A 576716-nucleotide genomic window follows, 5' to 3' on the forward strand; every position below is an offset into this window, starting at 1 on the left:
CAAATGGAATTCGAACTGCTTCATTTATAGTCCTTTAGTGAGGTCGAATAGCCCTCTTTGAGGCCGACTTGATCATCTTAAGGCTGACTTGGTGTGGAGGCAACATAATTCATATTTGACTCAATACTTAACCTTTTTACATGATTCAAAAGCCCAAGAAGGGTCTCTTTAAAAGTACAATGACTCTATTGACTCAAAATAAATCCTAGAAGTCCTCAATGGGGACTTTGACCTAAAACATGATGACCCAAGCATGAAACCCATGCTTTAATAAGTCATAATAATAATAATAAAAATTCTTTTCTTTATTCTTTTGACAAGTACATTACAAGATGACTCAAATACATTTAATGAAGACCGAACCTAGTTACATTTTCCAACACTCCCTCTTAACTAGGGAGGTATTCATCATATACAAGTACAAGGAAGATCTCAACTATATGAACCATGAAGAACTTTAGGCACTGCAATGCCATGGACTAGATTCCTGACCAGGGCAATCTATCCATTGGTCTCTCAACAGTTTAGGCACCACAATGCCATGGACTAGATTCCTGACCAAGGCAATCTATCCATGTGGGACTAAGATGGACTCAAGCTTTCAACCTCTCTAGGTACCATCAGGCTTACTTACTAACCATCAACCCAGGGATCCAAGTGTGTATCCAAAAACAGAGCTCTATAACCAACACCACCTTTCCAACTTCGGGACCTAGACATCAACACAAAGTGGTCCTCCCAGGCAATGCTTCACTCACAAAGCCTCAACACTCCTTGATCTAGCAGATCAAGGATAACCAATCTCTCCCAATCAAATTGATTGGTAACCAACATGCTATCAAAACCTTCGAGAGATTCACCTGTACAAACACAACCCCAATCAATAATATACTTTCACATGTACATAATCAAATACAAACCTTTGGGGTCTTTCAGACAACTGATGTTGCTCCTCAACACAGTAGGACTATCAACCGAATCTTTGACAGAAGATTCCTCAATCATACACTTTCCTTTCCTACTTCATATACAACAACATATATTAAAAAAAACATTCTCCAATTAAAACTATGCTATGCCCTCCCTCTCAACTAGGGAGCTTCCCTTTATCTAGGCTCCCTCTTAATCTCAGGGAGATCTCTCTTATTCAGGCTCCCTCTTAACCCAAGGAGATCAACTTCTTTTCTTCGACATCGGAGAATCTTTTGTGGCTTCCAACCATTTCATCAGAGTTATCATCATCCACATCATGCTTATCACATCAACAAACATCTTCACCATATTGAAGATTGTGTACCTACACAACTTAGATAGCAAGTACAACCAAATCTATAGAAGCATGAAGTTAGCCATGTTAGAATTAAGGAAGCATTTCAACCTTATATATATCAAATACCCAAACTTAATTTCAAACAAGAGACACATCTTGCTAGGGACTTTGTCATAAACCCTAGACTACTTCATAACAACTTTCATTACATCTAGGGTTTCAATGTTTCTTCCAAAGGTATGACATACCCTACTACAACATATAGCAAACCCTAGAAACAATTCAAACAAATATAGATATACAAAGTATCTAACAACTTTCAGAATTCATATGTTAGACTTCCCACTAGGGTTTCATACAAATCCTAGCTTTCATATATGAGATTTAACAATGAAAATCAATCACCGCTTAGTCATCAACATGACTAGCTTCCACTACGGTTAGTTGCAAACCCTAGATTTTTAATCAAACATCAATCACAACTAAAAAACAAATTACACAAATCTCAAATTATCACATTATCATCATACATTAGAGATTTTCACTTCTACTAAGGTTTAACTCCAAAACCCTAGAATTCATAGATATTATCATCCTAGAGAAACAAACTTCAACTTGGGCTTAGTTCCACATCCTAGGACTCATGACCATAACAATTAGGTCAATTCTTATATCTAGGATTATGTCATCGTGCACAAGCATATCATGTGTTAGTCAAACCCAACTACGCAAATATCAAATAAGAGTTAGACATATAACAGACTTGATTAGACTAGGGTTTGATCGAACAAACACACATTCCTCGGAAATCATTTCTACGACATCGTAAGTGTCTTCCTTACATACTCCACCAAACCCTAATGAGCTAGGGTTTCAATATAGGAACATAGCAAATCCTAAATTACCAATACCTCAAAGGTTCGAGATTTTAGACTTTATCATTCAACCCTAACAAGTTAGGTTTTCCTGATCATAACAAAATCCCAAACATGACATTATCAACAAAAGCATTTCTCAATAACCCTAACCAAATTTAGGATTTCAGAAATTACTATTAGCATACCCTTAGGTTAGGGTTTTCCAGAGAACTTGTCTAGGGTTGTATAAAATCAATTAAGAATATGACGGGTAGATTTATCAACTGATGAATCACCCAAAACAAGAATCCTGATGATTCAATATAGCTAGACATAACAATGTTAGTAATAGATTGTCAAATGAATAAACATTTATTATAAAGAAATCAATGTTTTGTAGTTTAAGGCATACCTTTGTTTCTTGACAAACCTTATCTTGGGTGGCTCTCTTCCATACTCCTTGAGGATATAGCAAATGTTTTCCTAATCAAGACAATAGAGGGAGAATGGTGATTAGTATTTAATATAATCAAAACTTAAATAAGTACATGAAACCAAAAACTGAAAGGAAATGAGATACTTATCTTTGGGAGATGTTGAGGGCTCCCTCCAAAGCTTGAGGGATACCTATAAACTTATAAAAACAAAAGAAAATGTATTTTCCAAAAACATGTTAAAAACCTATAAATTCTAAAACATCAAAAATACAAAATAGGATATCTAAGACTAAAAGCAAAGGACTTAGTAGTGTAAGTCCCTTATGTCAGATACTTCGGGTTTGGCTTTCTTTGGATCTTCTTCTTCAACAATGTTAGCATGATCCAGGGTTGCGGGGGAGTGCCCCCCCTCTCGCTCTCGCTCCTAATTCGCGCTCCAAGTGGGAGCGCCTCAAGAGCACGCTCCCGAAAATGCTCTCGAGGAGGGAGCATTTTCGGGAGCGCACTCCCTAAAAAAAACGCTCCCTGCCTTTTCGGGAGCATTTCCGGGAGCATTTAGCCCTTTTTGCAATGTTTTTTTGCAGTAATGTTCCAAATGCAATTTTTTTCAAAGAAAGTAAAAGTGACATTCTCCTTGATCTTCATTTTCATCCTTTTACTTAAATTTTTAACATTACCATGAAATGACTCAGGATGTTTGAGAGTGGTCACGACCTCATTGGATTTCATATGCAGAAAGTAGAATTTTAGATTTCATTCAAAATCTAGCAGACTTACTAGTTTTTCAGGGTTTCAGCATTGGGGGATTGCAATGTTTCCATTGAATTTTGTCATGTATTAGGGTATGGAACTCATATTTAATCAAGAGCACCAATCCCTCTATGTACCTTGATGTTAGTAACATTGGTTGTCGAACTCCTCTATCACGACCCTCCTAAAAATGTACGCATCACTCAAACAAAATCTTGACTTGACATTCTACGCTTTTTCTATCTTATGTTAATGCTTAGAGGGTGATATTAATGACAAAGATCCCTATACAGATCCAGAGGTAATGACAAAGATACCTCTGGATATTAATGCTTAGAGGGTGATATGAATGACAAAGATCCGGATTTTCCAAGAAGACTAAAAAATTAGACATTTCTCGTGGTGGCAAGAGGCCCAAGCATAAGCATAAGAAATAGATAATAGATTTACTTGTATTTTCTAGTTTCTAGTAGTTTTTATAACTATTAACTCTTTCATATTTATTATGATATTTTTTTAAACAATATATGACAATTTAAGTTTGACGTTTGAAGTTGGCAATTATAACTCATTAGTAATGAATTATCATGAAAGTTGAAAGTTGTTTCATTTCATTTCATTTTATAACATTTCATTTCATGTTAGATATTATTTGTTGTAATCGTTACACTTAGCTTACAAGTACAACTTTGGTGATCAATGATGATAAATGTTATATATTAATTTTGAAAGCTTGAAACTTTAAGATTGATGAATCACGAGACTCAATATGTTGTATGTTACTATGTTACTAACTTGTGGATGTGATTGATGAACATTATAACTTCTATATGATTGTTGTTATATGGTTCAATCTATGTTTTTAGTGTTTTATATATCTAATTCATCATTCTACATGTTTTTGTTGACATATATGCATCAAAAGATAAAAAATATAGCAAATAGATATTATATAATAAATGCTCTGAGATTCACTCCCAGAACGAGAGCTTCTGAAAATGTCGCTCCCGCTCCCAAGTAACCTTGGCATGATCTCTATCTCTCTTCTTATTCTTTGGATTGTTGGGACAGTCACTCCTGTAGTGACCCTTCTTATGACATTGATAGCATTCTACCTTGGACATGTCTACTTTCTTCCTTGGTCCTTTCGATTTCTTCCCTTTGTGTTGAGCAATGTAGGCATTTGAAACTTCTTCAGGATTGGCAACTAGTGAGATCCTTAATTCTTCTTGACTGCAAGCAGTCCATAGTTCTTCAAAAGTGGGAGCTTCCTTCCAACTGTTAAGTCCTGCAACAAATGCACCCCAAGTAGGTGGAAATCCTAATAGGGCAGTGATCACGAGTTCTTTGTCTGGAACAATTTCATCAATGGCCAAAATATCATCCCCGATTCTTGCTATCTTCACAAAGAAGGAGGCCATTGTGTCTTCTTTAGTCATCTATGGTCCTTAGTCCATTCTTCAAGCTTGCTACTTGACCAATGTTCTTAATAGTGAATAACTTTGACAAGACCTCATACATTTCTTGGCTATAAATGCGACAATGTTTTCATTTATTTCTTCTACCATTAGGGTCATGGCCACTAATTCTAATTCTTTGAACCTCACTTTATCAACATCACTGGATTCATCTGTAGGCTTCTTTACTTTTCCTTTGACCAAGTCTAGAACCTTGTTCTTTTCAAGGATGAGGTTAATCCTCTTCTTCAAAGACCTGTAGTTAGAGGCTCCTTCAAGTTTGTTCTCTCCCTTGATTGTGTTAGGCATTGTCCTTGAAGATAGTAGACTTTTTCCCTTGAATAATCCTTTTAAATGATTCCTTGATCAAGTGTTTGAGAATGCCTTTTTCTTCTTTCTTCACCAAAGCTCTGTTACCATGTTAGAAAATCAAAAAGGCAGAAAGATTTTCTTATAGTTAATAATTACTTATGATGTTCTTCATTTCTTATTAGGTTTCTTTATATCTTCTTTCTTTTAGTTCATCAAGCAATTACCAAAGAAATAACACATAAAGCAATGGACACCAAATGTAGGCTCACAGCCAGGGAAAAACCCCTCTCTAGGGGAAAATCCAGTCAGTGATTCTTCCTTCAATACTTTTTCAGAGATATTCCAAGACTCTTGACCTTGACACAGACTTTCCTCCACACCAAGTCAGGCTTCCTCTTCTCTTGCAGATGATCCTACTTGACTTAGCAGTAGCAACAACAATAACAACAATTTCTTCGACCCATCAACTTCGACCTTGCTTTCGAGACTTCGATCTTCACATAGGAACTTCAAGCTTGGCCCAATACAACTTCTAGAGGCAGCAACACCCAACAACAACAACTTCGACCTATACTTTGATATGGCTGCAGCAACTGGCTACGGCATCAACAAGAGAACTTCGATCTTCCAAACCAGGGCACGAGAGAGAGAGATAGATGCACCAAAATTTCGATCTTCTTCCCTTCCTTCTCCTAGACCAAACTCGCACTTCCTTTTCTTCCTTCCTCTATTTCGCACTTTTTCCAGCTTCAAGAGATATCGAACTTGCTTGTGAGAGAGTGCTTCAAATGGAATTTGAACTGCTTCATTTATAGTCCTTTGGTGAGGTCGAATAGCCCTCTTTGAGGCCGACTTGATCATCTTAAGGCCGACTTGGTGTGGAGGCAACATAATTCATATTTGACTCAATACTTAACCTTTTTACATGATTCAAAAGCCCAAGAAGGGTCTCTTTAAAAGTACAATGACTCTATTGACTCAGAATAAATCCTAGAAGTCCTCAATGGGGACTTTGACCTAAAACATGATGACCCAAGCATGAAACCCATGCTTTAATAAGTCATAATAATAATAATAATAATTCTCTTTATTCTTTTGACAAGTACATTATAAGATGACTCAAATACATTTAATGAAGACCAAACCTAGTTACCTTTTCCAACAACTCAGCCAGGGCAAAACCCCTATGAAGGGGAAAACCCAGTCAAACTCTTCTACTAAAAGATTCAAATCAAAATGAGACAAACCAAGACCTTTTAATCGAGACAACGACCTCCTCCAATCCATCAAGTCAGCCTCTTCAAACTTTAACAAAATCACAGTGAAAATACTTCATGATTGAGACCCCATCCTTGCTTCTACTTCAGAATTTTTTCCAGCCTATAATAGATTGGTCCTGCAATTTTCCTTAACTCCGGATGTGTGACATAAGAGTAGATAGATGCTTCCTTTCTTTTTCCCAGCAATGGTCTCTCCTTCCTTCGATATGGATCATCTTAATCTTCCAAGAAAATAGGTTCCTTATTCATCTCTTTTAGCTTCAGATCGAGTTCATTCAAGTTGCAGATCACTTTACTTGCTTTTAATGGATGAGTTGCGCTTCTTTATATATAGTCAATGTAGCTTCCTAGAAGGATAGACCAACTTGATGGAGGCTAGGCTGACTTGATTGGAGGTGGAGCAAGACACAATTTTGACATAAGAATATTTTTTTCTTTTTTAACATAAAAGGGCCCAAGAAGGGTTTACAACAAGCATGAAAACCATGCTTTAATAAGTCGATTTTCTTTTTATGAATAAATAAAAAAACAAAACAAAACTTTTTCTTTCATTTTACAAAGACAATTATGAAGACCGACACTAGTTAAATTCTTCAACAAAACAGGGGATGAAATAATTTAATTATTTAAATGTCATTTGGGTGAAAAAAGCAACATGTGAAGGTGACATTGATTTAGTCAAAAAGGTAAATAAAAAATAAAAGCTCTTTGGGCAAGCATAATCATTTCCTCGTATCAATTTGGAGAGCTCTTGTGACTTTTGAGTGGTAAGGGTGAAACTCTCGAGTGAATTGGTTTTGGTGGTGAAACAAATCCACCCTAGCTGATCAGAAGAAAAGATCACTCAAAGCTTTCACCGATATTTATTGTTGAATATTCATCTCATTGCCAGGTCGTGAGTACAGTGAAAGATCGTGGGATTTTTGGAGGTTGTATTTTCCATCTGCAGTTCATGTGGGAAAATGAGGCCAATTCACTCATTGTCAGGAGGAGGTCGTACCAATTATTATCAGCGAGTTGAGGGTATTTGTTTGTGTGTAGTTTCAGCCCAATTTTTTGCTGCCCTATACAGCACCATTTTTTCCTCAGCAGTTCAAGCCATCATTTGTTAGGTCGTGGCATCAAAAGGGAGTGTCAAATTTGCTCCAATATAGTATTTTACAGCAGTGTAAGGGAACACTTCAGCATTGTCATCATCTCCTATTTGCCCAGCGAATTGTGCCATTAACAATGATTGTTTATGGGTTTCCAGAAATCTAATTTTGTAACTCAAAAGGCAGCTCCAGCACATAATTCTAGGGCAGATTAATGAAAAAGAACAGAATATATTGGTTGAGTTTGTTTGTTGTGGTATTTTTGCTTGTGGTATGATGGTTGAGTTATTTGTTTAGCAAGAAGGGATTTTACAGTGGTATTAATAAACAGATCTGCTATATCGGTTGAATTTATTTGCTGTGATATTTTGTTTTGGGTATATTGGTTGAGTTGCTTGTATAGAAAGAGGGGATTTTACAGAAAAAAGAGTGAAAAGCTTGATTGTATCAATCAAATATGATCAATATCAATCATATCCATCTCAAATCCTATAGGATAGAAAGAATACAGTCGCAGAGGAGAGATGGAATGCAAAGAGTCACATAGAAGATGTAAGGCCAAGCCCCTTGTATTACCTCAATCGGTTGAACCACCATCCCAAGGCATGTTGTGAATGAAGAGGCCATAGGTCATTCCCTTTAATGTTTACCAGTTGTTATTGTGGTGGGCAGTTGAGACACCCTCCACCCTGATATTTCAGGGAAGTGTGCGGGATCCCGATCCTTGGGAAAAAGGGGAAGACAAACAGCAAGAATCTATTGATTATTCTTCATTAAGTCACCAAATAATACACAAATTATTTATTACTAACTCTAAAAGTACAAACTATGTACACTAATCTGAACAGTAGAATAAAACTCTTATATTTTATGACTATCAAATTGTTATCAGGCTTGCCAAAAAAAATAAAAAAGCATATTGAAGGTCCACATCAATATATTGAGTACCTGTATAGCACAAGGAGATCAAGTTGATTTAGGATGCAACGTCAGAATAAGTTATAAATATGTTCACTAAAGCACAAGCACAAAAAATGACCATTAAAGGATGGTGTTATAGTGTTAATTTTGAATTTAATTAGTATTTATGGTCCATGGAACTATATGTTGTAATGCATTGAATGTAATTAGATCTGATTCCTCTCAATTAATTTTTGTATGTTGAACAATTACAGTAGTTTGAATAGCTATAAAAAATATTGACGTAATATACATAGACATTGTTCCATATCATTTATTGAAGTATCTACATGAGGTAATTGTATTCTTTTAGAAAGAATTATGTTCTTTCTCTCAAATTCCAACATAGATCCATATTACTCGAGAAACACCGTTGGAACTCTTCGAGACAGTATAGATGCAACAAAGGAATACAAACAAAGCTGGGATGTAAGCCAAAAGAAGCTCCAATACCAACTGATTTGTGCACATAGTGCAAATGGGGAATGTGGGGCAACTTCATAAATTCACTCTCTTTGCATTACATAATAACATTTATTTATAGTACAATTTTACATCAAACTTGGATTTGGAAGATGAGAATAGATTTTCAACATTTAATGAATCTAGCCAAAAATAACTAACTTAACCAAAAAGCAGGTGCTAAAATGTCTGCTAAATATAGACAAAATATGTTTTTCATAATCATCACATAACGATGTCACTTTTTCTATACACCCACATGCACACAAGAGCTTACCATAAATGTTCCTTCATCAGAATAATTTGCTGTTTCCTTGTAAAACATCGGGTCTATATTCAACTGCTTTGCTGCTTCAGGTGCATTTTTCAATACAAAAGACAATGTATTGGCATCTGCAATTCCCATATCATACGAAGAATGTAATAATTTATTCCCTGCAATGAAAAACCGATAAGAAATCAACATTTTAAAAATTAAATAGGCATCAATTTGAAACCAAAGAGTCGAAAAACTTGAATTTTTGCACATACAAATCTTCACAGAATCAGGAAAGCTCCCCTCTTGTATTTTACAAAGAAATATGTTAGTTCATTTTAAATTTAGTCCACATGACTCAGACATCATTGACAATGAGTTCCGTGTAACGACAAGTTCCATTTTAAACATGATAATTAGTTACAGTTGTATGCATAGTTGTATTCCTGTTCCTTTGGAAAATGTGCATCTAGACTCTACACCACCACCATCAACCCTCCAAAAAACACACATAGAGAAGTCATCTCCTAATACTATATTCTGGAAATTAGGGTATGCTTAAGGGTAGAAAAACAAGAAACATGCAAGAAACCAACATGTTACATCAAGCATTCAGAGGCATGCACCTTACTTTTTCACTAGAATTATGCTGACAACATCTTGGAATTTAATTCTAACAGCAAGAATCAAAGTACTCTTAATGGATGGAAAAATGGGGTACTTCTTTGATGGGAAAAGAATGTCAGTGATAGATTTATATATGCTTTGGATGGCTGCTCAAAAGAAATTAAAGTTCTTCCTATTTTCAATAAGCTACATGCTTTTATCTTATACATTCCATTTGATGATTCCGGAACACATCAGCATGCCATTAGGGAGGTAAGATGTGGGAAGGGTGTGATGAAGTAAAATCTTAATAAGCAAGGGCACATCTTAACGAGTTCCTGAACAGCTAGACAGAGTTAAAGAATCTCTTAGGAACTTTTCAATTGTTATAAAGATTCTGTTTCTCAATCCCTCTTGAACAGCTGTTTCCTCTAAATCACTGAACTACGACCAACCTCTCTGTGACCAATAAGATGCTGCCTGAAGGCCGAGATGACACTTGCAGTATTTCGACTCCACTGAAGAATATGGATGAAATATTATATAAAATTCAGGCATTCTTCTTAAAGAATATGTTGTTAAATATACAAATGGATGAACATGATTTCTTGAAGACCACTTGTTGAAAATAAAAAATATAAGAGAGCAGTCAAAAAACTTGAAAACAATAAATAGAGATGGTGAAGAAAAGCATCTCGTTATAATCAATTGCAGAGTCTATCAGCGTTCGATGTAAATTTTGTTGAAACTTTGAGAACTACTTTTGCAAATATAAATTTGATATTTGAGTACTCGAGCAACAAAATTTTGCATAATAATAGGTGGAAAAAGATGTTTGGTAGCAGCAGTGTAAATGGAGAATCAGAGGTGGCCCTAACTGCAAATTTACAGGGCAAGGGAAAGCCTTGTGAATAAAGGTTGGCATGAAGATGTAAGTATGCTGCTTCATATTTGGAGAAGCCTAGAAAAGCTTAAATGCTTTTATTGTGGTAGGATAGATAGGCCAGAAGGCCTGTTACACTCATTCCAGCAGGGTTACATACATTTTTTCACTTTGCATTATCACCATTGTAATCCCAAGGTCACAAGTCAAAACCTGTGAAAACCATGTTAATCTTTGTATTTAGGTGTCCTAGGGCTTGTGATGGTCAGCCTTGGTCAGTCGCTTTGGGTTACATCCCTAGATCCTTTCGTCCTCAATAGGATTGGACAACTTTGGATGGATTTCAGTGGGATGATGAAAACTTGACTACACTGAGAGGGGGGTGAATCAGTTTAGTACATTCATGGGCATTAATTTTTCTCTTTTAACTGATTAACTCAACCATTAAATGAGCATATTGACACTTAATAACCAGCAGATTTAATATGCAAACAACAAGCAATAAGCCAAAACATCACATCAACACATAATACCAACACATATGGATTGACACTTAATAACCAGCAGATTTAATATGCAAACAACAAGCAATAAGCCAAAACATCACATCAACACATAATACCAACACATATGGACACCAGATATAAGTGGAAACCCATAAAGGGAGAAAACAACGATTTTGTTATTGTTGTGATGTAAAGGAAAGCTCCTACTCCTTATTACATCTTATTATCTATAGGCTCCAAACTACAGGAAGCTGCTACCTCAATTTTCTGCAAGCTGCAAGATGCAAGGAAGCACATGTACTCTAAAGAACCCAGAAAATGTTTTGGGAAATTCCACCCAGAGACAATTATATTAAAATAATTAATATTTTTAATGGGGTTCCTAAGTATAAACATAGGAAAATTAAAATATTAATGGGTATTAATCTAATTGTGGGTGAATCTTCTAGATAAAGACGGAGATCATGTCAAATCAATCTGAGCCTTTGATTAGGAGTTAATCTAGGTCGTTGGTTGTCCAACAGGAAGATATAAGAAGGGGCTTGAGGGTCATTTGAAAAATACACTAAGAGATCAAGAAAATCGATTTTCTAAAGTGAGAATGTTAAAATTGGCAACTAGGGCCAAACTCCACATGGGTCATCTTATTTGCGACAACTGATATTTTTCTTGGATTCCTCTCTCCAAGGTGTAGGATTGATCTAAAGCTCATCTGATTCCAACATGTAAAAATGAAGATATCAATTTATTTGTACTATTGAAAAATTGTCAAGGTCGGCTAGCAAGTAAAACAGGCATTTTTACCCCCAATTCATCCTGAATGTTGCATATAAAAGGAGGAGACCTCAAGTCATTATTTCATCATCTCATCTTCACTCATCTCTCTCTCCTCACTTGATTGGATACGCAGATTAGGGCAGTCATCTCTCACACGTGCGAAGGAAGGAGTTGACCAACGTTGACCGAGCTGTAGGGTGACTATTTGGCTACGTTGACCTGTTTTGACTACGGATTGGGTGAGGCAGCTTCTCCTTGGCTGGGCACTGAAACTAAGGTGATCTAACCTCTGGTTTGACCAACATTGACTGCCCTAGTTGCTGGCTGCAGTTTGACTTCAGTTGACCAGACTTTGACTGACTTTTTCGAACTGTTTTTGGACTGTTTGGGTTTGTTGTTGAATGCCGAAGTTGACTGGGTTTGACCGAGCTGTTTAGAGGAAGAATTTTGCCATGTTTGACCAGCTTTGACATTTCTGGTTAGGGCTTTTCTGCTGCTGTCATAAATTATCAGATTTGTAAATTTGTACTATCTCTCTTTGCTAAACTATTGAAGAATATAAAAAGAATTGATGAAGGGTTTCCCCACATTGGGGTTTGTCCCTGGTTGGTGCCACATCTTGTTTCCTCTTGTCTTGGCTTTTCTTCTACTGTTTATGTTTATGTTCTATCTGCATTTTACTATCATGCTGATGTGATTGCTAAACTAGATATTGATATTGGGCTAATAAATAAATTGAAGTAAATTGCTCGTAAGCATAGAACATACTAAAAATTAACATGGTATCAGAGCTAAGGTGAAGACAAAGCCCAAGCAAGAGTGAAAGAGCAATCATCGAAGACAGTTGGACAAGGACAAAAGGCTCAATGGGTTCCTCATCCCACTTCCCAGCTGAAGACAAGCTCTGTGAAAAGTCTGACTATCATGGATGGGTTATTATATCATTTGCCACTGTTCTTTTGTCATTTATGGGTTATTATATCATTTGCACATATTTGCTGGAGTTTTTGCTGGGGTTTGAGGAATATTTTGGGTTAGGGATATTACATAACTCCTCATCAGGGTGGAATTTCTCAAAACGATTTCTAGGTCTTGGAGATCTCATGTGCCTTAGCCTCTCCTCCAAATTTGAAGGCTAGAGCACATCTGATGCTACCAAAAATCAACACTCCCTCTTAGCGAGGAATGTGCTCTAGCAATGTTTCACTATAGAAACATCACACTGATTTTCCGCATCGCTACCTGTGTTGATGCATGGCCTGCTGCCTCACATCCCCTGCACTGCTACTTCCTATACTACTCCCCATGACACTGCCACTACCACTGTTGCATCTGTACTGCAGCTCCCTCTCAACATGTTGCATCATGCTGCCCATAGCACTGTCACTGCTAACTGTTGCACAGCAACTCCTGACACTTATCCATTTCTGCTACTGAAATGGATTCTTTAGCATCCCCATCTTCTCCCTGAAATAAACGAACTTTGTTCTTCCTAGAGCCTTGGTGATGATATCTCCCACCTGTTCTCCTATAGGAGTGTATCTCAATTGTACTGCTCCTCGTTCGACACAGTCTCTGACAAAGTGACATCCGATATCAATGTGCTTCGAGCAATCATGAAATATTGGATTCTCAGAGAGCTTGATTTTGATTATCACACATGATCCTGGTCACTTCCATCCTTCTCCTGAATAGATTCAAAAGCAATTTACTAAGCCATATCGCTTTGCACGAAGCTGTGCTAGCTAGCATATATTCTGCTTCAGCTAAGCTCTGAGCCACGGATTTCTGTTTCCTACTACACCAGGAGGTCATTCTTGATCCAATGTTGAAATAGTACCCAATTGTACTTTTCCGATCTACTGAACTTCTAGCCCAATCTACATCAATGAACCCACTCAGCCTGATGTCATTGCCTCTAGTGTACAATAGTCCATGCTCAACTATTCCTTGTATATACCTGAGAACATGTTTGGCTGCTACCCAGTGCGCCCTATTAGGTTCCACCAAGAACTCACTAAGGGTGTTGACAGCATAACAAATGTCTGCCCTAGTATTGACCAGATACATTAGGGACCCTATAAGCTGCCTGTACAAGGTGGGATCAACGTCTTTATCTTCTGATGCATCAATCTTCTTCCAGTTGGTGATCATTGGAGTAGCCATAGGTCTACAGTCCCACATCCTGAATCTCTTCATGATTTCTGTAGCATATCTCCCTTGCCCAAGGAAGATCTCACCCTTCTGCTGCCAAACTTCCAACCCCAGGAAATAATGCATCTATCCCAAATCCTTCATGTCGAATTATGCGGCTAAGTTCTTCTTGCAATCTTTGAATAGCCTGGATGATCCTGTCAGGAAGAGATCATCCACATATAACACTAAGATTAGAGACTCATTCTCTACGACCAGATAATAGAGATTAGGGTCTGCGTCACTCCTGACGAACCCCATCTTCTGCAAGTAGCCATCAATTCGATCGTACCATGCCCTCGGTGTATGTTTAAGCCCATACAAGGCTTTCTTTAATATGCATATATGAGATTTCTTCTCATGTGTCTCAAAACCTTCTGGTTGTTCAATGTATACTTCCTCTTCTATTACCCCATTCAAGAATGTCGTCTTGACATCCATCTGATGAATGTCCCACCCCATCTGTGCTGCAAGAGATATCACGGTTCTAAAATAAGTATACCTGACTACTGGGGCAAAGGTTTCTTCATAGTCTCTCCCTTCCTTCTGAGCATACCCCTTAGCCACAAACCTGATTTTGTATTTCTCCACACTATCGTCTCCAGCATATTTGACTTTGTAGATCCATCTCGAACATACCACTGATTTGTCCTGAGGCCTAGGTACCACTTCCCAGACATCATTGACCATTATAGAGTTGTATTCCTCTAGCATAGCATCAACCCGTACTTGATGCTGAACGGCCTCATGAAAACTAGAAGGTTCCCCAACCTGAGCTACTAAGGCCTGGTATCTGTCTGGTTGTCTTCACTCCCTTTTACTATTCCTGGGTGCACCAACGAAGCCTTTTTGCATCCCATAGAATCTGTCAGATTTCTCGACTCATTCTTTCACTGGTAGTAGGCATATTTATCAACTCTTCCTCGTCCTGAGATTCCTCCTGTTCTAAAGCTTTGTCTTCAGGAGAATTTCTGGTACTAGTTTCCGCTAGTTGAAGTGGTTTGACCAACAGCTCGTCTTTCGACTGCTCCTCTTAAGGTATTTCTCGAGATTTCCTGAAAGCTTTATACTCCATGAACTTTACATCCCGCCGAACTACTGCCTTCCTACTCCTTGCAAGATAGACTCTATATGCCTTAGCATTCTCGCTATATCCCACAAGATATCCATTCTCAGCAGTTTGATCTAATTTCTTCCTCTTCTCCTCTGGCATACAGTAATATGCTAAACTCGCAAACATCCTAAAATGACTGACTTCAAGCGTCTTCCCGATGAACACCTTCTCCAGAGTGATTTTGCCCAATGGCCTATGAGGAGTCCTGTTCTGAACATAAACTATCGCGTTGCATGCTTCTACCCACAGGAATTTAGGCATATCCTGATCATACAACATTTCCCTAGCTGCTTCCACAATAGTCCTGTTTTTCCTTTCTGCTACTCCATTCTGCTCCGGATTGTAGGGAGTTGTCCACTCTCTTCTGATGCCTTCCTTAGCGCAAAAATCAATGAAGTCCTTGTCAACATACTCTCCACCATTGTCTGAGCGCAACACTTTTATCTTCTTTCCTGTCAGATTCTCCACTAGAGCCTTGAACTCTTTGAATCAACCAAAACCTCATCCTTGGTTTTCAAAAAGTAGATCCAAGTCTTCCTGGAATGGTCATCAATGAAGGTGACGAAGTATTCGGCACCACTAAGAGCTTTTGTGGACATCGGTCCATAGATGTCTGAGTGTATCAATCCTAGCACACTCTTAGCCCTATTGTTACTTCTGGAAAACGCTGCTTTGGCATACTTGCCCAGAGCGCACCCTTTGCATAGATCATCTCGTTCAGTACTAAGATCTGGAACTCCTGACACTGTTTTCTGAGAATTCTCAGAGCCCCATGGTGTAAGTGTCCCATCCTCCTGTGCCATAGTTCATTCAAATCTGTATCTATTACTGCCTATCAGTGCCATTGGTGATTCTAGCTGCAACCTGTACAACCCGTTACTTCTTATTCCAATCTGGGCCTTCTTTTTCCAGCTCGGGTGTTTGACATATACTTTCTCCTTAATGAAGAAAACGTCATAGCCCTTGTTTTGAAGTTGAGATACGAAAAGTAAGTTCATCCCCAATCTTGGCACATGCAGCACATTGGTTGTTCGAAGCCGCTCTCCTGCTTCGGTTTGAAAAACTATAGTACCTCTAGGCTCTTCCTACTGGAGTACACTTTGACTTATTCTCCATGGTGATCTGAAAATTCATTCTTTCTTCCTGATAATCTGAAAAGCATTCTCGGATTCCTATCATATGCCAGGAAGCTCCATTGTCTATATACCAAACCTCTGAGGAGGCAGAGCTTGCTAAGCAAGCGACTTCTTCTTCCAATCTGGAAGCTAACATAGAATAATCGTAATTTATGTCCCTTGTGCATTCTTCTGGAAATCTGCACAAGTCCCCTTGAGTGGATGCCTCTGCATCATGCTCTTGACCCATAATCGATTTTCCTCTCCTGTTGCCGGATCTCTACTCTGATACCATGTGAAAATTTCTAAATTGAAATTCTACTACTGCAGCAACTGATTTATTTCACCTACTTATTATTCACAATAAGTTATTTACGAAATCCCTTCAACAAATATTAAAATAAATTCTACTGCAGTTATCACACAATTACCCAAAGAAAAATACATGCACAAGAACCAATCACATCAACACAGTTATTTTTGGACAATTGTCCCCGGAAAAACCCAATGTGGGAAAACCGGTGCAGCAGATGAGGGCTTTATTAATCTTCAGCAACAATTGCTTTTACAAGGAATGATTTTATAGAGAAACTGAAAGAAAACACCTGAGACTTTCCCTTTGACACCTTTTGACACTTTGGAGACCCTGCTCCCACTTTTGCGTCACCCATGTGTCACTCGGCATGGCCCTGAGTGGCTCTGCGTCCCTCAACGTCAGCCTACGTAAGCTCTGCATCTCTCCTCTGGACTGCGTCTCTCTCTGCGTTGTCTCTCACTATCCCTGTGTCGCCTCCTCCTCAGTCATTGCCTGCTACTGATGCCCTCCTCTTCCTCCACCCTGCAACTCTCCCTCTGAAATCGATCTCCTCTACTTGAGAATCGATTTTCCTTGAAATATTGAGTATCTATCGGTGTGTCTCCATATGATCCTCAAGTCTTCTCTTATACTTTTCCTGTTGACGAATCAATGGCCGAGATTAAGTCCCTAATCAATGGCTAAAATTAAAACAAACTTGATCCTCATCTCTTAGAAGCTTCTCACCCTTATCTTTATTAATACCCATTAATATTTTTATTTTCCTAAGTTTAGACTTAGGAACCCATTAAAAATATTAATTATTTTAATAACTCCTCATCCGAGTGGAATTTCTCAAAACGATTTCTGGGTCTTGGAGATCTCATGTGGCCTCTCTTCCAAATTTCAAGGCTAGAGCACATCTGATGCTACCAAAAATCAACAAACTATAGATTCCTCTAACCGAAACACTATAATATTGTATTATATTAGTCTGAGATCCCTGTCCTTTACCTATCTGAGATTTCAGAGAGGTGTACTCACTGTGCCATCCGAAATCCTACACCTCCTGCACCCATCCAAAATTCAGAGTGTCCGAAATTCTTGTTTTTTGTGGTGACCTCAGTAGGCTATTTATAGCAGTTAGGTTTCTGTATATAAGCCAACATGTCACCTTGAATTGTTGTTTCTTTATTGCGCTGACATGATATTAATATTCATTTTGAGGCTGACTTAGCTGTTCTCTTCATCGTTTTGCAAGCAAACTTCTTCGTGCTTGTCTTTGGAGGATTGTGCTTGTCTTGGAGGACCTTTTAGACTAGTATATACATTTACACATATGCTCAAGAAGAGCTCTTTACATGTCTTTGACTCTTTGACTTTCCTAGACCTATGGAATGAGCAAGAAACTCATTCTTATAATTTACAAAAATAATAATTCTTTTCCCTGACAAGTACAAAGATCAAAGTTACATTTGTAAATACCAAACCTAGTTACACTTTCTTCAACAAATATATGCCATAACGCCAATAATATGACAATACCGTGCAAATAATATTGACCTATGAATATGCCATAATGCCAATAATATCGACCCGTTGCTTCTTTCCATAGATATATCTTATCGAGTTGATGTTTCTTCTAATAACATCGACTTGTTATATAATTTATGACAATAACAATGACTTGTTTGAGCCATATTGTATCGTTGTTGTTTATATTTAGGATCTGCACATTTATTGTTGGTTCACCACTGCTCGATGCGCCACCAAATATGAATTTTTTTTGAGTTCACCAGTGCTTGATGCGCCGGCCAACATCCATATCATTAATAGCCTATGTCTATCATAATATATCAGGCGTTGATACCAAGCGTTAATAATAAATCGTTCCATAATATATCGACCATAGTTCAATATCGACGAGTAGAATATATCATTCATTAACTGGATGAAAATAAAACCCAACGATGCCATTATGAACCTCAATGTCGTGATAGATGGTTGACTCAAACCCTGAGATATTGTAATCCACTTGCCTAGATCCAAAATAAAAACCCTTTCCAATAGATCTTTGAAATTTGAAAACATATTAGCATCCTCCCCTGGAGAGCTTGCAATAAGACAAGCAACCTTTTCACCGTTTTCTTTGTAACAAGGTCTTCTTCTGTGGCATGAAAGTTTAAGTCCTGATCAAAATGTTGATGTCAAACTCGTAATGCCTCGTCTTCTCCTCTACTACCATGACTAACGAAAACAAGATTACCATAACAAGAAACGTAAATTGTAGTATTGACTCGCTAAATTTTGTCTTCAATCTCCCACACAATCGCCCTAGTTCTATTTGTTGCCCCTACTGAGATGTGTATCACCCCGATTACTATGAATTTGTGATGGACCTTGCATGAATATATAACGAGTGATGAGTAGGAGGAAAGTGTAGGCATAGGATGTGTTCTGGTGTAAGTTGAATTTGGTAGGTGCTCATCGTAATGCTTTCACCACACACAGGCAATATAGAGGATTTGTTGTGGGAAAAAGAAGAGGTGGATGTTGAGCATGAATAGATAAAATAAATTAAAAATTATATCAATGATTTGAGAGACTAAAATAAAATGTGTTCGCTCAACCGGAACTCCACCGAATAGTTTTCTTCAATGCAATAATTCACGTTGGAAAGCACGCTACCAATGCATTAATGTATACAATGTTGTTCAGCACTGCTTCATGCCATTATATCAATGAGACCCTATATGTGCTCCAATTATTAAACACATAATATATATCGAGTGTCTTATATCATGCGTTAATTTAAACCATACGATAATGTGAACTAGCACGAGCAATTGTAAACTATGCAATAATATGCGCCATATAACAATTTTGTGAACATCCTCCAAGTCTCTACGAAGTTATGTGGATAACAAGCTTTCCTAACAAATACCACTGGCTCCTTCTCTACGATCTGTTCTTGTCATTTTTGCCATCTCTATCGACTATGTCCATTCTGCAAATCTGTCATCACCATCTCTCTAGTTGCTATATCACTTGTCATATAACATCCTTTAATGACTTGTCACCCAAATTGTAATGTCCAATATAGCCAGGCTATCATAACACTACTACGATCACTGAATTACTGCCAGACTAATGTATCACATTTATATAATGATTACTGTTCGAATATTCGTTCATGTAGCGCACGTTGCCATGCCTTCGAACTGTCTAACGCACACTGCGATTCTTCCTCAATTTCATAGGCGACGCTCCATAATATTTGCCAATATGACTACAACCGTTGGATTGTGTAGTAACATTTCAGATTCCATTTTTTTCTTTCTTACGCATATATTTTTCGCTCAAGGTCGTTACTCCACAGGTCCTTATCAGTATGTGGCGCAGGTTGTGTAACATATGTTGGTGCATTTATTATCCCTTCATTTGTCGATGAATTTAACCATTTCGTCGAATCTTTAGACATGATGCATGTATGCATTGACATGTAAGCATATACAACTGTGTCGAATGATCCTCATGGAAGTCTAAGATACATACAATTTCTATGTCGATTATCACTAGTAATTTCACCCTTGGGGAACATAAGTTTTGTTGTCTCCTCATATTTAAGTTCCTATGTGGTGATGCACCCTTTAGTGTGATACGTGCAATGAGTTTTACAGTGATCCCCACAGATGAAGTCGACATTGCCTTTGATATAGCAATCTCTTAGATAGTGCCTTCCTTGTTGAGGTAAACAGTATCCTGCTAGCCCAAATATTGGCAATCGTAGAATACACATTTGTGTCCCGATATTTTGATAGCAATGGCTCATCCTGATTCCTGAGGCAGAGTTTTCATATGTAATATTTTTAGCAATGAAATTTGATGATTCTACTCTCACTGCATCACAATCAAACACACTAGTTCTGGTCTTTGTGATGAAAATCATTAGGATTGTCAATTTTATGGATAGTGTTATGCCAAGATGACATAGTTTTCTCTTTTAGACCACCAATTGCTCATACTATCCCAATGCCCTCATGCAATGTCCACGCATAACCATGATTATTACTCACTCCTTGCTTGGATCCTTAACACAGTCAATTGTGACTTGCACATCCTTGTACTTGACTCCATTGCACTTAGCCATAAATGCAACTCAGGATACTCTACCTGTTGGTTTGGGTATAGTGTAATGAGATTTTCCATTTGAATGAGCCATTCCATCTCCAATAATTATAGCTAGAATAAAACAAAAGCAACAGTTCATGTAGCTTCTTTTTTTTTAATGAACGAACAAGCTCAAATCCCCGTAAGAGTTCCATTTCCATACTCAAAACTTCAATTTGAAACTCAGTAAACCCTATTGCAATAGTCTTTAAGGAACACTATTGAGGATGCTCTCTCCATGAGGCGTTGTTGCTCGAATATGGACATTAACTACATTCTTCATTGCTTTCATGAGCAGCGCCCCCTGCAGCCATGGTGAATTCATTTTGTTGGTCTTTCTTCCTCTTCCACGCTTTAGTGAGTTGCCTTATGTTGTCTGCATTTCCTTTTGGCTCATTGTTTGGTCTATTTGGGGTTGCTTCCATCTTCTATTTAGAGTTCTTTAAAATATATGGTAGCTTGCAATCTTTGGCTTTGTGACCAAGGTTGCTACATAAATGACACCTTATATGACCAAGAAAAGTCGAAAAAGGTTTGTATATTCTTGAGGCTTTTCTAATTTTCTTTACATACATTTTGCATTCAGTAGCTTTATGTCCAAATCGATTGCACAAGTAACAGTAACCATAAAAATGATTTGTGTACTTGGTAGATGGTTTTCTTCTCTATTTACTTGCTTATGGGAGCATTCTTTGATTGTTTATTTGAGGATATTTTCTTGCTTGTTGTATGTTATGTTGATTAGTTTTGACTTGCTTTTTCTTACAATCTGTTGCTACATGTCCAGGTCCATGGCAAGAAAAACACTTGATATCTTTTCCAAGAGCAAAAAATCTCCTTTGATATCTTCTGAATTTGTTCAACTCATCTCTAGGAGGAAATGGCCTTTTTACAAAAAACATTTTCTTCGACTCATTCTTTAGCTCTTGTTGTTGTTGTTTGGTTTTGTTTGCTTCATTGTTATTTACTCTGCTTGTACCTTCCTCTAATGGTCTTTTCATGGCTGCTTCATTATCCTCTATGACTGCCTTTGAGCTAGTGCTATTTTCTTCTGAGTCCTTCATGAATTTTATCTCCTCTCCTAGTTGCTTACACAACATGTTCTTTTCATCTAACTCTCTTCTAGCTGAAATAATTTCAAATTATAATCTTTCACACTGTACCTCTCTCTCCTTTCACTGATTACTCATCATCCCTTCTATTCTCCTTGCCTCTTCAAGTTGCTTCCTTAGACTAATAATTTCTTCCTTGAATTTATGTTCTCTTTCATCGCATATTTGAACCAATCTCTTATAGTCTTTGCTCTCATTCTTCAATCTTTTTGTTTCTGCCAAGGCTTGTCAAGCTTGGTTTGTTCTTTAGCCAAATTTCCTTCATAAGAATCAGTAGCAGAACAAGTCTCATCTGATTAAACACTTCCTTTTTTACAAGACTTTTCCTTCATGCTCTTTTTCTTTTCCTTTTCGACAGTGCAGCTACAAGTGTCTCCTTCATGCATGAGCTACAATCTTTCCCAGATTTCTTTTGCAGAATTTAAGTCTATTACTGTATCAAGATCCTTATTATGAAGATTGTTATACATAACACATTTTGCCTTAGCATTCCATTGTTGTTCTTGAACAAAGGGAGAGTCTTCACAGTAACCATCACATACTAGTTTCCATATACCAGGTCCATATGCTATCAATTCAGATTTAACCTTATCTCTCCATTCATGAAAGTTTGTTGCACTTAGCACAGGTACACTTTGATAGCCCATGAATTCAGGATATCTACCTTCAAGTTATTAGACTTACACAGAAGGAACCAACTCTGATACCAATTGACGAAAACTTAACTAAACTGAGAGCGGGTGAATTAGTTTAGTACATTCATGGACATTAATTTCTCTTTTAACTGATTAACTCAACCATTAAATGACCATATTGACACATAATAACAAACAGATTTAATATGCAAACAAGAAGCAATAACTAAGCCAAAACATCACATCAACACATCATACCAACACATGGACACAAGATATAAGTGGAAACCCATAAAGGTAGAAAACCATAATTTTGTTATTATTGTGATGCAAAGGAAAGATCCTACTCCCTTATTACATCTGAATTTTTGTAGGCTCCAACATACAGGAGGCTGCTACCTCAATTTTCCTGCAAGCTACAACATGCAAGGAAGCTCCAACTCCCATACGTTTTTTGTAGGCTACAACCCACAGGAGGCTCCTACCTCAACAAAATCGAATCTAGTATTTATCAAGCCACTACTTGAAAGGAGACTACAATCTCCATTATTACTTCTTCCTTCCTTTATTATTATTAGTGTTCTCTATCATCAAACAGCTACCAAATCATAAAGAACAATGAGACAGTAGTACACAAGATATTTGCGATCAGCCAGGGCCAAAACCTCTCCAATTGAGAGAAAAACCCATCAAAATCCTTCTCTTCTTATAGAAATTCAATTGACAAATCCCAAGACCTATAACCCTTGACCAAGGCCCTCAACAAACCAAGTCATCCTTCCTTCTTGATGAGCTTTCCTTACACAGCTTTTAGCAACAAACTTTGACCTTCCAGCAACTTCAACCCCAACAACAATTTCTGCAACTTCAACCTAGCAGCTTCAGCAACTTCGACCTCGTAGCTTCACAACTTCGACCTTGATGCAGCTTCAGCAACTTCAACCTAGTAGCTTCACAACTTCGACCTTGATGCAGCTTCACATCTTCGATGCAGCTTCAAAATTTCATCTAGCACAGAAATTGTAGAAACCCTAACAAGAGAGAGAGAGATAGAGAGGCCCAAAAACTTCAATCTTGATCTTCTTCTTCTTCTTCGTCCCTTTCCAGTTTCTATCTTGAGGAAATCGAACTTGCTTGAGTGAGTGTCCAAATGAGGTCGAATTCATTCTAATTTATAGGATTGTGAGGGGTATTAATTGTTATCTTGAGGCCGACTTGTCCCTTCATGTAGTTCAACTTCATCTTTGTGCCATATTTCAACACTCCCTCTTAACTAGGGAGGTATTCATAATCCATACAAGGTACTTGAACATTCTCAATCTGAAGAATTCTCATAAGAAGAGTCTGATTGGTAACCCATCTGTATAGCATCATATCATCTAACATTGTCACATAGCAAGGCCTTGACTAATAGTTCTATCTCTCCATAAGATCAGAGCACAATGCTGGCAAGACCAATGATTTATAGACACCCTCATCATTGTCTCTCTCGGAACATACCCCACCCGGGTTCTCTCAGAGTATGTTCGACCAGGACTATTCTTATCTTCGATTCCCAGCCCTCAAAGAATATCGGTCCGCTATGACTACTCTTATCTTGGATGCCCTACAACATCCTCAAAGAGTATCGGATACCAGACGCTTACCTCATCCTCCATTCTATCTTCCCAGGTGAAGACAACAATTATGTGTCTATCTCTCCCTCTCAACTAGGGAGGATATGCCCATTCCAGTGAAGGAATGTACCCAAGCTCCCTCTTAATCAGGGTCTTGAACAAGCTCCCTCTTGACCAGGGACTTGCTTCCAACAGCGCTTTAGGTGAAGATCATGGGACAACCAGTTGCTTGGAGAGCTCCTCCTTTCGAATTTCATGAACTTCTTTTTGTTTATTGAAGAGTCTTCATCTTTTTGGGACTTCTTCGTAGGGCATCAACCATGTGAAAAATCGATGACCCGATTCCTAATTCAGCAAACTAATGATATTTCTCCTATTTGTTAAATTACTTTCAACAAATTACTTGCAGTTTTCTACAACAAATATTGAAACACATGCCTGCAGCCTACACAAAATAAAATACTGCGAAAACTAAACACTGCACTAGAGAGAAATAAAAACACACACAATTACACTGTTGTTTTAGGACAAACGTCCCCGGAAAAACCCAATGTGGGAAAATCATTACAGCAGCTGAGGGTTTTTATTATTATGCAGTAGTAATCTGAGTACAAAAATTCAGATGCCCAAACTGGCAACCTGATACAGAGAATAAACTAGCAAAAGAGATAGTGAGAAAAATCTTCCACAGTCACTGGCGATCTGAATCTGATTTGGGCTCTGGATGGCTAGCCCCACATTGCATCTGCATCACCCTACGCAGATCTGCGTCATAGCCTCTATGGATTGCGTCACCTCCTCCTTTGATCTTTTGATGGCTGGAAACTTGACCCTCTGGCCCTTCGGTCTCACCCTGACTTCCAGCACTAGATTGCGACTACTCCTCAGTAGAATTTCGGACTCCCTCTAAGGCACTGCGCTGCTTCTCTAAACCTTTCTCTACCTTCCACTCTCTGGATCTGGAAAAACTCTCCTTCGGTCTACTATCCCTGCCCCTGTCTCACTGCTTCGATTTTATTGAATCACTTCCGACAACGCACAGCTTGTTGAAATTTCTAAGTCTTACTAGTCAGAAATACCTACTGCATTATCTGGTTTATTTCACCTACTAGTTTATTCCTTAACAAAATATTTAACCATATAAATACTGAAAATAAACACAAATGCAGTCTCAACTCATATACAGATCATCAACTGAAATAATAGACAAACACACAAGGGACACCGTTATTTTTGGACAATCATCCCCAGAAAAACCCAACTTGGGAAAACCATGCAGCAGTTCTGAGGGTTTTATTATTATGCAGATTTCTTGAGTACAACTAGGGTGCAAAACTAGCTCACCCAACAGAGATCTTTACACAACAGTAATACCTCTTCTCGGAAGCAGATATTCATCTTCTCAGCACTAGTCTGCCCCACGCAAATCCTTCCGGTGCTTCTCCAAGGCTCTACGTCAGCCCTGCTAGCCTCTGCGTAGCTCTGGAACCCCCTACGTCAGACTTCTACCTCTCTACGTCAACTCTCTGGCCTTCTGTGTCACCCACGCAGGCCCCTCAGCCTCTGCACAGTGTCTAGTTGCCTCTGTGTAGCCTCCTCAGTCACTGCGCTGGCCCTCTGGCCCTCTCTCCAGCTCGAAACGATGGCGCATACCCTCTGCGTCACTCCTCCTCTGCTGCTTTCTGCTTAGGAGCAGCTCTGTCTCTCGGGACAACTGCTACTGCTGTAAATATTTTTTATTATATTGGTGCCTTCAGTCCTCCTGTGATCTGCAATCCTTTGATACCATGTTGAAATTTCTAAGTCTTACCCGTTACAAATTCCTACTGCATTATCTGGTTTATTTCACCTACTTATTTATTCCTTAACAAGTTATTTAACCATATAAATACTGAAAATAAACACAAATGCAGTCAACTCATACACAGATCATCAACTGAAATAATAGACAAACACACAAGGGACACTGTTATTTTTGGACAATCATCCCCGGAAAAACCCAACTTTGGAAAACCAGTGCAACAGTTCTGAGGATTTTATTATCATTCAAATTTCTTGAGTACAACTAGGGTGCCAAACTAGCCCACCCAACAAAGATCTTTACACGGCAGTAATACCTCTTCTCGGAAGCAGATATTCAACTTCTCAGCACAAGTCTGTCCCACGAAAATCCTTTCGGCACTTCTCCAACGCTTTGCGTCAACCCTGCTAGCCTCTGCGTAGCTCTAGAACCCCCTGTGTTAGCATTCTTCCTCTCTGCGTCAGCTCTCTGGCCTTCTGCGTCACCCACGCAAGCCCCTCAGCCTCTACGCAATCTCTAGCTGCCTCTATGTGGCTCCTGTTGCATCTATGTAGCCTCCTCAGTCACTGCGTTGGCCCTTTGGCACTATCTTTGCAGTTCTGCTATGTACTCACTACCCCTCGCTGCAACAGATCACTTGTTCGAACTTTATCAGCAAACCCCGCTCCAGAAAATCAAACTGACTGATCAATCTTGGTGTATCTCCAACTGACCCTAAAGCCTCCTCTTATACTTTTTCTGTTGAGTCTTCAATGGCCGAGATTAAGTCCCTAATCAACGGCTAAGATTAGATTTGGCTTGATCCATGTCATTTAGAACATTCTCACCCAGTTTTGTATTAATACCCATTAATATTTTAAATTTCCTAAGTTTAGACTTACGAACCCCATTAAAAATATTAATTATTTTAATATCTCTCTAACCCGGTGGATTTCCCCAAACCATTTCTGAGTCTTGGAGATCTCATGTGCTTTAGCCTCTCCACCAATTTTCATGGCTAGAGCACATCCGATGCTACCACAAATCAACACAGCTGTTATTCAAGAAATCGACTTCCCAGCAAAACTGAACTGCATAGTTGTGTTCTCTAAGTGCCCATCGAACTCCTTATAATCTCTCGTTGGAGCACCAACGGCCAAGATTAAAAAATAATCAACGGCTAAGTTTAACTAGGAGTTTATTCTCGTCTTCTTCTAGAAGACTCGCACCAGATTTAATTAATACCCTTTAATTAACCAGATTTCCTAAGTTTAGACTTAGGGCACGATTTTAAAAAGTTAATTATTTTAATTAAATCATCTCTAGGTGGAATTTTCCCAAACAATTTATGGGTATTGGAGAATACATGTGTCTTAGCCTCTCTACGAAATCTCGAGGTTAGAGCACATTCGATGCTACAGAAATCAACACTCCCGCTTAGCGAGGAATGTGCTCTAGTGTTCCAACCCACTGAAGCATCACTCTGTCTCTGCACCATCTCCTATTGTGCTGCTGATGTCTGGCTGTTGCTGCCCACCAACCACTGCATAACTCTAATTGTTGCATCCATTTTGTTGTTGGCCCTGTTGAACTGCTGCCAACACTGCATCTGCATTGCAACCCTCTCTAATTGTTGTTGTTGCAACTACAACAACTACAACGGAAAGGCATCCAAAACACTGAACCAACTATGGTCAGTATGATGCATCCGTCGTTCGATTCTAACTGCTGCTAGCCTTTGCACTGTCACTGAAGCCTCTACGTTGCGGCTAACTCTGCACTGTGCCAACTACACTGTTGCCAACTCTGCTTTGCACTGCTCATTCTCTGACCGCTACTAGCTACTGCATCTGTCACTCTGGCCGGTGACTGCACCAACTGCCACTGATCCATCCTGCTACTGCTGACTATGGGCTCTCGTAGCAAGGTACTAATTCATGAGGTGGACCTCCTCAAGAATCTTGCCCATCGTGTAGCTCTTTGGGGCTACAACTCCAGATCACCCCACCTCACCCCCAGAGGTAACTCGGTGATCATGGCAAACTCTTCCTCCAATTTAAAGGATAGCCTATCGACCTCAACAGATGCAGCTTGCTAGTCCTGCTTCTCCTCTTTGTCCTTCTTTCTGAGAGGACACTAAGTGTTGTAGTGGCCCAGCTCACCACACATGAAGCACTTGATCTTCGAAATGTCCTTTCCTCCACACTAGTCCTACTGCCCCTTTGATGCAAGGGCCATGTCCTCCTCTTCCTTCACTTGCTTCGTCCCACTACTATTGCTGCCACTGATGGAGGCCTTCACCAAATGACGCCTCATTTCCTCCTGCTGCAGATCATCCCACACACGTTCCCAATCTGGCAGCTTTTCTCTGCCCAGGATACTCTGGATGAAAACTTGCCAATATTCAGAAACATTGTTCAGCGTTAATCGTACAAACTCTGTAGGCTGAGGCATTGATCCTACTGAAGCCAACTAATCTCGGACATCCTAAAGCCTAGTAAGGAAGGGGTCTACATGCTCCCCTTTCTACATCCTCGTGCATCTCAGCTTCTCGTCAAGATACATCTTTCGCTGCTCGGAAGATCCTTCGTATAGCGTAGCTAATGCCTCCCACACCTATAATGCAAACAAGAAACATCAATGTGTTGGTTTACCTGGTCATAAATACTACATGTCTCCATCTTCATTTCTGCCTCTTCATCCCTTCAAATCTGTTTCACATAAGCTTCATATGTGCCAGGTAACTGTTGAGAAATCTAGGGGGAAAAAAGGTAGTTTAGTTCTCTTACTTTGATAACTGCTTGTGATGTAGGTTTATTTCAATTGATTAACTTCTTCCTTCCTTTATTATTATTAATGTTGTCTATCATCAAACACCTACCAAATCATAAAGAACAATGAGACAATAGGACACAAGATATCAGTAATCGGGCAGGGCCAAAACCTCTCCAATTGAGAGGAAAACCCATCAGAATCCTTCTCTTCATATAGAAATTCAATTCACGAATTCCAAGACCTATAACCCTTGACCAAGACCCTCCAAGACCAAGTCATCCTTCCTTCTTGATGACCTTTCCTTACACATCTTTCAGTAACAAATTTCGACCTTCCAGTAACTTCGACCCCAACAATAATTTCTGCAACTTCGATCTAGTAGCTTCACAACTTCGACCTTGATGCAACTTCACAGCTTCAACCTTGCAACTTCACATGTTCAATGCAGCTTCAAAATTTCATCTCGCCTAGAAACTGTAGAAACCCTAACAAAAGAGAGAGAGATAGAGAGGCCCAAAAACTTCAATCTTGATCTTATTCTTCTTCTTCGTCCTTTTCCAACTTCTATCTTGAGGAGATCGAACTTGCTTGAGTGAGTGTCCAAATGAGGTCGAATTCCTTCTAATTTATAGGCTTGTGAGGGGTATGAATTGCTATCTTGAGGCCGACTTGTCCCTTCATGTAGGCTGACTTCATCTTTGTGCCATATTTCAACACTCCCTCCTAACTAGGGAGGTATTCATAATCCATACAAGGTACTTGGACATTCTCAATCTGAAGAATTCTCATAAGAAGAGTCAAATTGGTAATCCATCTGTATAGCATCATATCATCTAACATTGTCACATAGCAAGGCCTTGACTAATAGCTCTGTCTCTCCACGAGATCAGAGCACAATGTTGGCGAGACCAATGATTTGTAGACACTCTCATCATTGTCTCTCTCGGAACATACCCCACCCGAGTTCTCTCAAAGTATGTTTCACCAAGACTATCCTTATCTTGGATTCCCAGTCCTCAAAGAATATTGGTCCTCTATGACTAATCTTACCTTGGATGCCCTACAACATCCTCAAAGAGTATCGGATACCAGATGCTTACCCAATCCTCCATTCTATCTTCCCAGGTGAAGATAAGAATTATGTGTCTATCTCTCCCTCTCAATTATGGAGGATATGCCCATTTGTTATGAATATAATTCATAATAAAATAATAAATGTAAATATAAATATAATATTAATAAATGATAATTAATTAATGATTAGTTAGTTAGTAATGAAGAGGCATGTCTTAGAGACATGGCCATTCGTGAAAGGGCACCTGCCTAGGGTATATGAGTGGGCCCTCATTCTCATTTGTACTCATCCTAGATCAATTCTTTATACAATATACAATTTACAATTATTGTCCTACAATGGATGTCTTTGTCTATGAAGTATTTTAATATTTCCGCTGTGTATACAACTTTTGGTCATTACATGGGTACCGGAGCCACGTTCTTCAATCCAGGTCTCTGGCTGTCGAAATTCATCAACCTTGTTGTCGTTGAAGCATTTTGCTACACAGTGTGGAGGTTCTCCATTTTGCAGATTTCACATACTCAGGCCTTTGGCAATTTTAAAAAAATAAAAATAAAGAGAAACAAAAAGAATATATAATTTATAAAAAACAAAAAAACTTGTATAAAACAAAAAATTTGGAGGGACAATCAATTGACGGGCTACATAGCAACATGGATAACGTAAACAAGGTGCTAGTCTTCATTTTTCTCATTGCAAGTTGAAGCAAGTTGGAACCAGAGGTTGGACCAATCCTTATAGTGGATAGCTTCAATCAAGGGAAGATCTCTTGCTACATAATCGACCAGAAGATTGGAGACATCTCGCCAAAGGCCACTCCTAGTTGTATTCAAAATGTTGTGAAGTGTTAAACATAGGTTGGGGCAATACCCTCTCTTCCAATCCAAGCCCATCTCACTATCCAAAGTATGTGACCGACTTAAATGTCTAAGTGATTCACAACTTAGCCATCTCTAAGCTAAGATTGTGGCAAAGGTACACCATTTTTCAACAATCACCCATTTATTTTTAAAATCCAAAACAAAATATGTTATAGTTTCTTTATTTTACTAGCTAGCTTTTAAAAGTTTCATAGTTTAGCTAGTAACCCTTGGGATTTTAAGCAATAAAATTAGGTTTAAACGAAGGGATCAGTACACTAGAACTTTGAGCTTCATTCAACTTAATTTTCATAGGTATATTGAGCTATATTTTGCAGAAATACAGTAAATTACAGCAACATCAAATTCAGATTTTGCAGAAAAGTCAATGTACAAGGCTCCTTTCAAGTAAGTTCAGTCATAAAAAAGTTGTGGTTAATTCCCAATTTGATTTTCTTAATTAATATCTTCTATTTGGGGCTAAAATCTATCATTTCCAGCCATTGAAATTTAAAATTTTAATTTCATTGCTGGAAATTATTTCTAGGTTTTCACCCAAAGGGGTTTGCCCCATAACCTCTGCAATAAAATTTCCAGTTGGCTGGAATATCAAATTTGTTGCAGGTTTGAAGCTTGGGAGTGGTCCAAAATGATGAATATCCAATCTCCTAACATCCCCACCTTTAGATCTTCGATATAGAGTGTTTAGGCACTGATAGGTGGCTCTTTTAAGGAGCTATTACTACTTTTTTCTAACATGTTTTGCAAATTTCCCAATATGTAGTTACAGGACAGCAAGCAATTTAACACAGTAACCCCTCTAACCAAAGATCTAAACCAAGAACAACTTGTATAATGGTTAGTATATTAAATCTACACTCATTTGGACTATTTACATGCCGGGATTTCTCCATTCTACCAACATTCACACGGATCCATCAACATCACCCTATGTTGTACGGGGACCCATCCCCACCAAAGTTCATGGTGTTTCCTTCATCCCAACGATCCAAGTACATTGGAACTCGTTGGAAACTTACCCAATTGGCCGGGGACTCCATCGGGGACTTGGGGACTTCTAGGCTGTCACCGGGCCATCCCTCGAAAAATCAGGGACTTTTCGGGGGACTTTAGGACGTCCCCCAATATCATGCACATTAAACTTTAGAAAAATTTAAATTAAAAATATAAATTTGAAAACCTAAGTTCTAAACTTTAAAGTCAAAAAATTAAAAACAAATTTTGAAACCTAAACCCTATTGCAACCTAAACCTATCGACTCAACTAAACCTATCGCATACACACTAAACTAAACCTATCACATACTACACACTACACTACACAGCAACAGTGAAGGTAAACACTGTTACAGAGACACAACAGCAAAGGTAAGCAAAGGTTGCGAAGGTTGCAGGTAAACACTTATAGCTCGAGCGAAGGTTGCAGGTAAACATAGGTTGCAACGATTGCAAGTAAGAGTCGAGGGAAGTTTGAGATAGCGGGTGAAGGTAAACCTTGAACAGAGAATTCAATTCACAGTGACAAAGGTAAACAAAGCTAAGAGAACTCAAGTGAATGTTTTACAAGTGAGGGCGTTCTTACTCCCGCAATTACAAGTGAGGGATTTTGGAAGTTTTGATCTTAGGCATTCATCATTTTTTAATATTCCTAAACCCGAGGTCATTCTTCCCTCAAGCCTTTCTTTGAAATCCCTTCCTTTGCTTCTAAAACAAGAAGCCTATTATTTGAGCCTCTCCTGTGAATGGGCTTTGGAAATTGCATTGTGCATTGTTATTGACCTCATCATTCTAGTGATTTCCCTATATTGGGACTCCTCCCATCGGTGAAAGTCCGTAAAGAACAACGAACATTGATTGAGGTGACAGTGGGTCCTTGTCCCATTGTTGCCACTTGAACTAGTAGAAGTCCCTTTGGAACCCCTCCTAGGACCCCTACTAAATTAAGCGGTAACAAGGCACATTAAGGCTAATCTAGCTCTTTCCTTTTCCATAACAAACATTTATTTTCCATCATTCAAAACTTTAGGGACCATCAAACTTTTAGGGATGTTTTCACGGATTCATTAAATTTGCATCTCAATTTTGAACACATGGTACTATTAGTTACCTTGCTTCATTTCCTTTTTCCTTTTCCTCCTTCTTTCACTTCTCTTGCCTTCTTTTTTAGTTGCCTCTCTTTTTTTGCTTCATTCTTTTTCCTTTGTTGCATCAAACTTCCTTCCTTTTGCTTCATATTTTTTTCTTCTCAAGTTGAGGGATTCATTCTCTCAGACATCATCATGCATCATCTTCTATTGTTTGCACTTTTCTCTATCATCTTCATCTGTCTTGGAGTCTGCTTCTTTCATCTCTTCATTTGTCTGCTTTATTCATGAAGTCTTCTTTGTTTTCTTCATCTTCCTTTGTCATCATTCTTGCATAATTCTTCCTATATATCTTCTACTATACATTCATAAAAAAATATTTCTTGTAGAAAGGACGTCACCATACAAGAAGACACCTAGAATCTTCTTCATTCACCCACCTAGAATTACATGCATAAATATGTTTCTTGTTGGAGTGTGCACAAGAGCCAACAAGACACCTATGACCTTGGTTTGACAAACTTAATAGGCATACCATTGTCATGATATGACTTTTCCTCTACTTCCAATTTGGGTTATCTCCATCTTTGATTTGACTGTGACTTTGAGATAGTTTTAACTTCACTTGACAAACTTCGACTTCAAACTCTTGATTTGACTTCAACATCGATCATGCATACTTATACATCAATGTCTTCAACATGACTTTAATTTGTTATAACAATCTCACATTTCATGACTATGAGCTTTTACATGACTCTAATTTCCTTTAGACCTACATTCATAAATAACTTGGACTTGACTTTCGCCAAACATGTCCCAAGGCTTTATTACAATGATTAATACCTGACCTTGAATCTCAACTTAACTCAAGACTCAAAATAGTTTGTTAGGGGGTTGGATTTACATTCTTCTTTAACTTGCAATTTACTCTCAAATCATATTTTTCATTCACTAAACTTTTGGACTCATTATGAACTTATTATAAGATTATGGAACAACTTTTAACTTTCACCATCTAAAGAAAGAAATCCTTCTTGAATTCAATGCCCAAAAGAAAAATACCATAACCACATCCCTTTTTGAAATGATTTTTTTTCTCTTTTCTTGTTCTAAAGCTCTTAGGTACTTTACGACTTCACCTATATAGGAATTATCTTATGAAAAATACGATTCTTGCTTTTTAAAAATCAAACACAATACCTAAAGCATGTTTCAACTTTCAAAGTATCTTCCACTTGTTGCAACTTCTATTTCTCATTCGGCTACGCATTCATTACTCTATACAAAATAAAAAGGTTTTCAAGATTTCTATAGGGAACCACCAATAAACATTGAAATGGAAATCTGTTCAACCAAGCTGGAGAGAACGAATGTCATTTCCTCACATCCAATCTCAATTCCTCCTTCGAATTAACATGGTGAGGGATATTATCGAGAGAACCATCATCTACAACAATAAGATCAACCTAGTGGACAATTGTATCCTTCTTTTATGTGCTGAGGGAACCCAACAAATTGATGACTAAGATTCTCCATGCACAGACACGGCAATAGTTCCAATTGCTAATGTTGTCTTCTATGAGATTAAATTCATGAGCCCTTACATTTGGTTGTAATCTCACACAATAAAATGGGATTCAAACCTTCGACAATGATATCAACCTTCTTCATGCACAGAATCAATTTGACTATGTGCACTGATCTGGTCAATTCTTGGATATATTAGCAACTAAGTCTATAATTTCTCTTCTCACCACAACTTGACATGGTTTTGTCCAAATCAAGAGTTGCATTCAACAATTACAAGCACAAGCTCGCATTTTAGATCCATGCTTACTACATTAATCTAGCACTAGGTCACATTCCTTAGTGACCATATGATAGATTCCTCTTAGCTAGCATTCACACTCATCTCTTCATGGCTCCATGTTATATGCTCTTCCACACACTTTACGTTCCATGCAAATCCAAAAGGAATGAACCATAGCTCAATTCGTACTCACTCTGAAACCGCAACTTGCTCTTCCACAAATGTCTATCCACAAATTTGTAATGGCCACACACAAGGTTGTCCAGGTCTACGCACAGGTTGTTCACACGGCAGGTCTTCAGCCCAACTCTTTGCTTGTCCTCTAAATGGGCCAACCATTCGTCTCCTACTATCTCCTCCACAACACTAATTTCTTCTTCATGCTACACTTAATACTGGTTATGTAGCTCAGTGTTTCAACACTTTCAAATCAGCACTCGCTCCAACATGAACAATTGACAAGCAGCACAACTTCATAGCTTTTCACTCTTTCTCACACTACCGATTCCACATGCAAAGCACAAAACGACCTTCAACTATCTCAGCTCTCCTAGATGCTCTGATACAAATGTTGGTTGTAATAGCCAATCAATGGAACAAGGGACACAGGGAATTTACACAACAAACCCCCAAAGGGAAAAATATATTATAAAACCAAATTCTTGTGTGTGTATGTATTGCACAAAATGGTCACTATATATAATGATGGTGACCATAACAAAGACATTATAATTGACAAATTTGTTCAAACCACCTCCATAACTATCTCCACAAACCTTTCCATGAATCTCCCACTAAAAATCCATCGTTATTTTCACTCATTCTTCTCAATCTTTCAACCTTGCCATAAACTTTTATGCTTGGTCTACCTCATTACATTTCTCATCACATAATTTAGATATTAAATATTATTTACAAGTAGGTGTTACTCCAACAAAAATTATCATATATAGCATATAAATTTAACATATTTTAAATTATATACCATTAAAAGAATTAGGGAAAATATTATTATGAATTTCATTTAATCTCATATATATTATACATTAATAAATCTCATATATTGCATATATTATAAATTAATATAACTTAACATTCATAACAACAACAACAACAAAAAAATTATTAATGTAAGATATTATATATATATGGACAAACATAATTGCAAACCTTATCCAAACCTCATCGTTAAATAAAAATTCTAATCAAACTTCATAATTCTCAAACTCGAACCCAAGCCATGTGACATAGCCGAGCATGTTGGGGGGGTTATTTGAGACTTATCTCTAAAATTATAAATAACTATATATATATCCCATAAATAATAAAATCATAAATAAATATATAGATCCCAAAAATAACAATTCATCTCATGCAAATTCAACAACAGTTCATCATTGTACAATGTAAATTCAAATTTGTAAACCATACAAACATGATTTATCAATCACCAATGTATTTGATTATCATATTTCACATTGAATCAATTACACATGCACATCACAATTTCAAATATATAACTCGTAACAAAATGAAATGCGTTGATTCAGATTTCAGATAATCTGAGTTAATAGTAGATATTGATATAGTAAATTAAAATTACTCAAAAATAGTAGGGTCAAAGACTTGGCCATCAGAATCTAGAGTCTAAACTAAACATTAATGATGGATAGTGAAAATTAAAGTAGTTAAAAGAATTCATTAACAATGAGCATCAAGTCAATACCATTAGGTATAACAAAAAGAACTACAATGATTCAAATTTGAAGCAGTAAGTAAATAGTAGGTACTGAAATAGTAAATTAAAATTACCCAAAAATAGTAAAGAGTCAAAGACTCGGTGATCATCAATATCTAAAGTTAAAATCTAAGTTACCTGACACCTCCAAAAGGGTCACATGTCACAAATCTGACGTGTTGACACAACGCATGCCCTTAGGGTGTCCCACACCTCAGACACGTGTCCCTCCAAAAAGTGTGTTCTCCATCTTATTTACAAGCAAAGGGAGGAGAGGTTCAAGAGAAAGACAAAGATGTGGGATGTGTTTCCTACTGATAATGGGTTTTGACAACAGTGTTGAGTTAGCATTAGCCAACTTAGATCTTAATGAACTGTTGCTAGAGCTGAACACTTTTGATGATGGTGATCCTCTTGAGGGGTCATTCTCCACACCAGCAGATGCAAAGATTGGATTAGGATAAAGAGGAGGATGGAGGAGAGAGCAACAACAATGATGCTGACTTTGATGATGATGACATGGAGTACTAACCCTCATGAGTTATGAGATTCTTCCATCTGCGATTCTAGTATCTGCCCTATTTTATATTTTCCATTGGTATTTCCACCTATAGTAGCAGTGACTCAGTATCTATGTAATGCATTTATGATTTTCATTTTGATGACTTAAAGAGCAAATTGATGTTTAAAGTTATAATTTCTTGTGTGTTTGTCATTTGATCATCAATGATGTAGTACTAGTTGCATGATTGAATTTGTATCATCATCATGTAAATGTTTTAGTTTCTAAATTCTTAAAAGATTTGAATCTTTATGTCTATATTTCATTTTCGTATGTGTAATTCAGTAATATATATATATATATATATATAAAATGTGTCCTTTGTGTCTCGTTTCTGAGGTCGCCATATGTTATGTTGAACACTCATATTTCTGTGTCCTCTCTCATGTCATCATCTCAGGTGACTTAGGTCAAAACTAAACATTAACAATGGATAGTGAAAACTGAAAGTAGCTAAAAGAAATCAACATGGAATGAGCATCAAGTCAATACCATTAGCTGAGGTTAGATTAGGTTATAGAGATTAGGGTTTTCTTAATTTATGTTTTTTGTACAAAAGTCACAAGTGGCACCTAGTCATCCCACTTTTCGAGGGGGTGCCCACATGCCCCCTTTTTGCAATACACATGATGCACACTAGCAAACCAAACCAAGTCTCAAGAGCATAAGGAGCATGCCCCTGTCATGTCCCTTCTCAAATGAATTAGTCACGGGATGCAGCGACACAATTTTGGCAGCAATTTTGGTTTAGGAGGACCCCACACGCAGAAACTTAGGAACTATAGGCAGTTCGAATTATTTTTGGCAGCTAGTGGAATGTGGGGGCCACCACATGCATAATTCGAATTGGCCAAGGAGGACGTTGGAGGGAATTCAAGTTAGTGGAAGGAGGGGCCCACAAGAGGCTAAGGGAACCCAAAGTCATAAAAGAGGATGGAGCTCTCATTTTCCAGCGTTTTCTGATTATTTGACAAACAAACTCACTTTTGTACGCTCTGTTGTTCAGCAAGTCTACCGGTTGTTTAGCCACGAATCTCTCACGCGGGAGATTCAACCTCTTCTTCGGGGGACCATTCGTGCCCACCCTAGGGAGGCTGTTACACAGGAGTTTCCAGGGAGTCTGGTATAGACACACACTTTAGCCATCAGCGCAGGGAGGAACCGTGTATTCTCGGGCAGCCAGAGAATACGTAGGAGGGGTTGGAAAATCAGCAAGGGGGATTCACAGCTTGCTGGGAGAGCCGGGAATAGATGAGGAAAGGGATTCACAGCTTGCTGGGAGAACCGGGGGTTGAGTTGGCAACCTAGAAAAGGCCATTTTGTTGGAGTAGCAGCCAGCCAGACCAACGCAGCAGTCAGTCGAAGTTCTGGACAGAGGGGTTACGCAGAGGCCACTATAGCAGCAAATTCGTGGTGCTGGGAGAGCAGTCATCCGAGCCAAGAGTCATCTGGGGAGCATGGAGTTAGTCAATACAAGTGAACCCAACGTTCCAGGGGTATTTTCAGAAGGATTTGCAGGTTGTTTCCTGCAAGTCGAATTTGGTTGTAGCAGCTGGGGAGAGGCTCCAAGGAGGCCGAAAATCCAAATTCAAAATCAGAAAAATAATTTTCTAGGTTTTTCTGGGTTTTGTTCGAGGAGTCTAAGGCTGGAATGACAGAATTTTCTGGGCGGTTTTTCGGCACATTCTAGCAGGTCGAAGTCAGCAAATCAGCAGTTTTGTTGGGACAGCACAGTGCAAGTGATGCAGCAACTGAACGGCCATCATCTCAACTATTCCATCACCTGGGTTTAGTCCAACTTGTCCTTGAGACAAGCCCGGGTGCACCACTTCAATTATATTGTATAAATTTCTCTAAGATTTTATAATGTATGGCTCAACAGTTCTAGATTTACACTGTTTCCATGGATGTGTAATGTCTGTTTTTAATTTTATGTTGTTACACTCTTTATTTGTTTAAATATCACTCACATTCCTATGTAGGAACATTACAGCCCCCTACCTTAGGGGGAGAAGTCCCCACCTAACACTTCTTTTACAATGAAGTGGGATGGTTCTTCCACAGAAAAGGATAATCAAATTTTGATATGTTGAGCTACCACGGGGTGTGAAGGGGGTGAGTTAAAAAAGCCAACCAATTTCTACATCAACAGTTGAATGGCTGACTATTCAACCAACATTAGCTCTCATGCAGCTCGTGAGAAAATGGTCAAATATAAGGTTGATACAGGACTTGTTCTACAATAACCACGCTAGATACAATCCATTTCACATAGTTGATTGAAGACATCTTTCAAAAATGCACTGCAAACAATCTGCTTGGTTCAGAGATTTTGTTTTTGATTTGGAACATGCAAGCCTATGGAAAATGGCCATCATGGAAGTGTGTTAGATACAATGGTCATAATTATTAAATGTATTTTTGCCATACAATAAGGTTATAGTAATTGACTTAGGTAAAGAGTCCTTTTAATAAATATGCAGTCGTGACTTAAAAATTGAACCAATAGATAACTAGATACTTCGAGGAGTTACATAACATACTACACCATATCCTGTTATGTATTAAGACATTGCATAACTCAGTAATTAAGAAATTATCCTCTCAGTCAATCTTTTATTTTGGATTTTCTGTCCATGATTTCTGTCTAAATCTGTTTAATATTTTGTCCTGGAAAAAGCAGATATAGCATATGAATGGTTTTATCATAACGACATCCAGGTTTATGACTGAATAAATACAATAAACTATTTGAAATTTAAAGTTGGATAATAGTCAAATAATTTTGCATGCATTTGGAGTTTTGTATACCTGTAGTTTGGAATGTGTGTTGAAGAACAAGCCTCTTTGGAGCATCAACACTATATGGGAAAAACTGAGAAGATAATGCCATTGCCACGACACTCAGTTGTACAAGCAACTGCAATGGTACAGGATTTGATAACCAACTCCCCAGAATGGGGATCAGAGGACCAACACACAAACCAACAATAATTCCAGTCACAGAGCCAACAATAATATCCGAAACAAAATATCCTGCAGTCCAAATCTACTATTAGAACTAAGTGGACATGTATATGAAAGGACTTGAATATTTCTAATTTAAGAGCTATGCAATATATCAGATATGTGTAGGTTGGACTAAAGAAAGAACAAAAGGAAATTATATTGATCTTCAGGATAACAGAGTAGTAGTCGACAGTACTGTCAAATACATAATTTACAACATCCCATGATAGATCTTAAGGCGTCTTCTAGATAAGTGAAAAGGACATAAGAATGATACAGAAATAATAAAAATGAAGCATTTAACAATGCGGTGACATAGAGCTACCATAAAGGACACACTACCAAGTGAGATATTTTGTCAGAAATAATGATTATCGCCCATACTAATGATGATCAGAAATTCCTCCAGCGGCTAAAAATAAAGTATAGAAAAGAGTCTATCGATGGAAACTTTCTTAATAATTCCAAGTGGGAGATGGCAAACTTCAGACGAAGGAAGCTAATTCTCTCATAACATTTAAGGTCAACCTCTTGCAAGAAGCTGTGAAAAATTGACTAACTCACATTCAAAGTTTAACAGAAATCCTTAGGGCTAGAACAAAGCTCTAATATATGTGTAGGATGTCAACTAATATGTGCCCATGATGGTATTCAGTGGTTTGTACCAACCTAGATCCATCTTAACTCCAGATCTAGTAAGCGCCGAGAGGGATCAAATCTCTTTTCACTCTAAAAGAGGTTTCCATCTCAGGTGATTTGATCCCTCCCTCTCTGCCCTTAATAGATCTGGAGTTAAGATTGATCTAGTTTAGTTTAATTTCCCCTTTTAATAGGCTATATTCCACATGAATACCAAGGGTCAATACCATGGGTCAATATGATGAAGTTATTTTTATTTTAATGTTATTTTTTTGACACAGTAAAAATGTTTTCATGTTATTAATTTTATTTTTCCTTTTATGTAACAAAGAATACCATGGACAAAACCATGGGTTATCAAAACCTATAGCCAAGAAACCATGAACGGTAAATTGACTATTTTATCTCTATTTTATTTTAATTATTAATTCTATTTTTTATTTTATATATATTCTTATATAAGAATACCATGGGCAAAACCATGGGTTGTCAAAAACTAGAACCAAGAAACCACGAGACTATGTTACCTCTATTTTATTTTTATTATTAATTCTATTTTTTATTTTATTTTATTTTTTTAAGTTTGTTTTATTTTTATTTCTATTTTTTATGTAATTTGACCCAGTCAAAATGTTTATAGGATAGGGCAGGACAGGACATGACATTACAAAATCTCTACCATACTAGGTTGGATAGCACCTCTCGGCACAATAAATCTCATGAATAACAAATTTGACCAATTACACAAGATCTTTGAACTAGAAATTTTCCTGTCCAATTTCTTGAACTAACATGATTGAGCCATCCTTGACATGGTATTTGTTGAATTCTTTGATCAAATTTAAAAAGTTACATATAATAAGCCATTGGAGTCCTTGGTTATCTATAAAACTACAAAGGGGAAAGCTAATATGTTTGGCACTATCTATTGACATCACAAATATGATGTTCAAAAGGTTCAAATTTAAAAGAACTAAGACAAGCTGTAAAACAGAAATGACAAACGTTATCTTCAAGCCCTATATAAAAGGAAATTGCAAGTGATAGCACTACACTGTGGCAATGGCCAGTAATGTTCATGTGATGAATAAAAAGCTAACATTAATTTAAACATAAAAGTTGAAGAAAGGCATGTTGATTTTTGAGTAGTTTGGGAGGTACTCCACGCCCTAGGTTTCAGGGTTTGGAGGGAGGAGCAACACAAGAGTCACTTGTGGGCTTAGAACCCAAGGTTGGGGGTTTGCACCCATCATGAATTGGGCCAAAACCATGGACACATTTCGACATGTCATGGATGAGGATGATAGCTCTCATCGAGACGAATCTGACAGAACGAAAAGCATCCGATTCTGAGTTGTAGAAATGGAGTTATGAATTTTTGAATGAATTTGTGGGTTAATGTGGCACCAAATGGAGGTCGGCTTGACAATTTGAAGTGCCACAACTTATGTCTTGACACCACATAGAATTGTAGAAATATGAGTGACGTTGGAGGTCACTTCAATCCATCCAAGTGCATCAAATCTCATCTATACATCTCTGAAGCTGGCTGCAGACTTAAGGAGGACAGGACGTGGAGGAAAAGGGTTGTTCTGGGCATGTTTTTTTCCACACCACAGGTCCGAGTTATTGCAGGGAGAAGGCCGCATTGCAGGAGTGAGTTTTAGGGTTGTTTTGTGGTGAGTTTTATGTAGGGTACCTCTGTTTTGTTGAGCTGCAGAAGGTTGTTCGTTACAGGCAACAAGAATACTTGTTTAAGTAGCCAACAAGGAAGCCGCAATTCTGTTCTCAGATTGGGAGGAAGACCGAATATGTTGTGAGGGCTGGAAAGGCCTTAACTTGGGTGGATTTCTCCCTATGTACGCAGCGTTGAAGGACAGAGAGGAAATACAGGTGAGACGCAGCTGTTAAGTGAGGGTTTGAAGACAATTAGGGGAGCTGAACCAAGTTGTTGTTAGCCCTAACCAGAACCAAAACAGACAGCAGAGAAACAGACCTATAAACGAGGTATGTATTTATGAAGTATTTGCAGATTTTGTAATGATCCTAAACAGGAATGTAAGTGATATACAAAGCATGCAAACAATCCAGCAATCAGAAAAACCAAATATACATTAAGCACCCATGGAAACACTGGAAATAGGGAATTGTTGAGCGATTTTATTAATTTTCTGCAAGCCAAATACAATAGATGATGGAATGGTGCACCTGGGATTGTCTCAATGGACAAGCTTGAAATAATCCAGGTGAGAAAATGTTGAACTGAAGGCTGTTATAACTGTTGCACCAAACTGAACTGCGCTGCCCCGGAAAACCGCTCTATCTGCTGACTTCAAAGGGCTGGAATCACTACTTCCCGTGCTCAGAAAATTATGAGATTTCAGCTCCTTGCTCCTTGGCCTAAACCCAGAAAACCCACGAATGAATTGCCCAAATGTTGAACTCAGAATTTTGGCCCAAATTCCCCTTAGCTCCTCTAATTGTTGACTGAGTTGGGACCCCTATTTGACCCCTTAGATCTGCCCAGAAAATTCTATAGAACCAAGAGTGTGATCCTTGCCCAAAACCCAGAAAAACCCAAAAAGGGTTTCCCTTGGTTCCAACCTTCAAAAATTGACCTTTCACAACTTGGCCCTCCTCCAATTTTGAATTTTGTTGTTGTGACTGATCCTGTCAATCTCTACTCTCCCAACTCCAGCAATCCTCCCCAAATGGCACTCCAAGTGATCTCCTACTTCTCCCAGCCAGCTCCAACTCTACAATTATTTCCTCCAACTCCCACGTGAGCCTAGTGGTGGCTCTCTGCACAGGCCCCAGGTAACTGTAAATCAAACAGCTGGGATGCTGGCTCTGTTGGCTCAAAAACTCACAAGAAAGGTTGGCCCTTTGTTGCTCTTCCAATCCTCTAACTCTCCTGGCAAATGCTTGATCACCGATAGCTCCAAACTCCCCCTGCGTATTCTCCAGCTAGCCAAAAATATGCACTCCCTGTTGTGGCTAAATGGTAGTGTTGTACACACTCTCGGAACTCCTAAAATACTTATGGAACTGCCTCTCTAGGGCGGGCACAGATGGTCCCCTGAAGTAGAGGTTGAATCTCCCGCTTGTGGCTAAACAGCTGGTTGACTCAGCTAAACAGCAGAGCGAACAGTCAAGTAATTTTGATTGCAAGGTGTAATAATGAATCCAAATGAGAGCTCTCTCCTCCTTTTATCTTTGTGGGCCTTCCTTGCCTCATGTGAGCCCCTCCATCCAACACATTGAATTCCCTCCAAACCATTCGAATGGCTTAGTCCGAATTTCCACGTGGGTGGCCCCCACCTTCCACTAGCAACCAAATTAAGTCGAATTTCCTCCTAAGTCCCTAAGTCGAAAATGTTGGGTTCTTTCCCTTAGCCAAAATTGTGCAAAAATGTGTGGAAACACCCTATTACAAATGTGTTTGAGAAAGGACATGACAGTCCTCCCCTCCCAAATTTTGCTTGCCCTCAAGCAACCTCAAAGTTGGGTGCTCCAAAATGTGTTCACCCTCCCAAGTGGCATCCTCATCCAACAAGCTCCTCCAATGCACAAAAAGTCCCCTGTCCTCAAGAAATGCCTAAGTAAACATCCTCTCTAACTTTTGATCCCCACTGTCACTGCAAAATGTGTCATTGGATTGTGCCTAACCTCTGCACTATCCTGATATGAAAGAATCCTTCAATACCAGGATCCCAGGCAATCATGTCCAACATGAAGCTCCCCTCGCTCCATCAGTGACTCACTAAAGCCCAAGGAAGATCTGTATGATATCCCCCTGCAGTAGCTGACGCATCCCTAAAGGTTATTGAGCTATGAAGAGCTGTGATGCCCCAGTTCCCTGCTAGTCCCAAAGTGGTGCCACCATGCTGACGTTGCACTACTCTGTCTATGTCATACTCCCCATCGTCCACAGTCAGTATCCTCCTCTCCTGGAACTCGATGGTGGAGTACTGAAAGAGGAGAGACACATCTTTCCTAGGCATCTCCATGGCACCAAGGCCTATGCATCCAACTCCAACTCAGAACTTGTGCAACAAGAGAGAATGTCTGCCTCCCCATATGATGAAACCCTTTGTGAACACCCATGTGTCATCTCATATGCGAACTATATCACCTTCCACCACGACTCCACTCATCACGAGTGATCTATCGATCAACTAAACCCTGCATCCCATAGCTAGACCTGCTGCGACATAGCCCTGTGAACGGATGGAATCCCTCTGGCCCTCATCTCTAATCCCTGCATGTGATCACTATATAGGCTCCATATATCACGGGCTAATCTGATGCATGCTAATCTGCCATGTGCCTACCACTGTGTAGTACTGATGATCGTTGGGAGCCATGTGTGCCGAAGAGCTACACCTTGAATGCAACCAAAAGATGGGTAATCGATACACGTAATCGACTCAGGGTATGTGGATCCCTCCTGTACCTGCCAAGCATCTCCCCTGGGTCTGCATCCACCCTCTCGATAATGTGCCAATACAATGTCTGGAGGTCGGACACATACTAGAAGGTTGCCTTAATCATACACAGTATCCTCTGCTCATCCATGGTCCTGACATTCCCTGTGGAAAGAGTGACACATGTCTCCCTTGTAACCTGCGTAGGCTCACTGATGAACCATATGCCACACCTATAGATGATCAACTCATCCCCCAACCTGTCGTTGTCAACTCGTGCACAGACCCAATGCCACCATTGAGAAGTCTCTCCCCTAGTGTGTTGAGTGTCATCCCAATATCTCGAGTGAGCTCCCTGTCCCCAGCTGCTTGCGCCCAGGTGTCAAAAGACAACATCCAAGTTGTCTGTGCCTGTAAGTGAAGTGTAAGAGGCACAGGCATGTGAGTCCCCATGGATACCATCGAGTATCGCTCATCTGCGTCCTCGTCAATCCTGGATGAAGTACACCCAAAGGTATGCCCGATGTCTCCGTCCATAAGTCTCCTTGGAGGCAACCCTCTAAGACCTCGTTGTGCAAGACCATATGCCCCTACATCCCACCGAGTATCCCTGTAGTCCTTGACCTGGTACTGTACCCTGCAACCTATCCCTTTACACCACTGGATACCCTGCGCTACTATTGTACCATCTTGTACCGTCTCGTATCCTGCCTGTGTCACTATATCTAGCTCTCCCCACGGGTACTCGATGTGAGGTGAGTCGCTCAATGCAAACCAACATGCTACATCAAACAACCACACATCACCATGCTCCTCTGCAGGCCACTGCTCATCACTGCATACCTCTATACAACACTGGATGCTAAGTTCTAAAATTGGGTCTGTATACATCAGGTCGCATCCCTCTACATAAGACAGGACTCTGCGGCATATCCTTGTGCACCCCCTAGGTATCACTACCCACTGTCATACCACTCTGTATCATATGCCATCCTGCATGTGCCAACACATCCACCAATCTGCTAGTAATCCCTCCATGATGTGGGCTACATCTCCCCGTCTGCCCTGAAAGACCTAAGCATTCTGACTCCTCCCATGCCAATGGGAATGACACTATTGTGCCTATCCTCAATAGCTCCAATGTCCAATATACCAATGAGAGAGCACTGTCTCCATGTAATGCCCTATCCGGTGATCTATCGATGCCACCTCCTCCTACTAGCTCCTACCTGAGTAGGCTAATCACCCTATATGACTCCATGCACAATCAATATGCCAAGAAAACTCATGAAATTGGTTTGCTCCCTTATCAAACCATCTTGTCACTAGTGTTGTCTCGGGCTTTGATGGAGATCTGAAAATGTGTATACGCCCAAACGTCGAATCCATCACACAGCTACTACCATCACCTAACGGATCTATGATGTGATGGGAAATCCCACCTAGATCCCAACAACAGTCTGGCCCCTGAGTCCCTATGGTTATCCATGGCCTCTACTGAAATGTGGCCATGGATGTATCCAACTGCCTAACCTGCTCCATCGAGTACCATCTCAGTACCTCTCACCACCTAATCTCAAAGGAAAGATTGAATGTACAATCCCTTGTGGAAGAAACAAGCCCTCCAAGTTGATAAAGTGTCATACTCAGCTCATGTTGCTCAGACCTGCTAACCTGACCATCCCCTCAGGTATGTCTAAACAACGCTGCCTCCCTCAATCCAATGCATAAGGGTGGGCTAATAATGTTGTAGATCTTGCCAATGTGCCTCTGAAACGAACTATGCTGAAATCCCAATGTGTGGTCTCTACGCTGCCCCTCATTAATGGCTAGCCCAAAGGATGGTTGCACATCCTCCACCATCATGGACTCAACATGATCCTCCATCTGCTCCTCCATAGACAATCCAACACGTAAGACATGCTCACCAATCAGCTACAGGTGACTGTCATCTGGTAACTCTGGCATAGATCTAGATGCCTATGTACCTATCGGCTCCTCATCAACGATGGAGATGTCTCCTGGCACCTCATCAACCTATGGTGCGCTACTATCACTTGAGTACTCAGTCACAACGTCGAATACCTCATCAATGGATACCTCAACAACGAATGGCACCTCCTCAATGGTGGACACCTTCGTGTCTCTTGGCACCTCGTCAATGGAAGGCCCTATGGGTGTGTGCTCTACTCTCTCGCCCAAGGTGTCAACCACAGCTATCAAAGGAATCTCCAACAAGGGTGACTCCCACGTCACACTGGACACATTGACATGCTCCTCACACCCTAGTGCGCCCAAAAAAACGTCCTCCTTAAGCTCATGATATCTAAAGCCAGGTCTCCACTAGCAAAAGTGCCCCCTAGTCTCACCCTCTAACTGTCCATGTCCTGTCTGCTCTTTTTGAGGAGATTTGATGCCCTGATTTTGTCGACTTTCCCCACACAATGTAGATGGTTGCACCCCCACAGCCTGCGCACCACTAACGTCTCTACTGTAAGGATGAGAATGGATTTGGTCTGACACCTTCCTCAGCTGAGCCAATCTCTCATCATTCCAATGGATTCCACCCCAGAATTCCTGCATACTAAATCTTCTTAGAGCCATAAGTTGTCTATGGTTTAACCCGTTTGGGCATACATGCTCAAATCTTCCATGATCTAGATGGCTACCCCACAACTGGCCAAGATCATGGCTCTAATACCACTGTAATGATCCTAAACAGGAATGTACATACAAAGCATGCAAACAATCCAGCAATCAGAAAAACAAAATATACATTAAGCACCCATGGAAACACAAGAAATAGAGAACTGTTGAGCCATTTTATTAAATTTTTGCAAGCCAAATACAATAGATGATGGAATGGTGCACCTGGGCTTGTCTCAATGGACAAGATTGAAAAAACCCAGGTGAGAAAATGTTGAACTGAAGGTTGTTACAATTGCTGCACCAAACTGAATTGCGTTGCCCCAGAAAATTGCTCTGTCTGCTGACTTCGAAGGGTTGGAATCACTACTTTCCCGTGCTCAGAAAATTATGAGATTTCAACTCCTTGCTCCATGGCCTAAACCCAGAAAAAACCCACGAAGGAAATGGCCAAATGTTGACCTCGAAATTTTGGCCCAAATTCCCCTTAGCTCCTCTAGCTTCTGGCTGAGGTGGGACCCCTGTTTGACCCCTTAGATCTGCCCAAAAAATTCTATAAAATCAGGAGTGTGATCCTTGCCCAAAACCTAGAAAGGGTTTCCCTTGGTTCCAACCTTCAAATATTGACCTTTCACAACTTAGCCCTCCAATTTCGAATTTTGTTGATGTGACTGATCTTGTCAATCTCCACTCTCCCAACTCCAGCAATCCTCCTCAAATGGCCCTCCCAGTGATCTCCTACTTCTCCTGGCCAGCTCCAACTCTACAATTCTTTCCTCCAACTCCCACTTGAGCCTAGTGGTGGCTCTCTGCATAAGCCCCGGGTAACTGTAAATCGAACTACTGGGATGCTGGCTCTGTTGGCTCCAAAACTCACAACAAAGGTTGGCCCTTTGTTGCTCTCCTAATCCTCTAACTCTCCTGGAAAATGCTCAATCACTGATAGCTCCAAACTCCCCCTGCGTATTCTCCAGCTAGCCAGAAATATGCACTCCCTATTGTGGCTGAATGGTAGTATTGTACACACTCCCGAAACTCCTGAAATACTTATGGAACTGCCTCTCTAGGGCAAGCATGGATGGTCCCCCGAAGTAGAGGTTGAATCTCCCTCTTGAGAGATTAGTGGTTGAATAGTCAGTTGACTCAGCTAAACAACAGAGCGAGCAGTCAAGTAATTTTGATTGTAAGGTGTAAGAATGAATCCAAATGAGAGCTCTCTCCTCCTTTTATCTTTTTGGGCCTTCCTTGCCTCATGCAAGCCCCTCCATCCAACACTTTGAATTCCCTCCAAACCATTCGAATGGCCTAGTTCGAATTCCCACGTGGGTGGCCACTACCTTCCACTAGCAACCAAATTAAGTCGAATTTCCTCCAAAGTCCCTAAGTTGAAAATGTTGGGTTCTTTCCCTTAGCCAAAATTGTGTAAAAATGTGTGGAAACACCTTGTTACAAATGTGTTTGAGAAGGGACATGAAAGTTTTGATGCTAGGGATGGTACCCATGTGTGGACAGAATTTGTAGAACCCTGTGAGAGCCATTTGGAGGACTTGTCTTGATGGCTGAAAGTCCCTCCCAGGAGCAGATCTTGCAATGAGGAGTTGGGAGCCATTAGACAAGTGGAGGGCAGCCTGCTGGCTACCCAAAGTAGCCTGTGACTAGCAGTCATAAAGAGAGTTTGACCACTGAAGTTTGGGTGAAGTTGTTGGGCCTATGTGTAGCTCTTTGACAGACGAAAGAGGCTACAAGAAGGCAGATTGGAGCTCGAGTATTGGAAAGCCTAGAAGAGAAGATTGGATCAGCCCGTGTTCATTGTAGCAGAAGCGACTTGCAGCATTGATAGGTGGCAGCCCTCCTGGAGACTCTATGTGTTGTCCTTTGATGGACTAAGGGGCAGCTAGAGAGCAGAACGGGAGCGAAGTACCGGCAAGACAAGATACGACATAGAGTCTACAGCATGATTGTCATTGTATCTTGTATACCATAGGTTGTTGTATTATTCGGATTGGTTTAATAGAACGAAGATTGGGTTGTACATTATTGTACAATATTTTGCTAAAAATTGTGTATACTTGTGCATATGTCATTTACTGCTTTATATTTTCCGTTGTCCAAAGTAAATCTATTGAGATTCTTGGTTTGGTAGCTTCAGAGATTCTAAGATTCTATCCTAGACCCAAGATCGTGTAAATTCAACAAGGCATAAACTAATCATTGGAGCAACAACAGATACTTCACAGAATTTAAGAGCCAAGCAACGGTAATGTATTTCAGCCATTGCTCTTTTAATTGCTTCCTAATTTCTAGAGTGTGGGTCAAAAAAGTTTCCCTTTTCAATCAAATTTCAGCCCTATGGCTCCTGGGGTTGATTGCGGTCAAATTCATCCCTGCGGCCCCTGCAGACAAATTCAGTTAAACAGAGAGAGAAACGGCTCGTTCAAAAAAGTCAATTCGTCCCCCTTTTCCCCACATCTGCAGCTATCTAAGAGGCCTCAGAAAGATGAAGAAGAAACACACTTACTTGGTTGAGAAAATGAGATGTCACATCATCTATATATACCAGTCGAATGGCGATAATTAACCCGAGGGACACACCTTTTCATGAGTTGGGCCGACTTGATGCCCCAAAAATAAATTTTTATCATATGCCATCATGAATCAATCCTCCTCTCGCCTCTTCAGCTCTAGAACAGAGCTATCTCTCAGGACAGCTGCTTCTTTGCTGCAAATTCTCAGATTTTCTCGGCTGCTATCTTCAGTCACCTCTCATCTACAATCGCTCTAATACCATGTGAAAATTCCTAAATCTAACACATCAAAAACCCCCACTGCAATTTCTGATTTACTATCTCCTACTTGTTCTTTACATTAACAAGTTATTTAATTGCATAAACATCGAAGTAAACACAATTGCAGCCTTCACAAATATACAAATCATGCAATGAAATAAACTGAGACAATAACACAAGGGACACCGTTATTTTTGGACAATCATCCTCGAAAAAACCTAATTCAGGAAAACTAGTGCAGCATATAGAGGGTTTATATTATTAAGCAAATTCGTGAATACAACTAGGGTGCCAGAAACGGCTCACCCAATAGAGAATATCCTCGGTCGTAGTACCTCTATCCGGAGACAGATATTTCAGCAAATTAGCTACCAGATGATCAAACCCCACAGTGACTCCGGTTGTTGTGCTGGACAGCGAAAGCTGCTCCAAGCACTACTCTGGAACTTCGTCACTCCTTTAGAATCTACATCTTCCTCTCCCAGCTCAGGATCTAAGGCCCTCTACATCCTTTGCGTCAGCCAATACGGCTTTTGAGTCAGTCTCTACAGCCCTCTATGTCCTCTGCGTCAGCGAATGTTCCACGGGTTGCGTCCCCTCACCTGGGGATCGAGGTTCCTAGCTCCCTCGCGCTCCCGGGACTTGGGGACGAGAGGGGGACGTTTCCCCACGCTCCCAAAAAACAGGGTACGCGAGGAAACTTGAAAGGGGTCGTTTCCTCCATTTGGGGTCGTTTCCTAGGTGAAAGGGGTCTTAAGGGGTCTTGAGGGGTCGTTTCCCTAGAAAAAATTCACAATTTTTTTTATGAAACAAAAAAATCGTAATTTTTAATATTTGTTGACCGACCGTGAAGGGTTTACATTATGTTCATTTCACATTTCATTTTTTGTTTGCTCCTTCGTTGAACTGAACACTGCTGCCATCGCCAAGCAGCGTTTTGTCTGCTCCTTCGTTGAACGGAACGTTGCCGCTCATGTATCAGACTTGACTTTTATATTATTCAATATTCAATGTTCATAGTTGGAAGTGGAACATCAATATGGTTTAAAGTTTAAAGTTTAAAACTTTAAACATTTATAATTTTATAATTTATTTTCATTGTGCATTGTTAGTAAGTTAGTAGACTAGTAGTTACACTATACAGTTACAAAATTACATGTATGATGTATGATTATAATTTATATGATAATGATATCAATGATCATGCTTTTCGTTTTAAATTTGTTTCAGTTATATGATTCATCGATTTATATTTTATATTTATAAGTTTTTAAGACCCCGACGTCCCCCCACGTTTCCTAAAAATTGGTGGGGAGCTTTTGCATAGGCTGCTCCTGCATATCCCTGCTCCCTCGCCTCCTCGTCCCCGAAACTTGGTGGAACATTGGCGTCAGCCCTTCTTGGGCCTGTGTCGTCTCTCTCGGTAATACGCTGCGTCTTTGCTATGTATTCTTCGACTTCTTGCCGAACTACCCCTCACTGCAACAGATCACTTGCTCAATTTCCTCAGCAAACCTCACCCCAGAAAATCGAACTGACTGATCTCTCTCTTGGTATGTCTCCAACTAAACCTCATGCCTCCTCTTATACTTTTCCTGTTGACGATTCAATGGTCGAGATTAAGTCCCTAATCAACGGCTAAGATTAGAACTGGGTTGATCCTTGTCACTTAGAACTTTCTCACCCATTTTATATTAATACACATTAATATTTTTAATTTCCTAAGTTTAGACTTAGGAGTCCATTAAAAATATTAATTATTTTAATATCTCTTCATTAGGGTGGAATTTCTCCAAACGATTTATCCGTCTTGGAGATCTCATGTGCCTTAGCCTCTCCACCAATTTTCAAGGCTAGAGCACATCCGATGCTACCAAAAATCAACAGACACAACAATTCCCTCTCTCATGTCAGCTTATATACAAGGCTAACCACTATATATAGGCGTGAAAAGGATCCGCATTAGAGGCAAAACAGGGACTCGGATCCTTTGAAATCTCAGACAAATACAATGGTTCAGAAATCTTGGATGAGTATAGTAGTTCAATGTTGCGGATGAAGAAGGATCTCTGTGTTTTTTGGTGATGTCTCGGCCTCCTCACAGTCTTAATGAAGCATTGTCTTGGCATACTAAGACGCAGTCCCAGTCTCGGCATATGTGTAATGAAGATCTCTCAGTAATACACTCTCGGCATACCTCTGTCTCACAATACAGTCCCGACATTCTTGTGAAAAGGAGGATCTTAAAGTATCACTCTCTGTCTTGGCATACATTTAAGATGCAGCTATAATTTGAGCATAGAAGTAACCATAAAGACACAGTCATAAGCATGATGAAGATCTCGGTATATATATACATAACTTAGTATAAAAATCTCGGTGTTATGGTGAAAGTCTCAATGGAGGAGCAGCGATGATCTTAGTAAGAGTAGCAATGATCTCAATAAAGGTGATGCAATGGTGCAACTATAATGATCTGTGTGGTGCAATAATGATGACCTTGGTGAAGCAGCAGTGATGATGATGATCTCAGCGGTGACAAAGAAGAGGATTGGTGTTTTGGTCTTGGAGTCGCCTAATAGGTCAAGGGTCATGTTCTTGGTATTCGTCAAATGGAATCTATATAAGAAGAATTTTGTATGGGTTTTCCTCTCAAAGAGTGAGAGGTTTTGGCCCTGGCAGAAAGCCAACATCTTGTGTCCTTGTCTCTTTTGTTTTGGTAACTATTTGATGAACTAAGAAGACACACACTAAGAATAACAAGTGAAGATTGTGCTAATAAGAAAAAGTTAAAAATACCTCACAAATAGTTATCATGGTGAGAAGAATCTTATTAACATAATTTTCCCTAGATTCTTCAACAAATAATAATCGAACATATGACAAATATACTTTATGAAGACTGATACTAGTTACAATTTCAACACTAAAAATCTTTAGGACCAATTTAATTTATAAAAATTGATAATGAGCCTTTGATGAATATCCCTTCAATTAAAAATTTCAAGAATAATTAATTTATTAAGACCTCTCATGAAAATCCTTCTAGGCCAATGATGAGCTGCCACATCTTTGGGAGCTCTGACCACAAGAAGGGGGCTTTAACCTTTGATTGAGCATAACTCCCTATCCAAGATGAACTATGAGGCATGCCATATACCGTTGGAATCACCATGACGAGGAGCATCCAATGAAGCTGACCTTGACCCCAAGAATCATGATTTCCCAAGTCATCTTTGTCAACAAAAGTGGAGCTTCTTCTGGCATTGCTTGGGTTGACATCAATGACAACCGCATTTCAACATATACTGTGTGTAACTTTTTCCCCTTCATAAAAAGTTACGATTTTTTCTTCAGGAAAAAATAATATATATATATATAAGAAAACAAATGCTTCTTTGTTGTTGAAGAGATAGAACTGAAACCTATATAAGGGTTTGCTCTATCCATTTGATGTATGTTGGATCCAAGAGAAATCCCTCGAAGCTTAACGAAATATCTACTGGATGTGTTTGGAGGATCAATGAAACACTTTGTGGGTGGAGACATTTCCTAAACCTTAATGCTACCTTTCTTGTTGCTATTATCTTGACATAGGCTCATGTAGTTATGAATTGGATAATGCACTTCCTTTTTCTTTTATGTTATCAGTTGAGTACTGTTTATGATTGCAAGTTTTTCTACTCCACAATGGATGAACATACATATTATTCCCAATAATCATAATCTTCTTCAATACTGGAGTTTATCTGCCCTAGTAATCACATTAGTTATATTTCTGCAGTCTGTGACAGCAAGGAAATGGCTGTTCTAGTTTGTATGTTTCAGCATCAATGGCCAATATTCCTCTTTAGGATAGCCTCCCACTTGAGCCTTGACCTTACCCCATTTGCCCAACAGATAAGACACTAGTCTCCAGTCCAATCATCCATTTCATTTCGTAAACTTTATCAATTCTCTCCATGTTCACCTTGGACTTCATTGTATAAGGTCTACTAATCCTAGTCTAGAGAAGCTGCCCTTGAGCTGGAGCAGAGCCATCTTAAAGCATGAAGAGGGCTTGTGAGGTGACATTGGCAACCCCTCTTAGATCCCCCAGTCTCACTTCAGTTTTAGTACTTTATCTCAAGAAGGGAGGATTTGAGAGGTTACAAGTACCATAAATATAAATGTAACAAAATAATTTTATTTTCTAACTGCAGGTCAATATAATTTTTTCCCTCCAATTTTTGTGATATGTCATCACACATAGTATATAAAATCATGAAACAATTGATACTAATAACGAAAGCAAGTTCAGATCATCAAATATTGAAGACAAGGATACACTGAAACTTCCAAGAACTACAGCATATCTTCAATGAAAAAAATAATTGCATATCTAGAACTACCATCAAACAGAATGAATCCAATTATACTAAATTTCCAAAATCTAAAATCTAAAATCAAAGGTGTGTGATATACCATAGGGTTCTGGGACAGCACCAAACATTCCCATCTTTTCAATAAGAAATTGGATACAAATTCCACCAACGTAGAGAGAAAATGCAATAGGCAAAATAAGTGGAATAATGTAACCCAGGAGTGACCTGCCAATAAACTTTCTTGATTAAGACTACATCCAAAAGCTTTGAAGAGTAACATAACTTCTATTCAAAGCAATGCATACATATATATATATATATATAGACACATACACAAGCTGTCTTACCGATCACACCACAATAAATGCAACTTACAGAATACAACATTTTTTATATAGATTTCAATAGGATTTGCTGTAAAAGATATTTATTCAAATTTACATATATGCCAAACGGTAGCATATTCTGAATATAGAAGTCGTCTTCCCTCAGTCACTGTGCTCAACAAATTTATATATTTGCTGAACTTTCAGCTGAACATGCGGTCGAATTTCAAGTGAAATTAAGGCATATTTATTCAAATTTTACTGAATTTATTCAAATTCAAACGTTCAAAGAGAAAACCAACAAAACAGAAACCCAATTCATAATATCTAACCTAAACTCCTAAATTTATAACAAAAATGTGGTCTTTTCTTAAAATATATGTTCAATGTTAGCATGCAATTCTCATTTTATCATATATTCTTAATATGAGCAATCAATTTATTATTATTATTATTATTATTATTTGAAAAACTTGAATTATATAGTTTCTCTAACTTATTGCTGAATATAATGTGGAATTTTATCAAATAGTTTTGCACTCCCAAATTTGTTTGCAACTCCATGGTTGTCTAACTTGAACATGAATTCAACCAGGTGACTAAGCTTCCCAAAGTACAGTATTTACAAGTTGCTCAGATATACATTTTTTAACACAAATCCATTATTCAATTGGCCCAGCAAAAGCAATAAATTTTGAAGCAGCAGCAACACAATATATATGGTCAAAAAAAGACAACCTCGGAAGAAAGGAATTGCAATCAACCTTAGTAGACAAACAAAACAAATCCCTTTTTTATCTTAACATGTGTAATGTACCATGTTACCGACCATTTTGTGGGTGATATCCCTAGGAGGAATTTCTTCGCCAGCAGCCCCTTGCAGCCACCAACTAGCTCGTTGTGCCATTTCTTCGCCACCTGAGCCAGCCATGTGGTCCCTCACCCCTTTCTCATGATCGTATGTTTGAAGTTGGGACTCCCGAACCTAAAGGTATGCCTTGTCATTTGGTAATTGAATATTATAATTTATTTATCACGGACACTTTTGGGCATGGATTAATGGGGGGATTCGGTGGAAAGAGTCGGCTAGGTCTGTGCTCTTGTCCCCTAAACCTCTTTTGGATGTTAACCATGGACCTTAGTCCCATGGGATCTCTCTTACTGACCCTTGGGCTTTAGTGATGGTACTACATGGGAAACCTTGATTTTGGTTGTGTGGCCCCACTCCCTCATCCATATATATTACCCCCTTCCACTCATTATAACCCCATTCATCATTTCTCCCACCTAGGTCCACATTCCTCCACCGGGTCCACATAGGGTTAGCCTTCCCCTTCCCCTTGCCCATTACTTTTGGGAGTCTTATTCATCATTATGGCACTTATGGACTTTATCAGGCTTGTCAGAGAGGCCAACGACATGTACTATTGATCATTCGACCTCTTGAGAAACTTGTTATTTTGTTTATGAGCTAGTTTGGTGGGATTGTCACCAAAAGTTAGTTATTTGCACATTATTTTTATTTTAGGGGCTAATGTAGACTCAAGTAGTTAAATCGAACTCATTAGGAGTGTATAAATACAAATGATGAGAGTTCATTTATCATCATCACTTGGTTTGCACTTGTATCTCTCTTGAAATTTTCTTTATTCCTTCTTAGTGGACGAAATTTTGGAGCATGGATGAATTTTGTTGTATGGATTGTTTTTTCTTATCTTGCAGCTTCTTGATTGGCAAGTTTATTGGTGGTTGGATATATTCTCTTACATGTAAGTACAAATTTAATGCTATTTACTCTTTTACTTTGTAACATACATTGATGATGAGATTTTCACTATACTAGGGCTAGTTGTTGCATGCATTTACTGCGGAATTGTGGAATTATGTTTCTATATAGCATATCTCTATGTATGGGCCATGTATGTTGAACGAATTTTTCCTAGGGATAGTTCTATGGTTGAATTTATCTTAACAAGCCATCTTCCCTTGCAAAATGAAGTATAAAAGCTTTAACGTCACTCTCCTTTGCCCTAATGAGAAGTGAAGTTGTCCTTGAAGCCTCCTTGACCTAGAAACGAAGACCATCTTCATATTCTTCTTGACTCCAATCTCCCCAAAGGATTAGGCACTGGTCTATCATATGGTGATCACTTAAAGAACTATTTTTCTTCATCTCTCCTTCTTTATTCTATGTCTAGCCACATTACAGCTCCTATGGCATCATTTTCCCGACAAACCACCCATAGAAAAACTTCGATCTCTTGGCCTCTACTGTGCTGGTGCCTCTCTCGGGCCTCCTCCAAATTTGAGAAAATTCCGACCGTGGGGTTATGAGATATCCCAATCCCTAGCCTTGAGATTGGTTTTGCCCTAAGTTTCCCTAGGGTAGTTCCTCATAGGGATCAGTTTGCACCTTTGAGTGAAAATCACTTCTTTGATCCTCTTCTCCTCCTTATTTAGGTCAAATCTATCACTGGTTTCTAAACTCCTTCCTCTTGACCTAACTTGGGTCCCATACCTTGTCAAAGTCAACTCTTCAAAAACCACTTGGGAAACCAAGTTCAATAAGGATTTTAGGGTTTTGGAAGCTCCTTTACAATTCACACTCCTTAAACCTAGCCCTTAAATCCTCATCCCCTTCTCCTAGAAAGCCTTGTACCTTGCTTAAGAAGCAAGCAAGTCCCATTCTTGAGCCTCCCCTAGGAAAGGGTCCCCAAGATCACTTCACATCCATCTTAGCTAATCTATCCTTCATAAGTGATTCTCTATATACCGAGTCTCCTCCCATCGGTGAAAGTCTGTAAACTAAGTCACAGGACACGTCCTCCAAGGTCCCGGTCCCGTATTTTACGTGTCGGACACGAAAACGGCCCTAAAACGTGTCGAAAACGTTTTTCATCGTGTCCTGTAAAATGTAAAACGTATTCGTCGGTTTTCATCGTATCCTGCATCTAGAAAACGCATATTCCGTTGATAGAAAATGTTGCCTGCATAAGCTGCAATTTTTTTTGAAAGAAACAAATAATTTTTGAGTGGTGCAGCTTAATGATCAAGTCTAGGCCCTAGTATTGATATGCTATTCATGGTAATGTTAAATTCTTAAAGTAAAAGTGACATTCTCCTTAATCTTCATTTTCATCCTTTTACTTAAATTTTTAACATTACCATGAAATGACTCGGGATGTTTGATAGTGGTTCCAGCCTCATTGGATTTCATATGGAGAAAGTAGAATTTTAGATTTCATTCAAAATGCAGCAAACTTATCAGTTTTTCAGGATTTCAGGATTGGGAGATTGTAATGTTTCCAGGTGACACCACCTGCCTGGGCTACCCCTGCCACCAGTAAAGGATGTGGTCTACCTCCTATAGCTCCTACTTCTAGTTCTTCAGCGTCTAGAGCATAGCAAACTCCACTGCCAACTCCACCAGCACCAGCATCTACATCTAGAGGGAAAGGGAAAGCTGTGGCATTTTCTCGCAAGAGGGGCAAAGGAAATCAATAGGATTAGACTTTAGTTATTTTCTTATGTGCTTGTAAGTTGTACATTAACAATGAACATTGAATATTCAAGAATCAAGACCAAGCATATCACATTCTAATTTCTAAATAGTAAATTTTTATTTTTATTTTTTTTTTAAAGTGAACTATGAACTTTGAGAAGTAATTATATTTTAATTTGATTAGATAAGCTGCAACCTGCAATTTAATATGGATAAAAAACTATATTTCGGTATATATATATATATAACGTGTCCCCCGTGTCCTGTTTCTAGGTCGCTGCGTTTCGTATTGAATACTCGTATTTACGTGTCCTCGTGTCTCGTGTCATGTGACTTAGTCTGTAAAGAGTAGGAAGATTTAGTTGTTGTGACAGTGGGCTTTAGCTTCATTGTTGCTCTTGACCTAGCAACTAGCCCTCTAGGACCCCCTGCTAGTTTGAGCAGTAACATACCAAGCAAAATAATGCTAATAAAACTCCACAATATTATAAATTTCTTCGATGATTTTCTTCAAACACTTAGTGCGCAAATAATTCTTTTTGAAGATTTTTTACAAACAGATAATGAACAATACTTTCGTTAACATTTTGCAAACAAAGTGGAAGACACTTCCAGCAAGAGCATAAATGGGGCAAAACATGAATTAAATTCAATCTGAAGGATTTACAAGGAAAACCAATTGAAAGACTTGGGATTCAGCTCCAACAAGATAGTGGACCTATTCAGCCCTCTGAAAATGATGATATAACCCCCAACTGATGACTTCATCCCCTACAGATTCAAATCCTTGAACTCGGCCTTGATATCCCTGGGAGTGAAATTTTCTCGTTCTTTGAGAAGGTACAAACTCGTCCCTCCAAATGAATATTGAACTTAGCCCAGGAATATATTCATGTTCCCTGAATTTGACCTCCCACTAAAGATGAGATTGGGCCTCTTGAAGTGATATGGCCTCGGCCTCCAAGATGGATAAACTCAATCTGCCAAATAAATAAATCTCGGCCTCCGCTGATAGGTAGGAATTCGACCTCCAAGGTGGGTTTATTTGGCATGTCTAAGGAAAATATCTCGGCCACCAACAAAGAGCAAACTCAGCCTACTGGAAAGATGTATTTCGGCCTCCACAGATAGCAATAGACTGGATCTCAAACCTCAGAAGATGAGCAATGAATGTCTCAGCTACAAAATGAATATAGTTTTCAGCAATTAATTCATCCTTCCACAATGACTAACGCGATCCCCTGAAATGGCAATGGAATTTCGCTCTTTAAGGACCCTGATCTTAGCCTGCCAAACAAGTGAGATTCAATCCCCAAGATTAAGTGATTCTCAACATGTTGAGAATAGGGATCTCGACCTCCAGCATGAAGTGAATACAACCCTTCAAAAGGAGATGTTATTCGCCCTTCATCAACCAGATATTCGGCCTCCCACGGATCACAATACAGTCTTGAAGATAAATTTAACCTCAAGGTATTTCGGTCTGCCACAGTGCAACTCGACCTCTACAATAAATAAGCTCTCTGCCTCTGAGAAATGGTGCTCTCAGCCCTTCTAGATTAATAGTTCTCAGCCCCAAATCAATTTGAAATTCAACCTCCTTACTAAAAGAAGGAATTGGCCTCCCTTCAATGATGAATAATACTTTGGAAATAAAATCAATGTTCTAGCAATTTGACCCTCAAGGTTAATTGTCTCTATCAAATAATATCCAACTCGATCACCTAAAGAAAACCCCCTTTATAACTCGCAATGAATATAATTCAAGAAATATGAATGATTTCACGCAATGCCAACTAGGGTGGTACTCTAAGTCCACCGAAATCAGCGATGAACCAGCTAGGGTGGCACTCGAAGTCCACTGAAATCGGCCACGAACCAGCTAGGGTGGCACTCGAAATCCACTGAAACTAGATTGGGAGTGTTCCGTGAAGCCCCCGAGCTAGACACACTTGAGCCCTAATCCAATCACTAGAAAATAATAACAAATCTGAATTCCCTAGAAGTGAGCTCCTCTTCCCCTTTTATAATCATTCATCGAATCTTCTCCAATTTTCTAGAAATCTCCACTTTCATTATTTTTTGATAAGCCACTTGTTTGCTCTAAATGACTTTTTACTCTTTTTGATCCAATAATAATTTGCCCCTTTTTTATTTAATAATATTTGCCCCTTTTTATTTAATAATAAAACCAAAATAAAGTTGGGAAAAACTCCCTTGTCCCCTTAGCAATTTTCCCCTCTTGCTAGCCTAAAGGAGACAGATAGGCAAAGGGAAAGATATCTCCATGTTCAAACAATTGGGGACATTACAACACATGCTTTAGTGTCTAAATACGACACGTAAATGAGGTCCTTTTTTATATTTGTTATCCTCGCTCGAGTTATATAAAATCTTTGATGATCCAACAAATTGAGTGGCACTTTAAAAAAATTTGACATTGGAAATGTGGTTTTGGATTTCATTAGTGGAGTCTACCAGCATATCTACTCCACATTCAAACAAAGCATATTTCAACCACTACTTGTGACAAAAAATACAAGCCAAGTGTTAAATTTAGGCAAATACTTACTACTATAAAAACTTCTGTCAATTAAGAAGACAAATATCAATGTTAGATGTCAATAATGTTTTTGTCAGTATATTTATCCACACTACGTAAAAGGTTTACCATCATGAAACAGACAAGTATGTCCATGGTACGGCCGCCCATGAGTAATAGTTTGGTCAGAGGATCATCTCCTAGCTTCTCCAAGTTTAAACATGTTATCAGAAGCAGGTGTTGAGGTTGACTGGTATATGGATAGGAGATCTCGCCAACGTGTGGCTTGAAAGGTAGTGTAGGGCGTAGCAATCTACTAAACATTAAATCAATAAGAATGCCTAGCACATAACTTAGTGGTAGAACAACCCACCAGCGAAGGGAATGTTTTTGGTTATATTTCTAGCACTCACAGGACAAGAATAGGCCCCTCACAGGTCATGGGAGGCATCTTTTGCAGCTAGGGGAATTCCACAATCTATTGATTTTGAACGGGCTCCCTTACTTCCCATGTTCATGTCACTTCACTTGCTTCCCCCACAATCGAGGGAGCTAGTGTGGTAGATTATGTTCTAACCAGCTAGTATTTCCTCCCACACATCCAACAATTCTCCATATCACGTCTTTCGTGTCAGACAATGCCCTCTTCCCCTTCTCCCTCTCTAAATGTTGCCCCCTCCTTCGCTCCACCCCTCAGCCTACCCCCCCACCACCCTCTTATACCAGCTTCCTTTTTTATTGAGACTATGTTATCTCCTACATCACCCTCTTTAAGGAGTTTTTGCCCCCATTTTCACCTTCAAACAAATGAATGCACATACAGCCAAGTACGAGGCCCTCTCCACAGTCCTTAAAGAGGTTGTCTCTGTTGGAAATACTGAGAGGGGTGGTCAATCAATATTTCTTTTCAATTGTTATTCTTACCAGTTAAGATCACTTATAATTACAACACAAAATGAACAATGATAGAGTAATAATTTTACTAATCAGGATGACGAGGACTCCAATCCTCTTTACAATGAATCAAGTACAATAATAGATCAGGTCTCCAACCCTAGATGAAGACACCAATCCTCAATCCACCAAGCTCCAACCTATACTTTTCCAAGCACCGAATTGGACTTCACGTGGCTCCAACCTCTAGGGCTCCAACCCTATCTTCCCAAGTCTCCAACCTTGTCTCAATGAGGCATCAACCTCTAAAGTTCCAACCCTATCCACTAGCACAGGCTCCAACTTTTTCTTCTTGAGGACTCCTATCCTCTAGGGCTCCAACCCACTGCTTTAGATCTTCAATATGAATTCAATGGTTCTTCAAGGCTCCCAATATCTTCTACAACCAGCCCTGACAAAATCTTCACCTTCAACAATGCCCTCAATCAATCTCCAAAGCACTTAACTCATCAATGACAACTTTGTATTCTCAGAAGGTGTCTCCACAGCTCTTCATTTTACCCACATAAAATTCTTCAAAGTCACCTAATGATGACTTCAGCAATGCATCATGGTCTCCAAGGATCTCCATGAATATTCAATATGTTGCTTCACAAATTTCTTCAACGATGATGGTTTCAATACTTTAGATCAATCTTCAATCAAGCCTCCAACAAGTGACTACTATAGGACTACTTTCAAGGTGTTGCTCCAATGCCTAGTCCAAGATCAATCTTCAAATTTCACTGGAGATCTTCAACACTGTCTCTAGGTTATTTTTTAGATCAAGTTGTCACCAATTCTTCAAGGGTTCGAAGATTTATACAATGATCTCTTAAGACTGTTCCACATATCAAGGCTTCCTATTCTTCATCGCAGGCTCAACAGGTCAACAAACCGAACCTCACAAATAGTGATGAAAGCTAAAAAAGGGTAATTGTCTATTGTTCACAGTCCGAGCTTCTTAGCAAGTGAAAGAGATCTGAGTTACTATACTTCTTTCTCAGTTCACTGTGCTACTAATCCAACCCTTTTATAAGCCTTCAAGGTGACTGTCCTTCAAGGATATTTCAGCACCGAGTCCCTAAAACACATGCCCGAGCCCTCACCTTCCACTGTAGTTGTCCATGGGTTGGTTTACCATAGATCCGAGCTCTTGCAGGCTATCCTTCCTTAGGTCTGAGCTTCTTAGAACTGTTTACACATCTATCATCGGTCTGAGGTTTGTTGTGGCAACTATTTAATGTTCTTCAAGGATATTTCAGCACCCAAACAGTAATTTCCTTGTACTCCTCAGCCCAAACAGTAAGTTCCTTGATCTCCTCAGCTTCCTTTTTCTGTGTTGCTTCTATGTATTCTTCACTGAAAAAGATGGTTGAAATGAGGTGTTGGGACATCAATATATATTGGATTAGAGTTATAATGAATAGACACGTCAGTTGGGGAGACATGTCAACCTACATAAGTCGGCTTACCAAAAATAATGATTTTTCTAACTTATAAATTCAATTTCTCTCAATCTAAGAGGAGTTAGAAGGCGAGTAATAGCTCGTTAGAAAGGGGAAAATGTCCTCTACAAGCTGGTGCCATTTTCATCCTTAACTAAGGTCATTTTTCCATCAATAAAATTATATTTTGTGAACTGTCATCATTATTTTATCTATGCAGCCTTTAGGATTTTATCATTATGTTTTGAACAATGTTTTGGACATTCAAGGTAAAGGCTCCTTCTTTATTCATTTAAGGCTTGACATTAATGGAATGGACTTATTAGGATTAGGGCTTCCTTAGGGCATCATGAGCATCATTCAACAAGGTATTTAGGGCTTAGGGCATCCTATTTGCCAATCAACATTTATTCATGCATCATTACATAAGGATAAGGGCTAGGGATTCATCAATGTGTATTATTATGCCTAGAAGGGTTTCATGGTAAGGGTTTCTTCATTCATCATTAGATCATGCATCAACAATCTAGGGCTTGTCATCATATAGATATGGATATAAATGTAGCTAGGGCTAAGTTGCAGGAAACGCAGCGTAGGAGGCCGTTTCCGTACGGAAACATAAACGAAACCCTGAAACGCGTGTGGTACGGCCATGAAACGCGTTTTCGGCCGTACTGGCACACATTTCTCGATGCGGAAACGTGGCTAGTATGACCAGAAACGTGTTTCACGGCCGTACGACGCACGTTTCCATTTGTAACTTGTGTTTTTTTTAATTTTTTTTATTTTTTTCTAATTTATTATTAGGTTTTCCTAATGACTTCTAGTTGCTTCTAGATGCCTGTCTAAAGTTATAAAAGTGAACTTTTGCCCTAGTGTTGATATGCAATTCATCAAGAAGTTTGAGGCATATGCAGTTCATGGTAATGTTTAAGAACTTTTACTTAAATTTTTAACATTACCATGAAATGACTCAGGATGTTTGAGAGTGGTTTCACCCTCATTGGATTTCATATGGAGAAAGTCGAATTTTAGATCTCACTCAAAATCCAGCAGACTTATCTGTTTTTCAGGATTTCAAGATTGGGGGGATTGCAATGTTTCCATTGGATTTTATCATGTACTAGGGTATGGAACTTGTATTTAATCAAGAGAACCAAGCCCTCTATGCAGGGGAGACTCCCAATAATCAAGAGCATGTAGGGTACTAGGGTATGAAACTTGTATTTAATCAAGAGCACTAAGGTCGTTTGACTATGTAGGAGGAGACTCCCAATCAAGCACGAGACAAGAAATTAGAAATTTCTCGTGGCTGATTTTGGATATTTCTATTTTCATTATGTGATCATTCATGAGTAAATGTGATGTAAATTTAGAGACTTATAGTTTATGCATTGACAATTGACAATTTTATCATAATGTAATAAATTAGAATGTATAATATATGCTTTATGATTGCACATATTTCTTAAATGTCCTATATATATATATATATATATATATATATATATATATATATATATATTTGCGTTTCCCCATTTCCAAAATTTGGGGAGGTCACATTTCGTACCGGTTCCCGTTTCAGAAACTCGTACCCTTTTCCCCATTTCGTGCAACCTTGAGCTAGGGAATATATGCATCCTGCGACTTGAATATGCATCATCTTCATCCTTAGGGTTTTCTCCTAAGGTTTGCATGAGGTTAGGGCAACATCAAAAAAGCGTAATTCATGCATCACAAGAATAATTGTCATCTCCAACAATGCCATATTGACATCAATGACAACTTTGACCAACAGTGTCCCCCTTTGTCATTGATGGCAATATTCTTGCCCTTTCAACAACTTCTCCCCCTTTGACATCAATGGAAAATGGGGTGCCCAAGTACTCCCTCTATCAACTTGCTTCTTTACATGTTGTATCATATTTTCTTCATCAATGATAGTTCTTCATGATAGATATGTTGCTCCCCTTATCATGGTTCTCTTCTTTAATGAACTTGCTCCCCCTAAGCCTTTGCATGCCTTCATGGAAATGGATGAGGTAGATGATCAACCAACTCCCCCTGCCTACATAAACTCCTCTAGCTCTTCTTTTTGCCCAAGACAAGAAAGATTGTTGCCTTGTGATCAAGTGGAAGACATCTCAAACAATGGATGTGTAGTGAAGACACAATATCATGATTTTCTTCAATGGAATTATTTCTGAGAGATGATCGTCCATGTGTGACTCATCAAGGGTTTCATAGGACTCTTCACGGATAGCTTCTGCAAGAATAGACAAGAATCACAAGCTCCCCCTAATAGTTTGCATGGTCTCCTTTTTGGCAGAATTTCATCCTCAAAACTTGGAATATCATATCTACAAAAGATGTACACATTAGATCAACAACATGAGTTGATGTCTTGAGTTCAAGAGGCTTTCTGACCCAATTTTCTTCCTTCTCCATACTTGTGTAACTTTCTTTTCTTGCTTGGTAGTCATGTTTTTATCTTGTTTAGGGACCCAAGTCAAGTTACAATCACAAGCCATATGTCCAATGTTATGACATTTGAAGCACTCCATCTTGTTCATCAATGAGGGAGCATGAATTCTTCTTGAAAAGTTGCTTCTAGGAGACTGATGGGGACCATTATATTTGTCCTTGTAGTATGCCCTATAATCCTTTGCCATATTCCCAAAATTTGTACAAGAATAGCAATAACCAAAAAATATACTTTAGTACCTGGAGGATGGAGATTGCCTTGATGTACTTCTAAAGTCATTCTATCTTGGGATCCTTTGATCAAATTTATTGCTTCTTGCATTCTTGACACCATCTTCATATCTTCTTGGAGTAGGGTTTCTTCCAATGTTATCTTGACTCTTCTCCTTGCTTTTGCTGGAACTAGGGGCATCAATATTTCTTCCAAGCTTCTCCACATCCTTGTTGTTTGAAGCATTAGGGTTTGCATCATTTTTGTTTGAGGGTTCACCTGCATAACCAAGACCTAATTTATCAAGAGGAGATCTTTGATGACTTAGGATGTCATCTAGGGTTTGAGAGCTCTTTAGACTCTTGTTCAGATGATCAACTTCTTTTCTTAGGAGATTAATTTCTTCTTTCATCATCTTGCATTCTTCATCCTTCTTTGCTAGATGGTTCTCCATTTCTTCCTTCATTCTCATTGCTTCACATGATTGGGCCTTAAGTGAGGTGATTTCTGATTTTAATTTGGTGATATCTTCATTCTTTTCTTCTAGTTGGCATGTTATGGCATTTCTTTCCTTTTATGCTTCATCTAGTAGTCCTTCCAGGAGGGCCAAAACTTCCATCGCCCTTTCAGCTCCTTGTGCTTGTTTCTTTGCTTCTTCCAACTGAGATTTAAGGGAGAAGACCTCTTCCTTCTATTGACCAATTTTCGCTTCAAGTTTGTTCAAGTCCTTGTGACTTTGTTCAAGATGGCTTGACAAAGTGTCTTCCCTTTTCTTTGCTTTATCCAATTTATTTTTCACGTACATGACTTCTTCATGATGCCTTTTCTTATTTTGATGATATTCCTCCTTAAGCTTGGTGAGTTCCTCATCTCTTTCTTGTACTTGAAGCTTAAAGAGATCAACTTCCTTCCTTGTCTTGTCAAAGTCATAGTCACCATCTTGTAAGGATCACAATCATCCTATTGCCTACTGATCTTCCGAGAAATGACCCTTAAAAGTAATGTGGTAGAACATTTGCATCATAAGCCAAGCTTGGGTGAGATACTTGACTTACCAAAGGTAAGGATCACATGCCGCAAACCTCCTCAACCCATTGGCCAGATGGGGAGGGACAATCCCAACAAGCCCGACTTGTGAGTATGATACCAACTGGGGTATACTTTGCTAGACCAAGATAGGGAGAGATACCAGACTTGTCATAAAGGACAAGGATCACACACAGCATGTGGCTGACAATAGGGGAGATACCCAACCTACTACTAGATAAGGGATCACACACACCATTTGTCCAGAAATCCATCAACCCCAGGAGCACTCAATGCTCCATTCCTCACCCTTGGAGCTCAACAAGGGGGGAAGAGCTATGCTCAGTGTTCTCGATCAATGTAGATCCTTGCCCAAGACAGTCACATCCATCAGACCAAGTTGCTCTCTGAAGACAAAGAATAAGGTTCGGTCAGCTATCTTCTCATCAATTGAAGCCTCACGCTTCAATTCCATAACAAATCATTGTCGTAGCCTCATTACTCCCTCTGCACCATATTAAAATTACTTGGACCAGTCACGAAACACGAGATTCTTAGAAAGGTCAATTCCACTCTGAATATCGCAACATATCATCGTCATGCTCAACATGTGCTCAAACAACTCTCCAAAGAGCTTTCTGAACCAAACTATCTCGCAACCAGTCAAGCTAGTAATAATGCATAGTGCCCCTCAAAGCAACAAGTTTTTATGTCAGGAAATCATCCAAGAAACCAAGGCAGACCAAAAAGTAGCACTCAGATGTGCTCAACATCATCAACATATCCATATAGTCTCAAGTATTCGACAATGTATCCCAGCCCATGAATGACTATATTGTCTATGTATCCTGATACCATTTGTGCAGCATTCCAATATACACATCTAGGCTCTGTATGTCTTAAAGAACATGTTGCAAATCATGAATCCATCTACCTGTCGACTCGTCATGGGATTCCATCAAAATTGTCCTGCGAAATTGGGCGGAGCCTGGAAGATAAACCGGAAGACGAACGAAGCCCTAATTCTTTATTCGGAAAGCGAGTTGGAGTAACCGGAGATAGCGAGAAACCATCATTTGTCAGCCAGACGGCGATCCAGCAGCAGAGAAGAGTTGGAATTCGATCGGGTCAAGCGAGGTCGAATCTACTTCTTGCTCTAAGCAACGGCTTGAACATTTCAAGATAGCTAGTTCGGCTCCCCTTGCTCCTGACATTACTAATCGACGAAGAGTATGAAAATGAGAACTTCCCTGAAGTTCTCTCAACATTTCTCACAGCATGCTTTCCCTGACAAGAAAGTCCTTATCATCTTTCTATTACACTTCTAATTTCAAGTAGTTTATCACAAAGGGTAAACTTCCTCAGCCATTGAATGTTGAAATTGTCTTACTGCTGTCAAAAACAATTTGTTAGCTTATAAAACCAAATATCAAAGACATACCTTCAATGATGAAGAGAGATCAAAGATTGCATCAAATGTCCAATATGTCAAGCATGCCAAGCCCAAGGGACTTGATAGAGCTCATATGAAGCTTTTTTCAATCTACAACCATGTGTCTACTACTCATGCTCCTCAAACTGCAAATATGCTTCTTTCTTAAGTATATCATGGAAGAAGCTCATTCCACATACATCAAATGCATCAGGTAACAGGAGCTAGGATCTCATCTTAGCCTTCTTTCTCTAAGAGTATCTCACAATTTGAACAATAATGTGGAAGCATCAAGCATCACTACATCTCAGATATGAAGAATGGTCCTTTCATGAAGGACATATCGCTCTTATCAAAATAGGAAGCCTCTTCAATCAACCGGTGAGACTACAATCCTTCCTCTGAGATCTTCAGCTCTTGTCCATTTCATAAGTGCCACTCCAATCATGAGACGGTTCCACACCTTCCTCAATCTAGATATAAAGGACTTGGTCCTCACATTCATCAGATGTACCTGTCAAACCCAAAAGAAGAGCAAAAACAATTCAAAGTAAACAAGCATAATGCAAGTGTCCTTGGTGATAAGGTAGGATCATCTTTCTTCTTAGAAATGAAGACGGCTCCTTGAATTTCCATCACAAGCTCCCTCTCAAAGCCTCTCTTCCTGCACCATTCTACATCATGATGTGTTGAAATATGTAACTAGGTTTGGTCTTCATAATGACATGTGTAATCATGATTTTATTTAATTGATGTAAAGCAGAAAAATAAAATTATTTTGTAATGCTTGAGTCATGGGTTTCATGATCAAGGAATTTTATTTTTATAGATGAATCTCCCATTGTGAACTATTAGGTTTGGTCATCAAGTCATAAAGTTTAGTGAGTCAATATTGAAGGCCCATTTGGGAATATTACATACTGTAAAAAGAGAATTTGTTTGAGTCGTTAACCCTCCAATACCTTGTCACAAGCATTGGTTCAATTCAGCCTTCCAACGAAGCTAGAGACTATTCTAGAAGGGGATGTTGGCCTAATCTCAAGCACAAGTCCGCTTATTCAACATGAGCAGACTACTATATATAGGAGGATTCGGCCTCACTTGTCGGGCATCGATCAAGCATCTGAAATGAAATAAAGAAGTGCGAAGAAAAGAGAGAAGGAAGCCTCTCATCCAAGCAAAGAAAGGAGGAAAAGAAGCCGAAGTGTTTTGGGTATGTTTTGGGATAATACCTCCCACACGTGTGAAGAAGTGTAGTACCATCTACTACTCAAGATGCCAAGTTATCACAGATGTCCTAGGAGACCAAATCAAGGAAGATAACATGACATCCATCAAGGAGAAGGTCATACTATCCAAGCGATGGAAATCAAGGGATCAAATCTTTGTCTATCCCCTACACGTGCTGCAACTAGGGTTTTCTAAAGAGGTCGAGAATTGCAAGCATGTGGTAATAGGTTGAAATCTGAAGAGAAGTCAAGATTGTTGCTGAAGCAAGCAATTTGACTAGTGTTGACTCAAGGAAGAAGAACTACTTCAAGGAAGCCTTGTGACTTGGTCTTGGAGAGGTTAATAGGTCAAGGGTCTTGGTCTTGGAATTCGTCACTTGAAGATTCTATAAGAAGAAGAATTCGTTTGGGTTTTCCTCTCAAGTTGGAGAGGTTTTGGCCCTGGCTGATCGCCTATATCTTGTGTCCTTTGTCTCATTGTTATTTATGATTTGGTAGTTGTTTGATGATAGTGAATACTAATAATAATCAAGATAAAGAAGAAGCTAATGAAATGAAGTAAAAATACATCACAAACAGTTATCATTGTAAAGAGAAATCACCTTCACTTGTTGCCCCTAGATTTCTCAACATGGTATCAGAGTTAAGGTGACAAGTCAAGGGAGGGCAGCTCATCTAAGGACACTCAAGGGCCGAAGTATAAAGAGATCATTTTGAAGGTCATCAAAGGCATATATCATCAAGAAGGACCACTCACCTCAAGAGCACCTCAAGGACAAAGATCACATCATCATCTTGAAAAAAAGTCAAAACCCTAGTTCGATCAAAGAAGCATTCTTGGGATCCACACTCAATCATCACCTCAAAGAAGGAGATTTCGAAGACCCTATCTCTACTCAAGAAAGGAAGGACTTGAATTTGAAGCATCTTGAAGACTACTCATCCAAGGGTAGCTAGATCAAAGGTGTTGTCATCATCAAAGATATCAAGGCAATCTCCCTCTCTTTGAAGCAAAGGATTTCATCTCAAAAGAAAATCCTTATCCTTAAAAAATATCATTCAAGAAGTCATCAATCATCATCAACAAAGGCATCAAGTTGAACAGTACATCTTCACTTGACAAGTAAGTATCTTTATTTCTATCATTAAATCTAGTAAAATGACTTCATTTTGCAAGGAGAACAAGAAGTTGGTTCGGTCATCGAACTTCCTTGCATGGAAAAGGAGGATAGACTTAATTCTCAAGGAAAATGAAGTTATTGATCATGTCAATGGAAAAGTCTCGAAACCATCTGAAGAGCAAGCACTATCTAAATATATGAAAAAGGATCTAAGGGCTCAAAGGATTCTTATAGAGTCCATCAAGGATTCCCTCATCCCCTATATAGCAGAGTTGGAGACATCAAAAGGGATATATGATAAGCTAGTAAATTCTTTGAAAGCACCACAAGAAAAATCATATCACTAAAATCTGATCTATACAAATTGAAAGCATCAAAGCATGAAGGGATATCTACATGTCTCACAAAAGCATCTCAAATAAGGAATCAACTTCAAGATCTAGGAGAGATGATATCTGATAAAGAAATTATCACCATTGTTCTAAATGCACTAACTGATGAACAAGGTAACCTTGTATCAAATGCCTGTAAGGAGAAGAAAGCTATCCCATTCAATAATTTGTGGTCTCTATGCAAGATAGAAGAAAACAGGCTGAAGGCAAAAAGTGTTGAAGGATCAAATGAGCAGGTTCAAACATTTGTTGCCATGACTAGAAGAAAAGGGAAGTTTGGGAAGCTTAGTCCTCGGAAAAAGAAGAATATGTCAAAGGTTCAATCCTATGGCTGTCATGTATATGGGCACTTCAAGAGAGATTGTCCAAAGCTCAAAAGGGGCAACAACAAAAGAGGAAGGGAAGAAGCCCATATCACTGAAGAAATGGAGGAAACTGAAAAGAAGAAATCCAAGAAAGAGGAAGTAAAAGATCTCTACTATGATTGAGATATTCTTTCTCACCTAGTTATTTTCAAGTTTTGTTTGCAAGTTTTCCTGTTGTAAAGTACAACTATCACGATAGGAATCGTTAGCATGATAGGAACCATTAGAAGCATGTTAGGAGATGGCATCATAGAAGCATACAATTGAAAGCAAGAACTCGTGACATCATCATAAGAGATAGTTGAAATAGAAGTCTATGGTTGTCACCAAAAGAAGGATGTAGGTCTTGGTAACCTCATTAAAAGCATAAGTAGTACTTATGGGAAAAAGAAATTCATCTAATATAGAGCTCATCACACATCATTTGAACGGAGCATTTGGAGGATGAGGATGATCAAGATTCTCTATTGGAATCTTCATTGAAATTTTCCCCTACTGGAAGAAGCAAGTGTCTTGCTGGGAATTCCAACTTGTATGGGATTCATGGGATGATGGTATAATATCAAAAGAAGTGAAGCAGGTCAAGGGATTGAAGTTATTTCAATAAAGGAAGTTGTCGAAAGAAGTCTAGATGACCAAAAGAAAGAGATGAGGTATGTGTGCTTGTATTTGATAAAATAGAGTCATGTCATATGGTTGCAGATATCATGAATGAGCGCTCTACCTTAAAAGCATGATCAAAAGAAAGGATCTCCTCCTATGAAAGGATGCATGAAGGAATGGTTCACACATTGACTAGATGAAATCAACATAATATGTCCTCGTATGAAATATGAGGTGGTTGACAAAGTCGAAAAAGTCGAAGGAACTATGATTGGATGTTCCTGGGAGGAAATGTGTGAATAAAGAAAGGAAGAGATCATGAAAATGCAACTATGGAGAAGGCAATCAACATCCAAGGACTAGAAGATTTGACTATGATATCTCCATGGGAAAGATATGAAGATCCTGATAAAGTCTGAAAAAGAAAGAGACCCTTGACATTGTATATCTTTTTGGAGATGTGTCAATATATATGCAAGATGTTGATGCAAACAAGGAGATGTCATGATGAAAGACCATCACAAAGGTATTTTTGATTTAATGTTCATTTTCTATTTTTGAACAATATCTGGATGGGCTAATGCAAGGCTACCAAAGGAAGAGTTGTAGATGTCATCTACAACTAACACTCATGTGGTAGGATGAAATATCCTGAAGGAAACATGATGCGAAGAAGGTAGCAAGGCATAAAGGAAGGCTAGATATGAACTAGTGAATCACTTTCTGATAAAAAAAAGGATGACATGACTGACAAGATTCATGAATGAAAGTGATGGATGGTTTGTGCCCTACAAAGAAGTCCCACAAAAATGAAGACTCCTATATGATGAAAAAGAAGATCATGACATCGAAAGGAGGAGCTCTTCAAGCAGCTAATTGTCCCATATTCTCCACCAAAGAAGAAAGAGTTGTTGTAGGTCCCTAATTAAGAGGGAGCCTAGAAGCAAGTTTCTAACTTGGTAGAAACTTGTAAGCAAGTCCCTAAGCTAAGAGGGAGCTTGGGTACATTCATTTTATGGAATGGGTTGGTAATCCCTAAGAGGGAGTGACAGATATAGTTCTCTACTTCATGTGTCATGCACTAGACCAAGACTAACAGCCATAAGTCTTAGTGAAGGCCATGAGGAGAGATGGACATATCATTCTTGTCTTCACTTGGGAAGATAGAATGGAGGATTGGGTAAGAATCTGGCATCCAATACTCTTTGAAGATGTGATAGGGAATCCAAGATAAGAGGAGTCATGAAGGACCAATATTCTTTGAGGACTGTGAATCCAAGATAAGAATAGTCCTCGTGGAACATACACTAAGAGTACCCGGGTGGGGTATGTTCCAAGAGAGACAATGATGAGAGTGTCTATAAATCATTGGTCTCACCAGCATTGTGCTCTGATCTTGTGGAGAGATAGAGTTGTTAGTGAAGGCCTTGCTATGTGACAATGTTGGACGATATGATGCTAAACCGATGGGTTACCAATCCGACTCTTCTTATGAGAATTCTTCAGATTGAGAATGTCCAAGTACATTATATGGATTATGAATACCTCCCTAATTAAGAGGGAGTGTTGAAATATGTAACTAGGTTCGGTATTCATAATGACATGTGTAATCATGATTTTATGTAATTGATGTAAAGAAGAAAAATAAAATTATTTTGTAATGCTTGAGTCAAGGGTTTTCATGATCAAGGAATTTTATTTTTATAGATGAAGCTCCCATTGTGAGCTATTAGGTTTGGCCATCAAGTCATCAAGTCTAGTGAGTCAATATTGATGGCCCATTTGGGAATATTACATATTGTAAAAAGAGAATTTGTTTGAGTCATTAACCCTCCAAGACCTTGTCACAAGCATTGGTTCAAGTCAGCCTTCCAAAGAAGCTAGAGACTATTCTAGAAGGAGATGTCGGCCTAATCTCAAGCACAAGTCGGCTTATTCTACATGGACATACTACTATATATAGGAGGATTCAACCTCACTTGTAGGGCATCGATCAAGCATCTGAAATACAATAAAGAAGTGCGAAGAAAAGAGAGAAGGAAGCCTCTCATCCAAGCAAAGAAAGGAGGAAAAGAAGTTGAAGTGTTTTGGGTTTGTTTTGGGCTAATACCTCCCACATGTGCGAAGAAGAGTAGTACCATACACTACTGAAGAAGTCAAGTTATCATAGTTGTCCTAGGAGACCAAATCAAGGAAGATAACAAGACATCCATCAAGCTGAATTGTAGGAGAAGGTCATACTATCCAAGCGAAGGAAATCAAGGGATCAAATCTTTGTCTATCCCCTGCACGTGTTGCAACTAGGTTTTTCTAAAGAGGCCGAGAATTGCAGGCATGTGGTAATAAGCCGAAATCTGAAGAGAAGTTGAGATTCTTGGTGAAGCAAGCAGTTTGACTAGCATTGACTCAAGGAAGAAGAAATACTTCAAGGAAGCCTTGTGACTTGGTCTTGGAGAAGTTAATAGGTCAAGGGTCTTGGTCTTGCAATTCGTCACTTGAAGATTCTGTAAGAAGAACAATTCGTTTGGCATTTCCTCTCAAGTTGGAGAGGTTTTGGCTATGGTTGATTGCCTATATCTTGTGTCCTTTGTCTCATTGCTATTTATGATTTGGTAGAGGTTTGATGATAGTGAATACTAATAGTAATCAAGATAAAGAATAAGTTAATGAAATGAAGTAAAATACATCACAAACAGTTATCATTCTAAACAGAAATCACCTTCACTTGTTGCCCCTAGATTTCTCAACATGATGACCCTAGAGATGGATCACATCCTTATCTAAGAAGTTAGTGAAATAAATAGGATCATCAAAAATTCAAAAGAGTAGTGACACAAAGAAATGACACAAGTCTTGAGAGTACTTATCTTTAATGTAGATTGCATGAGGCTATTAGAGCCCTCTGAGTGCTAACACTTCCTACAATGCTTCATATCATCATGATCTTTAAGAAGGATCAGCTTCATTATCCAAGACGGTAGTAAAAGAAATATTCAAATATTTATGCAGGAAGAATCAATAGTCCAAGAATGACAAATCTAATCAAGAGCAGTGTCATTAACAGAATATCATAAACCTTGAATATACTTATCTTTAACAAGGATTGTAGGAAGTTATCTACTCCTTCTTGATTTGGCCTCCATAAGTCATCACAGTCCATCAACCATATGTCAATGTCGTTTTCAGAAGAGATACATCCTCATGAGTACTACTTGAATCCTTTATCTTCTTTTATCATTGAATCTACAGCATAACCTTCTCCTAGGGTTTCTTTGAATCTGATCATGACATACTAGGGTTTCTTTGAATTTGACAGGTACTTGAATAACAGAATGGCATCATGAATAATTTTGAATCATACCAAGCCTCTTTCATATGAAAGCCATTCGTAGGGTTTCTCCCAAACCCTAGCTTCAATGGGCTTCTCACTGATTATTTTATATCAAGGAGTTTCATTCAAGAGTTACGTTGTCGTAAGTCTTTACCATATCCAGGGTTGCTCTAAGGTTTTTCTCCCAAACCCTAACCTCTATTGAAAGAACACGAGTTTCCTAGGGTTTCCTTCAAATCCTACCATTCTTTTAGGTCTTTGCCATCCTCATCTCTTCCATTCTTCTTGAACCATAGGTGTCTTCATAGGTGTGATTTCAATGACTTTTCTTTAGCCCACCTCTGATACCATGTTAATTTTACTTAGGGCTACATTGTTCTTTGTTGAAGATAATTGCATTTTAAACTTATTATCATTTTCATATCACATTCACTGCATAACATCTTAACATTATTAACAATGATGTAGAAAGAACAATAACATCAACATTTTCAACGGAACATGAAGGAATAATAGAAGAAAAGCATGCACAAAAGGAGACACTAGGATTTTGGTCAGAGACCAAGGCAAAATGCCACAAGCGGGAAAGCCCATCCAAAAATTCTTCTTCTATTAGATATTCATCAATTGTTCAGTTGAGATACAAAGTACAACAAGATACAACAATTTCATCAGGCCCCCTAAGGCCAACCCAAGTCATACTATCACATATGTCACATCACCATCATAGGAACCCAGTCATGTCCATTACAGTTGCTATTAGGATTGCTTTCAACATAAGCGCATTATCATCATAACTGTCATCATGACTCTCACTGTTCTAGAGTGTTGAAATTTCTAAGTCTATCTCTTAGAAATTTAATCTGTATTCTTCTGGTTTATTTCTTCTACTTCTTAAATTTGAACAAGTTATTTAACACACATAAATAACGAAATAAACACAATACTCCCTCTTAGCAAGGACTGTGCTCTAGTAATACTCCTCACTGAGATCTCATGTGAGGAGTCATGTGCTTTAGCAAGGACTGTGCTCTAGTAATACTCCTCACTGAGCATTACTCTGATTATCCAGCACCAGTGCATGTGTTGATGCTAAGCCTCCCCGCCCAACATCCTCTGCACTGTTGCATCATATACTGTTGCCCATGGCCCTACCACTGCCACTGCTGCATCCGTAAGGCGGCTCCCTCTACATCAGTGTTGCTACTAGTCCATCCTCCCAACACTGCATCTGCACTGCATCCCCCTCTCATCATGTTGCATCGTGTTACTCCACTGCAACTCAGTGACGGAGAAGTAAGTAACTGATCCACCCAACTTCTGACATCCCTGTCAAGCTAGAAAGACTCTCGATGATGAAGCTCTCTCTGTCGCTAACAAGTGCTCCCTCTACTGACCTTTGCGCTATTGCAACAACTCCCTGCATCTCGCACCGTTTCACACCTCTTTGTGCCATCCTGCACTAGTGCAACACTCTTGTGCCTCTCGCACTATTGTAGCCTACTAAACTCGCGCTGCCCGGGGACTCCTCCACTGTGGCACTCTCTTCCGCTTCATCCGCATCCGTCTTTACCGAAATCCGCCAGTCCTGCTACTCTTTCTTCAGGGCTCCCGTGGCAAGGTATAATCCAAGAGGTTGGGTACCTCAAGGATCCTACCCCTCATTGCCTGTAGTCCTTACTACAGCTCGATGTCTACCCACCTCTTCTCTAGAGGTACATGAGCACTCATGGCACAATCGTCATCCTCCTCGACTTCTTTCCCCGAATTCGTTGGCACTGCCTTAGAGTCAGATGCCTCTCCCTTGTTCTTCTTCCTCGAACACTAGTTCGCATAATGACCCAGTTCCCCACAGTGGAAGCACTTGACCTTGTAGAGATCCTTCTTCTTCCTCTTCTACTGCTTTCCCGCAAATGGCACCGTTGCATCCTCTTCCTCTTCTTTCTTGATCCTGACCCCTTTGTTGCTACTTCCCGTCTTGCTCAATCCCCTGATCTCCTCTTGACGAAGAGCCGCCCACAATTCTTCCCAATCTAGAAGATTCGCCTTGCCTAGTATCCCCTGGACAAATGTCTCCCACTCCTTGGAGACTTCGTTAAGTGTGGTCCTTACCATCAATTCTTCATCCGACATGGCTCCTATGGAAGTCAGCTGGTCTCAGATCTCCTTCAATCGATCAAGGAAGTGATCTATCTACTCCCCCTTCTGCATCTGGTATGACCTTAGCTGATTCTCACATAACATCTTCCTCTGCACGGAAGTATGCTAGTCCATCGTCTTCAAGGTGTCCCACATCTCCTTTGTCGTTTCCTTCTCGGTAATATGTTGGACCACATGATCTTTGACCCCATCAAGGATGATGCATTTTGCCTTGGCCATTGCCTCCTCGTACTTCTCACTAGCTACCAGGTCAACTAGGATAGCCATTACTCTCAAGGCAAAGCCCTTGATGCGATATCTATCTAGAATGGACAAGATCTTGGCCTTCCAGACCACAAAGTTAGATGCCCTGTCCAGCCTGTCTTGATCTCTCAGCGCATTCACGGCCATCTTGCTGCTCTTCTGTCGACTCCTCCGAGTCTCTCTACTTCCCTCTGAAAGTTCTCCTTTCGACTTCTGCTTAGTCTCCATGCTTCCCGCCTGGAAGTTCTCCTTTCGACTCCTACTAAGTCTCTCTACTTCCCACCTAGAAGTTCTCTGCTGGACTCCCTCTGAGTCTCGATTTCCCTCCTAGAAATCCTTCTGCCAATCGTCAAGTTGCCCCTCTTCGATCGTCTGTGCACCCGCAACACTGATCCGGATTCCTTGTCTAGAAATAGAATGATTGATCGTCTAGTGTGTTCTCCAACTAACCCTCAAGCCTCCTCTTATACTTTTCTCGTTGGTCCATCAACAACCGAGATTAAATCTCTAATCAATGGCTAAGATTAGATTTGGCTTGATCCATGACTTTTGGAACCTTCTAACTGAGTTTGATATTAATACCCATTAATATTCTATTTTTCCTAAGTTTAGGCTTAGGAACTCCATTAAAAACATTAATTATTTTAATATCTTCTAAACCGGGTACAATCTGTCCAAACCATTTCTGGGTCTTGGAGATCTCATGTGTTTTAGCCTCTCCACCAATTTTCATGGCTAGAGCACATCCGATGCTACCCCAAATCAACAGAGTCAGGTAACTTGTCATACCATACAATAAGATAACTACCATACATATAGAACATCATCCTGAAGATCCCTGTCATATTGTTTTGTCATGCTTCACTGCTCTTCACGTTGCAGGGCATCACTATCACTATCATTATTCATCATAAGCAAGGCTATAAGGGTTATTGCCATGTTTTTGCAATATAACAAGGGTCCTGTAGGCATATTGTTATTACTGTTATCTTTCATGATTATTCTTACAATCATTATTTCTTTCAAGGGTGAAACCATCAAATATAAACAACACTCTTTAAGATAACAGAAATTATTGACACAGATCTTGGCCATTCATCAAAATCGAGTCATAGAGATAAGAGTGAGCCACATCAGAAAGAATACATGGCACTGTCAAATACAAGAGCAAGCAAGAGCTATATATATATATATAATGTGAGTCTAAGGTATGACAGTGAATCAAATATATATGTCATTCATCATGTCAAACTGTAATGCAAATCACAAGGAAAAGATATACAACACACACGATGCCATGGAAAATAGTTCGCGCCAAAAATATGATCGAATCAAAATAGGTATGTTATGCCATCTAAACAACATAATTGTGATCCATAGAACATGTCATTAAACAATCGAAGGAAAGAATATGATGCCACTATCAAGAAAAGAATGCGATGACATTGTCATGGAATCAGTGCAATGCCATAAAGTAAAGATGTCATGCCACTAATCTAGACCATAGTCATAACAAGTCATAGAAAGAGACCCCTGTGAAAATTCCTAGACTCTAGGAACCCCTACTGCAACAAATCTAAATCTACTTCACCTACCTGATTTTTAAATTACATTCATCAAGTTATTCTTCTGAACACTGAAGAAAATTACTTCTGCAGCCTACACTAATTAAATATTTGATCTCATGAAACAGAAAACAGAGAAAAGAACAAGATACATAGGACACACTTATTTTTGGATGCAAAAGTCCCCGGAAAAACCCAATGCGGGAAAACCAATGCAGCAGTTCTGAGGGTTTATTATTATGCAGGAGAAATATCTAAATACATATCTAGAATGCTCATCTAGCAATCCTTTACAGAGAAAATACTGGCGGAAAATCTAAGTGATTTTTACCTCACTTCACCCAGCAGAATTTCGGCTGATCCGGCACAAGACTGGCTAACCCCGACTATTTTTGCGTTGGCTCTGCGTCAACCCTGTGTCACCTTCTTTGCCATCTGCATCAGCTCTCTCAACTATTCCAGCAGTTCCTCCCTGTTCTGACAGTTCCCAGCAATTTCGGTTGTTCCGACAGTTATGGATTCTGCGTGACAGACAGCTTTTTTGCATCAACTCTCCCGGTCACTGCGCTGCCTCTCTGCAAGCTCTCTCCACCTCTCTGTTTGTATTCTCCGAAAAGTCCTCCCGAATTCTCTCTGCCCCTTAGCTACAAGATCTTCCCAATCGATTTCCCTCCTGAGAACTTCTCATCTCAGAAAATCGATTTCCTCAATCTCTCTATGTATTTCCAAATGAACCACAAGCCTCCATTTTATACTTTTTCTGTTGAGTCTTCAACAGCCGAGATTAAGTCTCTAATCAACAGCTAAGATTAAAACATGACTTGATTTGCCTTCTAGATCATTCTCACCCATCTTTTGATTAATACCCATTAATATTTTAATTTCCCTAAGTTTAGACTTAGGAACCCCATTAAAAATATTAATTATTTTTATAAAATACAATCCGGGTGGAATTTCACCAAACGGTTTTTGGGTTCTTTAGAACCCATGTGCCTTAGTCTCTCCACCAATTTTCAAGGCTAGAGAACCTCTGATGCTACCAAAAACTAACAACCCCTTTACTAACATAATCGAACAAGACACAATAGCGAGGTGGGGGTCATAAAAACAAGCGAATCACTATAGCATATAGAGAGCGAACTTCAACCAAAAGCAAGACAGCGGGTGATTCATAGTGTGATGGACCGTGAGCAAGTCAATGTAGAATGGACTATGCCTAGGAGTAATATGCATAGTGAACCATGGAGAAAACAAAAGCGAACCATTCAATAATTCAAACCACCAAAACATAGAGCGAGCCTTCATACAGAATATATGAAACACGACGACTTCGGATCTCAGACATACGGGAGTTTTCCGAATATATATTCGATGAGGTAGAATGGAAGGGTATTTATAGAAATTTTCATTGATCGGATGGGTGATTCCAATTGAAGAGCCGACCAAAGATTTCAATGAAATCTTTTATTATAATATTAAATATATTTTCCAATAATTCTCCTTTAATAAAAATTCTTCAACATATTTTCTTTAATAAATTTGTATAATAAATAAAGTGCCCCAACCGTTCATAGATAGTTTTTATTTTTGATCAATTTGAATTTCCTCTAGTGAAATATGGTCTTTATATGGGAACTTAGGGTTTCCATGGGAAATTCATCCCAAAGCTGCCCAATTTTAACAATAGTTTCTATAATCATTTTCTAAGGCATATCAACTCACTCTTATCTTTATTTGGCAAAAGCATTCTTTGGTTTCTGTATGTTTTACCTTTTATTTGCACGATGATTAATCTTTTGCTGAAATTATTGATTGGAGGCAAGGTAATTGTATGCTTCCATATGAATCTGAAGTTTTTCAAGATGTATATGAATTTAACATAAGGCCGTGTCAAATTGATTAAAAAAAATATTTTCTTACTTTCAACAAGCTAAACAGTGCCTAAAACTTGAGATATCCTATGTTAATTTTTGAAATATAACAAAAAAAAAGAAAAAATATATATAAATGTTTACTATCAATTTCGTGCAAATATTTTCGTATTGTCTTTATCTTCTGCCCAATTTTAACAATAGTTTCTATAATAATTTTGTAAGGCATATCAACTCATTCTTATCTTTCTTTTGTAAAAGCATTCATTGGTTTCTGTATGTTTTACCTTTCATTTAAACGATGATTAATTTTTTGCTGAAATTATTGATTGAACACAAGGTAATTGTATGCTTCCATATGAATCTGAAGTTTTTCAAGATGTATATGAATTTACCAGAAGGCCATGTCAAATTGATTAAAAAAATATTTTCTGACATTCAACAAGCTAAACAGTGCCTAAAACTTGAGATATCTTATGTTAATTTTTGAAATATAACAAAAAAACAAAAAATATATATAAATGTTTACAATCAATATTTAGTGCAAAATTTTTCCTATTGTCTTTATCTTTTATAATATAGACAACATTCTTCCACGTGAAGTAAATTACACTCAGGGAAGGTATCCACTAAATCAAAAAGATAAAATCAGAAAAAGATCTGCTTGATATAGATGATCATGGAGAGGTTACCTAAGCAAATGTCGACCAAAGAATTTGACAGAGATCGTGAAAACTGGCCACGTTAAAATCAGGAATACTGCCCACCAAAATGTCAAAGTGCATACACCAAATTCAGTATACAAGTAAACCTGTGCATCATACAGAAGCTGTAAGAAGATATTCCTTGCTCAAATATAATCAAGAATGTGGCTCAATAATTCAGTCTTTCTAATAACAAAGGTGTTAACACCAGTTTTGATGTTTTGTAACTATTCGTAGTTATTAGCTTTGGGATGTACAAAATAAACATTAAACACACACATATTTGTCTGTTGATAACTTGATATTATCACAACAATAGAAAAAGAATGGCTTCTGCTGCAATCTTGACAATTGAAGTGCCCATTACATCCCACGTCTGACATTACCATTAACCAAAATTGGAGCCCTGATGATTATATTATGCAAACATCCTTGGGCCTCTCTAAGTGACCATTTCTCTAGCTTTGCTAAGAATGTGGAGGCTCCAAGACTAATGTGTGTGTGTGTGTACATATTATACACACACTAATACATTAGATAATAATATCAATAATAATAATTAATTGACAAAGTCCATAACCTTTCACCCCCTTGATCTGTCAATGATATTTCTATCATCATGAGATGTCTTGTAAGACATCACTAATATTATTCAAATATATATTTATTATCCTATATGGATTTCATTCCCCTATCTTTTTTGGATTAGATGTTTTTATAGTGATCAAACAGGTTTTTCAGTAACAGTGGTATCAGATCTCGTTTGACTAACCATATCAGGCATCTCGCTATCTCTATTTTCAACTTGTGGTTGGACCAAATTCTTTTCAGGCTTGTAGCTAGTGTTGCAAACACCTCAATAACATCCCGATTTTATCACGAAAACACGATTTTTGGCCTTGCCAATGTTTGCCGATTTTTATCAATATTTTCCCGACTTTAACGATTTTTTGGTTTTATAAATCCTTGCCGATTTTATCCCAATGCCAATGTTTGCAACATTGCTTGTAGCCAAGTTCAGAGATACCATGAAATCATTCTGCTGCCAAAAAAACACTAATATTTTCTGTGGTCGAAGAGTCAATCTGAATGCTGTTGAGAAATCTGAGGGCTTAAGAAGTTAATGATTTCTCTATCCTGATAACTGCTTGTGAAGTAAATTTATCCTTTAGATATATTCAAACAAGATCTTTTATATAGAGATTATCAACTTCATTAACCAGCTACCATGTATGATAAACAAAAAGAACAAAGACACAAGATATAGGCAGCAGCCAGGGAAAAACCTCTCCAAACCTGAGAGGAAAACCCACGGTAATTCTTCTTATAGTTTCTTCTTCTTGATAAAATTTCCCAAGACCAATAAAAGACCCTTCTGAACAATGTGAATCCAAGATCAAGGCTAGATCATACTGCTACTGCAATTCTGCTGTCCCATGGATCAGATCTGCTGCCATGAAAGGATGAACTGGCTTCCTCCTTCCTTCTTCTTCGTCCTTCAAGCTTCCCTTACTCAAGATGGTCCACTAGTCTAGCGGATCTCCTCAATGCTGTCTTGAGACAATGAGATCTGCTTCCTAGAATGGACTGCTCAGAGATCTTAGTTGCAGACCTGAAGATGACACTTTCCTTCCACTTGTGAATGAGCCTTTTGCTCTTTAAGGTCTTCTTCTTCCTCGCTATGCTTGGAGCTATCTTCTAGCCCAATGACCGAGCTCTTTAGGCCTAGAACCAGCCCTTATCATCAAGAGACCTTAGGACTGTAACTCAGCCCTAATCCAGATCTGCACCTTCGTACGTGAGAGGGGTTTAGGGCTCTTCTAGCCCTCCTAAACCCTCGCTTCAATGGTCACCCTTCTTCGCATGGATCTGCCTTTCAAATGGACTCAAGGCAGAGCATTTTCCTTCACAACGATGGCATATGGAATGATGCCCTAACCTCGCACGTGTGGCAGGACTTACTGCTGTTAGAACAGACTTCTGCAGCTCCTTGATCTCTTTCTTCACTTCGCACCCAGAGACAGTCTTCTTCGCATAGAATGGAGATGGAATGGATCTTGTGATCGTCTATGCGAATAGATGAGGAGATGCCTTTATTTATAGTGTTTGAGGGCTGTTCATTAGGCCGACATAACATACCTCTAAGTGATGCCCTAACCTCGCACGTGTGGCAGGACTTACTGCTGTTAGAACAGACTTCTGCAGCTCCTTGATCTCTCTCTTCACTTCGCACCCAAAGACAGTCTTCTTCGCATAGAATGGAGACGGAATGGATCTTGTGATCGTCTATGCGAATAGATGAGGAGATGCCTTTATTTATAGTGTTTGAGGGCTGTTCATTAGGTCGACATAACATGCCTCTAAGCCGACGTGAATGTGATATGAATCCGACATGAATACTCAAATATAAATATATATTTCTGCAGAAAATATCATGCTTCTTCCATATTCGTTTGGAGAGGTTAATTGCTAGCCTTTTGTTCTTGATCTTGAAGGAGTCGTGTCACATGATTCTGCCCTTGATCTTGGAGTCATACATTGTACATTTTCAAGTGTAAACATTCACATCAATGACACAAACCTATCACCTAGCCTAGAGCTCATAATGAGAGCTACTAAAACAAATACATTTTTGAGCATGAAACCCATGACTCAAATTCACAAAAAATATTTTGCTAGATACAGTTTTACATCATTTACATTGGCATGTGTCATTATGAAGACCGAACCTAGTTACACTTTCTTCAACAAATGCCACCGCAAACTCTAAAACACCCTAGCATAAAGCATCACTATCCTCCAAACAATGGAATCCTTTTATCCAAAAGCATTATAGGAAAAGATGCAAAACAGGAGGAGATGCCCTAATGGAACATGCAGTTAAAACAGATCGAACCTATCACTTTCACAGCCACAAACAAGATTATTGATTGAGGAATCCAAGAGGATTCCCACAATCAATTGAAATTTGATCATCTCAAATGCTGATGAAAAGGTCTCCATGTTGAAGAGCATGTGAAGAGCTTTCTAAAGCAATTTTAACAAGCTCAAACAGATATTGTACACAAAATTTATAGCCTTCAAATGTTGAAGACGAAACAAGGGGGCACTAACATGTGGCACACTCAAGGATGATATGTGGCATGACAATAGGCTGACACATGGCATGATGACAAGATGGTGTGGCACAGGGACTGACACATGGCACACTCACAGGAGGAGCGGCACTACGTGCGTTAATAGGAAGCTACCACATGCACCAACCAAAAATCACCACATGGCCCAATCGGAGGCTGCCATGTGGACCTTCTAGAAAATATTATGTGACATGGCTTCTCTCTCTTGCATGGCGGTGACAATAATAAATAATTGTGAAAATAATAAATATTTGGGAAAATCCCAACGTTTATGGTAACGTGATATCATATCACGTAAAAGGTGCAACCAATAGAAGTCAAGCCTTCAACAACCTCTAATTTAACCCAACAACTTAGCATTACACCAAAACCCAAGATGTAGAAAGGGATATTTTTAAATGGTGGTTGCGAAATTTTATTTTTAGAAAAAAAAAACCCACGATTCATGTACCAGCAAGAGTTGAACCCGCAACCTTGCCAATATAACCCACGGGCTTTTACCATTGCACCACAACCCTTTTGTGTGAAGCATTATGCCCATAATTCTTTTGAAGGTGCAATTTTGCACCAGTTAGGAGAATAAAGGCCATAAAGCCTTTTTAGATTCAGAAATTTTCACAATATAGATCATAGTCATATATGAAGATCCCTATCACATATCCAAAGCATTGTCATGAATATCACTGTCACATATCCAAAGCATTGTCATGCAGATAATTGTCAATATAATTAATAATAATATTTTTTCATTTTGTCCAATTTGCATTCTTCTTGGGGCAAGATGGTCTTTCCTTTGGGGCAGTAGGTTTCTCATGGGTAATTCATCCCAAAGCTGCCCAAATTTCAACAGAGGTTTCCCCCTCAAAGAAGCTTATTTTCAAGTCGTTGATCTATCCTTTCTTATGTTTTGTGATCTAGTTACATAACAGTTTACTACATTAAAGGCCTCGCAAGTTTCCAACAAACATCGAGTTGACAAACTAAATGGTTGTGTTTCTATCAGTTTATCCTACATAAAGGAGAACATATGAAAACATCGTCAAGCTATAACAAAAATAAAACACTAATTGAGATTGGTTAAGGAAATCATTAAAAAAAGCCCTTATCAAAACCATGGTGAACACATATCAGAGTGAACTTGCAACATATGAACATTATGTGGCACAATATCTGTACAAAATGACACAATTAAGAAAAGAATTAGTGAAACTTGTATTGGTATCTGTAACCCACCACCTGCGGGTAGTATGCATAGGAGAAACTTTTCTCCCATATGGTCCTCAGTTGGTAGCTAGCAGCCCCTTGTAGCCACCAGATAGCTCGATGTATCACTATCTCCGCCACCAGAGCCAGCCATGTGGTCCCTCGCCCATCTGTTATGATCATATGTTTGAAGGTGGGCCTCCTAACCCCAAAGGTATGACTTTTCATTGGTTTAGTTGAGTAATTTTGTTTACTTATCATGGACACTTTTGGGCATGGATTGGTGGGGGGATTCAGCAGAAAGAGTGGACTTGGTCTGTACTCTTGTCTCCTATGCCCAATTCGGTGGTTAGCCTTGTATCTTAATCCTGTGAGATCTCCTTTGTTTGCCATTAGCTTTAGGGTTGGCACTACATGGGAAATCTTGATTTTGGTTGCCTAGTCCCGCTTCCCGACACCATATACATCACCCCCCTCTGCTCATTTTAACCTCATTCATCACTTTGCCCATCTGGATCCACATAGGGTTAGCCTCCCCTTCCCCTTGTCCACACTTTGGGTTGGGCTTGGAACGATGCTCAGACGTTGATGCAGCCAAAAAGAAAATAAAAAGCATAATTTGGCCACTCTCGATAAGAAATGTACCACAAAATGCAAAAGATGGTTGGGACATACAACTTTAGCACGTGGGCAAAAGCCAAACATGAGCTCTACCCCTCATTCATGGTCATCACCCTAGTTCCTATGGGCCCTACATGAGCCCCTTCCCACTATGGAACCCATGATTGTCCCAATCCCTGCTGGGCGATGAGTTTCCCCACCTTAAAAGGGCGTATCTACTACTATATCCTACACTTCATGCTCTCATCCCCTAGAACACCGAGAAGTTATAAAGAAAAATTAATCAAAGGCAAAAGGCATACGAAGAAGGGTGGAAAAAAAGATCTATGTAACTCATGTACCATGATTTTCTCCCTCCTACACTCATATACCCAGGTGTGGGCTTCCCTCATCATAGCTACCCATGTACCTTGACATGTGGCCTGTAGCCTCCCCTTGACACCTACACCATTCCATCACTATATCACATGCCACCTACCCATTGATGGATGTACCATGGACATGTCACCCCCTTTAAAGGTTGAAACCACCTAATAGCGTATTTGGTTAACCTCTTATTGAGCTTGGAGACACCTGTACATGCCAAAGCCCACTATGGAAGCGCATGCCACCATGAAGTGCCCAATTGATTCCATGGTTTGTAAGCTCTTTAACTTGGTTATTCTAATGATTTGTTGTATTGGAGGGCAAGGGGACACATTGGATCTTATGCAAAATCGCAGGTGGGTCTCCATTTGGGGTTTGGTCTCTCTATACAGGGTCCAAGCCCTCCAAAGGGCCACATTGGCACTTGTAGGGTAGGAATAGAGAGCCATGGGCCTCCACCATAGCAAACAACACTTCATGGACCACCAACACCATTCAGTGATTGCTCGTATTCCACCTTTTAGATGAGGATGATGCACCTAGTTCACCATGCCCAGTCGGATCCACACTTGCACCATACGCTTGGCAAATGTTCCAAGGTCCAGATGAGCACGTGTCTCACTGCAGGAGACAAAGGGATGGCGTATGTCATCATCCTAGCCCTTACAGATGGTTTACAGGCATTATCGATCCACTTGGGGATCCATGAGGATGTCCTTGTGCCCCCACACCCACTTGGGAGCACCACACATGACTTGCTTGGAAAACAAGGGGCCAACCCCTTGTCCACTATGTTTGGAGCCTTTTCACTCGACTTGGAACATTTGGACTCCACTAGGCCTCCTCAATAATCATTATTTTTCCCTTTGGAGAGGCTATTCTTTATATTATTGAGCAATCTTGGTGGGTTTGTCACCGAGTCATGGCATCATTATGTATTTTTTTAGTTGGGGCTAAATTAGCCAATTAGGCAAATCAAATCCCCTTTAGAGTTGTATAAATATGAGAGAGGCTCATTCTAACCTCTCATCATCACTTCGATTAGATTAGTATCTCTTGAGAGATTTTTGCACCTTTTGATAGGAAGAGCTTTTTGGAGTTTCTGGATGCACTATGATGTTTGCATTTTCGTTATTGTCTTTGGAGCTTTCTAATGCTAAGTTGATGAATGGATATACTCTGTCTCTCATGTAAGTGAACTTTTAATGTTATTCTTGTTATCTTACTTGGCAAATGCATGTAATTTGTTATCATTATCCTTGTATGGGTTAATGTAATGCAAAATTCTTCTGGGACCTTTGAATAAGTAATTTAATGCATGTGTTTCTCTTGAGGGATTGGGTGAATGTTCCTAGAGGCACCTCTTAGGTTGAAAGACCTCGAAACTTCATCACTTTGGCAAATTGGAAGTATAAATCTCTAATAACCAAGTTGTTGACCTTGAGTAGGCTAGCAAAGGTGAATTAGGGCTCCTTAGCTCACAAAATTCCTCGATCTAGGTGTATCTTGACTCCATTAAGCCCCCTAAGCAAGGCATTAATCCTCACATCCTCTTGTTGGTCAAATTTATCTTTCTTTTCTCTGCTCTTCCCAATTCTAGACCTAACCCAAAGGGTCACATAGGGCAGCAATCGAATTTTTTTGTGACCATCCAAACACCTCGATTTTTGGTCCACTATTGCGTTGGGGTTTCCTCTAGAGGTCCTCCAAGTTTGAGGCAAATCCGACTATGGAATCCTGAGATATAGCAATCCCTAGCCACAAGACCAATTCTTGCACTAGGTTGATTTGGGTTAGTGCTCTCACTAGGATCATTGTATTCAAATCTCAAAAGAAGATTAATCCTTTGATCTTATTCTCTTCCCTAATTAGGTCAAGCCCCTCCTTGATTGATCAACTCCATACCCTTGACCTAATCTAGGTCCACTTGGGTTCTTGTGGTCCCACAACTCTACAACTCAGATTCCACAAGTATTACATAGAATCCATTTCTTCACAAGGATCCTTAAGCCTAAGAAGCCCCTTGACAAGGCATATCCTCCAACCCTAGGCCTAGGCATCCTTATAACCCTTCTTGAAGAGCCAAAAACCTTGCTATGAAAGCAAGCTAGCCATTTAGTTGAGCCTCTCTTGTGAATAGGCTTTAGGAATCACCTAGTATCTTATCATTGACTCATCCATTCTTGTGATTCCTCTCATACCGGGATTCCTCCCATCGGTGAAAGTTAGTAAAGTGCAGAAAGCATTAGCTGAGGTGACAGTGGATTATCGCTCCATTATTTCCCCTTGACCTCGTAGTTGCTCTATAGGATCCCCTCCTAGGACCCCAACTAGTTTGAGTGGTAACATTTTAGCATCGTTGTCGGGGACACGAGACGTGTGTCTTGTTTCCTTTACGACATCATTGATTCTTGGCGACTCCATTGGAAGAACGACGCCTTACTAGCTTAGTTCTTCATTGAACTTTAAGATCAATGCTTGTAAGGTGGAGCAAGCATTTTCTAGGCATCTTTGAATTCACCTTGGCGACTCCTATGTAATTTACATGTATATCTCAATAGGATGTCTTTCTTTGGCCCTTCGATCATCACTAGCATCCCTGGGCACCCTAATCATGTCACAAGAAAGATGGTACATGGGGTGCTCATGTTTGATGGTGATCCACTCTCTGCAATTGATCATGTAGAAAGATTTAATGCACATGATTCAAAGGAGAAAATGGTTCACCATTATGTCCTTATGTTGTTGTTCATGAGATCTCTTTGTGGTCACAACTCATGGTTGCATAATCACAAACCTAAGAGAATCTTATCTATTGACGAGTTCTCTGATGGCTTTCTTAGACATTTTCAAGTATGCCCCACATTAAGCATTCAAGAGGAAGCCTTCATTGAGGATCATCATGACCTTGATGATGAGCAGGAAAGGGGGTCCTCCCTAGGTCTGCATGACAAAAGAGGGATGACGATAATTCGGAAAACATGTGTGATAGGGAGGGTGAGTTTGTAGAGAGTGGAGTTAGGGTTAACCCTACCTTTTCCAAGGTGACTATCTTTGATAATCTGTTGAATTTCCATGGCAAATGAGAGTCTGGGTTAGTGTCTTAAAATATTTGAGATAACCAACTCAAATGCATCAACTTATTCTAGTTTTCACAGCAGAAAGTAACACATCAGTGAATAATGACATTTGTAAACTTTTTCAAGCCATCTTTGTTATATTATCAACACATAATACAACTATCAAAGGCTTCTGTACCAGGGATAATGGCCCTCATACATCCACAAGTACAAGATACAAACAAGAACAAGATACATTGATTGTCTAGCTGATGTAGAGCTCAATCACAGCTGCCATGATCGTATCTTGAACACATCTGCCCGATCCTTTGACTCCCCATCTGCAGCATCCACTTCTCTGCCTCTATTAGTGAACCATGACCATCTGCCCACTGAACACAGCTCTACCTGCTCTCACGCTGATTGTAAGTCCATCTACACATCAAGACTCCGTTTGTGAACAACTATTATGAATAAATAATATAAATATAAGTAACAAGGATAATTGTAATAATGATTAGTTAATAATAATCAGTAGTTAGGTTGAAGACGCATGTCTAAATAGGACATGACTCTCCATGAAGAGACACTTGCTTGATATATAAGCAAGCCTCTCGTTCTCATTGTAAATCATTCATTCTTATTCACACATTTAATATAATATTTATATCCTCAATGGATAACTTCATATTTCAAGTTTTCTAGAGTAATTAATTTATAGAAGGAACTTTGTTCGCTTCATTTGGCATCAGAGCAATTCGGTCCTCTAGGTTGCTTAACCAGTGCACAAAGCTCGTTCTCCGATCCAGGTCCTTGACCATCAAATTCGTCAACGTCGTTGCCGCTAAAAGCGTTTCGCTACCAGTTTCTGGAGATTCTCCATACCACTGTCAGGCCTTTGGCCATTTAAAAGATTCAAAAAAATAAAAATAAAAAATATAGAGAAATAATTAAAAAAAGAGGTCAATATAAAATAAAAAAAAAATTGGCCATATTTAAAGAAAAAAACAAAAAAGCATATATTAAAATATTATTAAAAAAATTATAGAACAAAAAAAAAACCAAGAAGGCACAACCCACCATGACAGTTGAAAATTGACCACCACTGCACTTGTTCCCATAGGCCGCCACCATTGTAGTTATCGAGCCAGAGAGAAACCACTTGTTGACCCTCTATCAGCCTCAACTATTGCTCCCAGTTTCTCATTCGTAACAGCCAGACCACGTGCCACCTAATTCTTTTGTTGTGCTAGATTTTCCAGTAGCGTTCTCTCACTGCGCCAACCCTGTCTGCTTATGGCTTCTGCTACCGGTGCTTGACACCACTTCAAAAATACAATTGTACATTTCCCTTAATTCCTACATGCCCACAACGGCTGAATTATATTTTCCCTAAACCCATCAATACGAGTTTTGATTGCTTCACAACCATTAATTTTTATCCTTGTACAATTCATTATCATTAAACCCGCCTTCCCTAACCAACGCATCCCTGTTCAACGGCCTCGAGCTAACCACCGCTGCCCAGACGCTGCCTTCTCTGCTGACACCTCTACCTCTGCCCACGCGTTGTACTCAATGTTCCCTTGCCCGTTCTGTTGCCGCATCTCTTAAGCCGATCACAACCCGACATTACCGACAGTCAACCATTATAGCAATCAACCTACCATTCGACGTCACTATATGCAGGTCTTCCAGAAAAAAATTCCCACAGTTTCGAACCGTCGTGGACCTCACTCGACCCTCAGTTGACATTAGTTGTTGATTAATAATTATAAAGTTAATAATTATAAAATTTATAATTATTAATTATATAATTTATAATTTAACTATATTATATAGTTTACCCAAAAAAAAAAAAAAAAACAAAAACAAATCCATATAAATAAAAAAAAAAGGAAATAAAAGAAGTGAAAAAAATATGAAATCTCTAAGTAATGAACAAAAACAATTCCAAAGAGATGTAGAACAAGTAATCACAATACTTAAGCAACAACAAGCTGAGAAGAGAGAGAATGGAATCCCTATTCCATTCTCTACATCCATCATCACTCCCACAAAATGATGTAGTCCATTGTACCGAGAAAGTGCAGCTAAAAAATCAAGAGAATGGAAAAATAGCCAAAATTCAGCAAAACAAGAAGTCGTTAGAACACGAACATAAAAATCTTGTGGATATGCATTACAAAGAAATAATGGAAAAGGACAAAGAAATTTCTCGTTTCAAGGACCACGTCGAAAAATTACTGGCACAAGTGAAGAAGACTAAGATCACAAAGATGAACTCAAGAAGCACTTATCAGAACAAGAAGAGGAAACCTTGCGTTTAAAGAACCTTAATAAAAATTTATTAGAACAAATCAGTGATCTAAAAGATGAAAAGCTTAAATTTCAAAACACTGAAAATAAAGTTGATAAATCAGAAATCAAAGAAATTTTACGTCTGAGAAACCATAATCAAAGTCTACTCACTCAAATTAAGAAGCTTAAGGATGATAAGAAAGCATTAAAAGATAAGTTGGAACAATTCACTCAAGAAGAAGTATCGAAATCTCCAGTCGCAACAGTTCAAGTTGAAAATAAGGGAACAAATACCGATCTAGTGAATATGACAACTCAAGAAGACAAGTCAGTTGAAGAAATGACACACTTAGATGTTGCAGTTCAGACAATGAACATCCCCAGTGAATGTTTCATAACCAACTCTACAACATCTTCGCCAGAAGAAAATATAAAAATTGCCACATGCCCAATAAGGGAAAATCAAACCAAAAAAGTTCCCTATCGGCATCTGAATCATGAGAATAGACAACTCAACCATGCTACGTATCAGGACCATTCAGACCAGAAACAACAAACTGACGTTCCAGAGAATAATGCGTAACATCAATCCCATCCTATGCTGACAAGTCGTTACAAAATTCCAGTGATCAGAATATTACAGAGAAGATTAATCTAGGATGGTCTAATCCCTTCTCAGTGCGACAATTTTGTTTGTCACTTAGAAGATCATATCAGCTTGTATCGACAAAGATGTTTGTTCCGAGAGAGAAAGTCATTTGAAGCCGAAAAAAGAGATCAAGCATTTTTCATCAACAAGCTTTGAGGACAAAGCTTTTTGAGGAAGAAGGCAATGTTACGAATAAACTATATAAATAATATAAATATAAGTAACGAGGATAATTGTAATAATCATTAGTTAATAATAATCAATGGTTAGGTTGAAGAAGCATGTCTAAATAGGACATGACTCTCCATGAAGAGACACTTGCTTGATATATAAGCAAGCCTCTTGTTCTCACTGTAAATCATTCATTCTTATTCACACATTTAATATAATATTTATATCCTCAATGGATAACTTCATATTCCAAGTTTTTTGGAGTAATTAATTTATAGAAGGAACTTTGTTTGCTTCAACAACTCCCTCTGCCCACTACTGCTCCTCAGCTACACAGGGTCTTCTTCCCACTATAGTCTTCCACTACTGCTATTTGAAGACTACTACAGGGCAGGAGGGCTGCCACCTATCATTGCTGGAAGTCTTTCTCCAATCAGTGAACATGGGCTGATGTGATCTGCTCACATGACCTCATTTCTTTGTCCTTCAAGAACTAGTCCTGAGCTCACCAATTCTGCCACTGCTAGCAGTCCATTAGTCCTCCAATGTACTGCACTTAGGGCTCCAATCTTCACCCATCTTACAGTTGTCAAAGTCCTTGACAAGTTGATCTAGGGCTACTTTGGGTCACCTACTTGCTGCCCTCCAACAACCTTAAGGAAGCCAATACATATGTCCACCTGGACCCTTCAGATCTGCCCACTTACAATCCCATCTGGACTGATCTAGGGCTCTGAGTAAACTGCCCTGTGTTCTGCAATAGAGGAGCTATTGCACAGATCTGGGTCTACCATTATGCTGCTACTCCAAACCTTGAAGCTACTCCATAAATCTGCCCTCTTCTAGGGCCCTTCAAGCTGCCCTCTGATCTGCAATTTGAATCCTCAAATTGCACAGATCTAGGCTCATGATTCTGTCCTTACCTATGACTTATCTTTACCTCTATTCCATCCATGAAACAGTCCCAACAATCTGCTGTCCATGCACCATGAACAGGCTTCCTTAAACCCTCTGATCCAACAGTCCTTTTCCTTGTCATTCTCCTCTACTTTAGTTCATCCTTGAAGATATTTCTACCTTACCAAGGATCTGCTTATACACAGTAGTTGTGCATACACCAGCTGAAGGAATACACCAATAACTTTGCTTCTCCTTTAGGGTCTCGGCCCTACCTTCCAGATCTAAACCAAGGCTTCATAACTGAGGCTAATCACAAGGATACTTGACTGCGGCATCACTGAAATCACCCTAATCTAGGGTCTGCAACTCCTATTGTTCATTCCTTGAACAATGCCTTCAATACTTTTGAATCTGCCTTCAACTACAGCCAACAAACTCTGTCCTAATTACTTTAGGACAATCCTCCAACTTGGCAAGTCTTTTCTCATTGTTTTGACAACCCTTCTTCCTTTACTAGCCTTGCTAAATGGAACCATGCACAGTTCTGCGGCCACCAAAGTCAAGGCTAGATCCAAGGGTTTTAGGCCCCACACAGACCTCTTCTCTTCCACGCTGAGGAAGTATCACCTAGCAGCATATTTCCTTTGGCTTTTAGGCATCTTCTCCATCATTTTAGGACCTGCGGTACCATTCCTCACAGATCTGTCCACGTCACAGATTCTAGGCCAGATCTAACCTTCTCTATGGTCAGTTTACACTGGCTGCAAGGTTACTAGGGCTGCGTCTCTTTTCTGTAGCAGAGTCTAGGCTTTACGGCCTCTTAATTTATGCAAGATCTAGGCCTACGACTCTTCCTCAGATCAGCGAGAAACCCTCTCCTTCGAGGCTGCCAAAAACCCTCAAAAGCTTCTCAAACACGCAAGGATGAAACCCTTCCTTCTCTGTGGCTTCTTGAGATCTTCTTCTTGAAAAGACTCGCACTTTGATAGGCCTCCTTCAGAAGTCCTCTCAACCCTCCTACTTAGGGCACACACTAGACTACATCTCGGCCTCTAGACCAAGCAAGCTCCCTCTCACTTGATGTCTAGCCTTATGTTCAGGTCTTCTTTGTATAGACTTCCCAAGCCTTTTTAGGAACCCTCTAGACCTTAGGGTTTCAATCTTCCTTTTAGACTTAAGAATTTAATTTTAATTTCCCTTTAATTTTTCTTTTTGAATTTTAAACCCCAACTGGGTCTAAAAGCCCTTCACTTGGATCTTTTGTTAACAAACCCCTTTTTGTGACTAAAATTCTCGCAAACTCCATCTGGGCTTGTGGAATACCTCCCAAGCTACACTTTTCAACATGATCTACCCTTTCAAAACATTGGAGAAGGTGATCCCATAGCCCCTTCAAACATTCATATCAATGATTACTTACGTATTAAAGAAAGAAAATGGGAGGTTTGTACGAATTGTTTCGACAAGGACCCTGACTATGACACCGATGACAATGATATCAATAAGACCCTTGTCTTTCCTCACAATCCTGGGGTTGTAGTTGAGTCTCGTGTGGACCCTTTCCTCAACCCTTCTTGCATTATCACTAATAATGAGGAATCCTCCATCCATCCTAAGTGTGATCATCATGGGCAACCTACTTGTTGCGGTTCTCCATCTCTTCAGTCTCAAATTCCTACTAATTATAACCCTATGGCGGCCATAAAGCCTAACATAAGTGATAAGGACCATGATGGAAGTGATATTCCTGAGGTTTCCATCCATCGAAAGTTTATGAGCCTAATTGCTGACATCTTTATCTTTTGGTTAGAGGAGAAGATCTCGTGGAGTAGATGGCATCCCTTGGTTCCCTCTTCTCCTGTGATCCTCCATGTGTGGGCATTCTATTTTCCCACCTCCGGCCCTAGTGACCCTCCATATGATTGTTCCTATCCTACCCCTTGCATTTGCTACATAAGTAATCATTGGGCAAAATGTTTTTATATTGATCTAGTGATGTCTTGGTTGCATTGGCTCTATGATTACACTTAATACTTGCGTGATGTAATATGCATGTTAGGTAGGATGCATTGCATGCTGATTTTTCTCATTAGAACTAACATCGTATGATATTATCATGATAGATTAGCTGCATTTAGATGAAAATTGCATTTGAAATTTTATTTATTAGTTGATTTTTAGTGGCCTAATGTAAGCATGATTTTTTTAATGCATGCATTGCTCTTAACAGATTGGGTGAATGTTCCTAGAGGCACCTCCTAGGTTGAAAGACCTCGAAACTTTATCTCTTTGGCAAATCTGAGGTATAAATCTCTAATAACCAAGTTGTTGTGCTCGAGTAGGCTAGCGAAGGTGACTTAGGGCTCCTTGGCTCACGAAATCCCTTGATCTAGTTGTTTCTTGACTCCATTAAGCCCGCTAAGCAAGGCATTGATCCTCACATCCTCTTGGTGGTCAAATTTATCTTTCTTTTCTTCACTCTTGCCAATTCTAGGCCTAACCCTGGAGGGTCACCTAGGGTTGCAATCGAATTTCTTTGTAGCCATCCAAACACCTCGATTTTTGGTCCACTACTGCGTTGCGGTTTCCTCTAGAGGTCCTCCAAGTTTGAAGCAAATCTGACAATGGAATCCTAAGATATAGCAAGCCATGTCCACGAGAACAATTATTTCCCTAGGTTGATTTAGGTTAGTGCTCTCACTAGGATCATTGTATTCAAATCTTAAAAGAAGATTAATCCTTTGATCTTATTCTCTTCCTTGATTAGGTCAAGCCCCTCCTTGATTGATCAACTCCATACCCTTGACCTAATCTAGGTCCACTTGGGTTCTTGTGGTCCCACAACTCTACAACTCAAATTCCAAAAGGATTACATAGAATTCATTTCTTCACAAAGATCCTTAAGCTTAGGAAGCCCCTTCATAGGGCATATCCTCCACCCCTAGGCTTAGGCATCCTTATAGCCCTTCTTAGAGAGCCAATCACCTTGCTTTCAAAGCAAGCAAGCAAGCCATCTTGTTGAGCCTCTCTTGTGAATAGGCTTTAGGAATCACCTCATATCTTATCATTGACAAATCCACTCTCGTGATTCCTCTCATACCAAGACTCCTCCCATCGGTGAAAGTTCGTAAAGAGCAGGGAGACTTAGCTGAGGTGACAGTGGGCTATCACTCCATTGTTGCCCCTTGACCTAGTAGTCGCTCTTTGGGATCCAATCTTAGGACCCCTGCTAGTTTGAGCGGTAACAGTTTCTCTAAAGAAACTTAGAAGATACAAATCGAGGAAAGGGTTCTTTCTAATGAAGTCAATAGCGTAAATCCAAAACAGAAAAAATCAACAAAATGAGCAAAAAACACAATAAAAGATACAAGATCTCAAGGAAAGTTTTGACAAGGCCATATAAAATAAGGAAAAGGAAATCAATTTTTTTTAAAGTTATATTCAAACCTTTAGTTTAGAAGTTAAAAGACAAGAATATTTAAATCCTAAAACACAATAAAGACATGTTAACATAGTCAATGAAATCAACAACACTTGCAAAAGTCAAGGTAGAAACAACAACTAGGGGAATTCTCACAAAAGCAGACTCTGATTAAACGAATTTCATGGATGATGGAAGGGCCTTCATCACGATTGAAGGTCTCTTGAGCAATATGAAAAGGGTTTTGCCTTGATCCAAGATTCCAAGAAGACAGGGGCATAGGCATCTCGGGGGTTTGTTCTCCCGTTAAACAGTGGCACACTCGATACTCCATCAGTATATGCGAACAAGGGATCAGGCTCATTTTAGATCTTAGCAGTAATCCCATGGAGAAAGTCATCATTGTTGATTTGGGGTAGCATCGGATGTGCTCTAGCCATGAAAATTGGTGGAAAGGCAAAAGCACATGAGATCTCCAAGACCCAGAAATAATTTGGGGAAATTCCAACAGGTTAGAGAGATATTAAAATAATTAATATTTTTAATGGAGTTCCTAAGTCTAAACTTATGAAAATTAAAATATTAATGGGTATTAATATAAAATTGGGTGAGAACATTCTAAATGACATGGATCAATCCACATCTAATCTTAGCCATTGATTAGAGACTTAATCTCGGTTGTTGAAAACTCAACATGAAAAGTATAAGAGGACGCTTGAGGGTCAGTTGGAGATACACCGAGATTGATCAGTCAGTTCGATTTTCTGGAGCGGGGCTTGCTAAGAAAATTCGAACAACTGATCTGTTGCAACGAGGGGCAGTGAGTACATAGCAAAGAGGCAGAGAGAGTGCCTAAGGGTCAGCGCAGTGACTAAAGAGGCTGACGCAAAGACAGTTAGAGCTACGCAAAGGCAACAGAAGCTACGCAGAAGCAGCTAGAGACTACACAAAGGCTGAGGGGCCTGCATGGATGACGCAGAAAGCCAGAGAGTTGACGCAGAGAGTTAGAAGGTTGACACAGGGGCTTCAGGAGTGATGTTGAGGCTAGCAGGACTGACGCAGAGCTGGGAGGAAGCGTCGAAAGGATTTTCGTGGGGCAGACTAGCTGAATATCTGTCTCCGAGAAGACGTATTACTGTCGTGTAACAATCTCTGTTGGTGAGCCATTTCGGCACCCTAGTTGTACTCAAGAAATCTGCATAATAATAAAACCCTAAGAACTACTGCACCGGTTTTCCTGCATTGGGATTTTCCGGGGACGATTGTACAAAAATAATGGTGTCCGTTGTGTGTTTGTCTAGTATTTCAGTTGCTAATCTGTATATGAGTTAAGGCTGCATTTGTGTTTATTTTCAGTACTTATATGTATAAATAACTTGTTAATGGAATAAACAAGTAGGTGAAATAAACTAGATAATGCAGTAGGGGTTTCTAATGTGTCAGACTTGAAATTTCAACAATCATCAATAGTTGCAGCCTATCGCGATTGGAGGAACTTGGAAAACTTAATGATACAGGTAACCTGAGGACCAATTAAAGAGGCATCCAAGTATGCTCGACTGAGCCAATCGGACGCATGATTTGTTCTTTTTAGTTCTATGTGTGTTAGAACTGATTTTGAAATTAAGGAACATGTCGTTCCATTGACGGAACTAGCAAGTTCCCTTGTAAATATAAATATGTAATGATATTTACCGCAAGAGGTTACCTTGTTCATGCAAGACATCAAACTATAAACTTATATTGTAATATTGGTTTTCCTTTATGAATATAATCGTAGTTATTCTGGTTTTCGATTGTAGTTATGCTCTGGTAATCTTGTGGATTTATGCACAAGACCAAACCTAGAGTATGGCACGTTGAAGGTAAGGCGTGCCATATTTATTTTTCTTGTGTGAATTATTTAAATGTGGACTTGGTTAAGCTAGTTTTCATAGCTTCATTCTCTTGTATGTACACTTGCCTTATTGCCTTGTACCTTTACTATGTTGTTACTTCCTTGTGCATCTAGTAGATAGTCTAGGTTAGATTTGCAGTCCTATCTTTTACTATGTCACATACTTGTTGTTATGTCTTGTCTATTAGCGTTATTGTTTTTATGTTGTGTTGATCTGCTATGGAATAAGTTGAGAATGCGCTGATACAATCTTTTTATGCTATAGCATTAGTGTTTAGCATTGATGTGTGAATGAATCAATTTGTTCTTAGTTGATCATAGAGCTAACGTTAAGTTGTGAATATGATTTTCATGGACTATGACATATGAGGTGCCACTAACCAAGTTATGAATCTGGAATGATATTGATTCTTTTTCTTACATGTTTCAATTCACATGCAACAGAGTTCATAGTTACTTTTTTCCAGTGTGATAAGCCAAATAGTTTAGATCATGCAATAAATGTCCTATTTGTGTGTTTACTACACCGAGTGCCTCACAAGTTTCCAACAAACCTTGGGTTGAAAAACTAAATGGTTGTGTTTCTATCAATTTATCCTGGATATAGGAGAACATAAGAAAACATCATCAAACTATAACAAAAACTAAAACACTAAATGTGATTGGTTAAGGAAATCAATAACTTAAGCCTTATCAAAACCACAGTGCACACATATCAGAGTGAAATTTTCGCATATAAAACTTATGCGCACAATATCGATACGAAATGACACAATTAAGGGGAGAATTAGTGAAACTTGCAATGGTATCTCCAAAGAAACTTAGAATATGCAAATCAAGGAAAGGGATCTTTCTAATGAAGTGAATAGCGTAAAATCCAAAATAGAAAAAATCAACAAAATGAACAAAAATCACAATAGAAGATACAAGATCTCAAGAGAATTTTCAACAATGCCATATCAAATAAGGACAAGGAAATCAAATCTTTAAAAAGTCATAGTCAAATCTTGCTTGATGAGTTAAGAAGTTAAAACACAAGAATATTTAAATCCAAAAAAACAATAAAGACATGTTAACATAGTCAAGGTACAAAACAAAACTTGCAAAAGTCAAGGTACAAACAACAAATAGGGATATTCTCACAGAAGCAATCACAAATGAAAAATATAGGCTTACTAAGGAAGATAATACTATCACCGATAAGGTCAAGCCATCAACTAACAAAGTAACACTTGTAGATCTAGTTACAGTTGAAGATCCATTCATAGCCATTGGTTTATTGCTATGTTGCATGAGTTTCTGGAACTTTGGGAACTTGGGTACGGGTTTCTGGAACGGCTAGAGGTTTCTCCAAAATTTACAGGAAATGGCTAATCGGGAGCGGTAATATTATATAATAAAAAAATTAAAAAAGAAATTAATTATATAATTTATATAATAATAAAAATTAATATTGCCCATGGGGCTTTGGATTGACGGTGAATGGGTGCGCTGTTAAGGCACTCCTTGCGATAGGTCACCGGTTCAAATCCCCCATGGGTACTTAGGTTAATCTTAACTAGAAAAAAAATAATAAAAATTAATATTGATTCATAATACTCAAATATTAAATCAATTTAAATATATAATCTCTCTTATATATAAATATATTCTCTGGGTGTCTCTCTCCCTGAGTCTCTCCCTTTTATATATATAAAATATCAAGTTCATTATCAGTTCTCTGACATGTTTTTCTAGTTATTCTTATGAGAAAAAACAACTCTAATGTTTAAGCATTCACTGCCACATACAATATGCACACACTCATTATTAGTTATCTGACATGTTTCTCTAGTTATTATTACGAGAAAACACAAGTCTAATGTTTAAGCATTGACTGCCACATACAATATTCACACACAATCTTCTGTAATATATATACATAAACAACAAAAGAAATACTCATCAACTTGACATCCCAAATATCGCCCTTACGTCGAGGTGCCACACGCTTCCTTAACCCATCAAGAGATTGCTCTAGTTTCTCAATTAAGGATATCAATGTTAAAGATGTCTTTGGCCTTTCTTCTTACAAATGTTTCAACATAGGCTCATGTTTTATGGGCAATTCAACATATTTCTCTACAAGTTTTGTATTCCCTAGCCTTAGGAAACGCTGGAACTCCAAAAAAAATAGTGTTCAAAGCTCCCGGAACTTTCCCAAGCTCCCATTGAAGCTCCCATTGAAAAGGTGACATTCATATACAGTTCCAAAGCTCTCGAGAGCACGGGAACCATTGGAACGAGTTTCCCACCTCTCGGGAGCGGTTCCCATGTAACAGAGGTTTATTTTAATGATCCTTAATAGGAATACAAGTGATAACAAGCAAATAATACATGCAGCAAATTACAAAAACGAAATATTCAGCAAACACCCATATAAAAGCTACAAATGGAAAAATTCTGAGCCATTTTATTATATTTCTACAAGTCAAATACAATAGATGATGGAATGGTGCACCTGGGCTTGTCTGAAAGGATAAGCAGGACCAAACTCATGTAGGAAAATGGTTAAGCTGAAGGTTGCCTAGCTGCTACACCAATTTGCACTGCGCTGCCTAGAAACTATTGCTCTGTTATAGTTCGAATGGCTGGAAGGTGCACTGTAATTGCCCAGAAATTTATATGCTTTTAACCCCGAACTCCTTGGCCAAAACCCACAAAAATCAAGAAATGGTTTGGCCTGATTTGGACATCCCAAAATCGACCCCCAAAGGCATTATTCGATCCCCAGCAATTCTACATTATTTGTTGCAAATATACGGCTTAAAACCCCACCTCTGGTGCTCAGAAAATTATGAACTTTATATTTGGGATCCTTGTCAAAAACCCAGAAAGGATTTTGGCTGGTCTAGACTTCTGATTTTCGACCCCCTTGGAGCCTCACTTCAGTGCTAGCTGCCAATTTCGACTTGCTGGAAAATGCCTGTAAATCCACCTGAAAACTTCTCCAAAATGCTGAGTTCAAGCGTGCTATCCAAATCCCTGACTCCCCGAAGGATCTCTTGGCCCAACTCAGCTGCTCCCAAGTACCACGAAAATCTGTTCTGTGGCCTCTACATTGTCCCCCAGCCCAGCAGTTTGAATTGTTGGAATGATGGCTCAGCTGGTTGTAAAACCCAGCAAGAATGCTCGTCTAACGCTGCTACCACAACTCCCCAACTCCTGGACAAGCAATCAAATCTCTACTTGCCTCAATCTCCCTCTGCGTGTTTCTTGGCTGCCTAGAAATACACACCCCTTGCTCTGCACTGGTTGGTGGTGCTATGTCACTGCCCCGGAACTCCTGAAATCCTTGTACAACTGCCTCTCTAGGATGGGCACAAATGGTCCCTCGAATTAAAGGTTGAATCTCCCGCTTGAGAGATTTGTGGCTAAACAGTCGGTTCACTCAGCTAAACAGCAAAGTGACAATCAAGTGATTTTGTTTGCAAGATGTATGAATGAATCCCAAAATAAGAGTTGCTCCCTCCTTGTAACTCCTTGGGACTCCCTTGCCTCATGATAGCCCCTCCATCCACCTATTCGACTTTCCCTGCAAGCTATTCAAATGGGCCAATTTGAATTCCCATGTGGGTGACCCCCACATTCCACTAGCAACCAAATTAAGTCGAATTGCCTCCCAAGTCCCTACGTCAAAAATGATGGGTTCTCTTCCTTAGCCAAAATTGTGCAAAATTGTGTAGCAGCACCCTGTTACAAATGTGTTTGAGAAGGGACATGACATTTATTTAGCCAAAGCTATTGATAAACCAATGAACAATGAAGCGTCAAATCCATAATTCCAAGGAAGCTCAATTGCTAGACACTATCATCATCATAATCACAGAAGTTTCAAGAAACAATCTTTATTACAACATCAACTGGAACTTTGCTCTACATTCTTAGATATCACAATGCCAATTCAACTTGTTTCAAAAAATATATTGTAAACATAAATTGAAGAAGCCTTCATCATATTAAATTAAATTAAATTAGGGTGGATCAAGCCCTCCACAATGCAACAATATTGTTCAAACATTCAAAGATATTTCCATCTTGTTTCCTCAATTAGCACCACATCTAGAGTAGCGAAAGAACTATAAGAACAAATAAAGATATAGCTACTCCTAACTATGATTCATGGACAAAGCATGGGAACATAATGTAATTTACATTATTAAATATCATACACTATTACATTGTAGAGTAATGATAATAATAATTATTAACCACCAAAGATCATAATCTTTCACTCTCTTATTCAGTAAATGATATGTATACCATCACGAGAGATCTTATAAAATGTCACTCATATTGTTCATAAATATATTGCATCTATCCTATATAGATTTCTCTCTCCTCCCCTAGTTGTATTGGATGTTTTCATAGTTATCGAATATGTTTGTTTATAGAAAATACCCAATTAACTACCTTGTAACATGAAAAACACTTCCAAACAGCCCAGAGTTCAATACAATCTAAAAGATATTCATCAATTTCTTCCTTGCCACAAATTTTCCATGGAATAGGTGACATAACTACTTGTGGATCCTTGCCTTAGAGGCTAGCCCATGATGGATTAGACTAAAGATGAAACAATTTTTTGTACTCTAACTGATCTATTTTCCGGTCTAGGTACTACTTCCCAGACATCATTCGTCATGATGGAGTTGTACTCTTCCACCATGGCATCCACCCATACTTGGTGTTGAACAGCTTCCTGAAATCTAGAGCGATCTTCAACCTGAGCTACCAATGCTTGGGATCTAGTTGGTTTTCTACGTTGCCTCTTCTCGACTCTAGGAACTCCAACAAACTCCTATGCATCCCTCAGTGTCTGTCGCACTTCTCTACTCGTTCTACCACTGGTGGTGGGAGGCTCAACCAATTCTTCCTCTTGATCCTGTCGTGCTGTTTGTTGACAAGCATCTGCATTTCCTCCCTCTGAGGAGAGACTAGTGCTCGTCACTGTACTCGACCCAGGTGTATGCTCTCCCGCTTGTCCTTCTTGCTACCTCTGCTGCTCTTGGACTAAAAAAACATCTCGTGATTGATCTTCTATAGGCATTTCACGATATTTCCTGAAAGCTCTATCTTCCATGAACTTTGCATCCCGTCTTACTACAATCTTCCTACTGCCAGGAATGTAGATTCTATATGCCTTTGAGGTCTAGCAGTATCTTACGAGATACCTCTTTCTCTACAGTCTATCTAGTTTGTTGCACTTCTCGTCTAGTATGTGGCAATAAGCCATGCTTCCAAATATCCTGAGATGGTTGACTTCCGGCTTCTTCCCTGTGAACACTCCTTTGGGTGTTCTATTCCCCAATGCTCTATGAGGATTTCTCTTCTGGATATATACTGTCGTGTTGCAAGCTTCTGCCCATAAATACTTAAGTAGATCCTCATCATACAACATGGCTTTGGCTGCCCCAACAATAGTTTTGTTCTTCCGTTATGCCACTCCATTCTACTCCAGATTATATGGAGTTGTCCACTCTCTTTTGATGCTCTCCTTTGTGCAGAAATCTGTGAAGTCTTTGTCTGTATATTCTCCACCATTATCTGAACGCAATACCTTTATCTTTTTCCCTGTCATATTTTCAACAAGAGCCTTAAACTCTCAGAAACGATCAAAGACCTCATCCTTGGTCTTTAAGAAATAGATCTAGGTTTTTCTGGAGTGATCATCGATAAAAGTGACGAAGTATTCGCCACCACTAAGAGCCCTTATGGACATAGGACCGCAGATATCTGAGTGTATTAATCCTAATACACTCTGCTCTATTGTTACTTCTGGAAAAAGCTGCTTTAGCGTACTTTCCTAGCACACATCCTCTGCACAACTCATCATGTTCACTACTAAGGACTGGTACCCCTGTAACAGTTTCTTTGAACACCCTCAGTGCTCCATGGTGTAAGTGCCCCATTCACCTGTGCCATAATTCATTTCGCTCCTTCTCACCATTATTGTTGTTGCCTATCAGTCCCATTGGTGATTCGAGCAGCAACCTATACAACTTGTTGCTTCGAACCCCAATTTGTTTTTTCTTCTTCCAGCTTGGATGCTTAACGTATACTTTCTTCTCAATGAAGTATACATCATATCCCTTGTCCTGTAACTGGGACACTGAAATTAAATTCATTCCTAATCCTAGCACATGCAGAACATTGGTGGCTCAGATGTTGGTCCTTGCTTCTGTCTGAAAAGCTATGGTGCCTCTCCCTACTGGAGTACATTTCGTTATGTTTCCCATAGTTATTTGGAAGTCCATTTGTTCTTCTTGATAGCTCGAGAAATGTTCTCGTACTCCAGTCATATGAGTTGAAGCCCCGCTATCAATGTACCAAACATCCATTGATGTTGAATTAGCTAGGCATGTGAATTCTTCATCTAATCTGGTAGATAAATCTGAGGCACTCTGAGTATCCATATTGTGCCAATTTCTAGCGCTAACCTATCCCAACAACTTTTGTAGGAAAAATTGTGTTCCACCTAAGATAATCTTCCTTGCTGAATCTTCTGATGTGTTGTCCCTTCTACTACTGATAAATTTCGATTGGAAAAGACTTACCCCTATGTCGGCTCACTTAGAGAGAGTTTTCCCACGAAATACAGTCTCCTTGGTTTGAACTACGCAATCCTTTGGGAGATTCGAATTTTTGCCCCTGCAAGAATTTGGAATTCCCTTCTCTTCTCAGCGCTGAATCCTCCGGCTTCTCTCTTTTGCCTCCCTGTAGCTCTGATACCATGTGAAAATTTCTAAATAGAAATCCTACTGAAGTGATTAATATTATTTCTTCTACATATTACCTCATAAATAAGTTATCTCCTATATTCTTACGACAAATATCGAAATATATTCTATTGTAGCCTTCACAATTAAAACATTGCAGTAAGTAAATGTAAATAAAATGCTAGCACAAATACAATCATAATGACACAGTTATTTTTGGACAATTGTCCCTGGAAAAACCCAATGCGGGAAAATCAGCGCAGCAGATGAGGGTTTTATTATTCTTCAGCAAAATCTTCATGTAGAAATTACACCCAGCAGTATAGAACAAGGCTTTCTGCGAAAAATTTACAGACATTCCTAAAAAAGTATCTGACCCGAGAGAGAAGCTCCTCCACCCTCTGCGTCTCTATGGCTTGCCCAACGTCACTTTCTCTGGCCCCTGGACATGCCTAGGCAATGCCAGCATCACCCAAGCCTGCGCTGCCTCTCTAAGCGGCAATCTGCCCAGCACTGTCCTTTTACTGCTCCGCGTCTTCGTCCCTGTCTCTCTGACAGATGCTGGACCCTCTCTGTCTCTCCTCCACCTACAACTCTCCCTCTGAATTGATTTTCCCTTTGCCGAACTTAGACCAGTGAGAAAATCAATTTTACTCGGGCAACTGAGTATCTACCTAGTGTATTTTCCAAATGACCCTCAAGCCCCTTCTTATATCTTCTTGTTGGATAACCAACGGCCTAGATTAACTGCTAATCAAAGGCTCAAATCGTTTTGACTTGATCTCCGTCTTTATCTAGAAGATTCACCCACCATTAGATTAATACTCATTAATATTGTAATTTTCCTAAGTTTAGACTTAGTAGCCCCATTAAAAATATTAATTATTATAATATAATCGTCTTTGGGTGGAATTTCCCAAAACGGTTTCTGGGTTTTTTGGAATGCATGTGCCCAAGCCTCCTTGCAAAATTTGAGGCTTAGAGCACATCCGATGCTACCCCAAATCAACACTTAAGTGTCTAAGTGTGCAAAAGTCGCCCACAACATCTCCCTAGGATACTTTCTCTAGGTTGAGCAAGTTATTTTGTAACTTAGGAAAAACACATAAATATTATGTTGACTCATTAAGCTAAAGTAAACTTTGGAAAAGTAAAGTAATTTACTTTAATGATTATGTTTTAATCTCAGCTATTGATCTCAAGTAAGGCGAGATCTAATCTTGATCGTCAATCACTTTGGAAATTAGGGTTAGGGATTTATCTCAATGTAAAGTTATAAAAGCAAAGCTAGGTTGAGGGAGAAGACACACCATACAGTGGTACTAACCTCAAGAGGAGTGTGATACTCTAAAGCAGTGATGATAATATCGGCGATATATCGCCGAATATCGGAAATATCGCCGAGTCGAAATATCGCCGAGAAAATATAGCGATATTTTGGCTCTCGAAAATATCGCGATATTTCCGAGATATCGCCGATATCTCGGCAAAATATCGCGAGACAACAGAAAATATCGCCGAGCGTGTTATGCCGCGGCTAGAAAAAGGGAAAATCGATTTTTTTTTCTTCATTTTTGTTTGAGTGTCGGAGAAGGAAGGGGAAGAGTTTTGTGGTGGTTGTCAAGGAGGGTTTGAGGATCAAACAACGATTATCACCACCAAGATTTTTTTGTGGATCAAAGATTGAAGAATAGTGAGGCAAACTTCATTTCTTCCATTAACAGGTATGTTCTTAAAAACCCCTATGTTAATGATTTTTTCATAGATTTAGGGTTATGCTTGCTTGCCTCTTTGCCTACCAACATTTTGTTTCTTTGTTATTTTCCATTTGCTATGATTTTCATGCCCATGAGCCAATGCAAGGGTTTTCTCCATATTTGAACAACAAGCTTCAATTTTTTTTCAACTTTCTTATGCACCCTCTTATTGCCATTTTTCATTCACATTGCAAAATGTAAATAATGTAGTAATTTTTTTTAAATGAGGTGGTTATTAATTATTATTTTTTGTGTTGGGGGGTTTAATGCTAATTTTTTGTTTTTTTGTGCCCTAGGTTTGAATTAGTTCACTACAAATGTCAAATATGCCAAAAGCCTTGGACCCATTTTGGGAGTATGGAGAGGCTGTTGGTGGGGCAAATCAGACATATTTTGTTGGAAATAATACTGAGAGGGGGGGTGAATCAGTATTATCAAATCAATAAAACTTTTTCATTTCCATACTTAGATACATATACGCTGCTTCAGTTAATGGAACCCGCGTGTATACGCAACTGTGTCTAATGCAACTAGCGTATATCCAGAATACTTATGATTCAATTAATCCATTAAATGTTGATCTTTAGTTAGTGCATCAGAACTTCATTAACCATATGTATAGTAAGCAAGTGCAGTAAAACAAAATGAATCATCACACACAAGAAGCACACATGAACACCATGATATAAGGTGGAAACCCAATGTGGGTGAAAACCACCTGCTACAAGTCGTCTCTATCTTCTTTTAATAAGAAACTTCATTTTACAATAGTTTTGTACTGGTGCAGCCTTATACCAGTACACAGGCTTCTACCTGCAGAAGGCTACAACCTTCTCTCGTTCTCCAGACTCTCCTGGATGGGAACTACAACCCCCTTAGCTCTTGTACTAGCTGATCCATTTACTAGTACGTAGGTGCCTGCCTACTTAATGCTCCAATCTTCACTTGTTCTCTAGCTGCTACTGGAAGGGAGTTACTACCCCTTTTGCTCTTGTACAAGCTAATGTACTAGTACGTAGGCGCCGGCCTACAATCTCCTTTCACCCTCCAGGGACCACATTTCATACATTTTCAGACTGGATACTCCTGAAGCACAACACTATAATCTGAAGGCCACGTTTCATCAAATTTTCATACTAGACCCATAAATATCATTGAAGCACAAAACAATCAATACTAGCATCATCAATTTCTGAATCACTGAAACACTGAAACCCTGTCAACAACACAGTCACCAGAACACAGAGCAGAACACTGAACTCTGCAACAATATTCAGAACCAACTGTATCATCAAAATCATGCATCAGAGTGCATACGCTACTTGGAAGTGTTGAACCAGTGTGTATACGCAACTTCACCAAGGTGAACCAGCGTATATGTCATCAATTGCTTACTTATAACTTGATGCACTTCCTGTCTTCAGACATATCCAGATTATTACATATACAAGGATAATATGTGTGTTAGCACCCAGATCTAGTCCATCAGATCACATAAATATGAGTCATTATGATCCTAATCCAATATTAGTTCTCATCCATCAATACTGAAGCTAAACACAATCAACCAAACAGGATATGCAGAATACTGACACCTTTAAACTATCATCAGAACTCATCAACATCCAGAACCACCTGTAACTTCAAACATCATAGCTCAAATTGTATACACTACTACAATGAACCAACCCGCGTACATACGCGCTTACACCAAAGCCAACCCGCGTACATATCTATAAATATTCAATCATGACTTGCAGCAATTTCAAACTTAATTTATACCCAGTTCAGGTCATTACATGCGTCAGTATACAGATCTAGAATAAACATAATCAACCATATAGAGATAGTTCATTTCAAACCATTTGATCCCGATCTATCCTTAGATCTTGTTGTCCATCAACTGGTGAGATCCCTCCTTAGCTCAGATCACGCAATGCATCATAAACCCATAACCTGCATACTGGATCTCATCCTTCATCAGATATTCAAGACTTTTTCGATACCCATGCCTAATGATCTTCTTCTCCTTTTATAGTCTTAGGCCTTGCTCAATACCATGGTCCAAAACCATAACAAACCAATACCATGGACCCAATACTTGGGATCAACACATCTGACGAGATACTATGGTCCAAAACCATAGGTTCAAATACCAAGGACTAACTACCACGAACCAAAAGTAAGTTCTCCAACATATACGCGCTTTTCCTTGCATGAAAGTGCGTGTATACGCATACGTGCCTTTGTAACGTCTAACCCGCGTGTATACGCAGCTCGGTCACGATGAAACTGCGTATATATATTTTCTCTTCATTCTTGTAGTTTGATCATCAAACCCTTGCTGCTGACCTACTGCACTATGATCTGTCATCTCTGTGATTTGCCATCAAAGACAACACTTGTCTCATAATGCCAACAATCTCCCCCTTTGGACTTGATGGCAAAGCTAACTTGTCACACTTAGAACTATCATCTGATTCCTTTGAGTTGTCATGCATCCCATGCATTCAGTCACATCTGATATCTCTTCTGAAGATTCATCTAGTTATAACTAAGTGAGATGTTCTTCTATGAGTGGATTGCCATCAAGTACAACACATGCATCATAATGCCAACATATTTATCATGCAAATTGTGTGGGACCAAGATGTCAAGAAGGGTTACACGATTGAAATACCATCTGGTTAGACTCCCTACACATGATGCAGATGTAATGCCTTGTATGGTTTTTAGTGCGGAGGTTATACAAAAATCTCTTGAAGCAATTGCTGAACAAGACAGAAAGAAAGCTTCTAGGGAGAGGCTAATGGTCTCAAATAGATAGCTGCTAGTTTTATTTGTTTTGCAACTTTTGCTACATATAAGTTTATAACTCATGACGATGAAATACTTTTAAAATTTTATATATGTGATGTTATTTTGTTTGAGTCCTTGATTGGACAATTATCAGGGATGAGCAGGATATGTGATGTTATTTTGTTTGAGTCCTTGATTGGATAATTATCAGGGATCAGCAGGATTTGGTATCGCCTTTGACGTTTGATGTATCATTTCTATTTGACATCATATATATCAGTGCTTTCTTCATATTTATGTGCCATGTGTTTAGTTCATGTTGTTATTGCTTTATATGTTTAGAAATCTGAAAAAAATGAATATATTATGCATTTTTTATGCTTGCCGATATTTGCCGATATTTTCGCCAATATTGCCAATAAGATGTTTTCTGGACCCTCGCCGATATTTTGCTGATACCGATATTTTCAACACTGCTCTAAAGTGTCGGATCCGAGGAAGTACAGGGGAGAGATTGGAGATCCAAATCTGCCAAGGAGATCGAGCAACGATCTAGGGAAGATCTGTTGGATCAGATCCAAGGAATTTGTATTTTCTCGGTTCGGCCATTATCAAAGGATGGGAGCCCAAGTAGGTTTGGATTATTACTGAAAAACTATGATTGGGCAAGATCTGTTGTCTCATTGTGATTGAGATAGGTATATTTTGCTTCAGCTGAACTTTATCGTGTTAACAAGCTAGCGGTGTATTTAATCAGTAGATCTGTTAACTCTGCTAGGAATTAAGTGTCGGGTGCTAGGTTTGCAAGAAAATTAACAACTTTATGTTCATCTCAAGGGAGCCTTATAAACATCAACACAAAAGGGAGATATAATTCTTAACGTGTGGCCATTGAAGGTGAATCCTAGATTTGTATTCACTTACCATGGTTATATTGAGACTCTTATATACTCGTTTCCTTTTTTATGAAAATGCATTATTTCTAAAAAAAGAAAATTCTTTGCACCAACCATGACAGGAAAAAATGATTTAAACATGGACTGTGTATTGCACATTATAATGTGGGTCTTCAATGTGGGAGTTATTATTTCTCTCGATTTCTCCACACTAACATCAAGCATAGATATCAAGCCTAAGATGCAAAGGAGCAAAGCATAAAGCATAAGAGATTCAGAATTCAACATCAACTCCATTTATTTCTTGACTCGTTGAGACTCATTTGCATAGCTGATAGATATGTCTTTCTATATAATTTATGGCTATCTTCCATTGCATTAATGCCTATTAGGAAAAGCATTAAGCCATTGATACAAATACGAGCTGAAAATGAATATTTGAGGTGCATTCTTAATAGCATCCTTACAAGCAGTATCAGTATACATTTTCAAAAAGTGAAAAGGGAAATTCTAACCAACTTTTTCTTTGTGAAAGGGAGAGAGAGAACAGCCAATGGTCAACTTCTTATTAATTTTGTCTTATAGCTGGCTAAGCATACACTGACAAAAGTGAATATATAGCCAAGGCAAGTACTGCCATACTGAGTAACACCATTAAGTTATTAACTGCACAAAACATTAAAATTATAGCAAGACTTTATATTAAATTAACCAAATACGGCAACATGAAAAGTTATAACTTTCTTTAATTACATATGTCACTTATCCTTGCACTTGTTAATGAAAAAAGCATGCATCCCACATATGAGACAAATGATATTTGCACTAATTTGGTATACGATCTCTTAATTGATAGTCGTCAAATGCTTTTTAAGCAGTTGTCAGCCATTCACACCACCATGTAGCACTCTGAATTTGTCACACTTCTCTGATATTTTCAAATGCTAAAGATTATAGGGTGTCACTGGATATCTTGATCCTTGTTTATCAGAGATTTTTTTGAATGTGATTTTTTTCAATAGACTAATATTAATTTGCTCAACACATGTGAATCATCCAACCTTCCCATTTATTAACAAATAATGTAGAATAAAAAGACACTGTATCTCATCAAAAAAAACTTAAATAAAGAAAAAACGAATTGCTTACTAAAGATACTGTAGCATAAAAGGCGACTGATCCCCAATGACTTGCCCAGTCCTGCTCATGCCAACCAAGAAATGACCAATCACAATTAGAATGTACTTCAAGCACTAACCATTTTGAAATATTATGAGTTCTGGAAACACCTCCAACGCAACTGACTAGGTAACTGGAAAAATATGCTCAGCTTCGGGCAATTTCAATGAACAACCATAGATAAAGAGAAACAAAACATGCATGCACATACATATTTATTGCATGGCCACAGCTAACCAATGTATAGTTTAGCTGAACAAAGAGGCACATTTAATAACACAACCTGACGAAGATAATTACCTTAACCTGTTCAAAAAACAATAGGTGAAAAAAAACAATCTAAAGTTTTTGATCCATCCTACTCAAGCTGAAATTCCTCCCTAACTTTCCTTAGCTTCTTCATCAGGGGCAACTCAGTTTTAATGGACTTAACAAGATAATAACGGCTTAAAGAATCATTTTCAGATATGGCATCCCGATGAAGGACATATCTTTATTTCGGAGGCCACCAAAAAGGATTTGTGCACCCTCACGTAACCTAAAATTTGAGTTGAATTATGTTGGAAAATGTAACTAGATTCGGTCTTCATTAAACGTATTTGAGTCATCTTATAATGTACTTGTCAAAAGAATAAAGAAAAGAATTATTATTATTATTATTATGACTTATTAAAGCATGGGTTTCATGCTTGGGTCATCATGTTTTAGGTCAAAGTCCCCATTGAGGACTTCTAGAATTTATTCTGAGTCAATAGAGTCATTGTACTTTTAAAGAGACCCTTCTTGGGCTTTTGAATCATGTAAAAAGATTAAGTATTGAGTCAAATATGAATTATGTTGCCTCCACACCAAGTCGGCCTCAAGATGATCAAGTCGGCCTCAAAGAGGGCTATTCAACCTCACCAAAGGACTATAAATGAAGCAGTTCGAATTCCATTTGAAGCACTCACTCAACAAGCTAGTTCGATATCTCTTGAAGCTAGAAAAAGTGTGAAATAGAGGAAGGAAGAAAAGGAAGTGTGAGTTTGGTCTAGGAGAAGGAAAGGAGGAAGATCGAAATTTTGGTGCATCTATCTCTCTCTCTTGCCCTGGTTTGGAAGATCGAAGTTCTCTTGTTGATGTCGTAGCCAATTGCCGCATGTTGTTGCTGCCAGATCAAAGTATAGGTCGAAGTTGCTAGTGCTGGGTTCTGCTGCCTCAGGAAGTTGTATTGGGCCACGATCGAAGTTCCTATGTGAAGATCGAAGTCTTTCAGTGAAGATCGAAGTCTCCAAAGCAAGATCGAAGTTGGTGGGTTGAAAAAAGTGCTGCTACTGCTGCTGCTGCTACCAGGGCAAGTAGGATCATCTGCAAGAGAAGAGGAAGGCTGACTTGGTGTGGAGGAAAGTTTGTGTCAAGGTCCAGAGTCTTAGAATATCTCCGGAAAATTATTGAAGGAAGAATCACTGACTGGGTTTTCCCCTAGAGAGGGGTTTTGCCCTGGCTGTGAGCCTATATCTGGTGTCCATTGTTTTTTGTGTTATTTCTTTGGTAATTGCTTGATGAACTAAAAAGAAATAAGATATAAACAAACCTAATAAGAAGTCAAGAACAGCACAAGTAATTATCAAGTTTGATTGGCATGAAAAAAGTAATCAGGAAAAGCAAGAAAGAACAGAAATCTTTCAGTGAAGATCGAAGTCTCCAAAGCAAGAACGAAGTTGCTGGGTTGAAGAAAGTGCCGCTACTGCTGCTGCTGCTACCAGGGCAAGTAAGATCATCTGCAAGAGAAGAGGAAGGCTGACTTGGTGTGGAGGAAAGTTTGTGTCAAGGTCTAGAATCTTAGAATATCTCCGGAAAATTATTGAAGGAAGAATTACTAACTGGGTTTTCCCCTAGAGAGAGGTTTTGCCCTGGCTGTGAGCCTATATCTGGTGTCCATTGTTTTATGTGTTATTGCTTTGGTAATTGCTTGATGAACTAAAAAGAAATAAGATATAAACAAACCTAATAAGAAGTCAAGAACATCACAAGTAATTATCAAGTTTGATTGGCATGAAAAAAGTAATCAAGAAAAGCAAGAAAGAACAGAAAAAGGAGCTCCAAATAGATCTGTTGGGGCACAGTGACACACATGAAAATTTAATTTGGTTGCTAGTTTTTTTTTTTTCTTATAGCTAGGAACAAACATCGGTTTCAACTTTTCAGTGGATTTACCTCATTAGAAGTTTTATCAATGGTAGGCAACAAACACCAGTTTTCAGTGGATTACCTCTTTAGAAGCTTTATCAATGGTAGTCAGATTATTAGCTAGTGAGCCTCTCCAAATTGCCTTTGGCAATAATAAGCCAACAAGAGCACTTGGAACAAACATAACCAGTGCCAACCAAGGATGAGCATACCTGCATTTGGGAAAGAGATCCAGATTTAATAGTAAGCAGAAATTGAAAGGTATCAGTAGACTGCAAAATGGTAGAAGCAAATATGTTCTGTTTACACTCTACGAAAAGATCTCCCAACATGTTTGTCTGGAAAAAAAAGGGAGAAAATCATAAACAGCTAAAACACCTACAGTTCACTAAAAGGAACTTGACAGAAAAAATGCAACTTAGAGTTCCATAAAAGCATCTACTAATTGATATCCATACTCATGATCATTACCTGGTGCAAGCAAACTATATATACCTTTTATCAGTTCATATGCGGGAACATTTTAAATGTTTGAAAATGATTTAACTTAATAGTGTAATTGAAAATGATTTAATTTAATAGTGTAAGTAACAAGAACTCATCCGAATTGAAAATAAAATCTTGAAGATGGAATTAACGTTCTACATATCACTCCTACATTTTAGAGCAGAGAAAACATATACATGTGTTTCTGATCAAAACCTCACTTCCAAATATTCGGAAGAGAACTACAGAGACAAACAAGTGGACTAATACCAGTTCATAGCTGAATTTGACACCAGCAATCTCAAGAAAGCAAACACTGCAGGTACAATTACTGCTAAAATGAGCCCCGCTGCATGCAACACCATACCTGCAACCTAGTAAGTTAGAAATTGATTGGTAGAAAAGGAACAACCACATTGTAAAAGATGTCCCATTTCATACTGAAAATTAATCCATACGTTATGAATGAAATTTTTTAGAGAACAAAAGGTTATTCCAGGGAAATTCCTCATATGTGATTTCTTTGGAAGTAGCACATCCATCATAACGATCATTTAACCTACTATAGGGATTACAACTAAAGTGGATACATCTGGGCTAATGTAAAATAATTTACATCTATAAATAAACAAACCACATGGGATAAATATTCACTAATAGATCAGAGAGCTTGAGCTTAGATTGATTCCGATCTGTTGAGTACAACTGGTTCTATTTTAAGTAGTACCAAAATAGAAGCAAATGTGGAAACAATTAGTAAAGACAAACGATGGATATGGAAATAGAATTTCCTATGGAGATAGAATTCCCAGTAACCAAGGACTTAGGCAACCAAAAAGACATTTCTTAAGAGAACACTGGAAGAATTTATTTCAGCATGATCAGAATCCAAACAGTTGCAAGGTCTTAATAACAGAATTGAAAAGAACAGCATACACTTACAGATACACGGCATCAAGTTGAAACTGCCACAAATATCTTCAAATCAAAATATAATAAGCTTCAAATATGATCCATTTGATTGAAATGACATATAGTACAATGGACAAAGATGGAACATACGCAAGTAGGGCATAAACTGAAGCATAAAACTTCTGGATAGACAAAAATATATATAGAAATATTTTATTAATAAGATGAATTATAGATGATGATTGATTACAATGGGGTTCCTGGTTTATATACCGCCATGGACACCCTTTGGGAAAGGGCATGATCTTATGATCATGCCCTATCGTCTAATTAAAATTAAAATTAAATAATAAACCTAAAGTTAACTAATTTTTTACATAACATTGCCCTCCTCTCGAAAGAATGCTTTGTCCTCAAAGCATAAGTAATGACAGATGTTGTTGAAGAATGATTCATTCTCCCAGAAAGCGTCTTCTTCGGGTAAGTCCTTCCACTTGATCAGATATTCCAAGATGATCAAGGTCGCACACTTTAAAAGGTCTTGGATTAATCTCTCAAGTTCCGTTTTTTGGTGATGTGGATATCGGTATGGCTTGATGTTGACAGGGTCTGACCCTGCCTTGACTTCTATTGTATGCTCAATTTCCCTATTAGGCGGCCTCTTCATAGGTAGGTCTTGAATTACTTTTTCATGCTTCCGAATCAAATCTTGTATCCCTGGTGACTCTTCTCTAGTCATATTTGCAGATAACATTTCTAATTGGTGACATTGTATTGCATAAGCAGGTGCTCTTCTTCGACTCAACTTCATCATCTGAGATGATGATACAACTTGATTTTCTGGTGCTTGGAATCCGTGTAGTTTGTACTTCTGACCTCCCCATTTGAATTTTATAAATTGTACTTGATGGTTGGCGGCATAAGTGCCTAAAGTTCGTAGCCATTGGATACCTAGGACTACATCTACTCCTCCTAACGGTACCGTGAAGAATGGAGACTCTAGATTAAAGTCTTGAATCTGAAAATTGACCTTATGGCATTTCCCTACCTTTTCAATCTTCTTACCATTAGCTACCATCACTTTCATGTTTGGTAAGGGAAATGAAAAAATATTGAGTCTCCTTGCCACGGTTGCATCTAAAAAATTGTGTGTGCTACCTGAGTCGATGAGAACCACTACGTTGTTCTTCTTTATGTGTCCTTTTAACTTTAAAGTCTGAGGTTGTGATATACCTGTCATAGCTGATAATGACACTTGCGGAATACTTTCGTCATCTAATTTTGGTGAGAATTCTGGGGTGTCTTCTGTGTCTTCTATGTCATAATCTTCACTGTTTGAATCATTGGTTGCTTCACAATTATATAGGTTCTTTGGTTCTTTTCCTTTAGCATATCTATGTTTGGGGTCCCACTTCTCACCACAACGCTTACATTTACCTTCTTTTATCCTATGCATTTCCACATTAGATTTTTCATCTTCACGACGATGTGGTGGAACATATCTTGTATTATTGGAGTCCATATACTGGGGTATCCTTCGTCTTGCATAAGTTTTTTCCGCTTTTGACCAAAATATTGGTTCGGATTTCTTTTCGACTGTTTTTGCTTTTCGTCTTGCTACTTCTATAGATGTAATATCATGCATCTCAAGTTCTGCTTGTAAATGGGTTTTGAGTCCCGAGATGTATGACTGAATTAGACGAGATTCTGATAACCCAGGTACTCGTGTTACTAAGGTCTCCCATTCTTGAGTGTATTCATCCAGACTTCCTTTTTGTTGTAATTTGATGAGTTTTGAAAAGAATTCTTCTTCCTTTACACCTTGGAATCTTTTGAAGAATGCATCTTTAAATTTTCTCCAGCTAATGACGTGTGTTTTCTTTTTCCACCACATATACCAGTTATATGCTTCTCCTTCCATTTTCATGGATGCATGCCTGAGCTTTTTGTCATCGTCGTTGATGTCATATATCTCAAAGTATTCTTCTGCTTTATTTATCCATGCAACATTGTTTTTTTCGTTTCCATCGAATTTAGGCATCTCGACTTTTGCCCTTCGCTGGTATGTTGCTACTGGTTGAGCGAAAAAAGGGTGTTGATTGGTAAAGTTATCCCAGAGTTGCTTGTTTGTAAAGGCTGTGTTACTCGCTTCTTGGTGGGGTGTCGCTGATTTTTTTGGGGATTCAACTTTGTCATGAGAGTCTATGGACTTAGTTGAATCTGACGAGATGTGTTCTTGATTCTCTTCACCTTCTTTTAGTAGTTGTTCGGGTGTACAATTCGATCTTTTACACAGAATTTTCAGCATTGTTAAGACCTCTCTGATGCCTGCTTCTGTCTGAACATGGTAATTTTCCATCTTTATTTCTATTCGATTTGTCATATCGTGAAGATTTTTGATTTCATCAGCTTGCTCCCCAAGCTTGATCTAGAATTCATTTAATCTTTTATTGACCTCATCGTGGTTGCTAGTTATCTTATGCTCTGCATCCAACAACTTTTTTTTGGAAATCCGCCATTGTCATTGTCGACATTGAGCGGGTTTGCGGGGGCATGTATTTATTTGCCAGCTAAAATATTTTTCTTCCCTCTTTTTTTTTTAGCTAAAATAAATTTTATACATATAAATTTTAATTAATTAAATTAACTTATATATATATATATTTAATTAATTAAAATAAATTTAATTAATTAAATTAACTTATATATATATATAACTTTTTAAATAATTAAAATAAATTTAATTAATTAAATTAACTTTTATATATATATATATATATATATATAATTTTTAATTAATTAAAATAAATTAAATTATATATATTATATATAATATATAATATAATTTTTTTATATATATGTTATATATATTATATATAGATTACTGTTATATATATTGCACGTTATATATATTTTTATATATCCACCGTCACGTCCGCTGGTGGGGGGTCACCTCCGTTGACCGTTCAAGGAAAAGCCTTCAAGCGGATATCACCACAGCACTTTTTCAAATTAACGCAGGTCCACCACATGGAATAATCAACGACGCCGATTTTGGGTGATGGTTCAGCGTATCAACAACAGGAACTCACAACTTACCACAGGTTACCGTAGTGTATTACTGCAGGTTAACGCAGAGGAAAACGACGCTGGTTCCCTGAGGGTTCAGCGTATTATTTCTGATGCTGCAGCGTGTTTTTTTTTGGCTATGGTGTGAGATTGTAGTTCGCTGTTTTAACTGCAATCCTGTAACAGCACACTCCAGACAGAACAAGGATAGTCCACACGCACCGCTTTTTTCTGAAAGCCGTAGGGCCTGATGGCCAGCAGAACTTGTGGGTGTCACCAGTTCGTGTTGGCTCTGATACCAGATGAAGCATAAAACTTCTGGATAGACAAAAATATATATAGAAATATTTTATTAATAAGATGAATTACAGATGATGATTGATTACAATGGGGTTCCTGGCTTATATACCGCCATGGAAACCCTTTGGGAAAGGGCATTATGATCGTGCCCTTTCGTCTAATTAAAATTAAAATTAAATAATAAACCTAAAGTTAACTAATTTTTTACATAACATAAACTACATGCCAACATGGGAGATCATAAGCCCACATATGGTTACACTGAAACAAACAGAAACCCTAGACCAAATGCTGAAATATGAGAGCACTTGATGAAGATACAAGAATATAATTAACAGACATGCACAGCTCAAAAGATACAGATTGCAACTTCTGTTTCCCCTTCAATGGAAAGGTAAAGGAAAATGAGCAGCACATGGGGATAAAGAAACAAGCAATAGAGATAATCAAGCAATAATCAAGATATCGGCAATGGTGATAATCAAGCAAGGATGCCAACAAGTTTCCCGCATGTCAGTTCCAGTTATAGTATATTTATGTGTCTTACGTCATAAGCAACATAGATCCATCTTAGCTCTGGATTTATCAAGCACTAAAAGAGATCAAATCCCTTGAGGTGCAAACCTTTCCTCAAGAATTTCCCTCTAAAAAAGGCTTTCACCTGCTGGGATTTGATCCCTATTGGCACTTCTTAGATCCATAAGATAAGACGGATCTATGTTGTTTTAGTTTTTATAGTGATCACTTTTCTTGGTTTTTTTTTATTATTATGGTAGGCTATTATTTAATTCATCATATACAGATGTCACTGTCTTTTCAATTTAATTGATTAATGTTACAGACATAACACATGGCTGTAGATGCACCTAATAAATCTCTCTGCCATAACCTGGGTCCTGGACGTACCATATCAAATTTGTTGACAGCCAAAAAAAACCTATGGGTAATAGAGTCAAAGAATAGAATTTGGAGAAGAATCTTGGTCACTAATTACTTTGATCTGGTCTTTGAAAATTTTCTTATCCAAAGACATATTATGATATAATTACCCAACAAAAAATAGAATAGAAGTTTTAATTTATCTAGTTCACTTACTGAGCAAAGTCAGGGTTGGATCTATAGAAGTTAATATGGATCTATTTCGTAATTGTATTTATGTTTCCAAATTTAATATATGTATTTTTTTTATTTTAATTGTGAATTGATAATATCTTTAATTTTTGTGACCCAACATTATATTTATTTCTTATTTATATTAATCAATCTTTTGAACTGACATAAATGTTACAGACATGACACATCTTACTCTGTCAAGATTTTCAAAATGTACCCTATGGCAGAACTCTATACTATGTTTTTAAGTGACGCATGCGGCATAACCCCAATAAGCAGTTACAAGAATGTTTTTGATCAATAATAAGGAAATGTTCAAGTCGAAACTTGAAATCATATTCAAATTTCAAATATAATTCTTGACATTAATACAATGTTGAGAGTAATGATAGAACCATGTTTGTAATTTTGTTGTTTGTTACACTGTGTGCATCCATTCACCTATGTTTCCCTAAGCTTTTAGAACAAACAGTTTCCATCTCCTCCTATCTAGACTGACCTGCAATTCTATGACTTATTCAAATTTGCCTCCATATTTAGTAACACTACCAAATGAGAAAGAAAATCAGATACCTTGGCTAGATCTCTGCGTCGAAATCCTGAATCATTTTAAAGGCATACAAAATACAACATAAGGCAAGCAAGAAAATATCCTAGAGAAGAATCTTAAAAAATCAACAACATTTTTTGGAAGAGGAATCATTCGAGAATTCATAGATTTGCAGTTGTCTTTTCCAACGAAGCCTTCTCGTAGAATTGAGGTACTCGAAAACATTCTCAAGGATTTGCCAGTTTCCAAGAAACTGCAATGAAGGCATACAAATGTTTCTGCGAATCATTATCTAATTCTTCATAAATTATGGTTGTTTTAGATTTGATGATCATGAAAATAAATCTGGTTTTCTGAGGATTCATATTATCAATCTTTATGCCTCTGCCCTCTGTTATTCATAATTTTATAGAATGTATAAGCATCTGCAAGGGCTGAATATACCTCAGATGACATTGCATTTATTCATGGCTAACATTTGGCCTCTGACATGAAATGTAGGGTGGTTATCTCAATTCAAGCATACATCGACATATAAACCCCCACCATTTCACAAGTCAAGCAAACAACAGTTAAGGCATACAGTGTCTGAATCGTAAGGAACTACTTTTGCACATGTGATACAGATTGCCAAACATGCAACACAAGTACACATATCAAAATAAGGAAATAGTAGCATACCTTTAAAGATACACCAAAGACCTGTGAACCAGGAGAGAAACCCAAAATTGGAAGACATGGAAAATACAGGAGCAACAAGAACAAAGATCATAGGCAAAACATATAATATCCTGGCTGTTTTCTTTGAATAAGTAACCTGCATAAGAGATTTCAACTCAGCATCCTGGGACAATTTTTGCAAGGAATGAAACTCATCACAACTCATTATTGAGCGGGTACACAAGACTACCACCTATTTAAAGCTGAAAGAAATACAACTCTAAGAGGGTGTATATTCTGGATAACTGAAAGTTACTTAGATGAGCATATAGACATGAAAGAAAGTTCAGGATATACAGAACAGATACTTATGAAACTCATAATCTCAGGAATACTTGAAGTTACAAGGAAATACAGACAAGAAAAAAAAAAATCCAACAGAATATAAGCCTTTCCAGCAAGAAAGTCATCTGTATTCTGTCACATTAATGCATTAAAACCAAGTTCCATCCTACCATAAACAATGAAAGATAGTCAAAGAAAATTGGCCGATCCTCTTGGATGCTATTTGCTGCAGTTATGATATCAGCTCTTTGCTGAGCATTTCTTAACTGGAAGGAACTTGAAAGTGCTTTCAATAAGCTGATTAAGTTCTCCCCTCGAGCCTGTATACTTCCAGGCCTGCAATCACACAATTTACTCACAATCAAATAATTAAGCAGGAAATCAAGCATTATTAGAAAATAGTGCAAAGCATAATAATTCATTAAAGGAAAGCAGATCAGTAAGATACTATTGTCAAAACTGCGCTGAATCAGGGAATGGTGCAAACAGATCTCAGCTCAAAATGTTTTCTTAATCACCATTTAATCTTGCATATTTATGTACGAAACATACAAAATTTTATCCAGCCTGTCATATCCAGTGTGATAGAAATAGCCTCCAATGATGAATATAATATCCAATCCTGGGATGTCCCCATAGTCCTCAGCAAATATTCGGTAATCTGTATCTCCAGGAATCAGAGGGAAAATATCCTGTGACAAAAAAAATATGGTCAACCTATTTATTAGATAAAACGTTCAGTTAATACAAAGAAGTTATGAAGGAGAAAGGAAGAATAATAATATTAATGTCCACTAGTAACCAAAAGAGGCTAATGGGACTGTGAAAGTACATCAACATACTTTAACTGTTAGGCACTTGCCTAAGGCAACAGGACCTCACTAAAAGGTCAAGAAGGAGAAGTGAGGAGACACTCAATGGAGGGCACAGCATAGTGGGAAGTGCAGAGATATCCCCATATAAGAGTAAACAGAGGCTCAACTAAATTTGTCTACACTGAGCTGTGCAAGATGTGTACAAAGTGAGGCCAATGTTGGACCAGTGCTTGCCCTAATAATTACAGTAATATTTAGGGCCAAGGGAGGAAGAAGCCAATCATATGTTTTCTCAAAAATGGATTGCGATGTTTTACTAGTGTCACCAACTTTGGCCAGGTGTAGAATCCAAGGCTTACCCAATGTACAGCACACTGTCTAACAAATTTCTCTGATGCTAAATTAAGATCATTCTTCTTACTCAGGCTCTCAGGTTTAGGACAGAAAATGTAATTATTAGTCAATCCATGGATTTAAGAGACATGATCTTGTTGAATTTTGGTAGCTGCGGTCGGTATAATTTAATTGTATTAGCCCACAAAAGAAAAAGAAAATGAAAATACAAATTTGAATTCAACTTGGCTCCAAATAAAAGAGGGAAAAGTTAAATTTTGAAATTCAAAATTTTGCCTCCAAAAGTCAAGTCGGCCCAGCTAAGGGACACACCAATTCGGACTCCTTCAACCACTATAAATATGCATGTGGCCTCCCTCACTTGAAGCAAATTTTTGGATCACTCTCAATAATTTGTTTTCTGTTCACACATGTGAAAGAGAGCGAGAACAAGAAGACCAAAGTTTGACCTGCGTTGACCAAGAATCTTTCTGATCTGTTTGACCGAATTCTGGGCAGTGTTGACCGAGACTTTCTGGGCAGTATGATCTGCAGTTTGACCGAACGTTGACTGGGCAGTTTGACCAAAGTTCTGTGAGGAAGACCCAAATTCTAAGGCAGTTCCAGGAGGCCGAAATTCAGCCTGTTTGACCAGAGTTCACTGACTACTGCAGAAGGCTGAAATCTCTTTTCTTGATCAGGTTTGACCTGTGTAGTTTCTGTTGTCAGTTTGACCTAGTTTGACCAGAAAATCAAATTGTATCTCTTGTTGAATTGAACAATTTCTCCTAAGAAAGGGTTGCTGGGTTTTTCCCTAGTTAGGGTTTTTTCATGGTGAAATTCTAGTTTCTATTGTGCATCATTCTTCTATTGTCATCTCTACTATCCTATTGCATTTACAGCTTAATTATATTTAGTATAATTGTGTAATGATAAACAGAAATGTGCTAAAGTAATATCAATATCAGAAGTAATTACCAGTTGCAGAAAATTATGCTTGTCTGTATTGAACTTGAAAAATCAACATGGTATAACAGCTTTGGTGAAGAAAATCAGTGAGATCACTTCTTGAAAACACCTTTTCTTCTGCAATCAAGTCTATGACCAGATAGCTCCCTATATCAAGCCTAAACATGAGTTGGAAGGTGCATCAAATTTCAGGGCTTGGAAGACCAGAATAGATCTCATTCTTGAAGAAAATGATGTCATGAAATATGTGAAAGGCAAAGTTTCTGAGCCTCAGAATAATGAGGAAAAGATCCAGCACAAGAAAATGGAAACCAAGGCCAAGAGGATTCTTGTTGAATCCATCAAAGACCACTTGATTCCTTTTGTTTCAGGGATGAAGACTTCAAAAAAAAAATATGATACCCTAGTAGGGTTGTATACAGTCAACAACATTGGACAGAAAATGACCTTGAGAAATCAACTTCGTGATATTCAGATGACTAGGTCAGATACTGCAGCCTCCTACTTCATGAAGATCTCCTAGTTGAGAGATCAGCTCAAGGCCATTGGGGAAAATATTAATGAATCAGAACTTGTGACTACAACTCCTAAGGATTTGCCCAATTCATGGGATTCTTTTGTATCAAGCATTTGTGGCAGAATAGAAATTTCAACATTTGATCAACTATGGACCTCCTGTACCCAAGAGGAGTATAGGCTAATATCAAAAGGAAAGATTCAGAGACCTAAGGATGACGAGTCCCAAGCATTTGCAGTTCATTCTAAGAATGGAAAAGGAAGAAGAGAGTTTGGTAAATTTCAGAAGAGGAATACAGGTAGAAGTCCTGATCCCCTTCAGGATCAAAATAAGGACATTCAATGCTTCCGTTGTCACAAGTTTGGTCACTATAAAAACAAGTGTCCTGAAGGACTGAATGATAAAAAGAGGAAAAGCAAGCAGCTTGCTTCAGAAGCAGACATTGATGATGATGAGAATCCACAACAGAAGAAATCAAAGTATGACAAAACAAATAATGATGAAGACGAGGCTATGCTTGAATTTCAGTGATTTCTACAAATAGGCAACAAGCAAGAGGGAGTTGACAATTCCCAGGGTAAAATTCTGGTATTTATTGTTCATTGTTCTTCTACTGTGATCTCTACTGTCCTATTGCATTTATGGTTGAATTTTCTAAAGTATAATGGCTTAATGATAAACTGAAATGTGCTAAAGTAATATCAATCTCAATGGAAGTAATTATCAGTTGCAGAAAACTGTGTTTATCTATACTGCACTTGAAAAAACAACAAACCTCAAGTTCGATGAGTCTACATCTATGAAAAAATTGAAAAGTGATCTATGACAAAAGAGAGAGAGGGAGAGAGAGAGCTAGGCACCTCCAAACAGAATATTAGCAGAGCTAGTTACTAAAATGTTCTTCGAATATAGCATCACAAGTCAAAACGGACATGTTGATAGATTATCTTAAGTCAGTATGCCATTACATGTAGTCATGTAACAACAAAAGTTTGACAACTTTGTTGTTAGCACATAGATACAATCTTTACTGAAGCAAATATACATGACACATCAAGCGAGTGTTGATTTATGGTAGCATCAGATGTGCTCTAAGCCTCAAAATTTGCAGGGAAGCTTGGACACATGCATTCCACAATACAGAGAAATCGTTTTGGGAAATTCCACCAGGAAACTGTTTTAATAAAATAATTAATTATTTTTAATGGGTGCCTAAATCTAAACTTAGTAAATTAAAATAATTAAAGGGTATTAATCAAACTGTGGGTGAAACTTCTAGAAGAAGAAGAGGATCAAGCCAAAATGATCTGAGCCATTGATTAGAATCTAATCTGGGTTGTTGGTTATCAACGAAAATATTATAAGAGGAGTCCTGATGGGCATTTGGAAATCAAATCGGGGAGAGATCAAGAGATCGAATTTCTCAAAGAGGGTGGCACAGTGATTGCTAGAGAATAGATTGAGGATATTTCTTGCAGTGAGGGGCAGGTATAGTTCCGGTTGGAGAATTTCCTGATCCGGGAATACATTACAGAGGAGGCAGAGAGAGATCTGGAAGAGGCAGCGCAAAGGCTACGTAGGCTGACGCAGAATCAACGCAGAGCCTAAGAGGAGATCTGTATTTTGTTGGAGAAGTCGAGTTCTGCGGGGTGTGAGATCGAGAGGGCGGAAGTCGAAGTTCCAGAAGCAAAATGATCAGGTAGAAAGAGTAACACAGACCCCAGAAGCAGTGACGCAAAACAGCGCAATCACAGTAATGCAGACCCCAGAAGCAGTGACGCAGAATAGCGCAGTGATTGCGCAAAAACTGCATAGAGGCTGCTAGGGGCTAGCCATTCAGTGGTTGGATCAGTCTTGGATCGCCAGTGATAGTGTGAGGTATCTCTCACTAATCTCTTTGTCAGTCAAATTCTCTACATTGGATAGCCAATACGGCATTCAAAGATTGTATTCAGAAAGCTACTGCTTAATAATACACACCCTTAGTTGTTGCACCAATTTTTCCGCATTGGGTTTTTACGGGGACATTTGTCCAAAAATAACAGTGTCATGCGTTGTGCATTTCTTTCTTGCTCAGTCTCTTGTTTCCGCATTTAATTTAATTGGTGAAGGTTGTAGTGTATTGGTTTCGATATTTACCGTAGCACACAGTAAATAATTTGTTCAGTTATTCAGTAAATAGAAGATACTTAATCAGTTGCTGCAGTAGAAATTTGGGTCTTCCAAATTTTCACATGGTATCGAAGTTGCAGGTGAAGCAAGAGAGCAGAGCTGGAAGAACCCAGGGCTGAAGAGGAGGGAAGTTGAAGTGTTGCGTACGCAGCAAATCGAATCCCCAGAAGGATTGCGCAATCCAAGCCAAGAGGACAAAATTATTGAGGAAGGTCTCTCTTTGAATGAGTCAACAAAGAGGTAAGACTTCCAGATCGAAGTTTTCCAATGTCAAAGGGAGCAATGCAGAACAGTTTCTGGTGAGACGCAATTTTCTGTAGCAATTGTTGGGGCAGAAAAGCATCAGAAGGAAGGGGATATTGTTGAGGGAATTTCTTCCTCAAAATTCCTAGCCAAGGAATTTGGTTTCTCTATTGCTAAGCAGCAGCAGAGAACAGCAGATCTACTAACTCTAGCAGGGAGTGCGTAGGCCAGGCCAGCAGCAGCGCAAAGGAGAGAGGAGGCAGTTCAACATTTCATTGACAGAGATGGCATCTCATGGGTTATGAGATTAGGATCAATTGGAGGGTGCATCCAACTACGTAATATGGAAGGCAAGGATCTCATGCCTTCTGGATGAGCACGATCTAAAAAAATATGTCGACAGTGCGGTAGCTGTAGCCGCGGATCCAGATCCACTCAAGAAGTACAAGGCTGAAATGGAAAAGGCCAAACGATTGATCATTGACGGAGTGAGAGATCACGTAGTGTGTCACGTTGCCGACAAAGATATTGCCCGACAGATGTGGGAAGCATTGGCCACGCTATACGAAGGATCTTCCGAGCAGCGGAAGATGTACTTGGAGCAGAAGATGAGATCCACACAGATGCAGAAGGGGGAACGCATTGATCCGTTCCTAACGAAGCTTCAGGAAATCTGAGACTCGTTGGCAGCTGTGGGGTCAACACCTCAGCCTACTGAGATGGTGAGGTTAGCCCTGAATTCAGTCTCTAAAGAATGGCAAGTATTTGTCCAAAGCATCCTGGGCAGAGAAAGATTACCAGATTGGGAAGGGATGCCGGCCGCTCTTCAGCAGGAAGAGATGAGGAGAGCCTTGGTCAAGTGCAAACTTGATAGCAATAGCAGTAGTGGAACAAAGCCGAAGGAGGAGGAACAGAATGCAGCCCTTGCATCTAAGGGGTAGCAGGAGCAGCGGAAGAAGAAGAAAGATGTCTCAAAGATCAAGTGCTTCCAATGTGGTGAACTTGGTCACTATGCTACACAACGTCCTATCAAGAAGAAGGACAAAGACAAGAAGAATGATCTGAAGGTTGCATCCGCAAAGATCGAGGAGGAGGGGTTTGCCATGGTTACCCAGATACCTCCAAGGGAGAGGAGGTGGGGTGATCTAGTATTGTAGTTCGAAAGAACTACAGATGGGCAGTATCCTTGAGCAGTCCACATCTTGGATCAACACCTTGCTACAGGAGCCCATATCAGAAGTGGCAGTATGGACTAGGATCAGTTGATGCAGAGGAGTGACAGAGTGACAGTTGTAGTGGCTAGGAGCACCAGAGACTGAGCAGCGCAGCGCAGAGTTGGCAACAGTGCAGTTGGCACAGTGCAAAGTCAGCAGCAACACAGAGGTTTCTGAGGGTCAGTGCAAAGACTCACAGTAGTCAAAACTCCAGCAACAGATGCATCATGTTGAACACCTGTTCAGTAATTTTGGATGCTTTTCCATTGCTAATGCAGTAGCAGCAGCAGTTGGAGAAGGTTGCAGTATTGGCAGTGGTTGTGCCAACAGCAGCACAGATGCAGAACTTATGAGGGTTGCAGTACAAATGTAGTGTGGGCAGTGGCAGGGTCAACAACAATACAAATGTAGCATTTGCGCAGTAGTTGGTGGGCAGCGATGTCAGACATCAGCGGCGCAGAGGGAGATGTTATAGAGTCTGAGTGATGCTTCAGCAGGTTCATTACTAGAGCACATTCCTCGATAAAAGGAAGTGTTGATTTCTGGTAGCATTGAATGTGCTCTAAGCCTCAAAATTTGCAGGGAGGCTTGGACACATGTATTCCACAATACCCAGAAATCGTTGAAAAATTCCACCCGGAGACAATTTTATTAAAATAATTAATTATTTTTAATGGGTGTCCAAGTCTAAACTTAGTAAATTAAAATAATTAAAGGCTATTAATCAAACTGCGGGTGAAACTTCTAGAAGAAGATGAGGATCTAGCCAAAATGATCTGAGCCATTGATTAGAATCTAATCTGGGTCATTGGTTCTCCACGAGAAGATTATAAGAGGAGACTTGATGGGCATTTAGAAATCAAATCGGGGATAGATCAAGAGATTGAATTTCTCAAAGAGGGTAGCGCAGCAATTGCTAGAGAATCGATTGAGAAGATTTCTTGTAGTGAGAGGCAGGGATAGTTCCAATTGGAGAATTTCCTAATCCGGGAATACATTGCAGAGGAGGAGAGAGATATCCGGAAGAGGCAGCACAGAGAGAAAGGATAGCGCAGCAGTTGCTAGAGAATCGATTGAGAAGATTTCTTGTAGTGAGAGGCAGGGATAGTTCCAGTTGGAGAATTTCCTAATCCGGGAATACATTGTAGAGGAGGAGAGAGATATCCGGAAGAGGCAGCGCAGAGGCTACGCTGGGCAGCGTAGCCTGACGCAAAAGCAGCACAAAGCCAGATAGGAGATCCATATTTCGTTGGAGAAGTCGAGTTCTAAAGCCAAAAGTCAACTGGTGTGATCGGGAGGGTAGAAGTTGAAGTTTCAGAAGCAAAACGATCAGCTAGAAGGATTGATGCAAACCCCAGAAGCAGTGATGCAGAACATCGCAGTGATTGCGCAGAAACTGCATAGAGGCTGCTAGGCGCTAGCCATTCAGTGGTTGGATCAGTCTTCGATCGCCAGTGATAGTATGAGGTATCTCTCACTAATCTTTGTATCAATTAGATTCTCTGCATTGGATAGCCAGTAAGGCATCCAAAGATTGTATTCAAAAAACTATTGCTTTAAAATACAAACCCTTAGTTGTTGCACTAGTTTTCCCACATTGGGTTTTTCCAAGGACATTTGTCTAAAAATAACGGTGTCATGTGTTGTGTATTTCTTTCTTGCTCAGTTTCTTGTTTCCGCATTTAATTTAATTAGTGAAGGTTGCAGTATATTGGTTTCAATATTTACCGTAGCACACAGTAAATAATTTGTTCAGTTACTCAACAAATAGAAGAAACATAATCAATGGATACAATAGAAATTTGGGTCTTCCAAATTTTCACAATGAATAGTGTGACAACATCCTTGGGACACAGTCTCCATCAGCATCAAACATAACAAGAACTGGAAGTCGAAATGAACATTCAAGTGTTATATCCTACAGGTACAACCTAATGACCTCAGATGCCTACAAGGAAAGAAATTTAAGGAATCCGTTGGCTATGAACCAAACCACCCCAAAGTCGACGTTCATGAACCTAGGAAACATTAAAATTATAAAGAGTTGAATCCACTATTCTCTATAGCTATTGAACTTTCCATTGGTATCAATTATACAAAAATTGTCATGTCCCTTCCCAAAAGCATTTGTAACAGGGTTGTCTCTACACAATTTTGCAAAATTTTGCCAAGGAAAAGGACCCAAGCAGTTTCGACTTAGGGACTTGGGAGAAAATACGCTAGATTATTTTGCTAATGGAAGGTGGGGTCCACCCATGTGGGAATGCGTACTAGGCAATTCGAATTGCTTGGAGGGAATTCGTATAGTTGTTGGAGGGACCCACATGAGGCAAAGGAAGGCCCACAAAGTCATAAGGAGGAGGAGCCTTTCACTTGGTCATTCATTCACTCTTTCAAATCAAATTTTACTTGATTGTTTGCCCAAGCTACTTAGCCGAGTCAATTGGCTGTTCAGCCACGAATCTCTCAAGCGGGAGATTCAACCTTACCTTCGGGGGACTACGAGTGCCACCCTAGGAAGGCAATTCCATAGCATCTTGAGGAGTTCCGAGAAGTATCTACAGCACATCCATTCAGCCATCACCAAGAAGTGCATATTTCTGGGCCAGCAGTAGAGAATATGCAGTAGAGGAAAGAGCTTTCTTAGGCCAGCCATTAGCTGGAAAAACCAGGGAATTCGAAGGACATCATTGGGTCAGCATTCAAAAGGAGTTTTGGGGCAAGAGAGGATAGCAAATAGGCAATTCGAATTCCAGCCTTGGAGGACAGCATAGAGGGCCAGTCTAGGCAATTCGTGGGCCTTGAAGGGAAGAGCTACAGCCCGGAATCATAGTTGGGAAGGAAGGAGATTCATAGGAGGGATTATCTCAATGATTTGGGGCAGTTTCCAGGAGGTTTTATAGCTTAATTCCAGCAAGCTGAGTTTTGCAGTTGCAGCTGAGGTTGGGCTCCTTGGAGGTTGAATTTCAAAAGTCTGAACCAGACCAAACCCTTCCTAGGTTTTGGTGGGTTTTGGCTAAGGAGCAAGGAGCTGAAATATTATAATTTTCTGAGCACGGGAAGCAGTGATTCTAGCCCTTCGATTCCAACAAATAGTGTAGTTTTTGGGCAGCGTAGATCAGTTTTAGTGCAGCAGTTGGGCAGCGTTCAGATCAGAATTTACTCACCTGGGATTTGTCACACTTGTCCTCAGAGACAAGCCCAGGTGCACCATTCTATTTTGTCATTGTATTTGCCCTTGAAGAATTAATAAAATGGCTCAGCAGTTGTCTATTTCCAACGTTTTTATGTGTTCTTGACGTGCATTTCGTTTTTTCTTATTGCTAGATTGTTTGCTTGCTTTGTTTATCACTTAATTTCTTGTTTAGGAACATCACAGTGGTATCAGAGCCCAGGTCTTGGCTCCGTTATGGGGATTTTCTCCTATGAGAAAAGGGGACCAGCAGAACATTACATACAGGAGGCAGAGGTACCGGAGCAGAGAAAGAGAGCTGGAAATCACTCCAGACACAGAGGACAGGGGGAAAGCAGTGGTAGCAAAGGAGGATATGGTAGAGCCCAAGAGCAAGGAGGAGATGGCTTTTGACAGCCTCTTGAAGGCTTTGAATGATTTAGCAAAGGGCCAAAAAGAGATGCTAGAGGAGATAAAAATGCAGAACCGGGAGAGAACCACCCCTAGGGGATTCTTATTTGGGGAAACTTCTGGAGCCTCTCAGCAATTTGATCACCCTTCACTAGCAGGACAACCCCCATCAACCAGTGAGCCAACTCGAGCCACACTACCCTCTTTCGTGCCTGTGGCACAGATCAAACCAGCAAGGGCTGAAGACCCCTCACAAATGGGAGAACACTTTAGAGAATGGCAGTATATGGGTGCAGACTTCAAGGAAGCACTCTCTTTCAGAGATTTTTGCAAGCTCAAGCAGACTGAGATGAAAAAGGGCTATGGAGGACAAGGCATGCAAAGCTATGAGCTACAGAGGACCATAGGGAGGATGTACTTCACTACATTCAATGGCACTGCCAAGTGCACTGCTCGGGCCTGGGTTGAGAAGATGGATACGTATTTCTAGCTCAACTGGATGACAAAGCTGAAAGCCATCAAGATGGCCACGCTGCACATGGAGGGGGAAGCCCATGACTGGTGGTTTCATGGTTTGGCCTCCCTGAGGCATGCCAATGTGGCTTCATATGAGCATTTCACCAGGACGATGGTGGAACACTTTGACCGGAGGGATCCGAAGGCCCATTTCAGGGAGCTAATCCAACTTCGCGAGATAGGCAACCCAGAGTAATACATTTCAAAGTTTTTGCGAGTTTCAGTGATGATCTGAACCTATCAGATGCTCGGAGGGTATATACCTTTATAGAGGGCTTACTTGAGCCCTTGCATGGACTGGTGAAGCCACGCAAACCCTCCATCTACAGGAGGCAATTATGTGCACCAAAGATTTGCAGGGGGGTATCCCCAAGACCAGAGCACCTTTTCTTGCACGGACCCCTTTTCCCCAGAAGGGGCGTGACGCTAGACCCCCACCTTAGAGAACCACCCAAGGACGAGGGCAACTGGATGATGAGACACGAAAGGACCTCAAGATGAGGAAGTTGTGCTTCACTTGCCAGGAGCCTTGGGCACCAGGCCATCGGTGCACTGCTGGCAAAGCACATTATATTGAGGTATTTTTAGACAGTGACCAGGAGGATGAGATGGAGCAGGAGTGTGGTATGGGAGACGGTGAGAGTCTGGCAAATAGGGGACCACCACCACCACCTCCACAGGGAGGGGCATCCTTTGCCCCATCCGGGGGAGTCCTTGCTTCTTTATGCGGGGTCCCCAAATTCTTGACATTGAGGATCAGAGGCACTATACAGGGACAGCAGGTGTCGGTCTTAGTTGACAGTGGGGCTACCCACAACTTCATAGATGCCTAGTTGGTTCAGAGGAGGGGCCTCACCACGACCAAGTTTGAGGGCTTTTCAGTCCTAGTACCAGGTGACCGTACCATGCAGTGCACTCGGTATGTGCCTGCTTTGACAGTAGTTATGGGGAACTACTCTATGACAGACCATTTCTTTGTGGTCGATGTGCCAGACACCAACGTGGTGATGGGTGTCCAGTGGCTATACTCCCTTGGGCAAGTCACTACTGATTGGAAGAAACTAGAGATGGAGTTCACTGGGCTGAATGGAAAATCGGTGGTCCTTAGAGGCATGCATTCATATCCAAACAGTCTCAGCACATAGGATGGAGGCAGATCTGCAACGTCGGGACATAGCATGGGTAGAGGAGATGAGGGTTTCAGAGGTTGGAGAACAGGCCCAGCCACCAACTCTAGACAGACAGGCCTTGTTGGGCAAGTACGCAGTGGTGTTTGGGGGTATTCTACCAGGGCAGCCACTAGATATGGGATTTGAGCACACCACTGAGCTGGAGTAGAGTGTGCAAGCAGTGATCACTACCCCTAATAGGCATCCTAAGGCCTATAAGGATGAGATTGAGAGGGCCATCAAAGAGTTGTTGACATTGGGCCATATCAAGCCAAGTTCCAGTCGTTTTGCTTCTTCAGTAGTGTTGATGAAGAAGAAGGATGGAACCCTGCGCATGTGCACTGACTATCGGGGCCTCAACAGGAAGACACTGAAGAACTGATACCCCATGCCCCGCATCGATGAGTTGATGGATGAGCTTAAAGGAGCCAAGTACTTCTCTAAGATAGATCTATGTTCGGGGTACCACCAGATCAGGGTGAGGGAACAGGACATCCCCAAGACAGCTTTTCGGTGCCATTATGGGCACTTCGAGTCCCTGGTCATGTCATTTGGGTTCGACCAACGCCCTAGCTAATTTCCAAACATGTATGAACGATGTGTTCCAGGGGCAGTTGAGTAGATTTGTGTTGGTTTTCTTCGTCGATATTTTGATTTACAACCGGACTTGAGAGGAGCATTTGTAGCACTTGGAGGAGGTGTTGTGTATTTTGGAGGAGCAGCAGTTTTATGCCAAACTGTCCAAGTATGAGTTTGGCTTGACAGAGATGCTCTACTTAGGGCATATCATTGGAGCAGATGGGGTGAAGGTCCATGAGGAGAAGATACGAGCTATCCGTGATTGGCCAGTACCCAGAGATGTGACAGCGTTGAGGGGCTTCTTGGGCATCTGCACAAATTACCGGAAGTTCGTCAAATGGTTTTCGCAGTTGGCAACTCCCTGACAAATTTGACCAAGAGAGTGGCTTTCGCATGGACAGATGGGGCACATGCAGCTTTTGATCGCCTCAATGAGGTGATGAGTAGTTGTCCAGTTCTAGCACTACCGGACTTCTCCCAGCCCTTCACCATGGAGTGTGATGCATCCGGGGAGGGAGTCAGAGCGGTATTGTCTTAGGATGGGCACCCCATTGCTTTCGAGATTCGGAAGCTCTTACACCATGAGCAGTCATATTCTATATATGACAAAGAGATGTTGGCCATCATGCATGCATTGGCCAAGTTCTGACAATATTTCGTGAGTAACAAGTTTCGGGTGAAGACTGATCACAACAATCTTCGTCACTTCATGGGGCAGCAAGGCCTCAAAAACAGACAGCAGAGATGGATCAGCAAGGTGCAGGCCTATGGGTCAGCGCAATGTGGTGGCTGATGCTCTATCCCGAAGACCTACAGGCCTATCACTCATGATCATCTGCCATGATTGGAAGGCCCAGTTATTGGAGTATTCCAAGGACAGGAGGGCATGCGAGATTCTGGAGGGTACCCACACAGATGAGCACTACTAGGTGATGGATGAGATCATCTACTACAAGGGCCGCATATTTCCAGTGCCCAACTCGCAGTTGAGGGAGAGATTGCTTCAAGAAGCACATGACTCACCATTGTCAGGGCATCAGGGGTTTAGGAAAACATACATGGCATTCAGGGAGCGCTTCACATGGAAGGGCCTCAAGGGGGACGTGTTGAAGCACATACAGGAATGTGAGGCATGTTAGAGGAACAAAGGGGAGTTGATTCACCCTGCAGGATTATTTGGGTTAGTTTCCAGGAGGTTTTACAGCTTCATTCCAGCAGGCCGAGTTTTGCAGTTCCAATTGAGGTTGGGCTCCGTAGGGGTCAAATTTCAGAAGTCTAAACCAGACCAAACCCTTCCTGGGTTTTGGTGGGTTTTGGCTAAGGAGCAAGGAGCTGAAATCTTATAATTTTCTGAGCACAGGAAGTAGTGATTCCAGCACACAGTGCAGTTTCTGGGCAACGCAGATCAGTTTTGGTGCAGCAGTTGGGCATCCTTCAGATCAGCATTTACTCACCTGGGTTTTGTCACGCTTGTCCTCAGAGAAAAGCCCAAGTCAACCATTCTATTTTTTCATTGTATTTTCCCTTGAAGAATTAATAAAATGGCTCAGCAGTTCTCTATTTCCAGCATTCATGGGTGCTTGATGTGTATTTCGTTTTTTCTGATTGCTGGACTGTTTGCTTGCTTTGTTTATCACTTAATTTCTTGTTTAGGAACATTACAAAAACAGATAACATATTGAAAAGATACTTGAATTGTAATAAATGCATACTACTTTGAATGCTTTACTTTTTTAGTCATTCTGAAGACTTGAAGTCCAATGAAACCTACTGAGTTAAACTTAATACTAAATTAACTAGGTTGAAAATATCATGAGAAACTACAAAATAAAGAATGTTAAAGGGTCTAGTAATCATAGATTAAATAAATGTGATTGGCAATCAATTGGCAAGGGTCCCAAAAAGATTAAATACGCAATCATCAGGAGATAATCAGAAATAATTGGTAAAAATCAGAAAACATAAGAAAATAAAAATATTGCTTCCATTTTTTTAAAATATAAGCCATCAGCAAAATCAAATAATCACATGCCACATAATTATGAAAAAAAATTATATATAATGCGTAGAGGATGCCAAATAATACGTCAAAGTCAATAGTTGTCTAATGCAGGAAACAAAGCTGAATAACCACCACAAAATGACATCAAATATATATAATATGTATTTCATCATGAAGATTCATATGCAAAGATCAATCCAGCAGCTAGCTATCAATTCTCTCTTTGTATTCTATGGAAAAGGTGAGGGTTCATCTGCCACTATAAATCCCTTTAGCATGGCTGACGTCCACTAGTAGGTCTCTGAGTATGAATTTGTGTATAGGTTGGTGATGAGACTGCTTCATAAGCCCACTCAATCCCAATGTCCTCCAGCTGGGTTAGCTCCTTCCCCCATGATGAGGGTGAGTCACTGAGATCCTCACCTGCCCCATGTTTGAGTTGGTTCTTGTCTACCACTAACATAAAGGTGCCTCCTCCATAATAGACCTCTCAAGACTCCACCCTCCACTTGGTCAAGTTGTCAATGTTTTCTAAGAAGATGGTGACCACATGAAAGGGGTGTTCACTCTACTTCACCCATAATTGGAGATTCTAGTGGACAGAAACGAAATCAACCAAGTGTTGATACTCTAAACCTGTAAGAGGATCATAATAAATAAGTGTTATGTTGATTAATGTGTTCCTGGAAATGAAAATCATGGGCAGCAATCCATCCCCTCCTTACTCCAAGAAAATATCTTTGATAGCAATGAAAACGATTCTTTGGTTCTGTCTGACTCCTTAGCTCTCAACCCCAATAGCTTAATAGAACAATAACCCAAAAATGTCTAGTTTTCCACCTGTATTGGTGCTTTACCCTGTAGCTGTGATTAAATCCTGTCGACCCGTGATTAATTTTAATTAATCCCGATTTTTCTTAAATAAAGAAGTAATCATGATTATTAGAGGGCAATTAATCATTTTGAACTTGCAACTGGGATTAATCACAATTAATTCAATTAATCGTCAAAATTTTCATCTATGCTTAAGAGCAAAGAACCAGATGAAGGTATTGACTATAATTACTATCTGCTCATCATCATGAACAACATAATGCTATGACAATAATCATGCTCCATTATCAAGTGCATCAAGCATAAAAGTGCTTATATGCAATAGAGACGAAGATGTGTATATGCTATAAAATACAATGTTCCACCAAGGTTCCGGGACGAGGGGGCGAGGGGGCGCGGGAGCGGCCTATGCAAAAGCTCCCTACCATTTTTTAGGAAACGTGGGGGAGCGTCAGGGTCTTAAAAATTTATAAATATAAAATATAATTTATTAATTGAGTCCACTATGACAATTTGGGTTGAATTGAAAAACTGCAAAGCATGATCATTGATATGAATTCCTGGAGCAAGAAAGCAATGAATTTGAAAATTTACACAATCCTTCTTAGAAGAAAACTTAAACAAAGAGAAAACTGTCCTTCTTAGAAGAAAACTTAAACATAGAGAGAACTCAGAACTATAGTGGATTATGTATAATGATTTTGAGAAACTGGACTTCTAAGTTCTTGACATGTCAGTTAGGCAGGGCGTAGATTTTCAACTGATAATATTAATATATGAATAGCCTATTTGGCAATGCTTCCATAGGACTAGCCCATAGGTCTGATATACCTTCACAATTCTGTTTTAGATACTGCTAACCTAGAGAAAAAGTCTAAAAGAAATCATTTTTGGAACTTGGACTAAACGGAACTTGGATGCTTTTTCCACAGGTAAAGACCATAGGCCTAATATAGTAATAGGCTGACTGTCTATTGTTTATTCAGTTCCCAGGTAACCATTGCAACAGCCATAACCTTGTGCCATAGATTTTTCCATCGGCAATCTCATGCAAAAAATCATAAATGATAGACACGTAAGTGGAAGTTACTTTCTTCTTTTCATGTTGTTAGACTGCTTAGTTAGTTTCCATTTTACAGATCCTGCTGGTTTCTTTCTTTGAGTGAATGTTTATTTTGAACCCTTTAAGTTCTCATGGGATCAAAATTAGATGTCAAGGCAGAATTTTGAGAAATCATATAGGAAAGTAGTTGGGTGGGTGGTGGAATATTAACATTTTGTATTTTAATCAGGTCTTATTATATCAACAATATTATATTTCAGTTAGGTCTCATCAACACAACGCATGGTAGTCAAGGAGGCAGTCTTTTAAGTTTTTACAAGTTGGATTTTTCACCCATACTTGTGGTTAATTGGTTCTTGGAAACAAAATAGTCAGATCCACTTTTTAGAACATGTGACAATAGGCTCTTTTCCTAAACCTACTATCACCATGAATGGGGAGAGCCCATATTGAACCGATTCAAGGTCTTGGTTTTCCTAGCTTGCACATTCAACTAATTGTATTAATTCACTGACTTTTTTTAGGTAATTTACCTTTTGTATACAATTCCTAATACAATCAATAATGATACAGTCACTGTTTATTAAAATCCGAACAGTGAAATCCAACGCTGTGAGTGGAGCGCTCAGCGAACTTGCAAAGGTTGTGAGTGTGTTGTTCATGGTTCAAGGTGTTGTTTTTATAACAAGAAACAACGATTTTCCAAAACCCTAAACGTTAATTAACTCTTAATTAAAGATTAAGTTCAGCATTTAGTTAATTAAAATGGTTTTTAATGCATTAAAGGTGTGCCACGTCCCCCCACGCTCCCCCACGTCCCCTCTCGTCCCCCCACGCCCCCTCACGTCCCCCCACGCTCCCCTTTTTGGAAACGACCCCTCAGGGAAGGGAAACGTTTCCCTGGCACATCCCCCCGAGTTTCCTCCATTTTGGGAGCGTGGGGAAACGTCCCCTACTCGTCCCCAAGTCCCCGGAGCGTGGGGGTGCGAGGAAACTAGACCCCTAGGGGGGGGGGGGGCGAGTCCCCGTGGAACACTGATAAAATATGATAACATATTGGATAATTAATAGGATTGATAAGATGATTACAATGAGTAAAGCCCAAAGTATAAATATACACTTCGGAGTATCTTTATGAAGAGTGACGCCATTTCATTATTAGGCTCTTTGCCTTTTATTATTGATATAAAGTTATTATTATTGTTATTATTGGTAATGATATTACTATTACTATTTTTGTTATTATATCCATTATGATTTATATCCATTACATTGTCTCCCCTTCAACATGTTTCCTCCTTAGCCTACAGGGCTTTGGATTGATGGTGAATGGGTGCACTGTTAAGGCACTCCTTGCAATAGGTCACCAATTCAAATCCCTCACTGGAGGTCCCACATGCCTAGCCTACCAAAAAAGACATGCTTTCCCCTCAAAGCATTTTTTAGAACTACTTTGGAAGACTCCTTGTAGACATTGCCTACAAGTTTCATTTGTTATGATTTTGTTTGTTGAAGTTGAGCAAGTTTCAAATCTACTTGAATGTTAACCCATGACTTTACCATTGCCTCGCATGTTATCTCCCAATATTTGCAAACAAGTAGTAACCAATTCAAATTAATTCACTACACAACAAATATAGCTACCACATACCTTCCATCATCTTGCTCGGTGATTTCTTAGAAGCACAATAGCAAGACCATTTTCAAATTTGGCATAGATAACTAGGCACACTTTCAAGTTCAATTCTTTGAAATGTTCAGCTATTCCTTGTTGTGTGCAAAGTCTCAATGGAGTAACAAGGATAAAGGCCCCCACTACATCACAAGGTGGTAGCTCTCCATCCCTAGCTAGTAGAGTGATAAGGCTCACATACTTCTTTCTACCTTCATATTCAAAGTCATAAGCAAGCAACTTCCATAAACTTTGCTCTTGTTTTTAGCCTCCCAGATGAGGACAAGCTTGTTTCTATGCCAAGGCATCAAGGTCAAGAAGGTGGACAACCATTGAATTCCTATACTTTTGTCTTAAAAGTTTTCAAGTGAGCCACTAAACTTTTGAAGATAACAACCAGTATACCCTCCTTTTACCTTATTGTCAAAATCAACCACCTAAGATGTGATACATTCTAACCATTAAACTGTGAAAATTCCAAACTGGAATCCTATTGCAGCAACTGATATTATTTCTCCTAATTGTTAATTAATTAACAATTTATCTGCTACAGCAAATATCAAAAAATACACTGCAACCTTCACAAATAAAATACAGTGGAAAAATAATACGCTAGAAACTGAGAAATGCTAGCACACACATAAAATTAACGCAATTACTTTTGGACAACAGTCCCTGGAAAAAACAACTTGGGAAAACGGTGCAGCAGTTGAGGGTTTTATTATTATGCAACAGTGAGAAATTCGAAGTACAGCTGGACGCTAAAATCTAGCAATCCTACAAAGAAAAATATTGGCACAAATCTAGTGAGAAATTTTCCTCACCCCACAGGCAAACTCTCGGTACAACTTACCTTCAGAAACCCGGCCCTCTGACCCTCTGCGTCTGCCTCTACGCTGCTCTACGCAGCCCGCTGGACATCAAGCCTCTCACTAGCCTCTGATGAAGTTGTTCTGCCTTCCGTTGGCTGGAAAGATGCTTCTTTGACCCTCTGGGACTCCTTCCCAGCCTATGGAACTAAAGACGTCTCTCTCTCTCTTAGCAAATCGAACTTGCCTCTAAAAGCTACAGCATTGCCCCTGCGTCAACTTCTCTATGGCTCTTCTGCCTCTCTGCAAATGCACTCGTTGGATCTGGAATGCTTCCTCCACCCTCACTGTCTCTACCCCTCACTCACTGCTTCGATCACTAGCTCTCATCGGCAACTAACTGTTGCCACTATGGAAATCGATTTGCCAAGAAATCGAACTACCGAAGTGCCTCAAGTGATTTCTCCATCACTACAACAACCTCCTCTTATAATCCTCTATTGGAGCACCAACATCCAACATTAAAACATAATCAATGGCTAGGGTCATTCCTGGATCGATCTGTGTGAGTTTCTAGATGATTCTCGCCTTGACTTAATTAATATTGATTAATTAACCATATTCCCTAAGTTTAGACTTAGGAAGTATTTGAAAATTGGTTAATAATCTAATAATCTAATTAAGTCATTTCTAGGCAAAATTTCCAGAAACGATTTCTGGGTTTTGGAGATCTCATGTACTCTAGCCTCTCCACCAAATTTTGTGGCTAGAACACATCAAATGCTACAAAAACTAACATAAACAATCCAAATGTAAAGTTGTGCCATGCTACTCATCACAACAAAATTACAATCCTCTCAGTAATTTTTTTTCAATTGCTAAAATCTAGAAATGACACAGAGCCTTTCAAAGCAAAAACAAGGATTGAAACAAAGCATGCAAGGGTTGTTTCTCTACTAAACGAAAAATCCTATACTTATTTTGCAATCTTTAAAAATGATGTAGTGATGACGTACCAATTCCAAGCCTATTTTCCCAAAGGGACGACATCTCGTCACTATACATCCCCATTTTCCTAATCAAAGAAGTGTGCTCTCCAAGAGATACTTCAAGTTGTTAGGTCCTGTTGACCACTGAAGTGTACCCAAAATTTTTGAAGACTCCATGTCTGAGGATGTATCAAAGGCTTCATGTACCATCAAAGTTCACAATGTCATCAGAGTTTTTTCAACTCTATTTCTCCTTCTCAGCTTCTTCTATTGTATTCAAATTCCACAAGCCATGCGAGGACAATCTAAAAGTGATACTAGTATGATAAGTTGAGTCATGTAACATGCCTAAGTAAATTGGGACCCCGTCATCAAGTGAGTTTATTGTGGGAGGATTTTTTCACTTGGTTAATTATCATATTCTTTCAAGGATTTAATAATTAATTGAAATTTTCCTCCAAGCATAACCCCAAAGCCGGAGTGTGGCTTGATGGTGAGGCATTGTATGAGTCCTAGTGTCTAAGGTCATTGTATATTGCTATACTAGATCACACAAAAAATATCGTGGAAGTTGATTAGGTCTATAGGAGTCAATTGTTTAATTTTTTAAATTTCGCAGGACGGAAATTTGAATAAATTCTAAAAATAAATGGTAATAAGTAATGTCTAGAGAAGTTGTATGGGGTATGTGTGATCAAAATTACACCTTTCACCCTCAACTTTCTACTATGACACACTTTGAGGGGTTAAAAATAAGTTTTAGACCCTCAAATCCCACTTTCCCTAAGTTTTGTGGAAATTTTGCAATAAATTAGCCGAACAATTAAATAAATTGGAGAAAATAAATATCCACACATGCTAAATGATGTGGAAATGAAGTGGAAAATTATCAAGGAGTTAAAGAGTGATGTGGACTCCACCATGGACCAAGAATCAAAGAGAAACATGTGACAACAAGGGAAATCGAATTTCTTAGAGAAGGACAACGAGTTCCCAAAGACAAACGCATAAATTGTGTAAGATAGCTTGAGTTCCAAGTTGAGTTGAGCATTTGGTGGATATTTGATTGAGTTTACTTGGGATGAAGTCGAGAGAACTACATGTCCCTCTCTCACTCCAACGAGTTCTCCTCAAGGATTGCGTGGACCTCTCTAGAGGAAATCGAATGGCCACTTAGGAAATTCGAATTTGCAAGTAGGAGCATTGGGATTGTCACCCATTTGTCTTTGGATTGTCACCATTTGCCTTGGAATTGGCTCCCAAACTTCTATATAATAAAGCCATGGGCTCTCACTTTGATGATTGGAAAACAAGTTATTGTGTTTGGGAAAGCTTTGATCTTGTGTACACTTACTTTCTATTGCAATAAAAGACTTTGGGGTTCACTTATGAGGTGTTGTTCTTCTTGAGCATGGTAATATATTAATCATTGTGCTTCATCTTTCTACTTATGCTATTGAGTCTATTATTTCCATTATGCTTCTAAAGATTTGTTAATATAGAGCTACCTTACATCGGCATTTGGTTTTGAGAATTTGCTCTAGATACAGAATGTTTTAGTTGATTTTCCAGTAAATCTCTAAGATTTCTTTATCATTGTATTTCTCTTAACCGATGTGGATCTAATGTGTATTTGAAGTTGTGTAGAAACATATTTGGATCAAGCCTCAAACATGAGCGGAAATTCTTGGAGGAATCATTCCTCTTGAGCAAGCACATTGGAGAACCCGCATTTGTTGTCTTCCAAAGGCTCATCTTACGATTTTGTGTTCGCGGGGATCTTTGGCCTTAGCTTATATTTCAAAGTTCATTACATTTAAATCATTTATCTCAAATTCTTGTGCTAATATCGATTTTATTTTGCTATTGAAGAGCATGTTGAAGATTAGGCAAGGAGAGGAGTCTTGCTCTAATTCCTTGGTCTAATTTTGTAAAATATTTGTAGATATTGTTTGCTAACATTCCTCTCTAGTTTTCCACTAATTTTGAGGGTTGGTTTTGCAGAGAAAATTCAGATTTATTTATTGTGCTCACCATTTTTGTTGTTGACAGGATTGAGGAAGCTAAAGCTTGAAACACTAACTATTTGTTGTAGGACCCCAAGAGCACTTGAGCTTCGACTTCAAAGAGGTCATGGGCAATTTTGGACAGCAGCAAATTGGCTTGGCCATGAGCCTTTTGGTCCTTGTAATTTTCAGATTTCAAGAGTTGTCCATTGGCCATTTTGGTTGCCACTTCTTGGAAGGAGACTTTAGTTCCTATAGATTATTATCTTGTAATTCTCCCTTCCATCTTTTGGGCAGCCCACTAAGGGGCCTTCTACTCATTGTAACAAGTTAATAAAAGATCTAATTTTCTTGTGGGGGCTTGGGTTTTACTCATGGCATCCCTTCTCTCCATTTAGGGGGAGAAATATGTGGGTGGATTGACATTTGCATTCTCTTAGTTTTCATTTCATTTGCATGCTTAATTGGAAATTTACACAACCTCGTCATCACATTTTTGTTTATTTAGATAAGTTTGCTACAATTTCATTTGGGCTTTGCATCTGCTACAAGTCAACACTTTACTTTGAGCAATTTATTTTTTTACATGCAAGCACTTTACATTTCTAGTAAGCTTTAATTTAGTTTACTTTTCATTCAGCCTGGCAAATTGTTTCATGATCACTTGAGTGCATGCTTCATTTATGCTACATTTGTTATCTAAAGTATTGAAGCACTATATCATCATTGTGTCTACTTGAAACAAGTTTTATTTCCAAGCAACATACTTGCATCATTTTAATTTATTTATAAGCTAATTTCCATTTATTTCTCCAATTGAAGTTATATTTTCAATTTATGTTGAGTACCATTTCCTTATTTTGACGCATTGCAATCTAATATTTCTTTGGGAAAAACTTACATGCATTCCATTTAGACATATTAGCATAGCTTGCATTTCTAACTCAATTTACCTCCAAGCATAAGCTTGGTTGATAGACATCATAGGGAAAAGATCTTCTTGGAGAACTTTTCCAATTGATACAAAGCACGATAAGTGTGTGTGACCTTGCAGATATGAAGGTGGCTTGTCCCCTTGTAGGAACAAAGCCACACATGGCTCATAAGGCTGAGGGGAAAGGTATCGTTAACGTCTACTAGTGAGTTCTCAACCCCTCTTCCTTACAGTCACCCCAATTTTCACCCTTTAGCAAGAGTTTGAAAGGAGGATCTCTCACTTCGAATAGACATTTAACTTAAAATTAATCAAGATAATTGTATCTAACCTTAGTTAATTGCATATCATCTTAACTCACTTTACTTTCAAAGTACTTTACTTGCAATTTATTTATATGCTTGTTACGATGAACATTCATTGAAGTGATCATTTTATTGAAGTATCTCATTGAACAAGTGCCATATCTTTTTGTGCAAGTAAAGCTTTAGTTTATTTCTTCTCATATTACAAGTTATTTCACATTGCTACTTTACATGCTTTAGAATCGTGAATGGTTAATTTTGACTTAAAAGCATTTCTTTAAGAGCAAGTTTATATCTTGCAAATTGATATCATATTTTCTAACATTCATTTGATTTGCAGGATTACTCGGTGTTTCATTTGAAACATTTTATTTTTGAGCAAGTGTTTATTATTTTGAAGCAATCTTGAAGGCACTGGTTTACATAATTATCTTTTATTTATGTGTTGATGATTATTGGGAACATCTTTTATTTCATGCCTTGAATTGCTTATCATACTTGTTGAACATACTTATAATCTTAAAGTAATCCAATTGACCATAACATCTCCTAGAAACCTCACATCATTTTATCTATCTTTTCATTAGGGACCACCCCCCTTAGCTTACTTAGGAGAGAACTTAAAAGGAGAGAGTTGGGAATAGATGATAACCCCATCTCTTAGTATTGCCACCAACCACACCTTGTGGGGTTAAGGGCTATTTCTTGCTAACTTAGGTGTGTGTGCAAGGCAAAAGAAATAAGTCCTACCCTAACCTCCCTAATTTAGGTTACCTAAGAGCTAGTGAATTATTATATGTGACCATCCTCTTTGAATAAGGCCAAGTAGGTAGTAGTGGATAGTTATTTAAAATCAAGCCACATGTACAATGAAAGATGAGTAAAACATTGTGTCATTTCCCCATTTTTATTCTTTTTCATAGTAAAGCCAGGGTGGATTTCCAGGACAGGGGATGGCCAGGTCAGTGGAGCAAGTTTATGTCATCAGGGTCCCGATGGAGTTTTGATGAGTTTTTATGGGATTTGATGGCATTTGCTTGGCATATTCCATCATCAACACAAGTTGCCTTTCGTTCCGTTGCATTCTAAAAACTTTCAAAAATCAGCATTATTATTGGGCATAGCTTAATTAATTATGCTCAAGGTGGCATTCTGGAGAGATTAATTGATGAAACACCTCAGTGTAATAGCTCATTGGAACCGGAACGAGACGATCTACATGATGAGGCTTTTGGATGGGAGTTTTAGTGACATGAGGAGACATGGTGGCCAATTTACCCTTTTCCCACATTAAAAAGAATATTTTAATTAAAATAAAAGAGGGAAAAGTGCTCCATGATTAAAATAATAATAAAATAGAAGATTCTAGAGAGGTCCATCAAATCTATAAAAGAGGAGGAGGAGGCCATTGGAGGACATCTTGGATTTGATATTGTTTCTTGTATGAGAGGTTGAGAACCCAGTTCTCTACTCCAGCAGTAGCCCCAGGACGGAAACCCTCAGGTGATTTAGTGAGAGTGGGCGAGCACCCATCTCTTCCCTTGGTGAATCCATTCAAGGTTCATGAATTACTTTTTTTTCTTTTAAATCCAGAGGGGGCACGAATTACATTTTTTCTTTTAAATCCAAAAATCTGTGGCTGATTAAATTGAAGGTGGAGCCATGAATTGAAAGTGGGGACCGCTACGTATTATATTTGAAAGGCTGATTATTATTGTTGTGCGGTGAAAATTTTATTTGGGGTTGTGAAAATGCTTTGGAAGATGCGATCACCCAATTTTGGAAATCAAGAGCCGAGCTGAAATTTTAAGGAAGGAACGATTGTCCATTCTTATAGAGCCCAAATTTGCCTGAAGCCACATTGAAAGCCACTGGTTCAAAGTCCAGATTGTCGCGCCCAGAATCTTATTCAATTAACTCCATATGTGTTGGTGTTTGCTGTGCATCGATTGTGAATATCGAACATTGTTCGTGACAGACTAAAGGCCGATCAGAATCACCTGTGCATGGGGTCAAATGCAATGAACAACGTACATTTGTTAAATGCTATACAGTGCGAGTGGAGTCGATTCATCTACGTAATCCGATGACCAATCAAATTGAAGTATCAAGCGCCAAAGTTGCTTTGGCGTTTAACCTGTGCAATGCAGACCGAGACTACAAGTGCAAGTGTCAATCCTACGAGAAGCTACAATCGAGCTGTAACCATTGAAAAGTCGACTTCATCAAGTAGCAAAGTACGTGGGCCTGGATCGTGCATTAGATGTCGAGCTCTTGGCCGTTCAAGGTCGAGGTTGAGGGCGTTAATCTTGGCAAAGGCAACGATCAATTCAATCGTTGATCGGTGCATGTTCAGCGGACCATAGTCACGGGCCGATTTTGTAACCCACTGCATATACACTTAGTACAATAACTCTTGTCTATTGCAGTGGTCGCTACGTGTAATGGTGACTGCTAAGTCAATGGGTTGAATTTTCCATGCAAATTTCTTCATTATTCTAAGGAGGGCCTCAGTCAATAATCGACAAGTTGTTGGAAGAGTTTGTAGTGCGGATCATAGGGGGGCAGTTCTAACAGCCTTGTCGGATGACTGGAGCGGAAGAAATAGATCGATGAGCCAATTCGTAGGGGCCATTTGATCAATCAAGTAAAGCACCTTGGTGGGAAGTAGGAAGTCGTTTGCATAAAGATTTGAACTGCAAGAATAATATGAGACTATTGAGTTAAAATCATCCCATCATCTCAGAAAGGCAACAGTGTGTTCAATCTTACCGCTGGACAGAACTGCAAACTGCACATTAAGGAATTGCAAGTGACAGGGGCAATCATGGGCAGAGTCACGTTATTACATTGGCCGCTAACTGCAATGTCAATAGAGTTATATTGATCGAACCAAGCTCCAACTAAAGCCGGCGTAAGCATCATGCATGATGACCAAATGGTGGAAACGTCTTTGGGTGCAATGATAGCGCTAAGAATTTGGTAACCACTTGTAGTAGATCATTCTACACAGGTCTGACAAGAGCAAAAGAAATTTACATAAAGAAGTCGAGTGGGAGCCACGTGAAGGAGTGGGAAGAAGTGTACTTTGTCCACATCAAACTGGCATCTATTTTCCAGACAATGAATGAATGAAGGGAATTGTTGCAACAAACTGTCAACAATAGAAGGTCAGATTTCCTATTGTTGTCTATGCTTGAGCACACATCATACGGGTAATTCTCTTTCTTTTATCATATGTGGGACACTACAATTATATAGTTTATCGACATACAACTAATCTATTGCTAAGAGATCAAGTAGTAGAAATCAATGTTGCAGTAATCGTTATCGGGATATTATCAGCGCAGGGAAAAAATCGGAAAAAAATCGTAAAAATCAGGAAAAAATCGGTAAAAATCAGGAAAAAATCGTAACATACAAAAATATTCATTTTTTTCCAATTTTTTTAATATCTACAGCATCTACAACATAAAATAAATACATTGAAACATAAATATGATAAAAGAACTAATATATAGGATGTTTAATATCATTTCTAATGCTACATCACACATAACAATGAATCATGTCCTGAATAGTAAGTCCTGACTCATGACTCCCAACTCAGCCTCAAAATATCAACAAAAAATATAATAATGTATCTCATGAGTCATATCATGAGTCATAATGTCATATACAATGAAATGAACCAAATAACTAAAGTCTAATACTATTGATTTCCTCTGCCCCTCTTGCGAGAAAATGCAATAGCTTTCCCTTTCCCTCTAGATGTAGATGCCGGTGGAGTTGGCAGTGGACTCTGTTGTGCTCTAAAAGCTGAAAAACTAGGAGCTATAGGAGGTAGACCACGTCCTCTACTGGTGGCAAGGGTAGCCCGGGTAGGCGGTGTCACCTCCTCTTCCTGTTGCTCCGCCTCCTCCTCCTCCTCCCCCTCCACTACCTCTTGCACTAACCAATCATCAGCAGACTCCATGAGAGGCCTCTCGGCCTCAACCCTCCATGCAACAGTGGTGTCAATCCCATCCAATGAGATGGCCTCCATATCAGGTGTCCTCTCAAGTTGCCTCACCCACAATCGAGGATTGTAGTAGACGTATACCATGTCATTAAGTCGCTAGGACTCCAACCTGTACACAGATCATGAAATAATAATTATAAAAAAAATATTGTTTAATGAATTCAAAAAATTATTTGGAAATTTGCAATATTTTAAGTGTTAACCTGTTGCGCTTCTTGTTGTGTATTTTTTCAAATACACTCCAGTTTCACTCACATCCTGAGGAGCTACATGTTTGGCTGAGGATTTGAATGGAAAGCTTTTGCAGAAGGGGTACCCTGGCACCATACATTCTCCACCATGCATCTACACAACAAAATTACAAATAAAATTTTAAAAGAACATAAGAAAAAAATGAAATTTTAAAGTTGAATCAAAGTATGAAGTTATGAACTTGAAGAGACAATGAAATTTGAAACAAACTAAAAAATACCTGGCATTTTAGTCGTCCTATCAGTCACAGCCATGTCAAAGCCAAATGTGCCACCTGCCATCCTGTATGTCTCAATTTCTTTGGAGATTTCTGTACGTTCTGCTGGAGATCGCACCATCCTCTGAACACAGGTTAAGAATCCATCCATGATCTCAGCATCAAATACGAACCCACATGGGTAAGAAAATGCGGGGTTCAGGTAGATCCCTGCAGCATGAATGGGACGATGGAGTGTGTTGTTCCATCGTTCATCAATCACTTCCCATAGGAAGAGTTGTCTTTGAAACCCCTCATCTCCCTTATCATCATAGTAGGCCTGAATGGATTCTTTCGCCATGTCCATGGCCTCATACAAATAGCCCATTGCAAGCTTCTCACCATCAACTAATCGAAGAACCTTTACCAAAGGTTCAATAACGTGCACACCTCCTGCACTCCCGCCCAGAAGTCTTCATGGTATGAAACTAGTCTGCATATGGCCTCTCCCTCTGGTTTGCAGCTCATTGTCAAAGCATGCCACTCCTCTGAAAGAAACATTCTCTTCACATCCCACATAGAATTCAAGAGGGATTGAAGAGATATGAAACTGGTGGCAAACCGTGTAATGGCGAGGCGCACCAACTCTTTGTTGTTGGTAAATTTTCTCATCAAGCTAAAAGCACAGATGTATGATTATATATAAATTTTGTAATGTTTTTTGATGACTCAACAATATCTTTGACAAAGGAAATTTTCCTTATGTCCTCCAACATCAAATCAATACAATGTGCAGCACAAGGTGTCCAAAATAAAATAGGATGCCTCTCCATAAGCATCCTTCCAGCAGCAACATAATTTGCAGCATTGTCCGTTATGACTTGGACAACATGTTCTGCACCCACCTCCAAAATAAACACATCTAGCAAATCACATAAAGTTTTTGCATCTTTGATATGTGCAGATGCATCAACAGATTTCATAAACATAGTCCCCTTGTGACAACTAACCAAGAAGTTTATAAGGGTTCTGCCCTTTTGGTCAGTCCAACCATCTAACATCACAATGCATCCTGTTTGTGCCCATGATTCCCTAAACTCCTCAAATCTTTTGGTGCAGTCAAACTTTTCATTTTGAAGAATCCGGCCTCTAAATTCACCATAAGAAGGGATTTTGTACCCTGGGCCAACAGTGGCAATAGCATCAACAGCAGGCTGGAAAAATGGATTATTCTTTACAACGCTGAAAGGAATATCACTCCAAAGGAGAAATTTGGCCAACAACTTGTCAGCTTGTTCTTTCTCAGTTTTTTTTAAGCATTGAAGTGATAGATGGTTGTGAACCAAGCGTGGTTCTAGGAACAAAAAATGATGAGGCAGCTACCGGGTTGGTTGTAGATATTGATGCTGAAGTAGAACCAGTGCCACTTCCTTGTTCACCTGAGCCTAACACAAACTTTGTTAGTTGCTTCTTCATTTCTGCTTTGGCCTCTCTATTGTGCTCTAAATTTTCCAATGATCTCATGGCTTTTCGGATGATTTTAGGATTTGTATTTGTGCAAGGCCCTACATCAAATCCAGGGATTTGTGCAAGGTGATACTTCAATTTGTAAACCCCCCTTGAAATATGCTGCCCACACAACTTGCAAGACAAATTTATTCTATCAATCCCTCCATCAGGTTCACCAAATTCCCATAGAGGGTCCAATTTCCTTGGCATGTTTGACTTTGAACTTTGAACTTTGAAGTTGAATGGTGATTCGGTGAACCTATGGCAAAATAAGGATTACAATTTACAAGTTACAAACTTACAATTTACAAAAACTAAAAAAAAATTACATACATGAGTAACATAACAAAACACATTGAATTTTTGACAATTTAAGAAATTTTAACAAACAAAATGAGAAATCAAATGACAAAAACCCCATCAAGATTCAAATCAATTCAAAAATATTTGATAACCCATTGAATTCTCTTGATAAACAATGGGTTATCCAGATTCCAAACCCAACCAAAAACAAAAACAAAAAAAACCAAAACAAAGTTACAAAACACAAAATTTTGGTGCCCATACCGATTTGATGGAGAAAATTCGTCTCCTCCTTAGCTCTCACTCCGTTTTTCTCCTCCAATCAGCGGATTCAGCTCCCAAATGACCAAGAGTTCACTCCAAAACCCCGTCGTTGCCGGCGTGCCGCTGTCTATGCAAATGATTTCCAAAAAATCATGTAATTTGCTCTTATAAACGCGTTGCTTTCTTAGCCAACGATTTTTTGCGATCGAATCGCGATTTTTTCCAAAAAATCACCGAAAAAAAAAGTTTGTATTTATCGGGCGATATTATCGTTGCATTTAAAAAACCGTGATTTTACGATAAAATCGCGATTTTATTGTGAGTACTGCAACACTGGTAGAAATATCATTGCTGCTAGAATTTGTGAAAGTTGTTGCCAGTACTACTACCTGTGACTAAAAATAGAGTATTTGGTTGCTGACATTGGTATGTCATTATGAATATATGCTACAGAATGAGGGGGACTATAGGTCAGTGTAATGTTGTTGGTGTCTAGGGAATGATGAGCTAAGTATACAGCTCTACTGTATTTTGTTGAACAATAGAGTATTTAAAACACATCATAAGCCAACACAACAACACTTCAATGAGCTATGATATTCACCAGAAAACCAAACAAAACAACAAGTCCTTCTCAAAGGGGGTCTATGCCATTCTTCAGAGAGAACAGCCAAAGTATGTGCAGCAGAAGCTGGAGATTGGACACAAAATATTTGGACTTGGGATAGATTTGAAGCACATGAGGGTCACATGGAAAGTTCTCTTCAAACTTGATGAACTAGATGCACTCATTTCCAAAGTTGGCTAGTTAGAGGGGAAGAAATTGATGTGGGCTCTAAAACCAGCTACATTTTCTCTCATACAACACAAGTTCTTGGAGGAACCTTGTGAAGGGGTTAGACTTCCAGTTGCATCTTGTCTCAGTAACATCATGAGACTGATGCCCCCATAGCTCCTTATAATGATGATGTTATGAGGAACGTTTTTAGATTGTTGATAGAAACTTTCTGAGACTTGGACAACAGTGCAGGCTCTACCTTTGGGAAGAAGCTTAAGATTTTAGGAGGCATGGCCATGACTAGGACTTATGAGATCATGTTTGATCTGGAGTGTGACAGTTTGATCCTACAGATGTTCCAATGCTTCTTCAGCATTAGGAAACATCATTTAGACACAATCGTAGCACACATGCAGTCCATCCTGTCATCATGTATGAGAGGCCGTGATGCCATTTGTCGTGAGTTGCAGTCTCGATTGTTGTCTGTTTGGAGGAGAGAGCAGTTGGTCTCACCTGTTGCTTATGGTCTAGCTGAGAGGTTGGTTGAGCAGAACATTGGGTTGTTCAAGAGACAGTTGACCAAGGAGGAGCAGCTCAGGTTTGGGGGCTCATGCAACAAGAATGAGATGAGGAGGAAGGGACTTTGCTTCATCTGCAAAGGACCTTGGGGACCTGACCACTCATGCTTGAGTAACATTGAGGAGATGGAAACGGTAGAGCAGGGAGATATTCTTTATGTCTGTCAAGATGAGGACTCTTCGTCGGACGAGTTCATGGGTTCATACGATGATACCTTAGAGGAGCACGAGCAGTCATATGGAATTGATGACAGTGGCCCAGATATGCAGCCATGTGTGGTAGAGAAGTACGAGGAGCAGCGAATTGTTCCCATGTGGAAAAGAGATCAGGATGAGCAGTTGATGATTCAGCATAGAGAGCACACAGAGGAGCATAAGTCATGGCAAGTCATTGACATCAGGCCAGATTCATATGATGAGTAGTTCATGGGTCCTAAGAGAGACATTCAGGATAGTGTGTCACCAATGATGAGTCTGCATGAGCAGCATATGATGGAACGTGAGTCGATTAAGGAGGATGAGGGGCACAATATGCATGATGAGCCTTTTTGGAGAGCCAGTTAGAGGTTCATATTGAACCCGTGATGATGGAGGATGAGCAGCCACCCTTGGGGTCAGTCGTTGATGAGGAGCAGACAGATGTACAGACAACTAGCAGGGTGACGATGTTCACTGACACTTATCCTCAGGATATGTTGGACTATGACAGGATAGTTTGGCAAGAGATTGGTGGATTGGAAGAGTGTGGAGTTTCCTATCAGGCGAGGGAGATGGCAGTGCATCCATCTTTGGGTCTACCCATTGATGAAGTGCAAACAGGTGTAGTGGCAGCTAGTCGAGCTGCAACATTTTCAGACAGCAACCCTCTCCAGGAGTACATAGACAGAGCTTGCAGCACAGTTTGGCTACTTGTACCCATTGCAGGGAGAGAGGCAGGACTTTCTAGATGGATATTGTTGACCAACCAGATAGGGCAGCATGAGTTCAGCATGGACCAGCATCAGCATAGTAGATTTGTTCCTTACATAGGAGTCCAAGACTTATATTGGCAGGAGATCATGAGTTGGTATCCTATTGATGGAGTATGATTCTTAGTCGAGAGCAGTGCACTGTAGGAACCCTTAGAGGTGGGGGATATTACATGCTCCAGTCGACAGCAAAATGTGGGTTGGCCACTCATCAGTGTATCAGCGCAGCATCAGTATGGTTAGACTGACCTTGGTGTATGCGAGGGATTGGACTGGAGAGAGGTAATGAGCTGGTATACAGTTGGTAGGGCACCATTCACAGCCGAAGCGACAGCACAGCAGGAGCTATGTAGCATTAACACTCCTTGGTGGCATTGGGATCCAGGTGGATCTACGGGTAGCAGGTTGAGTCAAAGATGGACATGGGATCCAGGTATTGGAGGATCCAATCATGCTTTGATAGCTTGGAGACGTGACATGGACTAGTGGTTCGTAAGGGATCTGGGCATTGGGTCTCAGTGGCGTTGGGCCACCAGATTGGTCAACGGATTTGGTTTGCTTGAGGACAAGCAATCTTGGGTCGAGAGGACTATCATGTCCCCATTTTTATTCTTCTTCATAGTACAGCCAAGGTGGATTTCTAGGACAGGGGATGGCCAGGTCAGTGGAGCAGGTTTATGTCATCAGGTGTCCCGATGGAGTTTTGGGGAGTTTTTATGGGATTTGATGGCATTCGCTTGGCATATTCCATCATCAGCACAGTTTGCCTTTCATTTGGTTGCATTCCTACAACTTTCAAAAATCAGTGTTATTATTGGGCATAACTTAATTAATTATGCTCAAGGTGGCATTCCGGAGAGATTAATTGATGGAACACCTCAATGTAATAGCTCGTTGGAACCATAATGAGAAGATCTACGTGATGGGGCTTTTGGATGGGATTTTCAATGACCTGAGGAGACATGGTGGCCAATTTAGCCTTTTCCCGCATTAAAAAGAATATTTTAATTAAAATAAAAGAGGGAAAAGTGCTCCATGATTAAAATAATAATAAAATAGAAGATTCTAAAGGGGTCCATCAGATCTACAAAAGAGGAGGAGGAGCCCATTGGAGGACATCTTGGATTTAATATTGTTTCTTGTATGAGAGATTGAGAGCCCGGTTCTCTACTCCAGCAGTAGCCCCAAGACAGAAACCCTCCGTGATTCAGTGAGAGTGGGCAAGCACCCATCTCTTCCCTTGGTGAATCCATTCAAGGGTCACAGGTTGTTGGTTATTGATTTTCAGTGTATTTTGGAGGCCGATTATGGCATTATTGTAGATCTTGGTGAGGCCAGACTATCTCAGCTATATGGGTTGTATGTGCATGTAACCTCAGTTCATCTAATATAATAAAGTTGAGTATTTTCCCGTTCATTGTGTTGTGGGATTGCAGTGCTTTATTTGCTTATTTTTACATGGCAATCTTCTGTTAAATGCATGATAATTTTATATTAAGAGCTTGTTCCAAAAATTTCTGATTTGGGACATTACACAATGAAAGAGGGGTTGATTCACCCAATAAGAGATAATAATGGCCCAAGCTGCCACATCTAGCCTTTGAATGGTCCAAGGTTGTTGTAGATGAGCGATGGTCCTCTATGGTTTAAGCCCCAACATATGATGAAGAAATGCTCAAGTCAAAATCTCCTCAATGTCCTTCCTTATCCTGTGCAACGGCTTCAATAAAATCTGCTGAAGTGGCCTCAAATTCCTCAAATCAAACTCATTCAAAGGTCAAAGAATGCAACCTCAAATCTTGGTCAACCAAAGCCCAAAAAAATCCAAAATTATCCAGTCAAAGGAGAGAGAAAATTTTGTGGTCAAGTCTACAATTTATCTTTGTGGTTAGCCCAAGTCAAAGTGACCATAACTTCTCGGCTTTTGTGCCAAAATATGTGGCCTTGACAAACAAAAATAATCCCAAAAGATTGAACCCAAAATCAGCTCCAAAAGTGTTGAAATTTCATGTTCTTTGCATAGGACAATCACTTCAGAATTCCATATTAGCCCATTTATTAAACCATTGGCAATCACATGAATTATTATCATTTTGATAGTAACTAAAGAAAGAACATATACAATTAATTGATGAAGACAAGCCAAGACAAGAGGACACAATGATATGGCTCAAGCCAGGGAAAAACCCCAAGATGGGGAAAAACTATGATCAAATCTTCTTATTATTAATATCAATTGTTCAACAGAGAAAGAGGGAGAAAATACAATCGATGACAAAGAGGCAACCTTGGTAATTCTTCCATTCAGCATTCAAACATTAGTAGTCAAGTTCCGCCTTAACCGGTGATCAATAGAAGACAAAGCAGCTGTAAGAAAGGGCTTCTATACGAGGCAGACAAGTCTGATCAACATGGTGATGTAACAGTTGTAGATCTGGAACCCATACTTATTCTAGAGTTTTGAGGCTCCTCCTCAATGTACCTTACAACTTTCTTGTTGTTGTCACTCACTGCTCACTCACTGCTTTGCAAATGATCAGTTGTTCAGGATGCATACGAACACTGAAGTGGAAGCGATTTCCTGAGCCACATAAGCTATTAGAGTTTGACTAGACCCTCTCCACTGCATAGTGCCCGAAATGAGCTTTCTAAGGGTATATGGAAGTCCAAAAAAGGACTCCCAGATCAAAAGTTAGAGCCTGTTGAAGATTTCATTTGGAAAGCTCAGAAAACCAAAAAAATGGCTAAGTATGAGGGCATCTCGCAATCCCGCATCCCGCAAATCCGCAGTCCCGCAATCACAGCAAACTCCAAAACTTGTGAGGGCCAATCCTATGATATAGTGTGAAATCGTCGAGGAGGGACGAAAACTAAATACAAAGGAAATGCATGAAAAACAAGGGGCGGGAGGCCCTCCTTCTCTCTCCTCTACGTGGCGGTATCCTGCATCCCGGCGACCCTGCAGTTCTCGCAATCCCGTAGGTTCCCACAGATCTCGGTGACCCTGCAGTTCCCGCAGATCTCGGCGACCCCGTAGTCCTGCAAATCAGCGAGTTATAAACTTAAAAGACCATGCGGGGGCCAATCTTGCGATACGGTGTGACATCGTCAAGGAGGGCCAAAAACTAATTATAAAGGAAATGCATGATAAAACAAAGGCCAGGCCGCCCCCTTCTCTCTCCTCCACATGGCGAAATCCCGCACTCCCACAATATCGCATCCCACATCCTGTAGTCCTGCACCCCGCAATCCCGCAACATCACATGATATCACCGATTTGCGATCCAGTGCAAAATCGCCAGGGAGGGCCGAAATTCTTTACCAAAGGAAATGCCTACGAAAACAGGGTCAGGCAAGTCTTTTTCTCTCTCCTCCAAGGGCCACGTGGCAGCATATGATTGGTCCTCAAAGCTCACATGGCAGTTGACGTCAACACTAACGTGGCAGTACAGAAGCTGATGTGGCAGTATAGAGGACATGTGGTAGTACGGATGCTGACGTGGCAAGGGACACGTGTTACTCAGTTCGGCGTTTTCAAGGGTCCTATGGGCCATTTCCACGTGACACGTGTCACCACTCACAAGGTGACACATGGCAACGATGACGTCACCCCGCAGATCAGCAATCGCAACTGTTAAGGAGAGAAACTTAAGGAAAAGGGGATTCAACGTCCGGATGTGGGACTCCAATTGCGATAAAGAAAAGGACCCCGGATGCGATATTTTATAGGCCATATCTGATAAAGGTTTCGCGTTCGGATTTCAACCAATGCGGTAAAAGGGTGTCACTGAGGGCGATTCAAGTTATACAAGGAAAAGGCCCCGACACAACCGTTGATAGCCTCAACACCCAAAGGGCTAGGCCCCTGGTTCCAGCCCTCGGTCATATGCGGAAAATCACACAAGGGGCTGTAATAAAGGGGGCTAAGGGGGAAATTGAAAAAGCGCCCTTTCGCCTGTTTTAGAGGTAAAAAGCCTGCGCCCGAGAATTCTCTGTTACACTGTAATACACAACCCCAGGCCAGATCAGGGCGTCGATTGTGTTCCACAGGACTTTAATGGCAGAAATGACAGGGTTGGCGTCGAAAGCAGCTGTAGCAGTAAATCAAGAAGAGGGAGCATTCAAAACCAAGTTTGGGCGAACTCAGAAATGGCTCTTCGAGACCTGCTTCCAAGGTCGGCGTCGAAGGCACTAAAGGCAGAAATGACAAGAGTTAGCTGAGCGGCACTGGAGACCATACCATGAACTAGATGCAGCCTGAAGCTGAAGTAATTACAGGAATGGGCGCAAAGATATTGCATTAATGTTTCATCTATTTTGTGATCTTGTGATGTGCTTTCCTTTATGAGGCAATTACTATTTTTGTGATGTTTTTTGGACACAGAGCCTTCCCTGGCCGAGAAAGCAAGCTAATCTGACAGTTGAGACTCGGCCCAGGGATATTTTGTATTGTATCATGATTGATAATGCACCCCCTCTTCTTATAAATAGGGGGTAGCAACACTGAATAAAGGTTTTGAAATATGCAAAGAAAGGCTGATATTTTTTTGAAGATTGTATCACTTAGTTACATAGTTCTTGCAAAATATCACAGGAGTAGTGGTGATTCCTCCTTTGAAGTATTACAGTGTTTTATTTCCTGTTTTCATCCATTTTGTATATTTTCTTCTCTGAATTCATGCATAATAGATGCTAGAATATTTCATACTTGCCTACAGATTCATTTGCATTGAGCTATTAATGCACATGCCTGTTTGATGGGTTGAAATTATATCTTTAAACTGCACTACATGAATCATAGCATCCAGTTTCTTTTCTATTCATTATATCTACCTGTAACTCAAATAATTGCAGCAAATCTCATGGTTTCAGGCTCTATGTTTTTAATATAGAATTCTTGGTGCTTTGAGCTCTACATTCTGAGTTATCCCTCCTCTTTGTCTCCTCTCATTTATTCCGCAAATCTAATTAAACTGTAAGCCTTTGAAGTGCTCAGCCTCCACTATTTTCAGTTATATTTCTGAGAACTGTGTATGTGTAGAAATACTGAAATAACTGACCTGCATCTTTGGATGAAAGAACAAACTCATGCCACTTATGTATGTGTATAGAACATGGGTGATGTCTCCTCCTGCTTGAGAATCATTTGAGACACCGATTTAGATGTACCCAGGCACTAGTCTTGTAAGCAATCCAAGGCTGTCTCTGGGAGCGACAACACCTGTACCAATCAACAGCGCAAACACATGGAAGAAACCCTCTATTCACCTGCGTTGTACAAAGAGAAGATGCGGCTAGGAAAGAGGAGCTTTCCTAGCCCATTCGGCCCACAAAACAGACCTTCTAGCTCACTGTAGAAGGTGTCCTAACCTGCAGCCTCAACAAAGAGAATATAACCCTTAAAATATGCATAGGAATTCATCTTACCTTCCACTTGAGTTGCGGCCTAGGTCTACAAGGAAGTCAGCCTCAAAATCTGTCCAAAAACTTGTCCTTCATGATCTGCCTAAGACCTCATACATCTGCAACTAGGTCTGTAAGGAATCTTGAATCCTTCCAACAGAAATATACCTCATTCAGCGCGAGCTCCTACCCCCTATCTTCCTGCCTCAGAACCGCACCAAAAATCACAGAGCAAATCCATGTGAGAATGCTCTTAGGATGTCTCCAAATGAAGGTGGAGGCACCCCTATTTATACAATTCAGTAGAGGGTCAAGAGACGTTTTTATTGGACCTGTTGAGCCGACATAAAGATAAGACTGACCTTGATACTTTTCGTGTGAGACAATAAATTCAAAAACTCACTTTTACTTATCCAAATTTGACGATCTTTATATCGATTTTGGTCCTCTCAAAAACAGGGATTTAATGCAAAAATCATCTACATCAAATGGGATGTCCAAAGTGGAATTTGGCTCTAGTTGCCAATTTTAACACTCCCTCTCAACTAGGGAGAATTCCACCTGCCAATCTATCCATCATCATACCATCCTGTCATCATGAACCATCTCAGCATCTCGGAATGTCATCTCTTCTCTGCTCTATTGAACGTTGATAAGAATAATGAAGTAGAATCGATCGAGAGTGAGTCACAAGACCTTACCACTCTCCACTGACAAAAGTTAGTCCAGAGGTAGAACCTCAATCAGACTTGATCCCAGATCAAGTTGAAGAACAACATGCATCCTAGTCATAGGAAGTACGGCAGTACCAGATGCCTCCATAGGTAGTGCTATGGTCCCTAACCACTTTTCCCAAATCATTGGCCAAATGAGAGGTACTTCCCATGTGTCCTAGACTACATGGGTAGGATGATATTTAATCAATAGCAGAGAAAGAATATCACATCCTGCTCACAACCAAACATAGGGAAAGGACGAACCACATCCTACAATCACACATCACAATCACATGTAAGCAAAGGATGAACCACATTCTACAGTCACACGTCGCGACCACGCATAGGGAAAGGATGAACCATATCCTACAGTCACACATCGCAACCACGGGTAGGGAAAGGATGAACCACATCCTACGTATGAAAATCACCGAGAGTAGGGAAAGGATGAACCACGTCCTACAAGTCACAACAATCAATCGTAGGAAGGATCCTACACGTGGGAGAAGGTTGAACCATGTCCTACAAGTCACAACAATCAATCATAGGAAGGATCCTACACGTGGGGAAAGGATGAACCACGTCCCACTAACATGTCAACCGTCGATCGTAGGTAATGAGCATTCTACATGTAGTGAAAGGATGAACCACGTCCCACCGACATGTCCACAAGCAGATGCCTGAATGCATCTCTCACTGGGGTATCCGCAGGAGAAGGTGAACCACTCATCCTGCTCATATGCCATAGGAGAAGGTGAACCACTCATCCTGCTCATACGCCATAGGAGAAGGTGAACCACTCATCCTATGCATATGCCAGCAATGGTAGAGGAAGGTGAGTCACCCTACACACATGTCAACCATCACACGGGAAGGTGAACCACTCACCCTATGGTCGCTCATAGCTTAATAAGTACCCCAAGTCTTCAAGAGCTCCCAAAGCTCAATGTTCCATCTGAACAAAAGATCCCTTCATATATGGGATAAAGCCAGGTTGCTTTCTGAAAATTAATGATATTATTGATTGAATCGACAATGGAAGCTCCAAGAGCTCCACTCAATAGACACTCAATAGACCTACTGGCATAGATCTTCAGTAGCATACAACAATCCTCTGATTCTTGCATGTCTATTGCAGAAAATTCTTAACTGTTCTTACTCCCTCTTACTCAGGGAGACCATCCATCTGGAAACCTGCTCATTATTAGATCCATCGTTATTAATACACTCAATCATGCCATGATTTGGTGGTGCTCTATGTTATACTTGCTAGGAAGGTCCAATAGACAACTCCCATGGAGACTCAATATGTAATGATTAGTCTCTTATTCATTTTCTGCAAAGTCCAAAGGTAGTTTTAAAACACCTGTAATCAATAATGCATGAGAGGATCCTATCATGGTCCTATCTTCTTGAGATAAGAAATTAGGGAGACTTCAAACCTTTCTTCAAGAGTTTTGGGCTTATGCCTTTTCTTTATACTGACAGCTCAAATTCCCGGCATAGTACAACAAACCATAGGCAGTCATAACCACAAGTTGTCTATGCTTTTAAGAAGTGGTGCATTAAGGCTAGGAATTTAACTTTAGAATTCAACTCCCTCTCAATTTGATAAATGAGAGGATTATTATCTGATAATGGTTGCACCTGTGATCATGACTTCTTCTAAATATCAAGTTGTCTACAACCTGCTAGCATTCCTGTCAGTATTCCTTGGTTTATGAGCCACAGTCATTTCCATGCAGCCTTGGAGATATAACATATCATCAAAGTTAAAATATCAGAGACATCCAGAAATACTATAGCTCCCTCTTAAGCCTTCATCAATCTGCCCTTGTTCTTTAATATGAGACTTTATCATACTACAATTGTATTAGAAAACTTCCTAATTGGAGAAACTATCGTCATGATCCTTCTTTAACCAGGGTGAATGTAATGTTCCTAAGTAGGAATATGAGTGATATTAAGCAAATCAATAGTGCAACAGCATATAAAATAAAAACATGTATTAGACATCCATGAAAATGCTGCAAATCTGGAACTGTTGAGCCATATATTATAAAATCAAAGAGCTAGATACAATATGAAATGGAATGGTGCACCTGGGCTTGTCTCAAGGACAAGCTTGACAAAACCTAGGTGAGAAATAGTTGAGCTGAAGATTGCCCAACTATTGCACCACTCTGCACTGCATTGTCCCAGTAAACCGTTGCCTTGCTGAACTTCGACCTGCTGGAATGTGCCCAAAAACTACCCAGAAAATTATATCCTTTCAGCGCCGGACTCCTTAGACAAAGCCCAAGAAAACCCAGAAGGGAATTTCTCTGGTTTTGACTTTGGATTTTCGGCCGCCTTGGAGCCCCTCCCCAGCTGTTGCTTCCAAATTCGACTTGCAGGAAACAGCCTGCAATTCCCTTTGAAAACACCACTAGAACGTTGGATTCACCTGCGCTAACTAACTCCTTGCTCCCTGAATGGCTCTTGGCAAAGATGACTGCTCTCCCAAGCCCCATGAAATCGCTGCAAGAGGCCTCTGCGCAATTCCTCTTCCCAAAAATTCATACAGCTGATACACATGTCTAGCTGGCTGCAAATCCCAGCGAAAATGCCCTCAACAAACAGCCTCCTCAACTCTCGGAACTCCTAGCAAGCATTGGACCTCCCTGTTGGCTCTAACTCCTCTTGCGTGTTTCTGGCTGCCCAGGAAATACGTAGTCCCTTTCTCTGTGTTGCTGGCTAAAGTGTGTGACTGTGCTGAACTCTCTAAAATCCCTGTGGAACAGCCTCCCTAGGGCAAGCACAGATGGTCCCCCGAAAAAGAGGTTGAATCTCCCGCTTGAGAGATTCGTGTTTGAACAGCCGGTAGACTCACTAAGCAATAGAGCGTACTAATTTGTTTGCAAATGTTCAAGATCGTCCAAAATGAGAGCTCCTCCTTTTATCATCTTGGGCCCCCTAGCCTCATGTGGGCCCCTCCATCCACCCATTCGATTGCCTCCAAGCTCATCGAATGGCCAAGTTCGAATCACTGATGTGGGTGGCCCCCACATTCCACTAGCTGCAAAAATAAAGTCGAATTCCCCTATAGTTCTTAGGTCTAAGTGTGGGGTCCTCCTCCTAAGCCAAAAATGGTGCCAAAAGTGTGTAGCTGCACCCCGTGACTAATGTGTTTGAGAAGGGACATGACAGTGAAGAAACCTCTTTAATGAGATCATCCAAACAATCAGCTGCTCCATTATACGAAGGTCCTTTTTATACAGGCATCATAAAATCTGGGCTTTCCAAGGATCCAATCACTGTTCCTTATGATTATAGGGGCTGCACTAAGGGGTTGGTTCTCTGTTAACTGAAAAGAAACGAGACTTTCAAGTTTGCTCATATTGTAACCTTTATTACCAAATTTTTAACTGCTTCAAGACTTCCTTCTGACAACTTCTTGATAGGACCTACTGGAGTAGCTTGCTTCAAATCTGATTATGTCAGGGTTTCTTATGTAATCCTGATTTAGAGTCCCGGCCCTTACTAGCACGGTTCCTAACATTATCTGCCACACTCTGGAATCTAGATAGTTCAGAGAGAACCCTATACGTGCCAAGGATCAAATGCTGCAAAAAGAAAAGGTTATGACAATGGAAAGCTGTGAACACAAGCTGAGGCTATGCCAATGCTCAACTTCTACAACTTTTGACCAATATCACTTATCATATAGATATATCTGATATCAGCTCAAGCAGTTGTACATCCAATCCACTAACAAAATGATATGTACTGCAATTCTGTACTTCCACAAGCATAACTCTAAATGCCACCTATTCAACTGCAGATAGTATCATAGGTGGGCAGACTAACATGGTGCAACAAACCCTAACATCAGCATGCTCTGCTTCACTGTACCAAGTTTGTCAAGTACCCTCTACTCAACCTCAGTTCTGACATATGTTAAAATCAATAGGTCAATAACTGTATCGAGACACTGTTGTCTTCAATGTTGTCAATGAGACCCTTTAATAAGTATCATGCCATTTTCAAATGTTCAAATAATGAAACTTCTTTACTGTTGTCAAAAGTGCTGATGATAATTGCTTGTGATATGCCTCTCTCAGCTGCTTGGGAACCACTTCTTATTGAGGATCAATGTGCAACGCCAATGCAAACTGTAAACCCTAACCAGCTTACACTGCTGCAACTGCTTCAATGACGGGATCACTTGTGTTGGCTTAAACTGGAACTGTAGGAACTTGATTCAGATGATCACAAGGAATTGTTATTTCAAAGCATAATCAAGGCCATATAAAAAAAAACTCGGACTTTAATATATGGATTTGAAATGGTCAAATGTAACCATAAAAAATTTGACCTTGAGCTGGACTGTAATATTCTGCCTTGTTAAATTCTGATTTTTTTCTAAAAAAATTTTGAGTTTTGGGTGTGAGTTGTGTTAATTTGCACTCCGCTGTAGGTATTCTATAAGACTGTGGTTTCATGAGCAATACGTTCAACATACAGGCACCATCCAGCATTCAAGAAAGCAATTATACATTCACCATATGTGCTCAAAAAATTCACAACAACACTGATATATAATAAGGCAGCCCACAGAATAAATTCTTTTTATGGAAATCTAAACATACAGTGAGGGAATCCGTAATATGGAACCTGATATTTGAAGACAGTCATCAATAGAGATAGCCACCAATTATAACCCACCTGAAATGACAGCTCCCAGCTTAGTTGAGAAATACGCTGCCCAGAATTGGAGGCACAGGTCCATGCTAGTTGACAGCCATTGTTTAGCATCCACTACTTCTAATCTGAACTGAGATTATACACAGGCCCTTATAGCAACTACCAGGAGCGATAGAATGACCTAGTTCTGTCTTTGATAAATTGGAATCACACCTGCATTGAAGTAGCTACCCTTCAAATCACCCGAACAGCTACAGTCTTATTTACTGACTATTTGAACCAGCAAAGAATTATTCACAGAGCTTCCAAAATTGCAGCAAGGTGTTTGACATGTCTTTAATGGTGGCTTCGCTCCTTCTCAGCTGCAAATTTGACCAGAGAAGACTGTTGTCTGCGTTCCCTTTATTCTCCAAGGAAAAATCGAACCCTTCTCCTCCAGAAACTCATGATTCTCAACATTATAACTCTTTGATATTCGTATAGAAATTCTTGGCTGGCTCCACAATACTGTACACACAGATTTCTGATAACTCATGGGTCTCAGTGAGCAGGAACATTAGCTTTCACCAACACCCTTATTCCTTTGTCGGCTCAAATTCATTTCTGGTACTCCATTCTCCCATGAAAGTCTTCCAGCCTGTCAAAGAGATGGGAAATACAGTATAAGGATATAAAAATAATTGATCAAGCCTGAGTACCTCAATATTTCTCAGAAATCTCGTTCTCCATTGAAGCTCTATGGTGAAATCTGAGTGATTTCACTCTCAGACTAGGGGGTATCATCGCAACACCGAAGTCTGCTATGGCAACTAGGGCTCCAAAGCCCTCAGCTTTCTCTTCCAACTCTCTCCAAGAGTTCTCTCTTCAAACTCACACAATGTTCGAATGAATTAGAGTCAATCCTCAGCCATTAAGTTCACCATGGAACAGGAAGTTGATGGTTGTCTCCCTTTCCTTGATATTCTTATTTCAAAGAATAGTGATGGTTCCCTCTCCCACCAAGTGTTTCGAAAGAAAACACATACGGAGCAATATCTTCATGCCAGTTCCCACCATTTCCCGGCTCAAAAGTTGGACGTTCTCAACACCCTCGCTACTCGTGCCCTAAGGATCTCTGATGAAAAGAGCTTTGAAAAAGAGAAATCCCATCTCCTTAATGTCTTTGTTGAAAATGGTTATAGTAGATACTTGAGTCGGAAGGCTTTCCTCAAAGCTACCAAAAATTCATTAATTAAAAGAGAACCTAAAGAACGGGTCTCAGGTGTCCATCTACCGTTTGTGCAAGGGACCACTGATAAGATTGCGAGGATTCTTAAAAAACATAATGTTCCCTCAACCTTTAGACCCCTTAACACCATTTGTAAGTCCCTCCGAACAGTAAAGGATCCTATCGACCCTAAGGACATGAAAGGTGTCTATATTATTCCTTGTTCCTGTGGGACCTCTGTATTGGTGAGACTGGACGCTCCATTAATCAGAGGATTAGTGAGCACGCAGCTGACCTTAAACATAGGAGAACCAAGTCTTCTGCACTAGCAGAGCATGCGGAGAAGACCAAACATCATGTTTGTATTGAGGAGGCCAATGTTATTGCTAGAGTTTCGCAGTTCCATCACCGAAAATTTAGGGAAGCCCTTGAGATTGAAAAAAGGCCTAGCAATCTCAATAGAGAGGACGGTTGGAAGATCAGTAGTTGTTGGGTCCCAGCCCTCGCTTCCTAGTCGTGTCCTTCCCTTCCTCCCCTCCCTCTTTTAATAGCTTGTTCTAGTTTTCTTATAAAGAAAGTTTCCCCTTGTTATCCTTTAACCTGCTCTCTTTTGCCATAGTTCTTTGATCCTCTTTGGTATTCTTCCTTGATAATCCTCTTCTAGTGGGTTAGTTTATATAGTATAAGATATTTAAATAGCAAATTTTTTGTTCCAAGTAGACGGCTTTATTATTTAAATTTATTTTAAACAATTATTTATATACAAAATTTAACTTAATTATAAAAAAGAAAAATAATTATTTTGATATTGAAATTCAATCTACATTTAGGCTTAAATTAAAATGATAATATGTTTTATGACTTATTAATTTATATTTTTAAAAATTATAAATATTAGAAAGTGATGAGAAATTCCTAATAATTTATTCAAAAATTAAAATATAAAAGAATTATTCTTATTATATAAGACTTAAATTAATTTATTTTAATAGCTTTATTAATAAGATCGATTAATAGATCTAACAACAATTAGTGGTTATGGTAATAAATATAACAATACTAACTTACAATTAGAATTTTAATTTTTATTAAATATAAAACTAACTTACAATTAATTAACTAAATATTTAATTATATAACTTTTATGTATATTTAATGTAAATTCATATGTTACCTTATTTACATATGTTTTAAACTAACTTCCCATTAACTATTTAATTATATATAAATTTAAACCCCTTTTAATTTAATAATAGTATAACTAACTTACTATTGATTTAATAATTATTTAAATCTGTAACTTTAACTTATTTATTTATTTAATATATTACCTAGTTTTATTTGATACTAACTAAATATTTATTTATCTTACTTAAATATATGTGATTAATTCCTATTGATTAATTTTTAATTAAATATAGTTATGCTCTCCTATCCCTGTCCCTTGGTCCAGTCCGACTAGCCGTTTCCCAGTCAAATATAGCCGTTAGCCGGTCTAGCCTACCAGTTCAATATAGCCGTTGCCTGGTCAAATATAGTCGTTGGATGTTCTGCTCTGACTATTTAACATGCAGCCTAGATCTGATTCTTCAACTTGTCCTAACGATGAACCACACTGGTTGGTTCGAAACGCGTAAACAAATAAAATATCATGTGATTTACGCCGAAAAACTTTTTCTCATAAACATGAATTAGAGTCTCGTCAATTCCCTTCTTTAATGAGTTTAGGATTGTCTTTTCATCTTCACCTTCCCTTTTCCCTCTTTATTATTATTTTTTTCTTTTTATTTTATAAAGTCACTTTATGACAATGTTGTGAAAAGCGTGATCGGGATTAAATCGGCGCGGGGAACGAATCAGAAAAATCGGGAAAAAATCGTTTGGTACAAAAATATTCATTTTTCTTCATTTTTTTTCAATTTTTTTAATATCTAAACCATCTACAACATAAAATAAATACATTGACACATAAATATGATAAAAAAAACTAATATATAAGATGTTTAATATCATTTCTAGCGCTAAAATCACACATAACATTGAATCATGTCCTGAATAGTAAGTCCCGACTCCTGAGTCCCAACTCAGCCTCAAAATATCAACAAAAAATATGATAATATATCTCATCATGTCATAATGTCATATACAATAAAATGAAAGTCTAATCCTATTGATTTCCTCTGCCCCTCTTGCGAGAAAATGCCACAGCTTTCCCTTTCCCTCTAGATGTAGATGCTGGTGCCTATGCTGGTGGAGATGGCAGTGGAGTCTGATGTGCTCTAGAAGCTAAAGAACTAGAAGTAGGAGCTATAGGAGGTAGACCACGTCCTCTACTGGTGGCAGGGGTAGCCCGGGCAGGTGGTGTCACCTGGAAACATTACAATCTCCCAATCTTGAAATCCTGAAAAACTGATAAGTCTGCTGGATTTTAAATGAAATCTAAAATTCTACTTTCTCCATATGAAATCCAATGAGGCTGGAACCACTCTCAAACATCCTGAGTCATTTCATGGTAATGTTAAAAATTTAAGTAAAAGGATGAAAATGAAGATTAAGGAGAATGTCACTTTTACTTTTACCATGAATAGCATATCCATACTAGGGCCTAGACTTGATCATTAAGCTGCCCCACTCAAAAATTATTTGTTTCTTTCAAAAAAAATTGCATGAAAAAACCCAAAAAAACGTTAAAAAACTACGCTGTCCCGACCCCGCACGATTTTTTCAGTAAAAATCAGCAAAAAAAAGTAGGCGATTTTTTCGTATAAAAATCGCGATTTGATCGGCAAGCTGAAAAAATCGCGATTTTTTCATTAAATCGCGATTTAATTGCGCTTTTCACAACACTGCTTTATGATACTCCACTTTATAAGGTTAAAGTGACATCCAACTTGCCTAGAAAAAATCATCCTTTCTCCTTCTTTAATAAAGTCTCCTTAGGGAAATTTAAGTCCCCTTGTTAATTATTTCCAAAATTGCAAAACTCCTAAGTAATTTTGCATGCACAAAATTGGGGAACATTACATGGACCGAGAACTATTGTCACTGTAATGAGCCGAAGTATTTTGGAACGAAGATCTTTGACCTGCATCAGATTTATACAGAGCTCATATCATTCCATTAAGTCATTGTATGAATGTTAATTGAAGTCAGCTTGACCTTGAGTAGGTACATATATCAATGCTCAAGGAGATATGCCAGAATTTCAGGATGACATTTGTATAAGGTCGCATAGAACTTCAGTTAGTGCTCAGTAATACTACTGCAGAAAACAATCTTCAAGTAGGGCCGCAGAACTAGGTGCATTGGAAGAATCCTTGTGACAAGGTTAGTGCCCTAGAGAGGGCCAAAAGATGCAATCATGCCGCAGTCTTAAAAAAAACTTCAGACTGATCCTTTTACACAGAGTGACCTTGACTTGTGATTGATGTTCTTGTTAAGGCCAAGGGCTACAATTCTTCAGGGATCTGCAAGCCAGATTAGGTGTCCAGACCACAATGTAATGATGCCCTTTTTTTTCTTTCGCTGTCCAATCTGCAGAGAATTAAAAGTCTTGTGAGGTATGTCATTTATGACAAAATTTAATTGTATTTTGATGTCAAGAAACAAGACCGAATCAACTGTAGTAACCAATGAATCCCAAACTTCTGAATGCAAATAAAAACCCAAACCCTATCTTCAGATATCTTCGTTGTTCAGTAATGTGCAAGAATATAAGCTCAGATGTATGTAAAAGGCTCGGTCTTCTTCAGAATTTAATGCGAAGGCCTGCACAAGATAAGCAACGAACCCCAAATTGCCACAGACATGAATAAAACAAGACCCTTTCTGTATGATCCAAAATGAGTCCTAGCTACAGGTGTTGATCTCTTTCAGATGTGCCCTAGCCGCAGGTATTTAACCACTTTCAGACCTCAGATTAGGTCTTCTAAACATTATGCCCAATCTGAATTCCCTTTCTAAATCAAGAAGATTGTGCCATATACCAACTACGATTTGTTCCTTAGATCCACAAATGCACAAGACAAATTTCAGAGGTGGAATAAGGATAGTGTGTTCAGATTGCTTACCCTTTCACTCCTGCTTGGGCTTGTCCTCAACCTAGCTCTGATTCCATGTTGAAATTTCATGTTCTTTGCATAGGACAGTCACTTCAGAATTCCATATTAGCCCATTTATTAAACCATTAGCAATCACATGAATTATTATCATTTTGATAGTAACTGAAGAAAGAACATATACAATTAATTGGTGAAGACAAACCAAGACAAGAGGACACAATGATATGGCTCAATCCAAGGAAAAACCCCAAGATGGGGAAACCCTTCATCAAATCTTCTTATTATTAATATCAATTGTTCAGCAGAGAAAGAGGGAGAAAATACAATCGATGACAAAGAGGCAACCCTGGTAATTCTTCCATTCAGCCTTCAAACAATGGTAGTCAAGTTCTGCCTTAACCGGTGATCAATGGAAGACAAAGCAGCTGTAAGAAAGGCTTCTATACTGGGCAGACAAGTCTGATCAACATGGTGATGTAACAGCTGTAGATCTGGAACCCAAACTTATTCTAGGGTTTTGAGGCTCCTCCTCAACGTACCCTACAACTTTCCTGTATCAATCAACAGCCCAAACACATGGAAGAAACCCTCTATTCACCTGCGTTGTACAAAGAGAAGATGCGGCTAGGGAAGAGGAGCTTTCCTAGCCCATTCGGCCCACAAAACAGACCTTCTAACTCACTGTAGAAGGTGTCCTAACCTGTGGCCTCAACAAAGAGAATATAACCCTTAAAATATGCACAGGAATTCCTCTTACCTTCCTCCTGAGCTGCGGCCTAGGTCTGCAAGGAAGTCAGCCTCAAAATCTGTCCAAAAACTTGTCCTTCATGATCTGCCTAAGACCTCAGACATCTGTGGCTAGGTCTGCAAGGAATCTGAATCCTTCCAACAGAAATATACCTCATTCAGCTCAAGCTCCTTGCCTCCTATCTTCCTGCCTCAGAACCACACCAAAAATCACAGCGCAAATCCATGTGAGAATGCTCTTAGGATGTCTCCAAATGAAGGTGGAGGCACCCCTATTTATACAATTCGGTAGAGGGTCAAGAGACGTTTCTATTGGACCTGTTGAGCCGACATAGAGATAAGGCTGACCTTGATAATTTTCGTGTGAGAGAATAAATTCAAAAACTCACTTTTACTTATCCAAATTTGACGATCTTTATATCGATTTTGGTCCTCTCGAAAAGAGGAATTTAATGCAAAAATCATCTCCATCCAATAGGATGTGCAAAGTGGAATTTGGCCCTAGTTGCCAATTTTAACAAAAAGTCAAAGTCAACGTTGGTCAACGATAGTCAAAGTTGTAGTAGACTTCAGATTCAGCACAATTCCAGGGTCTAGTGCATTTGGGAGGTGAGGGAGTATTCCTGCAACACTGCTTCAGACTAAGAGACTTGAGCATCGCTTGGTATTGTACAAGTTGGATTTCCCGCATACTCTACCATTATACCATACTAGAACTTCCAGTAGTGTGAAGACATTGTGAAAGTCTAGGCATGATTCTTCCTCTCCCCCAATATCCTACAATGTGTTGACTTGTATCCTATTTGTTCAGAACTTTGTTCTTTCTACAACTCTGAGTAATGAAGACTAAATTGAAATCTTTTGGTGACCAGTATCATATATGAGAACACATGCATGAAAGAATTCTATGTAGCATAGTTCTTGCATGTTTAAAACTTTATTTCTGAAGTCCCTAAACTTGTAAGATTCAAATGTTATATTTCATCTCACAAGTTTTCAATTTCATTTCACTCCATTATTCCAATTACAAGGCATCACGTTCAATAAGAAAAAATATTTTCAAGTGATTCCTAGGCAAAATTCCAAGAATATCATTACCAGTTTTCAAATTGAGTTGCAAATTTGTAAGGGTTATAAAACATTGATTTCAGGTGTTCTCTTCATGTCAAGGTTGCTTGGGAGCGGGAGCAGGAGCGAGAAGCGACATTTTCAAAAGCTCTCGGGTCAGGAGCGAATTTTTATATAATATACATTTTTATACTTTGATGCATATATGTCAACAAAAGCATGTAGAATGATGAATTAGATATAAAAAGCATAAAAACATGGATTAAACCAGATAACATCAATCATCTAGAAATTATAATATTCATCAACCACATGTACACAAATTACAAGTTCTCATTTATATAGCATATAAGGGTGCACATAACCAAAATAGCATCAAGTGCAATCCATCTCTGAACTGAAAATACATCAATAAATAGGCTCTAGGTGGCCTCTAGCATCCAAAAAAATCATGCTACAACAAACACCTACATATCATCAAAATCATTGTCTACCTTGGGATTTTTGTCATTAATATCACCCTCTAAGCATTAACGTAAGATAGAAAAAGAGTAGCATGTCAAGTCAAGATTTTGCTTGAGTGATGGGTACATGTTTAGTAGGGTCATGATAATGGAGTTCAACAACCAATGTCACTAACATCAAGGTACATAGAGGGCTTGGCGCTCTTGATTAAATATGAGTTCCATACTGTTAAGTTTAGGTATGTTCTATGCTTAGAGCAATTTATTTCAATTTTCATAGTTAGCTCAATATCTTTTCCAGATTAGCAATCACGTCAACATTAAAGTAAACTACAGATAGAACATAAACATAAATCACAGAAAACAAGCCAAGACAAGAGGATACAAGATGTGGCGCTAGCCAGGGACAAACCCCAATGTGGGGAAACCCTTGATCAATTCTTCTTCTATGTTCTTCAATAGTTCAGCAGAGAGAGAGAGAGAGAGATAGTACATTTACAACAGAAGTCAACACTTTGACTTTCTAGATAAGAGAATAGATCATCTCTACATGAGATCAGTTGAAGACATGTTGCTTCAACTGATTCTCCAAGGTGACTCCTTCACCTATCATTGTGTTGCATCTCGTCCATGTGTTGCACCTCACTGTGTTGCACCATGCTGCACTCATCATCACAGTGCTGGACCTAATGACCATGCTATGCACTTCATGTTGTTGCTCCTGTCACTGTGCTTCTCCAATCACTAGGTTGCTCTCATCACGGATCTGCACTCTATGTTGCACTCATCATCACTGCATCCAATCATGTAGCTGCATCATACATAGTGTTGTGCTATGCATCACGTCATGCTGCACCCTTTTTACATTATGTTGCATTGCTACCCATCACTGTATGTTGATAGCACTATGTTGTACTAGCTGCTGTCCCATAATATGTCCAGCTACACCAACATGCCCAAATAGTCCAATTAGGCCATGTTGTCATTTGTTTGCACAGCTGTTTGTTGCACACCTGGTTAGGGCACTTGCAGCAGCCCTAGTTTCATCCCACAGTCAACAAACTAACCCTTTAAGGGCTGCGGCATACCCTCATAGGTCTCCTCCTCACCCATGCTGCTTGCTTAGGGTGTTGTCCACCCTTGACAGCCCTCACACAGCCTCTAGTTGTGTGCTATGGCTTGCAACCTAGCACAACAGATTGTTGTAGCAACAGACCTCCGAAAATGTGCCAAAATAACTTCCAAACAGCAACGTGTTTGACCCTTAGGAACTCGGCCTAACAGTCAGCCTTCTCGGCCCTCTTCACAGCAAACTCGGATCCTGATTATATCACTGTTCCAGCCCTAAGACTATCCGCACTTACCTCAGCCACTCGGCCTCCTGTAGCAGACTTCAGATCCCTGTTTTCCCACGCTGTCCAGACTCTAGGTTGTTGCGGCTAGGGTATATCCATATCACCCTTAGGTAGGGCAGTGTAGGGCCTCCTCTAGTTGCTGGTTAGGGCCTTCCCTTTGCTACGGATTAGGGCTCCCTTTAGCTACGGATTAGGACTCCCTTTAGCTGCGGATTAGGGCTCTCTTTGGTTGCAGATTAGGGCTCTTCTAGCTGCGGATTAGGGCCTCTTGGATCTGCAGCCAAATCTCCTACAAGTCTGCGACTAGGGCTCTCCTAGATGACCCTTCTTTAGGGTTGTGTAGAAGGCATCTCCTTTAGACCTCCTCTTCCACTAAAAACCCAAACAAGTGGAGAGTGAGATCACAAGAGATGATATCAATTGACTTGAAGTCCTCCTTTATTTATACTAAAACGTTGAGCACAAGTGGTGTATTTTTGGTTGTTGGCCGACCTTGACGAATTGCCCATAACACAAATAAATTCATATCTGCATGAATACTTATCGAAATCGAATGATCTTTAGATCAATCCTACACCTCTCGATGAGAGGGATCCAAGAAAAATATGATCTGCCATTAATAAGATGACCCACATGGAGTTTGGCCCTAGTTGCCAATTTTAACACTCCCTCTCAACTAGGGAGAACTCCATCCGTTGATCCATATGTCCGACTATATTATCTCTACCATCAGTGCCCTGCACTGCTCTGCTTTGCTCTACTCTGCTCTGTTGAGCTCTGCTCAGTTTTGCTCTGCTGAACCATGAAGAAGAAGAACTGATCGAGAATATCTCATACTATTCTCTACTGACCCAAAGTCAATTTCATTGATCCCAGATCAATATCACAAGAGAGTGTCTCAAACCACTCATACTGATCCTAGATCAATGGAGGTCATCCTAGCATAGGGAGTACGATAGATACAACGATGCGTCCATCGATAGTACTAGTATGGTCCCTAACCCCATTTCCCTACTCATTGATCAGATGAGAGGTACTTCCCATGAGTCTCAGACTGCATGGGTAGGATGCCTCGACAGGAGAACTAATCATGCTGCCAACAGGAGAACGAATCATCCTGTCCCACAGTCGCCACGGGAGAACTAATCATCCCGATCCACAGGAGAACTAATCATCCTATCAATAGTTGCCACGGGAGAACTAATCATCACGGCCCACAGGAGAACTAATCATCCTGTTCCATAGTCGCCACGAGGTATCACAGGGAAAGGTTGAACCTGTGAGGGTCCTGTCACCCTGTACATAGAGCACCACCAGGGGAGGGTGAGTCGCCCTATGGTCATATGTCGCTCCAGTAAGTACCCCAAGCCTCCCAGAGCTCAATGCATGCAACATGCAAGACCCTTATACGAAGGTCTCTCAATGACTCCAAGTCGTTTGGGAAAATCAAAGATTTGACCTTTCCCCGGGGCTTTGACAAAGTGTCTGCTACCTGTACATCAGTCTCAATGCTATGGAGCCTCCTCGCTCATTGACTTACCATATCCCAGATAAGGTAGTATCTGATGTCTATCTGTTGGAGCAATCATCAAACACGAGATTCCTCAATAATCGAATCCCCCCTGGTTGTCACAAAGAATAACAGTGGTATTCATCATGTGTACAAACAGCTCACTGAAGAGCTTCCACAACCAAGCAGCTTCACACGAGATCATACTCATAGCTATGTATTCGGTCTCGGCGGTGCTTATAGCAACCGACTTCTGCTTCCTGCTCATCCATGATATCGAAGCAGAATCTAGAGAGAACCAACATAGAGAAGTGCTCTAGTGATCCTCCACACTGCCTGCCCAGTCAGCATTCGAATAATCATGCAGCTTCATATTTCCGGCAATGTATCTCAATCCATGAGAGATTGTGCCCTAAAGATATCTCAGAAGATTCTTGGCACCAATCTAGTGAGGCTCAACCAAATATGAGCTCACTATGCTAACTGCAAAGCATATATAAAGACGGAAGTTCACCAAGAACATCAATGCATATGAGTTTATGCAACTTAGAGGCATTTCCCAAATCTGGTCCGGCATCACCACCATATAGCTTCTGAAAGTTAAGATCCTCGAGGTAGTCACGAGCTTGCAATTTACCATTCCATATCTGGAATCCAACTCCCTCTTACTTCTGCAAGTGGGAGGGTCTGCACCTGTCAGAAATAGGTCGTTTCTCAGAAGGTGCTAGTATGAGAGTTCTATCATCCACAATCTTCAAATAATGGTTTGGATCGGCTTCACTTTTAGTGAATCTCAGCTTCATCAGACAGCTATCAATCCTCTCATATTAGGCCCAGGGTGTTTTACTTCAAGCCATAGAGGGCTTTCTTCCACCTATATACATGAGATTCCCAATCATGAATCTCAAACCCCTCGGGTTGTTCCAAACCTATGGACCTGCTACATGAGGGGAATGGTCCCCTTGTAAGATTTTCCTTCGGTACATCTCAGACATGTACCTTCATGCTTTTCTTGAATTCAGGTATCCGAGTCACCATCTGACTCACATCAGTTAGGGCCTCATAAAGTAGATCTCAGGTGTTATAGATGAGATATGTCATGATCCCCAATGGACCATCCTGTAACTTGACACAAATTGCCAACCCTGAACCCATGAGTAAAAGCATCTTTGAAATTTTCATTTTTAAACACATACCTTTCCATCGATGAATGCCACCCTAAAACCTTTGACTTCCATTGCCGAAATGGACTCCAGGTTCTTCTTGTGATCAGGTACATAAAAGAGATTCTGTAAATGAATCGAATTACCCTCATTCAATTACGGGGTAACATTCCCTACACCCTTTCCGGGATAGGTGGCATCAGCTCCAAGTATAATCCCACGATTGTTTCCATCTCTACCAAATTAGAGAGAGCACCCTTCTATTTGATGAAGTGCCTTGAAGCACTATAATCGATAAGCCAGATTCCCAAAGAATCTGAAGGAGAGGGCCAATACAAGATAGTGCTTCTTTATCTTATCAGAAACAACATTTGATTCTTCATATTTGGGGTTCCTTGCTTTCTCTGAAGAGTCAGTCGTTTCCTTAATGACATGCATTACTTGTCATTCCTCTGACCATTGAAGATGTCCCTGGAATGATTGTTATCATCATCAAGTGATGTGTCCCTGCCATTCGGACACTTCTTCACATAATGGCCGAACTAGTTATCTGCCTTTCCTTCCACCCTGAGATCCGGTCTTCCCAATGAAGTGATCTTTAGGTAGGCCATATTCCGCTGCGATATTCTGATAATATTCTCTACTTCGATTTCACCCTTGGTGAATATGAAGAGGGATGAGGAACCCATTGATCCTTTTGTCCTTTCCTAACTGTCTTCAATGATTGCTCTTTCACTCTTGCTTGGGCATTGTCTTCACTTCAGCTTTGATACCATGTTAGGTTTAGGTATGTTCTATGCTTAGAGCAATTTATTTCAATTTTCACAGTTAGCTCAATATCTTTTCCAGATTAGCAATCACATCAGCATTAAAGTACACATCAGATAAAACATAAACATAAATCGCAGAAGACAAGCCAAGACAAGAGGACACAATATGTGGCGCTAACCAAGGACAAACCCCAATGTGGGGAAACCCTTGATCAATTCTTCTTCTATGTTCTTCAATAGTTCAGCAGAGAGAGAGAGAGAGAAGATAGTACATTTACAACAGAAGTCAACACTTTGACTTTCTAGATAAGAGAATAGATCATCTCTACATGAGATCAGTTGAAGACATGCTGCTTCAACTGATTCTCCAAGGTAACTCCTTCACCTATCATTGTGTTGCTGCATCTCGTCCATGTGTTGCACCTCAACGTGCTGCACCATGCTACACTCATCATCACAGTGCTAGACCTAATGACCATGCCATGCACTTCATGTTGTTGCTCCTCTCACTGTGCTTCTCCAATCACTGGGCTGCTCCCATCACGGATCTACACTCTATGTTGCACTCATCATCACTGCATCCAATCATGTAGTTGCATCATACATAGTGTTGTGTTATGCATCACGTCATGCTGCACCCTTTTTACATTATGCTGCATTGCTACCCATCACTGTATGCTGATAGCACTATGTTGTACTAGTTGTTGTCCCATAATATGTCCAGCTACACCAACATGCCCAAATAGTCCAATTAGGCCATGCTGTCATTTGTTTGCACAATTGTTTGTTGCACACCTGGTTAGGGCGCTTCCAGCAGCCCTGGTTTCATCCCATAGTCAACAAACTAACCCTTTAAGGGCTACGGCATACCCTCATAGGTCTCCTCCTCACCCACGCTGCTTGCTTAGGGTGTTGTCCACCCTTGACAACCCTCACACAGCCTCTAGTTGTGTGCTATGGCCTGCGGCCTAGCACAACAGATTGTTGTAGCAACAGACCTCCGAAAATGTGCCAAAATAACTTCCAAACAGCAACGTGTTTGACCCTTAGGAACTTGGCCTAACATTCAGCCTTCTCAACCCTCTTCACAGCAAACTCAGATCCTGATTATATCACTGTTCCAGCCCTAAGACTATCCGCACTTACCTCAGCCACTCAGCCTCCTGTAGCAGACTTCGGATCCCTGTTTTCCCACGTTGTCCAGACTCTAGGTTGCTGCGGCTAGGGTATATCCATATCACCCTTAGGTAGGGCAGCGTAGGGCCTCCTCTAGTTGCTGGTTAGGGCCTTCCCTTTGCTGCGGATTAGGGCTCCCTTTAGCTGCGGATTAGGACTCCCTTTCGCTGCAGATTAGGGCTCTTCTAGCTGCAGATTAGGGCCTCTTAGATCTGTGGCTAGGGCTCTCCTAGATGACCCTTCTTTAGGGCTGCATAGAAGGCATCTCCTCTAGACCTCCTCTTCCACTAAAAACCCAAACAAGTGGAGAGTGAGATCACAAGAGATGATATCAAATGACTTGAAGTCCTCCTTTATTTATACTAAAACGTTGAGCACAAGTGGGGTATATTTGGTTGCTGGCCGACCTTGATGAATTGCCCATAACACAAATAAATTCATATCTCCATGAATACTTATCGGAATTTGATAATCTTTAAATCAATCCTACACCTCTCGATGAGAGGGATCCAAGAAAAATATCAGCTGCCATTAATAAGATGACCCACATGGAGTTTGGCCCTAGTTGCCAATTTTAACACATATCCTAGTACATGACAAAATCCAATGGAAACATTGCAATTCCCACAATCCTGAAAAACTGATAAGTCTACAAGATTTTGAGTGAAATCTAAAATTCTACTTTCTCCATATAAAATCCAATGAAGTTGGAACCACTCTCAAACATCTTGAATAATTTCATGGTAATGTTAAAAACTTAAGTAAAAGGATAAAAATGAAAGATAAAGGAGAATTTAACATTACTATGAATTGCAGTTCAATACTAGGGCCATGGGCTTGAATATTAGGCTGCCCCACTCAAAAACTCTTGTTTCTTTGAAAAAAATTGTGTTTGGAACAACTTTGTGAAAAGAAAAAAATATTGCAAAAAAGCCAGGGAGCGATTTTTTTTGCAGGAGCGCACTCCCGAGTCATTGCCAATTTTCTCCCGCTCCGAGCGCGCTCCGGGAGCGGATTCGGAGGCGCAACCCTGCTTTACGTTTTTTCTCAACTTCGTTGGTTTCTCCGCAACTTTTATCACAGAAATAAATGAAGATTACTGCAGATTTTGAGAATTTTATTGCAAATCAGCAAGTTGTATTGCAAATTCAGGTGTTATTTCCCCACACGAATTCTAGGTAGAGGCCTCAAATCATATAGCAATGCCACCTCCAATTGCCATGAACCAATTTGGAAGTGAGAGGAAGTTTGATCGGCCACAAGGACGTACTTCCTTATAGTTATCCTGACACCATTGGGTTATTTGGCTTAAAGGTATTTCCACGTGATAACAAGTGTTTTAAAAAGATCATCATACCATGCATGGACCAAATGAATAATTGGGATTTTAACAGTTGCAATTTGCTTAATACATGTTACTTTTCCCTCTTAGCATGACTACAAATTGAAAATTAATCCATTCAAAAGAACAGGAAGACCCTGCACTATACATGGTAAAGTGGATCTGACCATACAAGCTCAACCATACATTAGAAGAATATACTAATAAGTAAAAAAAGAAACCATATTTTTTCACAAAAATGTGTGTGTGCCACTTTATCACTTGATGATACTTCAAAATTCAACCTTTTGCAGTTTCAAAACAAATTGGCATCGAGATATTTTAAGGCTGTGATGAACATCTTAGAGAATGATAAGCATTTACAGTTCTAAACAATCTATGTATAAAATATTTCACCTAATTGCATGCCTTAAAAAACAGAAGAGTTATGCATTCCTATAGAAAAATGCAATGTTATCTTTCAAACAGGTGAATATAAATAACATACAAGGGAAAATATACATCTCATATGCTATTGGGATTGTAAATGAGAAAACCTGTGCTGCACTGTGGGCCATAGGATAAACTGCTGACTTGGTGTAGACCAAAGAAGGCCATGATCCAGGACCGGATTGACAAACTAAATCTGTTAAAGACAGCAAACAACATCACCTATCTCATACTTACAAGTCAATGAAATGAAAAGTAGATTTAAATCCTCTACCTCATAAAGGTTATATAGCTTTTAACAAAAATGTCAAGAAACCTTATCAAGCAAAAAATATAATTGTGTTAGACAATATGCGAAAGAGGAAAGAGTGGCCATGTTAACTCTTCACAAAAAATTGGTTAAAGAAAGGCAGCCAAGGAAGTATCAAAAGAAAGGAGGACGAGCAATAATCAAAGCATTATTTGTTCCACAGATGGACAGAAAGATGCTTAGAAAATTCATACTACAAGCTGACTATCGTCCACTGGCTACATAATGTTGAAAATCTGTTTAAGACCAGCCCAGCTTTTTCTAATTTAGTTCTACCTAAAATAGAATCAATCATATTGTTCCTAACACAGGTTACTAGAGAAGCTTGTCACATGATAGTTAGTCTGCCAGAAATTATAATACAAATCCAAACCCTTGAAGCATAAGATTATAAGGTCCAAACTCAAAAGATACAGAGAAACTACTTGAAGCTCACCAACTCCTCCTGTGCCAGATGCTTCCACATTTATAAAAGCTCCGATTGTTTCCCTCCATTTATGTGTCTTCATAAATCCATGAGATGCCTGAGAAGCAATAAAGGCATATCAGAAATACATGAATAAATAGCATACACAAATAGAAGAGAAACAATGCACCTTAATGCTTCAGAATAAAAGATAACTATAAGATTACTGAGAAGAGAAGAAAAGCTTACAAAGTATTGTTGGAAAATAGATAAGGGCAGCATTTATTTACTCTTTTCCATTCATGACAGTTATTTGTGATTTATATTCTTCTTGTTTATTATGCTCATGTTCTTATCATCAAATAAATGCCAAACCAGAAAGATCACAACAATACACAATGAACACAAGATATAGGCTCCAAGCCATTCCAAAGCCCCTCCAAGGGGAAAACCCAGAAAGAATTTTTCTTCTTATAGAATCAACTTCAAAGGAGACTTCCAAGACCAAACCCTAGATCATAGCTACCTCCAAGGACCAAGTCAACCAGCCAAACTTCCTTCAGAATACAAGACAAAAATCTCCAAGGGTAGCGAGGCAAAATCCCTTCAAAATGAAGGCTCTTCTAGCCTTTTGTCCATGCCAAGACAGTCTGCACCACTTCCTGCAATTCGGTCCTGAGGTAACCCTAGAAACCCTAGGGTACTCGCACATATGAGCTACAGAAAGCTAAATTTCAGGTTGTCTCTCTCCTGTTAGGGTTTCTTACTTCTTTGCTAGCCTTCTTCCTTGTCTTCTAGGACTTTCGCGCCTCTTCTTCATTGCAGATCAAACTACAGATGTGTATGCTTGAATGTCAACCAAATAGGTTGAAGTGCCTTTCTTCTATAGGCTTCCAAGAGGCTCGAACAGCCCTCTCTAGGCCGACTTCTTCTTGGCTGGCCGACTTGGTGCTTTTGGAGCTTTCTAGACACTTCAAATTCAAAATAATTTTTCTTTTTCTTGATCCAAGTGCCCGCAAGGGTCTTTTACAATATGACAAGGACTCTTGACTCATGAAAAACCCTAGGAGCATTCAATGGATGCTTGACATAGTGACAAAAAAATTTTCTTTTGTTCTTTACATCATTTTCTTTCTTTTTTTGATAGATACATAAGAATTACATCATGACAAGAGTCAAATGGCAATTATGGAAAACGAAACTAGTTACATTCTTCAACACTCCATCTTAACTAGGTAGGTATTCATAATTGTCCCACTGGTACAAGGACAGTACTCCCTTTGAAAAGTTCTAATAAGAATAATCGAATTGATAAGACAACTATAAGCATCAACATTATGATCAACTAGCATTGGCTTTGAGGCCTAAATAGACAAGCTCTACTTTATTCAAGAGCATTATTTTGGGAGGCTTTACATGTGATACCGCACTACCTCTACAAGGCACATACCCCATCCGAATGTCCACAAAGTATGTCCTTTTAGGACTATTCTTATCTTGGATTCTTGGCCCTGAATCCTCAAAGAATATTGATCCTCTTCACCCACTCTTATCTTGGATACCTATCACATCCTCAAAGAGTGTCGATCCCTTTCCTTTCTTGGATGTTCTATCCTCAAGGAAACCACAGATGCTTATCCAATCCTCTACCATTCTCTCTCCAAGGCCTTCACTTAGACTTACGGTTGTTAGTCTTGGTCAAGTGCTTGACACATGAAGCAGAGAATGCACATGTGATGTTCAACATCACTCCCTCTCAACCTAGAGAGGATATCCCTATTCTCCTTTTAACTTGAGAATAGATCCTTGCTCCTATTCAAGGAGACTCCTTCACTCCCTCTCAAATCTAGAGGAGATTCCTGACTTCCTTTCTAATTGGGAAGTCATATCCACAAGCTTTCTAGCTTGTCTTCATAAGAGTATCAACTACCAATACTTCATAGCTACCTGCCTCCCTCTTTTCTCTGCATCTCATCGTATCGAGCCCGCTTCCTTTCAAGGTCTTTTCTCTGCATCTCGTCGTATCGAGCCTACTTCCTTTCGAGGTATCATGGAGCCATCTTCTTTAATCTTGTGACAAGTTCCAGGTCATTAATTTTGCACATCACTTTCAACTTGTCAATTTCAATGAAGGCATTATATTGAGCCTTCCCAAGTTTCCAGCTAATCATAGCTTCCTCAAGAAAGTGATCTCTCTTGACCTTTAGGTTATCTTCTCGTACTGCTACCTTTCAATCCCAAGATGAATGCATCTCGACTTCACAGTTGCCAGGTACCAATATAGAGCTTTCCTTAATAGTCTTCATACATTCCATACAGTTTAACTTGCCTCAACTGTCATCCTGCAACATTCTTCCAGGTAGCAAAACAATATGTTAATCAGATAACCGACAATTAACTATCAAACTTACCTACCTCATCATGAAAACTTTCTCATCATCAACATCCTTATGGTCCATCTCCATGTGAATCTTCAATCATGCAACAGAGTGCCCAAGGATCAAACTTGATTACCAAGTTACTATTTGATTCCAGAGATTGTATTTGATGTTGATCATTAGTAAATATATTCTAGCGAGAAAGTCTTAGCATTCTATCCATTCTAGAGTAAGTCAAATTCATCTACTTAGGCATCATATAATCAAATGAAAGATTCACTATGCATGTGACCAACCTTTCTTCCAGGATTATATGAATCCTACCTAAAGGTTACTTTTAAACATGCATTCCTAATCTTTCACACAATCATCTAGCTATATGTATTTCATAATGAGCTTGCAACTTCACCAACTGCATTCCTTCATCCTTTTCAAAGTATTGTTTCCATACAATATGGAATATGTACTAATCTTGTCATAATGCTTCTTCTAAGAGCCTTCCAACGATGATGACTCTTACAGGATCATGATGATCCACCTTAGCAAAATGACTTCCTCTAAAACAATGTTAGACAATATAAGGATGAATACTTATGCTTTTCATTCTTAAAGGACTAGATGATTTCAAGAAATTCAAACAAGTAGACTTAAATATGCTACTATCACATGCTTCTATCTATGATGCCATACTAAAACAAGATTCCATAATGATACATGCTTACTCCTTTGATGACCTTGTTAGCATCAGTTTCTTCAAGGTCCTTACAGTTCCCTCCTTCCATCATGCTTATCATTACCAAGCATAAGGATTGCTTTGCTTATCCATCCTTCTCATTTTGCTTCCTTTGTTATGTACTTGCAACATTTACGGACAAGTACGACCAAGCAAAAAACAAGTACAAGAGAATGATATCGACTAGGGTTTCATGGTTTTCATAGAAAATATTCTCCTAGGATTCTTAGACACGAACCCTAAATTCCTTTGATATTTCTCATAGAAACATCAACCCTAGGGTTTTGATATCATATCTTAGATTTCAATTCCATCCTTGATCAAGTTTACCACATACCATAGATTATCTATTGCAAACCCTGGATAACAAAAGCTAGGGCTTCTATGAGTGAACAAATCAGTTAGGGTTATTGTTTTTCACTTAACTAGGGTTTTCTTATCCAAGACCTATCTAGGGTTTACAATCACTAGAAACCAAAAATCTTCAACAAGGTGAAGCCTCCAAACCCTAGATTCTTTTACCATTCAAAACATGCAGCAAAACCCTAATGCATTTAAGACCCTTTATCCATAAAACAAATATACATACCTTATTGTTGTGCATACCTTTTGAAGGTTGATTGTTGGTTAGGGCACATCTATTGCCCATGTCAAACCTCCTTCAGAAATCAATGACCTCCTTCTCTCTAAAAGCCTATGCAACTTGCTATCCTAGAAGACACTTCCAACACCTTGTTTAGGCCTATTTGGCCCTTCCTGTTGATTTTGGGTAGCATTGAATGTGCTCTAGCCATGAAATTTGGTGGAGAGGCTAAGGCACATGAGATCTCCAAGGCCTAGAAATCGTTTGGAGAAATTCCACCCAAATGAATAGTTATTAAAATAGTTAATATTTTTAATGAGTTCTTAAGTCTAAACTTAGGAAAATGAAAAATATTAATGTGTATTAATAAAATATGGGTGAGAAAGTTCGAAGTGATGAGGATCAAGCCAGTTCTAATCTTAGCCGTTGATTGGGACTTAATCTCAGTCGTTGAAGACTCAACAGGAAAAGTATAAGAAGAGGCTTGAGGATCAGTCGGAGATACACCAAGTGATCAAGAGATTTCGATTTTCTAGGGCGAGGTTTGCTGAGGAAATCGAGTTAGTGATCAAAGTTACAGTGAGGGGCAGTTCAGCAAGGGATTTTCATCCAAGGATGAAGAATACATCACAGAGAGGTAGCGCAATGTTGGGAGAGACAGCTCTGGCCCTATAAGGGTTGACGCAGAGGCCGAAGAGTTGACACAGAGGACGCAGAAGGCTGACGCAGGTGAGGCATAAGCCATAGAGGCTGACGTTGGGCCTCAGAGACAGCGCTAGGGAGATTCTATGGGGCAGACTGAGAGCAGATCAGCAAATTTGAACCAAGAGAGGGTGACTCAGCTCCTGGAGGAGTGACACAGTTCCAAAGCAATGCTTGGAGCAGCTTTTGTTGTCCAGCACAGGGAACAACCGGAGTCGATGTGGAGTTTGATCATTCGATTGCTGATTTACTGGAATATCTGTCTCCGGATAGAGGTACTACTATCGAGGATATTCTCTGTTGGGTGACCCATTTCTGGCACCTAGTTGTATTCACGAATCTGCTTAATAATACAAACCCTCTATATGTTGCACCGGTTTTCCCAAATTGGGTTTTTCTAGGGACGATTGTCCAAAAATAACGTTGTCCATTGTGTTATTGTCTCTATTTATTTAAGTGCATGATTCGTATAATTGTGAAGGTTGCAATAGTGTTTACTTCGATGTTTATGCAATTAAATAACTTGTCAACGTAAAGAACAAGTAGGAGATTGTAAACCAGTAATTGCAGTAGGGGTTTCTGATGTATTAGATTCAGGAATTTTCACATGGTATCAAAGCAATTGCAGATCATAGGCGACTGAAGACACCAGCCGAGAAATCTAAGAATTTGCAGTAGAGAAGCAGTTGTCCCGAGAGACAGCGTTGTTCCGGAGCTGAAGAGGCAAGAGGAGGAGTGACGCGGTGCAAAGAGTGTGACAGAGAGGCTCACGCAGTGCCTTCGTCAACATTCTGAGCCGAGAAAGGAAGACGCAGTGGCTGGGAGGAGCCCATGCAGTAGCTACGTCAACCATCAAGGCTAGCGCAGATGCAGAGGAGGTCAATCAAGCTCACACAAAGCCACGTCATCCTTCTGAGCCAGGAAGGATTGGCACAGTTGGCCGGGAGGAGCAGATTCAGCCCATGCAAAGATTGCGCAGAGCCTAAAGGGCTCAGATTCTTCGAGTTGTCGGGGCTATGGGAGCTGTGCAGATTTTGATTTGTGGAGCTGGTGGGACATTGTTTCTGTCGGTGCAGAACAGTGTCTAAGGATACTAAACCAAGGCAAAGGGAAGCATTACCTCGACAAATTTCTAGCCAAGAAATCTAGATCCAGGTTGCAACAGCAAAGGAGGATTGGAGAGGAGTTATTCAACGATTGGCAGAAGGATTTTCGAGAGGGAAATCAGGACTCAGAGGGAGTCTAGAGAAGAGGAGCAGAGATGGCAGTGAACGGATTGAGGGATCAGGACAGACTGGACGGGGCTTCCAATTTTGTCATCTGGAAGGCCAGGATCCTGGCAATCCTGGATAAACATCGCATCAAGGACTATGCCTTGAAAACAGTAGTTGTCCCAATTGACCCTGATGCTAATGAGAAGTATGAGGAGGCCCAGGAGAAGGCGAAATGCATGATCCTAGACGGGGTCAAGGATCATGTAATACCACATATTGTTGAGAAGACAACAACAAGGGAGATGTGGGAGACCCTGACCACCTTATACCAGGGCTCTTCCATGCAACAGAATATGTTATTGGAGAATCAGCTGAGGTCATACCAGATGCAAAAAGGGGAGGAGATAGATCCCTTCCTTATCACAGGTTGCAAGGGATTCACGACCAGCTTACTTCCGTGGGGTCTACATCGGATCCAAAATTCATGGTCAGGATTGCCCTGAATGCACTCTCCGAGGAGTGGGAGACATTTGTCCAAAGCATTTTGGGCAAAGCGACACTCCCCGGTTGGGAGGAGGTGTGGGCATCTCTTCGACAGGAAGAGCTCAGGAGATTGACCAAGGCGAGGAGTAGTGGTAAGAGAGTTTGAATCAAGGAGGATAGAAGACTTGGAGTTGTAGTCGAGAGGACTACGGAAGACGGGCAAGATCCTTGAGGTGCCCAAACTCTTGGATCACATCCGGCTACGGGAGCCCTTAAAGACAGTAGCATGATGACAGGTGTCGGGTGGAGCAAGGTGTGATGAAGCGACAAGGCAATGCTTGAGTGCAAAAGTCTGTAGCAGCACAGTGAAGGTTACAGCAGTGCGAGAGGCACAAAAGAGGTTGCAACAGTGCAGTGATAGCAGAGGGAGCACAGGATAGTAGCAAAGGTAGCTTCAGCATCACGAGGCTTCCAGACTGACCAAGATGTCAGTGTTTAGGTGAATTCAGTTACTTACTTCTCGGTATCTGAGTTGCAGTGCAGCAGTTAGCTTCAACAATGCTATGGGAAGCATGAGGCAACATTTTCAGAGGGAGCTGCAGTACAGATGTAGCAGCGGCAGTGGGAGTGTCATGGGCAGCAGTACAAGAAGCAATAGTGCAGTGGATGTGGGGCAGCAGGCAAAGCATCAACACAGAGGACCGATGCGGAAGATCAGTGTGATGCTTCTATGGTGAAGCATTGCTAGAGCACATTCCTCGCTAAGAGGGAGTGTTGATTTTGGGTAGCATCGGATATGCTCTAGCCATGAAATTTGGTGGAGAGGCTAAGGCTCATGAGATATCCAAGACCCAGAAATCGTTTAGAGAAATAAAAAATATTGTGTATTAATAAAATATGGGTGAGAAAGTTCTAAGTGACAAGGATCAAGCCAGTTCTAATATTAGCCATTGATTAGGGACTTAATCTCGGTCGTTGAAGACTCAATAAGAAAAGTATAAGAGGAGTCTTGAGGGTCAATTGGAGATACACCAAGTGATCAAGAAAATTCGATTTTCTGGGGCGAGGTTTGCTGAGGAAATCGATTTAGTGATCAGAGTTGCAGTGAGGGGCAGTTCAGCAAGGGATTTTCATCCAAGGTTGAAGAATACATAGCAGAGAGGCAGCGCAGTGTCGGGAGAGACAACGCAGGCCCTAGAAGGGCTGACGCAAAGGACAGGTGACACAGAAGCCATAGAGGTTGACGCAAGTGACGTAGATGTCGCGCTGGGGAGATTTTGTGGGGTAGACTGAGAGCAGATCAGCAGATTCTAAGCCAGGAGAGGGTGATGTAGCTCCTGGAGGAGTGACGCGGTTTCAAGCAGTGCTTGGTGCAGCTTTCGCTGTCCAGCATAGGGAACAGTCGGAGTCGTTGTGGAGTTTGATCATCCGGTTGTTGATTTGCCAGAATATCTGTCTCTGGATAGAGGTACTACTTCCGAGGATATTCTCTGTTGGGTGAGCCATTTTTGGCACCCTAGTTGTATTCACGAAATCTGCTTAATAATACAAACCCTCTATATGTTGCACCAATTTTCCCGAATTGGGTTGTTCCGGGGACGATTGTCCAAAACTAACGATGTCCCTTGTGTTATTGTCTTTGTTTATTTCAATGCATGATCTGTATATTTGTGAAGGTAGCAATAGTGTTTACTTCGATGTTTATGCAATTAAATAACTTGTTAATGTAAAGAACAAGTAGGAGATTCTAAACCAGTAATTGAAGTAGGGGTTTCTGATGTGTTAGATTCAGGAATTTTCACATTCCCAACAGTTACCACAGGAGTTCAGCCTTGTCTTCATAGATATTTGTACACTTGATGCTAATTCAATATGTCAAGTTGTTGCTTCCTTTTGTTTTCTAGTTGGGGTACATTGTAATTACCATTACAGTACTTTTAACTCAACCTTCAACAATAAATTTGGATTTGTGTTATTACTTTGCAACTTCATCCCTCTGGCTAGGGCTTTTTGTTGATATTGTAATAGTCTTGATATTAGGCTTAAAAATCCTCTTCATCCTTTGGTCTTGTATCTTCTTTAAGCTATCTCATTTTTCCAGGACTGTAGGGCTACTACTAGCCTCTAAAATGAAGTTACAGATCTTGGATTGTCTCAAAAGGAAGACAAAAAACTTGTGGACTTGATATTATACTTCTCGAACCTCTTTAAGATGCAGCTTGTTATAGGCTCAGAATCCTCAGACTTCTTTGCACAAGAATTTGGACTAGATTCAGGGTTTCATTATTCATACTCACTGTAATTAGAGTAGCAATGATCCAGAATTGATCCATTCTAACTGGGTTCTTCTTTGCACCTCAAATAGTCTCAAAAACTTTGGCCTTATGCCCAGAATAACCCATAAAAATAACTCGGCTAGCTGTCTCGACCCTCAAAATAATCTCTTTTTCTTGGCTTCTAGGAGTAATGCAGAAAATTTTCCATTGATCTTCCAATTGTCATTCCTTTGACCTTAGCTCTAATACCATGTTGGAAAATAGATAAGGGCAGCATTTATTTACTCTTTTCCATTCATGACAGATATTTGTGATTTATATTCTTCTTCTTGTTTATTATGCTTATGTTATTATCATCAAATAATGCCAAAACGGGAAAATCACAGCAATACACAATGAACACAAGATATAGGCTCCAAGCCAAGGCAAAACCCCTCCAAGGGGAAAACCCAAAAAGAATTTCACTTCTTATAGAATCAACTCCAAAGGATACTTCCAAGACCAAGCCCTAGATCATAGCTACCTACAAGGACCAAGTCAAGTAGCCAAACTTCCTACAAAATACAAGACAAAAATCCCAAAGAGTAGCGAGGCAAGATCCCTTCAAAATGGAGACTCTTCTAGCCTTTCGTCCATGCCAAGGCAGTCTACACCACTTCTTGCAATTTAGTCCTAAGGTAACCCTAGAAACCCTAGGGTACTCGCACAAGTGGGCTACAGGAAGTTAAATTTCAGATCCTCGCACTCCTATTAGGGTTTCCTCCTTTGCTAGCCTTCTTCCTTGTCTTCTAGGACTTTGGCACCTCTTCTTCATTGCAGATCAAACCATAAATGTGTATGATTGAATGTCTACCAAATAGGTCGAAGTTCCTTTCTTTTATAGCCTTCCAAGAGGCTCAAGCAGCCCTCTCTAGGCCGACTTCTTCGTGGCTTGCCAACTTGGTCCTTTTAGAGCTTTTTAAACACTTCCAAATTCAAAATATTTTTTCTTTTTCTTGATCCATGTGCCTACAAGGGTATTTTACAATATGACAAGGACTCTTGACTCATGAAAAACCCTAGGAGCATTCAATGGATGCTTGACCTAGTGACAAATAACTTGAGCATGAAACCCATGCTTTACAAATAACTTTTCTTTTGTTCTTTACATCATTTTATTTCTTCTTTTAAATGGTACATAAGAATTACATCATGATAAGAGTCAGATAACAATTATGAAGACCGAAACTAGTTACATTCTTCAACAAGTATATGGTAGAAAAAAACAGATCTGCCAGAAAAGAAAACAAAAATAGGTTAGGCAAAATTTATTATACAAACCCTGAATGCTAAATAAGAAGAGAATTGCACTCATGTCTGGCTTAAATGAGCATATTGTAGATTACTTCTTGCCTCTCTATGTCCATATAGAAATCAAATGTGAGTTTTACATACACAAGCATGGACAGGATTACATATTAGAATGAGAAAGATTGATTTCATTCATATGTTATTAAATGACGTAATGGTTCCTTACATACTTGGAGAAGGTAAGATAGGATAATACCTAACTATCAACTACTGCGCTAATCACTATATTAAATGCCTCATTATTACATTAATAATAATGAGACTTTATTATACATCTAAGTTCTAAATATAAAAATTGTCTCTAACAACCTTCCATTATGGTCATTTTGCAAGTTTGCATAAGCAAGATGTTCGCAATCCACCAGATAAGATCTTCAAAACAACAACTAAAAGTGCATTGTATGCAGCAAGATTTATGAAGCACAATTCATGTTTCCATCATTTTGTTTAACAATTGACTCACTAACCAAGTGAGAGTCATTTCATGGCTAAATAATCAGTCTTTCCACCACTACCAGAACTTGGTTTGTTGATTGAACTAACCTCGTCCACATCTTTGTGGTCAAACACATCACAGTCTTGTGTTTTCTCCTCTGAGGAAGCACCATCTAGCTTTTCCACTACATCTACACCCTCCTTGAGGGTCTTCCTCTTCTAAATTACATCAAATAATGCATAATATATTTGATGTGCATCTTTTCTTCGTTGTTGATTTGGACTCATTTCAGCAGGAAAATATTAATGTCTCACCTAACACCTTTCTGACCTAAGCATTATGGTTGAGTTTTTTGTTAAATTACAACCATCTTCCTACTGACAAAACCTGCATTCTTCTCATCTATCAGCCAGAATAATCCATATTCTTCCACACCCATAGCAACCATCCTTTTGCCACTAATCCTTATTCTTCCACACCCATAGAAACCATCTTTTTGTTATTCTTATCACTAATGAAACAATTATTATTGTTGAAATGTATCTTTAAGTGTGGGTTATGCTTCATTATACTACTAATTGAAAGTAGATCTTTCTCCAAACATGGAACCCAATAGACATTTAATCACTAGCTTCTTACCTTTTAGCTGAAGTAGCGCATTTCCTTTTCCTCCAACCCAATATTCTTCTCCTCTCTCCAATCCCTTTCCCTGGTTCAAACTGCACCTTTGCTGAAAACTGCAAACTTGGTAGCTCAACCTGCCACAATGATTACTCTGGTGATTGTGATGTTATCTTCAAGTGCTTCGACCTACTATTATAATATCTTGTTGAGTCTTCAACAGCCACAATTTAATCTCCATCGACGACTAAGATCAATTAAACTTCATCAATAGAAGTCTCTAGAGCAATCTCGAACATCCTTAATTAATTATCTTTAATTTACCACTTTTCTTAAGTTAGACTTAGAAAATAATTTAATTATGGAAAATTAATTTAATTAAGGTGTTTCCCAAGCTTATCTGGCGAAACCTTCTCTAGGTTTTTGAGATCTAGTGTTCCTTAGCCTCTTAGCATCATCTGAGACTAGAATACATGTCCAATGCTACCATAAACTAACATTCACTAACACCTATCAATTGAAGGGTGGACAATAGAAATATTAGTTCCCCTTGGGGGTTGGAAGCCCCTAATAGAGTTGACCTTTAGCCACCTCTACCTAGGGGGAAAACATCTTTGTGAGAACACGGTCCTAATGTTGGAAGGGGATCCTTGTTTGAAATATTAAACTGCCCCTAACATTCAAGTTTGGTTCACCTAGATGCATTATTGATTTTGCTCTCTAATGACTAGTTGCTTTCACTAGAACCAATTTTGTTCTTGTTAAGTGGCCCAGCAGCCCAAGTTTTGGGCGCCTACTCCACAGTTACCTAGGCCTTCTAGAGAAGTATATTGGAACAAACAACTAAAGCGTTGAGACTCTTGGGCCTCCTAGCAGCATCATTGGATGACACATGTCCTAGAGCACCTCCAACACCCAGGGCGTTGGTTGATTTGTCCCAAATTTGATGATTCTTCAGGATGACGCAACTAGACCCAACATGCTCCCAGGCTGGCCTTGACACAACTTAATGGGTTGCAACTAATCCAGACCCTAGATGAGGATGGCCTCACATTGAGAGACTAGGGAGGGCTTATTGCACCTAAGAACCCCCTAACGCTAGAGCAGAAGAGTCTGCATTTAACAAAGGGTGAGACCCATGGAGGCCACTTTGTGGTGCCCCAGCTGGATCTTGGGATCCCATAGGAGGCAATGAGGTGAATTTGAAGGGCAACCCTCAAATCATGGACTTGGCATGCTTCTACACCATCTTGGACACCTCATCACCCATGGATATGACATTTAGAGCACTTACATTCGATGACGTCAGAGCTAGAGAGCTTACAGCTCACACGTGTGAGTTAATTAGGGCATATTTTCATAAAAGTAATGGGTTGTTTTGTAACCCAAGTACTTTTTGTAGAATTTCCTTCAAATTCGACAACAGTTGTTATGAAAAAATCTGAGACTGAAAATAATCGTTGCACCAAGACACAGAATTTTTCTACCAATTTGCAGCAGAATAAAACACAATCACGCGATAGCAAAAAACATAAGATTTTTCTAGGGAAACCCAACTAGGAAAACCCTCTACTAACAGTAGAATTTATTGAGAGAATTTGAGCAATTGATCTCTTACAAGGCAATACAGTTTCACTAGAAAACACACATGTTTTCACTGCTTAAACTAAGCTTGAACACCCTGCACACAATCCTGATCTAGCTCCTATTGTTTGCGTTGTTCCTCTGCCCCTATTTTCTAGCGCAGGAAGTCTCCTATTTCCTAGTGCAGATTTGGGCTCCTATTATTTAGGATCCTCCTAAATCCTAGCACACACCTACAAGCAAAATTCTCTCCTTTTCTTGCTGGACATAAGATTCTCCTTACACACTCTCCCAGCAAACCTCTCACACACACAATCTCGTGCATACAAAAATGTATAATGATGTGCCTTCATCCTCCTTATAAGCTTTTCAATCATGCTAAAACTGGCAAGTGTATTTTTGGAACTCGGACTTGTGATTGCTAAGTTAAGTCTAACTGACTAGTGTAACTCGTCCTAATCTCAATTTAGAACTTGAGACTTCTCACTTGTCCTTTTCCAAATCTAACTCGCACTAGGAGACAAACGAACTGAGCCTCCAACTCTTGCACATGAGTTACTGCTTCATGAACTCGTCCTACTCCTTAGGAACTCGTGCATGCTAAGGAAAGACTAGTGGTGAGGTCTTCTTGACTAAGGCACAAGTCAAGAAGGACCTTTCTTGCTACTATTTTCAACACTCCCTCTTAGTAAGGAAGGTGCTTCTGGAAGAACCTCGTCCACCTGGATCTGTCTCCAACACTACCACATTCTCCGTTGCTGCAGTTGCTCCCTCTGAACTAGAAGACTTCCCTGCTTTCCTCTGTGGAATCTAATCTGAAGACTTGTTCTTTCCAACCATGCTCTCCAAGTCCATCACTTCAGCCATAAGTGCCACGTACCCTGTGTGTCTTTGTGGTTGCTTCTTCTAACTGAAGGTGATACTGGAAGATCCAACTCTCTCCTCGTCTCCCTTAAACAAATCCTCTGCCCATTTGGCTCGAACTCTCCCTATATTGGGAGTCACTGAGTGGCTACCTCCACTCGCCCTGGGGTATGCTCCTCATCATCCTACTAGTTAGCCCAACTGCCAACTAACTTAGACTCAAATTGAGATACTAGTTGAGGCTCCATCTTGAGTAGCATCTTCTCAGTTACTCTAATCTGCTCTTGCTCTCCTCAACTGTCACTTATCCACTTTGAGCTCTCCCTGCCTTCTTGCTCAAGGCTGCACCTGTCTCTACCTGGAACTTTTCGAGATTCTTCTTCCTTACACCTATCTGCTTCTTACATCCAGAAGATAAGTGTTGGAGGTAAGCCTTACCTCTATTGAAGATGACATCATAACCCTTGTCCTCAAGGGTAGCTACCGAAACAAGATTCTTCTTTAATCTTAGATCATAGAGGGCATCTCTGAGATGAAGAGGATTACTTGACTCCCTCTGAAAATTGACAATACTAATTCCTCTCGCTGTATACATGCCATTATCTCCTCGCTCAATTTGAAACTGCATGTCCTTCTCCTTCAAGTGGTTGAAACTCTTCTTGTTCCTGATCATGTGGAAGGAAGCTCTTGAATCAATATACCATAGACTGTTGTATGTTGAGCTTGCCATGCAAGTCATCAATGAGAAATCTTTCTCGAATTGGGCAAAAAATACATATACCTTTGTTGATGCAGCTACATGATCCTTACTAGACTCGGCCACTCCTTGACCCTCCTTGCCCTTGGCCTTGCTACTCTTTCCTGTCATGGCAAATTTCTCCTCATCCTCTGTCTTCATCGATCTACCTCTCTAGTCCCTTGCCAGATCTCTTCCTGAACACAGTCAATCCATAGCCTTTCCCAACTAGGAATATTTTATCTACTACTTACTACATCTTGGAAACCATACCAAGACTCGTGAAGTCCTAGAAGAACAAAACTCACAAGGTCATGCTCTGTTACAACCACGCCCACACCACCCAACTCATCTCGTACCTGAGTGAACTTTGACAAATATGTGACAATGGGCTCATCCTTGCTCATCTGAATACTCCTTAGCCTCTCCTTAATAGAAAGCTTCATGGTATCATTAGTACTCTGATATAGATCTAAAATAGTTTTGAACATCTCAAAAGTTGTCTTCTTCTCATGGATATGAGGAACTATATGATCTTTGACCCCTTCTAGAATAATCCTCCTTGCCTTGATATCATTCTTAGAATGTTGGGTCAATTGTTGGGGATCTTATGGTGGTGGTAGAGCCTACTTCACAAATTCTCCCACCCCATTATCCTCCAAAACTATCATGATCCTCCCTTTCCATGGAACAAAGTTAGTTGCTCCCTCCAAATAGTGATTTTCTCTCAATCCTTGGTACGCCATCCTACTTCCCTAGAGAGCTCTCCAACACCTGCCCACTAACAACCTAGTAGTCCTTAACAAGAGGTTGTACTTAGGGCACAATAACACAACTTCTAACAGCACTCCTTTGTTGTAGAACTTCCTGCCACCAAACCTACACCAACCTAGCAATCTAGACTCGGAAAGACAAAAAAAATACCTCTTTACCAGACTTCTTCTCCCTTTCTTAGGTCACGGTTCTGGGTGGTTCCTGTCAGATTCCTCAGCCCCTAGTTAGGGCACCTTAACACAGTGCACCAGTCCTCCAACTCGGCCTCTAAACCTCCACAAATGTTGTGTTGATCCTCTACTACAAGTCCTTCAATTCTGCACAACTCTAAAAGGTATCTCGACTCTTCTTTTGCTCTCTTCTAGCCCTTTCGGCCCTCTAAGACAGAGACTCGACCTACCTGTTGTGCACAAAAGATGGCAGCAGCCTGTAACAAAGAAAAGACCCTTCAAAACATGAACAAATCTGCCCAGAACTCCTTATCCACTCGGCCAACGCCCTGCCTACTATTGGCCTGTTCCAAGAACGGAAAGATAAAATCCAACTCGTCTTTCTCTTCTTGAAAAATCTCCTATAGGTTGTGGCTCCTCAGATCAGACGTCCTCCTCTTTGATGTATCGCACTTGTGATGTATTAATCAACTTGTGTAGGTCTTCATTATGTTCCTTGCTCTGATACCATGTAGAATTTCCTTGAAATTCTGCAACTGGTGTGATGAACAAATTTGAAACTAATCGTTTGTTAAAATTGGCAACTAGGGCTAAATTCCACTTTAGCCATCTTTGTTGATGGAGATAACCATTCCATTGAATTTCTCATTTCGAGAGGACCAAAATCAATATAAAGATAGTCTCATTTGAACAAGCGGAAGTGTGATTTTGAATTTTTGTTTTCTCATAAGCAACTTTTAAGGTCGGCCTCCCCTATATGTCGGCCCACCAAGCCCAACAGTCACATCCCTTCATCCCCAACGACTAGTATATATAGAAGTGCCTACATCCTCATTTCAATCATCTATCTCATGATTCTTCTCTCTAAAATAGCCGCAGGAGATCCTCAGCGAAGGAAGAAAGACTAGCAGGTTGTTTTCTTTTGGTAGAAGGCTGAGGCAGTTAGAGATGTTTTGGGTTATCTTCTTCTGGCAGGAGGCCGAGACAGTTAGGTTATGGGCTGAGATTCCTCAGTCAAGCAACCGCAGAATTTGGCTATTTGTTTGGGTAATTCAGCCTTCCGATGTCAGGTCGAGTTTGGGTATTGTCTCCAAGTTGAATCGAGGAAGATCTACCCCCTTTTCTGTGGCCGCACTTCTAAGATCTTGCATCAGGAAAATCCGCAGGCTGGATCAGCTTAGACAGAGTGCACAAGAAGCCTTGTAAGGTTTCAGATCAGTGATAACGGCTAGTGAAAGGCATCACCATGCATTCCTTGTAAGGTCGCAGCAAAATAAGGAATTTTTGGGGCAGCTAATGGGACAGCGGTGATCTTCAGGAAACCCTAACTACTATGCCATAATTGCAGTTAGGTCATTAGCTTGTTTAAGACAGCAATAATGGATCTACAAAAATTGGCAAGTCATTTTGACTTATTGTACTCTCTCTGCTGAACACTTGATTTAAATAATAAGAAGATCTGATCAAGGGTTTTCCCCTGGCTTGTGCCAATTTCTGAGTTCTCTTGTCTTCGCTTGTCTTATGCTTATATCGACTCGTTCTTTCTTCTTTTACTATCAATGTGTAATATTTATGTGATTGCTATTAAAGGAAATGGAATTAATCTTGGGGCTCATATGATTCATTGATGTAATTGTCCAAGAAAAGAACATGTTAAAATTAACATCGTTGCATCAAGACACAGAATTTCTCTACCAATTTGCAGCGGAATAAAACAAAAATAAAACAGTCACATGATAGCAAAAAACACAAGATTTTTCTAGGGAAACCCAACTAGGAAAACCCTTTACTAACTGTAGATTTTATTGAGAGAATTTGAGCAATTGATCTCTTACAAGGCAAAACAATTTCACTAGCAAACACACATGTTTTCCCTTCTTAACCTAAGCTTCAACACACTACACAAAATCCTGATCCAGCTCCTATTGCTTGTGTTGTTTCTCTGCCCCTATCTTCTAGTGCAGGAAACCTCCTATTTCCTAGCACAGATTTGGGCTCCTATTATCCTCCTAAATCTTAGTGCACACCTAAAAGAAAAATTCTCTCCTTCTCTTGCTGCATATAGGCTTCTCCTTACACGCTCTTTTAGCAAGACTCTCACGCACACAATCTTGTGCATACAAGAATGAATAATGATGTGCCTTCATCCTCCTTATAAGCTTTTCGATCATGCTAAAACTAGCAAGTGTATTTTTGGAACTCGGACTTGTGATTCCAAGTTAACTGAGTCTAATTGACTAGTGTAACTCATCCTAGTCTCAATTTAGAACATGAGACTTCTCACTTGTCCTTTTCCAAATCTAACTCGCATCAAGAGACAAAGGAACTGAGCCTCCAACTCCTACGCATGAGTTTCTGCTTTATGAACTCATCCTACTCCTTAGGAACTCGTGCATGCTACAAAAACACTGGTGGTGAGGTCTTCTTGACAAAGGCACAAGTCACGAAGGACCTTTCTCACTACTATTTTCATCACTTTTTATCATCAAACTTGTGTTAGGCGCTTTGTAGACTAATTATTAGACATACTTCTCTCATAAATAGAGGGGAGACTCATTTGTATTGGATCATCATCACTTTTGACTATTTCGGCCCTCTTAGAGGATTTCAGCCTTCTTGAATTCTTGTGGAGATGTGACTCTATGGTGTACTTCACTATTTGGAGTTATTTCTTGTCTTGGAGATGTTACTGATGTTGACACCTAATCCGAAACGGATGAGGTGAAGCTGGACAGTCATCTAGAAGATGAACTGATCCGTTTTGTATATGTATAAATAATGTGCTAGCTAATGAATAAAAATCAATCAGTGTTTTCTCTCGTTCAATGAGGAGTTACCCTGGCCTGACATGGTATCAGAGCACAGGTCCCAAAATTGGTTGTAACTCCTGGTCTGTTCTGTCCTGAACGCCTCTGGCCTGACACTGCCCTCTCATGAGACTGCGCCCTCTGTCCTGACATGGAGACTGCGCCCTCTGTCCGTGGAACTGTACGTTGATGCGTTTCTGCTAAAACCTATCTCATTCCATTCAAACAAAATGGTATACGTTGATGCGTTTCCACTGTTAGGTAAAACCTATCTCACTCCAACAAAATGGTATCGCTGGTGTCTGCGTTTTTTATGACTGTGTTGAAATTACGCTGCGTCATATTGCTCTTTTGAAGTCTGCGCTGCGTTTTTATGGAACTGTGGTATCGTTTTTTTAATGGTGTGGAGTCCTTCATCCGCTAAGAAAAAAAAACACTCAGAAATTTGTGAAACTGTGGTATCGTTTTTTAATGGTGCGGAAGGTTATCGTTTTTTTAATGGTGCGGAAGGTGTATTGAATGTTGCATACAGTTCTGAATGGTGGTATTGAAGATTGAGACTGCGTTTTTTTTTATATAGACTGCATTGTATTATATGCGCTTTTTTAAATGACTGTGGACTGCGTTTTTTGAAGACAAGACATCTCATGACGTCTCATGGTATTCGATACCTTTGTGACTTCTGCACATCTGGAAAGCAACGTATTAATGTATTGAAGCAACGTATTAATGTATTGAAGCAACGTATTAATGGTTGACTGCGTTTAATGTATTGAAGCCTGGCTGTTTGAAGCAACGCAAGAAGACTGCGTTTTATTATAAAAATGCTACTGCATTTTTTATTGTAGACTGCGTTTTTTATGGTATTCAAGATTGTGTTGTATTGAATGCTGGCTGAGAGCTCAGAAGTGATTCTCCTTTGTGCCGACGAATTGTAAATGCCTTCATCGACTTTCTTGTAAAGATGACTGCGTTTTTTTAAAAGCTTGAAATGGTTGACTGTGACTGAAATGGTGACTGCGTATTGATGTATTGAAGACTTGAAATGGGCCTGACATGCAGCGGAACAAGTTATTGTCTGACAAGTTATTGTGTAATATTGCATTGATATATATATTGTAGCAGTGAAGAGATATCTTGAGCGCCATCTTTTTTCAAAACTTAATATTGTAGCAATGATATATGAGATCCCTTGAGCGCCTTCCTTTTTTCAAAACATAATATTGTGGCGGTGATATAAGAAATGATGTATGTTAGAAGAAAATAAGGCTATGGCATAAGGATTTTTTTTGGCAGAGATATATTTTTTTACAGAATGCATAAGGCTATGACATAAGATTTTTTTTCCAGCAGAAGTCTTGCTGTGGCATAAGAATTTTTTTTTCTCCAGCAAAAGTCTTTTATCAACAGAAGTGTTTTTGGCAGAGATATTTTTTTCACAGAATGCATTCAATCATTTCTATGGTCGGAATAGTTCTCACTAGCAAGGAGAACTATTCTGAATGGTCCCGGATGGTAAAACACACCCTTATCTACAATGAGCTGTGGAAAGGAGTGTGTGTTAGAGAAGAAGACAAAGACCCTGTGCAGCCCACATCAGACAAAAAACTCGCCATTTGGGAAAACAAGAACAGCAAAGCCTTTGCATTGATCGCAGCATCTGTAAATGAGGAAGTAAGTCGTCATATTTCATCCTATTCCACTGCCTTTGAAGCTTTACAAAAGCTGAAAGAACTCTATGATACACATTCTGCACTTGAAGTTGTTCAACTCATGATTAAACTCTTCACTCTTGAACTGAAAAATAATGATCCTCCTACTCTTGCATCTGAAATAAAGTCTATAGTGCATGATATTAAATCCACTAAGGTTGAGCTGGATATCTCTCTTATTGCCTTTCTCAAAGCACTCTATCCTACCTACTCTAACTATCTTGAGTCTTTACAAGCAAATGGAAATCTTAAAGATATAACCTTTGACACTCTTGTGAAAAAGTTTGCTGAAAGAGAGAAAGCCTTTGGAAAGAAAACAGTCCCTGAATCTTCTGAAGAGACTGTTTGCCTTGCTCATAAAGAAAAGCATCCTGCTCAAGATTCTACAAGAGGAAGAGGTGGACGAAGAGGAAGAGGAAGATACTTCAGAGGCAGGGGGGGCAGACATCCTCAAGCAGAAAAGGCAGATCTGCATTGCATTCGCTGCAAACGAAATGGATCACATGATGCTTCTACATGCAAGCTACCATGGGACAAGGTTGAGCAGAGAAGAAATCAGCAGAAAGGTAAAACTGATGACACAGACAAAGGTAAAGCACCTGAATCCGCTCACTATATTGAGGCACAATGTAACATTGGAGTAAATGAAGATTTGTTTAATGCTTCACTTGCTTCTTCGAAAAATGACTGGTTGCTTGATTCAGGAGCAACCTGTCATATGACTCATAGGAAAGATTTCTTTGAAGATTTCACTGACAATGTTGATGGAGCAGTATACTTTGCAGATCAGTCAAAAATCAAGCCATCAGGGCTTGGCACAATCAGGGTTAAACTGCCTGGTCTTCCAGACTTTCTTCTGGATCATGTTCTATATCTCCCACAGCTGAAGAGAAACTTGCTGTCCCTGGTCCACATCCGCCAGCAAGGTCACTCCATTCACATGTTTGATGGCAAGCTTGAGGTAAGAAAGGCATCTGACCACTCACTTGTCATGAGGGGTATAGAAGAAGAAAGACTCCTTAAACTGCAAGGAACCTCTGCTCATGCACAACATTTCTCATATATTTCTCATCATGAAGAAGGTGCACTTCCATCAAGTTTATTATGGCATGCTAGATTTGGACATTTAAACTATGATAGTCTCCGCTTGTTGAAGAAAAATGGTGTTGCTGGTTTGCCTACAATTCCTAGAAAACATAAACAATGTGATGCTTGCATTCTAGGAAAGCATAGCAAACAGTCTTTTCATGATTCACATTCAAGAGCACATAGGAAGCTTGAACTTATTCATTCAGATTTATGTGGTCCAATGCCTGTTCCTTCTGCAAATGGAAATAAATATATCATGACATTTATTGATGATTACACCAGAATGTGTTGGGTTTACTTATTGAAGAACAAATCTGATGCTTTTCAAACATTCAAGAATTTTCATAAATGGATTGAAAATGATGCACAATCTCATATTGGGTCTATTCGCACTGATAATGGAAAAGAATATACATCAAATGAATTTGAACACTATCTTCGCCAACATGGGATTAAACATCAAACAACTGTGCCTTATAATCCTCAACAGAATGGTGTAGCTAAAAGAATGAACAGAACAATTTTGAATATGGTACGATCCATGCTTTTCTTCAAAAATGTAAAGACAATGTTTTGGGTTGATGCTGTTCTATGCGCTGCATATATAAAGAATAGATGTCCATCTAGTGCTATAAGAAACAAGACTCCTTATGAATTGTGGTATGGACATGTTCCTTCGGTAAAACATCTCAGGATATTTGGTTCCACCTGTTATGCTTTAATACCAAAGGTACATAGAAACAAACTTGGTGCTAGAAGTCGTAAGTGTATCTTCCTGGGGTACTCAAACACATCTAAAGCATACCGCCTTTATGATGAAGTAAATAAAAAGTTTGTTTTATCTAGAGATGTCATTTTTCTTGAATCATCCAAATCTGACAGTGTTGTTGAGCGGCAACTTGATCGCTTGGATAGATTCACAAAACCGAAATCATTTCAAGAGTTTGATAATCAGATTCCACATCTTGAAGGGGGGATTCCTATACTAGATCAACATGTGGAATCTTCTTCTGAAGAACAATCTCCCCTGCATGACACTCCAACAACGGATGATGCTTTAAGTGATGTAATTGATAGAATTGGGAGACTCAATCTTGATTCAGACCCAACTCAATCAACAGAACAGCCTGGACCATCTCAGAAAGGTCCCCCAAAGTGGCTGACAAAGACACTTGAAAGTGTTCATCCTGATGAAATTGGAAAAACAGGAACCAGAAATACAAACCGACAAGATGGAGGTGATGTAGATAACTCTAATTCACCTGTTGATATGGATGTTACTTATGATTGTGAATTGAACTTGTCTACAGATTTTGAACCAACTTCCTTCAAAGAAGCTGCTTCTCATGATGAATGGAAAGAAGCGATGCAGAAGGAGTATGATGCCCTCATAAAGAATGGCACTTGGAAGCTGGTTGATCCTCCATTTGGAACCAAACCAATTGGCTGCAAGTGGGTCTACAAGAACAAGTACAAAGCTGATGGCTCACTTGACAAGCACAAAGCTAGGCTTGTGGCAAAAGGTTTTGCACAGAAGGAAGGGGTCGATTACGAGGAAACTTTTGCTCCCATAGCAAAATGGGCCACCATCCGGACACTCTTTGCACTAGCTGCTCAGAACGGTTGGAAAGTCCATCAAATGGATGTAAAAACTGCATTCTTGAATGGAGATCTAAAAGAGAATGTTTTTATGTCCCAGCCTGAAGGATTTGCTGTGAAAGGACATGAACACAAAGTATGCAAACTTGTGAAGTCCTTGTATGGCCTCAAACAAGCACCACGAGCCTGGTATGAAAAACTAACTGAGCATCTTTTGAAACTCAACTTCAAACATTTTGATCTTGATGATGCAACTTTATTTGTCAAGAAAGTTGGCAAAACAGTTGTATATCTTGTGGTATATGTAGATGATCTTTTAATGACAAGGAACAATGAAAGCTATATTGCATCCATAAAGAAAGAATTAGGAAAAATTTTTGAAATGACTGATCTGGGCTATGTTCATTACTATCTTGGCATTGAAGTAACCCAACATCCAAAGTCCATATTTCTTTCTCAAAAGAAATACATTGGAGATTTGTTAAACAGATTTGGCATGACAGAGTGCAATCCCCTTTCTACTCCAATGGAACAAAACTTGAAGCTCACATCTATTGAAGGAAAAGAATTTGAGGATGCAACAAAGTATAGACAGCTTGTAGGAAGTCTCATCTACCTCACTACTACCAGACCAGACATTTCATTTGCTGTTGGAATCCTCTCCAGGTTTATGCAAAAGCCTTGTGAGGGACATTGGTCTGCTGCAAAAAGAGTTCTAAGGTACTTGAAGGGAACTCAAGACCTTGGAATCAAGTATACACAGGTGGACGACTTCAACTTGATTGGATACTCTGATTCAGACTTCGATGGAGACAAAGAAACAGGGGTATCTACTTCAAGATATGCTATGAGTCTTGGATCAGGAGCTGTCTCCTGGAGATCACGCAAACAATCAGTACCAGCAGATTCCACAACAGAAGCAGAATATGTGGCAGCAGCTGAAGCAACGAAAGAAATTGTGTGGCTCAGGAAAATTCTTGAAGATTTGCAGGTAAAACAAATACAATCAACTCCACTCATGATTGATAACACATCTGCAATAAAGTTGGCCAAGAACCCAAAGTTCCATGATCGTACTAAGCACATCAATACTAAATATCATCTGATCCGACATCATGTTGAGGCCAAAACAATCCATCTTCGTCATTGTTCCACAAACGAGCAAATTGCAGACATCTTCACCAAAGCGCTTGGAAGAGAAAAGCTTGAAAGATTCAGAATGATGCTTGGACTCACCAACATCCCTTCAGATTAAGGGGGGGAATGTTGACACCTAATCCGAAACGGATGAGGTGAAGCTGGACAGTCATCTAGAAGATGAACTGATCCGTTTTGTATATGTATAAATAATGTGCTAGCTAATGAATAAAAATCAATCAGTGTTTTCTCTCGTTCAATGAGGAGTTACCCTGGCCTGACAGTTACTTTGGAACAATAAAGGCTTGTACATGCATTCTATCTTGTAAGTGTGCCTTGGATTTGACAAATTTTTATTCATGTCTCATGTATGGAATGATTTATTATCTAGGGTTTCGATTGTGCTAGTTATTGTTGAGAATCAATGTATGGAATCTAGATTATAGCATTGCATGCATTACTCATCAGTGGAATGTAAATGGCAACCCCTTGGTGCATCTTTAAACTAGCTCTCCCAAGTGACTCTGTTGCCTCACAAAAGTAATAGTTAGGGTTTTGAAAGCTAAGGCTTCATTATTCCCTTACTCCTTACCAAGACTTAGCATATTTTTCACTCCCATAGACTCCATCATCCCAAGGACTAGGCACTGGTCTTGTCACTTTCTTGATCATCCATTAAATTTACCATAAATCTAACTTTCTCTCTCCTAATCTGATTTTTAGCCCCTTAAGGTCAAGCCGCTAGCTAGGGCTAGGGTATGACTTGGGATAGTGTTGCATTTTTTTTGGCTTGTGGAAGAATTCAACATTAGAAGTAGTGTTGGATGCCTCAAAATCAAACCCTTTTATTGGCCAATCCATCCATTTCAAGGCTAAATCCTTTTTCCCTGGGTAGATCTTCGCCTATGAAAGCCCTAGTTTGCCCTAGGCTTCAACTTGGAGCTTGTTGAAGGCTTCTTGTTCCATTGGTTGCTAATATTCATTGTTTGGAAGCCTTTTCCTAGCCTCTTGACTCTAGGTGAATCCATTAGGCTTGTTATCTCTCAAGCCCTAGATCATTTGCACCCTAAATAGGCTTTATTAGAAGATGTGATTTCCCCTATTACACTTGCTGACCCTTGTTTTTAGGGTTTGTCGTCTATAAGCCTTTCTTGCCAACTTGATCCTTCAATGTGATACATCCTTACGTGACCTATCTACAGAGAAGCCTCCCTACTAGTGAAAGTCCACAAAAGATCAAGATGTAGTGGCTGTGGTGACAGTGGGCCACACCTCATTGTTGTCCTTTGGTCTAGTTTTTGCCTTACAAGTTACTCCTTACAAGACCTGCTAGATTTTGAGGCAACAAGGTGCATCATCCTACCCTCAGGTGCAGAACAAATGTATGCATGCATGCACCCACTGAAGAGTGTGCACCATAGCTAGTTAGTTTAAAACAAATAGGCAAAAGCTTAATCAGTTTTTAAACAAGACAACTTGGACAATCTGCATAGATGCTGAGATATTAAGACTAAGATGGCATCTAGGGAAGATCATTATAGAGGATACTATAAAAAATAGTCCTGCCCTTGCTTGTGTTATGGAAAGGGGCACTTGTACAACTGTCCTTTGGCACTTTTAGTGTTAAGTAATATCAGATTTATCCCAAAAAAGAAAAGCATAACTAACAAATGACATTCAAGGCAAATGCTAGGTGTCCAAACAACCCTCTCAAAACATAGGATAACAATGCTTACCAACAGAAAAAGCTCTTCTGCACCATTAAAAAGAAAAACAATCGGATGAGGTGGCACCCAGCCGGAATCAATAATAAGACGTAACACTTCCAACATGGATGCTGTCATAACAAACCAACAAAAATAAGTGCTTACAAATGAAAAAGTTTATGCAAACATCCCAATAGAATATAAATACTAAATAGTAACAACATACAGCTTGATCAACTTAAATATATACAGTATGAATTCCAGCAGCCTTGGGTGATCTGCTTCATAATATTAAATAAATGAAAACCAACCCACCTACACATGAGCCACAGTCACCAGCTCCTGGAGAACCCAATGGACTGTCAAAATGACCATTGATGAGAACAGCTGGATCATCATCTTTTGCATAAGTTGAAGAAATCCTGGCAATGCTCCAGTAAGTAATATATGAGACTAATGAATTTCAGCAACCAAAAATTGAACCCCTTTAATAAAGAAAATAAATAAATTAAGTAAATCAAGTTTGAAAAATTGTTGGAATAATATTGTCATGCCACATCCAACCCAAGTTGTAAAAGCAAAAACATAAAAACGACAGTCATGAATTTTGAAGAATTTTAACTTCATAAGGATAATATGAGAATTCAATCCTCCATACAGAACAATAAGAGCTCCCCAGTCTGCCTTCAGACAAAATATGAAAGCTCCCCAGTCGGCTTGATGTTATCCAATCCCAAAACATGAACCTTCCTATTAATCATTGTGGATAAGGAACTCCAAGTTCCAACTAACACTAGGGCTGCCAAAAAGAACAAGAAAACAAGCTACAAAACGATCTACTGACAATCTATGGATTCCCATGTTCTAATATTGTCTTTTAGATGAGACTTCACATAAAAACCCATCCAAATCTATGGAATTAATTAAACACTACACAAAATGAGAATTCTGAAACCATAGAAGTTACTAAAAAAGGTCCATGGTTCCTGGTGTTGCAACATTAGCCTCTCATCTTCCTGAATACATAGGTTCTGGCACAACAGAGAATATTCCCACTTGGCCAATTCTATTACCGATAAAAATATCTCATATTGTGTTATGTTATATGCACACTCAGAAAATTTGATTTCGGGCTGACAACCATATAAGCCAACCATCATATGTAACTAATTCATAACTAATACATTGACTTAGACACGGTTCCTCCATTCAGTCACATAAACACCTAGCTTCTAAAACGGTTAGAGAAGAGTTACTTCTATATAACTTAAAAGGAATTTTTATTAATGCCTTCGATGCAGTCAATTTACCTAAAGGCTAGGACAATTTTTTTCATTTAATTACAATTGACTATGTTGAGGATTCTTGTTAATTGTCATTCATTTCCCTCAAGATAAAGAGACTTAAAAACATAAGAATAAAACTGCTATAATCAGTCATCAAAACATTATTTCAACTTAATCTCATATGGCAAGGACTTTGAGATCATAAAGGGTGATGTAGCGGGATCAAAACCACCTTCCATATGATTGATACAGCTACACCCAACAGTCAGCATCAAATAGATGATGCAAGAAATTCTAGTGGCAAATGAACCATGACCTTTTCCAAGGGAGAAAGAAAATTGATACTAGATAGCTAACTTCTAGATTTGTCATTGTAGATACAATTATATAATTCATGTCATTTTTTATTGGTTATCCATTTTCAAGCTCTTGATTGGATAGCTATCAAGGTTCAGGATTCAGCATCAACCTTAATGTATCATTTTTTATCAGTGTTCAACGGGGACTCGCCCCCCCCCAGGGGTCTAGTTTCCTAGCTCCCCCGCGCTCCAGGGACTTGGGGACAAGAAGGGGTCGTTTCCCCACACTCCCAAAAAACAAGGTACGTTGGGGGACGTGCCATGGGGTCGTTTCCTTGTGCTGAGGAGTCGTTTCCGAAAAGGGGGTCATGGGGGGTCGTTGGGCAGGGGGGGGGTCGAGGCGGGACGAGGGGAAACGTGTGGGGTCGAGGGGGGACAAGGGGTGACATGGGGGGTCGAGGGGCCCGATTTTTTTAAATAAACATTTGTTTATAATTAAAATTTGACATTAGTTTTAATACTTTAGGGTTTCAATTCGTTTTTTTATAAATTTAATTCATTATTCGCCCTGACCCCTCACTCCATTCGCAAGACGTTCCTAGTTCCTCTGCAGCAGAGAGGAATTGTTCCACATATAGCTTCATCCACTCTATCAAGAGGAACAAGCTTACCTCTAAAAGAGCGGAGAAGTTAGTTGTTGTGCACAGTGCCCTGCGTCTTGAGCATAGGAAGACACCTGAGTATTTGAAGGGACCAGCAACACGATGGGATGTTGATCCAGAGGATGATGCACAAGTAGATATGGAGGAGAGACTTGATGAGAGACAGATGGGGTTGGTTGGTGTGCCACTTAGCATGTTTGAGAATGCTAGTGATTTAGATTCAAATGGTGATATGGTTGATTCTAATTTATTCATGCAACAACTGGATGTAGAGACTAGCGGGGCATTACCTTGAGGCTTGAGCAAAATTATGCTCGTTTATCTTTTGATATGTTGATGTTCTTATGTTATTCTGACTCTATAAAATTTTGACTCTTGATGTATCAGACTTGACTTTTATAATTTTATGTCAATATTCACTGTTCAGTATTCAATGTTCATAGTAGGAAGTGGAACATCAATATGGTTTAAACTTTAATCATAATGTATGATGTATGATTATAAATTAGAATTTTAAATTTATATGATATTAGACAATGATATTCATATCAATGATCATGCTTTGCAGCTTTTGAATTCAAACCCAATTGTCATAGTGGCCTCAATTTATAAATTATATTTTATATTTATAAGTTTTGAAGACCCTGACGTCCCCCCACATTTCCTAAAAATTGGTGGGGAGCTTTTGCATAGGCTGTTCCCGTGTATCCTCGCTCCCTCGCCCCCTCGTCCCAGAACCTTGGTGGAACATTGTTTTTTATTGGGCATCCACTACAACGTATATATCAATCTTTTCTCCATACTTATCTGCTAATGTGTTCATTTGATGTTGTTGTTGGTTTATATGTTTAGAACATTGAAAAAAATGAATTGATTATGTATTCTTTAATGATTTCTATGGTTTATCGATTATTTTTCTATTTTTTCACTGATGTTGCTGAGAAGTTGTATTCCATATCCTCACCAATTTTTTAACAATGTTGAATTTTTCAACAATGATTTGAACTTGCCTTGAAAACATGACAAAGGCTCTACATCCTTTTTGGAAATATGGAGAACATGATGGGACAAATCAGAAAAACTTGAAAAGTAAGCTTTGTGGAAAGAAGATGACAGGAGGAATTAGCCACTTGAAATCAATCTTTGGTTGCTTTTAGAATTATTGATCTCTACCAAAGGCTTTATTTTGGTAAGAAAATGCAAAAGGTTAAATTTACTTTTAGTCACCTTCTTGATGGAAATATCTATTGAGAATTTAATAAGGCAATGTATATGTTAATTCTCTTAACTTGATAACTGTTTGTGTTACCTTTTTACTTGTTAGCTTTGATCTTTATTATTCCAATGTGCAATACATCAAACAGCGACCAAAACAATAAGAACAGTGACACAGTATATAGGCTGCAAGCTAGGGCCAAAACCCCTCCTCTTGAGAGGGAAAACCCAAAAATCTCTTCTTATCTTTTAGATCTTACGATTGACGAATACCATGACCTAGACTCAGACAAATACCCTCCAAGATCAAGTCTTCCTCGGCCTCCAGCTGCAATATCTTCGACCTCCCAGTAAATCCAAAATTTTGTTGCCCAGCAATTGCTGCAATTGCTGCTTCCTCTCTAGAAGACTTCGATCTCCCTCTAATTGCTCTTTCGTTGACTTCGCTTGCCTTGATATGGATCCTAGGGCAAGTAGGAAACCCTAAGAGACCTCCGCTTTCCTTCTTGCTCTACTTGCTTCCAAAATTGAACCTTAGACTTCCCCAGTGCAGAAACCCTAACTTCGCATTCCCAAAAGAATGTAGAGAGACCCAAACACTTCGACTTTCCTTGTCCTTCTCTTCTTTGCACTTCCTTCTTCGACCTTTTGGTGCTCTCTTCTTCGCATGAGATATGAGTGAGAGAATGATCCAAATGGAGGACTAGTTCCTCTTATACATAGGCTTCCTCAAGGGTGGAAGTTGCTCTTCATGTAGGCCGACTTGACAGCTCATTAGGCCGACTTGATCTTGGAGGTATTTTGACACTTTCAAGACAAAATAAATTTTCTTTCCAATATACAATGTGCCCATAAGGTCTTCCATATATGATAATGACTCTTATACCTAGGACAAACCCTAGAAGCACTCAATGGGTGCTTGACCTATAAAATAAAAGAACTTGAGCATGAAACCCATGCTTCAATAATAATAATAATTTCTTTTTCATTTTATATTTACAAGAATACATTTCATACTAATGAAGACCGAACCTAGTTACACATTTTTCAACACTCCCTCTTAACTAAGGAGGTATTCATTAGAGGTACATGATCATTCTCAATCTAAAGAGATCTCATAAGAAGAGTCGAATCGGTAACCCATCTGTCTAGCATCGTAATAACCAGCATTGTCATATAGCAAGGCCTTGACTAACAGCTCTATCTCTCCACAAGATCAAAGCACAATGCTGGTGAGACCAATGATGTATAGACACCATCATCATTGTCTCTCCAAGGTACATACCCCACCCGGGTGTTCACAGAGTATGACCTTCCATTGGACTATTCTTATCTTGGGTAGCTAATCCTCAAAGAATATCGGTCCATGACTACTCTTATCTTGAATGCCTTGCCACATTCTCAAACAGTATTGAATGCCAGATGGTTACCCAATCCTCCATTCTTTCTTCCCAAGTGAAGAAAAGAATGTTGTGTCTATCTCTCCCTCTCAATTAGGGAGGACAAATCCACCAAACCAAGCTTGTCGCTTAAGTATACAAGCTTCTTGTTTGGAAGTGATTTCGTCAATATGTCAGCTCCCTGCTCATCAGTGGAGATATATCGTAGCTACACAACACCATTTTGTACTAGCTCTCGTATTTAGTGATACTTGTTGTTGATATGCTTTGTCTTCCCATGAAACATTGGTCCTCAGACAAACGAATATAACTAGTGTTATCACAATGTATCACTGTAGGGTTCATCGGTCCTTCAAACAAGTCAGATAGCAGCTTCCTTAACCAAACTGCTTCCCTGCTGACTTCGCATGCTGCAACATACTCAGCTTCAGCACTACTTAACACAACGGTGTCTTGTTTTCTGCTTATCCATGAGACCATAGAGGATCTTAAGTTGAAACAGCCTCCCGTAATGCTTCTCCCATCCTGTTCACTGCCTCCCTAGTCGGAGTCTATATAACCAGTTAGTTGAACATCATTCCTTCTATCATACTTCAAGCAGTAGTTGATGGTTCCCCGTAGATATCTCAGAATATGTTTTGCTCCTATTAAATGGTCATGCTTCGGCTCCACTTGGAACTGACTGAGTACATTTACTGCAAAACATGTCCGGTCTAGTATTCACTAAGTACATTAGTGAGCCAATGAGTTGTCTGTATCTGGAGGGATCCACTGGGCTTGATTTGAAACTTCTTAGTTTCTTCAATTTAGTGATCATTTGTTTACAATCCATCATGTCGAACTTCTTCAATACCTCAATCACATACTTTCCTTGACCTAAATAGACTTCATTAGGTTCTTTCCAAACTTTCGGTCCCAAATAGTAATGCATCAGACCAAGGTCCTTCATGTCAAATTTTGCTGCCAATTGCTTCTTACATTCTTCAATTCAACCTTCTACACCTGTCAAGAGAAGATCATCTACATACAGAAGAATGATTACAGGTTCATTGTTCACAACCTTGATGTAGAGGTTTGAGTCAGCAAAGCTTTTCGTGAAGCCTAATCTCTGTAGGTATGCATCCATCCTAGCATACCACACCCTTGGCGCTTGCTTGAGATAATATAGTGCCTTCTTCAATCTACAAACATATGCCCTCCTGTCTTTTGCCTCAAATCCCAAGGGTTGTTCTATATAGACTTCTTCATCTATTGTGCCATTCTGAAATGCAGTCTTGACATCCATTTGGTGGATGTTCCATTCCATTGATGCTATTAGAGAGACTCATGATCGAAATGTAGTATATCTTTGTTGTTGGAGCAAATGTTTCTTCATAGTCGATGCCTTCGAGTTGAGAGAAACCTCTGGCCACAAATCTTTCTTTATATTTATCTATACTTCCATCGGCTGCATGCTTGATCTTATAGATCCATTTGGAAGTAACCACAGACTTGTCTTCGGGCCTAGGTACGATCTCCCAGACTCCATTCTTCATTATAGATTGATATTCCTCATTCATGGCATCTTTCCATTCTCGATGTTTTATAGCCTCCTCAAATGTTGATGGTTCTGCTTCTATTAACTTCGTCATGTATGTAGCATACCCAGAATATCTCTTGGATTTTTTACTTTCTCTAAATGATCCTTGAGCTACCCCATGACCTTCTGCATCAATTAGTGTAGACTTCCACCAGTTAGGTCTTTTCGTTGTTTCTTGAATGACCACAGGTTGAACAGGTTCACTAGGTCCTTCCTCCTCATGGTGAGATCTGTCTTCTTCCTTGTTAGCTTCTTCCTCAAATATAGGAAGTTCTTCGTCATCAGAATCTATATAAAGTTCTTTCGATTTCTTGAATGCTATGCTTTCATCAAATATGACATCATGACTAACTTTAATGTGATGTTCATCTTTCATGTAGATTCTATAGGCTTTATATGAGTTACTATATCCGACAAATGTACCTTTCACACAGGAAGGATCCAACTTCTTTCTTTTGCCTTTAGGTATATGTATATACACAGGACACCCAAATGGATTCTTCCTAGTGAACACTTCTTCCGGAGTCTTGTTGTCTAAAGATCTGTGAGGACATCGATTTTGTATGTAGATTGTTGTCTTTGTTGCCTCACCCCACACAAACTTCAGTAGATCTTGATCGTGTAACATTGCTTTTACACTTTCTTCAATGGATCGATTCTTTCTTTCTGCAACTCTATTTTGTTCAGGATTATATGGAACTATCAGATCCCTCTTGATCCCAGATTCCTTACAGAATGTTATAATCTCTTTAGATGTATATTCATTCTCCTCCATTATCAGATCTTAGTATCTTGATTCTTCTTTCTGTAAGGTTCTCCACTTCTGCTTTGAATTCTTGAAATTTAGTAAATACTTCGTCCTTGCTTTTCATTAAGCAAACCCAGGTCTTTCTTGAATGATCATCTATGAATGTGACATAATAAAGATGTGCTCCAAGTGATTTGGGAGACATAGGGCCACATACATCAAAGTGAATAAGATCCAAGATTTCTTTCGACCATGAAGCATTGTTTCCAAATGATCTCTTGGTATTCTTGCCTAATGCACATCCTTTGCAGACACCTTCATGATCCTCCTTTAGATTTGGTATTCCATCTACTATGGAATTTAGAGTTGGTAGAATCTTGAAATGTAAATGACCAAACCTTCGGTGCCAAAGTTCACATGGACTAATCTCAGTGTGGACTAGGGCATGATTTACAGGAGATATTAATCTGTAGAGCCTTCCTTCTTGGATGCCAATTACTTTTGCTTGTTCTATGTTTGTGCCTTTAGCCCATACAACTAGTTTTCCATCAATGAAAGCTACTCTATCTCCTTTATCTTCTAAGCTTCAAATAGAAAGTAGATTTTTGTGCAAACATGGAATGAATAGAATGTTGTTGAGGTGGATGTTGCTTCCATCTTCAAGCCTTATAGATGATGATCCAATGCCTTTCACTGGATAGCTTTTGTTGTCTCCAAGTTCCACAGAGTATGTAGATTTTCCTTTTGGCAAGGTCTTCAATTGGTGGGAGTGACCAATCATGTGTCTTGATGCACCGATATCAATCACCCAGATATCTTCGTCTTGGAATGTCCCAGAGAGAACCGAGAAGAGTCCTTCATCCTTTTCTTTGAGTCATACCTTCTTTGAAGAGAATATGAGACTCCATACTTCTTTGATACCTTTCTCGAGATGGCTTGCAATCCTTTTGATGACCTTCTTCATTGTAGAGGAGAGCTTCATGATGCCCTTAGATAACCTTAGCTCTGATACCATGTCGAGAATTCAATAGGGCAATGTATATGTTAATTCTCTTAACTTGATAACTGTCTGTGTTACTTTTTTAATTATTAGCTTTGATCTTTATTATTCCAATGTGCAATACATCAAACAGTTACCAAAATAGTAAGAACAGTGACACAGTATATAGGCTGCAAGCCAGGGCCAAAACCCCTCCTCTTGAGGGGAAAACCCGAAAATCTCTTCTTATCTTTCAGATCTTTCAATTGACGAATACCATGACCTAGACTCAGACAAATACCCTCCAAGATCAAGTCTTCCTCGGCCTCCAGCTGCAATATCTTCGACCTCCCAGTAAATCTGAAATTCTGCTGCCCAACAACTGTTGCTTCCTCTCTAGGAGACTTTGATCTCCCTCTAACTGCTCTTCCCTTGACTTCGCTTGCCTTGATATGGATCCTAGGGCTAGTAGGAAACCCTAAGAGACCTTTGCTTTCCTTCTTGCTCTTCTTGCTTCCAAAATCAAACCTTAGACTCCACTCGTGCAGAAACCCTAACTTCGCATTCCCAGAAAAATGTAGACAGACCTAAACACTTAAACTTTCCTTGTCCTTCTCTTCTTCGCACTTCCTTCTTCGACCTTCTGTTGCTCTCTTCTTCGCATGAGATATGAGTGAGAGAATGATCCAAATGGAGGACAAGTTCCTCTTATATATAGGCTTCTTCAAGGGTGGATGTTGCTCTTCATGTAGGCCGACTTGACAGCTCATTAGGCCGACTTGATCTTGGAGGTATTTTGACACTTTCAAGACAAAATAATATTTTCTTTACAATATACAATGTGCCCATAGGGTCTTCCATATATGACAATGACTCTTATACCTAGGACAAACCCTAGAAGCACTCAATGGGTGCTTGACATATAAAATAAAAGAACTTGAGCATGAAACCCATGCTTCAATAATAATAATAATTCCTTTTTCATTTTATATTTACAAGAATAAATTTCATACTAATGAAGACCGAACCTAGTTACACATTTTTCAACAATATCTACCTAAAAGATTCAGTTTGATTCAACTACACAATTGAGGAGATTACACCCTTGACAAAAAGTGTTGGGTTCATCCCGAAGTTTCTTTGTTCATAAACGACAAGACAATTGCATCCAAGATGAAAAATAGGTAAAAGACTAATCCATAAACAGTAGACCTATGGCTTGTCCATTTCATCAAGATGAATACCTATTGTGGAATAATTTTTTCTCTGTTCAATTTGGGTTCAATGCTTTGTAATTATTGTCTTTGACATGGGTTACTGAGCCTTGCTTAGCCAATTGGGTTTCACACACAATTCAGTGAACAGTAAGCAGAATGAAAAACCAATTATAATATTACACACCCAATGCCACAAGTTGAGCCATAAAGCTCACTCCATCCAACCAGAGATGAGTCGACCAAAATCAAAAGTTGTGTGTAAGTGAAGCATAAATCCCCATAATTCAGACCATGTTGAAAACCAAGGATAAAACACTTTGAGGGTCCTGTGGCATACAGGAGAGAGTGAAAGTGGTTGTGGAAGGAAAAACACAGCCTATGGGTAAGGGACAACACACCCAGCGAGTCCTCTGGTGCTATGAACAGCCTGTGGGCAAAGGAAGTCACCCAACCAACATTAAAATGTTGTGAATGATCTTCTGGCAAAGGAAATATGCCCAACAAGTATTAAAATGCAAGCAAAGTCACTCAACCAGCATTAAAACGTTGTGAATGATCTTCTACCAATGGATAAGAGCAAGGCATAAGAAAACAAGCCAAACGTAAGCCAAAGGAAGCATTTCAACTTATGGATGAGATGGAAGTTCCAAGGTTGCACGAAGCGGTGACGTCTTTTGGAAGCAGGGACGCGGAAGTGTCATTTCCAAAAAGTCTAGGAAGCAAAGCATCTCGAAAGCCTCTACTATATATATATATATATATATATATATATATATATATTGCATTTATATATATTGCATTTATATTCAAAAAAGACATCCCAAATACCAAATTAGTTGTAGAAGACATGAAAACATGCATATTTTTACATAAATCAAGATATATATGGCATCGATGATTCCATTGTACATCAATGATTACTTATTCAAGCATCAACCATCTAGATTCTAGCAATTACAAACATACATCAATTTTTTAAGCATATTATAAAACATAAAACATTTAGAAGATAAAATCACCAAACATTCAAGTAACTTATCTAGCAAGTGAGCAATTGTCATCATTAGTCATGTCCAAGATTCAAATAATAATGTTTACAAAATAGGCTGCTTGGCCACCACCAAGACTCAAGTACACACTGAACTAGGAAGAGTAAGACAAAAGAGTTCAAATTCACAACAAGCTTACAAGTCTAATCTATGACAAAAGTAGTAAATTGTGAATATATCTACTAATCTCTCCTCCTTCCACCACGAACAAGACGTGAGCCTCCACGTGGTGGCAATGAAGAAGATGGTGGCTCTGGAAGTTGAGGCAGTGACTGTGGAATGGATGAAGATGAAGCCGCTGTTGTTCGTGTTGAAGCATGGAACCTGGAAACCAATGGACTGGATGGGGGTGGCATCTCAACTCGATCACCATCATCCTGGATAAGAGCATCCTCCAATTGCTCTAATTGCAACACTCCATCCTCCAAATTGGGCTCCTCTGGATTTCAGTCCCAAACCTTAAGGTCTTTATTAGTCTTTGCATCATCACAGTAATGGGACAACAATCGCAAGTTGTAGTAAACATAAACCCAGCGCTTTGCTCAGTCTAAATTTAACCTGTTTCTTTTAATATTGTGGATGAAAGAATAATAGCTCCAACACCTCTCTGCAGAAGAAGTGTTTACCACCTGTGATAGCACCCGCAAAGCCAAAGTCTGTAAAAATGGAGTAGCACCTCCATGCATGTTCCACCACTCAAAAGAAGAAAAATTCTCTTGATCTCTAATTGCATGCATGTTCCCAAATGGACCACTGCTAAGCGTATAGTTGCTCAACTGTTTACGTACCATGGAAGCCTCCTCTTCATCAGGGACTAATTTATCCAATGCTTTCATATAACCAAATAGAACCTCTAGATCTAGGTGTGGTTTTCTCCTGCTCCCGCCCCCCCTCCCCCATGCTAGTGTTGAAAGCCATGATGGATGATAGTATTTAGGTGTCAGAACATATGCTAAGGCATGCAATGGAATGTTTACCATATCCCATCATTTTTCCACCTCTGCACGAATATAATTGTACAAGGTGATATCTCTAAGCTCAACAATGTCTTTAATCTGCCCCAACATGTTATCCATTTGCTCATACACCCCCCCAATTATTGGTCGATTTGAATTTGCAAAATTGATCATGTAATAAATTGGTTTGGTGAATTTCTAAACATATTTAATTTGTGTCCAAAAGGACATGTCAAGAATAGTATCCTTGGCTACATTAGCACCATTTCTATCAGTGTCAATTTCCTCCCATGATTCAGAGGTCACCATATTAGTTAAAGCTTGTCTCACCTTCACTAGCCACCTAAAGGTGAGGTAATAACTTGCAAATCTTGTTTTTGCAAGTTTAAGCAACTGCAACTTGGAGTAAGTGCGCCATAAAAGTAGTTTTCCCTTGTATGCCCTGTGATAAATTTAATGAGTTGATTCCCTCTCTTGTAAAGCTCATTAATCCATCCACATTCTTTATGCTTCACAATATCATGCATCACAAGGTTCAATGTGTGCACCAAGCACCCAGACCAAAGAATGCGTGGATGAGTACGCTCAATAATTTTTCATACTGCCTTACAATTTGTTGCATTATCAGTGATCACTTGAACCACATTATTAGGACCAACATCTCTGATTGATTGCAATAGGAGATCTGCAATGTTTTGGGAAGTTGCACTGACGGAAGAGTCATGACATGTAATAAATATTGCACCACTAACAGAAACACCAAGAACATTTATCAAATGTTGGTTTCTAATATTTTTCCACACATCTGAAACAATGGATACCCCACAATCCACCCACTCATTTGTAAAAAGTGACAAAGTTCTTTGAACCTTTGCTTTTTCCCTTTTTAATAACATTGTTCTAGCTTTCTCATAGTTGGGGCTCTTGTATCCTTTTGGGGCTTCATTGATGGCCTTAACCATGTCATGCCAATAGGGAGAGTGAAGCACATTGAATGGTACACCGCAAGCACAAATAAATTGGACTATCTTTCCATCCACATCATCCCTCCCAGCAACATTCAGGAAATCCCCTATTGTTATTCTACTTCCATAGGTTGCAAAAGTACCATGAGGAGATGACCTACCAAATCTAGAGGTTGCACTTGATTCAGACTGAGGTTTTGTTTCTTTTTTTTGTTGTGCAACCTCCTCTATTTGGATTTATTTTCTTTTTTGTTCAATTCAAACGTTTGGGCAAATTTGTATCCCCATGGCACCCTTTTTGTCATCACTGTCCAACACCCCACAAAGATGCCTCCTCACATGGGTATATGAACCACTATATGGTTTTCCTCCATGACAACCATGAGGGCACAAAAACTTGTAGCTTCCACCACCTTTTCCCCCTTCAAGTTTGGTCACATAGTTCCACAAGGGTGTCAATGCAGCTTTCCCCTCTAGTGTTTCAATGTTCTCTTCAGGTTCATCCCCTTCCTCTTCAAACCCTTCCTCCTCATCATACATTGGGTCACTCATATGGGGACCACTATCCTCTTGTTCTTCTTCCCTTCTATTCCTACTCCCCCTTGTCATCATGAAAAGTTGAAAACTAAAAGTGGAATGATAAATAGAAGACAAAAGAACACTATCTTGGAATATGAATATAGGTGGTGGACAACCTGCAATTAAATGAGCAAGAAGAAATAATAGGAAAGAGTAGGAGAGGGAGGAGAAAAAATACAAACAACAATGATAGAAAATGAGGGAGTTTGGGGTTTGCACTTACCTCTTTAGCTCGTGTAAAGGGAAGCCCTTATTTACTCCTCCAAGCTCCTCCTCCTTCACTGCTCCTAGCTCCTCCTTCACTCCTCCAAGCTCTCCTCAAGTCTCTCTTCTCCAAGCTCTCTTCTCCTCCTTTCTCCTCTCTTCTCCAAGCTCTCCAAAAATACAAGAGTGAGGAAATGAGAGAAGAAAAAAAAAATTATTCCCCTCAATCTTTTCCCTAACCCAAGCTAAACCCACCCCAAACCATAATTAACCAAAAAGAAGTAAAAAATAAAAAAGATATAAGTGGGTCTAGCCCGCGAAACCGGTTGGCAGCCATCGGAACCACTCGGGATCCGCCCGAAGTCGCCCCAATCCGCAACAGATCCACGGGTGATCTGACCCCGGAGCCGCGGATTGGGCCGACATGGTTTCGATAGACCAGGAACCGTGTTTTCCAGCCTGATCCGCGGTTCCACGTTTCCAAACCGCGATTTTGAGGCCGGATCACCCACGGATCCATACAAACCGTGAATCCGGCTTTCGATTCATGCAACACTGGATGGAACACAACCAGCAAGTTAATTTTGGCTCAGGGAATGAGACAATCCAATGTTCTAGCAGACCTTCAACTAAATGAATAGGGCAGAGTGTCTACACTATCTGTAAGGGCTGATATTGTTGTAGCTATCATGCAATGATCCACCAATTAACAATCATAACCTACATATCAAGGAATACAACACCCATAGATTTTAAGATAATAAACTATAAAACTTTATTGAATTTTAGGCCTAATCCTACATCTAATTGAATCCTTCTCCTCTGCGGCCCTGAGCACCCCCCTGCCTCGCTAACTGCAACAGGTTTAGTCCTGGCCCCCTAGCTGGCGCCTCTTTCGATGCGCCTCCCTCTCCTTCCATTTTGCCATCCTTCATCCCTTCTTCTGCAGATCCCTTGTTCAACTCTGCCCTCCTACTTCCAGCTTGCAAGACCCTGATCAGGTCGGGTGGTCAATCATGATCAATCCGACCTCCCCTACGCTTCTCGACCAAAATATCACTGCGTTTAACTTTGTGGTCTCGAATGGCTTGAATTTCTAGAAGTCTTCCTCCTCTAGATTCGTAAAAAAAGCTGGATGAAATCCTCAAGGTCGAGATCTCCACTCCGCAGGCCAATATCCATGCCCTTCAACTAGCATATTGGGCTCTCGTGGGTCAATTCATGGGATTGTGGCCCTCCCCTCAATCTATTCGCCAATGGGTCCTAAACAATTGGAAACCCTTGATCAATGTGGAAGTCACTCCGTCCTTCTGTGGCAAAGGTTTTTATACCTTTTTATTTGAGAAAAAGTCACATCGAAACAAAATCTTTAGGAGTGGCCCTTATTTCAAGGGTGCTCAAGGGCTTTACCTGGATCGTTGGACCCCAAACTTCAATCTAGATTGTGATGTTATCTCCCTCCCGATTTGGGTGAAGCCGCCTTTTCTCCCCTTCATTGATGGAATGATGCCACATTCAGAAGTATTGGCAACACCTTGGGAAAATAAGCGGATTGTGCTAAGCCTCAGGATGGGCTTTTCACATGTGACATGATCTGAATGGAGGTAGATCTAGTAAAGGGTCTACCCACTACAATCAACTTAAGCCTAGATAGTTGGTTGCACATCCAAGAATTAGACTACAACCAACTCCTTTTCAAATGCAAAAATTTGTCATGATTATGGCACTTCGCCAGAAACTGCCCCAAGAAACCAGAAGATCCAAACAAGCAAGGTGAATCAACAGAGCAATGGCAGATAACCAAAAGGAGAAAAGGTCCTCAAAAGCCGCAGCCTCCCTCTTCACAACAGCAAAAACAACCCCCCTCAAAGGAAGCTAGACCACCTTCCCCGAAAAATAATCAACTGAGATCGTAGAAGGCACAAGCAAATCAGTCACCACTAGAAATACTGGCAATAAGTTTGATGCTTTGGCTAATGAAGTAGAAGGAGAGATTTGTTGAAGAATGTAACTAGCGTCGGTCTTCTTAATTATGTTTGAGTCATGATGTAATGTATTTGTCAAAAGAAAGAAAAATTTATATATAAAAGAAAAGTATTTATTAAGCATGGGTTTCATACTCTTATTATTTTATTTCTAGGTCAAAACCTCCATTATAGGCTTCTAGGGTTTATGTCAAGAATACTTGTCCATGACATCTTGTAATAGACCCTTCTTGGGCTTTTGTATCATGTAAAGAAATTTGTTTTTGAGTCAAAATAGTCATTGTGTCCCTCCTCACCAAATCAGCTCTATCCTGGAGAAGTCGACCCAGTTAGAGGGAATTCGACCCTGTGGAAGCAATATATATAAAGGCAGCTCAACTCATTTGAAACATAGACTCAACAAGTTCGATCTACAAGTGAAAGAGGGAGAAAAAGAAGAGTGAAGTAAAGGAGAAGGAAGAAAGAAGTTGGGAAAGACAAAATCGAAGTTTTGGGAATCTCTCTCTCAAACGTGCAAAGTCTTCTAGGGTTTCTGGACATGTAGTTGGGGGCTGAAATCTTGATTTGACGCTACATTTGAGCAGCTGACACTTGGAAGATATGGCAAAGTTTGTCTACAAGAAGGAAGGGTTGACTTGGTGATTGGAGGATGTCTTTGTCCAAGTCAACGGGGTCTTGGAATGTCTCATCTTGATTTGAATCTACTAGTGAAAGAGTTTGATTAGGCTTTCCCCTTCATAGGGGTTTTAACCCTGGCTGAAAGCCGATATTTGATGTCCTTGATCTTCATGTTTTATTTTGATAATTGCTTGATGAGAAGAAGATAAAAGATGAACATAAATAAAGTTAATAAGAATACAAAAATATCACAAGTAATTGTCAACATAAGAAAACCTTTCTGCCTTTCTAGTTTCCTAACATGGTATCAGAGCTAAGGTGAAGGAGGAAAGAAAAAGGCAGCTTGAAGATCTATTGAAAGGGTCAAAGAGAAGGATCATATAAGAAGAGGAAGACCTATTATCTAGTAAGGAAAACATTATAAAGTCTATGGCAACCTCAATGAAGTCAGAAAACAAGCTAGAAGGAGCCTCCAACTATAGAGCATGGAAGAAGAGGATCGATCTCATCCTTGCTAAGCACAAAGTACTAGATTTTGTTCTAGGGAAAGTTCAGAAACCAACAGATGATGCAGGAAAAGAAAAGTACAGGGAAACTAACATCTTGGCCATGAATCTAATTATGGATGGAGTAAAGAACAATCTAATCCCCTACATATCCAACATAGATATTGCACAAGGGACGTATGAAGCTCTCTCCAAACTATTCACCATCAAGAACATTGGACAAATAGCCAGTCTCAAGAATGAACTAAGAACAATAAAGATGACGAAAGATGACACTGTGTCCTCCTATTTTGTAAGAATCTCTCGAATAAGAGATGAACTCCAAGCCATTGATGAAGTTGTGCCAAAGAAAGAACTTGTAATTGCAGCACTATTGGGTTTACCAAAATCATGGAGCTCTTTTGCATCAGGTATTAGCAGTTGGAAAGATTCACCATCCTTTGAACAAATGTGGAATGCATGCAGTCAAGAAGAAGCTTGCATCTCATTAGTAGTTGACAAGAAAGAAGATGAAGAGAACAACACCTCCAATGCTTACTCTGCTCATCACAAGAAGAAGGAAGGATTCAAGAAGTTTAAGGGACCAAGGAAGAAGATTGACCTATCAAAGATTGAATGTTACAATTGTCACAAGATGGGACATTACAAGAGTCAATGTCCTGAAAATCCAAGGAATAAGAAAAGAGAGAGAACATGCAACTGTTGCTAATGAAGCTCCACCTAAGAAGAACAAGACTGAAGAATCTGAAGTCAAAGACTTATTTTCTTAAGTCTCTTAGGGATACTATCCCTTGCATATCCTTCTACTTTAGGTTTTGTAATGTTTTCTTTTATGTTTTGATTTCTAGAGTTTATAGATCTAATATGTCTTGTTAGAAATTCTTGAATTGTTTTTGATAAGTTATAGGTATCCCTCATAAAAAGACTAGATTAAGAGGGAGCCTTCACCATTTTACCAAAAGATAAGTATATTGTTCTTTGTTTCCTCTTTCATGTTTGATTTCCTTCACACATCGAGATTTGTTTGTATTGCATACTCTTAATCCTTTCTTTGTATTTTCCTTGGTACGAAAGCTTGCAGAATACACAAAGGTTATGGAGGAAACTTCAAGGAAAAGACTAGTGTCATGAAAGTAAACTTGTTACTAAAGAAACTCTACAAGGTTTGTTAAAGAACAACTCAAGGTATGTTTAATTTGACTTGTTGCAGAAGAAGGTATGAATATTCTTCATTTGAAACTTGCTTTATATTACTAACTCTCTCATGTCTAGAGTTTTGAATCATAAGGTTTCTCGTTAGGGTGATTAATCGATTGATTGAATCTACCTTTATCATTCTATCTCTTCTCATTTTGTTTTGATAAAACCTTAACCTTAGGGTTCACTACAAAACCCTAGCCTTTCGATGCTTAGGGTATGCTAATGATGAAACCCTAATCTTCTTAGGGATTATTGATAAAGTTTAGATCTCTTGTCGAAATCCTACTCTCTTAATGTTTAGGGTTTTGGTAATGTTATGGTAAAACCCTAGCCTTTTAGGGTTTGTTGTTGATGTCCAAAAACCCTAATTTTCTGAGTTTGGCAAATTAGGGTTTTCTATGACAAAACCCTTGTAATAGTCAATATAAAACCCTACAAATGGATCTCTAGGTGTATGTGCTTCCGTATAATTGAAACCCTAGCCTGGTCAAAATTTGTTGTATATTTAATTTTTGAGTTTAATGTTTGTATCTAGGGTTTACAATAAAACTCTAGTGTGAGACTAATATAAGTTTCTAGGAAATAATAATGGAACCCTACAGATGAAATGTTGGTATGCTAACTTAATTGTTGATATTCATGATTTAGTTTTTGAAATATAGGGTTTGTAACAAAACCCTAGTAGAGATTGATATTCTAGGGCATGATAATGAAACCCTAGAAGTATAATATTTTCGATTATTGATATGATTTAGTTTTCATGATGAAATCTAGGGTTTGTGATGAAACCCTAGTAAATGTTGTTGCAAAAAGTCTAAATGGATGAAACTCTTAATTGATTATAAAACCTAGCTAGGTTTAGGTCTTGAATGTCTAAAATCTGATTTATTATGCTTATATTATAATGACATGCTAACCTTATATTGATAAAGTTGGCTTGATGCTCTTGTACATATATATTTGTGTTTGGTTGTACTTGTTAAAAGATTACAAGTACATGGTCTTGAAGATGATGAAAATGCTTACCTCATATTTCATGATAATTTGATGATGATGTTGAGCATGATTGAAAGAGGGAGCTGTGAGAACCTCGATGACATTAAAATTCGATAGATGATCTTGTTTCCATGTGAAGGAATGATGAAGTTTGGGAAGCTCTAAATTCTCCGATGAATTTTTGATGCAAAAAGGAAGAGCTTCTGTGACTGCAAGAAGAAGATAGTTGATGGACTTGTCCCCTAGTTACTTAGTTAAAGGAAAGTGTATATCTCCCTAGTTGAGAGAGAGCTTGAAGAGAAGTGAACGACATGATGAAAGGCCATGGGGATGTTTAAAATCGAAGAATAGTTGAAGCAATACTAATGGTTATTCGTGATTGATAAAGTTGTGAACAAGACTTAGATGTTTTTGGAATAAGTGTTGAGGCTGAATTTGGTTCTGCAAGAAAAGTTGAAGAAGTAAAGCTCCTGACTAGATGTGTTTGATATGATGATGATCTTGTTGAAGAATGTAACTAGGTTTGGTCTTCATATTTATATTTGAGTCAAAGAATGAAAAGAAATTATTATTATTATTATGACTTATTAAAGCATGAGTTTCATGCTTGGGTCATCATGTTTTAGGTCAAAGTCCCCATTGAGGACTTCTAGGATTTATTCTGAGTCATTAGAGTCATTGTCCATTTAAAGAGACCCTTCTTGGGGCTTTTGAATCATGTAAAAAGGTTTATTATTGAGTCAAATAAGGTATTTGTCACCTCCACACCAAGTCGGCCTCAAGGAGATCAAGTCAGCCTCAAACTTGGTAATTCGACCTCACTTAAAGCCTATATATACAAGTAGTTTAAATTCATTTGGAGACATCAACTCAAGAAGTTCGATCTACATCAAGGAAGTGCAGAAAAGTGTGAAGTTCAAGGTGAAGATGGAAGAAATACAAGTCAAAGATTTTGGGCTATCTCTTTCTCTCTCTTATGAGAAGTTACTGGGCTAGTTGTTGGATCGAAGTTCTACTGCTGAGAGGGTCGAACTTCTGAAAGTGTTGGGTCGAAGATTCTGCTGCTGGAAGGTCGAAATTTTGGATTTGTTGGGTTGAACTGTTGTTGCTGCAAGGTCGAATATCTAGGTCGAAGTTGTTGGAAGGAGAAGCTGACTTGGTGGTTGGAGGAGGTTTATGTCTAGGTTGAAGATTCTTGGATTATCTCATCTTAACTACTGAAGGAAAAAGTTTGACTGGGTTTTCCCCTAGATAGGGGTTTTGCCCTAGAAGCGTGCCTACATCTTGTCTCTCGTGTTCTTATGATCTTCATACACATATAATTTGGTAATTGCTTGATGAAAGATAATATAACAAAGATATAAAAGAAGCCAATATAATTCACAAGTAATTATCAAGAAAGAGAAATCTAACCCTAACTCTACTAGCATTGATTTCTCAACATGGTATCAGAGTTAAGGTCAAGGAAGATTGGAGATCACTCTATTGGCTTGAAAGAAAGGACTACTCCCTCTATGATAAGATACTTGAAAATGAGATTCAACATTGTAGGAAGTTGGATCAAAAGGGTCATCTACAACTTATTCAACAAAGTCAAAGACAAAGGGTTTTTGGTTGCACTCACAGGTTCACTCAATGATGACAATGCATGGATTATTGATAGTGGAGCATCAAGACACATGACAGGAGATAGAAAACAACTTCATACTCTATCAAAGGAGCAATCTTCTCATGCAATGGAATTGGGAGACAACAAAAGCTATGTTGTTAAAGGCCTGGGATCAACTTCTTTAAAGCTAGACAATGGAGCAAAGCTACATCTCAACAATATACTATATGTTCCAGGTTTGAAAAAGAATTTACTTTCAATTTCTTGCTTAGAAGATAAAGGTGATAGAGTTGCTTTTGTAGATGGAAAGGTTTTGGCTTGGGGTAAAGATTCAAGCATTGATAAAGCTAGAATCATTGGAATTCGTGAAGGAAGTTTATATAGAGTATTAACACCATCTCCTCAAGCCCTAGTTCACATGGAAATCAATCCCATTGAACTATGGCATAGAAAATATGGCCATTTACATTACAAGGTTAATCCCTCTCAACAAATTGGTAAATGACATTCCCAATATTAAAGAAGATCATGTAGGAATATGCAAGGGATGTGCCTTAGGAAAGAATACAAGGAAACCATTTACAAGCAGTGAAACAAGGTCTAAAGAAATATAGGACATAATCCATTCAGAAATTTAGGTCTAAAGTAGAGACCTTATCCGAAAGAAGAATAAAGCTGATAATGGTGGAGAATATACTTAACAAGAAATAATTGTATATTGCAAAGAAGCAGGAATTAAGAGGGAGCTCATTGTTCCCTATAATCCCGAACAAAATGGAGTTGCAGAAAGGAAGAATAGCACACTTGAAGAATGTATTCGAACAATGATCTTTGATCAAGGCATTCCAAAATATCTAATGGGGAGAAGTTGCAATGACTGATGTATATATTCAAAATAGAAGTCCTCATAGAATCCTCGATAATATAGCACCTGAAGAAGCATTCATGGGAAAGAAGCCTTGTGTGGACCACCTCCAAATCTTTGGATGTCCCTCCTATATCCATGTTCAAAAGGACAAACGAAAGAAGTTGGATTCTACAAGCATTAAAGGGATTTTTGTTGGCTACAGTTTTTCTTCAAAGGCATATAGAATCTACATCAAAGAAGGAAGACACATTGAGGTAAGCAAGGACATTATATTTGATGAAAATCATGCCTACAAAAGATCCAAAGATATTCCTATTGATTCCGACGACGAAGACATACCACTATTCGAAGAAGAAGAGCACCACGACAATCCTACTACAAATCAAGAAGAAGAAGAAGAAGAAGAAGGACCATGTAATCCTATTCAACCTGTGATCATACCCGACACAAGGAAAAGGCCAAAATGGTTAAAAGCTACCCTTGAAGATGTCTAAGTGTGAAAATTTCTAAGCTGAAATTCTACCACAGCAACTGATTTATTTCACCTACTTATTCTTCACAATAATTTATTTATGAAATCCCTTCAGCAAATATTAAAATAAATTCTACTGCAATTATCACATAATTACATAGAGAAAATACATGCACAAGAACCAATCACATCAACACAGTTGTTTTTGGACAATTGTCCCCGGAAAAACCCAATGCGGGAAAACCAGTGCAACAGATGAGGGTTTTATTAATCTTCAGCAACAATCGCTTTTACAAGGAATGATTTTACAGAGAAACTGAAAGAAAACACCTGAGACTTTCCCTTTCTGACTTTCTGACACTTTGGAGACCCTTCTCTCACTCCTGTGTCACCTTTGCATCACTTTGTGTGGCTCTGAGTGGCTCTGCGTCCCTCTGCGTCAACCTGCATGAGGGCTACGTCTCTCCTCTGGACTGCGTCTCTCTCTGCGTTGTCTCTCACTGTCCCTGCGTCACCTCCTCCTCAATCACGGACTGCTGTTGATGCCCTCCTCTTCCTCCACCCTGCAACTCTCCCTCTAAAATCGATCTCCTTCTCTTGAGAATCGATTTTCCTTGAGATATTGAGTATCTACCGATGTGTCTCCACATGATCCTCAAGTCTTCTCTTATACTTTCCCTGTTGATGAATCAACGGCTAAGATTAAGATAGACTTGATCCTCGTCTCTTAGAATTTTCTCACCCTTATCTTTATTAATGCCCATTAATATTTTTATTTTCCTAAGTTTAGACTTAAGAACCCATTAAAAATTATTTTAATAACTCCTCATTTGGGCGAAATTTCTCAAAACGATTTCTATGTCTTTGAAATCTCATGTGCCTTAGCCTCTCCTCCAAATTTCAAGGCTAGAGCACATCCGATGCTACCAAAAATAAACACTCCCTCTTAGCGAGGAATGTGCTCTAGTAATGCTTCACCACAGAAACATCACACTGATCTTCCGCATCGGGACTTGTGTCGATGCTTGGCCTGCTGGCTCACATCCCATGCACTGCTACTTCATGTACTGCTGCCCATGACACTGCTACATATGTACTGTAGCTACCCTCTCAATATGTTGCATCATGCTGCGCGTAGCACTGCCACTACTAACTGCTGCACTGCAAGCCCGACACTTATCCATTTCTGCTACTGAAATGTGTTCTTCACCATCCCCATCTTCTCCCTAAAATAAACAAACTTTGTTCTTCCTAGAGCCTTGGTGAGGATGTCTGCCACCTATTCTCCTATAGGAGTGTACCTCCACTGTACTGCTCCTCGTTGGACACAGTCTCTGACAAAGTGACATCTGATATCAATGTGCTTCGACCGATCATGCAATACCGAATTCTCAAAGAGCTTGATACAACTCTGATTATCACACAATCTTGGTCGATTCCATCCTTCTCCTTAATAGATTCACAAGAAATTTCCTAAGCCATATGGCTTCGCAGGAAGTTGTGCTAGCTACCATATATTCTACTTCAACTGAGCTCAGTGCCACGGATTTTTGTTTCCTACTACACCAGGAGGTCATTCCTGATCCAATATTGAAATAGTACCCAATTGTACTTTTCCGATCTACTAAACTTCCACCCCAATCTGCATCAGTGAACCCACTCAGCCTGATGTCATTGCCTTGGGTGTACAATAGTCCATGCTTGACTGTTCCTTGAATATACCTAGGAACATGTTTGATTGTTGCCCGGTGCACCCTCTTGGGTTCCACCATGAACTGACTGAGAGTGTTGACAGCATAACAAATGTCTAACCTGGTGTTGACCAGATACATCAGGGACCTTATAAGTTGCCTGTACAAGGTGGGATCAACGTCTTTATCTTCTAATGCATCAATCTTCTTCCAATTGGTGATCATTGAAGTAGCCATCGGTCTACATTCCTGCATCTTGAATCTCTTCAAGATTTTTGTAGCATATCTCCCTTGTCCAAGGAAGATCTCACCCTTCTGCTGCCAAACTTCCAACCCCACGAAATAATGCATTTGTCCCAAATCCTTCATGTCAAATTTTGTGGCTAGGTTCTTCATGCAGTCTTTGATGAGCATGGATGATCCTGTCAAGAAAAGATCATCCACATATAACACTAGGATTAGAAGCTCATTCTCTACAACAAGATAGTAGAGATTAGGGTCTGCGTCACTCTTGACGAACCCTATCTTCTGCAAGTAGCCATCAATTCGACCATACCACGCTCTAGGTGCCTGTTTAAGCCCATACAAGGCTTTCTTTAATCTACATACATGAGATTTCTTCTCATGTGTCTCAAAACCCTCTGGTTGTTCAATGTATACTTCCTCTTTTATTACCCCGTTCAAAAATGTCATCTTGACATCCATCTAGTGAATCTCCCACCCCATCTGTGCTGCAAGAGATATCACGGTTGTAATAGAAGTATGCCTGGCTACTGGGGCGAAGGTTTCTTCGTAGTCTATCCCTTCCTTCTAAGCATACCCCTTAGCCACAAACCTGCCTTCGTATTTCTCCACACTGTCGTCTGCAGCATATTTGACCTTGTAGATCCATCTCGAACCTACCACTGACCTGTCCTGAGGCCTAGGTACCACTTCTCAAACATCATTGACCATTACAGAACTGTATTCCTCCACCATATCATCTACTCATACTTGATGCTGAACGGCCTCCTGAAAACTAGAAGGTTCCCCAACCTGAGCTACTAGGGCCTGGTATCTATCTAGTTGTCTTTGCTCCCTTTTATTATTCCTGGGTGCACCAATGAAGTCCTTTGCATCCCGTAGAATCTGTGGGAGTTCTCGGCTCATTCTTCCACTAGTAGTGGGCACATTCATCAGCTCTTCCTCTTCCTGAGATTCCTCCTGTTCTGAAGCTTTGTCTTTAGGAGAATTTCTAGTACTAGTTTCTGCTGGTCGAAGTGGTTGGACCAAGGGTTCGTCTTTTGACTGCTCCTCGGAAGGCATTTCTTGAGATTTCTTGAAAGCTCTGTCCTCCATGAACTTTACATCCCATCGAACATCAGATAATGGGGATACTTTAGATCCTCAAAATTCTCTGATGGAATCTTCATTGAAAGGTTCACCAATCAAGAGGGGAAGCAAGTGTTTCATCAAGAATTCCAAAATTGTGGAATTCATGGGATGATGGTATGATGACATAAAAGGTGAAGCAGATCAAGGGATTGAAGCTCTTTCAATCAAGGAAGTTATTGCAAGAAGTCTGGATGACCCAAAAAAAATGAGGTATGTATACTTACATTCAATATTGGAGAGTCATGTGATATGGTTGCAGGTAACATGAATCAATGCTCTATCTTGAGAGCATAATCAAAAGGAAGGATCTTCTCCTTCGTAGGGATGCAGAAATGTATAAGTCACACATTCACTAGATGAAATCAACATAATATGTCCTCATACATAATATGAGGTGGTTGACATTAATTGGAGGAACTGTGATTGGAAGTTCCTGGGAATGGAATGTGTAAAAGAAAGGAAGGAAGAGATCGGGGAATATGCGACCATGGTAAAGGAAATCAACATCCGAGAAGCCAAGAGATCTGACTAGGATATCTCCAAGAAAGATATGTAGACTCTGATAAAGTTTGAAAGAGAAAGAGACCCTTGACATATATATATATATATATCTTTGGGAGATGTGTCGATATGTATGCAGGATGCCGATGCAAACTAGAAGATGTCATGATGAAAGACCATCATAAAGGTACTTTTGATTTAAGTGTTCATTTCTTATTTTTGAACAAATATTTGGATGGGCTTATGTAAGACTGCCGAGGGAAGATCTATGGATGTCTTCCACCATCGATGCCCATGTAGTAGGAACAAAGATCCTTAAGGAAACATGGCATGAAAAAGGCAGCATCGCATGAAGGAAGGCCAGATATGCACTGATGGATCACTTTCTGATGATTACATGACTAACTCATGGATGAAAGTGATGGATGGTTTGTGCACTATGAAGAAGTCCCAAACATGAAGACTCCTAGATAACGAAAAGAAGTTCATGACATCGTGAGGAGAAGTTCTTCAAGCAATTGGTTGTCCCATCATCTCCACCTGAGGAGCTGCTATAGGACCCTAATAAAGAGGGAGCCTGGAAACAAGTTTCTTACTTGGTATAAACTTGGAAACAAAATTCCTAAGCCAAGAGGGAGCTTAGGCACATTCCTTCTGTAGGAATGAGTACATTCCTTTATTGGAATAGATATGTCCTCCCTAAATAAGAGGGAGAGATAGACACATCATTCTTGTCTTCACTTGGGAAGACAAAATGGAGAGTTGGGTAAACATCTGGCATCCGATGCTCTTTGAGGATGTGTTAGGGCATCCAAGATAAGAGTAGTCGTAAAGGATCGATATTATTTGAGGACTAGGAATCCAAGATAAGAATAGTCCTGGTTGAACACACTCTGAGAACCCGAGTGGGGTATGTTCTGATAGAGACAATGATGAGGGTGTCTATACATCATTGGTCTTGCCAGCATTGAGCTCAAGTTTTGTGGAGAGATAGAGTTGTTAGTCAAGGCCTTGCTATGTGACAATGTTGGCTGATATGATGCTAAACAGATGGGTTACCAATCCGACTCTTCTTATGAGAAATTCTTCAGATTGAGAATGACCAAGTACCATTATGAATACCTCCCTAGTTAAGAGGGAGTGTTGAAAAGTGTAACTAGGTTCGGTCTTCATAATGACATATGTAATTGTGATTTGATGTAATTGATAAAAAGAAGAAAATAAAATTATTATTGTAACGCTTGTCTCATGGGCTTCATGAACAAGGAATTTTAGTTTTAGTAATGGCTCCCATTGTGAGCCTTTAGGATTTGTCATTTAGTCATAAAAGTCAAATTGAGTCAATGTCACGTATGAAGGACCCTTCGTGGGCATGTTACATTTTGTATGAGTCATTAAAATAAGTATGAAATCCCTCCAAGACAAGCACAAGACCTCTCCTTCAAGTCGGCTTCAAAATAGAATAAATGATCTCCTCCAAATGACACGTCGGCTCACCCTCCAACAAGTCTTATTTTGATGAGGAAACAACTATAAATAGGGCAGCTCAGCCACATTTCAGAATCAAAATTTTGGTGATCAAGTCTAAAACAAGAAGTGCAAAAGGGCCAAGAAACATAGTCCTATAGCCAGCAAAGTGAAGCAAAGGGAGAGCAAGGTCTGTGGTATCTTTTGGATTTGTTTTGGGTCTATTTTAGGACACATGTGCGAAGAAGGAAGAGGACACTTGTTGCAGAGAGAGCCGAGAGGAATTACAATCCTCTTAGGTAGCCCAATTGGAAGTAGGGCAAGTTTAAGAGGAAGACGAGGCAAGCTAGAAGAAGTTTTTATGCACAATTGAAGGTCTAACTCGAGGAGGCCGAAACTAGTGAAGGTCTGAACCAGAAGGTAGCCAAAGTTAAAGAGAAGTCGAGAAGAAAAAAGGGGCAAAAGGAGGTTTTGTGTCTGGGTCTTGGAGGCAAATAGGTCAAGGGTCTTGGTCTTGGTATTCGTCCTTTACAATCTCTATAAGAAGAATTTGTTCGAGTTTTCCTCTCAACTAGGAGAGGTTTTTGCGCTAACTGATAGCCCTATATTATGTGTCTCTTGTCTCTTTATGGTTTATGCATTGACAGTTGTTTGATGAAAAAGAACACTAATAATCTAAGTAAAGGAAGATCCTAATCTAAGAAAGTAAAAAGCATTCACAAGCAGTTATCTAGAGAAGAGAAATCACTTAATATTGAAGCCCTAGATTTCTCAACAAAAATTTGCATTAAACCCTGGGTGAGATCCACGAAAACAGCTAGCCAAGGAGCTATTCACAATTTGGAGCGAACAATTAATCAGCTCCACATAGCCATGGAAAAGGAGCATGTAAATGAGGAAATGATGAGGTAGGACAAATTCATGTTTGACAAGTATTATGCTCTACTCAACGAGGAAGAAGAATATTGGAGATTGAAGCCTCGAAGTGTGTGGCTTCAAGGCGGTGATAGAAATACAAAATTTTTCCATAAGCAAGCCAAGAATAGGGAAAGGAAAAAAAACCATTCAGGAGATTGTGGTTAACGGAACCAAGGTTGGCAATTTTCAACAAATCAAGAAGGAAGTGGTTACCTTCTTCAGCAACCTTTACTCTCAAGGCGAGCCTTCGTCTATGGATTCTGAAGATTATATGTTGGAGCATATTTAGCCAATCATCTCTAAAGACATAAATAACAAATTAATTCTTCCTCCCATTGAAGAAGAGATTCACAAAGTAGTATTTTCCTTCCATCCTGATAAAGCACCAGGTCTGAATGGTTTTACAACTCACTTCTATCAGCACTTTTGGGAGCTAATTAAGTGGTACCTTTGCAGAATGATCAGCAACTCGTTGAAAAATTGTTGTATGGGAAGTGGCATAAATTTGTCTTTTCTTTCTCTGATACCCAAAGAAAATAACCTTTCTTCCTTCCTCAAATTTCGGCCCATTTCAATATGCAATGTTTCCTATAAAATTATATCCAAACTCCTGGCTGAAAGATTAAAACAATTCCTCCATGCTACTATCTTTGAAATCCAAGAGGATTCGTTCTTGGGAGACAAATTTTCAATAATGTAATTCTGGTCCAGGAAGCTGTTTATGCCAGCCAAGCAAGAGGGGACAGAGGAATAGCCATCAAATTAGACATGGTCGACGCTTGTGATAAAGTCAGGCATAGATTTCTTTTTTAAGTAATGAACAGATTGGAATTCGAAAGTACTTTCATAAAATGGATTTCCATCTACATCAGTTCTCCATGGATCACTCCTCTTGTTAATGGCAAAGTCTCTGACTTCTTCTGAGCCTCTCATGGTCTTCGTTAAGGGCATCTATTATCTCCATTTATATATATCTTGATGGCTAATACACTTAGCAAGAAACTTGAGCACAAATGCAGCTTGGGTCACCTTCTTGGCATCGAGTTCACTCCAAATATTAAAAGCGTCGACCACACCCAATTTGTTGATGACACCATCCTGCTTGGGGGAGCCTCGGTGGCCATTGCCCACAGATTCAAATTAGTCCTGGACAATTTCACTGTCCCTACTGGAGGATTAACTAATTCAGCTAAGTCTCAAATTTATACCTGAAATATCTCTATAGCCAAGCGACTCCAAATTGGTGCTATATTTGGCTTCAGCACTATGGAAGGATGGAAAGATTTTAGGTACCTGGGGATCCCTATTTGCTCAAAAACTCTCTCTCCTCAAGTTTGGCATTCGATTCTATCAAATATCAAAAATAAATTGGAATCTTGGAGCACTAGACGGCTCACTACAGTTGGACGCATAGTCCTCACCAAATCAGTCTCGTCGGTCATTCCTTTGTTCCAATTCTCTGCCTTGTTGGTGCCCCAATACATTCTGCAAGCTTTGGGAAAAACCATCTGCGAAATCCTTTGAGGAAGGCAGCAAAACCTCCTCTAAGAAATTTCACTTGATCAATTGGAATATCATTCACGCCCCTAGAAACCATGGTCTTTGGGGATCAAGGATCCAGCACTCATGAACCAAGCAATGGGAGCCAAACTTGCCTGGAAAATGAAAACAAACAAGGAAGCCTAGTGGGTTCAAGTTCTTTCCAACAAGTACATGCACCCTAGTGGAGGAAATAGGATTGAGCCTCCCACCTTGAGATCTTATTCGCTAATTTAGAGGCAAAATCTTCTCTGATCAGCAATCATCTCAGCTAGACACCAAGTAATGGTTCCAGCATCAAATTATGGACTAACTCCATCATAAACTGTCCTCCTCTCCAAGACTTTGAAGACCTTAGGTCACTCCAAAATTATTTGACAACTCGAAGGATAACCACTTTAGCTCAAATCTCTCATTGGAATAATGTTGGCACTTGGATGGGATGGTATCTAGAACATATACCTATCAACCTCACCAATCTATGGAACATGCTCAAAGTTAGATTGTCGAGTTGTGCTCGCATAAATCGTCAAACTGAAGATTAGGTTGGAAATCTCATGAGTATGCTATCAAAGCGGGGTATGAAGAGTTGTTTTTCTCTGTGCAGATCCCTCCAAAATCATCTATCTGGAGAAAACTCTAGTTGAATAATGCCATTCCCAAGGTCGACACTTTCCGTTGGATCCTCCTTCACAAAAAGATTCTTACCTCTAAAAATCTCAAAAAAAGAGGGATTAGTGGCCCTTCACGCTATCCCCTTTGCAGATGTATGAAGAATTCATCCCCCATATGTTCCTATCCTATCCCTACTCCTCCCAAGTCTGGGTTGTTGCTCTGGGTCCCTTATTTATCCGATTGAAAGTACCAGATTATATCTTTGATTTATTTACCAATTGCAGAACCATTATTTAGGTTCTTTTTCTGGTAAGCCTGGTTTCAAATGGGTCTGGACCTCTCCTCTGAAGTTCATCTGCTAGCAGATCTGGCTCTCCAGAAACAATGCCATATTTAAAAATGTCTCAATCCCTTATAGGCAAACAACTTCTAAGCCTCTCTCCCTATGTGTAGAATCAAACAAAATGAAAATAAAAGAGTGTGACCCATCTTTGGACTATCAGGAAAGCCATTTTCTTGTGAATTCATTGGGCCCTCTTCCTTTTGTCACTCCCTCAAATCCTTCAGATAAGGCGAAATGGAAAATTTGCCTAACAGAAGAAGAATTCAGAATTGGTGTGCTTGGCAAAAGAAGTGGATCCTTTTCTTCGATAGAGCCTCAAAAAAGAACCTTGGGGTGGCAGAAGGGAGAGGGATTCTTTTAAATCCCAATGGAAATAAGGATATTAATTTTGCCTAGGGTCAAGGACAAAAAAAAAACAACCTTGCTGAAATGTACAGGCTACTCTTCGAGCTCCACCAGGCAAAAGAACAAGATATTTCTTCCATAGTCATCTTAGGGGACTCCCTCATCACAATTCAGCATCTCCAACTTGGCTCTCTTCCAAAGAACGACCTCCTCTCCTCTCTTCTTCGAAGAATTAATGGCATCCTAGAAACATTCTCGCATAAGTCCTACTTTCACATTCTCTGTATCTTAAACAAAGAAGCTAATGTTCAAGCTAACCTTGCATGTCGTCCTGTACTTGTTATCTAACTTACTTGCTCATTGTCCTTTGATATTGTCCCATTTCATTTGAGCCTCCCTTGAAGTAGAAGTACAAGTTTCATTCATCTTACAAGATCTATTTTGTTGCTTATATTTCAATTTACGCTATCATCTTGTACTAACACTCGTCTTGCAGCATTTCTATCCTTGTAACTTGAAGTGTTATTTCCATTTCACAAGTATATAATCTTTACTTGAGCATTGTTTATAAGGCATTGGTCTCTCATCTTTACTTTTGTTAAATGCAATATTGACCTTAAGCGAATTTATCTTTTGCATTGAAAAGTGATTGCCTTGCCCTTAGTCTCCTATAACTTGTTGTTTTCAACAAAGTCTTTCCTTTAGAAACCTTCCTTAGGGTCCACCCCCTTGGATTTAGCTAGGAGAGAGCCTAGATGAAGAGAGTTGGGATTAGGTGACAACCCCTTCTCTGAGCTTTGCCACCAAGGACACACCTAGTGGGGTCGAGGATTTTTCAACATCAACTTAGGTGTTATAAGCAAGGCGGCAACAAGTCCAAAAAATGTATTTTTTAGTTCATTTGAAATTCCCTTTATAGGAACACTCTGAATTTGTAGGCAGTGAATTTAAGTAGATTTTGAGATACCACTCTTTGGACACATGTCAGCAGGAAGTTCGTTTGCTTGATAACAACACTGAGGATACCCTAAGTCACAAAGTTTGCCAAACCTGAAGGTCCAGGTTCAAAATTCAGCGATCCCGGGTAAAAAAAATTAGGTTTGTCCACATTCGCCGAACCTAAAAGACAAACCTCAAATCAAACCGAATCGAACTGAATCACGAATTTAATCAGAAAAAAGATCAGGATTGACTTCAGGTTCGATTTAGGGTTTTTAAAATTTGTTTAAAAAAAAATTAAAATGGGACCATGGCACGATTCTGGGACCACAGTATCAAATTTTGGTGCAAGTGCATTTCTCCATCATGCTTGTCAGCTGTGTCTCAGAGTAACCATTTCTTCATATATATTTTATATTTATTAATCAAAATTCCTACTCACGTGTTTATTGATGTGATTTCTTACTTTTTATGTTATATTTCATTCTAAATTACATATGTACATGTGTTTGAGTAATATATATAGTTGAACCTAATGTTGAACCTCATCAGAAAATTCAAACCTGAATCGAACTTAACCACTGCCGAACCCGATCTCAAACCCAAACTGTGTGACTTGAGGGTACCTTATCTTTCATTCCATACCATTTGCACCTACTACAAGAGAACATGTGCAGTGTGCACATAGGCATAAAAGCATTCAATTCTGCAATAGATGTGAGGAAGCCATCTATCGGCATTTTATACTTGTCTTTAATATGTATTGTTAAGAACCATATATTTCTTTTCTGAAAATGATGTCAACCAATAACTGTTATGATGAAGCTGAGGGCCTGTGCAATGTTGCACATAACTACAATTTGTTTCTATGACAAGTATACAAGCAACATGACAAAACGCTACTTTTGATATTTCTCATCTAACTTTCTATTCAGTCCAAAATTCAATCATTAAAGGTGGAAATTCTAGAATGCTTCCTGCAACACATAGTATAGAATCTAAATTCTAGATACAACTCTAAGAATGCAAAGCCCTACGGAAAATTTATTGTCGTTGCTTGTGTGGAGGGCATGCTTTACACCACCTTCACTGAGGAGTGTCTGAAATTCTGAATAAATGATTTTCTCTTGGGTATTACTGAACTACCAATTGTCTTACATAGAAGCTCTATAGGATAAATCATGGGCATAGATAGATCTTCGAAACTCAGATTTATCATTAAATCTTTATGTAGTTAAGCCTGAACTATATTTGATCATACAACAGACAAGTATCACAAAAATCCCAGCACAGAGAGAAATAATGCTATAGCATACCATACAATCATAGGAATTCTTCCGATACAATAATGCATCAAGAACACAGTAAAAATTTGCAACATGGCTCACAGTGGTAAGATTAAGCTGGAAACAGATTCCGCAGCACATAGCAATGAATCAAAATACAAATTGCTCCCTAGTTTCACTTTCACCCATAGCAGATACACAAAAATTCAGATGAAAACACCTTACAAGAATATTTGTGTGGTTCCTGTATGCCAAGGATATGCTGTGACCTAAAAATATCACCCATAGCAGATACACAAAAATTCAGATGAAAATACCTTACAAGAATATTTGTGTGGTTCCTGTATGCCAAGGATATGCTGTGACGTAAAAATATCATGTTGAAGGAGCCACTGACAAGTGCTTCATCAACTTCAACGCTGCAGGATGAAAGAGACATTCTTCAGGAAGAAGTAGTAAATACCGAATGTAGAATACCCTATTTTAGTTATTCAACTGAAAACATCACCTAAAGCAAGACATAGCATCAGCAATAGCAATTTGAATAACATCACCTTTAAGAAAATCAGTACATTTGTGTGCAGAGTAAAGCTGGACCTGTAAATCATCTACACATGCAAACTGGCTGTGGACTTATGGTATACAGTATATACTAAGTGGCCAGAGTTCACTGGTGGAGGTGCAGGGGACATTTTTCAAATCAGGTTATAAAGGAGGTAAATCAGCTATATATGTATGTACATATGGATAAAATAATTACAAACTAAAAAAATGAAACAGAACAAAAAATTATCTAAAACAGTAAGTCAAACCCTGTGATGTAAACTATAAAACAAACTATATACCATTGAATATCAGCACACTGCTATTTCTATGGATCTGCCAAAGCTCAGGAGAAGGGTACACACTCAGTTGTGGGAAGTACTAATCTCAAGGAAAGACGGTGTACAGTCTTATATTTTGGCACTAAACACACGAGTTGGATCTCTGTAACAGATTACCAGGGAATAGAAAACACAAATCCAACCTTGGAAGCGGGAGCGACATTTTCAGAAGCGGAAGCGGGAGAGAAAACAGGGAGCAGGAGTGGAATCGGGAGCAGGAGCGACATTTTCAGAAGCTCCCAGTTTGGGAGCGATTCCGGGAGCGTTTTTTTATATAATATATTTTTTTTTTATTTTGATGCATATATGTCAACAAAGCATGTAGAATGATGAATTAGATAAAAAGTTAAAACCATAGATTGAACCATATAACAACAATCATCTAGAAGTTATAATCTTCATCAACCACATCCATGACTTAGTAACATACAACATGTTGAGTCTCATGATTCATCAATCTTAAAATTTCAAGCTTTCAAAATTCAATATATAACATTTATCATAATTGATCACCAAAGTTGTACTTGTAAGCTAAGTGTAACCATTACAACAAAGAATATCTAACATGAAATTAAACAACCTTCAACTTTCACGAAGCATCATATTCATAATTCATTCCCAATGAATTATAATAGCCAACTTCAAACTTCAAACTTAAATTGTCATATATTGTTTACAAAAAATATCATAATAAATATGAAAGAGTCAACAGTTATTAAAACTACTAGAAACTAGAAAAGACAAGTAAATCTATCATCCACAGCTTCCTCTTTCCGTCACGAGAAATGTCTAATTTCTGAGCAAGTCGTGGTGGTTTACTAGGAGTCTCCTCCCGCACAATCCCACGACCAGAACCAGAAGGCACATGCCCTCCACGTGAGGATGTACATGGAGGCGGCGGCAGCAAAGGAACAAGACTTGGAACTCAAGCACTGGCACTGCTACTGGATGGTGGGGGTGGCATGGTTGTTGTTGCTTCATCTTCATCTTCATCTCTCATAAGTTCTACTTCCAGTTCTTCAAGATGTATAGTGCCATCCTCCAAATTATCGCCCTCTGGGTGGTTGTCCCAAATTTTAAATGTTGGATCCTCATAAGCCCAATCACAATAATGACTCAACAACCTCAAGTTGTAGTGCACATAAACCAAGCTTTCTGCCCAGTTTTCATTGAGTATGTTTCTTCTCACATTATGTATGAAGTTATAGGTGCTCCAACACCTCTCTGCATAAGAAGTATTTACAACCTGTGAGAGAACTTTTTTTGCCAATTTTGGCAAAAGTCCCATTCCACCATATGGTTCCCACCATGTAAGAGCATCAAATTTGTCTCTATCTTCCATTGCATGCAAAAAACCAAACAAACCAGTGCAACTGAAGTATTTGCCTAATTCAAGACGCAGATTAGCACACTCCTCCCTGTCAAGTACCAACTTGTCTAATGCTTCGCATATATCCTGTAGATACCTTTGGATCTGTATGGGGTTTGACCCTAACCCCACCCCCAGGTGCAGGTTGGCCCAACCAAGATGGAGAGTAGCATTTTGGCATAAGGATATATGCCAAGGCATGTAGTGGAGCATTAAGTTTATTCCACCATGTACAAACACAAATGTTAATCAGTGTATACAAGTTGGGATCATCTTTCTAAACAATATCTTTTATTTGCCCCAACATGGTATCCATCTACTCATACACCTCCTCAATCACTAGTTTATCTGTATCTTCAAAATGAATCATGTTATAAATGGACTTGGTGATTTCTAATACTTGCCTCACACATGCCCAAAATAGACCATCAAGAGCAGTCTCCTCCACAGGTTCAAAACCTTGCTTGTCAGTTGCATTTGTATCCCTTTCCTTTAATGCCAGCGAGTGTGGACTTGATACCATGCTAGCCAATGACTCTCTTACCTTCAAAAGGCGCCTGAAGGTGAGGTAATAGCTAGCAAATCTGATCTTCGCAATCTTCAACAGCGCCAATCTTGAGTGACTACGGAAAAGACCATGGGTATTGCTATGATTTGGAATAAATTTTATCATTTGTTTGCCTCTTGTACAAATCACCAATCCATTTGTATTGTTGGTTTTTGTTCTTAATAATATCATGCATCAAAAGGATCATTGTGTGAAAGAAACACCCAGACCAAAATATATGTTGGGGTATTTATCCTCAATAATTGCTCCCACTGCCTTACAATTAGCAACATTATCAGTGATGACTTGGATGACATTGTATGGCTCAATATGTTTAATTGTTTCAAGTAATGGTTCTGCAATGTTGATATCGGTCTTGAGCTTCTCTGAGTAATCATATGCTGAAAGAAAGATGGCACCACTAACAGACATAGCAAGAACACTTATCAATGGCTTTCCCTTTACATTTGTCCATCCATCAAATACAATGGACACCCCATGCTCAGTCCAGGAATTTGTCATTCTACTCAAAGAATGTGATATTTTTGCTTTTTTCATGATCAAGTCCAACAGTTCTAGCCTTGTCATAGCCAGGGCTCTTGTATCCTTTAGGTGTGAAAATTTCTAAATAGAAATACTACTGCAGTGATTAATGTTATTTCTTCTACTTATTACCTCAAAAATAAGTTATCTACAGTATTCTGACAACAAATATCGAAATATATTCTACTGCAACCTTCACTATTAAAACATTGCAGAAAGTAAATGTAAGTAAAATACTGGCACAAATACAATCACAATGACAGTTATTTTTGGACAATTGTCCCCGAAAAAACCCAATATGGGAAAATCAGTGCAGCAGATGAGGGTTTTATTATTCTTCAGCAAAATCTTCATGTACAAATTACACCCAACAGTATAGAACAAGCCTTTCTTGAGAAAAATTTACAGGCATTCTTGAACAAGTATCTAACCCGAGAGAGAAGTTCCTCCACCCTCAGCGTCTCTCTGGCTTGCCTAGCGTCACTTTCTCCGGCTCCTGCGCAGTGCCAATGTCACCCAAGCCAACGCTGCCTCTCCCAACGTCAATCTGCCCAGCGTTGTCCTCTTACTGCTCTATGTCTTCGTCCCTGTCTTCTTGACTGATGTTGAACCCTCTTTGTCTCTCCTCCACTTGCAACTCTCCATCTGAATCGATTTTCTCTTGCCGAACTTCGACCAGTGAGAAAATCAATTTTACTCGGTGTTGTAGTGGCTACAAACACCCTCCAAAATTTTGCCTTAGCTTCGTTTTGGAGCCTCCCTACCAACCATCCTCAACAGCATGTCTTGCACCGTCAAGCATATAGGCTTCAGTTGTTTCTCAGTGTCTTGTCAGCCTGTGCATGTCAGTTTGCTTCACTCCCCTCACAGGCTGTCTTTTCGGACTTAGACCATGTGTTGGCCAAGCAGCTCCCCCAGAAAATTGCACAATTTTGGAGGGGAACCAGCCTTCCCTCCAGAAATTGCGCAAATCAGCTGGCCAACCTGCTGAGCTCAAGAATTGCGCAAATCAGTCTGTCAGGCTTCCCTCAGAAAATTGCGCAATTCTAGAGGGGAACCAGCCTTCCCTCCAGAAATTGCACAAATCAGCCTGGCAGCCTGCTGGGCTCCAGAATTGCGCAGAGCAGTCAGGCAGTCTTCCTCCAAAAAACTGCACAATCTGACCCAGCACTGCTGCTCAGCCCAGAAATTGTGCAATTCTGGGAGGCAGTCACCTGCTAACCCTAGAAATTATGCAATCCCTCTGGGACAGCTAGCCCAGCTTAGCCCAGGAACTGCGCAAATTTTCATCCCAGGCTCGCAGACCGATGCATGTGCCTTCAGGTTGACCAGTTCCCTCCAGGACCGAGCAAAATTGATTTGCATGCATGGACTGCTTTTCCCAAGGCAGCATGCAAAGGCATCCCTAGATTTAGGGATCTATTTTTAGCAGCTGGAGGTTACATGCAAGGCTCATTTTAGAAACCTCCCACCAAGTGTCGCTTTTCCTAGATTTGTGGCATGCGCATCATAACCTCGATTTTATCAAAACTTATGAACCGGACACTATAGAGCTCATTCCTCACATCGATCTTGCATCTCTGACATCCCACATTGCATCTAGGAGTCGTCAACACATTCAGCTCAACTGTTTCGGGGTAAGCCCGCTTTGCATGTCTTGCGTTGTGTTTCTGTCACTTTTTGTGTTTCGGCTTGTGTAAGTGTTGTCTGCTTGATTTCAATGAACGCCTGTTCTCTTTTGATGTATGTTAGCTTGTAGAAGCACTGTTTCAATTTTTGTTTGCATCTCACTACTGTCGCATGCATGAAACTGTTTTTGCACCGACAGTCGCCGTTGCGGCGACCCATTTCACACACATGCATGTTTTCCCGTTTTCTGAATCCTGCACTTGTTGTTTGCATGTATGATCATTCGCTCTTGTTTACACTCAGTTTCACCATGCACCGAGACTTCTAATGTTGGCAGTCACCCGTCGACGGGTCTAGGCTGCCTTAGCCCAAGCCTTGCCTCGCCCAGCTATCATTGCATATTTCTGGAAGTGAAGGCTCTGCCTTCCCTCCGGGAATTGCACAAGTCTGGCCCAGCACTGACCTCCAAGCTTGCATTGCGCAATTCTGGGAGGCAGTGCCTTGCTGGCCCCAGAAACTGCGCAATACAATTTTTGTTGGTTTGCATGTCACTGCTAACTGAAATTGCGCATTGTGCAATCTTAGTCCTCAGCAAGCCAAGCTGCACTGTGCATTGCACAGTTCCAGCAGTCAGTCAACCTCCCGACGCCTGGACTGTGCCTTGTGCAGTTTTGGCAGTCAGTCTCCCAGCCTTCCGGTGAAAATTGTGCAATCTTCACAGACAATCACACAAGTATGTTGCATGTCAGTCCTCCATTTTGTTTTGGTTTTCGACTGACAGATTGCTTGTCATGAGTGTTGCTATGTCTCCAGGTATCACAAGTGTTCATCTGCCTCTCAGCAACACAAGTACAATGCTTTCCAGGAGAGCAGAGTCGAAGACACCATTCAGAGCACAACTAGGGATGCAGTCGATCAAGTGTCTATGAACTTTCCTATCTTTGAAGAGATCAAGTTGTTCATGGACAAGGATATCAAGATGAAATGGCACCGGCATCATAGCGAGCAACACCATTAGCAACAGCAGAAAGTAGCACACCTGCATACGACAAATGCAAGTGGAGGGTTGTTGACAGCGCAGAGGCGGAACAAAGTTGCAAGCTCAAGCAGATCCACTTGTGATGAAAGCAGCTTTGGAGATTGAGGCTATGAGGCAACGGCGCGACAAGAGGATTGCGCGAAGGCAGAGAGAGAAACAGAGAAGGGGTTGCAAGTGTTGAAGCAGCAACTCAAGGAAGAACAGGAGTTGCACAGACAAGAGAAGGAGTTGCAGCGGGAACAGGTACAGCAGGAGGCGCAACATCCATAGACCGATGAAACTGCGCCCATACAGGTTATGGATCCATACAGCAGCTGGCATGGAGCAGACAAGGTGAGCAGTGTTGTCAATCGCATGCAAAGGGTTTAGGAGCATGGATGTCATTGTGCGCATGCATGCGATCCCACCCATTTGGCACACTCACCAAGACGAAGACAAGAAGCAAGTCTGACTGAAGTTGAACATGTATTTTGACAAGTTGATGCGCCAGGTCACCAGCGCACACTCGGAGATCAGCACAGACACTATGCATCAGTATGTTGCTAGTCCAGCTACACTCAAGACAATGATGCGCATGTTGTTAGACGAGTTGGACAAAGGAGCCATATCAGCGTACTCGGATGCAACGGAGGCAAGAGTTCGCTCTCAACAGTATGTCACCATTGAGCGCACAGCCACCATCACGGACGACCAAGCTTGGCATCAGTTCGCCACTGTTGACCATCACGAGGATGTCGAAGAGTTGGTCTTACCACAACAGTCCGAGTGTTAGTGATGTCTTGCATGGCTTGCTCAAGCCATTTTGTCTCACATGGGTACATGTGCAAATTGAATGTAACATCTTGTGAAGTGGAAGTCCAAGTGTCGATAGTTGAATGTATCAGTCATAGAGTAGTTGAAGGGTCATGAGGGTAGGTGAACAGTCACAAAGGGGAATGTCAAGGGTCACCCCACCCTTTGCTATATATAGTACCTCATAACTCATTGTACAGGCTTTTGGTCAGCCAAGCTTCCGATAGGAGTATCTTAGAGAAAGCTTGGAGAGTATTGTAACGAGCCTTGGCTTCTCCACTGTGCAAAGCTAGTATATCTCTTTGGAGGAGCAGGCGGCAGTGACTGTAACGTTCCACTGTCAGAACTAGTGGTTGGTCATGGTTGTATTGTATGACTAGAACTTTCACTTCTTAATATAATAGAGCCAGCACGTTTCATGCATATGTCGTATTGTATTTCAGCTATCTTGTTTACTCTAAATGATATATGTATCTGTTTGCTTACGCATGTGTGTATAGACTCTTTTTGTATATGTATGTATGAATCTTACTGAAATGTGTTGTTGGTTTAACCATCACTTTTGATTGCTAGCTCACTTGCCTTCCAGTTTGTGATGCATCTTTGCTCATGTGTTTCCTTCTTAACTTCGCGCTTTCACAGGTTTCCAAGGGGTGCACTCACCTGACCCTCCGTGTGTTAGAACCGTTCATGCACCTTCCTTGACTTGCTGCATATGTCACACCCTTGCTACCAACAGGGACATCTTACTTGCCTCTGCGCGTAACCGCGGTCAAGGCGATATCGTACGACACACTGCTGGGACTCCACCAAACGGTCTGAGGTCTACTTGGGACTTCTTACCGGTGAGATCCCCTGACATGTTGCGAGTCCAGCACTGTCAAACACTCGGGCAACTAAGTATCTACCTAGTCTGTTTTCCAAATGAACCTCAAGTCCCTTCTTATATCTTCCTATTGGATAACCAACGACCTAGATTAACTCCTAATCAAAGACTCAGATCGTTTTGACTTGATCTCTGTCTTTATTTAGAAGATTCACCCACAATTAGATTAATACCCATTAATATTTTAATTTTCCTAAGTTTAGACTTAGGAACCCCATTAAAAATATTAATAATTTTAACATAATCGTCTCCGGCTAGAATTTCCCAAAACGGTTTCTGGGTTCTTTGGAATGCAAGTGCCCAAGTCTCCCTGCAAAATTTGAGGCCTAGAGCACATCCGATGTTATCCCAAATCAACACTCCCTCTTAGCGAGGAATGTGCTCTAGCAATATATATTGATCTGACTCTAAAGTATCGTCCTCTGTGATGCTGATGTCTGACATGTTGTCCACCAACTACTGCGCTACTTCTGTAACTGTACCACTGTCTTTGACACTGCCACTGCCAATGCTAGATTTGTACTACAGTTCCCTCTGAATTTCTGCATCTGTGTTGTTGTTGGCACTGCCACTGCCAACTGTGCTTGCACTGCAAAATGTTGCTGCTATTGAAACGGATTTTCAACCATACCCATCTTCTCTCTAAACTGAATGAACTTAGCTATCCTGAGAGCCTTTGCGAGTATATCAGCCACCTGCTCTCCTGTGGGAACATACTGTAGTTGTAATACCCCACGATGAACACAGTCTCTGATAAAGTGACAACGGATATCTATATGTTTCGACCGATCATGAAATACTGGATTCTCAAAGAGTTTGATACAACTCTGATTATCGCAGTAAACCTTGGCTGCTTCCATCCTTTTTCTGAATAATCTCACAAGCAATTTTCTGAGCCATATGGCTTCGCACGTAGCTGTGTTCGCTGCCATATATTCTGCTTCTGCTGAATTACCTACCCAATTTGCATCGGTGAACCCATTCAAATTGACGTCCTCCCATCTAGAGTACTTCAACCCATATCTAACTGTTCCACGTACATACCTAAGAATGTGTCTTGCCGCTACCCAATGCACCCTTTTTGGTTCCACCATGAACTGACTAAGAGTGTTGACAGCAAAACAGATGTTTGGCCTATAATGTTGATCAGATACATAAGCGACCTAATGAGTTGCCTATACAAGGTGGGATCTACTTCTTTGTCCTCTGATGCATCTATTTTCTTCCAGTTGGTGATCATGGGAGTAGCCATGGGTCGGCAATCCTACATTCTGAATCTCTTCAAAAATTTTGTAGCGTATGTTCCTTGTCCAAGGAAGATCTCCCCATTCTTCTGCCAAACATCTAACTCTAGAAAATAATGCATCAATCCCAAGTCCTTCATGTTGAATTCGGCTTCAAGATTCTTCTAGCAGTCCTAGATGAGCCTAGATGACCCAGTTAGGAACAGGTCATCTACATATAGTACCAGAATAAGTGGCTCATTCTATACCAACATATAGTAGAGATTGGGATCAGCATCACTCTTGACATATCCCAACTGCTGCAAGTAACTATCACTCCGACCATAGCATGCTCTGGGTGCCTGCTTGAGCCCATACAAAGCTTTCTTTAACCTACAAACATGAGTTTTCTTTTCATGAGTTTCGAAGTCTTCCAGTTGTTCTATATACACCTCTTCTATCACTTCGTTCAAGAATGTTGTCTTGACATCCATCTGGTGAATCTCCCATCCTATTTGAGCTACTAGGGATATAAGAGCAACTAGGGAGAATGTCTCTTCATAGTCTATTCCTTCTTTCTGAGCATACCCCTTTGCTACAAACCTAGCCTTGTACTTCTCTATGTTGTCGTCTACAGCATACTTGATCTTGTAGATCCATAGTGATCCTACAACTGATCTATCTTCTGGTCTAGGTACTACTTCCCAGACATCATTCGCCATGATGGAGTTGTATTCTTCCACCATGGCATCCACCCATACTTGGTGTTGAACAGCTTCTTGAAAGCTAGAGGGTTCTTCAACCTGAGCTACCAATGCTTGGTATCTATCTAGTTGTCTACGCGGCCTCTTCTCGGCTCTAGGAGCTCCAACAAACTCCTCTACGTCCCTCAAGGCTCAGATTCTTCAAGAGCTGGTGGGACGCTGGTTCTATCGGTACAAAACAGTGTCCAAGGAGACTGAACCAAGGTAGAGGGAAGCACTACCTTGACAGATTTCTAGCCAAGAAATTTAGATCCGGGTTGCAGCGGCAAAGGAGGATTGGAGAGGAGTGATTCGACAATTGGCCGTAGGATTTCCGAGAGGTAAATCAGGACTCAGAGGGAGTCTAGAGAAGAGGAGCAGAGATGGCAGTGAACGGATTGAGGGATCAAGAGAAATTGGACGAGGCTTCCAATTTTGTCATCTAGAAGGCCAGGGTCCTGGCAATCCTAGATAAACATCGCATCAAGGACTATGCCTTGAAAGTAGTAGTTGTCCCAGTTGACGCTAATGCAGCTGAGAAGTATGAGGAGGCCCAAGCGAAGGTGAAATGCATGATCTTAGATGGGGTCAAGGATCATGTCATACCACATATTGCTGAGAAGAAAACAGCAAAGGAGATGTGGGACACCCTGACCACCTTATACCAGGGATCTTCCGTGCAGCGGAAGATGTTATTGGAGAATCAACTGAGGTCATATCAAATGGCAAAAGGAGAGGAGATAGATAGCTTCCTTCTCAGATTGCAAGGGATCCGTGACCAACTTACTTCCGTGGGATCTACTCTAGATCCAGAGTTCTTAGTCAGGACTGCCTTGAATACAGTATCCGAGGAGTGGGAGACGATTGTACAAAGAACTTTGGGCAGAGCAACTCTCCCTAGTTGGGAGGAGTTGTGGGCAGCTCTTCAACAGGAAGAGCTCAGGAGATTGACCAAGAGGAGTAGTGGTAAGGGAGTTCAAATCAAGGAGGAGGAGGAGGAGGATGCAGCTCTCGCATCAGCGGGACAACAAGGGCTACAGAAGAGGAAGAAGAAAGACATCTCCAAGGTCAAGTGCTTCAACTGTGGGGAGCTAGGACATTATGCCTCTCTATGCCCCAGGAAGAAAGGCAAGGGAGAAGCTTCCGACTTAAAGGCTGCTACAGTAAATGCAGAGAAGGATGTCGAGACTGATGACGATTGTGCCATGAGTGCTCATGTGCCTCTAGAGAAGAGGTGGGGTGATCTGCAGTTGTAGTCGAGAGGACTACAGGCAAGGGCAAGATCCTTGAGGAGCCCAAACTCTTGGATCACATCGGGCTATGGGAGCCCTTAAAGGCAGTAGCATGATGACAAGTGTCGGGTGGAGCAAGGTGTGATGGAGCGACAAGGCAGTGCTAGAGTGCAGAAGTTTGTATAAGTACAGTGGAGGTTGCAGCAGTGCGAGAGGCACAGAAGAGGTTGCAGCAGCGCAGTGGCAGCAGAGGGAGCACAGGATAGCAGCAGAGGTGGCTTTAGCATCACGAGGCTTCCAGACTGACTAGGATGTCAGTGTTTGGGTGAAGTCAGTTACTTACTTCTCGGTAACTGAGTTGCAGTGCAGCAGTTAGCAATGGCAGTGCTATGGGCAGCATGATGCAGCATGTTGAGAGGGAGTTGCAGTACAGATGTAGCAGTGGCAATGGCAGTGTCATGGGCAGCAGTACAGGAAGCAACAATGCAGTGGATGTGGGGCAGCAGGCCAAGCATCAGCATAGAGGACCGATGTAGAGGATCAGTGTGATGCTTCTATGGTGAAGCATTGCTAGAGCACATTCCTCGCTAAGAGGGAGCGTTGATTTTGGGTAGCATCAGATGTGCTTAGTCTTGAAAATTAGTGAAGAGGCTAAGTCACATGAGATCTCCAAGACCCAGAAATAGTTTGGAGAAATTCCACCCGGATGAGGAGATATTAAAATAATTAATATTTTTAATGGGTTCCTAAGTCTAAACTTAGGAAAATAAAAATATTAATGTGTATTAATAAAATATGGGTGAGAAAGTTCTAAGTGACGAGGATTAAGCTAGTTCTAATCTTAACCGTTGATTAGGGACTTAATCTCGGCCATTGATTCATCAACAGGAAAAGTATAAGAGGCTTGAGGGTCAGTTGAAGACATATCAAGTGATCAAAGAATTCGATTTTCTAAGGTGAGCTTTGCTGAGGAAATCGAGTCAGTGCTCAGAGTTGTAGTGAGGGGCAATTCAACAAGGGATTTTCATCTAAGGCTGAAGAATACATATCAGAGAGGTAGCACAGGCCCTAGAATGGCTGACGCAAAGGCCGAAGAGCTGACGTAGAGAACGCAGAAGGCTAACGCAGGTGACGCAGAAGCCATAGAAGCTGACATTGGGCCTCAAAGGCAACGCTGGGGAGATTCTGTGGGGCAAATTGGGAGCAAATCAGCAGATTATGAGCCGGGAAAGGGTGACGCAGTTCCAGAGCAGTGCTTGGAGCAACTTTCGCTATCCATCACGAGGAATAGCCGAAGTCGTTGTGGGGTTTGAAAATATGTTTGTTGATTTGTCAGAATATCTCTCTCTAGATAGAGGTACTACTGCCAAGGATATTCTCTGTTGGGTGAGCCATTTCTGGCACCCTAGTTGTATTCACAAAATCTACTTAATAATACAAACCTTCTATATGTTGCACCGGTTTTCCCGAATTGGATTTTTCCGAGGACAATTGTCCAAAAATAACGGTGTCCCTTGTGTTATTGTCTTAGTTTATTTCAATGCATGATCTGTATATTTGAGAAGGTTGCAATAGTGTTTACTTCGATGTTTATGCAATTAAATAACTTGTTAATGTAAAGAACAAGTGGGAGATTGTAAACCAGTAATTGCAGTAGGGGTTTCTGATGTGTTAGATTCAAGAATTTTCACACTTGGAAAACTTTGATCTCCCAAACTAGGGCATGAAAGAGAAAGAGAGTAGCACCAAAACTTTGATTTCTTCCTTCTCTTTGACCTTGACTCAACTCGCACTCCTTTTGGCTTCCTTGATCCACTTCGCACTTTTTTTGGCTTCTAGAGAGATATCGAACTAGCTTGAGATGAGATGCTCCAAATGAATTTGATCTCCTTCCTTTTATAGGCTCCAGGTGAGGTCAAATAGGTGTCCTTTAGGCCGACTTGATCTCCATTAGGCCGACTTGGTGTGGAGGTTACATAAATCATATTTTACTCAATAATAAACCTTTTTACATGATTCCAAAGCCCAAGAAGGGTCTCTTTAATTGTACAATGACTCTATTGACTCAATATTAATCCTAGGAGTCCACAATGGGGACTTTGACTAATATAATGATGACCCAAGCATGAAACCCATGCTTTAATAAGTCATTGATACAATAATAATAATAAAATATTTATTCTTTTGACAAGTACATTACATAATGACTCAAATACATTTATGAAGACCGAACCTAGTTACATTCTTAAACACTACAAGCAGCTAATAATACCATGATCTCCACCAAAGAGCAGAGAGTTGTTGTTGGAAACAAGTCCCTAGTTAAGAGGGAGCTTGGGCAAATCCCTGGTTAAGAGGGAGCTTGAGTATATTCCTTTTTATAGGAATGAGTATATCCTCCCTAGCTGAGAAGGAGAGATAGACACATCATTCTTGTCTTCATGTTTTGAAGAAAGAATGGATGATTGGTTAAGCATCTGAGATTGATTCCAATACTCGTTGAGGATGTGGTAGGGCATCCAATAGGCAAGAGTAGTTGAAGAGGAAATTCCTCGAGGATATGTTATTTCAAGACAAGAATTGTCCTAAAAGGACATACCCTTTGAACACTCGAGTGGGGTATGTGCCTTGAGAGACAATGATTTAGGTGTCTATAAATCATTGGTCTCACAAGCATTGTGCTTTGATCCTGTGGAGAGATAGAGTTGTTAGTCAAGGCCTTGCTATGTGACAATGTTGATTGGTATAATGAGATGCACTAGTATATGCTGATAAGATAGCTTATGAGATGGTTTACCAATATGACTCTTCTTATGAGAATTTTTCAGTATGAGAATGTCCAAGTACCTTGTATGGATTATGAATACCTCCCTAGTTAAGAGGGAGTGATGAAATATGTAACTAGGTTCAATGTTCATAATGACATATGTAATCATGATTTTATGTATTTGATGCAAAGAGAAAAATAAATTTATTATTGTCATTCTTGATGCATGGATTTCATGTTCAAGGCTATTTCATTTATAGGTCAAGCACCCATTGAGTGCTTCTAGGGCTTGTCATTGAGTCAACAAATCAATTGAGTCATTGTCATATATGGAAGACCCATTTTGGCATCATGTATAAAGTCAAAAGAATTATTGTAAGTCAAAATATGTCAAAGACACCCTCCAAGACAAATCGGCCATTGCAAGTGACAAGTCGGCCTAGAAACAGTGACAAGTCGGCCTACAAGTTGTGACAGGAGGCCTATATATAAAGAGCTCGACCTCATTTGTAAGAGCATCCATTCAAGTTTGTTGGAAGCACAAGTATATCCAGCGAAGGAGAGAGAAATAAAAGAGGAAGAAAACATAATATTTGATGATTGTTTTAGGGATAATTCCTTTCACACGTGGGAAGAGACTAGGGCAGAATTTGTTGCAGCATAACCGAAGTATAGTCACCCAATAGAAGTCGAAATCAGGATCAAGAGAAGGTAAATTTGGTAAGTTGAATTATTGAAGAAGTTGTTGTCCAAGCGAAGGAGAAAGAAGGCAATTTCACCAATACTCCAGCCACACGTGTGATCTAGGGTTTCAGCAAAAGAGGCCAAAATTGCAGTCCTGAAGTGACAGCTGAATTTCTGAAGTTAGGGTCGAAATCTGAAGTGGGCAAACAAGTTTGACTGGCGTTGACCTTGTGAAAAGAAGCTCATCAAAGGAAGGTTGACTTTGTCTAGGAGGGTCTTGCTCAAGGGTCACAGGTCTTGGAATTCGTCATTTGAAGTTCTATAAGAAGAGAAGAGTTCTTGTGGGTTTTCCTCTCAAGAGGAGAGGTTTTGGCCCTAGCTGACAGCCTATATCTTGTATCCTCTTGTCTCATTGTTCTTTATTGTTTGGTAGTTGTTTGATGATAAGAACACTAATTATAAGCAAGTAAAAGAAGAAGCTAATCAAGTCAAGTCAAAAAACATCACAAGCAGTTATCAAAGTAAGAGAAATCACCTAATCTAGTTGCCCCTTGATTTCTCAATAATGATGCCACGGGACTCGACCTAAATTACAAATCTTTGCAACCCCATAGTAGGCTTACCTTAGTCATAGAGCAGCCTTCTAAAATTACCTCGTTGCTCCTAGACAATTCGGCCTTAACTCGGCCTTGTGTCCCAGCCTCAACAAGGGTCTCAACCCTCTTCCTAGCACTTTGTTTTCACAGATTCATCACAGAACGTATGCCACAAACAAACCTTGGTAAACACGTCCAGCTAGATCCCAAGACAAGAAACCAAACACGACCTTCTCTCCTTGCTAACTCAGCTTTCCAGGTCTTTCAATACTACTAAATTCGGCTCTAATTCCATGTTGATATTTCTAGTACAAAAAGTCTAGAAAAAAAATTCTTCAATGATAACTACTTCCAATGATTAATTAGCATTAGTTATGTACAGCATTCAATATCATTAAGCAATTATACATAAGAAAATTTCAACCATTAATCACAGTAGAGCAGTAGAAACAACAATAAGACAATGAGACAAGAGACACAAAAAATTAGGCCTGAGGCCAAGGCAAAACACATAAGGGGGAAACCGAGAAATCTTTCCTTATGAGAGAGAGTTCAATGTTCATCAATCCATTCAGAAACAAAAACATCAAAATAACAGCTAACCAATACAAGAGAGACCTCCCACAAGTGGCAAGCCACATCCTTCTCATCCTTATGTTTTTTGTCCTTTTCTTCCTTCTAATTTCACTGGAACAAAGATCAAACTTGAGATGATTCGATATCCAAATGAGAGGGAGAGCTCTCATATTTATAGTCTTCAAAGGGGGGTCAAATAGGTGCCTCCAAAGGGGCCAGGCCGACTTGATAAAGGGAGCAAACTTGACACTTGTGGGGGCAAAAATTCAAAACATTAAATTTTCCTTTTTCTTTATCAATGAAAATACCAACCATGGCTACCAAATTTCCATCAACATAGTGTTGAGACTAGAGGGGAAGTCAATGTTGAATTCAAGGGGGCTCTTCAAAATCAAGCATGTTACAAATGGTAGCATCAAGAGGGTCAAGGCGAGGTTTGTGGCAAGAGGGTTCTAACAAAAAGAGGGAGTTGATTACGAGGAGATATTTTCTCTAATCACCAAATATATTTCCATTTGAGTTGTCATATCTATTGCTTCAGTCATGGGGTCCAAGATACATCAGATGGATCAAAAGATAACATTCCTCAAAGGGGTTATTGAGGAGGAGGCGTACATAGAACCACCTCATGGCTTTGAGGTACACAAAAGAGAGTCTCGTGTGTGCAAGACTTAAAAAGCCTTATATGGACTCAAGCAAGAGGGCATGGTATTCCAAAATTAATAGTTACTTGCTGAGCATGGGCTTCACCAAGAGTGAAGCGGATCCTAACTTATACTTCTTGGTGTTGTACATGGATGACTTGTTTCTCACTGGTGCGGAGACGCTCATAGCAAGGTGCAAAGAGGATTTAGTTGCAGAGTTCAAGATGAAGGACATTGGCTTGTTGCACTACTTCTTGGGGTTAGAGGAGGTCAAGAGAAATCTTCCAATAGAGATTTAGGAAGGAAGATTGTAGGCCCAAGGTTGCGAGGGAGCAACCCCCCCCCCCCCGAATCCGCTCCCGAAGTGCACTCCAAGTAGGAGCGCATTGGGAATGACCCGAGAGCGTACTCCTGCAAAAAAATATTAAAAAAAAATTGCTTCCTAGCCTTTTTCGCAAAGATGTTCCAAAAACAAGAATTTTTGGATGGGGAAAACTAATATTCAAGCCTATGGCCCTAGTATTGATATGCAATTCATGGTAATGTTAAATTCTTAAAGTAAAAGTGACATTCTCTTTTATCTTTCATTTTCATCATTTTTCTTAAATTTTAACATTACCACAAAATGACTCAAGATGTTTGAGAGTGGTTCCGACCTCATTGGATTTCATATGGGGAAAGTTGAATTTTAGATCTCACTCAAAATCTAACAGACTTATCAATTTATAAGGATTGCGGAATTGGGGAGGTTGCAATGTTTCCATTGGATTTGGTCATGTACTAGGGTATGGAACGCGTATTTAATAAAGAGCACCAAGCACTCCATGTACCTTGATGTTAGTGACATTGGTTGTCGAACTCCTCTATCATGACCCTACTAAAAATGTACCCATCACTCAAACAAAATCTTGACTTGAGAAGCTATGTTTTTTCTATCTTATATTAATGCTTAGAGGATGATATTAATGAAAAAGATCCTAAGATAAGCAATGATTTTGATGATATGTAGGTATTTGTTGTAGCATTCTTTTTTTGGATGCTAGAGACCAGCCATCTAGAGCCTATTTGTTGATGTATTTTTGGTTTAGAGATGGATTGCACTAGATGCTATTTTGGTTATGTGCACCCTTACATGATATATAAATGAGAACTTGTAATTTGTGCACTTGTGGTTGATGAAGATTATAACTACTAGATGAATGATGTTATATGGTTTAATCCATGTTTTTATGTTTTTTATCAATAATTCATCATTCTACATGCTTTTGTTGACATATATGCATCAAAATATATAAAAATATATATTATATAAAATTCGCTCCCAAAATCGCTCCCAACCCGGCAACTTTTAAAAATGTCGCTCCCTGCTCCCACTTCCGCTCCCAAGCAGCCATGTGTAGGCCTATGGCTACACCTATGATCACCAATCTAAAGAAGGTTGTGACTACATATTCAGAATTGGTGGATCCCACATTGTACACACAATCGATTGGTTTCTAAATGTATTTGGTCAACACTGAGCCAAATATTTGTTTTGATGTGAACATATTGAGCCAATTCATGGTGAAGCTGAGACAAGTGCATTGGGTAGTAGCGAAGCATGTGCTTAGGTTCTTGAGAGGTATAATGGAATATGGTCTGAGGTATTTTGGAGGTGATGGAGTGAAGACAGGAAAAGCGCCTAAAGGAGTTGCTTCAGCCTTGGATCAGCAATCACATCATGTTTCAGCAAGAAGCAAACTTCAGCAACACCCAATTTAGCCAAGGTAGAGTATATGGTAGCAAGTATGGCAAGTAGTGAAGGGGAATTTGGATTGGTAAGTTACTTGTAGGGTTGTTTAATTAGTGTTGATTTTTGTGTAGCATCGGGAGGTATTCCCGCATGCCAAGAAGCTTCCTAAATTCGCCTAGAAAAAATATAGAAATTAAAATAAAATAAATTTTGCTTTTTGGGTTTCATGTAGGCTCAAAAGGGACAAGTCGATCGCACCATGAAAGGGTGTGTCCCTTGGGTAAATGTATCCATTCGACTTGTATATATATAGATGATGTGACACTTCATTTGATCACTCACTCATCATCATCTCTCTTTCTATATTAGCCCCACATGGGAGCAGAGAGAGAACAAATTTGACTTAAGTTTGGACTTGGATTTTCGGCATAGATTTCTAGACAATTTGGTTTTATAAACCTTGGTGAAGAAAATTTCTCATAGAAGAAGAGTTGGTGGGTTTTCTCCCAAGTTTGGGTGGTCCATGGCAGGTCCAAACATATTGAGATCAGGGATCACTTCATCAGAGACAAGATCCAAAAAAGGAGCAGTTAAGCTTCAGTATATATCTACAAATGAGCAAGTTGCGGACATTTTGACCAAACCCTTGGTCAAAGGTAATTTTGTATTTTACAAGGACAAGCTTGTAGTGGTGCAGAATACCTTTCTCACTAGGAGGGAGTGTTGATATTTGTAGCTCAAACAGGTTTTTCCACATAGGTTTTTGTGTCAAGACATGTGGAAGTCATCCAAAGTCTTCGCCTTAGCAAATTCACTTTACTTAAAGGAATTATTAGAGCGGAGCGCTTTTTATAAAAGTGACTTTGGTCTAATGAAATGTAAAGGTTTTTACATTAGTGAATTAAATGAATCTAGACCATTGTTAGGGACTTAATCTCAACCGTCAATTTCATTGAGAGACTAAAATTATGGAGACTTAGTCATCAATGGTTAATTAATTAGGTCAATAACTCAAGATTAATAAGGCAAAGCTAGGTGAAGGAGAAAGACAAAAGAGACATTGAATCTCAGCAAGGGTGATAAAGTACTTTCATCCAGTGATTATGTCCAGCAAAGACAAGCAGAAAATTGTAGCAGAGTGATCTCCCCACACAGCAGGCTATACAAGGAAGCCAAGTTGCAAGTTGACGAGTGTACACATGGGTCGTACAGCAACTGCAGCAATCCAAACATGCATGGACAGTACAACAGCTGTATGTGCAGGCCATACGGCAGGTCTACGGATGGTCATACAACAGGCCATGCGGGATCATACAGCAAGCTGAGAGCAGCCAGCAGGTTGAGGGTTGATCCAAGGAGTCTCTGTATTGCCATACAAGCCGTACAGGTGCCCAGTTAATTTCAAAAATTTTGTTGTAGCTTGTATTTGTTTTCAACGGTCCATTTTCATAGTAAAGGATCCCTTGTAAGCTTTGATATTATTTTTAATAAGAAGCTGATTTGAAAGGAAGAAATATTTTGCTTTATGTTGTGGAAATTGGTTTTATTTGCTTCCACAATAATTTTTATTTTGCCAGTTAAAATCACTAGTGTGTGCATGTTCTTCTGTGAGCTATATTAAATTTAATTTTCAGCAAGATAATCACAAAGAAATAATTTATGAAGTTCTGGGGTTAGAAAATTTAAGACTTTTGAGACACCAACCTGTTATATGAAACTCTCTTTGCACTTGCAAGCCCTTCAACCTAAGGTGGACCCAAGTGCCATTCGTTAACTTGCTTCCTTTGTTGACTTGTTTGTCGATCATCCACACAAGTCAGCCCAACTCATTCCAAGTCGTCCTAGGTCATCCCAAGTCCATCCAGTCCGTCCAATCAATCCAAGTTCATCCAACTACACCCAAGGGAGTCCATCTATGCCCAAGTGCATCTAAAGGTAATTCCAATTGGGTCCACACATCCAACTCCTGCGACCAAGGTATCCCAACTAGTATAAAGGCAAAATGGAATAGTTCACCACTCCATCCATTAATTGAGCAGGTAATGTCTAACATTGCAACCCTTTGCACTGCCTATCTCCACGCCCACCTAGGCTGTGTTCCTACTGCCATTCATCCAAGTCCATCCGACTGCACCCATGTGCATCTAAAGGTAACTCCAATGGCTAAGGAATGCTCTGCCCCTAGGGTCCGCATGTCTGGCTCATGTGCCAAAGGCATCTGAACTCATATAAAGGCAACATGGAACAGTTCACCACTCCGTCCACTGATCAGGCAAGCAACATCTTGCATTATAACCTTCTGCAGGAACCCTCGATACCCACTACCATCCATAGGTGGAGGCCTTATAGCATGTATAATCAAGCACTGGATCTAATGTGTATTGTTTTAAATATTCTCTACTTTTTGGTAGTGAAAGATGTGAGGCATTTTCCAAAAACAGAAAAAAAGTGAATATATAATTGAAGCACCAAACTAGTGATGCACTGGCAAGTTATTGCATTGTGTAACCAAATACATATATTGTCTTTTTTTAAAACAAAAGGATTGAATTGTGCACATTTATCTTCCTATGTAACTTAGACAATCAGAATTTACCTAATTTATCAACATGTGTTAATACAGCCCTTTGACACCATCCTCCAAGTTTCTAATACATAATGGGCAACAAAAAAATAAGATATCCATGTTTTTAGGCATCGATGCGAAATCAAAATTTCTTGAAAAGGCTACATGTTTTGCCTACCTGACATTTGAATTTGCTCGACCAGAAAACTCCTCCAACTGTCCCTTTATATAGTGTGCAGCCTCCAGCAAACCATGGCTTCCTTCCTAAAATAAAAACAGATAATATTAAAACAAATTAATCATATAAGAATTCATAACTAATAAACAAGTGGACGAAAGATACCTCAGAATTAAATTTCTAAAAAAACATTATATCAAAATCTTTAAAGCTTCAAAAATTAGATAAATAAACAAATACAGACAATGCAGCAATAAAATTCTCAACTTGCAAAAATTTGGAAAAATAAAATAATCACAACAATAATAAATTCCTTGGCAGATGAAAATTGATGGAGCATTGTCAACAGGATCTTGGTTCAATGGTTAAGTGGGGATGGTGATATCACCCACTAAACCCACCCCAACCACACCCCCCAAGTTCCAACACCAAGGTCCAAATTCCACAAAGACAAGATTTTCCCCTTAGAAGCCATCTTGCCGATGTGAGTAAGCTATTTCAAGCAGTTGGAATCAGGTGCAAGTCCTGAACAGCTTTGGCGATATAGATACCCCCTGTTAATGGCTTCTTAGCCAAAGGGATCTTCCTTTAGCTTGCTACATTTGATTGTAAAATTGAAATATTCCAAAACTGGGGAAGAATATGCTTGCCACATTGTAATAATAGGAAGCACCTTGTCAAAAAATTGACACAGCATTTATAATAATAATAATAATAATCTAGTTTTAAAGTCGCGGCCAAGGCAAACACCAAATTGGTATATGAGACCCCCTTGTTTGTTGGACAAAGGACCCACCTCTGTGCAGTGATTTGATAGCTAAAATATGAAGGAGCTACAAAAATAGATTCATTAACACTACACGTGGATCCATGGTCAAATTCAATGGAGGTTTAAGTATTTCAATTTTTAAAAGGGTTTCTGCCACCTTTTGAAACCTTATGTCTCTAGAGTACGACGCCTTGGCCCACTTCCAAGACAACAGAAAATGAGCAACTGTCTCTAGTAGCGGTCAGACTTTGAAGTTTGAGCAGAAAGTGGCCAGTTGTTTTATAGTTTAGACAGCAGAAAGCAGTGGGCACAATCAGAATGTGGCAAGCAGTAACCACAGTGAGTAACAGATAAACTGGAGTCAGCAGACTCAGCACTGAACAGTGAACAGTGGGAGCGGGGTTCAACTCAGTCAAACAACCTACAGGTATGTAAATACCAATTATGGTTCTTATTTCCTATACTGTATGATTCTTAAGATCAAACATCTTGAACTTCGCGATTTTGTACTGTAAATTTAAAATCTCACTTGTCAACCCCTACACTTCCTAGCATAATATTCATGATCAGGAGAAATTCCACAGCAACCTCTTTGCTCATTTTAAATACAAGCTTGACCAGTGAAGCTCTGCTCCTAGCATATCTTGTTGGGTAGATTACCAGACTCTAATTGTCCATTTCGTGTCTTGTTCAAAAATCATTTCTGCACCACTAAGCAAGGGCAGTATTGATGACAACCCAAGCATTGTTTCTTACAGCCACAAAGCCTTTAGCCTCTCTGCAGTAGGTGGTGTTATATAAACATCGCTACCTGTAGCCCCTTCAGAATTCAGGGTGCTTGATGCCATTGTGAAGACCTTGATCATTTTCATCCTCTTAAACTTTGACTTGTGTAGAAAGTATAATTCACAGCCCTCACATGAACATAACTTGAATTACGAATAAATTCTCATTGAGGAAGATCTATGGAATTTATGAATAAGACTTCCATTTTAGTTTTATTATTGATCACTTGCAATTATTCCTTGAGTTATATGATTCTCGACTAAAAATGATCAAGTTTTCCATACTTGTAAAAACAGTATACTAAAACTTTGTAAATACAGCATGCTTTAAGTCTAAATTTTTTAACGTGACAAATTTAAATACATAATTTCTTTTTCCTATAATTACACTGTCAAGAGTCATGACCTCATATCACCCTTATTGTTAGCCCTCATTTGGATTTTATTTGTATACTGTAAATAATAACCTCCATCCTGCTGCCTACATTATTGTTAGGTTGTTATCCCTGCATTTTACATTTGAGAATTTAATTTAGAAGTTTAGAACCGTACAGTTATGCACTATACTTACCTTTGTTTGCCTACTTTGTTGTATCATTGCTTCTCTATATTATTTTTTGATTGTAGGTCAAACCATCAGAGATGTTGTAGATTGTAGAGACTACCATGATGTGCTCTAAGTTAGCAGTTGTACCTCATTATATTTCATCTTGTTCACCATTTTTGCCCACCTATGATCGAAAATATGATCCCTTTTAAGAATTTTTGTGGAACAATTTTTTGTTTGACAGTCAAACAAATCATAATAGCATTTACAGGTCGTGACAACATACACTCTTTTACTTACAAAAATTTGAAATTCCCCATATACACAGTGGAATAGACATGGAAGCATGACAGCAAAGTGGGGGGAAATGTAGCACATGATTCCATCATCCATAAAGACCCTGTTGAAGAATGTAACTAGTGTCGGTCTTCATAATTGTATTTGAGTCATGATGTAATGTATTTGTCAAAAGAAAGAAAGAAAAAAATATTTTATTAGCATGAGCTTCATGCTTTATTATTTTATTTTTAGGTCTAAGCCTCCATTGTAGGCTTCTAGGGTTTATGTCAAGAGTCATTGTCCTTGTTATCATTTATTAAACCCTTCTTGGGCTTTATATATCAAGAAAGAAAATTATTGTAATGTAAAATGAGTCAAATAGGCCTCCTCCACCAAGTCGGCCTCATTAAGGACAACTCGACCTCAACAGGAGCCTCAAAACCACTATATATGGGCAGCAACCCGACCTCATTTGGAGCATAAGACGAGAAAGTTTGATCTGCAGTTGCAGTGGGAGAAAAAGAAGAGTGAAATACCTAAGAAGAAGGAAACCTTTGTCAAGCAAAAGGAAGCCGAATTTTCTCTCTCTACTGCCACATGTGGGAAGTTTATGGGTTGTAGGAGGACCGAAAATTTCAGAATTGCAAGAAGGCCGAAAATATGGGAGTTAAAGGGCCGAAAATCTGTCTAGCAGCGGGAATGAAGCTGGTTGACGAGAAGAGACTACTGAAGTTTGCATAATCATCTTGGAAGGCTGACTTGGTGGAGTGAGGAAGGTCTTTTGGTCTAGTCAAAGGTCTTGGTTTGTCTCAATTTGATTTGAATCTATTAGTGGAAGAGTTTGACTGGGTTTTCCCCTACATAGGGGTTTTAGCCTTGGCTGAGTGCCTACTTCTGGTGTCATTGATCTTCATGCTTTTGATTTGATGATTGCTTGATGAGAAGAACATAAAGAAAGTTAATAAGAATATAAGAATATCACAAGTAATTGTCAACATAAGAAAATCTTTTTGCCTTTCTGATTTTCTAACATGGTATCAGAGCTAAGGTGAAAGAAGAGGAAAAAGGCAGCTTGAAGATCTATTGAAGAAAGGGTTAAGATAAGGTTTCAAAGCAGACCATAAGGAGAAGGACAATATAAAGAAAAAGGAAGGACTATTATGGCTACATCAACGAAGACAGAAAACAAAATAGAAGGAGCCACAAACTATAGGGCATGGAAGAAGAGGATAGACTCATCCTTGCAGAACATAAAGTATTGGATTTTGTACTAGGAAAAGTCAAGGAACCTTCAGATGATGTAGGAAAGGAAAAGTATAAGGGAACAGACATATTGGCCATGAATCTAATTGTAGATGGAGTGAAGGATAACTTAATTCCCTACATATCCAATATAGATACTGCAAAAGGGATGTATGAAACTCTCTCCAAACTATTCACCATCAAGAACATTAGACAAATAGCTAGTCTCAAGAATGAACTAAGAACAATAAAGATGACAAAAGATGATATTGTATCTTCCTATTTTGTAAGAATCTCCAGAATAAGAGATGAGCTCCAAGCTATTGACGAAGTCATACAAGATAAAGAGTTTATGATTGTTGCACTACTAGGTCTACCAAAATCTTGGAGTGTCTTTGCATCAAGTATTAGCAGTTGGAAAGAAACACCATCTTTTGAAGAAATGTAGTATGCATGCAGTCAAGAAGAAGCTCACATCTCATTAACAAACAATAAGAAGGAAGATGAAGAGAACATCACATCCAATGCATATTTTGCTCACTACAAGAAAAAGGGAGGAAACAAGAAGTTTAAAGGACCAAAGAAGAAGATTGACCTATCTAAAGTAAAGTGCTATCATTGTCATAAGATGGGACATTATAAGAATCAATGTCCTGAAAATCCTAGGAACAAGGACAAGAAAAGAGAAAGAGAACATGCCACAGTTGCAGATGAAGCTCCACCTAAGAAGAACAAGACCAAAGAGTCTGAAGTCAAAGACTTATATTATTAAGTCTCTTACATATCCTCCTACTTATATCATAGACTATTGTTTTAGGTTTTGTAAAGTTTTCTTTTATACTTTGATTTCTAGAGTTCATATATCTAATATGTCTTGCTAGAAATTTTTGAATTGTTTTTGATAAGTTGTAGGTATCCCTCAGAAAAATTGGATTAAGTGGGAGCCTTTTGTTGAGAAATCTAGGGGCAGCTAGATAGATGATTTCTCTTTTCTTGGTAACTATTTGTGATGTCTTTTTACTTATCTTGATTAGATTATTCTTCAACTTCATTATTATTGTGTTCCCTTCATCAAACAGCTACGAGACCATAAAGAACAATAAGACAAAGGACACAAGAGTATAGGTGATCAGCCAGGGCCAAAACCTTTCCAACTAAGAGGAAAAACCACAAGAATTCTTCTCTTCTTATAGAACTTCAATTGACGAATTCCAAGACCTACAACCCTTGACCAAAACCCTTCCACAACCAAGTCAAAGCTCCTCCTTGATGAACTCCTCTTCCTCCAAGTCAACATTGGTCAAACTTGTTCCACTACTTCAGATTTCGGCCCTAGATCAAAAATTCGACTAGCTATTGTAAACCTGCAATTTTGGCTTCTTCTACAGAAACCCTAGGTCACGTGTGGCTTGGAAGTGGACAAATTTGCCTCCTTTCTTCTTCACCTGACTTGACTTCCCTTCCTTGACAATTCAACTTGCTAGACAAACCTTTCTTGACCCAGAACTTGGCCATTGAAGATGACTGCAATTTGATACTTGTTGTTGTAGAAGGATGCCCTAATCCACTTCGCACATGTGAGAAGAATACCCAAAAACAATCTCGGAAATTCAACTTCCTTTTCTCCTTCTTGTCCTCTTCTTCGCACTTTTTTCTCTTCCTTGATCGAACTTGTATGTGTGATCAGTGAGTCCTTGAATGAGGCCAAGTCCTCCTTTATATAGGCTTCTTATCCATGATTGTAGGCCGACTTGTAACTGCCTTTAGGCTGACTTGTTGCTTGAGTAGGCCAACCTGTTCATTGCACCATGACAAGGTCTTGGAGGGTCTTTTGACTCAACTTTGACTTAAATAAATTCTTTTTACAATATGTAACATGCCTAAGAAGGGTCTTTCATACATGACAATGACTTTCTTGACTTGTAGACTAAATGAAAAGTCCTAGAAGCTCACAATGGGAGCTTGACCTATAAAATAAATTTCTCTTGAGCATGAAACCCATGCCTCAATAATAACAATAAATTATTTTTATCTTTTCATTAAATACATAAAATCATGATTACATATGTCATTATGAAGGCGAACCTAGTTACATATTTCAACATTCCCTCTTAAATAGGGAGGTATTCATAATCCATACAAGGTACTTGGACATTTCAATCTAAATAATTCTCATAAAAAGAGTTGGATTGGTAACCCATTTGTTTAGCATCATACCAACCAGCATTGTCATATAACAAGGCCTTGACTAACAGCTCTATCTCTCCACAAGGTCAGAGCATAATGTTGGCGAGCCCAATGACTGACAGACACCATCATCCTTGTCTCTCAAGGTACATACCCCACCCGGGTGTTCATAGAGTATGTCCTTCCAGGACTATTATTACCTTGGATTCCTAGTTTTCAAAGAATATCGATCCTCTTCGACTACTCTTATCTTGGATGCCCTACTTCATCCTCAAAGAGTATCAGATGCCAAATGCTTACCCAATCCTCCATTCTTTCTTCCCAAAGTGAAGACAAGAATGATGTGTCTATCTCTCCCTCTCAACTAGGGAGGATATACCCATTCCAATAAAGGAATGCACCCATTCCTGTAAAAGGATGTACCCAAGCTCCCTATTATCGAAGGACTTTTCCAAGCTCTCCCTCTTAATTAGGGACTTGCTTCCAAGCTCCCTCTTAACCAAGGACTTGCTTCCAAGATCCCTCTTAACCAAGGACTTGTTTCCAATAGCAACTTTCTTCTTTAGTGGAGATCATGGGACCTTTAGCTGCTTGTTGAGCTCCTCTTTTCGATGTCATGAATTTTTATCTTCATTATTATGAATCCTTTATCTTATAGGGCATCAGCCATCCATCACTTTCTTCAATTCAGTCATGTCATCCTTCTCCATATCGGAAAGAGGCCTTCTAGTCCACATCTAGATTTCCTTCATACAACTACCTCTTCCATGTCATGTTTCTTTTAGGATCTTCCCTCCCACCACATGAGTTCTAGTTGTAGGTGACATCTACAACTCTTTTTCAGTAGCCTTTTATCAATCCATCTAGATGTTGTTCAAAAATAAAAAATGAACAATCAAATCAAAGTTGCCTTTTGTGATGGCCTTTCATCATGACATCTTGCTTGTAACATCAACATCTTGCACATTCATAAGCACGTCTCCAAGAATTTCAATGTCAAGGTTCTCCTTTCTTTGTAGACCTTACCAGGGTCTTCATGCCTTCTCCATGGAGATATCATGGCCAATTCTTCTGGTCATCGGATGTTGATTTCCATAGATGCACTTCTCACGATCTCCTCATATATTGTTCCCCATGAATTTCCATTCATAGTTCCTTTATCTTTGTCAACCACTTCATATGAGGACATATTATGCTGATTTCATCTTTTCAATATGTGAATCATGCCTTCGTACACATATTTCCAAAGGAAGACATCCCTTTTCTTTGATCATGCTCACAAGGTAGAGCACTTACCCATACCATCTGCAACTATATGATGACATGACTTAATCAAATAAACATGTACATACCTCTTTTCTCTTTTCGGTCATCTAGACTTCCTTTCCTTGATTGAAAGTACTTCAATAAACTTGACCTGTTGCACTCCTTTGTCACCATACAATCATCCTTGTAAACAATGTATCCCACACAAGGTGGAATGATCAGCGAGACACTTGCTTCTTCCAAGTAGATGTGGACCTTCTAATGAAGATTCCAACAGAGGATCTAGACTATCCTCATCCGGCAGAAGCTCCTTTCTCATGATGATGATGTATGATGAATTTCTTCTATCATGCTAGATGACTTTCTTTCAACCTTATGCATGCTTTCAATGAGGTTACCACAAGCTACTTCCTTTATGTGATGATTGCGACATAGACTTCTACTTCAACTCTTCTTTTCAAGCTACTATAATGAGCTCTTCCTTCAATCGTATGCTTCTTTCACGATGCCATATCCTAATATGATGCATCCTATCATACTTACAATGCTTCCTATCATGATAGCTATTATTTATAAAACTGAATAGAACTTAGTCGAGGAGATTATCTCAGTCATAGTAGAGATCTCTCACTTCCTCCTCCTTTGATTTCTTCTTCTCCGGTTCTTCCACTTCTTCGGTGATATGGGCTTCTTCCTTTCCTCTTTTATTGTTGTCCTTCTTAAGTTTAGGACAATTTCTCTTGTAGTGCCCATATTCATGACAACCATAACATTGGATTTTCGACATATCCTTCTTGTTCTTTTTCTGAGGACCAAACCTTCCAAACTTTCCTTTCCTCTTAGCCATGCCAGCAAATGCTTGCACTTGACCAATCAGCTTTCTTCAATTTTACATAATGACCAAAGTTCATTGAATGGGGTAGCTTATTTCTTTCCATAGATGCTTGATGTAAAATTGCCCCATTGGTCTGGTAGTGCATTGAACACTATGGTGGTCATTTCTTTATCGGACAATATTTCTCCCAATTCTTGTAGTTGGTCTCTTATTTCTGGTACCCTCATAAAGTATGAGGCTATTCCATCTTCCTTTGATATCTTCATCTTGTAGATTTCTTGTCTTAATGATATCACTTCTCCTGCAATACTTACAGTGAACAATTCTACTCGCTTGTCCTATATTTATTTTGATGTCTCTAATTTTGATACATAAGGTATGAGGGGGTCCTTGATGGATTTTATAACAATCCTTTGAGCCCTTACTTTCAGTGAAAATTCCTGAATCTAACACATCAGAAACCCCTACTGCAATTACTGGTTTACACTCACCTACTTGTTCTTTACATTAACAAGTTATTTAATTGCATAAACATCGAAGTAAACACTATTACAGCCTTCACAAATATACAAATCATGTACTGAAATAAACAGAGACAATAACATAAGGGACATCGTTATTTTTGGACAACCATCCCCGGAAAAACCCAATTCAGGAAAACCGGTGCAGCATATAGAGGGTTTGTATTATTAAGCAGATTTCGTGAATACAACTAGGGTGCCAAAAATGGCTCACCCAACAGAGAATATCCTTGGCAATAGCACCTCTATTCGAAGACAAATATTGCGGCAAATCAACAAGCGGATGATCAAACCCCACAACGACTCTGGTTGTTCCCTATGCTGGACAGCAAAAGCTGCTCCAATCACTGCTCTGGAACTGCGTCACTCCTTCAGGATCAGCGTCACCCTCTCCTGGCTCAAAATCTGCTAATCTGCTCTTAGTCTGCCCCATACAATCTCCCCAGCGCTGCCTCTGAGGCCCAACGTCAGCCTCTACGGCTTTTGCATCAGCCTTCTGTGTCCTCTGGGTCATCACTTTGGCCTCTACGTCAACCCTTCTAGAGCCTGCGTTGTCTCTCCCGGCACTACGTTGCCTCTCTACTATGTATTCTTTAGCGTCGGATGAAAATCCCTTGCTGAACTGCCCCTCACTACAACTCTGATCACTAACTCGATTTCCTCAACAAACCTCGCCCCAGAAAATCGAATTCTTTGATCACTTGGTGTGTCTCCATTGTGCACATGTGAGAAGAATACCCAAAAATTCAATTTCCTTTTCTTTTTCTTGTCCTCTTCTTCTTTGCACTTTTTCCTCTTCCTTGATCGAACTTGTGTGTGTGATCAAGGAGTTCTTGAATGAGGTCGAGTCCTCCTTTATATAGGCTTCTTGTCCATGATTGTAGGTCGACTTGTAACTGCCTTTAGGGCGACTTGTTGCTTGAGTAGGTTGACTTGTTCATTGCACCATGACGAGGTCTTGGAGGGTCTTTTGACTCAACTTTGACTTAAATAAATTCTTTTTAGAATATGCAACATGCCCAAGAAGGGTCTTTCATACATGTAATGTTAAACACACATGGGCAGCAAGAGAAAATATGAAAGATAAAACATGCAGTACAATTTTTTATTAACAAGAGATATACATTTGTAGTACATTATGTGACTCTTGGGTTTCACATCCCAAGGTCTCTTGGACTACTTAGTCTATTCAGCTTCCACACTAACCCATGAGGATTAGGTGTCCAACATTCCCCCCCTTAATCCGAAGGGTTATGTATGAGTCCAAGAAGAGAGCTATAATACAAAATGTGCAAAAATGCATGGCAGCACTAGGCTAAATGTGCTCTCTGAAATGTTGGTATAAAGGGCGATGGTTTAAGGATGACCACCAACACTGGAACGCTTAGTGCAGTTCCCGGAACTCTTCCAAAACTGGCAAGAAGCTGAAGTCTTCTGCTAGAGGAAGTGATCCTATTGTTTTAAAGAGGGAAACCTTCAACCATGAAAGGGAGGTCTCACCCCGCATAAAAGGGAGAACTTCAACCTGAAAAGGGAAGTCTCAACCTGTGATGGTTTAAGGATAACCAACAACTCTGGAATGCTTAATGCAATTCCTGGAACTCTTCCAAAGTTGGCAAGAAGCTGGAGTCTTCTGCTAGAGGAAGTGTTCTCAATTTTGTTCCTAGAACTCTTCCAAAACTGGCAAGAAGCTGAAGTCTTCTGCTAGAGGAAGTGTCCCAGATTGCCAACTGAAGGCATGTTCACGGGCATCTTTGTTTCTGGCTACAACTCTGAAACTGGTGTGGCAGGTTGTGGCTCAGGCTCGCTTGATGTGACTTTGAAGCTTGTAGATGACCATCATTTCCCCCCCTGTCAGATACAAGGTGAGATGATGGAGAAAACTCAACTGCAAGACTTTTCAATACTCTGGAGCAAGTTCTGACATGTGTTTGGAATATCTTCTTGGCTGTTGATGCCCATTGCCAAGAAGCGATCCATCCAAGATGAATCTTTGTTCTTGCAAGACGTTTGTTTCTGAAGCATCTGTGTGAAGAATGACTGGTTTTATGACAGTGCTTACATGGATGAAGATCAAAACAGTTATCTTTCAAATGGCCAACTCGGTCACAGTGTTGGCATTTCACAATCTGTTGTTGTTGTTGTTGTGGAAGAGAGGCAGAATCTGGAACAGCTGAAGCTGAACTGTCATGAGGAGCAGGTGAACTGTCATGAATGAATCCAGCACTGTGAAACTGAATGGGTTTGGCGTAGTCTGGAATATGAAAGGACAAGTCCTTGTCATATCCAAGACCAGTTCTGTGCTTGTTGTGGACAAGCTGTTCCCAAGGTCTAATGATAGGCTTGGGAAGTGTAGATTGAGTTTCTGCATCTGCATGTACAATTGTTGCTTTATTTAAATGCACTGTAACATTATTGTCTCGCTGTTTATGGGAGTCTGTTTCAATCTTCTGAACAGAAACAGGTTCAGAATGATGACTCCATCGCTGTAATTCTTCTTGCTGTAGCTGAGATTCAAGCTGCAAAAAGTCGATCTTTTCCTGTGCATTTTGTAGACATGTCTGAATTTCTGAGAGAGATCCTTTGCTGATTTGTAATGTGTCATCAACAGTAGATTGTATAAGAGTTTTCATGAACTCTACTACTTCATTGATTCTGGCCATTTTTCTTCAATGTTAGATTTACACCTTAAAAACTGATCACAATTATTACTTAATGCAAAAAAATATATCCACTTACAATACACAGCAATATCTTGTATAAATGTGTGGCAAATGAATCAGGGAATCAATGCATATATATATATGTAGACAGAAACTATAATGGGTTTTAAATACAATGCCACACTTGGGGCAGCAGCAACTACAAACTTGCTTGAATCCTTCAAATACTCATGTCCAAATACTTAGCAAACTGTATAGTGCTGGTCATATATACCATAGCATTTTACCATGACCTTTCAAGAGCCTTCCAACTATGCACAGTTTCAGGAAAACCTCCAGGAGATTAGAGAATACTCGCCCCTGCTTCAGATGTATATGCAGCCAATTATTAAGGAGATTTGACTTTTTGACAGTGATAAAATCTGCCCACAAAGGACAACTCGAACACAAACTGATAGAACTTGATTTGAAGATGCTTTGATTTTAATAATATATCAGCCTGCAGTTGCCAACTTTTGTACTTTGATAACAGCGACTATCATGTACCTTTTCCATCGTTCAAGCATGCCTGCCCACCGAAGACACCCAATTTTTTTATCTTTACCATGTGGCTGAAGGAGATCCCAGATGATAGGATGAACTGATTCAATGCCACAACTTCAAGTACAATATTGTTGGGCAGTTCTAAAAGAATATTAGCTATTATTATCAAGTTGTCCTAAAAGAATATACCTACTTCCACCCCGAAGAGCAAAGAATTTATCACCGACAGTAAGATCTTTTACAGGATTGTCAAAGTCATTACGTGCAGCAGGGAGAACAATTTGCACTCCTTTGCAAATTTATATCATCGACATTACTGTTTCACAAACTTATACGTACAAAGTGAAACAAAATCAATCCAAAAAGGTTCTAGCATCACATGGTCTAGATTCGACCTTGAACAAAACCTTAATAACAGGGAAAGCAGATAGAATAAGAAGGAATTCCCCTCACATGCAACATTACCATTCCAGAAACTCTAAAGCTTAATGGAAACCGGACCTCAGACAAATCCGCCTACCAAGAAATACCAATATTTGAACTGCACGGCACTAAAAATCCACGAACTGTAGTAAAGGAATTCCTTATCCAAACAAGAACACCCTCAATAATCAAACTCCATGACCAAAACGAACAAATCATAGCTAAATCAAATCCTTTTCTCGTGAAGATATCGCATTTAGCCACAGGAACTGTTACATAACCAGGTCGCGGGAGTCCAAGAGTTTTTAAACGGATGCTATGATCTAGAATGTCCGATACCACTCAACAATTCAAACGCTGCGTTAAAATGGGACAGTGTTACCATTTAATACCATTCAATAAAATGTTGATTCGCATTCAACATATACCGTGTTCAATACTATTCAATATATACGCTGGACCATTCTATAAAACAGCGTGCATTCAACAGCGTTAAATACCATCATTCATTCAACGCATTCAAATTTGGACGGGCATATGTATAAACCCACAGTCTTCAAAGAAATTCAATGCAGAGCCAATTTACAATACTCCATACCATTAACACAACATTAACCATAAACGGTCTTCAAAAATCTATGTACCGCAGAGCATAAATACTTCATGGTATTCACATGGAACTTTCCGCAGAGACCAATGCGGGAGTAATCAAACACGGATTATAAAAAGAGGCACACAGTCTTCGCAAATCACGCAATAGAACATCCATCAATGCATATATCAACTTATGAAGCATACCACGGTCTTCACAGTCTCACGGTCAACTTTAACATATTGTATGCAGAGAAACGACCAACACATTCACGGTCTTCCACTGCAGTCTTCTACTGTGCATTCCTCCAGCAATATGTCATACAACATATAAAGAGCAAGGGGGCCAAGCGTGGAGCGATGAAAGGACATATTTTGTAGAGATTTGATAGAGATTGAAAGAGAAGGTACACATTTTTTAACAGTGTTCAAGCCACAGCGTTATACCACAGCGTTCAAGCCACAGTCAATGCAATATGCATTCAAACTTCGAACATAACTTCATAACGTTGATACCAAAAACGCATTCAATAATTCAAACGCAGTTCAATACCATATATACGCTGGACCAAACAGCGTTAATACAATACAGCGTTCAAATACCACCACAGCGTTTCAAATACCATTATACAGCGTTACCATACAACGCAGTTCAATGCCATTCAAAGGGACAGCGTTACCATACATATACCATTCAATATATGCCAAGAGCGCTTCAAGCGTTGACAAAACCTGTTTCAGTGCCCGTCCAAACATATGGCAGCGTTAAACAGACAAGCTCAAGCGTTCAAGAGACAATGAGACAGCGGTTAAAAAATACAGACAGACAAGGAAACATATGGGACAGCGTTAAAACATATGGCGTGGTTTGCAAATTAATGGTGCGACGGAATGGTATACAGTGTTAACACAGCGTTTCAATTGAACAGCGTTCAATCCAGCGTTGATGCCAATACCATAACACAGCGTTCAATGGAATGGTGCGACTGGAACAAATCAGAGCAGCGTTTCAATGAACAGAGAATATGAAACGTTTATGGAGTCTGAGCATATTCAAATGAACAGGGCGCAGAAATCATAAATAAAATATGTCAGGGCAGCGCAGGTGTGGCAGACAGAACGCAAGTATCTCATTCAACAACGCATACCAATGAGCTGGACCTTCATCAATGGTGGCGTATCAGCTTCAGCGCTAATGACAGTATGGACAGATGTGCAGTGCTGGCAGAGGTAGGTTATTTCAGGTCTGAGGAGAATAAGGCAGAGGCAGAGGTCAGGTAACGCAGAACTGACATATATATAGAGACCACAAAACAAGTGGCTCAAATTGGAGCAGGACCAGCAATCGCCCGCTCTGATACCATGTTAAACACACATGGGCAGCAAGAGAAAATATGAAAGATAAAACATGCAGTACAATTTTTTATTAACAAGAGATATACATTTATAGTACATTATGTGACTCTTGGGTTTCACATCCCAAAGTCTCTTGGACTACTTAGTCTATTCAACTTCCACACTAACCCATTGAGGATTAGGTGTCCAACATGTAACATGACAATGACTTTCTTTACTTATAGACTAAATGACAAGCCCTAGAAGCTCATAATGGGAACTTGACCTATAAAATAAATTTACCTTGAACATGAAACCCATGCCTCGATAATAATAATAAATTTATTTTTATTTTTCATTAAATACATAAAATCATGATTACATATGTCATTATGAAGACTGAACCTAGTTACATATTTCAACACCTTCACCATTTTACCAAAAGATAAGTATATTATTTGTTGTTTCCCCTTTCATGTTTGATTTCCTCCACACGTCAAGTTCTATTTGTATTGCATACTCATAATCCTTTCTATGGTAGGAAATCTCGCAGGAATACACAAGAATTATGGAGGAAACTTCAAAGAAAGACTTGAATCATGAAAGAAGATCTATTGCAAAGGAAGCCCTTCAAAGAAGATGATATCGTCAAGGTATGTTTGATTTGTTGCAGATCTTCATCTTACAAGAAGGTATGATTATTCTTCATTTGGAATTTGCTTTGTATTACTAACTCTCTTGTGTCTAGGGTTTTGAATCATAAAGATTCTTGTTAGGGTGATTAATCACTAGATTGAATCTACCCTTGTCATACTATCTCTTGCCATTTGTTCATTTTGGTGAAACCCTAACCCTTTAGGTTCACCATAAAACCCTAGCACCCTAGCCTTTTGAAGCTTAGGGTATGTTGTCTATAGCAATAAAACCCTAGTCTACTTAGGGTTTGTTAATAAAAAGTCTAGAACATATGATTAAATCCTTCTCTATTAATGATTAGGGTTTGTTGATATAGAACCCTAACCTTTTAGGGTTTGTTGTTAATGTCTAGGTTATATGATAAAACCCTAGATTTTTAGGGTTTGATGAATTAGGGTTTATGAACAAAAGCCAATGTAATAATTAAAGTAAGGTCCTAGGAATGAAACCCTAGGTGTATGTGCTTTTATATGCTTGAAACCCTAGCCTAGTAAAATTGATGTATATCTAATTTTGAAATTTGATGCATGTATCTAGGGATTGATATAAGAAAATAAAAATGGAACCCTAGATATGAAAATGCTACAATGCTAACTTGATTGTTGGTATCCATGATTTAGTTCTGTTGATGAAATTTAGGGATTGTGACAAAACAATAGTAGAGTTTAACATGAAATTCTAAGGCATGATATTGAAAATGTTATGATTGGATTGTTAACTATAAGGCTTTAAGTCTCGATAATGGAATCTAAGGTTTGTGACAAAACCCTAGCAAAATTGTTGAAATCTACGTTATAAAAGATGTAACCCTTGTTGACTGTGAACCTAACTAGATTTATGTTTTGGATATCCAAAGCTTGATTGTTTTGATGCTTCCATTGTAATTTCATGATAACCCTATTTTGATATAGTTGACTTCATGCTTCTGTATATTTGTACTTCACTGTACTTGTTGTTGAAGATTTGCAAGTACACAATCTTCAAGATAATTATGATGAGCATGATGGAAAAGGGAAGTTGTAAGAATGATGATGACATTAAAGATGAATAGATGATTTTGTTGCCATAGAAAGAAAGATGTCCCTGAAGGAATGAAGCTTTGAGAGGTTGAAAGTTTTCCAATGATATGATACAAAAAGAAAGAACATGTATAGCTGAAAGAATAAAATTGTTGATCTCCCTACGTTGAGAGGGAGCTTGGATGAAGGAAAGTGTATATCCTCCATAAGTTGAGAAAGGAGACAAGATCTTGGAAATATGAAAGGAAAGAATAAGATCAAAGAATAGCTAAAGCACTACAGATGATTGTTCATGAAGCAAAATTTAAAAGGGTGTTGAGATAGAGTTTGTGACTGTTAGTGAATTGAAGAAGGAAACCTCCGACAAGATGTATTTGGATAATATGATGATGATCTAAGCAACATCAAAATATTCTAGGACCCCAAAGGTTTGTGCTAAACATATATATATATATATTGAAAGTTTATTACTAATTGGGGTTGTGATTGTGCTGGATCTCTCCATAAAATTGAACATCTTGGAAGCATGCTTGGACTAATAGATATATCTGATTTACTTGGTAGGGAGAGATGAAGTATCTTGGGGTGACAAGATGCTTGGGAGGACATTTGGCCGGCCTATAATGATGTCCAGATCCCAAAGTAGGGAGGGTATCGTTGGTCTTGTGGAGCTCCGACCTTTGATACGATACCTAGATCCCTAGGTTGGTGTTAGAGTTTAAGCCTGATGGTACCTATATTGGCTAAGGCTTGGAACACACCTTAGACCCACCCGATTGGATACTCTGGTCAAATATCTAATCTGCAGCACTGCATGTGTTGTAACACTTCATAGAAACATATCATTTTGAGTTCGCCAAGTACCTATGTATATATGTAATTATGAATACCTCTCTAGTTAAGAGGAAGTTTTGAAGAATGTAACTAGTGTCTGTCTTCATAATTGTTTTTCAATCATGATGTAATGTATTTGTCAAAAGAAAGAAAAAGAAATTTATTTTATCACCATGGGTTTCATGCTTTATTATTTTATTTTTAGGTCTAAGCCTCCATTGTAGGCTTCTAGGGTTTATGTCAAGAGTCCTTGTCCTTGTCATCATTTATTAGACCCTTCTTGGGCTTTATATATCAAGAACGAAAATTATTGTAATGTAAAATGAGTCAAATAGGCCTCCTCCACCAAGTCGGCCTCATTAAGGACAGGTCGCCTCAACAAGAGCCTCAAAATATATAGGCAACAACTCGACCTCATTTGGAGTATAAGACAAGCAAGTTTGATTTGCAGTTGCAGGAGGAGAAAAAGAAGAGCGAAATACCTAAGAAGGAGGAAATCCCAACGAAGAAGAAGAAACCTTTTTCAAGTAACAGGAGGCTGAATTTTCTTCTATTGCCACACGTGCGAAGTTTCTGGGTTGCAAGGGGACCGAAAATTTCAGAATCGCAAGGAGGTTGAAAATCTAAGAGCTGGAAAGCCGAAATTCTATATAGCAGCTAGATTGAAGCTGGTTGACGAGAAGAGACTACTGAAGTTTGCATAATCATCTTGGAAGGCCGACTCGGTGGAGTAAGGAAGGTATTTAGGTCTAGTCAAAGGTCTTGGTTTGTCTCAATTTGATTTGAATCTATTAGTGGAAGAGTTTGACTGGGTTTTCCCCTACATAGGGGTTTTAGCCTTGGTTGAGTGCCTACTTCTGGCGTCATTGATCTTCATGCTTTTTGATGATTACTTGATGAGAAGAAGATAAAGAACATAAAGAAAGCTAATAATAATATAATAATATCACAAGTAATTTCCAACATACGAAAATCTTTTTGCCTTTCTAATTTTCTAATAGACCCAAGATCTCCTTTATGCAATATGTAGAAATTCTTGACAAAAATCCCAATCCCAAGGGTGCTTCATACAAATAGAGATGCAGTGAATGCAAAAACATCTAAATACTCACATAATGGGGTGAGGGGCCATCTCACAAGGGTGACTAACACAGGGGTGTTGGTATGTGCTAGTCCAAATGACGCAAATAGCAAACATAGACCAGGTTTGAGTCTTTCAAAACTTAAGTTCTATAAATTTTAGTAAGCAATCACTGATAGGAGACTCGCTAAGGGAAAATTCCATGTGCAAGGCTCTATAGCTAAGCCTCCAATGCCATCTAAACTAGTGGTTGTGACCAGTAAAAGGCTTACTCTAGGACCTCTTGAAATAGCATTTAATAACCAATGTAGAGAAGCAATTGATTAGTACATAGCTTAGTGTTGATAACATTGTCGATTTTTCAGCGATGTGTCGAAAAATGACAATTTTTTCGACCCCAAAAAAAGACTATTTTTTCATGAAACAAAATATCACGATGTTTGGAAAAAATTGCAATTCTTCGACAAAAAAACATGCCACTACCTAAAAAGTCATTGAGACAGCGAAACCCATGAGGCTTTAAGCAACTTTGGGCTTTCTTTTTTTCATTTGTGTTCCTTGGTTGTTGGAGAAGTAAGGAGGGTTTGTGGTCGTCATCACTCATTGTCGAAATAGCCAAACAACCATGATGTTTCCGCTGACGTTTCGGCTAACGTTTCCATTTTTGGGAGGTGATGTTTCTAAATGTACCCGTTTCGGAAACTCTGAAACGTTTCGTGCAACTCAGCCCTGGACACCAGCCTGCAATGGAGTACCTTTTGCTAGAGGGGTGGAGGTCAGATTAGACCTCTGAAACCCCTGGAGGTCTGGACATGGGGACAAGTTTCACATGCTAGGGGGTGGCAGCTGCATTATTAGCAGCCTGCCAATGGTTGGGAGGAAAATCATGAACCTGATCCCAATGCCCAGTCCAAGTCACACCTTGGTGAGTGTTTTTATTAATTGGGTTGCCCCAAATGCTCCTCTGTTGTTCCTAATATACCTAATTGTTCCAGGACACAAGATTACATTGTTGTATAGGCACTCCTGTTAATCAGGAATGTCTGATCAAACCAGATGTGGTATGTTACAAATGTTGTATGTTTAATGTTAGGCACTAATTGGATGGCGTACATGCCTTAAACAAATATCAGGCAGACCTCCTTAAGACTGGATCTCCAGGTATCTAGCACTTTGAAAGACCTCACAATGTCAGGGTGAAGCTTCCCTAGTTGCTTCAGACATAATTTATTGCTTCCAAGCCATCTAAAGTGACACCACTTGTTTTATGCACAAATTGATATATACTAATAACTGTGGTCTGTTATAGCCCAGTTCCTGGCATTTCCCTGTATTAGCTATGTTGTCATATGATATGTCTGTGGCTTATCATAAAGTTGTTCCTGGAGGTTCCTTGCATAAGTCCTGCTGTTAAGGACTATGCAACTGTTATTACCAAGCCTCACCTTATGCAACTGTCATTTTGTCACCAAGGACTGTGGGTCTACAATTGAATAGCGAAGCTAGTTCCAAGTCAGGGAGTGGATGATAACTATACCTAACCTTCTTACATGGAAACAGAGACAGTGCACAACTCCTGTAGCACCAAATCGCAAGGCCATATCCTCGGTATGATGGTCTAAATTCTAGCATACGCTGTTCCTCTATAATATTTGGGGTGAGTTGTTTTGTCACAGAATACTGCTGCAGACTAATAGTATAGAACTTCATATGTTGTCATTGCATGACTTGGGTATGATAGTTATTTTAACCCTGGACAGGACACAGTGTTTAAACCTGGTTGGGTATGATGTCATATGGGGGCTGAATTTGCTGTTACATGGATTGAGCAACCATTGTTTCAGTACTATGCAGGTGCATTGACACAACCGCATGCTGCTACATGTATTGTTGTTCGTGTAACCTTGTCTTGTCATCTATGTTATGGAACCTTGTCATGCCACTATGCGTAATAGTATCTAGTATGTGCTTGTACTTTATACTGTGCATTGTATGTCTGGAATGGACATATGAGAGGCTTAGTTGGGTAGAAATCAAATAATGTAACATGTATTGCACCACCAATCCTAGCCTCCAGTTAAGTTCTACTTATCTATGCCCTCAGTTACATTTAAATGTTTATATTTGCCTATCCGTGGGATGCATTATGTTTACACAATGATAATGAGTGAATCTGAAGTACATATGAACTGCCTGCAACTCTTGTTTGGTTATATGAATTTCAGACCTTGTTACAGTCCCAGTCCAATTATGAAGGTTGTAACTTTATCTTGTTAATAAAGTGAATCTGATATGTGTATGAGCTGTCCGCAACCCTTTGGGTGCATGAGATTCTAGATTTTGGATACGGTTAAAGGTAGAATTAGCCCAGCAAATTAATTATGACGGGAGGAATTTGCACGGGGTGCACTGGAGCCCAAAGGAGACGATTGGCTATTACATTCAACAGTCTAAAGACCACAAAAATCTCGTGAATCTGGTGCACTAATATTGTGTATGCAGTTCCTAAGAACGAGGTAAGGCAATTGACTAATGATGTCTGCATCAATTCAGAGCTCATATCAGTAATGTATTTAAAGTAAAATCTGAAGCATATTCTCTCCCGATAAGGGAAGTGGCTTGATCATTAGTCATGCCCACAATATGAATGTCAGAAACTAATCATTACAAACAAACCAACTCCACTACCGCCCTAATCAAGCTTCTAAAGCCAGGCTGCCACAAAAAGGATTCTGCTCTTAGCAAATAGAGGCATCACCACAAATTGGGGGTAGTCTCGATGAAATCTTATAAAACGAGTTGCATGTATAATGACTAGAACCTTCTCGTATCCAAACAACCTCCTCATATCAACATGGTCTGTCAGTACCATGAAAACTCTCCCATTAGCTCAGTCTCCACAGACTTGGAATGGGTAACGTACCTAGTCCCTCAAGGAATGGTGGTACCAGATGAGCACCCCAGGTATAGAAGGAGACCTACCCGAAAGAGGGAATTAAGCCATTTAATACACCCAAATCAAAATATATATATATATATATATATATATCATAATAATAATAATAATAAAAAGGGTTGTTACAGAGAATATGTCTCCAATGCCTTCAAGGAGTTGTGTAAGAGGGAAGGCAGTAGGGGAGAGCTGATAGCACCTCATAACCCACAGCAGAATGGGGAGGCTGAGAGAAGAACCGCAATATTGTTAGAGCGGCCAAGGCCATGTTGCATAATCAGGGACTGCATATGTTCTTGTGGGCAGAGGTATGCAACATTGCAGTATTTCTGCAGAACAGGAGTCCACACAGGATTCTTGGACGAGTTGCACCAAAGGAGGCTTTCACAAGCAAGAAGTCTGATGTTTCACACTTCCGGATCTTTGGCACAAGAGTTTATTGCCGTGTGTCCAAAGAAGACATATCTCAAGCAGAATGTGAAATTCCAGGAGGATAGACACCTAAGAGATTCCTTGGAGCATGAGTAAATTGTAGTACTTGACGAGGAGCTACTCGCTCCCAAGCAAGAGCCACAACCAGGACCACAAAGCGAGCCTCATCCAAGTGACAAGAGGGCCACAGAGCAGGATCTACAGCAGGATGAGGAGGAGAGACTAGGCCAAGAGTAGCCTGCTACTTAGCCAGAGACTTCCAACACAGGGAGGAAGAAGACCAGGTGAGCCAAGAGGTTGATTTAGGAGGCCGAGGAGTAGGTTGAAGCTCCTAGCACCATGTTCAAGTAGAGTGGGCAGCCACAGAGGTACACAGGTTATATGGCACTGATAATAGATTTGGTGTACATTGAGCCTTCTTCTTACAAGGAGGTAGCTTCTTAGCAAGTTTCGCAGTATGCCATGGTGGAGGAATATTCCTCCATCATGAAGAACAATGCCTGGGAGATTGTGCCACTACTTGAGGGCAAATCAGTAGTTAGATCGAGATGTGTGTACAAGGTGAAGCACAGCGCAGATGGGAGTGTGGAGAAGTACAAGGCCAGCTTTGTGGCCAAGGGCTTCTCACCAATGTTTTTAAAACCGGAACCGGTGACCAAACCGGTCCACCTAATGAACCGGTTTACCGACCGGAACCGGTCTAACCGGGACTGGTTTGGTCTAAACGAACCGGTTTTAAAAAAATACATTAAATAATTAATTTTTAATGAAACAAACTATTTTTAAGATGTAAAACCATGATTCCAAGCCAACAGAGACAAAATATGCAAAGTTTGCTCATTTATATACCATGTAAAGGTGAATATATCAAAATGGCACCAAGTGCAATACATATCATCGACAAAATAGCAAAATACATAAGAAATGAGGCTCTAAATGGCCTATAAAGTCCAAAAACAATGCTGCAAGCTATGAGGCCATTGGCGTACTACGAGTCTTCAGTGTACACATGATCAATTATCAAGTTCATCACCACTACTAGATATAAGATCATCATCAGGAGCTACATAGACATCATCTGGTTCAGAGTCTGAGGATGCCTCAGCCTGATCTGCAACCTCAGTATCAAAGCCACCAATGACAATAGAAGTGGACCTAATGGAAGCACAAGTTTGTCGACCTGCATGACTAGAGCCTTCCATTGGTTCTTTGCCTTTCCTTGATGCCGCTACTGATCCTGGTTCTGATGCCACCACATAATCTGCTTCATCCCCTGCTAAAGCCATGTCGATATCAAAATCAGCCTCAAACACAGGTTCTTCAGTCTCCTCCACCCATTCTGATGTTGGATCAATATCATCCAACACAATGGGATCTAGATCAGGAGTTTTGCTCATCATTTGGAGCTCCGATTGCATTCATTGTTTAGCCCCAAACCATGAAATCCTAAAAACCATTAAGTCTGCTGAATTTTGAGTGAAATCTAAAATTCTAGTTTCTCCATATGAAATCCAATGAGGTCGAAACCATTCTCAAACATCCTGAGCCATTTCATGGTAATGTTAAAAATTTAAGTAAAAGGATGAAAATGAAAATTAAAGGAAGTGTCACTTTTACTTTAAGAATTTAACATTACCATTAATTTCCAACATTGTTAGGGTTGAAACACCCTTAGTTTCCCCCCAAAACCCCTAAAACACAGTCAAAAATATGCTTTTATAACCTTACAGTGGGCGTGCCTAAAACCGGCCGGTTTAGGATAGAACCGGCCGGTTTGATACAAACTGACTGGTTCCGTCCTAAACCGGCCGGTTTTCACCGGTTAGGACAAAAAAATGGCGAAATGGCCTTTCCAACCGGGTTTTTTGGCCGGTTTAGACCAGCGGCCTTGCTAACCGACCGGTTAGACCGGTAACCGGTTTTTAAAAACGGTTTTTAAAACATTGCTTCTCACAGATTGAGGGCATATAGTATGATCATACTTTTGCCCCAGTGGCACGATATTCATCCATCAAAACTATTCTACGGAAGATCCACCAAATGAATGTGAAGACAGCGTTCCTCAATGGAGTGGTTGAGGAGGAGATTTATATGGGGCAGCTAGAGGAGTTTGAGTAGTTTAGAAGAGACACGCGTGTGCGGGCTGAAGAGAGCTATTTATGGGCTCAAGCAGGCTCCGAGAGCATGGTACATTCATATTGATCGCTACCTTCGAGGATTGGGCTTCACTAAGAGTTAGCTAGATGCCAACCTATACTACATCACGGTTGGAGGGATTACGCTCATTCTAGTGCTCTATGTTGACAGCCTTATATTGACTGGAGCATACAACTTGATCTAGGATTGCAAAGAGGAACTTGCAAGGGAGTTTGAGATGAAGGATATGGGGCTTATGCACTATTTCCTTGGCTTGGAGGTTTGGCAGGGTGATGGTGAGATCTTCGTGGGACAGGGGAAGTAAACTACAAAGATTCTCCGAAGATTTCATATGCAGGATTGCAAGCCCATGGTCATGCCTCTAGTCACAAACTAGAGGAAGGTGGATTCTAGTAGAGCAAAGCGAGTGGATGCTATAGTATTCAAGCAGCTCATCAAGTCATTGATGTACTTAGTCAACACACGACCTAATATTTGTTTTGCAGTCAACCAGCTTAGTTACTTCATGTTGGAACCGACCAAAGTTCACTGGTTGTTGTGAAACATGTGTTGAGATATCTCAAAGGCACAATGGCTTTTGGAGGTACAAATAGGTTGATGGAGTGAGGCTTGAGGGCTTCATAAATGCAGATTGGGCGGGGTGCTCCACAGACAAGAAGAGTACTTCAAGTGACGTCTTCAGCATTGGGTCTGCAGTTTTTCCCTTGTACAGCAGAAAGCAAACATTTACACTCAGTTCCACAGAGGTCGAGTACATGGTTGCTAGTTTGGCAGCTTGTGAGGCCATTTGGATGAGGAAGTTGCTTGTGGGACTTTTTAGACAAAGGAAGGAGCCTACTGTGATCCATTGTGATAATCAAAGTTACATCAATCTCTCTGAGAACCCACTATTTCATGATCGCTCAAATCATATCGAGATCACATATCACCATCTCAGAGATTGTGTGTAGAAAGGGAAAGTGAAGTTATCATATATTCAAACAGAGGAGCAGACAGCAGATATCTTACCCAAGGCACTAGCAAGAAGCAGTTTTGTTCATTTCAGAGATACAAGTGACTCTCTCAAGTTCTAGAATTGAGATGAGACGAGTTGCATGAGTTAAATCAACTCAGTAACTCATCAATAACAAAATCAATTTCCCAAAATATAATTTCCCAAATTTAGCCATTTGATTTGCTTAAAAGGAGGAACGAAGTCACAATTGTAATCATTATTGTATGCACTAGTTTTATGTGTGAGATTGTGAGAGAGCGTACCAAGAAGGAGGCTTGTACGGGTTGATAGAGGGAGAATTTGCCATGGGAATGCGGTAGGAAATAGGAGGAATTTCCTAAGAAATAGACACTCCTCATGCGCTAGGAATAGGAGGTCATTTCTAGGATTTGCGCAAGGATTTTGAAGCTTATTCAGGCAAGGCAAGAAGGCATAGGGATCAGGGGTCTTGCAGATTATTTCAAGCTTAGTTCAAGCAGGGAGATCATTGTATTCTCTATTGAAACAAGAGTGCTTTGTAAGAGATCTATTACTCATTCTTCTAATAAAATTCTCAAGTAAGCAGAGGGTTTTCCTAGTTGGGTTCCCTTGAAAGATTGTGTCGTTAAATTGTGTGATTGTGTATTTAATTTTGTTCCTATTCCACTGCAAAATAAGTAGAGAAATTTTGTGTCAATATGAAAAGAAACTAGTTTTCAAATTGTTCATATTAGTAGTTACAGAATTTCGTGGATTTTCTACATGGTATCAGAGCAGTGAATAGAATTGACCACCACACAAACCTCAAATTTGGGAGAAAACCACGAAGGAGAAGAAGATCTCCAATTTTTAGTCTTCGCTGAGATGGCCATATTAGGACTCAGAGATCGGGATAGACTTGACAGAGGTTCTAACTTTGGTGTCTAAAAGGTCAGGAGGCTCTTTCTATTGGATGAGCTCGGTCTGAAGGAGTTCGTGATGGTTGTTATAGTTGTACCGGTAGATCCTATCCATTTCCATGAGTACAAGAAGGATATGTCCAAAGCAAAGAGGATGATCCTCAATGGAGTTCGAGATCATATAGTTCCACATATTGCAGATAAGAATACGGCAAAGGACATGTGGGATGTGATTGTGAAGTTATACCAAGATTCATCTGAGAATCATAAAATGATTCTCAAGGAGAAGCTGAGGACCACTAGGATGCAAAAGGGTGAGAACGTAACTTCCTATCTCACCAAGATTCAGGGAGTCTGAGATGACCTTGCAGTTGTAGGAGAGGAACCAAAAGACAATGAGTCAATTATAAACAAGATTACCAAGTAATGGCGAACTTTCGATCAGGGAATAACTGGACGAGACGAACTACTAGATTGGGAACGCCTGTGGAGTGATTTCACTCGGGAGGAGCTCAGGCTCAGTCTTGTCGAGGGTTCTACCAACAGCAGTGGCAAGGGGTCAAAGGTTGAGACTGAAGAGGAGAATTTTTCTCTCGCAAGTAAAGCCAAGGGCAAGAAAGGCAAAGAGAAGGGCAAGACCAGTCTTATTAGTGACAAGAAGAAGAAGGATCTAAGTAAGATCAAGTGTTTCCATTGCCATGAGTTTGGGCACTACGCTACCAAGTGTCCAAATTGGAAGAAGGGGTCGAATAAGGAACATGTGGCTGCATCAGTTGAGGTAGATGGGTTTGCTTCTCAGTTTGAGAAATATTTCTCATTGATAGCTTGCATAACAAGCTCAGTAAGCAATAGCACATGGTATATTGATTCAGGTGCCTCTTTCCACATGATTGGGAATAGGGAGTATTTCAACCAGTCGGAGGAGAAGGATATGCAGGTACATATTGAGCTTGGAGATAATGGCGAGTATGCAACCAAGGGAGTTGACATTGTCAACTTTGAGATGGAGTCTGGGAGCTCTCTCCATCTCAGAGATGTTCTCTATCATCTAGGGCTGAAGAACCTGGTTTTAATAGCAACCCTTGAGGACAAGGGATATGATGTCATCTTCAACAAAGGTAAGGCCTACCTCAAGCATCTAGCTTCTAGGATAGTGAAGCAGATAGTTGTGAGTATAAGGAATCTTTACAGGTTGCAAGTACAGACTTACACAGCCTTGAGCAACAAGGCAGGATGTGAGCGGAGTAGGGATGTTGGAGAGCTTTGGCACAGGTGCATGGGACACTTGCATCATGGGGCACTGAAAATTCTTTAGCAGATTGCCACAAGATTACCAACATGCAGTTTTGACAAGAGTGGAGTGTGCAAGGGATGCAAACGCAAGTATGCCATGTCTTCCTTCCAGGGTCAAGATAGCAAAGCCATAGGGATTTGGAGCGGGTGCATTCAGATGTGTGCGGGCCCTTCTCTTCTCCATCACTTATGAGATACAGGTATTATGTTACATTCATTGATGATTATTCTCGTAAAACCTAGATATTCTTCATGAAAAAGAAAGATGAGGTTTTAACCAAGTTCTTGGAGCTTAAGGCTTAGTTGAAAATGAGGACAGGAAGAAGATCAAGGCAGTGAGAAGTGACAATGGCGGAGAATATGTCTCCAATGCCTTCAAGGAGTTGTGTAAGAATGAATGCATTAGGAGAGAGTTGATAGCACCTCATAACCCTCAGCAGAATGGGGTGGCTGAGAGAAAGAACCACAGTATTGTTGGAGCGGCCAAGGCCATGTTGCATGATCAAGGACTGCCTATGTTCTTGTGGGTAGAGGCATGCAACACTACAGTATTTCTGCAAAACAGGAGTCCACACAGGATTCTTGGACGAGTTACACTAGAGCAAGCTTTCACATGCAAGAAGCCTGATGTTTCACACTTTTGGATCTTTGGCACAAGAGTTTATTGCCATGTGTCCAAAGATAGCAGGAAGAAGCTAGAACCCACAGCAGAAAAGGGTATTTTTGTGGGTTAGAGTGAGACGGCTCAAGCATACAGGGTGTATCTTCTAGGACTCAAGAAGATAGTTTTCAAGCGGGATGTGAAATTCCAGGAGGATCGAGCTCTGAGAGATTCCTTGGAGCATGAGAAGATTGTAGTACCTAAGGAGGAGGTACTCGTTCCTAAGTAGGAGCCACAGCCAGGACCACAAAGTGAACCTCAGCCAAGTGACAAGAGGGTCGTAGAGCAAAATATACAGCAAGATGAGGAGGAGAGACTAGGCCGAGAGCAAGCAGCTACTCAGCCAGAGACTTCCAACACAAGGAGGAAGAAGGCCATGTGGGCCAAGAGATTGATTTAGGAGGCCCAATAGCAGGTTGAAGCTCCTAGCACCATGTTCAAACAGAGCAAGTAGCCACAGAGGTACACAGGTTATATGGCACTGATGACAGAGTTGGTGGACATTGAGCTTTCTTCTTACAAGGAGGCAACTTCTTAACATGTTTGGTAGGATGCAATGGTGGAGGAATAGTCCTCCATCATGAAGAACAATGTGTTATGAATATAATTCATAGCAAGTAAAATAAATAAAATAAATGTAAATAGTAAATAATCAAATATTGATTAGGTTAAATAGTCATTAAGTTAAGTGAAAAGGCATGTCTAAAAGACATGCCCAACACGAAAGGACACCTGCTTAGGTATATATATGCGGGTCCTCATTGTAACAATCATCACTTATACATTTTTATCTAATAAGTTATTATTACAAATACCTCGTGTATTTTTACATTCAAGCTTACAAGCTATCAGTTTTTATGCTTCAGTGGTATCAGAGCCATGGCACACAATATAATCATGCGGGTCTTTGAACGTTGTTCACCACACAATGTGCCATTACGTTCACATCCTAAATGTGTTGAACAATTTAGTAAAATTCAAGAAGCATTTCAGCGTTTGGAAAAATCAATTGCGGAAGTTAAAGCATGTCGAGAGGAAAATGTGGAAGAAGAAAAAGAAGAAGAATTCGATCAAAATGTTGATCTTAATGGCAATGCAATGTAGGATGAAGATGATGATGTTGACATTATGGCTGCTTTGCAGGAAGTTGAGGAAGAAAATAAATTGATAACAAATGATGATATCCTAGGTGATGCAATTCCTTCAGCTCAGCAAATAGATATGCAGAAGATTTGTTGTATGGTGCTTGGAGTAGAGTCGCATGGAAATTCTCATTTTTCAGGATCTCATCCAATTTCATTGGACAAAGCACACCTACAATTCTTGAGGCAGCAGTATTATTATGCCACATGGAAAGCTGATGGAACTCGATATATGATGCTTATCACACGTGATGGATGTTACTTGATTGATAGGAAGTTCAACATTCGTAGGGTTCAACTCTGTTTCCCTAAAAGAGGTGTGCCACAGGGTTCTTTTGAATCTCATCACCTTACCTTACTGGATGGCGAAATGATAATTGACACTGTACCTAAAACGCACGAGCAAAATAGACGATATTTGGTGTATGATTTGATGATGCTTAATCAACAATCTCAGATAAAGCTACCTTTTCACGAGAGGTGGAAACTAATAGAGAAGGAAATAATTGAACCTCAGACTCATGACATTAAAACGAATGCACTATATTGTTATGACATGGAAGCATTTCGGGGTTTGGACAATCCATATGTTCCTCGCACACATGATGGGCTTCATAAATGGAAATATGCTCACATGAATTCAGTGGATTTCCTTTTTGAGGTAGGAGATGAGAATCGACAATCGATGTATTTTTTTGACAAGGGAAGGAAACGAAAGTTGGAAGGAGCTCGTGTCAATTTTCCAGATGATGAAGACCCATCAAGCTTTTCTGGGAAAATTATAGAGTGTTCTTGGAATGTAGATGAAGGCACAGGGCAATATATACGTGTTAGGCCAGATAAGCCTACTCCAAATGGATGGAATACATATTTAAAGGTGATGAGAAGCATAAAAGACAAAATCAATCAAGATATTATATTAGAGGAAATTGCAGATATTATAATTCTACCATTGTATGTTGATCGAATAAAACAAGAAATGGCACGCATAAAGCATGATAAAGCAGTGGAATTGCCGCTCAAACAAACTAATGTTCCTTTAGAACTCATCTTATTGATGAAGGAAAAGGTGGTAAATTTTGCTTCAGTTTTAAGTGGATATGGTTCTAACTATTTTTTGTGTGAAGGTATAAGTAGAAAGATTATGCCAAATTTAATAAAAAAATTAGGTAGTTCTGATCGAAAGAAGGCTCCCAATCGCCTTGCTGTTGATGAGGCTATCAACAACGATAACTCTGTTGTCTGTCTACATCCAGACACCATGGAAAAATTACAGCTCTTCCACAGAGATACAACTCTTATCAAGGGAAAGAAGAGAAAGGATACAATTTGTATCGCTCTCGTTGATGAGACATGCGCAGAGCCCTGGACTAGAATGAACAAAGATGTACGTTCGAATATGAGGGTTCGATTCAACGATGTTGTTTCAGTTCACCAGTGCCCGAATGGAAAGTACAGCAAGCATGTGCATATCTTGCCTATTGATGATACCATCGAGGGTGTTACTGGAAATATGTGCGATGCATGTTTAAAACCCTATTTCATAGAGGTTTATTCCTCATTAAAGCCAAACCAGAAAAACATTCCATGTTCGCCATCCTGGTTCACCTTCCGCTGTGACACGTGCGGTGCTCCCAACTGTCCATTTGCCATAACAGTGCCGTTACAGTCCACCGATCGAGCGTCTGTTGGTGTGGGAGCAGGAGCGTACAGGCCATCAAGCATCGGGGTTAGCCATCGAACCATTCAGCAAGTTATCAACCCGAAACATTGTGGTCAAGCCGTTGTGTCCAATAAGTCAACCGTCACGTCGTCAACACTTGGGCAATCAAATTTGACAACGATAATTAAATTAAAACTATATAATATAGAGTGTGGTTATATATATGATAAAACGTATACAATTATAACGTATATAACAACTATATTATATAATTGTGACTTAATTAATTAATATATATTAAAAAAAAATCAGTATTTAAAAAAAAATAGAGGAAAAAAAAATTAAGCTTAAAAAAAAATATATATATATATATGTAGTTATAAACAACAACCAAAAAATAATAATAATAATAATCTAAGGGAATATTACTAATGAGTTACCTGACGCGAGGATGGCCAGATTATATACATCGAGATGACAGACACTAAAGTGAAGAAAATCTACAACATTAAAGCTTTGAGGACAAAGCTTCTGAAGGAAGGGGCTATGTTATGAATATATTTCATAACAAGTAAAATAAATGTAAATAGTAAATAATCTAATATTGATTAGGTTAAATAGTCACTAAGTTAAGTGAAAAGGCATGTCTAAAAGACATGCCCAATCACGAAAGGACACCTGCTTAGGTATATATATGCGGGTCCTCATTGTAACGATCATCACTTATACATTTTTTATATAATAAATTATTATTACAAATACCTCTTGTGTATTTTTTACATTCATGCCTACAAGCTATCAATTTTTATGCTTCACAATGTCAAGGAGATTGTGCCACGACCGGAGGCCAAATCGATAGTTGGATCAAGATGGGTGTACAAGGTGAAGCATGGCGCAGAAGGGAGTGTGGGGAAGTACAAGGCCAAGTTTGTGGCCAAGGGCTTCTCACAAATTGAGAGCATAGATTATGATCAAACTTTTGTCCCAGTAGCATGGTATTCATCCATCAAGATTATTCTAGCACTTGTAGCTTAGATGGGGTGGAAGATGCATTAGATGGACGTGAAGACAATATTCCTCAATGGAGTAGTCCAGGAAGAGATTTATATGGGGCGTCCAAAGGGGTTTGAGCAGTTTAGCAGAGACACACATGTGTGCACGCTGAAGAAATCTCTTTATGGGCTCAAGCAAGATCCGAGAGCATGGTACACTCGTATTAACAGCCACCTTCGAGGATTGGGCTTCACTAAGAGTGAGGTTGATGCCATCCTATACTATATCATGGTTGGAGAGCTTTTGCTCATTCTAGTGCTCTATGTCGACAACCTTATATTGACTAGAGCAGACAAATTGATCCAAGATTGCAAGGAGGACCTTAGGGAGTTTCAAATGAAGGATATGGGGTTTATGCACTATTTCCTTGGCTTGGATGTTTGGCACGGTGATGGTGAGATCTTTGTGGGACAAAGGAAGTACACTACAAAGATTCTTCAAATATTTCATATGAAGGATTGCAAGCCTAGTCACAAACTGGAAGAAGGTGGATGCTAGTAGAGCAGAGCGAGTGGATGCTACATATACAAGCAGCTCATTGTGTCATAGATGTAATTAGTCAACACATGACCTGATATTTGTTTTGCAATCAACCAGCTAAGTCAATTCATGTTGGAACCGACCAGAGTTCATTGGGTTGTTGTGAAGCATGTGTTGAGATATCTCAGAGACACGGCAGATTATGGATTTTGGTACAGACAAGGTGATGGAGTGAGGCTTGAGGGCTTCACAGATGCAGATTGGGCAGGGTGCTCCACAGACAGGAAGAGGGCTTCAAGTGGTGTCTTCAAAATTGGGTAAGCAATTATTTCCTGGTATAGCAGAAAGCAGAGATCATTGGCACTCAGTTCAACAGAGGTCGAGTACATGGCTGCTAGTTTGGCAGCTTGCAAGGCCATTTGGATGAGGAAGTTACTTGTGCGACTTTTCAGACAGAGGATGGAGCCTACTATGATCCATTGTGACAATCAGAGTTGCATCAAGCTCTCTGAGAACCCAGTGTTTCATGATCGCTCAAAGCATATCAAGATCGAGTATCACCATCTCAGCGATTGTGTGCATAAGCGATACTAAAGCTATCGTATATTCCAACAGAGGAGCAGACAACAGAAATCTTGACCAGGGCACTGGCAAGAAGTAGTTTTGTTCATTTCAGAGATAAGTTGGGAGTTGTACAGAATCCCTTCCTTTATAAGAGGGAGTATTGAAAATAGTAGGGAAGGGGTTTGAGCAATTCAGCAAAGAGACACATGTGTGCACGCTGAGGAGAGCTCTTTATGGGCTCAAGTAGGCTCCGAGAGCATAGTACACTTGTATTGACAACTACCTTCAAGGATTGGGATTCACTAAGAGTGAGGCGGATGCAAAGCTATACTACGTCATGGTTGGAGGACTACCGCTCATTCTAGTGCTCTATGATGACAACCTTATATTGACTGGAGCAAATAACTTGATCCAAGATTACAAGGAGGACCTTGCAAGGGAGTTTGAGATGAAGGCTATGGGGCGTATGCACTATTTCCTTGGCTTGGAGGTTTGGCAGGGTGATGGTGAGATCTTCATGGGATAGGGGAAGTACACTACAAAGATTCTCCAAAGGTTCCAAGGCAGGATTGCAGTCCCATGTCCATGCCTCTAGTCACAAATTAGAGGAAGGTGCATGCTAGTAGAGCAGAGCGAGTGAATGCTACAGTATACAGGCAGTTCATCGAGTAATTGATGTACTTAGTCAACACACACCTAATATTTGTTTGCAGTCACCCAACTGAGCCAGTTCATGTTGGATCCGACTAGAGTTCATTGGACTAATGCGAAGCATGTGTTGAGATATCTCAGAGGCATAGCAGATTATGGATTGTGGTACAGACAGGTTGATGGAGTGAGGCTTGAGGGCTTCACAGATGCATATTGCGCAGGGTGCTCCACAGACAGGTAGAGTACTTCAGGGGGTGTCTTCAGCATTGAGTCAGCAATTGTTTCCCGGTACAGCAGAGATCAGTTGCACTCAATTCAACAGAGGTACGAGTACATGGCTGCTAGTTTGGTAACCTGTGAGGCCATTTAGATGAGGAAGTTACTTGTGGGAATTTTCAGACAAAGGATGGAGCCTACTATGATCCATTGTGATAATCAGAGTTACATCAAGCTCTCTAAGAACAGAGTGTTTCATGATCGCCCAAAGCATATCAAGATCAAGTATCACCATCTTAGAGATTGTGTGCAGAAAGGGATAGTGAAGCTACTGTATATTCCAACAGAGGAGCAGACAACAGATATCTTGACCAAGGCATTTGCAAGAAGCAATTTTGCTCATTTGAGAGATAAGTTGCAAGTTGCATAGAATCCCTTCCTTGCTAAGAGGGAGTGTTGAAAATAGTAGCAATGAAGGGTTCCTTGATTTGTGCTTTAATCAAAGGACCACAACGAGTTTCTCCTTAGCATGCTCGAGTTTCCTATAAGTTAGAACAAGTTCCTCTGATTTAGAATGAGTTCCTAAAAATTAAGACGAGTTATGAGGCATTTAACTAATATGCAGAAGTGGAAGGCCGAGTTTATTTTCTTCTAGAGCGAGTCAATTTGGGAAAAGGACAAGTGACTCTCTCAAGTTGTAGAATTGAGATGAGACGAGTTGCATGAGTTAGTTCAACTCAGTAACTCATCAATCACAAAATCAATTTCCTAAAATACAATTTGCCAGATTTAGCCATTCGAATTGCTTAAAAGGAGGAACGAAGGCACAATTGTAATCATTATTCTATGCTCTAGTTTTATGTGTGAGCTTGTGAGAGAGTGTGCCAAGAAGGAGACTTGTGCAATTTGATAGAGGGATTATTTGCCTTCGGAATGCGCTAGGAAATATGAGGAATTTCCTAAGAAATAGGAACTCCTCATGCGCTAGGAAATAAGAGGTTATTTCTAGGATTTGCACAAGATTTCAAAGCTCATACAAACAAGGCAAGAAGGCATAGGGATCAGGGGTCTTGCAGATTATTTTAAGCTTAGTTCAAGCAGGGAGATTATTGTATTCTCTATTGAAACAAGAGTGCTTTGTAAGAGATCTATTGCTCATTCATCTATCAATAAAATTCTCAAGCAAGTAGAGAGTTTTCCCAGTTGGGTTCCCTAGAAAAATTGTGTTGTTGAATTGTGTGATTGTGTATTTATTTATGTTCCTATTCCATTGCAAAATAAGTAGATAAATTCTATGTCTATATGAAAAGAAACTAATTTTCAGAATGTTCATATCAGAAGTTGCAGAATTTCGTGGATTTTCTACAAATGCAACTAAAAGAACATTAAAAGCATAAAATGACCACAATGAAAGAAAAAGGCATGTTAAAATGCAAACGATGTGTAAGACATGAATTGGTGTCGGGAAAATGCCTAGAATAAGCTCTAACCCCCTCATTAGCCATCACCCAATTCCTTCAGCACTTAATAATCCACCACATAAAAAAGGAACTCTTGCACATCCCAACAATGATGAGCAATAAACCGACTCATCCTTAAGAGGCAAATAAATGCTAAATCATTAAAAGCAAGCTTAGGCTCCTAAGTTATGCTCCCAGTCACAGCATTATCAGAAATAAGTAAAAGGCATACCAGAGCGGTGGAAATAGCAATCTGAGAGAAGGGATAACTCATGCCTCAACGATTTCTCCCTCCTTACATGTATGCACTCAAGATGATGGACGTCCTGGTCCCATGGCCATGGCACCTTGCCTTGAAGTCGTTCCCCACCATTGCCACTATTATCAAAGCACCCATGGATTGAAGGGTTGACCTAGGACATGTCACTTCCCCTTAGGGGATGGAAACACCTAATAGGGCTAACTATATAGCCATCCCTAACACAAGTACGAAGCACTTTTACGGGACTTGGTCTAGTTAGATATTTGACGATGATCTTAGTTTGAAGTGTTTTTATGCCCTTAACAATTAATTATGGTCCACCAAGATGCATCTATGGTCATTGTCCCTAATGATTGGTGACTTTCACTTGATCTTGAGAGCGTTTTTCCAAGTGATTCTTCACACAACAGCAAAGGCCTTTGAAAGCACATTACATCACTCCACTACATAGCATGCTTAGGCCATTTGCACCTTCTAGAGAGTAGCGATGACTTGGTAGATGCATTGGTGCCCCTTCAGAGCATAACGTTGGGCACTTTGATGATTCCAGATGATGACTGACAACCCAGGGCACCCCATATGCTAAAATGCTAAGCTCCTCTTGCTTGGAGTTGGATTTACATGATGTTGTACAGCGCACTCAAGGCGCCCCTAGGCTCGCATTCACACTGTTTGATGGGTGTTGTTTGATCCGAAACTCAAATGATGATGGTCATCCCTAGGATGACAAGGGAGGACTTGTACTCACTCTTAGAGCCCCAACATTGGAGATAGATAGTGCCACGTCACACATTTAGCCCTTGAGAGGGTGACGTAGGGTACCCAGAGCATGGTTTTTGGACATGGAGGCACTTTGAGGCATTTCTTGAGGTTTCCCCTCAAGACTTGGTGTTGATTATGATGATGGTACATCTCATTAGCCCGTCACACACCTTTTTGTAGCATTTATGGCCAAAAAAAGGCATGACGTCATGCTTTTTTAGGGCATCGACCCACACATGTGGGCATTTATGACATTATTTTATTCTTTTGAGCTATGGGGTTGTGTCGTAACCCTTTTTTTTGTCAAACACTCGAAGCCAAACTTGATTTAGGGCTTGTAGGCCATTTTTTTTTTTTTTGAAAAAATGAAGGGATAGACTTCATATAAATAGAGGATCCCTCCACTTCATTTAGACATCATCATACTTGTGAATTCAAACTCCTTATGGATAGTGTGAATTGCCTTGTCTACTTCTATACTTGGTAAAAATGTGGTTTTTGTTGGGCATCGCGCTGTTTGAGATTGATTTTTGTGGAGCATCACGCTATTTGAGATTGATTTTTGCCTTGGAGATGTCTTTTTGGGATTTAAATAAGGATTTTCTTGGATGAAAGTTGCAAGTTTATTGCTGATTTTTCTATATTTTACATGTAAATGAATTATTGCTAGGGTTTCTAAATGTTCCATGACTAATTGCTTATTGTTTATTGGTGATCTTGGTAAACTTTTGCATGTTAAAACTATTCTTCCATGAAACCTATAGATGAACTCTTAGAGTGCATCTTCTATATCTAATTCCCCCCTCACAAAAAAGATAGTTAGGGTTTTAGAAGTGCCAAATCATCTTTTCCCCCTTACTCTAAACAATTTTCATCTTCCTTCAAGAATTTTCCCTAAAATGCCATTTTCCCAAGTTAGAATAGGCACTGGCCAAGGTTGTGTTGATCAAAAATCATTAAAACTAAAATATTTTCCCTTCTTTTATCTCTTCTAGGCTTTTTCTAGGTCTGAATTGCTTGGAGGGCTATTTTGGGTGAATGTTTGTGGATGGAAATCGAGAGTTTGCCTCCTTAAACCTTTTAAACGCAAAATCTAGCATTTGTTGTGGTGAATACTCCCCAAATAGGGTTGATGTCATCCTTTCCAAACAATTTTGTGCCTTAGAAACCCTAAAACTTAGCCAAACTTTAACTTGAAGCCTATTTGAGGGTTTACGTTGTTGCTTTGTTGATCTAATGATTAAGTAAACCCTTTCTCTAACTTCTACATGTCTAGGTATTCTATCATTGCATATCAATAAGCCCTAACTTGTAGGAGTCCTTGTCTAGTCTAGGTTTAGTATACTTATTCCTTTATAGAGAATATTTTACCCTACTAATGTCACCTGGAGCCCTCTAATTAGATATCCTTACAGGTCAATCCAGGGAAGCCTCCCTTGTGGTGAAACTCCACTAAATAGTAAGAGGAAGATTATTGATGTGACAATGGCAATCCTTCCTCATTTTTGCCATAAGGTTTGGCTCTCACATTGTGAATCCCCTCACGAGGCTTGCTAGATTTTGTTAAACTCACATGGAATGCAAACAGCTAATGTGGAAGATACGCATTAGAGTGCATATATTATTGACATGGTTTACATTTATAGTACATGATGTGACCCTTGGATTCATATTCCAAGTGGTCTCTTGGACTTTGGCGGTTGTTCACATTCCACACCAACCCATAGAGGATTAGGTGTCCCTACTCTTAATCCGAAGGGGTATGTATGAGTCCAAGATGAGAGTTGTAATACAAAATGTGCAAAAAGATGGATGACAACACTAGGCTAAATGTGCTCTCTGAAATGTTGGTATGAGGGGGTGGTTTAAGGATGACCACCAACACTGGAATGCTTAGTGCAGTTCCCGGAACTCTTCCAAGTTTGGTAAGAAGCTGAAATCTTTTGCAAGAGGAAGTGTCCCTAATGCTTTGGAGAGGGAGACCTTCAACCTGAAACAGGGAGGTCTACAACCTGTGGTGATTTAAGGATGACCACCAACTCTGGAATGCTTAATGTAATTCTTGGAACTCTTCCAAAACTGGCAAGAAGTTGAAGTCTTCTGCTAGAGGAAGTGTCCCCAATTCTTTATAGGAAAGTCTTAACCCCGCATAGATGGTTTAAAGCTGACCACCAACAGAAGGCAAGCATTCTCAAGGGCATCTCTGTCTCTGGCTACAACTCTGAATCTGGTGTGACAGGTTGTGGCTCAAGCTCGCTTAATGTGGCTTTGAAACTTGTAGATGACCATCAACTACCCCCTGTCAGATACAAGGTGAGATGATGGAGAAAACTCAACTGCAAGACCTTTTAATATTCTAGAAGAAATTCTGACATATGACTGAAATATCTTCTTGGCTGTTGAAGCCCATTGCCAAGAAGCGATCCATCCAAGATGAATCTTTGTTCTTGCAGGAGGCTTGTTTTTGAAGCATCTGTGTGAAGAATGAGTACGCTGACCACAATGCTTTCATGGATGAAGATCAAAACAATGATCTTTCACATGGCCAACTCTGTCACAATGTTGGCATTTAACAATCTGTTGTGGTTGTTGTGGAAGAGGACCAGAATCTGAAACAGCTGAAGGTGAACTATCATGAAGAAATCCAGCACTCTGAAACTAGATGGGCTTTGAGTAATCTGGAATGTGAAATGAAACCTCCTTATCATATCCAAGACTTGTTTTGTGCTTGTTATGGACAAGCTCTTCCCAAGGTCTGATGACCGACTTGGGAAGTGCAGGTTGAATTTCTGCATCTGCATGTACAACTGCTCCTAAGAGGGGCTCAATGATCTGATCAATTTCTGGTTGTTGATGGGAGTGTGTCTCAAACAAAGAATTGTCCTGAACAAAGACAGGTTCAGAATCATGACTATACTTCTGTAACTCCTCTTGCTATAGCTGTGATTCAAGATGCAAAAAATCAATTTTGTCTTGTGCATTTTGCAGACAAGTCTGAATGTCTGAAAGAGAGGCTTTGATAATTTTAACTGTGCTGTCAGCAGTGGACCTGATTAGAGTTTTTAGTAACTCTAATAAGCCATGAATTTTCGCCATTATTCAACCAACTCAGATCAACAAATGACCACAGATGTACTTGTAAAGACAAATAGCTAGCAATGCAATGTTCTTCAAAATTAAATGTGCCCACTTTCATCTGGTGGAGGCGTTTCTGAGTGTTACTGTGAACTTTTTATGAGCTCAAAAATGGTGCCGAGGAGACAAACACGAAATTTAGTCAAATAATGTGAATGCAGAGTGTACTGACTGGAAGATGGAGGAAAGTATTGCACGATGGTATGGGGAGGCAATACCAAGCGGTATAATGCTAAGGCGAGTTCGAGCCTGGAAACACAGTTTAAAATTTATTGTGGTATGGCAAAGTTAACACAATAAAGGTTCGGGCCTGCAATACCGCAGCAATTAAAACAGGGAGTTAACCAACCAACAGTGGTATGTATCAAAGTGATATTAACTGTGCGGAGTGGTATGTTGACCAGACGATATGTATTATGTTAAAATTGGCAACTAAGGCCAAACTCCATGTGGGTCTACTTATTCATGGCAGTTGATATTTTTCTTGGATTTCTCTCGTCGAGAGGTGTAGGATTGATTAAAGATCATCCGATTCCAACATGTATTCATGGAGATATGAACTTATTTGTGTTATTGGACAATTCGTCAAGGTCGGCCAGCAACCAAATTGCCCCCACTTGCGCTCAACGTTTTAGTATAAAAGGAGGTGGCTTGCTAATCATTTGGACACACACACTTCTTGTGATCTCTTCCTCTCCACTTGTCTTCGAGTTTTGGTGGGAGGAGAGATCCTAAGACTATACACTGCCCTAAGAGGAGATGCCCTAGACCTAGTTGTTATCATGGGTAAGAAGGATCTACGCAGCCCTAAAGAAGATGCCCTAGCTCCTAACGCTGGCATGGAAATAAAGCCCTAATGCTGCCTAATGAAGATGCCACCTAAACGCAGTCATGGAACAAGGGTTCTAATGTTGTCATGCCCTAAATGCAAAGAGACCTAAACTCTGTCCTAGAAGAATCTACGTTGCAGCCTATCATTGTCATGGATGACCCTATGAAGATGACCTTAACACAGTCTCCTAGCCGCAGCACTTAAGGAAGTGTCTTATCCATTGTCCTGAGGAGAGGTCTACACGCTGGTCTAAAAGAGACCTAGCCGCAGTTCTGTGTAGCACTCTAAATGCTGGCCTTATTCCGCAGCAAGAAGGGACACTTACCTCAGCCCTAATACGCTGTCCTAGGCCGCATTCATTAAGGGTTTGAATGCAGCAAAGGGGAGGCATTTTAGCAAGCCCTAACTGTAGTCTTATGTGTCACGTTGGTGCCCTAGACGCAATCTATACACAGTCCATTAAGGAGGATGCTATAGGCAACTCAAGGTGGCTCCAAACAGCAATATATGTGCACTAGGACGTTGTCATTAGAGGCCTCTATCCACAGTTAAGGAGGACTGTTAGAAGGACTATTAGAGGCAGTTAAGAAGGACTGTTGGAGGACTGCCATAAGCAATTCTCTGCTGCCTGAATATGAAAGAAGCCTAAACAACCATAGCCTAGTTGCTCTGCTAGGCTGCAAGCAATAGCAAGCAGCTAAGGTTGATAAGTGTAAATGGTTGCAGCATATTGGATGTTGTATGTGCAGCATAATGATAATATATTACAGCAAGCATGGATGAGTGTATGTTGGATGCAGCATGGTGTTAGAGACAACATGTTTTGTTGCAACAATGATTAGTGCAGCATGATGAATGGCGCAGCATAGTGCACAATGATAGTGGTGCAGCTTATAGGTGACAGTAAGGATGGGTGCAGCATGGTGTAGTATGGTGCAGCACAATCGTACAGCATGGTGATGATGGGCATGGATGTATAGCAGCATGATGATGAGGTGCAACACAGTGATGAGTGCAGCATCGTGATGGAGTCACCTTGCAGGATCAGTTGAAGCAGTATTTCTTCACCGGAGTCTAGATCAGCTACCTCATGTGTTATCTTCATAGAGAAAAACTCTGCTCTTATTTTGATAAGTCAAAATGTTGACCTTTGATGTATATGTACTATCTCTCTCTCTGTTGAACTATTGAAGAACATAAGAAGAATTGCTCAAGGGTTTCCCCACATTGGGGTTTGTCCCTGGCTGGCGCCACATCTTGTGTCCTCTTGTCTTGGCTTGTTTTCTGCAATTTATGTTTATGTTCTATTTGCATTTTACTATCATGCTAAATGTGATTGCTTATCTGGAATTAATATTGAGCTAAATGAAAAATTGAAGTAAATTGCTCTAAGCATAGAACATACCCAAAATAAACATATTATAACCGAAGTATGGTGTGGAGGCAACTCGTGCGTGGGATTAAAACCAACCAACCAACGTTCAGTATGTAATGGACAGGGAATAATTCCATCAACGGAAGCAAACTCGCAGGAGTGGATGAGGTTGGCTTTACATAGCAACACGATATATCGGAAGAAGGGCCCGTGGATGAGAGAACTCATGGAGGGAGTCGACGTGCAGAACAATAGAGGTGGTATGTGGTGCGGAACAACAGAGGTGGTATCTGGGCAAAGTCGTATTGTGGAATGGCGCACACAATGTTATCAAAAACCGGAGAGAATAGGCGTTACTACACAGTAGAGCAGAAGCGTTTTGTCAAGCCAACACACAAATGGTTAGTTAAATCGCTCTTCAAGGGGAATTCCTTTGAGAGTAGAATTTCAAGGGATTAAACAAAAGAAATGCTTCTGACAAGGAATAGAAATGTCAGAACTAACATGCAAAAAGGCCACAAAACAAAACAAGTGGCTCAAATATGACCAAGGCAGGAGATGGCCCGCTCTGATACCATGTTAAACTCACATGGAATGCAAACAGCTAATGTGGAAGATACGCATTAGAGTGCATATATTATTGACATGGTTTACATTTATAATACATGGTGTGACCCTTGGATTCATATTCCAAGAGGTCTCTTGGACTCCGGTGACTGTTCACATTCCACACCAACCCATAGAGGATTAGGTGTCCAACAGATTTTACAACAACAGGACCCTTATAAATCTCTTGCTACATTGTCCTAGAGGTACCATGTTTATCAAATCAACAAATGCATCAGCAAATGTATGAGATTAGTTTGCATAATGCCATGCAAATCATAATAGACAATGCAACTAATTATGTGGCCACTAGTATGATGCATATGGAGAGGCATTGCTCATTGTTTTGGACTCCATGCACTACACATTGTATTGATTTGATGCTTGAGGATATGGAGAAAATCTCCTTCATCAAGGAGGTGATTTAGTAGAACAGGAGCATCTCCCAATTCATATATAACCATGCTTTTATCCTTAGCCTCACGAGGAGATGCACTAGACACAAGGAGTTGTGATGTCCTGCTATCATGGGTTTTGGCACCAACTTCATTACTCTTCAATCTTTGCTTTGAGGTCAGTTTGAATTGAAGAAATGTTTGTTTGTGATAAGTGGGGTGATTGTACATATAACAATAGTGAGGATGGGAGAGCTATTGCTAGATTGGTTTACACTGACTCCTTTTGGGAAGGAATGGAAGAAGTGTGCTCAGGTAGTGAACCATTGGTAAAGGTTCTAATATTGGTTGATAATGATAAGCTTATAATGGCCTATTTGTATGAGGCCACGGATAGGACCAAAGAAACTATCTAGGCTTACTATATGGGCAATGGTACCCCTAGGCTTACTAAACATATGATGTTATGGTATTTGATTGATGGTCGTTGGATCGGGATGCTCGATTAACTCATTCATGCCACCAAGCAAAGGAATAACTCTCGAATTAGATGATTTTTTTATTGGTGAATAAACATATAACATTTCAAAATTGACCCTTCATCTTCCAAGGTCGGTTACTACTCAAATCGTTCATATTCCCCCTATTTACGTATTTACAGAATATACACCAAATCTCCAAGATTTAGGTACCTAACATTCTCCGCCTTAATCAGAAGGGTTGTTAGTGAGCCCAAGCATCAATCTGAATTTTTCAAACTTTTCTCTTCCGAGTGCTTTTGTGAAGATGTCTGCAATTTGCTCATTTGTGGAACAATGTCTTAGATGAATAGTATTGGCCTCTACATGATATTGAATCAAATGATACTTTGTGTTTATGTGTTTGGTTCAATCATGGATTCTGGGATTATTGACCAACTTGATTGCAAAAGTATTGTCAATCAAAAGAGGACTAGAATTCACTTGTTTCTCCTATAAGTCTTCAAGAATTTTCCTGAGCCACGCAATCTCCTTTGTTGCTTCTGCAGCTACCACATATTCTCTCTTTGTCATGAAATCTATTGGATCTGATTGTTTGTGTGACCTCTAGGAGACAATTCCCGATCCAAGACTCATAAGATACCCTGAAGTAGATACTCCATTTTCTTTATCTTCGTCAAAGTCTTCTTTGCAGTCTTGTTCAATCCACTCCCGAGGGATTCTGCATGTGGATGCATCATGTTCCTCCTTGTTGTAGCAAATGCAATGAAGATCAGATCTTTCTCCTTGATGGTGTTTACCCCCTTGCATCTGAAATTCTTCCTTCCACGTCCTCTTTTGCCACCACTTCTTTTAGGAGAATCATGTGACTGATTCTTCCCTTTCTCAGCAAGGCAAATTGATTCTTCAAGGGATTGAGTTGTTTTCTTCCCCTTCCCGAATGCCTTGTCTACAAACTTCTCCACTATGGTGCCAAAAGTAATGGATTTAAGTTGCTCACTAGCTTGCAAGGATTCAAGATAATTAGAATATGTAATGTTGATTTTTCCATGGCACTTCAAAATCAGGTTTATGTCTAATATCACGATCACAAACACACTAAAAGGCCACAACACAAGCACTTTGCACAGGGGAAAATGCACAATCGTGAATCAATGTAGCACACAAGACAATTTTTTACACAAAACTTGTTAAATTACAACTTTAATACAACAAACGTAGGGCTCCCGTGTTGAAAAATGTGTAACTAGGTTCGGTCTTCATAAATATGAAATGTACTTTTGATTCTTGTATATTGTAAAATAAAATAAAATTATTATTATTATTATTTTTGGAGCATAGGTTTCATGCTCAAGGTCTTTTATTTTAGAGGTCAAGCACCCATTGAGTGCTTCTAGGGTTTTGTCCTAGGTCAAGTCAAAAGAGTCATTGTCATAAGTTGGAGACCCCATCAAGCACATTGTAACTTGTAAAGAAAATTACTTTTGTCATTAAGTGTCAAAATACCCTTCAAGACCAAGTCGGGCTGATAGCTGGGAAGTTGACCTAATTTGAGGAGCCACGTCTGCCTTTAGAAGCCTACATAAAGGAGGGAACTCGACCTCCTTGGAGGGTATTCATTCAGTCACTCATCTAAGTGAAGAAGAAGAGCAAGAAGGCAGCGAAGAAGGAAGAGGACGAAGAAAACTTGTTTCTGGGCTATTTCTCTCTCACACGTGCGAAGGAAGGCTAGGGTTTCTACTGCTGGACTAGGGTTTTTCTTCTGCAGGTTTGATCTTCAAGAAAGAAGAGAAAGAAGGTCAGCGAAGGTCACATTGGGTCATCCTCAAGCACTAAAAGAAGGAGAAAGCCAAGCAAAGGTCATAGGAAGCCTTGGGAGGCCAAAACAAACTCACGTGTAGCAGCAGCTGCTACTGGGGGGGCCGAAAATTTCAGACCTGTAGTAGAGGCCGAAATTCTGAAGTTGGGGGTCGAATTTGTGCTGCTGGAAGAGATTTGATTGGGTTTGACTTTACAAAGGAAGCACATCATCCGACAAGGTTGGACTTGGTCTTGGAGGGTATTAGTCTTGGTCTAGAGGTCTTGGAATTCATCAATTGAAGAATCTATAAGAAGAGAATAGATTTGCGGGTTTTCCTCTCAAGTGGAGAGGTTTCAGCCCTGGCTTGCGACCTACATTATGTGTTCTTGTGTACAATTGTTCTTCTTGTTTTGGTAGTTGTTTGATGATATACAAACATAATAATAAGTGAAGAAGCTAACAAGTAAGAAAAGGGAAAAAGATATCACAAGCAGTTATCATTAAAAGAGAAATTATGCTAACTATTGCCCTATAGATTTCTCAACATCCCATACCAGGGATCATGGCCCTTACAATCAGCCCTAATACAAGGACAACTAGGGCTTGGGATAAACAACTTATGATCACCAATCTACCCTTGAATAAAGTACACTTGACTTGTTGAAGGAGTGCTCAACCCAGCCCTTTCAGTCCATTTACCTTTAACACCTCTAACAAGTCCTTTGCCACCTCTTCTGCTGCGCACAAGTACTTCTGCTGCGCACAAGTACCTCTGCTACTTCAAAATGCTTGCATCTTCAGCTGATCAAACTGCCTCTATCAATCACTCTTGCTTCTCCAAGATGATTGATCTTAAGTCTTCACCAAATCTACCCTCTAGCATAGACAAGGTTGCTCCACTATCTCTACTATTAGGGTCTTCAAGTCTGCCCACTTATCAATCTTCTAGCTACTCCCATAATGCTAAACTTAGGGCTTCATACACAACCCTCTTATCATTGATTTGCCACACACCAAATATCTGAACTAGGGCACAAACAAACAGCCTTCATAACAATGATGAGACTGCCCTCTGTCACTGTACTTGGGACTTGTCAAACCAGTGCACACGACAATGTATCCACACTTGGTTCACTGTACTTAGGACTTGTCAAACCAGCGCACACAACAATGTATCCACACTTGATTCACTGTACTTAGGGCATCCACAAATCTGCCCACACAACAGTGATAAGGCAGCTCCTTTATCACTATACTTGGGGCTTCCAAATCAGCCCACACACAGTCCTCCTTACTTCACCAAGATCACTGACCTAGGGTATATTAACCAGACTGTCTCTTCGCTGCATCAAAGATGACAGACTTAGGGCTTCTAGGCAGCCCACACATCTGTGAATTTGCCTCCTCAAATTGCACAGAACTTAGGGCTCCTTCACTGCTGCCCAAATAACCAATGGACAAACCTCATAATACTACAATCACCACATAAAAGAATCAACCACATACTTGTTAAACACTCAACAAGGTAACGTCGTCACGCTCTAGGGCAGCAACTTGACTGAGATGTGCAGCGTCTAATACATACCTCTGTGGCCACCATAGTAGGGTTACCTCAGTCACCAACTTCTGTGTTTTCCTTCCCTTTCTATCCCTTAAATCCAGCGCAGCAACACGAGGGGACTCCGTCCTCACACAAGGTTTATCACAGGCTTTTCGGCCCTCATTCCCAGACACCTAAGAGTCTCGGCCCACCTTGTTACAGCTAACAGAACTCGATCTAAAGTACAGAGAGAAACACATTTTTCTTGCCCAGAACCACGCAGTGACACAGTCCTTCCTCCATAAATGAACTTGGTTGCCTCACAAGGATAAACTCAGCCTCTTTCAAGATTTCATAGCACAGACCAGGCCTTCTAATCCTCCTCCTCCAACTCGACTATCTCTGAGGTAGACGTCCTTCTTAGGCTCTCATTCTTTGCTTAAATGATTGCTCTTGTGATGTGCTCCAAATGATCACAACCTCTCCTCTACTTATAGTCTCTATGAGGGAATCAATTAGCCCTCAAGGGGCATCACTCAAGCCCAAGTCGACTTGACTTTCTTTGACAAAACCCCAACTACCTTTAGAAAAGAGATTCCTTTCATTTGTTTAAGTCACCCCATTGTAGCCTTGGGTCCACCTTGATCCATTAAGGGTGCCCTCATGCAAACAATGAATAAACAAATAATTCTCCACTTGGTCTCGCGCCCACAACTTTGGGTACAAAATCCACTGCTTGGGTACACTGCCCACAAACCACTTTTGTGGGTCAACCGTCAACTCACAAACCCGATACCCCAGGGGTTGTCGAAGTACCTCCCAAGCTACACAAATCAACATGTAGGATAGAGGGCCTTGACAAAGGCTATGAGAGGAATGTCCATCTTAACTCCAGTGCATCTACATCATGCAGTGTGGCTCTAATTTCAAAGGCCAAGGCCAAGGGGTCATCATCTTTCAACTCATGGTTGACGAGTTTGACCACCAACTATACAACTTCCAATTCCGAGTGTGAGTCATATAGATCTTTCGACTTCTTCAATGCAGCATAAGAATTTATAATTGAAACTACATGACAACTCACCTCTTCACTTATCGAAGCAGCAATCAGGGCATAGGCTTTGTTGTCTTTGTTCTCCCAAATGGCCAGCGCCATATCTCATGTGGGCTTGGTGGGTGCGTTGTCCTCTTCTCCTTCACAAATACCTTTCCATAAGTCAATAAAAATGAGGGTGTGCCTGATCTTTCTGGACCATTCTTTGTAGTTCTATTTGTCAATCTATACTACTACAACCGTAGAGATGAGGGAATGCATCTTCAAACAAAGCTCGTTGTCGTAATAATAATCTCTAACAACAAGGACCCTTATTTGAATTGTTGTCAACTCGCTACTCTCCCTTTGTCTTATCTCATCGACTAACTCTAAGCTCCGCCCATTACAAGGCTTAACATAAGCCTTCAATCAAATTTTGAAATAACATTGATTGAGATTTAAAAGAAATTGAGACTTAAACTTACTCTTTGGGAGAAATATTTAGTATCCTATTCTTGACACGTAACTCAATATAAAGATGGAAAACAGAACACACAGTTGGTCAAAGCCCAGTTAACACAGGTCAAATCCCTTAAGTTCACCATGTTGTCATAGCGAAGAAAATTATTTAATGGGCCCTGATCTTCACAGGAAGAGAACCTTTAAGGCTTTGCAATTTATCATCAAAAACCATTTAATAAAAATGGCGAATGTGACAACTAACCCTTCTACCATGCATTCATATGTTACTCAGCCAATTGAGATGTTATCACCAGGCATAGGGCATTTTGATTCCCTTGGCCTTACTTATCACATGCACAATGATTGTGAATAGGAGCACAATGTGTTAATTCAAATATGGCAATATTATTATGGGTGGCTATAATGGGAGCAATGGGGTCCAAAAAATCGTGTCTTGCCATTGATTTGGCTCAGCACTACCCTATTGAGATCCTAAATGTTGACTCCATGCAAACATCTTCCACTAGTATTCCAATCAACTAGAATAGGGAACCAAATAATCCAAACCTAGACTAGACCAAAAAGTCCTATGGTCAGATATCCAAAAACTCAACAAATATCAAAATCCTTTGCGCTCACCTTTAACAAAGTGTATCAACATGCATAAAAACGGCTTCCTTGCATTTACAAGAGTTTGGATATCATAACCAACAAAGTGCCAATCACGATATTGCTCAGGCAAATAGAGAGCGAGATCTGATAGCGCCAAACTAGAGAAGAGTTGCGCTCTAATACTACACAGTCGAGACCGAGGCACAAAGGCACTAAATGAAATGGGCAGAGTCACAGAGGCACTGAATAAAACAGACAAAGGCCCAGAGACATTGAATGAAATCGACAAAGGTGCAAAGCTAAGATAACCAACAAAGTGCCAATCATGATATTGCGCAGGCAAATAGAGAGCGAGATCTGATAGCACCAAACTAGAGCAGAGTTGCGCTTTGATACTACACAGTCAAGACCAAGGCACAAAGGCACTGAATTAAATGGGTAGAGTCACAGAGGCACTAAATGAAACGGACAAAGGCCCAGGGAGACCGTGGCACAAAGGCACTAAATGAAATGGGCAGAGTCACAAAGGCACTGAATGAAACGGATAGTCACAGAGGCACTGAATGAAACGGACAAAGGCCCAGAGACATTGAGTGAAATGGACAAAGGTGCAAAGCTAAGAGGGAACAAAAAGGCTTAGTGCAAGTCTACGACCTGGCAAGAAGGGATGGCAAGGAATGAACAGAGCAAAGATTTAAAAGAACGGCAAGAATGACTAAATTTGGCTTTGATACCATGTCAGCGCAAATAATAACTCCCGAATTGGATGATATTATGAATGAAATAATCCTTATAATATTAATTAAATAAATAATAATAAAATAATTATTTATTTATTTATTTAACAAACAAATATTAGTTATGAAGGGTTAAGGGTCAAATGACATGACCATTCACCTTCGTGGCCAATCAATGACTATATAGGCAAACATCACAAAGACAATGTAAACACCATTCATTCATATATATATATATATATATATATATATATATATATATATTACAACTACAATTAAATACAATAGAGCATCAATTCTTGTTGCAATAATGGTATCAAAGCCACGTGATTATAGGTCTGCATCCATTGAACAGACTCCCTCTGTTCCGTTGTTCCTAGCGATCTCACTGACATCGCCTTCTCGTTGGTCCCCTGCATTGTGCTTCCATCCTCGACCACGCAACTGCCATTGTGTTCCCCGTTGTCATTCGTCCTTCCTGAATATTATCTACTTCATATGCTGACCACCGCTAAACGTTGTAGCTGCCAAACACCACCTTGTTTCCCTCTAACACGAATTTTCTTTGACCAGAGCCGTTGAATCATTCAACCCACAGATTAGTTTCAACGCCCTACCCCGCCATTTTTTTTGTTGTCCATCGACCATCGATTCCAGCTATAACCCTCGACGTCTTTCCCTGCTGCAATCTGACTTGATCCCTACCTTATCACCGTCACTGTGTTCAATTTTTGTGTTTCGATGTTGGTCGATTTCCCTGTGTTCATCTTTCATTGGGATTGGCTCCCATAGTTCTATTTATATGAGTCTTTGGCTCTCATATTGTATCTTTAGAACGAGCTATTGGGCTTACGGATACTCTACTGGATTTTGTATTCATTTTCATTTAATAAAAAGACTTTGGGGTACTATTGTGTTGGTGTTCTCCTTCCATTGCTTGAGGTGATGTTATTTCAATTGTTGTGCTTTACATTCTACATGTATGTTGGATTATGGTAGTTATCATTTTGCCACTTGTTTGGATTATCATATGCAAGCTATCTTGTATGGTTTTTGGGTTAGAGAAATACTCTAGGAAGAGGAGCACTAGAAGATTTTTTGTGAAATCTCTAGTCTTCTTCTCCATTGTATAGTCTAATCCCTTTATGATTAATGACATCTTTTTCCAAGTGTGTAGAGATCTTTAGATTTGGTTGAAGGATTTACTTGGGTGTGGGGTAACTCTCCAATAGACAAACTAACTCCCAAGATCAAGAATAGAAGGACCCAATCGGTTTGCCTCAAGGATCTCATCAAACGATTTTGAAAGAGGGAGTTTCCTTTCCTCTAGCCTACTAAGATCACATAAATTTAAATTCAATATTTTTCTTGATCAATATCTTGTGCTTTCAAGGATTTTATTTGTTGCCTAGAGCATGGTTTTAATTAGACAAGTATGGAGTTCTACTTGCATGTCTTGATCTAGTTTTTGTACACTAATTGTAGATTATCATTTTGACTCTTTCATGTCATCTTTCCACTCATTTTGGATCTGTTTTGCAGCCCCTTTTGAGCAGATTTAATAATTCAATCCTTGTGGCAACTTGAGGGAGTTTTCATTTGAGACATTTAACAAGTTATTTGCAGGACCTTTGGAGCATTTTGAGACGAAAATTCAAGGAGGTTGTGAGTATTTGAGGCATCATTTCTTGAAAGGCCGAGTTCTACTTTGAGGGCAGCATCCTTCTCTCACTAGGTTGTGGGCTAGAGGAGGCTTAGCCTCTCTCCTTAGCGCTGAATACAACTCTCTTTGTGGCTGATTTGATTGCTGCAAATTTATTTCTTGTATTTTCAGATTTTGTCAAAGACACTCCTGTAGTTGTTACTTCAAGAGATCTAACCCTTGGAAGTGGCATGTTGTAAAAGACTCCTTTGGCTTCCTTGGAAAGTCTTCTCAAAAGGCTTTTATTTTCTCTCTTTATAACCAATCTCTAATAAAAAAATTATGTTTTCTTGTGAAGGAGCTTGGGATTTTTCCCATGGTATCCTTTCTCCCCATTTAGAGGGAGGATCATTGCTTGTGGGTGGACTAATCTCTTAGTTTAGTTACTCCAATTTTCTTTGTTAATCTCATTTCTAAGCTCATTCATGCATGATAGTTTCTTGACATAACACTCACATCCATTCTCATTTTAGCATACATTCGAGATTAGTTTATGTTTGCCATTTCCATTTCTTGAATACTTGTATTGGGCAATCTACTACAACACATGCAATTTTTCTTTTGATGCAAGCAAGTATTTTATATTACTTGGCAAGCTTAAACTAGTTTAATTTATCCATCTACTTTGGTTTCACAAGTCTCTTGAGCACATTGCTTTATCATTGTCAATTTATATTATGTGGCATTATCATTATTGTTGGGTCTTTCTTGTGTCAATCCATTGAAGCAATTTGGCATTGATTTCATTTACTCGCAAAGCAACATATTTGGAACTTGTGGAGCTACATTGAACTAATTGTTTCACTTTCCCTTTCCATTGAAAGATATTAGTATTGTTTATTTGAGCATTGTCTTTTATTTTGAGCACTAATATCAATACTTTCTTTGTTAAATTTGGACAACTAGGTCCAAACTCCATGTTCTGATGCTCAGATTAAGAGGCTAATATTTTTGTTGGATTCCTCTTTCTGAGAGGTGTAAAATCCATATAAAAATAGTCTTAATCCGATGAGCAGAACTTATATTTTGAATTTATTATTCTTAATAAATTATATGTGCAAGGTCAGCCAGTTTTGTAATGTAGGCTCACATGCCCAACAGATGTGTCACACACCCTCATTGATGTATATATATACAGGAAAAGTTGGAGAGAATTTCAACAACACAACTCACATCTTTCTCTCTCATCCTAAAAGGTACGAGCTACCTGGAGGAAGAATTTCAGCCACACGTGGGAAGGACGAAGAGGATTTTTCTGCTGCTAGGGTTTCTGCTGCTAGGGTTTCGCAGAAGTTTGACCAGCGTTGACTTTGGTCAACGCTTGGTCCAATCAAGCTGAAAACTTGTGGGAGGTTTGATTTTTGAAGGCTGTACTACCTGGCACAAAAATCGAGGTCAAAGGGTTGACCGTTTTGCTGCTGCGTTGACTTTTAGCTTGCTGCCCCTGCGTTGACTTTTCAGGACAGCGTTGACTTTTGTAGAACTGACTTGGGTTGACTCATCTACTGGTTGGAGGGTTGTTGTGACACATGCTGGGCTGGCTGACCAAAGGAGACTTTGCTGGTTGAAGCATCCTGTTGACCGCCGAAACGAACACATACATTTTTCTTGTTTCTGATTTGTCTTCTGTAAGATCTGCTTATATGTTCTATCTGCATTTTGCTTATCTACTTGTATGATTGCTGTGAGAAAAGTGAAATTGCTCTTAGCATAGAACATCTACAAAACTTTACATGGTATCAGAGCTGAGGTGAAGACAAACTCTATCTATAGCAATCATCATCGAAGGAAATGGATTCCTCTAAGCTTGAATTCAGGGAGAATGACAAGCTGACTGGAAGTGATGACTTCCATGCCTGGAAGATGTTATTAGATCTCAAATTAGAAGATCATGATCTCCTAGATCATGTGATAGGGAAGATTCAAGAACCTCCATCAAATGCCTCTGCTGCTGTTAAACACAAGTATAAGAAGGGAGAAATCAGAGCAAAGCTGCTGATCAGGGAATCCATAAATAAGAGTCTGGTTGCCTACATATCTGAACTAGGCACATCCAAGGAGATGTATGACAAACTGATACTTATGTTCCAAGTAAACAATGTGAACCAAGTGCTATTCCTCAAGAACAAGTTGAAGAATATGAAGAAGGGCCGAGACGAGTCTATTCAAACTTTCTTTATGAAGTTGACCGAAACCAAGAACAATCTGCTAGCTATTGGGGAGACAATAGCTGATCGTGAGATGGTTCTCACCGCACTTGGAGGACTTCCATATGAATGGCAAGTATTCACAACTACCATTCTCAACAATAATACCATCCCTAACTTTGATGAGCTTCTGTCTAGATGTATGCAAGAAGAAACAAGGATGAAGGAATTTGATAATGAAAGAAATGCTAACTATGTTGCTCATTCTCGAAAGAAGAACTCTGGTGGTTCCAAGGACAAAGGAAGGACTAAGACTCAAAAGAAGAAGGGTAAATGTTTCACCTGCCATAGGACTGGACACTATGCTAGAGAATGCCCCTTCCAGAAGAATTCTCCCGATAGTGACGACAACATCAACAACCGAAGGAATGGGAATCGAAGAAATGACAAATCCAAAGGAAAGAGGAAGGCTCACTTTGAAGGAAACAATCCACCTTCTAAAAGGACCAGAAATACCAGGTATGAGGAGTCTAATGTTGTTGATAAAAGAAATGAGTATATTCTAATATCTGCTCTCTCAGCTGCATCTCCGCCCGACACTATGGATGTCTGGCTAATCGATAGTGGTGCCTCAAGACACATCACCGGATTCAAGGAAGCACTTTCTGACATGGTTGAAAGGGATACTAATCTAGAAATTATCCTTGGGGATAATGCCACTTATCCTGTGAAAGGGACCGGGACTGTGACCCTCCACTTGTCTCAAGGACAAGTCCTCCATCTACAAGATGTACTCTATGTACCCAAATTGAAGAAGAACCTTGTGTCTGTATCTGCCATGGAAGACAAAGGATTCAATGTAACTTTCTCTGATGGAAAGGTACTCATGTGGAAGAAGAGCTTCAAGGAAGCTATCTCAATTGGTTTTAGGGTTGGTACACTCTACCAGGTTGGAGGGAGTCCGTTGGGAGCTATGACTTGTGATACTATCCGTCAAACCGAACTATGGTACCGAAGATTTGGACACCTTCATTACAAGGCTCTTCCCGAAGCAAGGAAGGTGGTGACAGGGATGCCTGATTTTGGAAATAATCATAAAGGTGTATGTAAGGGCTGTGCTGAAGGAAAACATACAAGGGGACCTTTCCCCTCAAGTGTCACAAAGACATCTGAGATATTGCATCTAGTCCATTCTGATCTTTCCGGTATGTTGCCTGTAACATCCCTGGGGGGATGTTCTTACTATATGGCATTTACTGATGACTTCTCTCGCAAAACCTGGATATACTTCTTGAAGAAGAAGGATGAGGCTTTATGTGGTTCCGTACCTTCAAAGCCTTGGTGGAAAATATGGCCGGAAAGAAGATCAAGATTTTGAGGACTGACAATGGCACTGAATATGAGTCAAATGAGTTCAAAGACTTTTGCAGAGAAGCTGGCATTAAGAGGGAGACTACCACTGCATATACTCCTGAGCAGAATGGTGTTGCTGAACGCAAGAATAGGACTATTGTGGAAGCTGCCCGTGCCATGCTATGTGACCAGGGTCTTCCAAAGTTTCTGTGGGGAGAAGCTGCAAATACTGCTGTGTACATTCAAAACCGATGCCCTCATTCCGCTTTGGACTCCATATCTCCCGAAGAGGTTTTCTCTGGTAAGAAACCTGATGTCTCACATTTTAGAATTTTTGGATGTCCTGTCTATTTTCATGTGCCGAAAGAAAAGAGAAGTAAGCTGGATGCTACTGGGAAGAAAGGAATGTTTGTGGGCTACAGTGAGACTTCTAAGGCATATAGAGTCTATGTACCTGGTCAAAGGGAAGTAGAGATAAGCCATGATGTCACTTTTGACGAAGATGCTTCCCTGAAGAAAGTAGTAGATCTTCCTAGATCTGAAGAAAACCATGAAGAAAGACCTGGAAATCTGAAAGAACCCCAGGATGAGACTATGCCTGATGTTGAAGGGCCAATGGACCCTATTGATCCTTCCCCTTCTCTAGGAAAGAGGCCATCATGGCTCAGGGACACCCTCAAAGATGCTGAGGGTCATGCTGCCCCAAGGGGAACATTCCGAGAAAGCAAGAAGCCGTGTAGATACCAAGGGTATCTAGCTGCCATGAGTACTATTATACAATCTGAACCTAGATCTTTTGAGGAAGCCATCAAGCATCAAGTCTGGAAGGATGCAATGCATGAAGAATAAGAGGCTATTATGAAGAATGATGTCTGGGATGTGGTCCCGAGACCGAAGGACAAATCTGTTGTCACCGCTAAATGGCTCTACAAGATTAAACATGGACCTGATGGGAGTGCTGAAAAGTTTAAGGCAAGATTTGTTGCCCGTGGCTTCTCTCAAAAGGAAGGAATTGACTATGACGATATATTTGCACCTGTGGCTCGATATACCACCATCCGATCCATCATAGCCCTTGCTGCTACGCAAGGATGGAGTCTTCATCAGATGGATGTCAAGACCGCTTTTCTGCATGGTGCAATAAAGGAAGAAGTGTATGTAGAACAACCTCTGGGATTTGAAGTTCAAGATCGAGACACTTATGTCTGCAGGTTGAAGAAAGCCCTCTATGGGTTAAAGCAAGCACCCAGAGCTTGGTATGAGAGGATGGATAGTTACTTGATGAAGCTGGGCTTCACTCGAAGCAATGCTGATCCAAACCTTTACTTTAAGGTTGTGGAAGGAAAGCCTCTCATTCTAGTGCTGTATGTGGACGACCTCTTCCTGACAGGTGATGACCCTCTCATTCATCAATGTAAGAGGGAGCTTGCTGCTGAGTTCGAGATGAAAGACCTAGGACTGATGCACTATTTCCTAGGCCTGGAGGTCTGGCAGAGACCTGGAGAGATTTTTCTTTCTCAAGGAAAGTATATTGTGAAGCTTCTGGAAAGATTTGGGATGGTGGACTGTAAGTCCGTGTCGACACCAATGGAACTCAACTTTAAGAAGTTGAGTGGCAGCGCTGCAGGGCCTATCTTGGCCAATCCTACTGAGTATCGTCAACTCATAGGAGCTTTGATGTTCTTAGTGAACACCCGTCCGGACATATGTTTTGCAGTGAATACTTTGAGTCAACAGATGGTTGAGCCTCATCATTTTCACTGGGTTGGTGCCAAGAATCTTTTGAGATATCTTCGGGGCACGATAAACCATGGGCTGAGATACACTGCCGGGAGTGTGATACTCCGGGGATATTCTGATGCCGATTGGGCTGGCAGTGTGGTGGATCGTAAGAGCACATCTGGATGCTGTTTCAATCTTGGTTCTGCTTCGATCTCATGGATGAGCAGGAAGCAGAAGTCGGTGGCTTTGAGCACCGCGGAGGCCGAATACATTGCTGCTAGTATGGCCTGTTGTGAAGCAGTTTGGTTGAGGAAGCTCTTTAGTGAGCTGTTCCAACATGTGCTAGATACCAATGTAATACTCTGTGATAATCAGAGTGGGATTCGTATGACTGAGAATCCTGTGTTCCACGACCGATCCAAGCATATTGATATCAGGTACCACTTTATCCGGGATATGGTACAGCGAGGCGCCGTAAGGCTCGATCATATAGGAACTGATGAGCAGGTCGCGGATATTCTCACTAAGCCCCTGGGGAAGGTCAAGTTCCTAACCTTCCGTGAGAGTCTTGGTGTCGTGGAAAGACCCTATGATGTGGGTCCTGTTGGACGATGAGCTCTGGGAGCTCTGGGGGGCTTTGGGGATAGCTTCTCGGAGCTATAAGCACTCATAATGCTTCTGCCCCACCCTTGTGATTATTGAGCTGGTTCGCCACTCATTTAATCTGTGCCCCGTATGCATCCTACCCATTGAGTTCAGGGCTCATGGGAAGTACCTCTCATTTGGCCAATGAGGTGTGGAAAAGCTAGAGACTATTAGCAAAGACTGATGGACGCATCAGAGATTGCCGTACTCTCTATCTAGGATGGCATGGTCCAACCACTTGATCTGGGATCAAGATTTGTGAGGTCTGGGACCTCTGGACTGATTATGTCAGTCGGGGAATGATGTCTTTGTGACTGACCCACTTCTGTTCTGAAATAAAGAAGCCAGCAAAGCAAGTTTCGGCGGGATGACTCACGATGTTAATTGCACAAATAGATGGAGTTCTCCCTAGTTGAGAGGGAGTGTTAAATTTGGACAACTAGGTCCAAACTCCATGTTCTGATGCTCAGATTAAGAGGCTAATATTTTTGTTGGATTCCTCTTTCTGAGAGGTGTAAAATCCATATAAAAATAGTCTTAATCCGATGAGCAGAACTTATATTTTGAATTTATTATTCTTAATAAATTATATGTGCAAGGTCAGCCAGTTTTGTAATGTAGGCTCACATGCCCAACAGATGTGTCACACACCCTCATTGATGTATATATATACAGGAAAAGTTGGAGAGAATTTCAACAACACAACTCACATCTTTCTCTCTCATCCTAAAAGGTACGAGCTACCTGGAGGAAGAATTTCAGCCACACGTGGGAAGGACGAAGAGGATTTTTCTGCTGCTAGGGTTTCTGCTGCTAGGGTTTCGCAGAAGTTTGACCAGCGTTGACTTTGGTCAACGCTTGGTCCAATCAAGCTGAAAACTTGTGGGAGGTTTGATTTTTGAAGGCTGTACTACCTGGCACAAAAATCGAGGTCAAAGGGTTGACCGTTTTGCTGCTGCGTTGACTTTTAGCTTGCTGCCCCTGCGTTGACTTTTCAGGACAGCGTTGACTTTTGTAGAACTGACTTGGGTTGACTCATCTACTGGTTGGAGGGTTGTTGTGACACATGCTGGGTTGGCTGACCAAAGGAGACTTTGCTGGTTGAAGCATCCTGTTGACCGCCGAAACGAACACATACATTTTTCTTGTTTTTGATTTGTCTTCTGTAAGATCTGCTTATATGTTCTATCTGCATTTTGCTTATCTACTTGTATGATTGCTGTGAGAAAAGTGAAATTGCTCTTAGCATAGAACATCTACAAAACTTTACATTCTTGGAAGCAATAGCACTCACTCAAGCATTCCATTTTGGCATCTTTGGTATTAATTTGCATCTAAAATTAATCTCCAAGCATAAGCTTGGTTGATAAAAAGTATAGGGAAAATGACTTTCTTGGAAAGTTTTTCCATCTGGTACGAAGTAAGGTAAAAATGTTGTGACCCTGCAGTTATGAAGGTGGCTTGTCCCCTTGTAGGAACGAAGGCACACGCTGACTTGTAAGACTCAAGAGATGGGTATCATTAATGACACCTCTACGCCCTCGCCCCATCTTTCTTACAGTCACCGCAATTTTTACCCTTTGGTAAGAGCTCAAGAAGAGGACTTCTCATTTAGATTAGGCATTTTAGATTAAAAATAACCAAGACTAATTGCTTTCAAATCTAGTAAAGGGCATCTCATGCTAATACATCTTATGATTTCATTTGCAATTGTCCATTTTACTTGTCACTATTGAATATTTTATGTTGGCGAGCATTATTTCATTTTCCTTTTGCAAGTAGAACACTAATTGATTTTCCTTTTGCAAAATATCTCTATATGCTTTGATTTAGGCATTAATTATATTTTAAAGGAATTTTATATCTTGTATCGATTATCGTGCTAACATCTTTGTCTCCATTTCAGGATTGCTTTGCTTTCATTTTTTGAAGCATTCTACTTTTGTTTTGAGCAAATATATCTTTCATTCTTGTTGAGCAATTTATCTTAAGGCACTGGTTTTATGGTTTTATTATGTTAATGATTTTTATTGCTCATATCATATTTTGCTCATAATTCTTAAAAGTAATCCACTTTCACTTTAACATCTCTCCTAGAACCTCACATTTCTTTTATCTTAATTTTCCATATTAGGGACCACCCCCCATAGCTAACCTAGGAGATAGCTTAAACGGAGAGAGAGGGGATTTAGTGTGACAACCCTTTCTCTTAGTTCCCTGCCACCAACCACACCTTGTGGGGTTGAAGGCTTTTCTCACTGACTTGTAGGTAGGTGTAGGCGGTAGGGTTAACAATAGCCATCATTTCTAGTAGATCTTCTTGCACAAGAAATCGGTCCAATCTCTTAGCAATGTGTTGTGTACCCGTCCTCCCATTGTGTCAGGTAGGAGCCAGCAACTGTGGCCGGATATCAATCAAATTACATTCACAGAAAATGGTTTTGAGCTTGTCAGCAAGTGGATCCAATCTAGGTGTCGTTCCCCAGCATTCCTCCTGCCCAACAATGGCATTTAAATCGCCAGCCACTATAAGTGAGTCCAATTTCAAAAAATCAACATCCATCAGCCTGTCCCAAAAACTATTCCGATCCTTGTATGGGGCATATAAGTTGAGTATGCGAAACCGGCCCACCAGTCCTCTAAGCCTCCTAGAAAGTAATAATCCAGCAAAACATCTATATGCCTTAAACTTAACCCATCTCGGGTTCCATATTGCAGCCAGGCCCCTGGAGAGGCCCATAGAGTCCATAGCCACCATATGCCATGTCAAGAGCATTTGTCTAAAATATTCAAGTACTTTCTAGGCATGAGTCATGGACTCCTGTAAAAGAATGATGTATGGATCAACAAAAGTGAAGAGTTCCCTGAGGGCAAGATATTTGTGCGAGCCCCCTAGTCCTCGCATGTTGAGGGATAGGCAAAGGGTCATTTGATGCACATGTCGGGCAACTATGCTCTAAGGGCGGTGATTCAGTGGTGGAGCTAATGGGGATGTCTATGAGAGCAGAGGTATCAGCAGAAGTAAAGGGTAGAATTTTAGGTCTTCCCTGGAAATGTTTGTTGCCCCTATTATTCCTGCGTCTAATAGTGATATTGAATGTAGAGTTAGGACTAATCTTCGGGGATGTCTGGGGCCGGGGACGTTGTATAGTAAGGGTCCGAAGGTCAAGCGTCGGTTTAGATAGGAGGAATTAGATATCGCCATCAATTGAATTCCTGGGAGACAGAATGGGCGATCCAAGTGAGAGTGGTGTCCTGCAAGTAAGAATGTTACCAGGTAGTGAAGTGGGGTGTGGAGTAATCCCCGCATGAATAACATCCCCGAGTGTATCTGGGGGTGGGTTAGGCGAATATTTCAAAGATTGGGGAGGGGAGGAGTAAGGAGGCATGGATGGTAGCTCGTTATGTAGAATGGGCGTATTCCGAGAGATGGGATCTAATGCAGTGGTAAATAAATGTGCTAAATGGGGGGAGAACAACTCCAGTGGGGGCATATTTAGATGGCTGGATTCGGAATCAGAGGAGTATAAATGGGATGAGTGGGGGGAGGACGACCCAGCAAATTGTGAGGATGTCGAAGGGTATTCTAGAGATCTCTTGCCAGGAGGATTAGGTGAGACGAGGTGTGTGTACCTGTAATATGTCGTTGCTGCAAGTGTTGATCCCCGTGTAGCAAAAGTGCCTCCCATGTACCGCCACCCCCAGACCGGGCCGTGTAAACCATCTTCTTCATGTACCCATGTCTGCAAGAGCACTGTGCCATCAGCTGCCCAGTGTGGTGGCAAATCGGGCAACAAAATGGAATACTCCAAAAGTCCAAACGATGATGTATGTGAATCCTGTCCCAGGCCAGATCAATGTGGGCAGGTAAACCTCCAAAGAGCCCCCATTCTATCAAAATCCATGCGACCCTTTTGTCTCTAGCGCCAATACATTTCGGGTCCGTGTATATGAACTAGCCAATAGCATTCCCAATTTCCATGAAGGCCCATCTAGTCCAGAATTCAATGGGTAATCTAGGGAGCTTAAACTAGATGTACCTGTTCCGGGGGGTATCTCTAAGTGGGTTGAACCCAACATACCATGGATGTAATGACAGAAAACCATGTCCCCTCACCCACGGCATGCCATGAATCTTCTCCAGGTCCTCATGATGCAAGAAGTGAAATGAGGCGACTCACCGTAGGCGCATAACCTAGTATCTTTTTTGACTTATCCTCCACCCAGCTCCTCATCTCCTCCTCTGGTAGATCGGAAAAATACCAGCGTCCTACCAAAGCCCGTTTCTGTAGACTGAGAACCCTGTCCAATAGCATGTCATAACCAAAGCTGAGCAATTGTGTCTGTGGAGAAGTGCGAACCGCCAATCATTTTGCTTAGATTTGGTTCCACTGGATGTGGTGTGTTGTCCAGAAGGTCGATGTTGCACAGCATGCACAACATCTGTGGTAACCTCACTGTAGTATGTGTCATGTGCAGTGTTCTCCACCAAGCGTGATGCCACCTATTCGCCCACCTGCCCGTTTGTACGTCGTGGGGTCGGACTCAATACACTAGACCTGCCAACAACGCATGTTGCCTCCGTAGCCAAGGTAGCATTAATGTATGCCTCGTGTTCCGAGGTGTCAGACGTAAAAAAATCAGGTATATTCATATTCATATAGTAGGATTTAGGGAAGCCTAATGGACCCTAGACCTGCCCAAAAGGACGGTGTAGGGAGACGTTGATAGGCCAGGTATGGCGTAGTAATAGCATCTATTAGAGTCGGAGGAAAGTGAGAGACAAATGGGAGGGTATAAAGAGCAAGAAAAAGAATGTCACGTCTGACAATAGTCTGATCACTTGTCCAAGAAGTAGACCGCATTACCCTTGGAGTACCCATAGAGTATGTAGCCTCAACCACCCCGTCGTCGCCTCACTTCCCAATTAGGAAATAAATGAAATTTGCAATGATCGCCTGATCTGCCAACCCCGCATACACTCCCGATAATACCTACTCTCGAAGAACAGTCCTCCCCTTTCCATACATTAACAATGTCGAGAAAGTTGAAATATCTGGATAGTGCCAATCTGGAACTAAAAAGAGCGTCGGAAAACTAGTGCATAGCTAGTCCAATAACCCCCCAGCAAGATCAGTAGCCGGAAATGTGGGCTTCAAGCGCAGCAATAGCAACAATCACAGCCCAAACAAGTCCACCATCTATTGCAGCATCGGACGCCAAAGTCCTTGCATGGTATCATTAAAGCATTTTCTTACTTGAAGTACAAGTTTCTTTCATTGCAAGATGGATTTGTATCTTATTACTCATAATTTTAATTGTTGATAATCTCTTGATCTATTGTACTAACACTCTTCTTGCAACATTGCCTATCTTATTGGTTAAAATACGCAACTAGGGCCAAATTCCACTTTGGACAACTCATTTGATGGAGATGATAGTTGCATTGAATTCCTCTTTTCGAGAGGACCAAAATCGACCTAAAGATCATCAAATTTGGACAAGCAGAAATGTGTTTTTGAATTTATGCCCATACATGTGTAAATTGTCAAAGTCGGCCACATCAATCATGTATGCTCATGAAGCCCAATCAATGTGTCTCTTGACACTCAACGATTTGTATAAATATAAGAGACCTCCATCCTCATTTGGCACCTCACTCACTCGCACATTCTTCTCTCTCATCATCTAATTGGTTCGTACAGCTTATTAGGCACCTCTTTTCCTCACACATGTGGTAGCATAAGGACAAATTGCAGGACGAATTACAAAGCCAAAATTTTAGAGACTGTTGCAGGTTTGACCAGCATTGACCAGGGGTGGTTTGACATCCTTTGACTGCAGTTTTTGTGCCAGAATTTCGTTTTTGGCAGGCCGCATTTATTGGCACAAGAACAGAGACATTTCATTAACTTTGACTGCAGACATATCACAGGGTTGACAGTAGAGTTTGACCAAGTTTGATCGTTGTTTTCAGGACTGTTTTGGGTTGACTTTGACCACCTTATCAGGCCGAGTTTGACTAGGTATGACCAAGCTGCTTTGAGGACATTTTGTTGTTTCTTTGACCAGCGTTGACTTTCTGGTTAGGGCTGTTGACTACTACAGAAAGTTTCAGATTTCACAGGGCTGCTTTAATCATCATTTGCCAAGTCAATTTTGAATTTATTGTACTCTCTCTCTACTGAACATTTGATATAATAATAATAATAATTGATCAAAGGGTTTTCCCCATCTTGGGGTTTTTCCCTAGCATTCGCTAAATCTGGTGTCCTCTTGTCTTGCCTTGTCTTCTGCTTTTATTGTTCATGTTCTATCTATAATTACTGTCAATGTGATTTATGGTTAATGTGATTGCTATTGGAAAACTAAATAGGAAATTGTCATTGGGCTGCTAAAGGAACATTGAAGTAATTGTGCTAAGCATAGAACATACCATTGTTAACTAAAATTAACATTATAGCTTGATATCGTTTTGTTATTTTGCAAATATCGTAATTCATCTTTGAGCATTGTGATAAGGCACCGGTATCAAATCTCTATATCTTATTGAGTGTCATATTGACCTAATCGAAACTATTTTCAATAATCCACATTGCTCATTAATAATCATACTTGCTAATTAACCTTAAATCAAGTTATTTAGAGAAGTAATTGTCTTGACTCTTATCCTTAGTCTCCTAGAACTTGTTGTTCCAGCAAGTTTTCTCTTTCATTTAGCTTGTCTAGGAGAGAACTTAAACGGAGTGAGTAGGGAATAGGTGACTGCCCCTACTCTGAGCATTGCACCTTAGGTGTACACTTTGGGCGACAACATGACAGACTTGAATTTTGTTGTATATTAGCATTTGTACAAGGGCTGTAAAGGGCCATGATCCCTGGTATGAGAGCCTTATGATTTTCTTATTGATAGACTGATAAGGAATGTGTTTGGACCAATAATTTTTGTGTACTATTGTTGATTTCACTGCTATTATATACTGTTGTGCAAAGTTCTTTTTTGGTTGAGCATCTATAGTGTGTTTATGTGCTTAGCTAAGGCATATACCAGACCTAGGGTGACTGGAAATTTCAACATTCTTGATGTTAAACCATAGCCATCAACAAGCATAGTTACCAGATTCACCTTATGGCACCTTGCACCCACACTGGAACCTTATTGTATTTGGAGAATCTCAGATATGTCTTCAAATTCTTTGATTTTTCTGTTATTTTGGATCAGATCCGTTTTCTAAAATCATATCCATTTCCAGTGACAAAATTCGCACAATGAAACATTTATGATTAAGAAAAACATCTGAACTTGTTTTATGTTACGCTGGCCCATTCTTAAGTCGTGTGTTTCGTTCACGCTGTCCATTCAGCTAAAATGTGAATCTGAAGGCTATCTTAATCTCCCCAACTAGAAACACCTAATTATCTCATCTGCATCATTTGTAGGTCCTATCGCTGCATCTTAATGTGTGTTGTTTACATGTCTTGCTGTTGCATCATATTATGTGCTGTTTACAGGCCTTATTACAGCATCTTGTAGAATAGAAAAGCTGAGAGAGATTGTCAATGTCATGATCAGGTATCAAACAACAGTAAGATATACATATCTTGTGTCATCTTAACATAAAATCTCCTCCTCACTACCTTAAAAGAGCTAATCAAGATCCATTTAACATTTTTAACCCTAAAACAATAACATTGCACCAAAGTACAGTATAATTTTAAAATAAATTTTATAATATATGAGTTTTTATTTTTTAACATTGAATAATTTATTTCCCCAGCTAGGATGAACAACGACAAGCACTCCCACCTACCCTCTGACAGTAGCAGCCAATCCGAAGCATACATGGGAGCTCTGCCACCTGTCCCACACACAAGCTATGATTAAACAGAGGTTATTGTGGAAGGTGGGTGGTAGTAGGTACTTGGGCCATTTATGGAAACAGCTGATGACCACCACCACTGCCATTCTACTCCAGTCTCTGATAACCTCGAGCCGGCTCTGGACATCCTTCAGTTGTGTGGAATGGATCAAGGAATGATTATCGTGATGCCTGTTTTCATCAGCTCAGTGTGGGAGGTATGCTATGTCAATTCTTCAACGTATTATTTGCGTCCATTCTGCATCTATTTTATGAGTGGTAGGTAGGCAAGGGCTCAGTCCTCTTGCTCTCGGCCCCTGTCACCTGCACATTTCTCTGCCCGCCTTGAGCTTCTGGTTCCCACTTGGTTCAGCTGTGCGCAGAAGGACTTACCATGCCGAGGGAAAGATGTTATCACGCTGGGCATCAAGGTAGAGATGGCTCCTCTGGTTCCAAAGGTAAACAGATGACCTCCACTCAAGGAGGACACGCTAGCGGCTCCTCTTCATGAGTGCAGAACCAAGCTCGAGAGTCTACAACATCTTCTGCGAGCAAGTCCCCACCCAATCTCACAGAAGAAACTGAGACTGTAGAGTAGGAAATTCGGGGGGAGCATAGAGTGATTTTTGACTGGGGTAATAACATTGAATTAGGGAATTGGATTCCCAATACAGGTAACACAAGGGCAAGAGAAACAAAATACTGGAAAACCATCGACCTATATTGGCATATGAAAACACTAGTGGGAAAGCTGCTGATGTGGAGGACAGAAGCCAAAGGAGAAATTCCGCTTCAACTGGACAAAATTCAACTCCAATTGAAGGATATTAGTGTCAGGTTGCCAGCACCAACTCAGCCAGAGCACCATCACCAGGCCACTCAGTGCTGCTCTAAGGCTCCAGCATCAGGTGGATCATCCCCTCCTCCAGGTGCTGACTACCACATAACAGATTAGTCTTCAATCTTTTCTATGTCTTTCGACTATGAATTTAAAATAATTAGGATCTATTTCTTTTTTTGGCTAGTTACTGGTTTCTTTGAACACATGGACTTCTGTCATGATTTTGATGTTAAACTTCTCTTGGACATTATGGATGAAAAACTATTACAATGCTGCTAGTCTGGTTTCCCAAGTGGCAGGCCAGAAGCACTGGTAATTTTGTATGGTTCTGCTATCTAATTTATAATGACACTCTAGCTTACAGAAAAAACACATCAAATAATTTCGCAAGAGCTACATTAAAAGATGACAATTTTTTATTTTTATTCCTTTCCATTTTACTAAGTTGCATTGAATAGAACTAAATGTTTGTTTAAAGCAGGAGCAAATTAACCTGAGGGTCAAAATAGTTGGATCTTGCATCAAGATCCCGGAGACTTTCAAATAAAAATAACTCAGCCTCTGGTTCAGTAAATAGAGCAATAGAATGCAACATTTATGCTTATGATATGTGCAGAGTTGGAAGTCAAGAGAGACTTCTTTAGAGTTTAATTACATTATTCTTTCTCTGAGATAGAAGGCGGTGACCTAAAAATAAATTAAATTTTAAATCTATATTTAAAAAAAAAAAAATAGGGTTAGGGTTCCAATTCATCAATACCTAATTTCTGGACAAATGTTGCACCTGCACCAGATTCTTTTTCCAGTTCTGACCACACCCATGATTCATGTAACCATGGTTACAAATCAATTCTTTATGGTCAGTGCATTTTCTCAGTAGAATTCATTAACTCCTGGTAACTGAATCCATTTCTGTTTTGGAATGATTCTATATAGTAGTTGCTTTGCCTATCCTTGGCATCAATTTGGAATAGCACTAACCCCCAACGACCAAGGTGTATCTCCCTTATTGTGTTGCAACCCTTCCATGGGTAATCCATTTGACATCAATGTTCGCTGCCCTGGAATGCCAATCAAGCTGCCTTCTACCAGTTGGTCAATTCATCTTCCCAATTCCTATAAAGCCAAGACAAATCCATTAGCACTAGTCTTCAAGGTAATTGCCCTCTCACAAAAGAAACCATTGGCTTTCTTTTACATGTTGGAATCAGCCATTTTATAAACAAAAGCACCCAATCTTTATACCAAGATTGGAGGATAAGTCAGTGTGAAGCAGGATCTGGTCAGGATCTAGTCCTTAAGTGAGCTTTTCTCACGAAGACTTTTAACAATGCCTTGATCTCGAGAAAGCAATGCCTTTTGAATTAGAGGTAGAGAAGGGAGATTTCATAGCTGTAGGATCAATCCCAAGATGCTACAAGATTGACATTGGAAGCTTCATTATCCTCCCTAGCCACAAATTCCACTTCTGCAGCCTCTTCATCAACTTCCATGGTGGTGTTACACCCCTTCCATGGGTAATCCATTTGACATCAGTGATCGCTACCCTGGAATGCCAATCAAGCTGCCTTCTACGAGTTGGTCAATTCATCTTCCCAATTCCTATAAAGCCAAGACAAATCCATTAGCACTAGTCTTCAAGGTAATTGCCCTCTCACAAAAGAAACCATTGGCTTTCTTTTACATGTTGGAATCAGCCCTTTTATAAACAAAAGCACCCAATCTTTATACCGAGATTGGAGGATAAGTTAGTGCGAAGCAGGATCTAGTCATCAAGTGAGCTTTTCTCACAAAGACTTTAGCAATGCCTTGATCTCGAGAAAGCAATGACTTTTGAATTAGAGGTAGAGAAGGGAGATTTCATAGCTGTAGGATCAATCCCAAGATGCTACAAGATTGACGTCGGAAGCTTCATTATCCTCCCTAGCCACAAATTCCACTTTTGCAGCCTCTTCATCAACTTCCATGGTGGTGTTACAAAATCCACTTTTGCAGCCTCTTCATCAGATTTCATAATTGCTAATAACTAGTCTTGGATCAGAATCATAGCCTTTCACTTTTTCCAGATCCATTTGGGATCAATGGTGGACTGAGATTCCCAGTCCTATAAGTGTGGGAACTACCTTTTAAGCAAGTTAAAAAAAATATAAAAGGAAACTGAACATAGTTTTTGCTGGTGCTTGTGATGGCTGCTTGCACATCCACCATATAACATGTTATATTCATAATCAAAGGAGGCTTTTAATGTCAAAAATTTATATATTTAAAATCATAATGAAGTCTACACAGAGAGATTATATTGACTTTGGAGAACGAAAACATAATACCAAATTTTTGATATAGTAAGGTGCATTCATGAAAAAATTGGAGTCCTACTGGAGCAATAAAACAAATTAAAAATGAAGATTTGGCCTTTTTCAAAATTTCCAGAAACTCGGGCAACAATGCTTGACTTTTGGATTATTCAAGAGAACTGGATATTTATCCTATTTTCGATAGTGTTAATCATTAGAATTATATAAGGGAAGAGAACATGGATCAAAATAGCAATGGGAGAGCTTCCAAGTTGAATTTTGGGTTTACTAAAATGCCATTGAAGATAGTTGAGAAAGAAAGGAGGACAGAAAATATAAAAAGTCCACCCACTGCCAAATTAGGGCAATGGGGCTCAAAAGGACATTTACTGGTAATGGCAATGCAGTAGTGCCTAAGGCCTGTCCTCAAAAACAAAAACAAAAAAAGACAACAAACAAGAATCTGGACTATTAAAAGGAAAAAGAACAAATTAACAAAAGTGAGGGGTAAAAGCAAATAGGAAAACCCTAGTCAATCAAGTAGAGACCAATCCTGTATAAGAGGAGAGAGAGAACAACCACTCCTGTAGCAGAGAATGCTGGGCATAGGCAAAACCTAGTCAATGAAGAAGAGACCAATCCCATATAAGAGGAGAGAGAGAACAACCACTCCTGTAGCAGAGAATGCTGGGAAGATAGAGCAGAGGTGAAGAAAAGAATGTGGAGATGAAAGCGTCTCATTCGCAACATGGTGAGGATTAAAATAATCAAACGGGAGAAGCTGCCAATAGCTGAGCTAAACGAGTAGCTGATGCCGAACTAATCAAACGTCGTGCAATTTGCTGATTTGATCAGAACAATGTGTTTTGTGCTGAAGATATAATCAGAAGGTTTTGATGCATCAGTATATTACAAAACTTAGATTTGTTTTACAACTATGTAAAGTATAAAATAAAATAAATAAATAAAAATAAAAATAAAAATGATGGTATGTTCGGTTCAGGTGAGTAGTTTTAGGGGGGTTTGTACGAAAAACCTGGGCAAATTTGCTATGCAAAGAGCTGATATGAGATGCGATAATGGGAGACAAAATGGACGGATGCGTTGAATGAATGAATCTGGGATGTGGTTGGGGAATCCGGGATATCGTGTTTATGGTTAAAATATATGATCTATAGCATTATGTGCTTTGCTTGATTAATTTATTTGTTTGCTGTTATTGCTCTGCCGCAATAAAGGGAGGAAAGAAGCATTAAGAAATTTTCTGGAACTAATTCAAACTGACTAGGAGGAAGGAAAACGCAAAAAAGTGTTCTAATCATCCATGGATCATCATGACAAGTGAGGTTGCAGAAATATTTATCTTGTTCGGTCTGAGTCGGTGTGAGAATCAAATAAATACCTGCCGAAAGCCAATACGTTCGGCAAGGTGCCAAAGGTGGTCCATAGCTCTTCCCTCCGAGAATCGATCCGGCGACGCGTCCGGGGGTAAAGGAGTTACATGCTTCTTGTATATGATCCCATACGCCACAGAGCCTAAAACTCCATATATGACCCCGACAATCAGAAGACATTTCACAGCACTGCTGGTGCTGGCGGTGGAAGTAGCCATCCAATCCTTACGGTTGTGACTGTAGAGGGGAGATAAAAACCGGTTCGAGTGAATCGATCCTGGGTGGAGGAAGAGGGTGGAGCCATAGTTTTATATATAGTGTCGTCTGATTCGATGCTTCTCCTTCTCTTCGCGAGCTTGCTCCGAGTCCACTCCACTTTGCGTACTCATAACTACTTACCGACATAAATTTATGAATATTTTAAGTTCCTACATTTTTCATCATTTTATTAAGTTCCTATTTCACCTCCTATTCTTTTTATCAATTTCTGAAGTTCCTATTTGACCGAGAGGTTGTGAGGTTGCTAAATTTGGAATTTACCTAGACATTAGTGGCTTACGCTTGCATACAAGTTACAAAAACTAAATGAATACCAGTATAAAACACAACGTTCGATATTTTTAAAGGAGTAGTTGCATAATTCTACAAAAAGAAGTACAGAAGAGTTTGGATTCTCAATCCATCAATCAATTCGGTATTGTCCCGGTGTCATGTATTGTATGTGGCACTTTTATAAAAATGACGTGTGGTGATAGATTTAATAGCAACTTGCCGTATTATGGAGACTTGTTCAACTATATAGAGTTCCTGCCTTGCCTTGAATATGATGAAGACCTTATGTTTTTGGGTGTTTTGGGTATATAAATGTGTTTTTTTCCTTTGTCATATTTGTTGGAAAGCATGTTTGGTAAGTATGAAGAGATTACAATAATAAATAATTTTCTTACTGGGAAGAGATTACAATAATAAAATAATTTTTTATTATTCAAAAAAAATAAAATAATAAAAAAGCATGTAGTTTTTTCTATATTTTATGTATTTAAAAAAGCATGTAGTTTTTTTATAAAATTGAATAATTTAGAAAATATGATTACTTATAAAGTGTTTTTAAGTCTATTAAAGGTAAAGTGAGAGGTGGTGAAATAACATTGTTACTTTCTTTGAGGTTCAAATCATACTTTGTGATATGCTTAAGGAACCAATTATAAATGAGTTATTTATGAAGTCCTAAAGAATTTAGGGTTTATCCTAGATACCATTATTGGAATGACAGCAAGTGATAGATAGTCTCCCTTGGGATATGATACCTCGGGAAAGGAAAAAGAATAAAAAAATGTTTAATTTGAGTTTATCCACTAATTCAATTAGTCCGTTCTAAAATAGATATGTTGTTATTCAAAAGATGAAGTCTTTGTTACAATAATGATTAAGTCAATTAACCTCTAATGTAATGATTAGAGTGAAGTACCACACTATCACATGGGTGACACTCTACCATCGACAAAGGTAATGGAGTTGTAAATGGGGGAATGTATAGAGACTTGTCCAATTATAAAAGGTTCCTATGCTACATTGCCTTGCATGTGATGGAGACATCATGTTTTGGGTATGAGGCACTATAATAACATAGTCATGTAAATTTGTTTTTTCTCCCTTGTATTATGTGTTTGGAAAGCATGTTTGAGTAACTAGGAAGAGATCAAATAATATAGTAATTATCTTTCATAATGAAAGAAAACAACTTATATTTACCTTTGTTCATCTTTTATGTGTTCAAAAAAACATGTTAGTAAATGCATGTAGTTTTTTTCTTTATAAAATTGAATAAATTAGAAAATATGATTATTTATAAAGTGATTTTAAGCATATTAGGTGTAAGGTGAGTTGTGGTAAAATAACATTGTTACCTTCCTCAGTGAGATTCAAATCCTACTTTGTGATATGCTTAAGGAACCAACTATAAATGGATTATTTGTGAAGTCCTAAAGAATCTAGGGTTTACCCTAGATACCATCATTGGAATGATGATATCCTGATGATGGATCCCTGTTGGGATTTGAAACTTTGACGGAAAGATGGTTTTTACTGTGGGTTCTCCGGTTACTAAGTCAAAAGATATCAACCACAGAAGTCTTAAATCCATGATGACAAGTGTTAGATAGTTCCCCTTGGGATATGTTACCTCAGGAAAGGAAAAAGAATAAAAAAGTGCTTAAGCTGGGATTTAAAAGCAATTAGTTAACAAGTGGATAAATTCAACTTCTCTTGTGAATTTTTTCAAGGCAAGACAAAGTTTTGTGTTGACGTATTTGTTTTTTCTCAATATTTAAATGATCTTTGATCTTCCTAAAATGGGTCAAAATCTTTAAGCACAAAGTTCCATGGCCAAAATTCTCATAAATTAAGAGGAAGTATAACTTACAATAAAATTTCCACTAAGTTTGGAGAAGAATTTCAAAGAAAAAAAGGTTGAGTTTATCCAATATTTCACGTAGTTCATACTAAAATAGATATGTTGTCATTCAAAAGATGAAGTCTTTTTTAAAATAATGATCAAGTCAATTAACCTCTAATGCAATGATTAGAGTGAAGTACCACTCTATCACATGGGTGACATTCTACCATCAACAAAGGTAATAGAGTTGTAAATAGGGGGAATGTATAGGAGGAGGAAGGGAGTTAGGTTAATTATTAAATTGTGAGTTAATATTCTCTTAGGTTATAGAGATGTGTTCAATTATAAAGAGTTCCTACCCTACCTTGCCTTGAATGTGATGGAGACATCATGGTTTGGGTATGAAACACTATAATAACATAATCATGTAAATTTGTTTTTTCTCCCTTATCTTATGTGTGTTGGAAAGCATGTTTGAGTAACTAGGAAGAGAATAAAATAATAAAGTAATTTTCTTTAATAATGAAAGAAAACAATTTATATTTACCTGTTTTCATGTTTTATGTGTTCAAAAAAACATGTTAGCAAATGCATGTAGTTTTTTATTTATAAATTGAATAATTTAGAAAATATGATTATTTATAAAGTGTTTTTAAGTATATTAGGTGTAAGGTGAGTGGTGGTAAAATAACATTGTTGCCTTCCTCGGTCAAATTCGAATCCTACTTTGTGATATGCTTAAGGAACCAAATGAGTTATATATGAAGTTCTAAAGGATCTAGGGTTTACCCTAGATACCACCTTTGGAATGAGGGCAAGTGCTAGATAGTTTCCCATGGGATATGTTACCTCTGGAAAGGAAAAAGAATTAAAAAATTCTTAAGGTGGGATTTAAAAGCAATGAGTTAATAAGTGGATAAACTCCACTTCTTGTGATTTTTTTCAAGGCAAGACAAATTTGTGCCTTGATGTGTTTGTTTTATTTCAATATTTAAATGATCTTTGATCTTCCTCAAATGGGTCAAAATAATTAAGCACAAAGGTCCATGGACAAAGCTCTCATAAATTAAGAGGAAGTATAACTTACAATAAAATTCCCACTGGATTTGGAGAAAATTTTCAAAGAAAAAAGGTTGAGTTTATCCACTAATTAACTTAGCCCATTCTAAAATAGATATGTTTTAATTCAAAAGATGAAGCCTTTGTTAAAATAATGATCAAGTCAATTAACCTTTAATGTAATGATTAGAGTGAAGTACCACATTATCACATGGGTGACACTCTGCCATCAACAAAGGTAATGGAGTTGTAAATGGGGGAATGTATAGGGGGAGGAAGGGGGCTATGTTAATTATTAAATTGTGAGTTAATATTCTCTTGGGTTTTTATGTGTTATTTTGTTTAGGTCTTGGGGTTTCTTCATGAGTAAGGATTTCAATGTGAAAAAGGAAATAAATTAGCTAATGAAACCACAAGGGAGAGGGAAAAAGAAAAAATAACATGCTTCAAGAGGGGATAGGTTGTTACCATTGACAAAGTTAGCAAAGAAGAGTTATTCTTACCAAGCTCCACATCATAAACAATCTCCCCACCTCACAATTGCAAATACAAGTCTCTGATGTGTGTGTGTGCGTAAATAAGTTAATTATTAAATTGTGTGTTAGTTTTCTCTTAGGTTTTTATGTGGTATTTTGTTTAGGTCTTGGGGTTTTTTGATGAACAATGATTTCGATGTGTAAAAGAAAATAATTAGATAATGAAACTATATATAAATGAAATACCAAAAGGGAGAGGGAAAAAGAAAATATAACTTGTTTCGATTGGGACAAGTTGTTGCACTTGACAAACTAGCAAAGAAGATTTACTCTCCACACACACATAACATCGTATTAGGACTTATATTTCCAAGGATGAAGTGGGGAGATTGTTCATTGTGTTAGAGACTTGTATTTTCAAGGATAATGTGGGGAGACTGTGTGTGTATGTGAGAGATATTTCATATATCTTACTAGTCTCTTGTAAACAAAAGTCTCTAGAGGGTAATAAATGGAAAATGAATTGGGTAAAAGATAAATGATCACAAGCATATAGCCCCTATGTCTGTAGAGGAATGGATTGGAACAATAACAAAGACATATCATAAATCTTCAAATTTTTGGAAAGCATTGGCTTTGTCTTTTCTTGCAGTATGATATTTGACTACCTAGAAAATAAAGGATGGAAATAAACTAAGATTGGGTGAAGACCCTAAGGTTAGATGTAATGGGAATTTCAAATTATATGAATATCTATTCTAGTCTTTGATTGATTAAATTTGTTTAATCTAAAGGAAGTATATTCCCTGATAAGAGGCACATATTGGAGGGAGGAATGGAGATATTCATAAGAACTTGGACTTGGAGGTAACATTACAAGGAAATACCTTCTAACGGATGTTATAACTGAGGTTTTTAGTGTTATAAAATTGGAAAAAAGGTCAAAAAAACATCTGCTAAAACATATGTTTGTGATAGGGGATGTTTTAGGGGAAATTATAACAAAACTTCATCACAACTAAAAAAAATTAGGCGGTCAGAGATTTTAGCGGATGTTTTTTTGCGGTCTGAATCATGTAACAAGTAGCATCGGTGTGCTACATATATAAACACACCCGCTTGCATACATAACTAAAAGCACCGAGGCGGTGAATGCAAAGAACATTAGTGCGTAATACATACCACACCAATGCTAATAGATAATAATAAATAAATAAAAAGCCTCAGGGCATTCTTGTAAGGAACGACACCGGGGCACACAAAAAATAATTGTTGTGTCGATGTTTTTGTTTAATCTTGCAACGCCAGTGCATATCATTTGTATAAATGCACCAATGCATTAGTTATATAAAAGGACCAAATATATTAGTTTTCATAATGCACCGAGTCTGGAAATAACATCTTGTAGGACTCAGGTGTTAGTTCTATGAAAGCATTGGTGTGTTAAGAATTACAATGCATCGGGGTGTTAATTGCAAACAATATCGATGCTTGAAGAAATAAAAGTCTCAGTGTCGTCATTTTCTGAAAAGGCATTGGTCATGCAAAAAGATGTTGTCACGGTGCTTTTATATAACATAATGCATCGGTGCATTTTTATGTTATGGACGCACCAGTTTTTTGTATGAGATTTTCTCTTTTTTGGAAACATCGACCTGTGACAGTGCAATTATTATAATTTTTTAAATCCGTTATTCATTGAAAAATCGACATATATCTTATAACAATATTCATATAAATTAAAATTTGATTAGTGCATTTGTATATGATGTTTGGATTAATTTGTTATATTATCAGATTTTGCATCTCTTCATTATAATATTTAATCATCCATATATTTAATCAGTGGTGTAACATTTCACAACGATATTGGATAACACAATAGAATAAATTAAAATGTATTTTATTATATATCAATAAGAGGCTCTTTGTCATACAAAATGAGATTTTTATTGGTAACCCCTTGTCTTTTAATTGGGACACTATGTCCATTACATTAAACAAAATGTCTGATTTTCACAGACAATTATTTCAAAAAATACAACAGGTTGCATTGATATCCAAATAGATCATCATTCTTCACTGGAACTATTGTCAGTGCTCGAGCTACTTCCATGACTTGGGTTATTTGGAGGAATGTTTTATTGATTGCATCGATTGTTTTCGTCTTCTTCAAGTTCCATCAACAAACATAAAAATGAAGTGTATTGAGAGTATCTACATTAGTGAGAATAATGAAAATTGAAATAAATAATATACATCAATGTAAATCAAATATCAATGTACCATAGCAAGAAGTGACTCATAAATTGTGCACATGGTTTCAAAACCAAGTCTTATGCCTTGTTGCAACAAGTCTTCTACTGGCGTAGTTCCATATTATGTTTCCTACATGTTTTAAACCCCATTATAAATCATAGATTTAATATAAAGGATTTTTTTGTTCTGTTAATTATAAACTCGGAGAAGTAAAACAACATAAATACTTACGAATTCCACAATAAATTTTGGATATGCCAACATATACTCACAACCCTTATTTAACCCAATGTCAATCAATTCTTCTAATGACTCTTCTTTGTATGTTAGCACCTATTTGAAGACATTCAAGGATGGTTGTTGTAAAACAACTTAAAATATACAAAAATGAAACCTCTAGTTGTTATAAAGAAATATTAACAATTACTCACAAACTTTGAAATCAGCCATTTTCTTTCTTGTCGTCTTGCTTTATGTGTTGAATGAGTTCCATTTCGTTTTCTTTTCTGCAAGAAAACACTTGACAATTAATATTTAATGCTATTTTTTTTATATGTACAAAGTCAATCATGATTACATACATTTAAAGCACGTTGTTGTTGAGATGGTTCTTCCTGTGATGCAATTATGTCTATTTCTTTGACCATCTCCTTGTACACTTTTTTTGACATTCCTATTGGCATGTTTCACATATCAGCTCGTTGATCATTTGGGATTTTCATAATATTCTTGAAAAAAGTAATAAACTATTTTTATATTTCTGAATTTAGGCTTCTGCGATCCATAATGAATTAAGTAAGAAAATTTTCGGTAGAAATCACATAGGAAATTATTTTGCCAACATGTTTCGAACCATCTAGTGTGGTTCATCGTCAGGACAAGATGAAGAGGCAGATTGTGGCATGAACATAAATAGAGAGCAATGTAGAAACCCTTGGTTCAATTAACGGCTATAATAAACAACTAGTTTATAAATAATAATATTTTTAATTTAACATTGATCATTATGATCAAACTAATCTAAAATAGGTTAAATATATATAAAAAAGGAATCAAACTTTCAAAGTCAAACTTCAAACAAAAAGCGAAGTAAAGAATAACAAAAGGAATCAGGACCCTATTAATAAATAATGGAGTCAAGGCTATATTAATAAATAAATAAAATTATGAGAAACAATGCCATAAATCAGAATTATTCAAATAATGTAAATTAATAAATTTCAAACTCAAAATAATCAAAGATTCAAGAATCAAGGTCAACCATAAAATAAGGGTCATAGGCCTTACAGATAACGAGTTGTCTTTAGTGAGACTTTTTGGAATCTTTTTTGGTGGGTTTTTTCTGGTCTAATTTCTTTAAAAATCTGGCAGGAATTTATTGAAACCACAAGCTTGATGGGTAACCCCTACACAATCGAAGTGCCCTAGGGTTTTTCAGGGCGTTGAATCCATATATATAGTCAAAAAACCAGTTTAAATAACACAAATCAAGATTTCACCTCAAATTTTTCCGTCGGATTCCGACACTGGAAAGTCCAAAAAGTCGCACTAAAGACAACTCCTACAGATAATCCAAGGAATTAATAAAATAAACAAGGTCTAACATTAAATACAAGCATAAAGGAGCTAGGAAAGATCAAGATGATAAAATATTCCCGGAGTTGAGAATACCAAGAAGAAAAAACTTAATTAATGGAAAACAATCAGAGAAGCTTAAAAAAAAATAATAATAATAATAATAATAAAATCTTTAAAAATTAAAAAAATTGTATTAAATACTTAAGAAGACAGGACAAGGACCCGACTTCTGCTAATATTCCAACCATCGTCTCTATTCGAATTATTGGGCCTTCTTTAGATTTCTAGGGCCTCCCTAAATTTTTGATGATGGAAATGACTAATCCTGGAAATGACCTGGGTATCCTCAATGCAGATGTGATGCTCAGATTTATCTGCACGTTCTTCCAAACTAGAGGAGCGGGTTCTACCATGCTTGATGTATGTGGCGTGCTCACGAATCCTTCGATTAATCAAGTGACCGATCTCACTTGAAAACTAAATATAACAGAAAAAAATTATTTTGATATATGAAAACTAAATATAACAAAATCGATATTAATAAATGAATGATTTGTAATAATATATACATATAATTCTAGAAAAACATTTTAATTATGAATATTTTTTTTGTTGACTAGCAGAATCAGCAACGGCGGTGGTATCGTACTCGTGTTACACAAGGTCGAATCCCACCGGCTGCCACTATAACCTCTAGGAGGAACTGCCCAACCCGCAAGAACGACCCTCGGTTAAGACGAGACTCGAACTCGTGACCTGCACAGCGGCGCAGACGTCTTAGCAGATCGTCCGCTGGCCACAAGACCAAACCTCTGCGGGCATGAATATTACCTTTTGAATGATTCTTTTTTGTTGTTGTATGTTTTTTATATTGCAAGTGTGACATATCTCATTGACCATTGCTCTGGAAATGCTTCCTGTAATTTAGATATAATTTGGTTCGTAGAATTGTTGGATTGATTTTTGTATTATATGTGGAAAGTATGTCTATATGTTCGTTCCACTAGATCCCTCGTAGTTTTGTAAAAAAAATTCCCCCTTTCATTAACATCCAACACCACTCGAGATGAGTTAAGGACCAATTCATCATCATCTACATGTTCTATAATTTTTTCTTTCTTAAAACGACATTGATCTTTTTGTTCGTTGTTTCTCCCTGTAGAACATTAAACATATATGAATTAATAGATTGTTTGAATCATGTTATCTAATATTGTTAAATATATTATCAATGAAAAAATCATATTGAATAGTATTTTTCATTCAACTGATTCATCCTTCTGCAATTTTTCTATCGAGCTTTTACGATCTTCTGCACTAGATTATAAATAATCTTATCGACCTTCTTAATTTTATGGCTATACGTGACACACACCAACCAATACATGTACATATAGTTCAAACATATTGATTTTATAAAGAATTTACAAAGAACTTGCATTCTCTGCTCTCTTTTTTTATGTGTTATCATTGTGTCGATCAAGATTTTTGTTACTTGATACCTTCCCAGACATTTTTATCAATATACAACCTATACCATTCAATACATAAGCCATTAAATATATTGTACAAATAAATCAAATAATTTTCAGCCAAAAGGAGCTTTGGTAACCAGCTATTTGAATAAACACATCGATGCGTTTATTCGAATAAACACGCCAGTGCATTTATTTGAATAAATGCATCAATGTGTTTATCCCATTAAATGCACCAGGCATTTAATTTTCAACATCGTCATGGAAAATTATTATTTTTAAAATAATTTTAAATTATGACAGTGTGATTTGTAAGGCTAAACGCACCGCAATGATTTAATGGCACTATTTGGAAGATGTGCGTCGATGTGTTATATTACACCGAGAGCAACAGTGAACAAATTGGACAAAATCGAGAATGTTATAATATACCAGTGCATTGTATTACAAAGGGTGCATGAATATGTTACATTATGCAAGGTGCACTGCAGAACATATATCCGTTTTTTTTTAAACTGATAGGGTTGACAGGGTTTAAATCTAATGCAATAAGTGATTCTCCTACTTTACATGTCAAACTCTCTATATATAGTAAGTATACAAACCCATTAAATCTAAAATGCCTAAAATGAAAACCTAATTGTAAAGTGGTAGAGGAAGTTAAACCCTAAGGTGAATTTTTGCAAGAAGAAGCAAGGGTTGAAAATAAGTATTGAATTTTATTGTTTTTTTTCTAATTTTTAATTAAAGTTAAATAGGAACAAAGATCATAAAAAAATTACGAATAAAATCAATAGTAATTTTTATTTATTTATTTATTCATTTTTATTTATTATTTTTTTTACAGGGTTTTTAATTTTATTGTTTTTGAATTGTGAATAAATGTAACATAAATTAAAAAAAAAATTAATAACAAAATTTAAATTTTTTGCTATCCAAGGTTTTGAGTGAATCTCCATACCTTTCAAATTTAATCTTTCTGTGGTTCCAAAATATTTTATTACTCTAGAATGCTCTCATTATGTCTCTCTTGCAAATGATCTCTCTTTTAATTAAAGCCTAAGAGGAATTGTAATTTTTTTATTAGTAAAATAAACAATAAATAAATAAATAAAATCTATGCAGGTTTTTAAGTGAATCACCATACTTTTCAGTTTTTGATCTTCTGAATAGTTCCTTTGCTCCAAAGTATTATGCTACTGCACAGTGTTCCTAGCATGTTTCTCTTGCGAATCAATCTCTTGAAACTGTGGGAAAAATAATAAAATACTGAATAACTTTTTACTATTTAAAAGACTTTATGAAATTAGATTTTAACCCACGGGGCTTTGGATTGATGATGAATGGGTGCACTGTTAAGGCACTCCTTACAATAGGTCACTGGTTCAAATCCCCTGTGGGTGCTTACCTACCAAAAAAAAAGAAATTAGATTTTGAAAAATCAATTGCCGCTTGTTTTTAATTAAAAATAATAATAATAATAAAATTGTGGGTTGTTTTGTTTTGTTTTGTTGCGAACATCAATGTGTTCGATAGTCAACTGCACTGGTGCGTTTATAAGAAAAGCACACTAACATTGTCGGGGCGCCAAAATTTTTCAACGCACTGACATAATACAATTATTTTGTCTTTTTTCTTTTTTTTCTCGAAATCCCAAAACGGTGCGATTAATTTTTTTAATGCAACTGTGTAGTTTGTATTTAAAAGTGTCGATGTTGTAATTGTTATAAGAGCACCAAGATAGTTGAATTCGTTTTTATTTTCTAAAATCCGGAAACAAGGGCGTACCGGTGCTTTTTTTAAATGCATCGATGTGTTTGTGTACAAGAGCATTGATATGATAACACATTTTTTTCAGAATCTCGAAAATCGGTGCGGGTATTTTTAAACACCCTAGTGCTAGAATTATTTAAACGCACCGATGCACTTTTTTCCGATAAGCGCACTAGTCAGGTTTAAAAGCTATCTGGATTTTTATTTTCACATAAAATGACATACTAATCTCAAATTATCCTTTAGGATTCATCCACATGAATTACAGTAGTTCATAGTATACATTTTACACTTAAATTCACCTTATTCTTGAAAAATGGTTTGAAAACTATGGTTATCGAGATTAATTTTAGATATGCACACAAAATTTTATTTTTGATTTTGCTCGAATGCATGGACAAAATATCAATAATATAAAATGGTCAATTCTTCAAATTCCAGGTCGTTCCATATTGTTGATCAAAGTCCTTCACGAAGTTCTCTCTTTCCATCTCTAGTAAGTTCAAATTTTATTTATGTTTCGATTATCTAATTGATTATTTTTCTATCCATGTCAATTTGAATAAAAATGAATCCAAATTTGTAGGATCCTGATTCAGAATCGAGTTCAGATGCTAAAAATATTCCTTCATTTCAAAAATGTCGGAAGCTCTTATCAGGAACAACATATCGTAAGTAGTTGGTAGATGAAAATGAACAACCTCTTCACCCCGCCAATTGGAACATGACATCTTCCAGTTGCAACCCTGGATCAATGATGGTAATAATTGTTTGGTATAATGCAATTTCAATAAGCCAATTGCACTGACGTGTTTACTAATATCATTGATATTGTACTAATGACGTTCAATATTTTTCAAGTTAGGATTCTAGTGATGATGAGCAACTCACCTACCATCTTCTGGTGCTTCCCACTAAAGCGTCAACTTGAGAGAAGGCTACATTAAGAGCAAGACACGGAGAGGAAGCATACAAAGAATGGTTGAATAAACCACCTATTCAATTCCCACTACGTCTAGATTCACCAATTAGGAATGGCTACAATAGTAGTAGTTCTTGATCACAGGTTGGCAATGGAGGTAATCAAATAAAGGTTGGTATGGATGATTACTTACTGGATACGACTGCCATGGAGGCAATGTTGTTAGATGCAGTCCAGAACAATGAGCTATGGGATGATTCTCATAGCAATGGTACCTTATTTGAAAGCCTGAAATATGCTTCCACCACCCTTGTCTTTGGACCTGACAACAAGTCAAAGTCTACTCAGTTGGGGATAATGATGTTGTTGTACAACTTGAAAGCAAAGTTTGGCATGTCGAATGCATGTTTCTCGACAATATTGAGGTAGTTCACTTGCATGATCAATCAAGTCCCTTATATTTTGAGAAATATTGTCACACAATCAACATTCTAAATTGATTTTATAAATATTGAAATTGTACACTTGTATTTCCCACCATTTGCAGGTTATTCAAAGATAAGGTTCTTTTGAGTGATAATGTATTTTCGGGTAGTTGCAAAGAGATAAAACAGTTTTTGAAAATGTTAGGTGTTGAGTACATATCATATCATGCATGTCTGAATGATTCTATTATATATAGAGGAGAATATGCAGACAAAGAGCTATGTCTGAAATGTGGCACGACATGTACCGTAATTAACAAAAAAGGTAAATCACATGGTCTTCCTCATAAGATATTGAGGCACATGCATATAAGCCCAAGGATTCAAAGGCTCTTTCATTGCAAAGTATTATCTGTGTTGCAAGGATGGCATGCCTCACACAGTAGTGAGTCAGGAGTTATGCAAAGTGCAATAGATTCAAAAGTTATGAAGGATATAGAGGATACATGACCTGAAAAAATCAAGGATGAAGTATGAAAACATAGCCATGGATGGCGTCAACCCATATTCCCTCCAAAACACCAACTATTCTATTTGGCCTATAGTAGTGATCAATAACAATACCCCCCCATGGTTGTCCATGAAGAATGAACATCTTATGTTGGCTCTCATAGTCCTTGGTAGAAGACAAGTGAAGAATATGAATGTCTACTTACAACCATTGGTAGATAAATTGAAGGAATTATGGGAAGGGATACATGTGTATGATGTATAAAGACCCATCGCAATAGAGAGGAATTTTACATTGTATGGCATATGTGCTTACACCATACATAATTATCCAGGCTTAGGAGCTTGCTTTGGTAAATTACCTTTTTATTAATTCATTTATATACGTAACAATATTGTTTCGCATATTAATTTAATTCACTACAATTGTTTTGATCTTCAAGGCCACTAACATGTCGACCTATATACAATAATTCCGCAGGTCTGTAACAAATGGGTATCATGGATGTAAATTTCATGGACCTTCTCTGAAGGCTAGGTAGTTCGACCACCTACGAAAGCCAATGTATGACTGCTCCAGGGTATTCCTCCTAGAAGAACACCCTTACAAAAGAGAAACATCCGCTTTCAATGGTAAACCAGAGAGAACACAAAGGCCTACAATAATGACACCGAATGAATGGCTTAGAGTATATGAGAGAGAGAGAAATAAAAGGAGTTTGAAGAAATGTTTGATTCAAATGGGGAGCCTATGTTCAATGATTCATAATTCTTTGACACCTATGTTGAGAAATTTTCCATTGGGATGAAAAGAAAATTTGTCTTTAATGAGCTCCCATATTGGGAGCATCTTAGGATTGCCCACTTACTAGATCCCATGCATATATATATTCATCTTCTTTATGGAGGCACCAATCATCGAAATAAAGTGACACATTGGTTGTTAGGAGAAAGCTTATTTGTTGAAAAACTAAAAAGAAAAATTGGCCAAGATAAGAAACTAGAGGAGAGGTTGGTCTCTCTTAATCTTTCAAATAAGGTGATGTCCCATGGATTTTAAAGAAAAATGATCTTTCTTTGGGAAAGGAAGTTATAATGAGTGTGAGGGTACCTTCTTTATATGGACCTTCACTACGACAATGCTTCATTGTGGAAGACTATTTGTTGGGGTTGAAATCGCATGACTATTTGAACCTTCTAAGAGTACGTATGTCAAAAACATGAGTTTTTTTATTTTTATGTAATGGGATATTTTATAATTAATTTTTGTATAATGTTCTATTTATTGTGCATTATCATTATCCTCTGCTCGTGCATGGGTGTGTGAACCATGAATCCTCCCAAGACCTATGACATGCCATATCTAAATTATATGCATTTGTATTTTGGATCACATCAAAGGATATTCATATGGCTATCATTCCATGGTGGCGTCAAGAGATAGTTGAGATTGTTTGTATGTTTGAGAAGGAATTATCGACGAGTTTCATGGACTTGCAAGTTCATCTTCTAATTCACCTAGTAGATGAGGTTGAATTAGTTGAGGTGGTTTCTTGTCATTGGATTTTCTTCTTAGAGAGGTACATGAAGAAATTGAAAGGTTTTGCTCAACAAAGGGAAAACTTCAAGGGGTCTATTGCAGGGGGGTATATATTGTATGAGCCTTTCTATTATGCCAGTGAGTACATCAAGCAAATCGATAACACACCAAGTGCAATGATTTGGGACAACGGAAGGGATGAAGACAAAAGAGAAGGGTAGATTCTCAAAACTAATGGAAAGAGGTGCATGATAAAGAGTAAGTGCAGGCTTATCATTTGTCAAATTACTATACAATAACTATTCACACTGAACTTCATATTAATACATATTTTGATCTCATATATGTGTGTGTGTGTGTGTGTTGGTTTGATTTCATCAGGGAATTAAGAAATTGAAGCCATCAACAAATTCGTTCTTTACAATATGGAAGAGACACAACTGTGGGTCGCATTGCACGAACAAAAGAGGAGAAAATGGGACAGTGAGATGAAATAATTCAAATGGTTAAATGATAAAAGCATGCCTTATCTTGATCATTTAAAAGAAAATATGCCAATGACATGCCCTAACAGTTGGGTTATTGATCAAGTCAGAGAGAAATACGGTGCATCTAGTCGTTACCCGTGTGTTGAAGAAGATACGCTAAACATAGGGATTGGGTGTAACAACTGGGTACTTATAATCTCTTTCTATACAATTTTAGCTTCATACTACACCTTTGAATTCTAACATCTATATACATTTTATATTTTTAATTATGTTCAGGTTATGGAACACATGACATAGTGATTTTTTTAACTTTTTTTATAGATTCATTTTTTTTATTTTTTTTTTTTTTTTTTCACTGCTGGTTCACGGATACCATGGTCAGTGGTCCGCTACGTCCAGGATCGAAAGTCTCTAGAGTGGACCCCACCCGAAGGGGGTCACACCCCTCGGCCATCACAGACCTAACCCCAAGGGCTTTCGGGTTTCGACCCTGTGACCTCCCATTGGCGAGGCCCCGGCTTGACCGATTGAGCTAACCCTTGGGGCTTATTTTATAGATTCATTTGTTCCCATCTATGTGGGCATATAAACATCATTTTCGCACGAACGATGCCGATGATGGATGCATGACACAAGATTGTGGAGTGGAATTGGTGTTTGACCAATCTAGTTGTTCTAGCCACCACAATCATAACCTAATGCAGGGGATGTTAGGTTATGTTGGAAAGATACAAGAGAACATTTAAGTTGACTTCTCTTCATTCAAATGTGTTAGTTTTAGGTGCAAGTGGTGGGACACCTTTGGTCGGAATAATGTAGAGGAAGATCGCGATAGTGGGTTGATATCTATCAACTCTAGAAAGATGTGGCATGAAGCTAGGGAGCCTTATGTTTTCCCAAAACATTGCAACCACGGGTTTTTTTACCCAGATGTGTTGGATAGGGATTGGTGGTTCGTATTAAAAGACAACCCTAGATCAAAACATATTTTCGAGAACAACAACGTTATCATGCCAAGCGAGGAAGATAATTAGGGCGATGAAAATGGAAAGTGATATGTACTTGTGTTATTTCAATATTTATACTATTGTTGTATGTTTTTGTTTTCTTTATTTCGCTAATTATATTGTTTTTCGTTCATCTTGTTGGCATTTTATAATATAATTTGTAACATTCACAAACGTTTTTTTTTATGGTGGAAACCTTTTTACACTTAAAACTGAGTATTTCCAATTGTGTACAATATCTATGACAATAAGGATTTAAGGTCACAATCCTTCTCAAATTGGAAAATGAGAAGAAAATGGTGAATTTGGAAAAAAACATTGAAGACTTAGTCTCAATTTAGATACTTACTGGTTTATTAATGAGTTCACATGTTTTTTCTTCTTGTTTAGTTCAAAAGCAATATAAATCATCAAGTAGTGAGAACTCTATGAGGACTTTAACAATGAAAAGATTGAGCATTAATATGTAAGATCAAATTCTTCACATGAGAGGTAAAGTCATATTTACTATATTTAAATTATAGTTCTTGCAACATTATGTAAACTAAAAGGAGGTCTTATGCATGTATAAAATGTTGATTACATTTTTTAATGGACCATAAGAGAAACAAACGGCCTTACATGGATGCATGAGAGATTTAAAATTTTCTTCATAGATAATGGAACAATTTTGACTTTTATTTTCAATGGTAATTATAAATAAAAGTTGAATTAATAAGTATTTTATGGCTAAGAATTAAATGATAAACAATGTGATGGTGATTAAGATGCATTTATTTTACTTTCAAATAAATTTGGAGATGCATTTTTCTTTCCTATTTAAATTATATAAAATAAATATATATTTTTATGTATTTATAAGTAAATTATTTAAAGTAGACATGTCTTTATCATTGCGAACATGATGTAATATTAACTAGGAGAAATGCGAAAACATGAATTTTAGTGGCTATCTAGCGATAAGTATGTGGAAAAGATAATATTTTTTGAGTTGTTCATTAAGAAATAATGAAATATATTATTTATCAAAAATTTAAATCTAATATAGTATCATTTTTGTATTATTTAACTCATATTTATTATTAAAAAAAGTTAAATTTAAACCAACGCAATAGCAAATAAAGAACCAAAATAGCACCAAAATGTTATTACTTTATTACTAGAAAAAAGTTCACTTGCCTTTTCAAGGGAGAACTTCCAATAGAGCAAATCCCCAACCACAAGTAACTTCACAAGCCTTATTTTACATTTCTTGATCCTCATCTTTATAGAGAGAAATTTTTAATTTAAATTGGTAAGAGTTGTTATAAATATTAAATTTAAATTGCTTGAAAATCTAATAACTTTAGTAATAAATTAACTTTTATAAAAATGGATTTTTTTTTTTATTATATTAAAATTTAGATTAATTATAAAAAAATCTAATTTAATTTTTTTAAATTTAGCAACAAAATGAATTTTATAAACCAATATTGAATTGGTTTAATTATATTTTTGAATAATTTATTATTATTAATATTTTATAGTAAAAATTGAACTAATTACACATTTTTGTCTTATTAAGAACTAACTAAATTATTTTACCTTTAATTATTTTTTCCTTGTGAGTATTGAAATATTTTATTAATTAAGTTAGATTAAATATTAATGAACTATCTAATCAATAGAATAATATTTATCGTAATTTTAAAATCATAGTTTCAACTATACTAAACTTTGTAATTTATAAAAATATCTTTGCATTTTTTTAAAGTAAGTTGTTTTGCTTGCAATTTCACATATAAAAGTTTGATATAAGTTCACCAATACATAATCTATAATAAATATTGTTTTATAAAAATAAACATCATGATGATAACCATCTAACAAACATAAACATCATCTAATATATGCATTCGAATTCACTACCATCATCTAATTATATACACCTCTAGCACATATAAACGTCATTAGCTAGCACACAAATCTAATAATCTAACAGGGCATCATCATCGTGATCACATCTAATAAAACACAAACATTGTAATTTAACATCATCACCACACACATCCTCAAATTAATATACATCTCATGTCAAATAACTGCTATCACATACACATCTATCTGCAAGCATATTAAATGAACATATCTAACATGACCTAACAATATACACATCAACACCAACACACACACACACACATATACAACCAAGTCAAATAACTGCAATCAAATATCTGATACAACAAATGTAGTAGTGCCAACTGCTTGGTATGCAGTAGAAGACGATGGATGGTCAACTACTGCCTGAACGCGGTCTGGTGAACTCTGAGGTGGAGGAGGAGGTGGTTGGTCTGCTGTATCAAGAGAAACATAAGGCACATCCTCTAGTTTTGGCATCTCATGATCAAGCGACTAACAACCATCATCAAATGGGGTAGTACTACCAAAAGCATCCTGATCACCACTCTCATCATCATGATCATGATCATGATCATCGCCCTCATCATCATGATCACCACCCCCATCTGATGTATCTGTCGTTACATGTCCTGCATCCCTCATCACTTCCAGTACCCTACTAGTTATGACAATATGACGCATAAGAGACATCATATCACGCGGAAAGTCCCCATAGAGATCCACGAACCTAGGATATGCATTGATATCTCAAGCCCTCACAAGGCGGACTCCCTCCTCAACCAAAACTCTGGCCAATCTGTCATAGTAGTACATCCGAAAATCGCAGACCAGCCCTACGACCCCAGATAGCCATGCCCCCCTAAGGATGTGCCTCACCCTCTTGAACCTCGTCCATCTCCTCCATCCAGTGGGGAGGAGACATGTCCCCATCGAAAGTGCTAATGTCTACAAAATATATAGTACACAACAATAATTAGACAATTTCATTAAACAATTTAATAAAACAAGTTAAAGAATGTGCTAAAATAAATTTTATTCTAATTAATTAAAACAGTAAAATGAAACTAGATTAATTTAAACAAAACATTAATATTACCTCTATCATGAGGCTCAATCGGTGTTAAGAGGATGTTGGGACACTATCTCCAATAAATCCCCACGTACGGAAATGCCAATGCGACAAACGCATGGTCATCCTCACTAGCCAGTAGCGTTAGTGCCTCGACGGAAATCATGGTCACATACTCCGGCAAACCCTTCCTGGGCATCATCTACCCCCCACATGTGCATCCGAACCTCAGTGATCCACCTGGAGGGCAACGGTTAAATGTATGCCTCGTCTCTGGAAAACTCTAAAAAAATAAACAAAAAATCTTTGAAGTTAAAGGGAAGGTTGTAGCCCACGAGGCTTTGGATTGACGATGAATGGGTGTACTGTTAAGGCACTCCTTGTGATAGGTCAGTGGTTCAAATCCCCCGTGGGTGCTTACCTACCAAAAAAAAGAAAGGGAAGGTTGTCCTCCCATGTCTCAACACACGACATCTATCTAAATCCATAAAAAACTGCCTTAAAAAAATCGCAGACCATTTGATACAACGTGGCGCCCGAATCAAAGAATCAACTTAATACAAAAGAGGGCAACTAATGCGCTTCCCATAAATACTAGAGTGTGCAATGGTGGTGAAAAATAACGAGAGGCTTATAACCTCTTGTGCGACAAAATAAAAAATATGTAGTTGTCCACCACACACTTGAAAATTTGTTGGACGTATTGCATGAGGCCCACATATATCTGAGTGTAGACAAGCTGAGTCTCAGCTGCAAAACCCATGGGGGACATCAAGGAATAGGGGAAAATCCTCCCCTCTCTTGGATAGGCCAGTGATAAAGTATATGTCCTCCTCAGAGGGCCTATACCATGCCCTAGGACCAACACAAAACCCTGCTCCTAGCAATTCCATCGACAGATCATATGTATTAATAAGACAGAGTGTGCCTTCAGGGATGTAGCCTCATCATAGTACTTGAGGAGACCTACATTCCTTAAGAGTGCTCGGGTCACTGCAGTAATAGGGTGAGGGTATAAATTCCTCTCCCTCTCTCTGGCCTCCCATGGGTGGACCATATTGTATGGGTCCGCCATTTGCTCCTCCTCTTGTTGTTGCTTCCTTTTTTGATGTCTCTACTACATGATTGACATACAAAATACATCAACCTCATACATAAAATATATTTATTTTTATTAAATGAAAAACGTATTTATAAATATGGAAACATAACTTTCAATTAAAAATTAAATCATCGGTGAGCCTAAAACACAGTCATGCATCGGCTCCAGTGCGTTGTCAAACAAGACCGCACTAACATCGATGCGCACATACTATGACGCACCGTTGTTGATTCACAAATTTAAATTTTCATCATGGTGCATCACACTTATGCACCAATGCACACTTATAACCTTTTCACACCGATACAGGATGTTTAGGTTATCGAACATACTGATCTAAAGCTATATTTTTAAATATTCTATTTGCAGTTTATTTGGTAAATATAAATGCCCCAAGTGTAATGCACTGACGTATAATTTTAGTTTTCCCAATGTGTTTACATTTACAAAACACACCGCAACAATAGTGGTGCATTATGTTCATGCACCGAACTGAAATGCACCCTATAAATTTACAGGGTGCATCGCTATCGATGCTAGCTGAACATATCGAGCGGACCGCGCAGGGATTTTTTTATTTTTTTCAAAGACAATGGAAATTTTAAGTTAATTTGCAATTCTAATTCACTAAAAAATTAAATTAGAGAGAAACATAAACATTACCTAAACATTTGGTCATCAGGGAGGCATTGTTGACAGGTAATGGAGAAAAACCAATTTTACCACGATTTGAAAAAAATTGAAAGTCAGGCAGTGAGCATAATACGAAAGGATGGTGAGCAAGAGAAGCACCGACGTCTGGGTGCTTGCATGAGGCAAGAGTGGCACCGGTGCTTCAGAGCTCTCCATCATTGTAGATGGTAAAAATGAAATCTACAACCATGAGGTTTTTTTTGTTTATTTAACTCTCCTCTGGTGTGTTACTATACCCACACCAGTGCGAAAGATATCCATGACCACCATGTTTTTTTGTTTTTTGTTTTTTTTTTTTTTTTAATTAAAAAATATATAACAATGTTTTTTTTTAAGATGCCTCTGGGTGTTCTAATATAGGTACCACACAGGTGCTTTATTTGAATATAGTATCGCTTAAAAAAAAAATCCTAGCGGTGCTCTTTAGAAGATGCTTTGGGCGTTTTAGTACACGTACTGCATTAGTGCATCGTTGGAAAATAACACTGCATCTTTTTGAAATTTAAAAACTATAGTGGTGCTCCTTCTTGGTATGCATTGGGGTGTTTGACTATATGAAGGGCATTAATGTTGCGAGTGTATATAACACCGACAATTTTTAAAAGTAATATTTTTTCGGTGTTACTAATTATTCAAGCACCGACGTGTCGTGTTATTTAGCACAATGTGTTTTTATTTTTATTTTATAAAAATAAATTTTCCACAGTGCACCATGTTCTATGCAACAACAGTGCTTGTATGGATAGTAAAGCACCGATGCATTTGTAGATTGCAGATGCACCGTCCAAAAAACATCCGTTAAAACATCCGCCTGCCCACCTCTGCTGGTGACCTCCACTACAAATGGATTTTTGGGTTATTTTTAAAGGGGTTTCCGCAAAAACCTCCACGAGAAGATATTTTCCTTGTAGCGTAAGTCAGATAAATAATGGAAGGCTTATGCTTATCAACTGACAACAAGAAACATCAAATTCTATCAAGAAGAAGATGAACTTGTTTGGTTAAAGAATACTATTGATGGATCTTGCATTGTTAAATTATGAGATTCTTCTTTGATTGTAGAGCATATGCAAGTAGTTATAGAGTGGCGATGGTTGTTTTTTTGAAAATTAAAATGGTGATTGAAGACAAATTTATTCTTCTAATTGTATTTGTCCAACAAAATCTCCACATCAATACTATGTGAAAATTCTCATAGAATGGGCCTAAAATATCCATATTATGTAGCAAAGTGTAGGAAAGTGCTACATGCCTATTGGTAGGATGTTGTTTTACATTGAAAGTTTGGCCTACAATTAAAGCCCTCTTTGGGGACTAAATAGTGGAGTGGTCCATCATTGTCCTTGGTAAACATTATGCATTAATTAGAAATTATAAAAGCCTACAATTTTAGCCAATTGATATACGTGTTTCTGAAAAGCTATAAATGAGGTAATATTTCAAGAAAAGTCTCCGAGTCCTACTTGAGTTTTCTACATGATACAATAATGTTTTGATCTTATAAAGGATCCAATTAAGAAAAAAGTTTACTAATATGTTGGATCTCTATAGATTGATGAGAGTGGTGCATGGAGATTCCTTGACAATGCATCTTGTGGGAATCTAAATAGTAGTAAATAAGGAGGAGCATTGTTTATATCTTCTTCTCATTGTTTCCATTTGTTTATTGGAAATGACCATGGCATCAACAATTGCGTCAAACTCCATCCACTAGCTATTCTACTAATGTTAGTAGTATAGAAAGAAATTTTAAACTTGCAACTTATGGGTGACTCCAAACTTATTATAGGAAGGATGGATGATTCAATGTCATTCCAAGACATGGTTTTTTAGTCACTTATGGATAAGGTTTATTGTGGAAATATATATCAAAGGAGGTATCAATTTAGGCATGTGTTCAAGGTACACAATACCTTGGCAGGCAACCAATTAATCAATTTTGACTTTGTTGTCCCTCGTATGTGCCCAAAATGGTTATGTGTGAGTTTGGAATCTCAAAAATGTGTCTCGAAGTAACCCAAGTAAATCAAATCAAATAGGAATTTCAAGGTTGATCTTAAGGAATAAAAATGTTTCTTGCCAAAAAAACTAACCAAGGAATACACAAAATCAAAGAGCGGCCTGAGAAAACAATAAAGGGGACCTTGCTTAAGCACTATGCATCAAATCAAGGAAACACATTGATATGTCTTTAATTAAATGAGGGGATAAAAGGGGGGATATATGAATGCCATTGATTTGTAATGAGATGGTTTCAATCCTCGTTATTAGCTTTGGACTCTCGGTCTTAAGGTTGCAAATTCCTTGCACTACATTTTTCTCCCATGGCAAGAGATGTTATCCATGGAAGGTATAGCATCAAGGTGCCATGCATAAGTCTAGAAATGAAGAAGGATAAGCAAGACAATGAATGCAAGGAAAGGCCCAAGTGCATGGAAAGGCAAAGAAAGGACCAAGTTGGAACAAATGGAAAATGCAACAGTGCATGCAAAGAAAGGCCCATAAAACAATCATGGAACAATTTAGTGCCCTTACATGAGGAGGGATCTCTCTCTTGTGGCAATATACTTACCATCTAGGAGATTTGTTTACCCAAATGTCATAAACATCAATGGAGAAAGACAAGGTACTAAATGGGTGTATGTTAATAAGAAAATCAAAAAATGAAAAAAAAAATACACATCTATGCAAAGCAAATAGAGAATGTTGGGTACCACTTAAAGCACATGAACAAAGACTAAGATAAACATAGAATTATTCTATGATAAGCATTATTTAAAAAAGGTGGGAAAGAAAGATTAGAATCATGGGCATTAAATATTATATACTAAGGACTATGTTGGCTACTTAAATGCCTGTGATTCCAAAATCAAGAAATGAGCTACGAGAACATGATAGATAAACCATTAATGGTAAAAATGATTTGACATGGAGTCGATAAGTTATAAAGTGTGAGAGGTCTAGTTGCCAACAATAAAATGACAAACAAGTAATTTAAGCAAGTCATAATAACTATCAAGAGAATATCATAATTAGATTTGAAAATCAATATGAAGACAACCAAAGCACAAACCCTTTTACATGTGGCTTCCATATGAAAATAGGAACTTACATAAGCAAGTCAAAGACGAAAGGGAAAGGGTGACTATACCGAGGAAACAAAATGTAAAGTTAAATATGATTATTTTGAGTGGGTGGGAAAGATGTAATGCCCGCCTCTTTAAGGGAAAAGGATGCATGGGTCTAAAGTGAGGAAAACAAAAAGAGGAAGAAAGGCATACAAGATATGATGACAACTAAATTAGATGAAACATCGATATAGAAAAGTTCTACATGATGTAACAACTAAGGTTACCATTGTAGAGAAGTATTGAGAGAAAACATGATGGTCAACCCATGCCAAAGATGTACATATATAATTTGGAGCACCATCTTACACACAAGTCATGTGGAAGTCGGTCTTTTGAGATAGAAAGAGACCAAGGAGAGATATATAGCAACTACCTTGAGCTTGACTAGTAGGAAAATCAATTATGAAAGCATGAACCTTATTGTGGGATTGGCGTCAAGGCCCAACACCTCTAAGGTATGTTTTATAAACAAGCAAGCCAAGTCAATATATGAATAATCAAGTGAGACAACATTCAAAAGGAATAAACAATAAAGATGAAGGATCAAATGAGTACCATGAAACTAAATAGAGGAAGCTAAGTAAGCATTCCTAAGAAAGACCTTGTGGCACATGGAAAAGGGGATGGGTCATGGTGGATGAAGAAAGACTAACCTTCATAGAAGAATAGGAGTTCACTTGTGCATGTTTAAGTCATGTCGAACATTATATCCAACTAGGGGTGTACTAGGATGATGTTGTATGGCAGGGTGACCCAAAGCATTGAAAATGGGGTATGTCTAGTCTTTAGATTTTAGGGTTATAGGGATGATAATGCTTAAATAGGTGTAATCTCAAATTTGTTAAATCCTATGAGAGTCTATAAGTCAATATTTAAACTAGAAATCCAAAGTGCATGACAGGGTGGGAAAAAATGATGTCAATAGGAGATTCACATCAATGATATAAATGGAGAAGAATACAACTTGGATGTTCCTTTTTTCACCAAAGGAAGATGTCAAAGATAAAAAGAGAAAGAAGGGCGACGAAAAGCTCAAGGTCACACCAAAATGTCTTTTATCAATGAGTCTTATTGACTAGGGTAGGATCAATGAACATCCATGATAGGGAATCCCTCCAATATGGGAAACCATGAACTAAACAAGGGAGAAGAAAGGGGAATAAATCAAGTGAAGCTCAACATTTAACACATCCTCTTCATTCCTAAGCTCAGGAAAGAAACAAGTTACCAAAGAAATCAAGCATGTAAAATTTTTTCCATCCATAATCTATACAAAGAATGTAATTCTTGTTGTCATACTTGCATAGCATACCACTTTACTAGAGCTAGATATGACAACAAGTTAAGTAAGCTTGTGCATAGAGACATTTAGTTGTAGCAATGGCATATGAATTGTTAACACAAGACAAAAATTTGACCCTTTGAATGAGTAGTTGGGAGAATTATAAGATCATTTATAACATTATTGGTTGTCTAGAGCCCATATTAGGAATCTATTTTGTTCATCAAACTCTCTTGTATAAAGTGGCACAAACTACTACTTGCAAAGAAAATCTCAAGAAAGAGGCACACCAACTTTATTTGGTATAAAAGGGGTTATAGAGGAGGGGCATTAGAAATAACAACATAGAAACACAATTATGCAATATCTAGGTTAGTAAACTACATGGTTCGCCAAACTCTCTTGCATCGAATTTCACAAAACACATGGTATATTCTAATGCAGTAAACTTCACTACTTGTAAATTAAATCTCAAGAAGGGGTCTATAATTCAAAGATGGAACAATTATTAACAAAATATATATTTTAAGCCTCATTTTATGTACATGAAACCCATTATAGTTGGATTTATATTTTGAAGAATGGCATACAACCTGCTCAAAACTAACATGAAATAAACTTCGAGGTGAAGACAACTAGGTAACAATAGTTTCACCCAAAACATATTAAGTACAATTTCTTGTTTCACAGTTATGTCCATCCATACATTCATATCAAGTTAATAGATATATACATTCATCTTCTTAAGTAACAATCTCACTCTATAGCGTTATAAGCACAAGATATTTACTCCTTTAGATGCTTACATGAACCCCAAGGATGTTACTGCTAAGTCTCATTAGTAGTACCGATATACCATCTAAGATTACTATTTTAGCATTAATCAAACTCTTTCATAATAGTCATAAGAAGACTTTAGTTCCATAGCCATCTACAACACCATGGTGAAAAGTATCTTAACTTTCAAGGATAATACCTTTAGACCTATTCATTAAATGCCATATGCACTCAATATAGATAAATAATCAATTTGTAGGGTTCTTATCCTTCTAGTTGTTCAATCCATCCAACAACAAGACATCTAACTCAAGAACCAATAATGCACAAAATTTAAACATGTTGGAGATTCCAAAGGGAAAACATCATTAAGTGTTGATGGTAACATCGATGTTTAATGAAATGTAATAACTTACATCGACATTGAGATATCTTCACAATGCTCACAAACCATTCTTCAATTCATCAAACAATTGACTCAAGAGTCTCATGTAGTTTCGAGTATGGAGAAAATAACTAGTCTCTTTCTGTCAAATATAAGATAGATTACCTTAACAAACTACCCAAAACACTATTACTCATTTTATTTGAACCCATATAATTCCTAGTGCAATAATCAAGTGCTCATATTAGACTGAGTAAACTTGGGTTTAAAATGAACCTCATAAGAAAAAACATGGTTGATGATTTCAAATTCAAAAACCAATAAAAATGAACCTCATAAAAAATATGGTTAATGATTTCAAATTTAAAAAACAATAAAATTTCAAGAAATTGGGTCAATGATAATTGTTGAATTGAAACTATAGACATCAACGATGATTATATATCATATTTTTATTTGATAATACTAAACTACCTATTAACCTCACATTAATTAAAATTTTAGGAAAATCATTTTTATAACTAATATTTTTGAACTGCTAAATATACAATATTTTATATTATTGCTTATTCCAATATAAATCTCACAATAATTCAAGTCATAAAAGAATCACTTAAAAATTATCATAAACTTTCCATATATGCATGGTCTTTGAGTGCATATTAGTTTGTCTACTTTAACATTGGGAATTCAATTTTTATTATTTTTTATTAGTATTTAAGTCTATTTATTTGTAATTGGTTGAGGTCTTATTATGGGTTGTTTAGTAACTTCCATTTCTATTAGTTACTAATTTTTTATTTTTAGTTTTATTTCTTTTTTATTCAACTTTTTTATTTTTATATTTTCCCCTTTTCTATTAATTCCATTTTCATGAATTCTCCACATTTTCAATTTAAGATGACTTATTATTATATTACAAACATATTTTAATAAATTTAATTATAAAAATTTACTTATGTTAATAAAAATAGAACACACACACACACACACATATATATTAAAGTGTATATATGTTAATATAAACAATATTAGTTAATCATATTTCTTTATTTTTTGTGATGACATTTAACAAGAAGTATTTTATTAGTTGTTTTATTTTTGTGGTAGAATCTTTATCTTTATTATTTTTTAATTTAATTAAGCTATATTTAAACTAAGCGACAAGTACTAGTTACTATGTAGTCCTTGTTAATTATCTTAAAGAAAAATAATATATAATAAAATTTTAGTAAAATAATTTTTATAAGCAATATTATTGAAATGCTATATATATATTATATTATTGCTTTTTCTAATATTTTTGACAATAATTCAAATTATAAAAAAACCACGAAACAAAATATTATAAACTCTAGAAGAAAGAAAGAAAGAAATTATTTTAACATCCACAAGGCTAAAGATAACCTATGGGACATATTGTTGCTTCATCTACTTGATGTATTCGACCATTTTTCTGTGAAGCTTCAAAATAAATGCTCCCAGCTTCTTGACAAACCCGTCACTAAATAGATTATCCCAAGAGCTAGCTGCCAGCGTATCTAAATAATTTTCCCTGTTGTCTTTGAAGGTTTCACATTCTAAAATGAAATATTTTTTTGTTTCCACTTTTCCGGAAGAACAAAAAATGCATACTCTTTCCTCCCACACTTCTTTTGGCCTTTTCCAGCGCCCTGTTTCACAACAAAGTTGATGAGAATTAGTCCTTAATAGAGCAATAAGTGTTGCGGGTGGAAACACCCTAAGGTCTTGGGTTGAAAACCCCAATAGAGCGGAGGGCATACAACATAAAGAGGCACACACACAAATAGTCTAAATTCTTAACTACTGAAGTAGGAAGAAGAGGTATTATCCGGAGGTCCTACATTCAAGGTCGATCCCACAGGGTCCAAACCCTCTGCTGCTTCCAATGCCTTTAGAACCTATAACTTATCCAAGCAAAGCATATACAATATCAATAATAGAAAACATGTTCATGATATAGGTGTTAAATATATAAGCAAGTGAGCAAATGAGCATTAACATAAGATTTCATATGTAAATCATAACATGGATTAATGCATAAACATAATAAATATCAGGAACAAAACAACATTTCTTTATTGATGTAAGTTAAATCAAATGTGGAAAACTAAAACCTGAGTCTTCCTCCAGCTCCAAGCAGAACTGTAGTTCGGATCCGTCTTGCCCAAGCCTCAGCAATATTCCTCCATCGATATACACAAGGATGTCATAAAAGGGATGAAGGACATCTCAAAGAAGGAAACAAAGGTTTCCTATAACTTGGGAGTGCAAGAGGCACAAGGATTTCTTCAGACTTGATCAGGGATGTAATCAACTATAATATCAATATCTCATCTTTCCTCCCCTTAGGCCTTCCCATGGAGGTTTATTTATACTTCTCCAAATTAGTTTTGTTTTGTTTTTTGCTTTTGTTTTGTTTTGTTTTTGTATTTTGTATTTTGTTTTTTGTTTTTATTTTTGTTTTCGTTTTGTTTTGTTTTGTTTTGTTTTGTTTTGTTTTTTTTTTTTTTTTTGTTTTTGTTTTTTTTTTTTTGTTTGTATTTTTTTTGTTTTTTTTGTTTTTTTTTAGTTGGGCCACAGGCTATAAGAGGTGAGTAACGAGTAAAACTCGTAAACTCTGCAACGAATTTAAGGAGATTATTTATTTTTTAGTGTTTTAACACATATACGCGGGTTGGGTATAGACTGACTGTGTACACGCTTTTTATACAGGGAAAAATAACGTATGGGAAGTAAAACACTGTTTTTTAGAATTTGGACCAAGTTTGGAAAGGAAGGGTTGCCCTAGGCCATAACTAGAGCATCAAATCTACCAAGAGTGGTAAATGGTGCTATAACAGATGCCCCCTAATATATGAGGTCAGAAGGGGTACATGATGGCCGAAATATATTAAGTGTATAGAAGGAATCATGCCAAGACCTGAGAGGAGTTCACCAGAATTCAGCCTGCCAAGCCAGTGAAAGAGATCAGAAAGAAAGTTGTTGTCTGAGGCGAGCATACCCATGCTCAGAGATAATAAAGCATGTCCACATGTCAAGTACAAAAGCGGATCCAATATGCATACAAGTATAAAGGAACTGAAAATACATAGTGGATCATCCGATCATATCCATAGAAGTACATGTCTCAATATCACATATAAAGAACTGATCAATGATGCTGAAGTAGAAAGCTGATCACTGAAGTCATAAATCTAATCCAAAAAGTACCAAGTCAAATGGTGGAACAAATGGTACTACACATAATTCAGGTGCCAACATATAGGATGTCACTGTAATGAACTGCAACATATAAGGTGGCTGGTGTCAACAAGCAGAAACAAGAGCAACTTACAAGTGAACCAAGAAATGTTGATGCAAACCCAAGGTCTTCACCGACCACCATGGTACATTTCTACACCATGGGAATAAATGATCTGAAGTCGACCATGTGAGAAATCGTTTGATTACTGGTCACTGATGTATACCATTATCAAACACGAGACTAATCACCAATAGTGATGATGAGAGTCAAGGTACCCATTACAATCTAACAAGTGTGAATAAATGAGTTGTAGTCGAACACTTGGAAGAATCTACCAATCAGGAGACAATGATGTTTTCCCACAAATTATAACGAAGGAGTTTGCCACTGATGACTGCAAACCCTAAGGTACTGTCAAATGGACTCTAGATCTTGTTCCCAGAGCAATGAGTTGAAGTCGTTGGGAAAAGATCTGCTAGAAGGAAGGCATTAAGGCATCCTTCATCAATCCAGCACGAGTGTAACCCATAGGCCAAAAATGTGGAAGGAATCGGATGAAGAAAGATGTAGTAACCCAACCGAAGCACGTTTCCAGTGTACACAAGATGTGGCTAGCGCATGATAGAAACCCTCTGAACCAACCAATAATGGAAGTTGACACAGAGGCGAGGGATCCACCAATAGGGTCAAATGGAAACCAAGGTACTGCACGAATCCCAATGTGTGATAATGAAATTTGACGTTGAACACAAGGGAAACCACTCAGTCAAAGACCCATGATATTGATCGATGTTGAGCATAAGGTGACCTATCAATAATGAAAATAGGGCCAGGGTGTGACTCTAGATCTGCTCTCAGAGCAATTTGTTGTAGTCGATAAGAGCAAGACCCGCTAGCAAGAAGTCAGTGGAGACCTTCTCAAACCAGCACGAGCAAAGGACCAAATAGTTGATGTGATAATGAACATGACTCTGACAACCAGGGATGACCGACTGAAAAATAGGTCAAGAGACATCGCAGAAAGGCCGACTTAGGTTTACTTCCCTTGAACAAGAGCACGACTCAAATGTGACTACATGGCAGCATATAATAACTTTGTATAAGTTTGTCATGCAGGAGGCATAAGAAAACTCTCCATATGATTGGAAGAGATAACCAATCGAAGGAGTAATGACTCAATAACAAGGTTAAGGCTCTCCTAAGTCAAACTAAAGCCCATCCCAATGGAGGAAAGACTTAATTTTTGAGTGCTTTGTTCAAGGGCGACACAACTGACTCTAGTTGCCTTCAATCATGGAAATAATGTCCTGTTCCACTCTTTTTGGGATACATATATTTTTATTTTCTTTTTCATATTTATGAAGCCTGAAAAAAGAATAAAAGAATGCTTATAGTACAATGGAAAGAACAAGTGTCCAAATATAGATTTACTAGTTCCTGGGAGGGGAACATTCCTATGCTCAATGCAAGGTGATGAAACTGGTCAATGACACTCAAAGGAATGTTATTTCCATGGGTGAAAGGGTGTCAAGTTATAGAGGCTAAGTGATTGCAAGGTTGATTTCGCAAAAGACATGGTCAAAAAGTGGCTTAAACACGAGTCCAAGTGAAGTCAGCTTAAGGCCAAAAGGTACAAATGGTCAACATGCAATGCAACAGTACAACTCAACACAAAGGAGCCTCTAGGGTATAAAGCTAGAAAAATAGCGAAGAAGTAAGAGAATGAGTCTTCAACGCACAAGTCATTAAAGAGGACTCCCGAGCCTATGCAATATAGCAGCATGGGAAACATATGCTAACGAGGATCTAACTAAGATGCCCATGTAAAGGTTGGCTCTACCATCATATCATGATTTTACAAGTCGACGAGTGAAAATGGTTTTAGAACCAAGACATGATGGGGTCAACCCTATGGAAAAAATATCGCAGTATGGAGGCTAGTATGCAAAATGCAACGGAAAATGATGCTCCCTAACCTATGTGCTAGTGAAAAAACAATACCTTCCATGACGGGTTTGCAATCATGGAATGGAAGCAATCTCTCAAAAATCTCCAAAGTATCCTATAAAAACAACCCATCCCAACAGTCCAAGCCAAAAAGGTAAGAAAACCAACAAAAAATAAAATAAACTTTAGAAAAAGTAATTTTCACATGTCAACTTATATAAGGACTTTTTGAATCACAATTCTTGATTTGTGTTTTGAGCAATTGGGTGAAGGAGTTATGGAGAAAAAACCAAGCAAGTTTCCTCCATCAAATTCATCTGTTCAAACGGCCTCCAATCTTCTAGGTAACCTTCTAACTGAGCTTTTAACAAGTTTTAATGATTTTTAAATGATTTTTTCACAAATTTAACCATGGGAATTTATTTTAAAATTTTCACTCTGCGTACACGCGGGTTGGACACATGTGAACCGCGTGCAGGAAAGCCCTATATGTGACTGTGTTAATATCGAACCCACGTGTGCACGAATTCAAAATTTGAAACACAGTTTTAATGATTCAAAACATCATTTTTTTGCAGAATGTCGATTACTTGGCGTGAAAGAGAGCATAGTGTGATTGATAATGAAGTAATGGAAGATCAAAATGCATTAGATGCCTTACGAGGATGCAGATTGTTAAAATTTTTCAAAATGTCGAATATGAAGGCAAATACCAGGTTGCTTGAGATGTTAATCCACTACTGGAATCCAGAAGAAGATGCTTTTGTTATTGATCAGATGCCCCTGAGGATTGAAATAGAGGATATCTATTTCATCACAGGTCTTTCCCGGAGGGGAGAGAGGGTCCACTCAACAGGAAGAACAAGAGGTAGTCTTAGTGTGGAAGACTATGTATGCATCTATTGTTCAGGAAACACCGAGAAGATTGGAACCCAGATTTCAATAAAACATGTAGAGAGACTATCACTGAGAATCCTTATTTTTACCATTTCTAGGGTAAATGGTTCTGCTTCTATACATAAGACCTCTCATGTTTCAATGTGTCTTGCAGTGGATTGTCTCACTGCAGTCTTCGATTGGTGCACACCCCTGTTAGCCAATATGAAAAATAACTTACTTCTATCCATAAGGGTCAAACAAAGAACTTTGGATATGGAACCATCTTGTGTTCCTTCTTCTTTGAGAGAGTACCCGGGATTCGTCCCAAGGTATTGTCCACCATCATCAACCCAAGAGATCCACGGATGGGCAGGTGGGCTGACTTAATGAAACGACTAGGGGGCAGTGAGGTCCCTAGGAATGCATTTGATGACGAGTTTTTCCTTTGGTGGGAACAACAAGTCATTGTGGTCGAAGACTACCCTTATGCCAGAATGGACTTCAGAGGAGATCTAGATCTGGTGTTGCCACCAGATGCAGCATGGGGCACCATAGGTACAAATGTTTTTTAATTTTTTAATTTTAAGATTTTTTTTGGATTGTAAGCATAAATGAACAAAAATATTTTTGATGAGACAAAATACTTACAAAATTATTGATCATGACACAGATGTTGGACCAGTGAGACTTGATGGTCTACCTTGACATAGGTGTCGTGGAAGAGACGTAGAAGGAGTCGCAGCAGAGACTGAGAGGACCCTCCATGTAGTACAAAGAAACTTGGTGAGGTTAACTCACCATGTACCTATTGTGGCTATAGAAGACCTACGATAGGAGATGCAACGACGATTGGGTGCATCTATTTTGGGGGGTGGCAAATGCCATCGTTTTATTCCTTGCTGCTCATCCTGAGCAGGATCACTAGATGGATGATCAAATCTTTTTTTGATTAGACATGTTGATGGGCATAAGCCCTAATTTTGTAGGACATTTTGTCTCGATTTTGTATATTATTTTGGACACAAAACTCTATCCATGTATAGACGGTTTATCATGGTGATCATATATATATAGATGATACTTCGATTATTTTTTATTTTTAATGTGATGAATGATTTATATGCCAATCTAATGCTTGATTAGCGATATAATCTGCTAATGAATTTTCTAACCGTGGAATATGAACAAATGTGATATAAAAAAATCATCTTTGTAATAAACACATTCTCAGAAATTGACGATATAAATAAGGATCTCTCACACGATAGATGTTATTCAGTTGAGATACCACCAGTTGTGAATCCAAGTAAACTACTAGTGAATCAATAACAAGAGATATTGCTTCAGATAGTAAATTAATAACAACAGTATATTCAGCGACATTATTTGAAGTAAGACCGATACATACACCTCTTGAAACCAACAACTGGCCAGATAGATAATAAATCACCCAAGCTGCGGAAGCAAGGTTCCGGGTGTGCCTACTAGCACCATCAACGAACCCTAGATATATCAAATCATCCATCAATAGTTGCCAAAGAAGATCAAAATATCGACATCACTATAAAACCGATAGATAGACATGTACAAAGATACAATATTTACAATCAAGCAAAAGCTAGGCCAAAGCCTAAGCAAAATACTTTTTAAGATAGAGCCCATTTCTGGGCTCCGCCAACTTGTTTCCCTCGAAATCAATCAACTCATAAGCCCCCTTTTTCAAAACTTTTTTGACAATGAAGGGACTGTACCACATAGATTTAAACTTGCCTGCCCCCAAGGCATCTTTGTCTTGGTCGTAGACCAGGACAAGGTCGCCTTCAGAAAAAACTCTAGGACAAACAATTTTATCATATTGATTTTTTACCCTCTTCTTATGAGCTTCATTGATTATGGCTGCATCTCGACGCTGCTCATCGAGATGTTCCAAATGAACGAGGCATTCTTCGAGACTAGAAGTATCGAGAAGAAGTTCAACAACTAATTTAAGGGAAGGAATTTCACATTCCATAGGAAAAATGGATTCCAACCCATAAACTAGTTGAAAGGGAGTAAAACTAGTGGCAGTCTTAACTGACATTCGGTATGCCCAAAGTGTCGGATATAACATAATGTGCCAATTGGATTGAGCTTTGTTAATCATCCTTTGTAGGATGATTTTTAGGGATTTATTCATGGCTTCAACCTGCCCATTGGCCTGAGGATAATACAGAGATGAATGCTCCTGCCAAAAACCCAACTTAAGAGCCAATTCAGACATCATTTGATTTTGGAAATGACTGCCATGGTCAGTGACAATCTCTTTAGGAATACTGAATTGGGAAATAACTTGATTGAAGAGAAAAAAGGCTGTTGTTTCACCATCATTCTTGAAAGTAGGCATAGTCTCAACCCACTTAGTAAAGTATTCTACAGCTACGATGATATACTTGTGATTTCCTACCGAAGGCGGATTACAAGTAGTAAAATCAATACCCCACTTTGTGAAAGGACCGACGGTGATCACAGGGAAAAGCAGAGCTAGATGTGCGCGCATTTTCCAAGTATAAACCTGACAAAGATGGCACCTCTTGACCGCTTCAATACAATCTGTGAAAATCGAAGGCCAAAAGTAGCCTGCACGCAAAACATTTTGGGTTGTTGCAAGCCTAGATAGATGACCACCACAAGCTCCATTGTGGCAATCATTAAGCATAGACTCAACTTCTTCTAAGGTTAAATAACATCTAAGGATTGAATCAAGCCTACGACAATATAAAGTGTCACCTATAATAATATAGCTTTTAGTGAGGTGACACAATTTTCTACGTTCATCCTTCGAAAACGTGAGTGGAAACTTCGAAGTCTAGATATATATAATGATATCTACATACCAAGGATCTTGCGAGGAAATAAGAAACATATCTTCATCAGGAAAAGTCTCCTCATAAACGATTGCTTCCTCATAAGACAACTCTGAGATCAACTTTGCAAATACTAAATATTTCTTAGACTTAGTCGACATGAATTTGAGATCAAATTCTTGTAAAATGAGAGTTCATCTATTATATTTGCCTCCAATCACTCACTTGCTGAGAGCAAAGTGAAATGGATTGGCGGCTGATAAGATGAAAGTTTTTCGAAGCAGAATATAATGTCTAAGTCGTTGGGCAACATGGACAACTGCCAAATCTAATTTCCCGATGGGAGAATAATGTAGTTCAGGACCTACTAAGCCTCGGCTCAGATAGTAGATTACGTGCTCACATAAAGCATCATCCTCCTGAACCAGAACCATACCAATAGTTGATTCTGTTGTAGCGAGATATAAAAGGAAGTCTCTGCTATAATCAGGTGGACTCAACAAAGGAGCAGAGGTTAATGCTTTTTTCAAAGCATCAAAGGAGCGTTGCGCGAAATCATCCCATAGAAATGGGACCCCTTTCTTAAGCAATCTCATAAATCCTTTTGTAATCTTGGCGTAATTAGCTATAAATCTCCTTAAGAAATTGGCTTTTCCTTGGAGACTCTGAAGTTGACGTATAGAGGACGGGGGAGGCATCTGAAGTATTACCTAAACCTTAAAGGGATCTACACGAATCCCTTCAGTCGTTACGATGAATCCCAACAACCGACCAGATGTGACAACGAAAACACACTTATTCGGATTCAACTGGATTTTATAAAAACAACATTGTTCAAAAATCAATTGAAGATGTTTAGGATGATCTATTCTCTTTCGAGAACGACCAGTTAAATCGTCCAAATAAGCTTTGATAACATGCTTGATATCGTGGAAAGCATACGACATGGCCTGCTAAAAGGTAGCTCCAACATTTTTAATACCAAAAGGCATCTTTTTATATGAAAATGTACCCCAGGGGAAAATAAAAGTTGTCTTATGTTGATCTTCTGGACGAATAGTAATTTGATTATAACCAGAAAATCCATTGATAAACAAGAAAATTTCATTGCCCGCACATTCATCAATAATCTGATCAATAAAGGGCATGGGGTAATTATCCTTAGGACAAGCCTTATTTAGGTCCCTAAATTCAATGCATACACAGATCATTCCTTGCTTTTTGTCTATGGGGACAGGATTAGAGACCCACTCAGTTAAAGGAACGAGGTATATGAAACCCGCCTTAAGCAACTTCTCAACCTCAACTTTGATAGTTGCTGCTTTTCTAGGGTTTACCGGTCGAAGTTTCTGACGAATAGGTTTTTCATTTTCATACATATTGATCTCATGCTGGACTATAGATGGATCTATCCCAGGCATTTCCTCATAAGACCAAGCGAACACATCTCGAAACTCTTTAAAGAGATCGGTATAAGTTTGAATTTCTTCAGGGGAATAGTCAGCTCCAATGAAGACATTTTCAATAATGTTGGGATTCCTAGAGATGTTCACTAGAACAGTTTGTGAAATAATAGACATATTACCTTTGGTGGAAAACTGTGTTGGGGCCAAAGGATTTAAAACTGCATGAACATCACTAGTAGATGAGGAACTGGAAAAACTTGATTCTACTTCTTGCAAATGAGGGAGAAAATATGACCGATGATGCAAATCATTTCACGATCTTTCAACACCCGTCATTGCTTCTAGAATTGCTTCTTCAGATGGAAAAACAATATCTAAGCAATCCATAGCTAAAGTCGAATCTAGAGCCCAAGCCGGAGCCACATCCCATCCAGCTCCTTTGGTGAAAAAGGAGTAGGATCAGAGTCAGTAGTGTTAACAATAGACTGATAAACAATTTCAACTGTAGACATAGGAAATACCATTCCACCTACCCGCCCCTCATCTAATGTGGTGGTAGATGAGGGTAAGGGACAAGGATATGAAAAATAATGAGTTCTAAAGAACTCTTTTCGAGAAGGTGCCTTAGAGGATGAAATAACATTAATTATAGCTATAGGAGCAGGAAAGTCAAAGGTACCCATTAAGGAAGAGTACATTCCAACTCCTAAATTCTCTATAGGCTGCTTGGGATTGTTCACTAACGAAACAGTAGATTCAAAAGATGCATTGGACTCACTCGGAGAATAATCCATCTGATCGACCTTTACAATTCTCACTTCATGAGGAAAATAAAGGATGCAGAATAACGATGATACAATAGCATCCATTTCGTAAATCCAATTCCTACCTAGAAGGAGATTGTAGTCCAAATTAGCATCAATTATTTCTACTTCAATATTTACAACCTTACCCCCAACACAGATAGGAAAGGTTGGAATAATCCCATGCGGTCTATGAGAATGACCATCAAATGTTGTTAATAGAGTAGGTGAAGGAACGAATTGAGGCGATCCAATAGCCTTCCAACATGATATAGACATTACACATGTGGAAGCTCCCTCATCAACTACAATTTGAAAGATATTAGTCTTTCGATATGTAGACTTGATTTGAAAAGCCATATGATGTGGGAGTCTCTTCTTAATGTTTGAGATATCGAATGTAAGAACAAGAGAGTTTTTTGGATCAATCGCTCCGATCGCAATGAGCAATGCACTCCTTTGTGTTGGGCATGACTGGAGTACCTCTAATGCCAACATAGCATAAGGAATCTCAGCCATATATTCTACAATAGAGTAGTTATGGGCTGCCTTAGCATTAGGGTTAATGGTTGAGCGTTTTGCGGAGCCTTTCGGCATCCGAGGTATAGACTCAACTACGGGCCTCTCAATATGGAGTGGCTCTAAAAAATCAGGAGTAGACTTAGCCTTAGACGATACTGATTCACCATAATCACCTGGCCGTGTAGAAACATCAGTATGTGAACTCATCATGTAAACATTTGATGTATTTTTCCCTCCCTGGTTTCCCCCAACGGGGGTACCGGTACTATAATTCGTGCCAACAAGCAACTATTGCCCTTGGGGAAAAGCATTAGTTAGCATGACCTGGGAGCTAGAAGACCCCTGCTGAACCAACAAGTGCTTAACATCTTGAATCTTAGGGTAAAGATGAGTCAAATGGTCACCATTGCATAACTTGCATGGAAAATTTACTTTCTTCTTAGACTCTTTTTTACCCCCTCCAACATCATTGTTGGGTTTGTTTGCATTACCCTTCCCATCCTAATTCGTTTTCCTACCACATCCTTTCTTCTTCCCTTCAGATTGTTGGCTTCCTTTGGGTTAGAAGTTTGAACAACATTTATAGATGAAGGTTGAGAATGCATATGCATTGATGGCGATGCTTGCATAGAAGAAGCATTTTGTAAAGACAACCGCTGTAATTGATTTAGCAGGTTAGCCGTGTTAGTATCAATCGATCCGACTAGCCCGTCGGCATGGGGACCTGGCTTTGGCTTAGCTAAATCCACCTTGGACCTAGGAGCATCAGGCAAATTTTTTTGAAGAACCCCATATTGAGAATATATAAGTTCTAGTTGTTGGGCTCTAAAAATAGCCTGTTCTTCGATGAATACATCGGAGAGTGATACTTCCTTAGAAATATCGGGTTGCAAAGATTTAAGAAACCATTCAAGAAGGAATTCTTCTGGAATATAGACTTTAATGAGCCTCTTCCTTCTCCACCATTCCTGGACATGATCTGAAATGTGGGTTGCTTGGTCCTGGTGGAAATTTTCCAATAGCTCAGTTCCAACATCATAATGAACGGGCAACTGATAATGGTTTAAAAATATAGTAGCCAAATCACAGAACGAAGCGAAGGTGCCCTTTGGGAGTTCAATGTACCATTTTTCCACATTCCCAGTTAGGGTGCATTGAAATAATCTCAACCTGATTGAATAATCTATTAGGGAGTTCGACGGACACCATAAGTGGAAAGTGGTTATATGGTCTCCCGGATCTTCACTGGTCTTCCCTTCAAATTTGGGTATATCCAATGGAACTTTGGTTGGAACCAGAGGCCAGGCCAGGTTATATTAGATCAGATCATTAATCAATTTGGATAGATCTGGCAAGTTTAACATTTCCAGGAAAGGTAAGCGCGGAGGACCTTGAGGATTCCACTCGGTCTAGGCAGAATTTCCAACGTTCTGAAAAGAATACCTTGGATTTGTGAAGGCACCAGGTTGCCTGAAGTAATTCGTAGAAAAACCTGAACCATAAAGAGAACCTTATGGCCCAGAAAAAATCGGAGTTTGTCCAACTCCTGTCGAAAAATTTCCATATCCAGTGAAATTGCCCCCCTAGAGAGGTGTTGAATGGAGTAGAGAGCCCTTGGTAAGGGTTCCATGCATGAACATAGGGAGAAAAACTCTGGAATGAACTCACGGAGGAATACAACATATTCCCTTGTTGGCCGAAAGAGAACTGATTCCCAGCTCCAAGTCCGCTAACAACTGGGTTAGTCCATCCTTGGAAAGGATTATAACTTTGACCCGTGGAGGGAAAAGGTATTAATCCTAAAGATGGGTTAGAATGTGGTATATGACCACTCCCAAAAGGGAAACCCTAAAAATAAGATGACCCACTTGTCATCGAAGTCATAGACGTAGAGGCAGCAGATGGAAAACATAATGAAACCAAAGGAATTACCCTAGTCAACATTCCAAAGGGGAAAGAACCAGTGCCAGAGGCAAAACCTTGGGTGCCCCCACTCAAAGATGGAATGGAGGTAGAGCAAAAAATTGTAGTGTTAGGAGTGATTTAAGGTATGGAAATCGTACCTCCTCCTTGTACTGATAAAGGAGTTTTCATACTAGTAGTACTCATGGTTGAAACTATGCTCCCAGCAGTGGCCACCGAAGGAATAGATCGAAATAGACCTAGGCTCGAAGGCCTGTGGGTCAGAGTCCCGACGTATAATAAAACGTCTAGATGATTGGGAGGAAGAGGAGAATTAGGAGTCAAAGGAGACTCAGGAAGTTCTTCAACCTCTATAACGTCTTTCGACTGGAAGAGGACTCTAGAAAGGATTGGAGTGTTCCTCTCCAACTCTCTACTTATACTAGGTCTATTCTGTGAATCAATAACTTCAACCGGAGGATCAATCTCTATTGCGTCTATTGCCACTGATTGGAAATCACCGACATAATTGCTCCTACGCCTTCTAGAAGAAGGCTCAACACTCATAGGTGAAAGCCCACGAAGCCTCCTAGATCGATGAACTGGTCGATCAACCACTTTTAATTATTTTTAAGAGAACTAATTAAAGACTCATTTTTTTTATAAAGCTAGGCCAACTAGGAGCAAAGAGCACTCTCTAACAAAGTACCTAAAAGATACAATCATTCAAGCTACTTCCAAGTATTTCTACTTCGGGTGATGAGGACCGAACACCAAAATACAAGAAAGTGAAAATCAAGGACCTTTCGAAAATAGTCTGGGATAATGGCGGCCCAGGCCTACTAGTGAAGATAACAAAAAAAGTTACGTTGACCTCTAGAAAATATCCTTTGCCAGTGCAAGCACCCAAGCTTCGCAAGGGTACCCTCCAGAAGTACTAATGAATGTGATGCAACGTTTGCCTCAGGTGCCATGAGATTCCTCTCCGCAACCACTTATGTGATCCCTAGGAATAACAACTAAGGGCACTAGTTCGCATCAAAAGTCGGGAGGAACAGTCTTGGGGCGAGATCCAACAAGTAGGAGAGGGGGTATCTCTCTTCCTTTCCTTCACTCTCTCTCGTGCTTAATTCTGAGTCACAAAGCTTTCCTGGTCTTTCTAACCACACTGGGTTTCACTCATTATTCAACATCTATGTTTGATAGTTTGAGCAGCTTGGAGAGTTAACTCTCCACTCATCTATTCCAAGGCCCTAAAAAACTTAAACTTGTTGTGTTGTTAATGACAAATTAAAAACGTTCTAGTTCTTTTTATTGAAGCGCTTGATTTTAGAGGGTCGTTCTTTAAGTCAAAGGTACAACGAGAGTGAAAGTTATGGTGTTTTCGACACAAAAGAAATCAATATAAACTTCACTATATGCATGTAGTTATTTTCTTCGATGAAAAAGGATTTCTACTTGGTTCTACGAAAAACTTATATAAGTAAGATATTTCTTTTTACTTTTCTTTTTCAGAAACACTCCACACACTCAAAATCTAACAAAAGGACTAAAAATGCTTATTGTGCAAACTAACCTAATTCAAACTCAAATGATGATGCAAGATCCTATGAATGCTCATATAATAAGCAAATGTGTTTCTTTACAAGTTCAATAAGCCAACTTGAAAATAAAGAGGGAAAAAATTCAATAACAAATTTCCCTCAAAACCAAGCAAAACCAATTGAAAAAGTTCACAATTGCTTAAAAACAAAACAAAAGAAACCAAAAACAAAAACTTGAAAAGAAAAAGAAAGGCAAAAGCTATGTTTTTGTATTTTTCTTTTAAAAACCCAAAGAATTTTTTGAGGTCACAAAAGACTACTAAACTTCAAAGATCAAGAAACAAGCATAAAGAGTCCCTGAACTTCGCAAGTTATGCAACTCATCAATAAAATGAAACTTGAAACGAGAAAGGACTACAAACTTGCATTAATTGATTTGAATAGCAGTATAAAAGACTTCAACAAACCAACAGAATGTCAAGAAAGACTCTCAAGATTTCCAAAGAGACACTAAAAAACCATGAAAAACAAAATAGGTCAACCAAAAGGGAAAGCAAAGCAATATGAAATTTGGGTTATAAACGAAATTGAAACCAATTTCTTGTTCTAGAAAGCCAGAACAACCAAGAACTTCTAAAAGAAGCCTTGAATCCAAAATGCAAACTGAAACCTTACTAAAAAAGAAATCCTAGGTCAACTAGGTATTTCACTAAGAAGAAGATTTGAAATTGAAAACTTGCAAGAGAGCAGAGCTCTACTGGCAGTGAATGACTAGAAAATAGAAATAGTCATGAGGAATAGACTTAACCGGGCAAAATATTTTGAAAAATTAATTCAAAATTAGGTATACGCGATTGTGTAAAGGCACAGAGGCATGCACACACATTTCAAACACAGGAAACTCACGTATACGCGAGTCTATTTGAGGAAACAAACGTGTATATGCTACTATATCCATAAAAAAACGCGTATAAAAAGTTCAATTAAGAAAAATAAAAAATCAAGGCTTGATCCAAAAGATTAGACTTGATGCATGGGAAGCCAATAAGTCACTGACACTGTAAAAACAAGAAATCAAGAAAACAAACCCTGATCAAGAACAAATAACCCAAACTAGGAAAAACAAGAATGCTTTCCCCAACAGAGTCACCAATTCTGTTGTGGGTGGAAACACCCTAGGGTCTTGGGTTGAAAATGCCAACAGAGATGAGGGCATAAAACATAAAGAAACATGCAAACAAATAGTATAAATGCTTAAACTACTGAAGTAGGAAGAAGAGGTATTACCCGAAGCTCCTACGTTCGAGTTCGATCCCGTAGGGTCCAAACCCTCTGCTCTTTCTAATGCCTTTAGAACCTGTAACTTATCCAAGCAAAGCATATACAACAACAATAATAGAAAGCATGTTCATGATATATGTTTTAAATCATATAAGTTAGCAAATGAGCATTAACATAAGATTTCATATGTAAATCACAACATAGATTAATGCATAAACACAATAAATATTAGGAACAGAACATCATTTCTTTATTGATGTAATCTAAATGAAGTGTGGAAAACTACAACCTGAGTCTTCCTCTAGCTCCAAGCGGAACCGTCCTCCGAATCTGTCTTGCCCAGGCCTTAGCAATCTTCCTCCATCGATATACACAAGGATGTCATAAATGGGATGAAGGACATCTCGAAGAAGGAAACAAAGGTTTCCTATAACTTGGGAGTGCAAGAGGCACAAGGATTTCTTCGGACTTGATCAGGGATGTAATCAACTATAATATCAATATCTCATCTCTCCCTCCCTTATGCCTTCCCATGGAGGTTTATTTAAGTTTATAAAAAAGATGATAATTTTAGCAAATTTTTGGGTAAAGCTTTGTAACTTTGAAACTAAAAACCTAAACATGGCAGCGACAAGTTTGGATAAGAGCAAATATACTTGCTCTAAATATGGTTGTGGACAGTTAGGAGGCCATGATGTGACTAAATCTATTTCATGTTTGATGTAGTGTTTTTTCTGCTATCAAGATGAGGTTTTTACCCCACAATTGGAGAAGTTTACAATATTTGTGAAAATAATTTCAGGGGTTTCTTTTTTTTTGCAATTCATGACCACAAATCTCATCTCCTCACTTGTAGCCAAGATTTATGATAGGGTAAGAATCCCATATGTTTGCATTCGGCTCCTACAGAAGGATCGACAGCTTTAGGATCAGAAAACTCTTAGCAAGTACGACATATTCAAGTATGCCTCGATCCACATTGTAGCAAGATTAAGAGGTGGAGATAAAGGAGGGGTTACATCCTTTTCAGGCCAATCCAAATCCCTTAAGGAATTCCTAAAACCCAGACGATTATTGTCAAAACCTAAAGAGCTCTTTAGACCAACTTTCGTGGTGGAATAGGTAGTGGAAGCCGCTTCTCTTGAAGTGAACAACATTGGTTGTAGATTCCTTGCTATAGATTATGAAAAACAAGCAATTAATTTTTGATTCAATGGTTTTTGGCCCACATCATCTGCTCTTCAGAAGTGGATTCACCAGAATTAGTTGCAAAACATTTAGCAGCAATTCTGCTCCAAAGGATTCTTTATTGTGGACTTCTTCAAATTAGAAGACCCATAAAAGGTTTTTGAACAAGGACCCTAGTTTTCGGGCCAGTACAACCTCTCTTTTATATCGTGGTTTCCGAATTTCAATCCACTCTTTATGTCGGCTCTAGAAACCCTAGTATGGGTGCGACTCCCAACTTTTCCTATCCATATGACACATCCAAATATCCTTGAAAATATGGGATATTTTCTAGGCCGATTCATCAAAGTCAGCACTGAAAGGATTACAAAAGGAATCAACACACTTTTTTTCTTATGTCTTAAAGTGGATCTCTGTAAAGGCTTTCTGGAGAAAATCATTCTCAAATGGAGAGATAGGGTTTATTCTCAACTAGTGGATTATGAAAATATGAGTTGTCGATGTAGGACTTATCAACAACCTAGTCATCATCATAATTCCTGCCCCTATTCATATGGACCTTATTTGCAACCAAATGGTAGGAACAATAACAATGGATGGTAAGATCCCAAAGGGACCAAACATTTGAATACTACTGTCACTCATGAGTAAGACAAATCACAAAAACAGAAGCATCCTACAGACAAATCAACATCATCTGGACCTCACGGTGAATAATCTCAATCCTCAGCGGAAGAAACTCATTCTTTGTCCAATACGGTAAGATACTTAGTGATAAATTTAACAACATCAATGAGTGGGTACAAACGTACTCATGAATATGATCACTTAGATAGTGACAAGGAAACAAACAAGATGCTAGAGAATTCGATAATGGAAGTATCTCAAGGCAATGTCGTTGCTTTCTTATCTACATCCATTGCAGATAACTCCTCGAGATGGATAAACATGTGGAAGAGAAAAGGAAAGAAGGATAAACCCATGAACAATCTTGGATTGTAAATCCAAGATGGAAGAATATGTATTGTTGTGTAGTGCGATTCTGTAAAGATTGATGTGATTTGATTTTCATAAATAATACAAGTTTATTTACAAAAAAAAATGTATAAAAAGGTATTTAATTAATTGTGAATTATATTAAATAAAATATAATATATATCCACCTTTGTTGGTATTATATTGTATCATTCAATGGGTGTAGAAGAATCTAGTTTTTTTTCCACAATTGTTTATTATGCATTAACCCATTTTTTTTTTTTTTTTTTGTAAGTCGAGGATCTATTCATTAATAAATAATAGAGTACATAGTTATAAAAACGCAAGTGGTCTCATCCCAATCGGGTTTGTTGACCAATGATATCACCATATTACAAAAACAATAGGAGAAGTATATTAGAAGTCCAAATCCTGACAAGCCAAAAGCACCAAAAGGAAAACAGAACTAGAAGGACACTTGTTACTATAATCAATCATCAGAAGTGATTGATGTTGGATTATCTGGCTCTGTCCCTAGAGGGAGAGGGGGTGATATGAACATCTAACATGTTGCTCAAAGTGAGCAAGCCACATTTGCAACTTCTCGATCTTCTCTGTTAGCAAATTTTCCCCCACCAAACCACCAAAATCCTTTCTCTGACATGGCATTGAAAGTAGTGCAACTGGTTTAGCGTGGCCATGACAGCGTCATGCTCTTCCTTTATGGTCATGTCGTATGCTTCCAGACTATTCAGAACTAACTGAAGCAATCATTTTGATTAATAAAGCAGTTTTGTCAGCCAGTAGTTGTTTGCCCTAGAAGACCTGTACACTCCTACATGATACCCTAACCGCACACACCCACTCCACGACCACGATTCACACTCCCATTCCCACCACCGCGAGATGCACGAACACCCTGCTTGGAGCCCACAACTTCTAAGCCACCTCGAGCACAAAATGATGCCCTATTCACACCATCAACGACACACCCTCCCCGCTTGGGTCTTGCAACAACCCTATCCCCCAACGCTACCTCCAAATCACTTCCCGAGCAATCCCGATTGGATAAGTCAGACATCTGTAGGGGTTGGGAGCGAGAACTCCATTGTTCAGGTTGCATGGTGAATTCTGTTATGCTCCTATACCAATAGGTGAAGCCATCCTGATTGGATGAGTCAGACATCTGCAGGGGTTGGGAGCGAGAACTCCATTGTTCAGGTTGCATGGTGAATTCTGTTATGCTCCTATACCAATAGGTGTCATATTTCATGATTGACTTGATGAGCTATGAATATGTTCATACCTTTCCTTGTTGCAAAGGTTTTCCATATTGTCAAAAAATCAAAAAATTTAAAAAATGTAAAGAGGGTATACCCTAAAAAAATAAATTCAAAGGGTGAAAAGAATAAAATGGTAAAAAAAGTGAAAGAAAATGAACCCCACCAAAAGAAAGACCGAGGAAAGTGTGCAAGTCTAAATGCCACTACTTTTTACTCTTATGTAATAAACAATTGTGTGTAGCTTGTAACTTATGCCACAATGGATGAATAGTCAAACAACTAGAGCTTGGCTAGTTCATATTTGAATTTTATGTTTTAGAGATAGAGAATAAAATCTGACCAAACTGTTTAATCTTGGAAGATAAGTAGATAGGTAGAGTGAATAAAAGGATCTCAACAGTTTAATCTGAGCCCTTGGATGTAATAAGGTTAGATTTAGATAGATTTCTACATGTAAAAGAAAATAAAGTGTGATAAGGGTTTGCCAGTCTAAGTGCACCCAAATAAAGAAGAAAAAATGGTAGGTTAAAGTAGGTAGGGTAGGTAGATGATGTTGCAGAATTACATGTGATGGATAAGGATTCTAAATGTGTTAATTCTTACTTTCATCACAAGTGCAAGGCATACATTACACTGGAAGCATTTCAAGCAAGGCAAGGTCAAATAATTAACTCCCCTTCTCATCTTTCCCTAAATTTTCACTAATTCCCCCTAAGCACTAAAGCATTTGAAAATTAAAGGGGCTCAAAGCATTTATCTAACTTCTGGAGGGACCGGACCCTCGGCCCAATAATTTAAAAGCTTAAGTACTTAAAACCATCCATAAGTCATTCATCTACTTTCATAGGATTTTACTTAGGAAAATTGAAATAAATCTTCATAAAAACCCTTTTATACTCTTTAGTCTAAGTCAATATGTTGTATGATGAAATATATTCAGAAAAGATTGCATTTAGCGCTTTTTCCATTTGTTCGATCATATTAACTTTTAACTTATATTATATAATTCCCCTATACAAAGCTGCCCACTCCCGTATTATTATAAATATGAAAAAACCCCAAATTTTTACATATCCCGTCCTATGGTTAAGTATAACCACAAACAAATAATTGGGATTAATTAATTAATCTGTAACTAATTAAGAGCCCCGACCCCTCCACCATTTAATGAGGATTAATTTAGTCATTCAGACTAATTAATAACTCTCCCAGCCAATTGCATCGCCCCCAATATGATTAAAATTTTTAAATTAGAAAACATGGTGTTCACGGAGATGCGCGGGATGGATGGAGAGCCCCTGCTCCCTGTCGCGCCCCTGACTCTCTGAGCACGCCCGTGCCTGGCAGCTCTGCTGCTGGGCCGTAGCTCTCTGCTTCTGATCCCCTTCGTCCAGGGCCTCCTGCCCTCTCTGCATCCGGGCCTCCTGGCCTCTTCTTGCCTGATCGGGCCTTCTGCCCTCTCCGCTCTCGGGCCTCCTGCCCTTTCCGCGGCAGCCCTGAGGCTGCTGCTGCCTCCCGCTGCCTTCCCTCCTTCTCAAGGCCCCCTGCCTTCTTCTTCTTCGGGCCTCCTGGCCTCCTAGCAAGCTGCCTGCGAGCCCCTGCGAGGACCAATGGAACCGCCTTCTCATGAGCAAGCAGAAATGGAGAAAGCCTTCGCATCTCTCATTCCAGAGAGCAACAAGGAAAGGATCCGCCCTTCAGCCTCAAAGTTTGTCAAAAAGTTGGATGAAATCCCGGAAGTCTCTCTTCCCCCAGCACTTCCAAGAAGAGCTGCTGTGGCTCTTGCAGAACGAGGCCTGGTTGGACAGTTCACGGGGTTATGGCCTTCCCCCCGCACGGTCCAACGCTGGGTGGAAAGAAACTGGAATGCGATGGTCCAAGGGAAAATCGCAATAAGGTTTTGCGGAAGGGGTTTCTTCACCTTCCTCTTTGAATCAGTGGAGGATCGTAACCTCATCTTCAGAAACGGACCCTATTTCATGGACACCAGAGGACTTTATCTCAATCGCTGGACTCCTGATTTCGACCCAGAAATGGACGTCCCCAATGCGGTCCCTGTCTGGGTTCGTCTGCCGCACCTACCGCTGCACTGTTGGGGAGACGAATCTGTACGTGCTATCGGGAACGCAGTAGGGAAATATGTAGACAGATCGGAGCCAAAGGAGAATATGCATGCTTGTGCAAGGATATGCGTAGAAGTAGATCTGGGCAAAGGCTTACCAGAGGCAATCAAACTCAAAGTAGACCAGTGGACGCACATTCAGCAAGTGGACTACGAGCAGCTCCCCTTCAAGTGTAAGGTATGTCATGAATACGGTCATTTTGCTAACAGATGCAGCAAATCTAGAACAAAAGATATTAGCAATAATGAAACCATTTAGGAAGCATGGGAAATAGTCAAGAAAAAAAAAAAGACAAACCCTCCCCCGGAATCATCTGAGCCCTCATCTGAAACCCCATTCCCTTCCATGCACCCATCTAGTTCTGGGCCTCCCATCCCCTCCTCCTCTAATCCCTTTGAATCCCTAGCTTCAGAGGAACCTCCATCCCCACCTCCGTCCCCCAAGGGCCCCAGAACCTCCCCCTCTTCTCCCCGCCCGGCCTCCCCCCCTCCAACAGTGGAGCGAATTCTAACTAGAAATAAAACAAAGGAAAACATCTCAGCCACGGATCCTCCGAGAAAAGTAGGAAGGAAATCAAACAAAGAAATAAGAGATGAGAATGCGGCAAAAGAAATGGTCACAGGGACCCAGCAACCAATGGACACTTATCTTGATAAGACCAAAGGAAGCGGGGAGAAATTGAAGGAGAAAAGTGGGATCCACAACAAATCAGGTAAATGATGATTTTGGTCTCTTGGAACTGTAGGGGGATGGGCTCCTCCCTAAAAGAAAACGCAGTCCGAGACCTTATTAAAGCAGAACACCCAGACTTCCTCCTACTCCAGGAGACCAAAATCAGTGAACAAGAATTCCAAAACAGCCTGATAAGAAATAGAAAATATGAAGGAATAGCCACGAGTGCAATAGGAGCATCAGGAGGAATAGGGGCAATATGGAACAAAAGTAATTGGAGACTCATAGACAACAGGCAAAGCAGATGGTGGATCAGAATGGATATGCAAAGCACAGACAAGAAGGAGGAATATACAATATACAACGTATATGCTCCCCCTCACTTCAGGGACAAAGCTTCTTTTTGGGACTCCCTAATTGAAGATCTTGAGACAGCTCAGGGGAGGAATATTTTCCTAGGCGGGGATCTCAACCTAATAAGGAATGCTGAGGAGAAACTAGGAGGGAAATTTATTATGGATCCCTATAGAGAAAAATTGGAGGACATTATACAAACACATAACCTCATAGACATACCTCCCCAAAATGGCCGATACACTTGGTCAAACAAAAGAACAGGTAGGAATAACATCAAAGAGAGACTTGATAGAATTTTAGTACAAGAGAGAACAGTCGCCAGCTTCCAGAGGATCCGCAGCACAATAATACAGGGCTTCAACTCAGATCACAAACCAGTGGCGTTATACTTAGACAAAGGAGAAGACATGGGCTGCCTTTCAAATATAACAGAGCATGGGATTCCAGTGAAGACTTCAAAACCACGATAAAAGAAGCATGGACAACAGAGATAACAGGCTCCCCCCACTTCGTTTGGGAAACAAAGATCAAACTGCTGCGGATTGCCATAAAGAAGTGGGCGAGGAACCACGTGACCGAGGAAAAGAAGGGAAAAAATGAATTGCAAAGGAACTTAGAGCAGTGGAACCAGGAAAAGGAAGCAGTCCAAGAAACGGAGGAAGACCAGAGGAAAGAAAGCGAGCTGTACAAAGCACTTTACAATCAACATCGTAAAGAAGAGGAAGAAATTAGACAGAAGTCGAGATGTTTATGGCTCAATTCTGGGGATAAAAACACCAAGTTTTTCCACAACAGTCTCAAAGTAAGGAGAGCTGGAAATAACATAGAAAGGGTAATGGTCGAAGGCAAAGAACTTACGGACCAAGAGGAAATCAAGGAGGCTGCTTCTAAACACTTCCAAACTCTTCTCACAGCTGATCCTCTCTACCAAGACAATCCAGAATTCGCCAACATTATAGAGAGAAAGGTCTCAGAAGCACAAAATCGTGAGCTGGACAAAGAAATATCTATAGAGGAGATCGAATGGTCAGTCAATAGTATGCCTCTAGACAAAGCCCCCGGGCCGGATGGCTTCACGGTGAGCTTCTACAAAACCCACTGGGATATCATCAAGAAAGATTACATAAGAATGGTGAAAAACTTCCACTCAAAATGTAAAATGGGCAGCAGTATCAAGTCTTCGCATCTAGCGCTAATTCCAAAAGAACCCAATCCCAAATCCTTTGACAGGTTCAGACCGATTTCATTATGCAATGTCTCTTACAAAATTATCACTAAGATTCTGGCAAATAGGCTCAAAAAAATCCTTCCCTCTCTTATCTCCGATAACCAAGGAGGATTTCTCCCCAAGAGACATATAACAGACAATGTAATCCTGGTTCAGGAGGCGATACACAGTAGTGTTGCTAGAAAGGAGAAGGGTATGATAATCAAGTTGGACATGGCGAATGCCTTTGACAGGGTAAATCACACATTTATGCGGAATGTCCTTGAGAAGTTCGGTGTCTCAGAGCTCTTCATCAGCAGGATTATGGAAAGCATCTCACAAAATTGGACAGCCCCCTTAATTAATGGTAGGCCTTGCAGCGCTTTCAAGAGCTCAAGAGGCCTGAGGCAAGGATGCCCTCTTTCTCCTTTCCTCTACATCATCATGGCAGAAACTTTGAGCTTGCACCTGGAAAACAAGCGAAAGCTGAAGGAAATAACAGGAGTGGACATCATCCGAGGAGCAAAAGGGATCAATCACTCCTTATTTGCAGATGACACTCTATTAATCGGAGGTGCATCAAGCCTCATGGCCAGGAGATTCAAGACCATCCTGGACCTTTTCCTTCAAGCCTCGGGGGGCAAATTAAACAATAATAAGTGCATGATTTACACCTGGAATGTACCAAGATACATAACCCAAAGAATCTCACTAATAATGGAAATCCCAGCCCAATCTAATTGGTCTCATTTCATGTACTTAGGACTGCCTCTGGCCAAAGAGGCACTCAAAAATGAAGTTTGGATCAAGCTTATTGAGAAGCTAAGAGGGAAACTGCAGAGCTGGGGGATGTATTGGCTTAACTTGGCGGGCAGATCAATTCTCATTAAAGCCATTCTTTCAGCCCTCCCTATCTATCAATTTGCCATCACCCTCGCACCTTCAGGCATACATAAACATATGGAACTGATTCTTAGAAACTTCCTATGGAAGGGGGGAAAGCAAAACACCAAAAAATTCAGCTTGGTGAAATGGGAAAAGGTCATCCTTCCGATAGAAAATGGAGGGCTAGGAATCAGAATTCCTAGGCTGGCAAATATGGCAATGGGCTTCAAGTTAATATGGAGAATCTTAAAAGAGAAAGGGACCTGGTGGACAGAGGTCATCAAAAGGAAATATCTGAATGGGATCAACAGCAACATCCTCTCCGAAGCAATCACTGACAGACAATGTACCCCTGTTTGGAAATTAATCAAAAAAACTCTTCCCCTCCTCAAGCCTCACATCTCCACAGTCCCAGGTAATGGTAAGCATATCAATGTGTGGAAGGATAGAATTATGGGTACTGAAGCTAGGGAAAATTCCATCAATTTCAGACCTCTGCAGCAGTGGATGTCAGAAGCCAACCTTAAAACTCTTTTCGATATCTCACTCTGGGATCAAAACAGTTGGAAAGGATGGAGAACTTTGCACCTACCTACAGGTTTGGAGAATCTATGGAAAAACCTCAAGCTCTCTCTCACAGGTTCAGCTCCTACAAACAGAGTGATAGAGGATAACTATGTTTGGGATCCAACCGGAGGCAATTACACAGTGAAAGAAGGTTACAAGGCACTCCAAAATTCAACGGCAATCAACAATTGGCAACTCCACAAAGCAGCATGGAGAATTGAAAGCCTTCCTAAGATAAAAATTTTCAATTGGACCTTGCTTCATGGCAAAATCTTGACAGCAGAAAACCTAAGGAAGAAAGGAATTCAGGGTCCATCACTTTGTTTCATGTGTAGGGAGGCGGAAGAAACCATCAACCACCTATTCATTGATTGCCCAGTAGCAAGATCCTGCTGGAAACTCATAACCAGTCCTCTAAACATTGGAGATCTTCCCAATCAGACTTCCCTCCTCCAGAAAGGTTGGGGGAAACTCTTCCCTTACGCCACCAAGAACATGAATCTAGCTAAGAGGATATGGACCAGCATCCCTTCAAACCTCTGCTGGCAGTTATGGTTAGCCAGGAACGAATGTATATTCAAAAACAAGAAACCTAGTATAGCTAGCATTCTGGCTAAAACAACTGCTATTATCGCTGAAACAATTGAAGCTAATGGGATTTCTCATGCAGACCCGGAATACAAAGAGGATAGGGTAAAGGAATGGATCGGGAGATTCAATTGCAAAACAAGAACAAAAAACATGTCAAGAATAGGAGCAGGGCAGAATGATTGGAAACTCAGAGGGACAAAGGAGGAAATCCACAGTTGGGTCCAAAACCAAAAGCGGTTCACGCTTTTCTTTGACGGGGCTTAGAAAAATAACCCAGGCAGAGCTGGAGCCGGGGGAATAATAAGAGATCCTCAAGGGAAAATAATTGTTACTTACGAGTGGGGTTTCGGCACCATGACGAATAATAAGGCTGAGGCTTATAGCCTTTTGTTGGGAATCTCCATCGCCCTGAAGTTAGGCATCCAAAATCTCTTAGTCATTGGAGACTCAGCGATCATCATTGCAGCAATGAACTCCGGAAAAGATTTCAGTCAAATCGCCTTAAACAGAATCAAAGGCCGAATTATGGATCAGATCAAGGGCATCAGCAAAGTGACTTACAAGCACGTTTTAAGAAACAACAATGCGGAAGCTGACGAGCAGGCAAACAAAGCCACGGGAAGACTCAAGGGTCAGGTCAAGGAAAACAATGAAATATATGACAGGGATATTCCATAGTAAAGACGTCCTCCCTTTGCAAAGGACAATTGGTCACCTCAGGCATCCGTTTCAAAGCTGCTGGATTGAGATTATCTTATCTTCATCATACCATATCCTCCTCGACTGTCAAAACAAGAGTTACGGGACAGTGCATCGGTCTCCGGATTCGAGGAATACAGGCAAGACGGGGATCCTCACAAAAATCAACCCAGACAATATCTCAGGGCGTGATCACGCCCATGCTGAAGACAGACTCCAAGGACAGAGGAAAAGAAACCCCAAAGATCTCCCGGACTTCAAAAATAGATTTACCACTGCTCGATTCAAGCATGAGCGAGCCCTCTTCGTTCCTATAAAAGACAGCGATTCCCTCAGGACTTTCACAACTCATGGTGATCAGAATCAGAGGCGAAGGGTTCTCTACAGGCGGGAGCTTCAGTTAGAAGGATCATCTCAGGATCATAAGGGCAGTTTCTTGCTCAAAGACAACACCGAGCCCCTCTCGGTTTGCAGTCAAGACTCTCAGTTTCTCAGAGCCTACAGTGCCCTTCCAAATCCCAGGCATCGTCTGAAGGCGCTCACCTCGATTCGGAACTCAGCTGCTCATCCATCATCCTGGGTAAACGTCTTTTTCCACTATAGTGCTTTCATCATTGCTAACAGTCTGGTTTTTGTCTCTAGCTTCGTTCTGAGGCCCTTGGCAACTAATCCAGCGAGCAAGCAGATCAGTGGTATCGTTCTCACGCACACTGCCACTTCAGAAACTCCCCGGGGTACTGCTGATTTAGAATCCCAATTCAGAATGGCGGATCAGCAAAATCAACCTGCTAATCAGGCTCAGCCCAGGAATTCTATGGGAAACATCTTCAACAATAAGGACTGTAACATGTGTAAAGCTCATGTAATCATGATAAATGCATTGAACAAACAGGTGAAGGAGCTGACCGAGGATTATCATGCTGATAGAAATTCCAAGCGCAAAAAATTGGAGAAAAGGAAGAAAGAGATCGAAGATTTAAAAGACCGCTGCATTCACATGGAAGCTGCCATAGACCATCTTCGCTCCCTCACCGAAAGCCAGCAGGCTGAAGCCTCAACTAGAGCAAGCAGGAGAGGGCCTCTCCCGGATGACTCTATTACCCAGCACTCCCCTTGATACTTATGCATTGTAAATTTTGTTGGCTAGGAGGCTCTTTTGTCAGGCAATACAGCCGTTTATTTCTAGTTCTGTGTTTAATCAATAGAAGCTACGAGGATTATGGGTCTGCGAACCCAATTTTGAACCTCAGCTCCCAAAATTTCCCTCTTTTGTACCAGAATACTGGACTGTTGGTTTTTTAATATACGAGTAGACGACTTTGTTAAAAAAAAAAAAATTTAAATTATATTGGGCCCGCCCTCCTTTAAACCCCACCGTATCGCGCCTCCCGTTGACCGTCCGATAAGGTCCTCCAGATCTAACGGCCTAAATGAATATCGCTCACCCCTTAGTGATCGCGCATTAGCGCGCGATCACTAAGTGGTTTTCTCCCCGTACCTCTGCCACGCGTCAAGCGATTTGTGGAATCGTTGGTCCCTGACTAAATACCGCCCGTCCCCAAAAGCGATGCGTTGAAACCACTTATCGCTATTCCATATATGACAAAACGTCAATTCATTCCCGGTGCACGTCATTCGCCTGAAAACCAAAAAAAACCCCGCCAACCTTGACTTTGTTAATAAAACAAATGAATGTCATTTTCATTGTTTTTTACCGTATACCAGTGTTCCCATGCAAAGAACGTCGAGGTCAACTGTCGAAGATTTCCAACCGCCACCTTGCTAAGAAATTTGCAGTCAACGCAGCCCAGAACCTGTCAGCTACTGCCTGTACCTGTTTTGCACTGTTCACTCCCCGAACATTGGTATTTATCCAATTTCCGCCGAAACCCTGCAAATTCACATTTTACACTGCAATTCCACATAAAAGGCCAAAATTCACTTCAAATTCAGTCTTTGTTTCACCATATAAGTTCCCAGACCTGTGAATTTGCCCATTTTTCACTGAAAACCCAAATTCCTTTCTAAATCCACAAGAACCAGAAATGGAAACCCCTGTGGCTTTGACTGTTGCACCCATGAATGCTCCTCATAAAGATTTAGACTATCTGCCTCTTGCGGATAAAGACTTTCAGATAAAAGACTTATCCACTGATAAAAACCACCTTAAAGTCTTTTTCCAAAGTAGGGATAACTATCTGAATGGCTCTAACATCCTAGGACTGTGGGAATCCAACCTTCCCATGTATTTTCTCCCCTCAGTCCATGTTTTTCCTGATATAATCCACCAATGCCAAGCCAATTATGACCCTAACCTCAGAGCAGTTATGTCTCCAAGCCAAACAATCCTCTTTCCAATAACTGCTCAATCCATCAACAAAATGCTACAATTCCACTCCAGTCAAGCTCTCACTCCCATTTCCATGGGATATTTACTTGATAAATCCACTCAATTGTCTCAGTCAGAACTGAAACGCATCTGTTAGACTTTCATGTCACCAAAGCATCAGCCTGATGGCCCACCTCCTTACATGCAGACTTTCTTCACAGATATGGGCCAACTCATAATTGATATGATATCTTTGATCATGGGTTTCAATACTAGTGAGTTTGTTGATGAGATAAACCTAGTGTTGTTATCAATTTTCACTCCTAGACAACCCCTTGTTGTTAAGTATGACTATGCCTCCTATATTGCTAATAGATTCATGACCAGTTCTTAAGACTGGACAATGAAGGAGTTTTCAAATACACCACTTTCATATATCATCTTATGTTATATTATCAGTCAGAAAACTTCCCCTTCCTTGTCATGAAACTTGACACCAAAGGAAATCCAAGGTTTGTAATCTTCTAGTCTGCAGTCTTCCATAGTTCCTTTGAAACCCCTTACTCCTACAATGAATTCATTGACCTATTTGTTCACCCAGCAACCACCTTATTGACATGAGTTTCCCCTCCAAGGATCAATGGTGATATGAAGAAGATCCTTTAGCTCTCCAAGCAGTATAGAATAGGTGATTGGTACCTATACAAGAACCATACAGAAATCAGGATATATGGGTGTGAGCTCTGCCCTTTTAAGCTACCAAAGTATGTTCCAATGAGGCTTTTTGCATTGGAATATTTCAGGCAAATGATAAATTCAGACCTGGTTTTTTTTTATAATGCTAAGAAGAAATCTCAGCTTAGAATCAAGAATCAGTTAGGTCCTTTTGTCTGTAACACTAGGGATGCATGGAAAGAAGCACAAATAATTTTAGAAGATCATATTAAGTTACAAAAGAGTTTTGGGTGGTTACCATATGAGCCTAATGTTGGATACCTATAGTAATAGGTTTCATATTTCATGATTGATTATTGAAAGTCCAAATATGCTCTGCTTTGTTACTACAAAGATCCCATATTTCCAGGAAATCAGAGGTGTGTGAAATACTTCAAATATTGAGGACCTTATTACAAATTTTGTGGATGATTCAACAGTTCAAGCTGGATCATGCCATGTTTCAATTTTGAGTTGTAGAATAGAGAAAGAAGTCTGTCCAAACAGCTTAATCCTGGCAGACAAGTAGTTCAGGTAGAGAAACAAAGGTTCCCAAAAGTCTAATCTGGGACCTTGGAAGAGATAAGGGTAGAAGCAGATAGAGTAAAAAAGGAAAAAGCCAAAGAAAAGAAAAGGCAATTGAGGGTTGCAAGTTCAAGTGCCCCTCCAAGGAGAAACAAAAAATGCTAGGTGAAATAGTGGGGTAGGCAGTTGTGGTTGCAGAAAAGACATGTTCACCATCACATAGTTGTCAAAGATGTTTTGCCAAGGCAATGAACATATCAGCAAAAAAGGTGGTGAATTTCATGGATTCACAGCAGAGAGCATCACTAACTTCACTTTTTCCCCTCTACTCCATCATTAACACCCCCTTTCTAAATCCCCCTCCTTCCCTCATACTAACTCCTAACTCTACTATGTAATTCCCCTATTTTACCCCTACCCCTAATAATAATAACACTAAGGTGTATAAAACCCCAAATGATATATATTTTCCCTCCCCTAGGCATAATAGCCGAGAATTATGCAAAGAGGGACCATAATGGCACCTGGCCACCATGGTGAACCTATCTCCACTATTTTTCCTTTGCTGCAAATCATTTCCCCCAAAAATATACCTTTGCATGGGTAAAACCCCTCTCTAAACCCCTTTGATCTATAAAACCCTCTGCAAACCTTACAAAAATCAAATTTCCGCCTTCAGCACGTTCCCAAATGCAAGCGCGGGTGGTCAGAATCAAAACATTTGGAAAACCATGCCAAAAACCCACAGACGGTTAATATTTCCGCCGCATTATCGGCCGTGCACCTCACACCTCCGCCAGCCGTCGGATCAAGCCTTCCAGATCCGACGGCCCACAGCAATATCGGAGCGCCATCCGCAACCGCACGTTAACTCCCGAGAACGTGACGTTGCGCCTCGTCACGCCTCCGCCACGCGTCGCCCGATGGACCATCTCGGAGCTCCCTCTGACACCCTGGGCGCCGTACTCTAACCGCCCCGAGAGACCGTGACGGTTAGAGCCTTAACCATAACTCTCACGGTTTCACTTCCGCCCGTCCACCATTAACCTTTCTGCCACGTCCAGCTCACCGCTGACTGGACTGCCACCTCACCGCCCTTTGACCGGTCGTCTTCTGCCACGTCCTCCCTGATGACGTCAGCTGACGTCACATCACCGTGACCCACCAATGACGTCATGCTGACGTCATTGTAAAAAAGCGCCAAACGGGTAAAAAACTCATATTAACCCAATTTTACGCGTTTTTTCACCATTTCATCGTTATTCCGTCTGAACTCTCTGCTCAACCATTTCTGCCTGGATTTCCGCCAACCGGTAAAATTAGCTAAAGCGACCACTTCAGCAGCTGCAGTACACCTTGCCACGACCTCTGCACGTCGAATTACAGGTATTTACACTGCCCTGCCTTCCATACGACCTGCATTCAGCTCAAAACTGCTCACAGGCATAATAGGACCATAAGATCGACCTTTTCACCGTTAGAATCTAGTTGTACCTCCACCATTGTCACTGTGAGGTCCAAAAATTCCCTGCAGAGCCGTAATAAGCTGCAATTCATCTAAAAACCCCTCAGTTCTGCGTTTCCCCGGCAAATTCACTACTAAATATCTCTGAACTACTACCAGAAGCTCACTTAGGCCCCAAAGAGGCTCTGTTACCAATTACCAGCAGTATTTCAATTTCTAGCTGGTGAATTCCCCTCTGACAGTTCAGAAAATCAAGCTATTTTCCACTGAGGGCAGTCTGCGGTCTGTTTTTGCCCATTCACCTGTCAGATTGCAATAGTTTACCCCTTCAGAAGCTATGGAGACCCCCATTGCTCTCAATATCAAGCCTATTAATGCTCCCCACCAAGAATTGGCATGGAAGCCCCTGGGAGACATGGACTACCAAATGCTGGACTGGTTTCCTATGGGAACTAAGTATAATATCCTGATGCTAAATGAACTGAGAGCCCAGCACATGAGTGGAGCAGATATCTTGGGGATTTGGGAATCAAATTTGCCCATATACAACCTTCCCCAAGTTAATCCCATGCCAGAGCTTATCTACAGTTGCCAGGAGTGCTATGACCCCAGCCAAAGGGCAGTCATTAGCCTCACAGGCCTAGTCCTGTTTCAGATCACTCCAGAGAGTATAAATCAGATGCTGCATTTCCATACAGCCAAGAAACTGACCCCTCTTTCCATGCAAGATTTGATAAAGAGAGGAAATAACCTGTCTAATGACCAGATTGTGAAGATTAACCAGCTATTTCTCACACCTAGCTCTGAAGCAGTCAGAACCCCTCCCATTGGGTACCAATGTCTGAATGAGTTGGGCAGAATGCTGGTGGACCTAATTAGCTATGTCCTAGGGTTCAGGGGGCTGGAAGATGTAGATGACAGCATATTGGCAATGCTGTCTATATTTGCCCCGGGTAAGCCTCCAGCTGTGCAGTATGACTATGCAACCTACATTGCAGAGAAGATTCATGATCAGTTCATGAACCTGAAGAGAGAGAGACTGTTCAGATACTCCTCATATATCTACCATTTGTTCCTTTTCAATCAGCCAGCCACCTTCTCAGTTCCTTTGAGGCCACTCAATGCCCAAGGAAGCCCAAGATCAGTTATTTTCTGGACCTCTGTGTTTCATTTTACCTCAGTATCACCTTATACATACTGTGAGTTCATTGATCTGTTTGTTCATCCGGCCCTAACAGTTCTGCAAGGTACTCCTCCTCCCAGATTAACCGACGAAATGAGGAGGATTTTACATCTGAACAAATCCTACAATATTGGCAACTGGTACTTCTACCAGAACCACACAGTCCTTAGGATATATGGCTGTGAATTGAACCCATTTAGATTGCCAAGGTATGTCCCCATGAGGCTTTTTGCCCTGGAGTATTTCAGGCAGTTTGGGAACTCAGATTACCTTCATTTTCAGAGTAGAAACAAAAAGTCACAGCTGAAGGTAAGAAGCCAGCTAGGTTCCTTCTTGTATAACAAGAAAGAGGAAGGATGGAAAGAGGCACACAGCATGCTAGAAGGCCTCAGATTGCAGACCAGTTTTGAGTGGATTCCTTATGACCCCAATCATAGTATCTCCCTTAGGAGAATTAGATACAGACTGGGCAACTATGCACATAAAAGACAACCGGAAATAGAAAAGTATGCCAATGCACTAGATTGGGAAGAGGGTACACTAATAGAACAACTCACTGAGGTAGAACTGCTTGAGAAAGAAGCCAGGAATGTACAAAAGGAAACTGACTTGGAAACTTGTGCACAGGTGCCTTACTCCTACAGAAGACAAAGTGGAACAGCTGCTGGATCTGCAGCAGCACAGCAGCAAACCACTGAAAAGACATCCCAGGCAGCAAGCAAAGACAAAGGTAAACAGGTGGAACAGCCACCTGTATTGACAGAGGAACAAGTGGACACCTTGCTACAGCAGCAAGAGGAAATGGAACAGCAAGAGCTGGGACAGCAACAAGAAAAAGCACAGTCCAGTGAGCAGCCCTTACAGCAGGAAAAGGGGACAGATCAACCTGGCAGTACCGAGCAGCAGCCTCAAACAAATGTGCCTCCCAGGACAGACACCAATGTTGACACATCAGTCCTCCAAACACCACAAAAGGAGGATGTGACAAGGAAAAGGGATAGAGAGACCCCCCACACCTCATCTTTCATCAGGGGAGAGAAGAGACAAAGACTGAATGACTCCCAAGAGGAGGACATTGCAGTAAGGCAAGCCATGGGTATGGGCCCACCCAGTGGAGAACTTTCGGCCAGCTCATCCCAGCGAGGACATGACATGACAATGGGAGGAGAGGTCAGCTCCTCCAGTGAAACAAGAAAAGGACAGTCAAGTATAAAACAGCAATTCATTGACATAAAAAGGAGGAGTGATCCAATAAAAGTGCAGCTATATGATCACTTGTTGAACCTAGCTCCTAGCAACCAGCAGAGACTCATGTCTGCTTTCGATGTGAGCGAAGGCAAAATGATAATGAGCCATTTCATGCCTACATCTTTGCAGCCTCAGTCCACCTCAGATTATCTAAGAACCAACATGGAGGTTCTTGCCAAAGACATACACCCCATGGACAAAATTGAACTACATAAGCAGACTGGGGAAATGGTGTATGCCTCCTTGGCAGATGAGACATTAGAAAATTATAAATTAAAGAGCAGCCTAGACAACACAGCTTCTCAGCTGGAGTTAGAAAGAGCTTCATCACAGGCCAAGGACAACAGGATCAAGTCCTTGGAAGAGGTAATCATAGAGATAGGGCATGACCCTAAAGATGTCAAAGGCATCCAAGAGCTCCTGAAAATAAGGGATGCAGATATGGCAGCCCTAAGAAAGAAGATCAAGCTCCCGGCCACCATCCATCCACAGACCGATGAAGTTGCCCAGCAAAGGCAAGAGAAGGAGGCTACAGATCTGCTGATATCCTTATATAAAGAGCTGGTCAGGACTCAGGACCAGCTAGGACAGACTGAAGCTGCAAAGGCAGCACTACAGGAGACACTAAAGCAAAGAGAAGAGGGCCAACCCTCCCAGCCTCCTCCTATCATAATAAACCTTGAGGAAACCCCTCCCAAGATTACTCCTCCTCTTCAGCAAACAGAAACCACAGCACCATCCACAGCAGCAACAACAACAAAATCAGAACAGGCTGCTAGCTTAGACATGCAAAAGCTGCAAGCTGAGATCCAAGCCATGGAATCTCAAATGAAAGAGCTGGATGAGCTTAAGAAAACCTTGACTAAGGTTAATGAAAGGTTTGACAGGAGTAAACAGAATGAGGCAACCAAAGACAGAGAGGTGAAAGCTCTTAAAAAGAGGATTGCTGAACTAGAGAAGGAGCTTGCACTAGAAAGGGTGACAGCTGAAATGAAAGCAGTATTATGGAGCAACATTGGAAGGTCCATTGCCAAACAGTGGCAATATATTGAGACCATGGATGAGCAAATGGTGCTCATCACCAAAGCAAATAAAGAAATACAGAGAGCCAGGGCGAGCCTTGGACACATGCCAGAAGCTGCCACAAGGATAATCAACACTCTGAACTATAAGACTAGCTCTCAATTAGCTGTCATGGGAATCACTAACAGGACAGAAGCAATTGCTGTAGCAAAGAGAGTCGTTACATTAAGGAACTTAGTTGGAACATTGGAGAGGAGGACCCAGGATATGCAAACTGAGATCAATAGATTCCTGGAAAAATTCGTGACTCTGCAGAACAGAGGCCTCCCCAGCATCTTAAGCAGTGTAGGAAGACTGCTCACCCTGGACAATTATAACAAGAGGATTGATGCCCATGCAGTGGCAGAAATTGCACAACCACCCAGCACTTCAGCAGAGCCAGGGCCAGCCACAGGGCAAAGTATGTATGACAGAGTGGAAAACCTGTTTTTCCTAATGAATGAAGTGGACCATCTGTTTGACACACCACCTAACTTCTTCAAATTTACAGAAGCAGATGAAACTCTGGGTGCAATTCTAGCACACCAACTGCCCACTCAGGATGCCTGGAGAAATTTGACACAAACAGTTCTGTCAAGCCAGAATCAGTAGCGCTGTTCCTACAGGCAAATAAGCATCATGTGCAGGCACAGTTTTGAGGAAAAATATCTACAGGAAAGAGGCAGAGGCTGAGCCAACTCAGCAGGACCATTGAGCTCAACACAAGCAACAGTCACAATCACAGGTGACAAGTCCAAGACACAGCGTACAAAGCATTAAAGACAGGTTTTCCAGCATTTACTCAGAAAATCTTGACCGACTTAGCTATCTCCAAAGGCTAAAATATCTTCTGACAGAGCATTTAAATGCCTGTACTCTGTAATCAATGCTGCATTAAATTGTGCCCATAATATCTTAAATAGTTGGTAAGGAAGTAAAATCTGAGATAACTCAGGACTCAGATATTTTGTAAATGACCGCAAGTATATATTCACCCTTCACAGCAGTGAAAGGGGTTGGTTGATAGTTGTTATTTTCTTTTGAAGAGCTCTAGCTCGTTGTAACATTTTCAGAGAATTAATACAAAGGAAGAATGGAATTTCCAAGGCTCGGTGTTCTTTGATGTAGTGTGGTGAAAGATGAATGTTACAGGATCCCAGGGTGTTGCATAAAACAGCAAGTATTCTCAAATCTCTTTGTCATGTGTGTTTTGAGTCTTTTGTTCTCTTTGTTGTTCTAATGTTTTACACTTGATAGCAAGGTGAAAGGATAGTACCAGGATTTAACCATGTTTACCCTGGACTCAAACTGAGCTATCATATATGTTTTCCTCATATACAGTAACAGAATTGTAATTCTTAATTGCTGCAATTCAAAACTGTGTTTTTATTGTAACAGTCATTCTCAGGGATTCAACTTTTGCCCCTAAGACCTCTGTTTTCTCTTCTTAAAGCTATCTGTTGGGAACATATAAATAACTAGTGAAAATTCTTAAATGCTTTCACTGTTTGTGTTACCTGTTTCCAGTCTTTTAATCAAAAATCTGTTCTATTAAACACTCAAATGGCCCTGTAAGTCCCATCTTTCATCTCAAAATTTCAAACACATATAGCTACAGACTCCATTGCCCAATGGTACTCAACCTCTCAGAAAACCACTTCACTAGAACCTAAAAGGAATTTCATCAACCAAACACAAACAAAAAACAGTGCATAATAGCTAGCCTAAAACCCTATAACAAACAGTTACAAATCATAAAGAGAGAGCCCTCTCTGATCACAGTTTGGCTAGAAACAGTGATCCAAAGATTGGTTAGTGGTTACCCCGGCCGTATTCCCTTGGGAGTCATAGGGAACAACCTGGGTGTTAACATAAATGGCGACTCCACTGGGGACTTAGAGTTTTTCAATCACTATCTATTTCCAAAAGCTACCATCAAGCCTGAAACTAGCCAAGAGGCCTTAGGACTGTTTCTGTAAACACAGGGACAGCTTTAGGGAAGAGCTAACTAGGGAAACTTCATCTTAGTTTTGACAAATACATAGCCATTCCAGAATTCTTACCCAGTCCTTGTACATACAAAACCTTCTGTATAAAGTTCTGAAAGAACACTTAGAAGCTGGCTCCTAAAAGAAACCCAAGGCATACTAGGGCACACCCTGACCCTGATCAACCCATCATTGTTGATAACCCAAATATCATCCCAAAGAACATAAGGAAACAGCACAAGCAGGATAAACCTGCTGATCCAGTTATAAGTTTAGACCAACCTATCCTCATACCCACTCCTTGTAAAGTCCTTTTCCGTTCCACACCTAGTTCCCCTAGCTCATCATCAACACCTCACAGCCCTTCTCTCCCATCTTCACCTTCTGCACATACTCCCTCAACCAGTTCCCCACTTATTACCCATCCTCTTAACCCGGTTACACCTGTAATCCCTGTTGTCCCATTTGTTCCTATTAACCCTATAAATCCCACAAACATGGCTAACAGATATGCACCGCTGCAGATACCAGCCAATGCTCCAGCTCTACCCCAAGACTACCAAACTAGACTCTCATTTTTTGACTCCCATGGCCCTTTGACAGCCATCCAGCATGCTAAAAAGATGCAAGACCACTTTGAGACCTATGAAATAGATGATGACAGTGTTAGAATGAGAATTTTTGTCCAAAGCCTAACTGGGGATGTCAGAACTTGGTTTAGATCCTTGAATGCAAATTCCATTGCAACCTCTGAAGTTCTATACCAGGAATTTACCAACAGATGGGAGAAAAAGAGAGATCCACACCATATACTTGGTGAATATAACACTATTAAAAGAGGTCCCCAAGAAACGGTGTTGGAATATTGTGCTAGGTTTAACAACATATACAATGCTATTCCCCAGAACTTAAGGCCCCCTCCTGATTTGGCCCTTTATAACTTCCCTGATGGTTTTGACTCTGATATGGCCTATCAGTTGAGAGAAAGAGACCCTCCAACCCTTGCAGAAGCCCAAAGAGTTGCAGTCACTGTAGAGGCCAACCTAATTGCCAAAAGAAACAGGGCAAAGCTGGAAAAGAAGGTTGGTTTCAAGGAAGAGCCCTCGGGCTTTGATCAGAAGTTGGATGCAATACTAAACAGCATGAAAAGACTAGGTGAGAGAGTGGAATCAGTAGAAAGAAAGTCATCATGGGAAGCACCACAAAACAATACTCCTAGAAACCCAAATTTTAGGAGAACACAGAACCCCAATATAGGAAAAACAGGTGCTGACCAAGATATCAGACCACCTTTTCAAGAAAATTATGCAGAAACTTCCTCGGCTAATCAGCTCAATGAAGATCCTGAGATCAATTTAATAGGTCTGGATGGTAAAAGCCATGTTTTCCTAACACAAGAAGACCATGATGAGGATGAAAACAAAACATTCCAAACACAATCAGGAGAATCCTTTGACTTTAAGCAAGGATATGATACTGCTGTCTATGAAGTCCATAAGCAGTACAAACTAAGAAGTCGGACTGTAAATACAAATCAGCCTGAAAAGGTAAAGGAGAAACAGCAATCTAAAGAAGCCTCAGTCACTGAACCTAATGACAAAACAAACTTGCCTGCAAAGGAAGTAGTGGTTGAGGAGGTCACTGAATTTCTGTCCACACCACAAGAGCCCACAGCAACATCATCCTCTCACCCAAATCCGAACATCACCCCTCAAGACATGGGCATGGGGGGCAGGTTCCAAAATCAAGATGAAATCCAACAAGAAGATTCATTGAACAAGGAAAGGACTGCTGTCCGTGACCCTAAAATTCAGGTGGATAAACCCTTTGACCTAGGAACAGAGATTGGCAAGTTAAAGATAGCAATTCCCCTTTCAGAGCTAGCCAAGCATGACATATATAAGCAACAGATCAAGAAATCCCTTCAGCTCACCAACAACAAAGATGATGTAAATGTGCTAGATGACACTCCAGAATTACTGTTTGGTCCAGAGGTAGATGGAAAAACAGTAGTCACAGGGGTTTTACCTTTTTATGTCAGCTTACACGTTCATGATAAAATACTGCACAATGCAATGTTTGACTCAGGTGCATCTCACAACCTCATGCCAAAAGCAGTCATGGAAAGATTAAATTTGGATATAACAAGACCATACAAAGACCTGTTTTCTTTTGATTCTAGTCAAGTAAAATGCTTGGGCCTGATTAAGGATTTATGTGTGTCCCTGGTTCAATTTCCCAACAAAACCATTTTAATGGATGTTGTTGTTGCTGATATCCCACCCAAATATGGAATGCTCTTATCAAGATCATGGGGAGCCAAGCTCCAAGGCTCCCTGCAATTAGACATGTCATATGCAACCATCTCTGTCTTTGGACAACCCAAGAGACTTTATAGGGAAACACTCATGAAATACATGGTCAGCAGTGAAGAAAAGCCTCAAAATTTTCCAATATATGCTGTTCATTCGGACATAGACTCCTTCATCCTTTTCAATGACAGCACAAATTCCTTAAGCAATAACATTAAGACCGAAACACCCATACAAGAACAAAACATCCATCAAACAAGTGGCACCTGCCAAAATTTAATCAGCCCAACAATACCCATTCACCCTCCTTTAGTTGTCAAAAATTGTCAAACAAATGATGAAATTATCCTAGGAGACAAATGGGAAAAGAAACCTCAACTCATGCTCACATGGCCATCCCATGAGAAGAATTTAAGATCCCCTGACCAGCAAGATAGTCTGTGGGTCCTAGAGTTTGATGGCTCAGTTAACAAGTTAGGGGCAGGAGCTGGAGTATGGATACATAACAAAGAGAAAGCCTGTGCACAAGGCCGGGCATATAGACTGAACTTTAAATGCACTAACAACATGGCAGAATATGAAGCTCTGTTACTAGGTCTCAAGATTGCAAAATCATTACAAGCACATAGCCTCTCAATCATGGGGGACTCTGATCTAGTAATTCAACAAGTAAAAGGGGATTTTGTCACCAATGACAAAAGATTAAGGTCCTACAGGTCTGCTGTAATTGAAATACTAGAAACTTTCTCCGAGTTTGTTCTCACAAAGATTCCAAGGGGCCACAATCTCCATGCTCACAGCTTGGCAACATTTGCCAGCACCTTCAAATTCCCACTACAACCCAACAATTGTTTCACAGCAGAAGTCAAATATAGGCCTTCTATTCCAAACAATGTCAAAGAATGGCAAGTATTTGAGAATGATAGGCAAATAAACAACTTTTTAACTTTGCAACAAGAGTTTACAGGATTAAATATTGACCTTGAGACAGCAAGTCAATCTCAAATTGTTGATGGAGCAAGTCAATCACAATTACAGTTTCAACAGTCTGCCCACCCAATGTCACCTAGGACAGCAAAACAACTACTTAGTCCAACCATTTTCGACAAAGAAAACATTCAGCAAATTCACCAAATTGACTGTGAAGAGCTGGGCAATGCTGAAGATGAAATCATACAACTCAAAGACAATCTTCTCCCAGCAGGCCTTACCCCACTAGAGGACATTTTTGACTCAAATGATGTCCCCAGGAAACCAAAGATGCAGCCATTAGATGCAACAATTGAAGAATGTAACATTGGTACCACTGACAAGCCTAAAATAATAAAGCTGTCTGCTGCTTTGCCCCCTGATCAAAAACCCAAATATGTTGATCTCTTTAAAGAATTCCAAGATGTCTTTGCCTGGGGTTATGAAGATTTGAAGTCTTATGATACCTCTGTTATACAGCACACCATTCCCCTCAAGCCTAATCAAAAACCATTCAAACAAAAATTGAGAAGAATCAATCCTGTGCTTCTTCCTTCCATTGAAAAGGAATTACAAAAAATGTTCAAAGCTGGGATCATAGCACCAATCAGGTTTTCTGAGTGGATTTCAAATTTGGTCCCTACAAGAAAGAAAACTGGTGAGATTAGACTTTGTGTAGACTTAAGGAATTTGAACCTAGTATCACTCAAAGACAACTATCCCTTACCCAAAATGGACCACATCCTTCAAAGAGTAGTAGGAGCCTCAAGAATATCATTGTTGGATGGCTTCTCAGGTTTCAATCAAATCCTGGTACACCCTGATGATCAAGACAAGACTGCATTTACTACCCCATGGGGTACTTTCAAGTATGTGAAGATGCCCTTTGGATTGAAAAATGCAGGGGCAACATTTCAGAGAGCAATGGACATTGCTTTTGCAAAGGAAATTCATGATTTCTTGGTCATTTACTTAGATGATCTTACACCCTTTTCAAAATCTGACCAAGAACACTTGAAACATCTGAGACAAATCTTCATAACATGCAGGAAATATGGTATTTCCTTAAACCCCAAGAAGTCTTTATTTGGTTTAGAAGAAGGGAAACTTCTAGGACACATCATTTCGAAAGATGGCATAAGAATTGATCCAGATAGGATACAAGCTATCCTACAAATGCCTCACCCAAGGAATGTCAAAGAGCTTCAAGGATTCTTGGGAAAAATCAACTTTTTAAGAAGGTTTATCCCAAATTTAGCAGAATTAATCAGATTACTAAACAATATGCTAAAGAAAGATTCAAAGGTCAAATGGACTGTTGAAGCAAAACAAGCTTTTGAAAGTATAAAATTGGCCTTGACTCAAACCCCAGTGTTAACTAACCCTCAGTTTGACAGAGACTTCGTCATTTTCTCCTTTGCCTCCCAACACACTATTGCTGCTGTTTTATTGCAGAAAGATGACCAAGGGAATGAAAAGCCCATTGCTTTTTTCAGCAGAGCTCTTAGGGATGCCCCCCTAAAGTACCAAATAATGGAGAAACAAGCCTATGCCTTGATCAAAGCCATCAAAGACTTTAGGATTTACATCCTTTACTCCCATGTTGTAGCTTATGTACCAAGTCCTATTGTCAAAGACATTCTCACACAAGAAAACTTAGAGGGAAGGAGAGGAAAATGGATTGCAAACATACTTGAATTTGACATTGAAATAAAGCCTACAAAGTTGATAAAAGGGCAAGGTTTGGCTAAGTTAATGACAGAAGCAAATTTCCAAGCCTTAGATATCAACCAACTGGACAGTGAAACAGAGCTGGCGACTCCAAAGATCAATGTAGCCTTTGAACAATCTCCATGGTACTCTGATATCTGTTATGTGTTACAAAACCTGTGTGCTCCCCCAGGACTGTCCAGAACTAAGTCTAGGTTCCTAAAAATGAAAACATCCAAATTTTGTGTGTTAGATGAGAATCTACTCTGGAAAAACCATGAAGGTATTTTGCTGCACTGTCTTCTTGAGAATGAAGCTGATAAAATTATGCAAGAATTCCATGCTGGAGACTGTGGTGGACATTTGTACTGGAAGTCCACTGTGGACAAGATATTAAGGGCTGGTTATTACTGGCCCACTATGTTCTCAGATATGAAGAAATTCACAACATCATGCCACAAGTGCCAACTGTTTGAAGGCAAAAGACAATTGCTGCCACTCCCTTTGAGGCCCATTGCAACAGAGAGACCTTTTCAACAATGGGGCTTGGATTTCATTGGAGAAATTCACCCCTCATCTTCAGGACAACACAGATGGATTCTAACAGCAACAGACTACTTCACCAAGTGGATTGAAGCTGCCCCATGCAGACAAGCAAATGATTCAGTAATCATTCAATTTTTGGAGAACAATATACTGGCCAGATTTGGCTGCCCAGACAAGATAATAACAGACAATGCTGCTGCCTTCAGATCCAAGAAGATGGTAAACTTTTGCCATAAATTTCACATTACTTTGGGCCATTCTACAGCTTACTATCCTCAAGGAAATGGTCTTGCTGAATCATCAAACAAAAGCCTGATAAACATCATAAAGAAAGTGCTGGAAGAGAACAAAAAGAACTGGCATAAGAAACTAGTAAATGCTTTATGGGCAGACAGATTAACCACCAAAAGATCAATTGGGACCAGCCCATATGAGTTAGTCTATGGATTAGAGGCCAGATTTCCTTCATCACTAGGTGTGCCAGTTATGAAACTTCTACAAGAAAGCCAAGCAGAGCCAAATGATATGCAAAGAAGGATCAACCAGATAATTTGTCTACAGCAGACCAGAGAACAAGTTTTCAGCAGAGTGCAGATACTACAAGAGAAACTGAAAAAGGCTTTTGACAGAAGAACTAAAGCTGAAGATTTCAATGTGGGGGACAAAGTTCTAAAGTGGGATGCAAGAAGAGAAGAGAAAGGGAAACATGGGAAATTTGATTCCTTGTGGAAGGGACCATTTGCTGTCCAAGCAGTACAAGGTAATAACACTTATTTCCTTAAAAGTTTGACTGTGACTGAACTAGATGAAGGTCCTGTCAATGGCAGGATGCTGAAGCACTATTATGATGGTTCACTATGATAAGGATCCAAAGGTTCAATGTATATATGCAGGCCTACATATGTTTTCTATTGTTAGTTTGTAAAAAGAGGTTTTCCAAGTGCTGCAACTAGCAGCAATAGGCAGATAGAACCAGAGGTTCCCCAACAAAAGGCACACAATTTTGACAGGTTACACGCATCAGATCTCAAAGATTAAGATGGACAATCAAGCAACAAGGCAATCTGACCTGCCGTTCTTGGTCTTTCAAAAGAAAAACCATCCCCATGTGGAGCCACTGTTGGATACCTATAGTAATAGGTTTCATATTTCATGATTGATTATTGAAAATCCAAATATGCTCTGCTTTGTTACTACAAAGATCCCATATTTCCAGGAAATCAGAGGTGTGTGAAATACTTCAAATATTGAGGACCTTATTACAAATTTTGTGGATGATTCAACAGTTCAAGCTGGATCATGCCATGTTTCAATTTTGAGTTGTAGAATAGAGAAAGAAGTCTGTCCAAACAGCTTAATCCTGGCAGACAAGTAGTTCAGGTAGAGAAACAAAGGTTCCCAAAAGTCTAATCTGGGACCTTGGAAGAGATAAGGGTAGAAGCAGATAGAGTAAAAAAGGAAAAAGCCAAAGAAAAGAAAAGGCAATTGAGGGTTGCAAGTTCAAGTGCCCCTCCAAGGAGAAACAAAAAATGCTAGGTGAAATAGTGGGGTAGGCAGTTGCGGTTGCAGAAAAGACATGTTCACCATCACATAGTTGTCAAAGATGTTTTGCCAAGGCAATGAACATATCAGCAAAAAAGGTGGTGAATTTCATGGATTCACAGCAGAGAGCATCACTAACTTCACTTTTTCCCCTCTACTCCATCATTAACACCCCCTTTCTAAATCCCCCTCCTTCCCTCATACTAACTCCTAACTCTACTATGTAATTCCCCTATTTTACCCCTACCCCTAATAATAATAACACTAAGGTGTATAAAACCCCAAATGATATATATTTTCCCTCCCCTAGGCATAATAGCCGAGAATTATGCAAAGAGGGACCATAATGGCACCTGGCCACCATGGTGAACCTATCTCCACTATTTTTCCTTTGCTGCAAATCATTTCCCCCAAAAATATACCTTTGCATGGGTAAAACCCCTCTCTAAACCCCTTTGATCTATAAAACCCTCTGCAAACCTTACAAAAATCAAATTTCCGCCTTCAGCACGTTCCCAAATGCAAGCGCGGGTGGTCAGAATCAAAACATTTGGAAAACCATGCAAAAAACCCACAGACGGTTAATATTTCCGCCGCATTATCGGCCGTGCACCTCACACCTCCGCCAGCCGTCGGATCAAGCCTTCCAGATCCGACGGCCCACAGCAATATCGGAGCGCCATCCGCAACCGCACGTTAACTCCCGAGAACGTGACGTTGCGCCTCGTCACGCCTCCGCCACGCGTCGCCCGATGGACCATCTCGGAGCTCCCTCTGACACCCTGGGCGCCGTACTCTAACCGCCCCGAGAGACCGTGACGGTTAGAGCCTTAACCATAACTCTCACGGTTTCACTTCCGCCCGTCCACCATTAACCTTTCTGCCACGTCCAGCTCACCGCTGACTGGACTGCCACCTCACCGCCCTTTGACCGGTCGTCTTCTGCCACGTCCTCCCTGATGACGTCAGCTGACGTCACATCACCGTGACCCACCAATGACGTCATGCTGACGTCATTGTAAAAAAGCGCCAAACGGGTAAAAAACTCATATTAACCCAATTTTACGCGTTTTTTCACCATTTCATCGTTATTCCGTCTGAACTCTCTGCTCAACCATTTCTGCCTGGATTTCCGCCAACCGGTAAAATTAGCTAAAGCGACCACTTCAGCAGCTGCAGTACACCTTGCCACGACCTCTGCACGTCGAATTATAGGTATTTACACTGCCCTGCCTTCCATACGACCTGCATTCAGCTCAAAACTGCTCACAGGCATAATAGGACCATAAGATCGACCTTTTCACCGTTAGAATCTAGTTGTACCTCCACCATTGTCACTGTGAGGTCCAAAAATTCCCTGCAGAGCCGTAATAAGCTGCAATTCATCTAAAAACCCCTCAGTTCTGCGTTTCCCCGGCAAATTCACTACTAAATATCTCTGAACTACTACCAGAAGCTCACTTAGGCCCCAAAGAGGCTCTGTTACCAATTACCAGCAGTATTTCAATTTCTAGCTGGTGAATTCCCCTCTGACAGTTCAGAAAATCAAGCTATTTTCCACTGAGGGCAGTCTGCGGTCTGTTTTTGCCCATTCACCTGTCAGATTGCAATAGTTTACCCCTTCAGAAGCTATGGAGACCCCCATTGCTCTCAATATCAAGCCTATCAATGCTCCCCACCAAGAATTGGCATGGAAGCCCCTGGGAGACATGGACTACCAAATGCTGGACTGGTTTCCTATGGGAACTAAGTATAATATCCTGATGCTAAATGAACTGAGAGCCCAGCACATGAGTGGAGCAGATATCTTGGGGATTTGGGAATCAAATTTGCCCATATACAACCTTCCCCAAGTTAATCCCATGCCAGAGCTTATCTACAGTTGCCAGGAGTGCTATGACCCCAGCCAAAGGGCAGTCATTAGCCTCACAGGCCTAGTCCTGTTTCAGATCACTCCAGAGAGTATAAATCAGATGCTGCATTTCCATACAGCCAAGAAACTGACCCCTCTTTCCATGCAAGATTTGATAAAGAGAGGAAATAACCTGTCTAATGACCAGATTGTGAAGATTAACCAGCTATTTCTCACACCTAGCTCTGAAGCAGTCAGAACCCCTCCCATTGGGTACCAATGTCTGAATGAGTTGGGCAGAATGCTGGTGGACCTAATTAGCTATGTCCTAGGGTTCAGGGGGCTGGAAGATGTAGATGACAGCATATTGGCAATGCTGTCTATATTTGCCCCGGGTAAGCCTCCAGCTGTGCAGTATGACTATGCAACCTACATTGCAGAGAAGATTCATGATCAGTTCATGAACCTGAAGAGAGAGAGACTGTTCAGATACTCCTCATATATCTACCATTTGTTCCTTTTCAATCAGCCAGCCACCTTCTCAGTTCCTTTGAGGCCACTCAATGCCCAAGGAAGCCCAAGATCAGTTATTTTCTGGACCTCTGTGTTTCATTTTACCTCAGTATCACCTTATACATACTGTGAGTTCATTGATCTGTTTGTTCATCCGGCCCTAACAGTTCTGCAAGGTACTCCTCCTCCCAGATTAACCGACGAAATGAGGAGGATTTTACATCTAAACAAATCCTACAATATTGGCAACTGGTACTTCTACCAGAACCACACAGTCCTTAGGATATATGGCTGTGAATTGAACCCATTTAGATTGCCAAGGTATGTCCCCATGAGGCTTTTTGCCCTGGAGTATTTCAGGCAGTTTGGGAACTCAGATTACCTTCATTTTCAGAGTAGAAACAAAAAGTCACAGCTGAAGGTAAGAAGCCAGCTAGGTTCCTTCTTGTATAACAAGAAAGAGGAAGGATGGAAAGAGGCACACAGCATGCTAGAAGGCCTCAGATTGCAGACCAGTTTTGAGTGGATTCCTTATGACCCCAATCATAGTATCTCCCTCAGGAGAATTAGATACAGACTGGGCAACTATGCACATAAAAGACAACCGGAAATAGAAAAGTATGCCAATGCACTAGATTGGGAAGAGGGTACACTAATAGAACAACTCACTGAGGTAGAACTGCTTGAGAAAGAAGCCAGGAATGTACAAAAGGAAACTGACTTGGAAACTTGTGCACAGGTGCCTTACTCCTACAGAAGACAAAGTGGAACAGCTGCTGGATCTGCAGCAGCACAGCAGCAAACCACTGAAAAGACATCCCAGGCAGCAAGCAAAGACAAAGGTAAACAGGTGGAACAGCCACCTGTATTGACAGAGGAACAAGTGGACACCTTGCTACAGCAGCAAGAGGAAATGGAACAGCAAGAGCTGGGACAGCAACAAGAAAAAGCACAGTCCAGTGAGCAGCCCTTACAGCAGGAAAAGGGGACAGATCAACCTGGCAGTACCGAGCAGCAGCCTCAAACAAATGTGCCTCCCAGGACAGACACCAATGTTGACACATCAGTCCTCCAAACACCACAAAAGGAGGATGTGACAAGGAAAAGGGATAGAGAGACCCCCCACACCTCATCTTTCATCAGGGGAGAGAAGAGACAAAGACTGAATGACTCCCAAGAGGAGGACATTGCAGTAAGGCAAGCCATGGGTATGGGCCCACCCAGTGGAGAACTTTCGGCCAGCTCATCCCAGCGAGGACATGACATGACAATGGGAGGAGAGGTCAGCTCCTCCAGTGAAACAAGAAAAGGACAGTCAAGTATAAAACAGCAATTCATTGACATAAAAAGGAGGAGTGATCCAATAAAAGTGCAGCTATATGATCACTTGTTGAACCTAGCTCCTAGCAACCAGCAGAGACTCATGTCTGCTTTCGATGTGAGCGAAGGCAAAATGATAATGAGCCATTTCATGCCTACATCTTTGCAGCCTCAGTCCACCTCAGATTATCTAAGAACCAACATGGAGGTTCTTGCCAAAGACATACACCCCATGGACAAAATTGAACTACATAAGCAGACTGGGGAAATGGTGTATGCCTCCTTGGCAGATGAGACATTAGAAAATTATAAATTAAAGAGCAGCCTAGACAACACAGCTTCTCAGCTGGAGTTAGAAAGAGCTTCATCACAGGCCAAGGACAACAGGATCAAGTCCTTGGAAGAGGTAATCATAGAGATAGGGCATGACCCTAAAGATGTCAAAGGCATCCAAGAGCTCCTGAAAATAAGGGATGCAGATATGGCAGCCCTAAGAAAGAAGATCAAGCTCCCGGCCACCATCCATCCACAGACCGATGAAGTTGCCCAGCAAAGGCAAGAGAAGGAGGCTACAGATATGCTGATATCCTTATATAAAGAGCTGGTCAGGACTCAGGACCAGCTAGGACAGACTGAAGCTGCAAAGGCAGCACTACAGGAGACACTAAAGCAAAGAGAAGAGGGCCAACCCTCCCAGCCTCCTCCTATCATAATAAACCTTGAGGAAACCCCTCCCAAGATTACTCCTCCTCTTCAGCAAACAGAAACCACAGCACCATCCACAGCAGCAACAACAACAAAATCAGAACAGGCTGCTAGCTTAGACATGCAAAAGCTGCAAGCTGAGATCCAAGCCATGGAATCTCAAATGAAAGAGCTGGATGAGCTTAAGAAAACCTTGACTAAGGTTAATGAAAGGTTTGACAGGAGTAAACAGAATGAGGCAACCAAAGACAGAGAGGTGAAAGCTCTTAAAAAGAGGATTGCTGAACTAGAGAAGGAGCTTGCACTAGAAAGGGTGACAGCTGAAATGAAAGCAGTATTATGGAGCAACATTGGAAGGTCCATTGCCAAACAGTGGCAATATATTGAGACCATGGATGAGCAAATGGTGCTCATCACCAAAGCAAATAAAGAAATACAGAGAGCCAGGGCGAGCCTTGGACACATGCCAGAAGCTGCCACAAGGATAATCAACACTCTGAACTATAAGACTAGCTCTCAATTAGCTGTCATGGGAATCACTAACAGGACAGAAGCAATTGCTGTAGCAAAGAGAGTCGTTACATTAAGGAACTTAGTTGGAACATTGGAGAGGAGGACCCAGGATATGCAAACTGAGATCAATAGATTCCTGGAAAAATTCGTGACTCTGCAGAACAGAGGCCTCCCCAGCATCTTAAGCAGTGTAGGAAGACTGCTCACCCTGGACAATTATAACAAGAGGATTGATGCCCATGCAGTGGCAGAAATTGCACAACCACCCAGCACTTCAGCAGAGCCAGGGCCAGCCACAGGGCAAAGTATGTATGACAGAGTGGAAAACCTGTTTTTCCTAATGAATGAAGTGGACCATCTGTTTGACACACCACCTAAACTTCTTCAAATTTACAGAAGCAGATGAAACTCTGGGTGCAATTCTAGCACACCAACTGCCCACTCAGGATGCCTGGAGAAATTTGACACAAACAGTTCTGTCAGGCCAGAATCAGTAGCGCTGTTCCTACAGGCAAATAAGCATCATGCGCAGGCACAGTTTTGAGGAAAAATATCTACAGGAAAGAGGCAGAGGCTGAGCCAACTCAGCAGGACCATTGAGCTCAACACAAGCAACAGTCACAATCACAGGTGACAAGTCCAAGACACAGCGTACAAAGCATTAAAGACAGGTTTTCCAGCATTTACTCAGAAAATCTTGACCGACTTAGCTATCTCCAAAGGCTAAAATATCTTCTGACAGAGCATTTAAATGCCTGTACTCTGTAATCAATGCTGCATTAAATTGTGCCCATAATATCTTAAATAGTTGGTAAGGAAGTAAAATCTGAGATAACTCAGGACTCAGATATTTTGTAAATGACCGCAAGTATATATTCACCCTTCACAGCAGTGAAAGGGGTTGGTTTATAGTTGTTATTTTCTTTTGAAGAGCTCTAGCTCGTTGTAACATTTTCAGAGAATTAATACAAAGGAAGAATGGAATTTCCAAGGCTCGGTGTTCTTTGATGTAGTGTGGTGAAAGATGAATGTTACAGGATCCCAGGGTGTTGCATAAAACAGCAAGTATTCTCAAATCTCTTTGTCATGTGTGTTTTGAGTCTTTTGTTCTCTTTGTTGTTCTAATGTTTTACACTTGATAGCAAGGTGAAAGGATAGTACCAGGATTTAACCATGTTTACCCTGGACTCAAACTGAGCTATCATATATGTTTTCCTCATATACAGTAACAGAATTGTAATTCTTAATTGCTGCAATTCAAAACTGTGTTTTTATTGTAACAGTCATTCTCAGGGATTCAACTTTTGCCCCTAAGACCTCTGTTTTCTCTTCTTAAAGCTATCTGTTGGGAACATATAAATAACTAGTGAAAATTCTTAAATGCTTTCACTGTTTGTGTTACCTGTTTCCAGTCTTTTAATCAAAAGTCTGTTCTATTAAACACTCAAATGGCCCTGTAAGTCCCATCTTTCATCTCAAAATTTCAAACACATATAGCTACAGACTCCATTGCCCAATGGTACTCAACCTCTCAGAAAACCACTTCACTAGAACCTAAAAGGAATTTCATCAACCAAACACAAACAAAAAACAGTGCATAATAGCTAGCCTAAAACCCTATAACAAACAGTTACAAATCATAAAGAGAGAGCCCTCTCTGATCACAGTTTGGCTAGAAACAGTGATCCAAAGATTGGTTAGTGGTTACCCCGGCCGTATTCCCTTGGGAGTCATAGGGAACAACCTGGGTGTTAACACCTAACAACTTTATATGTGATAGAAGAATGAAGAACAGATTGTCACCGTACATTCACCATAGGATTCCAGAGATTGAACAATTTGCAAATATGGATGAACGGATGGAAGGGACCCTAGTAGAAAAAGATAGTGAACAGGTCAACATTAAAAATGTTATGAGAGATCTTGAGAAAACACTTGACCTGGATTCTTTTGGGCAGGTACAAAGATTAGGGATTGGTCCCTCCACAGCTGGAACCTCTCAACAATATTCACAGGAAACCAACACACCAGTCACAGGAACATCCAAAGGCAAGGAACTAGAAACTAGTACAAAGGCCATAGAGCAATCTACAATGTCTAAGCAGCCTAAAACTTCCAAAGAACAGGCCCAAAAGCAGACTCCTCCCATTCAGGGCAATGTGGGAGAACCTCCAATCTTGCAAACTCCTCTAAATGAGCAAAGAAATAAAAAGAGAGACAGGGAAACTGATACCCCTGCAAGTAGACCTTCAGGATAGCCCGGTACCAAAAGGAAAAGAATAAATCCCTTTTCAGAGGAAGAATTTGTTGAAGAAACCACTGATAGTCAGAGGAGAGAAGGATTAGACAGCCAACAAACTTTCGCAGTAGGTGGGACATCTACTAGCTCACAGAGAAAGGAGCTAGAGAGGCAACAAAGTGTAGAGGTATCATCTTTCAGGCCACCAGTAAAGGACACTTTAGATATTAAAAAGACATTTATAGACATAAAAGCCAGAAATGATCCATTAAGGCTTCAAGTCTACAATCAATTTTTGAAAATGGCTCCCTCAAATCAAAACAGATTGATGTCAGCCTATGAAATCAAGGAAGGTAAGATGATCATGAGCTATTTCAAGCCTAAAGTGCAGCAACCTCAAACAACAGCAGACTACCTTAGAACAAATTTTGAAGTCATGGCAAAGGATATTCATCCTTTGGATCAGATTGAGCTGCACAAACAAACTGGGGAAATGATTTATTCCACATTGACTAGCAAGGCTATGATGGCCCAAAGGCTGGAAAATTCTTTGGAAAATACAACTGCCCAACTACATTTGGAGAAAGCTTCCTCCCAAGCCAAAGATAACATAATAAAGTCTTTAGAAGAAATAATTATTGGATTGAGTCATGATCCCAAAGATGTAAAGGTTACAGAAGCCTCAATCAAAAAGAAAGATGAAGATATTGTTGCCCTAAGGAAGCAACTAAAACTGCCACCTTCAAGGCATCTACAGACTACTGAGATCATAAAGAAAAAATCTGAAGAAGAGCTGATGGATTTGCTTTGAAAACTTAATGAACGAGACTAAGCAAGAACTTGAAAAAGCACTAAAGGACAAGCAGGGAGAGTCGACCTCTTAGCCTCCCAATGTGATACCAGTAGTCTCAACTGTAGTCCCTTCAACTCTTGGAGCAGCTCTGGCACAAAAAATTCCAACCGCCATAACAAAGATGGTCACAGGTACAACAACAACAGGAACAACAGGAGCAACACAGGATAGTACTATCAATTTGAGCACAGAGGAACTAATAAAATCAATGGAGGACATGAAACTACAAGTTTCAGAGCTTAAAAAGGTACAAGAACAGTATGCCAACTTGGAACAAAGGTATGATCTCTCAAAGATAAATGTTGCAGAAAATACAAGAGAGATTAAAGGGTTAGAAAACCTAGTGAAATCATTAGAAAAGGATCTCACATTTGAGAAACCTTTGACAGAAGTTAAGAAAATTCTTTGGGCCAACATCACTCAATCAATAAATGATGTTTGGCCATCAATCCAAATAATTTTTGAGCAAATTGATTTAGTAAAGCTAGCTCAAGAAGAAGTTCAAAAGGCAAGGGAAGAATTAGGAAATATGCCTGAGGAAGCCAACAGGCTCATACAGTTTTTGAATACTAAGAATAAGTACCAACGTGAAGAGCTGGGCATTCAAGATAGAACAGGGACAATTTTGGAAGTCAAAAGGGTTTTTACTAAAAGAACTCTGATGTAAAACTTAGAAAGAAGGTGCCATGACATGCAGGAAGAAATTAATGCTTTCATGAAGAGATTTGATATTTTGCAGAGTAAAGGGTTCCCAAGTCCTTTAGTTATTCATGATAAATTAATGAGTCATATAGACTATGTGAAGAAATTGAATCAGTATGCAGGCAACCAAGCAGGTCCATCAACAAGTGCATCAACAACAAAAGCATTGCCTACAGGCAGAGTTCTCTATGACAGTCTAGAGAACTTGTTCTATGTCGAGCATGAGATAAAGCACTTGTTTCCAATTCAGCCTACCTTTTTCAGGTACACAGAAACTGATGAGACCCTGAGAAAGCTTCAAAGAACCAGAATACCAGAAGCACAATGGTGGGAAGAAATGTTAGACATTTTGTAAAATTATCCTTGGGTAAATTTTGGTTATTTACTGCAGTAAGTAATGGTAAAAAGGATAAACAGAGATCAAACAGGTCGAAGTGTATCAGAACAGGTAAAGAGTATCAGTGAAAACAGGGCAGCCAGCACAGAGTTACCAAAGAAGACAGCAGCAAGCCAAATCATAGGGCCTGCCTCCAGCACATTCACAAGAATAGGAACAGCACAACATCAGTTTGCCTTTTCTCCTATCTACGAGACCATTTGTCTCTATTTTCTTGTAACTTATTCATAGTCATCCTAGAATATATCTCACTCTGTTATGAGATATTTTTTGTAAAATTTTTGTATAAATACTCCCTCAATTGGAGTATTGAGGGTGGATTCTTAGACATTGTTGTAATACTGATTATTTTGGAATAAAGTGCTGTTGGACAAAATTTTGTATGGCTAGCTGGATGAAGAATTGATGCAAAGGACTTTTCACAGGATTCTTGAGTTAGACACCAGATCAATAAGTCTTCTATATCTCGTGTTTTAAAGTTTTCTTGTTTATTATATCATCTGTGTTTCATATCTGAATGATAAACGAAAAAGAATAATTCAGAAAGTGCTTGAGTGCAATCTGCTTTCAATCATTTTTGTTCTTAATGTTTTCCTCTAAACTAGCATAAACAATGAATTCTTAATTGCTCATGTTTCCTAGTTTATTCATGTTGATTATTTAGTAAAGAACTCTTAACTGCTCTTTATTAGTAATCATCCAAGTTCCCTCTCTTAAAATATAATGAAGGATTCTTAATTTCCCTTCATCCATTTTGAGTCCATTCCATCTTTTTAAGTCTTTATTTGTTCCCTGTTTAACTATCTTGCCCTGTGAAACCATCCCTTGTTAAGAAACCAAATCCAGTTAAGCCATCTTCTTTGACTCCATTAGCCCAATGGCCTAAACTACTCAATTCTACCCCTCTGCTTTTGAATTTCACCACCCAAACTCAATCGAAACCACTAAACTTTATAACTAGCCTAATATCTTTCAAAAAAAAGCTAAAATCTAAAGAGAGAGCCCTCTCTGGATACAGATTGGCTAGATTCTGTATCTAAAAGTTGGTTTGTGGTTACCTCAGGCCCATTTCCTCTTCCCAACAACTTTAAGGAAAATCTGAGTGATAACAAATTCCTAGGAAGACAACCCCAAGAAGAGACCTACTGCGTTCCTCACAACCACCCGAAAAACCATGGGTCAAAGCAAGCCTAACGCCAGCCCTAAATCAACCAACATAAACCTCCCTGTCAGAACTGTCAGCGACCACACACCAGCTAGGAGGGAGACAATCTTGGCCACAACTAATATTCGCGCCAACGAAACCAATGACTCTTCCTTTCCGCTATTAGGGAGAAATGGCTGGAAGAAGAGTCGCAAGCCAACTGATTTCACCCCAGACCGCAATTCCCTAAGAGGCTAACTAGAACCAAGTAAAATCAGGAGCAAACACCACCAGACACCCCAACGACCTTCAAGACCAAATAATACTTACCCAATTGAACAAACTGCCAATGAGGCTTCTTGCCATGCTTGAAACAAGCAAACCCAAAGCCCTGCGACCTCCGTTTCCGACAGTTTTCCTCTCCAAGGCCCAAGATATTATACGTCCAACATGCATGCATCTTAGAAGACCAGGAAAAAACCAGAGAGAGGAGGATGACCAAATGACTCGCTATAAACAAAAGACCCAGGCACCATCCTAGCCACAAAGAACACTCAGAGAAATATCCACCAAGAATCACAAGAATGGACACCAAGTCTGGCCACCTTACCACACAAATTTCCCAAAACCCGCTGACAGAGGCGACGAACTGGGTGCAAGCACTCAAATTTGAAGCTTTTGTTGTTCGTTCACAATGGAGGAAGCAATGACGCCGTTTTCTCCACCACTCCAAGATTACCTAAGGGACGAAGAACCCAACCAAACATCAACTACTCAGACCAAAGTCTATTATCTTCCACACTGCCAACCCAATGTAACCTACAACAAACCCAACATTTGCCATAAATCGCCTTACCTGACCAGCACACCTTCCCACGGAGGACGAATGAAATATAACATGCTTTGCAGATCCTTTCACCTTACTCCTTGCATAATGGGAGGTGAGATTATCTATCCTCCTCCCTATTTATCGTATGTGACCCTTCATTTCCCACAGGTTGAGCATGTCTCGGAGACAGACACCCCCATCGGGGATTATGAAATAACCCAATTTACTTAAGTAAATCCTAGGCTTTTATATCAATGCGTCTAACATCTCATCCCAATACAATGCCAATTCATATCATTAATAAGTCAATAGAATTGGATTCCACTATGCAACACCTCTCGCGGCATATGCTTTTACTATTTTAATATTTCCCCTAGGAGGCCTTATTTAGACCAAAATTTACTCTATTTGACATGAGTTTGTAATGTACTTTCTTATCCACAACAAACAATAGGGTTTGTTGGTCTTAATAAGCAATGATGGAAACAATATGGTAATTAGTTTTTTACATTTTAGACCATATCAATAATAAGTCCTTTAATTCATGTATGTATTGACAATGTTTGGTATCACTGTATTCAACATAAGTCAGACTTTCAATCTTTAAAGACAAAGTCTAGAAAGAACTCCTCACATAACAAAATCCAATTCAAAATCTCAATTCAATTTGAACTAGCACTTCACAATTTACCACATAACACCTTACCAAGAGGGTGACAATCAAGTATAAATGATATAACCATTTTATCATAAGCATTCACATATGATCACTCATTTCACATGCAATCTTTGTTTCAAAAGTTTATCAATTATCTCAACTCTTTAACTCTTAAAAACCCTTAAGTATAAATGGTATAACCAGTTTATCATAAGCATTCACATATCATCACTCATTTCGCATACAAACTTTGTTTCAAAAGTTTATCAATTACCTCAACTCTTTAACTCTTAAGAACCCTCAAGTGGAGGTCTTTTCCTCTTCTCTAAAAATGCAAATTGTATGTTTGAGGCCTAAAGATTATTCCTTGTAATTTATGCTTTTAACATTAAATTTTATATGAGTATATTGAGTTTAGACATTTTATCCATACTTAGAATAGACATGAAGAGAAAATTCTACATATACAATGGTTTAGTGTTTTGGTTGAAGCGCACTCAAAACTTGGAATTAATTAATAAAATTTGGATAGAATTTCAAGGGGACATATACATACATGCTCACCAATTTTTAACAATACATGATGCTGTGTAGCTATCCAAAATGAGTGCATAACAAACTCTAGACTATGTTTCTATGTTAATAAAAGACCAATGTTTTAGTTTGCACCTTCATACTTGAGAATTAAGGCTCAAAATTGGATATATTGTTGAGGACACATTTCTCTACCAACTCATTAAATTTCATAAAAAAATATCGAGTTTAGGTACGAGCACCAAGCTACACAATGATTACATATTGTGCACAAAGTTTTCAAAATTCATAGGTTAAATATTTGATTAGTGTATAGTCAATAGTTTTGGTGCTGGTATGGAATTTTTATAAAAGGTAAAGGACATCTTCCTCTATCTATAATAAATTTGATCAAGAAATATTGAGACTAATAAATCCAATAAGTGAATACTCATAAAATTATAAAATTTAACTTATAAAGGCTACAAGAAATCTTAGAATCCATCAGACGGGTCTAAGTCAAGGAAATTAATTTACATCAAATAATCCTTTTAAATAATTTAAGAGAGTGTGTTGCAAAAGTTATAATCTTCCATACTTAGAAATTTATTGGAAAACAAGGAGATTCACATATAGATTTTTTTTTTTGATTTCCAGTATTTTCAAAAGAAAATTTAATAACTTGGATTTCCAATCTTTTCAAAGAGAGGCCTCTTAACATTTAAGAACTTATTAAAAAGTTCAATGAAAACTATAAATTTCATATATAAATCATAAATGGAGAGGGAATCCTTTTTCTCTACATGGTTCTTTTGTCAAATAATTGGTGTGCTTAAATTTACCCATACATTCTACACATATTTTGCATGTTACTTATGATAAGTACAACCATTCCTTTTATTTTTTAAACACAAAAAAAAAGAAAGAAAAAAGAAAAAGAAGATGCAAGATGTTATAGCGATTTAATCTACAACATGTTATTGTAATAAACAATATAAAAATATATACACTTTATCAAAAAATTTCTATACAATTTATAAAATTATTTTTTCCTAAACATAGTGAAAATGTTTATATAACAAACTAATAATTGAAATGAATGATTAAACAATAATCAAAATTTAAACATACAAAATATAATTGATACACTAAGAGAGACATATAATTTATGATAAAACTATCATTCCACTTCATACGATTCATATCTTTTAAATCAAAATAAAAATTAAGAAATATAAGTCTTTTTATTTGAATCTTGCAATAAGATAAAGCAAAACGTATAAATGGTTTGAATACTTAAGTTTGGCAAATCTAACATTGAACAAATATACACCATGGGTTTGATAATTGAAGTGACTTTTTAAAAAGTGATAGGATTAGCCATGGAGTTTAAAATCAATGAATATCATTAAAAAAATGTTTTAATAATACAATTATTCACTAATTACTTTACACCTATAAACAATATATTATTAATTAAAAAATATTTTAAATTTATTTTTTCCCCGCTTAGGACATAGGACATTCCACAAATTGGGTTATTGAAGAGATTTTATTTAACATGGGTAGATGAGCAAACATATTAAAAAATTACCCATTATAAGATGACACATTTTATCTTAAATGTTATGACATCTTCATATAGGGTCACTGAAGAGAATTCATTTAATATTGGTAGATGGCCAAACATATTACAAAAGTACCCATTATATAATATGGGACTTTCTTGTGATGTGTTAGGGTTGATTGTGATGGCACTTGTGATGTGTTGTGGTTGATTTTGATTGGTAGCTATTTGCCTTTTATAATGAGTTGTAAAGTTAAGCTAGTATTTGTTCTTTATGAGAAGTGTAAAGTTGTTTTTTCTCGGGTATAGTTGAATTAGTAGAGTTAGTAGTGTAAGGTTGTTTTTTCTGGGATATAGTTGAATTAGTAGAGTTAGTATTTGGTTGTATGAGGTGTGAAGTTGCAAGTGAGTTAATATTATTCTTTACAGTTGAATTAGTTGAGTTAATATTATTCTTTATAGTTGAATTAGTTGAGTTAGTATTTGGTTGTATGTGGTATTAGTTGAGTTAGTATTTGGTTGTATGTGGTGTAAAGTTACAAGTGAATTTTTTTTTTTTTTATGAATGTAAAGTTGAAGTTTCTCACGAAATATTTCATTGTCTCTATGTAAAGCAATATTGAAGCGAATATCGTGAAACAGTTATATGTGACCATCGTAAAAAACTTGACAATGAACCTATCCAAACATTCACATTACATGCTATTTCTTTTGAAAACTTGTTACGTAATAAATATTTATTCCTTGAAAATTATTTCATTGCGACGTGAACTTAAAACACTTCTAAATTATATTATTGAAAAGCACCCTCAGGTGTTGGGTTGAGACGAGGCCGTGTCAAATTAGAAGTGGATTATTTTTATAATATATATTTTATATTAAGAAAATTTATCATAATTTAGTTGTAAATAAATAATGGAAATATTTATTATTGGTTATTATGACTATCATTGTTATTTAATGAAAATCATGCTATTTAAAATTATTATTTGTTGGTGGTGTGTAAGAGGATAAGTTTTTATTCTTGCTAGATATTTTTGAGTTTTGGGTTGTTAATTTGTTTCCTTATTATTATTATTATCCAATTTTAATGTCACAGCCAAGCCATACACCATATTGGTGCATGAGACCCCCTTGTTTATGGGATAAGGGACCCACATCCACACAGTGATTTGACTGCTAAGGCCACAAAGGCATACATACTGTACCCCTCTCTGGTTTTGAACCTGTGACCTCTTAAGAGGAAACACATATTTTTATGTAAAAAAAACAAGCTCTTAACCAAAGAAAAACAATTTTAAAACATACTCAAATTATATATAATCCAAAAAACAAACTCTTAACAAAACAAAAGCAATTTTAAGACATACTCCAAACTATATATAATAACTATTCAAATAATAATTTTATTTTAATAATAAATAATTATTTTTAATTATTTCATAAATTTATTTAAAAAATATTAGTATATATATATTTTTAGATCTAAGACTTTTGTTATCCATAATGTAGAAATAAGTTTTCCGGATTAATTTTATTTTTATTTTTTCTACAATTTTTTTAATATTTAATTTATTAAATATGTAGAATAAATAAAAATTATATTGTAAAAATCATCAGTAATCCACTACCACGAAATAAAAAAAATTAATATGTTTCACAAATAAAGAAATCTCCTACATCAATTTTGTGCTTGGTTTAACCGTAATCTGGATAATAATAATAATAAACAACATTTTAATTAATTATTGCACATGTGTGCATGGTCCAGCGGCGGGGCGGCAGGCTTATACGCTCCCCGCCTGCGTTCGATCCACCATCTTGATGCTGCTCGGCAGTGCATTTGATATATGGAGATTGATGTTGATTGATATGACGGTTTATCTCCCTGTATTCATGTAAATATATTGTACATATGACCTAATAAATACTTCTTCAAGGAACTAGCCACCCCTATTTAAAAAAAAACAACATTTAATTACTCTTAAATCCCTATATAATTAAATTATAAATGGATGAAAATCAACACTGCTTACCCATACAACAAAACTATTAAAATAGAATATCTGACAATATGTACCTCTAGCGGAGAACCTAATGATCACAAGTAAAAACATCAAAACAAACAATTCGGTGTTTAGAGTTGCCATAATTAAAAAGATGTATTATGAATCTTTAGGGTAATGGGACCACCCTACCTAACATTTTTTGGTGTATCGATAATAGTTAGTTGAGCACAACTCCTCATTTATATCTTCTCGTGGTCACATCTCTTTTAAAATCACGTAATGTATACAATTTTTTCCCATTGTTTAATGTTGAGTGTGATTGTGAAATTCAAGTGATTAGGTTGAGCAATTATTTTTTTCACGGTGATTTATGGGTTTCAATATATCTTTGTAATAATATATTTTGTGAAATTAATTAAATTAAAATATAATTATGTTGATAGATAGGTGAAATAGAGATTTTAAAATTTTGTTATTAATAGACATGTTTATTTTGAAATTATAATTATCAATTATTATTAGATGGATGGTAGAGATTTAAATTTTATAGACTATTTTTAGTAGTATTCACAAATTAAAGGTTGAGATTTATCTCCAACTTAGTTATGCATATTTGTCTTTTTAATTGAATTAATTAATTAGAAAGATGTCATATGAAATGAGTTTTGATTTTTTGGGCATATGATATTAATAAGGTAGGGTATTGCAACAAAACCTATTTACATATTAAGAATCTCTATGGTAAAGTGGGGGTGAATCTCCATAGTTAAGAATGTTGCTATGTGTTTTTTTTAAATGTATACATGTTTAACTTATTTATTAATTCTTTTTATAATTAACCAACCTAGATCCATCTTAAATATGGATCTACCAAGCATTGAGAGGGATCAAGTACGTAGTTAAGATGGATCTAAGCTAGTACTTTTGCATTCCATAATGGATTTCCTCAAGCCTTTAAATAGGCTTCATCACAACAAATATGATGGGCTATCAAAACCTGGAACCCAAAAACCGTCAATGGTAAATTATTAATTTTAATTAATTAATTTTATTATTTTTATTTGATTGAATCAAAATGTTAACATAACATAGCACTGTAGATTCTTACTTGTAGATTCAACAACTTATGCAATATGTTAAAACAAAAGACAAGAATCTACTCTACTCATCAGCGAAAACTAAAATTGACCGATGAAAACACTAAGCGGAAAAGGAAGAATTTCAATCGCACATAACACAATATTTTTCTGGGGAAAACAACTTCTCAAAACCTTGACTATCTATATTGCATTAACCAGAAGATCTAGGAAGAAAATGCAATGCTTGTTCAACCCGAACAATTGTTGCACAAGTACAATCTATCTCTCCGCTTCATAAACTAACTCAAGCCAACACTTAGCCAATTTTATTTCCTTCCAAACCCCTACTTCCTTGCGCAATTCCCGAGAAAATTAGCACATATTTAATTAGGAAAATCCCTCACCGTAACTGTGCAATCCATCATAGGCCTTCTACTGATTGCATGCACCATCTGTACAACTCAGAAAATTATACCACTGATAGTACAATGTCCCTGAACTCTAATCTCAACTGGGTCTTCCTCTAAACTGACATGCAATAGTTATTTTTGAGTGAATTATCAGTTATCTAATTGATCACTGCATGTGAATTAAATCCAAATTAATTCAGTTGACCTCTCACTAGTTACTCCATTTGTTTGAACTAGTTTAACTGACTATAACTTAGTTAGACTGAGTTTATTAATTACAACTCAAAAGAACTCAACCTGGACACTTAAAATTTAGGAATCACTCTACACGACTCTAGATAGACTTCCAACTTGAGTTTACTGAGCCAACTAAGTCAAATTAACTTAGTTAACTATTACAAGTTGCTATGAGAATAGAATTTCAATTTAATTCCTAATTTAATTCAAGGACAAATTAAATTAGGATTTCTTGTTGCTATTTTTAACACTTCCTCTCAACAAGAAAGGGATTATCTGCTACCCCGATCTTGCTTCTGTGAACTCAAATTTTTATCTTGACAAGGCATTTGTCATAATATCTGCATCTTGCTCCTCCGTGGGAATGTACTCTAGCAAAATGATTCTCCTCTGCACACAATCTCGAAGATGATGATACCAAATATCAATATGCTTGGACCGATCATGAAAAAATGGATTCTTAGAGAGTTTGATATAAATCTGATTGTCACAGTAAATCATTGTTGGATCCATCTGCTGAAAAAACAAACCAACAAGAATCTTCCTCATCCAGATAGCCTCATAAGCTGTTTGACTAGAAACCATGTACTCTGCTTCGGCAGAACTGAGTGCAACTGATCTCTGTTTCCTGTTGTACCAAGAAATAGTTGATGACCCAATACTGAAGATCCCACCTGATGTGCTCTTCTTGTCGGATGGGCTCCCCGCCCAATCTGCATCAGTGAAGCCTTGAAGCTTCACTCCCTCTGTTTGTCTGTACTAAAGACCAAACTGAGTGGTACCTATGAGGTATATCAACACATGTTTGGTTGCCTTCCAATACAGTTTGGTAGGCTTAACCATAGCTTGTCTAAGCTGGTTAACTGCATAACACATGTTTGGTCATGTGCTCACCAAATACATGAGTGAACCCATAAGTTTTCTGTAAATAGTAGCCTCCAATACTTCACTGGAACTAACATCCTCCTTCCTCCAACTACCAACTAGAGGAGTCTCCATGGGTTTACTGCTCTCCATGTGGAACTTCTTCAGTATCTCGTTGACATACTTACCCTGAGAGAGAAACAATTCCTCATCTCCTTGCCATACTTTCATCCCTAGAAATTAATGCATGAGCCCCAGGTCCTTCATTTTGAACTCTCTTGCAATATCCTCTTTGCACGACTTAATAAACTTATTATCACTTGTTAGAATCAAATCGTCGACATATAAAATAATAATCGACAATTTACCTTCAACCACAATATGGTAAAGGTTCACATCTGCTTCACTTTTGGTGAAGCCCAACCCAATGAAATAGCTATCAATACTAGTGTACCAAGCACGGGGTACTTGTTTCAGTCCATATAATGCTCGCTTGAGTCTGCACACATGTGACTCTCGGTTGAAGGTCTCAAATCCTTCAGGCTGCTCAATATGCACCTCTTCCTCAATCATGTCATTGAGGAATGTTGTCTTTACATCCATTTGACGTATCTTCCATTCCATCTGCGCTAACAGTGCTAGAATGGATATTATTGATGAGTACCTTGCTACAGGAGCAAAAGTGTCATCGTAATCAATCCCCTCCATCTGAGAGAACCCTCTGGCCACAAACATGGAATTATGTTTCTCCACACTACCATCAACTGCTTGCTTTACCTTGGAAAGTCATCTAGAACTCATCATTGATTTGTTTGCTGGTCTCGGGACCACTTCCTAAAAATTGTTCCTAATAATGGACTCATACTCCTCAACCATGGCATCAACCCAAACTAGTTGCTACACTGCTTCCACAAAAGAAGATGGTTCAATCTCTACACTCCCACTCATCAGAGCCATGTAGCTAGTGTACCTCTCTGGTGACCTCCTCTGCCTGCGTTGTGATGTGGGTGCCCCCACATTCTCTCTAGCATCATGAAATAACTTTTCAGCCTCTCTGGTGCGCATTCTCCCATCTTTGGAATACTTTGCATGAGTGGGTGTTTCCACTCCTTGCTCCTTTGCATGTGATTGCTCCACATCATCACGAGGTTCCTCCTTTGGAGCTAAAATATCCTCAACTGCATGTAGCTGAAGATCCCTCTCAAGGGAACATCTCATGGCCTTCTCTTCATTGAACTTCACATCTCTGCGAACCACTGTCATCCTATTGGTTGACAGGTACACTTGATAGTTGTGAGGTGTATCAATGTACCCCACAAATATGGCCAACTTAGTTGTTGGGTCTAGCTTTTTTCGTGCATATTTGGTAACATGGCAGTAGATTGGTGAACCAAATATCCTGAAGTGTGCCACATCTAGTTTCTTCCCTGAAAAAGCCTCTTCTGGTGTACTCATCCCGAGAATTTGATGAGGGCTTATGTTATGCAAATAAAAAACTGTGTTACATGCTTCAACCCACAAGTGTAATGGTAGGCCTTGATCATGCAACATCACCTGTGCCGCTCCCATAATACTTCTGTTATTCCTTTCAACCACCCCATTTTGTTGTGGGTTATGAGGTGTTATCAACTCCTGTCGAATGCATTCTGATGCACAAATTTTTTTGAACTTATTCGACAAATACTCTCCACCGTTATCGCTTCTAAGAGCTTTAACTTTCCTACCAGTATATTTCTCGACAAGTGATTTAAATTCACAAAACTTAGCGAACATCTGATCTTTCTTCTGCATCAACAAAATCCGACACTTATGATAAAAATCATCAACAAATATTACATAATACCTGCATTTGGCCGTGGATACTGTCGAGAATGGTCCACACACATCTGAGTGAACTCAATCAAGGATTGCTTGTGTTCGACTGTCTTTGATGTACTTCCCCAATGTACACCCTTTGCATGTGTCTCTTTGCTCTAGTGTACCCTTGGGAAGCCCTGTAGAAATTTGCTGCACTATTTTCAAAGTGCCATGATGCAAGTGACCCAATCTCCTATGCCACATCTCACCGATGTCTCAAATCTGCACCTCCTCTGCTTTAGTGCTCAAAGTAGCGCATTCTTCTACCTCCAATTCGTATAGGTTCTTCACTTGAACCCCTATCTACTTCACCTGTCCTGTGGCTATGTGAAAGGAATGCCTTTCCCTTACTAAAAATCACATCATGGCCTCTATACTCCAACATGGCAACAAAAACCAAGTTCTTCTTCAAACCCGGAACATACATAACATCTTGCAAAGTGAGGGGAGAACCAGACTCCCTCTGAAAGGTAACTGTACCGATCTCGGTTGCACTATACCTCCCATCATAATCCATATCGATATGCATTTGGAGATGCTTCTCCTTCAAGTTACTAAAGAGCTCTTTGTTACCAGTCATATGGAATGAAGCTCCACTATCCAGGTACCACATACTACCCATAATCGTTGACATCGTACAAGCGATGAGGCTAAAATCTAGTTAGAACTGTGAAGATAGAGCTTCACCTGTTGCTCCCCCCTAAGGGCTTCTTACCGGCCTTCTTGTGCAGACACTTTGTGGCAAAGTGTCCCAACTCGTGACAGTGAAAACACTTGATTTTCGACATGTCCTTCTTCTTTCCACCCTAACAAGAATCTTATTTGGAATGGGATGACTTCCCCTTCCCTTTCTTTGCCTTACCAGCTATTGTCGCTACTAGAGACAACCTCAGATTGCTAACAAGACTAGTGCCTGGGCACATCTAGATTTTGTGTGTCTCGTAAGATTCTCAAGAGATTGGAGACATCACATATACTTTATAAATGTATATATATAAGTGGAATGGGTTGGTTCATTCATCTAAAGGAGTAAGCCATGGATTTCTGGTATTTCTTCACATATACAAATCACATAAATATAAGCATAAAATAATGGAGGCCGAGTAGTTCAAGGACTTATAGTTTAATGAGCTTTTGCAGAGTTATGAGAGAGGATAAGGAGAAGGAGAAACTCATTATTTAGAGCTTAACACATCAAGAATTCTACACTTATAACATAGATCTTGAGGCATCAAGAATTTCTACACTTGTCTGAGTTATAGGTAGATATAATGGATAAAAGAGGGACTGAATGATATGATTCATGTAGCGCAAGTTTAAAGATTTAATTTCAATAACCCATATAGGCACATGAATTAATAACTCAATACAAATGAATCTGTGAGGAAGTATGAAATATTTCTAGCAGCTATGATTGCATGAATTCAGAGAAGAAGCATGAAAAAAATGGGTTTTAACATAGATAAAACATACTGTAATACTTGAAGGGGGAATCACCACCATTTTCTTGATATTATGAAAGATCTCTATTATAAATTCATACAGTCTGAAAATAATATGCAGCGTTTTCTTTAGAATTTGTGAACCTTTTTTAAGTGCTTATTTCCCCTATTTATCTAGAAAGGGGAGCCTGGACATTCATTACAACAAAATATCTTCGGCCGAGTCTCAGCTATCGGGTCAACTAACTGTCTCGGCCAGGGATGGCTATGTGGTCCAAAAAGCTTACAGAATTAATTGCCTCATTGAAGGGAGGCACAATACAGGACAACAAATAAGTAAACAATAAGACAGAAACGTAAATGAAATATATCTGTGCCCATCCTTGTGATTGCCTCTGCTTTAGGTTGCATTTTTTCTCACGGTATGGCCTCTTGTGCTGCTCAGCCGACTCTCATCACTTCTGCCTTTACTGCTTGAACCATTCATCCTTTAAAGCTAGGAGTTGGCGCTATCGGTTTTACGCTGTAGTATTGGAGAAAAGGACCCCTAGGCGGTACTTCAAATTCCCTCTGTATGGGACACCATGCTGAGTAATCAAGTCTTCCTGAGCTACCAAGTCCATGTTTACTTTTGTCAGTGTCAACCATGGTTCTGTGTCTCAGAGAGCCTTTCTGGATCAGCCCATGTTGGGTTTGAATGCTCCCTCTTCCTTATTAAGTGCCACAACTGTCGACCCTCCGTGCCTTTAAAGTCCTACCATACCTAGTCGCAGGGTTCTCATATCAGGATTTTCTTACTGAAAAGCCTTTACAGGACTGGGCTTTTAGATCCACTACAACCCCTTTTGCTTCATGTGACCGGAGCTATGACCAAGCGCTTAGTCCTCGGGCTCTAGGGCCTTTAGACTCTTGTTCGGGGCCATTTTTCCTTTGTTACTGGGAATCCCACATATCGGCCATTTATACACTTTACCTTTGGCATTTCGCCTTGACACTTGCGATCACCAATTTGTGGGGTTGGGCCCACCCAGGATATCGCAATTGCACTTGGGAGACAGTGTTGAGGATGAGTGGTTTTTGGAGGGGGGCATGAGGGGTAAGTGGTAAGTGAGGGGGGGTGCAAAATGATATGAGAGGGACATGTAGCAGAGGGGCTTAACGGGAAAACTGCTTTTTGGAACCCCCCCCGCTACAAAAGGGAAACATGGCGGGGAGGCCGAAAAGGCCTGGGAGCCATTGATCTGGGCAGAGTCAATCTGGGCCATATAGAGATGGGGGGTGTTTAATGAGCATGTGACCTTTGAAAGGGACAAACCCATCACCTTTTAAACTCCATTGTATAAAATATCGCGTCCAGGGAGTTCCCGCATATCGCAATCGCAAACCGGGAAGGACTTCGGCAGAGGAGCAACCTTTGCTTTGTGCGATCATAGATTGCGGGATTGATGACGTCATTAATGCCATGTGGCACTTCCTAAGTGGTGGCATGTGTCACCTGGATATGCCCCCATAGTACCCCTGGAAATGACGAATCTACATGCCATGTGTCCTCCGTACTGCCACGTCATGCTGATGTCATCTGCCACGTGGATTCATATGGACCAATGGTATTCCGCCACGTGGCCTCCTGGAGGAGAGAGAAGAGGGCCCGCCTGGACTTGGTTTTTTGCTGCAATCCTTTGTAAACTATTTTTCGGCCCCTCCCGACAATTTACACTATATCAGGACTTTTCCTCTTCACGTTCTTTTTAACCCCAGTCCCGTCTGGAATCGCTGATTACCGATATTGCGGGACCTCCAAATGCCGATAAACCATAGGACTGTGCCCGGGACCCTCGCCGCTGATAAGCCACCAGATTGGACCCGCCGATATGAAATTTACGATATCGACGATCGACCGATCACAAATTCCGAGGTCTTCCTCTTTGTCACTGCTTCAGTGCACCCCGTTTTGCGATTTGTGATGAGCCCGAACCTTAACCATTTTTCCTTTGTTTAGTGGCCTTGAAAGGGTATCTTTAATATGCTTTAACTTCTAATCTAGGAGTCTGTTTGCGGATTTCCACCCACCGTTGGAAAGTTTACTTCGAACACTATCTAGTGGAGAGGGTCTAATTTAGCTTTGAGAGCTTCTGTGGCTTGGAAGATGACTGAAAACTTCACTGCTCTTTAGCAACTTTGATCAACTGAAAACTCATAATGCAGTGAGTGACAACATTGGCTTCAACTGGGGACAGTGCCTTGTTAGCAAGGTGATGAGGACCTAAAGATCAGCAGCCTTCCCTCCATTGGGCATGGAGTCATTTCTAAACAAATGATAATTCTATGAAAATGGACTTTTCAACATAACTTGAAAATTTCATATAGCAATTACAATACACACACCAATATTTACAATGATTTCAAGACAGGTACCTCTAGTTTTGGAAATAAAGTTTGAGGATCTGACCATTTACCGATAGTTCCAAAGATTTACCATCCATATTTTCAAGCATATATGTGTTATTTCTTCTTTATTTTGCAATCTTGAAAGGGCCAAACCATAGCAGATCGAATTTTCTGTGTTTTCCTTTGTCTTCCCGTTGGACATCCCAACAAAGAACTAAATCTCCTGGTTTAAGAGGTTGATCCTTGGCCTTCTTGTCAAAGAGGGATTTCATGTTTTGTTGGTAATTTGACAATGTTGCCCTCACCTGTTCTTTGTTTTTATGAAGATCGACCAACTGAATTATCCTTCGCTTTAAGGCACTTGGACCTTCCTCTGCTTCTTGTAGTAACTTCACCACCGACATTACTAGACTGTAGCCTTACCATACACTAGGTCAAAAAGTGATTTCCCCGTGGATTGTTTAGGGGTTATCCGTTTGGCCCAGAGGGTGAACTTGAGTTGGGAGTCCCAATTCCTTTGATTCTCGACGATGGTCTTCTTCAGTACCCTCACCACAGTTTTGTTTGAGGACTCATCCAAGCCATTACCTTGAGGATAGTAGGTAGTGGAGTGCTTGATGATGAAATTGAACTTGTGGTAGAAGATGGTGAACTTGGCAGATTTGAAGACCTGAGCATTATCAGTGATAATTTTGAAGGGACAACCAAAGAAAGATAATATGTTCTCCTCCATAAATTTGATTACCACTGAGTCTGTAGCATTTCTAGCTAGGATGGCCTCTACCCACTTGGTGAAATAATCCATGGCCATTAATATACACTTGTGTTGGCCACTGGATGGTGGGTTTATTTCTCCTATGAAATCTAGTCCCCACTGTCTGAAAGATTCTTCCATATGTATTGGAATCAGGGGGAGAGGAGAAAGATTTTGCTTCTCAGCAAACTCTTAGCACTTCTGACACGACTTGACCTAGGAATGAACAATCCCAAACAATGTAGGCCAGTATAATATTGCCTTGAGGATTTTATATGTTGTGGTCTTCCAGCTGTAGTTTCCTCCATAGACTTCTCCGTGAAAATCCTCGATCACCTTATGGGTTTCGCCCTCTACCAAACATAGTAGAAAAACTCCCACTGGGTCCTTCCAGTAGAGTAGACCATTTGATACGATATATTTTTGTGCTTGTAATCTCAGACTTTGGTATTTGGATTTATCCAGCCCCAACGGGCACCTTAGGAATAAGAGAAAATGAACGATGTTTTGATACCAGGGTGATCCTTCATATTTGGCATATATTTTCTGCTCAGATGTTTTAATCCCGCTCTGATGATCCTCTGGTTTGCCTTCCTCTGTGATCAGGTTTATCCCTAAATCTTGGCAATTAGATTCAGATAAAACCTTGGCCAACCCCTGGCCTTTTATGAGCTTGGTAGGCTTTATGTCTAGCTCATATTCTTGTATCTTAGCTATCCACCTACCCCTTTTTCCTTCATTGTCTCCTTGCACCAGGATGTCCTTGACTGTTGTCGTTGGGACAAATGTTGTGATTTGTGACTGTAGCACATACATATGAAATGAATTCAAACCGTTGACTAGTGCATAGGCTTGTTTCTCCAAGATATTATATTTCAGCTCAGCATCCCTTAGGACTTGGCTGAAGAAGGCGATGGGTTGTTCATAATCATATTTATTTTTTTGTACATTGTGGCAATAGTATGTGGAGAGGCGAAAGAAAAGATGTAGAAAGGCACTGAGTAGTCGGGGCTGACTAGTACCGAGGCTTCAGCCAAAGCTTCTTTAATTCTAATGAAAGAATCTCGGGGGGCAGGGCTCCACTTGACTTCATTTTCCTTCTTAAGCATGTCTGTAATACCCTTGACAATTTCTGCATAGTTGGGTATGAACCTCCTCAAGAAATTTATTCTCCCCAAAAAGGCTTGGACCTCTTTCTTATTCCTGGGCAGAGGAATATGGCTGATGGCTTCGACTTGTTTAGGATCGATCTTCACACCTTCCTGTGCTACTATGTGTCCTAGTAGCTTCCCCTCACTCAGGGTGAACTGAGATTTCTTAGGATTCAAAGAAAGACCATACCTCCTGCATTTTTCAAAGGTGAGCTTCAAGTGGAGGATGCGCTCTTCATCAGTCTTAGAAAAGGCTATGATATCGTCTAAATAAACCACCATGAATTTGTCTTGCTCCCCTACGAAATTTATGTCCATGGCTCTCTGAAATGTGGCCCCTGCATTAATAAGACCAAAGGGCATGCGAGCGTACATGAATATTCCCCACGGGGTGGTGAAAGCAATTTTCTTTTGATCTTCAGGGTGGACTGCCACCTGGTTCTAACCAGAGAACCCATCCACTATGGATATTCTGGATGAGCCAATCACCTTTTGCAATATATAATCCATCTTAGGCAGCGACTAGTTGTCTTTCAGCGATGCCTTGTTTAGATGATTAAAATCTACACATAGCCTTATTTGTCCACTCTCTTTCCGGACAGGGACTAGGTTGGCCACCCACTTAGAGTAACTTAAAGGCACTATGATCTTTTCCTATAGCAACTTTCTTACTTCCTTTTCAATGGAGGGGAGTAAGAATGGATTTATCTGCCTGAGTTTCTTCTTGCATGGATTTATTCCACTCTTCAAAGGAATCTTATGCCGAATGATGTTAGTATCAAATGCTTTCAAATCCTCATAAGACCAAGCAAAAGTATGAAATATTTCTAGCAGCTATGATTGCATGAATTCAGAGAAGAATAATGAACAAAATGGGTTTTAACAGAGAGAGAACATAATTTAATACTCGAAGGGGGAATCACCACCATTTTCTTGATATTTTGAAAGATCTCTATTATAAAGTCATATTGTCTAAAAATAAAATGCATTGTTTTCTTTACAATTTGTGAACCTTTTTGAAGTGTTGCTTTCCCCTATTTATCTGGAGAGGGGAGTCTAGACATTCATTACAAAAAATATCTTCGACCGAGTCTCAGTTGTCGGGTTGACTATTTGTCTTGTCCAGGGATTGATTTGTGACCCAAAAACCTTACAAAATTAACTGCCTCATTGAAGGGAGGCACATTACAGGACAACAAATAAGTAAACAATCAGACAAAAACATAAATGAAATATCTCCGTGCCCATACCTGTGATTGCCTCTACTTCAGGTTGCAGGTTTGCTCACGGTATGGCCTCCTTTGCTACTCAGCCGAGTCCCATCGCTTCTACCTTTACTGCTTGAACCATTCATCCTTTAAAGTTGGGAGTGGGTGCTATCAGTTTCACGCTGTAGTTCTGGAGCAGAGGACCCCTGGGTGGTACTTCACATTCCCTTTGTATGGGACACCATGTTGAGTAATCAAGTCTTCCTGAGCTACCAAGTCCTTGTTTAAATCTGTCAGTGTCAACCCTGGTTCTGTGTCTTAGAGAGCCTTTCTGGATCAGCCCATGCTGGGTTTGAATGCTCCCTCTTCCTTATTAAGTGCCACAGTGGCCGACCCACCACACCTTTAAAGTCTTTCCATACCTGGTTGCGAGGTTCTCATATCGGGATTTTCTTACTGGAAAGCCTTTATAGGACAGGGATTTTAGATCCGCTCCAGCTCCTTTTGCTTCATGTGACCAGGGCTATGACCAAGCGCTTAGTCCTCAGGCGCTAGGGCCTTTAGACTCTTGTTCGGGGGCCTTTTTCCTTTGTTACTGAGAATCCTTCATACCAGAGAATTATACACTTTATCTTTGGCATTTCCCCTTAAGGCTTGCGATTGCCGATATTTGGGGTCAGGCCCACCTAAGATATCGCAATCGTGCTACGGGAGAGAGTGTTTAGGATGAGTGGTTTTCAGAGGGGGGAATGAGTGGTATGTGGTAAGTGATGGGGGGTGCGAAATGAAATAATATGAGAGGGAAACATAGCAGAGGGGCTTGGTAGGGAAACTGCTTTTCGAACCACCCCTTGCTGAGAACGAGAAACATGGTGGGCGGGGGGGGGGGGGGGGGGGGGGGGGGCGAAAAGGCCTGGGAGTTGTTGATCTAGGCGGATTCAATCTGGGTCGTCCAGAGATGGGGGGTGTTAAATGAGAATGCAACATTTGAAAGGGACATACTCGTCAGCTTTTAAACTCCATTGTATAAAATATTGCGTCCGGGGAGTTCTCACATATCGCAATCGCAAGCCGGGAAGGACTTCGACGGAGGAGAAACCTTTGCTTTGTTCGATCGCTGATTGCGGGATTGATGACATCATCAGTGCCACGTGGCACTTCCTAAGTGGTGACACATGTCACTCTGATATGCCCCCATAGGATCCTTGAAAATGATGAATCTATGTGCCACGTGTCCTTCGCACTGCCACGTCATGCTGAGGTCAACTCCCATGTGGATTCATATGGACCAATGGTATTCCGCCACGTGGCCTCCTGGAGGAGAGAGAAGAGGGCTCGCCTAGCCTTGGTTTTTCACTGCAATCCTTTTAAACTATTTTTCGGCCCCTCCCGGTGATTTACACTGTATCGGGACTTTTCCTCTTCATGTTCTTTTTAACCCTAGTCCCATTTGGAATCGTCGATATCACGGGACCTCTGATCGTTGATAAATCCCAGGACTGTGCCCAGGACCCCCGCTGCTGATAAGCTACTAGACTGGACCCATCAATATGCAATTTGCGATATCGGCGATTGGTCGATCGCAAATTCCAGGGTCTTCCTTTTTGTCGCTGCTTCAGTGACAACACCAACTAAGACACAATTCTCCTCATCATCATGATTTGATGAGGATCCGTCTCTGGTGTTCCACCGAATCTCTTCCTGAACTAATTCAGACCACAATTTCTCCCACTCTAGTAGCTTCTCCCTCCCATTAACTAAGTCCTGGTAATTGTGCCAGCTCTTGGGAAGTCCTAGAAGTGTTAGTCTCACCTGATCATCTTTTGCAACGATAATCCCGACACTTCCAAGCTCATCCCAACATTGGGTGAACCTGGTCAAGTACTTCGGAGTTAAGTCACCCTTCTCTATCTTGATCTTTCTGAGCTTGTCCTTCAGTGCCAGCTTCCTGTGGTCACTGCTATTTTGAAATAGGTCCATCAATGTCTTCCACATTGCAAATGGAGTTTCCTTGTCGTGGATATTCGAGACAATATGATCTTGAACTCCTTCTAGGATAATCCTTCTCACCTTTTCCACACACTTTCTCCATTCAGCCAGATCTTTAGCATCAGATGCTAGAGGCTTCAGAATATCATGATATATGAATTCCTTTAGCCCGTTGTCTTCCAACACTACCTCCATCCTGTCCTTCCAAGCTATGTAATTCAAGTTTCCCTCTAGGGCATACTCAAGTCTCAAACCGTAGAATGACATCTTGCTGACTTTGAATTATGAAACTGCAAATTCGATTTCACTTGCACAACAAACTCATATTCTCCCCTTCTATAATGTCTTCAACTCTAATACCAAGTATATTTTTACTTGTATATTCAATAACTTATGTGATATGCTAAAATAAAGAGAAGAATATACTCTACTCATCACTGGAAACCAAAATTGATTGATGAAATCACTAAGCAGAAAAGGAAGAATTTCGATCGCACATAACGTAATATTTTTCTGGTGAAAACAACTACTCAAAATCCCGACTATCTATATTGCATAACTAGAATATTTGAGAAGAAAATACAATGCTTTTTCAACCCAAACAATTCTCGCATAAGTACAATCTATCTCTCTGCTTCACAAGCCAACCCAATCCAACACTTAGCTAATTCTTTTGCATGCCAAGCCCCTACTTCCTTGTGTAATTCCTAAGAGAATTAGCCCATATTTAATTGGGAAAATCCCTCACCATAATTGTGCAATCCATCATCGGCCTTCTACTGATTGCATGCACCATCTGAACAACTTGGAAAATTATACAACTGATAAGACACTTTCCCTGAACTCTAATATCAACTGGGTCTTCCTCTAAATTGACATGCATGAGTTATTTTTGAGTGAATTATCACTTATCTGATTGATCACTGCATGTGAATTAAATCCAAATTAATTCACTTTATCTCTCACTAGTTCCTCCATCTGTTTGAACTAGTTTAGCTGACTATAACTTAGTTAGACTGTGTTAATTAATTACAACTCAAAAGAACTGAACTTGGACCCCTACAATTTAGGAATCACTCTACATGACTCTAGATAGACTTCCAAATCAGTTTATTGAGCCAACTAAATCAAATTAACTTAGTTAACTATTACAAGTTGCTATGAGAATAGAATTTCAATTTAATTCCTAATTTAATTCAGGGACAAATTAAATTAAGATTTCTTGCTTCTATTTTTAACAAGCATAACTCCGAGGTGGGGGTGGGAAACGAGGGCAAAAAAGTATTCGAGGGGCGAAATCGCCACCCCGCCACCTCATAAAACATTTAAGGGGGGGGGGGGGGGGGGGGGGGCAGTGGCATGACTAGCCCTCCACCTGCAAAATCACGTGAAATCTCAATTGTGGAGTTACAAATATGCAAAGTTCACAGTCTGGATTCATCTATGTTTGTAAAGCGACTCTACTGCAACGTTTACAATGTTATTTTACCCCTTTCCTACCGCAGGGGTGATTTCTTAGGCCTTACTACGTGGGGGAGTCTACACATGGAGATCTTGCTAATTTTTTTTCAGGATATTTTATCTAATACTTTTTGCATGGCACTTGTCTGCCTGTAACCTCAATGTTGAGGAATTTTGGTTCCACTTTCATGTGGCTATGGTGTATGGTGTCTTGATAATTAGAGTATTAAGGATAAAACAATATAACATCTTATTAGATATGGGTGCTTATGATGATGATGTAATATAATGGATGCTACATCAACCTTCGAACCTGGTCTTCAAAATGGGAACATACACCTCTTCACCTTCACGACGACAACTTTCGTAGTGTTTAACAACCCAAGACACATTCTCTAGGGTAAATTCTAAGACTCCTGGTTTGTTTTTTGTCCTTTTGTGTGTCAATTACAATGGATGCAGTCCCAGTTGGATGGTAGCTCTATCTAGTGTTTGGATACATGACCCGTGGAGCCTGACCTAAAACCTGATGAAATTTCTCTCAGCTTGAGGGACTCTTTTTTCATCCCTATTCCTAAACTTTTCTTCTTTACACTGGTTTTCTCCGTTCGGACCTCCTTCCAAACCTTGGTTTAGTTTGTTGTAGAATCTTTGTTATTATAGTTCCTCCCTCTTTGGCAATCATTTTTTAGTCCCTTGCATATGCTTCTATATTCTTATGAACAACATGTCTTGGTAGTGCATGTGTAACTACGAAGGAGGGGGTGGTTATTGACCTAAAGGTAGAATTTGTGCCCAAGACTAGGAAGAGGAGGTTGCGTCATTATACAATTTGGCTAACTCCTTAGACATTCATGCAAAAATCCGCCATCTTGAGTCCTTATTCACTGTAGATTGATAAGCGTTTTCTAATTCTGATATCCTTGATGAGGTTGCACAATGGGTTCTTGAACTTGGTCACATCAGGGGAATATGGAGACAATACCTCAACTCTATTACCATTCATTGGTAGTTGAAAACCATTTAGGAAAAGTTTTGAAAGAAAAATAAGAGAAGCAGTATAACATCTTTGCTTCCCTAAATGATATCAAGCGCACCTAGAGGTATCAACGTTCTTGCTTGGAGAGTTTAGATGCCAAGATAACTCACATGGAGAGCCACCTTCAGTGTGATGAAAAACCAACAACTCCTATAGGTTCCAGTGCCAAAGATCTTTACCCTAAGACATATTCAGATTCATTATTTTTAAGGAATTCAGACTTCTGTGATCCATAGCATTGTTTAGAAAATCTTCGGCAAAATCACATAATCAATCTTGTGTCGACGCGTTTCGAACCAACCAGTGTGGTTCATCATCAGGACAAGTTGAAGACCAATCCAGCTTAGCTTGATTAAATAGAGTGTGCAGAGATTCCAACGGCTATAATTCCAACGGCTAATTTTGACTTAATAATCTTGGTCAAATCACTAAATAATTTAATTAATATTCCTAGAAATAGCTAAAATAGGTAAAAAAGGAATTCATTTGTTAATTTTAAAAATAAAGGAATTCATTTGTTATGTATTACAATGGTAATTATATATGCAGAATAGTAGTAGATAAACATGCTTATTTCATGCAATTGTTGTATTTTGCTTATACTTTATCACATGTTGGTGGTAAATAGATTTGGTTTCCTGTGTGGCAGATTGAGACTGCTTACAACTTATTCGATTAAACCATGGATATCTGGTAGTTGTATTGATATTTTGAAGTAATACAAAATTAATTCGTAAAACAAAAGAGAAAAATAAAAGAAAAATAAAAACATAACATAACATTACATCATCTATTCCATACCGTGTTGGAGAGCGCCTCTCAGTGCAATAATAATATTAATTAATAATAATTTAAAATATAATTATAATTTAGTTAACTTTTATGATATTTTAAATTCTAGCAATGTGAGATGTATCATGAAGTAAGTGTTTTGATGCTTATAATGGATTGATGCATATAGGCCTTTACCAAACCTAGAGGAGACTGAACTTTTGGGAGAACTTAAACAGTTGTGTGTGAAAATCCCACTTCTCCAGGCCATAAAAGATGTACCAATCTACAACAAATTGATCAAGGAGAAGTGTTTCAGGCACCCAGGCAGGCGCAAGAGAGATGCCCCGACTATCAATGTCATAGGACAACTGTCCGATCTGATGTTGGGACAAGTAATCTGTCCAAAATATTTGGACCCTGGGAGTCCTGTAGTTGATGTCCACATCAATGGCACCATAATCCCCCACACCTTGATTGATCTAGGGGCTGCCATTAATGTGATGACCAGGGACACTATGCTTAAACTTAACCTTCAGAGTTCCTTAAGAAAGACCTCGACAGTACTGCAGTTGGCAGACCGCTCCACCGTGACTCCCGAAGGGATTGTGGAGGATGTCCTGGTCTCTGTTGATTCTTGGGAGTACCCTGCGGACTTCTTGGTCCTTCAACCAAAGGAAAAACTCACTAGATACCCCCTCATTTTGGGAAGGCCTTGGTGAGCTACTGTGGATGCTTACATCAGTTGTCGAGCTGGAAGCATGACCATCAAGAATGGGCCTATGTCCAAACAACTAGTCCTATACCCTCCTGTCCAACCTCTGTTCGAACATGACTTACCACTCTGGTTGGAGGAGGAAGATGAGGGTGAAGTCTACTCTGCACCATTGTGCACAGTAGAAGCCACCAGGGGAGGTCCTCTGACCGAGGATGACTTGATCGAGAATTTGATTCAAAATCCACCTCCCAATGCACTGTCATTAGAGGAGTTAGTGAAAGGTACCCAAGCCAGCGCTTTAGTGGACCTCTATGTGGCTGATCCGACCTCACCTAGAGTTAAAAATGTGGAATTTGGCCCTGAAAGAACCTTAAAGATCAACTCATCCCTATCTTCCTCTCAGGAAAAGGAGCTCTGTAGTTTATTGAGCCACCATTTGGATGCTTTTGCCTGGAGCTATGAGGAAATGAAAGGAGTCCATCCGTCGGTCTGTACCCATCACATTTACATTAAAGAGGATTGTAAACTAGCCAGGCAGCCTCAGAGGAGAATGAATCCACATCGTTAAAGAAGAATTGCAAAAGTTGTTTGATGCAAGATTCATCTACCCCATCTCGGACAGTGAATGGGTTTCTGCTCTGGTGCTTGTACCTAAGAAAAATGGGAAGTGGAGAATTTGTGTAGACTATCGAGAACTTAACAAAGCCACCAAGAAGGACCATTTCCCTTTGCCATTCATAGATCAAGTGCTAGATGGGCTGGCAGGGAAGAAGTTCTTTTCTTTCCTAGATGGGTTCGGTATAATCAAATCCAAATCAGCCCGGAAGACCAAGATAAGACCACCTTCACTTGTCCTTGGGGAACCTTTGCCTACCGAGTCCTTCCCTTTGGGCTATGCAACGCTCCTGCCACTTTCCAGAGAGCAGTATTGAGCATATTTGCTGAGCTGGTTCACGATTCGGTGGAAATCTATATGGATGACTTTACTCCTTATGGGTCTAACTTCCAAGAAGCATTGTCTAACCTAGGAAAAGTTTTAACCAAGTGTATTGAGATGAACCTGTCCCTCAGTCCTGAAAAATGTGAATTCCTGATGACTCAAGGGAACGTGTTAGGTCATACCATTTCTCAGCAAGGATTACAGGTGGATCCTAACAAAATCGCTATCATCCAAAAAGTTCCACCTCCTCAAAAGGTGAGAGATGTTCGGAGTTTTCTAGGCTTAGCAGGATATTATAGAAGATTCATTAAAGATTTCAGTAAGCTAGCCTCGCCATTGTTTGGCCTCTTAGGGAAATATGTTGAGTTTAAATGGACTGATGACTGTCAAGGGGCTTTGGATGAGTTGAAAGATAAGCTGGTGTCCGCCCCGATCTTGAGAGGTCCAAACTGGGCCCTACCTTTCCACATCCACACCAATGCCTCGAACAGAGCTATAGGGGCAGCCTTAGGACAAGTTGAGGAGAAACTACCATATGCCATATACTTTGTCAGCAAAAACCTGTCCAAGGCAGAGATGAACTATACTGTAACCGAAAAAGAGTTCTTGGCTGTAGTCCATTCCCTAAACAAGTTCAGACACTACATCACTGGTTATCAGAAATTCGTACACACTGATCATGCTGCGATTAGATATTTAATGAATAAGCCTGATGTAAATGCTCGCATCATTAGATGGTTACTCTTGTTGCAGCAATTTGATTTGACCATTGTAGACAAGCTAGGTAAGGAAAATGTTGTTGTTGACTTTCTGTCTAGATTGGATTTGCCCGCAGGTGAAGAAGGGACAGTGGATGACCAGATGCCATACAAACACCTGTTTGCTATTTTAGTACTCTCTCCATAGTTTTATGATATAGCAAATTACTTGGTCTCGGCACAGTTCCCTCCACGCCTATCCTCAAGAGGGAAGAGCAAAATTGTGAGGAAAAGTGCCCCATTCACTTGGATCGGGGGCAACCTGTTTAAACTTGGCCCAGATCAGATCTTGAGGCGTTGTGTTAGGGAGGAGGAAGTTTTTGACATCCTCTTGACCTGTCACAATGGGCCCTATGGAGGTCACTTTGCAGCGAAAAGGATTGCCTTCAAAATTCTACAGGCAGGCTACTATTGGCCCACTCTTCATCAAGATGTTAGAATATACATCAGCCAATGTGACCGATGTCAAAGGATGGGGAAACCGACTCCAAGGGATGAAATTCCCCTCCAACCTCAAGTGAACTTCGAGCCATTTGAGAAGTGGGGCATGGATTTTGTGGGTCCTATCAACCCTCCTTCAAAGCAAAGGTCTTACATCATAGTCTGCATAGACTACCTGACAAAGTGGGTAGAAACCAAGGCAATCAAGGAAGCGACAGAAGGAAAAGTGGCTGAGTTCTTGAGGAAAAATATCTTCTACAAATTTGGCTACCCAAGAGAGCTGGTCACCGATCAAGGAAGTCAGTTCACCTCTAACCTGATTGAAGACCTGCTCGCTCATCACAAGATCAAGCACAAAACTTCCACCCCTTATCATCCGCAAGCTAATGGGCAGGTGGAAGTTACTAATAGATCGTTGGAAGAGATTTTGACTAAAGTGGTGAGAAGCAGCAGGAAGGATTGGGCAGATCGCTTGGTTGAGGCCACTTGGGCCTACAACACCACTTGGAAAACTACAACCTGTTTCACACCTTATGAGCTGGTCTACGGGAAGAAGGCTCTGCTGTCCATAGAATTTGAGTACAACACATTGAGGATGGCAGCTCACCTGGACCTAGATCTCAGCCATGCACAACGGGAAAGATTGCTACAGCTGAATGGATTAGATGAACAGAGAATGCAGGCCCTCCTCCACTCAGAAGTAGTTGAACTCCAAAGGAAGATATGGCATGATCGACACCTTAATGAAAAGAAATTCCAGCCAGGAGATTGGGCACTGCTGTATGACTCAAGATACAAGCATTTCAAAGGGAAACTGAGAACAAGGTGGTTAGGACCATATACAGTGGAGAAACGCAACGATAATGGTTCAGTCCTCATCAGGATCATTAATGAAGAAGCCATCCCCATGCTCGTCAATGGGCATCGATTGAAAATCTACAGGAAACCCCTTTCGAGGCAGGAATTCATTGAAACTTTGGACAAATCAGTGCTAGTAATGGAGCAGGGCCCTATCTCTACTCCACCCACACCTTGAGCAAAAAAAAAAAAATAGAGAAATGAAATAAAAAGTTCCCTGGGTGAAAACTTCTTAGAAGCGCCCAGGGCAGATAGTGAGGGTGAAAACCTCATGGAGGCACCCCAACTGTCTCTCTCTCTCTCTCAAAAAAAAAAAAAGACAAAACGAAAAGAAAAAAATAGGCCTAATCTCTCTGGAATAATTGCAGGTTGCAGGGAATATATTGCAGGTTAGGAAGGTCGCGTAAAACAAGGATAGGGGTCCACACCAGGCTACAGGACACCCTCACAGACACTTCCTCCATGACCACTCACCTCTCCTAGGATTTGATCACATTCGGGGGCAGATTTCACCTTCTACAGGATGTTCTGCCTATTCTACAGGCAGTTTATGTCTTCTATAGGAAACATCCTGTAGAACCTTCGGGCAAGCCAAAATCGATCTGGGAGGGGAATATGAAGGTTGGAATCTGTTTGTTAGGCCTGCAGACACCCCTATTTCCACCCATCACCATATGGCACCCTGTTCCATCTCTTTACACCTCCGTCACCCACCTGGTTATGTGTTCCTGCACAGTCATACAAGAAACCATGTTTTCCTCAGATTGACAGCAAGAATTTTTAGTGACAAGTCAAGTAACAAAGTCTCACTCACCCTGCCTGTCCAAACTCCATCTAGATCCATCGTCCGCAATATAGCCCTCCTCGTTTAGCCTGCATCACAGGAGGAGAAGCAACTACAGGACATCCTACAGGAATCCTGTAGTAGCCGATCCCTCTGGAAGACATACTCTGGAGGCAGGGACAACCGAGATCAACAAAGGGAATGTGCAAAAGGCTCCTCTTGGACGTGAAAACATCCTTGGCAGCCGAAACCCAGCAGAACCTGTGCATGCAGCGTTGATAACCGAAGGATCGGGTTCCAAAACCCATGCATACAACATCAACAAAGGAAGGAATGGGTTCTACCACTCATGCACGAGGCAGCAGCAAGCGAAGCAGTGGTTCCCAGACCCAAAGTCTGCATAACGCGTCCACGGCCATGCAGGTAAGTGTCTAAACTCATTCGTCAATTACATAAACTATATTTCAAAAACTGCATGTCTATGAAAATGGTTCGGATTGAATGGGATCGGTGGCCAGTCAACTGGCCACCCTCAGCCAGTTACAAAGCTTCGTGGGATCTGAACAAGCTCAGTTACGTTCAAATTTTCCACCGAGACATGCAGCCGACACGTGTGGAGTGTCCAGTCGGGGAAAATCAGCGGGACTGGTAGTGGTGGCGGCGGTTAATGGCAGAGGGGAGGTGATGGCGGTCAGAGACACGCAGAAAAATGATGGCCGTGACATTGGATCAACGGTTCGGTCTGGCCACCTCATCCCGTCGCCACGAATTGCGCCACAGTTAAAAGATACTCGGTTGAAGACTCTCACCACCCACTGTTCATTTGCACTTGCAATGTCCTCGGTCAAAGTACCCGTCCTCTGCTTCTGAAATCGGTTGACCTGTCGTCCTCCACTGAGTTTTTCGGCCTGTTCAAAAAAATCTCCCACATACCGAGCTCGTTCAGAGGCGCAGTGACATCCTACAGAAGCCGACAAGAGTTCTACAGGAAGCAGCTCTATAGGAAGCTTGGCACAACTTTCCAGAGCAGAGAAGCATGGACTTTTCTTTGTCGAATCTAGAGTTTCGAGAGAGGTAGGCTCGAAAAACACTCTTCCATGCATGGTATGTTTCGAAAAGGTGGTGAATTGAACTATTTCAAATTGGGGAGTCCGAGAAAAATCAGCCTGTGAGTTGGAAATAACAGTTTGCCTGTGTGTTGAACGATATTCCTCAGTTTTTCTGCATCGAAATTCTTCTCCACGTTTCCTGTTGCTAAAATTCTCTTATAAGGAAGGCATATGCAGCTGTGAGAGCCAGCCTGTGGATGAAAATTTTAAAATTTGCATATCTGAATGTTCCCTGAGAAGAAAACTTGGTCTTTGTCCTTTGTCTGTAGAAGCAAAACTCTTCCTTTCATAACCAGATAGCTGAGAGCTGAGTCACAACAGGGTTCAAACTAGGGAATTTTTGCTCATTGATATTGAACAACCGAAGAATTCTTCCTTGATTCCAAGGGGAAACCATAAACAACATTTCCTTTTCTGACCAAAGCATAAAAAAGGGAGCACTCTCACCATGCCAGGAGGGTTTATCAGGAAAGAACCTTCGGATCCCAGCAAGCTGCGTGAGCATCCAGAGGTGGTAGACCTCTTCACCCGTGCCAATTGGATGTCCTTTTGTGACAAAATTCAGGGTCATGACAATGAGATAACGGAGGAATTCTTAATGTTCCTAAAACCTGAATCAAAGACACAGGCCACAGTAAATTTTAGGGGTTTGACCCTCGAAGTTACCCCTGAGCTCATCAGTTGTGTTACTGGTCTCCCATTAGGGCTCCCTTGGAGCAAAGAAGAAAGGTCATTGGGCCAGGCAACCAAGAAAGCATTCTTCCTGCCTGAAGAACATCCTATAGAAGACAAAAACGGGGTCCGTAGAACTAGCTTACCTCCTCTTTGGAGCGAAGTTAGCTTCCAAATCATGAAATGCATCACATGTGAAGGGAGGTTCAGCATTGTCTATGGCTATCATTTTAGGTTGCTGAATGAACTAAGACATGGAATGGATTTACCTCCTGAAGAGAAGTTGAGCATCCCCCATTTTCTTCTACAGTCATTAAGTGAATGTGGCACAAATTTGAAAGAAGGGACACCGGATCAATTAACCCATCATGGGGTCATCAAATGTTTAGTGGAAGATGCCCTCCACACCTACACCGTTCCCCTCTCTTGGGAAATTTTCTGAAACATGACCAAATATGACGATATTAGGATTCTGGAAGAGGAGCTCACCTCATCCAGTAGTGAAGAAGGGGAACACACTGAAGCAGGAGAGAAAACTAGTGGTAAAGAAACACAGGACAAACAAGAACAAGCAGGACAAAAAGAGAAAGAGGGAAAGGGCCAAATTGTTGAGCCTAAAACAGAGCAAGGAGCAACAGCACAAACACCAAGGGAAAAGAGACTGCAGAAGAGAGCAGAGAAGGCAGAAACATCCCAAGTAAAGGCTGGCACAACCACAACAGTCACACCAAAACAAAAGGCAAAGACAGATCCTGAAATGGCCGCGATATAGGTAGAAACAGTTGACACAGAGGCTTCTACACGAAGCATGGAAATAGAACAACAAGGAGGGAAATCACCGGAAATATTGGCAAGAGAGGCAGCAGCTATGCTAGCCACCTTAAAAACACCTCCAAAACAAAAAGGGAAGCGAAAAAGGCAAACCTCCATGTACTTTAGAGTAAGAAGGAGCACTCGGATCAAAGTAGGCAGACCCCAGCCGCAGTCAAAGGAGCCAATTATGATTGAGGACACAACCCCTAAACCAAAGGAAGGGTCTCCCTCAAAGATTTCCGTCACCTATGAGCGAGGAAGCCCAAAAACTTCCACTTGGAGAGAAAGCCTGGAGACAATGGACACAAAGACAGTTCTACAGGAAGCTGAGAAAGCTCTACAGGAAACTCGGGCTAAGCTAAAAGAGACAAAGAAGTTGGAGGAAAAGGTGGCCAAACAACCATAGGAAGAAGAAAGGACAGAGGAAATATTAGAACCAAGCCCTCAACCCAGTTTGGGCTTATACTATAACCTGTTAGAAGCTAGGAAAATAATTCCCCAGAAATTTGCAGTGTCACTATTCTTTACACTGGAGGAAGAAAGAATTAGGAATCATACTTGGATGAGGATTGCCAAGTCCAAGGGTGTGGCAGACATAGGCCCCCTGGAAGAAAAACTCAGGGAGTCAAGGGGACAATTGGCCATGGTGAAGCATGTGGAAAGCATTAAGAGGGCCAAACTACAGGAAGAAAACGAGCTGCTGAAATAGCAGCTACAACTACAGGGAATCCATAAGGTAGACAGGCCCTCCATTCTAGGAGAACAACAGCAACAGGAAAAGCCTCCAACAGACAAAGAAACCTTGGATGAACAACAAAGAAAGGATGGGCTGCAGGCTGAGATCGAGGCACTAAAAAAACAGCTACAAGAGAAGGAGTTGCAGGCAGCAGAGGAGATACAGTCTTTAAGGCAACATGTACATGAGAAGGAAGCCCAACTGGCCTGCATGGCCAGCTGGGCAATAGAGGCCGTACAGTGTAGGCAGCCTGCAAAGTCATACGCTTTGTACCTTAAAGATCAATGGTTGCAATTCCAGATTAACACCTTGGCCCAAAGGAGCACTACTCCATTTCGAAACTATCATCAATTTATGGCTTTATGTGATAGTAGCTCATCAGAGGACAAGGCTAAATTATCAGAGTTTTATTTGCACAACTTGGCCCTTCCAAATATAAATTCATGGGACCCCAACACTGTGGTAGGAGATGTCCAACTTATGGCCATGGCCCCTTGGTTGAATCATGAGGAGAAAAGGGCAGCAGAGGTCCGAGATATTATGAACATGGAACTCAGTGAACCACTAATGATCAAAGCAGAGTTGGAGGATCCCTCAGCATTGATAAGTGCCCACCAGCACTTGGCCAACAACCCTCAGGAGTTACCAGATTACATTGAGCGACAAGCTCAAGCTATTGCCCACTTTGAGGACATGGAGAGACTGTTGGGGGATAACTGCCTTCATGCTTGCACAAGGAGGTGGAACACACTGCCCCGCAGTTTGAAGATAAGGTAATACCACTCTCCAACCAGGATGAGGGAGGCCTTGGCAAGGGTACCTCTATAAACAGTCAATGCAAAATCTACAGGCCAATTGGATCGGCCTAAAGTTTAGTCCTCCCTTGCTTTTGGGATTGCTGGAAGGAGTTAAGGAAGAAGAGGAAAACAGGCAGTGGGAGGAAGTGGAAAGAAAAGCAGGATTTCATGATCGGGAAGAAGACATCACCTCGGATGCCTGGGACGTGAGAGAGGCAATCAAAGCTATCAAGGATGATGAGCTAGATTAGTTGCTCAGAGGATGAGCAACCCATTTAGCAGGGGGGTGATGATGAGCCCCAAAAATGGGTAACTTATTGGGCTCATTTTTCCTATTGTTCTTCATCAATCCACCATTTTTCATAGTTTATGCATGTTTTTTGAGTATATTTATGTTAGTTGAACGAATGAGGATAGTCACTTGACCAAGAAGGCTAACACGTGGTTATTGCAGATTTTTGGACAAATTTTGGACCAAGGCCAAGCATTTATGAGCCAATGACAGTCAAGCATGAAGAAACAAGGGTGAGGATTCGTAGGAAGGGTGTCTCCTGCACTAAATGGCCCCTTCCTCGAATTCTTCACCCTCAGCTCGGAGTTCAGCAGGCCACCGAAAAGGATTCACAAAGGCAGCCGAGCAGTTTTGTGTAAAGTGACTGATCACTGGCAGTTCAAGCAGCCGAGCCCCTCGAGTTAAGGAGGGCTGTTGGAGACCCTCGTGGTGTATAAATAGGAAGGCTTCCAGCCTTTGTAGGTTACTTTTTGAACAGTTGTATTCTGCACTATAGTGCTGCTAGTTTCTCAGCTCATTTTGTAGCTTCTGCTGTACAACTTTCTTTGTGACATGGCTATTTTTGAATAATGGAAAGCAGTTTCATTTGGCATTAGTTCTGAGCTTTTTCTTAGGAGCCTGTAGCTCTTGGGGTTGGGCCCAACCCAAGTGCCAAGGCCTCCTTCATGTACTGTTATATGTTTTTAATGTTTTTGCAAAATAATTTCTGTTAAGTAGATTACAGTATTGCTTGGTTACCTAGATGATTGTTGATGATTAGAAAGGCTTTTCATGTTTAGATTGATTTGATAGGTTAATAACAAAGAATATCTTCAAAAAAGGCCATCAAGCACCCCTGATCTCACCTCTCCCTCTGTGGAACTATGAGCTGAGACCAAGGTGTCCTTGCTGCCCCCAAAAACACTGTCTTTGCTTCATCATGCAATTGTTAGTGTTAAATTCTCATTTTTAGAAGTTGATACCAATTGTGGTTACATGTTCAGGTTCACGATTTGTTAGTTTGCATAGCTATTTCACATGATTTCGTTGCAATAAACTTCTGTTCATTTCTTTGTTGATATTTAGGTCAGATTAGGTTAAAGTAGCTAGGTCTTTGGTTTTTTCGAGTCTTTGTTTGAATAGTTTGGAAAATAACTTGCAGAGCACCTGTAATACCTCTTTGCCTACCCCCACTCCCTCAATACCGCCTGATCTGTCCTCCAACTCTGACTCTTGCCTCGCATTTTCCGCGTTCCCTCACTTTGACCTAATTTCCATATTTTTGTGTAGCATTGCTCTACCCCTCCTTGAACAAATCCAGCCATCCTTGTCACTCACTCGCTTCGTTCGCCAAGTTCTGGACCCCTCCACATCATCATCCAACCTCCATACCCACTTCTTCACCTCTTTCCACCATCAGCGCTTCAAAACTCTCTTTCGGAACATCCTACAGAAACATCTTGTAGAAGCCACAAAACATCCTGTAGAACCCCTGCAGACTTCCTGTAGAAGCTCACGAAAGCGGTTTCTTGAGATCCGAGCACTGTGAAACTCTCTAGAAGGGTGCTAGGGACCCCTTAGGCCCTCTTCTAGCCTTCCCAACCTCCTGCAAGCGCCTACTCCATTTCCTTTCTCAAGTAAACCTTTGCACAGTCAAAAACAGTTAAAGCACATGCAAAAAATTCTGACAAATTACTCAAAAATGCAAAAAGATGTTTTCTTTAGATTTCTCTTCAGAAGTAGCTTAGTCACATGCATTTTACCTTTTTAGAAGTCAATGGAATCCATTTCAGTAGCTTTCATCCTTTCACTTGCACCAGTAGGGTTAGTCGGTACAACTAGGGTTTGCCAGGGTTTGCGTTGCTTTCTAGCTTTCAACTTCTTTCTACAAGTAGAATAGCCTCTGGTTGAGTTAGTTTTTGTCCATCACAGTAAAAGCTTCTTCTGAGAGCTCATAGAAGTTGGCTTAAGCTCCTAGCGGACTTGTGCCAGCTGATCAAGTGACAACCTGCAGCAAGAGCTAGTACTTGTGCATATAGCACTGTCGCTTCCAAGTTTGTTACGAACTACCGGGTTGATAAAAGTAAAGAAGGGAGTCCCAGGAGTTGCAGCATTATTGCTGCAATACTGGAGCCCACCAGCTGCCTACAATGATCAACCGATAAACTGATGATTCACTCATAAATAACTCATGCATGTCAGATCTGTCAATTACCCAATTGATATTGGAGTTCAGGGACAATGTATTATCATTTGTATAATCATCCGAATTGTATAGGTGGCGCATGCATTTAAAGGAAGGCGTATGAGGATTATACTATTCATATTGAGGAATTTCCCTAATTAATAGTGGACTAATTCCCAAGGAAACATCGCAAGGAAATAGGGACTTGGGCAAGCGATACATTGGTTAGGTATTGGCCTGGGCTTGTCTAGGAAGCAATGAGACAGATAAAGATAGTGCAGAGGTTGCTTAGGCTTGAGAAAATCATTGTAATCTTCCCATGTTTTATGACTAATGCAATATACAAATAGAAGGGGTTTTTAGCCATGGCCTTCCCTGGGAAATCATTGTGTAATTTTTTGATTGTATTCTTTCTCTTGTATGCTTCATGATTTCATGATTGTTTAATTGTTTCTACTGATGAGTGGAGTAGATTCAAGTCTTTTTTTTAGAAAATTACATAATCAGTTTGAATCTAAAAGGAATTTGTACACCTTGAACAGATTGATGAAATGATTTTTCCACAATCTAGAAAGGTCTTCAAAATAAGAGACTTTTCCTCCATTCAGATCATCCATTTCCTAGATGGTATTTATGGCTTGCCGACCCTTTTCAAATTGTTGAAAAACTTTGTATTTTCATCACTACTTTTGAGCCAAATTTCTTTGCTCTTCTCCTTACTTTCCTCCATAATTATTTTTTTGGATGCCTATAATAGATTGATTCTCTGTTTTGACTCCTTCGATAAGAAACTCCCCTTCTGGATCTTCCAGATGCTCTAAATCTTGTTGAAACTTTTTAAGAGTCTCCTCATTTCTCATTTTTTTTTGTAATGGACCATTCTATCGTAGCCTTTTTTTACCCTTTTTAAGTTTGCAACAAATTGGGTTGATGTTCAATCTTCATTGTCAGGATTGTAATGGATCCATTGATCACTGACTATATCATGGGAAGACTCATCCTTAAGCCAAACCAAATTAAATTTGAAAGTTCCCCCCCCGATTTATTTAACCCACCTTTCAGTTCTAGAAAAACTGAGGATGCTGGTCTGACTGACCTCCCATGCCAACACTTTGATGTAATAGCAAGATCTTTTACAATAGTGGTTTAGATAGAAAAAAATGATTGATTTTTTTGGAGATCATCACTGTTGAGAAATGGCAACAAGAAATTCCAATTTAATTTTTCCTTGAATTAAACTGAGAATTAAAATTGAATTCTATTGTCATATCAGCTTGTAAATACTTAATTAAGTTTAATTAACTTAATTAGCTTAGGAATTTCGAGTTGGAAGTCTTCAGTAGTCATGCATATGTTCTCCCTAAGTTTTAGGGGTCCAATATGAGTTTAAATTGAGTTGGAAATTAGATCACTTAGTTTACTGAGTTAAGTTCAGTTAAAATAGTTTCAAATTTTTTGAGGAACTAATAGAGAGTTAACAGTTAGTTGGTGCACTAGTGCATCCACAAGTGTCACTATAGTTAACTAAAGTTTCCCTCATCAGAAACTCATGCATGTCAGTTCAGAGAAATACCAAGTTGATACTGGAGTGCAGGGAAAATGTACTATCAGTTATATTATTTGCTAGAGTGTAAATATCATGCATGCATAAGAGATTGATCCTATGTTTGTATTTCGGAGTTTTCGAAGCGTGAATTCCCTTTAAATACAATCTATTCATCATAGGAATTACACAAGGTATTAGGGGCTTGGAGAGCTACTGAATAGGATAAGGATTTGGCTTGAGCTAGCTTGTGAGCTAAGAGAGTTGAGCATAGTTGTGTGGAATTGCTCTAGTGAGAACAAGCTTTGTATCTTCACTCATATTTCTGATTTAGTGCAATACAGATAGGCGAGGTTTTGAGTTGTGGCTTTCCCCAGGAAGACTTATTGTGTTATGTGCCATTGATTTATCTTCTTATTGCTCATATTTTTTTCATCGATCTATTGGCTTCCACTAGTTGAAAGTAGAAGTAGATTCTTGTCCCCTTCTTTAGTAAATTGCATGAGCTTGTGAATCTACATGATTTTCTACAATCACATCACCCGTTTGTTGATTTCTCCATGTAGGTTTATAATTTATAAGATACAAACCATAGAGATTATGGGATTCCAATAGGTGATTGAAAAAATAAAAAGGGGATCAGGGTGAGCATGAGCACCTGAAATTTCTGGTCCTCCCAAAGAGAAGTTTGGGTCACCCCCCTCAACCACATTGTCTGCATTAATAAAATATCGATCCATTATAATTTCCTTGTAGGAGTTTATATCTTGACAAGAACCATAAATATTCACAATATTTAATTCTAGTCCCAATTCAGCTGCAAAAATTTTGGCCACTAGAACCCCTTATAAACCTCAGGAACCGAGGAGTTTGACATATCTCTGGTTACAACCAATCACTAAATAACTCAACCTCTCATTTGCATAATCAAATACACACACCCTTCCCAAAACCAATGAGTCTAACATATTTCTATCACATCATGATTCGATAAAGTTTCTCAAAGAAAGATAACATAAGTGCATTCCGACTGCAACAACCTTCTCAAGGCTAGTATTTTTGGGGGACTAGCCAATCCTTGACAATTAAAATAAAGGAATATCATTGGGGAACCACTACTAGGTCTTGTGGTTCACTAAGTGCCCCAATGAGGTATTTTTTCCTATTGGCAGTGATCTCCTAACTAGCTTTGAGTTTGGCTTGAGAGATGAAGGATTGTCTACCCTGAGGGTTTCTAATAACCTTGGATAGGGAAGAAGCACCTAAACCCCCCATGGCCTCCATGGAGTCTTTGATTATAGACTTTGACTTGAGGTTATATCAGCGACAAGATTCAGAATATGTCAATAGGGCCCTGATAAGGGAGGGGATCGGGGAAGGAGTACAAGCAGGTGTAGAAGGGATAGAACAAGGCACCAAACTCATACTACAACAAGGAAAACCAATTCTTGATAAAGGAAAGGATTGAGAAGAAATAACCAACCCCATTATAAGTGAATAAAAGATTTGATGAGATTTGTTACAGGAGGGGAAAGAGATAAAATACTCATCGAAGGAGTGCTTGAAGAATATGGATAAGTCTCCTTTATATATATGCCAAGCGATTTTATTCCCTTAGACCTCATCCTCGAATATTCTTCCATTGAGGTAGGCTCAAGCACATTTGATTCATTCTCATGACTAAACCCATTTAGAAGAAGCCTATTGACAACTTTCTCTTTTTTTGTTCCAAAGGACTCACCTCCCTTAATCTTGCAACCCTTCCTTCTGATAAATGGGAGAGGACAATCCCTCAATACATGACCCACCTTATGAGACCTTCGACATCAAAAGGGGATGGCTAAATAATATAATATTTGTCTATGTGTGTAACCCTGATAGGTGATGTTAAAATTTGCTATCAATTCCTCGCTTGTTTCTAGGTTTACCAAGATTCTAACAAACATAACTCTTCCATTCACTTCACTAGATCTATCTTCATTTGCACAGAAACCTAATTTATCACCTATAATCCTAAGAATTTCCTCAGACTAGAGCTAAGGGGGAAGTCCTAGGAGCCTCACCCAAACCATGCAATAACCTATATTTTTCCTATTGGCATGGAAGAGAGGGGTCCACTTCTTCATTAATATAAGGGTCAAGTCGATACTCCAGGTCTTTCTGAACACCCAGCTAACATCTTCCACATTGGAAAATTTTAACTTGAACCACCCCATTGTGAGGGCTTTAACCACTGGTAATTATTTTAGATCTTAATCCCATGTAGCCCCCACCCATTCACAACTTTATTCTACCGATAAAATCCTTCCATGGCTACCTTCTCTATGGTTTCCATAACTTCCCCAAAACAAAAACCTTCGTCGAGAGCCAAATTCTCAAGGTCGGTGTAGAGTCTCTACTTTACACCTACTTGTCTATCATTTCCCTCAGTTTTTCCTCAGCTTTTCTTCACTTTTGCCTCATTTTCACTGTAAAACCACCCAGATCATTACATTAGGTGTCATTAGGCATGATCAAGTAAGTTTTGCTAATGGGTGACTGTTTGTTTAGATTTTGACATACTTGCAGGAATCCCGCAGCTATCTGATGATCCCGCAGCTATCTGATGATCCTGCAGCCTTTTTGTTAAACGCAAGGTTCCACGTGTCAGTTTGCCAGATGAGCCACATGGGCACTTAGGTATCAACGTGCTCGAGGTTCCTGTCCCATTTTTCCAGCCATCCACGTCATCTTTACCCCTGGTCAAAGCTGGTCAAGTTACGGTCAACTAAAGGCTGTTTAACGGTGATTGTGAGCTGCTAGGTCACGTCAGCTTAAACGGTGACTTGTCCACGTTTTGCAGATGGTAGGGGACATGATCCAACATGGGATTCATTGCCCATGACGACAGAAGCACCAGCTCATCCACGCAGCCGTATGATGTGTCCAGGAACCATAATTACGCATTACAGTTAGTTGTTTTTCAGTTAGTAGCTGTACGTGTTAGGCTATCCTAGAAATGCCTATAAATAGCTGCGTCTGCGTACGCTCAAGGGACTTTTTATCAGTTGTAATTTCTGAACTTGTGTTAATTTTAAGAGCGTTGTGAACTCTGTTTTTTTAGTGCTATTCTAGCACTCTGTTTTGTACACTTTTGCAAATGAAGGAATAGACATAGTGTTGTTTTGAAGCTTCCAGATCTCTGAGTTTTCTTGTGGCTGAATGAATAGAGGGCCCCTGTTCATCTTAGCCTCTGTAAAGTATTTTATGTTCAGTATTTACTTATTTTCTCATTCAGCATTCCTTTAAGCATGTATAGTTTCATTTATTTGATTTCTTTTCTTTCAAGCTGATCAGTATTACTTCTTTGCAGGTTTCTTTTAGCCCGGGATTTGTTTTTATGTGTGTGTGTTTGCTTTACAAACTAATGGTATTTGAAGTTGACAGATTCAAGTTGCTGCCTTTGTTTTTATAGCTGATTTTTAATCTTATTTCTCAAAGAGCTGCTAACACATGAATGATCTTCTATCATAAATTGTTATCTTTTAAGATCAGAATACCACTAACTTGCAGCTGGCTTTGAGTGCTTTTTAGACTATTCTTTCACTACTTTCTAATCATACTTTGCATAGTACATATGGCTGAAGTAGAGAGTTAGAAAGAGCAAAACGTTATCACTAGTCTTTAAAGTAGATTTTTGGTTTTAAGTGCTTTTTAGACTATTCTTTCACTACTTTCTAATCATACTTTGCATAGTACATATGGCTAAAGTAGAGAGTTAGAAAGAGCAAAACGTTATCACTAGTCTTTAAAGCAGATTTTCTCATTTTTAATCACTTTTCTAATTCAACTTAAGCTACTTTCTTTCCGTGCTTTACACAGTACATGTGTTTGAAGCAGCGAGTTAGAGAGAGATAATCTTTATCTTTGGTTTTAAAAGTGACTTTCTTTTCTTTTATTTGCAGCTGCATGAATGGTGTCTAGTGCCATTGGAAGTGGTTATTTGCTTTCAAAGTTATTTCAAGATCTTTCAAGTCATTTATTTCTTTCAAGCATTTCCTTCCAAGCAAGTAGTTAAAAATCACTAATCACACACTCTCACCCATTTAGGATTCACACTACACACACACCATCACTCACTTGTTTATAAATCATCATTCCATCTTAGGAACATAATTAACCACAACAACACCCCCAACGATAAGAAAACTCTAAGAGGTTACTTAAGTACATATAGTACACCTTCACTTCATCAGCTTACGAGCCCCGGGTTGACAATTAATACTAGCAATTTAGACAACACTAAATTGACTAAACATTTTGGCGCCGTTGCCGGGGAAGTGAAATTAAGTAGCCATATTCTTAGAAAAAAAAACATAAAAAAATTTTCAAGGAAAGAAGTTAATAGCCTATCTAAGTATGCTCTCCTCTTGCACTTCAAAGTGATCTGGAGGATCAGAAAGGAGAAAGTTATTGATTTAGTAGTTTCTTGAGTATGCTCTCTTCTTGCACCTAGAGTGACCTGGAAGATCAGAAAAAGAACTATTAACTTGACTTGAAGAAAAATAAAAAAAATGACATGCATAGAGCTAGAGATTCTAGAGGAAGGTTTTTAGCTAGAGCTCGAAGTTCAATCTTTTCAAGTCCATCTGCTTCAAGAGAGAGACAAGAGACACCTCCCTTATCTCCAACCGAAACTCCTAGTCCTAGAATTCTTGGAATTCAAGAGCCTAGAGTTGATTCTCCTACACCTTCTATTGAGTTTGAACCAGGAAGAGACTCTTCTCTTTCTCCTACAGGAAAACCAATTGTAATTGAGGAAATAGACTCACCTGAAGAAGAAGGAGAAATCTCTTCTCATTCACCCTTTGTAGAGGAACCAAAAGATTTTGAAATCCCTAGGAGAATCATCATGGCAGAGGAAGAAGGAGGTGGTAGAGGTAGAGGTAGAGGAGGAGGAGGAAATAACAATAATAATGGAGGAGGTAGAGGTCCCATTGGAGGAGGAAATAGAGATGGGGATAATTCATTTGGGTTTCCCATTGTTAATGAGGATTCCCGAGCCACTATGAAAAACATATCACCATCCGTCCTCCCAAATTTCCATGGGTTAAGAACTGAGGACCCTGAAACATTCTTGTTTGAATTTGAAGTTGTGTGTCGAACCTATGACTATCTGGATGATACTCAGAAACTCAAGCTGTTCCCCTCAACATTAAAAGATCAAGCTTTGAAATGGTTCATGGGGTTACTTACTCAATCCATTAGGACTTGGGATGAAGTGAAACAAACCTTTTTGGATAGGTATTTGGACTATTGTATGCCTACTAATCACAAGGACGAGGTATTTAAAATGATGCAAAAAGAAGATGAGAGCTTAGAAGATTTGCTTGAAAGGTTTCAATATAACTTAAAAAGAGCAAAGATGAGTAGCCTGGATGAAGAGACCTTAAAAGCCCTCTTATTAAAAGCCATTAGGGATGAATGGATAGATATCTTAAACATGATGGGGAAAGGGGATATCTCTCAACTTTCTCTCAATGATATAGCAGAACTTTGTATCCATCTCTCAAGGGGCAAATCAAAAACTCAAAAAGGGCCTAGAGATCCTTCTCTCCTTAGGGCAAATAAATCTGCAACAGGATCCGTGAGTAGGGCTGAAATCGGCAGTATGCTTGATGAATTTAAAACTGACATCTTAGGGAGTCTTAGTGAACAAATTGATACCCTTAAGATCCAAAACAAACAAAAAGCAGAAGCTGAGGCTATGACCATTTTTTGCCCGAAGTGTAGAAAGAAGCATGCTTTAAGGGAATGTCCCTTAGAAGCAAATGTTGTAGAAACATGTGTCATTTGCTCAGAAACTCATGAGACCAAGGATTGTCCTTCAATCCCTGGCCTCAAAGCAGTCTTTCAAGAGGATCCAAACACACTTGAATCTCTCTGTTTTGTTGCAAGGAGACCTTGGCAAGGACAACAGAATCAAGGGTTTAACAACTCTATGAATTCTCAATCCCAACCAAATTGGAATCCTTGGCAACAACCTTGGCCTCAACCACAAAATGCTTTTCAAGCATGGTTGCAAAGCATGCAAAATCCTTATGCGAGACTTGCTCAATTCTATCAATATCCTCCATCATTTCAGAATCAGCAAGCTCCCCAACTTCCAAATCAAGGTCAACAATTATCATTGCCATACCCTCAACAACAACAAACTCCTCCACAAAATCAAAATTCTCAACTCACCCAGCAGAAGTCAAATCAACTTCCCTCTTAGCCATTACCAAACCCAAATAATAGGAACCCTCAAAATGCTTATGTGATGGAAGGTCAACCATTCCCTACCTATATGGTTGTTCCTCTCAATGAAGTACAACTCAGATCAGGTAGAATCTTAGATCAACCTTCCACAAGTGTTCAAGAACCAAGCATTTCTGAGGAAGAATCTCTCAAAGTCAATAAAGGTTCTGAAGTATCACTTCAAACCCAAAAAGAAAAAGAATCAACTCCCTTAGTTGAGCAACCCACATCTTCAGCTACTCCTCCTTTTCCTGAAAGATTGCAAATTGACAAAGGAGTGGAGAAGCAGATTTGGTTGCCTGACTATAGCTTTCTAGATGAATTGAAAAATGTCTGTATCAAGATTCCCTTGTTAACAGCCATTAAGGAGATTCCCATTCTAGCAAAGACGATAAAGGAGTTGAGTTTGAAAAAAACAATAAAAAGAACCAGAGATACCAAAAGGATACATCTAGTTGGAAAAATTGCAGACATTATGATGGGTAAGATTACCATGCAAAAGTATGTGGATCCCGGTAGTCCTATTGTCAAAACTCATATTAATGGGGTTGAAATCCCAAATACCTTGATTGACTTAGGAGCCGCTATCAACATCATGAGTAGACAGACCATGGATCAGTTAAAGCTTCCTAACCTTCTCTTTACACCTACTTTGCTGCAACTTGCAGATAGATCAATCATTAAACCTGATGGTGTATTAGAAGACATTCCTGTCTCTCTAGATTCTTGGGAATATCCAGTTGATTTTATGATTTTAACTCCCAAGAACAATCTAGGAGGACATCCTCTTATTTTAGGAAGACCTTGGCTGGCCACAGCTGATGCTTTCATAAGTTGTAGGTCTGGGGACATGTACATATCAGATGGTAATTCTACCAAGAAATTCAACTTGTATCCTCCCGCAAAGGCAATAACAGAAATAGGAGAAGATGAGTGGATTGATGATGAGGATACCCTTCAACCTGTTCTAACCATCTCTGAGATTAGTGAGGACAGTCAAATTCTAAATACATTAGAAAATTTTGAGATACCTTTAGAATATGACTCTTCACAGTTTCAGTTAGATGCAGACATTGAATATCTCTCCTCTAGACAGATGTCTCTCTTCTCAATGGAAGAGTTTGGTAGTTCTACAGTTGAAATCTTTCCAGGAAAAACATTAAACATTAACAAGAACTTGGAAAGACTACAACAAGAAGAATTAACTAAACTGTTGCAAAAACATTCCACTGCCTTTGCATGGGAATACACTGACATGAAAGGAATCGACCCTAAGACTTGTATTCATCACATTTATATTGAAGAAAACAACAGACCTATTAGGCAGCCACAGGTATGCATCGAACCCTTTGAGAAATGGGCTCTAGATTTTGTTGGACCAATTAATCCGCCATCCAAGCAAAACAGATATATATTGGTTTGTACTGATTATGTTACTAAGTGGGTAGAAGCTATAGCATTGACTTCTGCTACTGAAAATTCAGTTGTTCAATTTCTTTTTAAGGATATTTTCACTCGTTTTGGTGTCCCAAGAGAAATTGTAACAGATCAGGGGAGCCAATTTACATCAAGAATGATGGAGAAGCTGATGGAGGAGTATAAGATCAAGCATAGAACATCTACTCCATACCATCCGCAAGCGAATGGTCAAGTAGAATCTACAAATAAAGTTCTTGAAAGCATCATCACAAAGACTGTTCATCTTCATAGAAGAGATTGGGCGGAAAGGCTCCTGAAGCCTTATGGGCCTATAGAACTACATGGAGGAACACCACAGGACATTCTCCCTATGAACTTGTTTATGGGAAGGAAGTCCTTTTTCCCATTGAGTTCCAAATCAAGACCTTCAAGACAACAGTTCAATTGGGGATGAGCTTATCAGAAGCCCAGAAGCACAGAATGGACCAGTTAAATGAACTAGATGAAATGAGACAAGATGCAATTCTAAGGACCGATCTTGTTCAGCACCAAAGAAGAAAATGGCATGATCGACATATCAAAGAAAAGAAGTTTCAAAAGGGTGATTGGGCACTCTTGTTTGATTCAAAATTTAAGGACTTCAAAGGAAAATTTCAAACTCATTGGCTTGGGCCATATGAGATTGATGAAGTCTTTAATAATGGAGCAGTTAGAGTGAAGACTATTGATGAACTTCAAACTCCCTTTATTGTGAATGGCCACCGGTTGAAAATTTACCACAAGCCACTCTCAAAAGAGGAGTTTGTTAAGTTGTTCCAAGGCGATTCTGAAATGAGGCTGGTGGAGAAGAATTCTTCTCCTCCATCAGCCTAATCTCTGTTTCTTTCAATTTCAATGAAAAAAAAAAAAAAAAAAAAAAAAGAATAAATGTATGAGCCTGAAAACCAATCTCTGATTGGCAGTCTCATGCAGAAAACATAAGGTGAAAATCAGGGTCACCTGACACCTCATGTTTTCCAAAAAAAAAAATAAAAAAAAATAAAAAAATAAAAAAAAATCTCTCTCTCTCATCTCATTTCGCCATTTCATCCATTCCATCTCACCATCTCATTCCATCTCACCATCCTCACTTCACCTCACTGTTTTCCACCCATTCATCCATTCATTCATTCCATTTCATTTCATTAATAAAGTTTTTTTTTTCAGGAACTAAAGTTATTTTGTGCAGCTGAAGGACACCATTGCAGTTCCCGCAGCTATTTGGCAATTCTGCAGCCATTTAGCCTTTCTGCAGCCCTCTGCACCTGCACAGAGAAACACAGTCTGTCTGAGAAATATTTACAGTTCAAAAATCATCAATGACAAGTAGGAAAGAATCATGTAATAGCAATAAAGTTGACAAAGGGTTAGTGGCAAATTATCAAGAAGCAAATCAAACGCGGATCTGAGGTACGTTTTAAATCTTAAACCTATAGTTATTTCATTACGCAGAATTTTCTGGGTTATGTCTTTTTGGCCACTAATTGTAATGATTACCCATTTTCTCTACCATGCGACCACATATCCACGAATCCTCCACGTCTATCAGTTCATGATAACCACGATTTCGAAAATCACCGTCGGTTGCTTCTGTCATTAAGGCTTTCGTACCCTAGTGACGTAACCTACCGTATTACGACTCTCTCAATCCTCATCCCACAGCCATGTGTTAACCTACAACCGAAATCTGAGAATCTAGCCGTTTCACTCATTATTTCGAAACCCTCTACGCTCATAACACTCCATTGCACGCTGTTCCATTCTCTCATCTCCCTCATTCCGTTTCACTCACTACGATTGCCTCCATAAACCATACTCTGTTTTTCCTCTCTGCTCATTCTGAGAAACAGTGAATACGTATAGCCAGTAAAGCCACCGTTTCACTGTGTTCACACTGTTTGTCCACCATTTAACTCTGTTCAAGCCGTAAATTCTCTGAGTCTAAGGCTGTTGCTGAACCCATACATCCTCTGTTCCATAAAATTCTGAACAAGAGCCGAGGATTTTCTGTGTAAAGCCACCATCAAAATCGTGTTTTAAGACAGAGCCGTAGGGTCAATGGGAAAACTTTTAAGGGCTGAACCAGAAGGTTCGAAATTCTTGGAGGCATATCCTCAAGTTGAGGAGGCATTGCAAAAAGCCAATTGGCTACAGTGCATCAAGAAGTTTAAAGGCTACCACAAGGAAGTAACAAAAGCCTTTGCAAGGTCATTCAAAGATAAAGACAGTCAAGTGGAGGTGGGTGATTTAACATTTGCAGTCAGTGAGGGGAGCATAGCAAAAGCTACATCTCTTGCACAAACCGGAGAACGGTGGTTCAAAAACCGGGCAGTCCAGGATCAACAATGGAAGCAGATTTTTAAAAACCCAGGTATGGACACAAGTATCTTCACCAAAGGAATCCCTGTCTCTCATGTTAAAGAAGAATGGAAAATTTTACTGTTGTTAGTGCAAAAGTTTTTCACATGTGAAGGAAGATTTGGGGTTTTATACGTTTATCATGGTAAAATTATGCTGCAATTTCAAGGAGAACATGATATAAATCTTCCCTACTTTCTATTCCAAAGCCTTAGAAAAATGTGTTCCATGGCTCAAAAGAATCCACGAAACATTGAAGCATATCTTGGTCATCATAGTCTTGTCAAGTTGTTAGTGGAGGAACAATTAAAAGCCAAACGAGACACCTGGGAGAGATTCCTTGTGAGAAATCATTTTGAAGAAGCTGGAGAAACCTCTGTGCCTAGAAAAAGTAGAAGAAAAAGAAAAGAGGATACCCCTGAAACTGATATCTTAGAGGGAACTGTCCAAGGACAGACTGTAGAGGAAATAGAAGTACATCATCCTGAACATGAGATTGAGCCTGAACCTACTGTGGACAGTGCTCAAGAGATTATCTCAGAAACCCTCTCTGAACTTGCCAAAGAAGCTGCCAAAAAGAGAAGAGAAGATAAAAAGAAACAAAAGCAAGACAAGGGAAAATCCATAGTTCAAGAAACTTATCAGACTCCAGAGCATTCTAGTGATGAAGAGAGAGATAGCTAGCCCTTAGCACAAAGGTTAGCTAAACTCCATGAGAAATTTGCCCTCTCCAAGAAAGTAAAAGTACAAAAACCAAGGAAAAAGGCACAAAGAGAAACACAGAGTGTTGCCACTGTAAGGAGTAGCAGATTGCAGAATAAAGATAAAACCACAAGGACACTTTTCATTGATCTAAGCACACCTGAGAAGGGTGCTATAAAATCAGATTTTGAAGGTAGTCCACAACATGATGAAGCTACCCCTCCAAGGGAGGACAGTCCATTTCAGCAGGAGTTTGAAACAGAAATTGAGCATGCACACAGTCCAAGAAAATCACCAATGATTGATCCAGCGCAGCAAGAAGCATACAATTATTTTGAAACATTGGAGCAGACCACTGCTGGTCCAAGTAATATCCTACCTCATGAGCAGCAAATAGATGTACTCAAACAAGAGATCTTTGAACTTGAAGTGCTAAATCGCCACATTAGGCAGGAAAATGAGAAATTGAAGGAACAAGCAAACATTGACAAAATGCTTCATAATAACACCATGCTGCACCTAGCCGTCTGCAAAAAGAAAAGCAATGAACTGAAGAAGAAATGTAGAAGGCTAAACAGAGCACTAATCAATTTGAAATTCAGATGCTTGTTCAAAAGACCAAAAGTCAATATCTCTACACAGAGGAAGAAGAGGAGGTTGGATGTCCTAGCAGAGGCATCCCAGCAGATGGATTGAGCTGTGTTTTCATTGCATGAGGACATGCAATACCCTCGTAGTGGGGGTATGTAGAGTCTCTACTTTACACCTACTTGTCTATCATTTCCCTCAGTTTTTCCTCAGCTTTTCTTCACTTTTGCCTCATTTTCACTGTAAAACCACCCAGATCATTACATTAGGTGTCATTAGGCATGATCAAGTAAGTTTTGCTAATGGGTGACTGTTTGTTTAGATTTTGACATACTTGCAGGAATCCCGCAGCTATCTGATGATCCCGCAGCTATCTGATGATCCTGCAACCTTTTTGTTAAACGCAAGGTTCCACGTGTCAGTTTGCCAGATGAGCCACATGGGCACTTAGGTATCAACGTGCTCGAGGTTCCTGTCCCATTTTTCCAGCCATCCACGTCATCTTTACCCCTGGTCAAAGCTGGTCAAGTTACGGTCAACTAAAGGCTGTTTAACGGTGATTGTGAGCTGCTAGGTCACGTCAGCTTAAACGGTGACTTGTCCACGTTTTGCAGATGGTAGGGGACATGATCCAACATGGGATTCATTGCCCATGACGACAGAAGCACCAGCTCATCCACGCAGCCGTATGATGTGTCCAGGAACCATAATTACGCATTACAGTTAGTTGTTTTTCAGTTAGTAGCTGTACGTGTTAGGCTATCCTAGAAATGCCTATAAATAGCTGCGTCTGCGTACGCTCAAGGGACTTTTTATCAGTTGTAATTTCTGAACTTGTGTTAATTTTAAGAGCGTTGTGAACTCTGTTTTTTTAGTGCTATTCTAGCACTCTGTTTTGTACACTTTTGCAAATGAAGGAATAGACATAGTGTTGTTTTGAAGCTTCCAGATCTCTGAGTTTTCTTGTGGCTGAATGAATAGAGGGCCCCTGTTCATCTTAGCCTCTGTAAAGTATTTTATGTTCAGTATTTACTTATTTTCTCATTCAGCATTCCTTTAAGCATGTATAGTTTCATTTATTTGATTTCTTTTCTTTCAAGCTGATCAGTATTACTTCTTTGCAGGTTTCTTTTAGCCCGGGATTTGTTTTTATGTGTGTGTGTTTGCTTTACAAACTAATGGTATTTGAAGTTGACAGATTCAAGTTGCTGCCTTTGTTTTTATAGCTGATTTTTAATCTTATTTCTCAAAGAGCTGCTAACACATGAATGATCTTCTATCATAAATTGTTATCTTTTAAGATCAGAATACCACTAACTTGCAGCTGGCTTTGAGTGCTTTTAGACTATTCTTTCACTACTTTCTAATCATACTTTGCATAGTACATATGGCTGAAGTAGAGAGTTAGAAAGAGCAAAACGTTATCACTAGTCTTTAAAGTAGATTTTTGGTTTTAAGTGCTTTTTAGACTATTCTTTCACTACTTTCTAATCATACTTTGCATAGTACATATGGCTGAAGTAGAGAGTTAGAAAGAGCAAAACGTTATCACTAGTCTTTAAAGCAGATTTTCTCATTTTTAATCACTTTTCTAATTCAACTTAAGCTACTTTCTTTCCGTGCTTTACACAGTACATGTGTTTGAAGCAGCGAGTTAGAGAGAGATAATCTTTATCTTTGGTTTTAAAAGTGACTTTCTTTTTTTTTATTTGCAGCTGCATGAATGGTGTCTAGTGCCATTGGAAGTGGTTATTTGCTTTCAAAGTTATTTCAAGATCTTTCAAGTCATTTATTTCTTTCAAGCATTTCCTTCCAAGCAAGTAGTTAAAAATCACTAATCACACACTCTCACCCATTTAGGATTCACACTACACACACACCATCACTCACTTGTTTATAAATCATCATTCCATCTTAGGAACATAATTAACCACAACAACACCCCCAACGATAAGAAAACTCTAAGAGGTTACTTAAGTACATATAGTACACCTTCACTTCATCAGCTTACGAGCCCCGGGTTGACAATTAATACTAGCAATTTAGACAACACTAAATTGACTAAACAGTCGGATTTAACCTTTGTACACTTTATCTTCTTCTTGCCCACTTGTGACAAGTACTAAATGCATAATCACTCAGTTAGGGTTTCTTTTGATTGAGTGAGATCGCCTTCCTAATCCTTAGCTTGATTAGGGGAGTCCACAAGAGGGCTCAAAAAGTTTGTGATGTCTTAAGGAGTAACCCTTTGGATACTATGTGATCCCTATTAGAAAATTCTCCCCCTCTCAAAGAATTTAAAAACCCTAATGATCTTTGCATGAAAGCTTCTGAGACAACGGTAGTGCAAAGAGAGTTTAAGTTACATAGATCCACATCTTGCCATACCTATTTGGCACCAAGAAAAGGCTTAGGTAAGAAACCCTCCAACGAAAATTCAGGAAAATTACTATGAGTGAGGTTTGTGCTTGCATCTAATACATGCATAGGAATTCTTAACTCATACTACTTTTCCACCACCAATGATCGCCCATAACTGAAGTCCATAGAACCATTCAATGAGAAAGGAGGGAAATCATTAGAAACAATAGGGATCGTTTCTAGAGTAGGAAGGGATGAATAGATTCCTGAGTCAAATGCACTAGATGTTGCCCTGCTTCCCGTTTTGGACCCTTAGGTGGAAAATCGAGCCATATGGATACATTCTAATATGGTTCCATGGTGTATTCCACCTCATCTTCCATACCACCAGCTCAAAAACCCTAGACACCCCGAGACCGCTAGCTGTATCCAAGTTAAGGAGAAAACAATATACCTAAAACTTACTTCAACAAATTTTGTGCCCACTTCCAATGTATTCCGACTTTGGTGTGAGAAACATCATACACCTACAAAACCATATCTGCAGATAACTAACTTACGCAACAAAATCCATTGTCCACTTCTTCCCTTATCATAATATAGTGAATTTCTTATTTAATTTATTCTTATATTGGTTTGCTTAACCTTAATTATTTCATTACACTATTTAGGCATGCACATTATTAATTTATCTTATTATTTCAACTATTGTTGGCCTTAGGGTTTTAATATTATGCTTGTGCTTATTATTAGGTTCTATTATTTATTCTTGACCACCTCTTTTTCCATACTCATGTCTTGACAATGGACCTAGTTGGTGGCTCCAAAACTTTGAAAAAACAATGATGTATTTGGATCTTCCTTCATCAATTAATAAGTTATTTGTTCTTAAAGGTGAGCGACTGTAATTGGGTATAGAGGCTCACACCTCCAAGCTTGTATGGCACTTTGGTGTAGGGAAGACAATGGCCAACTTACAAAGCTATGCGTATTGGTCCGAGATGCAAGAACAAGTAGCTAGGTTCATAAGAAGATGAATGCTTTATTGTGACAACAAGCCTAGTAACAGGTAACATGGTCTATATCATCCCTGACCTATACTAAGTTATCCTTGGAAAATCATTTCCATGGACTTTGTGGGAGGTTTACCAATGACTAGGAAGGGACATGATTACCTATTTGTGGTACTTGGTAGGTTCAAAAAAATGTGTGTTTTAATGCCCTACTCATATGTGTTGAGTTAGACCTAGAAAAGGGCTTACCTAAAGAAATATAACTATCTCCAGACAACTAAATTAACATACAACTTTTATATTATGAGTAACTCCCTTCCAAGTGTAATTCATGTCATGAATATTACCATTCATGAACGTCTGCCAAAAAACTATCCAGGTGGAACAACTAGCATAAGAGAATAAAGAGCAATGGAAACCTATTAAAAATAAAAAAATGAATTTTTTTCTTCGAACACTATGAATTATAAACCAATACCAAAATATATAGGTCAATTGAGGCCTCCGAGATTAGGACAGGTATATGTGCAAACTCAATTGGTGGAACCTAGCAAGATTTGCCCCCATTAATCTACACGCCAAACCCTAGATCAATCAAAGGAAGGAGGACTAAGAAAATGGATGAACATATTCAAAATCCTATCTTAAGAACATATTATTCCATTCACGAGGATTTTAGTTGCTTCCTCCCTAGATCCATGGATTCCCCCCCAGTGCTAGTGGTGAGGAAAACCCATAAATGTTGCCCTCTCTTGGAGTAGAAAGAAAGATACAAGATCATTATGAAGAAATCCACCACTCTCTAGATGATCCAGATTGGATCATTATATTTTTTTCATCCATATTAATGTTTCAAAGTGGAAAACTGGAGAAATCAACTCACAAGACCATTTTTACCACCGGGACCCACTTTGGAAAATTAGGGTCGAAAACCTTCCAAGAGAAGTTTGAAAGATCAATTGGAAGTTTTCAAGGAGAAAGTTTTTTCCCCTTAAGAACCACATCATTTTGTGCTATTATATGTATGAAGACGTTTCCAACAGTGAAAAATTGCCTCAATTGGAGTATGCACACAAAAGTTATGCTAATCAGGATTTGACCTTCTTGTTTTAACCACCATAATTCAAGAGGATGCCATGTCTGGCCCCCACTACTCATGGAAAATGGATGACCACATGATCATGATGAAGAAGACTATAGAAGAGTCCATATTGTAACTCTAGTTAAGGGTTGAATGAGTCAAACTTAACCACTAATAGGCTATCGGGATGTGTTATAATTGGGCCACTAGAAGGAAAAGGGATTCCAGTATATTCTAGTGGATTTTGTTCCATAGATGAGCAAAGTAGCTGACAATGGATAGGGAAAGAGAAAAAAGAGAGGATTTGTGCAATGTAGTATCCCACAAGCCACATTTGTTTATACTTTCATCCATTTTCCATTTAGAGAATGAGAGTAGAGCAACCTCACCTTCTAGTTAGGCTGCTCAAAGGGTTTCCCAAGTTGTATCTTGCTTTAATTTGTGGTTTATGAGTTTACTTCGTCATTCTATATTTTTGGCACAATTATAATTTGCATGAATATGCAATAAATAGATACATAAATCTAAGGAGAAATAAACTCTCATAGTGTAGATTTCATATTTTCTAATATAATTTGGTGAATTGTCTAGTGGAATATTCACAATAATTTACATATCATATTGGTATCAGAGAAAATTTATTTGTGTATATTGTGGGGAGTTGTAGGGAATACAGATCGACTAAGCCAAAGTCATAAAACCCTAGTCATGGTTGATGAATCGGTGAATAACCCTCATGATCCCTTAGATGAGATATTTGCATGGTCAGAAACATAAGTCACTAATATAAACTGTAATATCAACCTTCACATGGAGGCCTTGACCAATAAACTTGGGATATTTGGAGAAGATGGAGGTTATAATGTGGAGGTTGCATTGGAGGGTAATCGGTAGATTGGGAAGAGCCATAGAGGGAATCCCCAAAGGAACCCAAAAAGGACCAACCTCGTTTGAGTGTCGTGAATCATTCACAATCCTTTTTCAAAATGGAAGCGAATGTTGACATCAAGCCGTATTAGGGTGATATTGTTGCAGAAATTATAAATTTATTTTATTGTTCATCATATAGAGGAAGAACATAAGATTTCATTTGCTTGGATGAAATTAGAGGGCCATGGCATAACCTGGTGAGGAATCTAAACAAAGACCTTGAAGAAGGAGGGAAATAATATAGTGACTAAGTGGGAGGATTTGAAAGCCCTCATAAAGTCACAATATTACCCTATCAAGTACATAGAGGACCAATGAGTTTTTTGCATTACCTTAAGTAGAAGCAGGTTCAGAGTGTACAAGAGTACACCACAAAATTTAGAAAGATGTCCATAATGTTTGGTACCCACCAAAGAACTCAAATGTACTCCTCAAGTATCTAGGGGGGTTATTCAACCATTAACAGAAGAAAGATGTGAATCTAAGTGGCCTTCAATAACATGAAGAAAATAAAAAGACCAGACTCTTCCATATAAAGATACAAGTCAAGAGGACAAAGATTGATTCTCTCTTTGAATCAGGATCTGTTGACAGCGCTGGACCCACCAACATGTCAAGGGGATCTCCCTGGTAAGAAGTCCCAATTAGACCTCATACCGCTTGGTGTAGGAGTCCTAGCAGTGGGTCATAAGGTAATGCCTTGACCGCGATGTCGCACAAAGTCAAGTAAGATAACTCTGTCAGTAGCAAGGGTGTGACTGATGCAGTGAGTCAAGGAATGAGTATGAGAGGTTCCAACACTTCAAAGGGAGAGGAAGGTGAATATGAGTTCTAGGTTTAAAGGTATCAATACCAACTCAGAGAAGAACACACATCAGAAAGGACATGCACAGATTCCAGCAGAGCAGTCGACATGGATGCGTCAGTCCAACATACAAGGTAAGATAACATGAACAACACTCACTGATCAATCTAAGACAAGTGTGACGGTTGATATAACAAGGTTCAGAGAAAGGTCTGTCTGGTTTCCGGTAGAGTAGTTGACACAGACAATGACAACATTAACAACATATGCAACACATTAACAATAAGGTTCATATAATTGCATACAAATAAGTTCATATACAAGTACGTAAGTTAAACAACATATATCATTAAGGCAAAAGGAGCACTCCAACTACAATAACAACATATGCATGAAAATGTGATGGCTTTTATTATATAAAGAAGTGTAAGTCACAATCATACAATACACCATGTAAACCTGCTAGCCCCATCAGTGGAACGTTACAGCCACATCCGCCTGCTCCTCTAAAGAGATGTACTAGATCCGTGCAGTGGAGAAGCCAAGGCGCATTACAATACTGTCCAAGCCTTCTTCAAGATAGTCTTAATAGAAGGTTGGCTAACCAAAAGCCTATACAATGAGTTATGAGGGACTATTTATAGCAAAGGGTGGGGTGACCCTTGACATTCCCCTTTGTGACCGTTCAACTACCCTCATGACTCTTCACCTACTCTATGACTGTTACATTCACTCTTGAGACTTGACTTACACTTGACATGACTCAATAATACAAAGCACATGTACCCATGTGAAAAATGGCTTGAACAAGCCAAACTAGACACCACTCTGACTTAGACAACTATAGAAGTCCAACTTCCTAACATCCTCATGCTAATCAACAGTAACATATTGGTGCCAAGATTGGTAGTCTATAATAGTGTCCATGTGTTCCGCTGTGACATCTGTCTTGAACCTGAACCTTGCCTCCATGGCATCCAGGTACACTGCTTGGGCTCCTCTGTCCAACTCATCTAAAAGAATGTGCAACAATTTCCTCAATGTGGCTAGACCAACAACATACTTGCGCATGATGTCTGCACTGATAGGAAAGTCTGGACTGGTGGTGATACGCATCAACTCGTCGAAGTACGATTCAAGCTCCTGTTGGACCTTCTTCTTGGTCTTTGCTTGGGTGAGAGTCCCAAGTGATGGAATCGCATATGTGTGCACAACATCCTCCATGCTCTTGAATACTCATGCATGGGAAGCCTATATGCCAGTGATGAATTGCAGTAGGTCTTGATAGTTCTAGATCTGAATTTGGATACATGCTTGCATCTCAACCACATTGGCCTTCATCCTCTTGGGCAAATAAAGCGGGACTCCTTTATACTTCATCATCCATGCACGCATGTTATCAATGATAGCATGTATGTTCTTCAAGATGCGAGCTCTTCTCACACATGGATGTTGCCATCTGTGAAGATGAACGAATGCTTGATGCACGGTACTGAACTTGGAGTACAATGCCCGCATAATCGTGTCTAAGGAAAACACTTCCTCCAATATTGCCTTCTTCAGTTCATCTTGGGAAGACATTGTCACCAAGTCTCCTCCCTGCTTGGCCACCTGTAGTTCCTTCGCCATTCGTTCATTCTCCACTATGAGGAAGTAGACACTAGAGCTAGTGGCTTTGACATACACTCTAGTTACATCGGCCAAAGCTATTGGGTCCTTCTGCACATCGGTGATGATCACCTGTTCTTCAAATTTCTCAGGGGATGTTCAGTCCTCTAGAGTTGGTACTCTGTCAAGGTGCACAACTCTATGTTGAGATTCATCAAAGGAGTTGTTGCGCATCTTTGCTTCCGGCTGAAAACCAAGGATCTCAATGCATCCTTGGTCATTCGAGACTTGCTCATCATCTGGATGCATTGCAGCGGGCGATTCGACCTCTCTGTGGTGAGGCATGAGGTTAGTGTCCTGTTCCAATTCCAGTTGCTCCATATCTGCATCAAACTGTTCAAAATCCTGTTCTATCTCATGAGCAAAGTCTTGCCCCTATTCACCTGATGCTAGCTATTCAAAAGAATCAACTACTTGTATGGGCGTTGCTTCATCTGTCTACACGTCATGTGCCCCTGCTGAATCTGCTTCTACTGCGCTTCCTTTTTCTGTTTGCGCAAATCTTGTTCTTTCCGGAGTTGCTCCCTTATCTCATGCAACTCCTTCTTTACTTCTTCCATTTTCTTCTTGTCTCTCTGCCTTCGTGCGATTCACTTTTTGCACTATTGCCTCTTATGTTGAATGACCATAACTGCTTTTTCTACAATTGGATCTGCTCGAAACTTGCAACTTTGTTCTTCCTCCATGCGGTCGACAATCTTTCTCTTCCCTTTGTCACGCACAAGTATGCTCAGCTTTGCTGCCTCTGCTGTTGCTTCTACTACTACTACTGCTGATGTTTTCCATGGTCCTGCTTCATGCTGTTGTGCTAACCATTCTATGGCGAAACCGACCTATTCATTGGTTCTGGAATGATGGTAACAATACCTCCATGAGTCTTCCTCAGCCCAATGAAATGCCCCATGGATCCAATTGAACTAAACTCTCATGCAGTGATCCTTGACAATGCAATGTGGGTCATACAGGTTAAAGCTTCAAAGTTCGAAAGGGTACTTCTTCATTTTTTCAGCTTCAACATCCGCTTGCTTGATGCTCTTGATCTCATATAACACAATCTGCAATGAAAGAGTAGGCCAAGGTGCCTTCTTCTTCCACTGCAACCTAGCTATTAATCTTGCTGAGACATGATACACTACTTCCTGCATGACAAGCACGTCCAAAGTAAACTTTGGCAGAACATGCAGAGGTTTCTTCACACTGAACACTCATATGAACATGCCTTCCAGTGAGGCAAACCAATCTGCAATGCCTAACAATGCCTTCATCGCTTCTTTTGACATGTAGGGTAGATCTATTCAAATATCAACCTGTACATTGGGGCAACAAGATGGTCAGACAACTGTTTGATCACTCCTCCGAAGCTGCATTCGGAGAATAGCTTGAAATATGTGCTCACAAAAATATCTACCGGTGATCATGCCCACTCTAAGCCTGGGAATTCATGTCGCGCAGAGAATGCATCTAGAATGTAGGCGTGCATATAAATCTCTACATGCATGCCTTCGAATGACTGTCGAGCCTTCATGACTTGCTCCTTCAGCTGATGAGCCAGTATGCCGGACCAGTTGCATGGTCTTCCTTCTCTAGCCAGTTGGTCCAGCGTGACCACCCAACTCTGAGGGAAGGTCTCAATGCTCGCTTGGCCACTCAGTCGACATGTGAATATGACCAAGTATTGGTATTCCTTCCTCAATATATTCATCTTATAGATCCGGTTAGGGGTCATCTTGAAATGAGATGGCTCCTTTACCCAATCCTTCAGAATATCTCTAGAGCGGCCTCTGCTATTGGGCAAGTTGAACGGAGGGGTCATGATAGTCATGGGCACGTCCATCTGATACATCTCATCATAGTCTTGTGCCCAGAAGGTTGAAAGCTTCATCCCACTAACACTGCTCAAGGTCATCATCTGGGGGTCAGTGCGAGAGACGATCCAGTGAATCATATCTGCACATGGGAATGTGCAATATCTTCATGCAATCCGGCACAGGCTGGACTTATTAATGTTCACGTACACTTGATGGTCTTCAAGGTCTTCCCCAAAAGTACCTGCGAATGTTTCATTCTCCTCTTTCCACTTCAGTTTGATGCCCTTGTCTAGATACAACTGTGTATCTTCGTAGATCGGCATGCTAGAGGAAACCTATTCAACTGCTATTCCAACTGCAACACCATCAGTTTCCTGGGATCTTGTCCTCTTGGAAGGAATTGAGGCAGATGAACACCTGATAGATTTGGAAACAAGCAACATGCATGGCAAGAAATATGTTAGTGAAAACAAAGAAAATATGGGGAAGGTCAAAACACATACCTGGGAAACTGATGAGCAAGATTGCGCAATTTTCACTGGGAGGCTAACTGACTGGCTGCTAGAATTGCATAAAAGACATTCTGGACTAACTGGGAGGTTGAACTAGCTATTGGGTCTGCAAAATGCGCAATTCAGTTGGGCAGTTGACTGTTGGGATTGTGCAATGCGCGATTCCGGTTGGGACAGACTACTGGCCCAAGGACAATTTTGCACAAATTTTTGGGCTAGCAGCCACTGACCTCCATAAATGCACAATTCTGTCCAGGAGGTCAGTGTTGGGCTAGAATGCACAAATATGGAGAGGAAGGTGATACTTCCTTCTCCAGATTGCGCAATGATGCCTTTCCAATGGCAGAGACTCAGTCAAGGTTGGCCCGACTCGCCGATAGGAAAATGAAGGCAAGTAAGTAGATGAAATGCATGGTAGAACTAAGTGATAGCAGAAGTGATAAACAATGCATGAAAAACATGAATGGAATATTGAACAAACAGATCAACATGCATGCGGGTGAGGCCGTTCGCCAGTTGGGTGAACATCCGTGCAAAACAGTTTCATGAATACGACAATAGTGAGATAACAACGAAAATTGAAACAGAGCTAGGAAAAGCTAGAATATATGTAAATGACAGCAGGCGTTCAAAGAAATCAAGCAAACAACACTCACACAAGCGAATACAGGAAAAGCGACAGAAATGATGAAAAAGACAAGTTGAGGCCACTCACCTGTGAATAGCTGAGCCAGATTTGTCGAAGAGTCCCGGATGTGTTGTGGGATGTTAGAGCTCCAAGATTGATGTGAATGAATGAGCTTTGATGTGTCGAATAAATAAGTTTGGTCTCAAGATGCACATGCCACAAATCTAGGAAAATGTGACACTTGGAGGGAAACTTCTAAAACAACTTTGCACGTAATGCCCGGCTGCTAAAAATAGCTCCCAGAATCATGGGATACCTTTTGCATGTTGCCTTTTGCTATTCTGGGAAGATCAAGTCATGCATGTATGCAAATCAAGTTTCCTCCGTCCTGGGTGGAACTGGTCAACTGGACTGTCCATGCATGCCAGTGCTCAACTGCTTGGAAAAAATGCACATTCCTGACTGTAATATGGGTTGACTACCCAAGGGGATTGCACAATTTCTGGGCCCAGCAGCTGACTGCTGCCCATATTTGTGCAAATCCTGGGCTGAACTTCCCGTTGGTGGAAAAAATTACACAATTCCTACTGGGAGGGTTGGCTGGCAGGATTACACAATCCAGAAGACCAGCAGGTTGTCGGACTGGATTGCGCATTTCCTGGAGGGAAAGGCTGGTTTCCCTCTAGGAATGCGCAATTTTCAAGGGGAAGCTGCTAAGCTTGTAGCTAGACCAAGTCCAGGTAAGCAGCCTGTGAGGGGAAAGGATCAATTGTGTTCGACTGGCTGCCTTTGTACGAGGAAACCATTGAAGCTTGAGTACTTGACGAAGCAATACAAAGTGTTGTGTAAGGTTGGTAGGGAGGCTCCAAAATAGGCTAAGGCAAAATTTTGGAGGGTGGTTGCAGCTGCTACAACAGGATCATAGGTGAATATCATTATAACAGAGATCGTCAAAAATTGGGATTGGAAGTTCATGATCATCCCAACCCATATTCATTGGGATGGGTAAATAAGGATGCATAAATAAATTTAACCAAAAAGTGTAAACTCAGATTTGCTATCAGTGCTAATTTCATTAATGAAGTATAACTAGGTGTAGTTTCCCTTGATGTATGTGGAGTGGTGTTTGGAAGTCCTTATATGTACATGCAAGATGAAATCTTCATGTGGATATACAACCAATACCACCTCATCAAGGACATAAAATCCTTCACCATCATAATGCACAATGACAAGTCCAAAATTTCACTGGTAAGTCCAACCAAGCCAAGAACCTGATTAAGTTCTAGCAAGAAGTATGTTTTACTATTTTTAAGAGAAATCGGTATGTAGAAGAGTCAATGAGAGAAAAGTCATCCCTAGAGGTTTTTACCAAGTAAAATAAGCAACTCAAAGAGTTGTTATAGGAATATAGGGATGTGTTCCAGGAGCCTAAAGGGATACCACCTAAGAGGGAAGTGGAGCACTATATCCAACTATTGTTGGACTCCCCACTGCCAAACATCAGGTTGTATAGGTATTCCAATATAGAAGCAAGTGAAGTGAAAAAGTAGTTGCAGCTGCTACGAGAATAGGGTGTCATTGGACCAAGTAACTCACTTTCCTATTTTTCAATGCTTAGATATGCTATCCCTAGTAAGTGCAATGTAACAAGTAGCACAATAATTAGTGAAATTCTTATGTTAATACAAACACTAAGAAATTAATTTTGGCTACTTGGATAATTGTAAAAGATTCTAAAAATCATGGAGGCCTTGGAATCAAGGATCCTGCTTTAATGTACTTAGCACTAGGAGCTAAGTTAAAGGATGATTTTGGGTCAACTTGTCTGGTGGAAAAAAAATTGTACATAAAATTATTTTGACGGGGAGAGCATGAGGTGTCTTGTCAGTCCTTTGGAAACAAGGAAAATATCACCCATCTAAACATTAATTATAACTACAATGCTTAACATCTTGTCCAAAATAACATGGGTTAAAAAAATGGAAAATATATTAACATCTGGAATGCCAATATTATAGGAAAATAGGTTCTATATAACATTAAATCTATTTGATATTTGAAAGAGTGAATGGACAACCAAACTTGAAAATGATTTTTGATATTTATTCTTGGTATAATAATTTTGGATCATGGTTAGTGTTGAAATTTGGTTCTTCCCCATCCAAACTACTTCCTCTCATTTCTTTGCTTATCAATTCCCTTAAAGGTTGCACTAGTTAGAACATTTACTTTTTAAATCAGAAAGGATGGGGATCTACTGTCTTCAGTGTTAAGTTAGCATATTGATATCAGTTTCATTTTTTATCTCGCCCTACAAGGTCAATAACATGGAATGAGGTGTGGGACTTTGATGGCCTTCCAAAAGTTAACATCTTTTACTGGACACTATTTCATGGGAAGATTTTTACTACAGAAAATTTGTAAAAGTGAGGATCTAAGGCCCCTCAAGATGTTCTTTGTCTTGTTTATGTCTAAAGGGTTCACCAAATCTTTGTTGAGTGTGAATATATAATTAGAGTTTTGACATCAACCTTCAATGATCTAAATCATAGAATGAGAATGCCAGATTCCCAGAAAAGCATGTTTATGGATCAAATTATATAGGGGATAAATAAAATATAAATTAGTTTTCAAAAGAATATGGTCAACCTTTCCCAAATTATTATGGTGGAGAATTTGGTTAGCTCAAAATAGAGCTATTTTAAAGCATAAACAAAGCAATCCTACCATAGTAGCAGAAAAAATGAAGGACTTCTAGCAATATATATCAACTCTAATGATAGACAACTCAATGTAAACCAAAGTTTGAGAGAGGAAGAGGGGGAATGACATTAATAATTCCACATAACTCCTTTGATAGGATTTAGAATGGAAAAAATTAATATTAGACCAAATTAGTAGATTCAATTGAGTAACCATGATTTTCAGAAATGGAAATCTACTTAAACTCTTACATATTTATTTATTATTTTTTTAGCTATTTATTTATTGTGTGAAGCGTGAAAAGAAAATCCTAGGGTGGGAGGTGCATGGAGGTTTGGGGGTGGTCATCATTGGAAATGGAGGAACAATTGAAAAAACTTTTGCATGGGAACCTGGTATCTCTTTTAAAAACATGTAGAGGCTTACACCTTATTGCAAGCCATAAGAATATTCAGTGACTCTAAAATATAGTCATTGATAGTGATGTGAGATTCAAAGGCTATCACAAGTCAAATGATATTGAGAAGCAACCCAATGGATAACATATTAACATCAGTTATAGTGAAATCCAAACAAGAAGTTGATAAGTTCATCAACATCAAATACTATCATGCATTGTGGGAGAACAACCACCAAGTGGATGGGTTTGGCAATGTAGCCACATCTCAAAGGTTTGGATCCTTAACATTAATGGAATTACTAATCATCAATGATTTCTCTAATCATTTAATCATGAGTAAAAACACACATATTATGTCATTAAATCCTCTAATGGAACACAACATTGGACTACAATCTTATTACTTGGCTGGTTATGGGATGCGACTTGAGTTCTCCCATCACATTCTCAAAGCCAAAACTTTGTATGATTTTAAGCTCTCACTATGAAATTTCATCAATCAATGTTAGTTTATGGATCAATTAAAAAGGAAGCACCTTTGGGAAGCATGTGATCCAACTTTGTGATGTGATTTAATGTCTTTTTATTTGTTTGATTGGGGTTATGTTTACCTTGATAATCTCTATTTCAAGTAGGTATTCATGTACCTCCATGACATTTTAATATAGGGGGCTATCATATTCTATGATTGATTTAAGCTTTATTTCTTTGGAATAGTTTTCACATTTTCTCTTCTCTAGGTAGAATTCAATTACATCGATTTGTCTTTTTATTAAACTATGGAAGGCTTCCTTTGTCAGATTGGTGCATAGGAAATATAGGGATAAGAAAGTACCAAACTTTGTAAATCTAGGGTTTGAATGTTTGGCATAGATATTTAATATTAGGTAACACTAAGAATCTAGTACTTGTTTGGTATATTGTATCTTGCATAGTTTCTATGGGTTTCAAAGAAATTTAGAAAATTGAATGAGTCCTTAGGAGGTATGATGATTCCGTGAAATGCAATATAACTTCCATATTCATAGTAAATTCCAAATTTCATGAGAATGAACATCGTGCCACCTCTAAGGTAACAACTATCATAGGGACTTTTGCACAATATAAGTCTTAGAGTGTTGTTATTTAAGGGAAATGTAATTTGCCTAGAAATGTGGTATTAAACTTGAGTAAAGGATATTAGTCAAGGATTTCCAACTAAAGGCTACAAGTTAATTCAAATTAGGAGGATCTTGAAGACTTTGGTGCACCAAATTGCTAAATACATGGACATAACAAGTAAGACCCTGACCCATCAAATATATGCCTAGAGGAAGTACATAGTTTACATGCTTTGTTAAGTATTGTCTCTTACAAGGTAATTAAAGTTCTAGGTTTATATTGCAGTGTTTACATCATTAAGAAATACTAGGAAATTTTTTCTAAACATATTGATAGGCTATTAAGCCCTATATAAGCCCCATATTAACACTAAAATCCCTTATTAATCCCTAGAGATTGTTATATTGTTATATTTTTATGTCATTTTGAAGCCTTCATCATAGTTATAGCCTTTGTCTTCTTTCATAAACTTCCTGAGGAAATGACCTTGTTGGTTTGGGAGAGGGAGCATGATGTTCTCTATAGTGGTCCAGGCCTCACTCAATGAGGCTTTGAAGTTTTCTGAAAGTGCCCTAATCTGCTAGTTCAATGGTTTTTGGCTGCGGTTGACAACTCTCCACAATTGGATCTCAGAGGTATGGAAGCCTGTCATATCTGATGAAATTAATATCTACCCCTGTGCTAGGGGTTTCTTTATAGTAGATTTTGAAAATCCTGAAAGCAGACAATGTATTCTAGATTCCGCCCTTGGTTTTGGGAAAACTCAGGCCTATTCATGAAGCCATGGAACCCATCATTCGATCCCTCAACACCAGTCATAACTTCAGCACCAGTTTGGGTGAGATTGCGAAGCCTACCTTTGCATCTCTGGAATCTCTCCTTGCTAAAAGCCATTGGAAATGCAATTGGGAAATTTTACTGCAGGTGCCCAGAAACAGAGGAATATGCCAGAACCACCTATGCATGCATCTGTGTGGAAATGGACTTTAGCACTAGATTCCCAGCTGAAATAAACCTAACAAGTAAAGAATGTGTGTGGAACCAGAAACTCGATTATGAAAGTGTCGTCTTCAGATGTCGATCCTACTTTGAGACGGGACATGTAGCCAAAAATTGCCCAAAAGCCTCCCAAAAAAATTCTGCTAGAAAAAACCACCACAGATCTACATGGTGGGAAGGAGCACAAAAAGAAGACTACACTGTCATCAAAGAAGAATACTCTAGAGAAAACTCTGAATCACAAGAAAGAAACAACTCTCAAGACAAGCAGGGAGAAAGCCCCGCCCAACAACAAAAAAGTGAACTCGACAACCTCTCAAGCATCAACAGTTATGAGGATTCGAATATCGCACAAAATAAATCTTCATTTAACAGCAAAGCAGATCTCCTAGACCAAAATTCTTCTCCGTCTATCTTCAAGAGGACGAACACAATAGATCGCGAAGCTAAGACACTAATGTCCCAAGAACCAGAAGAGATGAAGGAGATGTAAGATACATGAAGTTGGAAGACCGTAGAGAAAAAAAGAAAGCTACAACGTCAATCTCGCTAAGAAAGGCGAGGAGCCAGACAATTAAAAACTAAGAAAATTATAGGTCCGATAGACCAATTTGGTCTTAGTGGACATTAACCACTATCATCATCATCATCATCATCATATTAGTGACCCATTTTCTAGTAGCCATATTTTTACTTTCAACTTTCCTTGCTAGAATGAAAGCATGCTTTATGGATTTAGTTCACACCTCATGTTGGATTCCATCCTTTAAATTTCCCATAAATAGGTCTAATAAATTATCCAATGAAAAGTTCTTCACCCTAAGACAACTTTTGGAATTGTGGAACGTGCTTTGTAACTGGAATTTGTTGTCAAAGATTTATCAATTGACTAAATAATGTATTGCTTTTAATATACCCATAATATGTTATCAATTCCTAGGTAAAAATGGACCAAGCTACAAGAGAACCCTTTTCCCTTGTGCAAAACCATTGATACTATACGTGTTGATATTGTTTTAAAAACATGGACACAATATGTACTTGTTGTAAGGATGTCGCTTGGTGTAGAAAAAAGTATTTCTCCATCTGGAAGATCCATGTTATAGCTAATTACTGTCAAACTTCCTCATAGCAATCTTCAAAATGTAATAGTTCCTTGGTGCTAACTTGAAGACCTGATGATGTGGATCTTGAATTGAAAATTCATGAATATGTTTCTTTGGTTCAATATTTATTTTCTCTAATTGTGATAAAAAACTTACCAAATATGGTTGAGTGTCAATACCACAGCTCTCCTTATATTCATGATTTCGTTGGATCTCCATTTCCCTTTTGGGGATTTCCTTTAATAGAATAGTTTGTAATTATTTTATTTATTCCTTGATGAATTTTTGTATTTATTCCTTATTTTAATTTATTTTATTTTCCATTCCATCCATTATTTCTCCTTTAAGGGTTTCGTTATTTTCTCCCATCTTTTGATCCATATTTTCAACTTATCCTTTCACCTTTGACAAACCAAGCCTCATAATATCAATTATTTGCTTAAACTAACTTTTGAATGTGGATAACCTATACTCAAAGTCTAATGTTTCTTCATGAGTGTTGGATGAGCCTTCAAGAGATTTAATTGCTATAGTAGTCAACATTGGTGTGATATGGGAAGATGAGTTGTTGATGTAAAAACACCTGCAATTTTCAAGTGTTGAGGATAACACTTGTTTGAAGGGGAGGGACATGTTAAGCCCTGCATAAGCCCCATGTTAACCCCAAAACCCCTTATTATTCCATAGATATTAAGTTATTACATTTATCTTGCTATATTATTATGTTTATTGGAACAATTCATTACAGTTGTACCCTTTGTCACACACACACACACATACTAAGGAGATCTAGTCTTATGATAATAAAATCTTGTCTTATACGATGTACTAATTTAAAAGCATGTTTCCCTCTCGTAGTAGACTATAATTATTAGTTTCTTATATTTTTTAAGGGGCGTGGTTTTTAACATAGGCTCTATAATAGGTATGCAGTTGATACTATTTTTTGTCCAACAACTTTGAAATAAAACACCTACTTTTGAATCTACTATAAATTTATTTAACATAAACTTGCCCAGTTATGGTTAAAAATAAACCAAGGAAAATATTGCACCGAAATTGAAAACCCATTCAGATGCATGAAACACAAATATGTTTGCTTGCAAAAAAGGTTGACAAATATCTTATTACAATCCAAATATAGTAAAATATAATACACTACTATCATTTGATTACTTTTAAATATGTAATTGCAAATATAAATACTTACTAGGATAGTTAGGGTCACACTATTCACATTTGTAAATATGGCATGATTACATAAATAGGAGTGAGCGCAAAGAATGTGCATAAGTACAAAAATCATAGAATATTTATTAATCAAATACAAAGGGATTTTAGTTTGAGTGCTTGTCTTTTATCAACACTATTTGACCTTAAAAAATATGCTTTATCATGAAGTTTAAACGACTCAACACTATTTGGATCTAAAGTGAGGAATCTTGAAGACACGCACAACTAAAATAGGCATTGTAGAAGTAATGTTGTAATGTATGAATTGAAAATTAAATTGAAGAACACAAAGGGTTGGAAGCTTTAAACCAACTAGGATTGTTGTAAGGTTGAATGTGTGTGAAAAAGTTGGTGTGATAATTTAGAAGTTATAGATGAATAATTAAAAAAAATTATAGAATGACTATTGAGACCCAATTATGGAACACTAGAAAATAGTCAAATATACATATCAATATAATAATTACCTCACTAAAATTTGTCAAGTGAAGAGAAAATTTGTGATCATATATGTAAGAAATCGTTTGAAAAGAAAAAAAATTCAAGTGCAAGATCCTCTATTTCAACCACATTGCTAGAGCTGGCATGCAACAAAGTTAACTCAAAATTGTCTAGCACTAATCTAGTACCCATCTAACAAAGTTAACTCAAAATTGTAGAGCACTAATCTAGTACCCATTGATACCACTACAAGGAGAACACCTTGTAGCAGAGGTTTTTACGAAGCCTCCCCGAAACTATATCACTTCTCTTTTTATGGTTTTTATGAAAAAGTTTCTCCAACATTGTGCATCACTCCCCAACATGCCTCGACGCACTACAAAACCACACACATGGGTGTTGATATAGTAATGGGCATCGATAATTGTATTATTATAAACTATATATTTTTATTTAAAAAACACATATCGATACTCTATACTAAATTAAAAGCATGTGTGCATGTGTGAAGGATGCACCTGATCAGTTTACAACAATTAGTTTATTCAATAGCATATTTAATTTTAAAAAGCTAAAGCACTGTCCTAATGTGTTTGAAAATATACATGGCATCGACATGTATAAATAATGCATCACATACTCATGTCTTACCCCTTACAATAAATATAAATATAAATATAAATATATATATATATATATATATATATATATATATATATTTATATTTTAAAAACAAAATAGTTCATGAACTAGTGTGTTTCTATGGCCCCAAACACATAAGTGTGTTGTGATGCTAAGATCACCACAAAGGGTAAAAATAAAATTAAAAAAATTAGCTAACTAAAATTTTCCTTCTATGCCTCCAACCGCTCACACAAGCATTTCCGCTCACCCTTTTTCTACAATAACCCTATTTATAGTGCTCTATATCATTGCTTCCTTGGTTTGATAGGTTCATTTGTTCATTAAATTCCTTTTTAAATATTAGAAGTTAGTGTGCATTTTATTTTTTTCTTGATAAGGAAACCACACCTCCTCGAGTGGGAAGAGACCAGGTAAATTGTTTGTTTCTCCTTATTTTCAATTTGACTGAAATACAATTTGTGATTGAGTTTAAATTTTCCATTTTCCATTTTATTTTTAATTTTAAAATTCCACATAGCATGCTTCATGAGTTTGACTTGTACATGATAGGAAAATGTGTCATATCAATTTATATAAAACATCACTGGTAGTTCATTGAATGGTATGCCCCATTGTTGGTGCATAATGTCCGGTGAACAATAACAATGTGTATCATCTTACAAGATGCACTGATGTGCATATCTTGCATTTGATGAATATTTAGCAACAATGTGTATACAATATTAATGCACAAGAAAACTATAACTTTGACCTTTTAAAATATCATCAAAATCCAACCGATGCATCACATATTTTTTCACAAACCAACGTGTTCTCATATATGTAATACACTAGATATCAATTTTTATTTTCTCTTAAAATATAAAAATATCATATTGATGCGTTTTAATATTGTTACCCACCAAAACGGGAAACCCTATAGAAGATAACTTTTCTCCTATTCTTCACATATAGCCTATTAGCCATGTAGCCCTTGATAGCCACTGCTAGCTGATGATGTGCAATCATATCTTCGCCACCTGCATCAACCATACACTCTCACTCATCCAAAAGTAGCACATGGAAGAAGGCAGGCTTCCAATCAAAAGGTACTTTATTCATTTTGCAATAAGGTGCTTATGCTTGTTTGTATTTGAGAATTTGATATGGATTAGGGGGCCTAAAATAAATAGTGGTTTTAACTATGATCTTGTTCCCTCACCTTAAATGGGGGGTTAATATGTTACCCTAGTCAAGTGGGACCTCCCCTAATGGCCCAATGGGTATAGGAGGCGCACTACTCGGGAAGCCCCGATTGAGATAGAATATTCCCAAATATCCCTATTCCATACTTACAACTTTACATCATACAATATATTCCCTGATCTCACATCCATTCTTCAGGTTCAACTGGTAATTGGCTCTATGGGATTTGGCACGTATACATCCTCATACCAAGGTAGTGCCCGAAACTTTGCCCTAGGAGGTTGATGTAGCTAAAAGAAAAGAAAGATCATATCATGGCCACAAAACAAAATAAAAAGAAAGAATATCAAAATGAAAAAGATGGTTGGGAATATCTATTAGCACATGGGAAAAAGTCTAGCATGAGCTCTACCTCTCTCATTATGGCCATCACCCAATTCTTGAGCACACGTTGCTCCATTACATCATGAAAGGATCCTTTGGATGTCCCAACCCCTATGAGTAGTGAAATGAATCATACTTAAGGGGTACTGATCCGAATTTAATTAGGAACACAACAAATTACAGATATAACCATAAATATAGAGATAAAGCAGAAAAAACACTTCATTTCATTCATACCAGATACTGGAATATGCTTACAAACAAAATGGAAATAAGACTATTTCGGGCGATGGTAGCTTATCTATGAGAAGAGATGTGGCGGCTACATGCCTCTGAACTATGTTACAATGAGGCTTGAGGGCCTATTTATTATTGAGAAATAATGGAAAACTACAAACATCCAAAAACCTAACCCTAGGAGATGAAACACCAAACTATGGGCTCCGTTAGGGTAAATTGGTACATCAACTTGCCAAGGTCGTAACTTTGGCATACAATCTCCGTTTGATGCACACGATACCTCATTAGAAAGATCTATTCGAGGAATACAAATACTAATAATGAATATTGAGTTGTGAACCCATATTTGCCACCGATGATTTTCAAAAAAAAAAATTCGTTTAGGGCCTCAAAATGACTCCGAAAGTTTAGGACCCGAAAAACTGCCAAAAATAGTAAACTGTGCTACAGTTAAGGAAACTGAAAAACTGAAAGAAACAATGGTGGGGTGTAAGTGGAATAGGCAGGTGGCCACCAATATCCACCTAGATAAGGTACTACAACTACTCCACATCATTCAAAGAAAGCTATAACCCTTTGAGCTACAAGTAGTAATGTAAGGAAAAATCAAGAAAAAGTAAAAGACACACTAGATGGGTGGAAAAACAAAGGCTGAGTTGGTAACTCATGCATCCAAAATTTCTTCTTCCTCACATATATACACTCAAGATGTTGATTCGATCATGTTGGTCCCTTTGGCCATGACAATTGGCCGTGAAGTCTTTTCCCCTCCAAATCATCATTATTATTCACTAACACCTATTAATTGAAGGGTGGATTGAGGAATGGAAACAACTAATAGGGTTGTCCTATAGCCATTCCTACCTAGGGAGGAAACACCATTATGGTCTCAAGGCATTGATTTTGGAATGGGATCCTTATTTGAAGTATTAAGTATCCCATTACATTCAATCTTGGTTCACTTAGATGCAATAATGATGATTGTCCTTGATGACTAGTTTCTTTCACTAGACTTTATGGTGTGATTTTCAGGTGGTTTATTAACCCACATCATGGGAACCTTATCCACAGGTACCTAGGAAATTAGAGAATTATATTAGCACCCACAAGAAAAGTGTTGAGAACTTAGGGTATCTAAGAAAAAATATCACATCAAAAATGAACCTAGGAAGCTCCTGCACCCAAGACATTTTTCCACTTTGCACTGCATTTGATGATTTTTTAGGATGATACACATGGACCTAGCATGACCCTAGGATAAGTACCATATGAGGGATGACAACTGATTCAGGGCCTAGATAAGGATGGTCTCACCTTCAGAGACTTGTAGTAGCACTTGGAAAGCCCTCAACGTTGGAGTAGATATGGACACCTTTCACAGTTGGAGACCCAAGATACCCCTTTGTGGTGTCCCAACTGGATTTTGGGGAGTACAGAGAGCCATTGATGGATATTTGAGGGCCAACCCTCAAATGATGATTTTTAAATGCTATTACACCACACTTGTCACCTGGTGGCATCAATGCTTGGAATTTGGAGCACTCTTCATGCATGGTGTCATCCTTAGAGGGTTCATGACTCACACATGTAGACTTGCTATTACATTTTAGATCACTACTAGTGGGTTGGCATGTAACCGAAGGCTTTTTTATGATTTTATTGACCATTAGGGGCTTGTAGGCTAATTATTAGAACTTATCCTCCTCATACAAATAAAGGAGAGGATCATTGTTATTCATCATCATCTCTTGGACTATTTTGACCCTCCTTAGAGAAATTTCGACCTTCTTGTTTCTTGGTGAAAATGTGATCTATGGAGTATTCTTTTTCATTGGAGTTACTTTCTTTACTTTGGAGAAGTTGCCTTGGATCAATAAATTATTGTTCATGCATATTGTCTTGTAACTGAGCTTATTTATTGAATTTTTTTTATTTTATTGTTTGATGTATTGAATAAATTTATGATCTAGGTTTTTTTCTATTGTTTCCTAATTTGTTGAAAATCAATTGCATAAAAACTAGGTCTCATTATTGTATGCATTACTCATGTATGATATGCAAATGAAAATCCCCTTGGTGAATATTTATTATAGCTCCCCCAAGTGAACTTGACCCCTCACAAAGGAAATAATTAGGGTTTGTGCTAGGGCATTACACATCCTTAGGCCTTTGCAAGTTATATCTTATCTTAAGAATTGATAGACCTCATCCACCCAGGAAATGGCCTTGTCAACTTGGTGATCAAATCATCTTCCAGCGACAAATTAAAATTTTGTCTCAATTTATCTAATTCGTCCCTATTAAGGTCAAGCGACCCAATTAGGCTTAGTGTGAATTATCTAAGAAGAGGAATTTTTGGCCTTGGAAAGTTTCAACATCAAGGGTTGTAGTGGTTTCCTCAAAATCATTCCCTATGGTGGCCATTCTTTCCATTCTCATCCATAATTTCTCTTGCCCTAGTTATTTTCCCTAGGATAAAACTTTCCAAGACCCAAAATTCATCTTCTTAGATAATTATTTTCCCTAGGATAAAACCCTAGTTTGGTTAAATCTTCAACTTGAGGACTAGTTGAAGGTTTTGATGTGCCTTTGCCTTGCTGATACTCACTATTGGAAACCTTTTCTTGACACCTTGACCTTGGGACATTCCCCTTTCCATGCCATTACTTAAACCCTAGGTGTAGCGTGCCCTACTTTTCGCTGGTCTAAGGGAAACACCTTTCTTATTTTCCATCATTTGAGCCTCGTCCTTAAGTTGAGTTCTCTCTTAGAATCCTTTAAGTCACATTATACCTTTAAGCATAAAACATCTCTTAGGTGGCCTACATAGTGGGACTCCTCCCATTGGCGAAAATCCATAACAAGCAAAGGGTACATGGGGGGTAGGGGTAGTAGTTGTGGAGAAAATGGGCTACTAGCTTTTGTTGTCACTTGGTCTAGTTTTTTCCTTTTAGGGTACCCCTCTACAAAAACTAGTATATTTTGATGCAAAATTTTTGTCGTTTTTGCTAGGAAGGAAGCAAGTATACCTCCCTATAATTTGAAGATTTAACTTGATTCCTTTGAAGAGGAAAATCTCAAATGTCAAGATAGATCCTCTTCTGGTGGCTCCTACTTTAGACCATACCCTATCTCCTAGTAGTTCTTCCGATGGGACCATAGCCCCAAGAAAGAGAAAAACCACCAAGAAGACTATTGAAGTAGACACTTTTCCTATTAATCTAACTACTCTCGTGGTTAGGAAAATCTTTCCCAATAATCCTTTACCTACCATATCCATGGATATGCCTTGGATTATTGATTCTTTTAGGCCTTTGGATTTGAGTGGACATCCTAATGCTCCTCATCATTTACCTAATAGATATCACAAATGGATCCCAAAATTCAATGGTACTAATGTCGATACTATTGAAAAAATATCCACAATTTCTATTGGGCAATAGGTGCTAGGTTTATAGCACAAGAAGATGATTTCATGATGTTGTTTTCCCTCTAAGTTGATGGATATGCTAGAGAGTGGTATCTAAGATTACCCTAAGGAGTATCACTAATTGGGATATATTCTACGAGGCATTCAAGAAGATATGGGCTATAAAATTAGATGGAGGTCTATGCCTTGATAGGTTCCTATTTGCAACAAAAACTGATAAGGAAATCATAAAGGAATTCACTCAAAAATTTTATAACCTTCTTAGGAAAGTCCTTGATAGATTTTGACCCTTTTATGCTATCATACTTGATAGATATATAAAGGCCCTTCATGGACATTTAACTTATGCTTTCAAATATAAGAACCCTAACAACTTGGTTGAGCCAAAATTTAAGATTGCTATTGAGGTTGACCAAAATTTGAATGTTGTACAAATTGATATGTTCAACTACCTTGGAGTCAAGTTTGAGGCGAAGGAAAATATAATGTCATGTCCCATCCTAAATTAATTTGGAAAAAGACTAATTATTGCATTTTGGGGCCAGTTTTGGAGATAATGGGGACCATTCTATTTTTATTAGGAGATTAAACTTAGGAGAAGATATTTTGTTGTGGTTAAATTACATTGGGGGTCACCCACACTAGGGAAATACGAATTCCCTAGTTCGATTTGCATGGAGGTGGTTAAGTGAGGGCCTACGTTGGAGGTAAAGTTAGAGGAAAAAGTGATCCATGAAATCTATATAAGGAAGGCAGCTCTCCTCATTTCATTCATCTTTTGGCATATCAATTTCCCTTTGGTTGCTCTAGTTGCTTAGCTGAGTAACTTGTTGTTTAACACGAGTTCTTCAAGTGAAGAGATCACCCTTTCTTCGGGGGACTTCGAGTGCCACCCTAGGAAGGTTTTTCTTCATTCTTCCAGAGGAGGGATTTCGTTGTGATTTCCAGCAGTTGCATTCATCTTTTGGTGGTGCGTATTACTGGGGGACACAGTGAAGAGGGGCTGAGTTTTCTTGTGGTGGCTTGTCCTGCCGTTTGGTTGGGATATTTTCCAGAGAGTAGGCCTAAGAGATTTGTTGTCGTCTTAAAGAGTTTGGGACCTGGAGGAGAGTGCTTCTTTGCAGTTTGATTTTTGCACTTCCTAGGCCAGTGCAGAGGCAACACTTGGTGCACACATGGGAGGTAGAGTATGTGTCTTTGAGGTTGAAATTTTCCAGGGATGTTAAGGGAAGCATTTGTGGAGGAGATTGCTTCATTTTCAGAGCTTGGGAGGAGGATTTCATTTGTGTCCCTTGCAAGCCATATTCTTGAGTAGATTGGAGGGTGTGGGGCATATTGGAGGTAAATTTTGGAAGGTCAAAATATGGCCAAACTATTTCTAGGTTTTTCTAGGTTTTGTGAGAGGAGTTTGTGGTTACATTTCAGAATTTTCCGGGTGATATTCGTGTATGAAATCCTCATTCTTATAATAGGGCGAATTGCTAGTAGCTAGGGAATTTGCACCAATTTATGGGTTCGAATTTGGATTAGAGATAAGACAAACCCTTTCTAGGTTTTCTGGTTTTTTGACAAGGATCCCAAATATGGAGGCTCATGATTTTTTGAGCATCGAAGATGGGGTTTCTTGCAATTCCTTTCTAGCCAACAATGTAGTTTCTAGGGACAACACAAAGCATTAGAGGAACAATCATTTCCAGCTTCGAGATTATTGTTTTATTACCTGGGTCCTGTCAAGATTTCCCTTGAGGCAAGGCCAGGTGAATTTATCCATATTATTCTACTTTCTCCATTTCATTAATAAAATGGCTCAGCTGGTTCTCATTTCTGGAGTTTTAATGAGCATTTGCTGATTGTTTTAATTTTACTATGTCACAAATCAATTTAGTTTTTCATTTCAAGATTTATTTTAGTTCGGAACATTACATTGGTATCAAAGCATGATCTTGGCCCAATTGTGGGTAACCAGTAAGATCATGGGAGATTTGGGCATGTATGCACAGTGACGGGTGACACCATACACCACCCATGGCTCAAGGGAGATTCAGTATGCAGGAATTATGGGGTGGAATCAGTTGGAACGAAGAAAGGTTGGCTCAATTGAGGAAGGTGCCAGACCAGATCCATCCTTGTCCTTATAGTAGAAACACTAGAGGTGCGCAAGTCGTGGGAGTAAAATGACCTACACCATGTGGGGAAAGCAGACAAAATCTGGGTGCCAAATCTCCTAGAAAGGAGCAAGCAGGAAAAGGACAGTTAGAGGGTGAGACCAGGGGGCACTTTTTCTGGTGGAGACATGGCTTTAGATATCAGGAGCTTGAAGAGGAGGCTGAGCATGATGTGGAGAGCCCACGGGATGGTGAGGAACATATCGATCTACCTGGTGTGGCGGAGGAGTCACCATTATTCGAGACCCCTTTGACAACCCCAGTTGACACCTTGGTGGAGAGGATAGATCCTACACACATAGAGCCATATGTTGAGGAGGAGCCACCCATGGATGAGATTTTGATAGTTATTGAGGTATCTAGAGCTGTGATTGAGTCTGCAGGTGATAGATACCCATGGCAGTTTCATTAGTTCCAAGCCGACCTTCTAGCATTGAGAGAGAAGGTCACCACAGTATGAGAGGCCATTCTACAACAAATTGAGGAGTTAGAGGGCATGAGAGTGGTTTGTGCCAAGTCAATAGCCAAACCGATCGTGTTGGGGAATAATTGGATTCAATAATGGTACCACTTGAGTGCACTTTAGAGCATCAGATAAACCCTCTTCAAACATACATAGATGGGGCTTATAGCGTCAATAGTTTCCTCTAGACCTTGGAGGGAGAGAGGCAAAGCCACTTTGACATATTTTATGTGTTGACCAGGCCAATGAGATGAGGTGACATGAGCAGTGCAGGGTGCAACATTCACAGAATGGAGGGTTTGTCCTACGTATGAAAGTTTGTATATTCAATCCCTCTCTTGGGGTGTGATGGCGAGAGATTCTGAGTTGGTACCCGGTGCAGTGGGATATGGAGATGGTAGTGGACTGACATGAATCTTAGCAAGAGCCTTCATGCATTGGGGATACCAGAAGCCTAGACTGGCATTCAGATCCACGTGGGACTACCTATCATTCCTCGGATATATCTATTGACTGCAACCGTGGTAGTGTATTTGGACTAGAGGTTGAGCACAAACATTCACTAGGGGAGTTTTGGACAGTACCAACAGCCAACTAGTTTGTGGGAAGACTCCTTGGGTTGTATTGGTATCACAGTAGTGCATGGGATCACACGAAAATCATCATACTCTGGCGGGAGTTTGTCGGAGGAGGTGGCATTGATAGGCCACCTAAAAGTGCCTTGTAAGGAGTTGGGGATTATTCACATTTGTGTGAGGCATGGAGGACATGGAGGAGCAGCAAAGTGGTGGCATTGTTACTCGTACCTATGGATATTCACTTATTGGGTTCCTAAGAGAGGATTTGGAGGGGAGATCCCCTCATCGGAGAGCATAGTGATGTGATGGTGGAGTTGATGATACAGGTCGGGTGCAGGACGACACATATGGACACAACTTTAGGCCATCACATCCAGGGATGGGTAGGAGCATCTAGTGTGGAACAGTGGTCTATAGATGGTCATGGAGATGCATGAGGGTGTGTCTTAGTATGTTGGACTGCATTTTGGAGTGGGAGTGCCTCACATCTCATTGAGTACATGTAGGGAGTGACGGGTGTAGTGACATAGGTGGGACACAGGACGGTAGAAGATGGTATAGCCGTAGCTGGGAGTATCCATTGGTGTACCGGGATAGGTTGTGCGTACAGTGGCATATTGAGGAGTGTGGCAATATTGGGTGGTATGTAGTGGCAGATGATGTGGCGCAGTGGGTGCTTAGAGCATTTCCTCCTAGGAGACTTATGGACAGGGGCACTACCTGTACCAATAAATGCAGCCCACCTAGGATCGATGAGGACACTATTGAGCATCTGGGGACACCATGTTTAGTGGAAACAAGGCTTCGAGGGGGTTATCAATAGATTTGAGATAGAGAGGGGGTCATTTGTAGGATTACTCTTGACCATTCTTACAAACTCTTGATTATACCCATCCTCCTCTGGTGTTGTTTACAGTTGCAGAGTGTTTGTTTGTTGCCCTTTGACACTCTCCATTGAGGGAACATGGTTTGGGAGGCTCAACCTAGGTAGTTGGATGAGAAACCTTGTGTCATGAGCAAGGAGGAGACTCTCCAGTTGAGACACTTTGTAGGTGCACGAGTTGACAATTACAATATTAAGGATGGCAAGGTTGATTGTTGAGGTAGCATATGTTCCACCCCCAGGCTCACACTTGGGGAGGTGACCGAGAGGGAGTTACATGGTGCTATTTTAGTTGGACAACTCAAGGTGTTAGGTGAGCATGAGGTGCAGAGGGTAGTAGTCTTTTTTGGCAGGATGATGCCTAGACTTCCAACAATACCCGGGCACATCATCAGGAGTTGGGCAACCAAATCTCGGTGTGTGATTTGGCATGCATAGAGCAGCTGGATATTCACAGCATAGGTTCTTGATGCTTGATGTCTACCTATTGGATACCTATAGGAGACAGAGACGGGGCACAGAGGGGTCCAAATAGCTAGCAACATAACACAACAACAGACAAAGAGGATTTGGGGTTGTGGACCTCTAGTATGGTTATGGGATCCAGGGATCAAGTGGATTGGTGGGATGCTCCACTCCTCAATGAGCATGGTTAGAATAACAGGAAAACTCATTCATTCACATCCAGACACATGGGGAGTCACCAAATCCCTCACCATAGGGAAAGACATATTGTTGCTAGGGATTGGGGCTAGCCATGGGGCGATAGGTGCTGGCACTATTGAGGTGCTTTGGAAGGTTGGGCCTAACCTCGTTCATCACATAGATTGTGGGAAAGAGTTACACAAGAGGAGGTTATGGTACGAGCGTGCTAGACAATTAGTGATGACCAAAGTGTCACAGGGTCGATAGGATAGTTTCTTGCTACGTTGGGCAGGGGGCCCTAGCATCACAGTATTTAGCAATTCAGCTACCCATAGGGGTGAGATGGTCTCTACAGGAGAGGGTCAACCAAAATTTCCACCAAGTTTTCCCTGATTTGCTGATGGCGTGGGAGTCTTCATCAGCATGGTAGGATGGCCAACAAGAGGATTTCAGGAGGAGCTCATGTAGAAGCTTCATTCGCAAGGGGATTGAGTTGTATCTTCAGGGTCCCACAATCAAAGTGCATGGGGTGGACTATTCGGTAGGGCACCTTCATGAGGATTTGGACAGAGTTTTACATTGTCAGGATGCTTTACTTATTGGTAGTAGACAAAGAGGTTCTAATGCCCCTATCTGGTAAGATAATGAGTGGAGAAAGGGGTGTTCCACGTTGATCAAGTTGGCTTGGGATCTGGGTATCGAGGGACTCCTTCACTATATGATAGTACAATGATTATGGATGATCCAATGGAATATTTGGGACCCTAGTAAATTTTGCAGTGACAGTGGGTATCCACCATCAGAGAGGGAGCTTGTTCAAGCACTGCTTGAGGACAAGCAATTTTTGGTGCATTGGCGGAGCTTGCCAAATGAGGATGCTACTTGGGAGGGCGAGCACATACTTGAGCATCCAGCACTGGAGTTGCTTGGGAAAAAGAAACATTTAGGAGGAGAGGGTTGTCATGTTCCTTCCTAAATTAATTTGGAACAAGACTAATTATTGCATTTTGGGGCCAACTTTGGAGATAGTGGGGCCCATTTGATTTTTATTAAGAGATTAGACTTAGGAGAAGATATTTTGTTGTGGTAAAATTACACAGGGGGGCCACCCACACAAGGGAAATATGCACTCCCTAGTTCAGTTTGCATTGAGGTGGTTAAGTTTTGCATGGAAGTGGTTAAGTGAGGGCCCACAATGGAGGTAAAGTTGGAGGGAAAAGTGATATAGGAAATCTATATATGGAAGGCAACTCTCCTCATTTCATTCATCTTTTGGCATATTGATTTCCCTTTGGTTGCTCGAGCTGCTTAGCTGAGTCACTTGCTTTTCAACACGAGTTCTTCAAGCGAAGAGCTCACCCTTTCTTTGAGGGACTTCGAGTGCCACCCTAGGAAGGTTTTTCTTCATTCTTCTAGAGGAGGGATTTGGTTGTGATTTCCAGCAGTTGCATTCATCTTTTGGTGGTGCATATTATTGGAGGACGTAGTGAAGAGGAGGCTGAGTTTGCTTGTGATGGCTTGTCGTGGAGTTTCGTTGGGACATTTTTTAGAAAGGAGGCCTAAGATATTTGCTGTCATCTTGGAGAGTTTGGGAGTTGGAGGAGAGTGCTTCTTTGGAGTGTGATTTTTGCACTTCCTGGGCCAGTGCAGAGGCAACACTTGGTGCACACGTGGGAAGTAGAGTATCAGTCTTTGAGGCTGAAATTTTCTGGGGAGGTTAAGGGAATAGTTTGTGGAGGAGATTGCTTCATTTTCAAAGCTTGGGAGGAGGATTTCGTTGGTGTCCCTTGCAGGCTGTATTCTTGAGAAGTTTGGAGGGCGTGGGGCATATTGAAGGTCGATTTGTGAAGGTCAAAATCCGGCCAAACCATTTCTGGGTTTTTTTGGGTTTTGTGGGGGGACTATGTGGTTAAAACTTCAAAATTTTCTAGGTGATATTCAGGTATGGAATCCTCATTCTTATAACAGGGCGAATTGCAAGTAGCTGGGGAATTTGCACCAATTTATGGGTTCAACTTTGGCTTCGAGATAAGCCAAACCCTTTCTGGGTTTTTTTGGGTTTTTGACAGGGATCACAGATATGAAGTTTCAGTATTTTTTGAGCACTAGATATGGGGTTTCTTGTAGTTCCTTTCCAGCATGCAGTGTAGTTTCTAGGGACAATACAAAGCATTAGAGGAATAATAATTTCCAACTTCAAGATTATTGTTTTATCACTTAGGTCCTGTCAAGCTTTCCCTTGAGTCAATCCCAAGTGCATTTCTCCATATTATTGTAATTGCTAAATTTCATTAATAAAATGGCTCAGCTAGTTCTCACTTCTAGGGTTTTAATGGGCATTTGATGATTGTTTTAATTTCCTATGTCACAAATCAATTTTGTTGTGCATATCACTACTTATTTAAGTTTGAAACATTACATATAAGTTCTCAATGTGACCTCATTATGGAAGCCTTTGCCCAAAATTTTGATAATTTCACCACCAAAATCATGTAGGGTCAAAATACTCATGAATATAATGGCCTTGATAGAAAGGGAGTGGGGTTCTAGGCCCAATTTTCCTCTTAAGAGCCAATTCAATAAGGAAAAATCCTTTGTTAGGAAGACCATTGAGGGAGACATTTCCACGCAAGAGAATATTCTAAATGCTCTTTCCCCAACCAACTTGGTTAGACAAGGAGGATCACCTTGGTGTCAATATTTTGAGGATACTCAAGAGTATAGTCCTTATGAGTAAAATCTTGAGCATTTGAATGTAGTAAATGAAAGTCCTCCTTTCAATATATTTCATAGGGATAATTACTTCCACCCAAAACCTAGCCAATGCTAACCGAGCTGAACTTGTTCTAGCTACTGAAAATAGTGGAAGATTTAAAGGTCTTTAATACTCTAGAAATAATAATGACCAAACCCAAGCAAGCCCTAGTTCTGGAAATCTATCTCAAGGGAAACCTCAAACTAAACCAAATTCAAAACCCAAGAATGACAAGATTGAATTAAATGCCGATACGGGAAATGTTTTCGCTAAGGTTAATGTATAGGCCCCCATTAAGGAGATGTCTAAGCTTCCTCCTCAAAGGATGAAAATCAAGAAGGATTTAGGTTTTGTAGATGAGCCCAATGACCCTCCTGTCATATTGCAAAATATATACTTTGTCAAGAAAAATCAAGGTCATGAGCCATTCTTATTGTCCTTAGTGATCAAATCTTATACTTCACAATTCCATGATTGATTCAGGAGCTTCTGTTAATGTCATGCTGTGGAGTACTGAAGAAGGTATGCTTTTATCGATTATTTTGTCATATTTTCTTTAAAACTCATAACCTCTTTACATCATGAACTAGATAGATAATAAGAAATCATGAAAAAAACTATGGGATTTATATGCAACATAAAACTACTAATAATTGCCATTTTCTTATGCAGGAAAAAGAAAAAACGAAAGATTTTCGTCCCAAAGGAAAAGACAGGGCAAAGTTAACTACTATCCCTCTAGCAGGAAACCACATGCAAACAAGACGATCCAAATTGGAGCGTATCAGCCAAGGAAGGGAAAAGGAGATATCGAATCGGTGCATGAGAACAAATGGATAACTGCGAATTAAAAGTTTGGCGAATCACTCAGGATCCTTTGATCTTGAGGGATCACTATCTTAACTATTTTTGCATCATTGATATCTCTACTCAGCTGTTATAAGAAGGGGCAGCACTGCTAGCTCGGGGGGATGACCTATTGTTGTTTTTATGTAATTCTCCTTTGTATTTGAAACTTTGATCATTGAATCTCATTGAGAAGTGATCCACTGTAACTCTGCTTTGATGTTTTAATATAAATATGGTTGTTGTTCCATCTTTGATTCTGGAGTAATCTCAAGCGGTGTGTCCCTGGAGGCTAAGGGCCCAGCCCTGGTGAAACACTTGCTCCTTTACCATTATCTCTAATTCGTGTGTGGTTTTCATTATCAGCTTTGTTCGGTAATCTAATGTGTTTTATTATTTTATATCACGGTTATGTTATATTTGATTTATATTCAATTGAGTAATGTTGTTCTCTGTGACAGGAATGTTGTATTATTCATTCTGACTTTGTAACGCATTTTTGTTCCTTTAATCATTGATATAATATTGTTGTTCTGTACAAAATGCTATTGCTGTTCAATTACAGAGTAACCATGCTGTAACATTCATAAGTTGGTATTACTGTATTCATCTATGGTTTACACTTAATCGCGATTTGCTGTTCAACTGGCATTGTTGTTCCATTACGAATTACAATCGTTATTCTTTATAGCTGAGATTGATACTTGTGGTATTAAAGTCAGATTACTGTTTCTCTTAATATTAAAGCGTGCCGTGTGTGTTATTTATCTTGGTTCACTATACATTTATATTTGACTCTATTTGTTGTTCTATATTTCATTTCTGATTAGTTGTTGTTCTATTTCCATTTGCTATCTGATTTATCCTTAGAGTAAAGATTTTTATCTGATTCCTGTAGGATACACTTGCTGCATTTATTTCCTTAGATTGAGGTTTACTGTTCAATCTTATTTATAATTACTAGTTGCTGTTCCATTTTCTAGTTGTTGTTCTATTTTCTAGTTGCTCTTCCATTTCCTGTTATTTGTATTATCATTGCTTTGGTGTGTGGAACGATCTAAGACTGTAGTGAACGTTGACATTTCTTGTCTAGTTCCCAGGTTGATGATCTTTTCCTTGATTATCTTTAGTTACATTAGTTTACAGAGGGATGAGTTACTGTTACTGTACCCTTGACTGATAATTGCTGTAGTTTTCTGAGTGCATGATTTGAGTCTTAAGGTTCTTTTCTGTAAGTAGATCTTATTTCAAGCATCCATTTACTCTTGTATTTAGAGCACTATACTACTAGCATTACTCTAACAAATGACCACCTCAAACTAAGTACACTCTTTGAAATAACAAATCGTTCTTGGATTGACAAGTTAATGTGAGGTAAATAGAGGTGAAAAAGACCCTTTTTCCTACTCAACATTTTGGCTTCGTTGCCGGGGAAGAGTGTAGCCATTTGTTTCTTTTCCAGAGTGATGTAAGAACCTGCTAGGAGAGAACTGGGTTTTAAAAATGGAAGGTAAGAACCTGCGTACGGAGCATGTAATAGCCTTGCTCCCCTGCCCGCTTTCCTGCAGACTTGTTGTTGTTTTCTTTGGGTAGAAATTAGCATTTGATTTGTGTGCATGACTAAGCAGAAAAAGCCTGAAAAGAATCCTAAACCTCTACCCAAGCCTGACAAAGCTAAGGGGCTGGTGACCCTTGGCTGATCGACCTTTATAGACGAAATCCTTAAGAAAGCAGAATCTCAGCCTTCAGTAGGGCCTAGAAAAGTTACTTCTAGACAACCTACTAGTTCCCTTCAGGCCACAGGATCACCATCTGTAGCCTTTGCTGAGGTGCACAGTCAAACCAAAGAGCAAGATTTTCAAGAAATTGAAAATTCTAGCCCAAAATCATTGCAAGAAGGGAACCTTAGCAACCTCTGTGAAGGAAGAGGAGAAACTGGGGAAACTGAAGAACCAAGATCTCCTCTTGGGATAATTCAGCCATTAAGTAGCCCAGATAAGGGAAGCGCTGCAAAAATCATTTATAACGAAGTTGAAGAAACTCAAGAATCCCCCCAAACATTAGGCACTCTCATCATCCCAGATAAAGAAAGTGCTGTTAAGGCCATTCCTGCTAGAGCCATTCCCCCTCGACAACCTAGGAATACCCTCTTAGATATCCCAGAAGGTTATTGGCATATATTTGACCAAATGGCCTAGAAACAACCAAACACCCAGACCTCTACACTACAATACCCCATTGTGGATACTGCAGCTAATGCACCTATGAAAGAAATTCCTCTCTAGCATATCCCTACATTCCATGGCCTTACATCAGAAGATCCAGATGCATTCTTATTTGAATTTGATGTGCTGTGTAGAGGATATGACTATACCACCGATCCCCATAAACTAAAATTATTTCCCGCTACATTAAAAGGGGCTACTTTAAGATGGTTTATGAGATTGGGTGGTGGTGTTATAAATAATTTGGATCAAATGAAAGAGTCTTTTCTAAAAAAATATCAGGATTACTATAGGTCTAGAGAGTTAAAAGATGAAATATTTCAGATGGTAGCTAGACCGAATGAAACATTAGAAGAGTATATGGAACGTTTTCAATATAATCTTCAAAGATTTCCTTATGCATCATTACCCTTACCTGATAATGTATTAAAAACATCATTAATTAGGGGAATGAAGGAACAATGGATTGGAACACTAAATATTATGGGAAAAGGAGATATTTATCAGGAAAATTTTGCTGACATTATTAATCTATGTATCAGGAGCTCGAGAGGCAGCACAAGACTGAAAACAACAGTACATGATTGGTTTGCAAGAGATAACATAATTTCGGCAGAAGGAGTAACTCATGTAGAAATTGGAAATTTATTAGAAAATTTTAAAACTGACATATTGGGGACACTGACAACACAACTTGATATTATGCAGGCCAAACAAAAGCAAGAAGAGGCATAACAAAATTTGGCAATCTTCTGTCCTAGATGTAGAAAGAAACACAATCACAAGGAGTGTCCATTAGATGTAGTCCAAGTATGCGCCATTTGTACGAAAGACCACTTTACAGAGAGCTATCCCTCACTTCCTGGATTGAAAGCAGTATACAAGGAAGCAGAAGAAGAGCCAGAACTGGTGTATCTACTCAATCAGCACCATCAATGGCATCCACGACAATCAGGTATGTTCTCGGACCCAGATTCTTCTTTTCAGCCTCCGCAATATCATGCTCAACAATATAATACAATGTGGCAAAATCAACCTCCCTTCCTGAATTGGTCATAACAACCATTTCCTTCATCATATCCATTGCCAAATCAAGCAAGTCAACCCAATTGGCCAAATTTTCCCTACACTCCACCATATTTGCAAAACAACGTATATCCAGCACAATGGTCCCCCCCTACTTCATAGAGTCAAGCCTGGCAGATAAACTGGCAAAGACCGATGAATCAGCTAGTAGGAACCATTCCGCTCCCTCAACCTACACTGGCAGCATTACAACAAAATCCCCAGTCTAACTTAAGACCGCAACTCCCAGCCCAACCCAACCCCAATCCAAATAATAGACTGGTCCAATCTATTCAAATAATTGAAACATCAGAGATAGGAACCGATCTAAGGGAGTGTAATGACCTTCAATTAAGATCTGGGTGCATCATTGAAACAGAGGGAGATAAAACCGCTCAAGTTGAAAATCAGTTACCTATAGAACAACCGCCACAAGAAGAGGATGTGACCAGACAAAAAATTCATGATCAAGCAACCACATCTTCTCCCCCATTCCCAGAACAATTAATTATACCTCGACCTATACAATATCCTAATTTTGACATTCTGGGAGAACTAAAAAAATCTGTACATAAAAATCCCACTCCTCCAAGCCATTCAAGACATCCCAATATATGCAAATACTATCAAAGAGCTATGTATAAAGAAACCAAGGAGGAAAATAACAAATAACCCAAAAGTCCAAGTAGTTGGCACTCTATCCGACCTATTATCAGGAAAAGAAACACCCGTTAAATATGAAGACCCAGGAAATCCAATAGTAACCGTACAAATCAATGGACAAACCTTCTCAAATGCCTTAGTTGATCTAGGAGCTGCAATCAATATCTTAACAACCACCACTTGCCAAAAACTGGGCATTACATCAGTAGAACCAACCTCCACTTTATTAGAACTGGCTGACCGATCTGTGGTTAGGCCAGAAGGCACACTACATGATGTCATGGTATCCATTGACTCCTGGGAGTATCCTGCTGATTTTTTGATAATAAACCCCAAAAACCGACTTGATGGACATCCATTGATTTTAGGTAGACCTCGGCTTGCAATTTCCGATGCTTATATTGGCTGTCGACAAGGAAATATGACCATAACTAGGGGGGCTAATATCAAGAATCTAGCTTTATACCCTCTCGCACAGCCAAGCGTCACAATAATAAAAACTAACAAACATCTTGTATCATACCTCACCGAAAATATTAGATCTCCATTAACCATAGAAGAGGCCCTTGATTTCAAAGACCAAACAGAAGATGATGCCATTAACAATTTTATTAGTCAAGTTGAATCCAGATCCCACATACAATGTCACATGATAGAAGCAACATTTGATAATGAATTAGAAGAAGATCCTCTTAAAGATACACATGATCAAACAATACCTACTACCTCTGTCTCAAATAGCAAAATTGTAGAAATTGAGCCAGGAAAGACTTTAAACATTAATGCCAACCTGACTTCTGAACAAGAAGAGAAGCTCATCCAACTACTGAGGAAATATAAAGAAGCATTTGCATGGGACTATCCTGACATGAAAGGAATTGATCCCCAGTTATGTACGCACCACATTTACATAGAAAAAGATGTGAGACCTGTTCGCCAACCACAAAGGAGACTTAATCCTCATCTAAAAGACATTGTAAAGGCTGAACTTCAAAAACTTTTAGATGTGAACTTCATCTACCCTATCTCCGATAGTAAATGGGTCTCTCCACTTGTTGTGGTACCAAAGAAGAATGGAAAGTGGAAGATTTGTGTAGATTATAGAGAGCTCAATAAAGCAACACAAAAAGACCACTTTCCCCTTCCATTCATTGACTAAGTATTAGACACTTTGGTAGGAAAGAAATTCTTCTCTTTCTTAGATGGCTTCAGTGGATACAATTAGATTCAGATTGCCCCTGAAGACCAAGACAAAACCACTTTTACTTGTCCTTGGGGAACATTTGCCTACAGAGTTCTACCTTTTGGCTTATGCAATACCCCTGCCACATTTCAAAGAGCTATCCTCAGCATCTTTTTAGATTTAATAAATGAAGGGCTTAAAGTATACATGGATGATTTTACACCATACGGAGATGATTTTGACCCAACATTGGACACATTGGAAAAAGTCCTGCAACGCTGCATTGCCACCAGGCTTTGTTTGAGCCATGAAAAATGTTATATGATGATGACTGAAGGACTTATTCTAGGCCATTATATCTCAGCAGCTGGCATACAGGTAGACCCAGCCAAAATTCAAATAATTTTACTAATTCCCACTCCTACCACTCAAACAGAGGTACGCAGTTTTCTTCGATTTTCTAGTTATTATAGAAGATTTATAGAACATTTTTCTCATATTGCTACACCTCTACATGTACTGACAGGTAATGTTGACTTTCTTTGGACAGAAAAATGCGACCGTGCTTTCCAAGATCTGAAAAATCTTGTCTCAATAGCCCCAGTCCTTAGAGGTCCAAATTGGGACCTGTCATTTCAAATTTCATCAGATGCTTCAGATACAGCTATTGGAGCAGTCCTTGGGCAAGAAGAAGATAAGAAACCATATGCAATTTATTATACTAGCAAGAATTTATCTCCTGCTGAATTGAACTATACTGTTACTGAAAAGGAATTTTTAGCTATAATACATGATGTCAATAAGTTTAGGCATTACATTACTGGATATCCTGTTATCTTGTATACAGATCACTCTGCCATAAAATACTTAGCAAACAAACCAATAAAAAATGGTAGAGTAACCAGATGGCTGATTTTATTGCAGGAATTCGATATCAAAATGAAGGACTGACCTGGGAAAGAAAATCCTGTAGCTGACTTTCTCTCGTGAATGCCAAAACCAATGGACACAACAACAGTTGAAGATCAATTTCCAGATGAGCATTTGGTTGCTGTCACTGTTAAAACACCCTGGTATGCTGATGTTGCAAATTACTTAGCAGTAGGAAAATTACCAAAACATCTGACCCCCAATGAACGAAAATAGATTGTCCAGAGAAGTACTCGATTTTCTTGGATTGGGAGCTACCTGTTTCATACAGGGGCAGATATGCACATCAGGAGATGCATCCGCAAAGATGAAATTTTTGACATTTTTAAAGCTTGTCACGACGGACCATGTGGCGGAAATTTCGCCGATCAAAGAACTGGACATAAGGTGCTACAAATAGGGTATTATTGGCCCATGATCTTCAAAGATGCAAAGAAGTTCGTTCAAGCTTGTGACAGTTGCCAAAGATCAGGACGCCCTGGTCATTCCGACGAAATGCCCCTGAATCCACATCTAGTTATTGAACCATTTGAGCGATGGACCCTCGATTTTGTTGGTCCAATTAACCCATCCTCGAACCAGAAAACATATATTTTGGTAGCAACAGAATATGTTAGCAAATGGGTTGAAGCAGAGGCATTACCGAGAGCTACAGAGGATTCCATCATACAGTTCTTGTTTGGTATATTTGTCCGATATGGGATTCCACGAGATATAATTACAGATGGTGGACCACAGTTTGCTGGTAACAAGATTGCTGCAACACTAAAAAACTATCATATCCAGCATAAAATCACTGCTCCATACCACCCATAGGCAAATGGTCAAGTAGAAAGAAACAATAAAATAATAGAAGCAATCTTAACAAAAACCATTGCATCACATAGACGCGATTGGGCTGCAAGATTACCAGAAGCCTTGTGGGCTTACAGAACAACATGGAGAAGCACTACCGGCTATTCACATTACCAACTAGTATTTGGAAAAGAACCCATCTTTCCCATAGAATTCGAAATACAGACACTGTGAACAACATAACAAGTTGGTCTAGATCTAAACGAGGCACAAATTAATAGATTACAATAGATCAATGAGCTAGATGAAATTAGGCTCTCTGCCCGTCAACGCACTGCATTGATCCAACAACAGTGAGCTAAATGGCATGACGCTCTCATTAAAAAGAAAGTCTTCCACGAAGGAGATTGGGCGCTCCTATACGATTCCAAGTTTCAGGATTATCCGGGGAAGCTTCAAACTCGTTGGCTGGGGCCATATGAAATCCAAAAGGTACATGATAATGGCACCCTTACTCTAATCACCATTGACGGATCTGGACATACCTTCAAGGCAAATGCCCACCGATTTCAACTATACACAAACCACTTACTCAGGAATCCTTCTACCAGCAACTCCGCGAAGAATCCTACATGCAAATTTTGGAGGAGGAAGAGAAATCTTCCTCACCTCTAGTTCATTAAAGTGATTCAACTGTTCTTACATTTTGTACATAATTCCTTTGTTTTGTTAGCATAAATTATTATTTGTACATATTTTTCTTTGCATTTTCCCTTTGCTGTTCCTTTTTGGTAAGCTCAGCAGTCCCATCGTTTTTGTTGTTCTTTTTCAAAGGAACAACACTTGCGTTTTTCTGATGTTCCTTTTTCCGAAGGAACAACACTGTCAATTTTGTTGTTCCTTTCTTTGAAGGAATAGCACTTGTGTGCACTTTTGTTTTTCCGCTATCCCTTTTCTGAGGGAACAACACTTTCATTTTGTTGTTCCTTTTCCAAAGGAACAACACTTTTGGTTTCTGTTGTTCCTTTTTCCTGAAGGAACAACACTTGTATTTTTTGCTGTTCCTTTTCCAAAGGAACAACACTTTTTGTTTCTGCTGTTCCTTTTTCCCAAAGGAACAACACTTGTATTTTCTGCTGTTCCTTTTCCAAAGGAACGACACTTCCATTTTTCTGCTGTTCCTTTTTCCCGAAGGAACAACACTTGTATTTTTTGCTATTCCTTTTCCAAAGGAACGACACTTGCATTTTTCTGCTGTTCCTATTCCAAAGGAACAACACTTGCGTTTTTTTACTATTTCCCTTTGAAACGCCAACATTTTTGTATTCCTTTTACTTATGCTTGTTCTCCTTGCCATTCCAATTCAAAGACACCTAATGATTCGAGTCTTTTGGAGCACAACTATACAATTATGCAATGCATACAAAACTAGAACACACTGAAATCAATAAATTACATAAAATCACTATTTTTACAAGAAATTGCTTTGAATTGATAGGAGGGAAGACAAAAGGACACAATTATTCATCACTTTGTTGTCATTAGTCTACTAATACTAATATGATTGGTTATCTTTATCATGATGGTTCTTTTTAAATTCCCACAATCTTCTTTGATCATTATTAAGGAATAAGAACAAAGGGTATATTTTTCTATTGAGATGTTAAGACTTCTTCCACCATTCCTACTCTTAAGGAGTGCTGAACCACCCTCTGTGTATAAATAGGAAAGTACTTTATAAAAGAGAAAAAAGAGAAAAATGTTTATATGATTTACTAATATTGGTTGTCAAATGAAGGATAGGGGGTCTCTTCAAGAGCCAGCCTACCATGATCATAAGGAAGAAAGTGAAGTGGCATTCCCACTATGGCCACCACACCAGGGATATGATCCAAGGGGCACATCACAAAAGATAAAGAGTCCTTGGAATAGGAGGTCTCATCACAAGCTGGCCTGCCCATCTTTCAATCCTTCCTGGTGAATGGCATTATGGTTTAACTGGTTACCAAGCCAGCATAATGACCTCCATTTTGAAATTGCACAACACTTCCTAAGCATACACAAAGGATCATGGTCCCATGGGTGAAACAAACAACTCTGTCAAGGTTATGGACACCTGTGGGCAACAGAGCTCTGTTGATGGTATTGAAGTCACATTCCTTATACACCAATAGCAATCATCAACACCCTTCTTGGTCTTATACCTTTGTAATGGGTCAAATGAGATTATGTATATCACTTCCCCGAACCTTTAAACACATGAAAATCTATTACAACCAATCATGACGGAAAAGTTGATAATGACCGCATTAGACCTTTTGTGCACGTCAGCTGTCCTATCCTTCCAGCCTCGCATCATATCACAACATTCTTTTATTTGTTAAGAGATCCTATTATAAACCTCGATTTCGGCAGTCTGTTCCTTTTGTAAACATGGCATTTCGGTATACGCTATTCCTTTATGACTCTGTACCATGACAGTTCGGCACGCCGCTCCCTCATTTGACAGTCGAGGACGGCCTATCACATTATAGGGGGGAGGTAGGTGACCTCATAATTTGTTGGCATACGTGTCAGACTATTCTTTGGAAAATTTTCACTTGGGAATAACAAGGCTTAACAGTATATCATTTTTCAATTTACATGGCTTGTTGTTCCTAAGCTATTTCCGTATTATGCTCTGCAACAATTAGTAAGTGACTCAGGATTTGAACGAGCTTGCTGTTTCGTTATTTTCTCTGTATTTCTAACAGTTTGAACAACCTGTTGTTCCATTGTCATCTCTGCATGTTTAAAGTGTGCTAAAACATGGGAGGAAGATCAATTCGGAGAGAACCATAGGTATTGACAGTTTCTGATGCTGCACGGGAAATCTTAACGAGGGCAGGATGGATAGTCTATCTCAATCAATTATAGGAACCCAACGAGACTGTAGCAATATAATTCTTGCATAACTTGCAAGAATATCACTCCAAGGTAAGAGGGAGACACATGGCAGTCACCGATGACATAATTGCAGAGGTCTTGGGACTACTAGCCACTGGACCTGTGTGGACTCTAAAGAAGGAGAGACTGTGAAAAATCATAAAATTTTTGAAGACGAAGGCCAAAACCTGACCATAAGAGGAAAGGGAGTTCTACCAGTAGCATTAGGAGAGCCGTGGGTAGAATTGGAGAAGATCATCCAGAGCTACATCACTTGTGAAGGCCAAAAAGATGTGGTAAGACCACGACACCTTAAACTTTTAGTTGTATTAAAACATAAATGCTCTATGAACTTACCTGCATTTTTAAATTCCTTACTACATCATGTTGCCCGAAGCATGAAAAAATCACAACATGTAGAATCAGTATTAAGTCACCATGGGTTGATACGACTGATAGTTAGCCACAGTCTTGCTCATCAATTGAGCAGTTGGGAAGAATTAATTGCCATGATAGATGGGGGACTGACTCTCCCAGCCCAAAAATGAAAACATGCTACTAGTACATAAAATAGACCATTGAAATGGAGGAAATCAGTTAGATTGGCATGGATTAGAGGGAGGCTGGAAAATTCCCGAGGGAATACCAGCCAACCAGTGGAGATAGATGATTCAGGGGATGAGCAACCCCCCGCAATTAGAAGGAGAGGAGAATGAGAAAGAGATGGAGGAAAATAAGGAAGGAGAAACAGAGGAAGAGACTGAGCAATATTGGCAAGCGGAGGAAGAGACAGAGCAGAAACCCGGCCCTTTCGTTGGGGATATTCAACTGTAGGCATTTATTTCGTTTGGAGTTAATCAAATCAAATGGCTTAAAGCCTATAATGCCTTTCAAAGACAAGAAAACGAATTAGATTTATGGGTAAGAGCTGAGCCTAGCAATCTAGTGTAGTTGTGGAGGAAACATAGGAACCTCATGAGGACTCCAGGCATGATTGAAGCATTAGGACCCATTCATACAACAATCAATCAACAAGGGATAGAATACTTCTTTACCATCAAAGACCTTTCCATTGACGCTGCTAAATTTCGATATCAGATTTCTAATCCGAATATCCAACTCAGGGAACCATTTAATTATGAGAACTTTAAGTTAGCTGTTGATCACTTGAGCCTCTATGGTGATCTTATCTTGAGGGCAGGGCCATCTTGGTTAGGATATAGGTTTTGGAGTCCAATTATTTGGCACCATGCACCTGGATACCAAGCCCTATATGAGATGCTTGAGGGTCAAACAGGCCATATTTTTGAACACCTAGTTAGGCATCATGGCTGTAGACCACCACATGAGATCCCATCTCCGGCCTACTCTCTCACCGCCTTACATGTCAACTACAATGTTTTCATGAGGGCATGAAAAAGGGTAAGCAGGGGGGTGTGTGGAGTACTGAAGAAGGTATGCTTTTATCGATTATTTTGTCATCTTTTCTTTAAAACTCATAACCTCTTTGCATCATGAACTAGGTAGATAATAAGAAATCATGACAAAATCTATGGGATTTATATGCAACACAAAACTACTAATAATTGCCATTTTCTTATGCAGGAAAAGGAAAAAACGAAAGATTGCCGTCCCAAAGGAAAAGATAGGGCAAAGTTAACTATTGTCCCTCTAGCATGAAACAACATGCAAACAAGACGATCCAAATTGGAGCGTATCAGCCAAGGAAGGGAAAAGGAGATATCGAATCGGCGCAAGAGAACAAATGGATAACTACGAATTAACAGTTTGGAAAATCCCTCAGGATCCTTTGATCCTGAGGGATCACTATCTTAACTATTTTTGCATCATTGATATCTCCGCTCGGTTGTTATAAGAAGGGGTAGCACTGCTAGCCCGGGGGGATGACCTGTTGTTGTTTTTATGTAAAGGATCCTGAGGGATCACTATCTTAACTATTTTTTCATCATTGATATCTCCGCTCGGTTGTTATAAGAAGGGGCAACACTGCTAGCCCGGGGGGATGACCTGTTGTTGTTTTTATGTAATTCTCCTTTGTATTTGAAACTTTGATCATCGACTCTCGTTGAGAAGTGATCCACTATAACTTTGCTTTGATGTTTTAATATAAATCTGGTTGTCGTTCCATCTTTGATTCTGGAGTAATCTCAAGCGGTGTTTCCCTGGAGGCTAAGGGCCTAGCCCTGGTGGAACACTTGCTCCTGTACCATTATCTCTAATTCGTGTGTGGTTTTCATTATCAGCATTGTTCGGTAATCAGATGTGTTTTTTTTATTTTACATCACGGTTCTGTTATATTTGATTTATGTTCAATTGAGTAATGTTGTTCTCTGTGACAGGAATGCTGTATTATTCATTCTGACTTTGTAACACATTGCTGTTCCTTTAATCATTGATATAACATTGCAGTTCCTTACAGAATGCTATTGCTGTTCAATTACAGAGTAACCGTGCTGTAACATTCATAATTTGGTATTACTGTATTCATCTATGGTTTACACTTAATCTCAATTGTTGTTCAACTGGGGTTGTTGTTCCATTACGAATTACAATCGTTATTCTTTATAGCTGAGATTGATACTTGTGGTATCAAATTCAGATTACTGTTTCTCTTAATATTAAAGCGTGTCGTGTGTGTTATTTATCTTGGTTCACTGTACATTTATATTTGACTCTATTTGTTGTTCTATATTTCATTTCTGATTAGTTGCCGTTCTATTTCCATTTGCTATCCGATTTATCCTTAGAGTAAATATTGTTATCTGATTCCTATAGGATACACTTGCTGCATTTATTTCCTTAGACTGAGGTTTGTTGTTCAATCTTATTTATAAGAACTAGTTGCTGTTCCATTTTCTAGTTGTTGTTCTATTTTCTAGTTGCTGTTCCATTTCCTGTTATTTGTATTATCATTGCTTTGGTGTGTGGAACGATCTAAGACTGTAGTAAACGTTGACATTTGTTGTCTAGTTCCCAGGTTGACGATATTTTCCTTGATTATCTTTAGTTACATCAGTTTACAGAGGGATGAGTTACTGTTACTGCACCCTTGACTGATAATTGCTATAGTTTTCTGAGTGCACAATTTGAGTCTTAAGGTTCTTCTCTGTAAGTAGATCTTATTTCAAGCATCCATTTACTCTTGTATTTAGAGCACTATACTACTAGCATTACTCTGACAAATGACTGCATCAAACTGAGTACACTCTTTGAGATAAAAAATCGTTCCTGGATTGACAAGTTAATGTGAGGTAAATAGAGGTGAAAAAGACCCTTTTTACTGCTCGACAAATGCCATTGAAAGTTATGCACAAAATAACTAAGCCATATAAGAATGTGTGTGGTTTTGATTCTAGACCCATCCCTATCTATGGTCTTATTGAAGATCTTAGGCTATCTCTTGTAGCTAATAAAGATATTTGTGTATTAACGGATACTGTTGTCATAGATGTGCTTGATGCATAGGGAATGCCTTTATCAAGGAAATGGTGTGCTTCAATTGGTAGAAAATTTCAAATGGATTTATCATATGCCACCATTCCTAAACCTAACGGAACCCCGTTTGTCCTTTATAGGGAACCCCAATTTCCTAATCATGTGGAAGACCTTGAATCCTTCCCATTCCCTGCCCATAATATCCATGAGACTAAGATTACAAACCTAAAGACGATAAATCAAAACCCTCCTAGTGGACCTTTAAAACCAATCAAGGCTTTTGCTTCTCAAGAGGTTTGTCACATCAATAATCCAAACTCTGATAGTTTTTTATTGATTTGGTAGAATAATATAGGTGTTTTAGTATCGATTTGTGTCTAAGAGGATAAGGAACATGAGATCTCCACAACATATAAAAGGTTTCACAAGATAATCTTGTGAAACACAATAATTAAATTAATTAGCCATCATTTAAATATTTCCTAAGTTGAACTAAAGAAAAGTGCTTAATTAAAGTGAATTAATTAAGGAAATCAAATTATTCTCTAGAGACATCCAAGAAAATCACATAATCAAGTTTGAGATGACTCGAGCTATTGATGAGGATCTAATCACGGCTGTTGGTGCTCCAACAAGAGATTATAAGAGCAATTTGATGAGATGGAGGGAGACACAAGAGGCGAGTGATTTTCCTTGGTTTCTGGTGTGAGAATCCGGAAACCCCAGTGGGAGTTGCTAGAGAGAGGCCGGTTCATTTGTTGGAGGCCAAGAAATTCATCCAAAAGGCAGAGAATTGTTTTCTAGATGTAAGGGAAGGCAAGACAATTCACGAGGATCCAAATAGCAGGCAATGCAAATTATTTCCATGCTAGGGATACACATTTCTAGAAGGAAGTTCGAGTAGGCTAGTGAGAGGCCAATTGATTTTCAAAGGGAGAAAATTATCTTCCATACATTTTTCCATATATTTGTTGGAGGATTTCCAATGAGGCAACCAGATTATTGTACTCTCCATTTTTGCTGCAAAATAATAAAATTAACCCTCATCTGCTGCACTAGTTTTCCCTTCAGGGTTTTTTGGGGACGTTAGTCCAAAAATATTAGTGTCAATTTTATTATGTGTGCATCTATTTATCAGTTCTCGATTTATTTTCTGCAAAGTTTTTATGGTGAAGATTGCAATTGTGAATTATTCGTTAATTGTTGTAAACAATTAAACTGATAACAATTAGGAGAATAATATCCATTAATTGCAATCAAGGAATTTTTGCATACTATCAGAGCATTGAAGATCAAATCAGAGGCTCGCAAGCGATAGGAGCAGGATTGTGAAGTTTTAGAGGGAGATTTGAGCACAATTTCTCCAAATCTTCCCAGGCCAGCAAGGCTGTGCCAATTTGTAGGTAGAAATTGATTTCTAGAGGAAAAATGTAGGAAAACTTTGATTTTCGAAGATAAAAATTCCAGCAAGAAGTGGATTTTCTAGGAAGCAGTTCCAGTTAGCAAATCAATTAATTCATTGAGCAGATATGGGCGCATAGTTTTTGTAGTGAGGGTTTCAATTGTAGATCTGCGCAGGGAGTAGGAAGAGAAAAGCACATTGAAGAGGAATTTCCAGAATTTCTGAGAGGGTTTCTAGATCCAGTTTTTAGGAGGAGATCCAAGATTTCTAGTTGTAGCAAGCCATAATTTTTTTCCATATTAACTAGTTTGAGTTGCAGAGGTTGCAGTTCGTGTGAAATTTCCCAGAGAAGGACATCCATAAGGCTGAGCAAGTTGTTTCGATGAGTAGTTGAAGGAAATGTATTAGCTAGAGAAGGAAATATAGAGGAAAATATGCACATTCCTCAAGGAGTGCGAGCAGAAGAAGAAAGGGCAAGTAGGAAGGAGAAGGATATTTCTAGTTTCAGTCCCCAGTTATTTGAGTTCTACAGAGATAGGCATAACATGTATTAGATATCATGATAGACTTGAAAAAGCCTCAAATTTTGGTGTCTAGAAGGCTAGGATGCAATTCCTTTTGGATGAGCATGGCGAAAGAGTTTGTGACAATAATCATAGTTGTACTGGTAGATCCTATCCAGTTCCTTGAGTATAGGAAGAATATGGCCAAGGCAAAGAGCATGGTTCTCGATGGAGTTCAATAGAATATTTTCCCACATATTGTAGAAAAGAGTACAACAAAGAAAATGTGTGATACTATTGTAAATCTATACCAGGATCCATTTGAGAATAAGAAATTGTGTCTCAAGGAGAAGCTAAGGACCAAAAATATGCAAAAGGGTGACGGTGTGACTCCCTATCTCACTAGAATTTAGAATGTCCGAGATGAGCTAGCAGTTGTAGGTGAAAAACTAGAAGACAATGAACTTGTGATAATAACTTTGAATAGGTTTACCAGAGTGTGGGAAACTTTCATTCAGGGAATCATCAAATGAGACAAATTTCTAGATTGGGAATTCCTTTGGAGTGAATTCACATAGGAGGAGATAAGGCTCAGTCTTGTCCAGGGAACTACCAACAACAGTAGCAAAGGGCCAAAGGTTGAGAAGGAGGAGGATAATGTATCCCTTGCTAGTAAGGGAGAAGCAAAGAAAGGTCCTAGCCATGGAAAAAACTCGAAAGGAGGCTAGAAGAAGAAAAAGGACTTATCAAAGGTCAAATCCTTCGGGTGTGGTGAGTTTGGAAACTATGTCACCCAATGTCCCAAGATAAAGAAGGAAAAGAAGGGGAAGGAGAAGACAACAACTTCAACAGAGATAGATGAGTTAACCTCTAGGTTAGAGGAGTTTTCTTTGATAAAAACTATACCTCCATATGGAGGGGGTGCATGGGGCTTTAGAGTTGCATGATAGAGTAGGGTCTGAGGAGGCACAAAATTGGGTAGGTGTTTCCTCATGGATCATTAATTTTAATATAGGGGCCCATATTATTGAGTAGCAGGAGGATCGAGATGTCAACAAGACATAGTCAGATCTTGAGAGATAATGCAGGGATAGTTGCACTCAAAGACTCAAGGGACAGTTGCAGAAGCAAGTTAGAGGGAGAGTGGATCATTTCTTAGCTATAGTAGTTGCAGCAACAACAACAAAACGAGATCAAATGCAAAAGAAAGTGTTGGAAATTGTGTGCAGTGTCAACAGTAGTGCATATGCATAGTGGTTTAACTATAGGGTTAACAGATGAATAAGAGTATGCACAATAGCTTGGTGGACAATGACAATATGTTACAAATATTAGACACCAGTGGCATGGTCCAACTACAAAGGAAATATGTTGGAGTGGAGATAAAACCTTCCTCGCTAAGAGGGAGTGTTAGTTTTTGATATATTTGGTAGCATCATATGACTGTGCTAGTCTTGATTTGTGTCTAACAGGTTAAGTAACACGATATTTCCAAAACCCAGAAAAGGTTATGCGAGATAATCTCGAGAAACACCTTAATAAAATTAATTAGCCATCATTTAAATATTTCCTAATTCTAACTTAGGAAAAGTGGTTAATTAAAGTGAATTAATTAAGGAAATCAACTTATGCTCTAGATATTTCCAAGAAAATCACATGGATCAAGTCTGAGATGATATGATCCATTGATGAGGATCTAATCATGGTTGTTGGTGCTCCAACAAGAGATTATAAGAGCAAGTCGATGGGATGGAGAGAAACACAAGAGGGGAGTCAGTTTCTTTGGCAGGTCAAGCTATCTAGTTACCATGATTCAACAAAGAAGAGAATTCAAGCTAGAAGGAGAGAATAAATGATTGAGAGAGCAACAAAGGAGAATTCTAGAGAGTTTCCCAGTAGTTTTCTAGTGCCAGAGAGGTAGGAAAAGGGAGGCCTAAATTATTCTACAAAGAGGCTGAGTATCCAATGCGAGCAACCATCAATCCTAGCGCGAGTTGCCGGAGAGAGGTTGTTTATGTTTCCAGAGGCCAAGAAAGTCATCCGAAAGGTAGAGCGAATTTTTCAAGAGGTATGGGAAGGCAGGATGAATCACCAGGAGCCAACTAGCAGTCAATGTGAATTATTTCTAGGCCATCAATGCACATTTCTAGAAGGCAATGCGAGTAGGCTAGTGGGAGGCTAATTGTTTTGCAGATGAAGAAAATTATCTCCTTGATATTTTGCCAGATATTTACCAGAGGATTGCCAATGAGGAATCAAAATTATTGAACTCCATTTTTCTGCATAAAAATAAAATAAACCCTCATATTATGCACTAGTTTTCCCTTCTGGGTTTTTCTGGGGATGTTAGTCCAAAAATATTGGTGTTGATTTTATTTTGTGTAGATATATTTATTAGTCCTTGATTTTATTTTATGCAACATTTTTATGGTGAAGATTGCAATTGTAAATTATTCGTTAATTGTTGTAACCAATTAAACATGTAACAATTAGGAGAATAATATCCAGTAATTTCAATCAAGTATTTTTCAAAAACTCAAGTCTGATTATTCCCAAGAAGTAATGGGTCCAAAAACCAAAGAGGGAATACTGAGTAAGTGACTTCGTGTTGGTTGAGAAAGACGTTATTCCTGTCAAGATCCATGGAAAAGTAGTTGTAGGTTACTTCTATATTGCTAAACTTGATGGTGAAATTTTTCCTTCTCTGGTGAAAGGGAGTCGCCTCACCTTCTTTGATGGAAATTGAGATTCATGTATCATGTATATTAGTGTAGTTTCATGGCATATTGTGTGAGAATTATAATACCATTCATATCACATTTCATATATATTAGAGTGAATTTAGAATATATTTTATATTCTGTATGGATTTATACCTTCACGCAAAACATGGGAAATACCCTATGCTCAATGCACATGCTCCTAAAAACGTTTATTAGAATGTGTAGGATACAGGTTTGCAGGCCCATGGATCATTGGAGTTCTCATGAACTTCACATTCAAGCATATGGATCATTTTTTCTATGGTGAGTTCATGTCCCTTACTAGGAGCTAGATGATACCCACCAAAATGGGTAACCCTGTAGGAGAGAACTTTTATCCTATTCTTCACATCCATCTGACCAACCATGCAGCCCTTGACAACCACCAATAACCAATGATGTGCCTTTATATCTCTACCACTTGCATCGTCCATATGCTTCTCACCTATCCAATAGGAGCACATAGACTAAGGTGGGATTCCAATCAAAAGGTACTTTATTCATTTCAAAATCAGGTGCTTATGCTTGTTTATATTTGGGCATTTGATATGGATTAGTGGGTGACCTGGAAGAAAGATGGGTTTTGACAATGATATTGTTCCCTCACCTTAAATGGGGGGTTAATATTCAACCCTAGTCCAAAGGGATCTCTCCTAATGGCCCAATGGGTATAGGAGGGGCACTACTCGAGAAGCCCTGACTGAGACAACATAGTTCCATCTGTCCCTATTCCATATTTGCCACTTTCCATCATACATTAGAAACCCTTATCTCAAATCCATTCTTCAAGTTCAACACACCATTAGTTCTCTAGGAATTTGCACCCATACATCCTCATACCTAGGTAGGGACTAAAACATTTCTTTCAAAGCTTGATGCGACTAAAAGAAAAGAAAGATCATATCATGGCCACAAAAAAACATCAAAAGAAAGAATATCAAAAGGCAAAAGATGTCCAGGACATACAAATTGGCATGTGGGAAAAAGCCTAGCATGAGCTCTACCTCACTAATTATTTCCATCACCTGATTCTTGAGCACATGCTGATTCTTGAACCATTACATCATTAAAGGAACCCTTGCATGTCCCAAACCTGATGCGTAGTGAATTGGCACATCCTTAAGGTGTACTACAAACTACTATACTTCATTCAAAGCAAGCTTTAACCCTTTGTGCTATGAGTAGTAATATAAGGAGAAATCAAGAAAAAGTAAAGGGAACACTAGAGGGGTGGAAAACCAAAGGCCGAGTTGGTAACTCATACATACATAATTGCTCCCTGCTCACATCTATACACTTAGGATGTGGATCTCATCATGTTGGTCCCTTTGACCATGGTACTTGGCCATAAAGTCTTTCTTTGTACCATCATTATTATTCACTAACACCTATCAATTGAAGGGTGGATTGAGGAAATGTTACTTCCCCTTAGGGGTTGGAAACATCTAATAAGGTTTTCCTTTAGCCAATCTTACCTAGGGAGTAAACACTATTGCGAGCTCAAGGCCTTGATTTCGGAAGGGACTCCTTATTTGAATTATTAAATATCCCATTACGTTCAAGCTTGGTTCATTTAGATGCAATAATGATTATTGTCCTTGCTCACTGATTTCTTTCTCTAGACTTTATGTTTTGATTGTCAGATGGTTCAAAATACCACATGATGGGCACGTTACCCATAGGTACCTGATAAGGCTCATCAATAGGTAAATTATATGGCCCTTAATGCTACTTTCCAGCTTATTAAAATCAACTTTTCTCACATTTCTTTACATATTTTATTATATTTTTCTTAGTGAGAATGGTAAAGGTGAGATGCTATGTCATGTGGCCTAATGTGCATTAATTGCAGGATTTGGATTAGTTTTAGGCTAATTTAAGTGCAGGAACTTGAGGTAGACAAGCAAGAGGGATTTTAGGAGATTGAGTCTCCCTCCTTAACTCCTCAATCACTCGAATATTCCTCCACTAGATCTCATTAGCTTAGAGTTACAAGCAGCCAAGCCCACCGAGTTCATTGGCAGCCAAGCCAGTGATAGTTGAAGACAATTCAATCTCAAGTTTGGGAGCCAAGCCTCCCTAATTTTAAGGAAGTTGTTGGTAGCTTCAGTTGTATAAATAAGAAGGCGTAGGGCCTCATTAAGGTTTGACATTTTATTGTAGCCAAGAGGCAATTTCGAGCTAAGATATTTTGACTATTATTATCATGTGATTTTTTACATTTTGGTGATAATGCAAAGGGTTTATTTGATACAACACTTAGTTGACTTAGAGGCCTGGAGTTTCTTGGGTTAGGGCCCAACCCTAGTAGTAGAGATTCCTCTTCTTTTTGTACATGTATCCATATATTAGAATCATAGATTAGTTGCTGAGGTTATTTATGTTTTGTTTAATTTACAAGTATTTGAATGATTGGTTAGTTTTTCTTCCATTAGTTGGAGAAGTAGATCAATGTTACAATAGTGAAAGAAAAGACTTTAGAAAACCTTGTGACAGTGGCCTCATCCTCATCTCCCTCATGGGATCATGGTTTGAGGGTCCCAATCTCACAGTCCCAAAATTAGATTTATCTTTTGGTTGTTACATAGCTTAGGATTTATTGTTGAGTAGATCATTGTTAATGATTTCTTAGAAGAACTTGAAATTTTCATTTGGTTTCTTGAGTTTGTTGTAGATTAGAAAGCATTCCATTCCATAGATTTGGTCCATTAGCCATCAATAAATCAGTTTCTCAAATTCAACTCATCTTTTCCACATTTACATAAAGTTGTGCATAAATGAAGAAATTAATATGTGTTGTTGCAAGAATTTCTAATCTGTAGGGAGGAATGCATTCCACTAGCATCATCTAAGTCTTCTCCACCTCTCTCCAAATCCTACCAATCACCAATTCAAATTTCTGTTTACTAGCCACCATGGACATCCACCTTGAGAAAATCCAACCATCCTGAAGAGTTAAGTTGATACATGGGTAGTGTGCACCTTCCCCATACCTTATTCCACCAGGATGCAAGCCCTGCTACACATAGAAATTACTCAAGTACCATGACAAAAACATCAAAGAAAAAGTTTTTCAAGAAGGTGATTGGGCTTTGCTATATGAATCCAGGTTCAAGGACTTCAAAGGAAAATTGATGACCAGGTGGTTGGGCCCATATCTGATAGAAAAGTGCCATGATAATGGGGTTGTGCAAATAAGGACCATTGATGAATAAGGTATCCCCTTACTTGTCAATGGATACAGATTGAAAGCCTATAAAAGATATTTGTCTAGGGAAGAGTTCATGAGTACCATCAGTAAGGAAGTGAATGTGCTTGGAAGTGTCTCAGTTTCCAACTCACCAAATTCTTGAAGATTGTTTTTATTGTTGGAAAAAATGGAAATAAAAAGAAGAAAAAACAATAAAAAACAATAAGGGGCCTAGGTGAAAACTTCTATGAGGCACCTGAGGCCAAATTTTGGGTTGAAAACCTCCATGAGGTAGCATAAGAGTGAAAAAAGGAAAATAAAAATATCCCTGGGTGAAAACCTCCCTTGAGGCGTCTAGGGCAGGAAGACAGGTTTAAAACCTCCTTTGAAGCAACCTATGTGTCTTTCGAAAAAAAAATGAAGACAAATAAAAAAGAAAAAAGGCAAAATGCCATGAAAGGGACCTCAAACCTGCCCACTAATAAAATTCTGTGATTTTTGCAGGATTTAAAGGAAACAAAGGACTCAGAATTCAGAGGAAAACAAGTCGAGAATAACTCAATTCTTCCTCCATTCACTTCATATCTCCCATGCCTATTATATCTCCATCATCCATCCTCACTTCTAGGCATCAAAAACCAATTTTATGTAGTTTTCTAACTTCTAAAGCGTTTCCTATAGTTACTACAGGGGTTTCCTATAGTACTACAAGATGTCCTGAAACACTACAAGAATGAAATTTTGATTGGGAAATGATGATGTAGGCCCGTTCTAGGTTGAAATAAGGGACTATACACCTCACTACCTCTCACCACCAGCTCATGACCATACCCACCTCTGTGTCTATCAAAAACCACTAAAAAAAATAAAAAATAATATTCAAAAAAGTAGAAAAATGGAGTCCAAGGATCATGCCATCATTGGCCTCACTCACCTACCACTCCATCTCCTCCATTTCCATCATTCCACTCCTACATCACCACAGATTCCTCCTCCAAGTGAAAAAAGGAAAAAAAAATGATAAAAAATGCAGCTACAAGATTTCCTATAGTAACTACAGGAAACCCTGTAGTAGCCTATGTTCTCACACCAACAATTTCTCCATGCATTATCCTTCAACACCCATGAAATAAAAGAGATCCAACACCCTTACAGACACTATGATTCCTATCTAGAGCTCAACAGTGGAAACAGAGGCAAAGCACCCACGCACAACAAGAAAGAATACAACCATATCAACAAAGAAATATACATAAAAGTGACCAAGGAAAAGAACTTACCTGAACAAAAAGAAGCACAACAGAGTCACCCTCCATCGTGCATTAACCAAGCGAAGGAAGGCACAGGTATGGCACCTCATCCAAATTATTCCTAAGTATGATATCATAAAAGTGTAGGAATATGAAAAAGTTCGACTTTGTAAGTTGGAGGTGGTCAGTTAACTTGGTCACCCTCAACTTGAAAACAAAAAGTAAACTCCTAGTCAGCATGACACATGGAAATATCACATCAAGAAGAATGATTTGAAAAGGTGGTCAAGTTAATTTGTGTGAGAGTGGGTGATGATTACGAGGGGAGTCTGCATGATAACTAACGGTGGGCCAATGGTCCTAAAGAGGAAATCTCGTACACTGCCAACCAATACAACGCTCCAAGGAATTGACCATAAATCATGAAAACATTCCAAAATCTCATGCACCATTTGTTCATTTTGAGATTAGAGAAGATCAAGACCACCTTGGAGATCCATCGAGGAGGCAAAGCTGTTTCAGCCACCCTACAAGAAACATTGGAAATTCACAGAGAACACTGAAAGGGGGTGCATAGGTTCCAAATGCTGAGAAATTCTCCTCATCCAAAGCATCACAGTGAGAGGTAGATGGCCCATATCTCCTATGCTTTGAATTGATAGCTAGAAATAAAAAAATCTATTTTTTTTAAGTGATTAGAGTGGGCCTAGGATTTTTAAAGGAATTGTGAACAATTTAAAAGTTGTGTGGAGATAGGGAGAAATTGCAGCCATCCACCACTATTATAAACTCTCAGTTACCCTGAAAATTAAGGCTAGCCTACCAAGCTCCCTACAGTTAGCCAACCAAAAAAGACAAATGCCAAGAGGGTTTAACAAAAGGGAACCCACAGAGACATCTAGGATACACCTCCATCCCCCTGTGGTAGAAATATTTAGAAGGCATAATTGGTTGGGATTATTTGAGTTGCTCAGAGGGTGTGATGATGATGTAGCTAAAGAACTTGAAATGACACTTAAACCTTAGGATATAATCAATACTACTACTGTGGTAAGAGGATTGTCAATTACAATTACTCCTGAAGTAATTATTAGAATCACTACACTTCCTCAAGGGATGTGATGGAGAAAGGAGGATAAGGCTGCAAGAACTTTTGCAAAGAAAAACTTCTTCTTAAGGGACGAAGAGCCAATTAAGGACAAAAATGGAATAAGAAGGGAAATCCTTCTCTACCCTGGGAATGAGGTGGGCTATCATATTATCAAATATATCTCTTGTGAAGGGAGGCTTACTATAATCTATGGCTATCAATTTAGACTCCTCCATGAGTTGAGATTTGGAGAGGAGATACCCATTGACAGAAGACTCAATGTACCCTACTTCTTGCTGCAATCAATAATAGACATGAACCTAAAGGTCCAAGAGGGAAAACATCAGCAATTGGCACACCATGGACTTATTAAGATAATACTAGAGGATGCCTTGAGCCAGCTAAGAATCCCCATTCAATGGTCCACATTTAGAGACATGGACAAAGAGGCTATGATTGAAATACAAGCCCTTGAATATGATAGGGAAAATACCTCTAGTGGTGAAGAGGAGGTAGAAGAAGATGAATAAGAACCTGAAGAGGAAGAAGAAGAACCAAAGGAGGAAGAGGAGGCAGAAATAGAGAAAACAAAGGAAGAAGAAGCAAAAGAAGAAGGAGAAGAGGAGAAAAGTGAAGAGAAAGAATAGAAGGAAGAAGCAAGCCCTAAGGAACACACCAAGGAAAGGGAGGAATCTCCAAGGTTGTCTCCTGAACCCACTAAGAGGGAGGCAGTTGCTTGACTTCCCTAAGCACACCTATCAAGTCAAAAGGGAAAAGACAGAGGTAGACCTACCTATATTTGAAAATAAGGAGGATCACTAGGATCAAACAAGGGAAACCACAAACACCCACCAGGACTCCAATCATAATTGAAGACTCACCAAAAGAGAAAGAAAAGCTAGTTTCCCCATAAATAAAAGGTGAAGAGGGCACATAAAAATAAACTTCCCCAAAGTCTCCCATCACCTATGTTAGGAGGCTTGTCACCAGGTCAAAATCAAGAAAGCAAGACAAGGTACCTTTGACCCCATTTCAGAAAGGAAAAATCCTTCTATAGGATCCTTAGACAATCCTACAAGAAACTCTGTTAGCACTACAGGAAACACATAAAAATTAGTAGGAAGGAAAGTAAGGAAAGATGGAAGGCAAGGAAGAAGCAACACAAGTGCAGAAGGGGGAAACTTCTCCAAAGATAAATAAGGAAGAGTCCCAAGATGTTGGGGGGAAAAGTATCTAATGCAGAATGCCTCTATCCCACTCTGAAGGTGATAGTACTTCAGCAACAACTGAATGCAAAGCTATTCAAAGTTTCTTCTTTATGAGATGAGAGAGGGAAGAAAAGGATGATCTACTAACTGTTATCTTGCGCTAATAGTCGATCCAATCTTCACTCCTTGCTGCTTGCTCCTAGCTCCTTGCCCTTTCACCAGCCCAGCTACACACAGATCCTGTAAAAGCACAAGAAGAGGAAACTACAAGAAGCATACATCCATAATCGATTATAGGATTAGCATAAATCAAATATACAAGCATCTATTCATCATAAAGACACATGCATATAGAAGAACCCCAAATACTTTATTGATAATAGAAGTAAAGTTTTGAGAGAGTTACAACCACAATGGGCCCAATCCAGCAACACCTCCCAGCTGAAAGAAATCTCCTCTTCACCTCCTTCAAGCAAAACACCCAATAGCTCTATACACAAACCAACAGCACTTCCTTGCACAAAATTCCAGCCTCCCTAGACCTCATGAGAGAGCTCTATATATAGGAGATTTGGAGAAAGGATGAGTCATCTTGAGACTGGCCTGAAGTTGACTTGTGTCCTCTCCCACTTTAGTTAATCTTCAGTTCTTGAGTCCACTTGGAGAATCTTGCTTCCACTTGGAGATCAAGACCTTCTTACTCATCATAGGGCGAATTCCTTGAACCAAGTGTCAGTTTGGAAGCTTCCTGGGCAGTTGACACCTTGCAGAATGACTGTGCCACTTGGCCAATCTCGCCCAGCGCAGGTAGCCTTCATTAGTTTTGACCTTCAGCGCAGGTACAAGGAGGAGTAGTTGACATTCAGCGCAGATGCTCAGTGGAGCAGCTGACATGATTCAGAAATAGCCTGTTTTTGAGTGTTTTTGGGTGGAGAACTGATTCTCAGTGCTGTGGTTTGCAGACCTTGTTCCTCTAAGGGTAAGAACAACATGTTTAGGGACTTTGGATCCCTCAGATTATTGACATTTCATGCTCCATGCTGTTAGGCACAAAAATGTCTATAACAGTTGCCCCCTAAAGTATGAGGTCGTTTATCGGGTGAAATGCTTTATTAGGAGGATCCGAAGTTCATTCAATCGCTGAGAGGTGCCCTGCAATAAAATACAATACAATACATTATTTTTCATTCTGCTTTCATGATCTAGCTGAGGCGGGCATTCCCATGCTCAACTTTATAAATTCATTTTGGTACACATAACAGACGACCGTCTGATAATAGACTGATAATTCTCTGCTGAAATTATCATCCTTTGAGTAGGATGATCATCTGCTGCAATGATGTACATATCAAACGTCTTTATATTTCCTGAATATATATCGCAGCCCGGATGGATGAAACTAGATCCGGGGTCTTCAATCTCGTTCGATCTTCACTCTAAGTACAAGTCGATCCATGTGAGAATTTCGCTGAAGTCGAACATGGAAAGACATCGCTTGATTACCGGTCAATAATGTAAATCGTTAACAAGCGCGAGAGGAATCACCAATAATGACAATGACCCTCAAGGTACTACAGTACAATTCACGTGGTGTGAATAAAGGACTTGGCGTCGAACACCACGCAAAATCTTCTGGTCAAAGGTCATTGATGTATACCTGTCGCCGGAAGTGAGAAACTTGCCATTGAGGCATGCAAGCTTCAAAGTACTGGGGGGTGTTCCTAGATCAACTTCTTGGATAATGAGCTGAAGTCGACAAGAAGCGATCCGTCAAAGGAGGGCCTTAATGAATCCCACATCAGTGACACGGAACGGAGCTAATGACTTTAGTGGAGGTGAAAACAATCTGTGAAATATGATTCAGGGTGGCGATCATGGGTGGATGAAAGATAATGTATGGCAGTGGATGGGACACGGTTGACTCTTTCTGAACACATCTCTTGAACATATAACGACACTGATGTGATGGATCGGTAGCATTACCCCAAATACAGATGGTTTGGCGAAGACCATGGTGACGAGACCGGTGAATGAAACAACCCAACCCGATGTGATACGGAAGACAAAGTGTCATGTTCAAGAGTGACTTGCTACCATCAAAGCTTTGAGGTTCTCCCAATTTTTCCCCAGTCATTTCTGACCAGTACCTCTTTATTTTTGTCAAGCTTGAGGAGGATAACATATGCTTGTTCTATAACCTGCCCTTCGGGCAAGCCCATCGCTATGTTTTAACGAGCCTAGCGATAGGGAAACTCGTTCTCGTCTAAAGACAAGTTTGCCGCTATTTAATCATTTTAACGAGTCTAGCGACAAAGACAACTCGATCCTTTTCATTTTTAGAGAGTCTGAAAAGGTACAGAAAGTTAACTCCAAAATTCCTTTTTCGTCATCTAATCCCTTAAGTCCGAAAAAGTATAAAACAATACAAAAGGGATGAATTTTCGATAACTTTAACGAGCCGAATAAAACAAGCGCTCGACCTTTTTGTGTAATAATCCCTCAGGTCCAAAAAGATTAAAATCTAGAGGAGGGATAGCTCTTCCGGTCTTTTTAACGAGCTGGAAGGCCAAAACTCGACAAACTTTTCATATTTTACGAGTCAATTGAAAAGAGCTCAAAGAAGACTCGTCTTTTGAGGAACGAGTGATAAACAGGGATAGCAGCAGATTCCAGGTACAGGTTGGAATTTTCCAATCACGGCAGTGTCACAAGGATGGCTAAGTGAAATCACTCTTCGCAGCTGTTCCTCAAAATAGGTAAACAATCATATGGAGGTGAACGATTGGCCAAATGAAATGGAGGTGACGGGTGCAAACACGACCAAGGCTTTTATGGCTAATAAATTTACGATCACAATGGTTATTTACCAGAATAGGTTCATTTTTTAATGAGCTTGAACTCTGGAGGAAACTCTTGCTCAAAAGCTTATGTTTATTTTTTAACGAGCATGAACTATGACGCTAAAACTGCTCGGATCTCGCTTTTCTATTTTTTAACGAGCATAAATTCCGCGGTAAAACTGCTCGATATACCAGTCATAAGATAAGAAATGTCTCTTGTGAGATAGCTATTTTTTATGGAGCTTTATCTCACGAAGCTATGCTCCTCATTTGGCAAATTTTGACCTTTGTCCCACATCCTTTCTTTGTGTAAGTTAGGAAACGATCAATGACCGCTCTTTGCTTACACTCCAAAAGGTTTGCATGCCCCCAGGTATAAAATACAATTTCAAGGTTGCCCCTCCTCTCCCCCACCTTTGTTTTTCTTTGGGTGTTCACAGCTACTTGTCGTCTTGCTAGTCTAATGTTAACGATACTTGTCTTCTCGCTATTTTTAACGGGTCTTACGCGGTACTTGTCTTCCCGTCGGCCCAACTTTTAACAGATATTTTGCAAGATCGCAAGAGAACAACTACTTGCGATAAGAGAGCAGCTACTTGCGACAAGAGAAGAACACTACTCAAAGACAAAACATTAATGTTATTGAGGGAGGCTTGCCTCTTTCTGGTTACCCAAAGAATGGTTTTATTTGCTGCCGCAAATGAAACTCTTTCTTCGGCGATGTCTATCATTAGGTTACTCAAAGATGGTTACTACTTGTTGTAGCAAAGGAATCCCTTTCTTTGGAGGCTGCCCCTACTTATCCTCTAAAACATTAGTTTTAATGGGTGAGGCTTGTCTTTTACCCAAAGATGGTTACCATTTGCTGCCGCAATAGAATCTCTTTCCTTGGTAGCCTACCTGTTTAGACAAAGTTGAATGACCTTTGTCAGACAAATAACCTTATCAAAAGAACCCTATTCTAGAACAACCCCTCTTCCATCCACGGACGGGGTACGGACTAGTCATATTCTTTCGCGGAAATTCTACTTTATACCCAAGGTTTCCTCTGCCCGAAGCAGACCAGGATGCATGCCCCCTGGGTTCCAGTTCTATCTTTCCGAATCACTCGCATTCATTGGGAAGGAGGACTGGGGGTGGAGACATTTCTTGGGTGAATAGACCATTGAGGATTGGTATTTGACTATTTGCGATGCGTGATCCCGGAAATGAAAGTTGGTCTACGAGCTTGACCACCTTTCCTTCGTGTGGAAAACACATTACTCTAAAGAGTGAGGAGACTATAGCTCCCATGCAATATATATAGTCACGTCCAAGGAGTAGTTTATAATCCAAGGGTCCTTGAACGACCATCATGTTCAAATTAACGGTCTTCCCTTTCAATGTAACAGGCACATTGGGGAGGATCCCTAATGGTCGACTGGTTCCTTTATCAAAGCCCGAGAGATTTCTTATCTCAGGCAAAAGCGCCGGGGAACCCAGTGCTTTCCAAGCAACAGAGGAAAGGATACTCACAGATGCCCCTTCATCAATGATAGTTCCAGCCATCACCATTCTATAAATTTGGACTATGATTCTGAATGGTATACTGGCTGGTAACCGGGGTCTGCCTAGTTGGTTCCAATCAAAGGACACAACCAGGTTGCTTGGTGGTGGGACCGAATACACGGCCGGATACGATCCTGACGATGTTCCTTCCTGCGATAAAGGAATGGGTGCATTGCCCTGATGCTCATCAGAATCTGTGTTGATGAAAAGAATCTGGATGGTGTCATCCTTATTCTCTTCAGTGAGGGTGTCATTTGAAGATGAATCTTCAGTGACGGTGTCATTTGAGGATGAAACCTCTGAAGGAAGAACCGGGTCAACTGCCGTATCGACCTTTAGACTTTCGTCTGGTCTGGATTCAGTAGGTTCATTTTCAATGACTGACGCTTCAGCTGACCACTTGAGCGGGCCAGCTGTATTTTCAACCAACGAAGGACTTGGCACGAGTTTTTTGTATCCAGGAGGAAGTACTACTGGAGAAACCGGACGATCTTCCAAAACTCTCTTCGCTTCGTCTAAGAAGGGACAACGGTGGATGGCGTGACCGCCTTCACACAGTCTGCAGGGGGATTTTGCTCCCCCTCTTTGTCTTGAACCTTCACTTTCGCTGGTTGACGGTAAACAATCAACATGGTTATCAGAGGTTGATGCTCCCGAATTGTGCAGACGAGGGGACCAGTCCCTTAGTATCCGGGGAATACAGGGACAATCTCTATGGAAGTGGTCTCCTCTACATATGACACATGGCGATTTAGGCCCGGTCTGTGCTGTGTGTGGGTTTTTGTCAGATGTCTTTTGCTTGCCCCCAGTCGCCTTAGGCTCCTTCTTCTTCTTCTCTTTCTTCTTCTTTTCCTTCTTCTCCGTAGGAGCTTGGCTTTTGCCAGCTTTACCTTTTGAAGATGAAGGATTGGAGGAAGGGTTAGAGGAAGTAGAAGGCTGGTGGGAGGCTCTAGACTCATCTAACTGTTGACTCGACTGCTCAGGAACCATGGTGTTCTGAACTACACTAGTTGAGAATAGCCAAACAGGCAGGCCAATTGTCAGTCCTGGAAGCGACAATGTGGCCATGTGGGGTGCACCAACTTCTCCCCAAGAGGAGAAAGGATTAGGATTTCCATCATGTGGAGTTCCTTGGTTAGGGCGTTCCATGTTCTCAACTTAAGATCAACGCGGGAATAGGAGGTGATTATGTTCCGTTTAAAATAAATTTTATAACGACGCTTAGACACAACTTGCTTTTTCACTTTTTAAGAGTCGAGAAAAAGCTAAAGATGACTCTAGTCTCCTTCGATGTTTTAACGAGCCCGAAGTGACAAATGCTCGGATGGACTTTTTCAGTTATAGAGTTTGAAAAAGGCCAAAAGAAACTGCTCTGGAGTTCTAGGCAGAGGGTGTGCCAAACTTTTCGCAAAACCACAGAATACGTTTTACGGTACGAGTGGTCGATCTTCGTGAATGCTGTGTTCACTGCATTGCGATCAGTAGGGCGGCCGAAACGGTTTCCTATGGATAAAGGCTTTGATCCTATAGGGGTCTCCCAATATATACGCGACGGTACGTGGGAGCACAAGTCCGTATTGATACTTATCGCTTCACCGTGGAGGAATCACCCAACCACTCAACGCTAAGATATCACGTTTAACGATGCCGGAACACGTATCTAGCTTAGACCTCTAGATGTTTGCGTTATGTTTCAATGCGTTGTTATGTAAATTCAATTTATTTTAAGGTTGATCTTGTTTAGCAGTTTGCCTTTATGGATCACCACGAGATGTATAGAAACACTCCTGAATGCAATCTAAGATGATAAGCAAGCTTTAATCTTTCAACTTTGAAAACCTTAACTACTGAGGGAGAAGGAAGATAACACCTTTTCACACAGATCATAGAGCACACACTAATGCACTTTCCTAAATCAACATGCAAACTGTCATAATGTACATGCACAATGCAAGTATTTCTTTTCTCTTTCTTAATGTTGATGAAATGCAAAAAGAAAGCTGTTGTATAACTTTGAATTCAATTTCAAGCGAAAGCAAACAAGTTTGTCCAAAATCGAAAGACACCTTACGATTCACTTGTTTCGACACTTAGAAATATATAAATTCAAACCATATAACGAAAGCGACAAACTCAATCAGCTATGAACAACAAATAAACTAACTCTTAAGATCAAAACGACACTTAATCACAGGTCTAGATCTAAGAGGTCAATGCAAGACTGGTTCACTTTCGTTATGGGAAACTGTAAATGACACAAGAAATACAAAAGAACAAATACAGTTTCTTTATACAACTGAGGCGGAATAATGACAAAGGAAGTTGGTTTCAGATAGGCCTACTGACTGGCAACAAACAGCAAAAACAATAGTGAAAACAAGGCAAGACACAGCAGGAAACCTCAGTAACTCAAGCCAAGACTGGTCCAGCGCAGGTGTAACACTGCCTGTTTGACCTTCAGCGCAGGTAGCCCCTTCGGGAACTACGCTGAAATGCAGACTGCCTTTGTACAGCCTGCAATGAAGAACGAGACTTTCGTCTGTCTTGGTTTCCGGGTCACAGATTGCTCAAAAATTCACAGTTTTTGCTCAAATCAGAAGCTATCAGTCAAGGACACACTAAGGGATGTAAAGGAGGATGAAAAGCTATCACTAAGAGCTTATTAGAGTCCTTGTGGATCAGCTCTTCAAATCATAAACTTGCCCAGAAACTGAGCTAGAGTAGCTGCCCTTTACTTTGTGTTTGATGGATTCAAACACAGTTCGATTCGGTACTCCCTTTGTTTATGAAATGAATAGCAAAAAACCACAAACAACCAACAAGATACGATCCCCAGTGGAGTCGCCAATTTGTTGGGGGGAAAAGTATCTAATGCAGAATGCCTCTATCCCACTCTGAAGGTGATAGTACTTCAGCAACAACTGAATGCAAAGCTATTCAAAGTTTCTTCTTTATGAGATGAGAGAGGGAAGAAAAGGATGATCTACTAACCGTTATCTTGCGCTAATAGTCGATCCAGTCTTCACTCCTTGCTGCTTGCTCCTAGCTCCTTGCCCTTTCACCGGCCCAGCTACACACAGATCCTGTAAAAGCACAAGAAGAGGAAACTACAAGAAGCATACATCCATAATCGATTATAGGATTAGCATAAATAAAATATACAAGCATCTATTCATCATAAAGACACATGCATATAGAAGAACCCCAAATACTTTATTGATAATAGAAGTAAAGTTCTGAGAGAGTTACAACCATAATGGGCCCAATCCAGCAACACCTCCCAGCTGAAAGAAATCTCCTCTTCACCTCCTTCAAGCAAAACACCCAATAGCTCTATACACAAACCAACAACACTTCCTTACTTGCACAAAATTCCAGCCTCCCTAGACCTCATGAGAGAGCTCTATATATAGGAGATTTGGAGAAAGGATGAGTCATCTTGAGACTGGCCTGAAGCTGACTTGTGTCCTCTCCCACTTTAGTTAATCTTCAGTTCTTGAGTCCACTTGGAGAATCTTGCTTCCACTTGGAGATCAAGACCTTCTTACTCATCATAGGGCGAATTCCTTGAACCAAGTGTCAGTTTGGAAGCTTCCTGGGCAGTTGACACCTTGCAGAATGACTGTGCCACTTGGCCAATCTCGCCCAGCGCAGGTAGCCTTCATTAGTTTTGACCTTCAGCGCAGGTACAAGGAGGAGTAGTTGACATTCAGCGCAGATGCTCAGTGGAGCAGCTGACATGATTCAGAAATAGCCTGTTTTTGAGTGTTTTTGGGTGGAGAACTGATTCTCAGTGCTGTGGTTTGCAGACCTTGTTCCTCTAAGGGTAAGAACAACATGTTTAGGGACTTTGGATCCCTCAGATTATTGACATTTCATGCTCCATGCTGTTAGGCACAAAAATGTCTATAACACAAGAGCTGCATGAACCTATCCCACATCCCAATCTGAGATCTTATTATAGATTCATTGAAGGAGGCAAAGTAATACCACAAAAATTTTCCATCCCTGTTTTCTTTGAGCTTGAGCAAGAGAGAGGAAGGACACATTGTTGGAGGAAAATTGCCAAATCAAAGAAGGTAGAGGATGTGGGCCATATGGAAGAGAAGCTACTAGGGATGGGCAAAGAGTTGAGTAAGATAAGAGATAAGGAACGAATTATGAGATCTCGACTAGAAGCAGAAAACACATGGCTAAGGAGGTAGTTACAGGAAAAAGGGAGCCAATTGGCCATCATGGAAATCCTCTCCATGGAGGCAATGCAATGCAGGATGCCACCAAAATCATATGCCTTGTACCTCAAAGATCAATGGCTGCAATTTTAGATAAAGAAACTAGCACAACAAAGGACTATGCCTTTCCAAGACTATAGGTAGTTCATTGAACTATGTGACAAGAGAACCCTAGAGGATAACGCCAAGATATTTGAATTCTACTTGCACAAATTGGCTTTAACAGACTTGAATGTGTGGGACCCCAATGAAAAGTTGAGGGACTTACAACTAATGGCCCTGGCATCATGGATGAGTCATGAGGAGGACATGGATAAGGATGTGAAGAGGGTGTTGGAAAGATAAGAAAGGGAGCCCCTTTACATTGGATAAGAACAAATAAATTCAATGGTTGTAATTAGCACCCACAACATCATCGCCAATGATCCCTAGCTTGCATCAAGATACCTGGCTACACAAGAGAAAGCAATCACACATTTTGATAACACCTTGAGATTTCTAGGCAATGAAAGTCAAAAAGAATGCCAAAGGAGATGGGGCACCCTACCATACAACCTAAGGATCGGGTAGTATCATTCCCCTAAAAGGATGAGAGATGCACTAGAAAGGACCCCACTGCATAAGAATTCACTACATAGACTCAAAATCAATTGGATTGGTCTAAAACTTAGTCCACCATTGCTATTGGGTATGCTACAAGGTAGAAAGGAGGAAGAAGAAACAAAGTAGTGGGAGGAAATAGAGAAACATGCAGGGTTTGATCCATAAGAGGAAACTCCATCAAAAGAGGCCTAGGATGTCAGAGAGGCCACGAGAGCTATGAAAGATATGGACATAGACTAAGTTTTTTAGATGATGAGAAACACTTTTAGTAGGGGGGCGATGATGAGACTCATCAATAGGTAAATTATATGGGCCTTAATGCCACTCTCCAGCTTATTAAAATCAACTTTTCTCACATTTCTTTACATATTTTATTATATTTTTCTTAGTGGGAAGGGTAAAGGTGAGATGTTATGTCATGTGGCCTAATGTGCATTAATTGTAGGATTTGGAGTAGTTTTGGGCTAATTTAAGTGCAGGAACTTGAGGTAGACAAGAAAGAGGGATTTTAGGAGATTGGTTCTCCCCCTTTAACTCCTTAATCAGTCAAATATTCCTCTACCAGATCTCATTAGCTCAGAGTTACAAGTAGCGAAGCCCACTGAGTTCATTGGCAACCAAGCCAGTGATAGTTGAATACACGTCAATCTCGAGTTTTGGAGCCAAGCCTCCCTAATTTTAAGGAAGTTGTTGGTAGCTTCAGTTGTATAAATAAGAAGGCCTACGACCTCATTAGGATTCAGTGTTTTATTGTAGCCAAGAGGCAATTTTGAGCTAAGATATTGTGACTATTATTCTCATGTGATTTTTGACATTTTGGTGATAATGAAAAGGGTTTCTTTGATCCAGCACTGTTTTCACTCAGAGGGATAAAGCTCTTAGGTTAGGGCCCAACCCTAACAGTAGAGGTTCCTCTTATTCTTGTGCATGTATCCTTAGATTAGAATCATAAATTAGCTGCTAAAGTTATTTCTGTTTTGTTTACTTTACAAGTCTTTGAATGATTGATTAGTTTTTCTTCCATTATTTGGAGAAGTAGATCAATGTTACAGTAGTGAAAGAAAAGGCTTCATCCTCATCCTCATCTCCCTCATGGGATCATGGTTTGAGGGCCCCACTCTCACACCCCCAAACACAGATTTATCTTTTGGCTATTACATAGCTTAGGATTTCTTGTTGAGTAGATCATTGTTAATGATTTCTTAGAAGTACCTGTAATTGTCATTTGGTTTCTTGAGTTTGCTGTAGATTAGAAAGCATTCCATTCCATATATTTGATCCATTAGCCATCAATAAATTAGTTTCTCAAATTCAACTCATCTTTTCCACATCTACATAAAGTTGTGCATAAATGAAGAAATTAATGTGTTGTTGTAGGAGTTCCTGATCTGCAGGAAGGAACTCATTCCACTAGCCTCATCTAAATCTTCTCCACCTTTCGCCAAATCCTACCAATCACCAATTCAAATTTTTGTTTTGTAGCCACTGTGGACAACCACCTTGAGAAAATCCAACCATATTGAAGAGTTGGGCTAATCCTTGGGTAGTGTGCACCTTCCCCGTACCTTATTCCACCATAATAAACCTTCCCAACACTTCCTTTCACCTTCCCTAAATTCCTACAACTTTCAGCTAAGTTTCCTATAGTAAACTAGGACATTCTATAGTAACTACAGGAAATCTTGTAGCAACTACAGGAAATCCTATAGCAACTACATGAAACCCTGTAGTAGCCTGTTTTAGACTGTTTTGGGTAGAAATGATGATCAGAGCCTAGGGTAGGCCTTCAAATTGACCTCCATACCCCTCAATGCCATTTTTGACCAGTTTTCCCATACCTTCCTCCCCTGCCGAAGATCAACTTGTTTAGCTTAACATTTACATTTCTAAATTGAAAACCAAAATACTCTTTTATGAAATATTTAGCTAGTTCATGCATACATTAGTCTTAGAAATGTTAGGATCATTTCCATGCTTACTTAGTCCAGATAACTAGATGATAGAATGCAAGGTTAAATTAGGTCTCTTCTACAAGTAATGTGTGTTAATTCCTAGCTAGGTAATTTCATGTAATTTCATAACACTTTCTATTCAGTAATTTCATTTGCTTAACATATGCAAGCATTTACTTTCGACATTAAAGATAACTTTACATTCACTTTCAGTAGTTAGCCTCCTTCTAGTCAATAGAAGAATGATTTGAAAAACCCTAGTGGTCTATCCCCTAGTTGAGAAGTGACAAAAGTAGGTTGTTGCATCTGCTGTGCATATAACACTGTCACCTCCAATTTTGTACGAACCCTGGGTTGATAAAGTAAAGTTGGTCACCCTATGAGTTGCAACATCCTTGTTGTAATACTAGGGATCATCAGTACCTAGGCCATTAGAGATGTATATTGGCACCCATAGGTTAATTTTTGAGATCCTAAGGTCTCCGAGTAATAATAAAACATTACACATGACCTTGGGCACCTCCTACACCTAGGATGTTCTGCCGCTTTGCACTACATTTGATGATTCTTTAGGATGATACACCTAAACCCAAAATGCACCTAGGCCAACCTTAACACCATATGAGGGATGGAAATTGATTCATGGCCCAGATGAGGATGATATTACCTTCAAAGACTTGGGAGGGCTAGTAGCTCCTAGAAATCCCTCAATGTTGGAGTAGAGATGGACACCTTTCATAGTTGGAGACCCATGGGACCCCTTTGTGGTGCCCAAACTAGATTTTGGGTCCCACAAAGAGCCATTGATGGAGATTTGAGGGACAACTCTCAAATTATGACTTTTAGATGCTACCAAACCCCACTTGGCACCTTATGGCATCAATTTCTTGTCATTTGGAGCACTCTTCATGCATGACATTAGCCTTAAAGGCATCACAACTCTAACGTGTGGGCTTACTATTTCATTTTAGGTCAAATCTAGTGGGTTGTCTTTTATCCAAGGAATTTTTGTGTGTTGTTTTGTAATTAGGGGCTTGTAGGCTAATTATTATAACTTATCCTCCTCATATAAATAGAGGAGATGATCATTGTTATTCATCATCATATCTTAGACTATTTTTTCTCTCCTTAAAGAGATATTGTCCTTCTTGTTTCTTGGTGAAAATGCAATCTATGTAGTATTATTATTCACTGGAGTTACTTTCTTTACATTGGAGAAGTTTCCTTGGATCAATAAAGGATTTTTCATGCATATTTTCTTGTAAGTGAGCTTATTTATTGAAATTTTTTGTTTTTGTTTTTGTGCCCAAATTTGTTGAAAATCAATTGCATAGAAAATATGTCTCATTATTGTATCTATTATATGTGAATGAAAATCCACTTGGTGAATCTTGATTATAACTCTCCCAAGTGACCTGTATCCCGCACAAAGGCAATAGTTAGGGTTTTTTCTAGGGCATTAAACATCCTTACTCTTCAAGTTATAGGCCATCTTCATAATCCATAGACTCCATCCACCCAAGGACTAGGCACTAGAATTTTCAAGTTGGTGATCAAGTCATATTTTTCCCACAAATTAATGTTTTCTCACTTTCTCTAATTCGAGCCTCTTAAGGATTTAGGCCTTTGTGTGAATTAGATAAGAAGAGTAATTTTTGGTCTTGGAATGTTTCAACATCAAGGGTTGTAGCGGTTGCCTCAAAATCATTCCCCTTGGTAGCCATTTTTTCCATTTTCATCCATAATTTTTCTTTCCCTATTTATTTTCCCTAGTGTAAAACCCTAGTTTGGTTAAGAAACTTCATCTTGAGGACTTGTTAAAGGTTTCATGTTCCTTTTCCTTGCTAATACCATCTATTGGAAATCTTTTCTTGGCACCCTGACCTTGGGATATTCCATTTTCCACACCATTACTCAAACCCTAGTTCTAACATGCCGTATTTTTGGATGGTCTTAGGGAAGTGAATTGTCTCTTTTCCATGATTTCCGCATTTTCCTTCAGTTGAGTTCTCCCTTTGAAGCTTTTAAGTCACCTTATTCCTTTAAGAATTGAACATCTCTTAGGTTACCTAAATAGTGGGACTCCTCCCATAGGTGAAAATACATAAAGAGAAGGTTTGTAGCTATGGTAACAGTGGGATACTACCTTATTGTTTCCACTTTGTCTTGTTTTCTCCTTGTAGGGTACCCCTATATAAGACTTGCTAGATTTGCGGTAAACAATACCTTAAAATGCATTGATGCATCGTTATGGTGTGACATTGCGAAAGAGTATAAAAAGAAAATTGTCAAACTATATTTCAATATCACATTTCTTTTCGTGTTTCCAACCACTCACACAAGCTTTGATGTTCACCCTCCTTGTATTACCACCTCATTTCAATCCTCTACAATGTTTCTTTCTTTCTTCGATAGTTTCACCAATTTATTTGATTCATTTTTGAATTTTGGAAAATAGTGCACTTTTTAGTTTTTACTTTATGAGGCAAAACAAACCTCCTCGAGTGTGAATAGTTTATGTAAATTGTTTGTTAACACCTTATTTTAAATTTCTCCATATTAAAATTTACAATCAAGCTTAATTTGGCCAATTTTACATTATTTTTAAAAATTAGTGTGATTCTCTTCATAGGTTTGATTTACAGTGCCCCTTTGAATGTGTGTCCTATGAATTATAGGATGCAGAATTAACAATGTATCTAGTAATGCCTCATTCACAATGAATTATAAAACACAATGCATAAAAAAGCATTAAAGGTGTGTCTCATCTTAGAAGACACATTGGTATATGTTGATGTGTTTCATGGCTACATTATTATTGGTGCATCTGGTGGGATACCTCATTATTGGTGCACTATAAATCACAATATGTCAAAATGGTCATCTCACATTTATAATTCATCTCATATCATAAGAGGTACTAATGCAAATATTAGTGTGTTTAATGATTACATGTGTACTAATGTGTTATAAATTACAATGCATTTAATGGCTAATGTGTATGCTTTTATCATAAGCATTGACATGCATATTTCTACGTTTTATGATGATATTGGCATTGGTATGAGTACTACATTATTATGATGTGAACAATTGCAAATGTCACACGATTAAAGGTCTGAAGATTGTGTAAAGCTCCCTTTGTTGTTGTTTTTGTTTTGGTTTTGTTATGTATTAATAAGATCTTATTTTTTTCTTTGCAAGTTTTCCATTATACAAATGAGTTGCTATACCTATCTCTTGGTGAGAGCGATACTGTGAGTTTTGTGCATCGAAGTGCATACAAATCCTATAGTGTGCCAAAGGATGACAAGTATTAGGTTTCTCAAATACATTGACTACCATACATTTTGCTTGAATGAGGGATTATTTACTAATTTTGTGCAAATGTGGAGGTCAAAGGAGGACAAATTTATACTATAGGGGAAACTAGTATTATTGAGCACCTTGAATGATTGTTATATCATGATTGGGCTCCCAATTTTGGGGTGAGAGGAATCATCTTCATCCATGTTTAGACATAATTAGATTGATGGATTAATTGGTGAGCTAGTATTATATAAGAAAAAAGGGTTGGGAGGGTGGCTCACTATATATGTTGACCAATCATGACTTGCTAATTTGGGTAGTGGCTACCTTGGTAGAATGGATTTATGGTTTAGAGTGAGATCATTATATTATAGGGGGTCATATATAGATTGTAATACACGTGCTTCATGGTCATTTATTTGCATGGACATTTTTAATGAGAGAGGCCATAACATTGTAGTTGATCCTATGCTTTGTCTAAGATGGAGGGTACTTTGCATTTGGGTTTGTGTTGGGTCAAGATATCCGTTTTGGTGGCTTATGTTAGCCTAGGATGCATTAGTGGGGAGAGGTACTTGCACTAGTTAGCACATGGAATATTTTTACTCTAGATTTATTCATGCACCAATGAAGGACACTAAGTGGTGCTTTGTTGTCCCTATCCCATGATCGATTTCCAAGGAGATCCTGATATAGTTCTCCCTCATGGAAAATACTAGATTTCACATTGTGATTCATGCAATTTCTATTTAACATGAGTTGACTTGTGTATTATATAATGGCGTGTGATTGAAGTTGTCATTGTGGTGATGTCCATATATTGGACCTAGGGGTAGGAGCTAGTTGGAAGCATGTCTATGGTAGAGTTGAAAGATTCTACAAATTCATAATCAATGCCTATAATGATTGGTTTGTTGGGGTGGTTTATGGGATCTCATGAATAATATATAGGGCCTTATCTGGTGTGATGTATAGAGGACCTGATCCAGGTGGATATTGGTGACCACCCACCTATTCCATTGGCTCACAATGTAGTTTTATGTTTTTAACAGTTTTTAGATCTTGAACTTCTAGAGTCATTTTGAGGTCCTAAATGGTGTTTTTTGGGGAAATGGGAAAATGATAACCATAAAATTTATCAGTAGTCCAAAGTTGTTCTCCTTGGATATACATTTCCAATGGGCTATCATGTGTGCCAAACATAGATTGTATGCCAAAGTTACAACCTGGGAAGTTGACATTCCAACTTACCCCATTGGGGCCCATAAGCCTTTAGCGCTTCATCTCCTAGGGTTAGGGTTTTGGATGTTTGGAATTTCTCATTGTTTATTCATGATAAAAATGCATATGAGCCTAAACGTAATATAATTTAGGAAGGCGCGTAACTTTCACATCTCTTCTCAGAGATAAGCTACCGCCATTTGAGCTAGTTTGCTTTCATTCTACTTGTATACAATCTTCAACATTTTCCATTATTTAATTGAAGTCAATTTTTGTTATATCTCTATGCTTTTGGTTATTAATCTACATTTCATTTTGTTCCCCTCATAAACTTAGATTAGTAGTATCAGAGTGGTATTATCTTTCTCTATTTTTCTGTGCATGTTCCCAATAAGGTCAAGGTATAAGGAGGTTGTAATCAAATTACGTGAGCCTTGACAAATCTTCTTCATCGACCCTGATGCAATCCCATGGCAAAAGAAAAGAATGACGAGGGAGAAGGAGATCCTAATAAAATATTGACTGAAGAAGCCCTCGAGCGATAAAGGAACAAGATGATGGACAATTTTCCCAAACCCTTCGAGAGATGCCAATAGGTAACACATCTTCATCAAGTGGACACATTGGAGGTGCTGCCCCCTTTAAGGTACAATTTAAGGTTGATATTATTGTATTTGAAGGTCAGATAGATGCAGATTCTCTAGGAAAAAGGTTAAATATGCTAGAAGGTTATTTTTTGGTCCACAATTTTTCTGATAGAGAAAAGATTACCTTTGCACTCAAGGTTACCCCCATGTGAAGGATTGGAGCTAAAATTACTGTGAGCAAAGGGCCATGGAGGAAGCCCTACTATTTTCAGTCATACCCACTTGGGACTCATTTAGATATGTTTTTAAGGAACAATGTTACCCTATTGGAATCTATGAAGACAAATGCATGAGATGGACCACACTATGACAAGAAAGGGACCAAGTCGTGCCATATTTCACAAATATCTTTCATACCTTGTGCACCAAGCTAGGTATCAAAGAATTTGAGTGACATCTAGTGCTTGAGTACCATGGCATTTTGCATAAGTAAATCCAAATAGAAATGGAGTTCCTGGACATCTACTCACTTAGTGTAGCTTACCGATATGCCGTCAAAATTGTGTAGAAATTTAAATAGAAGAAGAAAGACTTTGGATCTATGAACCCTTCGCAATAGAAGCAAAGAAAGGGAAGCCCAAAACCATAGAAAAAATGATAGAGCTAGGGTTGACCACCCTTGGACAACCCATTGAAGCTGTTAAAAAAGAATGGTATTGGGAAGATGAAGAAAGACACGAGAAAGTGGTGCAAAATTTCACAAGAGTCCCACTCATAACACCAATGAATGCCACACAAAGTGGTCACTAGTAGACAAGCTAAAACATTTGAAATCAAATGTAGGTTCTGACTATAAACTAAACTTGGAAAAGGGAAAACAAATCATTGATGCAAAACCCAGTGCCACCATTTCCACTGCCGAGGCCCAAGAAAGTGAGCTTAAATATCTAGAGGAAGGTGAACACCTCTTCCACTCACAAATGTGGGTGAAGGATGCTCCACTGTGTTTCATTATTGATAGCGAGAGTCAAAAGAACCTCATATCAATAGAGGTCGGTATGCAGTTGTGCCTGTTGACAATGCCACACTTGCAACCATACACCATAAGGTAGCTCCACCAAGGGTGGGATCTCCACATCGGCCAACAATTCCACCTTCCTTGTGCTTGCCCTACAACATCAAGCCTTTCATGGATGAGGTATTGCGTGATGTTGATCCCCTTGGAGTTTATGATTTTCTAGTACACCAACCATATTTATGAAAGCGACATGTTATGTATGAGTCCATACCTCATAATGTTACTATTACTTTGGGTAGACAAATTTACATAATACTAGAGGCAACCCAACCTACTACCATTTCTTTGATCTCTTCTAAGCAATGAATTAAGAGCATCTCCTAGACTGGGAAATTTGTATTCCTCTTGATTCGCTCTCAAAGCGATGGGAATATCGTGGCCACAACCATGGCCTCCACACAAGGCTCCTCTAAGAAACAATGAAAAATGAATAAGATCATGGAAAAGTATAAAGACATCTTGATTTCCTCCCCCATGAGGGTACCTCTTCATTTTTAGGTCAAGCATTTAATCGACTTGACCCTTGGCTCACCTCCTCCCAATGGGCCAATCAATTATCATTCTCTTATGGAGAATGAGGAAACAGAGTGACATGTTCAAGAGCTACTCCAAAAAGGGCACATCTGACCAAGTTCCTCACTTTGTGGAAGCCTAATTATACTTGTGTAGAAGAAAGATGGGACCTAGCGTCTTTTCATTGATTATTGGGTCCTAAACAAAATCACAGTTAGGAACTCGTACCAGATTCCCCAGATTGATGACCTGCTTGATCAACTCAATGGGCCCATGTATTTAAGTAATATTGATTTGAAGTCTGGCTACCACCAAGTCCCAATAGAACCAAATGATGTGTGGAAGAATGATTTCCAGTCCAAGGAGGGTTTCTTTGAATGGTTGGTCATGCATTTTGGTATGAAAAATGCCCCAAAAACTTTCATGTAGATGATGGATGATATATTGTGGCCTTTTACCAAATTTTTTGTAGTTGTATATCTAGATGATATCCTCATCTTAAACAAGTTTTGGGAAGAACACTTACAACATATTCAACAGGTCCTCCACACTCTGTGAAAACAAAAGCTATGTGCTAAATTGGAGAAATGCTCTTTTAGCATGGACAAAGACCAATACTTGGGGTTACATTATTGATGAGAAAGGAGTTCATGTGGATCCAACCAAGATCGATGTCATTCGATATTGGAGAACCCTAGAAACGCTAACAAAGCTTCAAAACTTCTTGGGCCTTGCTAACTTCTACCGAAGGTTTTTGCTATGGTTCTCTTATATCACCTGACCCTCAAGTCAAGTAACCAAGGGCAGAGAAAAAATAAAGTTTTATTGGTCTGAATCACAAAAAAGGTGTTCAATGACTTAAAATAACCATTTGAGATAGAGACAGATGCCTTTGACTATGCTATTGGTAAAATACTCATTCAACAAGGGAATCCAATGGATTATCATAGTGAAACACTCTGATACTATCTAGAGATAACCCACTTATGATTAGGAGATGTATTCCATCATGCAGGTCATTTGATAAGGGAAGCATTATATTATGGGGAAGGAGACAACCATCCACACAGATCACAAGCCTCTTCAATTTATGTAGACACAAGGGAAGTTACAGAATGAACACCATCAAAAATGGTCCACATACCTGCACCAATTCCATTTGAACATAATATACGAGAAGGGTAGCACCAATCATGGTAATGAATTTGTGTTTGTGGTATTTGATTGATTTTCTAAGATGGCCATTCCAGTTGTCTGCAAGAAGAGTATCACAACATGGGCCACTGCCAATATTTTATTCGAATGAGTATGAGTTCATTTTGGGGTCCTACAGACTATCATATCAGATCATGATAACATGTTTCTAAGTGCACTATAGTTTAGCCTTTGGTCATTGTTGGACACCAAGCTCACTAATTCAACTACCTTCGATGCCCAGATTGATGGCCAGACAAAAGTTGTCAACAGGATGATCATGCACAATGCACATTTTATGTATGTACAAATCCAATCATCCTTGAATATGGGATATGAGTATCCCATATGATAAAGACAACTAAAGCATAGCTCCTCATAGCTCAACTAGCCACAACCCCTTTTAGGTGTGCCTTGTATTTCAACCATTGTGTCCCATTGATGTTGTAATACCCCTTGCAACTACATAAGCCAAATCTGCATAGGTTGAATATGAAGTTGGCAAAGATAACAAGTTTATTGAATGAATTCAACACATCTTCAATAAGTCAATGACATATTACATAAAGCCAATACTAAGTATAAACAACATCATGATTAGCATTGGGTGCCACACAAGTTTCAAGTGGGAGAAAAAGCTTGGTTTCATTTGCGAAAGGAATGCCTTGTAGGGGCCCATAAGAAGATTTGACCACTCTACTATGGACCTTTCACCATCACCAAGGCTATGGGTGACAATGATTTTGAGCAAAGTATCCCTCCATTCCTTTGCATGGACCCAATGTTTAATGTGGACCACCTCCGACCATACTTTCCACCATTGATGGACACATAAGAAATTGCAGAGCAATTGACACCAAAAAATCTCAACCCAAATTGCATTGAATATGCCACAACTAATTAGATCATGGACACATATATTAAGAACACTTGCTAACAAATAAACCAACTATATTGGGTTGTCAAATCAATCCAACTCCTGCACCAAGGCAAGTGGCTCACCAATGACCAAGTTGAGCGGAAGTTTCCCTATCTCATGGAGGCACTCAATGCAATGGAGGCCATTTATTCCTAAGGAGGGAAAAATAATCTAGGTGGATATTTGTGGCCATCAAATAATTCCACTGGCTCACTACACAATTTTGTATTTTTTCTTAGTTTTAAGATCTTGAACTTCTAGATCCGTTTTGAGGCTCTAAACGACATTTTTTGGGGAAATAGGTTAATGAAAGTCATAAAATTTGTTTATATTTGGAAGTTGTTCTCCTTGGACAGAAATTTTTGAATGGGATATTATGCATGCCAAATAGAGATCTTATGCCAAACTTACGACCCTCGTTAGTTGATGTTCCAACTTACCCCATTAGGGCCCATAACCTTTAGTGCTTCATCTCCTAGGGTTAAGGCTTTGGATGTTTATGTTTTCTCATTGTTTCTTCATGGTAAAAATGATTTTGAGCCTCATTTTAATATAGTTTATGAAGGTGCATAAATTCCACATCTCTTCTCAGAGATAAACTACCACTGTTCGAGTTAGTTTTCTTTCATTTTACTTATATACAATTTTCAACATTTTCCATTATTTAATTGAATTCAAGTTTCACTGTATCTTTGTGTTTTTGGTTAGTAATCTATATTTCATTTCGTTCCCCTCATAAACTTGTATTAGGACCTTTTAGCAAAGACAAGGTAAGAGATTATATAACTTTAGATGTGGATGGGGGATTTGTGGTAGTAATTTGATCCAAATTTTGTGGGAGAACTTGGCATGGTGGAGACTGTACTTAACAAATTATACAAGGAGGATTGTATCAATACTGGTTTTCAAATGGAAACCACTTTTGTGACATGTGGTATTAGTAGGGGTAGTAGTTAGAGGTGAGAATTCCCAACTAGTAAATGCGAGAGATGGGCCCATTTTCCAATAGTGGGATCATTTCCCCAGATATGGATATATTGTTTATGGGTTGGCCCAAATTTTTCATATGGGTGGGGCCCAAATTATAGACATGATTAACCGATTTTTTGGCATTGCTGTTGTGAGGCCCGATTGGATGTATCATTGTTTTTTATAAGATGTATATTGAAAATGTATATTATTATGTGTATCTCTCATGTAAATTATATTTTTCATATCATGTTGATGTTGTTGTTGTTTGATTTATATAATTTATTATGAGTATGCTAATGTTTATAAAAATATTATTTATTTCTCTATTTTTAAATTAAATTTGAGAAGTATAACTCATTTAAATTTAGAGTTGTCATATAATGTTTTAACTTTAATTTCATGAAACATCTAATTTGTATTGTGATTGCAAAAATTTATAGTCATTAATGCCATATAATGTTTAACTCTTCTTCAAGGTGAATTGTTTTTTGTTTAGCAAGATAGGATATGTTAATTAAACATGTTTAGAAATTTCATTAAATTATTCAATCAATGATTGGATGATTTTATTAATCTTTTAAATCAAAATTTTCTATTAAATAATATTTCATTAGTTTAATCTTAAATATTTCATTAGTTTAATCTTAAATAGTTTTAATGAACCTTTTATTAATATTGATAAAAATAAATTGTATGATAGTTAAATCTAAGGAAAAAAACCCCTTCAATTTTATATAATGATAACATATTACATATTGAATCATAAAAATAATCGTAAGACATTATGAATGTATAAAGACAAGTAACATGTAATAGAGATGGACACAACTATGTAATGGACACAATTGACACGAGTAGAGGAGCCCAATAAAGGATAATTCTTCTAGTAGTAGCGCTAAAACACGGAGAAAACACGATGATGAGAAAAAGACAAACTTAACCATAATGAAATTTTTATATGGAGAAAAAGTAGTTCAATTAACATATTTTCCAGATCCTTTGCAGATCTAAAGGTATATATTGTAATGTTTTCATAGTATCAATAGCATAGAGAACATGGTAATTTTAGAAATGGTAGATAATCTAAGGTTGACATGACAAAACATTCTTTTTATGCAATATAAACATCAATAATATTGGTTCAAGAAGTGGCGTGATATGTTTGTGAGAAATCAATGTTTGATACTTTTAGCATTGTAGGGTATGAAGATGCGGTTCTTCTCATGGATTCCTTCCATGTGTCATAGGGTAATTCATGTCATTTTTAGATATATGCAATTCCGGATGGAAAGAAATTTAGATTGCTATCCCTGATGGAAGAGATCCCAAATACGCTTTTTGTATTTGATTTGTGTTCCTGCTATCATTATTTAGCATGGTTGTTTATATTTATATAACTTAGCTTGAATATTTCAAAAGGATTTATGTTTTTATTTTGTATAGTTTAGCTCTATTTGAATGTTATATGTAAATTAAGATATGTTTAATCCTTAATATCTACCTAAAGAAATACCACCTACAACAATGTGTTTGGTTTTGGCGCTAGTGTGATATTAATTCCATTTATTTTTAAAATTTTGATGTATATTATAGATTTGAATTTTGTAATTCAGTTAAGCTAAAAATAGTAAGCTAGAATCTATGACGGCTTGGAATATTCTTGTGGGTATAATATTACATAACAATTATAACAAATATGTTCACCAAACACCTTTGAATATATACAAAATCCCAACTAGGTGCATTATACCCTATTGAATTAATTAATAACATTTATAAAATATCACAATGATGAATATTAAATATGTGTATTTTGTATTCATTCTTTCAACATCAATGATTATTATTTTTTAATGTTAACTCCACAAATCTTATTATGGACACTTTGCATATGATAATGCATATTTTTTGAGAGATGTGGATGTTTAGGATATTTGGATATCCAAACATCTAGAATTTTTTGAAAGTCAAAAATTTTGGCCCTATAATAAAGAGGATTATTTGAAACACTCGGATCTAGATTTTGTCCTGGCATGACACATGTTCGGCTTGCAGATGTGGCGCAATACTATGGCAACATGTGAGCACATGACTGCCATGTACAAAACATGTGTTAGATGACATGACATTATATGGTGGTGAGACGTGGGCACAAGAAAATCATGTGTCAGTGGTGTGCCAACTATAGGAATGTTGACATGGCATAAAATGATCTTAAAATTAAGTAAAAAATATATTGCTAGAAAGCTCTCGACAAGCAAAAGACGGTGATGACTTCAGAAAGGAGATTTGAGGTGATTGAAAGAAATATTTTTTTTGTATAGCCCACCTCCATAAGTGATCTTATGGGTTTGGTATGTTAGAGATTAATAATAAATAAATAATAAATTAATTAAAATAGAAAAGGCCCAACATCGTAGTTTTGACAAAAAACAATATCATTAATAGTAAAAATTTAAAAGCATAGATATTTTTTCATAGAACTTATTTAGTCATTGGCTAAGTTTTTGCATAGGTTACTATGCATTCTTGTACCTACATTAAGTTTACAAATCCACTAAGGGCATTTATATAAAAAATAAATAAAAAGATAAAAAAATTAAAATTAAAAAGTAGTGAGCATCATAGATTGCGCAAGAAAGAATATCATTATCGTAAATATTAAAAGCATCATAATAGCTTTTCACTAATAATAAAAATTCAACTAATAATTTATAAAACAAATGTGAATTAAACAATAAATTTACATTAGTTTCATTAAAAATTCAAAAATACAATTACTTAATCATTTTTTTCTTATGCCCCAAGGGGATGTCTAAAGTTAGACCTAATGCAAGGTGTTTTTGAGAAGCGATGGTCTATGCATGTTTTAGTTTATGAACAACTCATCACTGAGAGAAAAACTACATATTTGCATGCACAACAACAAATTTATATGTCTTTTTTTTTATAAAGAATTTTTAGACATTGGAGTGTTTCTCAACGGAACAATTGGCACTAAACAATGAGGACTTATAGCCATTTATGAACCCTGTAATGTTTCCATGAGTTCATGGATGAAAATCAATATATAATAATGTTTTCTTGTTAAAGTTTCTAGAAATGTAATCATTCATGCACAAATTATACATGGAAATGGTATGTTTGTATAACACTATTAAGGTAATCAGATCTACTGTATAGAGCACCAAAAAATTGCATAAGTGTTATTGAATGTTTGGGACGAACAAATGCATGTGAAAGGATAAATAACCCAAGATTTGTAAAATCTGTTTTAGAATTGGAAATCATATAACAATTACCACAAAAGCAGAATTTGGTTCCAACATTGGGCACAAGCATGTAAGATGGCCAAGAACCATATAAAGCATGGTTGTAATAGGTTTGGTGTTTACTCAGCAGATGGATAGAAAAAGGGAAATCATCTCTACTTTGTAACAACTGAACTAACTTTTGTGTGTATTTGGACATATTTTTCTTAGCTCATACAATTTTTTGGATTTCCCAATAGAGATGTTTTGAGTAGTATTTGTATCATACTTTGGCTCACTAGCACTCTCTATTGACTCAACAAAAATATATGGGCTGCTAAATTTAGGATGAAATTTAGTTGACCTAACTTCTAACGTTAAAAAAAATGATAATAAGGATGTTCCTATATATCTTTTCTAATATCACTTATTAGATTATTTATCACAATGAGAGGTATTACATTGAGAACATTAGGTAGTCATTCATTAATATAATGGCACAATGTGACATGTTGAGGATTCACTTTCAACCCTTTAAAATTTGAACAACCGCATATTACTAGAGTGTCATACAATAGATCCAATTCAAAATATGACACTAGTGATAAAGGTTGGCTACTAGAATATGACATGTTACAATTGGCAATGTAGAGTAATTATACATTTTCGTGAAGCATCTATCTGTGGTATCTTTCTCTTGATAACAACTTATGTTATTTTTGGACTAGTGGAATATCTTTTGAATCTGAATTAATTCCTGAATCACGATCCTACAAAATTAAATGAATAACTATTCAAATGCACTTGCATAAATAACATAAATTCAATCATACAAATGAATCCTAAAGAAAATTTAGACTTATTGCAAACAATAAGGGGAACTTGAAGAACTTGCAATGATATGAAATAAGCTAGAATTTGAAAAATTTATCATTTCATATTATTAATTTTTTTTCCTACAATTGAACCAAAATCATTATCAATATGTGAAGATATTCTTACAAGAAATTGGGAAGCATAAAACATTCTAACTTCAATCAAAATATCGAAGGGCTTCTAAAAGTTATTGGTGCTATTTTTGATGCATCGATGCATATGTATATACAAAACATACTAGTGCTCTAAATAATGATACACATCAGAAAGGGACTTCTAATTTTTCCTTTTCAAATAAAAATATTTGAAAAATTGTAATTTTGAAGGTTTATGATTCTATTTCGTTAATGAAATTGTGGAGAGATGCATTTTTATGTAACAACTACACTGTACACTTTACACTACATATCATATAAAAAAACTAAGTAAAAAAACAACGTGCACATTTATTATAAAACAACGTGCATCGAAATATAAAACAAAAAAAGAGTGGGATTTTTATTTTTTTAAATGCATGTTTATAAATTAAATGCATAATTCTCATTGCATTATTTTGCGAAAATTTACCAGCAAGATTTGTGCAAGATAGATTTTCCAATGAAGACTTTGGAGTTGGTAGATTTATTTGAAGAGGCAAATTAGTATGGGCTTAGCTTAGGTCATATGCATATTTGCAGAGGAGAAATTTCAAGTATGTGACTTATTTCTATGAATCATCTCAATTTTACTTATTTGAATCAAAGAATTTTTAATGCATTCTCCAAAAAATAGAAAACAAATTAATTTTTTAAATGTGTTTTATAAAAGAAAACTTTGATCATTATTTTATTCTTTTTTCAAAATTTAAAAGAGAGATTCCTACAAGAGAGATTTATCAACAAAAAATTGGAGTTGGAAAAGTTTTTGAAGAGTCAAATTGTAAGGGATCACTATAATTCATACACAAATCTATAGAGGAGCAATTTCAAGTATATACCTACATTCTATTGTTAATCTCAATATTTTCCCTATTTGATTGAAACATTTTTAGTGCATTCTTTAAAAAATGGTAATGACTTTGATTTAAAAAAAAAATTGTTTATAAAAGAAACTCCAAATCCTTATTTAGTTCCTTTTCCAAAATTTAGAAGGGAGATTTCTATAAAAAAAATTACCAGTTAAAACTTTGGAGTGGACAATTTTTTTTGAAAACTCAAATTTGTAATGGATCACTGTAGGTGACATACAAATCTATAGAGTAGAAATTTCGAGTGCATGACTTCATTTTATTAATCATATCAATCTTTCTCCTACTTGATTAATTTTTTAGAGCCTTCTGTAAATAATTGAAGGGTTTCATAGTCACCTTTAATATTAGAAGCCTCATCTTTCTTCTTGTCTCCCTTGGTCTTCCTATCTATATTTCCTTTTTCGATTAATCATAATTGGGAAATTTTTATTAAAACTTTGCATGAGACATGCAGTAACATTACAACATAATTACAAAAATTTGGCTTATTAGGGTTAGTGGTCTTTGTAGGTTTAGTCTGAGGCAGCCAATTGACAAAATTTTACCTATAAACCAAAATAATTGACTATAATGTCGATAGGATTAAAGCTTCTAGAAGGAGCCAAATATAAACAAATTTACATTCCATAAACCCTGGTTAAATATTTGGGTCTTTAGTTGCATGAGATGGTGCCCAAATGCAATGAGAACAATTGACACTTAACATTAAAGAGTGGGGGAGGAGTAAGATTGTTGGTTAATCATAAGTTCCCCTTGCTTCAACTTAGCTCCAAAATTGGTTTGTTTTTCAACTTCAACATTATTATGTCTAAGGATGTGAAAAACCAAATATTCCTCAAAATTTGAAAATAAAATTCGGATCTTTTGGAGAAGAATGGAGAGTCTCTCATCAATCAGGTTGGAGCTAGGCTTCAAGTGATAAATTAGAATGTGATAGTCAGCTATAACAATAATTTGATGAAGATTTAATGAAGAAACCATAAGAATATTTTCACATAGACCATAGGCCTCTGCTTGGGTATTAGAGATAGCTCCAAGAACTCAAGAATACATTGTTTTGGAGAATTGTTATCTACGGATAAATATTAATTCCCTAGATAAGTAGCCATATCTAGAACAATAGTTTAAAGCACTTTATCCTTTTCCTATAAGCAATAGATAAGACAAAGAAGATGAGAAGACTTGCTTGTAGTTCTGCTTTCCTCTTGTCTCCTTTGTATCTATCCTGTCGCTCCTTCCTGTACTTAACAGGAATAAGAAGTACTTGTAAACATCAACAAAAGACAAAGAACTGATCAAAGAAAAAGATCTATTGAATACAAGTAAAAGGAATCAAATACATTCACACATATAAGCATCATATAACAAGATAAGCATATGGGAAAAAGGTTCAAATACTTTATTAAATAGAAGAAGTAATTACAACCATCAAGTCTGATTTGAAGTCACTCCTCCAGCTTGGATCCCATCCACATGACATCAAAATCATGAAAAACTTGTAGCATAAAAATACTTGTCTCAAATTCAATTCTCATAGCAACATTATCTCCTTACAATTCGACATAGTCCAACCCCTAATCACTTAGATGAGTGTTCAATTTATAGGAGGATGAAGGAGGTTATGTCATAAATGGGGGTATTGAATGGCCTTCCATACTTAGAATTAGTTCCATTGAGGAAGGGATGAGAGGATAGGATGCATCTTTACTCATTCCTCATCCATTTTCAAGCTCATAGGAGTTGATAAGTGATAGAAACTTCTAGATGAATCCAAGAGATAAGAATATTCCCCAAACCCTATGTGAATTTCATTCAATCTCGCCCAGCGCAGGTCAAAGAGAGCCTACGTGCTCTACAGAGCACCCTGGCATGGACTCAACTGCTTTGCAATGCACCCTTACATGGGTTTACCTGCGCTGGTCCATTTAGAGGTCATGTCAGGATGTCTTCAAGTCATGAAACTATCTGGGAAGGAGGCATTCAAAAGGGTGACTTGTTTAGGGCATGTAGCAATTGAAACTAGGGTTTGATGAGCCCTAAAACACTGATCTAGATGATGGGAGTGATGGCCCCAATGGATTTCTAACAGTTGCCCCCTAAAGCATGAAGTCAAAAAAATGGTAATGGCGAATGAAATTCTTTATGATGTGATGAGGAGGTTTCAAAGTGGAAGGTGACCTGCATCAATTACAATACATATTATATCATGATATTTTGATTTTTTCACGAATTGTTGAGGGAAGGCATACCCATGCTCAGCGTATAAACTTTCGTTACATGTACATAGATAGTCGTATATAGATATAGACCCATGATCGAAATGACCATTAGTGTAAAGCCATTGTACATATGATTTAGTACTCCTGAAATGACAGCCCAGATGGATGAAACTAGATCCGGGGTCTTCTATCTCGTTCATTCGTTCGCTCAAGTATGAGTCTAACCATGTGAATATGTGATCTGAAGTCGAACGTGGGAAGACACCGTCTGGTTACCAGCCAATGATGTAAGCTGTTAATAGATGCGAGAGAAATCACCGATAACGATAATGATCCTCAACATATTGTAGTAAATTCTGCATGGTGTGAATAGATGCTTTGATGTCGAATACCATACAAAGTCTTTCGGTCGAAGGCCAGTGATGTCCACCTATCGCCGGAAGTGAGAAACTTGCCATTGATGTATGCAAGCCTCAAGGTACTGGAAGGGTGTTTCTAAGTCCACTTCTTGGATGATGTGCTGATGTCGACAAGAAGCGACTCGTCGCAGGAGGACCTTGATGTATCCCACATCAAAGACACAAAACAAGTGTAATGATTTTGGAGACGGAATTTGACTGACGACATAAGGTTCAGCCATGGCGGTCATGAAAATGAAGGTTTATGGTACTGTAAAGCATGTATTTAAACTGGATGACTTCTCTTGAACATGTCGGTGACACTGAAATGAATTGGTAGCATTGACCCAAAACAAAATGATGGATGGTATGATAGACCAATGGTATGATAACCATTAAGTTGATAACCCAACCCAAGTAGTCACGGTGATGAAGTGAAAGTGTCATGTTCAAGAGTGACCTGCTACCATAAAGTGGTTTTCCCATTTTTCCCATTTTCCCCAGTCATTGTTGACCAGTACCTCTTTATTTTTATCAATATTGAGGAGGATAACATATGCTTTCTATATAATTCCACCCTTCGGGTGAATCCATCGCTATGTGATGTTTTAACGAATATAGCGAAGGTGAAACTCAGTCTTGTCTAGATGGACAAGTTTGTCGCTATTTGATGTTTTAACGAGTTTAACGACAAAGATAGCTCGATACTTATCATTTTTAGAGAGTTTGAAAATGGAAAAAAAGAAAACTCCACAAGTGCTTTTTCGTTGATTTGTCTCTCAATCCCGAAAAAGCATAAAACGATACGAGAGAGAACCTATTGACCATGTACAGTCAATGTATTCCTTTTTCATAGTTAATCTATCTCAGCCTGAAAAAGGGTTAAACTTATACTGAGAAGATGTAATTTCCAATTCGGTAACAAGCTGAAAAGGACAAGCGCTCGACTCTCTTTTCATGTTTAGAGAGTCTGAAAAGAGCTTAAAGAGGACTCCAAGGGGGTTCCTTTTTTCGTTATTTAACAGAGTTCGAAAAAGAGATAAAAGTATGCTCTGTGGTCAAAGGTACAATTTACAGTTGAGCACGTCATATTCTATAAAACCTGCTCAAACCATCACCAAATGGATTAAAAATACCTGTTTCATAGGTAAAAATAGCCAAATACTAATGTTTACTTGATTAATGAACATGAAATAAACATAAAGCAAGTTTTTACCATTTGAGGCCTTACCATTCAGTTTCGTGCTCTGCGCTAGTTTTTTAACCTCGAACTTCATCAACTGATTGCAAGAGATTCTGTCGACCATTTCTTGTGCCGTCAAGACCAGGTAGGAGATCTACCCCTCCTCTTTCTTTTCAGGTCATTCTTTTACTGTTTCATGCAAGTTTTAGGGTTTTTGGGGCCTGTGGGGTTTGATTTTTTCGCCCTGGGATCAGCGCAGGATTTCACATCGAAAACTGTGCTGAAGATTACCCTGATAGAAGGTTGTTTTCTTTGCATCGCACCGTCTCTATTCCTGAGATACGCTGGGCGAGTTTCCCAAATTTGATTTAGATGTTTGCTCCAAAATTTGTCCTGTTTTTGCATGGAAAGGATTCTAACTAAGCTTATGATTGGATTTCGGGCTTTCATCGAATCAGAATGTCGATTACATGATGAGAAAGAGAGCATGAAGAACAATACATGGTTTCCCTAAACAATCCGGGTACAGTTGGGGCCCTAAAAAATTGTGGGCTACTCAAATACTTCAAGTTGTCCGAAATGAGGCAACAAATAGAACTATTGCAGTTCCTTGTTCATGCATGGGATTCGACAGATCAAAATTTTCACATAAGGGACAAGATGGTCCCTACTACCATTGATGATATTTACTTTCTTATCAGATTGTCGAGGCGATGTGCCCCCATCCCACTTTCTGGATTTGCCTGTGGAGGTGAATCGGTGAGGGATTACATTCGACAGTTTTGTCGGCCAGGTACACAACCTAGCAAGGATGGGAAAATAAACATCAGAGATGTTGATGATTTCCCTTTGAGAACAATCCTCTTCAAAATCGCAAAGCTGGGTGGCAGTGTGACACTTCATTTGGCGAACGGATCATATATGCAATATGCACTTGAGTGTCTAGAGCCAAAAGTTTTCAACTGGTGTGAGGCTGTGCTTTCTTCTTTGAAAGAACAACTGACCAGGGTAAAAAGTAGTAAGATGAAGAATTTCTTCTATGGTTCGATCTTAATCGCTTTTGCCTTAGAGAGAATCCCATTGATGCAACCACAGCATGTATCACTGGGTGTAGCTAGTCCTAAAGATCCACGTATGCAGAGGTGGGTCGAATTGATGGCTCGACATGCAGGTCAGTCAACAATAATTTTTCCCACTACATTCTTCAGTTGGCTCGATCAACAACACCTTGTCATCGAGGAGCATCCATACTCGGGGATGGAATCCATGGAGATCCAGATTTGATTCTACTAGTTGGAGCATAATGGGGTGCTATAGGTAAATTGTTTGACCAAAGTGTTTTTGATTTTTCAAGTTTCTACATATTTTTGTGTTTTTAATGTTTCCAAGACTAAACTAAAATCGTTCTTATGCATGCAGATGTGGGTACTGTTCGACCTATGGGACACCAACAATATGCAGGTGGGTCAGCATGGAGAAACATTGGGAGAGCGGTCCTCTAGGACTTGGATTTGGCCTAGACCTTGGCAGAGTTGCAGGATCACATAGAGGGATTAACCCTTGGTATTCCTGATGTCCGGATCAAGGAGTTACCTATGAGGCTACAATGGTGTTCCTAGCCATTGGATGAGGCTTTTGCGCATGATAGCATAGGCTGTGACCTGTTATCATGAGCATCACTAGATCTACTTAGGATATTTTGCATGAATTTTGACTTTTTGGTTCAGATGACCAGACTTGTCATGGACACAAATTTTGTAAATTTTTTTAAAACAACTATCTATTTTACTTTCAGAGTTTTCCATGGTTATATGCAATCCTATTCAACTAATAATGTGAATTGAAAATATTACTTTTACATGTGTCGCAAATGTCTATTTAACACATAATTCGCTAGAGAATTAGTTAATGTGTTAAAGTTTATGGAAATATGATGATATTGAAGGTATTCAAAATTCCTTTCCAAAATACGAACTCTAAGGAACATACGAAGAATTCTTGGGTTTCTGACGGTATACACACTTGTAAGTTGTAGTATAACGAGTTGTGAGTCCAGCCTAATGATGATTCGATGAATGCCAAGTGAAATGGCATCAGAGAGGAGTTCAATCAATGCGCTATACTCAGCGATGTTGTTCGTCAATCAACCGATACAAATCCCTTTAAAACTCACTAACTCACCACTTGGAGCAAAAATAGCCCATGCTGCAGAAGATAGCTTCTGTGTACTATGACTAACACCATTGGCGTATCCAAGAAATGGTTTCGAAGATTCCGACATTTGCAACAAATGGAAAGCGGATTACTAACCAGATAAAAACTCTAAAAGACACACACTGACACACACTGACACACACACATGCAATGAAAGCATATATACAATGAGTTTTACTACATTCAATTAAGCATAGTAACATTTGAGGTATAGCCCGTTTCGGGGCTGCGACAATGGAATCCCATCATAATCTACTAACTCGTAGGCACATTTTTCCAAAACACTCTTGACAATATAAGGACCCATCCACATCGGTTCAAATTTCCCTGCTCCAAGCTTATCAGCTTCCTGATCGTAAAGCAAGACCAGGTCTCCTTTTGAGAAGATACAAGGTTTGACATTTCTATCATATTACACCTTGATGCATTTCTTATGTGCTTCGTTAGCCAATGTGACATCACGATGGGTCTCATCCAGATGGATAAGTTCCAAGAAACATGATTCTTCTTCGGAAGTGTCGGGTAATAGGTCAATCACAAGTTTGAGAGATGAAATTTCACATTGTATCGGTAATGTCACATGGAATAAGTCAATCTTGTGGACAAGATAGACCTTCCTAGAATCTAAAGAAGACCTAATGACAAGCAAACCAACCAGACACTATCTTTCTCTAAATATGCTTTAATAAACAACGACAAACAAGTGTATTTAGGGCCTACCTTAGGTCCAACGCAAGTTTGTGGATTCCCTCGCTCCTTCGATCCAAATGGGCTCCTTTGTTGCGAATCTGCAAACACAAACAAGGCAAACAAATTAAATAGCACCTGAAAAGCCAATATCATAAAACATATTTAACATGAAAGTCAAAGAGTTCATGAAACAAATAACATGAGATACTTGTTGAGAAAAATGAGTTTGATTGTATTAATTCAAAAGAAGGAGAACTTTACAACCTATGCCTTGACACTGTACAAGCTCCTCCCAGGGTCCAGCAAGAAGTCTCCTCTACTTTGACAAGTTTCACTCACTCCCCAATGAAGCCAAAAAGGTATTTGATCTCTCCTCTTAAGCTCAACTAGGAAGTCTTGATTTCACCAACATTTACCCTCAAAAATGTTCAGCTTCTAACCTCTCCAGTAACCAGCCCAATGCCTGATTTTATAGTGCAATGGAGGGAGGTTACTAGGTCCTCCTTCAAAGGGATAAAGTCCTCCTTCAAAGGGATAGCTCCTCTCATCAAGGGATTAGCTCCTTCTCTTTTGGGATGCATGAACCACCTAAGAGCGGCAAATCCACGTCAAAATTCCTTCTAGAATCATCTAGAATTAACCCAAAGTGAGTTTTTTAAGATAAAACTTGCGCCTTTTGACTTTCACAGGGGTCCGCACCCACACCTTTAGGGACAGAGCGGGCAAGTCCGCAGTTTTTGTAAACAGAAGGTGCGAGACCACAGGTGACAGTGAGAGAAAGTGAGGAACCCGAGTTTCATTGATTTTTAATGACTTTCTCTCATTTTCAAAGCTTGACTTGAAGAGCTGAGGTCTGAGACTTGCTTAGGAGGACAGTACAAGTGATGATAGACCCATACTGACTGCAAATAATCATGGTGACGATATTTTTGTGTAATAGATTGCCCCCTAAAGTGCGAAGTCTGTAGTAGATGAGGATTTCATTTATCATTTAGGAAGAGTGAAGTACTTTATCATTTCGAGGATCATCTTGTGGAGAGCCTGGTTGGAACCTGTAAAAACATTCAATGCAAGATATATATATGAGATCATATCATCGCTGAGGTAGGCATTCCCATACTCAGATCAAAACTGACTAGAAAACTAACTACTGCTTTGATACAGGAATGATCTTGTACAACATCACAAGTATAGACTCATGTGGACACAGTATGGATGCAGCCATCTGTTTATGAATAGTCCATTATATAATGAATACAAAATTCCTCACAGCTTGGATTGTGGAAACTAGATCCAGGGTCTTCATTTCTACTTCCCGAAACAATACGATTCTATCCATGCGAATGAATGTGTTGATGTCGAACATGGTAGAAACCACTTGATTACCAGTCAATGATGTAAACTGTTAACAAGTGTGAAAGAAACCACTAGTGATGTCAATGGTTCTCAAAGTACCCAGTACAATCCATGATATGCGAATAAATGTGTTAATGTCGAACATGTCACGGAATCCTTTGATCGAAAGTCAATGATGCAACCTGTCGTCAAAGGCGAGAAACCTGCCATTGAGGCATGTAGATTTCAAGGTACTGACGATTTCTAGATCATCTTTCTAGATAATGAGCTGAAGTCGATAGAAAGCGATCCGTCGTAGGCAAGCCCACAACACGAAATCATAGATCAAGTTGAAGAAATTTAGTTGCAAATACTGACTCAGGGATGTTCAAGATGGATGACAGATATTTTGTAGATGAATGGCTTATTGGCAGTGACCTCTTGAACACATAACGACACGACAGATGGTTTGGTGACAATTGACCCAAAGTTAATACCCATAAACCGACTGAAGACTTTCAATGTGGTTTGATCAACTGTTAGGCAAAGGACTTCCCAACCCAGGTGAATGAAAGTGTCGTGTTCAAGAGCGGTTACAAAGTGTGACAAACAGGCTCATTTTTCTCTCTTTTCCCCCACCATTTCTGGCAAGTACCTCTTTATTTTTGACAAGCTTGAGGAGGATAACATTTGCTTGATTATAAGCTCATCCTTCGGATGAGTCCAACTTAGTTTAAATTCGAACCCTAAGAAGGAGTGGTTCGTTCCTGTTTGTAATTGAACAGGTCCTTTACTGTGAAATTTTAACGAGTCCAATATAGGAGAAACTCGGCGTTTTTCAATTTTAGAGAGTCTGAAAAAACTTAAGAAAACTCCAGGGTTGACCTTTTTCGTAAATTTGTGTCTGCCAAGCCTGAAAAAGTATAAAATAATACTTGAGAGAACCGCTTGATCTTTTACGACCAAGGAGTACTTTTCGTCATTAGTGCCCTTGATCCGAAAAAGTAAAAAAGCGATCAATGACACGTCGTTTTATAACCAATATTGAATTTGAAACGACAAAAATCTGGCAATCTTTTCATGTTTTTACGGTCAGAAAAGAGCTATAAGTGGACCGTCTTTTAATTCCGTTTTAAAGAGTTTAAAAGAAAAACTCGGCGATCTTTTCATGTTTTAGGAGTCAGAAAAGAGCTTAAAGGTGACTCTAACTGTTTTTCTGTCGAAAACGATAGATTTTGCCTGAATAATCAGTTATCCTGAACAAAACACAAACATTACTCATACCTGTTTGAAATGGATAAAAATGTCGCAAAAATACCTTTCCAAAGTGAAACATAAACAAATTTGCAATTTATTTACTCAAAAAACTTACAAAATGGGCCTTCATCAATTCATTTTTACCGTTTGAGTTTTGGGTGAGAAAATAGTGTTTTTGTTCAGAAAACTTCCCGTAAAGATTACGGAAAATCCAACCGTCGGAATTGAACACCGTCTTCTCCAGGTAATCCACATCATCTTACTCTTCATTTTTGACTGTTTCAATTTTTGTTTTAGTCATTCATTTCATTTTTTGGGAGGGTTTTTAGGCTTAAAACCCGTGCGCGGGGGCCCGCAGGTTTACCACTGCTGGCCTGCAGACCCCGACTTTTTCTCCATTGGGAAAAAGCCAGGGGTCCGCACCTTCCATGTAGACAAGGTGAGGTCCCACGCACTGTATCTAACCTAGAGGGTGCGGTCCCCATCGCAAGGGTTTTAACCCAAAAATTCTAAAAATTGGACCAAACAAAATAATTTCTAGCATTTTAATTTATCTTTATACTTGATGCAGAGAGTACATCATGCTAGATTGGCGTGAACGACAGCATGAGGATGTGGATGTTGCCGCATGGAATCGTCAGCCTTCACTTGATGCTTTGAGGGCATGCGGCTTGTACAAATTCCGGGCCATTCCTGGAATGAGGGCTCAGGTGGATTTCTTACAGTGGCTGGTTGATAGATGGAGCATACAGGACCAGTGCTTCTTCATTGGTGGCCACCAGCTCGAAATCGAGCCAGCGGACATATATTTCTTGACTGGTTTGCCTAAGAGAGGCGAAGACTTGACCCCGTTTGGGGCTAGGCCAGGTGGCCAGTCTGTCGATAGCCTCCGGCTAGAGTACTGCAACAGCCAGGCTAGAGACAAAGGGATAAACATAAAGACCATATCCCGTCCTGAACTCATGGTGATTGCATTTACTGTCACCAGAGTTTGCGGGGCTTCTGCATTACATATTGCCACCAGATCCTAGATGCGTATGGCAGTTGATTGCTTTCAAGGAACCATCTTCAACTGGTGCGATGCCGTGTTGGCCAATCTGAAAGGCCAACTGACCAAGGCCAAAAACGGACAACTAAAGACCTTTGGTTATGGGGCTTTGGTTGTGAGTTTTGGCCTGGAGAGGGTTCCCATGTTGATCCCGCAACACCTTACTATTGGAGCTGGGCTTCCTTGAGAGCCCAAACTGATGCGATGGGTCGCAGTTATGGTCCGTCACCCGGACGAGAGGACAGAGGTTGCTCGATTCAAACCTGAGTATTTCCAATGGCTGGAAAACCAGGTCTTTTCTATTCAGGACTTCCCTTACGCTGGGGTAGATTTTCGTGGTGACCTAGACATGGCTCTTCCACCAGGAGAGCAGTGGGATGACTCAGGTAAAATCATTTTCAAAATTTTTCCTATTTAAATTTTTTATTTATTATTTTTTCATCGTCTCAAAACTGATAACAAAAGTTTGAAATGCAGATGTGGGTCCATAGCGACCTTACGAGAGGAAACAACCAGTTGCAGCAGCCCCATAGGACGAATCAGCTGAGGTTTTGGCCGAGTTGGAGGGTCATCTCGAGCGCTTGACAGGAGATATTCTGGAGACCACTATAGATGACATTCCTCGTCGACTTCAGCGCTATGTGATTGGGGTCCCGGGACCTTTTAGGAGGTTCCTTTGCAAGGTGGCCCATGCAGTGGTTTCTTATCGAGATCATCACCAGTGATAGGATGATCGCCTATTGTGGGCACATATGACATTTTTGTTTTTTGTACTTATCATTTTTGCCGATCATAAGGTGTTTTTCAAACTATGATCGAGGACGATGTATTTTTTTTTGACACACTCCTATATATATCACTATTACCGGCTTATCTTGTAAATCATGTTATGGAATGGTTTCAAATTTACATGTATGATTATTGCAAATGTCTATTTAACATTTGAGAAGCAATTGCATCTGCTAATGTATTTAAAGATCTTGGAATATGCTGATATTCAATATAATCAAATTCACGTTCCAAGAGACGCACTCTCAAAAATAATCTTAATAACACTGGATTTCTAATGGCATACACTCTATTAAGCTGTAATACAACGAGTTCAGAATGTAACCTCACTATCAAACTCCGAATCCCAAATGAAATAGATTCAGATAATAACTCAATCACTGCATTATACTCGGCAATGTTGTTCGTTGTTTGACCGAGGCTTACCCCATGCATAGATACTAACTCGTCAGAGGGCGAATAGATAACCCAAGCTGCGGAATAAATGTTCCGTGTATTACGACAAGCACCATTAGCAAAACCAATGTATGTTTGGAGAGGCATCGACATCTGCAATATCAAGAGTAAAACCAAGATAAGCAGGAATAATGACGAAAAAACACTCTCTAAGCTAAGCACACTGTTTAAACTAAAACACACCAGCTAGAAAGAAAAACTATCCTAACTAAAAATCTCCATACCCATTCTTTAAGCATAATACCTCTTCAAGTAAAGACCATTTCTGGGTTTACCCAAAGAGTCCCCGTTAAAGTTTACCAATTCATAGGCCCCTTTTGCTAGCTTTCGCTTGACAACATAGGGCCCATGCCACATAGGAACGAATTTTCCAGCACCTAATTTATCATTAGCTTGATCGTTAACTAAGACTAGATCTCCTTCTGAAAAATTTCGAGGGGTCACATTTCGATCATACTGAGCTTTTATGCGTTTTGTGTGAGTTTCGATCGCCAATGCAGCATCACGTTAATTCTCATCTAATTGAGCCAAGTATAACAAATGCTTTTCCTCTTCGGAAGTGGTTGGAAGTACCTCGATGGCCATTTGCAGTGACGAGATTTCGCATTCAATGGGTAACACAACTTCCAAACCATAGACTAGTTGGAAAGGAGTGAACCCTGTTGATGTTTTTACTGAAGTTTGGTATGCCCAAAGCGCTGAAAATAGCATGTTATGCCAATTCGACCGATGAATCCCAATGATTTGTTAGATCATGATGACTAAAACTTTGTTGATGGATTCAACCAGACCATTAGCTTGTGGATAATAAGGGGTTGAACTATCATGACGTAAACCAAGTTGGCCTGTAAGTTCGGTCATCATAACGTTTCGAAAATGACGCCCATGATCAGTGATTATCGCTTGCGGGACACCAAACCTTGCAATTATATGATTGAACATGAAAATTGTAGCTGTCTTGCCGTTTGCCTCAAATGTAGGCATCACCTCGACCCACTTGGTAAAATAATCTACCACAAGGATGATATACGCATGCCCCCCGGCCGAGTGAGGGTTACATGTAATAAAATCGATACCCCATTTGGAAAAAGGACCAACGGAAATTATAGGGTGGAGAGGAGCAAGTGGAGCACGCATTTTTCGATCAAAAATTTGGCAGTTGTGGCATTTTCAAACCGCCGTAATACAATCTTTAAATAAAGACGGCTAGAAGTAGCCAGCGCGCAATATCTTTTGGGCTGTGGCATACCCAGACATATGACCGCCACACGCTCCAGAGTGATAGTCATTTAGAACCCTTTCAGCTTCCTCGTGAGTTAAACAATGTCGAAAAATAGAATCCGCCCCACGGCGATAAAGAGTATCTCCAATAATCCTGAATTGTTGGGACTGGAATCGAATTTTTCGACGTTCTGACCTTGAAATTTCTGGCCGAAAGGATTGGGTCTGGAGATAAACGATGATATCCCCATACCACGGATCTAAAGTACTGATAAGAAACAAGGATTCGTCCGCAATGGGCTCCTCCACCACAGTTTCTGTGTCAGCACGCGGGAAGTCACACATTAACTCCGCAAAAACTAAAGATTTCTTAGACTTGGATTTCTCAAATTCCAAGTCGCACTCCTATAGGATAAAAATCCATTTAGAGTACTTGGCCCCTAGCAATTGCTTGGTCAAAATGTAGATCATAGGGTTGCAATCCGAAATTACTGTAGTTTTACGTAGCAAAATGTAGTGACGAAAATGTTGGACAACTTGAACAGCTGCCAATGCCAATTTCTCCACATGTGAGTATTTTAGCTCAGTGGGATTTAAAGTTCGGCTAAGGTAATATATCACATGTTCAGTTCCGAATTCATCTTCCTGAACTAAGACCATTCCAATGGTGGAATGAGAGGCGACGAGATACAAGAAGTAATCCTGGTTGTAGTTGGGAGGATGCAATAATGGTGCATGGGTCAACGCGTGTTTAAGTGCATCAAAAGATTTATGAGCTATCTCATCCCAATAGAATGGAGTATTCTATTTCAACAACTGGGTAAAACCCTTTGTAACCTCAGCGTAGTTAGGAATGAATCGTCGTAAAAAATTTGCTTTCCCTTGCAAACTTTGGAGTTGGCGAAGACTCGAAGGAGGAGGCAATCTGACGATAGCTTCGACCTTCGAGGGATCGACACAAATGCCGGCTTTCGAAACTACAAACCCCAGTAATCAACCCGTTTCTATACAGAAAACACATTTGTGTGGGTTCAACCGAATCCGATAATTCCTACACCTCATAAAGATTGTTCGTAAATGGACGAGGTGAGCAGCTCGATGTAATGAATGAGCAGGCAAGTCATCGAGATACGGTTGCACAATGTGCTTGATGTCATGAAACGCATATGACATGGCCATTTGAAAAGTTGCTCCGGCATTCTTGAGCCCAAAAGGTAACTTGCAATAAGAAAATGTACCCCATGGACAAATGAAAGCCGTTTTTGGTTGATCGGCAGGTAGAATATTGATTTGATTGTATCCGGAAAAACCATCCATGAAGGAGAATATTTTGCTGCCGACACAATCATCAATAATTTGATCGATATAGGGAGTTGGGTAATTGTCCTTTAGACAGGCTCGATTAATGTCCCTATAATCGATACATATTCTTATTGTTCCCTGCTTTTTGTTAACCGGAACAATATTCGATACCCAATCCATTAACGGGATTAGATAAATGAAACCTGCTTTGAGTAATTTTTCAACTTCTGCTTTAATTGCAGCAACTTTTCTTGGGTGAATCTGACGCAAACGTTGCCAGACGGGTTTAGCGTCCGGGTAAGTCTTGATCTCATGAACAACAATTGCGGGATCAATTCCTGGCATTTCCTCATAGGACCAGGAAAACACATCGCAAAATTCTTGAAATAGGGCCTTATATATCTCGAATTTCGTCATCTATACACGAGGCACCTATATGAATGTTCTCAACAATTCCAGGCTTAACCGAAATGTCAATAGAAATAGTTCGAGAGATGTTTCCCAAATTTAACTCGGAATCAGGATGTTTCATTGGATTCTGAGGTTCCTTGACATATTCAGTCGTAAAAATTGATGAGAAATCATTTTCAAAACAATCATTCTCGGGTAAAAACGAAGATCTGTGATGGAGATTTTCCCATGGTAAATCATCTACACATAGGATTTCACGAATTTGCTCGTCAGAGTGAACACGTTCGGAAAACGTGATTAAATCCGAGGTTGATGTGAAAAGCGATTCCTCACGGACCACATTCATGAAGTCAATTTTGGTTGAAGATGGGTCGGTAAATGATTGCACAGCCTCATACGCAATTTCATATGGAATCAAAGGCATGACATCACCAAATGAGTCTATCTCAGATTCAGAAGGAATGATCCAAGGATCATCATAAATAATGGTGTCTGATGTGATCATATGAATGGTTGCAAATGAAGACGATGCGTTGATCGGAGGAAAAGGAAAAGTTCCCAGTAAACCGACATCTTTAACTAGTCCTACTCCAACATCCTTATATGGGATAGTCGTTTTACCGACATGCTGAATACTCTCAGAAGAGGCTGGGTCGGATGAAAAGTAAGCCAGCCGGTCTATTGTTACAATCTTTCCATTATGAGGAAACTTTATAACCCGAAAGACCGATGAAACGACCGCTGTCATAGCGTAAGACCAACTTCGACCCAAGAGAAGGTTGTAATCTAGAGGGGCATCAACCACCTCCACATCTAGACTAACAGTTTTTCCTTCAACCCCTATAGGCAAATCCTCTAGAATGCCAAAAGGATGAAACCCACGGCCATCAAAGGCCTTTAGAATCCTCGAGGATTGATTTAGCGAAGGAGAACCAAGTGATCTCCAACACTGTATCGACATAATACACGTTGAGGCTCCCTCATCAATTACAGTCCGATGAATAGGCCTGTTTTTGACTATCATTGGAATCTGGAAAGCCATTTGATGAGGCAGACGCAGTGTACTATTTTCTAGATTGAAAATTATTAGGTTTGAGTCCTGAACGTCAACAGCTCCTATAGCCAACAAAAGTAATTTACGTTGTGCTGGACATGATTGCAGCACTTCCAAAGCCGACATTGCTGAGGGTGAAACAGCTAAATCCTCTGTTAGAGTCGGTCTAGTAGCCCTCCACCAGAGATCAAAAGCTCTTTGCATTTCATAGTTAGGTGTCTCATCAGTGTGATCATGTCGCATTCCGTTAGGCATGCCATAATCTCGGTGGAAGGAGTTTATGTCGTTATTCCCCTCTTGTTTGGCACTGCTGGTTCAGGTTTGTTCAAATAAATAAAGTCCTCAAAGGGTCATTCATTTTGCTTTAAGTTTTTAGGTTTTAGGTCTAGGGTTGAGTCTAATTTTTCCTTGAGAGGTCATCAAGGACCAGCAGGCCAGAGGGATGTCCTTCATTAAACATTTCTCATCATTGTACAGCTAAATTTTTACCTTGTTCTCAAAAACTCTGTTTTTGAAAACAAGGTCATTATCTCATTTTTGTAAAAATTCTCAAAATTTCAAATTCTTCAAATGTCGAAGTGCAGCCTTGGTCTCCTTTGCCAAAGCATCCCAGAAGCTATCCCTACAAATTTTTTTAGAAGAAATCATCATTTCAACCAATTTTTCAAAGAAATGAAATTAAAGGTTAGAGCCAATTAAAGCAAAAAGTGTCAACATTCAAACATTACAAAGTGGGTTTTAGGCAAGTAAAAAATTAAAAGGAAGCCTATAAAAGCATGCCATCCCTCATTGGTAATTCATTTGCCTCTCAACACTCCAAGAGAATACTTGTCAAGACGGTTTCAAAGTTCATTGGGCGAATTGAGTAGTTGCAGCAGCGCGCTACGCATCAGAGGAGGCGCGCTACGCATCAGCGCACATTTTCCAGTTCAATTTAACTCAGGCGCTACGCGTTGAAGGCGCGCTACGCGTTGGGTTTCTTGCTCAGGAAATTGCCAGCAAGCCATCAAAACTGCTTCTCTCTCCAAATCTTTTCAGGTAGGCCTCTAATCATGGTGATTTTTGGTTTGGCTAAGATGAATGAGCAATGAAAATGCAAAAATGCCATGCTAATATGGAGTAAAACCCTACCTTGCTGTATCAAATATTAAAAATGCAAATGTGCTAGGGTTTCATTGAAATTTGCTGCCCAAGGTTACCCATTTTCCCGTTCCTCTTTCCCCATATTTTCCTCACCATTTTCCTTGACATTTTCCATGCAAATCATATAATTTCCCAACTAAAAATCATTAAAATCCCTAAACGCTACTAATTCCTAAAATCCTATGTAAATTTCCTAAACCCCACTTCCCATTACAATCCTACAAATTATGATTGTATATGTTCCATGTTCCTTTCCTAAAATTTCCTTTCACATTTGCTTTCCCTAATCCCCTCAATTTTCCCTTTTCCCTAACATTTCCCATGTGTGTTTGTCCCCTTGGTAACAACATTTAAACAAGTCAAAACAGCAGTTCATTGGGTGCACAGTCAGCATTATTTTTCAGTCACTTGCCTCCAAAACCATGTCAGAAACCGAAACAAATTATGAGCAAAGTGATGACCGTGAATCAACACCAGAGGTAGAGGTGCCAAGGAGGCATCACAGGGGTGGTAAGGGTGGTCAGCATGTCAGAGAGGAACCCACCTCTTTGGCTTATCTACAAGCTTGTCCACTTGTAGTGTCATGTTTCCGGTATCTATCATGCTATGAATATTGTGAGAGAATCTCCCAAATTCAACACCACAAGGAATTGGCCCGCTTGTTTGTCCTACATTTGCACAATGGGCATGTGAATCTTGCAGGAGTGGATTTCACATTGTCACCTGAGATTGTTGCTCAAGCAACAGGGATACCCAATATTGGAGAAGAATGGAACAAGCGCCAGCAGTTGGACAGATTTCATTATGATCCATATATCAAACCTGCATATATGAGGTACCTAACTGGTTTTTTTCGCTTCAGATTCTTAAGAGACGAGTATGCACCTTTGATGAGGATCATCATTCGCTATTTCACTTGTGAGGGCAGATTTTCACGTTTGTATTCATACCATATCCGTTTGTTGATGCATTTCACACGGGTACGAATGATGAACATTCCATTTTTCATGTGCCGAAATATAGAGAGGATGGTGCCCTTGGTGCAAAGAAAGAGCCCAGCACAGCAACACAAGAGCATCTATCATTATGCACTGATCAAGATTGTGGTCATGCATCAGTTGGCACAACAGGGTATTCCATGGGAGGATTTCATTTCTCGTGACTTGTTCACAGTGCCACAACCACCTCCTGAGGTTGTCCGTGATGAGAGAGGGCCTTCACATCAGTTTGATATTCCAGAGCCCGAGCATGTCAGCACTCCTCCTTATGTTACATATCAGAGAGGCCACAGGGTCTTATTAGCATCTGCACGGCGAGTATTATCTCCACATCAGGTGGAAGGGGTGTCGCCTTCTTCATCAACACAGCGAGTGTTATCTCCACATTAGGTGGAAGGGGCCTCACTTTCGACAGCAGCACAGGTACCAGAGAGAGGCAAGCAGCCCAAGATTGATGAGGGGCCATCAGGTGTTCCAGGCATAGATGTTGTTGACCTTGATATCATTTCTCCTAGCCTAGAGTCAGAGGAGATCATCCAGCAGCTAAGAGCTGAAAATGACTTGTTGCAGCAAAAATTGGAGATGGCAAATTGGACAATTACTTATTTAGAGCAGCGCAACAAGCAATTAGAGGATGAACACTCTCTTGATGAGTTGCAGAGTATCCATGAAGACCGCAACTTGGCTCGCAAGAGACTCGGTGATTTGACGCCCATTGAGCAAGAGGCTATGCTCATCCGGGTCAATACTCATTTGGAAAAGTTTCTAGTGAAGGCAAACACGGAAAAAGACATGCTCCGACACATGAAGAATCACTATTGGGCTCGAATGCATGTGTGTAAAGCAACAATGAAGGTGCTCAAAGGACGGTTGGCCAAGGCACTAAAACAGAGGAAAAGGCCCGATCCCCTTCATATTTTGGCTAAGGCTTCCTTGGAGGAGCATGGTGCTCAATGATGCACTTCCAGCTCAAATTTCAGGAAATTTTGAGCAATTTTGGTCAATTTTGACTTTTTTGTGCCACACATAGGTTTTTACTCTCAACGCGTAGCGCGCCGCGCGCTACCTTGAAGATGCGCAAGTCCATTCCTCACAAACTCAGTATTTTTGGATTTTTCATGACAAATTACACTTGCTCAGCAATTACCAAGATATTTCATCAGGTTTTGAGCCCTCAGAAGGTCAAAAAACATGCAAAAAATGACTTTCTGCCACTTTTTGGACACACAGGGAGCAGTCTTGGGAGATTGAAATTTTGGATGGGAAAATGACCACCAAATTGAGAAATTCCACTTGGGCTGGAAAGTAGACATCCAGACCTTTCCAACAAGCCTACTTTTGCCTCATTTGGATGCCGGGAAGTGCCTCAAAAGTTGGCTCAAAGGCGCGCTACGTGTTGAGGATTGGGGGGCTACGCATCAGGGAAGTTTGCCAGATTTTCACCTACAGCTCAGCAAAACGCAGATTCGACTAGTTTTGTCTTTTTGGAGTGATTTTTCATCCTCCTTGATGTAATTGATGTAATTTTATGATGTCATGGCACTTATTTATCTCTTCCAGAAGATTCATTCATAAAAAGTCAAAAATTTAATGAATGAATTGGTTTCCTAGCTTATAGAGGCAAGTTGTTTTGATTGCCTAGATTGTAGTGCTCAGTTTAGAATTGGTTGAAACAGCTCTTAGGATGATGAGCTCGACCCCTAGAGGCAAGGAAAGGTGTTAGCTTTCCTATATTATGTATTTTCTTAGTCATTTTCATGGTTGGACTCTTGAGGGATAAGCTTATATTGTATTACACTTTGTATCTCTGCAATTTTGGCAAAGGAAAGACCAGGGTTTTGCAGCACTTTTTGGGATTCCTGTGGTTATTTGTGTTGATGGTGTGCTTATCTCATGTACTTGTAAGTGTGTTATGTGTATCATTTTCCCACTTTGCTTTTCTGCACATTAAGTAAATGAAGTGTTAAGGTAGAATGCATAATTTGTATGCTCTACCTTTAAGTTTGCTTAATATCTATGTTTTCCTCTGTCTAAAGAGAACTCTCGAAAGTTTCTTGCTCTCTTTAGCTCCTCACCGGTCATTCCTATTCATTCATTTAAATCAAAGGCATCAAGACAATCTCCTACCTTGCCCCAAAGAGACCTCTGCAAAAGCTGTGTCCCATCCCCGCACCCAAAATTGCTCTCCTCCTGTTTTCCACCAAAACCCTAAAAATCTGAAATCAAACTTTCTCAATCAGTTTACTAGCCTAAAATCAGTGTTCTTTATTGGTCATCTCCGCCCTTTGAAAACCTTTTGCCGAGATAGACCCGGAGAGAGCCCTCTCCTGCCCCGTAGGGCTAGCTACGAGGCTAAGTGGTTTGATGTTGCCTTGGATTTTGTCTTTTTCAGCCTGAGGCCAAATTCAAGCGCTAACATCCTCAACAATGTTATAATTCTGAGCTGCTCTCGCATGTGGATTGAAAGCTGACTTTCGAAGTATACCCTTGGTGGGCGGTTTGATTACCAAGTCTGGATTAGGTTTCTCGACCTGTAGTGGATCAGAACCGGGAGCTGAGGTTGATGGATTAGAATGAGAAGATTCTGATTCTTTACCATCAACAAGACTTTTACTACCATAATCTTGCGATCGAGTCGCAATCCTAACATGGGACATCATCAGTATGGGTTCTTCATTAGCGCTCGAGGACGAACCTATCATCTTACCGTCTTAAGCTGGAAAAGGATCCTTTAAAACAGCAGGAGTTTGGGAACCTTTGACAATCTTCGGAACCTTTGCACGATGAGGGCAGTCTCTTGTAAAATGTTCATCATCACAAATGAGACAAGGATAACGAGGTTTGCGCTTTTCATCATTGGATTCCAATTTTTCAGGTTTCTCCTTTGAATTTTTGTCCGTTTTATTCTTCTTCTTTCCTTTCTTCTTCCCACCAGATTTTGATTTGGCTGTAGATGACTCTACAACGTGAATATCGGCGGAAATATCTACAGAAGAATCTCCTGTTGGGGAATCAGGCAAGGTTATGATAGGAGAAGAATTCTTGGAGGATTTCTTCTTACTTTTAGTGTTAACCGTACCAATCATACCATCGGCGGCATGAGATCCCGAAGGAGCTACAGCGATTTGATTTTGCTTGGGAAGATCGAGGATTTTCTCGTGTAACGTACTTGACTGAGTATAGACCAAGTCAAGGTACTGTGCTTGAGCAATTACTTGCTCCTCAGTAACAACTCCGGCTTTAGCTACATCTTCAGTGATCTTTGGCAACAAAGATTTTACAAACCACTCGGCCAAGATTTGATCCGGAATAAACACCTTCACTAAACGCCATCGACGTCTCCACTCATGAATATGATCTGAAATGTAAGTGGATGTCGATTGTTTTAACGAAGTTAACAATTCCGTGCCATTGTCATATCGGACTGGCAACTGAAAATGAGTTAAAAACGAGGTAGCTAACTGACTAAAATTATAAAAAGTGCCTCGCGGTAACTCAATGTACCACTTGGCTGCGAGACCAATTAGAGTGCGCTGGAAAAGTCTAAGATGGATTGAATCATCTGAAATGGAGTTAGACGCACACCAGAGGTGGTAAGTCATCACATGGTTCGACGGGTCCTCTCCTGATTTACCTTCGAACTTAGGAATGTCACTGGGCAACTTATTCGGCATTGGCGGCCAAAACGAAAGATAATTAATGGGATCGTTCGTTAGGTGCGACAAGTCAGGTAAGTCCAAAGTTGCGATAAACGGTAACTGACGATTAGGGTCCCTAAAACTTTGGGTCATGAGACCAGCCCCAGGAGGAGGATATCCAGGATAACTAGGAATAGGAATTGCATTTGGGATATTGTATCCTCCCGAAAAACTAGGATTAACCAGATCGTACTGGGGTTGTTGAGGTTGTTGATAAGTATACCTAGGGTATGGTTGATACTGATAGACTGGCTGCTGCACAGCAGGACCGAATTGGTACTGTCCCTGGTACGGTTGATAAGTAAATTGTGGTTGACTTGTGACAACCGTACTTGAACCAGGTTGTCCTACAGGCATCTGAACAAAAGTTTGAATCGTAGATCCAGACGGTGGTAAAGATGTCCGAGGAGTAGATACAGGAACAGTAGAAACCGGAGCTGTCGATACTCCAGAAGTAGGTGGGGTAGATTGAACAGATGTTGCGGCAGTTGTAGCAGCGGTTTGAGGCGGAGTACGAGGTGTACTAGGCCCAGACTGAGAAACTACCGAAGGTACATAAGTTTGAATGTTAGACTGGACTGGTTGCTGGGGTGTACCGGAAACTAAGGATTGTCCAGTTTGAGATGACAACTGTACATTTGGCTGCAACACCTGTTGAGTTTGCGATGGATCCCACACTATATTCATTCCGGGGTACTGACCCATAACAGGTTGAGAATATTGAGGACCATAACCGGGTTGAGGGTAGGATTGATAATTTAAAGGTACATTTCCCATTCTTTGCATATACGCTTGACCGGAGGGTGGTTGGAAACCTTGGTTCGAGGACTGACCTTGGGGTTGATACCCTTGAGGCATGTATTGATACTGGGGTTGACCTTGAGGTATAAACTGATACTGGGGTTGACCTTGGGGTACATATTGAGTCTGGGGTTGACCTTGAGGAACGTACTGTCCTGTAGGTATGTACTGTCCTTGAGGTTGCCCCCCAGGCGATAATTGAGGCTGCCCCCCAGGCGGTAACTGGCCACCTTGAGGTTGAGGATTGGGAATAGAACCTGACATCCTGAGAATTTATTCTACTCTCAACGGCTTAGTACCATTGCTTCCAGTTAATAACCCTTGCTCAATGGGTTGAGGAGATGCTCCTGAAAAAGTACCAGAAAGTGACTGATACCTAGAGGGAACAGAAGGACCGCCGTACAAAAATGATTCAGGGGATTGAGTAAACATGGACGACTGCTTTGACATATTTAACGGAGGATAATAACCTCTAGGTGTTGGGTGATAAGGAGCGCGAGGTGGTGAAAAACTTAACCCTGAGTTTCCTAAGAAATTACTCAAAGAAAGATACCAAGTACTGCTCCTAGGTGGACTGTAAAAAATTGATTCACGCTCCCTTAGCTCAATAACAGGTTGATTTTCAGAAGGAAGATCTTGGGTGATTACTCTTTCTACCCTAGGTGAACCAGGACCACTAGAAGCTGGAGAAACAAACCCCGATGTCAGAGTAGCAGCAAATTCACTTTTAGGCTCGGATATTTCAGGTTCCTCACCTATATCACTAGTAGATGAAAAGCTACCAGTCACTTCGGAAACAGACAATGACTGTGGATTATAATCTGCCACTAACGTTTGAAAACAGGATGTACTATCAAAGAAGATTCTCCTTCTTCAGGTGACCCAACTCTACTGTCTCTAGGAGTTACGAGGACTTTCAAGCCTTCAAGCTGCTCGGGACTTCCTCAGGAGGTTGGCCCCGAAGTTTACGGGACTTCCTCAGTAATTTAGCCACGGTTAAAAACTCAGGAGGTTGGCCCTGAAGTCTACGGGACTTCCTCGATAATTCAGCCACAGTTAAAAACTTTTAACTACTTCACACGCAAACAAAGTAAAATATCAATGAAAACCACCTAAAGCCTCTAAAGAACCAAACAAATTTGAATCACACGCTTAAAGAATCTAGGAGATCAAACACACACAAACAGTAACTTTCCGTACTGAAAACACTAGTTGGTGATGAAATCCAACGTCGAAGAGTTCAATACAAAAAATGGCAGTTGGAACAGTTACCCCGACAACCTGCTTAATGAATAGACTGGTAGAAGTTCCTCCACTTAACAGTCTCGAGTGAAGAGAACCCCCCAGAAAATCCAAGTGAGTCTAGCCGACGTCTGCTCCAGGTACAGTGGGATTTTCCACCACTGTCACCTCAGGAAGAATCCTAAAGAATATGGCCACTAAGGTTACCAACTGAAACAAATATACCTGTGGGAACAGTCTACGATCCGATACGCACGCAAGGGCAGAGTAGCAAGCTCAATCCCCTTGAAGGCTCCTTGACATAATCCAAGGTTTACCAACAAGTGACCCCAGGCTCCTCGACAATGGTTAATCCGAGGTTTACTGTTTTTAATACGTGAATATCTGGCGTCGTTCCCAATGAGGAAGGATTGATTCCCACACTGGTTCGGACATGATCTCGTGCTTCTCCTTTAAGAGGAGCTTTCCCAGAGCATAAATGCAACAATTGGATTTCTTCCCTACCACAAGATACACCTACTTGTTTGTTTTTACTATCTTGGAGAGTTAATTACTCTCCTACTCCAAGACACTAGCATAAGCTAAGTTGGTGTATCAGAGCCCTAGAAATAAAAATGTTACTAGATGAATTTTACTTTAAGCGTTATTTTTTATTGGTTTTTGTTTAAGTCAAAAGGTGCAAAGATGAAACTCGTGTTATGAAGACTCGACTCAAAATCACTAAAAATGCACCTAAGATGATTTCAACAATCTTTTTCTCTTCAATGAACTTCTAAACTAAGAAAGAGTTTGAGAATGAAAATACTTTGTAAACACAAATCCTTATTAAGAAACAAATTAAAAGAAGGGCTTTTGTCCTTTCCAATGCACTCAAAACGAGACAACTAGTTATTTCACAAAAATTTCCCTTTTTCGTTTCAAAGAACTCAACCACTACAAAAACAAACTTTTTTCAAAAGAGATTTTTTTTTATTTATAAAACACTCAAAACTATGAAAATGACTAACTTTGAGATCTATAAATTATAAAAACCTATTTGAAGTCAAATCCTACTAGATGTCTTTTTAAGGATGTTTTACTTAGCTAGATGTAAGCTAAGGACCAATTTATGGAGAATCACAAATCAGTCAAGAACAATCAATTTTGTTTTCTTTTTGAAAATGAAAATCCAAAATTTTAAACACAAGCTTTTCGAAGTTTTGTAAAGAGAAAACTCAAAGCGGATTCCTCAACAAGGGGAGATTTCATAAATGGTCAGACTCATAAGAAGGCTGGTAGATACTAAGGTGATCTGAAGTCCCTACAGCTTCTAAGCTTAGAGCCACTACACAACCAAAATGAAAAACAAACCCAACAAGCAAAACTCCTAGGAATTTCACCTAAAACCCTAACACTAATGAAATCAATCTAAGGAAAGCTTCTGACAGGTTATATGCAAGTTTGGGCAGTGGATAACAATTTCTAAACAAAAAAATAAGCTGACTAACAGAGGAAATCTTAGGTTTTTCAAAATTTTGACAGGGTCCGCAGGCCCACAGTTAACATAGGTGCGGTCCCGCTCTGTGCTAAAAGGAAAGGTGCGGATAGGTACGCACTGTGTCAAAAGGCTAGGGTGCGGTCCTCTCTCAAAGCTATGAAAAACGAAAAATAACCCTGGATCTACAAACTCTACCCAATTTTACACACAACAAGCCAAAAACAGAAACAAAAACACAGTTTCTCAGGTCAAAGTAAAAACAAGGAAAACAATCAAGTCCTCATCGGAGTCGCCATTTTGTCACACAGAATAAGTCGATATTGCGGACAAGATAGACCTTCCTAGAATCTAAAGAAGACCTAATGACAAGCAAACCAACCAGACACTATCTTTCTCTAAATATGCTTTAATAAACAACAGCAAACAAGTGTTTGAGGGCCTACCTTAGGTCCAACGCAAGTTTGTGGATGCCCTCACTCCTTCGATCCAAATGAGCTCCTTTGTCGCGAATCTGCAAACACAAACAAGGCAAACAAATTAAATTGCACCTGAAAAGCCAATATCATAAAACATATTTAACATGAAAGTCAAGGAGTTCATGAAACAAATAACATGAGATACTTGTTGACAAAAATGAGTTTGATTGTATTAATTCAAAAGAAGGAGAACTTTACAACCTGTGCCTTGACGCTGTACAAGCTCCTCCCAGGGTCCAGCAAGAAGTCTCCTCTACTTTGACAAGTTTCACTCACTCCCCAATGAAGCCAAAAAGGTATTTGATCTCTCCTCTTAAGCTCAACTAGGAAGTCTTGATTTCACCAGCATTTACCCTAAAAAATGTTCAGCTTCTAACCTCTCCAGCAACCAGCCCAATGCTTGAATTTATAGTGCAATGGAGGGAGGTTACTAGGTCCTCCTTCAAAGGGATAAAGTCCTCCTTCAAAGGGATAGCTCCTCTCATCAAGGGATTAGCTTCTCTTTTGGGATGCATGAACCACCTAAGAGCAGAAAATCCACGTCAAAATTCCTTCTAGAATCATCTAGAATTAACCCAAAGTGAGTTTTTTAAGATAAAACTTGTGCCTTTTGACTTTCAGAGTGGTCCGCACCCACACCTTTAGGGACAGAGCGGGCAGGTCCTCATTTTTTGTAAACAAAAGGTGCGGGACCGCAGGTGACAGTGAGAGAAAGTGCGGAACCAGAATTTCATTGATTTTTAATGACTTTCTCTCATTTTCAAAGCTTGACTTGAAGAGCTGAGGTCTAAGACTTGCTTAGGAGGACAGTACAAGTGATGATAGACCCATACTAACTGCAAATAATCATGGTGATGATATTTTTGTGTAACAGGTAATATTACTTCTAGACCATACACCAACTAAAAGGGTGTGAATCCAGTTGCATTTCTCACCGAGGTTCGATATGCCCACAAGGCAGAGTACAAGATTAAATGCCAGTTTCATTTATGAACCCCTATCATTCTTTGCAACATCCGCTTCACGACTTCATTGATAGCCTCAACTTGTCCATTCACTTGTGGATAATAAGGGGTAGAACTATCGTGCGACAGTCCTAACTTAGCAGTCAACTCAGCCATCATGTGATTGTGAAAATGCGACCCATGATATATAACTATGGCTTGTGGTACACCAAACCAGGCAACCACATGGTTAAAAAAGAAAAGAGCAGTCATTTCGCCACTGTTGTTTAATGTTGGCATCGCCTTAGCGCATTTGGTAAAATAGTCAACGACGACTATAATATACCCATGCCCCCATGCCCCTCGGCTGAGGTGGGGTTACATGTCATGAAGTCAATGCCCCATTTTGCGAATGGTCCAACAACAACGATTGGATGCAATGGTGCAGGTGGTAATATAGTTCCACGGTCATAGATCTAGCATGCATGACAGCTTCTGACGGCAATAATACAATCTTTGAATATAGTTGGCCAGAAGTAACATGCATGGAGAATTATCTATGCGGTTGCATATCCATATAAGTGTTCACCACAAACACTTGAATGGTAATTATTCAATGCTTTCTAGATTTCCTCATGTGTGAGGCACCTTTGTAAAATCATATCGATACCACGACGGTAAAGAGTGTCGCCAATGATCAGATAATATTTGGCTTGGTATCGAATATGTCATTGTTGCGAGTGAGAGGTATCAGGTCAGAAAGTTTGGGTCTGGAGATAGATTAGTATATCTCCATACCATGGGTCAGATGACGATATCAGGAACAAAGACTCATCCAAAATCAATGGTTCAAATGTTGAATCAATGGAGGTTAAGGGAAGGTCATAAAGTAGCCTAGCGAAAATGAGAGATTTCTTTGATTTGGACTTGATGAATTCCAGATCAAATTTCTGCAAAATGACTATCCATTTTGAGTATTTTCCCCCCAACAATTGATGTGACAAAATATATGTCATAGGGTTGCAGTCCGAAATGACAGTGGTTTGCCGGAGCAGAATGTAGTGGCGAAATATCTGAACAGCTTGCACAGCTGCCAAAGCTAACTTCTCGACATAAGAGTACTTACTTTTTGTATCATTGAGATTGCAGCTCAAATAATATATCATATGTTCAATCCCATTTTCCTCTTGGACTAAAACCATGCCAATGGTTGTATATGCAATGGCGAGATACAAGTAATAGTCATTTTGATAATTCGAAGAATACATTAATGATGCTCTAATCAAGGTATCTTTAAGAGCATCAAAAGAAGCTTGCACAACCTGATCCCAATGGAAGGGTATCCCATTTTTCAAAAGACGTGTAAAACCTTTAGCCATTTCAACATAATTGGGAATGAACCTCCTCAGAAAGTTAGCCTTCCCTTGGAGTCTCTGTAACTGTAAAAGATTTGAAGGTGGACGCAAGTCAAGAATTGCCTGAATCTTTGATGGATCGAGTTGAATTCCATCTCTAGACACTATGAATCCAAGCAATTGACCAGAACCAACAAAAAACACACATTTGTGTTGATTGAATCATATCTTGTAGTGTCGGCACCGTAAAAATATTGCTCTCGAATGTTGCAGGTGATCAGTTCGCTTTCGTGAATGAGAAGGTAAGTCGTCAAGGTAAGGTTGAACAATGTGCTTGATGTCATGGAAGGCATAATTCACTGCCCTCTAAAATGTGGCCCCTGCATTCTTTAAACCGAAAGGGAGTTTTCTATATGCCAATGTGCCCCATGGACAAATAAAAGACGTTTTAGATTGGTCCTATGGGCAGATATTGATTTGATTGTAACCGGAAAAACCATCCATAAATGATAATATTTCGCATCCTGCACATTCATTAATAATATGGTCGATAAAAGGAGTAGGATAATTGTCTTTCAGACATGCCTGGTTTACATCCCTATAATCGAGGCACACTCGAATTGTCCCTTGTTTTTTCATGACATGAACAATGTTGGAAACCTAGTCAGTAAGAGGTACGGGGTAAATGAAGCCATCACGCAAAAGATTTTCAACTTCTACTTCTATGGCAGAGAATTTCTTTGGATGAATAGGTCGAAGCCGCTGTCGTACTGGTTTGACATCAGGATATATTTTGATTTCATGTTCAACAATTCTAGAGTTTATACTTGGCATATCCTTGTATGACCATGCAAATATATCTCAAAATTCACGAAAGAGAGTACGGTAACTATCAAGTTTTGATGGAGAACACGATTTGCTGACATGAATGTTTTCTACAACATTAGGTTTGGTCGAAATATTAATAGAAATTGTTTCTTCAATATTTGACAGGTTTCGCTCGGAATCTACTGTGTCTATGAAAACAAAAATTGAAAGAAAATGAACAACTGAAGGGTGGTTAAGTTCATTTGAATAATCTTTAATGTCATCTAGAAGATGGGAATGATGATGATAACATTCCCAAGGTTCTTCTATCATCATTGATTGGATGATTCCTTCATCCATAGAAAATATACGTGAAAAAGGATCCGAAGAAGTACCATATTCTAATGAACGGTCTACCCATACAATTGGTGAAAGTGGATTTGGGTTTGCCGCACAAGCCAGAAAAATTGATTGCTATGCAACCTCAATGGGGCTTAGCGGCATAACTTCAGTATTACTATCAACTTTAGAATTGTTGGTAATCCTCCTTAAATCAGATGAAGTGGAGGAAATCATGTTGCAAGTCTCTACTCTTGCCACTTCCACCAAATCATATGGTGACGATAGCGTAAAAGTACCCATTAGGGAAGGATCTTTAAAGAGACCTACACCAACACTTTGAAGTGACAACAGGGGTCCGTGTACCAATGGAATGCTTCCAATAGCCTGAGAACTAGATGCAAAGAAGGCAAGCTGATCAAATACTGTGATTCCACCTTTATGAGGGAATGCAATCATACGAAAGTATGTGGAAATCACAATAGCCATATCATATAACCATGGCCTTCCTAGTAAAATGTTGTAGTTGAGGGGTCTATCAACTACCTCAACTTCATCATTAACTGTTTTTACCCCTAGTTCAATTTGCAGGTTACTTAAAATCCCACAAGGCATATATGTTCGTCCGTCGAAAGCCTTTAACGTTGTTGGTGATCATGACAACGGTTGTGAACCAAGTGTTTTCCAGTAGCTCATTGACATAATGCAAGTAGATGCCCCCTCATCAAAATAGTTCGGTGAACATTCTTATTGAGAGCCTTTACTTGAATTAGGAAAGCTAAATGTGCCAGTAACTGTGGTGTATATCCCACATGGTTAAAAACCATAAGATTGGAATCTGTAGGGTCTATTCCACCAATTGATGACAGTAAAGCCTGCTTCTGGGAGGAATAGTTTTTTAACACCTCAAGCATTGACATAGCATAAGGTGATTGAGAAATATCTTCTACTATGTTATAGTTATGAGCTGCTCGAGCTCTAGGGTTAAATGTCGATTTATGCACAACTCCCTTTGGTGGTTTTATTGTCAATTATGGCACAATAGGTGGTGGAATATTTTTTGATAAGTCAAAGTCGAAGGGTTAGGTTGATCAGTGGCCTGATTATTCAACGACGATGGCGGATTTCCATAATCTTTATTTCGCGTCGACACAAAAACTTCGTTTTTAGGATTTGCAACTGATAGCATAAGTACTTGGGATGTGGAAGCATGGTTTGTCGCAACCAAATGTGTCTCTAGGTTTGGAAACGGATCAGTCAACACTGCAGATGTGTTAGAAGTCTTGAAAATCTTAGAGACTTCCGAGCAGTGTGGACAATCTCTTGTAAAATGATCATCATTATAGATTAGACATGAATAACGAGGTTTCATTGCCGAAGTAGAGGAATCAGATGATTTCTCTTGAGGGGGATTATCTTGTTTCTTCTTGTTTTTCCCCTTCTTCTTGCCTCCTGGTTGCTTTTGATTCTTGGCTTTTCCAGATGACACGACATTGAATTCAGAAGAAAGAGTGTTTTCTGATGCATTGGAAGTTTGATTGGAAATGGAAAGTGTTTGACCAGATGGTCTACCTACCATTTGCTTGCTCGAAGAACGAATCACATCGTCGCTAGCATGAGAGTCCTTACTCGATTGTGGAGGAGGAGGAACAGTGAAAGCTGGTCGAGGTGCATTTGGAATCTTATCGTAGAGCGTGTAGAGCAGTTCTATACATTAAGACTGTAACATCAATCCGACTACTCTAAGAGAAGGAGAATGTAAGGAATCAACAACAGCACACCTTGGGATTAATTAATTGGGTCGGGCTGGGCTAAAGAACTTCCCACAAAAAACCCTAGGAGTCAGAATCTTTGTTAATAGCTAGATGACAATATAGAAAATTAATTCACAGAAAGACTTGTAGAAAAAAAAATCCACCTGGAAAGGTCCTGCACCATATTAGAGAGATGTTGAAATCACCTTGTCATCACCCTACACAACAATCCATGATTTTATAATGAAACTTATATATTGCTGGAAAGAAACAGAAAAATATTGGAAACAATAAAGAGGGAGAATACCTGGATTACCTTGAAGGTTAGAGTCGAGACTTGACGTGTACCCTTTGAAAAACTCCATAGAACAAATGGTTTCCAGGGATATTGTAAACTCTCGGTTGTAGGGGAAGAGATTTGCTTGAAGAAATGAAGAGTGTTGACAATAAGGGGGTGAAAACTTCATAGGCCTCAAAACCCTAGCTGAGTCGCAGAGTTGGGTTGACAGGGAGGGACCAAGGAAAATGAGCCTCACATGGTGCTAAAGAGAAGAGGGTAGTTACCCTATAAATTCCCTTAGTCCATCTACCCATTGATTGAGAGTCAAGTGCTCAAGACCCTTGATTTTATATGCATCCTAAGAACCAAACCATGCCATGTGGCAGACAATCATACAAGTTTCATACTATTCAATTATGATCTACTATATTTTAGATGTAATTTAATGTTGTGACTCCATTCATCCCTAAACCATAAAGTAATCGACCGTTTCACATGACCGAGCACTACAAAGGAATACTGGCCAAGTGAACTTTATAATGCATTTACTTAGCAATCCCTAACCTTAAGAGTGGTCGAAAACACAGTAATGATATTAAGTTATGTATATTCACATAAGAAAAACATAAGTGATAAGCATGAGGTGAGAAAATGACACTTAATATAGTTATGTTAATGATTTGATTAAACAAACCATTTAAAGATAACAAAAAAATTTGGATATGTGACATGGGGTATGTGACATTTACCCATACCTAACATGGAAATTTTATTTTGAGACAAATTGTTATGCGTTTTTATTATTGTAATAATAGGAATGCTCACTAAATATTTATATAAGTAAGTGGGTGTTCCACCATCTTTTTATATGTCCATAATTACTACTTAGTTACTAGTAAATCAATAAATTGTCCAAGATTTGGAACAGTCAAATCCACTAGCATGGTGAAGATAAGCGATTAATTAATTTTTCAACCCTACACTCTTTTAAGTTTCTATGTGCCTAAAAAGATCTACCACAAGGTCTTTGATATGCTGTGCCATGTATGATGGATGTTACACAGTAATTTGTCACCATTGGTCACCGTCCCTGTTACCCCTGTTTCCGTACGTTGGAGGACGCATTCTGGGACCTGTGAATAGTGACATAACCTAAAAACACTTGCATTATGTTCCCCTGAGTATGTACTTCATGTTCCCTGAAGACACCTTCTGCAAAATATCCCTAAAAAGTGCCCTTTTCCCATTAGCACGGGTCCACAATGTCTTACCCGCGCCAATCACTGAGATCCTCAAAAGAGGGTGTGACCATTGGCGCTCTGTCTCAGAACAACACCCGCGCCAACCAAGTTTGGTAATGATTTTTGACAAACGCGCGCCCAGATGTTTTTTCCCTTCAGATCACGAAGTCTTTTGAGGATAAAGTTTATCTGATAGAGGTCGAGAGTCATCATCTATCCTTGACATCTATCCACAACGGCTTTTCGGAGATAATGCCAATCCACAATGGGTGTCCTGATGCATTGTATCTTCCTCCCTTCTCCATCTATAAAAGTCTGTCCTCATGCATTAGACAAGCTAGTTTTCTAAGTAATGCTAGTTGTGATTATGCTTGTCTTGAGTGATAGTAAGCGTCTTGAAGCATAGGGAGGTTATGCTGCCGGAAGTCTTAGAGAGAGAAGGTCTATTGCAAGACATACATAGCTGCTCGCCCAGCCAGAGGAGAGGTTCAACGTCAGAACCTTGGTTGTATCTTTCTCTGTTGATTATTCATTAATAAACGACTACTGTTATGGTTCCAATCTCATTGTTCATCATGATAATGTTTGATTTATTTCCTTTCTGACTGAAATATAGTTGTATTTTAGTGGATTTTATGCTTGTATTCGCTTCGTTCTTTGCATGTGCAGGTATCCATACACGGGGATCGCAAGGATTGTGACCTGCCGGAGCAAGGGAACGGGAGTATCAACTCTTCTTCGACATTAGCGTTGGACTCCAGGTTGGTTCTCGTAATCCACTTTCAGTATGCAACTAGGAACTTGCATAGTAGCGTGATTTGATTGTTGCTAGACCCATTTTGGGCTAGTGGGATCACCTCTGTCCGCAGAGGGGATTTACCTCTCCAACAATTTGGCGACTCCACTGGGGAGGAGCTATTTGTTTTTTGATTCATAAACCTTGGACGGAGTCTGAAGCACGGCCAGGCAGCCTTTGAAACGCTATTGCTTTGCATTAGCGGAGTAGATCAACGCCACTTTAGTCAATCTCTGGTTTGGTTTATGAACCGAACGAATTGGAGTTTGTCTTGCATGTTAGTTTTCTCTTGCCTGCTTGCATAAATGAGCTTTCTGTGTCAGCGTTAAAGTTGTTTCTTGCTGTTAGATCTGTCTGAGTACTGTTGACCAGACCCTGGGCTGTTTTATTTATTTTTTGGGCCAGCAAACTGTGTTGGCGCGTTTTTTTCCTTGACAGTCGCGCCAGTTGGCGCATGTTGCACAGCAGCAACTCGTGCCAATTCCTTAATAGCGCAAGTTTCAGGCTGACAGTCACGCCAGTCCTGTGAATTTTGCCAGTCTGTTTGTTGGAAGCTCTTTAAACTCAGATTTTTGTCTTTTTATATCCTTTGCAGCCTCTGGAAGTGTGTTGGACCTCTGTTTGACTGGGTTTTACCTTTATCCTTCAGTTGTTTGCTTATTTCTATCGATTTTGTATCTTAGCCCTAGAGTACCTAGTGGCTTTGCATGTCGAGCCTTCTGTGGGGAGTTGTGGTTTTGTGATTGTCCAGTCAACTTTTTGGTGGTTTTCCACACTTGTCTAGTGGTTGTTAAAGATTGTTATTCTATGCTTCGAGCAATTCACCTCTAGCTTGTTTGGATTTTGCTTAACTTCATTTGAACTTAGATCACACGGTTCATTGAAAGTCTTTGCGCTTTTCCTTGTTTTGACAGTTCATCTTGGTGTTTTAGAGTTGGTTCTATTTGCATTGAGTGAATTTTGTTTGTTCATGCTTGTTAATATCTCTTGAGATTTGTTTAAATGCATTATGCCATTTTAAAAGAAGAAAAAACAAAAGATCTTTTTGCATTATATTAGTTAGCATTTATTGTTATTTGTTGCTTTTAAAAAGAAAAGAAAAGAAAAAGTTTCATTTCTTGTTATTAGCTGCATTAGGATCTTTGTTGATTGTTTTTTGTTCATTTTGTTTGTTTGAAAATTTCAACTCTCCTATAGTTAGAATTCATTGAACGAAATGATATAATTTTGGCATATAGTTTGCATTTAGGAAGTTTTGAGAGATCACATACGGTAGGACCAAAAAACTGAAACTTAATTGAAGATCAACTGTAAAATAAACCGAATGAATCTAACAACGCATTGGAACCTAACGCACATATTCTAGAGGTCTAGGCTAGAGACGTGTTCCAGCGTCGTTAAACCTAGTCACTATTGTTTCACACTAAGGTTGGGTGATTCCTCCTCTTGCGACTCGATAGTGGTCTAGCACGGACTGAGCTCCCATGTACCGTCGCGTATAAAATGGAGACCCCACTAGGTTATCATCCTTTATCCATAGGAAGCCGAGTCTGCCGCCTTACAAGCCGTAATGCACTGAGCACAACATTCGGGAAGATTGACTGCAGTACGGGAAGTCCTTAGTTTTCATCTGATTGCCAAGGTGTATAAGCAGTTTTACGGATTCTTTGGTAAACCCTTTGCCTAGAGTCTCCAGAGTAGTCACTTTTGATCCTTTTCAGACTCCTTAAAAGAAAAGGTGCCAGTGAGCGTCTTGTCACTTCGTGCTCATTAAACATTCGAAGGAGACTAGAGTCATCTTTTTGTCCTTTTCTCGACTCTTAAAACATGAAAAGGTCAAGTTGTGTCTTTGCGTCCTAAAATTTATTCGGCCTCGATAACATTTACCCGATTAGACTTTGTTTGCGTTAGTTTGAGTAGGGATTGTGTCTCAGTAGATTCCCTAGGTTTTGTGAAGTTTCATCCTGGCGGAATTACCAATTTTGTCTTTCGAGATACCGATTGTGAGTGCAACTCTTTCTCTGGTTCCAAGTATACAACCAATTAGTTCTCGCGCCCTCGGCGACGAGACTTACGAGTTTCATTGGAACCCTATTTGGGAACCTTTTGAGGACAGTGTCCCTTTTTGGGACTATAATTCTCCTCGTGTTTCAGTCCCACCTTCTTCTTCTGACATGGAAGACTTGTCCCCTGCTACGACTGACGAGTCCGTTGCGACGAGCGGTGAAATTCCCACCGCAACGGACCCTACACCTATCAGTAGTACTCCTACTACTGGCGACCTACCACCAGGGTATAAAGCATTAAGGGATACTATGCCCTCTGGAACTCCTTTCACAGGTTCTATTTGGTCACCACTCACTTTTCCCACCACGGAGCCTTTTACTCCGCAAAGTTGCAATGCGTCTGTTACCTCAATCACAATCGCTCCAACGGTATGTGCAGCCTCTTCGACTCCTATTTTTAGTTGTCCTTCGGCTTCTCTATTCGGAGTCTTTGATCCTACGTTAAATGTCCCAACAGAGGGGCCATACGATCAGTATTTGCCGTCTCAACCGATTGTTGAAGTATCAGTTCCATTGTCAATTAACTGGGGTTCCACCTTTTTTCATGGTGGCCAAGTGTCATCTGCACAATCTCCCAGACAACCTCCTCAAGACCAACAAGGGCAGTCCTTCCATGGAAACCCTTTTGCTTCTGGTGTCCGTTTTTCTCTTCTTATGTTCAGCCTTCTGGTAACTCAGGTCAATCTTCTGTTCAACAAGTCCAACTTGGTATCCAGCAAGGTTATCCTACTGGAAAAATTGGTCAATCATCTATTAACCCAAACCAACCCAATGTCCAGTATGGTCCAATACCTGGACAAGCTGTTCAACCACATGGTCAGCCCACCGTCCAGTATAGTCAACCTTCTGGGCAAATCGGTCAGCCTCAAATCCAATCAGGCCAACCAACTGCCCAGCCCACTCAGCCATCTGGTCCGTTGGGACAACCTTCAGTTGGGCAACAACAACTCCTTTCCCAGCAGGTACAACCTTCTGGGAAGGGAGGTCAACCTCAATATCAACAAGGTTATCCTTCCGGCCAGATAGCCCAACCTACAGGACATCCTTCTGGCACTGCTCAACCTGGTTTTTTCCCCCAGGCTGGACCCTAGACCCCATCTAGTTTTCAAATGCAAGCTGGAGTTCAATCTCAACAGACCTATCAAACTCAGCCTATTTCTCAAACTCAGTTTGGAGTCCAGCCACCTTATCGTCACCAGCAACCTCAAGGGCAACCGTTGTTTGCCCCATATCAAAATTACCAACAACTGCAGACGAATCCTTATCAGACTTATTCGCAACCATATGGTGCTTCTGCAGGATAGTTTGGTAATCCATGGAACGCTGGGGGGCAGAACCCAAGTCCCTATGGACAAAACCCTATGGGGCCAAATCTGTCCGGACCAAACCCTTGGGGGCAACCGCAAGCTGGTTGGAACCCTGGTGCTCCATCCCAACAGTAGCCCCAGATGTCCTTTAATCCTCAATTACCTTTCTTAGCAACTTTAGAATTATCGGATGTGTCTAAATTGACCAATGATCCTATTCTTCATAACCCATACTGTCCAAAATTTGATGGTAAAGATAATGAAGATCCACAAGCCCATGTCATGACTTATCACCTTTGGTGCTCATCCAATTCATGGCTTGATGATTCAATTCGGCTTCACCTTTTTCAGCGGACTCTCACTGGCTCCGCAGCTAAGTGGTATATTGAGCTCAATCGCGGATCCTTTCAGGATTTTAACTCCTTGGCTATGGCATTTCTCACGCATTTTCAGTTACCCATTCGATATGAAACGGGTACACACCTCCTCACATCCTTAAGAAAAACGACGGCTATGCATATCTTTGATCATATCCATGAATGGAGACGGTGTAGACGTATGATCAAATTTTGGATTCCCGACCAGCTTCTTACCGATTGGTTTACGACTTCGTTCGTTCCTCCAATAGCTCGGGACATTGCCATGGGGGTGCGTGTCACTGAAGAGCAAGCTATCGCGCGCGCTCAGTACCTTGACTTGGTTTACTCTCAGTCAGGTACATTGTATGATTATCTGCCTGATGCCCCAAGACCAGGAACATCTAAAGCCCCGCCAACACCAACTGTTGACGGTATTATTGGTTCGGTTAGTTCATCCTCAAAAAAGAATCCCGCGAACCCTGGGAAGCAAAAATCGACTACTTCGAATGAACAACCTTCCTAGGTAGCACCCATTTCGAATGTTACTTCCGAGGTTAATGCCGTCCAATCCACCACGGCAGACAAAGCCTCGAAAGGAAAGAAGAAAGGGAAAGCGAAAAATAAACCAGATCCACCTAAACAGGAAGCCCCTAAACCTCCGCCCGAGGACGGTGCTAAACGCAAACCCAAGTATCCTTGTCTTATCTGCGATGAGGATCACTATACCAAGGACTGCCCGAGGCGGTCCGAAGTTAGTCGTTTGTTGAAAGGCGCCCCTGGGACTCCTGCGGTGCTTAAAGAACCCTTTCCCTCACAACAAACTCAAAAAACTCAGATGGTGGCTGACCCTTCTCAGCCTCCCTCTTCCTTCGGTTCTCAAGTGTTTATGGCTGGAACGATACCTGTTAATATCAGTACTCGAACAAAAGATTATCCGCCATCTGCCGGGAAGGAGCCTGAGACACGCTCTAGTGCTTCACCGTTCAGTTTGGGTCCGCTCCACATTGAGAGACCTACTACTGAGACGCCTCTTCGACCCCCTCCAAAAGGAGTACTCCGGAAATCTTCTTACAACCCAAATGCTCGTGCTGCACAGCACTACAATATCGTTGAGGACTTAGCACAGACTCCGTCGGCTATGTCCGCTTTAGAAGTTCTCCAGAGCTGCCCTTCTCAGAGGAAGTCCTTGCTATCCGCTATTGGTGGCATAGACCCGGCTGATTCAGATTTAATTACTTTTGACTTAGAACGCCATACGCAGAGACTGCCTCCCCAAATTGCTTTCCTTATACAGGTTATCATTGATTCCAAAACAATTCATCGAACAATCATTGATGAAGGTGCTTCTACTTGCATCATGTCTGTTACCTGTTGGAAAGCTATCGGATCCCCGACGCTGAGCCAGTCTCCCACAACCTTGGAAGCCTTTGATGGAAGAGCATCCCGTCCTTATGGTATACTCCAACGTTTTCCCATCACTTTGGAAGGGAAG

The 576716-nt window shown here is 39.3% G+C and overlaps 2 protein-coding genes across 2 annotated transcripts; one reads left to right on the forward strand and one right to left on the reverse strand.

Annotated features, from left to right (window-relative positions):
- Positions 1 to 9111: 9111 nt before the first annotated feature.
- On the reverse strand, positions 9112 to 327960 carry LOC149141578 (uncharacterized). The gene is made up of 17 exons (XM_089446868.1): positions 327554 to 327960; positions 259345 to 259430; positions 239032 to 239133; positions 206620 to 206726; positions 206335 to 206435; positions 181381 to 181468; positions 180742 to 180830; positions 123497 to 123636; positions 123115 to 123280; positions 122621 to 122756; positions 116266 to 116362; positions 115592 to 115721; positions 113311 to 113361; positions 82215 to 82333; positions 54839 to 54963; positions 39679 to 39903; positions 9112 to 9314 (listed from the first exon to the last, which is right to left on the reverse strand). The coding sequence occupies exons 1-17, from the start codon at positions 327761 to 327763 to the stop codon at positions 9127 to 9129; spliced, it is 2160 nt and encodes a 719-aa protein (XP_089302994.1). The 5' UTR covers positions 327764 to 327960; the 3' UTR covers positions 9112 to 9126.
- A 47653-nt stretch (positions 327961 to 375613) lies between these two features.
- On the forward strand, positions 375614 to 380300 carry LOC149141579 (uncharacterized). Its single transcript, XM_089451266.1, has 2 exons — positions 375614 to 375874; positions 377079 to 380300. The coding sequence occupies exons 1-2, from the start codon at positions 375614 to 375616 to the stop codon at positions 380298 to 380300; spliced, it is 3483 nt and encodes a 1160-aa protein (XP_089307392.1).
- Positions 380301 to 576716: the final 196416 nt, after the last annotated feature.

This window comes from Pinus tabuliformis, chromosome X, assembly GCF_031772625.1.
Source record: "Pinus tabuliformis cultivar Carrire ecotype Pingquan chromosome X, CPIR1, whole genome shotgun sequence".
Taxonomy (NCBI): domain Eukaryota; kingdom Viridiplantae; phylum Streptophyta; class Pinopsida; order Pinales; family Pinaceae; genus Pinus; species Pinus tabuliformis.

Excerpts from the sequence above, each read along its gene's own strand:
- LOC149141578 (XM_089446868.1), bottom strand. The coding sequence starts at position 327,763 with ATGGCTACTTCCACCGCCAGCACCAGCAGTGCTGTGAAATGTCTTCTG. Across the intron at positions 206,436-206,619 it reads TGACTGTGGCTCATGTGTAG|CATCCATGTTGGAAGTGTTA; the intron begins GTGGGTTGGTTT and ends TTGTTATGACAG. Across the intron at positions 115,722-116,265 it reads TCAAATTCAGCTATGAACTG|GTATGCTCATCCTTGGTTGG; the intron begins GTATTAGTCCAC and ends TCCCAAATGCAG.
- LOC149141579 (XM_089451266.1), top strand. The coding sequence starts at position 375,614 with ATGGACACCAGAGGACTTTATCTCAATCGCTGGACTCCTGATTTCGAC. Across the intron at positions 375,875-377,078 it reads CAGAGGCAATCAAACTCAAA|AATTTTAGTACAAGAGAGAA; the intron begins GTAGACCAGTGG and ends GAGACTTGATAG.